Source organism: Lissotriton vulgaris, chromosome 5 (genome assembly GCF_964263255.1).
Source record: "Lissotriton vulgaris chromosome 5, aLisVul1.2, whole genome shotgun sequence".
Lineage (NCBI taxonomy): Eukaryota > Metazoa > Chordata > Amphibia > Caudata > Salamandridae > Lissotriton > Lissotriton vulgaris.
In genome coordinates this window covers 217,334,165-217,910,880 of record NC_141693.1, presented here as the reverse complement: position 1 = coordinate 217,910,880, position 576,716 = coordinate 217,334,165, and the positions used below count along the sequence as shown (strand labels likewise).

The 576,716-nt window shown below is 45.9% G+C and overlaps 3 protein-coding genes and 4 non-coding genes across 8 annotated transcripts in view; 6 read left to right on the top strand and 1 right to left on the bottom strand.

The window, feature by feature from the left end:
• Nucleotides 1-61,022: 61,022 nt before the first annotated feature.
• Nucleotides 61,023-65,107, top strand: RPL12 (ribosomal protein L12). Its single transcript, XM_086921199.1, has 7 exons — nucleotides 61,023-61,188; nucleotides 62,326-62,399; nucleotides 63,048-63,146; nucleotides 63,401-63,482; nucleotides 63,899-63,985; nucleotides 64,842-64,954; nucleotides 65,060-65,107. The coding sequence occupies exons 1-7, from the start codon at nucleotides 61,152-61,154 to the stop codon at nucleotides 65,063-65,065; spliced, it is 498 nt and encodes a 165-aa protein (XP_086777325.1). The 5' UTR covers nucleotides 61,023-61,151; the 3' UTR covers nucleotides 65,066-65,107.
• Nucleotides 62,131-62,255, top strand: LOC147710531 (small nucleolar RNA SNORA65). Its single transcript, XR_015296164.1, has one exon. It is a non-coding gene; the product is annotated as a small nucleolar RNA SNORA65 (small nucleolar RNA).
• Nucleotides 63,540-63,668, top strand: LOC147710530 (small nucleolar RNA SNORA65). Its single transcript, XR_015296160.1, has one exon. It is a non-coding gene; the product is annotated as a small nucleolar RNA SNORA65 (small nucleolar RNA).
• On the top strand, nucleotides 64,375-64,501 carry LOC147710529 (small nucleolar RNA SNORA65). Its single transcript, XR_015296158.1, has one exon. It is a non-coding gene; the product is annotated as a small nucleolar RNA SNORA65 (small nucleolar RNA).
• A 488-nt stretch (nucleotides 65,108-65,595) lies between the features above and the next one.
• On the top strand, nucleotides 65,596-65,726 carry LOC147710527 (small nucleolar RNA SNORA19). The gene has a single exon (XR_015296175.1). It is a non-coding gene; the product is annotated as a small nucleolar RNA SNORA19 (small nucleolar RNA).
• A 26,396-nt stretch (nucleotides 65,727-92,122) lies between these two features.
• STPG3 (sperm-tail PG-rich repeat containing 3) lies at nucleotides 92,123-532,918 on the bottom strand. Its single transcript, XM_086920018.1, has 8 exons — nucleotides 532,806-532,918; nucleotides 458,137-458,201; nucleotides 395,723-395,854; nucleotides 337,342-337,424; nucleotides 224,114-224,263; nucleotides 176,314-176,431; nucleotides 165,763-165,876; nucleotides 92,123-92,417 (listed from the first exon to the last, which is right to left on the bottom strand). The coding sequence occupies exons 1-8, from the start codon at nucleotides 532,916-532,918 to the stop codon at nucleotides 92,284-92,286; spliced, it is 909 nt and encodes a 302-aa protein (XP_086776144.1). The 3' UTR covers nucleotides 92,123-92,283.
• A 37,805-nt stretch (nucleotides 532,919-570,723) lies between these two features.
• Nucleotides 570,724-576,716, top strand: part of ZMYND19 (zinc finger MYND-type containing 19) — a 22,189-nt gene continuing 16,196 nt past the window's right edge. The window contains exons 1-2 of one of the 2 annotated variants that reach the window (XM_086921197.1): nucleotides 570,724-571,080; nucleotides 572,726-572,785. In XM_086921197.1, coding sequence (XP_086777323.1) covers nucleotides 571,030-571,080; nucleotides 572,726-572,785 — 111 coding nt within the window. In that variant the 5' untranslated portion in view covers nucleotides 570,724-571,029. Of the gene's footprint in view, nucleotides 571,081-571,851; nucleotides 572,293-572,725; nucleotides 572,786-576,716 lie in introns of those variants that run through there. The other variant, XM_086921198.1, reaches the window with a different exon arrangement.

Genomic DNA, 576,716 nt, shown 5'->3' with positions numbered 1-576,716 from the left:
ACTCAACCTCTTGCTCAACACGGGTGAAGTCCCCCAGCCTTGGAAACAGGCACTCATTCTGTCACTGCTTAAGAAAACCAACCTGAACCCCGAATCCCAAGCCAATTACAGACCAATTTCCCTCTTGCCAGCACTTGCGAAAGTGGTTGAGAAACACGTCCATACTACCCTGTCCCACTTTCTAGAGGCGAATGATATACTACACAACATTTATATGACCCCTCTGGCGGCACTAGCGGAGGATTTTGGGGCCCAGATCGTGTCGTATGCGGACGACACACAACTCCTGTTCACCTGCGACAGGGGTCACGACTTCGACGGGGCGTCTATTCGGGGCTGCCTTGGGGCTGTGTTTGACTGGTTCAGTCGTAACAGCCTCAAGTGCAACTCCAATAAGTCCGAAGTGCTTTTTTTCGGCTGTCCCGCAGACCCCAGATGGAAAGAGTGGTGGCCTGCCGCCATGTTCCCTCCTGCCAGCGATTCAGGGGCTGCTAAAAATCTGGGTATCCAGATTGATAACAGCCTCTCCTTTAGGGCCCAGGTTTCGGGCCTGGCCGGCAGGTGTTTTGCGATCCTGAAGATGTTGAGGAAGTTCTTGCCGCTCTTATCCTTAGAGCATAGAAAGACCACGGTACAGGCCTTGATTGGCTCGCGCCTGGACTACCTGAACGTACTGTACCTAGGCCTTTTGGACTACCTCCTCGCGCGTCTCCAGGTTGTGCAAAACTCTGCGGCCCGGGCCATTTTTGGCCTTACTAGGAGAGCCAGGGCCAGTGAACTCCTTAGAACTCTTCACTGGCTGCCCATTAAGAAGCGGATCACTTTCAAGGCCCTGACCATTGCCTTCAAAGCCCTTCATGGTACAGGTGCCCGTTATCTCCAGAAATGGATCAGCTTCTATCTTCCTTCTAGATCCCTGCGCTCCTCGACCCAGGCCAGGGCAGTCACTCCTGTGATTCGACGTGCTCGCTGTGGGGGGCGCTCTTTCAAACATCTTGCCCCCCGGCTGTGGAACTCCCTTCCTCTTTCTCTCAGATCTAGCACCAATCTGCTGGCATTTAGGAAAGATCTGAAGACCCTGCTTTTCATGCAATAAACCGCTCTTTCTGAGCTACGTTCTCTCGCTCGTCCCTTCCTCCACCCTGGATCTGTGAGGTTCTTTCAGCGCCGGGACACTCCTCGGAGTAGCCGTGCGCTATAAAAGTACCCCCTTAACATTAACATAACATTAAGCCTTTTTTTAGTTCTTGTGGGAAAACTACTGTCGTTAAGGAGTTGTTAATGAGTGTTCTTACTCAAATAGCCACTGAAGTTGATAGTAGGGTATTTCTGAAGATTTTAGGTGGACAAGGGTCAGAGGGGCAGCTGGCTGGCTTACTTGCTTTTACAGGATCCAGAAATTCAGTTGATGATAGTCCTTTGAATAAGCATAATTGCTGTGGTTGCCTTTGGTTGGAGGGTAATGTCGGAAACGTGTTGGGGCTTTGAGATTATATGTGTGAGCTTTGTGTTTTATTGGTAAGTAAGTAAAAAAGTGTATTTGGTTGTGTTGTAGTGCAGTGCAATGGGCTTTATAGGACTTTGTGTGTGTAGGGTATTAAGGGTATGTGGGAGTGTGTTCTATTACTGGTTAGAGTTTGGTGACTGAGTGGAGAGTAGATTAACAATGAATGTTTGCAGAGAGGGGTTTATGTTAGCTATGAGTTTGAGTGCATCGCTGTGTCTGTAGCACTTTCTTGGAAAGTAGTTTTAGATTGTAAAATGGGCAGCATCTCCGGCCCTAGACCCTTTCCAGGCCCAAACAGGCAACCCACTTAACCTGTTGCCCTTTACCTGGATGCACTGAGCCCTAAGATAAAGCGGAGCTAGTGATCAGTTGACCGTGGGCCAATAACTGCTCTAGCCAATTAGAACACTAGCCCTAAAGCCTACATCCAATAGCAGCACTAACCCTTGGAACCAATCACATTCCTAGCCCTATCAGTCAATCAAAACCCAAATCCTAAGCCCTATGTCCAATACACACCCTAGTCCTAGAAACCAATCAGAGCACTAGCCCAATCAACCAGTCAGAACCCAAACCCTTGGTCCAATACAAACCCCAGCACGGGGGGTGGGGGAGGGGGGGGGAGTCTGAGCACAGGAACAACAACCAATAACAAACTTCTTTTTAGGTCTCGCGACCTGCGTTGCACTACGAAGCAGTGCTTCACAGCGTGAGGCATTTTGTAATTGAAAAATGGTGTTTTAGCACTGACCTAGGAATCGCACACGCTCGCGCGTGTACGATTCCTTTTGTGCTACCCCATTGGCCTTTGCGGGCGTCTTTTTATAAAAGACTGCACGCAATTGGTCAAAGGCGGGCGCGTTGCTCCGCCCACGGCCTATTGGTGTCTGTTATGCGCTTGGTGCGCGTAATAGACACCAATAGGCCGTCACGTGGTTTCTATTAGCGCCCCTACACACGGGCGTGATAATAGAAACACATGGCTTGCAGTGGCACGCGCTCGCACTTCTTCTTTATTTTTGGATCCATTTCACATGGAAGCAACAGAAGTCGTTTCTTTTCCTTGTTTAAGTTAAAAAAAAATTCCTGAGTGCCCGGCAGCAGCAAATATTGTTTATTTCCTATTTTTCTTCCTCTTGCTTACTTTAATATTTTTACTTTACTGTTGTAAAATAATGATTGTCCATGTTCGAACGGTATACTTAAAATACAAAAATGTTTGCAACTTGCTTTGGTGGCCATCTCCAATGACTACTCTTTATTACCGCCTGCAAGATGACCTTTTATGCATCTGTATATGTCGTAACGCACGGGTAGCCATTCTGAAGTTCCCTTGTGTCGATGCAAACCCTTCTAAAGCAACACCAAGTTTTGCAGTGCTTGTTTATGTATCCTTTTTCTTGAGCCCTCCAAATTGAACACCCTGCCATGTGGTGCTATATAAAACTACCAAGTGAAGGATTAACCACTTCTGGATAGTTCCTAGTGCAGTTATATTTTGTATGTAGTCTAATTTCGTTTGAGTATAAGCCGTAAATCTGAGAGCACCTTTTTCTCCTCGGACGTACTGTAGAGGTTTGTATGAATGTGAAATCTGGTTCATGTTAAACCTCCTTGCATTTTGCATTTGAAGCGTGGCCCTTTCACAAACAACTGCTAGCAATCTAGACATTTAAGTTGCCTTAGCTGGAATCCTCATCAGCCTCCAGTGAACCGATTGCCTTTTCTGAACAAAAACTCACACAGTTGGCACGGGAATAGGCTGACTCTTCTTCCAGATGGCTTGTAAATTTGCTCCCGACAGCCCTTACGTCCCTGCTCACTTTACAATCCTCCTCACCTGCTGGCCCCGTGGTAGGCTATCTAAAAGGACGTTTGTAACTGGGACTTCACTGTTGAATGTAGCGGAAACGTGTGAGACAGATTAATGAAAGAGTGCGGAATTCACTTCTGGTTAATAATTGCAGCCATCTGTCAGCCAGTGTGCTTAGTCTGCTGTAAAATCTTCCTCTCCCACTTGAACGGCGAGCGAAAATGGAGCTGAACGTTGGAGAGACAATGACGTAAAATTCTCTGCTCACAATACAACTGTTTAAAATACTGCTTCATCGAAGTTTAGGACTGTGAGAAGTTGGCCTGATATATGATGCTCACTAGTTCTAGTGATCACCTTGTATCAGTCCAAACAACCCTTATGGTGATTGGTTGTAAAATCAACCTTATAGACCAGCTATCCTAATGGTAGCATGGACAAAGCAGTCTTAGGCTAAACTCTTTTGGCATGTGAAGCCAGCTGTTTTACCACATATAACCCCTTGAATACCAAATGAAAGGACACCACACAGGTTGTTATGAAAATAAACAATATATTTATTAACTAACATACACCTCTGAACTCTTTATGAGATCATAGGGCTAAGCACATGACAATCTCTTAGGAAAAATACGTTTAAGTTGCACAATTACAATGTTGCCCTAGGGGCACAACAAACCATATACTAAGTAAGTGGAATGTGAAAGTGGATTAAGGAAATGGAGCTGTCCAGAGACTGTAGGATCGCTGGGACTACACTATCCTGACTCTAGGTAAGTAATAGGAGGCCCACGGCACGCGTGTGCAGAGTGTGAACTCACACGTGAGATGCGTAACAACGTCTATGGACAGTACAGTTCAAGAAAAAGGTGAGTACGGACAATCCTGACTAGTTAGGACTAAAACGACTGTGGAACTGGACACTAGGAGAGTCAATCTACCCTTGAGCACCAAAATGCTCGTGTTACCTCACCCACAGGCTGCGGGTACATAGGTGCGAAGTCGTGTCGGGTTCCGGCGTTGAAGTCAATGGAGCCTGAAAGAAAAGATGCTGCAGGCGACCAGGAGGAAGATGTCCGGTGTGATACAAGCACATGACAATCTCTTAGGAAAAATACGTTTAAGTTGCACAATTACAATGTGTCAAGAATTCCTGTCATGCGAGGGGAGGAAAACGGTAACCAGCGAAAACGGACTACATCTCCCAGGATGCTTAGCGGTTGAGAGGTTATGTAAACAGGAGAGCCGTTACATAACTCAAGGAAAACACGCCCTTATGTAAACAGGAGAGCTGTTACATAACTCAAGGAAAACACGCCCTTATGTAAACAGGAGAGCTGTTACATAACTCAAGGAAAACACGCCCTTATGTAAACAGGAGAGCTGTTACATAACTCAAGGAAAACACGCCCTATAAAGGGAGGAACCTGGAGGTACAACGCTGTCGGATATTGTGTTTACACCGACGTACCTGCTTCGTGAAGAGCAGCATTCCGGAGTGGTGCTCCAGTAAGGCAAGAACGGAGGTAGGTCGAGTTGTTACTCCCTGGGCCGTGTCTTGCCCCATCGTCACCTGTGAAGGACCCGGAAGCTCTACCGGTCAACCATTGAGCTTCACTTTTTGACTCGGCTGAGTCAAGGCGCAGTGGCGCTTATGCTGGTTGGAGTCGTAACTCCCAGCCCGACCAGAGATACAGGGACTGCCAGCTGTAACGCACACCAGGAGGTGTTTGCCGCGTTACAGACTCGGAAGTCCACAGGATCGATCGAGCGGCTGCTCTCGGTTCAGTCTTCTTGCTTTTTATTGGGGTATCGGTGACGCATCACCAGGAGGTGACTCCGCGTCCCGGTGCAGTCTGAGGAAGAGGTTGAGCGGCTGCTCCCTTCAGGTAGAGACCCCGGCTGGGTGTTTCCCTGACTCCTCGATTCTCCCCAACACTCTTCGTGCCCCTCACAGCCTACCGATTGGCATTGTCGGCCATTTCATTTCTGCCCTCTGTTGGCATACGCCGGGATCGGCGTATATGCAGAGGACGGTTAGGACCATCCGTGCTGTGGGCTGGTAACGTACTTAGCCTGGAGGATTCCAGTGACTATAACTTTTGTTTACTCTTTGTATTATTTGTGCCTTCATTAAAATAACTAACCCTTCACAAGTGGTTGCGTCCTCATTATCGTGTCTGTTAAACGATCCTGAGACGTTCAGGGCGTTACAAAATATCCGACCTTAATAACACTAACTGTCTCCCGGTCGATAACAGACATGGCAACACTTGATGATGTGCTGGCTGCTTTAGCGACCGTGCAAGTTGAATTGGCTGCCTCTAGGCAAGAAACAGCCGATGTAAAAGCCAGACTGGATGCTATCCAATTGGACCCGCTCACACCCAGCACCTCCCTCATGAACCAGACCCCTGCGGTAGTAGTGGAAATGCCGGTAGCCATCCCCTTGGCAACACCAGAGAGGTACAGTGGGGATCCTAACACAGTGCAGGTATTCCTCACACAAGTGGCGCTACATTTATCGTGCAAACCAAAGGCGTTCCCCACGAGTCAGGCTCGTGTGGCTTTCCTTATTTCCTATTTGGCTGGAAACGCGGCACAGTGGGCCGTACCTCTGGTGAGCAGGGACGACCCCATCTTATGTGATTGGGGTGCTTTTCGCGAGGAATTCCTGAAGGTATTCGACAGAAGGGCTGACTCGTACACGGCGGACCGTGAAATGCTTGAGTTGAGACAGGGATCCAACGACCTTGTGCAGTATCTCAACGCGTTCCGAAGGCTGGTTGCGGAAACCAAGTGGCCTGTTGCTAAACAGACGGCGCTCTTCCATCAAGGGCTGTGCCATGAGCTCAAGGACGCCGTGGCTCATATTGACCCTCAACCCAAGACATGTGAGGGCCTTATCAACCTGGTATTACGGCTGGAACATAGGCTAAGTGAAAGAAAGGGGGATCATGGGAGAAAAGGAAAATCCCTTCCATCCTATGTGACGGTGGGAAGTCCTGAAACTTCCACCGCATCCAAGGGAGAACCCATGGACATCGGCGCAATACGAGCGAGCCTCACAGCCACGGAGAAAGAGTCACGCCGTAAACAAGGATTGTGCCTATATTGTGGCAAAAAAGGCCACTACGTACGTGAATGCCCTGCCAAACCGAAGACGTCACGTTATCGGGCCAACCGGTCGGTAACAGCCGTGGTGGACATACCGGCGGAAAACTAGAGGACTCCCAGACCAAAGAAGGGGCATCTCGGAGTCACTCATCCATCCCTTCACTTTCCAACTCGGTCACTAAGGGACAATGACACCTGTTTCTCACGGTGCACGTGGGAGTGCATGACCAGTGGATACCCGTTGTGGCCATGGTGGATTCAGGGGCCACTGGCATGTTTATGGACCACAACGAGGCATGCAGGCTAGGGCTAGTGCTTCTTTCCAAAGCTGTACCCGAAGACGTCTATGCTGTAGACGGAAGGCGATTGGTGACGGGGCCCATCGGGCAGCACACGGGGGTCCTTCCGGTGAGATATGGAAGGAACCATATGGAACAAATCGATTTTAACATCATCCGAGCGCCCCAATATGGTGTCATATTGGGATTGCCGTGGCTACAGAAACACAACCCCTCTGTGGATTGGCCAACACATCGCATCGAAATGACGTCACCGTATTGCACCCTGCATTGTGGAATACGACCGGAATCCCTTGACGCAGATGAGAGCGGGAGTCAGACGGTGGCTACAGCGGCAGAAAAAGATGTGGCTCTCCCCCAGGCTTATCACAGTTTTGAGGACGTATTTGATGAGGTGAAGGCGGAAGTGCTACCACCACATAGACAGTTTGACTGCCAGATCGACCTGGTGCCAGGGGCCAGCGTTCCCAGCGGCAGGCTGTATGCCCTGATGGAGCCTGAAAACGTGCATCTCCGGGGGTACCTGGATAAACTCCTCAAGCTAGGATTCATCCGCCCGTCCAAGTCTCCGGCCGCCTCGCCACTCTTCTTCATCCCGAAGGCTAATGGGGAGCTGAGAGCCTGTGTGGACTTTAGGGCATTGAATACCCATAAAAATCGGTACCCCTTGCCTCTCATCAGTGTACTTCTGGAACAGGTCAAGAAAGCTCGTATCTACACCAAGTTGGATTTGAAAGGGGCATACCATCTGGTGCGCATGAGGGACGGAGACGAGTGGAAGACCGCCTTTAAGACCAGGTTCGGCCTTTTTGAGTACCTCGTCATGCCGTTCGGTCTGTGCAACGCCACGGCAGCCTTTCAGTACTTTCTGAATGAGGTATTCAGAGAGGAGTTGGATATCTACGTGGTCGTATATATCGACGACATCCTCATCTATTTGTCCAGTGTGGAGGAGCACGTACACCACGTCAAAGCTGTGCTCCAAAAACTGAGGGAAAACATGCTGTTTTGTAAACTCAGCAAGTGTGACTTCCACGTCACATCCGTGGAATTCCTCAGAGTGATGCTGAGTCCAGAGGGACAGGAGATGGCAGAACGAAAGATCAAGGCGGTAAAAGAATGGCCGGTGCCCCAAAGCGTGAAGGACGTCCAAAGTTTCATTGGCTTCGCCAACTTTTACAGGCGGTTTATAGATGGATTTTCAGGATTGGTGGCCCCAATCACACAGCTACTGAGGAAGTCCAAGGAGTTTGTCTGGTCCCCTGAAGCGAACACAGCCTTTGAGGCCCTGAAAAGCGCCTTTGGTAAGGCGCCGGTGTTGGCTCACCCCGATCCGGATCTCCCCTACGTGGTGGAAGCGGACGCATCGGATGTGGCGCTGGGGGCTATCTTGTCCCAACGCAACCACGACGCAGGGGTGCTTCATCCCGTTGCGTACATGTCCCGCATACTCAACGACGCCGAACGCAACTACCATATTGCGGAGAAGGAGCTTCTAGCAATCAAGGACGCCTTCACCGAATGGAGGCATTGGTTGATGGGGGCAAGACATGTGGTATCGGTGTACACGGACCATCGGAACCTACAGTTCATGACGGCCACAAGACACCTTTCTCCCAGGCAGCTGCGGTGGATGATCTTCTTTGCGGGTTTCAACTTCCGCATCACATATCGGCCGGGGACGGAAAACCGGAAGGCGGACGCCCTGTCCCGTCAATCTGCAGTTAAGGAACCATTGCCTGCGACCGAGCATTCCATCATTTCCCCGAGGATGGTATTGGGGGTTATCCAACCGGATACTTTCCTGAGGGGAATAAAGAGAGGGATCAGGTCATTCGCATGGCGGAGGTGGCTCCTCAGTCACAGAGAATGGCAGCTGAAGGACGGGATACCCCTGAAGGGCAGGTGCCTATTGATACCCACGCCTAGGCTAAGGAAACAAGCATTCATCTGGTGCCATGACTTTCCATGCGCAGGTCATTTGGGCTTTGAAAAAACGGTGGCTAGCATGGGACGGCATTTCTGGTGGCCAACCATGAGAGTGGATGTCAGGAGGTGGGGACAGGAGTGTCCTACGTGTGCTACCATGAAGGCCGACCATGGCCGAACCCAAGGGCTCTTACATCCACTTCCAACCCCGGATAGACCATGGGATAGCATATCACTGGACTTCGTGGTGGGCCTACCGGTAGACCAGGGGATGACGGCAATACTGGTGGTGGTGGATTACTTGACGAAAATGGGGCACTTCATCCCCTGCAAGAGAGTCCCTACGGCCGGGGAATTGGCGTCACTACTCCTAAAGAATGTGGTACGACTGCATGGATTACCTGGGGTGATCGTGTCGGACCGGGGGTCGCAGTTTACTGCGCAATTCTGGAAGACTTGGTGCACTGCGCTGCACGTTAAGACCGCCCTGTCCACCAGCTACCACCCTCAAACGGACGGCCAAACCGAGCGCCTGAACCAAACGCTCAAACAGTATCTGCGATGTTTTGTGGACCAGGGCAGGGAAGAATGGGTCGACTTGCTATGGGTTGCGGAGATAGCCTACAACAATGCCACTCACAGCTCCATACAGTCATCTCCGTTCTATAGCAACTATGGCCAACATCCCAGGTTCTTGCCATTTCTACATCCGTTCAGAGAGGACAGGATTCCCGCCACAGCGGACAGGGTGGCACACATAAAAGACACGTTGATGCGCTCAAGGGCTGTCCTAATAGAGGCCAAGAGAAGATACAAGGCTGCGGCAGACAGGAAGAGAAGGCCCGGGCCACTGTACCGCACTGGAGACTACGTCTGGATATCCACAAGAAACATGAGGTTTCGAAAGAACAGTGTGTTCCATCCCAAGTACATGGGCCCCTATCGAATTACCAAGTGTATGGGTCCCGTGAACGTGAAGGTGTGCTTGCCCCAGTCATTGCGGATACACCCTGTCTTTCATGTATCATTGCTCAAACCAGCACCCTCCAAGCCGTCTGGGACACCTAGGCCGGTATGCGTGGAGTCGGAGGTGGAGTATGAAGTGTCGGGCATACTGGCGTCCAAATGGCGCAGGGGGAAGCTGTGGTACCTGGTTGCGTGGAAAGGCTATGGCCCGGAGGAGCAATCATGGGAACCGGCTGAAGGGGTTCATGCTCCGCGCTTGGTCTCCTTGTTCCATCGGCGTTTTCCTGCCAGCGCTGGCCCCGTGGGGAGCCGCTGAGAGGGAGGATGTACTGTCAAGAATTCCTGTCATGCAAGGGGAGGAAAACGGTAACCAGCGAAAACGGACTACATCTCCCAGGATGCTTAGCGGTTGAGAGGTTATGTAAACAGGAGAGCCGTTACATAACTCAAGGAAAACACGCCCTTATGTAAACAGGAGAGCTGTTACATAACTCAAGGAAAACACGCCCTTATGTAAACAGGAGAGCTGTTACATAACTCAAGGAAAACATGCCCTATAAAGGGAGGAACCTGGAGGTACAACGCTGTCGGATATTGTGTTTACACCGACGTACCTGCTTCGTGAAGAGCAGCGTTCCGGAGTGGTGCTCCAGTAAGGCAAGAACGGAGGTAGGTCGAGTCGTTACTCCCTGGGCCGTGTCTTGCCCCATCGTCACCTGTGAAGGACCCGGAAGCTCTACCGGTCAACCATTGAGCTTCACTTTTTGACTCGGCTGAGTCAAGGCGCAGTGGCGCTTATGCTGGTTGGAGTCGTAACTCCCAGCCCGACCAGAGATACAGGGACTGCCAGCTGTAACGCACACCAGGAGGTGTTTGCCGCGTTACAGACTCGGAAGTCCACAGGATCGATCGAGCGGCTGCTCTCGGTTCAGTCTTCTTGCTTTTTATTGGGGTATCGGTGACGCATCACCAGGAGGTGACTCCGCGTCCCGGTGCAGTCTGAGGAAGAGGTTGAGCGGCTGCTCCCTTCAGGTAGAGACCCCGGCTGGGTGTTTCCCTGACTCCTCGATTCTCCCCAACACTCTTCGTGCCCCTCACAGCCTACCGATTGGCATTGTCGGCCATTTCATTTCTGCCCTCTGTTGGCATACGCCGGGATCGGCGTATATGCAGAGGACGGTTAGGACCATCCGTGCTGCGGGCTGGTAACGTACTTAGCCTGGAGGATTCCAGTGACTATAACTTTTGTTTACTCTTTGTATTATTTGTGCCTTCATTAAAATAACTAACCCTTCACAAGTGGTTGCGTCCTCATTATCGTGTCTGTTAAACGATCCTGAGACGTTCAGGGCATTACACAATGTTGCCCTAGAGGCACAACAAACCATATACTAAGTAAGTGGAATGTGAAAGTCGATTAAGGAAATGGAGCTGTCCAGAGACTGTAGGATCGCTGGGACTACACTATCCTGACTCTAGGTAAGTAAAAGGAGGCCCACGGCACGCGTGTGCAGAGTGTGAACTCACACGTGAGATGCGTAACAACGTCTATGGACAGTACAGTTCAAGAAAAAGGTGAGTACGGACAATCCTGACTAGTTAGGACTAAAACGACTGTGGAACTGGACACTAGGAGAGTCAATCTACCCGTGAGCACCGAAATGCTCGTGTTACCTCACCCACAGGCTGCGGGTACATAGGTGCGAAGTCGTGTCGGGTTCCGCCGTTGAAGTCAATGGAGCCTGAAAGAAAAGATGCTGCAGGCGACCAGGAGGAAGATGTCCGGTGTGATCCAAGGGTGGATCAGTGAAGAGGAGAACCTGAAAGCAGAGGGGACAATGTTCAAAGTCACTAGCCAGTGACTGGAGTGGAACCAGGAGTGGAACCAGATTTCGTTGTCGCGATCAGGTGAAGAGTGGACGCTTGTCTCTGCAGCCACGTGGACCAGAAGGTGTCTTTGATGACCAGGATGGAAAACGAGCTGTCCCACGCAGGCTCTTGCGGTGTCGGTTCCGGATTTGGAGGCAACAGGCCTTGGCAAAGGCAACCCACGCGGTGAGTGGAAACGGCGTCTGGAGTGGACCAGGAGGGTCCGGGGTGCTTCTCCTTTGCAGGGAAGCAGGGGCCAGTCTGGAGCAACCAGACCAGCAGATTGGATTTCAAGGTTCGTCGTCTAGGAAGTCACTAGCCAGCCGGCAAGTGACCAGACAACGCGTCGAGCAGCAAACAGGCAGAAGGGCCCCACGCAGATCTCGTGGATGCTGGAGGGCTGGTCTTCGATGCAGGAGCTGCTCGGGGTCGGGGCTTCTCAGTCCCCAAAACACTTGGTCGAGGTTACCTCAGAAGTCGTGCTGGAGCGAAGTGCTGCTTCTTCCAAGATGGCCGGTCCCACGTGTCTCGTCGCACCCACGGATCTCAGTTGTGCTGCAGATGTAGGTAGAGGTCGGAGAGGTCTGGGAATCTGGGTCTCGTCGGGCTCTGAAGTCTGGATCCTCGAGGGAAGACGACAAAGGGAAGCCGCTGGACGCTGATGGTGCCTGCTTGTGCAGGGTGGACACTCCTTGCCCACAAGGGAGATTTCTTCAGTCTTCTTGGCAGAAAGTCGAAGTCCAGAGTTTCTTCTTGTAGAGTTTCAGTTCAGGATTAATCTAATTTGGAATGGGACCAGCTCCTACTTTTATGCTGCTAAAGGGGGCTGTACTACGACTAGGTCCCTTCTCTGGGTGGGACCAGGAAGGGGGGTGGTTACACCCCCTATCCTTTGTCCGGTCTTGCGCCAGAGCTGGGGCTGGAGAGCCCCAGGAACTTGTTTAGACCGGTGTATGCACAGGGACACCTTATGTGCCCCAGGCATGTCTCATTCCTTTCAGCCCTGTCCTACCCAATACACAAAATCCTGTCTGGGGTGGTGCTAGCACCTCCCAAGGCAGGAAACCCTTTGTCCAAGCCTCCCTCGCTGTAAGGACTCCCAGCAGCAGGAGGTCAGACTTGTGTCTGTGGTGGCAGCATCCATTTTGTGATGCTGAGGCTCGTGTTAACTTTAACCGGGGTTCACAGTTACATACATGTCGTGTCCCTCTAGAAGGGTGGAATGCTACCCCCCTCGCCAGAATTGGCGAGGGGGTAGTATTCCAATTCGTATGACACCTTACTCGACATGTTTTGATAATGCTATACCAAAGTTAGCAATAACCACGAGGATTATAATGCACTTATATGGTATAGCGTTATCATGGAAACAGCTAAAGGACTTGGTTCCGAAAGCTGCAGACAGGCTCAGCTCATGCTAGAGCACCATCTCACATAATTCCAAGCACTCTGCCTTCAGGATTGATAAGGCCTGCCATAGGAGTGACTGATAGGAGGATATGTGTCCATTTTAGGGTTAGATATAGGTATACTATATCTAAAGCAAAGGGTGATTACACCACCTTGCCCCAGCTGATTGATCAGCCAGTTGTGTCAGATTTGGATGGTCAGCCAGGGGTGGCATAATACATGCTGCAGCCCCTGGTAGGCCCTGAGTGCACCTATGCCCTAGGTACCTAAGGTACACTGTACAGGGACGGATAAGGTGACCCAGTATCCAATTAGATATGCACCTAAGGTACATGGATGTCAATTTTACAGAGAGAGCAGTGGGCATGGGGTCCTGAATAGCAGGGCCCCAGGTCAACTAAGTCGAAAAACCAGCTAAACACCAGGCAAAAAGTTGGGGGTAACCATAGTCAGATATCCACCTTCCTACATAACCCCCCCCCCCCAAACGAAAGGAGATAAGGCTATCCTTGACCAGGTAAGCCTATATTGCCTGAGTGGCCATATGAGGTGGTATATGCACTGGCAAGGTTACCCCCTGTCTCATGGTCCACTAGGCAATCCCTCACCCTAAGGGTATCTGAGGGTCTCCACCATAGGGAATCTCTACCTGTGGTGTGTTTTGGCAAAGTAAAAGGCTGGTTTTGGGATGGAGTACTGAAGTGAGACTTCACTAATGTTGGGCTCAACTTCCTCCAATCACTATCCACCATATATGCCTTTCTTTCCAGGACTGAGTTGCAGTGTGCTCTCAGGGTCAACCTCTGGCTACCTAAAGCTGGAGGCTGGGTCCCTCTGTTTGGCTTACTGGAGGGACAGGTCAGGTTTGGGGCCTTTAGGTCCCAGGTTTGGCTGTGCCCAACAGTGTCCATCTGTGGGAGGTCCCTAACTAAGTTTAAGGGGGATCCCTCAGGAGTCTGTTTCATTTTCACTTGGCTAGGTCTGCTAGCTTCAGTGCCCTTAATCTGCTGATTGGGGAGTTCTTTTGGACAGGGGGGCCTTTGGGGTCCACCACTGGCCTCCCTGACCTCTACAGCCCTGGGCTGACCAAGGCAGGGTAGAGAGGGGCAGGTTACCTGCTCCAGACTGGGTCCCACCTTGGAAGGGTCCACTGACATCAGAGGCTCTGCCAGGCTAGGCCTGACTACCTCTGGGGCAGTTTCTTCACAAGGGGTAAGATCAGTTCCCTGAGGAGGCTGATCCTTTCCTAAAGTCTGGTGGGAGGGAGATTTCTCTTCCTCCTCAATGCTCTCTGTTTGAGTGGAGTGATCCATAGTTTCAGGCTTCACAACACTATCATCTGTCTGAGTTTGAGCTGTGGCCATCACAACTCCACCAACCTTTTCAGGAAGGGACTCAGTTTGGGTATGGGCTGTTACCATCACAGCCTTACCAACCTGTCCAAGGGAGGAATCTGTCTGAGATTGGGCTGTGACTGGCACAGCCCTCCTGACCTGTTCAGGGAGGACATCTTGGACTGGGGCTGTGGCCATCACTGCCCCACTAACCTTACCATGGAGGTTTACCATTTTAAAATGGATTTCTTGCTCTACCTCAGCCCAGGCTGAGATCTCTAAATCATTCCCCAGTAGGCAATCTACAGGCAAGTTTGATGACACTGCCGCTCTCTTGGGACCAGTGACACCTCCCCAGCTGAGATTGACCACTGTCATGGGATGATCTCTCTGTACTCCATCAATGTTGGTCACCTGGTATGTGGCTCCAGGTATAAGTTGCCTTGAGGGGACTAGGCTCTCAGTCACCATGGTGATGCTAGCCCCTGTGTCTCTATAGGCCTCAACCTTTAGACCATTGATGAGGGGCTCCTGTCTGTACTTGTCCAAAGTGTTGGGACAAGCAGTGAAGTTGGCAAACCCCATGCCAGTCTCACAGACAAGAGTATCTGTAGTAGGGGACCTGGTTAGGCCAGAGTCCACCTGATTTCCCCAAGTATACCCAACCAAATTCTTGGGGGTACTCCCACCACCTGGGGTATTACTACTAGTAGTAACAGGAGGTGTTGGAGTATTACTTAGAGGAATATTTTCCTTATTGTTGGCCTTTGGGCAACTGCTGTCAGTTTTCCAATGGCCTACCTGTTTGCAGGTATGGCAATAAGGTTTCATTTGGGTATTGGAAGGATTCTGGGACCCAGCCTTTTCAGAGGATTTTTGGGGCCCTGGTGTGGTTTGATCTGAAGATTTATTCCCACCCTTCTCTTGAGGCTTGGTTGATACTTTCTTTTGGTCACCACCCTGGTTCTTAGGCCTAATCCTGGTTCTGACCCATTTGTCTGCCCTCTTACCCAATTCTTGTGGAGAGGTCAGATCAGAGTCTACCAGGTGCTGGTGTAATAACTGGTTCTGACAATTATTTAAGACTTGCTCTCTCATATTAAGATTATACAATCCTGTAAAATCAGTAACTTTACTTCCTAGTAACCAGCCTTCAAAAGCCTTAGTGGCACAATCAACAAAGTCAGCCCAACCCTGAGACTGAATTTTCTGGGTGTCTCTGAACAGCAACCTGTACTGCTCAGTTGTTAAGCCAAACCCATCAATCAGTGGATTCTTCAGGACTTGGTAATTGTTAGCATCCTCAGCTCTAGTAGTGAGGAGCTTATATCTACCTTTACCTTCAAAGGAGAGCCACAATATAGCTGCCCACTGACCCTGGGGGATGCACTGTACAGTGCAGGCCCTCTCCAGAGCAGTCGTCCATTTGTGGATGTCATCCCCTTGCTTAAAGGGGAGCATTATTTTACTCAGGTGTCTAGTATCAAAACTCCTGTCTTTATCTCTAGGGATAATGCTGCCACCAGTGAGGTCTGCCCCACTCAATGTCTGCTCTCTGGCAAAGGCAAGTCTTTCTTTGGCAAGGGCAAGTTCTTCCCTCTCAATCCTCAGATTGACTTCCCTCACCTTAGCTTCATGCTCTCTTCTCTGAGGGGATGTCATCCCTCTCTGAGAAGATGCCTGAGAGACATGGGTGTGAATAGATCTGTTAGAGCCTCTGGAGCGAGACCTAACTCGTCTATTCCGAAGGTTAAGCCTGTTTGAGGATGGGTCTGGGGCTCCCCCAGTTCCATTCTCATGCCTGCTTAAGTTGGCCCTGGTAAGTCTGCTGACTCCTCCCTGACCATTGTCTACCTCTCCATCAGATGAGTCTCCATCTTCCTCCACTTCTTCAGTTTCAGGGAGATTAGAGTCCTCCTCTACTGGGGGTATGTTTCCCTCTGTAGGGTCAGATGACCTGGATTAGAAGCCCTTCTGGCATCAAATGTCTCTAAGAGACCTATTAGAAAAGGAAGGGTAGGGTTAGAACCCTGTTTCAGATTCCTGGAGGTACACAATTGTCTCATCTCCTGGAAGCTGAGGGCTGCATATCTTGAAATGACCTGTGGAGGGTCAATATCACCAAGGGGAGCCACTGTGTTCTCTCCTGTGATAGACAATCTTTTCTAGTGAGGTGTAAGTGGTGCACTTACCTACACTATGGGTTTTCCTTCTGATCCCTTGCTAAGAGTTGTAGTCAGGGTGTGCTACTCCCTTTCTACTACAACAGCTGGTTCAGTAGAACTCAGAGTATTTCTAAGCTTGTTAAATGTACCTATGGTACCTTATGTGATCTTTCAAATGATATCTCAAGATTATCTTTGGTAAAAACAACAGCAAGCTCAAATCCCAACCGCTGCACACCAATGTGAGAAGTTGGCCTGATTTATGATGCTCACTAGTTCTAGTGATCACCTTGTATCAGTCCAAACAACCCTTATGGTGATTGGTTGTAAAATCAACCTTATAGACCAGCTATCCTAATGGTAGCATGGACAAAGCAGTCTTAGGCTAAACTCTTTTGGCATGTGAAGCCAGCTGTTTTACCACATATAACCCCTTGAATACCAAATGAAAGGACACCACAAAGGTTGTTATGAAAATAAACAATATATTTATTAACTAACATACACCTCTGAACTCTTTATGAGATCAGAGGGCTAAGCACATGACAATCTCTTAGGAAAAATACGTTTAAGTTGCACAATTACAATGTTGCCCTAGGGGCACAACAAACCATATACTAAGTAAGTGGAATGTAAAAGTCGATTAAGGAAATGGAGCTGTCCAGAGACTGTAGGATCGCTGGGACTACACTATCCTGACTCTAGGTAAGTAATAGGAGGCCCACGGCACGCGTGTGCAGAGTGTGAACTCGCACGCGAGATGCGTAACAACGTCTATGGACAGTACAGTTCAAGAAAAAGGTGAGTACGGACAATTCTGACTAGTTAGGACTAAAACGACTGTGGAACTGGACACTAGGAGAGTCAATCTACTCTTGAGCACCGAAATGCTCGTGTTACCTCACCCACAGGCTGCGGGTGCATAGGTGCGAAGTCGTGTCGGGTTCCGGCGTTGAAGTCTATGGAGCCTGAAAGAAAAGATGCTGCAGGTGACCAGGAGGAAGATGTCCGGTGTGATCCAAGGGTGGATCAGTGAAGAGGAGAACCTTAAAGCAGAGGGGACAATGTTCAAAGTCACTAGCCAGTGACTGGAGTGGAACCAGGAGTGGAACCAGATGTCGTTGTCGCGATCAGGTGAAGAGTGGACGCTTGTCTCTGCAGCCACGTAGACCAGAAGGTGTCTTTGACAACCAGGATGGAGGCACTAGCTGTCCCACGTAGGCTCTTGCTGTCGGCGGTGTCGGATCCGGATTTGGAGTCAACAGGCCTTGGCAAAGGCAACCCACGCTGTGAGTGGAAACGGCGTCTGGAGTGGACCAGGAGGATCCGTGGTGCTTCTCCTTTGCAGGGAAGCAGGGGCCAGTCTGGAGCAACCAGACCAGCAGATTGGATTTCAAGGTTCGTCATCTAGGAGGTCACTAGCCAGCCGGCAAGTGACCAGAATATGCGTCGAGCAGCAAACAGGCAGAAGGGCCCCACGCAGATCTCGAGGATGCTGGAGGGCTGGTCTTCGGTGCAGGAGCTGCTCGGGGTTGGGGCTTCTCAGTCCCCAAAGCACTTGATCGAGGTTACCTCAGAAGTCGTGCTGGAGCGAAGTGCTGCTTCTTCCAAGATGGCCGGTCCCACGTGTCTCGTCGCACCCACGGATCTCAGCTGTGCTGCAGATGTAGGTAGAGGTCGGAGGGGTCTGAGAATCCGGGTCCCATCGGGCTCTGAAGTCTGGATCCTCGAGGGAAGACGCTGGACGCTGATGGTGCCTGCTTGTGCAGGGTGGATACTCCTTTCTCACAAGGGAGATTTCTTCAGTCTTCTTGGCAGAAAGTCGAAGTCCAGAGTTTCTTCTTGTAGAGTTTCAGTTCAGGATTAATCTAATTTGGAATGGGACCAGCTCCTACCTTTATCCTGCTAAAGGGGGCTATACTATGACTAGGTCCCTCCTCTGGGTGGGACCAGGAAGGGGGGTGGTTACACCCCCTATCCTTTGTCCGGTCTTGCGCCAGAGCTGGGGCTGGAGAGCCCCAGGAACTGGTTTAGAACGGTGTATGCACAGGGACATCTTGTGTGCCCCAGGCATGTCTCATTCCTTTCAGCCCTGTCCTACCCAATACACAAAATCCTGTCTGGGGTGGTGCTAGCACCTCCCAAGGCAGGAAACCCTTTGTCCAAGCCTCCCTCGCTGGAAGGACTCCCAGCAGCAGGAGGTCAGACTTGTGTCTGTGGTGGCAGCATCCATTTTGTGATGCTGAGGCGCGTGTTAACTTTAACTGGGGTTCACAGTTACATACATGGCGTGTCCCTCTAGAAGGGTGGGATGGTACCCCCTTCACCAGAATTGGCGAGGGGGTAGTATTCCAATTCGTATGACACCTTACTCGACATGTTTTGATAATGCTATACCAAAGTTAGCAATAACCGCGAGGATTATAATGCACTTATATGGTATAGCGTTATCATGGAAACAGCTAAAGGACTTGGTTCCGAAAGCTGCAGACAGGCTCAGCTCATGCTAGAACCCCATCTCACATAATTCCAAGCACTCTGCCTTCAAGATTGATAAGGCCTGCCATAGGAGTGACTGATAGGAGGATATGTGTCCATTTTAGGGTTAGATATAGGTATACTATATCTAAAGCAAAGGGTGATTACACCACCTTGCCCCAGCTGATTGATCAGCCAGTTGTGTCAGATTTGGATGGCCAGCCAGGGGTGGCATAATACATGCTGCAGCCCCTGGTAGGCCCTGGGTGCACCTATGCCCTGGGTACCTAAGGTACACTGTACAGGGACTGATGAGGTGACCCAGTATCCAATTAGATATGCACCTAAGGTCCACGATGTCAATCTTACAGAGAGAGCAGAGGGCCTGAGGTCCTGAATAGCAGGGCCCCAGGTCAACTAAGTCGAAAAACCAGCTAAACACCAGGCAAAAAGTTGGGGGCAACCATAGTCAGATATCCACCTTCCTACAAGGACTATACAAGGAATGTCAAAATCTAAAACTTTTTTACTTTGAATTTGTTTTATTTGTATCGGACCAGGTAGTAAGTAGTATCTTGTGTAACATTGTGACGGCTACTATCGGCACTTAACTGGGGGTATAGTAATTTGGAAGATTCGACCAGTAATATAAATCAATAAAATATTGCAAAATACCACAGCAAACATTTGATGTAAAGTACAGATGCACAGCAACCAGGTTTAAGCGGGTTCTCGCTGTTGTTGCAGTGTAACTGCTGTCTGTTCGTACTAAAGAGAATGTTGTTTTCAGTGATCCCCTCGACCTTTAGCCTGGAGTGTTATGGGTGCTCAACGCCTAGTGGTCTACCCAGAACTAAGACTTATTGCCCTGTTGTAAGACTAGTTTACCAGACCGCTTAAGCTTTGTTTGTGAGAAGTAACGTTGTCAGCTTACAGTGGGCTTAGAACCCACCCATCGCTTACCATTAGCAGGCTTTGTTACCCATACTTTGCTTTTTGTTTGTTAGCTTGTGTAGACTTTCCTTCCTCTTAAGGTCACGCTTACCATTTTGTGCTTTCTGAGAGCTTTCCTGTGCTTATAGCCCGGTCATTGCTTCATTTTATCGCCACTATCATTTACTTGCTTCCATTTCGACCTGTTGATACTTGTCAATCTTGTGTTTGATCCTCTAATGAAGCAGAGCCTCTTTACGATATCTCTGATTGGCTGACTTTTTAGGTAGAGCCTAGCGGAAGCGTGCATGTGCTGAACGCTCTGCAAGGCATGCAGTAGTTGAGGATGCTGTAGAAACCTCGCCCACTCTCCGCCCATACTTTTCATTGGCTTGTGTCATTGTCCTTGGTAAATGCTGGCTTCTGATTCAATACGAGGCTTGTTAGTCCCTCCTTGTTACTGCCTTGTCGCCATTTGTTACCGCCAATGATGACTGGATCTTTTACTTTGCTCCGTACACGGTCAGCTCTATCTAGGGGGTGAGCACTATTTTGTTTATGGGCACTAATGGGGACAATGGCGGCTGCTATTTCATTGTATTTCGTATCCTGGGCGCAGCACCCGCTTTAGGGACACCAGGCTCAGTGTTAAAAGTTATATTAAAAAAAGTGTGCGTTGTCCTTGAAACTGCGCTGCGCTCAGTGTTAAAGTCCCACCACTCTGCACACACAGGTCTAACTATTTTTGAGCCACGCATAGGTCTTACTAATTTTGAGCTCCCTCGGCGCACAGGACCAGAGCGTGCAGGGCCCAAGACAGCTGCTAACTTTGAGGACCGCTGCTGCCCATGATCTCCAGGGACCATGGAGCAGTCTGAGCGCAGCTTCCCCTCCTACCTCACCCTTTCCATCTTCAACATGCTCTGCTGCTTCCCTCTCCGTTGTGTACTTTCCTGTGCCTGCAGAGACCGAAGAACCGTAGCACATGAATTGTGCAACAATGTAATAGAAAAATGCATGCATGAATAAATTAAGCACAGCGGTTGTATTTGGTCCGAAAAGGTTTTAATGCGAATCACCAAGTTTCAGTGGGCCTTGTTCAATTTTGGCTCTTTACGGGATCGTCAAAACCTGGTATTTGCTTAGGGTGATCTTATGACCCAAAAACCGGGACATTTTGCAAAAATAGAAGAAGACTTACAATTTTACATCAACGAAGTGGCAGAGAATAACATCCCTCATCAACATAGAAACGCAGAAGAGACACTAAGCAAATAAAATGCCATTTTTTATAACCAGCATCATGCCTATTAATAAATGTTCTTACCTATAACAGCTACTAACTAGCCCTGCTTTGAAACACCCATTAAAGTGCCTCTTACTGTTTGCAGTTGACCCTCTCTAAACTCTGTGACATGTGCCAAATATGCCAAGACAGATGTCGGCGTCCGTAAGTGTCCCGGCAAATCCGGGACGCCAGGTTACCCTATATTCGCGCCACTTTTTAACTATGCAAGCTGCAGACACAAATGGTGCAAAAACATCTTTCTTCGTGCTAGCATTGTTGCAAGCGCAAATGAGTGGCAAAGTCTGACGTTAGGAGGCATCAACAAAACCAGTGTACGCCTTTACTCTTACACAGTCAGCAAAAACTGTGCACAATTAATGCAGGCAGTCTTTGCCTCAGTCGAAAGCGCAAAGTTGTATTGTGCAGTATCTTTGAACTGGCGCCATACTTTTGCTTTGATTTAATCAACCTGGCTGAGTGGTCTACCTTCTTATGGCGTAGTGATCTATTTTTAACACTGTGTCCTTGGTCCGTCGCTTCTCTCGTTCGTTGTGGGGCATTGCCTCTGACTTGCCAGTCTGTTTAGCCTTGCAGAGGTTCCCTTGTCTGGCGTGGTCTCTCTTATCTGGCGGAAACGCCCTCGTATGGTGTTGCCTCCAGCCCAGTGATATCCCCCTTCTTGTAAGGGGTGCCTTTTTAAAATACGCCAAGATTTAATGCATAGCTCTGTCAAAGTCGGCTCAGTGCACCGCAATTTCTGGAAAAAATAAATAAATGTATGACATTTCTTTAAATTCCATCTTCTAGTACTGGATTATGGTTGATAATGCCTTTTTTAGGTCGAGCCAGAGCTCTGCGTAGGCATGCTGTACTGTATTGGAGTACGGCTTTGAAGCTCCGCCCATACTTTCAATTGGCTTGTGTCATGGTCCTTTGTAAAAGCTTGCTTCCTATTCGTTAATAGGCTTCTCAGCCCAATCCTTGTACCACCTTGTCTTCATTTGTAACTGCCCAAGAGGAATGGCCCCTTTATTTCTGTTGTTACAAGGTATGTCTTATTTAGTCTATAAGCACTATTTTCTTTAAAGAGTTTCTCCTTCCTGCAGGCAAGACTTGCTTTCCTGCAACATTCTGCGCGCCATGCCCGCTTTCACTTTAAGCAGGCCGGGACAATGGCGATCACTTCTTGGAAGTGAAGTAGGTCTGGCATTTACAAGGGTTTGAGCTATTGGCATTGTAAATGACAATGCCTTTTATGTTTGTGTTAATTATTAAAACAGATAAAATGCATGGTCATTTACAATGAATGACTGAAAAAACCAAAGGGGAGAGCGAGGGATTGTCAAATGAAGAGTTCTCCCAGTATAGTTTTAGGTCCAGAGGGGGGAGAGAAAAAAAAAACCAAAGCTAAGGGGGTACTTATGATAAGACCTATATTACTTTTTCAGTGATATTCTTCACAAATACTTTAGGAAAGGATGCTATATGTAAGAAAAAGTCATGTGATTTATTCAAAACATTATTTTATTATTTTTCTCTTTTTGCCTTACGGTTTATATATTTATACAGAAATGCAAATTACTTTGTTGACACGCAAAAGAAATTTTAAATAACAAGTTATCTGTATGCAATTAATCAGCACATAATACAATTAAAGCAAAAGAACCCCAAACAATTCATATTATCCTGTTATCATTCATTCCATCATACATACCACTACACTCACTACCCAATCTAAAAGGACAAATATAGACATAATTAACAAAAACTCACATTAGGCTAACACAAAATTGTTCTAGAAAGACCTCTATGGATATTGAGAGAGAAGTCCTAAAAATTAGTCACATTTTGATTTGAACATTATTTACAAAAAAGTCCTTCTTTCTCTTTACATGTGACAAGTTAATAGTGCATATGAGGGTCTTTGATGCGTACGGCATTATCACCCTAGTCCATGCAGTCTCTCTGACCTGAATACAATATAACATTAGCGTTGTGCATTCATGCGTCAATACATGGACAGGAAAATAAATAATTTGTTCTTTTCTTTATTCTTTGCGACACTTATGTTGGTTATATATGTATAGCACTTTGTACTTCACCTATCACCATAAGTCACCTATCCTGCACTTTGGTCACTGTTACTTCGCCGTATTTGTATGGCTTTTTTGACAGCCTTCTTCATTCTTTGTTCCCCTTAAATGTTTAAGTAAACATTTTACTTCTGTCTAAATTACTTGGCATTTGTGGTGTGTTCTCTGCCTATTTTTTCTTATTGTTTATTATTCTCTTTTCGAAAATTACTGTTTACTCCATATTTGAAATTGTTTTTAAGCCTTTGGAAATGAAAAGTTCAAAGGGTACTGTATTATATACATTGAGCAAAGTAATTGAAAATTTCCCGACAGAACCACTTGTTTTATATATCATAAATACCCTGGTTCTGAGGGAAACAGGGTTACCCCATTATCACTAATGACTATAGGAACATTCAGTAGCTGGCTTCCTTCTTAAGGAACACAATTAAATATATTTTATCTCTGCTAATAAACACCACCACAAAAATGAATTCTGTGTGGAAAAACCCAGAGAAACATGAACGCAGGATACTCATTAATGGAATTTTAAAATCCACATTTTCTCTGACACTGTAATAAAAAAAATGTCAATGCCGGCTGACTTTGGTCTAGTCATGTCAACTGAAGCCTGGTTATGCTAACTAAAGTCCTTTTAAAGTAACTATTATTTCTATTTATTGAAAACAGTTGAATACAGATGTACAGTGTTCTCATGAGAAGATCGCCAATGACCTTCACAAAAGATAAAGGAAATGTAAACTTCTAGTTGACTACTGGAGAATCTTCGCTTGGAGCTGCCAAGACTGAGAGTGAGGCTTAATATATCAGAAGTGGCATGGCCTGTATGACAATAAATTTGATTTAATTTGAACAAGAGTCATTTGATTTGAACAACGTTTATAGAATGCCCATGGGCACTTGATGAGTACAATGGGTAACCTGGACAAACAAAATGGCATCCGCAATCACAGCAATGTTACGAATACATGCAGGCGGTCTGTCAGTCACTACAGCTTGCATCTTCTAGTGCAACTCTTAAAGCAGTTCTGCTGACATTAATTTACTGATATCATAGCTTAATTTAATTTTCATGAATGCATTTCTTGATTTTATAATTCAAGACTACTGTCAGGAATGCACCAATTTCCACTAAGGACTCCAGAGCACTGGACGCAATTGCTAATCCAGTAATCTCCAAGTAAGAATGTTTAGAGAGGCGGTACCAATGGAACAACCTCGGGGAGGGACTTTGGGGTACAGGAGAGACACAGGGAAAATACACCAGGTCTGCTGGGAAATGCCTCAGTAGACCCCTTCAGCATGTATTGAATGGATGGTGTGCTGAAAGTAGTTTCAGGGTTAGAGCAACAAGGCCCAGTAACAACAGATAGTAAAAAGACAATTAACATATATGAGCAACAGAAAAGGATGTCTAAGTAGAGAAGGAAATGCTACACAGACTCACCAGGTAATTCAGGTGAAAGAATGGTAATGAGTCCCAAAAGCACAAGGAAAACGTTGTGGAACCCAGAAGCACCCTTGTGGTGGTAAGTCAACAGGCCAGCTGCCGTGATGGAACAAACCTGGCCACTACAGCATGAATATCCAGGGAACAACTAGGACGAGGAAGACAAAAATATGTGAAATACTCGAACTGGGGAAAGAACAAAACCAGAAATGTGAGGGACCCAATGCATGGACCAATTGTACAGTTGCCAAGCGTCATCTTGCTAGATCACAGCTCTTTTATAGGAACCAGCTTGTACTATGAGAGTTCTACCAGCTGTGGCCCGGAACTGCCTATTTGTGACTCTTGGTATCTTTGCGTGAGCCAGCCAGAGTCGTTTTAAGGCATTGGCAAAGTGGGCTTTGGCCCAGGGCCCCAGCCATTTAGGGGGCTCTCTAATAGAGCCATCTGTGGTCATGAATAATTCTTAAAAAGATTGTTTCAAATATCGTTTTCCTTTAAATTTTTTTTTATGTGGGTGGTGTGAGAGAGTGTATTACAGACATTTTTCACAGAAATGTTGCCTTTATGTTTCATGCAACATCCATACAAATGTTTTTTAGATCAAAACAGAACCTTCATATGTCACATAGATTACTTGTGTTAATATTAGTGAGCTATCATAATATTGAAAACACTACTCGCTATCTCTAAATATTAGATGTAAAGTCAAGTCAAGTCAAGTCATAAAATTTGTATAGCGCACTACATACCCAGAGGGTTTCAAGGCGCTTAGGAGGGGGAGGGGATTATTTGTCAAATATCCACGTTTTAAGCTGCTTTCTGAACGCTAGGTGATTCTGGGTGAGGCGGAGGTAAGCGGGGAGTGAGTTCCATGTTTTGGCAGCCAGGTATGAAAAGGATCTGCCTCCCATGGTGGTCTTGTTGATGCGAGGTACAGTGGCGAAGGCTTGGCTGGAAGAGCGAAGTTGGCGAGAGGGGGTGTAGAAGGACAGTCGAGAGTTGAGGCAATCTGGTCCGATGTCGTAGAGTGATTTGTGTGCGTGGGTAAGCAGTCGGAAAGTGATCCTCTTATTGACGGGTAGCCAGTGGAGGTCTTTCAGGTGCCCAGAAATGTGTTCGTTGCGTGGGATGTCTAGTATGAGCCTGGCTGAGGCGTTTTGGATTCGTTGTAGTTTCTTCTGGAGTTTAGCGGTGGTGCCTGCGTATAGGGTGTTTCCGTAGTCCAGTCGGCTCGTGACTAGAGCGTGGGTGACTGTTTTCCTTGTTTCGGAGGGGATCCAGCGAAATGTTTTTCTGAGCATGCGAAGAATGTTAAAGCAGGAAGAGGATACAGCGTTGACTTGTCTGTTCATGGAGAGTGAAGAATCCAGGATGACGCCAAGGTTCCGTGCGTGGTCTGTTGGGATGGGTGCTTTTCCGAGGGCTTCCGGCCACCAGGAGTCGTCCCATGCGGAGGGGGATGTACCTAAGATGAGGACTTCTGTTTTGTCTGAATTCAGTTTCAGACGGCTTTGTTTCATCCATTCGGCGACTTCTTTCATTCCTTCGTGTAGGTTAGTTTTGGCGGTGCTGGGGTCCTTGGTGAGAGAAAGGATCAGTTGAGTGTCGTCCGCGTAGGAGATGATGTTGAGGTTGTGTTGGCGGGCGATGGTCGCTAGGGGGCTCATGTATACGTTGAAGAGGGTGGGACTGAGTGAAGATCCTTGAGGTACGCCGCAAATGATTTCAGAGGCCTCGGACTTGAATGGTGGGAGGCGGACTCTCTGGGTTCTTCCGGTGAGGAACGAGGTGATCCATTCCAGTGCTTTTCCTTGGATTCCGATGTTTCTGAGGCGTTGTAAAAGGGTGCTGTGGCAAACTGTGTCGAAGGCTGCAGAGAGGTCGAGGAGGATGAGGGCGGCTGTGTCTCCATTGTCCAGTAGAGTTCGAATGTCGTCTGTTGCTGCGATGAGGGCGGTTTCGGTGCTGTGCTTGGCACGGAAGCCGGATTGTGAGGAGTCGAGGGATTTGTTGGTTTCGAGGAATGCGGCGAGCTGGATGTTGACGGCTTTCTCGATGACTTTGGCCGGGAATGGAAGAAGCGAGATGGGGCGGTAGTTTTTAAGTTCGGTGGGGTCTGCTGTTGGTTTTTTCAGAAGGGCGGTGAGTTCAGCGTGTTTCCAGTCTTCTGGGAAGGTAGCGGAGTTGAAGGAGCAGTTGATGACGTCTCGGAGGTGAGGGGCTATGATGGAGTCTGCTTTGTTGAAGATGTGGTGAGGGCATGGGTCTGTGGGGGATCCAGAGTGGATGGAATTCATCAGGCGGATGGTGTCTTCAGTGGAGATTGGGTTCCAGGCGTTAAGGGTGTTTACGGGGGGAAGATGGTCATTTTGAAATTGGACCAGTGTGCCTGTGCACTGTCAGTGACCTGGCCAAAGAGGGCATGAAAGAGCTGAAACTGGATCATAAATTTAAGGGGCTTTCGAACAGGTGCCCCAAAATACGTCTGGCCCGGGGCCCCCAAAATCCTTAAAATGTCCCTGGAGCCAGCCACCAACAGCTGGTGCTCCACAATCTCCAATCCTTCCTAGTCTAACAAGTTTTTCTAAGACAGATTTGAATAGTCTCTCATGCTGTAATTATGGGCTTGTTTGATATAACAATCAATACATCTTCTGTAAGTTGTCTAGGTCTCTAATAAATGTGAAATAGCTGATCTGTGGGTCTGATGAAGCTATTTCCGAAGTGCAGTAACAAAGGGCACTATACCATTAGACAATGAAGAATTCCATAACCGTGGATGAAACACAAAAGGGCAATGAAAGGGGGAATAACCCAAGTCACCACGTAAGGAGTTGGTACAGGTGAGTTCATCAAGAGGTACCAAATGGTGCCCAATCCTCGATATGTTCCATAATAAAGCATCATAAGCACTGTTCTAAGGATTGGTTGAGTCTCTCCGTCTGACTGTCTGTCTGTGAGTGGTACGTGGAGGACATATAATTAATTTCATGTAAAGCTTGTAGTTTTTGTATTCCAAAACTTAACGATGAACTATAACCACCCTGACCGTAATTATAACCTGTAGAAAAATATGTAATCTAACTAACTGAGTCAAAACATTTTGAACCAGTTCTGAAGCCACGTGCACCTTGGTCAAAGGAATTAAATGACCCTACTCAGTAAAATAGTCAACTACTACAAACACTGTGGCGTATGAGATGCAGTAGATCAGCCACAAAGTCCATGGAGATGTTGGCTCACGGATGAAAAGATATGGGCAAAGATTTTAGACTCCCACAGTTCTCTGATGTTCAGATTTAGCGTAGGCACAATTGGTGTAGGTCTTAACATACCGGAGTAATCCTTATGCACTGCTGCCTCCAAAATGGTGTTTCACCATACCAAATCTCTGGGTGATTTCCTGATTCCCTGCTACTATGGACTCACAAATCAGTTCAAGAATATGCTTCTGTAATTTATTTTCAGGTACAATAACATATTTCCCCAAAATACCAAGTCTTGTCTCGTCATTCTCTAACTTTGGACCTCCTATAACCATTTCTGCTCATTAAAATCTTTTGTGCTTTCTTAATTTTCTGAAGGAATGTTTCCTCACTAATGCCAGACGTCTGCAGTGCCAAAATCACAGAAGGTGAATTTCCATCTAATCCATCTTCGATCGTAACTGGAATAAAGCATCCACATTCCCATGCCTTTTCCCTGGACACCATGATATTTCATAGTTCTCCTGGGGAAACAGAGACTCTGTCTGGCCTGCCTAGCATTATTGCACCTCATGGATTTCAAAAGTCTCAGATTCGTATGATCTGACCAGACTCTTCCTTTAGGTTTAGCCGCTTCCAAATAATAGCACCATTACTGAAAGCCTCTTTAACTGCCAATCATTATTGTAGATGGTCTCATTTCGCTTAGTGTTAACTAGAAGAGGGGAATGAGATACAAGTGTTTCGTTATAAGATGTTCTTGTGACAGGATGACCAAAATAACTTCCTTTCTCAGCCTCAGTCTTGACAATGACGGGGGGCTGATTGTCAGGATTCTGTAGAAATAGATTCAGATGTAAAGTTTATGTAATTGCTTAATCCCCGTGTCATGTTCTAATCCCCATATGAACTTGATTTCTTCTATGGTGAGAAGATTAATGTGCAATAAAACCTATCACAAATAAAAATAAACTGGCTATAAAAATTTGTGAAGACCAAATGTTTTGGATTTCTATCACATTTTTGGATGCACACCACGCCAATAGAGCTTTGACCTTACTGGGATCCATTTGAATTCCTTATTCAAAGCGAGCAAGCCCCAAAAAAGTTTCTTAATATTTCTCAAATTCACATTTCTCCAGTTTTGCATATAGCAAATATTGTCTAAGAAGAAAAAACTTGTATGACATGACTATGATGATCTTCAAAAGAATTTGAGAAAATTAAGATGTTGTCCCAGTAGAGCCCTATATACTGATCCAAATATCTCTAAGGATGTAATTTATCAAGAGCTGGAATATAGCTGTAGCATTGCAGAGACTGAATGGTATAACCAAGCACTCAAAATGGCTGTGCAAAGTGTTGAAGGCGATCTCCCATTCATCACCGTCCTTGACCCATACTAAATTAAATACTCCAGTCAAATCCACCTTTGAGAAGACCATGGCTTGCTTTACCTGTCCCATTAATACATAAATCAGGAGCAAAATATATAGATTGCCAACAGTGATGTTATCGAGCTCACAGTAGTCAACACCAGGCTTGTAGGTCCATTTTGATTTAGGAATGAAAAAGATGGGGGTCACATGTCACGAACATTAACACAGTATGCATTACTTGTGGTCAGAATAGCAGAGGATCATCATGGGGGTCAATGAAGGTAACAACATCAGTTGTAGGTACCTTTATCGTTTCTTCCTTTCAGACATTGAGAATATTTACATCTTGAATAAATGTCATGTATTGAATATCTAATACAGATTTAAATAAAGTTATATACTTTCAAGATGGAAGGTAAAATAGTGACTGTTTGGTATACCTTTCCCAAACCAAGACTGCGACCACATAGTGAAAATCAAATCCCAAATGAGAACCCACCTCAACTAGAATGTGTCAGCCACCTTTGATCTCTAGTGTATCAAGGCACTCACCCTGAAGATCCGTGCTTGCCAATGGCCATTTTTTGTCTGCTAGACTCGCACTCAGTTTGAAGAATAGATTGTGCTATGATCATCTCTGAAGCATCCTCTTTGTGGTATAAGCTGAATTTGTTCATTAGAACTAATTGTAGTTGGACTAAACCATCTGTGTTTATAAGGACTTGATAGTTCTTCAAAGGTGGTATTGTTTCAGGACTAATTCAATTGAACTAAAGATTTTCACTCCGCAAACATTTTCGTCTGTAGAGTGACACTCTCCTATTTCCTCTAAGAACCTCCTACTTGATTGAGTTTTTTTAACATATTATAACTGCATTCAATATTATTCAAGCACATGTCGTTGCAGAGTGTTACCCAACTCTAAAGTACATCATACAGTGTATTTTGGATGGTGTAAGATGGTTCAGTTCAGAAGACTATATAGTAAATGTTGTTTGTTTATTCTTTTCAGGACTCAAACCAAAGACAAATCCATACCAGGTCCAAGAGAGGGTGCTAAGCAGTGACCTGTGTCTCTCACAATTCCCCTTTCCTCCTGTGTTCTCGGGAATAACTTCTTAGCCTCCCCATAGTCCAAGTTAGGTGAGACGAAACAGCATCCCCACTCTGGAAGTCTGAAATCCCCGCATCAGCGGTGTAATGCCTCATGAATCCTTTCTTTAGATTTTCATCAAAGTATATCTCCAGTACTTGATCTTCTTTCATCATCAAAGGATTAATTCTCCCATGTGGAATCAGTAGTGCTCACTTTCCACCAAACATAACCTGAGACGGACCCATCATCTGCTATGTATCAGAGCAGGGAATTAGTGGAAGACTGTTTTCAGAACTCCATTCAGTCTTTGTTATGCCCTTGCAAAAGTCCAAAGATGTATGGATATAGTCCTCTCTGATTTGTTACACCATTCAGTAATTGCTTACTTGGATGGCAACCTGATCTTTTCTAAATCTGTAAAGGTACACGAAAGATAAGTCATACCCTCTAAAGGACTATGAAAGACAAATCAAGAAAGTTCTTTACTGATTTAAAGTATATAATTTCTTATCAACACCAGAAAGTGTTGCTTTGAAAGGCAACCCATCAGTTACTTAGGTTATGTCCTGTCCTTAGAATGAATATCCATGGGTCACAAAAGTCAAGGGAGTGGCTAGCTTGGCCAACATGGCAGCCAATTGAAAGCAGAGCCTTGGCCCGGACTTCTTGTTTCAATCCATCGGGAGCTCAGGAGGGGTCTCTGGACCTGTTGCCTGTGAGGGGAAAAGGGGCTAGAGAGCACTAACATCTCTGACAATTTTCCTGCAGGGCCACATCCAAGCCACCCTACCACAGTGTGGGACCCGTGCTGCGAGACGAGGTCTGTTCGTGGCCACGCTGGCCTGTCCGACAGATCCTACCACCGTGCAGAGATAGCAGCGCCCCACAAAACTATTTAACTCAACTGGCCAGGGAACTGGGATGAATCCCTGCACCCGACTATGTCGCGGTAGGAGCCGAGATGCCCGAGGAAGGCCTTTGTCGCTTGCAGGTGAGAGGGCCTGGAGGCTGTGGGTCAGGAATGTAAGGAACTTACGGGATGCCGGGCCATAGAGACCCCCACCTGCCATGCTTGTCGGCCCGGGTCCCCAATCTCCCACTCCACATACCAAGGAGAGGAAACAGCAGGAAGGAGACTGGCAGTCTGTTCAGGAGAATGCCCAGGGGCCCCCAACACAGTGCGGAGCTCCCTGGCAGTTGGGCTGTGCAGAGGGGCCTCCTACCTGCCCTGCTTGTCAACCTCGAGACCCCCTACTACCTTAGACCCCTCTGACGTGATAACCTGCTGGCCTCTGCCTATAAGGCCCCCCAGAAGCCTGAGGCAGAGCCGGAAGAACAAAGATGGCAACCTAGGCCTAGGGACAGCCAATTTGCATGACAAGCTGCCACCCTAACTCTCCAGAGGTCTTGGGCTACTTGTGCAGCGCTGCCAGGGACCTGCTCCTATACACAGGCGTCTGCAAGAGGGCCCACTTTGGTTTCTGACTTTCCACGAACTATGCTAGACATCTCCTGCCTATAAATTACCTTCACCATGTGGGGGACTAGACCCCACCAACCCTCGGACAGACCAAACCTTCTTCAGTCACCGGGGCCACATGTACGAATGTTAGAAATTGTGAGTTCCAAATTGCAATACCATGCAAATCGTAATTAGGAAATCGTAATGTTAAATGTAAGAAACTCTATTGAGTTTAATTTGCGATTCCCAGTGGGCGGCAAATAGACCTACCTCATTAATATTCATAAGGTAGGTCACATTTTGCGACCCATTGGGAATCACTAAAAACAGAAGGATGGTGGCCTGCTGGGGTCAGCAGACCACCGTGTCTGTGTTTGCTTTTAAACAGAGCAACTTTTTTTTTTAATGCATCCTGTTTTCCATAAATAAAAACTGAATGTGTTTCAAAAGGGAAAACAAAACATTTCAGTTTCAAGAGTGGGCAGCGGTCCGTGGAACTACTTCCTGCTCTTAAAAAAACATTTTTGCATGCATTCACAAAGGGGAAGGGGCCCCCTGGGGACCCCTTCCTGTTTGCGAATGGGTAACCACCAAATAGAATTTAGTGGTAAAAAGCAAATGTTTTACGACCACCTTTCAGTAGTACATGGACAGTGAACCGTTATTAGAAAGGGACGCCCTTAACACGCCCCTTCATAATACCGAATCGCAAAACCCAAATTGCGATTCGGTAACAAGTTACTGAAACGCTATTTGGGCTTTGTACATGCCAAAAAGCCTTTTTGCATTTGCAAATGGGCCGATTCTGTGAATCGGCCCTTTTGCTACCAGCAAAAAGGTTTGTACATCTCGCCCTTTGACTCTTCTGCTACACCTGCCACCACCACTATGGACTCAGACACACCATCCTAAACGTAATAGAGACTTCTGGTTCATCTTTAGAGGCCAAGATAGGCTCAGTTGCCATGGATGTGACTTTCCTACACGATGACCATCATAAGCTGTCAGACCATGTCACCCAATCTGAAAAGACGTTGGCGAACATACCGCCCGAAGAAGCTGACTTGCAAAACCAGGTTCAAGATTTTGCAAACAGGGTTTGGTTCCTAGAGGGTCACGTGGCAGACATAGAGGGACGTCATGCCGTAGTAGTAATATAAAAGTGGTGAGACTGGCGGAGGGAGTGGAGGGCTGCAACATAGATGAATTCCTTGAGGCCTGGCTGCGTGGGCTGGTACCCCCTCAGGAGTTCAGCCCGACTTCTCAGTTGAGAGGGCCCACTGCGTACCCTTGCAACACCCCCCACCGGGAGCACCATGGCGCCAGAGTGTGGCCAAAATTCTACATTACAAAGACTGTGTTGCCATCCTTGGAAGAACCCCGACAACCTAATCCTATTCTCAGGGACAATGACTGCTTCCTCACATTCCCACACTATGCCCTGGTGGTTCAGAAGAGGAGGTTTCCTTCTGAGGTGTCAAACGAAAGCTCAGAGAGATGGTACTCAATTATGTGCTGCTTTTCCTTTTGAAGCTCAAAATCATAGTTGACCAGAAAACCCACTTCTTTTCTGATCCTGGAGATGCTTGGGGGTGTATGGAGGGCTGGGACATACCTGCCAAAATGACTCAGTCGCAAGATCATGCTTCCGCTGCACCCCGGTGACAATGCTCAGTGAGGGGGTGAGCATGCCATAACCCTCTACTTCTAGGATTGTGGTGGGGCAAGACTCAGTCCACGAATCCTGCTTGGAAACTACAGCCGGTTACCCTCAAGGATCCAACGTTTAGGGACACCCTATCCAGTCACATCTTAGACTACTTTGAACACATCGAGGGCTCAGTTGCCTCCCTGATCTTTGAAGTGTCCATCAGAGAGCCATGCATTCGTTCCATATGTGGTGAACGCAGAAGCCTTGGTACCATGCTTGCACAGATGGAACAAGAGTAAATAACCATGGACACAGAGTTGTAGACGACCCAATGCAGCGCCCTCACTTTACTGTTACGAGAAGCTGAGACCAAATTGCTTGGAAGATTGCACTGATACAACTATTTATCCTACACAGTTCATTCAATCACACACAGATGTAAAAAAGTGGGCTATCTGTTGGCCTGTTGATAATTATCAAGACTAGGCAACTCTTGATAACACACCTCAGGAGGTCAGATGGAGCATTCAGTTACTCACAGGGAGAAATGCATGAGGCCTTTGTGGAATTCTAAACTAGATTATATTCTCTTCCCAAAGGGGCCCAACAACAGATATTCCAGCATTTCTTGACCAGGCTCCTTTCCCCACCCTTACAGTATTATAGCTGCACAGCTATTACAGAGCTAGTTTCAGGGAAAATGCCAGGATAGACAGGCTCCCGATGGAGTTGAATAAATCTTTCATGGCCTCCCTAGCACCTCGACTGACAAACTCTATGACTCTGTACTGGAGGTGGGACAGGTCCTTGATACACTCTGGGAAGCGCTACTGGTTGCTCTATTGAAACCTCAAATAGAACCCACTAACCAGGCATTATACCACCACATAGACACCCTGAACATGAGTTACAAGTTCCAGAGTAAAATCCTGGCCACCCGGATCTAACAGGTTCTTCCCTATCTCATTCATGTGGACCAGAATGGTTTCATTCTTGGCAGGTGCCCAGCTCTAAACATCAGGCATTTGCACCGTATCATGGAGGCAGCGCAGACCCAGTGGACCCAGGCCAAAGCCATGCTCTAGGACCTAGAATAAGCATTAGATTCCTTCAACTGGGAATATTTATTCTCAACACTGCACCATTTTGGCTTTGTGTCCTGCACTATCAAACTTATCCAACTGTTATACACTGATCCCATGGTGAGAGTCCACTCAGGGGCCCGGATTCTGCCGGTGCAGATGGGCAGGGGCACTCGACAGGCGTGTCTCCTCTACCCGCTACTTTTCAAACTGGGGATGAAGCCCCTCGTGGCCTAGGTCCGTTTCTCCCGGGAACGGATCGGGGCATCCAATTATCGGTAAGGAAACAGGTCATCTCCTTATATGCAGATGACATCCTCTTCTAGATCAAGGATTTGAATGCTGACCACTCCGGCAAGGTTCTGAGGTTTCCTTTAGGTTTCTGAGTCAGTTGATCTGAATCTTCTATGTTTACCCTGGCCAAACTACAACTCCGACCCAATGGGACTTGGGGGAGGGCCCCTTCTGCTCGGAAAGGAGGTCTTTCCAATATTTGGACACTAGGATATATATACTATATATTATATACAGCACCTACGCACACTCCACTACTCCCCATCGAAGCTAGAGTCACCTTCAAGATGCTAACCCACACTCACAAGGCCCTCCACGACACCGGACCAGCATACCTGAACAACCAACTCAAATTCCACGCACCCCAAAGGACTCTACGATCAGCCCAGCTCTCCACCGCACCAGAAAGACCAGATCGGGAGGCCTCTCCTTCCACGCGGCCAGAGCCTGGAACGACCTTCCACTCCACCTCAGACAGATAACATCGCTCCCAATCTTTGCAAAAAAAACTCAAAACCTGGCTCTTTGACAGACCCCCTCCATGATGGACTGCGACCAACCCCCCCTCCCCTCTCCCCAGCGCTGTGAGACAATTACGGGTGAGTAGTCACTCTTAACAAACACCTGATTGATTGATGTATTGGATGGAAACCTTACTGCTGCGGTCCCAACCCTCTGGGATCATGTTACTTTATGGAAATCCCTACCACTATCAGTGAGGGGGCGCATTGCCCTTGTGAAGATGGTGATGCTTCCACAACTCTTATATCACTTTACTACCCTCCTAGTAATACCTAGCTGAATGGCCTTCAAACACCTAGATAAACTGATGGGGTACCTCATCTGGCATAACTGCTGCAGGTGAGTGGTGCTGTTGAAGCTGCAACACCCTCTGGCTTTGAGGGGCAGGGAAGCCTGGCAATTTAAACTATACTTCCTTGCAACCCAATTGCAACGGCTTGCCCGCTGGCTCGCTGGACACTAACTAGAGGACACAAGGGCACTGGAACCCCTCTTACTCAAAGGGCTGTTCTGGCCTTGACGTTGTCAGGGGCTCACCCAGCTATAGTGCTCCCTCACCTATTGCGAGTGGCTCTTTCGTGCCGAATCAGAGAACGCTGGCTCACTAGAGATTTCCTCTCCTATGCTCATCCATTGCCCTGTAGGGCCTTTCCAGGTGACTGGGCTAAAAGAGACCTGCAGTTCTGGAATCAAATAGGTCTGACTTTAGGTCACCTTTTCCACTTTGGGCAGCTTCTGAACTTTGAAGAATTAGTGAATCACATGGCATCCACCTGAGACTGGCCTCCTGCTCAGGCTCCTCAAGGACCTCTGACAGATAGAGAAAAACAAGCCACCATGAATACCCTCATTGATTCCCTACACACTTTTGGCACTGAGAGGTGATTTGTATTGTGCATCACTGAGGCAATAGTCTCTCATACATATATCCTGTTACAACACCTCCAAGAGCCCTGGGAGGCTCCGTTCGGCAGGACCCCACACAAAAGAGAATGGGTGAAGGATTTAGAATACAAACAAAAAGTCTCCCGCAGTGTGCTCCTACAACATTTACAATTTTACATACTACACAGAGGTTATTTTTCACCCCAGTGCATTCATCACGTTTTCCCTGATGACCCTGATACCTTCACCCACTTCACGTCCCCGGTGGCAGATCTCCAGCATGTGCGGTGGGACTGCCCCCTTCTTTGCCCCTACTGGACGGAGGTTACCAGAAGATTTCTGGGACCATAGGCTGACCTCAATTGGATACTTGGAAGGTCAGCGCCTTCGTAATTTATCATTGGTCCAAAAAACACCAGGCAGCAGCCCGTTTTATCAACCTAGTCGTTGTACTAGCAAAGAGGAAAATAACAATGGCATGGAAAAACACACAACCTCTCAATATTGTGACATGGAAAGCCACTGTGATGCAGTGGGCTGGTGCTGAAGTAACTAATACCTTCACAGGGAGGAGGCCAGGGGCCTCCACCGCTGCCCTATAGCCTAGGCATGGGATGATCTATTTTCCAGGTTTGTGGATTCGGGTGCAGATGGCTCTTTTTCCTCCTAAGCCAACACTAGTGGTTGATTTCTCCTTATCTATTCCCCACTATACAAGCCCTGCACGGCCACCAGGCCAAAGAAATCATCTCTGGGGCAACTTCTTACGTGGGCCTGGACCGAGTTGACTCCCTCTCCTACCCCATCCGTGACGGCCAGGGGACATGACTCTTGACAACTACCCCTCATCTATCAATGGAGAAATTGAAAACCCCGTGCCAGATACGATGCATACCACAACCATCGGTCCAAATCCTCTCATGGTCATTCTCATGCCCCCCTATTGGCTACCCTGGGTTCCCCTCCCACTCTCCAAAGTCTCCCTCCCCATACCTCTTTAGCTGCTGCTTTGTTCTCTGATTGGAGGGCTCGATTGCAAGCAACCCATTTGAGGTCCTTCCCTCGAACTTGATTACTCTTTGTTTTGGTTTGTCGCTTATTGGAGGAGGACTCCAGCAAATATCCTTTTATTGAAATGTTCTGTAAATTTCTTTGTTGTACCAAATTAAAGTTAATAAAAATTGGTTTTAAAATATTGATCACAAAAGTCAAGGGCATTTCTGATTGCGCACCTACAACTACTATGACATATACTCAAAATGTTCTTTGCTTCACTAGCTTCTACAGACAATTCTATGATAGGACTGGGGCACACAACATTTTGCCAGGAGGATCCAAGGGTGTGGCTCGGCTATAGGCACATAATACTGTGTATGCAAAGGTCAGCCCAGTAGGCCTGAGGACATGCTTACTTACATATTGTCCAGCTATTTGGTACTTGGGAAAATATATTTATGCAATACACCTGAACATTGTGGCAGGTGCTAGAAGGTAGGTTGAGTCTGATGGTCCTACCTCCAGATGAGTTTGTCAATGCAATACAAGCATCCCTTCAGAGGGCAGTGTCTAATGCACTGGAGCCCTTGAGCAGGCAGATTATACTGCTATCAACTAACATTTTATGAATCCCCACTGGGGGAAGGTTGGGCACTCAAGTGATCCGTTGAACCTCAAAGGACTCTGGAAACTAGGGAAAAGCAATGGCAAAAAGGTCTTCAAGATCTCCTCTGACACCTTTGAATAGCTGAAACAGGCCTTTTACAAAAAGGCATAAGTCATCCTTACCGGACAGCGGGATGAGTTCAACTCTGACCATACACCGAGAGAGGAGGATAAAATGATTTAGGCAAATTCCAGACCCTGTAGACTGGAGGCTGATCCCAAATGACCCAGGTTAGTCAGGATCCCTCAAAGGGGAACTCAGGGGATAAAGAACTGGCAGGCATGTTCAACACAGATGATATCTATCATACACATTTAGCGTACTTGATTTCAGCAGACAAGGTGGCCAGTATGTTAGTAATAGAATTAAGAAGCTATTGAACAAGGAAGTCAGGGGCCTCCAGGTAAGGGTAGCGCAACCCACAGAGATTGATGACAAGGTGGCTTCATTTATTACAAAATTTAATAAGAAGTGGACTGACTATCCTTGGCAGGCTTGCCAAGAATAACTCCTGGATTCATTGAAACCAATAACAAAAATTCTGGACATGGCCAAATAGGCCAAAAAAACTAGCTATTGCTATCTCCTTTCCCTGTGTGCAGAAAGAGCGGTTTGTTTCTTCTGAAACACCAACTGTGTCCTGTTCATGGAGAGACACCACTCCCTGCTTATTAAAATTTACCCCAAATCGAGGGAATTACCCTTAACTGAGGTGGGCTAAATCGCGGACGGTGGCCTCATTGGGCATCAATTCATAAAAGAACTTAGTGAATTTTTTACCACCTTCTCTTCACTGGATAAGGACCAACAACCAATGAAACATGTCTTCGGACAGAAGGTTTTTGGAGATATTATGGAAGGCAGCAGGCATTCAACCGGCTGAACCTTCTTCCCAGCCTCCCAAAGGAAGCAATTCCAGAAATTCGAGTCGCAGGACCAAAGAATATTTGGGGGTTTCTTCCCCACAGCTGGTACTGGTAGAGGCCGAGGCAACAGAGGTGCATATAGAGGCATGAAAAATGCTCTTAATGATCCCACAAGTAAGGTGTATCCAGTTTTCACAACTAAAAATAGGGGGAAGATTGGCTGGTTTCTTCCACGAGTTTGAAAGAATAACAAGGGGATGCTTTGGTTTTGCAAATGTAACAGGGCTTTTAAATGTTATTCTTTGGAACCCCAATAGAGAGAGGAAGACCCTGTTGTTTGTTATACCCATAGACAGAACAGGTTATAAAAGCGTAGGAAATTCAGCTACTCTAACACAAAGGGGCTATTCAAAAAATAAGATTGCTGCCAGGAGTTTGCGTAAACAACTTGTTCCTAGTAGAGAAAAAAGTCCCAGGATTCCATCTGGTGATCAATCTATGAGAATTCAACTCTGTGTACCACCACTTTAAGATGGAAGGAATATACCTCCTCAGGGACATCCTGCTGCCCAATGATTGGATGATGACACTAAACCTTAAAGGTGCGTATCTTAGGTCCCTATTTTGGGCTCACACAGAAGATTCCTTCAGTCCATGCCGAAAGATCAAAATTATGAATTTGTCGTCCTAACATTGGGCTTTTTTCAGACCCTTGGTGTTTCACAAGGTCTGAATACTGGAGGTGGAACTCTAAAGGTCGAGTGTCATGAGAGTAATCGTTTACCTAGATGACATCCTGTTCTTGAATCAGGATCACACCCTATTACCACAGGAACTGGAGTTTACAATCTCCTTACTCCAAGGCCTACGATTTATCATCAACCTTCAGAACGAGTTCTAGCCCAGGTGATGATATTTCTCTGATTCCTCATCGACTCCCCAGAAGAAGCGGATGATAATCCGGAAAAAAATCCGAAAAACACTCACAAGAGAACAGACCTCATTGTGACATCTGGAACTGATAATAGGCTTCTTTGAATTCTCAATTCAAGCCATCTTTATAGGCCTTTGTAATTTCTGCCTCTCCTGCGTCTAACGGCATTGCACCTCAGGATCAGTATCGACTATGAAAACCTGGCCCTGCTCTCCCAGGAGACGAGGACTGAGATGCAGAGTTGGATCGACCACATGAAGGCTTGCAATTGCAAGGCGATTTTTGGATCAGCTGCTGATTTAGTGATCTAATCCAAAGCTAGAAGACAAAAGAGGTATGGTGTTCCTGGGTGGCAAGTTGGCCACCTGGAGAGTACTCAGAGTGTTGGGGAGGTGGGGAATACCTCCTTTCGGAACTAGGACTTGCAGTGAAGTGCATGACGAGGTTGACCACAGGTTGGTTCTGAATTTGAGAGATTTCGATCAGTACACAGTGTACAAACATTTCAAGATGGAGGGCATCCATCTTTTAACAGATCTATTATGGAAAGGGGATGGGATGGTCTGGCTGGACCTCAAAGATGCATATCTGACCATTCCCATCTTCACACCACACAAGAGATTTCTTCAATGCAGGTGGAGTGGTTGGAATACCCGGTCCTTCCTTTCGGGCTTTCTTCAGTGCCATGATGTTTCACAAAGGTGATGAAGCCAGTGGAGCCCTTCTCAGGTAGCAGAGAGAGAATATGCATGAAAGTATATTTGGAGGATATTCTCATCATGGCCCAATCCTTTGTTCATCTTCACTTACAGATGACAATGACTCTCTTGCAGGATTTGGGTTTTGTCATTGATGGAACCCAGTTGATTCTCTGTCCATCTCAGATGAGAGACTTTCTGGGGTTTGTGGTCGACTCCCAGTCAGCACAGCTGAAAATTCCCAAAACAAAATTGTGCGACATGAAGAAGGAACTGAAATCTGTTCTTTCTTGACAGGTGGTCTCTTTACGAGTGATTGCCCTTTTGGTAGGTCTTTTGGCATCCTCCATCCAAGCCATTTTCCCAGCTCCACTTTATTATTGAGCTCTCCAACAATTGAAAATTCAACATCTTTAGAAAGGCCTGTCTTATCCAAATATGATTCCTCTGACAGAGGAAGTACGGCATGAACTCCACTGGTGATTGGGACACGTGGAACCCTGGAATGGCAGGGCCATATTCGGGTCCCAACCTGAGTTAATTATAGAGTCAGATGACAGCCGGTGAGGCTGGGAAGCACATTGCTGAGATATCTCCACTGGTGGAAGGTGGTCTCTCCAAGAATTATCCCTTAATATCAACTGCCTAGAGCTGTGGTGGGGTCCTTTGCAATACAGACCCTTTCCCCCAGGAAGATATCTTGTTGCATTTTTCTCAGGATGAATAACATATCTGCAGTGAGTTACATCAACAAGTTGGGGAATACAAGATTGTCCCTCTTAGTGGAGATAGCCAAGGACTTTTGGCACTACTGCCTGAGTTATCAGATATCAGTAATAGCGGAATACATTCCGGGTCAGAAAAAAAAAAAAAAACAAAAAAAAAAACTTGCTTCAAACAAGGGTTCCCTGTACGCACAATTGAATCTTACCCCTAGGTCAGGGAAATCACACAATGGAAAGAACAACCTAGGCGGAAGTTTTAGATTACCTTCGCAATGGTTACAGGACAAAAACTGGGAGGGTGTGGGGGGGGGAAAAAGGGGAGTAACAGTTTCCAATAAAAAATTATTATAATACTTATATATACTAAATAGTTTTTATTTTTAAACAAAGACAATATAAAAATGCATATACTTCAATACACAAAACAATTACAGTTCATAAATAAGAAAACGTAATAAAAAACACATATAAATTTCTTCTGCAGATTCCAAAAAGGTGGTGTATCAAGTTGAATGTCAACGCGTTTCGGCGTCCAGCGCCTTTATCAAGACTTAAAACACTCCCTATGGCTGAAAGCAACTCAAAGTTGATTTGCGAAGATGATATTTTCTAAAAGGTTCAGTTAAAATGTTGAAAGAAATTTTCTATTTAGTTTTCATTTGTCATGCAGCATTGGTCTATTTATCCTTTATTTTTGATGCAGCACTTAGATTCAAGCTTAATTATTCGATGAACCTGATAAATAGTAACAATATGACGCCGCCTCCACCGGATAAAGTGATTCAGTTTGGGTTAAAAAAGGCGTCCCTCGGTTGCACCTAAAATATTTAGATTCACGTTACTGGTGGCAACGGAAGGAATGCTTTTCGAGTTATTTAGTTTGAATCCGATAGCGTTGTTCTGCTTATAATCCAAAACACGGGGCAATGCTCGTGAGCTGGAACGCTTCTAATGCGCCGTCTTGATATTGACAGACGCTGTGCCGGCTAAGAGTGTTCTCGCTCTGTGTTGCGGTTAGTAAACACTGCGGCGTGGGTCTTCGGATTCTTTCGATGCTTTGATGGATAATGGCGCGTGGAGGCGGTGATCTCTGTGAAACGGGTCTCCGAGGTGCAATACTACTCGGAGACCCGTTTCACAGAGATCACCGCCTCCACGCGCCATTATCCATCAAAGCATCGAAAGAATCCGAAGACCCACGCCGCAGTGTTTACTAACCGCAACACAGAGCGAGAACACTCTTAGCCGGCACAGCGTCTGTCAATATCAAGACGGCGCATTAGAAGCGTTCCAGCTCACGAGCATTGCCCCGTGTTTTGGATTATAAGCAGAACAACGCTATCGGATTCAAACTAAATAACTCGAAAAGCATTCCTTCCGTTGCCACCAGTAACGTGAATCTAAATATTTTAGGTGCAACCGAGGAACGCCTTTTTTAACCCAAACTGAATCACTTTATCCGGTGGAGGCGGCGTCATATTGTTACTATTTATCAGGTTCATCGAATAATTAAGCTTGAATCTAAGTGCTGCATCAAAAATAAAGGATAAATAGACCAATGCTGCATGACAAATGAAAACTAAATAGAAAATTTCTTTCAACATTTTAACTGAACCTTTTAGAAAATATCATCTTCGCAAATCAACTTTGAGTTGCTTTCAGCCATAGGGAGTGTTTTAAGTCTTGATAAAGGCGCTGGACGCCGAAACGCGTTGACATTCAACTTGATACACCACCTTTTTGGAATCTGCAGAAGAAATTTATATGTGTTTTTTATTACGTTTTCTTATTTATGAACTGTAATTGTTTTGTGTATTGAAGTATATGCATTTTTATATTGTCTTTGTTTAAAAATAAAAACTATTTAGTATATATAAGTATTATAATTTTTTATTGGAAACTGTTACTCCCCTTTTCCCCCCCCCACACCCTCCCAGTTTTTGTCCTGTAACCATTGCGAAGGTAATCTAAAACTTCCGCCTAGGTTGTTCTTTCCATTACATTCCGGGTCAGTCCAATGCTGTAGCGGACTGGAACTCCAGGTACCTGACAGATTACAGTAACTGGCAGCTCCATCCGCGTCTGTTCGAATGGATACAGGCCCTCTGGGGTCCTTCCATGATGGATCTTTTCGCCTCCAGATTGAATCGCCAGTTAGAGACTTTCTTCAGCTAGAGGTCGGATCCCTTAACAAAAGCAAAGGATGGCCTTTCGCAGGACTGGTCCTCGACTCTGAGCTATGCTTTTCCCCTGTTCATTTTCATCAGATCAATTGCCAAATGGCAGAGATAGCGTTAGTAACTCCTCTTTGGAAAGACCAGCCTTGGATTCCGATTCTGTTGGAACTGAAGTGCGATTAGCTCCGGCTCTTGCCTTGGTCTCAGACGATGATCCAGGGCCCTCACGGAGAACTTCATCCGCTGTTAATGTCAGATCAGTTGTCCCTGATGGTCTGGCGGCTTTCAGGCAACATTGGGACTTGCCAGGCATTTTGGGCACAGCTTTAAACTTCATACAACAGGCCTGGACTTCTTCCACCATGAAACGATATTCCTCAACTTGGGAATGCTGGGTGCATTGGTGCTTGGAACAACACGTAGATCCTATGGGGGCAGAGTTATCCCATGTTGTAAATGTTTTGTCTGATAAAGCTTTGGCAGGTTTGTCGTACATGTCTGTGAATAATTTTCAATCTGCCATTTCTGCGTGTCATACACAGGTGGATGGTAAGCTGATAGGTATACACTCGGTTGTGTGTAAGCTTGTTAAGGATATCCGAATGGCTAATTCTCCTCAGGCTAAGTATTCATTTTTATGGGATGTGTCATTGGTTCTGGCCCTTCTTGAATGGTGGCTGTACACTTCTCTTTTGTCAGCTAAGCTGGCTATGCTCTTATTTTTGTGCCACAGCATTCTCTGGCCTGGGGTTCTTGTGAGTTACAGCCTACCTGTGCCCCAGAATGCAGTGAGCAGAGTCCAGGGGGTGGTAAGGAGGCAGAGTAGTACTGTCTCTTTCCTAAAAAAGCTAAAAAACGATTTCCCCTACCTGTCATCATCTTTTCCTTTATTTTTTATTTTTCTTTAACTGCCTTTGCCTGCGGTTGTTACAGTTTAAAATTGTAGTTTTAACCTGCCTGTGATTGCATAATTTATCACCTGTTATACCTTCCACGGCGAAACGCGTTGGCACAAAGGATTGGAATGTGGTGAAATTTAAGAAAAGAACAACAAGAGCCCAACCGACTTTTTTGCTGATTTCTTTATGTATTTATAAATGAACTTTGAATGTGCATGTGTGCTCCAAGAATTATTGTTTAAGTTTTGTTCAATCTCTGATTGAGTGTAGGGAAGTAGGGTGTTACCTTCCCATATTTTGGATGCACCAAACTGATTATCTGTGAGGCTAAAGGAAGTGTGAATAACTATATGAGCGCCCATTCATCCCATACACCCAAAAGTTTTTAGAGTCCAGGGAGTGGTAAGGAGGCAGAGTAGTACTGTATCTTTCCTAAAAAAGCTACTTGTGATTGCATCATCTTTTCCTTTTTTTTTCTTTAACTGTCTTTGCCTGTGGTTGTAACAGTTTAAAATTGCAGTTTTAACCTGCCCGTGATTACATAATTTATCACCTGTTTCTGTGTTTAAACTTGTGTTTTTTTCCTGCCTGTGACTGCTACTATTTAACCTGTTGTATTGTGGGATTTTCACTCCAAACTCTGTAGTTTTTCCCTCTCATTCCCCATGACTATCAGTTTTTCCCTCCAAATTTCTCCTTTGCTCTGTGCTAAAACATGTATGTTAAGCAGTACACCCCCAGCCACCATTTGTGTTAACAAGTTAGTGAAACCAGCCCCCCCTCTCCACCAGCAACAGGGATATTCTACTTCAGAGGGTGCAGTGAGACAGCAGTAATCTGCTGTGAGATGTTTAAACTGTGTTCAATAGGGACTGTGCACTTCGTTTTTTGGCCAGGAGAGGGAGTAAAGTTTTATACAAACAGTATTGTTAGAGGACAAGTTTGTTAGGCTCTTACCCGCAGAAGTCCAAAGTGTGGATTGAACCTGTCTGTCTCCTAGGAGATTTCTGAATAGAGGAGCAGCTTCCAACTCCCTGGACAGCAAACCTTGTCTGAGGTAGCTGGGACCTTATATAGTCTACTGTTGTTTGGTATATGTGTACAATGATTGGTGGTTGTATCTAGTGTTTCTATTGGATTAGGGTTAGTGTCCTCATTGGTTGGGTATTTGAGGGTTCTGATTGATTTCTGGGTCTGTGATTCAATCAATGTAGGGTTGGAACAAGGGTTAGTATTTCTATTGGAAGTAGGGACTAGGGCTTCCTAGTGTTATTGGTTGTTGGCACTAGGGTGGGACTAGGGCTAGGGTTAGGCCTTCAATTGGAAGTAGCGATTAGGGCTTCTGGTGTGATTGGTTGCTGGACTAGGTGTGGGACTAAGAGTAGGGGTAGGCTCTCTATTGGAAGTAGGACTAGGGCTTCCTGTGCCACTGGTTGCTTGGACTTGGGTTGGGACTACTGGTGGGGCCTGGGCCTCTATTGGACGTGGAGATCAGGGTTTTTGAAACTGACTAGAGCTAAGATTGGCTGTAAGGTCCTGGTCTCCTATTGGTTCTATATTTTAGGGCTAGTGTTGTGATTGGGTAGTGTTAGGGTTAGGGTTCCCATTGGCTGAAGCGGTCACTTGACTACTAGGGCTATAAAAGGCCAAGGCTTAGGGTGTCTCAGCCCGGGCGTTGAGGCTAAGGGCAGAGAGGACATTGGCAGTTGCCTGCTTGAGCCTGGTCGAGACCGATCAGGATCAGGGCAAGAAATGCTACCCATTTTCCCATTCAGTATTACCCACCCTATATATGTGTCCTCCTGTATATAAGCATTTATTTTCGCTATAGACATGTAACTATCTTTGTGTATTACTTTGTATAAACATGTAGAATAATTATGTTGTTATAATAAAGCGATTCAACACCTCTTCAGGGTCACAAGTGATATATAAATGCAAACCTTTAGCCTTTTCTACCCCTCCCCAACCCTTCTCAATCCAAATAACTGACTAACATATCCACCACTTAAAATGTACTTGCATGTTTCACTATACTAATTCAACACTAATCGTCTCCGAGTCCCGTAGTAGCGTGCTACTCTCTGAAAAACCGCTTCGACTCCTCATCAGGAGTAGTAAGAGCTATACAAATGCAATTACAATACAATACAATGTTTAACTGCCTGTGGGCGCACTTCAGATGTAAGAGCTCTGGACTTAACAGGTAGAATGTTTACTCTGGAAGGAGTTTCCTTTACCATTTCCGGCGGAAAAAAATCTTTTTCCCATTGTATAGAGTTTAAATTATTTCCTGCTAATGTTAAATTGTGTGTTGTTCACTGTTTGAAGGTTTACAAAGAATGTACTCGTACTTTGCGACCTGAAGGTTCTACACAATTGTTGATATATTTACAAAAACCTTTTACGCCTTTTTCATCTGCCACAATTACTAGGTGATTGAGATTAATCATGGCAGAAGCTGATATTAATACACAGGTCTTTGGAGCTCACTCTGTACAAGGAACAATGGCCTCGAAATCCTTTATGTTTGGTTCTACAATTGAAGATAATATGAAATCGACTGATTGGTCATCTGAATCTTCTTTTAAACAGTTCTACTATAAACATGTAGGCGATATTACTTCTGTGTTTTTTGATAAGCGTTAAACTAGCAGTAATCAAAGCCTCTGGTCCCGAAATAGGATATACAATTTGCTAGCATTTGCACCAAGATTTTTCAATTCTATTAAGGACATAGAGGCGAGGATTATCCCGCCCAATATGCCATTATATAATTTGTTATGACTTGTTAACCCACCCATAGGTATATTCTGAGTTTTATGTATTTTTCGGGTCTTCTTTTGATTTCCAGGTTCGGATCAGAAAACAGAATGATCCTATCTACTACTCATGTCATGGGTGACACTCCATGTTCCGTTTCCTGGATGAGCTGCTGCTCTCATAGTGAATGACCGTTGCAGTTGGCCCTACAAGCGGTGTTGGTGTTATCACAGTTTGATTTGATAGACAGTATTAACATGTATTAGGCTCAATTATTTAAAATTGTTACAATATTCTATCATTTTAAAAGGAAAGGAGTTAAAATCCCACACATGTTGCTGCAAACTGGTAGGGCGTAAAACCTTAAAACTAATTTCAAAACTGGATGTAAAGTGCAAATGCATTAGAGTTAGAGGGGAGTTTTGTCAAAGTCTCTCTTTCTTGCTAGCCGACTGGTTTCTTTTTGTAACTCTGTTTTCTGCGTCAGTGTGGCTCGGATTGATTCTGTACATTTCCCAAGCCGTGCGACTGTTTGAGCTGTTTTTAACAGAGAGACTTTTCTGCATTGTACAAGATGCAGAAAAGGATGCAGATAGGAAGAACTAGTCGGTGCCTCTCGCTGGCTAACTTGGGGCAACAGCACAGCAGATGGAGCCAGGATTCCTCATGGTAATTACAAAGTCGACATGGGGCTAAATTGTCCTGCCGGCCCCAACTTTGGTTAAAGTCCACAATGGGCAATGCAAGAAGGCTTTTGTAGGTGATTTTTTTCTGGGCCAGGACTGATTTGATAGACTGTTCGGAGCAAAGAAAGAGGATCTTAAGAGGGCAGAGTAAAATGGGAAATGTAGTTTATGTAATGTTAAAACTTTTTTTATTGGCTGCTGTGTTTTTGCAGTAGAAGACAAGCAATAATTATTGTCTCTGTGTCCTTAATAAAATTGGAAATTCTTGCCAAATGCTAGCAAGTTTTTAGGTCTCGGCTGGGCGCGGCAGCGAAGCTGCCCCGGCTCTCTGAGAGATCTTGTAAACACAAGATTTCTAAAAGGGACTGTAAGCCCCGCCCCTCCTTTCCATTGGGTAGTGTCAGCGTTTATAATAAACGATGGCTTCCCAATTGAAAGGAGTTTTTTGGGTGCCACCCTGTCCGCTTTTCAGACAGCCCCTACGGACAACATGGCCTGCTTTATGGCTGTGGGAAAGAACTTTTCTTATCTGCTTGTTTATTTTAACAAGCAGATAAGAAAAGTCTTCACAAGGGCTCTCTGTCACGCCCACGCATTCCAGCCCGGACTGACATTCCGGAGAGCAGAGCGCCTGACGCGCAGCAGGCCATGGGGGCCGAAGCCAAGGGGTCTCTGCGGGTGCACAGAGCTGGGCTCCTGTACGTCACTGCCGCCTGCTGTCTCCCTCGTGTACCGGGATGGCTCCCGGAGTGCACCGTCCAGTGGGCTCCCGGCTGCGGCGGCCTCTCTGCTCTGCACCGGTGGAGGGGGGCCGGAGACAGCCTGCCTGCCTCCCGCGGAGCTTTCATTGCGGTGCCAGCGCCTCTGTGAGTACAAATGCGGCGCCTTCCACTGCCAAGGCTCTTAAAGGGATTACGCTTTCCCTTCATATGCCCGGATGATTGTCCCCTTCAGGAGGTTTTTCCTGCAGCACCTACAAAGTAAATGTGCCTTTGTAGGAAGAGGTTGTAAGGTGGACTTGCTCTGCCCCCTGTTGTAGATGAAGACAGCGAGGTACTTTTAAAGGGAACCAGCGGGTCAGGTTACACAGGCAGCGCCGCCCTACCAGAGGTGATGCAGACAGGTTACAGGCAGCAGTGCGCCCTTCCCATACCCTGAGACAGAACGGGCACTAGGTGATGCAGACAGGTTACGGGCAGCAGTGCGCCCCCTTTCCGTACCCTGAGACAGAACGGGCACTATGTGATGCAGACAGGTTACAGGCAGCAGTGCGCCCACTTTCTGTACCCTGAGACAGACAGGCATTATTCACAAACTAGGTGATGCAGATAGGTTACAGGCAGCAGTGCGCCCCCTTTCCGTACCCTGAGACAGAACAGGCATTATTCACACCCTAAACCCGGGAGCCAGCAGCCTGGCTATGCATCACCCACTCCTTAACCTCTTCTCCTCCTCCTGCCTCCTTGCTTGGTGCACACACGGTACCCCTCTCCCAGGCTCCCTGTGGTAGTAGGATTTCTAGAGAGACCGCCTTCTGCCATCTCTGCAGAGGGACGAAGCACCCAGCTGCGCGGTGTTACGGAATACAGGCTATCAGGAGACGGTGCGCCTACGGAACAGTTATGTTCTCTGGCCATCTCCCTGCCAAACACCAGTTCGGGTTTATGGACCACATAAACTCGTGAATGAAGTCCCGCACCACAGAGACCAGTCTCCACACATAACGTAGGAAGGGTACGGAACCAGTGGACCTGCCCATCCCTTGGGATCCATCGTCCGAATTACGGGAAGACCCACAGTGGCACTGATTGCGACAGTCCTGAAGAAGACCGAATTGACCCTTAGAGGCACATAGTTAACGGTCGAAACATGTTGGCTTTAGCAGTGGTAGGAGGGAAGCCTTGAGATTCCTAAATTTCTCCTTAAGGCATTTCCCATCCCTTTCTTACTTTTTAATCCTGATAGGGGTACCAAGGAAAGTTGAATAAAAATACTTGTTTGGTTGGCACCCCTAATCAGTTTTAAGCATGTCCCTTGTACTGCACTTTTGGTCGCACTTACAGTTTTGGTCACTGGGTGTTTGCACGGCTTTCACCGCAATTTATGTTATGTGTAGTCCTATGTGGAATTTTTCTGGTTGTACGTCTTGTTAAGTGGAATTTATTATTTTTTCCCCCTCCCTTATGCTCCGTCCTGTGTGGGTACACCAGGGCGTATTGTAAGCAGGCCCAATGATGAAGCATGTCACATATTTCGGTATGTGAGTGAGGGCAGTTTTTCCAAACAGAGCGATTTGCCTGCTTGGGATATTTATGTTTATGTTTTTTTGTGTTTTGCTTGTGTGGTCTACTCTATTCACCCCCTTTGTGTGTGTACATTTGTTATTCATGGGGGTCAGGGGTGGTAGAGTCTAAACTTATAGGACCCTCACCCCTTTTCTGTGTTTAATATCCCTCTGATAGCTGGCTGCTGGAGAGGCGGCATGTCGAGTTTTTCTCACACAAGCAGCGACTAAATGGATGCCTGGATACCTCAGGAGCAACAATAGTGTGCTGGTCTGAGGGACTTATCTATTGTGTGCTTTGAGCAAAGGCATGCAGGGAACCCAGAGAGGCAGCCATCTCGTGTTACCTCGTATAGCGGGCTTCTGCAGGGCTCCTGAGACTGCACCCCCACGTTTCCTTCGGAAGGATTCTGCACCCGGTTCCTTTTCCCACCTGCAAACACCCCGTCCCCCCACCATAGCATCCTGCGCTCCCTCGGAAGACTGAGTGCAGTACTAATAAGAGTATCGATACTTTCACCCAACATGCAGTGATAGAAATGAGGCACTTGTTCTAAAAATCCCAGCAGGACAAATAAGACACGTGCCTCCTCTATTACAGGCGGCACTAAACAATGGTGTACCATTTGTTATCATACAAACAAAGAGGAACCGGGATAAGTCCCTACACAAGATGCACAGCCCATTGTAGGGACCTATCCCGGTTCCTCTTTGTATGCAGTGCTTTAAATGGGCCGGTACTCACCTTGAGTACCGGAACTTCTCTACTGCCCGAGGAGAGTACCGGTACTCTTGAAAAGGTCTGCTCGTGGCTGTGCTGGTGAGCCGGAGTGGGACATGTCACTGGCAGCCGAGTCGCCGCTTCTGCAGCCCCCTCCCGCCCATCAGAGCCCCAGCTGAGCTATTCAGCAGGGCTCTTTTAAACAATGTCCGATGCTCGCCGATGCTCGCCGTCATGCTGTGCTTGACAGAGCTGGTTGGAGATTCATTTTACCTGCTAGTGTGCGCGCATGGGATTTTCAAAGCGCAGCACTTCAGGTAGTGAAAAGTGAAAAGTCATTGCAGGGTAACACTTTGAACATAAGAAATGTTATCAGACAAAAGGGTGGCGGAATTTCACACGTCCTTTCTCTTGATCTGAGGGTTAATGCCCAGACAATGCGATCGAAGAGGCCCCTGGAGCGCTAATCTAACTGTTTTCTGCACTGAGGCGCCCACCTTCCTAACGCCAAATGCCTCAAGGTCTATTTCTTATATGACCAGGCTGTGGCAGGATGTTGCCTTTCCTGCCTGCCAGCCGGCCCCAGTGCACCCATGAAATTCCCCTGCTGCATAGAGTTCGAAGGAGAAGGCCGGTGTTCGAGAATCCATCACCTGCACACCTCCTCCTGACCTCTGCCCCAGACTCACCAAGCCATTGTGAGTCTCATGGTGGGAGCAGAGGGCACAGGCAGAGACACTGGAGCAGGGCTCGCTGTCTGACTCCCTGAAGAAGAGACAGGCTAGAGATCCACGCGCTGCCAGGCCAGCAGCTCCTCGGTTGATCGTTCTGACAGCTGTAAAGAGATAATTTAATATTCTCCTGCTGCTGACATTTAAAATGTTTGTTACGAAAATGATTATGGGGCTCCAGCACGGCAGGGGGCCTTGCAAATGGGCACACTAGAGTTGTCTGTCTGGGCTGAATATGCGCTACGTTTTGTCTAAACTAGCAGTTTTGCTGATTTATTAGTAGTGCAAAGTGTTTAGCATCCCTGCTTCACAGTGACACTACAAAGCAGCACCCTTTATTTTCTCAGCAGTTAGATTTGCTAAATCAGAGATAACTGATGGGATTATTGTTGCCGCTGTCAAGAAGTCAGAGTTTTCTCTACTGACAGTTTGCACTATGACCATTAAGTAGCGTAGATGGTTAATGTGCCTTTAAAAAGGCATATTGTATTGTACTGTATTGTATGTAGATAGATCAGTGAGTTGCTGTTTTTGTCACAGAGATCCCTTTGTTATATGTGGTTTGGCCGCACCTGAAGCTGAGGTTGGGGTGGAGGGTGCTGATTTTTATTGAAATTAAATAATAGCTTCTAAAGCACCTGCTGCCGAGTTTGACTTCCTTGTTGCTCAAATGAGTGCAATTTCTGATGTTTGTCTACTTCCATTGACTTCATACCATGGTTATGCTCGCAACAATGTGCCCCTCTAAGTGTTACACATCTAGTTGTTGCCTGACTCTCGTAAATCCACGGAATCTATGAAAATGTCACACATACGCAATCTGAAACATTAGCAGCTCGACTCAAATGTGTCATTTTTTTATATTTATACGATTCCCTCATTTTGCTAGTGAGAAAGTGTCACTCATATCGTTGAAATGTCACTCATAATTACAATGAAAATATGAAAATGTCACACATAGCAATCTGAAACCTTGGCAGCTCTGGGGTCCATTCTGGCCCTATGCTGTCAACACATTCACACCATCCTCTGCAACCTAGCATGGGCGGGAGTTTGTTTGTGGTGTTCTGTAGTTAAGGGCACCGCTTGGTTTGTTTTCGGTGCAGACTCCAGCTTGCCCTACCACTGCACCCTACTGACTCTCTACTACTTTCTACTAACTCTACTACTCTCTACTCTCTTCTACTCACTCTCTACTACTCACTCTACTACTCACTCTCTACTACTCTCTACTACTCTCTACTACTGTCTCTCTACTACTCACTCTCTACTACTCTCTACTACTCACTCTCTCACTCTCTACTACTCACTCTCTACTGCTCACTCTCTACTACTCTCTACTTACTCTCTAATACTCACTCTCTACCACTCACTCCCTACCACCCACTCTCTACTACTCAATCTCTACTATTCACTCTCTATTACTCACTCTCGATTACTCATTACTCACTCTCTACTGCTCACTCTCTACTACTCTCTACTTACTCTCTAATACTCACTCTCTACCACTCACTCCCTACCACCCACTCTCTACTACTTAATCTCTACTATTCACTCTCTATTACTCACTTTTGATTACTCATTACTCACTCTCTACTACTCTGTATTCTCTACTACTCACTCTACCACTCTCTATTCTCTACTACTCACTCTACTACTCTCTGCTACTCTACTACTCAGTCTCTACTACTCACTCTCTACTACTTACTCTCCACTCACTCTCTACTACTCACTCTCTACTCACTCTCTACTCACTCTCTACTACTCACTCTCTAATCATTCTCTACTACTCACTCTCTACTCATTCTCTACTACTTACTCTCCACTCACTCTCTACTACTCTCTACTCACTCTCTACTAACTCTCTACTACTTACTCTCCACACACTCTCTACTACTTACTCCCCACTCACTCTCTACTACTCACTCTCTACTACTCACTTTCTATTAAACACTCTCTACTACTCACTCTCTACCACTCTACTACTCACTCTCTACTCACTCTCTACTACTCACCCCTACTCATTCTCTACTACTCACTCTCTACTACTCTCTACTACTCACTCTCTACTACTCACTCTCTACTACTCACGTTCTACTACTCTTTACTACTCACTCTCTATTACTTACGTTCTACTACGCACTCTCTACTACTCATCTCTATTACTCACTCGCTACTACCCACTCTCTACTACTCTCTCTCTACTACTCACTCTCTACTACTCTCTGTACTACTCACTCTACTACTCACTCTCTACTACTCTCTACTACTCTTGTTCTACTACTCACTACTACTCACTCTTTACTACTCACTCTCTACTACTCTCTACTACTCACTCTCCACTACTCTCTACTCATTCTCTACTAACTCTCTACTACTCACTCTCTAACTCTCTACTACTCACTCTCCTCGTTCTTTACTACTCACTCTCTACTACTCTACTACTCACTCTCTACTACTCCCTACTACTCACTATTACTTACTCTCTACTACTCACTCTCTACTACTCACTCTCTATTACTCACTCTCTACTACTCTCTACTTACTCTCTACTACTCACTCTCTACTACTCTCTATACTACTCATTCTCTACTCACTCTACTACTCTCTACTATCTACTACTCACTCTCTACCAGTGCTTAATTTGTAAAATATGAAGTGCAGGTGCTCCCGTTTTTTAGGAGGCCACACCCACTTCCCTGGCTCCACCCACTTCCTCAAATGCCTCCACCTACTTCCTTTATTGGCTCCATCCACATCCACAAGCCTCAACACATCCGAGCCACCTCCTCACTTCTAGAGTTCAGCAAGAAGCTGAAGACCTGGCTCTTTACATAAGCACCTCGAATACCTCACACCTACACACCTGTCCATTGCCCAAGCACCTGGATACCCTCTTGGGTGATTAGTGCGCTATGCAAATCAACATAATATAAAGTACGGAAAGTCTATAACAACAAGTTATAAGTCAACTTGAATTACAGAATCTAAGTGAAGGGCAAAATGCAGCTTTAGGAAAGGTAATATAAGGACGTGTGGCAGCTTCCCAACTTAAAAACAATGTGCTTGTACTGTGATGCTTGAAAGTTAGAAAGGGATGAAGGAAAAAATACATTAAGGAAGGCAACAATAAATTCAGACAGGAAGGGGAGTACTCGTCTGGAGTGAGGAAATAAATGAGTAATGGATGGAAGGAGGAAAAAAAAGAGAATGTGGAAGAAGTGAAGGATAGAGGGAAAAAGGAAGCAAACACTGTGTGATGTATGCCTACAAAGAAGAAAGGAAAATGGAAGAAAAGCAGAAGGAATGGTTAAGGATAAGAAAGAAAGAAATTACAGAAGGGATAAAAGGAGCAGGAAAATAATTAAGGAACAAAAGGAGGGAGAAGGAAGAAATGCACCAAGTGTAGTGATTGAATAAAAGATCTCTGGGGGTCCCCTTGAGACAAGTTGTACTAATAACCTTTATAGTATGCTTTGTACACCCCTACGCCCTGGCCAGTGAGCTTGTTTTGCTTAAACAGGTGCTCTCACAGGAACATGCTAAAAGCGCGAAAACTTGGACGTGCTGCTAGCCTGCTGATCCTGTACACGAAATAGGTAAGTTAAATTTCATTAATAATAACCCTTTCAATAACATTCCCATGACTGAAATGTCTCTCCATTCCTCTGGAGTGCCTGTGAACTTCCATCCACAACACCAGCCTGTTCCTCCCATTTCAAGAGGAATCATTTATTTCATTAAGCATGCTTTATCAAGCACAGTCCTCTCCCTATTTTGAAAATAAATTACATTCAAGCAGATTCTCACATAATAATGCCCGTGACAATGCTAGCTACCGCAGGGCTGACTCACAGTATAAAAAACAACAGAAAAATGCTGCTACAAGAAATAATTAAGACGCTTGAACTTCTACACTGCATTAAAAAGTTCAGTCTAGAATGCCAGTAATATAGCTCAGTAAGTTAGTGCCTAGTAGCAAAGATTTGAATACAACAGGAAATTCTTTCAATCTATGACTTAATTTTGAAGTCATTAAAATGAGCACCACCAAGTTAGTTTTTAAAGTACTATGAAGTCCCACGACTAATGGACTAAATACTACATTAAAAAAAGGTTATTCCTTACATGTTGCAGAAAGAGTTACTGCCCCATGCACGCATCTTACCATCATGGCTTCTGCCTTACTGCAGCAGGGACCGGGCTGCCCCATCTTAGCAAATGGAATCGTACGCAGTGAGACGAGACACCAGAACCACAGGCTACACTTTACTGAGACTGCCTTTAAGTTCATAGCTGCCAAGGTTTCAGATTGCTAAGTGTGACATTTTCACAATTTCATTGTAATTATGAGTGACATTTAACAACTACGAGTGACACTTTCTCACAAGAGCATTAAGCAATTTAGACATACAAATAATTTCAGAAATTACACCCATTTGAGCAACGAGTAACGAAAGTAACTAAAGTCACTGAAATAAATTGTACTAAGGGCAGGCAGCTGAAAACTGAGCAGAGCAGTGTCAGGCTGCATGACTGCACAGTTTTCAGACTCAGTACACCACAGGACAGGGGGCGCAGGCAATTCAGATTGATTGAAGCATCAATGTTATTTATCAACAGTATCCATAGCAAGTTAGCTTAACTACTAAAGCATAGATGCCCTAGCAACCTCGCCCACACTGGCCCCCTTGGGTCTGCCTTACTGCCGGCAATCAATCAATCAATCAATCAAGTCAGCATGCAGAGAATTAGTGTAGCTTCCAGTGCCTCTCTGTCCAACGTGGGACCCGGCCCACAACAGAAGGAGGATAGCCCCCAACATGAAAAACACATACCTCGTCCTCAGCTGTAATGTCTCTAAGCTGCAACAGTAGTGGACTTACTCATGCAGTCACCTGTGCTCGAGTCTTGCCTGTTCAGTACTGCATGCAGTGTGGGAGTCGGACTCGGTCTTACTGTGCAGCATCATTTGCAATGGTAGTAGATTCACCACTCTGAGACAAGCTCTTCGGAGACCGTGACTGCAAGCCTTGTCAGCCGGCCTGTGCCTTTTGAGAGAAACGTGGTCGTGGAGCAGTGCTACCGGGTTGGAAGGCAGCAGGTGAGTTGGCACAACAAAATTGATTCTAACGGCCCTTATACAGAAAAAGGCTCTATGGTTTGCATTATATTTACTATTACTAATGGTATTTTATTTTAACATTTAGCACTGAAACCTAACGCCAACATTTCCATCTGAAAGACTATTTTATAGCACCACAAGATCCCTAAAAATGAGTGATGTGCTCTAAGACATCCACAAATAATAACGCTGCAGCAGACCTGGCACCAGAAACATGTCTACCCATATTGAAAAAGGTGAAACAGGTGTCGGATGAACACTCAGGGCCTCTGCTTGCACTTAAGCACATGCCAAAATGTGCCACGGGATACAGAGCCCATAGTGGTCACAGCCCTGCCTGGAATCTTGCAGCTTTCTCGAAGACTGTCAGAGAATGTACCCTGCTTTTCACTGGCTTGATCTTCTGTTGGCATAATTTGCACGTAATTTTCACAATATAAACTAATCAATTCTAGTTTTTTCAAGATTGGTAGGTTCCTTAAAGGTGCACTCCATGTTAGCCTAAAAGTATGCACCAGTCTTGTAGTTCATGTGGGTCTTTGGTGAGAATACTATTTGCAGTCGTATCAAATCCAGAGCTGTCATATTGACAGCAGCACATGCGTGTCTCCCCAAACATGGAGTGATGCCACACCCTTTAACTTTCTTTTCTGTGGTCATACTGTCATTGTGCACGACTTTATCATATTGTTCTGAGCTCAGAAAAGCTGTTAATCGACAGATTAATTAAAGAAAATGTATTAAACAGATATGTTTGGTTTCAATTCAAAGTAGCTGCTTGTTCAACTGCTTCTGTCTCATCTTTCACTCTGTAGTAGACCTGTGAGTCTGAAAGAATCTGAGTATCTTCCAATGATTAGGACTTTAAGGACCATGATAACAAGGCTCCACTCTATGTCCCCCCTGTGAAAGAAGTGCATCGATGAACAGATTACTTCCTGGCGCTGAGAGCCAACGAGTTACATGAGCCCAGGGCTTTTTCTACATGCATAAGATTTTTTATTTTAACACCTTGGCTGCTAGGCGTTTTCCCCCTCCTGTGCTGGAAATTGCCATTTTGCTGGTGTCATGACGAGCTCAGCTCGTCATCAGCACAGCTCAACTGTGCATCATGACGAGCTGAGCTCGTCATGAGCATCGAAAGGGTTAAAGAGCCTTCTTGTTAGCTCTCATGGCACCAGCAGAGCCATTAAAGTCGATGATATAAGGCTGTGCACCCGTCCCACACATCCTGCATGTGCATCATTTCATATTCTGCCATTAACCATTCTTTCTCAGGCTGTTACAATTGTTCGCAGAAACGATGAAAAGGCTGCGGCGGTGATTCCGACTACATACATACAACACAAGAACATCAAGACTTCCTTATAGAGGGGTATCTAGGGCGGGCTATTGCCAGGTTGGGAAGGCCGCTCTCAAAGCTCTGAAGCAGGAAGCTCCATCTTTAAACAGTAGTGTGTTGTTTACGTACTGGGGATATTTCGGTGAGATTTCTCCCATTGGTTCGGACTGTGGGGAGGGTAAAATGAAAGAGAAAAGGCGCATTTTGTTAGAATTTCTTAATAAGAAAATAAGCATTTACCCACAGAATAGCTGGGAACGATGCCAATATCGTATCAATACTGAGGCTTTCGAGGAGGGAATGTGGAGGTTTAAAGTTCACCTGAAGGAGGCGGGGGAGGGGTGTAAAATATCATTTGAATAGGCAGTGTAGGCAGCATGAAATATAGTATAAAACCTTAAGCTGGAAGAGGAAAACCAGCGTGAAGTATTAGCCTTTGTAGAGTGCAGCAATTGGGAAACCAGCAGCTGCATACATGGAGCAGCGGACTGACCCCATTCAGCTACATACTTTAAACAAATAATAACAGCTCTCTTTCAGTGCAGGCAGTTAAAATGTGCTCCAGAAACTTCAGCAATTAGTTTCTTGCATCTATACTGTCAAGACACAATTGCAGAAGAAGCACAGTTTAATACGGTCCATTTACATATTTTCCCAGGCAAGCGTTTAAAAGAAAATTTGACACTCCAATGGACTCACACTTACTTGTGAGTAGAGCATGGAATTCCGGTTTACGGGCCGACTACCCGCCTCCCCAGAGTCTGGCCACAACTTCTCTCACTCTAATGGCAAACGGGCCCCCACCCTCCTGACACACTCAGGCTCACAGCAGGCACAGCTCAGAGCGGACCTGCGAAGTGGGCTGCTGCGGCCCCGCAGTCCGTGTGTGGGGGCCGGGGGCCATCATTGATTTAAATTTACCGCCCTGGTTTAGGTTTAAAATTACCTGAGGCCTGCTGCGCAACACGCAGCTTGCTTCTTCTGCTTTCAGCGCCCGATTAGTGCTGAGGCTGCGCAGTATGCTGCTGGGGCGGGCCGCGGGCGTAAATAGTGATCATTGGTCCATGTTGTAGACCTATACTTCAGGATTTGCCATGGAGGGACGGGGCCTGCGTACTAACACATTTTCCAATCGGGTAGCACTACTGTGATGTATTGGTGCAAGCTGAAGCGCGGACCGAGGCAGTTTCTGGCAGTGTGTGTTGCATAATAGGACGGGTGTCCACAGCACCCAGTGTGAAATATGTCAAGCACAGTAACGGAAGCGATATCAGCTCTCAGCTGCTATCGGGAAGACCGGAGTGAAGGCTGAGCAGGCAGCAGCTTATATCGTCGATAGACCCGGCCCTGACAAATAAGTGCCGGTGCTAAGCACCGGCACAAATTAAGCACTGCTCTCTACTCACTCCACTACTGTCTACTCACTCTACTACTCTCTACTACTCACTCTCTACTACTCAGTCTCTATCACTCACTTTCTATCACTCACTCTCTACTACTCACTCTACTATTTTCCACTCACTCTCTACTAACTCTCTACTACTCACTCTCTACTCATTCTCTAGTACTCACTCTCTACTACTACTCATTCTCTATTACTTACTCTCTACCACTCTCTACTACTCACTCTCTACTACTCACTCTCTACCACTCACTCTACTACTCACTCTCTATTACTCACTCTCTACTACTCACTCTCTACTACTCTCTATTCTCTACTACTCACTCTCTACTAACTCTCTACTACTCACTCTCTACTCATTCTCTACCACTCACTCTCTACTACTCACTCTCTACTACTCACTCTCTATTACTCACTCTATTACTCTCTACTCACTCTCTACTACTCACTCTCTATTACTCCCTCTACTACTCTCACTCACTCTGCTACTCACTCTCTATCACTCACTCTACTACTCACTCTCTACTACTCACTCTCTGCTACTCACTCTCTACCACTCCCTCTCAAATACTCATTCTCTACCACTCACTACTCGCTCTTTACTACTCACTCTCTACTATTCACTCTCTACTATTCACTACTAACTCCACAGCTCTCTACTCTCTACTACTCACTCTACTACTCTCTGTACTACTCACTCTACTACTCGCTCTCTACTACTCTCTTCTCACTCTACTACTCACTCTCTACTACTCTTTCTACTACTCACTCTCTAGTAACTCTCTACTACTCACTCTACTACTCCTCACTCTACTACTACTCACTCTCTACTACTCACTCTCCAGTACTCACTCTCTACACTCTACTACTTACTCTCTACTCTCTACCTCTACCTCTCTCTCTCTCTCTCTACCTCTCTCTAATTCTCTCTACCTCTCTACATGCACACATATGCACTTATGTATATATATATATATATATATGCATATGTATTTATATATATGTCTATATATATATATATATATATACATATATAAACATATATATAAATCTGCATATCTATATAAATATAAATGCATGCATACATATATATAAATGCATACATACATATGCATGTTATGTACATGAAAGTTTGAAAAACGCTAATAAAAGCAAAGCTAAAAAGCCACCTAATTACAAACCGAATTGCTTTAACTTAAACCAACCAGGGCGAGACCTATTGCATTTTCAAAACGTGTTATTCTTTTCACTCTGAGAGTTAAGACAACTGGGGGAGGGAATGTTACTGGGACTGAGAAGTTGCTATTGGTTCTCTTTAGTCATGTGTTTTGTAGTCCTAGTTACATTTGCCTTTATGGGTATTGTGGTTTATTCTTCTTAATGGCTGCTTTGAGTCTGTAGATTTGACAATCTTCACCTCATTGTCCATTGCCGATTTGAAACTTTCCTTGACTTGTTTTTATTCTCGTTTTAGATGCATGACGTGCACGTCCCCTAACGTGTGTTCCCCAAAATACAATTCGAGTCCTGGGTCTTCATTCGACATATCTGTGCGAAACATTTTTTTCTGTAAATAAAAGTAATACTAGCAGCGTTGCCGCACTGGAAGCTGCTTCTGTCCGCACGTTAGTCGCCGCACTCTGCCTGTGCTGGGGAAAACAGTTGCTGGCGAACGCGCAGTTCCCGTGTGACAAGTGCTGCCAAGCCCAAGATGGCTGAAGAATAGCCTCTGTTTCTCGCGAGACTTTGGACTATATTACGCGCCTGCGCGACTGAACCGCCCTCTTTTACGCTTCCTCTACACGGTTGAGGTGCAACTTTACTTCGGTCGTCCCGAATCCGGGTTCATCCGACACCGAAACCGCAATCCGTGGCGCAGCCCGCGGTAGTACCTTTCCGCAATGCCGCCTAAATTTGACCCCACTGAGATCAAAGTCGGTACGTGAGCGGCTCAGCGAGAACCCCAGGGTACAGTGAATGGCTGACCCGGGATTATCGCTCATGTCCCAGGGCAGCGGGACCCGTGCACCACGGTATGGAGGTTTGGTGGGAAGGGGGGGTCAGGCGGCCGTCACGAAATGAGGCCTGTGATGTTCGGGGTAGGCTTCTGCGGTATTGTGGTGGTGTGGGCCGATATTGAGGCTTTATTTTGCGGGAGGGGGAGGGTAGTTGTATGTTGCAATTATAGTCTTGTACTAGATTAAGTGGCTCTAGGAGCGTATGATAGCCGTTATCCACGTACCTTCCACGTTGTCGCACCCTAGTCAATGTGACCTTCTAAATGGTTTATACTTTCAAATCTACATGTTCGGGAACTGACCTTGCTTGATCGAAGCGGATGTGAAGTAAGCCGACTACCCGCCCAAAAACGGTGTGATGTAGGCAATAGTCTTTCATACACTGCATGATTGACATCCTGGCAGTCTTTTGCCTTAAAACTCCTATAACGCTCAAAGGGGGCTCTGGAACAATCGCTTCAGCAATTCTTGTACTGCAGTTTGCTTGTTCACGTCCTTACTTACCCACGGTGTTACCGGGCTAGTCTCATTTACCGATTTACGTATTGCGTATGCTTTAATAAATGCACGTTGTACCTTTCCATATGTATATTGGTTGGGCCCATACTGTTTGGATTAAGAATCCAATACACTATTGAGAGGTTCTTTTAGGCAAAAGGTCTGCTTGTGTTTTTTTTGGTATAAAAATGCATATGGGATTTACTTAACCCCTGCTGCAAAACGCTCAAGTTGGTGTGAATAAAATTTATTACAGGGTGAGAAACCTATTATACGCATTACTTGCGCGCTTGTATGTTGGGGATCTGCCATGTGCAGGATATTTTATCAATTGGTAGACCATGCTTATAAAAATGTTCAGCCACCCGCCACTATGCCTGACTCTGTGGCAGTCATAATCCAGTGGTGCGCTAAGAGCAAACCCCAACTTAGGAAACAGGGTTTGTCTGCACTCGTGGGCAGCTCTGTGCCGTAAGATTGGGTACACGTGTCCACGTTCTGTATACAAATTGGTTTGAAAGGTTCGCAAATCTTACTGTTCGTTGTGCTTGTTTTGCAGTTTATTTAAGATGCACTGGAGGTGAAGTGGGTGCCACTTCTGCTTTGGCTCCCAAGATCGGCCCTCTGGGTCTGGTAAGTTTTTCTCCCATAAACTACTCGTTAATTCTGTTTTCATTATGGACCTATCGGAAACAATCAACATGCTACATGAAAGGGCAAGTTGATCATATTGTATTTAAAATACATTTCACTCGGGAAACGGGGCAATTGGTGCCAAGCTTCTGCTTTCATGCAATAAGTCGAATGCTTTTAAAGTCTGCTCTCAGTCAAACACCATGAAAAATGTCCCTATCGCTGTCCCTTTATACGCACTTTGGGCGGGGTGGAGGGAGGAGCAGGCGAGAGACTGCTGCAACAGGTTCTCTAAAGGTGTGCTGAATGAAAGTGAGCTGTTAGGCAGTCGTGCTGATCCAAAAGGATTAGAGACAAACGAGAGTCGTTGATAACAAGTAGATTAGTGACCAAACCAAGCCAATCCATGGCACGCAATGGCTGGGGATGTAGGTCCACTGCAAGGTAATAGGACTTAAGATATACAGCAACCGCTGTCAAGTAGGCACGATTTGTATGTATAGCATTCATGCTGGTCACAAAGCATGCCATAATTAAAATGTACTACTTTGTTCCTTGTTTTATCAAGGCTATGCCCAGGTAAAACCTGTCATGATATTCTGGACGCTGCAATTGTGCTACCCTACATGTATATTTTTTTCATCTTAGTCTCCCAAGAAGGTTGGTGATGACATTGCCAAGGCAACCGGTGACTGGAAGGGCCTGAGGATCACAATCAAGCTCACCATCCAGAATAGGAATGCTCAGGTAAAGGGCATGCCGTATAATACCTCAATCACTTGTTTTGGGTGGTCAGTATGCTTGCCCAATAGTTGCTACTTTTCAGAGTAACTTTCTCCCGTGATCTCTACTCCATGTAAATGTAAAACAATCTTCAGCTACATAACTTAAATGGTATAGGGTGGATTGGCATCAGATGTAATGCACTGTGAGCTGTTGTGGGGTGCAACCACTCGGAAGTAATCATTCTGTGTGATTTTAAGTGCTTTATTCGTTTTCAGATTGAAGTTGTCCCATCTGCCTCTGCTCTGATTATCAAAGCCCTGAAGGAGCCACCACGCGACAGAAAGAAGCAGAAGAACAGTAGGTTTACTTTGTGAACGTTTAATTGGGTTGTGGGCGGGGTAGTCTGTTCAGCCACCCGCCACTATAACAGTCTGAATTAAGTGACTGGGTATAATCCAGTGGTGTGCTAAAACTAAATCCCGCCTAAGGAAACAGGGCTGCTCTCTTCGTGGGCAGCTCTGTGCCGAAAGGATGGGGACATGTGCTTCACCGAAACCTTTTTCCAATATCTGGCTCGCGCCTTCAATGGAGACTATCAATTCTCTAAGTCGAGTGGACTAAACTCCCGCTAGTAAAGGACTGAACGGGTTCTCATACTGGAATCTAATTCTGTAGTGACCTGCTGCTAATTGTGTTTTCAGCCTTAAAGTACAGCTCTTGTCATGAAAGTTTAGTCTAACCAGCTTGCTTAAGATTTTTTCTTTCCCTTTTAGTCAAACATAGTGGCAGCGTCAGCATGGATGAGATTATTTCCATTGCCCGTCAGATGAGGCACCGGTCTCTCGCCAGAGAGCTCTCTGGTAAGAATTTCACCTTGTATATTTGTGTTAAAGTAGTGGCTGCAAGCTTGTGCTAGCTTATTGATTATCTTTCCTGCTGCAAATAAGGTCTGCACTTGTTACACGGATGTTTTTCTGCTTACTGTCATCGAGTTTATTAGAGTACAGTTAAGGTCCCAGTGACCAGGACTTATTTTTACCATTGATCTGTCACGTTAGCCGCGCTGGAACATTGGTTGATAGTTTCCCAAGTGTTTTAAACACCTGGAGCCTTTCCCCAGACCTTTCATTCAGGCTACCGAGGGTCGAATTAACCCGTGGCAGTTCGATCCGGAGAACCTCGCTTCCAGACATATTATGAGTTTGCTGCCTCTAGCAGTTTTTTTTCTTCCTAGTTGGTGCTCCAGCCACCCGCCACTATACTGGTCTGAACTAAGTGACTTGTATAATCCAGTGGTGTGCTAAAAATAAATCCCATTTTAGGAAACAGGGCTGTTCTATTATGGATGGCTCTGTGCCGAAAAAGTGGGTACAGGTAACGGTATGTTTAAAAGTCCACCCACCTTAGCACTGCCACTTTTGAGTAGTTGGGAGACTGGTTGCAGTTCTGGTGAAAGCCCCTCCATAGGCTTCGTTTTCTTAAATCCATGTATACCCAAATTAGGTTTTACATGCATACAACTTTCTGGCGACTCAAAATGCGTTGTGGTGCTGTGTAAGTGTCTCGCTAATTGGTTTGTGCCTCATACGGATTTTTATTTGGCTTGTAATTTAGTGTGCGCACTGCTTAAATTACATTGTACAATAGTTACCTTACATTGTCAATGTCCAGTTCATGAGCAGGTCTGATCATAGATTTATAATTGATAATTAACAGGTACTGTGAAGGAAATCCTTGGCACTGCCCAGTCTGTTGGATGCAATGTGGATGGAAGGGCGCCTCATGACATTATTGACGATATCAATAGTGGTGCCGTCGAATGTCCAGCTGTAAGTAGATTTTAGGCTAATCTTTTTAAGTTAGTATTATATTAGTAATGTTGTGTTTTACTAATGGCTGTCTTCTTTTTTTTTTTCTCCTTTTGTTTCCTGCAGAATTAAAAACGTTGCACTGTCGAGTTAAATAAAAACTTAAAATAAGCACACCTGGCCTTGCTCATTTTTTCAAATGTTTGCTGTTATGCAGCCAAATGTTACAATGTAATAGTTACCTATGTTCTTACACCTGGCTATCTTAACTTCTGGCCTAAACAGGTGGTGCTCGCTGCGAAGTAAAATACATATCCAGAGCTTCTTCCTTTAATTAGGCGACGTTCACATGCGTGAACCTTAACAATAGTTTGCCTGTATTAAAGGTGAAGGCGTATGATGTTTACTAATGCCAAGAGTCCCTTTTCTAAAAGGTGTTTTTAAAACTGATAATGCCAAGAGTCCCTTTTCTAAAAGGTGTTTTTAAAACTGATAATGCCAAGAGTCCCTTTTCTAAAGTGTTATTAAAATTTCACTCAAAAGCAAGGTGGTGCCTCTGGCTTGTCTCAACTAGCTTATAAGTAACAAGTCACATGAGAAAATGGTTTAGAGTAAAATTAGTAATTTTGTCAATTAAAACCCTCCTCATTGGCCCTCTATAGCAGCACATTTCATTATCTCCATTTCTTTGCCCGTGAGATGGAAGATATTTCTGATGTGCAAGAATAAAAAAAGGTAAATTAGCAGCGTGGTGTAGTTTGTGGCCACTGTTGTCAGTCACCTTCTTACAAGAGCACTTGTATAATTAACTGTTCCACACATAGTGATTTACCACTTTTGATATGGTTCCTGTTAAGCTGATCTGTAAGCTGTAAATTTCTTTCCAACCCTGATCAATTGTGACGTTTTAAATGGAAGCAAACTACGGTAGATAAATAAATAGTTGGATAAACTGGATGTTTTTAATAACCTTGATAATACAACTAATTCTGCAAAGTAAATCTGATAAAGTATCCTTCCTTGCTATATTTGTCATGGCAATATACTTTTGGGAGGGTAGAATTTATTGCAGTTGGCACAGCCTGACTTCATGTTATGCCAGCGTCTCAAATCTTTTCCCATTCTTCCAGCCAATTCATCTTTAGATCGTTATTTCTGTCTCAGGCAGACCGAAAATACATTCAAATAATTCACATGGCTTAATCATGCGTTTTGGCTAGTAATTATGCATAATGGCATCTGGTCACAGTATATCCCTGACTTGACGTAATTACAGAATCAAGGCCATCTTTATTTAGTCAAGATCAGACATAATACAGTACTTAATAGTATAAGAACCAATTAGACATGCATTAGATGTAAATCGGGCAAACTTTGCTAGGCTTTATTGCTTGTTTGTGAAGCATTTTACAGTGACAAATTGATTTCTCTGTGGTTAGATGTGCAGCCATTTGATGGATAGTACCAAGCCGAGAGTGATATTATAGCAATGGTGTCACAGCATGATTCTTGGTACATGAGATGTAGACTGTAAAATAAAATTTCCAATTACATTTATGTCAACAGAAGGTTAAAAAACACCGTCTGAACCCTTCCAAAATAGGACTAGCAGTAAGATGTTGATGTGACTTTAATAGTTTATCTGGAGATTAATACCCATAGAGTAAATGCACCACAATTTAATCAACATCAAATGCACTTCTGCACTATAGCCACTATTAACAATTCGACTTTGTGCCATGCCCAGGCTCTTTATAAATTCATGCTGTAGATCTGCAATGCCAGTGTTCCTCTGGCCAAGTCTAAAATCTTTTGAGGAGCAGTCAAAAACCACTTTTATTAAATCTCATTATTACATTCACAGAGGTAATGGGTGCTTGCATGGAGCTACATGCGCAGCACTTAATTTTGCTGTGTTTTAGACCCCTCCTGTTTATAGAACTTGAATACTAACATGTCTTGGTGATTGACAGTATTAAAGGTTGCAGATTGAAGCAGACTAATATGTGAAATCATAAAAATGTAAGATTTCTGTGGGTATTCCTTAAATTGGTCTGGGTGGTTGTTAGCAGTGTTGTGGTCTTTTCCAAGTTCAGGAATTTGTATAGCGCACTACTCACCCAGAGGGTCTCAAGGCGCTTGAGGGCGGGGTGTATTATTTGTCGAATAGCCAGGTTTTAAGTTCCTTTCTGAATGAAATGTGGTTCTGTGTGAGGCGGAGGTGAGTGGGGAGAGAATTCCAGGTCTTAGCCGCCAGGTAGGAGAAGGATCTTCCTTCCATGGTGGATGCGTGGAACTGCGGCGAGAGCTTGATTGGAGGATCTTAGTTGGCGGGTGGGTGTGTAGGACAGTCGCGTGTTGAGGCATTCTGGTCCTATTTTGTAGAGGGCTTTGTGTGTGATTGATTGCTGTGATAATTAGGATATGGTGAGGCTGTCTTGAACAGGACTTTTTGGGGAGGAGTGGTCAAATCATACCAATCTCCATGACCACTAGAAAGATTTAAAAAAAAAAGTAAGTTTGTTCAATTTTGTACTCTATCTTGTAGTTTATTCTGAATATTCTTGGTAGGCAGTGGTTTGCTCCCACTTCCACGGAAGTCAATTGCAAACTAGATAACCATTAAGCATGATCATGGGCATAAACCTAATATTTTCTACAATTGGATCCAGGTATATTCTGTCTTAGGTTAAAGTTCAGAATATCCTAATAGTTTTAGATCTGATTTTGGTTCCTAAATATGACAGACAAATCTTTTGTAATTAAGATTTGACAGTTTTTTTGCGGCCATGCAAGCGAGGGAGTTGATGTGGTTGAATGTCATTGAGGCATTTATGGACCGAATCAAAGTAGCTGTACTTGAGCATCCATAACATTTTGTTAAGGATATCGAAGTTGGGAGCACCATTTGTAGCACTAAAAATACTGTATAGCATTGTTTTGTAGGGCAGTGCAGAGGAACAATTAGATCTTTCAGTTAAAAAATTGGTACAAGATACCCAGTGACGCTTAGAAATCTTAGTAGTGATACAAGTGTGATTGTACACGGCGTCTCGATTTTGGATGTTGGGTTGAGTTATTAACAGGTTGCAGGGAAAAAAGCACCCGCTAGTGTTTAAGGAGTACAGTTTTGTACTTGTGGACAGGAGCTGAAAAACTTCTAATTGGTTTTGTCTAATTTGCTTTCTTGGTTTTTTAGTAGTGATCAATGAAATAGGACTATTGAAAGTCGTGCTAACTTAAGTTGAACTGTGATGTTACGCAACTTAAGTTTAACTGTGTTACCGTATTGTATAATTAGCTGGATGTGTAATGTGCTTTTAAGGCAACATTTATTTTTGAAAAACTTTGTTTAAACAGTGTTCTAGTTGAATTTGTATAAAAATGTACAATGAGTACTTTGGCTAATTAGATTCTGGCATGAATTATGTTTCATTGCCAGTACAGTATTCTGCTACAGCTATGTATACAAAATGTACCCACTGAGCACTAGTTAAAAATATCCTTATTGAATTTGTGTGGTGGGTGTATTAAGTACGTTAATGAAACCACAGTTTGAAATAGTGCATGTGGTTTCTTTAAAAATAATTATCATTAAAAGCCCCCTCTTGGCTCTGAGAAAAGCACTAGTTTGTAGAAGCATGGGAAGGTTGTGGTCTTCAACTGACCTCGAGATGAAACGTTTTGAGCCAAATTTTCCGGTGAAATACAATTTAGTGGATTTACTATACCCCCCAAAAATTCACCCAAGAAATGATTACTTAGAAATACTTTAATAGAGCAAAAATAATGTAAGCATTATGAGCAAAATGAATGCAATGTATATAAAAACAAGAAATACAGGTGATCCGTGTCACATTTCGTGTCTCAGTTAATGTCAACTGACACACTTCTTTCTGGAATAGCCTGAAGCACTAGAGTTGGCGATACTTATCAGACCTTTGTGAAAACGGAATCACTTAATCTATGATGTATGGCTGAAAACCTAAACTCTGCACATTTGTCTTTTTGTAAATGTCACAATTTATTATTGTGAGATGGACATACCATATCAAAAATACCCTGCGGCAAATGTAATGGCACATAGCATACATATTAAATGTAGCTAGATAGGCTCATTCTTTACTAAAACTTCAAATACATAATTCAAGGGATCTCGAAGGTAGAAATAAATCCTAGCAATCTTAGTTTGAATTATTACTAAAACTGCCTTCATACCTCACAATGACTAAACCATCTAACCAATCACAAGTGACAGCCTCCACCATGTATAAGGCTTAAAAAAAACTCGTTATGCTTGTTTTGGAACCGCCTTGGTGCTGAAATTCCATGAATATGTACCCTGTGTTCCAGGCAAGGGAAATTCACTATTCATTGGTTGGACATCTCACCAGCATTAGACGCACATGCAAAGATATTGCAGATATGTGATAATCCCAGGTTTCTGAGAGAGCCTCAATCACATGCTTCATTTGTTTCAAGGAGGCAACTATCAAATATCTCATTTCATTAAAATCATGAAAGGGTGGGCGTAGCACCATGATTGATAAAACTGGATCAACGTTTTAAAAATGGAATCTAAAAAGAAGTGGGAGAATGAAAAGACAAGGAAAATAATGCTAAATCGTGTCGACTGGCGAAAAATGTTTAAAAAGAGCCACTAATGCTCCACGTATCCTGATGCTACACTACAGATTAGTAGCTGTTGATGGTGGAGTAAAGAAAGAATGATGGGATGAGTGCCGTTTTAAGTTTTCCTGATGCTAAAATGGCTAATTTCAAATTGAGAGCTCCATAGTCTTGCTACGTCTACTGAGCAAGATCTACTTAGTTGAAATGTGTTAATTTTGCTTGAATGTAGCTGTGATTTAGTTAACAGCAGGCAGGATGGGCAAGGTTTAGCGCCGTCACAATTTTCTTCCTAATAGTGAACCATTGAAACTGGCCTCTTGATGAAGAGCAATGAGTAGGCTTTGAAAGGGCACCAGCTGTTTGACAAATTTTGCTTTAACTGGACATGTATGCCCACACTAAATCTGTTTAATTTGTGAGATGACTAAAACAAAGGTCGAGGTGGATGATCAGTTTTGTTTTACCTTTGAAATAGGTGGACACAATTCACCGATTGGGGGGGGGGTGGGGGTGGTTAGAAGGGCTATATAAATGTTAAATAGAGCTTACTCGAAGAGGAAGTCTGTGGCACATGCTTGTTTAGTTGTCATTGAGTTGGAAGCAATTGTGACTGAGTTTGATAATGCAACTAAGGAGGTAAACAAATTGCAGGCGGGTATCGGAAGTTACAAAGATCAAGCTATATCAAGGCTGTTCTACCTCCATCATGTGGCCAGTTTAATTATACAACTACAACCAGAGCAGTTTCTGTTCTATGCAGGCCAGGCTGAGCACTTATTGTCCAAAAAGGCTGTAATAGCTTTAGTAACCTGCTTCTCCAAGTATTAACCCCTTCGACGTGGATGACAAAGCCAGCTCGTCATGGGCATTACCTGCGCTACGCGGATGACGAGCTGGCTTTGTCACGTTACCCGCGATTTTCAAAATTCAGCGCACAGCGGGAAAACCCGCTAGCGCGCATGCGGTTAAGTTCACTGATAATTGCAGTGAATATTTGGATCCACAGAGGCATTTTTAAATAAATTTAGGATCGGGGTGAACACTGCATGCTTCCTCACTGGTAAAATATACACATTGAGTAAATAGGCCTTTCAGAGAGAAATGGTGCCGAGCAGCCACCACCTATCGACTATTATGGAAAACTAAATTTCTTCTCGTGATTATACACCGAGGGGCATATTTATGAGAGGCTTATGTCATGTTTGCACCAAGAAAGTAAGTCGTACATGCGGGGGGGGGGGGGGGTGTTACAAGACTAGGTTTAGGAAGCCACCTTGTCTGACTGAATGGCTTCCTTAATCTGAAATATTTGTGCTGTTTCCTTACTCTGCAAGGGAGATGTGCATGGGTGTTCCCTCGCAAATTTCATTTACTTATATATATATATCATTTCATTTATCTTTATTTTGGCAATTTTTGCCCAAAAAGATGTATATACAATACTAAAAACTACAGTCTATAAAATCTTGAAAATACCTGGATGATAAATAATGCAAAATAAACACAGGAATTAATATAATACATTATTCAAAATCAGTCAATAGACATCTGCATCATCAATTCAAAAGTATTTTGAAAAGTGCATGTTGAAAGATTAAGATTAGGCATTATTTACTAGAGCCTTGTGCTTGACCCATATTGCAGCAAGGAATTTTGCTACACCGAAAACAACTTTGCTAGATCTGTTCTTAAAATACGATAGGCTTGCATGCAGTGTGATTCCCATATTTCTGCTTAAAGGCGCAAGCCAATACCTCCTTGTTCTTCGATAGGCAGGACAATAAACATGATATGCAGGTCATTTTCCAAATCAGTCGCAGCTGGGACAATTTTCCGGGGAGGATGCACACCATTTAGTAGTAAAAGCTCTAATTGGTAAAGTACAATACCGCCACTGTAAATACAACTTCCTAGTTAAAACGGAAAATATCACCCAGGTCACATTAAAAATAGTAACAATCTTTTTCCTTTTAAAAACAGTCTGTCAAAGTGTCGGTTTGTACATTGCGTATGGAGGTGGATAATTTATTTTCATAAAAAAAGTTTTGATAAGCTTGGTGCAGGCCATTTCTGGGTCATACCACAGTTCTGGGACCGCTAGCTTGAAAAAGTCATTTTTAATATAATCAAGCCATGGCATTTTCACCGCATTTGCCAAATTAAAAATTCCTAGGAGTTCCTGTCTGTAGTTCGAGAGCTCTGGTGTGCGCCATAACCTCCGCCAAAATGTCAGTGGCTTGAGACCCAAGACCTCGTCTATCTGCCTAAGGCCCATGTCGAGTCTAAGGTAGCAGGGGAGGTACTAGGGGGCAGAGTTAGTAGTTCTCCGAGTATTTTATTTTCTGTGTTGACAATGTCGGACCTACAGACATGCCCCCATAATTCGCCCCATAGGTAACTGCACCTCTTGACTGTTTTGTAGATCTCGATGGGAGGACCAATGGGATTGATTGTGGAGGAATTGGAGAGGTTAAGAATACCCCCTATTAGCTGTGCCTGTTTGAGTTGGGATTTGATTTGGTGAGGGGCCCCACGTCATACTTTCATTTATAGTTACCCCTAAGTAATAAAAATATCAACCCTTTACAGCCTAGTCACTCCAATTGTAGGGTTTGGGTGTGTGGTTACTGGGGAATTAAAAATCATAAATTTAGTTTTGAAGGCATTGATTTCCAGGCCTTGTTCCACACAGAATGCCCCAAAACCGTCCAATACCTGTTGTATCCCCTTTGGGGATTTTGACAGCAGCAGGTGTCATCTGCAAACATTGCTGGCACCCTGCTGCCGGCTAGCTTGGGGCCGTCTGCGTTTAATATCCCGTTTAGGTGGGAAATTACCCCGTTGACGTAGGGGCAGAACAGGGTGGGTGCTAAAACGCAAACCATACCTCCCACACCTAACCCAAGCGAAATTATCTTGGTGCAGTCGTAATAATATATACAAGAGTTGGGGAATACCCATCTCAGCTAGTACTGCCCAGAGCTTGCCTCTTGGGATCAAGTCGAAGGCAGCACGTAAATCCACGAAAACCGTGTATATAAACATCCCCCCTCAATCTTGAGTCTTCCAAAAATAACCGGGTCAGGTGAAAAATCTGGTCTGTTGTGGATATATTTCTTCTGAACCCTGCCCGATACAGACTCAATAGGGAGTTTTCTTCCATCCAGTCCTGAAGGCGATCTAAAATTAGCCTGCCAAAGATATTTTGCGGCTCACCAATCAAACTGATGGGCCTGTAATTGGCTGGGAGCATAGGAGAGCCCTTCTGAATAAGCACAATCTCTGCGCCCAGCCAAGTACTAGGTACCGGCATACCTCTAAGGAATACATTGTATGTAGATGGCTAACCAATATGGAGCCCATATTGTGGGTTTGCTTGAAGAGGTCGCCTGGGAGCTTGTCCAGCCTGGGGCTTTTCCCGCGGCCAGTTTAGGTATTGCCACAGTGACCTTTACTGTAAAATCCACAACATTCATATGGGATCTGCGGAAACCGCCCCTATGCCACCCTCCAAGTTACCATCTCCCGTTGTGTATAGGGTCCTGAATGGTCCTCCCATACAATTGCAGCTATATTTGCCTCAACGGCAACTACTGGCGCCAAGCCAGTATTTACAAATGACCAGAATTTACGTGGGTCTCTAGCTGCAAGGGCATTGGTTAGACTTATCCAGTTGTCATGGTCCATTCCTCTCTCGTGCACTTGAGTTGGTGCTTACAGTTAGCTCTCCTAGCCTTTATTGCTGGTTTATCAGTATTCTGTTTCAGGGCAGAAACTAATTCGGCCATCACTTTTCTACAGGCGGAATTGTACCATGTGGCTCTATTGCCCTTGGTCAGCCTCTTTGTCACGAGAGGGTAGAACACCTCAGCCAAGTTGTGAATTAGCTGTTCGAACATAAAGCTCAGAGATCTGCTCTTGGTGTGCTACTAGTTAAGCCCACTTAGATCTTCGCCTATCTTTAGATAGGGTCAATCTCAGATCGGGAACATCACTACTATCCTCATTCTCCCCAATGATACCCGGCATAGAGGGTTCCAGACTTAGTGCGTTGTGGTCACTGTCGTTTCTTACAAACAGTGAAATCCCTCAATTAACAAATATATAATCAAGGCGGGACTCTTGTCACAATTTATTGTAGGTGCATTTTGGGGGCACATTTGGTTTCAACCGTCCATTTCAAGCCCCGATGGAATGCAGTGCTATAATTTGGACTGCTAACGGTGTCCATGGGTGGAGCCGCCGGTGGCGGTATTGCCCAATGCTCATCATCTTCCATGATGACTCCATCTGTCAAGCCGTTCAGTGGCTCGAAATGACAGTTGAAGTCACCCCCAATCACGAGCTGGGTGCCGCTAGGAATAGAACTTAAAACAAGCATTTGCAATGCAATAGGTATCGCATCAGGAAAGTTTGAGCTATTGGTCTTGTAAATGACCAATTTTTTATTTGTGTTGGTTTTGAAAATAGTGAAATAGCTTTGTCATTTACAATGCCAATAGTTTTAACTTTTGCAAATGTGACACCTGTAGCATTTTTAATGCAATATGTGTTGTATTTAAGTGACTTAGATGTATTGATATTACAAATAACAATGGCTTTTAATTTTTTTAAATAATACCTAAATAAAAGGTATTGTACTGTGACGCCTGCACTGCATCAATCTCTGGAGGAGAGGCTGATGTCACTGAAGTCCTGGAGAGCTGCAGCCAATCCCGGCGCAGCCCTCTGACGTGGCGGGAATGGCTGAAACTTTGAGCCAACCACAGCGTGGCACGGAGGTGACGTAGGTGTAGCAGGCAACAGCGTCCTGAGGTTCCCGGGCTGCTGGCGGTGCTTCTAATGGCAATGTTGTTGGACTCTGACACGGCGGTGAAGTTGGGGGGGGGGGTAAGTTCACACACCATAAGAACCTTGGGCCAGGAGCGGTGATGTTATCAGCGCTTCCCAGTTCTATATATGCAGACTCCACACTTCCCTGCGTGCGTATGCATGCATGCATGCATGCGTGTGTGTCTGCATGTGTCTTTGCGGGGAATCTGAGGCAGGGGATGGGCACGGCGCCGGCCTGGGCGTGCTCGCCCACGAGGTGCAATCTGCGCGCGTGCCCGAACCCTGTCTCAGATTCCCAGGAGACTGGCAACAATAGTGGCGAGTTAGGCGCATGCTTCTCTTGTGCACTCTAGCTCGACCTAAAAAGGGACACCTCGTCAACTGTTTTGGACTCTCCAGTGACACACTCTGTTCTAGAGTACACGTTGACCAGTGCAAGCCTAGAGCCATTAGGCCACTCCAAAAGCACGCACTGGACATCGTCGGATGATGTGTTTAGTGACTTAGCCATACAGCCCAGGTGGGAACCCACTCAAACTGTAAGGCCACCCGATGGGTGCCCCTCCTCCTCCCCCCCCCCCCCCCCCCCTTGCCGGGACAAAAAAAGAGGCAACGCCAATACACGTTTTGTCCTCTCTAGCCCGTGTTTCCTGGAAAAGACAAACGTCCTTCCTATCTATATATGATGATCTCCACTCGGGGCAGGCCATCTTGTTTCAAAGCCCGGCCAGATTCCTCGACAGTATTGATAAGGAACATGGATTGGTGTTACTGACCAGACCCACCATTACCCCACTAGGACCCCTTATATTTGCCATTGCCGTTTCCTGTGATTCCTGCATCATGGGGGTAGTAAGTACAACTACGGCCTGTCCAAGCTGGTCAATATCAGAAAGTGGATGCTCAAGGCGACTCGTGTTTTTACTCCCAACCTGCTGGGTACCTTGAGTATCAGGATGGAACCTAGCTTCATGGTCAGATGCAAGGGATCTGCTGGTCTGTGTAAGTTTATGGCCACAACCCACTGTTTCTGGTCCGCCCCACCCCCCACTTTGGGGCAAAGTCAATCAACCATAACCTTAAATCTGTAAGGGTTCTGGTTTTACGGTGGACCTGGTGGGTGGGTATTCCCTCTCCTATCCTTATTCCCTCTTCGCTCTCCACTGGCTCCCACTCTCGTCCAGCCATCCTCTGCTACCTGGTTAGTACTCTGTGAACCTAGTGGATAGAAAAAAGACAAAGGCAGGGGCCGGATAGACATGTCGAAATCTTGATATGGCCAGGAGCATATGTGGGAGACTGTTCTCGGGTCCCTGAAATTAACCAAAACAAAACACAGTCCCCACTAATCTTTCTAGGGCTCGCCTTTCCTATTCCGCAGGAATAATAAAGAGCCCTAATGCAGCCAAACCATACTTCAGGCCAAGCAAGGGCTCTCCAGCGGATTTTCAGAAGTGCACGCCTTGTGGACGAGCATGCCCGAGCCTTCCCACTGCCAGCAGCATTTCTCCACGGCCGCCAGGCCACATCAACGGTTTCCCCAGCACTGCCCTGCCCAACAATCACCCTCCCACGCCAGCAGCTCCTCCCGCTCCATCCCCTGATCTCCGCCCCCTGCTGCATCAAAGGCTTTTTTAGGTGCACAACTGCGCTCGAGACTGGCTGCTTGTCATCTGTGGGGGAATTAATCCTATCCCTCCTCTCCTGGTCTTCCCTGGCAGCCCTCGCCCCTCCTCTCCCCTCCCCCAGCACCCACCGGCCCAGGTGCCTTATTTCTTAGCCCCGATCAGCATGCTGCCGTCCGCTCATACACTTCCAGCAGCTCCGGGCTCTCACCCTCTCCTTCCCAATATCCTTCTGCCCAAACTCTCCCGGCCGCCTCAGTCTCTCTGTGTGTGAATTAATTTGCGCAGAGGTTGGTTTGTTGAAATTTTGAAGCTGTCATTTCTGGCATTGTAGTTCGTCAACGTTATCAATGTATTTTTGTTTTCAGCATGCCCCACATAAATGCGTAATTTTTTCTCCAGCTGTCTTTTGCCCTCTAGCTTTTGTTGCTTGGCAAACAAAGCGTCTTGTTAGTTATTTATTTGACCAAAGGGTTACCTGGGTGCTCTTGCCGCTGCTGCTGAAAACGCTGTCTCCCTGACATCGAGCCTCCCCGTGTCCCTGGAGGGATTGACAGCCTCTGCCGCCCGTCAACAACTTGCAGCACTTGGCGGGTGCCGCTGCGTGGCTTGAGGCCGAGGCTGCAGGAGGGCTACTTAGTCGCATGGAAGGAGCCCTGTGAGGCTGAAGAGGACGCGCGCCGCAGGGACTCTGAAGACCAGGAGTCCCTGCGCTGCACAGGTGTGCACGGCCGCGCCCCCAGCAGGACACGCGCCCCGGCCGACCAGAAGTCAAACGCGGGAAGCTCTCCAAACAGCGGTGGGACTTTGACCAAAGGCTTACCTGGGTGTTCTTGCCGCTGCTGCTGAAAACGCTGTCTCCCTGACATCGAGCCTCCCCGGTCCCTGGAGGGATTGACTGCCTCTGCCGCCCGTCAACAACTTGCAGCACCCGCTTTGCGGGTGCCGCTGCGCGGCTTAAGGCGTGGGGGCGAAGCTGCAGGAGGGCTGCTCAGTCGCCGGAAAGAGCCCCGTGAGGCTGAAGAGGACGCGCGCCGCAGGGACTCTGAAGACCAGGAGTCCCTGCGTTGCACAGGTGTGCCCGGCCGCATCCCCAGCGGGACACGCCCCCCGGCCGACCAGAAGTCAAAAGCGGGAAGCTCTCCAAACAGCAGTGGGACTTTGACCAAAGGCTTACCTGGGTGTTCTTGCCGCTGCTGCTGAAAACGCTGTCTCCCTGACATCGAGCCTCCCCGGTCCCTGGAGGGATTGACTGCCTCTGCCGCCCGTCAACAACTTGCAGCACCCGCTTTGCGGGTGCCGCTGCGCGGCTTAAGGCGTGGGGGCGAAGCTGCAGGAGGGCTGCTCAGTCGCCGGAAAGAGCCCCGTGAGGCTGAAGAGGACGCGCGCCGCAGGGACTCTGAAGACCAGGAGTCCCTGCGTTGCACAGGTGTGCCCGGCCGCATCCCCAGCAGGACACGCCCCCCGGCCGACCAGAAGTCAAAAGCGGGAAGCTCTCCAAACAGCAGTGGGACTTTGACCAAAGGCTTACCTGGGTGCTCTTGCTGCTGCTGCAAACGCTGTCTCCCTGACATCGAGCCTCCCCGTGTCCCTGGAGGGTTTGACCGCCTCTGCCGCCCGTCAACAACTTGCAGAGGCGTGGGGTCGAGGCTGCAGGAGGGCTGCTCAGTCGCTGGAAGGAGCCCCGTGAGGCTGAAGAGGACGTGCGCCGCAGGGACTCTGAAGACCAGGAGTCCCTGCGCTGCACAGGTGTGCACGGCCGCGCCCCCAGCAGGACACGCCCCCCGGCCGCAACGCCCCTCTATAACCAACGGTCCGACGCGTAGCGGGACGCCGAGCGAAGCCCGAGCAAAGGGCGGGCAGTCTGTGCCAGTCAGGGGCTGTCAGAGGCTGGGCTGGGCTGGGCTGGGCTGGGCCACCCCCCTGACATCCATCGCCTCCGGATTAAGACCTCGGAGTTTATCTTTGGACCCCGAGGCCATCATGTCAACTCGCTCTGGTAAAGCTTTGAGGGGTGGCGGAGAAAGTGCCTCAGGGGGCACTACGATGATTGGCACAATGGACAAATTTATTACCAGGGTGGCCGCCGTCATTGAAAAGGAGATTGCAATGACGGAACGTCACCTCTCACAAGACTTCCTTCCTTCCAAACGCTCTTCCCTGGGAGCTGCGGCACATGTTTTGTCCCCAATTTCCTCCATTTCCACCGCACCACTGCCTGGGACCCCCTCTGGGGAGCCACATTTAGTAGCGCTAGAGGCAGGAATTGATAGGATAGAAAGTCTGATATCTGATCCTCTCCCCAACAGTCCCAGCACTGTTGTATCAGAGTCCCGCCCCGCTCATCCCATAGCCAGCTCTCCCGGCCTCAAGTCTCAACCCGGTTCTAACGTTCCTACACCTAGCCTAAAACCATCGTCCCAGACACGATCGACCCTGGAGCACAGTAAAAGGAAAAGGGCGACCAGTATGCGGAAGGGATGTTACTCCACACTTTATAAGCGCCCAAGGACCCAGCCCTAAAGGGGTCCTACACACTCAGATTCCGGAGGGCCTGAACCACCTGGGAACCCCACCCCCCCACAGCTCGCAGCTGACACCCTGCAGCCTCTCCCCTTGGTCCCGGCATTACTTCTTCCAGCAAACGAGGGCCCTTTATTTGAGCCCCTCGAGAAACTGGTAAAGTCTCTGCTGGTTCCGCTTTTTGACCAAGTCAAGAGTCTGGGGGATAGGCTTGACAGATTCGAACAGGTTACCAGGGACCATTTTCTCTCCCTGAAAACCTTGTTTGAACTACAGCCAAAGCCTAGTGAGGACTACACAGACAGGAATGCTGGAAAAGGGGTTTCTGCGAGCCAACCACTGGGAGATCAGCCGACACTGCCTGCTAAGCCACTAGCTACCAGGAATGCTCAACACCAGCTCCCCAGGCCGGTGCAAAGCAGGCAAGGCCGAGTGTTTCCACTCACGCTGCTCAGGTGCATGCTACTCCCGTCCCAGCAGTGATAATATCTGTACCAAATCCTGCACATAAGAAGCAACAGAAGGGAGGGACTGGTCCAAACTCCAAACCCCTGGCTGCTCCACCCGCTAAAGCCAGTGGAGTAGCGATAACCCCTAAGGCTAAACCCAGTAGCTCTCCTCCTAAAAAACCCTCCCCAGTGGCCATTCCACTGAAACCGACACGTAAGTGCCCCCCAGTCAACCTCCCCCCTGAGTGCCACCCATATGTTGTCCTTGTTAAAGTTCCCCCCCCTAAAAGACTCCCAGCAGGAAACCCACCAGGCGCTAAAGAACAAGGTCATCCACTGGCTGAAAACCAACAGACCCCTTCCATTGGGCGTGGATGGCCTGATTCTGGGCGTACGTAGGGTGGGCTGGATCGGACATGGGAAAAAATCTTTTGAGGGTGACTGTGTGGTGGTTAATTTCCAAGACACAAGAGCTGCCCACTCAATATGCTGCCAAGGGCGACCCGTGGCCGGCTCCGGAGTTGATGCAGTTGATTTATCATTTTTCTACCCGCGGTCGGCCCGACTACCCCCATCATCCATCCAGGGTCCCTTCCCCAAAACAATGCCTATGGCCAATTTTTCCCAGGAACATCTGTAGCGTAGTCGCATACAGTTCCACCACTATTGGACTGGGGCCTCTGGGGCTGCTGACTCCTTGACGCTTCTGAGGAGGCTCTGGTGACTTGGAGTCCCGGCGTCCAGTCCCCCCCCCCTCCTGCCAAAAATTATACCCCTCCGACCATACCAGAAGATCAGGTTATTGTCGAGACTACAGGGGAACTAGGGGAAGTGAGGGCGCCACTAGAAACTTCAGTTGGTTCCCCAACTGTAGGTGTTGTGGACTTATTTGCTCCTGTCGAGACCTGTAGCATTGCGGCTGTGGCGGACCCACCCATTAGGGTTCTCAGCTGGAACGTAGCAGGCCTCGAGTGAAAGCTGGCATTGCCCGACTGGAACTCGCTTGTGGAGCAATACTCCATATGCCTGTTCCAGGAAACCTGGAGCAAGGAGCCCCTACACAAGGCAGGATACTCTACCCACCATTTACCAGCTGTCCACTCAGAATCTGGTAGGGGTCGCCCTTCAGGCGGCCTCCTCATCTGGGTGGCTTCTGAACTTAATTGCAGGGTGGTGGAGCGGGATACCAAATGCCCGGACCTCCTCAACATTTCACTGAAAAACCCCAAGGGACGAGTTATTTTAAACATCTTCAACATTTATGCCCGAGGTATGAAGGGGGGCAGAGAATCCCCAGTTATAGCCTGCCTAGAAGCCCTGCTTCGTTTGTCACCACACAAGCATTGCACTCTGGTGGCGGGTGATTTTAATTGCACCTTTGAGCCCCTTGGCCTTGAAATTTTACAAGATCAAGAGGAACATGACAATAGGTGGGGGATACCAGCCTTAGAACTCAGTCCAATTAAAAAGTAGACAGAAGTGGCCCTTCAGATTAACTCCATAACTATGGAGTTTGGTCTGAGGGCCGCTAACGGCAGGACTGGTTCTGATAAAGCAGGAGCCCATACTTACAACAGGCCTGGACATACGTCAAGAATTGATTATTTTCTTCTTGACGTAAACTTGTGGAGCATGGTAATTGACATGGTGATTTTACCTTCTGTGGAGAGTGACCACAATCTCGTCTCGCTCACATTGTCCCATAGGTGGTTAACTGGCACAGGGAGTGGAACCGCTTGCAATCTCGCCCCGGACTTGTCAGTAGTCTCCAACTCTGGACGACGTTTAAAGTGGGCGAAGCTGTCGCTCTCAGAGGAGAAAACTTCCGCCATAAGGCAGCTTCTTACCACAGCTCTAGATAACCTTGACTCTCACGATGATGGGTTGTTGGAGGTGACTATTAGGTTTTGTACCCTAACTCAGGCCATCAGTGACCTTTTTGTAGTCCCAGCTAGTACCAACAGGAGGAAACCCCGTACACGGGCTAGACAGGGCTGGTTTAACCAGAAGTGCAGGGAGGCGAAGTCACTCCTCATTGAAGCAGTCAAATCCAAAATGCCCACTAGGACCAGGGTAGCAAGAAGGCACTACTCCCTCTGCCAAAAAAATGCTAAGAAGGAGTGGGAGGACAATTACTGGCAGGACCTTTTGGCTGCTAGTCAAGGGAAAGATGCTAAAGGCTTTTGGGACTTGGTGGGAAAAAGGAATCGTCCCGATGATACACCGAGGACCTGCAGCATTAATGCCCAGACATGGTTTACCCACTTTCAAACACTATTCTGCCATTGAAGGCCCACTTAATGATCCCTTCATCCTACCGCCATACACTTTAGATAGCGACCTGGATTTGTTCTCTGAACAGGAAGTCACAAATCTGATTAAAACCCTGGTGCCATTAAAAGCAGCTGGCCCGGACGGTCTCCCAGGAGACATCCTCCGAGCCTACCCAAAAGAATGGGGGGGTACTGATCTCGGCCCTTCTTAACGCCATCATTGAGGGAGGATCTGTGCCAGACTCCTGGAAAGGGTCCGAGGTAGTCCCAATTTTCAAAAAGGGTTGCCGGGACTTACCTGGGAATTATAGGCCCATAAGCCTAATAGACTCGAGTCAGAAACTGGCGGGGAAAGCTATTTTGGGGAGGATTTCCCAATGGGTGGATGACAACCACATTCTGTCTGATATGCAAGCTGGGTTTCGTTCAGAAACCGGAACCATTGAATAAGTGTTCAGGCTCTTGTTACTGTACTGGAAGGTGGTGGAGCTAGGCAAAGGCAGTCTTTATCTGGCCTTTATAGATCTGAAGACTGCCTTTGACCTGGTTCCTAGGGAGGAACTCTGGAGGGTGTTGTATGGCCTAGGGATGCCCCCCCTACATCTTAAACCTTTTCATTAAATTGCATAATGCCACCTATGCCCAGGTTAGATGGGGGATGAATGGAGAAAAGACTGAAAAGATCAGGGTCGAGAGGGGAGTGCGGCAGGGCTGTGTTCTGGCTCCCACCCTATTCTCTCTCTACATTAATGGGGTGGTAGAGCACCTGCTCTGCGAACCAGCAGGCGCCCCCACCTTGGGAGGCGTAAAAATTCCAACATTGCTGTTCGCCGACGACACCCTCCTCATTTCGAAAACTCCCCAAGGCCTCCAGAAACTCCTGAACCGCTTCCAGGATTTTTGCACTATCAGAGGATTAGTCATCAATGTGGACAAAACAAAGTATCTAGTCATGCACCCCCCTCGTAAACGTGGCCATCCCCCTATTCTGAACTCCACCCCCCTTGAAAGAGTGGCAGAATTCGACTACCTGGGAATCCGCTTAAGTGATGCGATGAGCTGGTCCGCCCACATCAACAAAATGACAGTCGGTCACAAAAGGGTGGGGGGGTCCCTCCTTAAGGAGTACAGCAATTCAACTAAACAATGTGTTGCCCCATTAATAGACATCTATAAAGCCCGAGCCGTATCTGCGTCACTCTACGGAGCCGAACTGTGGGGCCTAGGTAATATGGAGTCTCTGAGCAAGGCCGAGAACAAATTCATCAAAGATCTCCTTGCCATCCCGATGAGTACTCCGACAGTCCCGGTCTTAATGGATGTAGGCTGCAAAGCAATTAGGGACCAGGCTCGCCTTCGCCCTCTCTTGCTCTGGGCTCGCTTGTGGAGGGTTCCGGAGTTAAAATCCTACGCTGACGGGTTAGCAGAGGTGATGCGCTCTGATGGCTGGCAGAAGATCAAATGGCTCAGGGACATCAAACATCTGTTAGGGGACCTAGGTTTGGAGTCTTGCTGGCTCAGCCACTCAGCCCCCCCAAAGGAGTCCCTAAAAAAACTATACTGGGAATGGGTCTTCTCGAAGCGCATCAGCAATCAGCATCACTGCAATGCCACCGCAGCATTTTTGATAACAAAAGACGTTGTTGCCTTCGAGCCCTATATGGATTTAAGTACCATTGCTATGGACCTGTCTTTGTATATCAAATTCCGATTAGGTACTCTACCCCTTGCCGACCTTTGCTCCAGGTGAAATAAGTCCCAGCCAGCATCACGCCATTGCGCCCTATGTCCTGGCAAACCTGAAACTGTGTCACATTTTCTCTTCGAATGTCCGGACTATGGACGCCCTAGATCACGATGGCTTAAACCAATTTGCAGAGAACTGGGCACTCGCCAGCATTCCGTCGCCCTCCGGATTCTATTAACTAATACAGCTCCTCCCATTGTCTGTGCCGTTTCTAAGTTTTCAAAATGGGCTTGGTTGATTCGACTAAAAAGACTGTCCATATAAATTTAATTCTGTCTTAGCTAATTTATTCTGATCAATTGTGTTTTTATCCTTTTTATTCCAAATGTACAGTCACATTTACGATATGCTGTTTTTATTCTTTGTAATGCTTTTATGATATATGCATATCGAAATAAAGCAATCAACCAACCAAAAATATTTTTTCTCCAGCTGTCTTTTACCCTCTAGCTTTTGTTGCTTGGCAAACAAAGCGTCTTGTTAGTTATTTATTTAGGAGGGCGCAGGAGCTGCAAAATGTTACTGGTCGACGTGTTTTTTTCCTTTGTGCATTGTGTGCGCTTTTCCCACAATATAATTTACCGTCCACCATGTTCGAATGGTAAATGTCCACTAATGCGCCATGACACAAGCACACATCAAACAAGCATTGGAAATGCAATAGGTCTCGCATTAGGAAAGTTTGAGCGATTGTTATTGTAAATGACACTTTTATTTATGTTTTGGTTTTGAAAATAGCAAAATTAACCTCATAGCTGCTATTACACATTCCTCCCCAGTGCTGCGCTGTCCATTAGAACTAGTGCTGAATGGACGTTCAATGGTCGTGCACAGCACTGGGGAGGTAGCGCTGCTGACGACCATTGGCCGTCAGTAGCACTTAAGGGGTTAATAGCTTTGTCAGTTACAATGTCAATAGTTTTAACTTTCGCAAATGTGACACCTATAGCATTTGTAATGCAATGTGTGTTGTATTTACGTGACTTAGATGTATTGATATTACAAATAACAATGGCTTTTATTTTTGTAAATAATACTTAAATAAAAGTTATTGTAATTTATAATGGCAATACCTTAAACGTTTGTAAATAACTTTTGTGAAGATTGTGTTCAGTGTATTTTATTGTGACGAAAATCCAAGAACATTGCATTTGCGCACACACACACACACATGTGGTGGATGATCTGGGGTGGATACGGTGGTGGTCATGGATGCGGTGGTGGTGGATGTGGTGGTGTATGTGGTGGTGTGGGATGCGGTGGTGGTGGTGGTGAATGTGGTGGTGGTGGTGAATGGGGTGGTGGATGTGGTGGCGGTGCATGTGGTGGCGGTGGATGTGGTGGCGGTGGATGTGGTGGCGGTGGATGTGGCGGCGGTGGATGTGGCGGCGGTGGATGTGGCGGCGGTGGATGTGGTGGTGGCGGTGGATGTGGTGGTGGATGTGGTGGCGGTGGATGCGGTGGTGGTGGATGGGGTGGTGGTGGTGGATGGGGTGGTGGTGGATGGGGTGGTGGGTCTGGTGGCGGTGCATGTGGAGGTGGATTTGGAGTTGATGGTGGATGTGGTGGTGGATGCGGTGGTGGTGGTGGATGCGGTGGTGGTGGTGGATGCGGTGGTGGTGGTGGATGCAGTGGTGGTGGATGCAGTGGTGGTGGATGCGGTTGTGGTGGTGGTGGATGTGGTGGTGGTGGATGTGGCGGTGGTGGTGGTGGATGTGGCGGTGGCGGTGGATGTGGATGTGGCAGTGAATGTGATGGTGGATGTGGCGGTGGATGTGGTGGTGAATGTGGAGGTGGATTTGGAGTTGATGGATGTGGTGGTGGATGTGGATGTGGTGGTGGATGTGGTGGTGGACGTGGTGATGGACGTGGTGATGGACGTGGTGATGGACGTGGTGATGGACGTGGTGATGGATGTGGTGATGGACGTGGTGATGGACGTGGTGGTGGTGGTGGATGTGGTGGTGGTGGATGGGGTGGTGGTGGATGTGGTGGATGTGGTGGTGGAGGATGTGGTGGTGGAGGATGTGGTGGATGTGGTGGTGGAGGATGTGGTGGATGTGGTGGTGGAGGATGTGGTGATGGATGTGGTGATGGTGGATGGGGTGGTGGTGGATGTGGCTGTGGATTTGGAGTTGGTGGATGTGGTGGTGGATGTGGTGATGGATGTGGTGATGGTGGATGGGGTGGTGGTGGATGCGGTGGTGGAGGAGGATGCGGTGGTGGTGGAGGATGCGGTGGTGGTGGTGGAGGATGCAGTGGTGGTGGTGGAGGATGCGGTGGTGGTGGTGGTGGTGGAGGATGCGGTGGTGGTGGTGGTGGATGCGGTGGTGGTGGTGGAGGATGCGGTGGTGGTGGTGGTGGAGGATGCGGTGGTGGTGGTGGTGGATGCGGTGGTGGTGGTGGTGGATGCGGTGGTGGTGGAGGATGCGGTGGCGGATGTGGTGGTGGCGGTGGATGTGATGGTGGATGTGGATGTGATGGTGGATGTGGTGGTGGAGGTGATGGTGGATGGATGCACACATGGATAGATGCAAATGTGAATGGGTGGGTGAATGGATACGTTTATAGTTGAAGACTAAGCCATGGCTGTGTCCCTGAAAACTATCGAAGCCGAATTGTGACGAGCCCATCAGATCATTTTCATCAACACCCGCCGCTCCCCACCTCCAACTGGGCAATGAGGGCGTGTTTGGTGATGCAAGCAGGATGAAAAGGTTCAGCTACCTGCGGAACTGTAAACAACCCCCATTTGAACAACAGACTAGACAGAGCCGAACACGAATCAAATAAAGCCCACATATTACAGTAAAAACACAGTTGAAGGCAAGCAGACATGGGCTGCAGTCTCCAAGGTTGCTTACCCGTAGAATAAACACAGCTGTACACGGGGTAAAATTAGACAGACATTCAGAATAACAAGCTTTAAACAAGGGACGAAGCGAGGGGGAGGTGTGCTGGGAGAGGGAGTGGGGAGGGGAAGAGCTGCTGGCGGAGTTCCAAGCGCTATATGTCAAAAATATTATTGTTAGTAATTTGATGGGCAATTAATTTGCAGTGGAGGAAATACGCTAATAACAGAACATTCAGTATATAGACCTAGACAGAGGGAGGGAAGACAAGAACGCTAGTTGCCGTAATGAAAGAATCAAAGTTTGGGATGAGGATTAACCAGCTGCTTTAATAGTGAAGGACCTCTTGGCAGCAGTCATAATGAAATCTTCCTGAAAAAGGCAATGAGCAGAATAGTCCACGGAACCTGGACTCAATTCTTCCTGCTGAATTCCGTGCTGTATGCTGGAGGGGGAGGTGTGCTGGGAGAGAGAGTGGGGAGGGGGCAGAGCGGGAGGAGCGTCGTGAGGGGAGAGAGAGTGGGGTGAGGGCGGAGCAGGAAGAGCTGCTCTCGGCAGGCTGGGGAACAGATGCTGCTGTTCGTGTGCCAGCAGGAGAGGTCCGCAGTTGTGCGTCTCCTCCCTCATCATCTGGATCCTGGAGGAGGGTTAGCGGCTCTATTTGATGTCCTTGGGCAAAGGGAGGAGGGTGGGAAGAAGCTGGGGGGAGGGAAGGAAGGGGGAGGAGAGGCGGGATGTCTTTTCAAGGTTTAAACAAGGGGCGGATCGAGGGGGAGGTGTGCTGGGAGAGAGAGTGGGGAGGGGAAGAGCTGCTGGCGGAGCCGGAATTCCGTGCTGTATGCTGGAGGGGGAGGTGTGCTGGGAGAGAGAGTGGGGAGGGGGCGGAGCGGCAGGAGCATCGTGAGGGGAGAGAGAGTGGGGAGAGGGCGGAGCAGGAAGAGCTGCTCTCGGCAGGCTGGGGAACAGATGCTGCTGGGGAAGTGATGAGGGGAGGTGCCCTGAAGAAATGCGACACGGCAGGCAGGGGAGGGGGCGGAGCGGGGGTGTGGGAGGAGTGCAGCTGAGGGAAAAGACGTGCAAGGCAGGCGGCTGGGGGGATGTGCACGCGCTTTTAATGTCAATGCGCATGCGCATTGAGCTTGAATTTCACGGGCACTGCAAGGAATCGCCATCGATTCCTTGCAAGTTGGTTAAAGTCTGTTTAAGCCCCCATAGTCTCGCAAGCTCCATGCGCATTGACAGGCGAGACCTAAAAATAGACATGAGCATGCATCACAAAGCCTTCGTGCACAAAATGGAGTTATCTTACGATAGGCTTTCTTCAAAAGAAAACCCATATCAAGACTGATGACCATGTGTGCGAGCGCCTCCTCCTTGGGATGCAGCTTAAAAAAAGAAACCCATTTGACAAATTTTTTTTTTTAGGTACACAACTGTGCACTAGAGACTCGTGAATGGCAGCTTGACCTCTGTGCGAGAATTAATCCTATCCCTCCTCTCCTAGTCTTCACTGGCAGCCCCGTCCCTCCTCTCCCCTCCCCAGCACCCACCCACCCGGGTGCCTTATTTCTCAGAGCCCCGATCAGCTTGCTGCCGTCCGCTCATACACTTCCAGCAGCTCCAGGCTCTCACGCTCTCGCCCTCTCCTCCCCAATCTCCTCCTTCCCACCCTCCCGGCCACCTCCCTCTCGCCTCTCTTCCTCACCTCCCACCCCATAATCTGACTAGCTTCCCCGAGCTAACATTTTTTCCTCAGTCACCTCTCACCCTAGTTTCCTCCCTTCTTCTCTTTAGGCTTCCTCACACATACAGAGACCCCTTTCCCAGACCCATGATAAACCTCAGGCAGCAGCGCCTCCTTGTTATTTTTTATTTACATATTAAATAATGGCGGTCAAGCATCTAGTCCTGTGCGGCTTGTTTTAAATTTCTCACACTCTTTGTGATCTCCCTCCTCCCTCTCTTCTCCCCCCCCCCTCACTTCCCTCCTACTATTTACCCCCCTGGACGAATGTTATCTCCATCTCTGACGGTGCCAGAGACTCTTGAGCAGACTAACATCTGGGCCAAGCAGCCACAACCCCCCCGCACACAACCACACACACACACACAGACAACCCCACACACACACAACCCCCCCCCCACACACACAACCCCCCCACACACACAACCCCCCCACACACACAACCCCCTCCCACACACACAACCCCCTCCCACACACACAACCCCCTCCCACACTCACAACCCCCCCACACGGACAACCCCCCCCACACAGACAACCCCCCCCACATTGCCCATCACTGAGCTGACCATGTGATACAACCTCAACTGTGACAAAGCGTCACACACCAATAAGACAGCCTAAACAGCGACTAAAAAATTCCAAATGAATATGGAGTAATGAGGCTACTGCCTCGGTATCCAAAAACTCACCACTGTCAGAAGGTATCTGACAGGAGAAGACCAGAATCAGGTACCCCCCCACCCCCCACACACAAACAACCCCCCCCACACAAACACAAAATGCCCCACACACACACAGCCACAAACACACAGCAACAAACACACAACCCCACACACAACCCCACACACACAACCACACACACACACAACCACACACACGCACAACCACACACACCCACACAACCAAACGCACACAGCCACACACACAACCCCCCCACCCACACACACAACCCCCCACAAACCCACACACAACCCTCCACTAACCCACACACAACCCCACACACACACAACCCCACACACAGCCGCACACACAGACAACAACGCAAAACATAGCATAACAAAACAGCACAACAAAACATAGTATAGCATAACAAAACATAGCATAGCATCACAAAACATAGCATAGCATCAGAAAGCATAGCATAGCATCACAAAACATAGCATAGCATAACAAGGCAAAGCATAACAAAACATAGCATAGCCTAACAAACCTAGCATAGCCTAACAAAACAGCATAACATAACATAGCATAACAAACAAAACAAAACACAACAAAACATCTCAAAACAAAACCTAGCATAACAAAACAAAGCATAGCATGGCATATCATGACAAAACACAACAAAACATAGCACAGGCTAGCATATCAAAACAGCATTACAAAACACAACGAAACATAGCATAACAACTAAATCTAGCATAACAAAGCATAGCTTAAACACAACCAAACAGCACAACAAAACAAAACCTAGCATAACAAAACAAAGCACAGCATGGCATATCATACCAAAACAGCACAGGAGAGCATAACAAAACATAGCATAACAAAACAGCATAGCACAACAAAACACATCGAATCGTAGCTTAAAAAAACACAATAGCAAAAGAAAAATAGCATAGCATAACAAAGCACAGCATAACAAAACAAAGACAAAACCTAGCATAACAAAGCACAGCATAACACAACAAAACATAGCATAACACAGCATAGCATAACAAAACAAAGCATGGCATATCGTAACAAAACACAACAAAATATAGCATAACAACTAGTGCACTCTATCACCATCACTCCTATCTATCTGTCTATCACCCTCACTCTATCTATTTGGCTATCTATCATCACCACTCTTATCTGTCTATCGCCATCATTCTATCTATCTGGCTATCTATCGCCCTCTCTCTATCTATCGCCCTCTCTCTATCGCCCTCTCTCTATCTATCGCCCTCTCTCTATCTATCGCCCTCTATCTATCGCCCTCTCTCTATCGCCCTCTCTCTATCTATCGCCCTCTCTCTCTCTCGCCCTCTCTCTCTCTGTCGCCCTCGCTCTCTCTCTCGCCCTCTCTCTCTCTATCGCCGCTCTCTCTCTATCGCCGCTCTCTCTCTATCGCCCGCTCTCTCTCTATCGCCCTCTCTCTCTATCGCCCTCTCTCTCTCTATCGCCCTCTCTCTCTCTATCGCCCTCTCTCTCTCTATCGCCCTCTCTCTCTCTCTATCGCCCTCTCTCTCTCTATCGCCCTCTCTCTCTCTATCGCCCTCTCTCTCTCTCTCTCTATCGCCCTCTCTCTCTCTCTCTATCGCCCTCTCTCTCTCTCTCTATCGCCCTCTCTCTCTCTATCGCCCTCTCTCTCTCGCCCTCGCTCTCTATCTATCGCCCCCTCTCTCTCTATCTATCGCCCTCTCTCTCTATCTATCGCCCTCCCTCTCTCTATCTATCGCCCTCCCTCTCTCTATCTATCGCCCTCCCTCTCTCTATCTATCGCCCTCCCTCTCTATCTATCGCCCTCTCTATCTATCGCCCTCCCTCTCTATCGCCCTCCCTCTATCTATCGCCCTCCCTCTCTCTATCGCCCTCCCTCTCTCTATCTATCGCCCTCCCTCCATCTACCAAGGGGTTCGCCTCGGGGGGTAAATTTAGTGTCCGCTTACTTGGGATGATCCTATCTTCTGGTGGTTCCTTTCGACAGAATTGGTCACTATTATTAGGTTTAGTCTAAGTCACCACAAGAGGTTGGGGCAGGGCATTCGTAATAGGGGTGCACTGCACTAACGAGCCCCCATCTATTTTAGGGTTGGAGCTATCTACTAAAGATTTCCCCTGGCCCTTCCCCTTCACTCCCTCCTCCAGCATAGCTTTGACCTTGTTCAGGCCATCACCAGCCGTCACAGTAGCCCTTTCTCTACTTGACAACCTCAATTCCAACTGGGCAAGTCTTGAAAAGGGTTCAGCAAGGTCTTGAAAAGTACACCCAAATTAGCGATCGTCCGCTCACCTTCCGGTGATGTTAAAGTACTGGTATTTGGATCGAGCGAAATTAGTAGGCGGACTCACCCCTAAGGGGGCAGGAGCAACAGAAGTCCCTATGGTGGCCATTCCTTCGGATTCTAAGCAACTCGGTGGCTTGGCGAGCTTTGCCTTTCTCCCCCCAGATATATGGGCCACCCGTTTTCTTTTAGGTATTGCCCCCTTACGGTTCCCCCGTAACTGCCCCCGAGAGTTGAGACCCATTAGAGGTTACAATGTCCTATCTGCACATTCATTGGTAGTCAAATCCTCGTGTCTCTCGGGCGTTTTCACATTCATTATGTACCCCAGCGAGGATCTCTTAGCATTAAGAAGTTCTTGTGAGAGCTGTCGCTCCAGTATGATAATTTCATGCGCTAAATGTGAACTAGCTCTTATAATGAAGCTGTCCATAGTACTTGCAACGAGTTCACCCGATGTTGCAGCTTTGCTCCTCAGTCCCCGACCTGCCATTTTGCTCTGTTCCGATAGGCGAAAAAGCGCTTCAACAGCTTATGGCGACTCTTACTTCACTGTAATGTTGGTGGCAATTCAAAGGGGGGTGGCCAGGTCCGGTCTCTCCCGGTCTAGAACGGACCCGCCGCACAACCGCGCGATTCGTGGTTGTGGCTAAATAGAGGGAGAAAGTGGGCGGGAAGAGGGCCAGTTGCGTCTAATCACTATACGTGCAGAATTCTGGTCCTCGCAGTCCCGCTCCCTTGCTGTGCTCCGTCAGTCCAGCAAATCAGCTGGCAATAAATATATATACATTCCCAGATTTAGAAGGACATGTAAACCTGCGCCACAATATTACGCTTCCCCAGGTGAGGTGTAAAGAGAAATATCTTAATTTCTCCAAGGCTTTTCCTCTCCCTATGTGTGATGCATTCTGCAGTACACATAGAAAGTGGAAAATGTCACTTGTTTTTGTGCTAATAAGTGGCCTACATTGACTTCCCTTCTCTGCTAGAATCCAGTTTAGGGTTTGCTGCCTCACAGTACAAAATAGTGTTTTTCATTTAAAACGATCCTATTTTGTTTATGAAACTGAACCCCCCCCCCCCCCCCCCCATGAAAAGCCAGTATTAAATAGCATACGGTGTGTATTTTCTGAAAATTGATAAAATAAAAAAGTAGCAGTGAAAAAAGAACATGATCAACTGTGTGTGATCTATGTCGTTCTAGCAATTTTATAAGAGGGGTGAACCCCCAATTTCCAGAGGGAGCACTATGCTTGCTTCAGTATTAAAGAGGGGGAATATTTCGAAGTTGCCCTTTCAAACATGTGGCCTTTTAGCAAAGTCCTGTGTACATTTTTCTGAGGGGTGCGCTATTTGGCCTAGTTTTGTTCCTTTTTTAAAATATTTTTTTTATTACCACAATGACCCCTGTTAGACTCATTAACAGTCAGTGCTGCTACCTTGATTCATTTACTCGGGGGTTGCAATTTAGGTGGCTATTAGTATTAAACCACACCACTTTTAAAGATTACCAGCCAGTGTGTGATATGTAAACCGATTTGTATGTTTATTGATCTGCGTACATTTGATTGCACATCGTTGCTGTTTGTGCCTTTCTTAGAGCGTTTTAATGTTACCCTCTTGTGTAATATATATCAATGGTATAAAACACATTAGAATGTAAATGTTTAGATTTCAAAATCTATTCACAAGCACGCAAAGGGTCCCAGATCATGGCTCTTGATTCCTCTCTCGCCATGGATGTGGGTACTGGGCGCTCGGGGTCTGACTGCCAAGAATCCTTTTTCCACATTGTAGGTGCCTGGTCCTGGAGTTAATTCTAAAGAAGAAAACGGAAAGCTGTCTCTGATTATCATTCATAACAAATGCTAAATTAGTTATAAGTAGCCAACTGCAATATACCTGTGTAAAAATCGTTTGCTTTGCATGACATTGTGAAAGCCTATGTCATGTTAATATCAGCTAGTATTTGACTTGACATCCATATGCGTTACAATATATATAGCAGCAAAGTTTGAGCATTATAGATTCTGGTGAACAAGTTACAGTTGATAATTGTCTTTCTGGTGGATACTCTAGCCAGACTATATTCCTCCCTTTAAAATACCCCAGTGCCAGACTGGATCCAGAGATTTGTGTTGCAGTGCAGCTGCATACTGTTAAGTGGCATTATGCAGCTCCATACTGCCTCAGAACTGACTGGAGCCCCCTATAAAGCACCCCTGGGTTCTGAGCTCAGTTTTTTATATTTTGCTTTCTGTGCTCTCAGACATGGTGTGAACAATTGTTGGTACAGTGTGCTAAGCATTAACATGGGACTATTTGTTAAGAGAAAAAAGCACAACCAGCCACTTCACAGAACGTGGACATGAGCCAGCAGTTAGGAATGTGCAGTAAGATCGATTATCCACTGGAAAGAGTGTTACCAAAGGCAAGTAACTTGTACTTTTAATGGTTTCTTCTGACGGCAGAGTCCTCCCCCAAGCAAGGGGAGGACTCTGCAGTCAAAAGAAACCAACCATTAAACAGTACCTTAAGTACTACCACAGTAGTACTTAAGGTGGAAGTCTGTGGGGGTGGGTTCAAAGAAAAGGTCTTGTAGAACTATGCGGGTGAAATGTCCATCCCACTGGAAATGGCTGTTAAAGGAATAGTTCTTCATGAACGTATGCACCCACATCAAAGTTACAGTGTGGCAGTTATCAAGGATGGACATTTTGCACATCAATTACGTGGTAGCAGCCTCAACACTGGAGGAATGGGTTCTCAGACATTCAGGTGGGGGGGGGGGGGGGGCTATGCGCTTGCTTGCTTATTGGCCAGTGCATAATGCAGAAGAATATCCACCTCGACAGTATCTTCTCTATGCAGGGTTCTATGAAGCACAGAAAAGACTTCAATGATCCATGGTATTATTTTGGGCTCCAACTATTGCCTAGGTGAAGGAAGACGCAACCTTTAGTACAAAATCAGTGCCTGCAGTTAACTTGTGCAACAAGGAGATGCAAAATGCATATAGCCGGGTGGCGGACCCTGCCATGTTATTGAGCCAGGAGGTCTTCCCGAAGTGGTAGCCTGATCAAATGCTCAGTGCTCGTGCAGCAAGGTACAGGATCAAGCTCCCTCCTAGCCCAATCCAGGGTGACTTGGGCAGGAAAGGAAGTGGTGTAAATGAGTACAGGAGTCCCATGTTTCATTCTAGCTGAAGTGCTTCTAATGAGCATTCCTCAGTGAAACTCGATCATGATGAAAAATTGTTGGAACTGCGCAATCTTCACTGTGATAAAAAGATCTAATTTGCTCTGTCCCCATTGGTGGAAACCACCTGTGGTAACCAGATGCAATGCTTTGTCACAGGACCAGTGACCGCACTCTGCCCTGCTTGTAGCAGTATCACATGGCAGTGGTGATGTATGGGAGACCCTGCACCAGTCTCACCTTGATGGACAGCAGGAAGACATTCAGGGGGACAATAGTGGCTTGGTGCTCCAGAAGGTTGATGTGGAGGTGGCCTTTCTCTGGAGACCAGAAGCCTGTTGTTGTCCACCAGCTGACCGCTCCAACCATAGCAGCCCTGCATCCATAAACCACTGTCCGCTCTAGGTCGGACAGGGAAAGTGGCTGACCACAGAACAAACTAAGTCAGCCACTGCAGATCTTGACTAGTCCCTCCCAAGTTCAAGCCTAATAACAGGAATGATAGCCCAAATCTCATGGACTTGTCACTGCAGTGGGAACATCCTGAACTCCACAATGTTTAGGATCACCCCAGTGAATGGAAGCCGCCAAGAAGGAGTCTGGTGGGACCATGGCTCATTTATTGTGAAACCCAACAATATTAGTTCTGCTGTGGTCTGGAAGGCAGCCAGTCCTTGAGATATGGAAATACAGCAACTGCCTGTTGGAGATTAGCAGAGACCATCACTGTTAACACTTTAAGGGCACTGGAGAGGCTGAAAGGGAGCACAGCAAATTAACCCTTTGTGTGCATCGGCTGTCCGACGTCACAGTGTGTGTGTGCGGACTAACCATGCCCAGTCATAAATCATCCGCACCGGAATTCCTGCCGCGGTCAATGGGTTAAAAGTGCTCCTAGTACACTTAAAATGGAAGGAAATGCAAAGAGGACTGCAGGACAGGTGTATGAAAATAATGGTCCATGGACCAGAGCAGATAGGATCTGGGCCAAGGAGCATTTTGATTTTACTCCAGGAAGACATTTAGACGGTGGAGGTCAAGATAGGCCTGAGGCCCCCATCGTTTTTCTTGATGAGGAAACAGAGCGTAATATCCTCACCTTTCTTTAAGTCAGAGCAACTCACTGCAGCAGGATCGACAGATGTTCTGCTGAAATAATTTCAGCATCTGAGAAATATTGGGTGGGTAGGGGGGATGGAAGGAAATAGCAGTTTGCAATACGCATCTGTGGGATGTTATCAATTACTAACCCAGAAAGAATTTTTAAATCTTGCCCCCATGGGTGGAGCCTGTGTCACCAAGGCAAATTAAAACGGTTTGTTGTGAGTTGTAGCAGGGGAAGAAGGCTTGAAAGACTGGTGGCCCTGCTGGCCTCTGTGTTTCTAGCTGGTTCTGCCTGCAGCCCTGAGAGGACTGGGGCTCTGCTTCAATAATGGCTGGGAAAGCTCTCTTTATACACAGCTCTCTGGAATAGCCCATTCATTTCCTTAACTGGTTGAGAAATTGTTTGGCTTGAGTCTGCAGCCCAGAGAAACTCAAAGTAGCTCTGCTGTCTTAAATGCTTTCCAAAGCAGAGTCCACGTTGTCCACAAAAGTTGAGACCAGTCAAAGACCATGTCCATTAGCAAAATCTCACCAAGGCATGTCTGCAAAGGACAACAGTGTTACTTCGCACCCAGCTAGGACAATCTTGTATCCAGACCTTTGCAGATAACATTTTTGGGGCATGATAACCATCATGAGGCCCTAAGATCCACTGGCACAGCGGGCTATATTGCGCTGGCAATGTTTCGGGGGAGGGGGGGGGGGTTAGTATTGGCTCAAAAGGCAGTCAAGGGGGTTGATCTCAGCGTGTTTCCAGTCTGGGAACGAGGCGGTTGCCAGGGAGCAGTTGATGGTGTGGCAGAGCAAGGGTGCGATGGTCTCGGCGGCTCTGTTGAAAATGTGGTGGGGGCAGGGGTCCCTGGGGGCCCCGGAGTGAATTGACTTCCTTTTCAGTGTTTCTTCGGTGGTGAGGGCTGTCCACTTGTCGATCGCTGGCTTCAGGGTGTCGGGGTGGTTGGTGAGGGTTCAGTGTGTTAGTTGTCTTCGTCGAAGTTGTCGTAGATGCTCTTGATTTTGTAGTGGAAAAAGGTGCTGAGTTTGTCGCAGAGGTCTTCTAAGGGAGGGATGTCGGTGGACTCGCTGGTGGGTTAGGCGAACTCCTTGATGATGTTGAAGAGTTCTTTGCTGTTGTGTGCATGAGTGGAGATTCTGACTTCAATCACTTTTTTCCTCATTTTTCTGATGAGTTGGTGGTGGGCATTGGAGGCGGCTCTGAAATTGTGGGCTTCTGTGGATTTGGTGTTCCTCCAGGCCACTTCGAGGTGGTGGCAAGTGCATCTGGACTCTCGGAGTTTGGTGGTGAACCATCTAGCTTTCTTGGCGTGGGTGCTGTTTTTCTTGAAGGGGGCTATGGTGTTGGCGCTGTGGGAGATCCACCTGTGCAGGCTTTGGGCTGCTGTGTTGGCATTTTCCGTGATGTTGGGAGGTAGTTGCTGAGTGATGAAGTTAGCTGGTCGTCAGTGATTCTGGTCCAGTTTCTTCGTGTGAGCAGGTGCTGGTGTCTGTGGATGGTGGGTGTTCTGAAGGAGAAGTGGATGCATCGATGGTCAGTCCATGGTAGTTCGGTGGTGTGGCTGAAGGTGATGAAGTTTCCTGTTGTGAAGAGGGTGTTGAGGGTGTGTCCTGAGTGCGTGGGTTCGGTCACAATCTGGCGGAGTCCAATGTTGTGGAGGTTGTCCAGGAGGGCTGTGGTGCTGGGGTCCAGTTGGTTGTCGAGGTGGAAGTTGAAGTCTCCCAGTAGGGTTAGTTGGTGGAGGCGATAGCATGCAGGGAGATGATGTCCGTGATGTAGTTGGCAAAAAGTCCCGGGGTCCAGGGGGTCGGTAGAGGAGGGTTCCATGGAGGGTGGAGGTAGGGCTGGCCAGTATCTTGAAGTGAAGGTATTCCATCAGGTCTGTGGGCTTGTCGGGGAGTGTGCTCGTGTGTAGGGTGGATTTTTAGACGATGGCGATTCCTCCTGCAGGGCGGGTGGGGCAGTCCTTCCTGGAGATCTTGTATCCTTGGGGAATGGTGATGTCTGGTCCCAAGGTGGTGTTGGTCCAGGTTTCGGTAAAGAATGCTACCTCCGGGGTAGTGCTGTCGAGGGGGTCCCAGATTTCGGTGGCGTGTTTGTGGAGGGATCGGGCGTTGAGGAGGATGTATTGCAGGGTCTTCGGTTCGGTTGTGTTCTTGCGGGCGGATTGCGCTGAGTCAGTAGTCTTGGCGGTGCTGCAGGTGTGCCGGCAGCAGTGACAGCTGAAGGGTCCGTGGGTGTCGGCTGGTGATGCTAGTTTGCAGTTGCGGCCTGGGTTGAAAGAGTGGAGTGCCGCTGGGTCATATCGTTGGTGGTGCAGAGATTCAGGGTTCCTGGCGCTGGTCGCAGACGGGCTGGACAACTGGGAGCAGGGAGGGGAGCTGGATTGGGCCGGTCGTGCTGGGGGGAAGGGGCCGTGGGGAAAAACGGGCTAAAAAGGCAAGAGGAAAAAGGCAAAAAGAGGGGGGGGGTGTGACTTGACCGGTGAAGATGGCGGTCGCAGCTTGCTAGAGCTCCGACCAACCATCTAATATCCTTGCACAATATCCCGCCTTCGGACGTCCCTGGAGGAGTGCCCCTGTGCCGGAGACCTATACAACATCAGCCCAGTTCTCCGACGCAGGCCGGGGATCCGAATGAATGGCGGCGGCGGCTGCAGTCCTGCGATTTGAGGCGGCCCTGTTGGGGTTGGCTGGGAGATAGCCGGGGCCTCAATTTGTCAGCCGGGCCGGGAGCGGAAGCTCAAAGGACGGCGTGGAGGTGAAGGAGCTGCCGGTGGGCGGAGCCAGCATTCTCCCAAAGGAGTGGAAAGGGGCCCAGGTCAGTGGTGCACGTCGATGGTCGGATAGGGCCATGGAGTGGAGACGCAGGGCCCTTGGGGGTGAAGGCGGGGGTGCGTTGGCGGCCATTGTGGTTATCCTCTTGGCGGTTGTCACCTACTGTGGGGCTTGGAGAGGACGGTATTGAACTGGGATCGGGGTCATGGATATTGGGCTGTACTAACGCTCAACCAGTTCGACAGTCGCCCCTGAGGGTTTGGTGACGGCACTTACGCTGGTACAATGACACGAGATAAAGGTGGTGGAGCATGCGCAGCATGTCTGCTCTGCAATGCACACTCACATGATTATCATGTCATACTGCCAGTGAAAATCATCGGTCCATCACAAAGTGTGACATCATCACCCGCCGCTGTGTGGCGGGAAGGAAAGAAAGCCCTTAAAAAATGCAGTTTCCTGCCCTTCTCTAACATACAGCAGCGAAGAATGTCAACAAAGAGCCAGCTAGGAGCAGCACCTGGGTGTGGAGCGGAGTTCCGTCCAGGGCAGGCAGGGTCCCTGGACCAGATTTCTGCATCCATCACCATTCTGACCCAGGAAGCAAGGATCGGATTCCAGCAGTTACGCCCCCCCTCCCCCAGGACACACAATTTCCCATTGAGCCCATGATGGGCAGGAAGGGGGTTGTGAGGATGGCCTGAGTGGCCTTCCTGGAGCCCAGGTGAGATTGCAGGAGGCCTCTACCATGGTGGACTTTGCATATTCTAAGGGCCCTGCAGTGCTCACTTACTCAGGTACTGCGATATCTCTGCCTGTGGGGCCTTTTGATCCCACTCCAACTCTGCCTGCTGCAACGATAGACTGCCACTTTCAGCGAGGTCGATGCTGGTGCTCAGTGAGTACAATTCGATGTATTTTTTTGGGTCTCGTAGAGAGAGACCTAATGCCGTCCATCCACAAAGCTGACTTTTACGATCCGGATTTGGCCTCAGGCATTCACCCCAGCAGCATTTCTCCTCCCCTTACCATTTGCTCCTGCCTCCGAGAGCTTCAAAGGGATCTGCTTCACACTTCACGGCCGCCGTGACTCACATTTCTCCTTTGTGCCCAGCCCCCCTCCCAGCGCTGCCTTGTGTTCCATCCTCGCTATAACTAGACAAAGCCCGCTGTATAGGTGACGTCATTAAGGTGACCTTGTTAGTCAAAGTCTGACATTTCTCAGAACAAATGAACAATCACAGGCGCATGTTACCCCGTTGTCTGCTCCTAGTGCGATTAAGTGGTTGTGCTTCGACGGTAATGAAGCCTGAAGAGCGAACAAAGTCACAAATCTTTAAACACAGCCGAGGGAAGACGAAACATTAAGCATAGCGCGAAGCAGAATTGTATATTTACCAAGATACCAGGCGCCGCATTTCATCCAAGCCCCTCAGCCAGCAGCGACAACAAGAGCCCATAATCTGTGGATTTTACTTTCCAGGTCATCATGGGTTAATCATCAAGGAACACTACGTTTCATTGCCAATACTACACCTGCCGTAGAGCCGATTAATTGTAAATAGAATGTTCCTCCAGCACTGGCGGTGCTTCTAATAACAATGCCATCATATTTGACAAATCATTAATAAAAACAGTTTTCTTCCCAATACACAAATATTTAGTGTAAATTTAGTCCGCCGGTGAGTCAGTCCGGATCGGCTGCCCTCCCCCCACCTTTGTGTCTGGCACTGACCCGGACGTAGACTGTGGTCGAGGTGGCGTAACAACGCACGGGTAGAACCACGCACAATCACCCTCTTCTCCGCATAGGAAACTTCATTGCCGCGGCACAGCCTGCCCTGTCCGGATATGGATGATGGAGCGTGAAGCCACCATCGTGGTCATATCATATAATCTGTTTAGGTGTTATTGCAAAGGGGCGCATAACCTGCGGCTGTTTGTGAATATTTTTTAGGCTTTATTGTAATTATTTGGAGTTGTTCTCCATTTATTTGTTTTATAACAAATTATTTTGATTGCGACCCCACTTATGCAGCCTGAGTGACAAACTCCCTCATAGGAATTTCATTGGACGTTTCCGATTTCCCTGCGTTTGTAAAATATACCGCTGTGTTTGAGGATGTCTTTCGCTTTATCTTCGTGATTAATTATTTACGACCTAATCTTATTTTTCGGATATGAAAACATTAAGATTTACTTTTCGTCACTTTAAAACCAAAGCTCCCTCTAATCGTTTGGAATATTGGCATTTAATGCGACACAGTGAGAATAATCCCTAGCCGTTTCCTCCCCTGCACTGTCCCCCCAGCATCTGCGCTGTAATCTCACACCAACCTCTGGCTACCTCCCCATAGCCACTGAACCTCCGCAGCCCCGTCTCCCGCCGGCTTCCAACTGGCCTCCAATTTGTCCCAAGATCGTATTGGCAGCAGGATCTCGTGTGTGTAAGGAATATCTTAACGCATGGACACGCAGTTGCCCCGGGGCGTGTGGGCCAGACATGCGATGTCGCCCTTCCCTCCTGTTGTTTTGTATCCACAAGCGCTATGGGAGTCTGTGGGCAGCAGTTTGGACTGTGTTGATGCATATTTAGAAAGCCTGTTGCTCCCTGACTTTGCTGCTGTAGGTGAGCAGTACCAAATCCATTTAACCCACTATCTGCTGTATTCCAGCAACTAAAAGCTACACATTACCTGTGAGGAACAGAGACCACAGAGCAGAAACCGATTATACCGATGAATGCACCTCACTTTTATTTGTAAAATAGTTTTTTCCTGCCCTTGTTATATTTGAGAGGTTAAGGCCTGGATCCCCCATCCGCCCCCTCCCCCCACATTACCTTGAATTCGGACCGTTTACACCATGTTAATTGCGCGCAGGTGTTTATTGATAGGGTGACCGAGGCAGGCAGGCCTATTACGTGTACTCCTGTGACTACTTTTCAGTACTGCTGCGCTGCTCTCCTCCCCCTTCATGTCTCTTCTTGACTCAGCACTGCTTGATTCTGGGCTAGTCACTTTATGCGCCAATCTGGGGTTCTTATAGCTCGTCCCCACTCACACGTGATGTGCAAATCTGCTCTACTTCATGCCCATGCAGACAGTTCCCCCGGAAAGTAATCCCCTGATGGGATCTTTTTTTAAAGCTGCAGGTTTCAAAATCATTCCCAGGAATGACGTGAAATGATATTGTTTTATAAAGCGCACTAAAACCCAAGATACCAAAGCGCTATTGCGAGACTGACTAATCTATAGAGTCAAACCAACCAAGAAGTAAGGGAACTGTAGTGAGAAAACCAAGTTTCCAAATGCGTTTTAAGGGAGTCCTGCTTCAGAATTGTGAGTGGGCTCTGCCTTTCATCCTTCTGAAGTAGATAAAGCAAGAAGCATGCATTAGAGCCACACCTCCCTCATTTACTGATCTGATTGTTCCCAAACCAGGTTTCTTTCGCTTTGCCAACAACACACGCCACAATGTTTGGAGCAGGTCTTCGAACCGCATGCACAGAAGACCTCTCTCCCATCCGTCCAGTACATTACAGATGGGACACAATATTTTTCTAAATAATTAGACACTCCCTGCAGATCTCCTTTGTCTCTACTCTCTCCTTTGAGCTGGAGTGTCTGAGCATCTACGGCCTTCGAACATTTACTTCCAAGTAAGAGCATCTGTCAGGTCAGAAACTCGTGGCCCTCAGAAAGCCAAATATATTTTCTTGAAGTCATATGTAAGTGTGACAACAAAGGCAGTAAAATGTCTCTCCTTTGGAGTTATTAGATAAGTGCTGTCTAAACATTCAAAGTGCATATCCTGATGTAGCCTACTATTGCTGCTCTGAGCCTGTAAACAATTGTCAGTTCTGTAGTAGGGGATCTCTGTGTATAGTCATAATCTAGTGAATAGTCCCGCCCATGTGCGTGGACCCCGGAGCAATCAAAAATAATCTCTAAAGTGTCGAAAAAATGCAGAACTGCACAGACACTTAAGAGAGAATTTAAAGACATAAAATGCAGCCTAAAAGGGCTACACTGTCCAGTACTTCAGCTAGAAATTCCACCAAAAATCCACAAAACAGCAAAGTCTGTCCAGATTTCCCTTGCCTTCAGCAAAAACCCCTCTGAATGATAGAGAGGAAGACATGGACAGACAAGCCCCATAGGCTGCCATTATGTGGCTCAGAATAGGATACTGTGCCTTTAAGAGAACTTTCCAGAACTTCACAGTATCCCAGAATGCCCTGCAGGTCTCTTACTTTCAGTTCTTTTTTCCGGCTCCTGCAAGCAGGACTCTGGAGCATTGAGCTCTCCCTTTTCAAGGGTTTTTGTTGGTGTTTTTTCACTAAATTCGATTTTGTGTACTTTTAAAGTACTTTGGTGACTTTCTTCTTGGTTTTTGCACCCTTTTGTTGTCCATAATGCCTGCATTATTTGACAAATGCCCGGAGTGCTCCAGGAAGAAGGCCAAGACAGACCCCCATGAGGTCTGTATCCTCTGCCTCCCCTCTTCCCACATCCCTGAGGAGTGTGAGATCTGCCAAGGTTTCTCTGGCAGGACCCTGAAGGACAGACTGAAGATCAGGCTTCAGGGCCTCGAAGAAAGAAGACAGAAGACGCAAGGTGGGTCTGGAGGGGCTTCCTCTGCCCATGCTGAGGCCCCTGGGGGGCTCCCCGGGGGCAGGAAGACCAGCTCTCGTCCCCATTCTCTGTCTGGGTCGGTGGCACCCCCCAAGACGTCGAGGGGAAGGTCTAAGGCCGGCTCCCCATCTCGCCAGGGCTCTGGGTCGAGTAAACGTCGTCCGTCGACGTCGAGGGACCTGCATAGGCCGCCGTCGAACGCAGAGACTGTCTCATCGTCGCTGTCTTCGGCGTCGACGTCGAGCTCTCGGCGTCGACAGGATCGGCGTCGACGCACGCCACCGAGGCAATACCGTCGATCGCCGTCAAGACGCAAGGCTTCATCGTCGTCGAGGGGATCCTCGTCGTCAAGCCCGCCGTCGAAGCATTCGACGGCGAGACGGAGGCGTTCGCCGTCGAGGCGTAGGAGGTCGAGGTCGACGTCGAGACGCTCCAAGGCGACGTCGAGGCGGTCGCCGTCGAGGCGCAGGAGGTCACCGTCGAGGCGCAAGAGTTCGCCGTCAAGGCGCAGAGGGTCGTCATCGAGATGGTCTGGGTCGACGTCGAGACACAGCAGCCGTTCGACGCCGAAGAGGAGGAGACGGTCGACGCCGAAGGGTCGTTCGACGTCGAGGGGCCGACGGTCGCCGCCTGAACGCCGGTTGGAGGCGTCTAAGGATTGTGCTGCTCGGCCTAAGGCTGTGGGGGGCTCCCCTCAGCCCAGGAAGGATGGTGGGTCACCGGGATCGGTGTACTCGGAGGTGTATACGTCAGAGAAGCCTGTTCAACCTCCTCCTCCGTTACCTAGAGGCCCGCGTCCGAGGATGCCTACTCCTCCTCCTTTGCCTCCGCCGCATGAAAAGCCTCCACCTATTCCGCCGAGGTCGGTCTCGTTGCCCGATCTCCCTACCCCTCCGAAGAAGACTCCTACCTCTAAGGAACCGCGGAAGCCCAAGTCGGCCACCCCGGAGAAACCGGTGGACCGGCCGAGGCCCAGGAAATCGACGTCTCGCTCCAGACGCAGGGAACGGTCGAGGAGCAGGCACAGGTCCTCCACCCGCTCCAGACGGCGCCATAAGAGACATAGATCCAGGACCGACACTTCTTCCAGGACCCGCTCCTATTCCCCTACTTTGTCCGATTCCCCGGAGACTAGGGTGTCTCCTATCGATGACATAGGTACATTCCAGGAGGTTCTCCTGAGGGGGGCCGCAAAGTTGGGTATCACGGTGACGGCTCCTACACCTACGACGTCCGTGATATTCGAGACTTTGCACAAGAAGCACCTTTCGCGCCCTCTGCTGCCCTTGGTTCCAGGACTGGTTGAACCGGCAGAAGTACTATTTCTTACACCTGCAGTGGTGAAGGCCGCCACGTCTAGACTTTTGAAAAAGTACAGGGCACCGGACTCAGACCCTGCCTTCCTGAGGTTGGACCCAGTCCCCGACTCAGTGATTGTTACGGCGGCCAGGAAACAGCATTCTACCTCCCCGTCCTCCACCGTGCCTCCGGACAAGGAGAGCCGCTGGATTGACTCGGCGGGAAGGAAGGCATGTGGCACCTCTTCCACCACGATGAAGGCTTCCAGCGATTCGGCATTACTGGGACGATATGACCGTGCGCTGTGGGACTCCATGGAGCAGTTTGCGGACCTTGTGCCGCGTGACAGGAGGGAGGACTTCATGGAGATTGTCAAGGAGGGGATGCTGGTCTCAAACCAGGCCATCAGTGCCGCGGCGGATATCTCCTTATTGGCCGCACATGGCTACTGCCACGGTATCAACCAGCGCCGCCATGCGTGGCTCAGACTTGCGTCTCTCAAGCCTGAGGCACAACAGCGAGTGGCCAACCTGCAGTTTTCCGGGGACACGCTCTTCGGTAAACACGCAGATGACGAGATGGCACGGATGAAGGCCGAGGCGGAAACCCTGACGGCGGTGGGCTTGGAGAAGCCCAAGGACAAGAAACCATACCGCCAGTTCCAACGGCGGTTCGGCTCGCAAGGGAAAGGAAGGGGACAGTCTTCGGGACAACAGCAGCAGCAACAACAGCAGCAGTTCCGAAGACCTTTCCAAAAGCGTCAGAGGGGTAGAGGTGGACAGCAGCCCTCTACCGCGAACAAGGGCCCGGCCGGGTCTCGACCCTGAGTGGTTTCTTCCCCGTCATCCGTTACCCACTCCGGTGGGGGGAAGCGTTCAATCTTTCCTGGCAGAGTGGAGAAAAATTACTCAGGACAAATGGGTGCTGAATATTGTTTGCAATGGATACAGTCTTCGGTTCACCAGCCCTCCTCCGGCGATCCCTCCGGTCAGCTCGCAGTATCAACTGCGCGAGCTCCAGGTGGAGGCCGATATTCTGTTGAGAAAAAGGGCGATAAAAGAAGTAACTCTGTCTCAAAGAGGAAAAGGTCTGTACTCCCGGTTCTTTCTGGTTCGCAAGAAGGACAAGAACGAGTTCAGGCCCATTCTGGATTTGCGGCAAGCAAACAAGTGGATTCGCAGAGAAAAGTTTCGCATGCTGTCGTTGCATCAGATTTATCCTCAGTTGCAACAGGGGGACTGGCTTTGTGCCATAGACCTACAAGATGCGTACTTCCACGTGCCCATCGCGCACAAGCACAGGAAGTTTCTGCGGTTTCAAGTCGGCACCCATCATTACCAATACACGGTGCTGCCTTTCGGACTGAAATCTGCACCCAGGACATTCTCGAAGTGCATGGCAGTGGTAGCGGCACACCTGAGGAAGGACAAGGTGTTTGTCTACCCGTACCTGGACGATTGGTTGATCAAGGCCTCCTCCTTCTCAGAAGCCCAAGCGGACTTCCCGAAGACGTGCGTTCTCTTGAACAAATTGGGGTTGCACATCAACATGTCCAAGTCTGTCCCGATCCCGGTCCAATGTATTCAATACTTGGGGGCCACCATCGATACGCTGTCAGCAAGCTTGTCTCCTTCGGAGGAGCGACGGCGATCGATCTTTCGGAAGGCTCAGGCTCTTATGACCGCTCCATCTTCAACAGTGAGGACGGTGTCTTCTCTACTGGGGTCGATGGCCTCTTGTATCTTCCTCACTCCTCACGCACGGCTACACATGAGACCTCTGCAGGAGTGCTTGGAGGACCAATGGGACCAGAGGAAAGGATCTTGGGATGACAAGATACGACTGTCTCTGCATGCTCTTCAGTCTCTGAAGTGGTGGTGTTCAGCGGAGAATCTCCTCAGAGGAGTTCCCTTCCACAAGGACATCCCTACTCAGACAATCGTGACGGATGCTTCTCTCCAGGGCTGGGGAGCGCATTCGGGGGACTTACAGATCCAAGGCACGTGGTCTCCGGCGGAGTCCACGTATCACATCAATTTCCTGGAACTCAGGGCTGTTCACTTGGCACTGAAGGCCTTTCATCCGTCCTTCCGGACCAACTCTCTGCTTGTACAGACGGACAACACGACCACGATGTATTACCTCAACAAGCAGGGGGGGTCGAGATCGCGCACCCTGTCTCGAGAGGCGCAGACGATCTGGCACTGGCTTCTGGCGAGAGGATTGACGATAACGGCTACACATCTCCCGGGTGTGCAGAATGTTCAGGCAGACGCACTGAGCAGACTGCTTCTGGAAAATCACGAGTGGGTCATAAACGACGACGTACTAGGAGAAGTCTTCGCAAGGTTGGGGACTCCAGACGTAGATCTGTTCGCCACCGCCGAAAACAGCAAATGCCGAGACTTCGCCTCCAGGTACTTCCAGCAAGGGACGCTGGGGAATGCACTCTGGATCAACTGGTCGAACAGCTTTGTTTACGCTTTTCCGCCCATCCCTCTGATTCCGGCAGTGCTCATCAAGCTGTCCTGGTCCAGGGCACGGATGATCCTGATTGCCCCGGAATGGCCCAGACAGTGGTGGTTCACGGACCTTCTACACCGGTCCCTCCTTCCACACATACGGTTGCCGTGCAGGCCGGACCTTCTCACGAAGTTCGGGGGGCAGATGGTGCACCCCAACCTCTCATCCTTGAGTTTGGTGGCATGGCTCCTGAGGTAGTGCAATATGGCCATTTGAATCTACCAGAGGATTGCATGGACATACTGAAGGAGTCTAAGAGGCCCTCCACTCGGACGTCCTACGCTTACAAGTGGAAGAGGTTTTGTATCTGGTGTGTGTCCAGGAACTTTGATCCTACTACGTGTAAGGAAGATGTCATCCTTCCCTACCTTCTGCATTTGGCGCGATCTGGCCTTAATGTTCACTCTATTAGGGTTCATCTCGCTGCATTGACTGCCTACAGGAAAAGCCCTTCACAGACTTCCTTCTTTCAGATCCCTGTGATCAAGGATTTTTTGGAAGGCTTGAAGAAGGTGTTCCCTCCTGTCAGGCTTCCTTCGCCTTCATGGGAATTGAATGTGGTGCTGTCCAGTTTGATGAAGGAGCCTTTTGAACCCATTCATAAGGCTTCGTTGCAGCACCTGTCCTGGAAGGCGGCGTTCCTCGTGGCCATTACATCGGCCCGCAGGGTGAGTGAAATTCAGGCGTTGTGTTGTAATGAACCTTATACTGTATTTCATGCTGCTAAGGTTGTTATGCGTTCTCACCCTAAATTTCTTCCCAAGGTTATTTCTGACTTTCATGTCAACCAAACTATAACTTTGCCTTCGTTTTTTCAGAATCCTTCATCTCCAGCAGAAAGGTCTTTACATTCCCTGGATGTTAGGAGGGTGTTGAAATTTTATCTGGATAAGACCAAAGATATTCGTAGGTCAGACCAATTGTTTATCAATTACGGGTCAGTCAGGACGGGTCTTGTGACCTCTAAGCAGTCCATCTCTAGGTGGATTGTGTCCTGCATACAGTTTTGTTACCAGAAAGCTAATAAGACCTTAGGAGGTAAGCCTAAGGCTCATTCCACCAGGGGCAAAGCTGCCACGACAGCCTTGCTCCGTAATGTGCCGATTGCAGAAATTTGCAAGGCCGCCACTTGGAAGTCGGTTCATACCTTTGCTAAGCATTACTGTCTGGACGCTGATGCCAGGGCAGATGCTCAGGTTGGACATGCTTCGCTGCGGAATTTGTTCGCACAATAGTGGTGTTGGTTCTCTTTTCTCCACCGCCTTTTTTGGTGTGGGGATGGGCTTGCCATTCTATTCACTAGATTATGACTATACACAGAGATCCCCTACTACAGAAGGAGTAGTTTCTTTTCTGTAACTCCAGTTCTGTAGTAGGGGTATCTCTGTTATAGTCATAAGCGCCCGCCCTCCTCCCCGGTGGAGACAGATATTCATGTACGGAATGCTACAGGTCTGGCGTGTTACGCCTTCAAAAAGAACTGAAAGTAAGAGAGACCTGCAGGGCATTCTGGGATACTGTGAAGTTCTGGAAAGTTCTCTTAAAGGCACAGTATCCTATTCTGAGCCACATAATGGCAGCCTATGGGGCTTGTCTGTCCATGCCTTCCTCTCTATCATTCAGAGGGGTTTTTGCTGAAGGCAAGGGAAATCTGGACAGACTTTGCTGTTTTGTGGATTTTTGGTGGAATTTCTAGCTGAAGTACTGGACAGTGTAGCCCTTTTAGGCTGCATTTTATGTCTTTAAATTCTCTCTTAAGTGTCTGTGCAGTTCTGCATTTTTTTCGACACTTTAGAGATTATTTTTGATTGCTCCGGGGTCCACGCACATGGGCGGGACTATTCACTAGATTATGACTATAACAGAGATACCCCTACTACAGAACTGGAGTTACAGAAAAGAAACTACTCCTTCTACATCACAATTATTTGGCGATTCACTTTCTTAATTTGTAAACACGTTTTCTTGTGCCTATATTTCAGTAAAACGTGATTTCTGTCCATCCGCCTACTTACCTTTTCGTAACTAATTTAATTCAAATGTGGAACTTCTCTGTGTAAGAAATTACCCAAGTGCCTGGGAAGCCACACTGATGCATATTCAGCACAAGTTCGCTGTGGTAAGGAAGATGGAGTGTGAGGAGGCTTTACCCTGGCTTGGCCAGCATCATGACTGTTTGCTCGTAATATTCATTCATTTCCCCGTGGGTTGGGTTAATGCAGCTGTGTAGCCCTATATTTTATCAGACGATCGCATGATAATTAGTCTGTGAAGCGAGGCACCCTCCAACTCCAACTCCACCCTCCAACTCCACCCTCCAAATCCACCCTCCAACTCCACCCTCCAACTCCACCCTCCAACTCCACCACCCAACTCCACCCTCCAACTCCACCCTCCAGCTCCACCCTCCAGCTCCACCCTCCAGCTCCACCCTCCAGCTCCACCCTCCAGCTCCACCCTCCAACTCCACCCTCCAACTCCACCCTCCAACTCCACCCTCCAGCTCCACCCTCCAACTCCAACTCCACCCTCCAACTCCAACTCCACCCTCCAACTCCACCCTCCAACTCCACCCTCCAACTCCACCTCCACCCTCCAACTCCACCTCCACCCTCCAACTCCACCCTCCAACTCCACCCTCCAACTCCACACTCCAGCTCCACCCCCAGCTCCACCCTCCAGCTCCACCAAATCACTCAGGGACACCACCACATCACTCAGGGGCACCACCACATCACTCAGGGGCACCACTCAGGGGCACCACCACATTACTCGGGGACACCACCACATCACTCGGGGACACCCCCACATCACTCGGGGACACCCCCACATCACTCGGGGACACCCCCACATCACTCGGGGACACCCCCACATCACTCGGGAACACCACCACATCACTCGGGGGCACCACCACATCACTCGGGGGCACCACCACATCACTCGGGGGCACCACCACATCACTCTGGGGCACCACCACATCACTCGGGGACACCCCCACATCACTCGGGGACACCCCCACATCACTCGGGGACACCCCCACATCACTCGGGGACACCCCCACATCACTCGGGGGCACCACCACATCACTCGGGGGCACCACCACATCACTCGGGGGCACCACCACATCACTCTGGGGCACCACCACATCACTCGGGGACATCACCACATCACTCGGGGACTTCACCACATCACTTGGGGACACCACCACATTACTCGGGGACACCACCACATCACTCAGGGGCACCACTCAGGGACACTCCCACATCACTCGGGGGCACCACCACATCACTCGGGGGCACCACCACATCACTCGGGGGCACCACCACATCACTCGGGGGCACCACCACATCACTCGGGGACACCACCACATCACTCGGGGGCACCACCACATCACTCGGGGACACCACCACATCACTCGGGGACACCACCACATCACTCGGGGACACCACCACATCACTCGGGGACACCACCACATCACTCGGGGGCACCACCACATTACTCTGGGACACCAGCACATTACTCTGGGACACCACCACATTACTCTGGGACACCACCACATCACTCAGCCCAACCACATCATCACTCAGCACCACAACAGCACTGTCCTTGCTTGCTACCAACAAGCATTGCCATAGCCAATAGGACTCGCATTAGGAAAGTGTAAGCTATTAGCTTTGTGAATAACGATGCTAATAATTTATATATTTTCAAAGCCAACACATATTAAAACAAGCATTTGCAATGCAATAGGTCTCGCATTAGGAAAGTTTGAGCTATTGGTATTGTAAATGACAAATATTTTATTTATGTGTTGGTTTTAAAAATAGCGAAATTAATAGCTTTGTCATTTACAATGCCAATATTTTTAACTTTCGCAAATGTGACACCTATAGCATTTGTAATGCAATATGTGTTGCATTTACGTGACTTAGATGTATTGATAATACAAATAACAATGGCTTTTAATTTTTTTTATATAATTAATACTTAAATAAAAGTTATTGTAATTTATAATGGCGAAAGCTTCAACTTTTGTAAATAACTTTTGTGAAGATTATGTTCAGTGTATTTTATTGTGACGAAAATCCAAGAACATGAGTGAAATATTAACATGTTTTTGTGACATTTGTAATAAAGTTTGAAACATTGATAAAACATACTTGAACCAGTTGTTGAATGGTTGCACATATTGATGCTGTGTTGGCGCTGAGTGATGTTGTGGTGGCGATGAGTGATGCTGTGGCATTTAGTGATGCTGTGGTAGCGGATAGTGATGTTGTGGTGCCCCTGTGTGATTCTGTGGTGCCCCCGAGTGATTTTGTCTGGGGGTTAGTGATGCTGTGGTGATGCAATAGATTGATAGATTGAGGGGCTATAGATAAGAGTGAGGGACGATAAATAAGAGTGAGGGACGATAGATAAGAGTGAGGGACGATAGATAAGAGTGAGGGACGATAGATAAGAGTGAGGGCGACAGATAAGAGTGAGGGCGACAGATAAGAGTGAGGGCGACAGATAAGAGTGAGGGCGACAGATAAGAGTGAGGGCGACAGATAAGAGTGAGGGCGACAGATAAGAGTGAGGGCGACAGATAAGAGTGAGGGCGACAGATAAGAGTGAGGGCGATAGATAGGAGTGAGGGCGATAGATAGATGGAGTGAGGGCGATAGATAGATGGAGTGAGGGCGATAGATAGATGGAGTGAGGGCGATAGATAGATGGAGTGAGGGCGATAGATAGATAGAGTGAGGGCGATAGATAGATAGAGTGAGGGCGATAGATAGATAGAGGGCGATAGATAGAGTGAGGGCGATAGAGTGAGGGCGATAGATTGAATGAGGGCGATAGATTGAATGAGGGCGATAGATTGAATGAGGGCGATAGATTGAGTGAGGGCGATAGATAGAGTGAGGGCGATAGATAGAGTGAGGGCGATAGATAGAGTGAGGGCGATAGATAGAGTGAGGGCAATAGATAGAGTGTTACTTAAACACTTGTAAAGTGAGAACTCCATTGCATTGGCATCAAGGTATTAGGCTCCACATAGCTCATAGCCAGGATTATACTCATATAAAAGGAGGGCTGATTGCCCTTTAAGTGAGGCCTTATGTGTTGAGCCTAGCTAGAAGTGAAAAGAAGAAACCTCCTTACCTTTTGCAAGTTGCTGATTTCCATATACAGGGGGAAATTCAGCATATTTCTCTGGGGTCAGCCTGGATCCCAGACTGGCTCAGTGATTGCACCTGGATCTGGGATCTGAATGGACCGCTCTCATTTCCTGCATGGTTTCTGATGTCTGTGCTGTATCTTTTCTGTGTGTGTGGGAAGCCTGCACCACAAGTACATGTTCTGTGCCTGTTCTGTGTAAAAAGACAATGATGCTTGTGGTGTGCCATGTCCCTGAGAGTGATGGAAGTGTCCACCACAAGTGCGTGTGCCTTCCCTGTTCTGTGTGTGAAGGCTTGCCCCAGTGCTGCCTGTGGTGTACCTGTTCCATGCTTAAGGGAGGTGTACATCACAAGTGCATGTGCTGTACCTGTTCCTAGTGTGAAGGGTTGCACCAGTGCTGCATGTAGTGTACCAGGTTCATGTGTAAAGGAATCGTGCACCACAAGTGCATGTGCTGTACCTGTTCCCTGTGTGAAGGATTGCATCAGTGATGGATATGGTGTACCCGGTCCATGTGTAAAGGAATCGTGCACCCAAGTGCATGTGCTGTACCTGTTCTCTGTGTGAAGGCTTGCCCAGTGCTGCATGTAGTGTACCCGGTCCATGTGTAAAGGAATGGTGCACCACAAGTGCATGTGCTGTACCTGTTCCCTGTGTGAAGGGTTGCACCAGTGCTGCCTTCGGTGCACCTGGTCCAGGTGTAAGGGAAGCGGGCACCAGAAGTGTATGCGCTGTACCTGTTCCCTGTGTGAAGGATTGCACTAGTGCTGCCTGTGGTGCACCTGGCCCACATGTAAGGGAATTGTGCACCACAAATGTCTGCGCTGTATCTGTTCTCAGCATGAAGATTGCAGGTGGCGCTTTATACTGTAGCAAATAAATACACTTTGTACTGCACATCCCTTCCGCCGCCCCTTCTCACACAGGGCTATCATTAAGAAATGCGAGGAAGACGCTTGTTTCGCAATTGTTTCAAAGCTCTGTCAGTTATAAAAGCGCAAGCAATAATAAAGATTCGACAAAGACCACACAGCGTGTGAACCGCGTGAAGCCGGGCTTCGATCCACGTGTCCTCCTTCCGAGGTAAACAAACACTGCAAAGACAGCAATTATCAATGCGCGCCCATTTTCAACTTGTATCTAGTCATGAAAGGACACAATACCGAAGCTGACGTACCACACACACAACGTATAAAAAGCAGCGTAGATATGATGTAACATGCACATTAACCCGAAATAACATTACGATTGCTCCTCTGGATTCATTGATACCATGCCCAATACCGCGTAACAACTCGCTAAAATACACAAGGCGCGTTGATGCCATAACAATGTAGATTGACGCTATGCAAATGTAAATAACATAACAGACCCCCGCAAAAAGCCCCGGACAAACCTTTCTCGGGCGTCTTTTGCTGGTATTTCTCAGTTGGGAGCAAGTAATGCCCCTTCCTCGTTTAACATCTGTGACGCTCTTCCAGTCGTCGGGGAATTTTTGAGGAAATTAAATCAGAGAAGCGCGATTGCTTCTTTAAAGCTCCGAGAAGCCTTGCAAGTCCTAGAAGCCGCAAGGAGTTTTAAGACGTTCTTAAAATTCTTTGATAACACAGGATGGGGAAGGTTTGGATTTTCTAGAAGGTTCTCGAAAATTCCGCATTGTTCTAGGGCGCGCGAAAAGTTCTGGAAAGCTCCTGTTTGATGCCCCGGAAAACTGAGACTTATCGGAAGAAGAGTGACTGACAGGATGCTGTGGATGGTTCTAGCGGTTCGTGGCCCCCTAGAAAGTTCCAGCGTAGAGCGATGGCGCTGGGAGTTCCTAGCAGCTTGGGGAGCAGCTCCCGGAAGCCCTGGGCAGCGCTAGAAGTTCAGAAGCTCGCAGCCGGCCGCGCTCCCTCCGAGAACCACCCCGGCTTGACATAAAAGCAGAGAGAGAGATGCGATCAGTCTCCAGTCCCCACCCTCCAGCGAGGGGGAGTCACTGGAAATATTTCACCTCAATAATTAGACATCGAAATGCGTGGGGAGGAGGAGGGCGGGGGCTGTAGGAAGGAGGGAGCCCGCCTGACTGAGGGGCGAGGTACGGAGCTCTTTACCTGCAGGCTGGAGGCAGGGAAAAGTGGGCAGACGCCCAGATCCAGAGTATGGAAACATCGCTGCGAGGATTTATGAATCAGTATGGGCGTTAATTAGTGGTCGCAACTAAACCCGCCCCTCCCGTGAACCCTGGCACTGCCAGTGCGACCCCTGGCCTGAGAGGTCGCCGCAGCAGTGCCAGGAACAAAAGCCAAACACGGCTCCTCTCGCGAGCCTTTTAAGACTCTTTCAATTGCAGCAAGCGGGGGCGTGTGGCTGCCATAAATAAATTCGGCAGTTCACCTGACACTGCAAGGAAACACAGTGTTACCGCCGTTTTCTTTCAATTCTTTTATTGTCGCTGGTTGAGAGAAGCTAGCATAAAAGGCGATGTTTCTCGGCGTCACATGGAATTGTCAGATGAAAGGAAAATAAATGGAGGTGTGGGCACAAAAGAAAAATGAACCGATGACCAGGGACAGCAGAGAGACGCAGAAGACACGCCAAACAGAGAGAACAAGGCGGAAGAGACGTGAGACGCGCGGCGACCCGGAAGCTCTTGGCCGGCCGGCCAATCCGCTCGCGGCCGACCGGAAGTCCCGCCTCCTGAGGTCCGTGAGAAGGCCTGCCGGCGCACGGAGCGCCCTGTCGGTCCTGGGTAGCCCGGGTCCCCAGGAGGGGGCCGGGGAGAAGGAGGAGTATGGCGCCTGTTGCGGGGCTCCTCTGACCTGAGGGAGCCCCGATTCAGAAGAGGAGACGCGCCGTGAGGAGCGGAGCGCGAGAGGAGCCCCGCCGGAAGAGCGCAGTCGGTGAGTGGGGCCCAGGGCTGATGTGAGGTCCGTGCGTGCCTGTGTGTATGCCTGTGGGGGAGGGGGGGAGTGTGTGTGTGCATGTGTGCGCGCGTGAATGTGTGTGCGCATGCGTGACTGTGTGTGATTGAGAGAGAATGCGAGGCAGGGGATAGTGTGCCTGTATGTGTGCCGTGTGCCTGCGTGTGCATGCGCGCGCCTGTGTGTGTGTGTGCGTGCATGCAGTGGGGTGGGGGCTGCCTGTGTCTGTGTGTGAGCAAGGGCTGTGTGTTGCTCCGCGCAAGCGCAGCTCAGACGCGCGCTCCCGAGGTGAAATCTGACATTGTCAAAGCGCGCGTCTGATAGCTGTCCACATTCCTAAATACGGGCCACAATAGGTCTGAAGCAGACACCTTCAATGCTCACGCATTGAGGGTAGGTCTGCTCGACCTAAAAATTTGTCATTTGCAATACCAATAGCTCACACTTTCCTAATACGAGACCTATTGCATTGCTAATGCTTGTTTTACATTTGTTTCCAGCTGTTACCCTTTGCCTGAGAAGCGGCATAAGCGCTTGAAGTACAGGGTGACAACCAAAATAACTGCGCTGGATTTAAGATGAAAGAGCAAAAAGATGCCATTACATTTTTAGTTTTTCTATTTTCACAGAGGTTGAATGTCGGGCGATACCATCTGACAAATTGCTGCGTATTCTTTTTACATGGAGACTGGTGTTTATTTTTCTTTTCCTGACTGCAGAGTGAAAGGGTTGTTGAAAGTTTGCAAACATAAATACCTGTAAATGAACTGTACAGATATTTCAAAATTGGAAGTAAGAAAGGAAAAATGAAGCAGTTCTTTTGTTATTCTGAAGTGTCATTGAAGAATTGAATAGGATCAAACCAAAGGATCAATACTTTATTGGGTGACACGCAAAAGATAAACATTCTCTAGAGCCAGGGGCCTAGCTTCCAGTGGTGCAGCAGGAGCAGTTGCGCAGAAGCCTGGTGGCCTTTGAAACCAGATTATTGCTGTATTTCACAGATCAAACAGGGCCAGTGGGTGGCATGTTTTCTTCCTTGCATTCAGGCCAATGGCAGACACACTGTCTTCGCCAATGCCACCCATTATCCTTGTTTTTATCAGTAAAACTTCGTCTGTGAAAATGTTAGCGATCATGACGATGGGAAATGTGATGCCCCCGCTGAATAACCGCGTGCTACTGCATCACCCATTAGATACCGCACCGATTCCCAGTAAATGTTTGCCAGTAGCTCCGCCTCCTGGCCCCACCTCCAAACCCGCTCCCTGAGTCATAGCTCCATTCGGCGAGTACTTGCACTTTTTTCCTCCCCATTTAATGCTCAGTGTGGGAGTCTGGTCTAGGCGGTACAAACAGCCCCTAATCCTTTCCCAGTCAGCACCCCCCTATGTGCGCGCTTTAGGCCAGGAACTATTCAAAGCGTCGTCTAAAAATACACAGCCGGGCACAATGTATTAACAAAAAACATAAGAGCGCCGATGAGCCAGCATTCTTGTCTGAATAGCCTGACCACCCAGGAGAGGACAGCCGGCCGCAGGGGTCAGGAGTCCGCATCCGTGGCGTGGGTGGAAGCCCTGCGAAGGGAGTAATCTGGCCTAGTCCCTGGGAGGAGTATGCCAGTCAAAGATAAGGCCACGTTTCTACGTTGACGGCAGATAGTCAGGTGTGGCAGGGTCGGATCCGACAATTTAAAAGTTTGCCAGCTGCTAGGGGCTGCTGATAAATGCACGCTCGGTTTCCGATATGTTGTGTCAGAAGCAGCAGAGCTTATTACTAAAATACATTTTAAGACAACCCAATACTTCCAAAAAGCTCTAGAAACGTTTTTTTTTTTCTATTACCAAGTTGCAGTCTGTACAAGAATGGGCTCCTAAAGTTTTCGAATCCGCCCGTCTCACTATCCAGGCCAAGAAAGTTGCTAATAATTAATATTGCTTGGCAGAGGTGGGGCTGCGCAACCATTTGACAAACAAAATAAGTAAAACGATAGAATCGTGCATTTATTAAGGGAGGCCCTTTCGTCAGAAGTTTAAGTTTGTATATAAAGCATGTCTGCTTTAATATTTCACTGAAATGCCACTGTGGTCTTGGAAGGTAATGCATCAATCAATCTCTGTATGTATTTTCTTGGTCAAATATAAAGTATCTCTGTGGGGAAAAGCTGCGTTACTCTCTTTTCATCAAATTAAATTATAATGAGCCTAATGGCTGATAGGCAAGAAAACGCTTAAAAACAGGGTCTGTGTGAAAACAATGTGGTGATATTCTGTTTAACTCTCCCTGTTTCTTTTTTTGTCACATTCCTTCCCAATGTGATATATCCTTTTTTATATAATAGATCCTCACCTGTGCATAATTGTTGGGTAGGTTAGCGATGCTTCTTTTAGATTTCTTCTCTCTCCCCTTCAGTTTCCTGGCCTTTAAGGGGGAGCATCTCTGCACAGACTGATTAGATCCATAGTATTACATGGCTCGCAAGTGGAAACAAGCAAGGTGGATTCTTTTACCTGTGTTCAGGTGCACAGGTTCCTCACTGGAAGTCTCCCACTTTTGAGACGGAAAAAAGAAAGGGTGGTAGATCAGGAGAACCATACTGCTTCAGATGTGCTGCAGAACATGGCTGGCTTTTCAGATGTTTCTAACAGTGGACCCCTTAAAACTCCCCAGCACACTGGCCACTGACATCCTATTCTGCTTTTTCTCAAGCTAACGAGGCTGGTGAGTTGTCCAATGCAGGAGAATCGACTTTCGAGTACCCTTATAGGTGCTCTACATAATATTCCTGTCTGCGGCTGGCCAACGAGTGCTAGACTCTGTTGGGGAACATGGGCACTCCTCAAGTGGTACTCCTCTCAGCATGGGTGACTATCACCCAACTGACAACGTCTTGAGACACAACAGTCATTTGGTAGTGAGTGACTAATAGTTGTGGGTTACAGGCCTTTTATCTGTGTACCGCCAGGGACACTGCCTACATGCTTTTTTCCCCTGTATAAATCCGTGTAGCCTGTCATGAATAGGCCACCTGAATACGCCTGTTGTCTTTGAATAGTGCTTGCAAACATGGGAGGTTGGACCCATGACTGAGCTCCCCTTGTACGTTTGTAGACCCCGAGGTCATAGGGTTTTCTTTGGGGTTTAATGGTAGCAGGAGCATCTGTCCCCCTTTCCCTCTGCCCCCTGCACAGCTCTTTTCCATTCCCCCTCCTTGTAGAAACTGTTATAGAACCAAGTGCAGGGGTCTGATTTGGAATCATATCCTCTCGAATGGAGCAAGGTTTTTTTTTGTGATCTCCGTTCCAGTACTAAGCCAATCCTAGCACCCCACCATTTGGCCTGGGAATAGCATCATCTGAACAAAAACTGTGGCCAAGGAAATGGACCAATCTGCACTAGATAAAGAAAGACGGGCTGTCTGCTCATTCCTATCATCCTATGATACGAAGGCCCTACAACAACATCTGATTGGACAAAGGTTTTCTGCCCCCCCCCAACTCACATTTTGAGTGACATTTTCCCTCGTATCTGAATGAACTGGGCCAGTGTGACATGGCAACAATACCAAATGACTGGGTGTTGGGTCAGCAGGTTAAAACAATCTAAGAGGTGGGTGGCACAACAGGCCATTAGGGCGGGGCAATAAATGGAGGGAGATTACAGAGTGCATTCACAGCCCATACATAGTATGTTGAACTTGTTTGTGGCCCAGCCTGTCAACCCCAAACCCTGATGGATGCACAGACCACCGCTACACCCAAAGACGGGGCACAAATCAGCAGCAGGACTAACAGGCAGCAGTGCTTGATCCAAGTACCATGCTTCCCTGACTGTCAACTTGATCACTTGTGACCTTCTTGGGAGGGGCCTACTTATTTTACCACTGGCCACCATGAAACACACACTCCCCAATTTAGGACTGGCAGAGAATGCAGCACACAGCAATGGCCCCCGTACAATTCATTATTGTTGAACCAGACAGAAAGAGAGCAGCGGGTGTGAAGGAACATTTGAAAAGCCCTGAGGAACACCACAAGACCTCTCTGCAACAGTAATTGGAAATTCAACCAGGCAGAGACAGAGATGTTGTTATATTCCCGAGTGAGGCCCATGTAGTGAAGCAGCTTATTTCTTACATTGTCCCCACAAATAACATTTTCCAACTGTGACCGTTTCCACATAGTTGCATACCCAACTATATTGGATTAGTTTCTCCGAAACTAAACTTGATTTTACATCTAGCTTCGCACAACATTATCACAACAGTCTAAACATAATGTACAAAGTTTCGTTTTGCACTATGTACAAATGTCATCACTATTTTAATCCACGGGGCGACATGGCTATCCATAACATCACTAATCTAAGCGCACATCAGAAGGCTGCTTTCTATTATATAAGATGAGCATCCTGATAGATTAGTAGAAGAGGTGCTTCTGCTGACACCGAGGGTCCTTGCATGCTGAGAAATCACCAAGCAGTGGTCTGACATCTCGTGAGAGTGTGTCCAGTTTCTGACCAAGACGGGGTTCTTCACTCTATCCCATCAGGTAACGGGATTGGATTGTCCCTTGGGGGTATTCTTGGCACTACACCTACACACACTCAAGGTACATTTAGAGTAGGGTTCGCATAGTAGGAGTATGCTAGAATTATTACCTTGTTTAGATGCCTGAATATATATCCTGCTCAGCACCATGGTAGAGCTGTATCTACTATTTACGCTTTTGGTGCTTGTAATCACATTTATCTGCTTCTGTCTACTAATCATTGCAGCACACATATTTTATGCAAGAATAACGTTGGTTCAATAAAAAATATTGAAAACATCCCACTGTGTATTCTCTGTATATTTCTCTGAGAATAAGTGAGCACGAGTGACTGAGTGAAAGATTCTGTAATGTTTCCACTGACCCTGAAGGGTCAGGGTTGTCATGTTCAGTGGTTGCCAGAAAACCATTTGCTACCTGGTAGGTTAGGGGGCTTACAGTGGCTCCGTAAGCTTGCTGCTCTATAGGCCAACATATCCTGCGGGGTGTCTGGAATCAGTCTTGACACCAGGCCCTTAGTTTATGCTGTCCAAACAATGTGCAGGTCCTACGGATTGGTAGGAACTACACAACATGTAAGATGAAAAGGAACACTACAGAAACTCCTTAGAGTGCCACACTCCTTCACTGCATACAGTAAATTGCGCCAGAACACCTAACATTTCTAAACACAGAGATCATCTGCCAAATAGAAGACATTGAGTGTGATACAACCAACATTCATTGACAAATGCAGAAGACAGCACAGTAGCCATATGCTTTGTCAGAATATCTGTTAAGGTATTTATGTGCAATGTGAGAACTAGAAAAGGGACAGTGTTACACCTACGATACATTTTGCCTCATTGTGATGTTGGTGGGACCGCTCGACAGGCCATCGGTGGTGGTCCCACCGACAGACAGCCTTTCAGTCCGACCACTGCATTATGAAGCAGGTGGTCAGACCACAACGATTGGGGGTAGACTGCCGCCTCTGACAACAGTACCTACGATCCTGTGGGGTGGTGGTCGGAATCGTATCACTTATATGGTGGCGGTGCCAAGCGATGCACTGCCTTTAGGGTTAGAATGTCGCTTTCTGACAGCCTTTTCATGAGGGTCAGACCGCCATGAAAAGGCTGTCGGAAAGGGACTTTGGGGGCCCCAAATAGGGCTCCTGTTGCTCGTGGGCCACTGGAGGCATATGTAGGGCCCCCACTCACATCCATGCGTCGTGTGCCATGTACCACATGGTGCATGGCACATAGTGCTTGGATGTACAGTAAGTGTTCCTTAACAGGAGGCTTGTGCTGCACACCTTTTTCTTGGGGCGCAGCACAAGCTGCAGTGTAAAGGAGCACTTTCAGACTACCACCACAGAGGTCATATCGTAATTGGGTGGTTGGACCGCGGACAGCTTATCGGGCGGTCTCCTGACTACTACAACAGCGGATAGATAGGTCAGCCCCCCCGATTTAATACTCAGACTCTTACAGGCACATGCATCAACCTGTTTCGCGAGCGCAAACAATGCGAATCGCAAAAAAAACCCATTTGAACCCGCAAAAAAGGCTTTTGCGATGAATCGGGGTGTGAGGCACTTTCAATTTAAGAAATCACAATTTATTGCGATTTCTTAAATTGCAATTGCATTTAAGGAATCGCAATTTGCAATTTCTTAAATGCAATGCATGTACTCCTTAGAAATAGAGAATTCGCTATTTGGGGTAGAAAAATGCAGAGACATTACTCTAGTCTGTATTTTGAAAAAACAATGAAAAATGCACTAAAGTGCATTTTTCAAGGCTTTAGGTTACACACACACATGCCCTTGGGGCATGTGTGTGGGCAACATGGGTACACATCACAATTACAAGGGTGTAACAGGGTGTCCTTTGCACCCTTGAAATTGCATACACAATTTGAGAGTACCTATTGGTACTCGCAAATTGCGCATGCAATTTCTTATTCATTCCTATGGGCCTTTAAGCCCATAGGAATAAATGGGAAGCCATTCCTTAATTGCGACTCACAATTAAGGAACGTTTAGAAATCCCTATTTTAATAGTGATTTTTACATGCATAGGCTTTTGAGAGACCCTAATTGCGATTCCTTAATAATCGCAATTATGGACTCACAAAAGCCTACTTTGATGCATGTGCCCCTAAATTTCTAATCTACCACAATCTCATTGTCTTAAACTTTGCAGAAAAGGAGACATGGGTGCAGAGGCAAATAGTTTACCTACTTTGCCACACCACCATACAAATAAGGGAATGTTCTCCCAAGGTAGCATCTTCACTGTATGTGTACCAGCAATAGCTGTCTTACAGAAGGAGCCACACAAGGGTCTGTGAGCCCTTATGTAATACTACAGTACCCCTGGGTGCAGACAATAGACACACACAACTGCTGCACTCCTGGGGCACTGTATGTAGTACAGCTCCCGCTCCTATATTCTGTTAAATGGTGTAGTTCTGAGTGTGCATCTCCAGCAGAATTCTGGGTAGTTCATGTCACATCACTGCAGCTTTATGCCAGACATGCCATATCTTTAACTGTTTGTAGTTGCTGACTTGCATAGCCTCTGCTTCTCTTGCCTGAGGAGGTGGCTTTCAGAGAACTTTGAAATAGTTTGTAAGACTGCGCCCTTTAGAAGTGAAACACCTCGTCCCACCATCGGAAGGAAGCAGAGATAACACTTCTACTATTTTATTCTAGCAAAAAATGGCAGAGAACTATGCTTTAATCTGGATTGTTAAATCTTAATCTGTTCTTCTACATGGAGAAGTTCTAGATGCTTATTTTGTATCGGGCAAAGGTAGCCATACAGAGCAATGACTGGCTGTGATCATTGGACCCACAGAATGCTTTCTCCCAGGTTCCCATCCCACAAGACCACAGGAAGTGCCTTCATTTCACGAGGAAACCAAAGCTACCAGCACTGGCAACTGCTCTTGAGTCTCAACACATCTGCCTGCCTTGATCCTGAGATCATCTCCAAGGTCATGGCCTGTAATGACTACCTTTCTTTGACTGGAGGTGGCCTACTGCTACTGCATCCTTTGTGAACTTCACACAGGATGACAGTAATGGTTGTTTTGAGGTTTAATGCTAGCTAAAAAACAGTTCTAAAATCTTCAGAAATCCAGGAACTCCCTTTTTTCCCCAAAGACTAGGGGCCAGATGTAGGTCGACAAATACCGGTCGGTAACGGCCGATTTTGGCAGTTACCGACCAGTAGTTGGGATTTGACATGTAGGGGGCCTCATATTTACAGAATCGGTATATTTACTGATTCCGTAAATTTACAGAATCGGTAAAATATACCGATTCTGTAAATCCTTATGTAGGTGGCACTGTAATCAGTGCCACAGGCCCTTACCGAATCGTTATTTACCACGGAATACTATTCCATGGTAAATAACGAATTCCAGTGTACATGCACATCTGTGCATATACACCTGTGCCATGTGGCACACAGACATGCCCTAAGGGCATGTATGTGTGTCACATGGCACACAAGCCAGAAACGGGTGAAACGGTGTCAAAGTGACACGCTGTCCCCCTTGTAAAATCGGTAAATTTACCGATTCGGTAATTACCGAATCGGTATTTGCTATGGAATCCTATGGGCTTCAAGGCCCATAGGAATCAATGGCAAATGCAGATTCGGTAATTACCGAATCGGTAATTACTGAATCTTACTGATTCGGTATTTTTACCGAATATTTTACCTACATAGCAATTACCGAATAGTAAATACCGAATCGGTAAAATTCGGTATTTACCATTCGGTAATTTGCTATTACCTACTTCTGGGCCCTAGGTCTTTTATTTTATTATGAACAAATTGTTTTTTTAGTTTGTAATACAAGAGATGTGTGTAATGCAAGAGATATATGTGGAGGAACATGGACCTACTTCTGTGGGTAAGAGGTTTACATATTTCATAAGTGGTTTGGCTACATTTTCTTTCTTTTCCTCCCCTTGCCTATTATATCATGTTCTCCCTTTCCCTGTTCCTCTCAGCCTTTTGTGTCCATTTGTCCACATACATTTCTTCTAATTCTACATTCTAGAAGAAACAGAAAATGGCTAATCATCTACTCTTCTTTGTTGTAAATACAGTAATGGCCTAACGGCTAGAGCAGCCGGCATTAAAGGTGGGTAACCTGGTTTGAGTCTCGGCAGGGATACTCAAGATCCTGTGATTCTGGGAAAATCGCCTAATATCCCTGTGCCTAACAAAAAAATAAAAGTGTCCATCTGTTACGCGAGTGGTGCTCTAGTAAAGCGCTCTGGTACCTCCGGGTCTAGTTCACGCTATACTAAACTCCCCAAAAATGCCTTTCACCATTGTGTTAAACTGTTGTATATTTTCTTTTTCAATTTTTGGGAAAAATCTTGCACTAGCGCCCTAGAGCTTGAAATTTACTTTTTTATGAGTTTATATTATTTCAGCTATGAAGTAAACTATTTACAATTAAAAAATAGTTTAAAATAATTCTCCTCAAGTAGTGCAGGCTCATCTAATATCACAGTAATAGAATAGTTAAACGTTTTTTAGTACCCTGCTGGGTCTAGTGGATTTGGAAAGCCATCAGTGGTTGTGAAATGTGTTTCTAGGCAGTTTTCAAAATCTGAGCTGTAGATTTGATTGCATGAGCGAGTTTGTGATGTCCATGAGGTTGAATATTTCAACCTCTAATTTTTGAGAAATTAAAACATTTAAAAACATCAGATGATGATCTGTCTAGGCAAATGGATTAAGTGCAGCGATACTTATTCTGCAAGAGAAGCTAATCATAAGACCCACATTTTGACTGCCTTTATTGGAGACGCCATGAACACCGTGGCTAAAATGAAACAAAAATCAAATTATTAAAATATGCACAGATTAACAATCTAACGAAGTAAGAAAATCCAAGAAAATTGTTAAGGTGGTCCCGATAAATTTTAGAATTGTTGTTAAATGTCAAAGAAGCTACTAGAATTTCTACAACATTGAAACTGGTCTCTAGAGCATAAATCAACCAGTTAGCTGCTCTTAAAGATGACTGAAATACTTCCTTCTTTTACTCCCTTGCGATCTTATCTAACCATACCCCATTTTGGAGGCGTAACAGATCCTCTGACCATCATTTTTCAGTGGTCAACAGAACTTGAAAACAGAATTGCTAAAATAAATGATTTACTATATGTATACTACTCAAATGGATCAAGCATTCAGTAGCCCAGTGGAGAATATGTAACTAAATGAGACTATTTACAATTAAAGGGAGAAATGAAGATTACATTGCAGTAGATTTCAGATGTAAAATGTGGGTTCATAAGCAGTGCATCATAGTGGTGCCAGTTATACATAGGTTGACGGAGGAAACTGACCTGGGTGTTGCCGGTCTGCTGGTTGTTGCTCAACGCCAACTCTTCTTCCACCGTGCCTCCCCTTATCCCTGGAGGGATCCACCTGCCGCCTGCTAACAACTTGCAGCACCCGCTTTGCGGGTGCCACTGCGCGGCGTGTGGCGAGGGGTCGAGGCTGCTGCAGAGTTTGCCGGTAGAGGAAGGAGGAGGGAGCACCGCGAGTCTGCCGAGGGAGCGCGCCGCAGGGACTCTCAAGACCAGGAGCCCCTGCGCTGCACAGGTGTGCACGGCCGCGACCCCCAGCAAGACACGCCCCCCTGGCTGCAACGCCCCCTTATTAACAACGGACTATCGCTCAGCGGGACGCGAGCGAAGCCCGAGCAAAGGGCGGGCAGTCTGGGGCAGTCAGGGGCTGACAGAGGCTGGGCTGGGCCATCCCTCTTTCAATTATCGCTTTTTGTCCAACATCTCGGAGTCTATCTGTGGGTCTCGAGGCCAACATGTCAACCCGCTCTGGTAAAGCTTTGAGGGGTGGGGGAGAAAGTGCCATGGGGAGTACCATGATTGGCACAATTGACACATTTATTACTAGGGTAGCTGCTGTCATCGAAAAGGAGATTGCAATGACGGAACGTCGCCTTTCACAAGACTCCTTTCCCTCCAAACGCTCCTCCTTGGGAGCTGTTGCACATGCCCTGTCCCCAATCTCCACCTACCCTACCTCTCCCTTGCCTGTGATTCTGTCCGGAGAGCCACATATTGTAGCTATAGAGGCAGGTATTGATAGGATAGAAAGCCTCATAACCAATCCCCTTCCCTCCAGCCCTAGCCCAATTGCTGTAGAGCCCTGCCCCGTTCCATCTATAGCTACCTCCTCTGGTCACAAGTCCCAATTCTCTTCCGAGGTTCCCATACTAGGTCAAAAACCGTTGCCCCAGGTACGAGCAGGTCGGGTACATAAGAAAAGAAAAAGGGCGATCACCATCCGGAAGGGTAGTTACTCCTCGCTTTATAAGCGTCCTAGCATACAGTCCCAAAAGGGTCCTACGCATCCAGAATCTGGTGGGCCAGAATCATCTAGGAGCTTTACCCCACTAGTTCCTGCTGCTGAAGCCCCACTGTCTCACTACCCGGTCCCGGCATTACTTACACCTTCAAACGAGGGTTCTTCCCTCGAGCCCTTCGAGAAACTGGTCAAGTCTTTGCTGGTACCGCTTATCGACCAAGTAAAGAGTCTGGGGGATAGGTTAGACAGATTCGAACAGACCACCCGGGACAATTTTTTCTCCCTGAAAACCCTCTTTAAACTACAGTCAAGGCTCAGGGAGGATACTGCAGACGGGAACGAAGGGAAAGGGATTCTGTGGGCCCGTCAAAGGGACACCAACCGGCATTGCCTGCTCAGGCACAAGCGACCTGGAATGTTATAACACCAGCACCCCTAGCTGGTGCAAAACAGGCAAAGCCGACTCTTACTACTCATGTTGCTCAGGTCCATGCCAGTCCCCCCTCAGCAGTGAGAACACCCAAGTCTAACCCTGCCCAAAAGAAGCGGCAAGAAGGAGGGGCTGGTCCCAACTCCAAACCATCGGCCGCTCCGCCCACTAAAGCCAGTGGAGTAGCCACGAGTCTAAAGGCAAATCCATCCTCTTGTCCACCTAAAAACCCAACCCCAGTGGCTATTCCACAAAAGGTGGTACGCAAGTGCCCCCCAGTTAATTTCCCCCCTGAGTGCCAACCATACGTTGTTGTCCTAATCAAGGTTCCCCCCCTGAAGGACACCCAGCAGGAAACCCACCAGGCACTGAAGAATAAGGTCATCCACTGGTTGCAAGCCAACAGACCCCTTCCATTGGGCGTGGACGGCCTGATTCTCGGTGTACGGAGGGTAGGTTGGATTGGCCAGGGGAAAAAACGATTCGAGGGGGATTGTGGGGTGGTCAATTTCCAAGACATAAGAGCTGCCCACTCAATATGTAGTCTAGGGCGGGCCACGGCCGGTCCCGGAGTCGAAGCAGTTGATTTAACATTCTTCTACCCGTGGCCGGCCTCGAACTCACTAGCCAACCATCCTGTGTACCCAACCCAAAATAGTGCTTACGGCCAATGGCACCCAGCAATAACTGTAGCGCAGTCGCATACAGTTTTGCCAATGCCGAGCTGGGGCACTAGGGGCTATTGACTTCTCGACTCCCCTGAGGAGGCTCGGGTGGTCCGGTGCTCCGACGCCCAGTCCCCTTTTACTGCTAAAAATAAAGATCCCTTGACCTCACCAGATGAACAGGCTGCCCTAGCGATCACAGGGGAATTAAGGGAGGTGAGGGTGCCACTTGAGCCTACAGTTGTCTGTTCTACCATGGGAGTTGTAGACTTATCTGGCCCTGTCGAGCCCTGTAACATTGCGGCTGTGGCGGACCCACCTATTAGGGTTCTCAGCTGGAATGTGGCTGGTCTGGACAGGAAGCTGGCCCTGCCTGACTGGAACTCACTTGTGGAGCAGTACTCCATATGTCTGTTCCAGGAAACCTGGAGTAAGGAGCCCTTACACAAGGCAGGCTATTCTACTCACCACTCACCAGCCGTCCACTCAGAAACTGGTAGGGGTCGCCCTTCGGGTGGCCTCCTCATCTGGGTGGCTTCTGCACTTAATTGTAGGGTGGAGGAGCAGGACACTAAATGCCCGGACCTCCTTAACATCTCCCTGAAAAACCCAAAGGGACGTGTTATTCTAAACCTCTTTAACATCTATGCCCGAGGCACTCGCGTTGTGGAGATGAGTTCAGCCGGTGGCAGTGGCTGATTCTATCCGCTAACGCTGGTGTTTCATAGCATGCACTGGGAGCGCTGAATCTTTAGCGTTTTTTAACTTTGGCGACGACTGCTAATTTTATTTGTCAGTGTATTACTGTGTTATATTTTAAAACTGCGCCTCACCTGTAGGCTGACATCACTTGTTTGGGCACTTTGACTTAGAACTCCCGCCCCGGTCCGCCGCGTCCATCTTGGGCGTTTGTTTGCGGAGGGTGGAGGAGGAGCCCAACACATCCGGGCTCAGGGCTGCATGTTCAGCGCTCTAGTCGCCCCTACCCCTCCTATAAATGTGCAGAGGACCGCGACCGCGCAGCGGACGCGTGCAGCGGGCGCGCCGGATGCGAGCCGAAGTCGAGCCAAAGTCCAGCCCGTCTGCGCCCGTCCGCGGCCGGACGGGGCTCGGGGCCACGACTCCTGGCCAGTCAACATCCCACAAGATTCGGTACGCTAGACAGGAGCTGCTAGATCTCTGTCCCGCTGTCACCCTATCATGTACTCATACTATGGAGGCGCTGTCTTTGCATAGTTGCCCCATATGCTCTTTCACGCCTGACGTGCCATCCACTAAGGCAGGCTCCAATATGCAGACTAAGGCGGGATTGATTAACTGCCGTTCTCTTAGCAAGCATAGTATACAAATACATCAACTACTGGAGGATGATGGCTTTGATATTATGTTTTTTACGGAGACCTGGCTAGGGGAATTCTCAGACCCTGACATCATAGAAGCCATGCCTCCTGGCTACTCCCTGTCCAGATTGGATAGGAAGGATGGCAGGGGAGGAGGAATTGCTATTGCCACTAAAACTCCCATTCAATGCTCCCTATCGCCTATTACTATTGATCACAGTGAAGCAGGATCGTTTACCATCATCATAAACCCCCAACTCTCCATTTCAGGCATTCTCGTGTACAGACCTCCTGGGAGACTGTATGATTTTACATCTAGCCTGTTAGAAACCACCGCTCACCTAGCAATAAGGAAAAGCAGTTTCCTTGTGCTCGGTGATATGAATGCTCATTTTGACGACCCCCTAGATTCCGAGGCTAAGGATATCAGGTCTTCTCTCCAGTCTCTGCAGCTAGACTTGATAAACCTAGATCCTACTCACAGACTTGGTCACCTCCTTGACCCTATCTTTGGGAACATTTCCAGAGTGCATGCTGCTCCTCCAATTCCGGTACCCTGGTCGGATCACTCCATTATTCCATTCTACTTGCAGAGATCTGAGTCTGACCCTAAATATGACACGGTCCACCGGTACCAGCGCAGGAAATGGAAAAGCTTTTCCCAGGATACCTTTAACAAACTGCTTGTAACAGGAGGCTCTTTAGAAGGCACTGACTGTGAAACAGCATACAGTCAGCTGCAGAATCGAATCATAATGGCCCTAGACAAAACGGCTCCTATTCGCAGCATGAACAATTTCAAAAACGCCAGAAAATCCACTCCTTGGTATACGCCCGAACTCCAGGCAATTAAATCTGCTTGCAAAAAATTAGAACGCGAATGGCGTATCAATTTCTGTCCAGTCATCAAATTACAATATAAAAAAGCGCAAAAGGAATACAATAAAAAAATTCGCACTTCCAAAGCCCTGCATTACAAGACGCGCATTGGGGAGGCAGAGAACTCCTCTAAAGAGCTTTTTAAAATTTTTAAAGAGATTTCAGTGCTCACAAATGACAATGTATCATGCAACAACTCAGTGGAAACTTGTAATAAAATTGCACATTATTTCTCTGGAAAAATCACTAACATCTATGCCAGCTTCTCTGACAACCTCACATCTGGCCATGATTTTATGGAAAGTGCAGTTGTTAGTTCTACTGAGTCTTGCCTTCAGTGCTTCTCGGTTCCCCCTCCTGAAATACTTATAAACATCTGTAAGAGCGTCAAATCGGGTTCCCCTCGTGACCCCGCCCCCCGAAAGTACTTAGAGAGAGCTTACAGGTACTAGAACCTTACTTTAGGCACATAATCCAACTATCTTTCTCCTCAGCTTGCCTACCGCTAGATTGGAAGAAGGCAATTGTACTGCCAATTAAAAAGAAACCTAATGTAAGTCAGGATATCTTGGAAAACTTGAGACCGATCTCTCTCCTGCCATACCTTGCAAAAGTGACCGAAAAAATTGCCAATAAACAACTCATGGCTCACCTAGAAGCTAATAAATCCCTGCATAGCTCCCAGTCGGGTTTCCGGACCAACTACTCCACTGAGACAGCCCTCCTGAGAGCGACTGAAACGCTTCGGGCAGGAGCTGACGAGGGTCATACGATGGCACTTATAATGCTGGACCTCAGTGCTGCGTTTGACACTGTAGCTCATTCCATCTTGCTACAGTGTCTAGACCAGGCTGGGGTCACCAAGGCTGCACTGGGCTGGCTCAAAGCTTTCCTCATAGATCGCAGCTTTCAGGTTCAGAGAGGAAATTCCCTCTCAGACAGTATTGCCCTAGAACAGGGGGTGCCTCAGGGCTCTGCCCTGAGCCCCACCCTGTTTAACCTTTATATGGCCCCGTTGGCGGATGTGGTCCAATCGTACGGCATAAAAATAGTATCTTATGCCGACGATACCCAACTCCTCATCTCCCTATCCCAGGCACCCACCTTAGCTGCCGCAAATTTTAAAACTTGCATGCAGGAGCTTGCAGGCTGGATGGACCAACACTGCCTGAAGCTCAATGGCTCTAAAACAGAGGTTCTTGTGAGTGGGGGAAACACGGCTAGTTGGACTCAGGAATGGTGGCCTCCTTGTTTAGGCCCTTTACCTTCTCCTTGCAAGGAAGCAAAGAACTTGGGTGTATGGGTCGATCCTAGACTCTCCTTTGATAGCCACGTCCAGAAGCTAGTAGGGAAATGCTTTGGGGTGTTGAAGACCCTAAACCGTACTCTGGACCTTCTTCCTTTAGAGGCCAGACGCACGATGACCCAAGCTCTAGTCACCTCCCGTATCGATTACGGTAATGTTCTACTCTTAGGGACTACCGAGAAGAACATCAGAAAGCTGCAGGTTCTCCAGAACACGGCAGCTCGGTTAGTCCTCAGGCTACCCAAAAGAGCTGCCTCTAAGCCCACCCTGGCTGCCCTTCACTGGCTCCCTATAAAAAAGAGGATCCTGTTCAAAGCGCTCCTAATATGTCACAGGATAACCTCTCAGAAAGCCCCTGAATACCTAAAGGATCTTGCTATCCCCTATGTGCCCAACAGAGCACTACGCTCCGAGGGAACTGGACTTCTGAAAGCCCCCCGGATAAACAAGGCCAGAATGGGAGGGCGCTCCTTTCGTGCGCTGGCGGCCAAAAATTGGAACTCTCTCCCTCTGAACATTAGACTTGCAGAGACAGAGACAATATTTAGGAAACTTTTAAAAACCCACCTTTTTACCCTATAGGTCTCTCACTTTTTTCCTGCTGCTCACTCCACAGCGCGGGGACACGCCGGGATGGCGTCACCAGGCGCTTTATAAACTCCTTTATATATGAAGGGGGGTAGAGAATCCCCAACCATAGCCTGCCTGGAGGCTTTGCTCCGATCCTCACCACATAAGCACTGTACTTTGGTTGCGGGTGACCTCAATTGCACCTTTGAGCCCCTTAGCCCCGAAATCACACAAGATCAAGAGGAAAATGACAATAGGTGGGGGATACCAGCTTTAGAGCTCAGCCCAATCAAAACATGGACAGAAGTGGTGCTCCAGGTTAATTCCCTAACAATGGAGTTTGACCTGAGGGCCGTTAATGGCAGGACTGGTTCTGACAAAAAGGGAGCCCATACATACAATAGGCCCGGGCACACGTCAAGAATTGATTATTTTCTTCTTGACGTACACCTATGGAGCATGGTAAAAGATATGGTGATTATACCCTCTGTCGAGAGTGACCACAACCTCTTCTCGCTTACCCTGTCCCATAGGTGGTTAGATGGTACAGGGAGCAGAACCGCTTGTATCCCCGCCCCGGTTATGGCATCGGTCTCTAACTGCGGACGATGGCTAAAATGGGCTAAGCTGTCGCTCTCAGTGGAGAAAACTTTCACCATAACGCAGCTTTTAGCTGCAGCTTTAGAAAATCTAGACTCTCCTGAGGTTGGGCTAATGGAGGTGCCTGCAAGGTTCTGTAGCCTAACCCAGGCCATTAGTGACCTCTTTGTTGTCCCAGTCAGTGCCAATAGGAAGAAACTCTGTCCACGGGCTAGGCAAGGCTGGTTTAATCGTAAGTGCAGGGAGGCGAAGACACTGCTCGTTGAAGCAATTAAATCCAAATCACAAATTAGGACCAGGGAGGCAAGAAGGCTATACTCTCACTGCCAAAAAAATGCTAAGAAGGAGTGGGAGGATAATTACTGGCAGGATCTCTTAGCTGCTAGTCGAGGGAGAGATGCCAAAGGGTTCTGGGACCTGGTGGGCAGTAGGAATCGTCCTGATGACACCCTGAGGACCTGCACTATTACTGCCCAGACGTGGTTTAACCATTTTATGACACTCTATTCCGCCGTTGAAGGTTCACTTAATGATCCCTTTATCCTTCCCTCATATACTCTGGATAGAGATATGGATCTTTTCTCCGCACGGGAGGTCATGAACCTGATTAAAACTCTGACACCATTAAAAGCTGCTGGCCCGGATGGGTTGCCAGGGGACCTTCTTCAAGCCTATCCAAGCGAATGGGGGGTACTGATCTCGGCCCTTCTTAATGCCATTATCGAGGGAGGATCTGTGCCTGAGTCCTGGAAAGGGGCAGAGGTAGTCCCAATTTTTAAAAAGGGTTGTCGGGATCTACCAGGGAACTACAGGCCAATAAGCCTTATAGACTCAACCCAGAAGGTGGCGGGGAAAGCTATTTTGGGGAGGATCCTCCAATGGGTGGATGATAACCATATACTGTCTGATATGCAAGCTGGGTTTCGCTCAGGCACAGGAACGATCGAACAAGTTTTCAGGCTCCTGTTACTATACTGGAAGGTGGGGGAGCTGGGCAAGGGCAGTCTTTATTTGGCCTTTATAGACCTGAAGACTGCCTTTGACCTGGTTCCTAGGGAGGAACTCTGGAGGGTGTTGTATGGTCTCGGGATGCCCCCTTATATCTTAAACCTCCTTATCAAATTGCATAATGCCAACTATGCCCAGGTCAGATGGGGGTTGAATGGGGAAAAGACCGATAAGATCCGGGTCGTGAGGGGTGTCCGGCAGGGCTGTGTTCTAGCTCCCACCCTATTCTCCCTCTATATGAATGGGGTGGTAGAGCACCTGCTTGGTGAGCCAGCAGATGCCCCCACATTGGGTGGCATAAAGATCCCAACACTGTTGTTTGCCGACGACACCCTTCTCATTTCGAAAACCCCCCAAGGCCTCCAGAAGCTCCTGAACCGCTTCCAGGATTTTTGCACTACCAGAGGACTTGTCATCAATGTGGACAAAACGAAGTACTTAATCATGCACCCCCCCCGTAAACTTGGCCGCCCCCCGATTCTGAACTCCATCCCCCTTGAAAGAGTGGCAGAATTTGATTATCTGGGAATCCGTTTGAGCGATGTAATGAGCTGGACTCCCCACATCAATAAAATGACTGTTGGATACAAAAGGGTGGGGGGGGGGGGCCCTCCTCAAGGAGTACAGCAACTCATCAAAACATTGTGTAGCTCCGATAATAGACATCTATAAAGCCCGAGCTGTATCCGCATCACTCTACGGAGCCGAACTATGGGGCCTAGGCAACATGGAGTCTCTGACCAAGGCAGAGAATAAATTCATTAAGGACCTCCTGGCTATCCCGACGAGCACCCCGACAGTCCCGGTGCTAATGGACGCGGGTTGTAAATCAATCAAGGACCAGGCCCGCCTCCGACCTCTCCTGCTTTGGGCTCGCCTGTGGAGGGTCCCGGAGCTAAAATCTTATGCAGACGGGTTGGCAGAGGTGATGTGTTCGGACGGTTGGCAGAAGATCAAATGGCTTAGGGACATTAAGCACCTGCTAGGGGACCTGGGATTGGGGTCTTGCTGGTCCAACCATTCAGCTCCCCCAAAGGAGTCCCTAAAAAAACTATATTGGGAATGGGTTTCTGCCAAGCTCAACAGCAATCAGCGTCACTGCAACTCCACCGCAGCTTATTTGAAAATAAAAGACGTTGTTGCCTTTGAGCCCTATCTGGACATTATTACCATCGCCATGGACCGGGCTCTCTATATCAAATTCAGACTAGGGACTTTACCCCTTGCCGACCTCCTTTCTAGGTGGAATATGTCCAAGCAGGCATCACGCCATTGTGCCTTATGTACTGACAGACCCGAAACGGTGGCACACTTTCTTTTTGAATGCCCGGATTACGCGCGCCCTAGATCACATTGGCTTAAACCACTCTGTGGAGAACTGGGCACTCGTCAGTACTTGGTGGCTTTACGGATTTTACTAACTGATACAGCCCCTCCCATTGTTTGTGCCGTATCTAAATTTTTAAAATGGGCCTGGTTGATCCACCTAAAAAGACTGTCTTTATCAATTTAATTCTCTTTTTAATTAATTTATTCTGATTAATTGCTGCTTTTATCTCTCTATTTTAAATGTACAGTCTTTTTTACGATGAGCTGTTTTATATATTTTCCTTGTAATGCTTTTATGATATATGCATATCGAAATAAAGCAATCAACCAACATAGGTCAGTTATGTATTACTAGTGAATGTCAGTGTTTTTTTTTTGGTTTCTCAATGTTAGTTCTTTTTATTATTAGAAGACCCACGTGTAACTTCATTTTATACTTTTTTTTCAGTGAATTTATGTTTTTTTAATGTAAGGTAAGATCTAATGCCCATTTGCCTGTGGCCAACCCCCTGTTTGGAAATAGCCAGGCCCTGCACCCAACCCCTCAGTGGCAAACAACCGGTGAGGGGCCCTCTTGTCACAGACCCCACCCCACATTTTCCTTATTTATTTATTTTTGGTTTGGGGTAAGCACAGAAGACGCACTGGCTCCCGCAAGAGTCCTGTGTGACTACACAGAGGGACGTACTGGGTCTCACTGGATCAAGTGAAAGCTGTCCACAACCTCTAGAACATCACTGTGGGGTCACTGCGCAATTTTATTTTTTATTTTGGGCACTCCCCACAAAGGCCAGGGGTCAGAACACCCCTACAATGCCCCCTTATATTTACAAATATCGTATTTGAGAACAAAGGGACGAGTATTAGTGGTGACAAAATTTTTCTTAGTTCTTGGAGAGGCTGGAGATACACACCAGAAGGAGTAATTTACAAATTCTGGGTGTCCCAGACTAGGATGCTTGATTCCGGTCCAGTGAAGACATGGCTTGGCAGTTCGGGCTGTACTGTCCCCATGAGGCACAGGGTCAAGACTTATTTGCATATGGCCATGTCTGAACTGGGGTGGCATGGTGAGCAAAATAACAATGGATTAAACCCAGATCTATGACTGGGGGTGAATGTTTTGCCAATGTGCAATATTCCGTCCATCATCATGTGTGTTTTGCAACTTTAAAACATACTCAATAACTGAACTCATTTTGAGTAAAGCTCTGAAGGGTGACCTACTTACAAGTGACAATTTCACATACCAGATTCGCTCAAATATTGGTAAAAAAACTTATCAGTGGCAATGGAAACTAAGGAGGAAAACTGATGAGATAAAAATAACTTGGGTTGAAGATGCAGCTTAAATTTCCAGTCCTACTGAATGTAATGTGGAAGCATGGAATATACAATCTGAGGGAGGGCAAGGAGGTCGAAGAATTAATTAAGAAGATGCACTCAAATCCTTGATAGGGACACTGATAGTGACCCAGAGTAGAAGATTGTGGTAGTTGTTGAAATAGCACTGTATTATAGTCTACAGTCAAATAGTTTTTGTTTTTTGTAAGATACTGCATGTAGCACTAATACTAGTTGCTTTATGTCAGTTTATTATCTTTCCAGGATTGACCCCGAAATACAGAGATGATGCCATTAAAGTCAGGGAGGATTCCTCAGGGAAGGCCCATGGGAGTAGGGAGCACTTGGGCAAAAAAATATCCTAGGGACATACGTCAGCACGAGAGATTAGCACAATGGATGCAGGGGGAGTAGGGTTCCATAAAATGTGCTATCTATGCTTTCAGAAGCATCGATGCATCTTTCTTTGAGGGAGTAGGGAGGAAAGAGACTATGGCTCTTGGGATGATGCAGGTTGACATACTCAATTGGAACATAAAAACATAAATGGACTGGCTCCCTATGGAGAGACAGAGATTAGTGGCTGAATACCTGCAGAGAGTCAAAACTCAAATCATTATCTTACAGAATTCACAGTCCCAAGCACTATTAAAGGTAGTGACTAGTAAACTACTACCTACCATCACCTATGGCGTGATTGTGTTCAGAGGTAAGATAGCTAAATGGCTTGACAGAGCTCAAGTCAGCAGCTATGGGAACATCTTTGCTTTACCAAACAGCACAACACATGCCCAACCATGACTAGATTCATCTTAACCCCACAACAGCTAGTATTAAATATAAGATATTTGGTTTGCTGTGTGAACCTAAAGAAGGCACCCTCCGGCACATTAAAACATATCCTGTGGCCATTAATAAATGAAAGGCGTTGGTACCTGGCTAGCTTATTGACATCTCTAGAAACGGATGATAGCTGGCTGTCAATCTCTTGGCTAGACAAATAGCAGAATTGCTTGTTAAGCAAGCAAAAATAGTATCCTGGGATTAAGACATGCAAACCCTGAATGGAAAGGCCCATGGCAGCTATGCTTCCAAGTTATATGACCATGGGGCACTGCCAATCTACCTATCCCAAACACCGAACAATAATATGAAAAAAACCTTCATGAACTTACGATTCAGCCTGATCCCGCTTAAAGCCTACTGGAATGGAAGAAGAGAAAGGAATGAAAGTAGGTTTTGTATACTGTGTGCAGCGGATGATGAATACCCATAATATGCATCGGCAAACCGCTCGGTCCATACAGGAGAGTTAGGCTACGTCCCCTTCCGTGGGCATTAAACATTCGAACATGCAAGAAAGCGATGCTCTGCTGTCTGAAAGGGAGTCCACACAGATGTCAGTCAGCATGCATCTTGAAATTCTTTAGGATAGCAACCCGTATGTTGCAGGACCACAACACCCAGCCAGGCAGTAAAGGGCCCACTAAAGCCAAGCAGCTAATGGAAGTATGTCCAAGTAGGATCATGCAGCGACACAAAGCACTTCATAGTAAGGGGAGGACTACTGAGCTCTTCCGTATACAAGAATCAAAAGAAACATCATCAAGTAAAACAGAGACCTGGAAGTTGGAAGGCTCGGGATCATTTCTACAATGCACTTAATACCACCTGTAGCAAACGGATGCCGTTTCTATCCGGATGGAAAGGACGCACGTAGGAGCCGTTCAGGATTGCGGAAATTAGACCCTAATTATTAAAGGGACCGTGAGCAGGATTGTAGCTCCTACAAATAATCAATTGAAATGGATTTGTGATCAGCGAGACAATGAATTTTACCATTATCGTCTTCTTTTAAAGGGAAATAAAACTTTTTTGCAAAATAAGTAAAGTTGATTTGAAACCCTGCGTTTACTACTTCAACCAGGATTCCTGCCATATACAGCCCATAGCTATATTACGGGGATTTTATCCAATCGATCCTGGGCTAGAATTCACACCCCTAAGATACAGATGATTAATAATGCAATAAAGGGAGAATACATTATTGAAGCAGGTGACCCTTCGAATTTGTCTATCAAGTATAGAGAGTCTAAAATACCTGTCTTGAGAAAGATGGATTTATAAGTTGACCCATCGAAACACATTGCTGCCAAATTTCAGTACACAATCCGCCTATCTGGCATGGATTAAAGGATGCTAATTATAAAATGTTGATTTCCATGCTATTGATATCACTATATGACGGATGTGTAAATTGTTAAGACATATTGTTTCTGTCTGACTCTTCTTTACTCTCTATTTTTTTATATTATATTTGATTTATTTTTAATGTATTGTGTTTTATGGATTCTGAGATATCAAGCACATGGTGTGTTTGGTCACTCTTTTTAAGGATTCATTTTTTTATATGACAAATAAATGAATGTGAAATTTTAAACTTTGCAGTGGCTTTCCCCGGTTACATATGGTTCAGTCTCTAAGTGTGGCATAAAGGCAAGTGGAGAGAGTGTTAATTCTGGGTGTGTGACAAGTGACAAGAATGATAAGTCCATAACACAAGGTCCTCATCCCATAATGGCCCTTCTGCTAAATGTAAAGAGTATTCCTCCCCCATTATGCATAGCTTTTTATTATGTAGCCATAGCTGTATTATTGGTGAAACACTGCATAACAATGTGTGGGGGATGGGCTTATGTTCAAAGGTCAGTGACTGGTTGAAGGACCTCACATACTGCAAAGATATGGTTGTGGTAAGCACAGGGCCACTGGACCTATGCGACAGGGAAGACCAAATTATGAAGCAAGTAAAAGCAAATTATGTGGCACATTTTCTGACAATCTTAGTGCATTATTTGGTATTTTTTTTATACATTAACACTGTCTCAGCAACAATTCCACTACATTAGTGACAGTCTAACACTCAAATACAGCAGTACAGGATTGAAAGGTGACAAGCCAACTTTTGAGAAGGGCGTTCCACTGTGCGGCAACATGAGTTGCTGTGTTTTTAGTAACTTTTGATTCGTTTGAGCTAGAAAAAAATCTATTTGGGTAAAATCTGAAAATTATGTAGCATACGATGGATTGCATAGCAAATGTGGCAAACCCATAACCATACCAAAACAAGCACTGGCGTTGCCAATAGGTCTTGCATTAGGAAAGTTTGAGCTATTGGTATTGTAAATGACACATTTTGGAACCTTATATGTATTTAGTTATGCAGCACAATATCCTTGGTGCAACAACATCAACTGTTGCATGGCTAAACACTTATAAGGTCCCAAAAGCAACATCTATTGGCTATACCAATGCTTGTTTATCATTGTCAACACATAAAACAACATCACTTCTATGTACATATGACAATTATGAAAAGAACTCGCCAATTATGCAGTGCACAATGGCCAGTTATTTGCACATGAACACTGTATGCGCTCTTGAAGGAAGAGGTGGCAAAATATACACTAAATGTGGCACACACACATTTATTGTATTCACGCAGCTGACCTTTATACACACACCCAGAATTGGTGTACATACCCCATTACAGTGCACATTCACCAGTAATTTGTCCAAACATTCGTGCACTGGCTCATAATGAATGTGCATTCTCGTGCATTTAGTGCAAAGTCAGCAAGGATGTGCTCACTTACGCATGCAATGCATTTCTCAAAGTATCTTCTCCCCAGTGGTGTGCACAATCCCATTGACATACACTACACACAGAGCACAACAAACGATGAAGTGCGTGTTCGTGTGTTCTATGCAAACCTGTCCGTTATCTACTAATGCACAATGCGCTCTTTTGCACTCTGTGCACAAATGTCTTTGATTGACATATTTTTATAGGAAGTGCCCAATCATTTGTGGTGTGCAGACTCCTGACATGAAGAGTATGTGTTCCTGTGTTGTGCAAACTGCGGCGCTCATGCAAGTAAATTCATATAGTCTGGGCAGGTAATCTATTCAATCATGAATGAGGACACCTGTACATGTCGTGCACGCTTAATTACGCTTTTAGTAGTCACTTGTTGATTATAGTCCTTCCCCTTGAACTGCTACTCTTCAATGGTGTGCACGTTTCAAGCAGTTCACACGTGTGTGCCGTGTAAACTCCTGCATGCTGTGTCATGTATGTATCCACCTGCCAACTACGTCCTCGTCCATGCAGCGTACACACAGACAAAGGGTATATTCAAGTATAGTTTACATGTGCCGACTGTGTGGAAATGAGTGCAAGTTGTGCACTTACCAATGACGTGAACAGTGGTACATGTGGAGTCATTCCCCTTGACTTGTAAGTGTACCCTCATACACACTATTATTGCACCCAGTGTACAAGACAACGGGTGAGCCCTCGTGAAATGCCTATTTAGCCGTGTTTGTGCAAACAGCACATGCTATTAACATGTACCCAAGTTGAGATAACAATTGCTTGCTACATGGCTCCTGTATTCTGCTCACACACGCCAAAGTGTGAATTGGTGAATGCACGTCACACGCACTAATAATGTACAACCTACCGAACGTGCGCACTGTGTGCAAATTCGTGAAAGCTGCGAGTATACATCATGTACATGGACACAGCCATGGCTCGCGCAGCGCACGCCCCTACATCTAGTGCTCTTTCATCAACAGTGCACACACTTCAGAATCATGTACAGCAGCTAATGATGCAAGTCCAGCCATGCACGTAGAGCACATACGTGTTCGGTCTCCAATAACGACCACACACATCTGGCATATATAAGAAATGAGATCTACCTATCATTCACACGTACTGCACACATGCTGGTAACACTTAAGCGTTCACACTGCACAGGGAAGGCGATGTCGATAGAGGACTGCGAGGTGAGCCAGAGTTCTCAGTGGCCGCCCCTGACATAGACAAGGGGGAGGAAGAGGCAGCCCGAAGAGAGGGCAGGAAGAGTGAGCGTCAGTGAAAGGTAAAGCGCGGCTTCCATGAAGTGAGCACCACGCTGAGCCAGGAAAACGCTTGTTTAATTAAAATAAAACAAGAATTATGCTGTATGAGCAACAAGGACGCGAAAAGAATTAAAAAAAAGACGCGAGTGGTGCGCGCGCAAGAGCGGCCGGGAAACTGAAAGTACGGCCGGCCAGCCATGATTAATTAGGGGAGGAGAAGCCGCAGAGCGCACGCTGGGCGAAGCCCTTCGATGTGCTGTGCGGCCGTTAAAAAATGCAATTAGGAGGGAGGGAGGCTGATGTGCGTGCTTGTTTGGTCACGTGATTCACGTGAACTCAAAGAAAACCGCACCAAGAAGCCCTTGGTTTGACGAGTATTTTGAGCACTTGAATTCTCGCTCCGCTCAATGCGCATGCGCGCATTGATAGGTCGCGAGACCTAAAAAGGCCATGACTGCAGAATTGCAAGAATCCTGTGACCCTGAGTAAATGTTGCAACTCTTCCAGATTCAACAAGACCAAAAGGGCCATTATGCATGTATTTGCTGAGATAAGACTCAGAAACACCCACACAGACTGCATAGGATGTGATGGAATCATGAAGGGAGCACATTACGACTTTAACTATGCCTTAGGTAAGAGGGGGAGTTTAGGCACCCGGAGCAATGATATGTATGTAAGATACGTATTGTTTTATAAATCACACTTTCTAAATTTATAATGTTACCCGTTCAAAGTGATCTAGCAGAAATGTAACAAACATATATATGAGTGATGTGGGGCAAGCATTTGTGGCTATGTGGATTCGGCTGGAGTACTCGATTTTTGTAAAATGTTAAATAAATAAACTTGTGGCATGCAGGCTGAGCACTGATTTATGTAGCAAATTTCAGAGGGAAGTCCATGTAACTTCCTTCATAGTTCACTCCCCTTTGTCATCTTTTCCTTTTCTTTGATTGTGAATTTGCACTTTTCACATTATTTTTCACTGTGAGTGTTTGGTGAAACTCGGTACCACTTCATCTCACTGGACACTATTTTGCTCTTCTCACACCGAATTTGCCACTTTTTTGGTGAAAGTAGCATCCATTGCCAAAAATATCTTTAAAGGTTTTGGTCTTCCTATTTTTTGTGGAGTCAGCGCTTGTAGTCCAGTATTTTAAATCAATACTTTTAAGACGCTGTAAAGCTCCCAAATTCATTCAGCTGTATCGGGAGCTATCGGGGTGTAAACATCACTTTGAATTGTTCAACCAGACCGCTATAATCTTATGGCTTCTAATTCCCCACCACTGGCCACTTAACAGTTTCCTGTTGTTTCATGCAGGCGTTTGTGATTTAACTCTATAGTTCAATGTCGTTCGCAAATCTCATTGTCAGCTGACCACAGAATACCCGCTAACTGGACACACAATCAACCTTATTTTAGCTAAAAGTGTCTGTAAGTTAAAAATGGTCCACTGCTTGCACTCCTATTGTAATTTGGTCTGGTCTGAATAAACACAGTGGTAGCAAGTGAGGAAAGTTGAAGAGGCACCTAAGAGACCTAGAATGTTACTAGCTTCACCAACTGTTCCACTCCTACCTCATTTATTGATATTACCCATGTGTAAGAGGATTACATGTCTAAATCCTATACACAAGACCAATGCCTAGATGCACTTGAATGGCTGAAGAAGTGAACTTTCCCAGGGTTTGGCCATCCTAGTTAAATGGGCATTATCAGATAGGATCCAAATGTCCAAAATGGGAAACTCCTAACCCGTTAAAGAAAATTCTGTAAGAATAATGGATAGAACCGAATAGTCTTTCATATTAAAGTTCCAAAATGTAAGAGTAAATCCAGAGTAATGAGAAAATTGATCTTTATTCTTCTAGTAGTTCAAAATGATTCTCAAAGGAAAAAGTAATAGCCAAAGAACTAGCAACATGTATTTCGCCCCCTTCCAGCGCGCAGCTCTGAGGCTTTCTCAAGGCCGACAAAGTGCAATATATTTATAAAAGTAAAAAAAAGATTTTAACCCACATTTGGCATTGTCATTGGCATAACTGGAAAATCCAAGGTAAGACCGAGTGAACCCAACCCAAAAGAGAATAATGATAATCAAACACAGAAATTCATTGTCAATTTGCCAGTAGATAAGCGAACACCCAATGTGCAATACTGGATTTCCATTAGTCATTCAGATGACATACAAAATTGCATATAAATTAACACAGAGCAAAATTATTCAGAGGACATAACAATCCGAAAATCCAAGTAAAAGACATTGAACAGAATCATTATGTACAAGATTCATGCAATCGAAAAAAATTAATGGAAATACAAATGAGGGGGCAGAACTACAACAAGCATTTACAATGCAATGGTCTCGGCAATATTATAGGTAGAGCTATTAGAATTGCTCATTATTTTTTTATATCCCTAAATAAATGGCATTGTCATTTGTATTGGCATTAGCTTTGTTTTTTGCATATGTGATACCTATTGCATTAGCAGAGAGAGAGTGAGATAGAGAGAGCGAGTGAGGTATTGAAATAGAGAGAGAGTGAGGTAGTGAGAGAGAGTGAGGTAGTGAGAGGGATGTTGTGAGGTAGTGAGATATAAGCATAGAGTGATGTTGTGCTGTAGTGAGAAAGAGGTAGTGAAAGAGAGAGTGAAAGTGAGTTAGTGAGATAGAAAGAGTGAGGTAGTGAGAGAGAGTGATTGAGGTAGTGAGTGAGTTTGTGAGGTAGTGAGATAAAGAGGTCGTAAAAGAATGAGGTAGTGAGGGTGAGAGTTGTTGGTCTGGTGGATGGGGACTGGTGGTGGTCTTGGGGGTACAGGGCATCATTGGCAGCCTAAAAGAACTGTTGCGGGGAAGGCGAGGCTCGGAAGATGGCAGGGGATGTGAGGTGCTGTCGGAGGCTGTTGGGGAAGAGCATTTTGTTTCCGAAGTACGGGAAAGGCGGGCGATGGTCGCGTGTTAGCACCACTTGGCGCAGAGGTGCCAACTGAGTCCTGGGTTAGGGGCGTGGGGATGCTCGGGGTGCGGAGTGGGAGCCCGTGCGTGTGGGGTGGGCACGGGGACCACGCGGGGCGTGCGGCAGCTAGGCAGGACGTGGGCCGCACTCCGGCACACTATGCGGTGGTCAGGTCTTTCGATTGTCACTTTTGTAATGCACCGTTTCCTACCTCTTGTATTTGTTGGCTCACGATTGTCACTTTTGTAATGCACCTTGCAACAGCTTGTCTTTGTACATGTGAGAAGGGAGTGATGGCTTGGAGTCATGCGAGAAGACAGGCAGCAAGGTGCAAGAACCAGTCTGTTAACAAATTGTTTCCTGAGGCATGAAGTAGTGCTATGTTTACGTTGCCAGGTTAATGACTCTGAAAACAATCGGGTAATATCGTTATTTTTCAATAACTGCCTTCGCCCAACCAAAAGAACAACGGGTCTGCTGAAGGCCAGCGAGCTAGCAGTCGCAGGAGATGACAGTTCCTTTTTAGGTAAAGCATGACTGCCCATAATGACATTTCCGGTCCGACAATAATGAAATGAAAAACTACTAGGCTAGCTAGCACCAGAGGCTCGAACCACCAAACTCCCTTTCTTCAAAAGGTAAACAGGCGAGTTTAGTTGCATACTAATGGAAGGTGTGGGTATGCCACTCAGTTCGGTATTATATAGTAAACGTATGACATCACCCTAATATGATAGTATCAAAGAATAGAGAAGGTATGACCACCTTCACGAAGTATATGATAGACACCTTAATTCGAGATCGCATGTAACAATGCATCTTGCAATCTCCTTACCGGGCTAGGGATTCATTCTGACCAACTACTGTGCATATCACTTAGACACTGCGACTACTGTCTTTTCCAACAGGAAAATACTACAGGGTACTGGACAACTACACGTGTGCTGCTTTCCCTTACAAATATACTCGAAAGACTCTAGGGTAAAGAGGTCTCGTTCTTTTGCAAATTTGGATTACATGATTCCCAGGCTGCAAATGACTTGTAATTAATTCTCATTCCCCCATTCTGCTGCTGCATTTCAATATTATTGAATTATGACAATCAAGAATGAGCCGTCTATAAAAAAAAAAGCAGCGGGGTCAATGTGTGTGCAAAATGGCACACCACGAGTCAGGCTGGCGCACAGATTAGGATGTCGAATAGAACCGTACAACGTACCTCACCTGGGCTCAGACGGCACACGTCCTCATAGAGTCAGCTGTACATCTTCCCACCTCCGCAATGCCATTCAGACGCTATGCCCACCCCTCAAACAAGGAAGCCCTGCCAGATTGCATGCACTCCCTAGCCTCAGCTGCGTTGCACCCCATCACTTCAGAAGCTGCCCTGGCCTCATGTCAAACGACCCCTGCACCATGACATCAGCCTGGTGCAAAGGATATTTACACGATCCCCCTTCTGCATTATACACATTATATAGGCTGCACACTCAGCTAAACTGGACTGCACTGTATTCTCAGACACATTAATTGCCCCAAACTCATGTGACGTTCTACTGTCGTTTGCACTGCACTATGTACATACAGGTTAACTGTATCCCATCTTGTGCATGTTGTTGTATCCTTCGGCTCTACTTGTCGTCCCCTTCCCTGCAGAAGGGGAAGGGGGTGCAGTTACCTCTTTTTTTTATTTATTGCGATTTTCTATAGCGCGAACATTAACAGAAGGTGTCAGGGCGCTTCACAAAAGAACCAGTTGCGATACATACGGACTTCGGATTAAATGCAAATGTACAAGTTGTAAAGTCACACAGGGAAGAGATACAAATAGAAAAAAATGCAAATGTACAAGTTGTAAAGTTATCTGGGATAGCTGCACCACTTGGCTTGCAACACCAGCCCCCTCGCTCACCTGGACGGGCGGTCGTCACGGGCCCCACTCTCGTAGTATTCCTGCTCGGCTGTCGTCTCGTCGTCCTCCACTGTCACATCAGCACCTGAGCCGGGGAGGGAGCGGAGGCTCCGGCTCTCGCTGGCACCTTCCCCTGGGAACGCATTGACAAGATCCGCCGCCCAGCGCAGCAGCCAAAAGGTGAGCAGAGTCACCCGCAGCGCGGACCGGCAGCCCATGGGCACAAAGCATGGGAGCACCTACGAGCCCCCGAATCCAGCTGTCACCCACAGAGGCGCGCGCCCGCCGCCATCAGCGGCACCCGCACAGATGCCACACCATAGGCATGGACGACGGACTAGCCTGAGTCGAGCCTGGTGACGTGACGTCACTTCATACACCGGCGGGGAGGGGGCTACCTTGAAATGCGAGAACTGTTTAGACATGGGGTTCAACGGAAGCATAGCAAACGCCGCTATAGGAATGCTATACAATAGTGGTATGGTAATGTTACAGCTGATATTAAGATTGTAGGAGAGCGCAAATGAAAAAAAAAAATCATAATTCAAACGGAGGTATAACATAATTTGTTTTCCGCACTAGAAAAGTAAAAATAAAATAATTTTGAATCATGTTCTTTTCATGACCGACCTCCGGAGGGCTCGAAGCGAGCTTCAAAATGGGAAAATACACGGAGAGCGGGAGGGGGTGGGAAACAGACCGGGGGAGACGCAGAGACGCCCACCGAAACAGACAGGGGAAAGAAGGCACACACGGACATCGGGGCACGCAGGAAAACAGAAGCACACGACCCAAACCGACCTCCGGAGGGCTCGAAGCGAGCTTCAAAATGGGAAAATACACGGAGAGCGGGAGGGGGTGGGAAACAGACCGGGGGAGACGCAGAGACGCCCACCGAAACAGACAGGGGAAAGAAGGCACACACGGACATCGGGGCACGCAGGAAAACAGAAGCACACGACCCAAACCAACCTCCGGAGGGCTCGAAGCGAGCTTCAAAATGGCTGAAAAAAGCCCCGAGATTTTTTCGGATTTGGGGGCGTGGTTTTGTGGTTCTGAGTGACGGACAACGTCACTGTCTAAAGAACGCAAAAAATCACGCCCCCAAATCCGAAAAGGACGGGGCTACATTGGAGTGACTGATCTCTCCTCCAATGGCTGGCCTCCGTTTAGGAAGCCAGCCAATGAAGGAGAGATGGGGCACGGAGGCGGGACCTTCGGCGCTACTCAGACTCATTAAATCTCCGGCCTAAGACTGCGCAAGCGCAGCCTTTTAGGCCTTCGACCTAAAAAACGAATGCAGCGCGATGCAGCAACTCATTTTGCTGTGCCACATTAGTTTCAAAGCACAGGGATGCAACACATTTACAACAATATGTCGCATCTCTGTGCTTCCCCCTGCACTGGCGCACAAACTGCAGCCATGCGCCGGTGCAGGCACCCTTGAACCATGGTGAAAGGATGCCTGGGTCGTGGGGAGATTGTTTTTGTGCAGGAAGGGGCAACTTCCTGCACAAAAACAATCAATTGAGGTGATTTCCTCTTCCAATGCGTACTGTAGAATGCAGCACGCATTGAAAGAGGAAAAAAACCAAGGAAAAATGAAAATATTTCTCCTTGTTGCACCTCGCTACGTCACCCCTAGGGTGCGTAACATTCTGACGCATTTCCAGATTTACGATTTCGCGTAAATCTGGAAATGCATCAGTGGACATGGGTGTTGCGTGGGAACACCCACAGCAACACCCATGGCATGCCCCTAACACGCAAAGTGTTGCGTGAACAGGGGCGATATTTACAAGCACAGGTGAAGTCACGCAGAGTGACTTAAACTGTGCTTGTAAATATCACTCAGCAGGCTGCACCACCAGTGCGTCACGCAACGTGATGCACCGGTGGCGCATGCGGCTTGTAAATCTGCCCTGAGATGTTTTGTAGTCAAAGAAAGATCAGTGCGATTAAGTAAAAGCATCCATAAGTGCAGAATGAATATTACATTGTACATACACCTTCCGAATTGCGTCAGGCAGAGCAGCGTACTGTGAAATGCAGATGGCAAGGGGACAATATAGAAAAGAGACAAACAATTATCAATATTGAATTGTATATCAAGTTCTATGGGTTATATCACCAGCCATATGTGAAAGAATGTGAGGATCAGTTCGGTTTATAGCATTGTTGTGGGTACATGAATGAGTCTAAAAGCAGGTACTATTTAGAGCATAAGTTATAAAGTTATTGTCTCTATATGGGTGCTAAGCATTCAATTGAAATAGACCACCTATCAGGTGGAACACTCTCCTTGTACTCAAGGTCAGCAGTCCAAAACCGAAGATCCAGGTACCTGGACTTAAATCGGGGAACAATAGTACAATGTGCCCACTGTGTTAAGTGACAAATAGCCTAATATTGATCCTGTGCCCATATCCATGCACCAAGACCAGAGATGCTGGGTAAGTGTAAGGGACCACCAGTTCTTACCATAAGTATATAAATTGACGAATGCATGAAATAGTTGGCCGGTACGTGCTAAAAACCACTGAAAGCTAAATTAGTGAAGAACTATACGTTTATATGAACAGCAATACTATTAGTAAGAGAGTATGTATCCCCATAAGTAGCAGGAAACAACTTACTTAAAGATGTGGCAGCATGGTCAGGGGTCCGTCTGATCAATTGGAAACCTTCGGTGTCCTGCAAAAGTTTCAAATCTGACAAAGAACAGAGATGGCTAATTAAGGTATAAGGGGCGCGAAAGGTGTGCAAGATGGGAGATTATGGAAGGAAGTTGGTCAAAATCGAAGTCACAAGCGGTTTAGCAATGCGGATCAAAAAGAGGTACTCACAGCAGTCATTCATGAGACGCCATCAGCACCACCTCGTTAAAATAGTAAATGCTGGGTGCGTGGCTAGCAGCCGGGAAGAATGGCCGCAGCCTAGAGAGGCTCAGGGCTCCTAGTGCAGAGCTCAATAAATCCGATCATGAATCCGATCACGGGACCACGACGGAAGGCCTGAGGCACCGTCCAATGCCGATTGCTTTGACCTGCGACCTTGCCTACAGATGTGGTGGCCAGTGAAGAGTTGACGCCCAGTGACGTACACCCGCCGGGACCCACAGTATCGCCAGCATCCGGGGACGGAGGCCTGTGCACCGGATCGGAAAGGGGCGGAGGGACCGGTGGTCGGAGAGTCCCCCAACCTACATTTCTTGTGGAGGTGGTGAGTGCGGGCGGCGTGCGGCGGATCCGAGGGCCTGGAAGCAGCGGCAGGCGAAGTTCTGTAGTAGGGGATCTCTGTGCATAGTCATAATCTAGTGAATAGTCCTGTCCATGTGCGTGGACCCCGGAGCAATCAAAAATAATCTCTTAAGGTGTCGAAAAATGCAGAACTGCACAGACACTTAAGAGATAATTAAAGACAGATAATGCAGCCTATAAAACCAGGCTACACTGTCCAGTACTTCAACTAGAAATTCCACCAAAAATCCACCAGCAAAGCCTGTCCAGATTTCCCTTGCCTCAGCAGCAAAACCCCTCTGGAATGATAGAGAGGAAGACATGGATAGACACGCTCCATAGGCTGCCATTATGTGGCTCAGAACAGGATACTGTGCCTTTAAGAGAACTTTCCAGAACTTCACAGTATCCCAGAATGCACTGCAGGTCCCTTTTACTATCAGTTCTTTTTTTCCGGCTCCTGCAAGCAGGACCCTGGAGCATTGAGCTCTCCCTTTTCAAGGGTTTATTGGTGATATTTCACTTTTGTTTCAAGTTGAGTGCTTTCTAAGTACCTTGGTGCCTTTCTTCTTGTTTATTGCACCCTTTCGATGTCAAATATGCCTGCATTATTTGACAAATATCCGGAGTGCTCCAGGAAGATGGCCAAATCAGATCCCCATGAGGTGTGTATCCTCTGCCTTCCCTTTTCCCATGTCCCAGAGGAGTGTGTGATTTGTCAGGGCTTCTCTGGCAGGACCCTGAAGGACAGAAAGAAGATCAGGCTTCAGGGCCTTGAGGAAAGAAGGCTGAAGGCGCAAGGTGGGTCTGGAGGGGCTTCCTCTGCCCGTGCTGAGGCCTCTGGGGGGCTCCAAAGGGGCAGGAAGACCAGCAAGCGTCCCCATTCTCCGTCTGGGTTGATTGCACCGACTACGGCGTCGAGAGGGATGACTACAGTCTGTTCCCCGTCGTCTGGGGCGAAGCGACGTCGACGCTCGACGTCGAAGGAACTGAACAGACCGCCGTCAAAGTCTCCTGCGACGATTTCGTCGTCGTCCTCGTCGAAGTCATCGTCGAGTGATCGACTGTCGAGGCGACAACGCCGTTCGCCGTCGGCGAAAAGAAAAAGATCGTCGTCGAGGGGATCCTCGTCGTCAAAGAGTAGATCGCCGTCGAGGCGCAGATCGCCGTCGAGGCGAAGGAGGTCCCCGTCGAGGCTCAGGAGGTCGCCGTCGAGGTGAAGGAGGTCGTCGTTGAGGCGGACGAGGTCGCCATCAAGGCGAAGGCACTCGCCATCGAGGAAGAGGCGGTCGAGGCCGCGGAAAAGATGCTCGACGTTGAGGGACCGACGCTCGCCGTCCGGTCGCCGTTCTTCGACGCCGAAGAGACGTGGAAGGAGGTCTGACACCATGGGAGGTTCGCCAACGTCCTAGGCTGGAAAGGAAGGTGGATCACCGGGTTCGGTGTACTCCGTGGTGTATACCCCGTCACAGAGGCCGGTTACACCCCGCCTCCATTGCCGAGGGGTCTCCCTCCGAGGGTCCTTACTCCTCCTCCTCCACCACCGCTTCCGCAACCTATACCTCGACCTCAGCTGCCAGCAGAAAAGCCGCCTCCGGTCCCTCCGAGGTCGGTCTCACTGCCCAGACTTCCGACTCCTCCCAAGGGGACCCCTAAGCCGAAGGACCCGGCCAAACCAAAGTCACCCACTCCGGTGGAACTGGCGGATCGGCCAAAGCCAAGGAAGTCACGATCACGCTCCGGACGGAGAGGGAGATCGAGGAGTCGACGTAGATCCTCCACCAGGTCAAGACGTTGCCATAGGAGGCGTGGATCTAGGTCCCGCACGGACTCGTCCAGGACCAGGACCTATTCACCGACCTTGTCGGAATTCCCAGGGACAAGGGTGTCTCTGGTGGACGACATCAGCAAGTTCCAGGATGTTCTCCTGAGGGGGGCTGCAAAATTGGGAATCACGGTGACGGCTCCAACACCCACGACGTCCGTGATATTTGAGACGCTTCACAAGAAGCATTTGTCTCGCCCTCTACTGCCACTAGTGCCTGGTTTGGTAGAGCCTGCGGACGAGCTGTTCCTCACGCCAGCGATGGTGAAGGCCGCTCCCTCTCGACTTCTGAAGAAGTACAGGCCCCGGATTCGGACCCGGCTTTTCTGCGGATAGATCCAGTGCCTGACTCTGCTATAGTGACGGCAGCCAGGAAGTTACATTCTACCTCCCCGTCCTCAACCGTGCCGCCTGATAAGGAGAGCCGATGGATCGACTCAGCTGGTAGGAAGGCTTGTGGGACTGCATCCACGGCCATGAAGGTGTCCAGTGATGCGGGGTTGCTAGGGCGGTATGACCGTGCCCTGTGGGACTCCCTGCAACAGTTCACGGAACTTCTGCCACGAGACAAGAGGGAGGACTTCCAAGAGATCCTCAAAGAGGGGATGCTGGTTTCACACCAGGTCATCAGCGCGGCTGCGGATGTCTCTCTTTTGGCTGCCCATGGGTACTGTCATGGGATCAACCAGCGGCGCCGTGCTTGGCTCAGGCTCACATCACTCAAGCCGGAGGCCCAGCAGCGGGTGGCCAATCTGCCCTTTTCTTGGGGAAACCCTGTTCGGAAAGCATGCCGATGATGAGATGGCCCGCATGAAGGCGGAGGCATAGACCCTGGCGGCTGTGGGCTTGGAGAAGCCCAAAGAAAAAAAGGCCTACCGCCCGTTCCAGAGACGGTTCGGTGCACAGGGAAGAGGACGAGGACAGTCTTCGGGACAGCAGCAGCAACAACAGCATCAGTTCCGGAGACCCTTCCAAGACGCGTCAGAAGGGTAGAGGGGGACAGCAGTCCTCTACAGCGAACAAGGGCCCGGCCGGGTCTCGACCCTGAGCGGTTACTTCCCCTACATCCGTTACCCGCTCCGGTGGAGGGAAGCATTCAATTTTTTCTGGCAGAGTGGAGAAAAATTACTCAGGACAAGTGGGTGCTGAATATTGTTTGCAATGGATACAGTCTTCGGTTCACCAGCCCGCCTCCATCAATTCCTCCGGTCAGCTCGCAGTTTCAACTGCTTGAGCTCCAGGCAGAGGCCGATATCCTGTTAAGGAAAAGGGTGATAGAAGACGTACCTCTGTCTCAAAGAGGAAGAGGTCTGTACTCTCGGTTCTTCCTGGTTCGCAAGAAGGACAAGAACGAGTTCAGGCCCATTCTGGACTTGGGACAGGCAAACAAGTGGATTCGCAGAGAGAAGTTTCACATGCTGTCGTTGCATCAGATTTATCCTCAGTTGCAACAGGGAGACTGGCTATGTGCAATAGACCTACAGGATGCATACTTCCATGTGCCCATTGCACACAAACACAGGAAGTTCCTGCAATTTCAAGTCGGCACCAATCATTATTAATACACAGTACTGCCATTCGGGCTGAAGTCTGCGCCCAGAACATTCTTGAAGTGCATGGCAGTGGTAGCAGCACACCTAAGAAAGAACAAGGTGTTTGTCTACCCGTACCTGGACGATTGGTTGATCAAGGCCTCCTCCTTCTCGGAAGCTCAGGCACACTTCCAGAAGACGTGCGTTCTCTTGAACAAGCTGGGGTTGCACATCAACATGTCCAAGTCTGTCCCGACTCCGGTCCAGTGCATTCAGTACTTGGGAGCCACCATCAATACGCTGTCAGCAAGCGTGTCTCCTTCGGAGGAGCGACGATTATCACTCCTTCGGAAGGCTCAGGCTCTTATGACCACTCCATCTACAACAGTGAGGACGGTGTCTTCTCTACTGGGATCTTCCTAACGCCACACGCACAGCTGCATATGAGACCATTGCAGGAGTGCTTGGAGGATCAGTGGGATCAGAGGAGAGGGTCTTGGGACGACAAGATACGACTGTCTCTGCATGCTCTTCAGTTTCTGAAGTTGTGGTGTTCAGCGAAGAATTTCCTCGGAGGGGTTCCCTTCCACAAGGACATTCCCACTCAGACTATCGTCACGGATGCTTCTCTCCACGGTTGGGGGGGCGCACTCCGGAGACTTACAGATTCAAGGAACGTGGTCCCCGATGGAGTCCACGTATCACATCAATTTCCTGGAACTCAGAGCTGTTCACTTGGCACTGAAGGCCTTTCATCCATCCTTTCAGACCAACTCTCTGCTTGTGCAGACGGACAATACGACGACGATGTATTACCTCAACAAGCAGGGGGGCTCGAGATCAAGTACTCTGTCGCAGGAGGCACAGGCGATCTGGCACTGACTTCTGGCCAGAGGACTGACGATAACGGCTACCCATCTGCCAGGTGTGCAGAATGTTCAGGCGGACGCACTGAGCAGACTGATTCAGGAAAACCACGAATGGGTCATAAACGACGAAGTACTAGGAGAAGTCTTCGCAAGGTGGGGGACTCCAGACATAGATCTGTTCGCCACCGCCGAAAACAGCAAATGCCGAGACTTCGCCTCCAGGTACTACCAGCAGGGGACGCTGGGGAATGCGTTATGGATCAACTGGTCGAACAGCTTTCTGTACGCTTTTCCACCCATTCCCCTGATTCCGGAGGTGCTCATCAAGCTGTCCCAGTCCAGAGCACGGATGATCCTGATTGCCCCGGAATGGCCCAGACAGTGGTGGTTCACGGACCTGATTCACCGGTCTCTCCTTCCGCACATACGGTTGCCGTGCAGGCCGGACCTTCTCACGAAGTTCGGGGGCAGATGTTGCACCCCTACCTCTCATCTTTGAGTTTGGCGGCATGGCTCCTGAGATAGTGCAATATGGCCATTTGACTCTACCAGAAGATTGCATGGACATACTGAAGGAGGCTAAGCAACCTTCCACTCGGACTTCCTATGCTTACAAGTGGAAGAGGTTCTGTATCTGGTGCAAGTCCAAGAACTATGACCCGACGACGTGCAAGGAAGACGTCCTCCTTCCTTACCTTCTACATTTGGCGCAGTCTGGCCTTAATGTGCATTCCATTAAGGTTCATCTTGCTGCATTGACTGCCTACAGGAAAGACTTCCTTCTTCCAGATCCCTGTGATCAAATATTTTTTGGAAGGCTTGAAGAAAGTATTGCCTCCTGTCCAGCTTCCTTCGCCTTCATGGGAATTGAATGTGGTGCTGCCTAGATTGATGAAGGAGCCTTTTGAACCTATTCATAAGGCTTCATTGCAGTACCTGTCCTGGAAGGCGGCGTTCCTCGTGGCCATTACATCGGCCCGTAGGGTGAGTGAAATTCAGGCGTTGTGTTGCCAAGAAACTTATACTGTATTTCATGCTGCTAAGGTTGTTATGTGTACTCACCCTAAATTTATTCCCAAAGTTATTTCTGATTTTCATGTCAACCAGACCATAACTTTGCCTACGTTTTTTCAGAATCCTTCATCTCCAGCGGAAAGGTCTTTACATTCCCTGGATGTTAGGAGGGTGTTGAAATTTTATCTGGATATGACCAAAGATATTCGTAGGTCAGACCAATTATTTATCAATTATGGATCAGTCAGGACCGGTCTTGCTTACTCTAAACAGTCCATCTCTAGGTGGATTGTGTCCTGCATACAACTGTGTTACCAAAAGGCTAATAAGACCTTAGGGGGTAAACCTAAGGCTCATTCCACCAGGGGCAAAGCTGCCACGACAGCTTTGCTCCGTAATGTTCCGATTGCAGAAATCTTCACGGCGACCACTTGGAAGTCGGTCCATACCTTTGCTAAGCATTACTGTCTGGACACTGATGCCTGGGCAGACGCTCAGGTTGGGCAGGCTTCGCTGCGAAATCTGTTCGCACAATAGTGGTGTTATTTTTCGTTTCTGCACCGCCGCTTTGGTGTGGGGATGGGCTTGCCATTCTATTCACTAGATTATGACTATACAAAGATATCCCCTACTACAGAAGGAGTAGTTTCTGTCCTGTAACTCCAGTTCTGTAGTAGGGGTATCTCTGTTATAGTCATAAGCGCCCGCCCTCCTCCCCGGTGGAGAGAGAGATATTCATGTAAGGAATGCTACAGGTCTGGCGAGTTACGCCTTCAAAAAGAACTGAAAGTAAAAGGGACCTGCAGTGCATTCTGGGATACTGTGAAGTTCTGGAAAGTTCTCTTAAAGGCACAGTATCCTGTTCTGAGCCACATAATGGCAGCCTATGGGGCTTGTCTGTCCATGTCTTCCTCTCTATCATTCCAGAGGGGTCTTGCTGCTGAGGCAAGATATAATAGCGGCTACAAAGCACTCTTTGCAAGATAACGTGAACTCTGTACAGGCCCCTGGTGTTTTGTGGGAGGCATATAAGGTGGTGGTAAGAGGACAGGCTATTGCCTCTATAACGGGCCATAGGCTTACGGCAAAAGGAGAGTTAGACGCACTTGAGGCTGAACTGACAGTGCAGGCGCAGTATGAGCAGGACCCCTCTACAGAGACGGCCCAAAGCCTGCGTCTCAAACAGTGCACGCTTTGGGAATATAAAGGTGAACTGGTTAAATTACGGCTCCAAGCTACGAGGCACACGGTCTATGAGGTAGGAGATAAGGCAGGCAGGCTCTTGGCGTGGCTAGACATGAGGGAAAGAGCGCAGAGAACAATAGCCCAACTCCGCACCTCGACTGGTACAATCATTACTGCCCCCGAAGAAATAGTAGACACCCTGGCTGAATATTTCGAACAAGTTTACACTTCTAACTCTCACATGACAACGGAAGAGGCACAAGCATACATTAAAGATATTAAAATGCCGGCTTTATCTCTAGAGGCTGATTTAACGACTGATGAGATCCTGTCTGCCATCCGTTCTTTACAGTCCGGAAAAGCTGTGGGACCCAATGGGATCCCCAATGAACTATATAAACATGCATCTGAATTGACGGCCCCACATCTCCTAACAATGTTTTTACATAGCTTGGAGGTCGGAGAACTATCTTGTGACCAGCGAACGGCTACTATAGTTGCAGTGCCGAAGCCTGGTAAGCCCCCAGATGAATGTTCATCATACCGTCCAATATCCCTGCTTAACGCAGAAGCTACGATTTTGGCTAAAATGATCGCTGCCCGGCTAACCCCACATCTCGAAACTCTAATCCATCCGGCTCAATCCGGATTTATGCCCAATAGAAGCACCGCACTCAACTTGCGGAGGACGCACGCGGTAGTGGCACGCATGCAGTGTTTGCAGCAGCCAACAGTCATCCTCTCCTTAGATGCTCAAATGGCATTTGACATGTTAGAGTGGACTTATTTGTTTGCTGTCCTCAGGAATCTAGGCTACGGTCCCAAATTTTGTGCCTGGGTGAAACTGCTATACTCGCATCCTCTGGCGCACGTAGTAGCCAACGGCCATGTTTCAAGGGACTTCTTGTTGGGTTGTGGAACACGCCAGGGCTGCCCCCTGTCCCCTGTCCCCTTTGCTCTTTGCTCTAGCGTTAGAACCACTGGCGGCCTGGATTCGATGGGACCATATGATCAAGGGGATAAACTGGACTGCAACATGGGAAGATCGCTTTTCTTTGTATGCGGATGATGTTCTCTTTTACTTGACTTCCCCCAGGCGGTCTATCATAGTACTCTTGGATATCTGTAAAATCTTTGGACGAACATCAGGCTATAACATCAATTGCTCCAAATCTGTCCTATTTGTTCTTAAAGGCCCACTCCCGCGGCTTCCGGCGGAGTGCCCTCTAAGGGTTACGGAAGAGTCCTTTAAATATCTGGGGGTGAGGGTAACACCTAATTCGAATGCCTTCCTCCTTCAAAATTTAGAGCCCCCCCCTTGAACGATTCCAGAATGATGTGAAACACTGGCATAATTTACCTCTGACACTCCTAGGTAAAGCGGCCCTTTACAAAATAATGACACTTCCCCGGCTGCTATATATATTGGAAAATACTCCATTACCTGTCCCTGTAAAGTATTTCAAAAGGATATATGCATTAGACTCAGGTCTACTCTGGGGTAATAAGCCAGCGCGTATATCGCGTAGCAAGTTGTCTAGGGGCTGGTAATGACGGAGATGTTGCTCTCCCTGATATTCTGTTGTACTATTGGACTGCCCATCTAAAAGTAATAAATCAATGGTTGCACATATCCCACACTGAACCAGCATTTCAAGCAGACAGATACAATGTTGGGAGAGGCAGGAATTCTTTCTACACTGCATGATACAAGGGGCACATCAATCCTCCAGGGCCCAACGGCACACACAGTGGGCATTTGGTATGCTGCACAGAACCGTCTTAAATGCAAAGACACTATCTCTAGGATGACTCCGCTTTGGTCAGCACGCCGGCTAGGCAAACTTCGCAATAGCAGGGGGCGTGGCTTGGCCAGCGAACATGGCGGTCGTGTAGAGCCGGAGCTCTGACCAGCCGATCATCATCCTGCTGTATATATCCTGACCCTGGTCGAAATTCTATGCTCCCTGCAGTTGGGTCCGGTCCCTGACATCGGGACACTTGAATTCCGCGGCCGGAGCCGTCCGCACTGCGCCTTCAGGCAGTGAGACGCCCCGGAGAGTGATCGCGAGCCGGGCTACGTGGTGCGGCCTTTGGAGCCGGGGCCTCGATTTCTGGGGCATCCCGCCGGGCGAGAGGGGCCGTGCCCGGAGTTGCTGGGGTGCCGGCTCCGAGTGCTGCCGGAGCTTCGACGCTGCAGTGTAGAGGCGGCCCCCGGACCCAGGAGGGGCGGCCCCCACAGGGTGACGCCGCGGGTGGCGACTGCGGAGCGGGCCTGGCGGGTCCCAGCAGCGGGGAGAGCTGAGAGGCGCGGCCGCCATTTTGCCCGCGAAGAGAACCATCATTGGCGCTGGAGGGCAGCGCTGCCCTGTCGGGTGCCTATCCGCGTCCTGGCAAGAGACTCGGTGGATCAAGGTCAGAGTGGGACCCAGAGGGTGGACAGGAGGAGAGGTTGTGTAGCCGCACAGCCATTCGGGGGTCGTGTCGGGCCCCGGGCTCACCTCTGCCTATCTCCCTGCACGGCGGCTTGCCGCGCTACCCGAGAGACCCAGGCCCAGCTAGGAGGAGGGCAGGACCGGCGCCTACTGGTCACTGCGGAGGGTCTTGGGTGGCCGGACAGTAAGACTGCCGGGGTGGAATGGGCCCTGCTACATTTTGGAGGTTGGATTGGACCCCAGAGCCAGATATTCGTGGAGTGGTCTGCGTGGTGGCCCCCCTCTCCCCTCCCCCTGGCGAGAGCCTAGTGACCCTATACTACTGCCTGGACATATTGGGGCGCTGGCTGGGGGGCAGGGCCACTGTTGTCGGACTATAGTGAGTGCATCCTTCCCGGGACCGACACCTGGTCGCAGGGTATCTGGTCACGGATGTCAACGGCTGAGAGGTTTGAGCTGCGGCCGGCCGGTGAGGGACCCCACTCCCCCATCACACCATGACACAGGGTGGCAGTGGAAGCCAGGGCAAACAGGGCCCCATTGATAAGTTCACCGAGGCCGCGGGCGCAAAGGGGACGCAACCTCCGGTGCCAGATAATGCTGCCCTCTTGGCCGCGATCACGCAGTCCAGGGATGCCCTAGATGCCAAGATTGGGGCAGTGGGCTCCGACGTTATGCTCCTTTGGCAGGACCTGCGAAACGCTGTGGAATGCATAACCGGTGCGGAGACGCGCATTTCAGCCGTAGAAGACGACATGACTACCCTAAAGAAGAGGTTTGTGGCCCTTGAGAGGACGCAGAAAGGCCTGGTGGCGATAGCGGAGGAGGCAGAGGGACGCGCCAGGCGCAGTAATCTTCGCTTCCTGGGGTTTCCAGAGGACTGCGAAAAGGGCAATACCGAGCGCTTCCTAACACAATGGCTGGAAGGGTGGATGCCGGCTGATACCCTTTCGCGTTGCTTCGTCGTTGAAAGGGCCCATCGAGCCTTGACGCAGAAGCCCCCGGTGGGAGAACGCCCTCGTCCTATGATCGCTAAATTGCTGAATTATGCCGACAGGGACGCTATCCTGAAACAGGCGAGATTGAAGGGCCAGCTCATGTTCGAGAATTCTCCTATTCTTATCTTCCCGGACTACACGAAATTGGTGCAACAGCAGAGACAGTCCTTCGCTGCGGCCAAGGCCCGCCTTCGGGGCCTGAAGCTGCCTTATGCCCTACTATACCCGGCTCGGCTGCGGGTTGTCTTCCAGTCCCGTACCCTCTTCTTCGGTACCCCGGAGGCCGTCTTTCAATGGACGGACGAGACTGTCAGGGTGCGGGTCAATACGGCAAAAGGCGGTGAGTCCGACTCCTCGACCGGGGGCCCCTCGGGTAGGGGTCCTGACGATCAACGTAGGCGCCGAGGCAGATCCCGATCGAACCGCAGCTCCAAATCACGATCCAACACGCGTAAAGACAAGAACTCGCAGGAAGCTACTGTAGATGTGCCCTGACTGTGGGGAAGAAAGGACACTTGCTCCTCTGATCGACAGCTCTCTTTGACCAGGGTGCATTAGCTTGCTGGAAGCCACGCTTACTCAGAGTTGAGAAGGGGTCACAGCCTAGTTCGACATGGGTTGTGCTGAGGGGATCCATTGGAAGGGGTGCTCCCTGGCTCCCCGTTGGGGTCGGGACCATTCTCTGACCACGACAGGTGCTTCCATGTTTGGGAGGTGCGGGGTGGGGGTGGGGGGTGTTTGTTGGGGATTGGGACTGTTCTTGTTCAGGGGAGGGGTCTGTGCGGGATGTGCTGCGTCCGATCCGTGGTGAGTGCTGCTGTTGTTGCCTGTGGTACGACATGTATGAATTATATGCCTTTACATAAATGTCATCTGATGCTGGGTGCTCTCGGTTAGGTCCCGGTGGGACACGCATACTGAGCTGGAATGTGAGGGGAATGCTGGATAAGGTGAAGAGAGGGGCTGTGTTTGTGTGGGCCAAAGGCAGGGGAACTGACATATTGCTCCTTCAGGAAACCCATCTGTTAGGTACTAAGGCGCTCTGCCTCCAGCGTAATGGTTTTACGCAGACATATCATGCTGGCTTCACGAGGGGGTCACGGGGTGTGGCTGTTCTGATCCATCGGAGAGTCCCCTTTACTCATAGACGCACATGGCTAGATGCGCGGGGCAGGTATGTGTTCGTACAGGGCGAGATTGGTGGTGAGATGATTGTCCTTGGTAGCGTGTATGCGCCGCCCCCACTGCAATGGGCCCTAGTGGAGAAGCTGATGTCCCTATGGGTTGATATGCCAACAGTTTTATCGATTGTAGGGGGGACTGGAATGACGTCATGGACATCTCATGGGCCAGACGGCGGGGCGCTGCAGGCGAGGCGGCGGGGAGGGAGGGGCACATGTCTCGACTGAGGGCAATGGTCATGGGGCTGGATTGGATTGACTCCTGGAGGTACAAGCGTGGGGCGCGTAGGGAATTCACATACTTTTCCTCTGCGCGAGACTTGTTCTCGTGCTTGGACTACATCTTCCTCCCGCTGGCGATGGCCGGCAGGCTCATGTCGGGGGACATCTTGCCACGGGCACTCTCTGATCACTATTCGATCTCTGTGGTGGTCGACACTGGGCGCACCAGGCAGCCATTCAGGTGGCGCCTGTCACCCTGGCCGGTAACACAGCCTTCCTATCGCGCCCACATTACTTGTGAACTTGCGCACTTCCTGTCCGCCAATGTGGGCTCAGTAGCATCCCCGGCAATACTATGGGAGGCCATGAAACCCACCATGAGGGGTGTCGATATCTCGTGGTGCTCAGCAGCACGGAGGGAAAAGCGTAGGGACCTGGTGCGGCGAGAAGCGGGCTTGGAGGACCTGGAACGCAGGGGTCGGGGGGAAGATGGCGAACGGATAACACGTCAGCTAGTATTGGCACAACAGCAGTATACCTCGATATTATTGGATGAGGCCCGCCAGGCTTGGCTAGCCACAAAGAGCCGCATATATCAATGGGGCGATAAATCGTGCAAAATGCTTCATCGCCTGTGTCAGGGCATTAGGCATGCACAGCCACTGCCCCAGATAGTCGCCCCAGATGGGGAGCCGCTGCTGGAGCCCGGAGCGATAGCGGGCAGCTTTGCCTCCTACTACGAGACCCTGTATACGCCCCGGGAGTGCCTAGATGCCACCATGGTGCAGCGCTTCATAGATGACCTTCCGCCACAGGCCGTTTCAGATGAGGTTCGCGATCTACTAGACCGGCCACTGACAGATGACGAGCTGGCCACGGCCCTGGGTGAACTGAACCCGGGCAAGGCACCGGGCCCGAATGGATTTCCGTGCAAATTTTTTAGACACTACGCGACGCAGTTGACACCCCACTTCCGGCCGGTTATCGAGGAGGCATCTGAGAGGGGTATGCTGCCTCCGGACTGGAGACATACGGAGGTAGTAGTTTTTTTTAAACCGGGACGCCCCCCGGAGAGACACGAATCCTACAGACCTATTTCACTGCTCAATACCGAGGCCAAGATCTTGGCGAAGGCCCTCGCCAACAGGCTCAAGCCCCACATCACGGACTTGGTCCATCCGGACCAGGCCGGTTTTATGCCCCAGCGGGCCACTCGACATAACATCAGGCGAGCTCAAGTTGCGATTTCGGCCTGGCGGGGTTTGGGAGAACAGGCTGCGTTGCTGCTGGCGGACATGGATAGGGCGTTCGACTCCTTGAGCTGGACATACCTCTTTGCTCTCTTGAGTCGCCTGAATCTGGGTCCCCGATTCATGGCATATATACGGCTCCTCTACACGGACCTGACGGCGGCAGTTTGTGTCGGCGGTGGCGTCTCCCGTTCTTTCAGTATCCAGCAGGGAACTAGGCAGGGGTGCCCCCTCTACCCGTACCTCTTTGCGCTCGTGATGGAACCCCTTGCGGCGTGGGTGCCGATTGATGCCCAGTTGAAGGGCTTTCAGTGGTCACCGGGTGTGGCGGATAGAATAGCTCTATACGCCGACGATGTGTTATTTTTTCTTACCAACTTGGATCGCTCGGGGCCTCGCATTATGCGGATCCTGCAAATTTTTGGAGAAACATCGGGGCTCTATATGAACCCTGGGAAGTCCACACTCTGGACTCTAGGGGGTCCACAACCACTGGGTGAGTGGGCCAATGGGCTGCAGGTGACGGTAGACGGTGTGAAATATCTCGGGGTATACCTCACGGAAGACGCTTCCGTAGCCCTGGAGCGCAATATCACCCCGGTCTGAGAACGTACGCGAGAAGATGTCAAGGCGTGGGCCAGGATGCCGCTTTTCATTCAGGGCAGATCTGCCCTTTTTAAAATGGTCGCGCTCCCACGCCTATTGTATCAATTACAGAATCATCCGGCGTTGGTCCCACACACTTGGTTTCGACGCCTGAACGCGGCATTGAGTGGCTTCTTGTGGGAAGGAGGTGCGGTACGAGTTGCGTTGCGGACTTGCTTCCGCTCTACATATACGGGGGGCCTCGCCACGTCTGACATACTGTCATATTATCAAGCATCCCACCTCCTGGTACTGAACGACTGGTGGTAAGCGGACAGGGGGGATCCTGCATATGCAGTGGAGCGTTTCCTCATGGGTTCTGCCTCCCTACACACACTGTTGTACTCAGCGTCACTTCGGAGATCTCTGCCGTCCGTCACGCAAGTAGTCTTTCAGATCTGGCGGCAGGCCCTGCGCAGGGTGGCTGGTGGAATGTCCTGACCCTGGAGACCCCATTGTGGCAGAATGGAAGATTGCCTCAGCTAGCGGCCCTAGTGGGCTTTCGACATTGGGATGCAATAGGAATCTCTACCCTGGGGGACGTCATGTCTGGGGGGGGCGCTCAAGTCCTTCGCCATGTTGCAGGAGGAGTTTGAAATGCCACATGCCCAATTTTACAAGTACCTCCAATTCCAGCATGCTCTAACCCCGTATATCCAGGGAGTGGAAGATATGCCAGAATTTAGTCCCATTGAGGCCAAGGTCTTCATGGGTGAACTGCCTGACAAAAAGATTTTCCGCATATACCAGACCCTTGTGCGCCACAGCGCCTCGGACCTTGCCCATCTCAGGACCCAATGGGAGCGGGATGTTGGGGAGCTTGACGAGGAAGATTGGGTGGAGGCCCTGGAAGGGCCCAGGGGAGCGGCCATTTCCACGCGCTTGCGATTGATACAATTCAGGTACCTTCACCGTACATACTACACTAGACAGCGCTTGTGGAGGGCGGGATTGATTGCGTCCCGACTTGTCTTAGGTGCAACACAGAGGTGGGGACGTTGATACATACAGTGTGGGGCTGTGGGGTTCTTCAGAGGTTTTGGGACAGAGTGTTTCAGTGTTTGAATGAGGTACTGGCTTGGGAGCTGCAGAGGGACCCTAAACTGGCTCTCCTACATGTACTGGCTGGGGTTGGGGGCAACCGATACAAGCGTCATTTACTACTGTTGGGGCTGACCTTGGCCAAGAGGGACATTGCGAGATCCTGGAAGGCGCCTCGCGCCCCTTCCTTCATAGCTTGGCAGAACAGGATGGACTTTTGCATGGGTCTGGAACAGCCTGTATATGTCGCACGGGGGTGCCCTCTCAAGCACTATAGAATTTGGAAGAGGTGGGCAGACTATCGAGGCCTGGACCTAGACCCACCACCGGAGGAGGAGGTTGTACAGTTAATCTGACAGTCTTATGACCTATGTTATGGCAAACATTGTAATGCGCACAGCACGACACGGACGGAGTAGGCAGCAGCACGCATGGGAGGGAGGGGCGAGTTGAGGGTGGGCGGAAAAGGGCGGGGGGTTTCCTGCATAACTGGACATTTCTTTGTTTGACTATTCTACTGATTAATCGCCTATAAAAATGTTTGCATGTTGCAGTCATTGATCATTTGCTCTAGTGATTGTCTCTGGTGCTCAGAGAATTACTTGATGTACTTCTACCATGCAACTAATAAAATCTGTTTTCAAAAAAAAAAAAAAACTTCGCAATAGCAAGGGTTTCAGGTAGTGGGACCTGATAGGTATATCCACTGTGGGGGACCTATGGAAGGGAGGTACAGTAATACCATTCGACCAGCTTCAAACACAGTATGATTAAGCGCCTACTGAAAAATTAAGATATTTGCAAATTAATCATGACCTGGGATTGGTAATCCCACCAGGTACTGATGTGCCAGAATACACTCCATTGGAAGACAGATTACTTACTGAACACATGCCCAAAAAAGCGACATCCTTCACATATTGCAAACTAGTTAATAACCTACCGGACCCAACACTAAAACTAAAGAACAGATGGTCTAATGATTTAGGGGAATTGGATGAAGCGGAATGGCAAATAGCGCTGTCTTCTCCGCGGGAAGTAGCCATACCCTCTGGACTCCGCCTGGTACAGCTGAAGATACTTCACTGTGTGTATTACACTAGGGTCACTTTACACACAATAGGAAGGGCCACACACCGCCTTTGTCTGAGAGGCTGTGGGGAGGATGGAACATTCTTCCACACCATATGGCAATGCCCTCAGGTAGCGGCCTATTGGGCTAAGGTCATGAGAACGATATCACAGGTGGTAAATTAATCTGTAGTACCGGAGCCAAGGCTCTGTCTGTTGAACATCTGGGAACCAAACGATCTTACCCATCCGGCCCAGGATTGGGCGACATTGAGTGTAATGTACGCCAAGCGAAATATTGCCAAATATTGGAGGTCCGGGGAGGTGCCCACACTTGGAGACTGGTGCAGAGATCTAGATGCAGCAATGCTTGCGGAGAGAATGGTATATCTGCACCGAGGATGCCCTCGGAAATGGGAACAAATTTGGGGTGCCTGGAATGAATACAGGGGGTATCTGTGTAATCCGCCAATGGAGACTGACTCTGATCCATAGACGGGAGGCAGTAGGGGACTATAGAAATGTACCAAAAAAATGGATGTATGGCAATTTAATATCTTGCATAATGTATTGACACTGTTTCTTATAATGAACTGTAATAACCAATGTATGCACCGTTTACCTAACAGATGCCCTGTTAATGTTATCAATAAAAACAATTTAAAAAAAAATAGTAAATGCTACTTTCGGGTACAGTCCACAAGATTTGTGGCCGAAGTGAATTCAACAGCACAGGTGTCCCCATATTGGAATTGAGGAATTGGGAGTGGATTAAAGCAAAACAACCTGAGGGATGGCTAATAATGTCACAAACAATACCCTAGGAAAGCCAATCTTAGATGGCCAATAAAAACGTCCCGATTAAGGTGGCAATTATTTAAAAGCGGGCCTAAACTGAAAAGGTGATAGCGGGCACTGTGTGATACTGCTTAGCATTAAGATGGGCACGTTATCTGGATTCCAAGGATGATAAAGCATTGATATTAATACTAAAGTGAAAAAAGGATAGAACTTGTCTCTGATGCAAAAGAAAGTGAAGATTATATAAAGTCAAAATCCACTTACACCACCAAGGTCATGCTAAGGAGGATATCCATAGGTATCTCTGCCAGGAATTAAGGATCATTTCTGAACCTGCCTAGCACATTTCATGAGATTTAAGTTACCAGGAAGGAAGATGCTGGTACTGTCATGCATCTCATGTGTTAAAGGGAGTATTTGGAGTATTAAAGGTTTTAAGGTTAATTGGAGTCCATGAGATAGTCAGGAACCCGATCAGGAGAAATGTCTCATTGAAATCAGGAAGGGTTGAGCAAATTATATGCTAATCATGAAATGGCTACGGAGAAGTCTGAAGGAACAAGATCAGTGAAAGGTCATCGTCAAGGTAAAAATGAAATTAGCGTAACCAAGCATGATAATCTATTAGGTCCTACCTAAAAGTGTACATATAGCCTGGTCTAAATAGTACCTGATTTTAAACTCGTTCATGTATCCACAACAATGCCGGAAACCGAATAAATTGCCACACATTCTTTCACATATGGATGGTGATATAGCCCATAGAACTTGATATATGATTCAATCTTGGAAAATGTTTGTCACTTTTCTATTTGTCCCCTTTCAATCTGCATTTGACGGTGCGGTGCTCTTTATGAATTTTTGAACTCCTGATGCAATTCGGAATGTGTATTTATAATTTTATATTCATTCTGCACTTATGGATGCTTTTACTTAATCACTGATCTTTCTTTGATTACTTAACATCTAACTTGTATCCCCATGATTAATTTCCGATTACATGAATCCTGTACATAATGATTCTATTCAATGTCTTTTTAATTGGAATCTGACATTGTGATGTTCTCTGAAAAATTGTGTTCTGTGTTCATTTATTTGAAATGTTGTATTGCAATGTCCTCCGAATAGCCAATGGAAATCTGGTATTGCACAATGGGTGTTGGCTTATCTACTGACAAGTTGACAATACATTTGTGTGTTTGATTATAACTATTCTCTTAAGGATTGAGTTAATGTGGTTTTACCATGGATTTTCTTTCTTTGCGAAACAAGTGTTGGCTGCACTTTAGATATAGCTTTTTCCTTTGGGAATCACTTTGGATTATAAAAAGAATAAAGATTAATTTTCTTATTACTCTGGATTTACTCTTACATTTTGGAACTTTAATATGAAAGACTATTCAGTTACCCAGATCTGCACTTCATTATTCTTACACAATGCAGAGATGGGTAACCTCCATTCCAAAGGTAACGCCCATCTTTTTAAGAGAAGGCTTACTCTTATGGATGGAATCAAAGTCTCTTATGCGTTATGAATCTTTGAAGCAATACTCCAAAGAATGCCGAAGCCTCTGCGATCATACTACCCTATAGCCGTGTCTAATGTATTCACCCTAGTCAAATCTGCTGCAGATAACAAGGTTAAACCCTGGTTGACCATGTATAAACATGGGTTAATGATTATTTGCTTGTAAATACAAAAAAATGGGCGTAACTACACACAATTCGCAAGTGTTTGCAGCATACAGCATACTCCAACTTCTGTATGGCAGTGACTGCAACTACAATTGAATTGTTTCATTGTGTTCTTATATAATATGGACTCCCATCTACTGAATAATAAAGGCTATATATTTCCAGTGATCCGCAAGGCACACAAGACCACTGCTCGAAGGCAGAAATAAAGGAGCAGGATACCAAGCTCTGTAAGATACAACATACTGGTAAACTAAACAGTGAGATTGTGGTGACTTAAATGAAGATGGATCACCTGTTTGACAAAACTATGAGGGGGAAGAAAGGATACTGGCATCTGTACATATTTGAACATTTACCTTGACTAGGCCACAGATAGGTGCCATTTGTGCGGCCATATATGGAGTATGATGGGGAGGTGTGCCCCATCTTCTGTGAAGCCAAGGCCTTCTCATATTCATTGGGTGCTGGAACTGCAAAAAAAAGTACACATTACTTTTTATAGGATCACTTATAGTAGTATTCCATAGTCCCACTTCCTCAACCGGAGGACAAACATCCACAGCTGTTCCATCCCACCCGTTCTTAGTTTTGTACCTTGAGTGATCCCTTTCATATTTGGCTGAGTTCAAGTGACCCATAATCCATCTGATCCCTTGGGCAGCAACTCTAGAGCTTCCCACAGACACAATTTTTTGACTTCTGGGAAGGAAGAAACTCCATACTGGTCTCTCCTAGCTGTGAGAAGTTGGCCTGATATATGATGCTCACTAGTTCTAGTGATCACCTTGTATCAGTCTAAACAACCCTTATGGTGATTGGTTGTAAGTCAACCTTATAGACCAGCTATCCTAATGGTAGCATGGACAAAGCAGTCTTAGGCTAAACTCTTTTGGCATGTGAAGCCAGCTGTTTTACCATATATAACCCCTTGAATACCAAATGAAAGGACACCACACAGGTAGTTATGAAAATAAACAAGATATTTATTAACTAACATTCACCTCTGAACTCTTTATGAGGTTAGAGGGCTAAGCACATGACAAGACTCTTAAGAAAAATACGTTAAGTTGCACGAGTTACAATGTTGCCCTAGGGGCGCAACAGACCATATACTAAACAAGTGGTGTAAGGAAGTCGATAGAAGGAATGGAGCTGTCCAGAGGCTGTAGGATCGCTGGGACTACACTATGCTAACTATAGGTAAGTAATAGGAGACCCACGGAACGAGTGTGCAGAGTGTGAACTCACACGCAAGATGCGTAACAACGTCTATGGACAGTACAGTTCAAGAAAACGGTGAGTACGGACAATCCTGACTAGTTAGGACTAAAACGACTGTGAATCTGGACACTAGGAGAGTCAATCTACCCTTGAGCACCGAAATGCTCTTGTTACCTCACCCACAGGCTGCGGGTGCATAGGTGCGAAGTTGTGTCGGGTTTGTGCGTTGAAGTCTATGGAGCCTGGAAGAAAAGATGCTGCAGGCGACCAGGAGGAAGATGTCCGGTGTGATCCAAGGGTGGATCATGGAAGCTGAAGACCTGAAAGCAGAGGGGACAATGTTCAAAGTCACTAGCCAGTGACTGGAGTGGAACCAGGAAGGAACCAGATGCTGTTGTCGCGATCAGGTGACGAGTGCACGCTTGACTCTGCAGCCACGTGGACCAGGAGGTGTCTTCGACGAGCAGGATGGAGGCACGAGCTGTCCCACGCAGGCTCTCGCTGTCGGCGGTGTTGGATCCGGTTTCAGCACCAACAGGCTTTGGCAAAGGCAACCCACGCGGTGAGTGAAATCGGCGTCTGGTGCAGACCAGAAGGGTCCGGGGTGCTTCTCCTTTGCAGGGAAGCAAGGGCCAGTCTGGAGCAACCAGACCAGCTGTGTGGATTTCAAGGATCGTCGTCTAGGAGGCCACTATCCAGCCGGCAAGTGACTAGACAACACGTCGAGCAGCAATCAAGCAAAAGCGCCCCACGCAGATCTCGTGGATGCTGGAGGGCTGATCTTCTGTGCAGGAGCTGCTCGGGGCTGGGGCTTCTCAATCCCCAAAGCACTTTGTCGAGGATACCTCAGAAGTCGTGCTGGAAGCGAAGTGCAGTTTCTTCAAGATGGCCGGTCCCACGTGTCTCGTCGCACCCACGGATCTCAGCTGTGCTGCAGGTGTAGGTAGAAGTTGGAGAGGTCTGGAAGTCCGGGTCTCGTCAGGCTCTGAAATCTGGATCTACTTGGGAAGATGACAAAGTGAACCGCTGGAACGCTTGATGGTGCCTGCTTGTGCTGGGTGGACACTCCTTGCCCACAAGGGAGTTTTCTTCAGTCTTCCGTGGAGCAGAACGTCGAAGTCCAGAGTTTCTACTTGTAAAATCAATTCAGGATAATCTAATCTGGAATGGGACCAGCTCCTACCTTTATTCTCCTAAAGGGGGCTGTACTATGACTAGTTACCTACTATGGGTGGGACCAGGAAGGGGGGTGGTTACACCCCCTATCCATTGTCCGGTTTCGCACCAGAGCTGGGGCTCGAGTGCCCCAGCAACTGGTTTGAACCGGTGTATGCACAGGGCACCTTGTGTGCCCCGGGCATGTCTCATTCCTTTCAGGCCTGTCCTACCTAATACACAAAATCCTGTCTGGGGTGGTGCTAGCACCTCCCAAGGCAGGAAACCCTTTGTCCAAGCCTCCCTCGCTGGAAGGACTCCCAGCAGCAGGAGGTCAGACTTGTGTCTGTGGTGGCAGCATCCATTTTATGATGCTGAGGCTTGAGTTAACTTTAACCGGGGTTCACAGTTAGGTACATGTCGTGTCTCTCTAAAAGGGTGGAATGCTACCCCCATCACCAGAATTGGTGAAGGGGTAGTATTCCAATTCGTATGACACCTTACTCGACATGTTTTGATAATGCTATGCCAAAGTTAGCAATAACCGCAAGGATTATAATGCACTTAAGAGTATATGGTTAGCGTTATCTTGGAAACAGCTAAAGGACTTGGTTCCGAAAGCTGCAGACAGGCTCAGCTCATGCTGGAGCACCATCTCACATAATTCCAAGCACTCTGCCTCCAGGATTGTTAAGGCCTGCCATAGGAGTGACTTATAGGCGGATATGTGTCCATTTTAGGTTTAGATATAGGTATACTATATCTATAGCAAAGGGTGATTACACCACCTTGCCACAGCTGCTTGATCAGCCAGTTGTGTCAGATTTGGATGGCCAGCAACGGGTGGCATATTACATGCTGCAGCCCCTGGTAGGCCTTGGGTTCACTTATGCCCTGGGTACCTATGGTACACTGTACAAGGACTTACAAGAGTGACCCAATTCCAATTGGTAAATGCACCTAAAGTACATGGATCTCAATTTAGAGAGAGAACAGCTAGGCTGTGGGTCTGATTAGCAGGCCCACAGCCAGGGAAAGTTGTAAACCAGTGAAGCAAAAAACAAAAATCTGGGGTGACCATAGGATTGCAGACCCTACTCTCCTACACCAGCCATATATGTTGAGAGCACACCCTACCTCAAACCATTACAGTAGATTCTGACTGATGACAGGCTATTGTTTTGGAATGGAGGAGATGCGCCCAGGGGAGATGCCAATTGAACATCTGTCTGTATAAATTAAGTCCAGGGACCTTTGGTGAAAAAACATTACTTACCTGCAGACTGTGGTTCTCTGATATTGGTATCTTTTATAGATTTATAAGCTTGACTCATCACCCTCCTTGTGCTGGGAGTCTCAGGGTGATTTGTAGTACGCAGTGCAATACTAAAATGAGCTTGTAAAAGTAAAAAATGATCGCATTGTTCACCTGTTCACATCATTTAAAAAGAATGAATCTTATGCCAATCATGTGACAGATGAGCAGGGGCAACACACTGAAATAATGTAATTTAGCAATGTTCATGCAAACACAACTTTCGTGTAACGGTAACGTGTAATCTGGATATAGCGCAGCTAGCAGTGAGCCTCCATGGACCCGGACTCCCTTCTGTAGATGTCGCTCCTGGAAATGACGCATGAGGGGGTCCATCACGATGATAAATAAAAGTGGCAAGAGCGGACATCCTTGCCTGGTACCCCGTGATAGCGTAAATTGATCATTGAGTTCTCCGTTGATTCGGAGTCTGGCCACCGGTTGGTTATATAAAAGCGCCTAAGATCCCAGAATCCACGTGGGAGACCCAGCTTGCCCAGTGTGGCATAGAAAAAAATCCATTCTAGAGAATCGAATGCCTTCTCGGCATCCAGTAATATTGCGGCGGTGGAGAGGGTTGGTTCTATCTGATTGATTACTGCAAATATCCTGCAGAGGTTGACTGCCGTAGATTGATTAGAGATAAACCCAGTTTGAAAAGGAGATATAATCTGATCCACCAGAAGAGAGCTACGGGTGGTGAGTATTTTGGCTAATATTTTGTAGTTGTGATTTAGCAGTGACAGAGGCATATAAGATGCACATCTGTCGGGCAGTTTGCCTGGCTTGAGAAGCAGGGAGATTACAGCCTCCCGCATTGTAGGGGGCAGCACACCAGCCTCCAGGGCCTCAGCGAAACCTCAAGGAGGTGAGGGATCTACATTGCTTTATAGGTTTTATATAAAATATACCAGTAAACCCATCTGTGCCAGGGGCATGTGATCCATCTAGATTCTCTATAGCTTGTGTCACCTCGTCCGCAGTTATGGGTTCAGCCAGAAATTGTTGATTACTCCCCTGTGTGTCCACACCGTCGCTGCCTCAGCAAGGTATTCAGTGAGAGCCGTATCAGTCGGGGGAGCGAGTTGCGTATAGGTTAGAATACTAGGAGTTGATGGCCACAGAGATTTCAAGGTTCTGGGTGAGAATAGTTCCATCATCTAACTGCAACTGTGTGATGTAGGAGGAGTATTGGCGGGGTCTAAGGAGCCCAACCAGCGTCCAGAAAGGCCGCTCACCCTCCCCATATATTCTAGGGCATTTAATAGTTAATCTCACGGGCGCTGAGTTCCTGAAATTCTGCCAGGAGTGTCGCCCTTTGATGCAGAGAGGAGGGTCGGGGGTCGTTGGGGTCCGAGTATCCATGTCCCTAAGCTTCCCTTCAGTTATGTCCAGGTCCCGGCAAAATGTGCAGGAGTATTCCCCCCTGCTTTGCCAGGCGTATTTCTCATAAATATACCTTGAATGCCTCCCATGCAGTGGCATAACAGGGCACTGAGCCTTCATTTACCTGAAAATATTCAACTATGGCCTCCCTGATTTTGTTGTTAATGACCGCATCTAGCACAGCTTCTGACAGAAACCGCCAAGGAGTGGATGGTCTCGCAATGCTGGGGATTGTAGGGTTAAAAGCGGTGGTGCTTGGTCTGACAAAGTTCGGGCAAGATAATCCAGTGTGAGTGTGTGAATGAGAAAATCAGGGGAAAGGTAACTGTGGTCTATCTGGGACCGCATGCCATGTGTTGCTGAAAAAAGGAGAACTTCCTATCCTAGCAGCAGTGCCTTTACAGAGCGTGGTATGATCAGGACCAGTGGTGTCCAGGGCGGGTTGCCGTGTCAAATTAAAAATCTCCCCCCATTATTATAGAGTCGATCTGTAGACAAGTGATATGTGGCGAGATACTAGGGAAAAAGTCTGGTGCATTGACATTTGGGGCATATATTGATCAGTAATATACGCTGTGGTCCGAGATGACCAGCAACTAACACATACCATCATTCTGGGCCTTTTACCACCTTATGAGCCTTGAAAGGGACCGACCTATGTACCAGGATAAACACCCCTCTGGAAAAGGTGCTGTAATTAGCGAAGAAACAGTTGTCTCTCCAGTTGGATGCGAAGCGGTAGGTAGATGTAGGGACATAGTGGGTCTCCTGAAAGAAGGCAACCCTCACAGCATGTCTGATAAAATAGGCGTGTACCTGCCTCCCATTACGGGGATTCAATAAGCCCCTCACATTCCAGGACATACAAGTCAACTCTAGTTAGACCTCCACCAGATTGCGTCATTGCCAGCATCTCAGTACACAGAAAGAAGCGCCATCATACATCCTGGCATATGGCTGAATAACTATACATATAATACCTTGCATGTAACAATCAAGCATGCCAACAAAGAAAACAATAACCCCTAACAACCCAACCCCTTCCACATCGGATAACCACTAAACCTGTATCCAGTGAATCCCATTACCCCAATTCAAGAAACTTAGGAGCACTCTTAGGGGGTAGGCAACACTCAAAGGAGACCACCATGTCAGCGATACTTATTATACCGTTTAACCGAATGCAGCCAGCATATGAAGGGAAGAGCAGGCATAAGGAGAAAAGTATACAAGGTAGTTGGCAGTGTGGTGGAATAGCTAGCGGCGAGGTGAAACCACAACCGGGGACTATTGAAGCATCAGTTGTAACAAAGCGCACATGTCCAGCACCACAAGCTGATACATCATTTCCCAGCAGGGGGGTTTGAGTTCAGTTTATGGCACTTCAGAAACTCAGAGGCCTCTGAGGGCAAATTAAAGATGTGAGCCTTTCCCTCTATTTGGACATGTAAATGGGCAGGATAGAGCATGGCATATCGTATATTTGCTGCTAGTAGAAGATGCTTCACCACTTGGAATTCATGCCCTGCTTCTTGGACTAAGGGACTGAAGTCAGGTGTTAACGAGAGCGTCATACCCTGATATTGGAGCTCACCCCGCTCTCTAGCCATACACAAGATTGGACTATGGCAATGCTTTGTACATTGGCCTCCCTGAGGAATTGAACAGCAAGATGCAGGTGATCATGAACGATGCAGCAGGCTGCTGTTTGGGCTGCCTAGATGGGCTCATGCCACCCAGTGCTACGCAGGTGACATTGGCTCCCTGTCAAACAGAGAGCCAAGTTTAAGGGCCTCTGTATCGCCCATAAAGCCATTTATAGCCAAGCCCCGGGCTGTATCAAGGAGCGTCTGTTGAACTATGTTCTGGAACGCACATTGCGATCATCCACGGCAGGCTTTTTGGGCCTTCCAAGAGTTAAATTGGCATCGAAAGGTGGCCGAGCATTTTCGGTTTTAATCCCTCGAATCTGGATTGAATTACCAGAGAACCTTCGGAAGGACTCTGCTCTCCTTTCCTTTAGGAAAAGCCTTAAGACCTACTTGTTTAGGGAAGCCCTGGTTACAATATAATATGCTGGCCTGCATGTTCCTGGGATTCCGGTGGCTACCTGAGCTTTCTCTACAAGCACTAAGAGACCTGCAGGTGATTATGCGCTATATAAGCTACAATTAACATAACATAACAAGACAGTGGCTCGTTCATGCACCCTGTGAGCCATCTCGACAGCAAACATTGGGGAGAAGGCCTCCCTGCCAAACAATTCTACCAGGAGTCTCTCAACATAGGCCCCCAAGGGGCCTGTGTTCAAGGATTCAGGTATCCCAGCTAAGCGGATAATATTGCGATGGGATCTGGTCTTCAAACTCTTCGCCTTTGAGGCCGTTGTCTTCAGGAGTAGCTCAACCCGTTCAAGGCCCTCCATCATTGTTGTCTGGGTCTGGGTGTCCTCCACTACCGAGATATGTTTATCGGCAGTATTGATTCGGATCTTGTGTTGGTCTAACTGGCCACGCATATCCTCAAGGCAAGCGTCCAACGTCTCGAATCTCGCATCTATAGCCTTAAAGCCATCCCGCAGCTCTACCATGATGGCAGTGGCACTGTCAGCAGAGGAGAGGCCAGCCTCAGAGGGGCCCGGTGGGTCTAACCATCCCCCTCATTCGGCACCATCACTATCGTCTCGCCTGGGAGTTTTAGTCATGCCAAATGACAACTGCCGCTCTTTGGGGTCGCTTCGACCCATGGCGCATATTTCTGAGCAAAAAGTAGCTGTAATATCTCTAAGTCCAGGCAGGCAACTCGTTCCAATATTGAGAGCCACCAAAGAGAGCATGCAACGGCCCCCCGGCCACACGACGAGGCAGCGCCTCCCTCCACGCCAAAATGTAAAGGCAATTCAGCCGCTGGCCCTCTGAATATTTGGCCTCTGTCACCCAGCATGGCTCACAAGTCTCTGCCTATGCGGGCAATATGACGTCAGGGTAGGCCGCCTCCTCCATGCCAGCAACTGAACCCGGTGTCCCTCATTACACCTCCATTGATATGGTGCTGGGGCACGGAGGCCACTTAACCTCTCCCGTGTCCAATCTCTCATGGGTTTGGCACATCCCAGAGATCCATCAAGGGATGTAGAATGCCGTATATGGTGATGGGGAGCGGTCCAGTGTTCGGCGTGGGAGAGGCGAGTAAGCCAATATCGCGGAGAGTCGAGTGGATAAAGCGAGGTGGAGAGTAACACTGGTGCCATCTTTCTGTACGGATGTTGATGGATCCCTAGGATGCGTGCGCCCCTTATATAGGTTTCTGCACCCAGGAACTATACTGGCCATCCTCATCCACACCATACCTCCCAAGACTACCCAGCCACGTTGGAATTATCACCGGCTTGCCGTTTGCTTCCATCCACCCCGCAGCTCTGTTCAGCCCTGAAAACGTCACAGGATTTAATGGGGAGTCATTCCTTATTTGCGATTAGCAAATATCGATTTGCAAATAAGGATGCGATTTCAAGGGTGCCAGGGTGTCCAAAGGACACCCTGTAGCACCCCTGAAATGGCAATGTACACAGGTGTTGCGCACACACATGTCCAAAGGACATGTGTGTGTGTAACATACAACTTAGAAAAATGCACTAAAGTGCATTTTTCTAAGTTTTCGCTATTTACCACGTAGTTACACTTCGCGGTAAATAGCGGCCCCAGATTGCGAATTCGCAATTTTAAAATGGTTCATGAATTGCACTTAAGGAATCTCAAATTGAGATTCCTTAAATGCAATTATTCGCAATTTAGCGATTTTTAGAATTGCGATTTTTGCATTTGGGATGACGAATCCCAAATGCAAAAAATAGCGCTCGCAAAGGGCCAGATTCTCAGAATCTGGCCCTTTGCGATCCGATTCGGCTTCATGAATCTGGCTGTATCTTCCTTGGTAGGAAAGGCTTTGCATTTTTCTGTACATAGAATTGTTCCAATAGTATTATTTTCTTCTTTGCTTTAGTTTAGGGAAGAATTGTCTTTGTTGAATGTTAAACTCAGGGTGGTGAAGAGTTGTAGACAAACTCTTGCTTGCAAAGAAGGAACTTTACTAACCAATTGTTGCTGTAATTGTAAATCTGGTGGCCCATTCTTCTCAGATAAGTTGCCCCGGAAGTCATGTTATGTTATGTTATGTTATACCGGGGTTTTATATAGCGTACGGCTACTCAGAAGAGTGTCCCGACGCTTTGAATTGCGCACCAAACTCATAACATAACAGGAAGAACAGAAAAAGGCAGAGAAAAGGGAAGCAGACAAGGGCAGAAAACTAAGAGGTAAAAAGCCAGGTTTTGAGCCCCTTCCTAAAGGCCAACAGGTTTGGAGTGCTGCGCAGGGCCACAGGCAGCTTATTCCACCACTGGGGCGCCAATAATTTAAAAGAGCGGCCTCCGATACGTGCTCTCTTCACACGAGGCACCGCCGCAAGAAACAGGGATTCTGACCTACTTGGTGAAAGACATGGGGCAGATTAAAGGCCAAATGGTAGGACTCTGAACTGGTAATGGTGACCAGCCACATCGAATCATAAATATGTTCAGTGTGCGGGATACATGGGAATGTGGAAATATGCATCTTAAATATCAAAGGATGCCATATAGTCTCCTTGATTTAGTAGCTGGGGGATTTCTTGAAGCGCAGGCATGCAAAATGATTTATTTGCTATTGTGAATAGAAAAGAGTATTGATCTCAATTCGCCAGCATTCTTTTTTAATTAACTTTATAGTTTTTGGGTCACACTGAACTTGCTTTTATCTCAAGTGTCCTTTCAAAATGTGCTATGAAGCTTGAGCGCCTCTCAGCCTTCCTAAAGTACAGGTGGAAAAAGAACTTGGGATAAAGACAGTGTTGTTATAAATAGGAAAATGCTGACTGTAATGAGCAGTACAGCCTCCGTATTCACCCTCTCTTCCTACGCATGCCCAAAAGTTACAAAATAATCCCAAAGCGGACTGAATCTCAATTTATGTAAATGTAAATGTATTGCGATTTATATAGCGCACGTATCACCCGAAGGCATCAAGGCGCTTGCCTTGGGAATCCATATTGGCTTTTTCCCTGTGAGATAACCCCAACTGGGCATCCCCAAGGTGAAAGCCAGGCATCCCGCAGCGGGTGGGCCGCCGTAGTGGAGATTAAGCAAGCTATTGCCCAGAGTTGCAGCGTGGGACCCCATGATTAGAATAGGCACTGAGGCGAGAATTATCGAGTCCGTGGACATTTTGGGCTCAGGACCCTGCCGCGTCGGGAATTGAACCCTGGTCCCGGGCCAGACCTCTGCATCAGGGTCTGCCGCTCTAATCAGTGAGCCACACTTCCCCACTATTTATTAATTTATCTACTACAAGGGTTATGAGAAGTGACGTTAAACCCCCTCTGTACCTGATCTCATCAGAGATGACCCGGTGCTCCACCATCAGAGCCTTAACAGCACCGTATATGCTTCTGAGGGGACTGCAAAACATTGAAACTACAGGAAGTAAACCATGCTATTGGAGCTCTGTTTACTTCCTGTTCCTGCCACTGGGCACATGATCCCTGAGTCCAAGGATAGCCACTGCAGTGCCAAGTGTTCTGAAGCTCCAACTGCTAATTAGCATGTGAAGAAATACACTAAAGAGCAATTTCCATTTTTTCAGGTGCCAGTAGTCCAGAAACATTTCCATTGACTAGCAAAATATCAAACTTTTGGAAAGCATGTGTTTTTCCCTAAACTGCAATCCTGTAGACCATTGTGGGATCCAGAATGTCAAGCTACCTGCACAACCAAATTTAAATCAATAGAACTCACAGTGGTCATCATGTATTGGAGTCCATGTCCCGCCAATTGAGAAGCACGGATTGCCTCTCCTGCTAGGTTGGTGTGGGCCCAGAGTAGAGATCTGTGGGTAATCGAACGGAGACGGCCACTAGAAACACAAAGCAAGAGAAATTATTAATTTGCAATTTCTTCAAAATGATTGCAGTTGTAATGCTGACATTGTGGTGCTTGAATCAAGTCTTCAATCTTTCAATCTTTTCATACAACCAGAAGACGTACAAGTTTGTTTCACCATCTCATCTGCAACAGAGCTTTAGATATGTATTAGATGTACAAAATCTAAGAAGTCAGAAGCAAAAACAACTTGTCTACAATTCAATTTTAGGGTGTTCACTCTATGTACTACCCTCTAATTAATCTGTAAGAGCACACCTATCATTCAAGGTACTTTAAGGGTATTGAGATTAAGCTATGATAACCTTTCTTCAAAAGCTAGAGGTAAGCTATGGTATGATTCACAAAGACAAAAGTCCTCAAATGGCTGTGGAGACCATTCTGTCCTACCCCTATTATGATTTTTAAGGCTTGACTACTGTTTATTTCTCCAGTGGATTCAACAATCTGAATTTACTACAGTTACACAATGATTCAAAATACTCACCAGCAGAGTACAAGATTCCAGCCCTAGATGCAACCGAAGAGTACTATAAACTGGGACACAAGCAGCACACTGCACCAATCAGTGACAAATCATTGAACAAGCACTGACAATGCCAATAGGTCTGGGTTATGAATGACAATGCTTTTTGTGTCTTTGATTAATTTAGGCACTCATTGTCACCATACATGCACTCTTTCACTCATCTTTGCACTCATGCATTCATTCATCCATTCACTGACTAATTCTTACAATTACCTTTTGACATAACCACAATAAAACACACACACACTCAACAACATATGTAAGATAAATTAAAATAATACAAGCAGAAAAAAAGAAACACACTGCTGTCTTCCCGCCATGCTTGAAAAACAGAACTAAATATAGCAGCGGGTCTCCGTCTTGCAGAGGTATTGTAAATAGTCTATTGTAGTTTTTATGTTCCAGAATGGCTGCCATATTTTGAACCAACATGTTGGCCATCTTGGAATGATAAAACAATGATACTCTTTGAACAGGAGCATCTCATAATGGTCTCCTGTCTCAGATGAAGTGGACATGTGGGATGCAGTGCACTACAGTATAAATGAGTGCAAGCAAGCGACCCGCTTGCATTGCCTGGAGAGTTTTAGTATTCTCTTAAGGAACAATAAAATGAAAAGAGGAGAAGCAAGAAATGGAAGTGGAACTATAAAAGGAGAATCTTGAAAACTAAAGGGCTGGCCAACCAGCTGTGACGATGAAGTGCACTCATTTTCAGATGGATATTCACAAGTGATCAGAAAATGCTTGATTCCGGTCTGGGAAAGACATGGCTTGGTAGTTCGGACTGGACTGTTCCCATGAGGCACAGGGTCAGAGCTGATTTGCATATAGCCAATTTTCAACCCAGGGTGGTGTGGAGTGCAAAAAAACGTTGGATTTAGGCCCAGATCCTTGTACTGGGGTGAATGTATGACATTGTTCTACATTCTATCCATCAACTGTGTTTTTTTGCAATTTTCACCCCGAGTGTGCTGGATATACTCAGACGTGAGTCCCAGGCTCTCCACACCACTGGAGTCAAGCTATCCAGGCTGATGAAGGCTGATAGCCAGAAACCGGTCCTTGGATGCTTGATTCCGGTCTGGGAAAGACATGGCTTGGTAGCTCGGACTGGACTGTTCCCATGAGGCACAGGGTCAGAGCTGATTTGCATATAGCCAGAGTCTAACCCAGGGTGGTGTAGAGTGCAAAAAACCGATGGATTTAGGCCCAGATCCTTGTACTGGGGTGAATGTATGACATTGTTCTACATTCTATCCATCAACTGTGTTTTTTGCAATTTTCACCCCGAGTGTGCTGGGTATACTCAGACGTGAGTCCCAGGCTCTCCACACCACTGGAGTCAAGCTATCCAGGCTGATGAAGGCTGATAGCCAGAAACCGGTCCTTGGATGCTTGATTCGGTCTGGGAAAGACATGGCTTGGTAGTTCGGACTGGACTGTTCCCATGAGGCATAGGGTCAGAGCTGATTTGCATATAGCCAGTGTCTAACCCAGGGTGGTGTGGAGTGCAAAAAAACGATGGACTCAAGCCCAGATCCTTGTACTGGGGTGAATGTATGACATTGTTCTACATTCTATCCATCAACTGTGTTTTTTGTATTAAAAGATCCTGGCAGACAGATAAGAAGAGAGTCTAGCAGGAATTATTACACTGTTGTATCAACACAAAACTCTTTACCCAAAGAAGTAATCTGTGATATTTCATGTAACAAAATACCTCTCTGGAGGCATTAATATAAAGTTATTCCAATCCACCTTTAACCCCTTTGCTGCTAGGTCTACACCCCACCCTACAGCCCCACCGGTGCTAAGCCTTTCTTTTGGGCTATTTGGTGTAGTTCACTCTTAGGCCCCTGTAACATAGTGTCAACATAATGTATCCACACCAAATTTGTGTCCTTTACTTCCAACATCCAGAGGATTCTAAAGATACACAGGAGTTATGGATTTCCCTAGAGGGGACTGGGAAATTAGTGAAAATACAGCTAAATTTAGTTGTTGGGGGGGAAGTGCTGCAGAAGAAAGCATCAGGTTTTTTCTCTGCAAATGGTATTAACAATGGGTTTATGGTGATAAAATCACCATCTTCTCAGCTTTCAGGAACTGGCAGACTTTTGTTGGAAAACCAACATTTTCCACACACTTTTGATATTTTACTGGGACATAGCCTATTTTTCCTACTTTTTGTGCTTTCAACCTCATTCCAGTTCGTGGTAGAAATAGGTGTGAAAGCAATAATGGACCCCAGAAAAGTATATATTTCTGAAAAGTAGACACAATCATGATTTCAGCAAGGGGTCATTTGTGTAGATATGTCAAGGTTTTCCAATAGAAACTATATATAACATATTGAAATTGAGTTGAAAACAACTGCCAAGATTTTACCTGTAACATCTTTCAAGTATGACAGATGTTTTAAAGCCATATACCGTTATGCCCCCTGAACTGTTCTGGTTGCAGAGATATATTGGACTTGTAGGTTCACTAAGAACCCAAGATACCCATGGCCAATAACTGAGCTGTGTTTTGCAATGGTTTTTCATTGTGTACCGGGTAAATAGCAAATCATTTGGTGAAATATATAGAGTGAAAATAATGTATCAAGGAAACCTATATATTTCCGAAATGGGAACAAAATATAGAGTTTAGAAGCAGTGGTTAGTTGCACATCTCCAAAATTGTGGATACCCATACTAGCATGTGAATTAGAGGGCATGTTTCAAAATGGCTTCTTTTTTTTAAACATTGTCTTACATTTGGAAGGCAGAAATACAAAGAAAACAATAGATAATAACACATGTTCTACTATTCTGTGTTTCCCTAAGTCTCCATATGAAATTGGTACCTCACTTGTGTGGGTTGGCTTAGTGCATGTGACAGTACATGGCCCAAAACGCAACGTGGGCACATCACATTTTTCCAGTGAAAATGTACTCCTTTTTTTGCAATGTGCATATCTGTGGATTTTGGACCCTAGCTCAGCCAGCACCTAGGGAAACATAGCAAACTTATACATGTTTTAACACTAGACACACAGGGGGATCCAGGATGAGTTCACTTGTGTGGCTCTCTCTAGGTTCTGTTAATCAGAATTCCTTGCAAACCTCAAATCTTTTAAAATAAAAATACATTTTACTCACATTTCTGTGATGGAAAGTTTTGAATCTGTGGCGAGTCACCAACTTCCACCCACCCAGCATTACTCCAAGTCTCCCAATAAAAATGGAATCTAAATCTTGTGGGTAGGCCTTGTGCCCAAGTCAGAAAATGGCTCAAAACGCAACGTGGAGACATCACATTTTACAGTGAAAACTGACATTTTTTCGCAATGTGCCTAGCTGTGGATTTTGGACCCTAGCTCAGCTGGCACCTAGGAAAGCCTAGCAAAAGTATACATTTCTGAAAACTAGACACCCTGGGGAATCGGGAAAGGGTGACTTGTGTGGCTCCCACTAGGTTCGGTTTACCAGAATCCCTTGCAAACCTCAAACTTTGTAAAAAAAAAAACACATTTTCTTCTTATTTTTGTGATGGAACATTCAGGAATCTATGGTGCGTCAACAACTTCCACCCATTCAGCATTACCCCAAGTCTCTCGATAAAAATGGTACTTCACTTGTATGGGTAGACCTAGTGCCCTGAACAGAAAATGGCCCAAAATGTACTGTGGAGATGTCAAAATTATCGATCAGAAAAAAGACTTGATTTTTCTGAGGGAGACACCTGCGTGTTTGATCCCGGGATCAGCAGGCATCTAGAGAATCCTCCAAACCCAGACATTTCTGAAAACTAGACACCTGGGGGAGTCCAGGAAGGTGTGGCTTGCGTGGATCTTCCAACTTTTCCTACCCAGAATCCCCTGAAAACCTCAAATTTAGCAAACAAACCCCCACATTTTCCTTACATTTCTGCGAGGTGAAGTTGTGGGATCGCAGGTCAACACAAATGTCCTACTACCCAGAATTCCCTCAGGTCGCCTGATAAAAATGCTACCTTGCTTTGGGGTGGGTGGGCCAAGTACCGTGACAGGGAAGAGCCCAAAATGTATTATGGAGACATCAGAATTATCTATCACAAAGCAACCTGGCTTTGCAAGGGGGGGTAAGTGCGTTTTTGATCCTGGGCTTGCAAACATCTGGGTAAACCTACAAAACACAGACATTTGTGAAAGTCCAAGAATGTGTGGCTTCCAGGTATCCCCCACTGTTTGTTTGCCCAGAATCCTCTGCAAACCTCAAATTTACATTTTTCTTACATCTCTGTCTGGGATCACTGCACTGGCACACATGTCCTACCACCCAGTGTTCCTCTTGGTCTCCCGATAAAAGAGATACCTCTTGCAGTTGCACCCATATGTCCTCCAGGGGGGCAGAAAGACTATCAAATTTGTGTTGGGGGTGGGGGCATGGCCTTTTTGGGCAGCCCCCCTCCCTTACGTATTAAAAAATATAATCCTCAAATTTCTGCCCCTCAGGGGGCAGATCAGGTGCTATTGCCCCATCTGCCTCCCAGAGGGGTCAGAAAGATTGTAGTTGATTTTTTTTGGGGGGGGGGGGGGGGGGTTGGGGCATTGGCATGCCCTTTCCGGGCAGCCCCCACCGTTATGTATAAAAAAAAAAATCCTGGTGCCAAATTTCTTTCTGACCCTCAAGAAGGCAGATCAGGTGCTATAACTCCCATCTGCCTCCTGAAGGGGGGTAGTAAGACTGTGGCTAATTTTTATGTGGGGTGGGGACAGTAGCATGCCCATTCTTGACAGCCCCCACCCCTGCGTATAAAAAAACATAATCCCTAGTGTCTAGTTTGTTTTCTGCCTGGGGGCAGATCAGGGGCTATTGCCTCCATCTGCCTCCTGGGAGGGCAAAAAGACTGTGCCAAGTTAGTTTGGGAGGGTGGGGCATTGGCATCCCCATTCTGGGGAGCCCCCACCCATATCTGTAAATTAATAAACCACAATCTCAGTTGCCTAGTGGGCTTTCTGCCCCCCCCCCGGGTGGGCAGGTCAGGGGCAATTGTCCCTATTTGCCTCCTGGGGAGGGGGGAGCAGAAAGACTGTGGCTAATTCTTTTTGGGGGGTGGTGGCATTAGCATGCTCATTCTGGGCAGCCACCACTCCTACCTATACAAATAAAATCCCTGGTGCCTAGTGGGTTTTCTGTCCCCTCTGGGGTAGATCGGGGGCTGAAAGATGTGGCTAATTTATTTGGAAGGGTGGGAGCATTGGGATGCCCATTCTGGGCTGCCAGCATCCCTACATATGAAAAAAACCCAGAATCCCTGGTGCCTAGTGAGCTTTTTGTCCCCTCGGGAGGGCAGATCAGGGGCTATTGCCCCCATCTGGCTCCCGGGGAGGGGGGGGGGGCAGAAAGACTGTGGCAAGTCTTTTGGGGTAGTAGCCCCCACCCCGGAACTATAAAACAAAATAGCCGCTAGCTTACTAGTGGGCTTTCTCCAGAAAGATTTCTATGCCATGTGCTCAGACACGCGGGAGCTGTCCGACGCACATGAGCACTGTTGCATCGGACAGCTCCAACGCATCGACGCACAGAACGTGTTAAATGCCTATTGACTTTACCATATGCTTTTCACGATCACTAAGTCTGGCCTGCTACCTTTATTGTAAATTTTCAGTACAAACATTCATGCTTAGCACCTCTATCGTTGGCTTGTCACCATAACCAACTCAGATCTACTGCATTGGACATAATCAATCACACATGGCAACCATAGGTTATACTGTAAAACAATTACAATTATTACAAATATGTACAAGCTACCTACCCACTTTGGAGTGCTCCCATGCCCCGGTCCGACTCGGCAAGTGCCGTTGAACGGAGGGCGTTCACGGGAGACACTTTCAGGGCGGGACACTTCCAGCTGCAGTCAGCGTTCTAATTTTGCGCTGGACTGCTACTTAACCAGATGGCCGATCTCACGCGCAGCGGGCGCGCCAAAGACAAGCCCGTCTGCGTCCATCTGCGCCCGGCCGGGACCAGGGGCCACAACTCCTGCCAGTTTTCAAAATACTCTCAGTTATAGTGCTAAGTCGCTGACTGCTTTGAGAGGGGCCACTGGTATCAAATGTTCACACACAGTGCACATTGCTAATAGCCCTTCATGCTGCTCCAACCCCACAGCAAGGAAGCATCGCTACTTAGTCTCCCCCTCAAATTCTTCCTCCTGAACTGTCGCTCCCTTCCTAGGCACTCAACTGAACTCACACTCCTACTAGAAGATCTCAAACCAGATGTTTTATTCCTGACGGAAACCTGGTTACAAGACTAAGCTGACCCAGGCATTATTCACACCCTGCCACCTGACTATTTAATACAAAGAGTGGACCGTAAGACTGGAACGGGTGGGGGACTAGCTATAATATTTAAAGACAACTTCAGCTGCCGGTCCTCTATGTATGGGCCACCAGATTGCGAATACATGAATTTCTCTCTAGAATTCTCTCCTACAAGCACCTTCTCCAGCTTACTGCTCTATCGACCCCCAGGGCCCATAAGGCAATTCCTCAATGCACTCCCCACACTTGTACCCAATTTAGCCCTAACTCCAGTTAATTTCACAATACTAGGGGATCTTAACATCCACATGCATGACCACTCTAACCACCTGGCCAATAAGCTATCAACCTGCCTCTCGGCACTTCAAATTAAGCAGAAAGGGTTTGCCCCCACACATGACAAGGGCCATCTCCTCGACCCAGTGTTTAGTAATGATCAGAATCTCTTGGTTGGGACTCCCATCCCTCTCCCTTGGACTGATCACTCGCTAATTCCCCTGGTCTGGGAGACTCAAGCCCCCTCTCCTCCTCAGAACACTATGTCGACACTTGATGGGAAGTGGTCAAATCTCTCCATCAGCCAATGGACTGCTGTTCTCGATGCCACCAGACCCCATAGTGACCCAAACAATAACTTTAACTCATGGATCCAAAACTCACTGGACACTATACTTCCAAAAAACCCTCTCATAGAGATTCAAGCAAAAATCATCACCTTGGTTCTCCCCTAAATTAAGGGAGCTTAAACAGACCTGTAGGAAATCTGAAAGAGATGGAGACAGAACTTTGCAGAGGAAAGGAAACAGGATTATAGATAGGCAAATAGGAGGTATAAGGCAGAGATCAAAATCGCCCAATCCAACTTCTATGAGGAGAGGATCAACGCAGCTCCTAACTCTCCTAAAGAGATCTTTCACATCGCTAAATCCCTCTCCACTGTGCCGCATAAACCTCCCAAAACGGAGGAAGCCCCAGATCGGTGCAACAACCTAGCAGAATACTTCCTCCCAAAAATTCAGCTGATGTGCCAGCCTTTCCCTCTCCACCAGCCTGAGCCCACAGATCTCAGCACTAGCAGTCTACATCCTGAATTACAGTGCTCTCTAGGAGAATTCCCTTTGTTAGACCCAGATTCCCTGGATACCCTCATCTCCAGGGTAACCTCTGGCTCCCCCGCGGACCCCGCTCCTCCTCAGTACCTCTCATTAGTCGCCAATTTCATTCACCCAGTTATCTTAGATGCCCTAAACTCTTCTATCACGGTGCCCCTGGCTTGGAAAAGTGCATAGGTGAGAGTCCTTTTGAAAAAACCCAATCTAGATCACTCCAATATGGCCAATTACCGTCCCATCTCTCGCCTTCCTTGGCTGAGCAAGTTGTTGGAGAGACATATAAACTCCACTCTGGCACAGAATTTGGAATCCAACAGCCTGCTTCATGTCACCCAAACAGGATTCGGTCCACAGCTAGGGACCGAGACGGCCCTTCTGGCGGTAACAGAGGAGGCAAGGAGACTTCTGGAGCAGGGCAGCTCAGCAGCTATTATTCTTTTAGATCTCACTGCCGCCTTCAACACTGTTGATCATAATATTCTGCTTTGGCGGCTAAAAAACATGGCAGTGACAAATATGGCACTTACCTGGTTCCAATCCTTCCTAAAGGATCGGTTCTTTCAAGTCTTTGAGGGACCTGCCTCATCAAACCGGTGGCCGCTTAGCTGTGGGCTCTGCCAGGGTTCATCCCTGAGTCCCACTCTTTTTAACACTTATATGGCCCCAATGGCGGAAATAGTCCTTCCTTTCGGCATAAAGATCATTACCTACGCAGATGATACCCAACTGGTGGTGGCACTCAACCACCCTGACGGATCATCTGGCGCTCTTGGTGCTTGCCTAGAGGTGGTAGCCGAAAGGATGGACCTATCCCACCTCAAGCTAAATGGGGACAAGACAGAACTGATGTTTCTGGGCAAATCTCCATCTCCCTTCCCGACACTTACTTGGCCGACTTGTCTAGGCCCCATGCCCATCCCAAAGTAGCAGATTAAGAGCCTAGGCGTGTGGCTGGACAGCTCCCTCTATTTAATGACCAAGCCACTAAGCTCTCTGCTACTTGTTTTGGCCTAATCAGAATGCTAAGAAAGATACTTCCCCTGTTCCCTTTCCAGGCAAGGAGGATTATGGTACAAGCCCTTTTACTGTCCCACCTGGACTACGGGAATGCACTGCATCTCGGCGCCCCTCAGTCCATAATCCAGAGACTACAAGTAATCCAGAACTGTGCGGCTCGCCTACTGCTCCAGATTCCCCAGAGACAAACAGCGAAACCTGTCTTGAGTAACCTACACCGGCTTCCCATCCAGGGCAGGATACATTTTAGGGCCATGTGCCTGGCCCATAGAGCGATGTGGAAATAAGGCCCAGGCTTCCTTCAGTCCTTGATCATCCCCTATCAATGCTCTAGGAGTCTTCACTCCAGCTCCGCGTTTCTTGTCACCTCTATAAAAGTATGCAAATCCAGATGGGGGACACGCTTTCTCCCTGAATGCTTCCAATCTCTGGAATTCCCCCCCCCCCCCCCCCCCCCCCTCCACTCTCCGAGGGGAACCAAACTTGCTGGCATTCCGAAAACATCTCAAAACTCATCTTTTCCGTACCTTACACTAACACCAGATGCCTCTCTGTCTCTCCACTCCGCAAGCGCTAGGAGGCCTCAGGGTAGCTAAGCGCTATATAAATTCAATTTCATTCATTCATTCACAAAATACAGTTATCTAAACAATATAAAATCCCTACTAATAGAGCCTAATAAGGATTACCGTTGTACAAATCTTCTTTCTCCATGGTTTGTTCAGGTGGGCCACGAATGCCAAAACCCCTGCCTCCAATGGCAATCTTCAAGATGACATGTAGCAAAATACTTGCCTTTAGAACATGCATTTCATTTTTTTTTTTTGTAGACCTTTATTGTTTGAAGGATAAAGAAATACAGATGTACATGTCACATAGCCTGCAATCTGCAGGAACAGCTGCTGAGAGAAGATAATAAAGAACATTCAAGAAAGCCATTGATAAGTTAACACAGCCAATTAGCCGGCAACCCTGGGGTCCAGTTCAAGAAAAGAAAGAAAAACATGAGTGTAACATTAAACATGCTGTATAATGACATTTGGCCTGTGGTTTTTGTGTGTTTTTTCTTATGTTCCTCAGCTTAAACACATCGTCGCATTATTAATAGCTGCATCATATAAGCTGTAAGTTAAGTCCACATTACAATTCAATCAAAAGGCGGCAATAGTTCCCAGGTAAGGTGTGGACTCAGAACAGAGACCCTAAGGTTTTTGTGTTTGTGATGCCATCACGTCATGGGCAGGTGTTTAATGGTATAGCTCACTAATGCAAGGTAGTAGGCGCTTGTGGTCAGCGACACTAGGTTGCGACCGCCTCAGCGGGGCCCAGGCGACTGTTGGCCCAGTATGGGCTGAGCCCTCCAGCGTTTACAGTCCATATATGGATGCTAGAGGTGGGGGTTCGTATGAGGGTGCGTTCACCCGGCGCCGGATGGTAGTCATTCCTAGCATGGTCCGCATCATTCGTGTGTGGTGCGCTGCGGCTTGTCGTGGCAACATAGAAGGAGTGTGACTACAGGTATATAGCCTTCTGCGACTTGTCACGGCTTGTAGGCCGACTCTGTTAGTAACAATATCGGACGTGGTCAAAGAAACAAGACCGGTAAATAAACAATAACAAGCATCAACGCAATAGTGAAAGAAATAGGGAAGGGAGGGGAAAGAGTTTGCATGTCCAATGGCATGTTAGAATAGGGGTGTTAGCAGTTCCGACGAAGGAGCATCGCCCCCGGGTCGGGGCATGGCGGGATGATTTCTTAAGCATGGGGAAGGTCCGGGTGGAGGCGTACATGTTATATCCCCTGGTTATAGCTATCTGAGGGATTTTTCCTCTAAAAAAAAAAAAGACATGGTCCGAAACGCCCATGTGGGAGATATTATGCGGCATGTCAGATATGTCAGTTTGTCGACTGCAGCGGGGCATGTGCCGCGAACGGGTGGGAACGTGTGCGTGAAAGCAGTTTGGTGTTGCATAGGCTTGTTCAGGTTATTCCTTGTTCCTGACAGGCTTGCTGGAAGGATGCAAGGAGGTCGCCCCAGAGTTGTGCGATTGGGAATTTTCGAAGTCCAGCTGTTTCCTCCCGGAGGAGCACTGTGCCCTCCGCCCGCGCCCAATTAATAAAGAATGTATGCCAATGTCGGGTGTGGGGTGGGGCGCTGGCCTTCCAATGTTTGGAGAGCAAGCGTTTAGCTGTGATGAGGCCCATGTCCCAGAATCTTGTTTGTACCTTGTTGTGCTTTGTGCGCTTGTTAAGTCCCAAAATACAGGCTTCCCACGTCTTCGGTACTTGTTCATCAGTGCACTGTGTGAGTAGTGTCGTGACCTCATCCCAGTATGTCTGTATGACAGGGCAGTGCCAGAGCATGTGCAGGAGATCCGCCCCTATCAGAGAGCATCTTTGGCAGGCAGTGTCAGTGGCTGCGAAGTATCTGTTTATCTTGTCGGGTGTGAGGTAGGCCGGGTGTAGAATGTAGAATTGGATATGTTTGAAACGGGGGTTGCGTGGGATATTAGTCGGCCCAGCTAGTATCATCGCCCACTCCTTGTCAGTCCAATCCCTCCCTCTGTCGGTTGCCCATTTCTCTCTGAGTTGTAGTGTGGGAGGCTGCGTGTGCAATAGTAGGGCCTGCGCTAGCCAATGTATAATGTGTGAGCCGTTGCCCATGACATGTAAGTACTGCACAAAATGGTGCATCGGCAGTTCCTCCGACACATCGCCCCAGGAGGCAGGCAGTGCATGGGTAAGGGATGCGTGGAGTAGAAACTGCCCAGCAGGAAGATCCGTGCTGGCGGCGAGATCCGCAATGGAAAGCAGCGCACCATCTGCATAGAGATCGCCCAGCGTTTCCACCCCTGCGCGTGTTCAGCTAGTCAAATGGGCCTCCGTCAGTGTTCCTGCCGTTCCAGGGGTGCCTAAGAGCGGGAGTATCGGGGCATATGGCTTCGTGGCGCGGGTAAGCCGCAGGCAACGCAAAAAACATCGTTGTGCCACCGCCAGATGCAATTGTGAAGGACAGGGGGTACGGGTCATAGGGTGAAAGAGTGTGCATATTTGTGCCTGGGTGTAGATAGTTGTGTCCGAGGCAGTGTCCCCCAGGTTCTTGTCGCAGAGCCATCCCGATACCCATTGCAGCTGTGCTGCTAAGTAGTATAGTTCCATGTTGGGGACCGCTAGGCCTCCCGACTCAGTGGTCATGTACAGCTTGGTCAGTGCCACTCGGGGTCGGCCTTTATTCCAGATTAGGCCACGAATCAGGATCTCCTGTTCCCGAAATATTTTGGTAGGCACATATGTCGGGATGTTGGCGAAGTAGTATAGGAGCCTCGGCAGGACAATCATCTTGGTCAGCGCCACCCGGCTAGGCACATTCAGGGGTAGGGTCTTCCAGAAGCCAATTTGGGCACGGATGGAGGCTATCGCCCTTAGCAAGTTTCCCTCCAGGATGTCTGCCGGGGCCCGGTAAACATGAATTCCCAGATATCGAAACATGGTGGAGTACCACTGTAGCCTCTCCCCGCCGATGTGGATGTCACTTTCAGGCGTATCTGGACTAAAAGAATAGGCTCCCGATTTAGACGAATTGACCCGCAATCCCGACATGTTTTCGAAGGTCTGGAAGATTTCCGTAAGGGATTCCGGTACGTTAGTCAGGTCTTTGACATATAATAGCAGGTCGTCTGCGTACAGCGAGACCACATGTATTCCATCGGCCATCGTGTGGTAAATAAAATTACCAGACCATTTTTCTATACATTAAATGATAGCTCAATCTCAATAAAAATGAAAGGCAGAGTCCGTGGTATCTGAGTCATACCGGCTTTAATTCATTGGCTCGAGCCAAGGGACATCGGGTTCCATCACCACTAAGGTTCAGGAAGGGATATTCAACATTTTATTGACAGCACACAATATATATAGTAAAACGGTATAATTGCATTGAATACAGTAGGCGTAACAAGTGAAAAGAAGAAGATAAGAACACATGGGCGTGAAAGAAGGCGTGTAATAGGCGTACACGGAGGTGTGTGATGTGGACGTCACAGAAAGTGTCATAGGTGGGTGGATGCATAGAGGAGATCTGCAGAGTCAGCAGGAACTTTGACATGGATGTACAGATGCGTGCGCAACTAGTATGACGTGACATTGACGTGTAACTGGGGAGAACTGGGGCTTGACTTTAGCACTAGTAGAGGAGACTGTAGTCTGGGATGTCAGAACGACCTGGACCTATAACATATCTGGTATCTTGTGTTTGGAGGATGTATTATCTAGAGTAAAAGGTCTCTCGGACAGAGGCTATTCATCACTGAATGCTAGTGGGTGCATACGTGTCTTGGTGCAATGCGCGGGGCCATGGGCCTACTATGGCAACGGGAGCAGTAAATTACTTGCATGGAGACAGGAAGGCCGGGCCCTTTGCTCTGTAGCCGGGAATATGTTTACCTATATCACTAGACTGGAATGTGTTTTCGAGGAGGCTGAACAGATAACTGTAGGCAAAATACTGTCTTGGCAGGCAGGCCAGGCTGAGCCAGGCACCGCTTCGCTTGGCAGGAAGTAAGGCAGAGGTCAGGGATGCATACCTAAACGGCAGCTTTCAGAGGCAGAAGTGGTTCGGAGACAGAAATCAGGGCCTAGCTCGACTAAGCCAGGAAAACGTACAAGTATACCATGTAAAGACGTTGGCATGGCATGTTTAAAGACTGAATTATCGATCCATTCATGGTGGATCTGGTAGATGACATGTTAACGTTGGACGCAAATGCATATGCGTCTTCATTTTCGGCCATGGAGGGGAAATGCATGGGGGTCATGCACATACATGGAACGTTGGGGTACACGATAGGGGACATACTAGGCCATATAAAATTCAATTTTCCTCATTCCCTCCTTGTCCCCTACGTTCCCTTCAGGATATATCTATCTTCATGAGTCCATCTATCTGTTCATATAACATCATTTGCTCGTCTCTTTTCATTCGGGCACGAGAACAAGAACTTGGACTGGGAATACATGCTGTGGCGCACAAGCCGCAAATCGCTGGCCCACATTGCAGACAGAGACAACAACTGAATACTATGAGTAGTATTAGTCCAAGGAATGACAGTACTTTCCATCCCCAGGCTGATATCACGCTCCAGAGCCAGCCGGACCAAGTCCAGGTGCCTGGAAGCTATATTATGGAGTCGTGTTATGGCTCTGTATACTGACGGTGCATTATTTGGAATGAAAATGCAACAACTGGATCCGATCACTCTACAAGCCCCGCCCCTATCTGCCAGGATGACGTCAAGGACAAGGCGATTTTGAAGAACGACAAGTCTCATAGCAGACTGCTCTTCTGTCAAGTTACCTAGGGCAAAAGTAGTTTCATTCACTACTGCTTCAAGGGTTCTGGTCAATCTGCGTATCACTATGCTGTTCTGCACGGGACCTATGAACCAGAAATATCCTTTAATGTAATCTTTGTACTGGTCCCATGCTGATTCAGAATAGTCGATAACTGGGGGAAGATCTCTCTTATGTCTGACGTGCACTAGATGGGTATTTCTGTGATAGTCGGGTGGGGCTAGAAAAACTGGTGGCAGTAGGAATGCAATATAACATGTTCCATCCCAATCCATGGGCAAACGTACATAAGCTGTCTGACCACAAATGAAATAGGAATGTCGGGAGGCTTTAAATGTAGACTTGCCTGTATCACTGAATTCGACTACTGTATTACAATCACTGTGTCCTAGGTGTACTGAACCATTCTTTCTGACACATAATTCACCTTTCACTGGTAAAACTGTAATAGAGGGTAAGTTCGAACTAGTCTCAGACTGGACATTCAGAATCATGAGGTTAAGGGAAAAATTACCTAAATCATACACTTCATTTTCTAGATCGGTACCTGTCATTTGGGGAAGACCCTCCTTGTCTGGGAAACATGCCTTATTCATAACTGTATTCAAGTCTCCCCATATCCAATTGCCTTGGGAAACTTTGGACTTACTGTCTAATGAGGACATTAACGTAAACCATGCACCACATGAACCATTGTGTGAGAACGGATAAGGAAAGAGGGGCAGAGCTCCCTTCATTTTCTGGTAAGGGGGGAGTCGGCCACATATCCAACAATTAGTGGCATTGCTGGTCTGGTGAGAATGGTGTAACATACGGATAAAAGTATTGTTGCGCAGTGCAAGGCGATAGGATAACTCGTGTGGGGGCAGGTCACTAAAAGTGTGCTCTACTGTATTATTAGAAGAAGAATGTACATGTGAACCAAGAGGAGGAAAGAATACATGTAACATCCAACTTATACAGATAATCGTAAGACTCAGAAAAAACATGAAAAGTAACGTAATAATGCAACGACTTCGGAGATTTTTACAATACTTCTTTTTCTTGATCTCCTGTCTATCTCTCTCACTATGTGGGTCTATCTTATACATGTCAGAAACCTGTCTAACCGCTTCACCCGAGGGGGACTTAAACAATTAAACGCTGTCTGACTTACTAGGCCTCAACTTAGATTTATACTCCTGCTGCGGAGTTTTCTCTAACAGGGGGAGTTTAGAGTCTGTGTCTGGGCAGTCTTTGAAAGTTACAGTTCTTGGAGGCAGTCCATGAAAACGCTTCACGTGGCTGGAGTGAAGCCAGCCTTTTCTTCCTTCTAGTTTCACCGCGGTCCTTGTGGTCATCAGAACGACTTTTGGCTCCTTCCAACGGGGCTCCAGAGGGCTTGATCGGTCAAAATTTCGTACCACTACGATATCACCGGGAACGATTTCATGCGGTTTCACCTCGGTGTTGTCTGGGAAGGCAGCCGCGACCTGTGAACGACAAGATTGTAGTGCAGACATCAAGGAAGCCAAGTAATCTGTCAGCATGTTACTATCGACATCAGTGATTTTGCGAGGCATAGGTGTACCCCACATGTTTGGGGGACGACCCAAAAAAATTTCATACGGTGACAAACCAGTTCTGGAATGGGCTACCATACGCATGTAAAAGAGAGCAACTGGAAGGGCTACTATCCAATCTACACCTTTTTCTGCACAGACCTTTGCTAGACGTGTTTTCAGAGTCTGATTGTGTCGCTCGACGAGACCTGCTGCTTCGGGGTGTCGTACGCAATGGAACTTCCACTGGTACCCTAACAAGAGGGAAACCTGCTTCATAAGCTCGGACGAGAATGGCTGTCCATTATCTGAATACACGACACGGGGCAAACCAAATCGCGGGAAAAACTCGCGAACCAACTGCCTGGCAGTGGTCACAGCAGTGTAATCTGGGACTGGATATGCTTCTGTCCATCTGGAAAGGGCACATACAACTACGAGGACATACTTGAATCCTCGACAGCGATCCATCTGGATATAATCCATCTGGAGGACTTCAAAAGGGTGATCAGGAGGATGAAATCCACCTTGTTCTACGGGAATGCCTTTGCCTGGATTAAACTGACAACAGATCATGCAAGTACGCACTTTCTGTTTTGCTGCTGCTCGTAAATGCTTGTTGAACCAAAGGTTTTGAATACTGTCTAACATGGCTTTTTCTCCTAAATGTACTGGACTATGTGCTGTATTAATGATAACTTGAACCATGGAGTCGGGGAGAAACCATGTGGCTTTTCCCTTTGTCATCCATCCCTGGTCTGTCTGGACCCCCCCTTGTTCAGTCCATTTCTTGATTTCGTCTGGAGTAGCATGTGTCTGTATGTCTAGTACGTCTTGTGTGGGATCCCTGACTGTCATGCAATGCGTCAGTGAAGGAACTACTGTCTTTGTCGTGTCAGCTGGAATATCTGTATGAGTCTGAGCTGTAAGCTTGGCTGTTCGATCTGCCAGGTCATTACCCTGGGAAATGGCGTCAGTGACTTTCGTATGTGCTTTGCACTTCATGATGGCTATGGCTGTAGGCAAGTGTATTGCTTCTAACAGAGCCTGAATGAGGGGACCATGCTGTATCTTGGCACCGTGGGAGGTCATGAAACCTCTTTCTTGCCAGAGGACTCCGAAGTCGTGAACAACTCCGAATGCATAACGTGAATCTGTGTATATGTTTACTTTCAGATTCTTGGCTCGAATACAGGCTTGGGTCAGAGCAATGAGCTCTGCTGCTTGGGCAGACAGGGTGTCAATACGATGTGTTTCTATGACTTCAGTTTCAGTGGTCACTGCATATGCGGCCACTAACTCTCCTGTGCTTGTTCTCATACATGAACCATCAACATAAAGCATCAGGTCTGGGTCTGGTAGTGCGATGTCTGTCAAGTCTTGTCTTGGCTTCGTCATGGTGTTAATGACTTCCACACAGTCATGTGGCATAGGGTCTGCTGTAATCGAGGGTAACAGTGTAGCAGGATTTAAGATATTGCAACGTCTGATTTCTATGTGTGGCTGAAACAGTGTCAGTTCATAACCTGTCAATCGTGCTATGGTCAAGTGCTGAGTCTGTGTTCGGTTTAAAAGAACTTCCACGGAGTGTGGAACCTGTACTGTCAGGGGATGTCCTAATACTATGGAATCGCTTTGTCTGATTGCTAGAGCTGTGGCTGCAACTGACTTGAGGCACGCAGGCAGAGCCTGGGCTACTGGATCCAATGTACTAGAAAAATAAGCACATGGCTTGTGTGAACCTGCCTGATCTTGTGTGAGTACAGATAATGCTGTACCTTCGCGTTCAGTGACAAAAAGTGTAAAAGGTTTGCTGTAACATGGTGTCGCTAAAACAGGTGCTTGACATAGGGCTTTCTTCAATTCGTCAAAAGCAAGTGTATGTTCCTGAGTCCAAGGGAGGACAGTCGATGTCGCTGCCTCCTGTGTTGTCAACTGTATGAGTGGCTTGGCTAGATATGCATACTGGGGAATCCACTGTCTACAGTAAGAGGTGAGGCCTATGAAGGCCCGTACTTCCTTTTGTGTCTTGGGTTGTGGCAGATGTGCAATTAACTGGATGCGGTCAGGTGTTAGCTGTCTACCCCTCTTGGACAGCAAGTGACCAAGGTAAACAACGTGCTGGACACAGAACTGTAGCTTCGAAGGGGAAACCTTATGCCCCTTGTCTGCCAGAAAATACAAGACTGTCAGTGATGCACGTTCACAGTCACGTTCTGTTCCGGCAGTGATCAATAGATCATCGACGTATTGGAGCAGAGCAGTGTCAGTAGGCATGTGAATACTGTCTAGTTGTCGTTTCAGAGCTTGACTGTAAATACTAGGACTTTCCGTGAACCCTTGAGGTGCACGTGCAAATTTGAAGCTTCGGCCATTTAAACAGAATCCGAAAAGGTACTGGCTTTCCGGATGAATGGGGACACTAAAGAAGGCATTCTTGAGGTCAATTACAGTAAAGAACGCCGCTTCGGAATCAATAGCAGTCAATAGGGATGAAATATGTGGGACCACAGGGTACTGGGGTATGATACATTTGTTAAGTTCTCGAAGGTCCATCACCAGTCTGTAGACTGGAGGTGCATTTGGGTCAGTTCGCCTAAGAATCGGAATGATAGGAGAATTACATACATTGGAGTCAGTTTCTACAACCACTCCTTGAGCAATGAGCTCGTCAATATTTTTCAATAAGGCTGCTACAGCCTCAGGTGGTAACTTGTATTGTCGGATTCGGAGCAGTACAATTCCTTGTTTCAGAGTAACACGATATGGTGTAATGTGCATACAACCTACATCAGTTGGACCTTGCGCCCATAAATGCTGTGGTACATTCTGCAGTCGTGGATCAAAATCTCTTAACACATAATGGCCTTTAAAGTCACGTAGAAACAATCTCACTCCTTCCGGAGAACAACAAATAACTGCTCCTAGTTCTTTCAATGTCTTGATACCAAGCAAGTTTTCTGGACATGATTTCGTAAGTAACAAGTCTGTAGTACGAGACAATGGACCAACTTCTAGGGAAACTGGCTTTGACACTTCATTAACAATAGGCTTTCCTGAAAAACCAAGGGAAACATTTCTTGAGCCTGAGAGGGGAGCCCCTGGAACCTCGTCATGACTGATGGTAGTTCTACTTGCCCCTGTGTCAATCAAAAATTTTCTGTCTTTCCCTAATACCTGACTATGTACATAGGGACCCTCTTGATCTACAGGAACCTCGATAAGAGGCAAACCAACTTCCCTCTCAAGGCTGTTTCATGAATACTGCTGATAATCTGGATAATCTGACTGTGCATACTGGTACATTTGCTGTGTAACATGTTGTGTGGCAGCTATGGGCTGGGGTACGGCTACTGTCTGTTGTGCTTTCTGAGGATGTTGCGTGTTCTGCGGAACATGTTCCTGTCTAGGAGGACGCGGTCTTTCTTTCGTCTTGCCTGTAGCTATGTTGTGTTTCAGAACGGCACATTCATTCACATAATGACCTGGCTGTGTACAGTAATTGCATGTCCCTTTAACAGGAGCTGCAGAATGACTAGTCTGTGTAGCACCCCTCTTCTGGCTGTCACTTGGAACAGATTGTGCAACTAGCACTTTCATTTTCGTGTCTTTCATGCGTCTTTTCTCGTGTTCTTGCTCTTCTCTAATACGGTTCTGGTGGTACTGTAACATTTGTAACATCTGTGAAGGGGTGTTAGCTTGCCAAGTACTTTCGACTTTCAGTACTCTATTCTTAACTTGTGGTAAGGAATTCTCTACTAATTTCGTCACAAAGAGATGTGGATATGATTCACTATTTGTTTTCAGGCCGCTATTAATAATGAAACATTTCTCGAATCTGGAATAAAAATCACTAGTGTCTTCGTCCTGTTTCTGTTTACAAGCTGAGATGGCATCCCAGTCTTCCTTTTTCGTGGTTAGTAATCTTGGCAAAACCTGAACTAATAACTCGGGCAATGCTTTGGCTTTATCACCGAGACCAGTACCTGGAATTCGTGTATTCTCTTCGTTTTCTAGTGCTGCCCAGTCTATCTTTGTCTCTCCCACCTCCCAATCTTTTTCTTTTAGTTTCTCGTAAATACCCGCAGGCAACAGGACTTTTAACATCTTAAGTATATCGGGATACGTGTACTCTCCCATAAGGAGCATGTCTTTTAATTCACGGTGAAACCCTGCTGGGTCTTTATCGTGACAAGGCGCTAACTTTTTCATTTCCAATAGTTCTATTTTCGTTAAGGGGGTGTAAACAAACACTCGTTGGAGCGCACCTCCCGTTGTCTGAACGGGATGCACTTCTCGTAAGGGATTCTGTCAGTCTATGTAAAAACCTTACCTGACTGGGGGTGGAACGGGAGCGAAATGTGGAGTCAAGAACGTTCCGTACTTGTGTCGTTGTTCTAGAATGACATTAATCAAATCGGTACCTAGGCCTCTCCATCTATTCAGGAGTAACTCTTCTAATACATTGTGTAGGGGACCTGGATCAGAATGCTGACTTTTATACAGTGTAAGAAGGTGCTGGATCATGTACATACCGACTAGTCGCTGTTCGTCTGGGGAAAGATTCAAAAACGTTTGTGCCACTACGTAGTCTGGATATATACTAGAATTACCAGCCCATTGGACTGCTGATCTGGCTAATTTCTGTTCATACATGGTACTAAGTTCACTGTAACCTAGTCGCTGTTTCAGTACTTTATCGGTAGCTTGGAATAAATGTTCAAGAGAACATTGTTCTGGTATAGGAGGAAGAAAAGATTTCTTGCATTCTAGGCGTATAGGTCTGTCAAAGGGTCTTGCCCTACCTACGTACACTATTCTGTCTGTGTCTTCAGTGTCTAGATTACCGTCATCTGAGACGTCATCATCCTCTTTCTCGGCTTCTCTCGTTACTCTTTCCCTTTCATGAATACTTATTATTTCTTTATGAATCTTTCTGTACATGGATTCTATGCAAGCTTGTTTACTATGCTTTCCATCAGCTATGTTATCACTCCATTTTATCAGAGCTCTCATCTCGTCTTGGTCGTAACCTGGCCGATCTTGTTCCCTTATCAAACAATTTATCAAGAACTGTAAAATCATACTTTGAATCTCCACTTTCCTGTGTGCCATGGCCTCGTGTATACTTTCTGGTCTCTCCCCCGTTCTGATAAAATGATATATGTTATCTAAATGTTCCTTCATGTCTGGGAAAAGGGTCAGATAGTTCGTAACACGTCTTAGACGTATGGAAAATAATATCATATTGTCTTCGCCTGGGACTGGATCATATCTGCAATCAGTAAGGAACTGTTTAAGGGCTGCGTATGTAGTTACTTTAGGCGTACGTTGCAATGCTGCTTCTCTGAGCGTGGTTCGCTTAACTTGAGGCGGGGTGATAGGGATACCTCCTACTGCTCCTCCTGAAACGTGATCGTCAAATAATACTGGGTGTGACGTCGTTGGCGGTGTCGTGGCTGGAAAAGTAGGTACAGGTAAAGTAGGCTGGACCTGGGGCTGGACATGGGGAACGGGTTGGGTGAACGGATTGCCAGGGCCAGTGACAGGGGGAACAGTAACAAGGGGAACAGTGACGGGAATCGCGTTATCGACAGGTTGAGCAGGTTGAGCAGACGGGGGAGGATGATTCGTATTTGCATATGCGGGGACAGTGTCGTCTAAGTAGGAAGAAAGGAAAATGTCAGCTGCAGTCGGTTTATGACGTAGCTTAGTCGGGACCAATGGTGGCGGCAAATTACAGGGTACTTCCGGGGTCGCCGTGGGCAGGCCCTCGGCGAGAAGGGGATACATGCCTTTAATAAGGGCATTTCTTTGTCGGTCTAACTGTTCTGCTCTAACTCGGCTGAAGCTTCCCTACTTTTCTCTGCTTTCCTAATTTCTTTCTCTGTTCTTTTATGCGCTTCTTTACGCCATAATTCTATGGCATCTTTCTGGGATTGTCTGGCTTTCCTTTTCCATAATGCTTCCTCTACTCTCATGATGCACTCAGCATCCCATGTTCCTGAAACAGGCCATCTATATTTCTCTTCCAGATTCTTGGTGTAGTCCACCAATAAGTCTAAGTACAGTATGGCATCTAAGCCGTGTTTGTAATACATAAAATGACCTGGAGTGTCCCTAGGCGGGACAGGAACTGCTTCCTCGAGTATCCCTTTCCTAGTTCCTATCTGATGTAACTTCGAGAACAGAGGCATGATTGACTTGAACGTGAACACAATAAAACACAGTAATGAAATGCAAACAATCATTCATACCACGACATTAAACACATTAAAACATTTCGAACAGATACTGTCTAGGACATAGAAAAACACAATACTGGTAATCTCGAAAAACAATACTAGAATACTTGACATACTAGATGCACTGCTTAAACAGTACGGAACATACCGGTCCCATAAAGAGACACGTCATACCGTATTCACCTAAGTGAACACGTCTTGACCGGGTCTGTGTACCCAGACCCGTCTTGACCGGGCACAAATTAATGAACCCGTCTTGATGCTGCCCCAGCAACGGTACTCACTGGGAAGCAAAACTTGAAGGCCTCGGAAACTTGATACTGGACTGGACTGGACTGCTACGACGTCTGGTTACTGCTACGCACTACGCATGCGCTTCGGAACAGGTGGGCCTCTGGATACCTCGGACCTTGCTCTCTCGGCTTGGGCTCTGGTCGGGACTCTCCGCATTCCTCACCGCCTCGTCTGGATGCCGGACCGCAGTCCCCGTCTCCTCCGTGGGCCTGAGGGAGATTGCAGGAAAACCCGCAGGTGCGCGCAGACGTCCGTCACAGCCGCAGAAGGGGTCAGGGGCCTGCGTACATCGCCGGCGCGTGGGGAAGGGGAGGGGTCCCTATTCAGGCGCCAGATTATGTGGTAAATAAAATTACCGGACCATTTTTCTATACATTAAATGATAGCTCAATCTCAATAAAAATGAAAGGCAGAGTCTGTGGTATCTGAGTCATACGGGCTTTAATTCATTGGCTCGAGCCAAGGGACATCGGGTTCCATCACCACTAAGGTTCAGGAAGGGATATTCAACATTTTATTGACAGCACACAATATATATAGTAAAACGGTATAATTGCATTGAATACAGTAGGCGTAACAAGTGAAAAGAAGAAGATAAGAACATATGGGCGTGAAAGAAGGCGTGTAATAGGCGTACACGGAGGTGTGTGATGTGGACGTCACAGAAAGTGTCATAGGTGGGTGGATGCATAGAGGAGATCTGCAGAGTCAGCAGGAACTTTGACATGGATGTACAGATGCGTGCGCAACTAGTATGACGTGACATTGACGTGTAACTGGGGAGAACTGGGGCTTGACTTTAGCACTTGTAGAGGAGACTGTACTCTGGGATGTCAGAACGACCTGGACCTATAACATATCTGGTATCTTGTGTTTGGAGGATGTATTATCTAGAGTAAAAGGTCTCTTGGACAGAGGCTATTCATCACTGAATGCTAGTGGGTGCATACGTGTCTTGGTGCAATGCGCGGGGCCATGGGCTTACTATGGCAACGGGAGCAGTAAATTACTTGCATGGAGACAGGAAGGCCGGGCCCTTTGCTCTGTAGCCGGGAATATGTTTACCTATATCACTAGACTGGAATGTGTTTTCGAGGAGGCTGAACAGATAACTGTAGGCAAAATACTGTCTTGGCAGGCAGGCCAGGCTGAGCCAGGCACCGCTTCGCTTGGCAGGAAGTAAGGCAGAGGTCAGGGATGCATACCTAAACGGCAGCTTTCAGAGGCAGAAGTGGTTCGTAGACAGAAATCAGGGCCTAGCTCGACTAAGCCAGGAAAACGTACAAGTATACCATGTAAAGACGTTGGCATGGCATGTTTAAAGACTGAATTATCGATCCATTCATGGTGGATCTGGTAGATGACATGTTAACGTTGGACGCAAATGCATATGCGTCTTCATTTTCGGCCATGGAGGGGAAATGCATGGGGGTCATGCACATACATGAAACGTTGGGGTACACGATAGGGGACATACTAGGCCATATAAAATTCAATTTTCCTCAATCGGGATTCCCCATTCTTGTCCCCTGTCCCTAAGGATCGTGTCCAGGGGTTCCATGGCTAACGAAAACAGCAGGGGTGACAGGGGGCAACCCTGTCTGGTGCCCCTCCGCACACGGATGGCGTCAGATAGTAATTGACCGGTGCGGACTCGGTCCGTGGGTCCGCAGTATTGCAAGTTAACCATAGTTTCGTAGCCATCGCCCAGGCGGTATTTCTCCATCACAGCCGTCAGATACGGCCACTCAACCGAGTCGAATGCCTTCTCAAGGTCCAGTACCAGGCACCCCGCTCGCGGCCAGCATTGGACAGCATATTCCTGCATCCGGAACAGCCGACGGATGTTGTACGAGGTGTGGCGCGCTGGTACAAAGCCATTCTGGTCATGGTGCACCAGGTGGGGAACCAGTGGGGCCAGCCTCCGAGCCAGAGTGGAGGCCAGTATTTTATAATCTGTATTCAGAAAGGCTAGGGGGCGATAAGAGCCCACTCGTGTGGCGTCTCTGCCGGGTTTAGGGATGGAGATCAGATTGGCTTCGTTTAGAGTGGGAGGGAGGGAGGAGTCTTCTGCAGCCGCAGTGTAAATTTTTAGAAGTTCCGGAATGAGGATGTTCGAACCAGCCTTGTAAAATTCGCCTGGTAGGCCATCCGGGCCAGGGGATTTACCATTGGATAGATTGAATATGGCATCACGGAGCTCCTCCGGCATGAGCAAGGCTCCCATATCGTCCTTCTGCGCAACGGTAAGTTGCGGCATCTGAAGGGGGGATAGGTAATCCAGTACGTCATGGCGGGGATCGCGAAGTCGGGAGTGATAAAGAGCATCATAGTGGGATGAGAACGCTTCATGGATTTGGCGTTGTGAGTATATCAGCCCCTTCCCGTCAACATGCAACGCCGCCACCGGAGCCACTCGGTCCTCTTTTGATATCAACCAAGCCAATAGTTTGCCGGGCCTATCACTTAAGTGATGCGTTCGCGCCGAGTGTGCAGCGTAGTTGAGGTTGCGCAGCCTCTCTAGGAGGCGCACATGATCCGCACACGCCTCCGTTAGCGGGTCGTCAGTGCCACCTACCGCCTCCTGTTCTCGATTAAGTAGGTCAGTCTCCAGTCGCGTTAAGTCGCCCTCCAGTTGACGCCTCATGTGTCCCTGTGTTCCTAAGCAATGGCCCTGTATCACAACTTTAAAGGCATCCCATTCAACCTGGGGAGAGGATGCCGTGCCAGAGTTCTCTTCAAAGTATTGGGCAGTTTGTGCGAGAAGGGAGTCGCGAAAAGCCGCATCCAGTGGCAGCGCCGGTTGGAGTCGCCACGTGGGAATGGGCGGGTTAGGGCGCTCCCAGGCTATATTTAAGAAGTGCGGGTTGTGGTCTGAGTGTGTGCGCCCCATGTATCTCGTGTTCGTGACAATTGGGAGGAGTTCTGCGGATACCATAAATCTGTCCAAGCGCACGTGTAGGTTATGTGCACCCGAGTAATAAGAATACACTCGTGTTGCAGGGTTGTGCGATCGGTATCAACAACAATTGTACAGAGTTCCCCAGATTAAGTCAACTGAGTGACTAGATCTAACCTCTCTCTAGATGAGTGTGACAAAAATAGTGAATGTGATAAACCCTTTGCGGAATTAAGGATACCTCACACAAGTCAACGGTTGAACGACTGTTGTCATCCCACCCGATGATCGTCCAGTGTCATCATTGGTTTCCTGCTCCTACGGCAGGCTGGCGGTGCAATGCCCGTCGGGCAGCACTGAGTGCTGCACTTTGGCGGAGTTCTTTTATTCCTTTGCCAATGGGTGTATGAGTGTGAGGGGCCTAGAAAAAAGTGCAATAGTGAGCGTGAGTGAAGTTTAAAAAAAGTCAGTAGAGTCCATTAGACGAAGCTTTAATAGCATGGCTCACTGCTTTATTAAAAGGAAAAATGAGGGGTATTGAGGCGTGACGAATAAGGTAATCAAGCCTCATTCGACCCTCAGTTGAAGTGTGGTCGACATGTTTCATGCCTCTAAGGCAATTCATCAGGACCAAAGTGCTCATATAATTGCTACCAATACCTCAGTGATTGGAGGAATCGAGTATACGACCTGGATTGTGTTGTAGGATTAACCCTTCATTGAGGCCCTCCCTGGGACTAGGAAAGGAGACAAAAGAAGGGTACAGTCAATAATATGTCTGTTTTCTGAGAACATTGTTACACGTAAAAATAACATGCTGGTGATGTATTCCAGGGGGGAAGGGAATTCACAGACCCCGTCTGGAGATAGCACTCGTGTGAGAGAGGGTTAGAAGGTAAAGTAAGAACGAGGTTGGACCGCGTCCTGCTAGCGACACATGTGCTCTGCAATTGGCATGCATAATAGTGTTTGCATATATAGCGTATCATACCGTGCTGTATGTCGTATATGTGTCATGCAGGTGTCGGTGAGTGTGCACATTCACACACAGGAAACAATTAAAATTGAAATTAGAAAAAGGAAAAAAGAACCATTGTAACACTCTAACTACTGGAACTAGGCAAGTCGTGGCTAGCACCAGTGTGGTAAACATCCTTAATATAAGTAATCAGACAAACCGGGGAGGTAGTAAACATGGGAGGTCTTACCCGCAGTCCCCGGTCGGAGATCCCACCGACTGACCTGGTGGGGCCAGAACTATATTTAATTCACCTGAAACGAGTAAAATCCACCACTTGTCAGGGGGTTAGTTAGCGGCGAGGCTTACCGTTTGGTGTAGTGCCGCTTAAGGTTCAATCACGGCGATCGTAAAGGAACGCCTGTGATGATCCTCGCGTTGGACCAGTGCACCTTACCTTGCTAGTTTCTGGCATCAGGCATCTAGTCACCTACCCCGCCCACGTCGGTACAATCACAGGACAGCCGGTCAAACCGTGAAGCGCACCCGCCGCATAAGATAGCGAGTTGCGCGGGCGCCGTGATAGGCGTGTCCGGTGCGTGTTGCTAGGCAACGCGACGCGGGTGTGGAAAGCGAGGATTACCCAGCCTGGGTGGGAAGGTGGATGTGGGCGCCATCTTGGAACAGGAAAGGTTGGTTATTTGATGGCGATAATGTTTACTAGGACAAGGACAATTAGGTCCGAGTTTGAATTATCTGGCTAACATTGTCCAAGGCACCGCATCATTAAGGCCAAGTTCATCAGTATGCAGACGATGAACCCATCTTTGCTCAAATCTGAAGAGGGCTTGTTGGCTTATTGCGGAGTGACACTCTAGGACAGTCCATCGCATATTCTCTGTGGAGTGGTTGTGTTCTCTGCAATGGTCGTATAGTCTTGTGTGTGTCTTTAGACAACGAATGTTACTATTGTGCTCCATGATGCTTTGTTTTACAGGGCGCATCGTCATCCCAATATAGAGCATCTTACATGGGCAAATCAGAACATAGATACACCTTGAGCTATTGCAGTTGGTATGTTTATTGATGGTCCAGGTAAAGTCCCTCGGCAATTCAATGGTTTTACCCTGGATGGTTTGGGGGCACACTACACATGATCCACAACGGTAGTGTCCAGTGACCGGTGGGAGGTCCCATAAGGTCTTAACCGGGTGGGTGCTCGATTTTTTGGGGCGAGTGTGAATCAGAGTGTCTTTGAGGTTCGCTGTTCTTTTGAATGCAAAGCGTGGGCGCGGTAGTTCCATACCCGCTGTATTGAGGATCCCCCAGTGTGAGTTCACAGTCTTTTTTATAAAAGTTGAATGCTTGGTATAGGATGTTACACATGTAATTGTGTCATCTTGCTCTTTAGGGTGGACTTCAAGCAATGACTCTCTGTTATTATTTAGTGCTCTTTTGAATGATGTCTTTAAGAGTCGTGTAGGGTATCCCCTATCCTGGAGCTTATGTTGCAGGATACTGGCTTCTTGTTTGTAGTTTTGAACAGAGCTGCAGTTTCTCCGAAGGCGAAGGAATTGCCCAAAGGGCAAGTTATCCCTCAGGGCTCTCGTGTGATGGCTATTATAAAGGAGTAAACTGTTTCTGTCAGTCTCCTTTTTAAAAAGGGTGGTACTGATCGTTGCAGGATCTAATTGGATGGTTAGATCTAAGAAGGGTATCGATGTCTCAGAGATGGTGCCCGTGAACTTTAAGAATGGGTCCTGCTGGTTGATCCAAGTGCAAAAGGACTCGCAACTGGGTCGGTCACCCTTCCAGAAAATCAAAATGTCATCGATATATCGACGCCAGAGAGTAAGATTCTCTCGAAAGGGGTTATGTTCTGGAGGGTAGATGTGGTTCTTTTCAAACGAGGCCATGTAGATACATGCCAGGCTCGGTGCGAATGTCGAACCCATCGAGGTTCCGCGGACCTGATGATACAGTTGGGATTCGTATCTGAAAAAATTCTCAGTCAGGGCTATATGGGCTAGCTCCATGATGAAGGCTATTGGGGTAGGGGACATCCATTCCTCTTGTCGCATCAGTGAGTCGACAGCTTCTAATGTGGCTTGTTGTGGAATATTAGTGTACAACGCCTCTACGTCTAGGGTTAGGAGTAGGTCGATGTCTTCTCTTCCGTCGATGTCATTAATCAGACGAAGGACGTCTCTGGTGTCTTGTAGATAGGATGGGATTTGTTTCACCAAAGGTTGAAAGAAGGCGTCACAGAATTGGGACAGAGGCTCCAACACAGATCCGATGCCGGAGACAATGGGTCTCCCCGGGACTGGAGTGGTACCCTTATGTATTTTGGGGAGGGTATAAAAATAAGGTGTGACTGGATCCAATGTCACCAGGAACTCTGCTTCCTTATTACTTATCCACTCATTCGTCTCAGCTTCAATGACAAGACCCATGATGGTTGTAGTTAGCCGTTTAGTGGGGTCCTCCATGAGTGGTCTGTAATGTGTAGTGTTCGATAGTTGTCGTCTGCATTCACGGTCGTAGTCCTCATAGTTTTGTATAACCGTGGCTCCCCCTTTATCTGCCTGCTTGATGACAATGGAGTCATCCCTGCCCAGAGAAATGGATGCTTGTCTTTCCGCAGCTGATAAATTGTGGAAGGGTTTGATAGTTGGTTTATTCCGCAGGCTCATTAGAACCGCTCGCTCGAAGGTTAAGACTTCTAGTGGCACCATCCCATCAGTGGGGGTGAAGGTGGATGGTTTTTTCAAACCCGTGTCTTGACTGGGAAGTTCAGGTCGATTCTCGAAGAACGCCCGAAGGCGTACTTTCCTGAAGAATTGTTTAAGCTCAATCATTTCTTGGAAGTTATCAGGGGTTGGGGTGGGGAGAAACCCAAGACCCTTTTCCAAAACACTCTTCTCCGTTGGTGAAAGGATTCTATTTGATAAATTAACGATCAGACTCGTCTCCCCCTGGCTGCTGTGCTCCTGGTCTCCATTGCTGTCGGTACTGGCGGTTGGTCCTGCCATTGTACTCCTTTCTGCCCGCCTCGCTTTCGCCCTCTTCCTCTGCCCCAGCCTCTGCCTTGAAAAGGTGGCAGATTAAGGGGGTAGAATTGCGGGGGGCCTTGTGGATAGAAAGGGTATTGCCATGGTGGTGTCATATGAGGTGGGCCATGGAATACTGGGCCTTGATGGTAGCCTTGTTGCCATGTGCGTGGTGGTCGTGGATTCCTAGAGGGATAGCCACCACTGGAATCGCTGCTTGTCGATCCACGTCTGTTGTCACTGCCGGAGTTATCATCAGACGAATAATTATTCTTTTTCCCTTTAAAATCATCTTTAAGGTAGGGATATACTTTTTCTTTCTCAAACTTGGCAATATCCTTCTCAAGCTTTGTTGTCTTCTGTTTTAGTAAGAACTCATGGTGGTCAGCCATTTCTTGATTGATCTCAGATAACTTGGTGGTAAAAGCTGTCTTGTTATTCTTTGATATTGCGTTCTTCATGGTGGCCTCTAGGGCTGAGATTTTCTCTAGCAATGCGTCAGAGAGGCGCTTCGCTGTTTGGGTGATCAAAAATAGTAGATCCTTGATCCAGTACCGACAGCAATGGAGACCAGGAGCACAGCAGCCAGGGGGAGACGAGTCTGATCGTTAATTTATCAAATAGAATCCTTTCACCAACGGAGAAGAGTGTTTTGGAAAAGGGTCTTGGGTTTCTCCCCACCCCAACCCCTGATAACTTCCAAGAAATGATTGAGCTTAAACAATTCTTCAGGAAAGTACGCCTTCGGGCGTTCTTCGAGAATCGACCTGAACTTCCCAGTCAAGACACGGGTTTGAAAAAACCATCCACCTTCACCCCCACTGATGGGATGGTGCCACCAGAAGTCTTAACCTTCGAGCGAGCGGTTCTAATGAGCCTGCGGAATAAACCAACTATCAAACCCTTCCACAATTTATCAGCTGCGGAAAGACAAGCATCCATTTCTCTGGGCAGGGATGACTCCATTGTCATCAAGCAGGCAGATAAAGGGGGAGCCACGGTTATACAAAACTATGAGGACTACGACCGTGAATGCAGACGACAACTGTCGAACACTACACATTACAGACCACTCATGGAGGACCCCACTAAACGGCTAACTACAACCATCATGGGTCTTGTCATTGAAGCTGAGACGAATGAGTGGATAAGTAATAAGGAAGCAGAGTTCCTGGTGGCATTGGATCCAGTCACACCTTATTTTTATACCCTCCCCAAAATACATAAGGGTACCACTCCAGTCCCGGGGAGACCCATTGTCTCCGGCATCGGATCTGTGTTGGAGCCTCTGTCCCAATTCTGTGACGCCTTCTTTCAACCTTTGGTGAAACAAATCCCATCCTATCTACAAGACACCAGAGACGTCCTTCGTCTGATTAATGACATCGACGGAAGAGAAGACATCGACCTACTCCTAACCCTAGGCGTTGTACACTAATATTCCACAACAAGCCACATTAGAAGCTGTCGACTCACTGATGCGACAAGAGGAATGGATGTCCCCCACCCCAATAGCCTTAATCATGGAGCTAGCCCATATAGCCCTGACTGAGAATTTTTTCAGATACGAATCCCAACTGTATCATCAGGTCCGCGGAACCTCGATGGGTTCGACATTCGCACCGAGCCTGGCATGTATCTACATGGCCTCGTTTGAAAAGAACCACATCTACCCTCCAGAACATAACCCCTTTCGAGAGAATCTTACTCTCTGGCGTCGATATATCGATGACATTTTGATTTTCTGGAAGGGTGACCGACCCAGTTGCGAGTCCTTTTGCACTTGGATCAACCAGCAGGACCCATTCTTAAAGTTCACGGGCACCATCTCTGAGACGAGACATCGATACCCTTCTTAGATCTAACCATCCAATTAGATCCTGCAACGATCAGTACCACCCTTTTTAAAAAGGAGACTGACAGAAACAGTTCACTCCTTTATAATAGCCATCACACGAGAGCCCTGAGGGATAACTTGCCCTTTGGGCAATTCCTTCGCCTTCTGAGAAACTGCAGCTCTGTCCAAAACTACAAACAAGAAGCCAGTATCCTGCAACATAAGCTCCAGGATAGGGGATACCCTACACGACTCTTAAAGACATCATTCAAAAGAGCACTAAATAATAACAGAGAGTCATTGCTTGAAGTCCACCCTAAAGAGCAAGATGACACAATTACATGTGTAACATCCTACACCAAGCATTCAACTTTTATAAAAAAGACTGTGAACTCACACTGGGGGATCCTCAATACAGCGGGTATGGAACTACCGCGCCCACGCTTTGCATTCAAAAGAACAGCGAACCTCAAAGACACTCTGATTCACACTCGCCCCAAAAAATCGATCACCCACTCAGGTTAAGACCTTATGGGACCTCCCACCGGTCACTGGACACTACCGTTGTGGATCATGTGTAGTGTGCCCCCAAACCATCCAGGGTAAAACCATTGAATTGCCGAGGGACTTTACCTGGACCATCAATAAACATACCAACTGCAATAGCTCAAGGTGTATCTATGTTCTGATTTGCCCATGTAAGATGCTCTATATTGGGATGACGATGCGCCCTGTAAAACAACGCATCATGGAGCACAATAGTAACATTCGTTGTCTAAAGACACACACAAGACTATACGACCATTGCAGAGAACACAACCACTCCACAGAGAATATGCGATGGACTGTCCTAGAGTGTCACTCCGCAATAAGCCAACAAGCCCTCTTCAGATTGGAGCAAAGATGGGTTCATCGTCTGCATACTGATGAACTTGGCCTTAATGATGCGGTGCCTTGGACAATGTTAGCCAGATAATTCAAACTCGGACCTAATTGTCCTTGTCCTAGTAAACATTATCGCCATCAAATAACCAACCTTTCCTGTTCCAAGATGGCGCCCACATCCAGCTTCCCACCCAGGCTGGGTAATCCTCGCTTTCCACACCCGCGTCGCGTTGCCTAGCAACACGCACCGGACACGCCTATCACGGCGCCCGCGCAACTCGCTATCTTATGCGGCGGGTGCGCTTCACGGTTTGACCGGCTGTCCTGTGATTGTACCGACGTGGGCGGGGTAGGTGACTAGATGCCTGATGCCAGAAACTAGCAAGGTAAGGTGCACTGGTCCAACGCGAGGATCATCACAGGCGTTCCTTTACGATCGCCGTGATTGAACCTTAAGCGGCACTACACCAAACGGTAAGCCTCGCCGCTAACTAACCCCCTGACAAGCGGTGGATTTTACTAGTTTCAGGTGAATTAAATATAGTTCTGGCCCCACCAGGTCAGTCGGTGGGATCTCCGACCGGGGACTGCGGGTAAGACCTCCCCTGTTTACTACCTCCCCGGTTTGTCTGATTACTTATATTAAGGATGTTTACCACAATGGTGCTAGCCACGACTTGCCTAGTTCCAGTAGTTAGAGTGTTACAATGGTTCTTTTTTCTTTTTTCTAATTTCACTTTTAATTGTTTCCTGTGTGTGAATGTGCACACTCACCGACGCCTGCATGACACATATACAACATACAGCACGGTATGATACGCTATATATGCAAACACTATTATGCATGCCAATTGCAGAGCACATGTGTCGCTAGCAGGACGCGGTCCAACCTCGTTCTTACTTTACCTTCTAACCCTCTCTCACACGAGTGCTATCTCCAGACGGGGTCTGTGAATTCCCTTCCCCCCCGGAATACATCACCAGCATGTTATTTTTACGTGTAACAATGTTCTCAGAAAACAGACATATTATTGACTGTACCCTTCTTTTGTCTCCTTTCCTAGTCCCAGGGAGGGCCTCAATGAAGGGTTAATCCTACGACACAATCCAGGTCGTATACTCGATTCCTCCAATCACTGAGGTATCGGTAGCAATTATATGAGCACTTTGGTCCTGATGAATTGCCTTAGAGGCATGAAACATGTCGACCACACTTCAACTGAGGGTTGAATGAGGCTTGATTACCTTATTCGTCACGCCTCAATACCCCTCATTTTTCCCTTTAATAAAGCAGTGAGCCATGCTATTAAAGCTTTGTCTAATGGACTCTACTGACTTTTTTTAAACTTCATTTACGCTCACTATTGCACTTTTTTCTAGGCCCCTCACACTCATACACCCATTGGCAAAGGAATAAAAGAACTCCGCCAAAGTGCAGCACTCAGTGCTGCCCGACGGGCATTGCACCGCCAGCCTGCCGTAGGAGCAGGAAACCAATGATGACACTGGACGATCATCGGGTGGGATGACAACAGTCGTTCAACCGTTGACTTGTGTGAGGTATCCTTAATTCCGCAAAGGGTTTATCACATTCACTTTTTTTGTCACACTCATCTAGAGAGAGGTTAGATCTAGTCACTCAGTTGACTTAATCTGGGGAACTCTGTACAATTGTTGTTGATACCTACTTCATAGGACATGTACATTGGACCCCGTTAAAAAACTGTCCGCTTCTGTTCCCCCTTTTTGATATGATGAGGGTTGTGCGATCGCCACGCATCATGTTGGTCCCATTGTGTAGCCCATCCGATCAGTGCTTTCATGGCGCCTTGTGTTGGTGCACCCGGTGGAGGTGGGAAAGAACGGTCCAGTGATGTGTCTAATACACAATTGTAGCCGCCTCCCAGTACCCAAGGGACTGCATGCCAGGTCGCCATTGTCATCGAGAGGCGCGCCAGGAAAAAGCCTTGGTCAGTGTTTGGTGAGTAAAGGGAGGTCAATACCACTTGTTGCCCATCTAATCTGCCCTGCGCCACCACGAATCTACCCTCTGGGTCTATATGCGTATCCGTGGCTTTCCAGGGGGTCCCAGGGCGAACCCATATCAGTGCGCCACGCGCATTTGAGGAATAATATGTGGCATAAAGCTGCCCGCGCCATCTGCGATGAAGTGCTCGCGCCTCTGTTCTGTTCAGGTTTGTCTCTTGAAGCAGCGCTACATGTATCTTATGGCGTTTTAAATATGAGTATATCTGGTACTGCCAAGTCGGTGTGTGCATACCTCTAACATTCCAAGTACATATCCGAATTTCAGCCATAATCTTTGTCCATGAATGTCCTGCCCATGTTCGCCAGGGCCCGTCCCCCAGCCCTGGTTCCCTGCCAGTTCCTCAATTCCATCCCCGCCTTCGGGCTATTCGTAGCTGCTAATACATTATGCAATAATTCCCCTTGAAATAAAGTAGTGGGAAGAGAGGGGAGATGAATAAACCAAAAAAGAGTAACACGGTAAATAATACCAAAAGGTTGGCTGCACAACATGTCGCCGTCCAAACACTCGTGAGCTATAGTAAACTATACAGTTCTATGGGGAGATATGTGGTTTATGCAACAAGAGTCTGTATGTCAGTCTTATTGATGAAAAGAGGTATCACCTCTCCCGGGCCGGCAGGGAGCGGCCTGTGTGACCGGCAGGCCCGCCAGTCCACCCACCCTGTGTGGTCTAGGTGTTGCCCTCCGGTATCAAAGAATGAGGAGAAGAGTTCTCACAGGATCCCTGCCGCTGATAAGTCCCGCACAGGGGCTACTGGTAGGTCTATGGTAACAGTCACGGGGTCAAATACATCAGTGTGGTAGACAGTTTTGTGTGTGTGCAAGAAAATGTTACACACTGCGTCTTGATAGGTCTCGACTCCTCAGGGCAGGGGGACCCCCGCACCAAACAGTTCCGCAGTTCGTTCACCTGGGGGTAAGTCCGGGGACAGTTGCGTAGGCATATCCGCGCCGTATCACGAAGGAGCAAGTTTTTCAGGGTCCCGTCAGCCAAGAAGGTCTGCTGTTTGCGGTGTGACTTCAGGGATGTCTGCAGAGCGCTGGGAATTCGGCAGGCCGTAGATCGCTTCATCATCACTCGGGAGGGTGGTCGGGCTGGCATTCAGAACGGAGGATGGGGCCGGAGAGCCGCTGATCTCTGTAACCCTGCGAAGCGCCTCTTGTTGTTCCTGTAGGATCAGATCCGCGGGTGGGGAGCGGTGCGGTGCATCCTGGGCGCGGGTGGGCGTGGGTGTTCTGCGCCTGTGGCGTCTTCTCGCCCGCGCATGCGCGAGGACGTCGTGGTTCCACGTGCTTTTCTAGGTGTCTCAGATACTCCTCCATCCAGCCAGGCCTCCACTTCCTCAGGATTGGTAAAAAAATGTGTTTTGTCCTGCGCCACCACCCTCAATTTTGCGGGGAAGAGTAATGAGTATTTAAGATTCGCCTGCCGCAGCCTCTTCTTCACTGCCAGGAAGGAATGGCGTTGTCTCTGCACCTGTATAGTGTAATCCGGGAAGAACAACACTGTGGCGTTGTCTATTTGGATGTCACCAAGCTTCCTGGCTTCTCGCAGGATCGTGTCGCGGTCTCTGTAGTTCAGGACTTGGAAGATGAGAGGTCTGGGGTTAGAGCCAGGGGGAAGGGGCCTTGTGGGCACCCGGTGAGCACGTTCCACCACAAAGTGAGGCGACAGTGCGTCTTCAGGCATCAGTTCGCGTAACCACTCTTCCACTCGCCGAGTAGGGTCCATCCCTTCCCATTTCTCCGGTATGCCCACGAGTCGAATTTTGTTCCTCCGTGCCCTCCCTTCCGCATCCTCCGCACGTTCTTCTAAAAATTCCACTCTATTAAGCAAATCACGGATGTGTTTGTCCGCTTGGGTCACTGTGGGTTCCAGCATCGCCACCGCCCCCTCCAATGTCGTGGTGCGATCTTGAAGTTTCTTATGGTCGGCTTTGAGATGTGTCAGGTCGATCGCTACGCTGTCTATCTTTGTCTCAAGGGAGGTGCGAGTCTGTTGCATTGATTCCTTCAGGCGTTCCATGACAGCTAGCACATGATCGAGCTTGGAGGTCACCAGTCCCGCATCCATCTTGGACGTCATTTTGGAGAGCTTCCCTTTCGGTATTGTGCCTCCGATTCCGGTCCGTGTCTTCACCCCTCCAGACATGGGCCAGGTGTGGCAACTATGATCGGCTTGCACGCCAGTGGGATTGCCCCAAGTCTCTCTTCGTTTGATATTTGTGCAGTTTACCTGGAAGTCAGTGGTGTGGCAGCGTAGTCCTCTCAGGCCTCAGCAGGCACCCGTGGACGCGCTGGTGAGCGGGGTCGGCGGTGAGGGTGCCCCGGTGTGGCCACAAGAGGGTCCAGGCAGCAGGTCCAACAGCAGCCGATAGCAATTGGGCGCACAGTCAGGCAGGGCAGTCGTCGAGGGGCACCCCCCTGGCATGGGCAATGATAGACGGGCGTTCCAGAGCGTGGCAGCCGTTTCGTTGCAACAACTTGCAGGGCTGCAGCCAGCATTAGGGCCTCAGATCGCAGAGCAGTGCCCACCCTCCGGGGGGGTCCACATGCCGCCTCCCAATGTTCCCACCAGTCCGCCGCTACATCCGCTCCTTCGGGCGCCTCTCTGCGCAATGCCTTCGCAAGGGTGGGGGCAGCAAGGGTGCCAGCGCCTCACAACGCTATCTTGTGATGTTGGAATTTGGGCAGGAAACTCCTGGATGGCCTCGGTTCTCCTCGCGCCCCAGGCCACCTTAGCAAGTGCTGCCTGCTTTGGCTTATTTCTAGTGGTGAAGATAGGGACACGCTGCAGCGCCCCGCAGAGATTGCGTGGCTTGGGTAGCCCCCCGATGTCGGGCACACTGGATGTCGCTGTTGGTGCCTCGTGGTGGTCGCAGTTAAGGCCCAGCACCCTCACTGCGTCTCAGGAGGGAAGTGCCACAGCAGGCGTGATTCAGCAGAGGTGGAGGGGGGGGGTATCTCACAGTACCGGCCCCCAAGTCGTATGGGCCCGGCTAGGATGCACGTGGCCGTGTCTCTAGGTGTCCCAAGCAGCTGCTCCTAGGCGGCAGTATTTGCGTGGGGGGCGCAGTTTGCGTGTGGAGCGTGCCCCTTCTCTGTCACTCACCGGCAGTGTCTCGGTATTGCCCCGGTGCGGCCAGGCACCATCCCCAGGGGGCCGCCGATGTGGCCGTGTCACTCTCCGTCCGATGTAGCGCCTCCGCACTCAGTTCCCCAGGCGGCGGCCCCGTCCGGGCCCCCAGTCTCCTCCGGCCCCCCCCTCAGTTGCCGGTGGGGGCGCAGGCAGGGAGGGCTCAGCGGCGCGATGGTGCTCAGGCAGCGGCGCAGGTGTCCTCGCTGCCGCCACTCGAGGGTTCCATCAGGTCCGGCCAGGCCGCACACAGGCTACGAGGTCAGGCCTATCTCCGGCGCCTGAGCCTCGGCCTCGCGTAGGTAGGGATCCCAGGGGGCGCCGCATCAGCGCCGGCAGCCGCTACTCTGTGCGTCCCGCTGCGGGCCCCGGCTTCCGATCCTCTCTTCAGCCGGTTCGTGGGTGGGTGGGGGTCTTGTACGGGTCCGCCAGCACTCTGCAGCCGGTAGGGATAATTTTTACCGGAGAAGCGGCCCGGGAGAGGGGTGCTCAAGCAGGAGCTCTACCCGTGCACGTCCTCCCTCATCGTGCTTCAAGCCACACCCCCCTTTAGAACATGCATTTCATAATAAGTATAGTCTTCCTGCTTTGTCATAAATTTCTTCATTATAACACTTGTTCATTATAAACACTTGCTCATTATTACAAAAAAAAACACCTAACTAATTTGAGATAAAGTTTCTCAGTGAAATGATAAGACTTCTGGATTTTACTAATGGGTTGCTAAGGGAGTGGCAGAGAAGGGTAGATTGTAGATTTCCTAGCATGCTAGACCCCTTTCACTCTGTTGCTAGTCCGGTCTCTGGCATCACCTAAGGGGCCATTTACGTATTCAAATTGGGTCGGCTTTTAGATATTATAAGGTATACCCTTCACTTTGCGGTTGACTTTTTGAGATTGGATATTGTTGTAAAAAATGATCATCATCATCATAACTTTATTTCGATCTTAAAAAGTACATAGAAAAGACAGTTAAAAATATCATAAAAGGCATAAAAAAGATACAACTCTTCCGTATATACAAAAAAAGAATAAAGAAAACTTTTTGGGAATATCATGTCATAGCTTCTGCGTTATATTGGATCTATAAGAAGAATTCATATGTTTGAATAATTGAAAACCATCAGGCATACATTTATAAAATTGAATATATGTACAAAATTACAGTTTGAGTATCACTATACAAACCCTCTCAACATGGCCTAACAAGAATCATCACAGTGAAACTCTACTCCCAGGGTTTGTCAGGGAGAGTGGCCTTCACCAAAACCCTTGCCTACCATGGGAATCTGTGAGATCCCATATAACAACATATCGATCAGTATTGTTAAACATAGAGTAATAACAACCCACACTTAAATACCAATTGACTTTAACAAATGCTTTTGAAAGTGAATACATCATGCCACGTGACTTTATCATAAGCCCTAAGAGTATGCACTCATGTAGAACTTTATTAATTGGAGTGCAAGTTTTAGGGAGACAATGCATAACATTCTGTTGTGGAGGACCCCTTTGACCTCTTGTAGAGTGAGGAGTTGACTTAGTGACTTATTAGTCTCAGCAGTCAATCAAAGAAGTCGCAACCCCATCAGGAATATGCTGTGGGAGCCCTGTGTAGGGTCAGGGATGGCTTAATACAAGTGTTTGTAATACCATAGAATATTGTATTGATACCCACCTGGGTGCACTCAACACAAATTGACAGGGTAATTGATTTAGAGGGCTTGGGCTACCTAGTGAATTTATAATGACATTTCATAATAAAAAGATAATGTCTATAGCCATCTTCACTGGCTTGCCACTATGACAAGCTCAGTCCAGCTGTATACGCTTTCCTGCAAACCAACATTTGCAATAAAAGCAGTCTTTTTAGCAGCAGCACACACATTCGAGCCAATAAAATCCTGTACTCAGAGGAATGAATTTGTTAGATCCCATGTAAAATAACTTGTAGGTGTAAGAAATGTGGTTATTGGTTGAGTGGGGTGTAAACTCTTCTCAAGCAACAACAACAATCCTTGTCAGAGTGAACCACTAAAGTCACACATTTTATCTGTGCTTAACCCTCTGGTAGCTTGGCACAAAAGCAGTCAAGCTTAACTTAGAGGGAGGCAATGTGGAAAGTATTTATGCAGCGCACTTACAGTAGTAAAGTGAAAACACAACATAAGAAAAATCCGAAACCAACTTAGAAAATGTAATAAATTGTAAGTGAAATGATATCAGAATGACAAAAAAAATCTGTAGATCCAGAGATACTGAATTTTAAAGGTTTAAGTAAAAATAGCACCAAAAGCCCAAATCGCCAAGTGAGGGTATCTGGTCGTGCTGGACCGGGATGAAGTCACAAGCTCATGCCGACCACGAGGGAGTGCAGGCCGGGCACAGGACCAAGTTTGGCTCACTGAGATTGTGCCTTATGTCTTTGGTGTGAGGTCTGCGCGATGTTGTTTTGCGAGGCTTTGCATTGCACTGCATCGGTTCCGATAAAAGTATGCAGTGAGACTTTGGGGGGCTTCTCGTCTGATTTGATGGCACCTTCAGTACGGCAAGCAAGAGTTCTCTCTTTTAACAGCCAAGAGTCAAGGATCTGTGGAGGCATCTCTTGGGGATCAGGGAGTCACTCCAGGAGAGGCTGGCAGGGCTCATGCAGGTCAAGTGCAGCAGGGCAGTTGGACAGTTGCAGGGAGGCCTCTGGAGCTTTTTGTGTCCCTGTATCTCAGAACAGGAGCTCAGCCAACTGACCCTTGTAGTCACTCAGATTAGCTTGGGATGAAGGGAGCAGGTGCAGTCTTCCTCTCACAGAGCAAGAGAAACCTCAAGCAGCAGGGCAGTCCTCTGGGGAACAACATAAGCCTCAAGCATCAGGGAAGTCTTCTGGGGAACAAGGCAGGACTCAAGCAGCAGGGAAGTCCTATGGGAAACAAGGTAGTCCTTCTTCTGTAATGCCCACAGGTCTGAGATTGAACTGATGAGTTGGTCTCAGGGACCAATATTTATAACACGTGCTAACCTTTGAAGTGGGGGAGTCTTCGAGGTTACCCTCTATCTGGCTCTGGAAAGTTCTTCCCTTCCCTTGCCAAGGCTCCAAAAAGTTTGGGGGGACAAACGACTAGTGTGAGGTTCCTTTGTGTGTGGTGTAGGCAGTCATTTAAAGTATAAGTTACGTAGGGAACAGCTCCACCACAACCATCCTAGCAGGATAGCCCATCCTACTCATGTCTAGTCCCCTACTATCCACTGACTGGGCCCAATATGGATTCTTCATGGGGAAGCCATTAATAGACCCAGGGAGATGAAAACTGCTAGAAGGCAACTTTCTAAAAGTGCTATTTTTCAGAATTGTAACTAAAATCTGACTTTCTCATTAAAGAGAATTTTAAATTACAATTCATTTGAGTCTAAACATGAAATTTCTGCCTGATCCCTATCAAATAATAGCACTTATTGAATGTAATAAGGTAATCCAAGACTAGCTTATAGGAGAGATAGCCTTTACATTAGTGAAAAACTAGTTTAGGGGTGTTTCACTACCAGGACCTGTAAATCTTAAAAATACGTGTCCTACTCTTTAAATAAAAGGCAACCTGCCCTATGGTCCTTTAGGGCCTAACTCAGGGGGTGACATATGAGTATTAAAAAAGATAGTTAAGGCCTGTGTAATGATTGAAAGTATGGGCCCTGGGCCCTCATGTTAGGCGCAGCAAGGATGGACACAGACACCAGGAATGAGTGGTAGGAAAGGTCCTGAGCACGTGCGCTCAGCCTCTTTTATTGGCAGCGTCATGTGACACCATGACGTCTGTGGTGGGTGGGTGTAGAGTGTGTTACATTACATAGAAACACTAGAACGTGTCCACGCTAAGACACCACATCACTCCCCCTTTTAATCTATGAAAAGACTCAACCTCAGAATTTACATTTGGAGAAAATAACATATCTCAGGAGGCAGTGAAGTGTTCAGTTCCGCCAAGCTTTTCTATCCGCCGCTGTTTGGAAATGGACAGATGGAGTTCAGTCTATTTCGGAGAACTTTTTTGTCCCTTTGGCACAGGCTGGTGGTGCTAGATGGAAACAGTCTGTACTCGACTGGGTAGCCCCTTTGTCCTCACATTCTTTCTATTGCTGACTTCCGTGGTCACGGGTGTGGTTGGAGTTCTTGTAGTTCGCCGTGGGTGATGGTTACGTACCAGTTCGGCCTCGGACTCACAATGGGGACCTGTTTTGCACTGACATCTTCTTCACTCCTAACTGTGGCAACGGCCACGTGGATTTACCTCCTTCCATTGGTGACTGTGGCAACGGCCACGGGGATGTACTTCTTTCTGCTCTTCAACTGTGGCAACGGCCACGTGGATATACTTCCTTCCATTCTTAACTGTGGCAACGGCCACGTGGATATACTTCCTTCCATGCTTAACTGTGGCAACGGCCACGTGGATATACTTCCTTGCGCTCTAGCAGTGGCAGGGGTGCCACATGTCTTTCCTTTTCTTCCTTTCTTTTCACGGTGGCAAACGTGCCACACAGATCTCTCCTTTTCTTCCTTTCTGTTCACAGTGGCAGACGTGCCACACAGCTCTCTCCTCTTCTTCCTTTCTTTTCGCAGTGGCAGAAGTGCCACACAGCTCTCTCCTCTTCTTCCTTTCTTTTCGCAGTGGCAGACGTGCCACACAGCTCTCTCCTCTTCTTCCTTTCTTTTCACGGTGGCTGGCGTGCCACTCGGATCTCTCCTTTTCTCGCTTCCTGTTTCGCAACATCACTCGGTCCGGTCTTGCATCTTCTCTCCTGACCTGGGTCCTCCATGCAGGGTGCGCCCGCTGCATGTGTGATCCTGGTTTGTCCCCGACTGGAACACTTCCTCCTTCTTCCTCAGCTTCCAGAGTTGGTGTCGCGAACCCTCTTCTCTAGATTCATGTTGGTGACGTTCGTGGGATGGTGTTCAGAGACCTTGACTAGGTCGAACGTCCTGGACCATTTGGCGGTCCGCTCCTGCTGATGTTTTGGCAGGTTTCTTCGGTCGTCCTGTCGGACTTTCTGATGTAGTTTAGAGAACCCGTCGCGGGTCATACTTGGTACGCGATCTTTCTGTGGATCGGCTTCTGGGGGTGCCACGCTTAGTGGTCTTCTTCGGTAACTGTTCTGCACTGTGGCGTTACCTGCGCCCTTCTTCCATCTCGTGGGGGCTGTGCCTTGCCACGTGGCGCGTTATCTGCGCCCGTACTTTTCAAGGCTCTCGGACACTTGTTGCGTGTCGTCGGTATTTGCAGCTTTGGCTGGCGTCGATTACTTTGCTGCTTTGGAACGTTGGGTACTTGCTGCTTTGGCTGGCGTCAGGAGTTTGTTGCTTCGGACCGTTGGCGGGAGTAGTTGATGCTGCGGTGATCTCCTGTGGCCACTAGGAGTCACTGCTCTCTCCGTCTTCTGATCTCGGCGGTTCTTTCCTTGACCGTTCCTCCAGTGCTTGGCAGTCGTTTTCCCCAGACGTTTTGTCCTTGCTAGGATGCTTGGTGAGGTGTTGATGTTAAGTGAGACATTCGCGCCTCCTCCCACGTCGCTTTGGAAGTGGCAACCGCCAACTCCTTGCTGGTGCGTGTGGGTGTCTTCTGCGCAGGGCGCGCTTTCTGGATTCGGGCGTTAAGATGCTTTCCCTTGGGGCGCTACTCCGTCTGTTGCCTCTAGATGGTGCTTACTTCTCTTGCGTTGTTCAATGCTTGTTTCAGTGCTGGTGGATGCTAGTGCACTATTGCTTTTGGCCACTGGGTGGCAGTGTTGCTGGATATGTGAGCAGTCTGTCTTGTCTTTCCCGGATGTGCACTCTACTGCTTCAGTGCACAGGGGGTTGGAGCTGCTGCTGTAAATGGTGAGTCGCTTTTCTTTGCTTTTGTCTACTTTTGTGGGCGGAAAGGCACAGGCTCTAGTGTGAGTTGATTGTCCTTGTTCCTGGGAGGCCGGATAGCCTTTCCGTGTGGGTGAGCATTTTGACATTCCTGTGCACATGGGGTTAATACTCTGTTCTTGCCGGGTGCACCGGCACTTCCATTATTTCCGTGTCCCGGTGGGGCTTATTTAAAACTTTTGGCGGTGTTGACCGCTTTGCCGGCACTCTGCCCCTCACGGAGCGCACAAGGAGGGGGCTCTTATGCTGACGGCGGCGCTGGCCTCGTGCAGGCGCTTACTTCTCCCCTGCTCCCGTGCACTCCGCTCCTCACACGGAGCACACGAGGAGGGGGGCGCCTCTTGCTCTTGGCGGCGCTGGCCGCTTACAGACGCTTGCTTCCCTTTGCCTCCTCTCCCCGTCCGCAGCCGCCTCGGCAGTACTCACGCGGGCGGGGTGAAGGTGTTGTGCTCCGGCGGGGAAGCGCGTCGCTCCGTTCACTCCTCCCTGGGCGGGGGCGCTCGAGGCAGGCCGCGGTTGGGCCCCGCCTGGCTCTGTGTTCAAGGAAGTTCTTGGTCCGCTGGCCACACTTTCGCCGGTCTCCCGCCGCTGCAGCTTCTACACGCACACGCTGCACGGCGGAGACCTGCCTTGCTTCTCGCAGGTCGCGGGTGGGCTCCGCTGGCTCTGCAGTCACTGTCCTTCACTGGGCGCTACCGGCGGGCCGCGGGTGGGCTCGCTGGCGCTGCTTTGTCTCTTCTTCGCTGGGGGTGCCGCCGGCAGGTCGCGGGTGGGCTCCGCTGGCGCTGCTGAGTCTTCGTTCGGTGGAGGTGCCGCCGACCGGTCGCGGGTGGGCTCCGCTGGCCCGGACCACGTCGCGAGGGGGGTCGGGAGGCGGTTAGCTACTCCGCTCCCTCCCCCTCGTTGATTTTGTTAACTTTCGGGTCCGGCCGCCTTCCCTTCACGCCGTGGCTTACTCTGGGCCCCGCCGCTTCCTTTGCACACGCGGCGGGGGCAAGGGGTGACTCGGGCAGGCCGCGGGTAGGCTCCGCTGGCGCTGCTTATTTACTGGCACTGTTCATGTTGGGCACTTCGCCCCAGGGGCTCACCTTCGGCCGACGGGCCAGCTGCTGCATCGCGGTCGCGGCGGGTGGACTCCGCCCGGCCCGTGCACCACTCTGGTGGGTTCTTGCTTCGCGGCCGTCTCAGGTGGGCTCTGGGCGGTCCGCTCATTCCTCGTGGCACATGTTGGTGGCGGCTGACGCGGGAGGCTTCGGTCGGCTAGCTGTTCGCCTCTTGGTGGCTGCTGGGCTCCGACGTGCACCGGCTTCTCGGCTCGCTGTGCCTTGCTGCAGGGGGTGCCCTTCAGGCGGGCACTCTCTACCCCCTTTCCTCATTGTAGGGTAGTGGCACGCGTGGGTTTCACTACCGACCTCGTCGCCATTGTAATGATTGAAAGTATGGGCCCTGGGCCCTCATGTTAGGCGCAGCAAGGATGGACACAGACACCAGGAATGAGTGGTAGGAAAGGTCCTGAGCACGTGCGCTCAGCCTCTTTTATTAGCAGCGTCATGTGACACCATGACGTCTGTGGTGGGTGGGTGTAGAGTGTGTTACATTACATAGAAACACTAGAACGTGTCCACGCTAAGACACCACAGCCTGGCAAAAGGTTTATTTTGCCAGGTCCAAATAGCAGTTTAAAACTGCTCTGTAGGCAGCTGTGGTCGGCCTGATAGGCCTGGTAAGCGCATACAAAAAGTAAAAAAATACAGCTTGCAAAACAATATACAACTCCTCTCATCAGGGCCTAGCAAGAATAATCACAGTGAAAATCCCACGGTTTGTCAGAGTGTACTGGGTACTTTTAATTGTGTTGCTTTTACCTTTATTAATTCAAGTATTGTAATAGTTTCCATTTAGCCAATGTTTACTTATAGCATTGTTAACCGTTGCAACATTCTTAATGTGCTCAAGCCTTGTTATGTTCTTAACAATGTTTATTTATACAGCACACACGTGCTGTCATCGGCTTTGTACACACACTCTTGTAATTATTGCAGCTCTGGTGCTTGTCTGCTGCCCCTACTTCGGAAGCCAATACCAAAAACCTTGCCTACAATGGTAATCTGTGAGGTTGTGAAGGCAGTTGCTCCCTGGCTCCTTGTAAGAACTGCTTGCCTGATAAAGCTGGCGCTTTCTATCTACAATAAATCTTACTTGTTTAATTATGATTGTCTACTACCCCACTTCAGAGGCAAACACCAAAACCCTTGCCTAACTGTAATCTCTGAGATTACATGTAACAATATACCTGTCTGTATCCTGTAAAACAATGTCAAAGTAACCAACTGTTAAAGGGTTACTGGATTTAACAAATGCTTTATCATAACATTTCATAATATACAAATCAGGCCCATAGCCATGATTATTGGTTTGAAACCATAACAAACTCAGTTCTGCCCTCCTCCCATCAGTGATGCTGCCAGAGCAAAAAAAAACACTGTAAATTATCTAGTTATCTGGGACACTGTAACAGCATTATTATTCTTTGGAAACACACAACTTCTGCCCAACCAAAACATGTACTCATGGCTACCAACCTGTGGACAGAGCAAAAGCCACTCGATGCAGGACTCAAGGAAGCTTTTTTAGGTTGATCACATTGTGTCTTGCAACAGATGTTTTGTCAAGCCAGACCTAAAAGGGATTTTCACATCTATTTGAGATGTGCTGAGAATAAATATGGAATGCATGCTCACTTTTACCAAACAAAGACAGCCATGTCCTATTTTGTTTCCAGGCCAGACTATTACCCACCGCATTGATAAAGAGATCGAAGTCTTGTTGTAGGCAGCAGACTTTGAACTTAAACACTTCTTTGTACAAAGTTTACTGAGTATAGTTTCAAAGAGAATGTCTTCCTTTGAATATGATGTGTGCCCAAGATGATATTTAGAAGCATACAAAGTGAGAGATGTTCCTACACTGATGTTAACCTAATCCAGAGTGAGATTAAGCAAGACTGCAAAGGTATATATATATATATATATATATATATATATATATATATATATATATATATATATATATATATATATATATATATATATATAGATACAGATACACGGGTTATTAAGGGCATCTGTACTAATAAACGCATTTTCACACATTTATTAGTTTATTAGTAGGGTGCTAAGATCAAATTCCAGACTGTATACAGAGAAACAACTCTGCTAATAGTCACACTGCCGCTTAAATAGGATTTTACCTGAATGCACAAACCTGTACTCTTGCATCTTAGTTTTGGTTAAATAAATTTTTTAAATAAATATGCACTAATAATTCCCAGGGTGTGCACTATATACGCCGATATGTAGTTCAATATGCTATTCGCCTCTCATGCGTCATGACTGCTCTTCACACTCTGAGCATCTGCTATTACTCAAGAGTATCGTCTATGGGTTATGCATGAAAGGCAAATAAATGTATACTAGGATGTCACAAATGAAATCATGAAAACGATTCCCATTAAGCCTGTTGCTGCCAAAAGAAACATCAGAACAAAGTATGGTTCCTAAGAATATTTCATATTAAGAGCTGCAAAGGTGAACTTGGGGACCAATACAACTCACATTAAAAAACTTCTCTAAGAGTCAACCCAACTATAAAAAGAAACAATAAACAAATACTGACAAAGTCAATAGGTCAGGGCTTAATGTGCTAACAGATGCAGTGTTAGCAATTTAAAATGAGATGCACAGGAGCGAAGGTTACAGTTGTAAATTAGCCCCTCATGGAGTTCATGGCAAGACTGCTGAGTAGAGGTAGAAAGGTGCAACCAACAGCCTATAAAATTGGGTGACAGATGAATACTCCACTGGGCTGAGTCAAGACGTGGTTGGCAAATTCTCTAAGTCTGTGGCTGAAAGATGCAGGGTCAAAGAAAGTCAATGGTTGAAAGGGGTGGACTCAAACCCCAATCTATGGATATAGTTAGCAACAGGTCTCTTTGATAGCGGAGCTGTAAAAAACCATATCTAACAACGCAGTTGAAAATCAGATTTCTCCAAGCATCCTAAAAATGTAGGTGAGTGAGATCGAAAACACAATATCTACTTTGACTTTCTAAAGTGAAAGTAGATCTAGTTCAATGTTCCTCAAGAAACTATGGCATTCCATTATTTATATATGAGAAACAATGGATGACCATGGATCAGTCTTGTTTGTGATCCTGCCTTAAGGGATCCCAAAAAGAAATGAAATATGAAAAGGAAAAAGAGAGATGAAGCATCAAAGTACAGGTACACTACAACTGGCTCATACAATATGCGAAAAAATATAGTGAAAAAATTATTATAATGCAGAATAATAAAAGAAAGTCTTCTTTTTACTTCTGTTGGACAGCATTTTTAATATCAAACTGCTGTCTGCTGAGGAATCCGAAAGTATCACAAGAAAATGAAGCGAAGAGTGTCATGAAGAAGTCAGCAGTAAAAACTGGATCGAAGTCATTAAAGCAAAGACCTAAATCTATTTGCTTTCTTCTATGTGAACTGCAGGTCTTACCTTGCAAAGCACTGTTGTACTCTTTCCACGATATAAATAGTTTCTTTTTTTCTCTGGAGCCCCCTTGTCTCGCTGGAGAGTAGAGGGAGCTTGGCAAAGACTTGGCAGAATAGGTACCGGACTTCCATAGAGGGTAAAATTTGCCCGCACCTGTAACACAGGGGTGGAAAGCAGGAGAGGGAGTTACAATTCATAGTAACTGGTCTGCAGAGAAAAAACATGGTTCTCCTACCAGCAGATCAATGACGTCACGGGCACAAAGCACACGTGCTACAGACTGCAAGGAAAACGATGATGGGAATCTACAGGGTACAGGATGGTCTTGCTAAGCTGGAGCTGAGCTGGGGCAAGCAGGTACGTACCAGTGATGGTAACGAGAAACAGGAAAAGATAGCCAGCAGAGACAAGAAAGGACTAAGGCTGGTAGGTGGGAATGTAGCTTGTGAGGACAAACCAGGAAGACAATCTGGAGTTAGCAATATAGATGGCCAGCAGGGATTCAGACAAGTAGGTTGCAACATGGAGAAGCAACAAGATCAACGCCGAGCAAGCGATTGATACTAGAGGCAGCGTGGACGTTTAAGGGGCACGGGGGCAAGTATGTTTGCGCCCTAAATACTTCTGCATTCTGAAATTAATTCAAAAGGATGGTGCATCCTGAAAGATGAGGAAGCCATCTTAAATTGGTGTTTAGTGTACTCCCTGGCACTCCTTTAGGGCATGCCAATTCGACTATTTTTCTAAGGTGGATTCATCTATTTCTGGTAAATGTTTAACAAGCTCCGAGAACCAATAGCTGGTCTAATACCCCATTGCACTCTGTTTGCTCTGGATTATTCCAATTGATCATTCAGAGTGTGTTTTTGCTTCTTCCCCAGGCATCTTCCATTTTTTCAGGAATAATGGGTCGCCCTTCTTCACCAAGCAAACAAAAGGTTTCTGCCAGGATGGTTACAGCCTTCTTGGCATTCCGTGCTCCTGGGATTCCCAACTCCTCAACTGAAAGCATAAATTAATCCAAGGCTTTAACATTGCTAGGTTCTGTATAATTATATAGATCCCACTCAAAACTTTCAGAGTTAAGAACTGAGTGCATCACTATACCCCTTATACTAATTCTGGCGAAAATATCAGGTACAAGAGAGGTTTATGACGAGACTCTAAGGGGCATATGTACAGGCCCCTATCGCCACGGGAACGTCACTTTTTGTGACGTTCTGGTGGCGATAGGGGCCTTGCCTTATGTACAAGGCAGCGTTAAGCCACTTAACGAAGCTTAACGCTGCCTTGTACATAAGGTATCCTTTCACACTATGTTTAGCATGAAAAGGGGCGTGCAGTGGGTGTTGAGGTGCGCGTTCCACTGCAACACCCATTGTATTTGACAATGCCCCCTATGTACAAGGGTGATGTACATAGTAGGCAGAGCCAAAATTAAGACTGGGAAAATCCTATACTTAAGTTGGCGAAAAGTGGAGAAATGCATTATTTCTCCTCGTTTTTGCTTTTTCCATGTGTGCTGCCTTGTGCAGCACACATGGAAAAAGGAAAATGCCATGGTCTGTGTGTGTACAGAAAGGTGTCACTTCCTGTACATAAACAAACCTTTTAAAAAAAATATAATTTTGTAACTTTCATGTGTGCTGCATGAAGCAGTACACATGAAAGTCACAAAATGGCATTTAAGGATTATTTATGTGCAGGAAGGGACACCTTCTGACACATAACCAATCCTCCCCTGCAAGCAGACACCCTTGCCCTCTGGTGCAACTGTGCCTGCGTTGGCGCTAAGTTTTTAAACTTAGCGCCATCCCACGGGGAAACGCAAGGCTGCACCACATTCTTGTAAATATGGGGCAGCCTTGCGTTTTCGAAGTGGCGGAGAGAGTAGTTGTCATTGTACATATCCCCCTACGTTTTCCTATTTAGAAGTAGGGCCAGTAAACACACTAAGAGTCAATTCACTAAAAACGTTGCTAATCGGCACCGTGAAAGTACACCTCCATACACGTAAATATGTATTACTTTTTTATAATTGACACATTCCATTACATGGAAAGCTGTGCCAGGCTCAGGTTTCTAAGCATACTACTGAGAATGTCATGTTACATCTGTCCAAGGCTCCTATTTCCTCAGTTCGTAAATCTACATAGTGTAGTATTTCCAACAGCGGAAATTGAGTCTGCTGTGAAAATGGATACCTGTTTTTTTTTCTTTTTTCACTCAGAGCCCTTTGCTACAATACCAGCAAATCTTGGGGTGATCCTTTCCTCTTCCCACCCTGGAAGGTGAGTTACTCTTGCTCATTGCTGGAGTAAATCTCTTACCATTTCTTGGGTGGGAAAGTGTCAGATCAGTGTTCAGGAATGCCCACAACCATACAACTTTTAGGGTATTCCCAACTTCCAAGGAGAACCACGACTTGTCACACACACACTTCCCACCCCAGTCATAGGATTTCTCCACACTCATGGCAGAGAACTCGCTGTAGTAGTAAACGATTTACACCTGCTCGGAAACCTCTGCAATAGTGCACTTCATAACTTCTATTGTATCATATAATATAGTAAGAATAGCTTTGTAAATTCTTGGTCGGCACAAATTTAACTATTTTGGAACATATGACTTATGGCTGAAAATACCTTTGTAATTTGGTTCCACAATAATTTACTTTGACATTTTTTCCCATGAGAATTCTTTCAAGTAATACCTGGAGAACTCGGTCAGGGATGAATCTTGGGTGCCAGCACAGCTCGGCTTAACTTGAAATATGGTATCAGATGTAAGAACCATTTGTACCCAATTTCACTATAACCGCAGGACTCTGAATGAACCTGCAAGGATCTCGAGGCCCACACCAAAGGTAGCCTGATAATCAAAATCCCAAGTCAACCTTTAACAACAATGGAGAGAGAGGTATTACATTTTCAAAAAGGCAGATAAAGGCAGACAGACCAACAAAACTATTAACCTAGGTTGTTTGCTTCTATTTATTTTTGCCTTCATTAGATTTCCTTGTGCCTGGGGCTAGTGCCAGCTGTGCATTTTAGACACAACTGTAAGTACTTTGTATGGGATTCTACAGATACATCAACCCATTATTCATCCAACTATTACTTACATATGTTCACGTTCAGTACACCATTACTTTAACTGCCATATTGTCAGTACTGAGACATACTCTCACATTTAGTAAAATAAGGGTTGTTAAATATTAATGAAAAAAGTTCAAATATTTATTTTAAATGTAGAACAAAGTAAAAAAAATCTATACAGCACTATTAATCTTGAATTAAATTAAATGAAATTAAAATATTTTTAGATTAAAAAATAAATTTCCACCTAAGTCCCCAAATTTTTTTATGCATTAGTAATTTTAAAAAGTCAGGAATAGAATTAATCAAAAGTAATTTTAATAAAAATAATTGCGCATTACTTCATAAGATCAAAAAAGGTTAGAATTACATTATTCACGTTTTATTTTTAGATTATTTATATTTTTAAATATGTTTAATTATTTCATTTAACACAGTTTCTATGGAGATTGTATTTCAAACCCCTAACTCCATTATTTTCTATGGGAAGGAGTTGCAGTATCAGAACCATGTGTGGTGCTGGATTGCCCCCAGGTCTCAGCTGGAGAAATGTATTACTATTTTGGGTCAGTTTTGGGCAATAGCAACATGAGACGTTCAGTTTGTGAATAGCAATGGATTACTTTTTTGTAGGTGGGTGTAGGGCCCTACCTAAACCCCTCCCTAAGTCCTTCATTCCATCACTTCTCCTCCATAAACCTCTCCCATTTACTTGTAAGTATGCTCCTTTTTCCGGTCACTCCTTCACGTCCCTCCCACATTTACTACTAAGGGGCTTTTTACTATTACCTGTCGCGGAAACTGGACCAACCGTACACCTAATTACACGGCGCAGAGATGAACGCAACCTCTTGTTTCGCTTTGGGAGCTTGTGCTGCAGCTGTAGCACATGCTCCCATAGGGAAATGTAAGTATGTGACCGCACTATGTGTGGTCGCATACTTACATTTCCCTATGGGAGTATGCACTATGGCCGTAGCACAAGCTCCCATAGGGAAATGAGAGGTTGTGTTCATCCCTGCACCGCGAGGCAGGCATCTCAGGGTGCCTGCCATGTCTGCCACGTGGTGTAGGGGTTAACAGGGGGGCACCATAGGTGCCCTGTCGGCCACCAACTGTAGACAACTGCTAGAAGGGAGCCCTGCTAGGGCCCCCCAAACTTGCTTTCTGATAGGCTTTTCATGTCAGAAAGCCCAGCATAGAAAGCCTGTCGGAAACCGAGCATCATAATCTGGACGCCGTAAAACATCATCCATATGGATTATGTGCCAGTTTTGACTTGCCGACGGGCTCCTTGAGCCAGTCAGAAGCAGAATGACCACACGTTTTCACTTCCAACCACCTAAATTGTATTTAGGGGACCCCAAAGTGAAACCTAAGGTCGGAGGCTTTCCGACTTAGATCGTAAACCGCTCCTAAGTAGTAAATTTACATGTGTGGGGCTCTACCTATAGAAATTACAGGAGAGGTGGAGATTTACACTTGTAGGTTTTTTTAATAGCATTTTGTAATACTTTAGTAGTATTATTGTGGCACAACTAAACGTAGCACAAAATGCAGTTTCTGAATAGGTCCCCCAGTGTCTAAGTTAATGAAGCAATGAGAAATCAAATGTCAGTTTGTGGGATTTGACTTTGTTTCCTTTCAAGGGTTAAGTAGACAGCTGTGTTCTAGTGCATTCTGAAAGATTTGCTCTATTACAGGTAGATTAACTTTCAATTTAGACTCAAGATCTGAACTGTAACCTTTCTTGTATGCCACAGAATCTATCCAGCTGCTTCTGAAATCCAGCTCACACACTGGTAGTGAGAAAAATGAATCTCATCCTGTATCAACGCAGTAGAGCCGAGATGAAGGTAGTAGCATCCATGTTCCTTTTCCATCTCAGGGATGGAGGTTAGACTACATCATGATGTGTGCCACTGACAAGTGTTATGGTTAGACAGCGATGCTAGTTGGCTGTCAATGCCTCCTCTCCCCAGGCAGGTATTCTACCTGAAAAGAGGCAGCTTAAGACCAGCCTCTAATACCCGAGTCTCCTAAGGGAAAGCCTGGTTGCTCTGATGAGCTATCCAGCCCTAACCAGACCACACATCCAGCCTCAGTCATCTGTGAAACTTTGCCAAAGATCAGTAACAATGTCATAAATCTGATAGACAATATTTGTTTATTACAGCCATTATCAATTTATGTTATTACTTTTTGCAACATTTGGTACCAGACATAACCTGTAATAAAGAAATGTTTTCAGCGGAAACTTAAAATCAATTGCACTTATTAATGTGGCTACAGTATGTTTGACTCAATGTAACAGCTTATATGCAAAGGTTCCTCAAAGCCAGCGTACTTAAATTTGATATAGGACACTATTAAATTCACAGTCCCATATGAGAAGGTGGTAAATTACTTGATACCACAGGGAATATAAACAAACAGTTTGAAGCAGTAGTTCTAGCAAATAACCTCCTTACAATAGACACCATTTTAGAGTTACCCTTTAGTCACTTTTTATGTTTAGAAAGCAACCAAAGAACAAACGGTGACTGCAAATGCAGCTAGAGAGATGAAAGATTTGAACTACGGGGATTTCAAGAAAATGTTAAGGAACAGACAGATTTAATAGCTAGATGTCCACTGGCTCTTCTTGGCAGAGGGAACTGATTTCAAGATAGCTTTCATAGCGCATAGAGCAATACATACCAGCCAGCCATCCCATCTCAACAACAAACTTTAGTGGCAACAGGAACATCAGAAACAGAAGCCACCTCATCCTGGAAATCTTGAAAGCCAGTAGATACAAAACATCTAAATAGGCCTTCTCCTGCTTAGCTCCTAGATTATGGAACTTCATCTCTGAATATATTAGACTAAATGAGGATCTCTTAACCTTCCAAAAAATTGGAAGCTCACCACCCCATTATAAAAAGGTGGACTGTTGCTCTCTATAAGAGATGCATGTGTGTCAGTTAAGATTTAGGATTCAGCAGTTGAGGAGTGAAATATAGGGTTACGACTTAGGAGGATGAGATGCCAAGAGATTATTTTATTTCCATCTTCTAAGGATGCTTTTATGTAATAACCTCCAGGAAGCTCTTAATTTTGGAGTGCTACCTTGTTGTGTTCGATTTTAGATTCCGAATGAATTTCCAAATTCATGCCCTTATACAGGTTCAATTCGTATTGCCCTTATATAGGCAAAGAAATCCGGTCCTTATTTAGGCATAGTCCATGCTACCCAAATAGAGGCATGGCTACTTCCATCCGTTCATCTACGTCACAACGATTTATTGGAAAACCAGACTCTTGAGCCGTTAGGGACTTCCCCTTGCCTGGATATTGATTTCTCCAAGAACTCATTTATTATGTATAAACATCTATTCCTTAGGGGTTAATTCATGACATTCATATGCCTGACTTTGACGTCAATACTGGCATTCCTAAACACCTTCAAGGTATAAATATACCTTCACTTGCAATGGCAAAGCACAGTGTGGTTCAGTGCAGTTCGACTACCTACTTGCACGACGCAGCTCACTACAGCTCCAGTGTTTCTGACTCACCTTGCGGGGTGTTGGGAAATCGAGTCCCGGGAAAGAGATACCAACCTCTACCATTCTAAGGTATGGAGCTGATTAGAACCTAGAGAAACCTTTGGTAATTCATGGCAAAACTAAACCTATGCTAAAGGCAGCACCTATTTCTTCCCTCATACTAGACCTAGGTTAGGTACACTGGGGTAGGCGTATTTTAGAAGCACCAGTTGAGTATTTTAGCCTGTGTTATTTATGTATGTATTTTTATACATGTCATAGCAACAGACAATGCTATTACAGTATTATTTTATATTACTGTTCACGCTGTATGCATTATACTTCGCATTCTGTCTAACAATTGTAGCAGTTCACCTCTCTTGCATGAGAAAGAAGACTGTTCAATAAACCCCTTTTCATTGACACGCCCGTTTCTCTATTTCTGTGCAAACTCTGAAGAAACGAAGCATGCACGATTGACTGAGTGACATAGTTATCTATCGTTACCACGTCTCTGAAGATGTTGTTCTGGTTCTAGGGGAAACAAAGTTGTCATGTTTATGCGGTTGTCAGAGAATAATCCTTTCCTGTTTATTCGAGAAAGTTTCTAGTGACCTCTGAGTTAGCTGGCACGCACAATTAAGTTTAGTATACTGGATAGAGACATACTGACCTCAGTCCTATGTCAAATCTATAGTGTATATTATTCCAATGCGCAGAGCCTATTGGGAATATAGGAACTACAATACATGGCGCCTAATGGCTTGGTAAGGCATTAATTTAATGCTAGATACTAAAGTAACTCAGTTGTGCTTTTCTCAGAGACCCCTTTTCCCGTAATACTCCAATAGACGTCTGAAGTGGGTAAAAGGATAATATCCGCCATAGCTGAGTAGGACGAAAATCCTATGTATTAGCTTTTTTGGTTTGTTCAACGTTAAAGGATACAGTGTTCAAAATTATTGTGCACCTTATCTTTGTTCTCTTGAAGCTTGCTCTGCAAACTTTCAGTCTACAAAATGGCCGACAAAGATAATCCCAGGGCCAATGAAGCAACAGGCAAAAAACGCCGATGCAGCTTTTAACCTCACAGGTTTCCAAGAAACCGATTAGAATGCTGTAGTCATTCCTCAGAATTTATGGAAAGCCATCAGTATAAAACTTATAAAACATTGCCTAACATCAAGAGGTGGTAGGGCAGTTTTTGTGATAGAGGCACATGAATATCACCAGAGGTATTCTATTCATGGATAGTCTTCCCAGAAGCAAATCCAGTAACACACACGTTTCACTTCTGCAAAGAAGCTTATCCACCAGAGGAATACATTCCTTTCGAGGATATTGAAATTCCACTCACATAACAGGAGCATGAGCTCTGGTTTAAAGGCGCCCTAAAAATGTAAATCACATTACCAGGCTCGGTCTACTAGGTAGACCAGGAGCAACATGGCCGATTTTAGTCAGCTATAAACCTTATCCTGACATTGACGACATGTCAGACGCAGAATTACTAACTCAACTCAAAGAGTTCATCAAAATCTATAGACAACTGGTTCAATATGTCATGCGAACTCTCACAGTCCAACCTGCAGTAGTTATTCCACAACATACTTCTCACCAGGGGAATACACTAAAAATGACACCACAGACTTTACACTCAGTCATAGGTAAATTACCTGCAAAACCTGAACAAATTCAATCCTGGATAGCTCAAAAAAATACTCAAATCGAAGCAGTATTTCCTAATACTAGCCCTCATGAGAAATACAGGATTTTAACAATCCCTTTACCAATGGGGATCACACCACATCTGGAGGACTGCACCATGGCGGTAATACTAAGCGTGGGCGGAAAATCCGTTCCGCTCGCGGATTTTGCGGATTTTCGGGAAATCCGCAATCCGCGAGATTTGCGGATTTCCCGCAAAATCCGCAAATTCGCACGCAGCGGATTTTTTTGGCGGCGCGCGGCGTTGGTGATACAATTTTTGCGGCGCGCGGCGTTTATCATCGTTTGCCGAGTTGTTTTTTTCGATAGTTTGCGAGTGCTGCGCCATTTTGGATCTTGCTGTGTGATCCCGCGGGAATTGGCGAGCGCGATTACGTCATCGCGGCTTGCCAGCGATAGTTTGTCAACGCGAGTACGGCGAGATCACGTCTCGCGGTACTTTGCAATTGCGAGATTTGAGATGCGGCGAGAAGAAAATATAAATTTGCAATTCTGCACAAGAAATCCACCAGCAAGCAGCATAAACCTTCTAGAAATGATGATTTTTATGTGAATAACTCCTTAGTTTGACATTTGCCTGCACTTTTTTAGCGAGGAGTCCATTTTGGGGAGGGGGGCAGGGGGGTGGGAGGAAGGAAGTGCCCCATAGTCTTCAACTTCCTGTTCCTGTTCAGCAGGCTCCTCCCAGTGCTTTGTCCATCTCCTGGTCACTTTTCATTCGGATGTGGACCTGGAAGGATTACTTTTTGTGGATGCTGCTGGATCTTTGGATTTGAGGCCTTTTTGACTTTCTTTGGATCACTGTTGGATTAGAAATTTTACAAGTAAGTTTGTTTGGGGCATTACAGTTGCTGCAACTAAAATTTTGGGATTTTCGATTTTTGGGCTGTTTTGGGGCCTTTTCCCCAGGGGTACTCAGTGGTGGGTGGACTGTGGTTGTCTTGAACTTAAACATCATGGAGGCCATAGATGAATTGGGATTGTGCTGATTTTTCTGTGTTTTTCGATTTTTTTTTTTTGTAAAATTTTGTGTTTTTCGATTTTTGACCTGTTGTTGGGGCCTTGACCAGGGGTAGTGAGTGGTGCATGGGCCTAGTCTTTCTGTGGGCTGTCTTGAATTTAAACATCATGGAGGCCATGGATGGAATGGGATTGTGCTGATTTTGCAGTGTTTTTCGATTTTTGGGCCTGTACTTGTGGCCTTTTTACCAGGGGTATTTGAGTCTAGCATGGGCCTAGTCTTTCTGTGGGCTGTCTTGAATTTAAACATCATGGAGGCCATGGATGGAATAGGATTGTGCTGATTTTGCAGTGTTTTTCGATTTTTGGGCCTGTACTTGTGGCCTTTTCACCAGGGGTATTTGAGTCTAGCATGGGCCTAGTCTTTCTGTGGGTTGTCTTGAATTTAAACATCATGGAGGCCATGGATTGAATGGGATTGTGCTGATTTTGCAGTGTTTTTCGATTTTTGGGGGTGTTCATGGGGAGGGACATGCCATGTGGCTGGTGGCCATTTTGAGTGCAGCTACAGGCACTGGCCATGTGCTGGCAGGCAAGTGGCCATTTTGAATGCAGGCTTTGTTGTTAGGCCTCCAACCATTTTGCCTACTTTTCAACCTTTATTTATGCCCAGGGGTAGTGAGTCTTGCATGGGCCTAGTATTTCTGTGGGTTGTCTTGAATTTAAACATCATGGAGGCCATGGATTGAATGGGATTGTGCTGATTTTGCAGTGTTTTTCGATTTTTGGGCCTGTACTTGTGGCCTTTTCACCAGGGGTATTTGAGTCTAGCATGGGCCTAGTCTTTCTGTGGGCTGTCTTGAATTTAAACATCATGGAGGCCATGGATGGAATAGGATTGTGCTGATTTTGCAGTGTTTTTCGATTTTTGGGCCTGTACTTGTGGCCTTTTCACCAGGGGTATTTGAGTCTAGCATGGGCCTAGTCTTTCTGTGGGCTGTCTTGAATTTAAACATCATGGAGGCCATGGATGGAATGGGATTGTGCTGATTTTGCAGTGTTTTTCGATTTTTGGGGGTGTTCATGGGGAGGGACATGCCATGTGGCTGGTGGCCATTTTGAGTGCAGCTACAGGCACTGGCCATGTGCTGGCAGGCAAGTGGCCATTTTGAATGCAGGCTTTGTTGTTAGGCCTCCAACCATTTTGCCTACTTTTCAACCTTTATTTATGCCCAGGGGTAGTGAGTCTTGCATGGGCCTAGTATTTCTGTGGGTTGTCTTGAATTTAAACATCATGGAGGCCATGGATTGAATGGGATTGTGCTGATTTTGCAGTGTTTTTCGATTTTTGGGCCTGTACTTGTGGCCTTTTCACCAGGGGTATTTCAGTCTAGCATGGGCCTAGTCTTTCTGTGGGCTGTCTTGAATTTAAACATCATGGAGGCCATGGATGGAATAGGATTGTGCTGATTTTGCAGTGTTTTTCGATTTTTGGGCCTGTACTTGTGGCCTTTTCACCAGGGGTATTTGAGTCTAGCATGGGCCTAGTCTTTCTGTGGGCTGTCTTGAATTTAAACATCATGGAGGCCATGGATGGAATAGGATTGTGCTGATTTTGCAGTGTTTTTCGATTTTTGGGCCTGTACTTGTGGCCTTTTCACCAGGGGTATTTGAGTCTAGCATGGGCCTAGTCTTTCTGTGGGCTGTCTTGAATTTAAACATCATGGAGGCCATGGATGGAATGGGATTGTGCTGATTTTGCAGTGTTTTTCGATTTTTGGGGGTGTTCATGGGGAGGGACATGCCATGTGGCTGGTGGCCATTTTGAGTGCAGCTACAGGCACTGGCCATGTGCTGGCAGGCAAGTGGCCATTTTGAATGCAGGCTTTGTTGTTAGGCCTCCAACCATTTTGCCTACTTTTCAACCTTTATTTATGCCCAGGGGTAGTGAGTCTTGCATGGGCCTAGTATTTCTGTGGGTTGTCTTGAATTTAAACATCATGGAGGCCATGGATTGAATGGGATTGTGCTGATTTTGCAGTGTTTTTCGATTTTTGGGCCTGTACTTGTGGCCTTTTCACCAGGGGTATTTCAGTCTAGCATGGGCCTAGTCTTTCTGTGGGCTGTCTTGAATTTAAACATCATGGAGGCCATGGATGGAATAGGATTGTGCTGATTTTGCAGTGTTTTTCGATTTTTGGGCCTGTACTTGTGGCCTTTTCACCAGGGGTATTTGAGTCTAGCATGGGCCTAGTCTTTCTGTGGGCTGTCTTGAATTTAAACATCATGGAGGCCATGGATGGAATAGGATTGTGCTGATTTTGCAGTGTTTTTCGATTTTTGGGCCTGTACTTGTGGCCTTTTCACCAGGGGTATTTGAGTCTAGCATGGGCCTAGTCTTTCTGTGGGCTGTCTTGAATTTAAACATCATGGAGGCCATGGATGGAATAGGATTGTGCTGATTTTGCAGTGTTTTTCGATTTTTGGGCCTGTACTTGTGGCCTTTTCACCAGGGGTATTTGAGTCTAGCATGGGCCTAGTCTTTCTGTGGGCTGTCTTGAATTTAAACATCATGGAGGCCATGGATGGAATGGGATTGTGCTGATTTTGCAGTGTTTTTCGATTTTTGGGGGTGTTCATGGGGAGGGACATGCCATGTGGCTGGTGGCCATTTTGAGTGCAGCTACAGGCACTGGCCATGTGCTGGCAGGCAAGTGGCCATTTTGAATGCAGGCTTTGTTGTTAGGCCTCCAACCATTTTGCCTACTTTTCAACCTTTATTTATGCCCAGGGGTAGTGAGTCTTGCATGGGCCTAGTCTTTCTGTGGGTTGTCTTGAATTTAAACATTATGGAGGGCATGGATGGATTGGGATTGTGCTGATTTTGCAGTGTTTTTCGATTTTTTTGTGCTCTATAACTGAACTGATGTTCCTCTGTCTTCCATTTTTTTTAGGTGCACAAGACTCAAGAGAACCACCAGTGCCAGGAAGAAGTCCTGCAGCGGTGTGTGTGTGCAGCATAACGTCACGCGACGTCACGTCTGGCCTCAGACAACTCTACAATTCGTGCAACTGCGGCCTGCTGTCTGACCTGCTCTGAAGAAGATGGCCCCGCCCCCAAAGAAAGTTCTCCGTAGCTCCTCTAGCAAGAAAGTTGCTAGTAAGGAGCAGAAGAAGCAAGTTACCAAGGAGGCTGGTGTGCCACCCGCCACTTTTTTTGGGAGCAAAAAAAAAAGTACGCCTGCAGCAGCAGGATCTGCTGGGGACCAACCTGAGAGCAGCACCCCTGCTCCATTGGGTTCAGTGCCTCCACCACCACGCCAACTTAAGTCAAAGCCCTTGAGTGCTTCAGAGGCAGTCAGTGTACTTCTCCAATCACCATCGACCAGTGATGTTGGCTCATCGCAAGAAAGTAGCAGCAATGTCCCTGAATCAACACAGGTTGTTGTAACTCATCTGACAAGTGTTGAACAACCACAGCCGCAACAACAACACCATGTGCAAGTACACGCCCAAGTACATGTGGAAGGAGAGGCAGCAAAAGGAGATGCGCAAGCAAAGGTGCATGGACGTTCACAAGTGCCCACAATAGTTGTTCCTCCCGAAGTAGGGGCACATTTGGAAATCGACAATGAAGCTGAGGTATCATTGGAAGCCACTCCTCCTGATGATCATTCATTGTCTTCCACATCCCTAGCAAGGAAAAGATCAAGGGGGGTGTCTACATCTTCTTCAAGCCCACCTCGTTCTGGTGCAAGTGATCTGTCTTGGGAACCACAACTGCGGTCTGACAGTGAGGCAGAGGCACACCATGATCTGACACCGTTACCTAAGCGTAAAAGGAAGGTCGTCCAAAAACTCAAACCTATGGAGTGTGATGAGGCTCAACAAGAAGTGACAGATACTGCTGGTGATGAAGCCTCTCACGATGACGACGAGCCAGTCATCACAAAGGTCACTGCAGCCCCACCGGGCATGCAGCAAAGAGACATTTTGACCCTATCCCGAGAAGCTGCTGAGCGTGATGATGATGTCGGCGAGGAGGCAATGGAAATGGAATCATTAGATTTGGAGTTAAGTAGTACACCAAAACCTACCGCTTCCATATTTCTTCGCAAGAAGGTACCCACCTCGTCCTCGACCTCAATTCGTGGTGGTGAAAGTGCAAAACGTACTGAAGTTCGGCAATCCACATCCTCCACTTCATCTGTCATTAGCAGCAGGACCACCACCACCAGTATCGCCGCCTCCTCCGGCCCCCGAAGACATTTCAAGTCTCCAGTTTGGGACTTCTTTAGTGTTTGCCCAAAAAAGGAAAACGTAGCCATTTGTAGCCTTTGTAAGCTTCGATTTAGTCGTGGTAAGCTTGGTTCTAACTATGGTACCGGAGGCCAGAGAGGTCATCTTGAGAGAAGGCACGCTGTCGAATGGTTTCCGCACCTAGAGGCGGTCAAGAAAGCCGGAATTGCACGTAATGAAAACGTTGATTTGTCATCTGCTGATGACGAGGAGGTAGAAGAAGACGATTCAAACACTTCACTTACACCCAGTTCCCATGTCAGCAGCACACCCCATGGGAGCCACACTAAGAGTGTGGGAGAGAGTGAGACATCAATGCGGAAAAGTTCATCAGCGAGCGTAACTGGGTCGAAGAGATCATCATCATCCCGTAAATCATTGGTCCAGGGCAACATTAAAAAGATGTTGTTTACAGAAGCGCAATATGAACGCAACCACCCAATGACCCGTCTGTATAACACTAAGCTGGCTAAAATGCTAGCTCTGGACCTTCTCCCTTTTTCTTTTGTAGAAGGGGTTGGTTTTCTAGAATTAGTGACAGCGCTCTGCCCTAAATGGAAGGTTCCTAGCCGGTTCTATTTTGCCCGAGTTGCGGTTCCAGCACTACATGAAGATGTTCTGAAGGTGATTGGGGCAGCTTTGCAGAAGAGTGCTGTTCACACTATACATCTGACAACAGACATGTGGACCAGTGGCGCAGGCGCTGATTACATGTGCATCACTGCACACTGGGTCTCTTTTTCAGGGGCTAAAGCAAAGCTAAACTCAGGTGTTGACACTAACATTGTTTTTAAAGGTGCTCGGAAACATGCAACACTAGCCATGTTTGGTTTGGAGAAACGTCACACAGCAGAAAACATTTTGGATGTCTTTAACACAAAGGTCCTTAACTGTCTGTCCCCACTAAAACGCAAGGTTGGTTATGTTTCCACGGACAATGGCTCCAATATAGTTAAGGCCATGAGGGACGGTTACTATTTCAGAGTGCCGTGTTTGGCGCACTGTATAAACCTGGTTGTCCAAAAATTCTTGGGTAATAAACGCAGTGCAGCGTACAGTGTATTGGAGAACTGCCGAAAAATTTGCAAGCATTTCAGGCATTCTTTTAAGGCCCGCAAGCAGCTGAGGAGCATGCTATATCAATGTCAAATGCCAGTGAAAGCACTCATCCAGGAGGTGGTAACACGTTGGAACTCAACCTTCTACATGCTTGAGCGTCTGTATGAGCAGTATACGCAACTCGATCAATATTTCTTGAAAGAGGGTATAGAGGAGCTGAGGATGGGTGGGCCGCAATGGAACATAGTTGAAAGCCTAACACGCATGCTTCGTCCTTTTGAGGTCTTCACACGTGCAGTCAGCAAGGAGGACTCTAATTTGGGAAAAGCTATCCCATTGTTGTACATGCTGGAGGACCAACTGAAGGAGGTGTGTTCTGTGTTTCGAAAAGATGACAAAAAGAAAGACTCTTTGCTTCTGGCTGAGAAATTATTAGAGCTCCTACAAGGTGATGAACGTCTTAAAAAGATCCACTCAGAACAGCATTACATTTGTGCTACTATTCTGGATCCACGCTACAAAAAGGCGCTGGCAGGCAGAGCATTCTTTCCTTTTGCTGATGAAGATGTTACAAAGTACAAACGTTGGCTAGCCTTGTCAGCCAAGAAGTTTGAAACAGAACGGCTGGAAATTGAAGGAAATGGCAGTACATCAGCAGGCCATCCCCAGTCAAAACAATCCACTTCTGCACCTGTGGCTGTGGCACAAGTGACCTCTCAGCCGTTAAAGACACCGGCAACCGGATCATCTGCACGAAAGACAACAGAAACATTGGAGGCTGAAGAGGATTGGCTAGCTCTGCGTGGGTTTGGTTCTCAAAAGGTCAGAGGCACAGCAAGAGCTACGCAAAGTGGAGGAACCTTGGAGGAGGACCTTGAGTCGATGGTGAAGGACTATCTGAATGACTCCACAGAGGTCTATGTTAATTCTGACCCATTGGCGTATTGGCATGGGAAAAAAGAATTGTGGCCACAGCTCACCAACCTGGCTTTAAACTACTTGTCTTGCCCACTCGCAAGTGTGTCTTCTGAACGGGTTTTCAGTGCGGCTGGTGGGATTGTAACTCCCAAACTGAGCCGCCTCTCGCCCAAAAATGTGGAGAGGTTAACAATGATCAAGATGAATCAGCACCTCATACCACCAGATATAAGAGTACGAGAGAGCGTGCCGGATGAAGAGGAAGTGGCCAGCACCATAGATGAGGGAATTTCTACTCTGTCAGGTGGCACTGTGACTGACCTCACCCTGGCTGAATTCGCAGAGTATGATGACGAAGCCTTATTCTTATTCCTGGACCGTGATACCGACTTCGAGCCCTGAAAATGAGACAACGAATCAATAACTTTCTTTTTCATCCTTATTCACTTTTATTCCTGTGTGTCTGTCTTTCTTTGTTGTGCACAGTTAATATAATTCAAACTTTAATCAGATAATCACAAAAACAAGCCCATCAGCAGAACTGTCTTCACTTGTTTGCTAATTTATTAGAAGGTGCCGCAGTCTGCATTCCTCAGGTTCACAAGTTCAGAAGAACATGCTCCTCTATCCTCCTCCTCCAGACTCCTATTTCCATCAAAGCAGAGGGCTGGTTTACGCCCAATGAAGAAAGACTCAGCACTTGTGGGGGTGTTGTTCTACCTCTTTGCAGGTGAGTTGACGGGTCTGGGGCCATTGCTGGGAAGCACTAAAAGTGGTTTGTGCCAAATCCGAGGCGGAAATTTTTTTGTGTTTTTGATGACTTGCTTGCCTTTGAGGTGCTCTTAGGGGGGGTTCCGTCTGTTTGTGGGTGAGTTTCGTGGTCTGAGAGCATTGCTGGGACACTCTAATCTTGATTGCATTTGCTTGTCAGGAAATCCGTCGTGCCAACCCCGACTTATGGCCTAGCTACGCAGCGCGTTTGGACCGAAGGCCCAGAAATATTGCAAGTATGAGATTTTGCTTTTGGCCTGTTTGGGGGTGTTATGCTTCTTGGCGGGTGGGTTGCCGGGTCTTGGGGCATTCCTGGGAAGGTCTAATACCGGGTAGAAGTGGTTGGGACAAAATCCAGGCCGATTTTTTTTTGGGCTATTTCTGACATTTTGCTCTATGTAGCGTTTTCGGGGGCCTGTTTGGGGGGCTTCCTGGTGTTTGCGGGTGAGTTTCGTGGTCTGGGAGCACTGCTGGGACACTCTAATCTTGATTGCATTTGCTTTTCAGGAAATCCGTCGTGCCAACCCCGACTTATGGCCTAGCTACGCAGCGCGTTTGGACCGAAGGCCCAGAAATATTGCAAGTATGAGATTTTGCTTTTGGCCTGTTTGGGGGTGTTATGCTTCTTGGCGGGTGGGTTGCCGGGTCTTGGGGCATTCCTGGGAAGGTCTAATACCGGGTAGAAGTGGTTGGGACAAAATCCAGGCCGATTTTTTTTTGGGCTATTTCTGACATTTTGCTCTATGTAGCGTTTTCGGGGGCCTGTTTGGGGGGCTTCCTGGTGTTTGCGGGTGAGTTTCGTGGTCTGGGAGCACTGCTGGGACACTCTAATCTTGATTGCATTTGCTTTTCAGGAAATCCGTCGTGCCAACCCCGACTTATGGCCTAGCTACGCAGCGCGTTTGGACCGAAGGCCCAGAAATATTGCAAGTATGAGATTTTGCTTTTGGCCTGTTTGGGGGTGTTATGCTTCTTGGCGGGTGGGTTGCCGGGTCTTGGGGCATTCCTGGGAAGGTCTAATACCGGGTAGAAGTGGTTGGGACAAAATCCAGGCCGATTTTTTTTTGGGCTATTTCTGACATTTTGCTCTATGTAGCGTTTTCGGGGGCCTGTTTGGGGGGCTTCCTGGTGTTTGCGGGTGAGTTTCGTGGTCTGGGAGCACTGCTGGGACACTCTAATCTTGATTGCATTTGCTTTTCAGGAAATCCGTCGTGCCAACCCCGACTTATGGCCTAGCTACGCAGCGCGTTTGGACCGAAGGCCCAGAAATATTGCAAGTATGAGATTTTGCTTTTGGCCTGTTTGGGGGTGTTACGCTTCTTGGCGGGTGGGTTGCCGGGTCTTGGGGCATTCCTGGGAAGGTCTAATACCGGGTAGAAGTGGTTGGGACAAAATCCGCGCGGAAAAGCCTTTAGTTTTGGCACTTTTTGTAACTTAGGGTTCGTTAGGGTTAGCCCTAGCAGCAGGATTGCATGTGTTTCGGGGTGTTCTAGATTTTTCAAACTGAGTTCTGGGGTCTTAGAGCACTCGTGAGAATGTGTAATTTTGGTTGCAAGTCATTTGAAGAAAATCCATGATGGGAAAGGGGGGATTTGGCATAGTTAAAGAAAGCCTTTGCCACTATTCTTAACTTAGGGTTCGTTAGGGTTAGCAGTATTTCTATTGCATGTGTTTGAGTGGGGGGGATTTCGAGTCTTGGAGCGATGCTGGCTATGGCTACTTTTGCTTGGTTGCTTGCAAGTGGTTTGAATGCAATCCACGGTGGGTAATGGGTAATTAGGGTACTTCGGCCTACTTTTACTTTCAAAGTAAGTTTTGTCACCAGTTTTCTGCTAGGCCTCGTTTTTTGAGATTTGATTGGGGGTCTTCTACATTTTTGCGACTGGCTTTAGTAAGGGTCTGGGTGGGAGCACTGCTAGGAAGATCTAATTTTGTTCTAAAACACAGTTTACAGTACACCTAGCTTGAGGGGCAAGATCCGATACATTAATTTGCCCATACTTATTTATCCTTCAAAAGGTGACTCAGAGTACGCACTTTCAAAAACATTGTACTGTCTACTAGGAAAAACAAATTGTGACTTTTTGCACTCCACAGCCTACATACCTTATATTTATTTATCAGTGGTGTTGTAATATTATATCACTTCCTGTTTTTCGTTGAATAATTACAGGCCGGGTTTCAGTCTCTGCAATGGGGAAAAAAGGTTGGAGTCAGGCTTCACAGTAGCGAGCCACAATTCAGCATCAGGCAGGCAGTGGACAGGGTGTCTTCTGGTGACCAACATCGATGGACGAAGCGTCGGCTGCAATGGAGGAGTGCCGCTAATAGGAGGATTTTTTTTCTGCGGGCAACTTACTTACCACTTCCAACAGGACCACTACAACCACATAGATACAGTATCCCTTGCCTTTTTCTCTGACTGTGACTGCATTTCTTGGCTCTCTCTCTGCTTCTACATTGATCCCTTAACACATCACTTAGTCCACTCCACTATCACATCTGCACCACACATAGTCATTTGTAAGTGCTCCTACGTAATTCGCAAGTCGCAGCACGCCCCAGGCCGTAGAGGACTGGGATGGCCCCAATGATGAAGCATGTCACCAAGGGGCAACCCTGGTGAGTGAGGGGACACCTAGAAAAAAAGCAATTTCTCCTTTTCTATCTACTATACCTTCTGTCAGGTTACGCAGCCCCTAAGCGCCTACCGTACTATGAAACTACATTTCCCATGAGTAGGCGGGAGACTTGCAGACTATTTAGTGAGACTATATGAGAGTACCCTTGTATGTTAGGACAGCACTTCACTGATGCCTGTCTTGTCTTCTGTTACAGGTATCCTTTCCCTGCTGACCCTACCTTTACCCATCCCACATTTTTTATTTTAGTTTGTTATTTTTCTCCCCCGCCTAATGCCTCGAACACCCTGTGTTTACACTTCTGGGTGTTGGTGACATTTGGAGGTGGAACCATATTTGCATCGACTGGATCACGGGGAGTAAACCTGACACCTTCCAGACCAACCCCATTGAGTGTTGTTGTGAATGGATTTATAGTGACCAGCAAGGCTCTCAGGTATCTGGCTACAGAGACCTTATGTTGAATATAGTTATCAATATTTCCACCCACGCCCTGTACTGTCGCATTCTTTCTTCCACAGTTGTCGAAAGTACTAATTACTTTTAACTGACATGCATGCAGTTACAGTAGTGTATGCACTTTCAAAGATTGATGGATAGGTTTGTACCCAAAGATTTGTTTATGTTCACAATTGTTCGTCCATGCTGTGCTACTTTTTCTTGTCTCCCAAAACCTTTCCCAAAAACCCCCGTACCCATCCATTTTTCAAACCCTAACCCTCTTCCCCCGGGCTGTGTGGTTTTGATTGATGTGTGACTAAATTACAGCAATAAATCCACACACTTGCTGGGGAGGATAAGGTGATAGCAACAGGCTGGTGAAGAAATCCGAGGATATATTCTTACTCTGCTTGACAAAGACCCATGGCTAATGTCAAAGAACTTCAACCGAATTAGTTATACTTTAACATTTGTTAGGCTACAACGTGGCACTGTTCTAGTGTACTTCTGTCACCTGCTATATTCTGTATTGTACCTTTGTATTGCTCAGGAGGACAAACCAGATTTCATTTTCTTTTTTTCATAGGCAAGCAACTGCCACTGTGTCACACCACTAGTACCACCGCTATGAGGAAATTTTATCCGCCCAGGATTGCCAACCTTATTTGCTGTTTCCCGTGGAGCCAGCCCTGGGCCTAGCCCTACTTGCAAACAGAAATTACAGGTAAGATAGGCGTTTGGTTGGAGGTAGTATAATGGAGTATTAGGAGAGACGAGAGATTTGATTGACGGTAGTACTACTAAAGTCCTAGGACTATTCAGGAAAACAAACTTACTGTTATGTTAAACCCCCACCCACCAGACTCAAAAGCAGTAAAAAACAGGTATGGTCAGATAAAGTTTCAAAAAGTATATTTTTATAGCCCTAACAAAAGAATCTCCCGCAAGACCCTCCCTAACCCCAACGATTGTCCTTCAAAAGTCCCCAAAAATCACAACTCCCAATTCCCACCCCCCAAAAGTCTCTAAAAAAGGGGCAAGGGACACTATGGCAGGGTGCTGTTGGAATTAGCAGCCAGGGCATCATGCTCCTTGCGGAGGGTGGCAAGTTCGAAGCGGAGGCCCTCCACCACGTTCTTATAATTATGGACCTCCTGCTCCAGGTAGGACAGTCTGAGGGATAAGCGGCGCCGGTGTGCCTTGCAAATCCTGTGAGGGGCAGCTGCTTTCTTTGCTGCTGGGCGGTGGCGTTTGGCTTTGGTAGCCCGGCTCCGTACCGCTGGAGCACTGCGCTGGCTGGCAGCCCGCACGGAGGAGGAGGCAGCTGTCCCAGTGGACGTTGTTGTTGTTCCAGACTGCGTCTCCTCCTCCTCCAGGGCCACCAGCCGCCGATATTCAGCAACAGTGGCATCCAGCCTCCGTTGCCGGGCCATTCGAGCCTGCTCCTTCCTCCTTGATGGTGTCTTGGATTTGGAAGGAGCAACTACATGAAAAAAGAAAGACATAGTCTGTAACCAATGCTCCTTAAGATTAACACAAAATGATTGAGCAGAAAGTTGTCACAGTACAAGTAGCAAATTGAAAGCACAGTGCATAACTATTGAGGACAGTATCTATGTAACCTCCGACTTCTTCATCCTTGCTCTAACATTAGTGGGAGTTTAAGGAACAAATTCTACGAGCACTATGGACTTCTATTACAGTCGACTATGACAGTACACCACTCTTATTCTTCTTCTTCTCTCTTGTTTAGGAAAATTGGTACGTTATCTTATGCAAGCCGGCATAATGCCAGCGCAGTGAACTTGCACCCGAGAAAAACAGACGCACACCATGGTGAGTGAGACAGACTTGCGTTACTGTACCGGTCCAGTACATGCAGGTGGTGAAGCTCTTACTTTTCTATTACGGGTGGCACTGAGAATACTCTGTTAAAAGGGCTACTGCTTAATTAATTTAGCTTTCACCCTACAGTGCAAATGAGTATTAGAAAAGGAAAATGAAGAAGCTAAATTATCTGATTATCTATCACTTCACATGGGATGTATTTGATGACATATGGGATGACTTTAGGTGCTTTGCTTATTATTGAGTGAACAGTGATACCCCCACACATGAATGACGTACTACTACTAAACTAAAGTTATTAAGGGAGGTAGGGAGTGCCCACCGTAATAACTGGATATATGCTGTGCTTGCAGTTGCAATACAAACTACTGCTACTATTCATGGTAGTCTTTGGACAACGTTACAACTTCTTTTCCTTGCCTTTCCTACACTGGAACGGACGTGCGGGTGCGGTGTTACATGCTCTTCAAAGTAACACTTAGTTCATCCAGTGACCGTCTACTCTCTCTAGATTCACATATGCTATCTAAGAGTCAGATAGTACCATGAATGATCCAGGCATCCATCCATTCAAAGTATATTGCACACATACAGTTTCTGTCTCACCCACCCAGGCTGTTCTCCTTCCACCCATCCTTGCTTCATCATTCACCCAGCCATGCACCATACCATTTTTTTACCTTCCCAGCCACCTCGGGGACCAAGCAAACACATATCATTCTTCTTTGCCAGTCATCATTACATTTCTCGTGCTTCCACACTTACTTACACCCTTCTTTCGCTTTTCGTTCATCCCATCCATCAAGTTCACCTCAGATCTGATTGGGATTCTTCTCGCCAAAAACTTCACAGCTAAGTCGAAGTACATTTAGAGGAGGCTACTACCTGCTTTTTTTATAATACACCCGTGCAGAAAGCACACTCTGCAGTCTTCAATCTCAATGACTAAGGAATGTATAGCTTACCTCTGCCCGCCACCACCGTGTGAACCCTCACAGGCATGTCCTTTTCCGGCACTTGCACCGCCTCCTCCCCAGAGTTGTCCTCCTCGTCCAATGCCACCACCTCCGCGCTGGCCCCGTCTCCAGATGTTCCACCTACAAAGTACATTTAATAATGTTAGAATACACCACTCACTACTATATAATATTTGGTCTAGGAGGAAGAAAGAAATGTGAAAAAAAGTGTACAATTTAATAATTTTTGACTGTGTACTCTAGAGTAAAAATGTCCCTTTTTCCAGGGAAGGCTGTTGTCTTGCTGCACTTTTTGGCACAACTGATGAATGTTTGCTTTTTACTTTTTAACACGCACCACTTTTTCTCCTAACAGACAGAACCTTGACTTCTAAGAACACGAGCAGGATCAAGTTCAAACCAGGTGAGAGCTCGGCTCGACCACAAGAAATGTGTCCAATTAATCGTCAGCACTAAGCACTTTTCCATTTTCAGTTACACGTTCACTTTTATGACAAACTTGAATGTAATAAATGTGTTTACTTTTAATAAAGCTTTTAAACTTAAATAGACTCTGTGGTTTTTGGTCCTCCAGACTAGAGTGGATGAGCTAAAGGTTTTCGAATTTTTGCAAGCATGAGTCCGTGCCTCTGCCATCGGTGACTTTGGGAGCTAAATGACTCTGCCACACTATCTAGTCAGTAAGGAGATTGGGGGTTCAACTACAAAGTCTGTTATCACTGAGGTATGTGGAAAGTCTAACAGTTACAGCACCTATTATAATTGATAAGCTAAGCGATGCATTATTTAGTGTCCATAGTTCTGTTTGTGCAGATTTGTCCCTGCAACAGTAGTAGAATGGATTGTCCTATCCAAACCAAAAGTAAAGTAGTATCTTATTATTTCTTGGTGGTGGTCATTCACCTTTTTATTGTTGGCAATGGTCAAAGCATAAACATTTAGAATACTTGAAAAGACATTATGGACAATCCCAGAGGACTACACTCAGTGCATAGAGCTATTGCTGACTAGAATGGGAGTCCAATGGAAATGCCAAATGTGCAATCTTAGTTAGCTACACAGACAGACTAATAAGAATAATCTAGTAATACCACACGGAGTCATAGGGATAAGAATTTAGATCCTGTCTACAAGAAGATCAAAGACGATTTAGAAAAAATCGAATGAGGAACGCTAGGAAAAAATAAGTACTCTATATTAAAATTAAAACTTACTGGGGCCAGCAAAGGAGCCCTCGACTGCCCGGTCCTGGCCTGCATCGACAACAGCACCCTCCTCCTCCTCCTCCTGTGTCCTCCTCTTGCCCCTGGGGGAAGCTGATGTACAACATGAAAGAAAGAAAAACAGAAAACATGGATGATATTTATTTCTCAACCAAATCAAACATTTAAAAAAGAACTAACAAAGTAACAAAATATTTTTGCGAAATAGCAAATAGGGAACGACTCCACGGGATATATTATTGACCAATCTCATGTGGTCGACTACGTCATTACTTTAGTATTGCTTGATTTGCGGACCGTCGAATTGGAAACTACCCTATGTAACTCACTAAACAAAGTACTAAAAAGGTTTGCCTAGGATTGGCAGGCAGCAGTCCGCAGCACGCAAAGTGACAGCCAAAGTCCATCGTGATTGAAGATCAGCGACAACACTAAAGTTTCCTACTACATTCACCAGTCATTAAAATACTCAAACTATTAATCCACCACCACTATTTCTTCTTATCGCCATGTGTACAAAGGAAGGACTGGACTTGAGTCTGTAGGGGCTGATTTATAAGGCCCTTGCGGCTCTTTTGCTCCATTGTTGCGTGACTTTTGTGACGCAGTGACAGCACAAAAGAGGCGCAATGGTGCGGCGTATATTAACAACGTGACGCATCTGGGAGATGCATCACGTTGTAAAGCCCTGCGCCAATAGGGGTGTTCCGGCGCAAGGGAGGGCGTTCCTGCGCAGGAACGCATCCTAAAAGTGGCTGAGGGAAATCTACAAGATTTCAATCAGTCACTTTGAGGACAATGATGCGTGACTCAAACCCTGCGCCTGCTTGAAGCAGACGTACGGCTTGACGCAGCATTGGGGAGATAGGGCACCCCAGAGAATTGATGGAGCTGCACCATCGTTGCGACGCAACTCCAGCAATGCGCCACCTTTACGGCACAGATGCGTAACGCTTTGGTGACGTTTTGGGCCCATGGCGCGCCGCATTGTAATACGGCGCACCATGGGTGATGGTGGCGTGACGCACAATTACTGGCGCATCCCTGCAACTTTGCAGGGATGCGCCGGTAATTAAAAATCTGAACCTTAGTGTGTAGCATTGCGCAGTTCTTTCAACTACACTCATACATAATTTCACAGGCCAATGAAATGAACACAAAATCTAAAACAAATAAGCATAGTAGCAACACTACTGAGAAGGAGAGCAGTGTACCTGAAATGCACAGAAGATTTTGAAATAAAATGTACCTACAATGTAATGAGCAGCATTATTGCTCTTGGTAAAAAACAAAAATTTGCAATATAATAACACAGCAGGAGAAAACATAGTAGTAAAGACATAGCTACTACTACTCACCAAGCCCGGGGATCTCAAGGCCAAGGAGGTCGAGCAGATCTCGCTCACGGGTCAGGACATCTGTCCAGCGGTGGGTGGCCTGGTTGTAGGTGCGCCAGACCCGAGAGTGGTGGTAAATGGCCTGGCACACCTTCTCCCACCGCTTCCGGCGCTCCCGGGCCCCGTACCCGGCACTGATCTTGCCGCCTCCCATGATGGTCCTGGGGAGGCGGCGCTGAACATAAAAAATGAGTTGGGCCACCTCCTCCGGGGTAAAGATCTCCCGTGGCATCACTAGCTCCCCCCTCAAACGCCCGCACGGGAGCCGGACACGGGGTGCGGGACCCTTCCCCTTCTCGGGATGCTTCCCGGCTCCCTTCACCATGGTCTGGGCGGAAAGGAATAAAGAAAATAGAATAGGGAAGAGAAGAAAAGAAAAGAGTTTACAAAAGTAGTTTAAAATTAACCAAAAGTAGCAGTAAACACAAAAATATAGGGCTAGAAAAATAGAGGGATAGATAATAAGTAAAATAGATTAAAAAAAACTTCAAACAAGCAAAGGATGGCAGAGATTGACAGAGGATACAAAGACCATGCCCAGAACCATAGCAATGAATGAGAAACAAGATGGCCGCGCCCGTTCACGACCGCGCGGGTAAGTTCGCGCAAGATTTTCCTTGCGAACACGCGCGAGACTGTACTGGCAAACCGCGGACTTTGCGAGATTACACTTCGCGCCCGGAAACGGAAATACGTCAGGCAAACAAGATGGCTGCGCCCTTGAACGACCGCGAGGGTAACTTCGCGTCTTGCGCTACGAGCGGCTCGCAAAAACGCACAAAACCTTGCCAACTAACACGCCGCAAAAAAAACAAATTGCATATTCGCACGAATTTGCGGCTTCCGAATCCGATCTTGCGCGTGTTCGCACCCCGCGAACCCCGCGAAATTGCAGAAAAACGAGTTTTTCAAAAGTGAAAGCACTCGGCAGGGGCAAGAGTTCAAACTCATCATTAGTAACAATTCCCGGTAGTGCTTCCTGACTGGGGCCCCTCCAGAATTCAGTTGCTAGTTGCAACAATTGTATGACCCTGCTCTGACCCTCACAGCAGGCTCATACAATAGCTACAAGTAGGCCACAAAGAAGGTCCTGGGGAAAAAAAATGCACTGCAACAGAAAGCAAAATTACAGATAAGGAAGCAGGTGCCAGACTGGAATTTTAAAACAGTGACACATTAATAAACTAACCCCAAATTAATTCATCTGAGTTGAAGCAGGGATGGTGTGCTTGCTTTTCCCCCCCATAATCTACAGTAATGATGAACCAGAGGGTGGCATTGATGTAACAGAGGGTTGCAGTGGTGAAACAGAGGGTGCTGGGAACCTGTGATGATGAACCAGACGTAGAAACAACATAATTCGCGACCGTTGCGCGACGAAATGTAAGTTCGCAATTGCGAACTGGTACGAAACCCTCGCGAACTGGCAGAAATCCTTGCGAACACAAAAAAAAAAAAAATCCGCAAATTCGCAAGAATTCGCGGATTTTGCGGATTGCGAGTTCAAAAATCCGCAAATTCGCGAACGCGAGATCCGCAAAATTCGCCCATGCTTAGGTAATACCAGACGTTCTGAAACAGATTCAAAACAAATACGAGGCAGAGCCTGCTTTAAATTTGGGTATGAAACTACTGAACGATTTCAAACAGGTCTCAACAATAATATTAGCTAATATTAAAGGCGAAGCAGCATCAGTGGCGATCCACTAGAAGTTAAGGGAATTTTATGTAATTGAGCAACCACAGGAACTTGCCAGAATAATAGAAAAATCCTATGAAGAACTAGGCAGAGACAGTTTGGGTGGTAAACCAATGAAACCACAGCTGTCTGAAAGTCCTGAAAAGGTCTTTACTAAAAACACTCCCACTCCTTCTAAAAAGAAGTGGGAAAATAGCAAACAACCTTCTAAAGAGAAGCATTCTCATTCCAGAGGTAGGTCTCCTCAAAAGGAGCCATCTCAAAGGAGGTATAACCTCAGGAATAGGGATAATTTGAGAAACCCTGATAGATATCAAGACACTGATACACGTTCTTCTCGTACCTTTCAGACTTCATCACAGAAATCCGAAAGAAGAGGACGGTCAGAAAACATGGAAGAGCGTGTGAAGTCCTAAGACGATCAACACGTTCAGAAAAACAAGAAACCTCAATTCACCCAAAAAAAGGTAGCAGGTCTAAAAATCAGACATGCCGAGTATCTTGAGGACACAATTCAAGAACGGAGAGTGGGCTCATACAATGTTCGACAGCGCAGCAGAAGTCACAATAGCTCGCCAGGACCTGAGGGGCTTCTGGAGACAGTGGACTTGAATTAATTCATTCAAGTTGAAACTGCAGATACCGGGGTTAGTTCGCCACATAAGGTATATGAAATAGCACTACGGATGGAGGGAGACATACCAAGAAAAGTGAAAGCACTCTTTTGGGAGCGACTTTCTAAGGGTTATGATATACTTCTAGCTGAACAAGACTGGCCACCAGAATTTGTCAGGGAGTGCCCACATGGTGAAGACATCATTATACCAGCCTTCTCTAATTATATTCCAATACATTTAAAATATACCTATGCCAGGAATTGGGCAGTTGCCCAAGCTCCTGCATTATACAAAAATCATGTAGTACGGGATGAGGACTCACCTCACCATAAAATCCAATTAAATCAACCAACTGCACAAAGGCAGTACCCAGTTAAGCAAGAAGCTGAAAAACAGGTCAGGGAGATCTTAGAACAACTTGAGTACCAGGGGGTGATTGAAACATGCACCTCATCAATGAACAATCCTTTGTTTCCTGTCCCCAAACCAGACAATACATATCATCTAGTATTGGATTACAGACAGGGCCAGATGTAGGTCCCCAATTACCGGTCGGTAACGGATGATTTCGGACGTTACCGACCGGTAATTGGTTTTTGAGATGTAGGGGCCCTTTTTTTACAGAATTGGTAAATTTACCGATTCGGTAAATGTACCGATTCTGTAAAATACTTAGGGCCATATGTAGGTGGCCAAATACCGATCGGTAACACCGAAAATGGCTCATTTTCGGTGTTACCGACAAATAATTTGTAATTCCAGATGTAGGGGGCCTGAAAATTACCGATTCTGTATATTTACCGAATCGGTAATTTTACCGAATCGGTAAATTACCGAATCGGTAAATGTACAGAATCGGTAATTTGGGATGTAGGTGGCACTGGAAACAGTGCCACAGGCCCTTAGAAATTCGTTATTTACCATGAAATACAATGGCATGGTAAATAACGAATTTCTGTGTACATGCACATCTGTGCATGTACACCTGTGCCATGTGGCACACATACATGCCCTAAGGGCATGTATGTGTGTCACATTGCACACAAGCCAGAATCAGGGGTGCAACAGGGTGTCAAAGTGACACCCTGTCCCCCTTAACAAATCGGTAAAATTACCGAATCGGTATTTACCGATTCGGTAATTGCCATTGATTCCTATGGGCCTCAAGGCCCATAGGAATCAATGGCAATTACCGAATCGGTAAATACCGATTCGGTAATTACCGAATATTACCGATTCGGTAATATTTAAATAATAATTACCTACATGGCATTTACCGAATTGTAAATACCGAATCGGTAAAAATCGGTATTTACGATTCGGTAAATGCCATTTACCTACATATGGCCCCGAATCGGTAATTTTACCGATTCGGTAAAACCCAGATGTAGGTAGCACTGTTTACAGTGCTACAGGCCTTCAGAATTCGGTATTTTACCACCCAATCCAATTGGGTGGTAAAATACCGAATTCAGGTGTGCATGCACATCTGTGCATGTACACCTGTGCCATGTGACACACAGACATGCCCTTAGGGCATGTATGTGTACCACTTGGCACACAAGCCTGTACATGGGGTGCCAGAGTGTGTCAATGTGACACCCCCTGCACCCTTGCAGGATTCGGTAATTACCGATTCGGTAAATACCAAATCGGTATTTCCCATTGATTCCTATGGGCTTCATGGCCCATAGGAATCAATGGGCAATACCGATTCGGTATTTACCAAATCGGTAAATACCGAATCATACAGATTCGGTAATTCTAAAATTAGAATTACCTACATCTGCCCCTTCCTATTTACCGACTCTTAAATACCGAATCGGTAAAATTCGGTATTTAAGAGTCGGTAAATAGGAATTACCTACATCTGGCCCTTAAACTCTTGTTGCAAAACATTTGCAGTGTAAAATGCACACAGTACGGCATTAATGAATAACATTGTGCTTAAAAAATATAAAATCACATTAGAAATTTCTAACGGTTTCTTTTGTCAAAATATTGTACCTGAAAGTAGGTATTTGACCGCTTTCTCAATAATGGGGACACATCATCACTTCTGCCGTCTCCCTCAAAGATTCAAGAATAGTCCTGGGTTATTTTCAGCAAGGGTAACAGAGATACTACAAATTTATGATGACGAGGCATTGTCATATGTCGATGACATCTATCTGACAGACGATGACTTGGATAGGGAACAGGGTGAACACCACTATACTTGGATTCGCCTCTGAAGGGTACAAATTCAATTTTTAAGAATAGAGAATTGTCCATCTCAACGTCATTTTCCTAGGATATGAATTATCAAGTGAAGGCAAAATCCTGGCAGCCAACTTTTTAGAAAAATGTACGCTGCTCCAACCTCCACAAACGCTGAAAAACTTACAGTTGATTCTAGGTTTCCTGAATTTCGGAAGAACTTACATTCTTAAATTACGCAGAAAGGGTTAAACCTCTCTACGAATTAATCAAGCCTGATTTCAAAACAGTAAATTGGACACAAAAACACACAGAAATTTTGGGTTCACTCCAAACAGACATGTTAGCAACGAAACACTTGCAAACATGCGTAAACGTACGCAACTTAGTGAACCGAAAAAATCCGGGTCAATGCGGGTTCACCTACTTAACTTTTAACGAAGGTGAAAAAGTACCAATAGCTTACAAATCACATTTGTACACACAAGCAGAAAGAAGTTCACTTAAACAGAAAAAATTCTGACAGCTGTTCAAACTGCTGTAGCAAAAAAAAGAGCCCTTGCACAGGGAAAACTAATTATGGTTGTGACACCTGTACCTGCCTTAGAAGCAGTGATAAAAGCGGATACAATGGGTTAATTCTCTTACTGCAACAGATGCTGAATAAGTTTTTTTTTTCTTCCAAAAACCTTTATTGCACCTGTAAAATACACAGCGGAATGCCTACAACCCTGTGGGCCGGCCGCTAAATCAACTCGTGAATTACAATGCAGCATCTCAAAATCTTCATTGGATTATCAGTCTCTATACATATCAAAGTGGCAGCTGCGATAATGAGGTGCATCACATGCATCAGTGTCACAGTTAGTAGTGGTTTTTGATTTCACATTTTTTCAAAAACAACAACATATTAACTTAAACGTTAGGAATATTAATGTGATTGTGTGTTGAGCAATACAATCCGAGTTGCAAGTACCTCCTTTGAGTGTCCTGCGCTAGTCCCTCTCTCATTCACTCAAGGGGCCCCAGGGGGCCATGTGTATGCACGAGTACAAATCCTCCCTAGCTGTTGTACCATGCAGTCTATCCCTTGTCTCCCCCCCTAGCAACGCAGTAAGGAAATCCCTCATAGTATCCCTGGCTTCCCCCTCCCAACAATTCGCTCGCAGCTTTATCCCACTTCCTCTTCCTCGTCGGACTCATCTTGGTCGTCCTCCGGCAGAGGATAACAAATGTCCCCTCTGTATATATTCCATTTTGTCCAGATTTTATTCCACTTCCCCGGACAGGCACGGTTGGAATATACTGCTCTTTCTGTTATCATTACCTTATCCATGTTTAAACACCATTGTGACTTGGTCGGCAATTCCGCCGCGCCCCAGCGTTGTGCGATGTCCCGTTTTGCTACCATCAGCCCCACTGTAACCCAGAGCTGCCCATGTCTAGAGAGGTCAGTAGGCTCCCATATGTTTAAAAGGCACCTCTTTGGTTCGGGCAATAGCGACATCTCTAGTGTTTGTGAGACTGTTCATAGTATTTGTCTCCAATATTCCTGAATCCGGGGGCAGTCCCATATGGTGTGGAAAAACGTACCTTCCTCCCCACACTCGCGAAGGCAGTAAGGATGTTGTATCCTGTGAATGTGATGTAGCATAGTCCTAGTATAATACACCCTGTGTAGTATTTTCAGTTGTACTAACCATAGTCATGCAGAGATGCCTACTTCCTTAGGGGACCCAATTGCTTCATTCCAGTCATGCTCGTCCATTTCACTAGTGTCTCCCTCCCATTTTGCCTTCAATGAAAGTGTCGGATCTGGTAAGTTGTTGAGTAATTTGCGGTATGTAAGCGATGTTGCACGTTCCACCATAAAGTCAGTGAGGAGGTGGTCCTCCAGCGGGGAAGACTCGGGCAGGTCTGTGTCTGGGGGCAGCGCTGTGAGTAGTGCGTGTTGTATCTGGATGTACCTATAGAGCTCCCTTTCGCCAAGTTCATACAATTCTCTTAATCGATCGAAGGGTATCACCCCGTTCCTCTCCACAGAAATCGCCCACCGTGGAAATCCCTATAGTGTCCCAGTGTGAGAATCCCTTACTATTTCTCATGTTGCCTAATACTCGAGAGTCCCACAGTGGGGTCATTTTGGTGATCCTCCCCTTCCAACCTAGAGCAGCCGTCGCTGTCTGCCACAGCTTTACCGTTAGTCTAGTGGGTCCCAGTAAGGCGCGAATTTTACGTTGGTCGTATAATGGACCCAGTAGGCTGTTCGTGCCTAATTGTGCCCTGTCAGCCTGGAACGCTGGCTCGATTTGTGATGCGTGAATCCACTGGTTGATGGGCTTAAGGTGTGCTGCCCAGTAGTACAGTTTTAAGTAAGGTAAGGCGATACCACCGTCATACCAACCTCTGTGCAATTTGGATTGCACTATGCGTGCAGGGAGGTTTCCCCATAGGAGGTTAGATACTAACGCTGCAACCTTTTGGAAAAACCTAGGGGCTACCGGGTAAGGTGTATTTTCAAGGACATACAAAAATCGTGGCAAGGCCATCATTTTGTAGAGTGCAGCTCTCCCCAGGAGCGTTAGTGGGAGACCCGACCAGAATGTAACATCTTGTTTGAGTCTTTCTAGGTGAGGCTTCAGATTCTTTTCCATAAATTCCGTTGGATCCCTAGTAACCTGAATGCCTAGGTATTTAAATGACGAACCCGCTATCGCCAGAGGGCATGCCGCGCCGAGGGTCGGGACCTGTCCCTTCAGAACATACAGCTCCGACTTACTCCAGTTTAACGTATAGCCGGAAATTCTGCCGTCACAGATATGCAGTAGGGATATGCAGTAGGGACGGTACTCCGTTTCTGGGTTTGGCATATAAATCAACATATCGTCTGCATATAGAGACAGCCGGTCCTCCCATCCTTCCATCCAGGATATGCCCTTGAGGAGGGGCAAGGTCCTTATAAGAGTAGCATGGGGTTCCAAGGAAATCGCGAACAGTAAGGGCGATAGGGGACATCCTTGCCTCGTGCCCCTCCCTAGTGGGAACATTCGTAAATATGTCCGTTAGCCACCACCTGAGCTACCGGGTCAGCTTATAGTAGTTTGACCCACGCGAGAAAGCGGGGCCCGAATCCCAAGTGCGTCAGTGCCTCAAATAGGTATGCCCATTCCACGAGGTCAAATGCCATCTTAGCGTCAAGAGCTAATATCACCGCTTGTTTGGTGATCGAATCCGCCCTGGCCAGCACTCCGTGCAGTCTGCGCAGATTCAACAATGTGTTTCTATGTGGCATAAATCCGGACTGGTCCGGGTGTATAATTGATGGTAAATGGGGCAGGATTCTTGTTGCTAGGAGTTTGGCCAGAATTTTAACCTCGGCATTCAACAAGGATATGGGGCGGTAAGAGGAGCATTCATCAGGTGGTTTACCTGGCTTGGGGATGGCTACTATAGTCGCCGCTCGCTGGTCCAGCGGAAGTGAACCCTTCTCTAGACATTCCTTAAACATCCCCAGTAGATGTTTACTGAGGGTGTCAGGCACTGCTTGATACCATTCAATAGGTATACCATTGGGTCCCATTGCTTTACCCGGATTTAAGGCACGAATAGCCAACTGGATTTCATCAGCGGTGATGTCCGCTTCCAACTCACTCAACACTTCTGAGGATAATGTTTGGATCTCGATCGGATCTAATACTTCTCTGGCCATCTCAGGTGTAATCACATGTTCCGGGGTGTACACCCGTTCAAAGTGGGTCGCGAGCAGTTCAGCGATACGTCCTGGGTTCGTATGTACCCCCCGTGTTCGTCCTTCAGACGTTGGATTCCCCTAGAATTACCTTCCCGTTTATCAAGCCATGCTAGCATTCTCCCCGCCTTTTCACCCACCTCGTAGATCCTATTTTGAGTTTCGGTTATGTGCCCTTTTATTTGGATGCGCAGGTGATCGTTGTATAACTGCTGTTGAATAGCAAGTGCATGTAGGGTGGATGGAGTGGGGTGTTGTTCATGTGCTGTGGTCCGTTCTTGTAAAGCTACTTCCAGGTTAACTAGCTCCTGGGACTGCTGTCTTTTATGGCCCGTGATGGAGTTAATGGCTTGTCCCCTTAAGACCGTTTTATAAGCTTCCCATAGTATCTCGGAGGAGCGCACTGAATGGACATTCTCATGAAAATACTGTGTCGTTGTTTTTTTAAGAGCCTTGCGAACCTGGGGAACCCTAAGATAGGTTGCGTGTATGGGGTATATGCGTTTGCGCGATCGTACCTGAGAGGAAAGTGTCAGTGTAAGTGGCGAGTGGTCTGAGATCCCTCGAGGGTGGATTGCAATTGTATCTATATGTCATAGACCGTCCCCCAGTGTAAGGAAGTGGTCGATTCTAGATAGACTGCCATGTACTGCGGAATGAAAAGTGTATTGTTTCGCACCGGGGTGGAGATGTCTCAAAATATCAGTCAGTCCCATGGCTGTTAAGAACCGCTGGAGGTGGGGGACCCCTCCCGTGGGGACAGGTGTGGGAAATCTATCGAGTTGTGTGTCCAGAATTGCATTGAAGTCCCCCCCAAGGATGACCTAGCCCTCGGGGAGAGTCAGAATGAAGTCACCCAGTTTTGGGAGGTGTACCGAGTGCAATGCCGGTGGGATGTACACTGAAACCAGATTGAAAAGCTTTCCCTCCCATTGCCCCTGCAGGGCCGCAAAGCAGCCCTGGTCGTCAGTCTTAGTCTGTAGGGGGATGAATCGTGCGTTTTTCTGTATCAGGAACAGGTCCCTCTGGAACCGGACGTGAACCCAGAGTGGACTATCATCTTATAGCCTCGTCTATCCAAGGCCTTGGTGGCTCCCCCTGTCAGATGAGTTTCCTGCAATAGCGCTATGGTGGGTTTCTGCCTCTTGATTGCGGTTAGCACCAGCCCCCGTTTAACCTTGTCCCCAAGTCCTCTCACGTTCCAAGTCATTAGACGTAAGGAGGGGCACTGTGTCTCAGTGTCTACGTCACCCCTTTCAGGAATGGGAACGTTAGCCATCAGATATTATGGGATCCATAGTGTGTTGGCTAATAAGTGTATCATGTGTGTTGGCTACGCAAGTGCGTAGCAAAATGCTGAGGGACCTCACGGAGGAATATGATCATTGTCCGTTCCACCCATCTTGTATTGACTCATGTGGAAGCCTAGGCTTTGTCTTCGACCGTATACATACATTCCTAACTGTAACATTACAACCCTTCCCCCAACCCCCCTCCCTGCTACCCTGCCTAACGGACTTTCAACTGCCCGCCCCCCCAACTGAGCAGAGTGCTTGACCCATCCCGCAACCAGAGTACTTGCGTGTAGGGGGGAGAGCGTCTCCCCGAGCAGGCGGCATCCCTGCGTGCCTCCGGGGTGTCCATGCCAGTGTCCATATGCAGCTGTTAAACAGTGTGTGAACGGTCAGCGATTGCCGTGACCTTAAAAGCCGGAGTAGGAGGTTCATTCCTCACCGCCGGCCCCTGCAAAACCACGGGATGGAGAGCCCTCCACCCCTTCTCGACCAGACGTCTGTGAGCCAGTCCTGCTGTCACCTCTGCGGTCGTGATTAGACCTGTGTTGCCTCCGCTGCCGGTCCACGGTGTGCCATCCCTCAAGCCAGTCCCGGGCCGCATCCGGGGAGTCGAAAAACCACACTTTTTTGTCCGCCACCACTTGCAGCCGGGCCGGCAAAAGCATCGAGTACGGCAGTTCCTTTTCCCTCAAGGTTTTTTTCACCTCCAGAAATGTCCTTCTTTTCCTGGAGACCTCTGCCGTGTAGTCTGGGAAGAAGGCTATTCTTGAGTTCTGAATTTGGATGGCTGGTGCTACTCTTGCGGCCTGTAAGATGGCGTCGCGGTCCCTGAAGTTGAAAAGCCTCGCCAATATTGGCCTAGGCGAACCACCTGTCTTAGGCTTGCCCCCCGGCACTCTGTGGGCCCGCTCCACCGAAAAAAAGTTCGAGAGGCCCTTGGGCTGAAGTCTGGTGTTGATTATTTCTTCCACATAGAGGTCCATTGCACCCGTATCTTCAGATTCCGGCACTCCTAAAATTCGAACGTTATTGCGCCGGGAGCGCCCTTCTTGGCCATCCAACTTTTCTCTGAGCAGTTTGTTGTCAGTTTGTAGCCGTTCCATCGCCGTTTGTAGTTCGGACACATCTTCGACCAAGGATTTGGTGACAACCTCCACCTGTTTTACCCTTTCATTCATTTTCTGGAGGTCCGCCTGTATCAGGGTGACCTCAGTGGCCGTAGCTCCCACCGTTGCTTGCTTGCACCTGAGCCAGTGCCGCCAAGACGTCCTCCAGTGTGGCCTTCTTCGCCCCCTCGGTCTCCGTCGCTTTCCCCGCATTCTTGCGCTGTTCTTGGGGAGGAGTTTGCCTCTCGTAAGCGAATTTGTCCAGTTTGGCCTGGGTAGTGCTATTTTTGGGGCCTCTGTTGGACATGGCCTTGTTCTTATGGTCGTCGCAGTCCGGTGTAGAGGGTCAGCGGTCAGGCCAAGGAGGGCTGATCCTTCGTTGTCTTACCTCCGTCCGTGGGGCGGCCGCGCAAGTGATTTTTCAGCGCATGCGAACAGTATCCATAAGTGATGCTGCAAAGACCGCGGGTCCTTATGTTTCCTCCCGGGTGGTTGCTCCCGCGGGGGTGGTTGCTGCAAGAGCCCGGGGCAAGACGTGCAGCCAACGCCCAAAATGACGGGTCTGGTTTTTCGAGCTTCGGCGTCGTCCGCGGCGCCTCTGGGCGTGATCCCACGGTAATGTCCGCTGTCGCTGGCTGCCACGGGGCCCCACTTGTGTCACCGGGCCGCCGGGGGATTTTTACAGGCTGTTCAGGCGGTGCGTCCCAAAAACCGGCACAGCCGGCCAACCACCGCCGCCAAGAGTCTATTTCCGGCCGGCTCCAAATTGTACGCAACTCCGCCGCCTCCAGGAGAACGGTAGGCCCCACCTCACACCGATCTCTGCCAAGCGATTTCGAGCTGCGCCAGGGCCTTCGCTGCCTCAAAACTGTTCCGCCGGGTGCTGCACGGACTCTGGGTCCGATCCACCCCTTCAAACACCTTGAAAATCAGGATAATTATAACGGATTTCAGTGGGAAGCCGCCTCGTCACGGGAGCCTCTCTAAGCTGCGGCCGCCATCATTGGCTGCTAGCCACGCCCCCCGTTGAATAAGTTTTTGACCCTTATTTAAAAACACAAGCATTTCTACAATACGAACAAGAATGCCCTCTGCCTATGAAATTCTGCCTCTTGACCAGTATGAATGTATAATTTATACTGACGGATCAGCTCAACCCGCTACGGGGGGGGTGGTAAACAAGCTTGTAGGGCGGCATGCGTGATCGTTAAAGGTCGTTGGCGCCATGCCAAATTTAGACCAATGGTCACTAAAACTCAATCCTTAGCATGTTGTACAGCTCAGCGAGCTGAACTACAAGCATTCAAGATGGCACTTGAGAATACGGATCGCGAATTCCCCACACTCATAGTGTGCAATTCCTTTTATTGTGTTCAATCTTACAATGGAAATTTGCAGAGCTGGCTTCAAAACGGTTTCAAAGATGCAAAAGGTGGCACAATCAAGCATAAAACGCTTTGGGAAGAAGTAGTTCAGTTACGAGAAGGATTACAAAACACTCACATTGTTCACATTGAAGGGAATTCATTGGCTGATGAATCAGCGAAGTAAGCTGTGCCAACGGCTTCCGTAGCTGTAATCACTCGTTCGAAAACGAAAATAGACAGCAAAATAATGCTGGCTGTCAATGCTACATGCAAAGGCAGCGGGACAGTGTTGCCTAATACATTTCCACTCATATATAATTGATGCAAACAGCGTTCCTTTTGCTCGACTCCCTGGAGTGGGGTATAGAGTAATTCCAAACAGGAAACGCAGAGTAACTTTGATATACGAAGCACATTTGGGAGAGGGTCTGATACATCAAGGGATCTCTAAAACAATATTAACTGTAAAAGAGTTGTATTGGTGGCCAGGGATGAATGCTCACATTAATATGTTTGTCATTAACTGCATAGACTGCAATAGAGATCGCAGCACAGAACGTTGCCAGATACCTGACTATAGCATAGCCAGCCCAGTACAGACATCATTGTTAGACAGCATTAGACTTTCTACACACAGACATCCCTGTGGACAACTGCGGTCCCACAAATATTAAGACAAGGTTCCTTTAGATGTGACCTCATCACTTGGCTTACGCTCGAACTGTTATAAAAGATTTGCGAGTCTTTATCGGCACATACGCAATCGGCATGCTACATGCTGACCAGGGTCCTGTGTTCAACTCTCGAGCTTACAAGGAGGCCATGGCCAATTTGGGCGCTGCATTGCAGTATTCTAGTACATTCCATCCTGAGGGAAATTCGGTTGTGGAGAGAAAAAACCGGGACATAAAGCAATCTATAACCGCTAGGGTATTAGGTTTGGGTGATGTGTGGGTCAAACATCTAATAAGTGTCCAACGTAGTCTTAACAACTTGCCAAGAAGTTCACGAGGGGGTATCACTCCATATGAGTTCTTTTTTGGGACAAGAATGTTGGTCGCGGACCTTGATTGTCAGATATCAGTGGTGGACCAAAAGAAATTTGGTATTAACACCTTGACTGCTAGCGGTTTTCCCGCTGTGTGCTGGGATTTCCAAAATTCCGAGTTACATGACGAGCTCAGCTCGTCATCAGCACACGCCACCCGTGGGTGATGACGAGCTGAGCTCGTCATCAGCATCGAAGGGGTTAAAGATCATTTGGCTGTTTTACAGGACTTAAATGAACAAACAACTAAACAAAGCAACGTGTTCCTGAAAGCAACCACCACTGAGGAAAAACCGACCGTCCCAGCAAGAGAGTCTGGATCCCAAAGCTTGGTGATCTAGTCAGAGAAAAGATCGCGGACAAGAAGCAATTTGGGCCTTCTTACATACAACCAGTACCTGCCCTAGCAATCCATGGATCAAGAACAGTTTTACTGCCACCCCTTGCTGGTAAAAAGGAGAACAGGTTCGTGTCCATCGACCTGATAAACCCACACTTTGTGGCTGATACTAAACAGTAGGCCAAGTGGACTTTGCCAATGTAGCAGACGCACACCTCTAGCTACAATCCAAGAGGTTCACACTGAGAGACTCATCACCTTTGAGGAATCTGCAGTGCGAAAAGAAGGACTATGCAAAAAAAGCTATGGAACTTGAACCTCTTGAGACCCAAATAACAGTTCGTCAACAAACACCTGTCTACAACGAAGTAGCTCCAGTCTACAATTAAGTAATAAGTGATCAAGTGGTTCCAGCGATTTCAACGAATCCTGATGCAATCCCAACAATTGAGAGAACTGCCTCTGGCTATTTCATTAACTTTGATACGTTTTCTCAGGATCCCAGCGAACCTGAAACTACGCCAGCAAAAAGAACTTTCAAAGAGCAAGCAAATTACCTTTTTCATCACCTGGAAAAGACTTATCTGGTTTCACCATGGATTGAACTTTGGATTGTGTTGGGAATATTTGTTCTTCTACTTTGGTTGACTCTGGTAATAACTCTGGGTGATAAATGGAAGATATGTCAAAATGGACACAGCAAGTAAGAACATCAACTTACTCCTCAAGCCACACAAATCATCCGATCATGAACTAAGAGACTTGTCATCAGTGAACATCACAGCCGTTCCTATACCTAGTGGTATAGCTTGGGACAAAACAGAATATGACATTTTTGGCCCGTCGGAGCTGTTGAAGATTCCACACTTATTCAAGATTTAATTAAGTGACTTTGTTTCATCTAGTACATTTTCTGATGATTGGGACTTTGAGACTGTTAACAATATGATGTCAGACTTAGAAATGTCTTCAGTATTCACAAATCATGAATATATGAATATTTAGAAGGATCATCAGACTATGAACAAATGTATTATTATAATCATTAAGGTCATAATTTCCTGCACAAATCTGCAAATCCTAGAAATGTATTAATGTATAACCAATTGGAACATTGTCCTACGCCATCAAAGAGTGGCTCAAAAACTTTTGCAATGACATTTCCTTACTTTTCAGTGTTCAATGTATCCAATGCTGAATCGTTTTACTTTAAAAATGTAAACAAAACAGAAATGAAATGTATGTTGACAAATACCAAACAGATGTATTCTGCAGCTTTTATGCCCAACTGTCTAAAATAGGTTTCGACTTTTGGAAAGACAACATTGAGACAAAAACTGTCTGAGGTACAAAAGATTGGCAGGTACAGGGAGTAGAAGCTTTATTTAGCGACCGTATCATCCCTGAGCAAATTATGTTTTTGAATGACATTGTCCAACAGACGTCTTGCCTTGGGTTAGCCAAGATCAAAGACATGAACAATCCGTCCATACCTACACCTACAAGCGTATTTTTGAAGCACCAGTTGAGTATTTTAGCCTGTGTCATTTATGTATGTATTTTTATATATGTCATAGCAACAGACAATGTTATTACAGTATTATTTTATATTACTGTTCACGCTGTATGCATTATACTTCGCATTCTGTCTAATGATTGTAGCAGTTCATCTCTCTTGCATGAGAAAGAAGACTGTTGAAAAAAAAACCTTTTTATTAACACGCCCGTCTCTCTATTTCTGTGCAAACTCTGTAGAAATGAAGCATGCACGATTGATTGAGTGAAATAGTTATCTATTGTTTTCACGACTCTGAAGATATTTTTCCGGTTCTAGGGGAAATAAAGTTGTCATGTTTATGCGGTTGTCAGAGACTAATCCCTTGTTGTTTATTCAAGAAAGTTTCTAGTGACTTCTGAGTTAGCTGGCACACACAATTACGTTTAGTATACTCGATAGAGACATACTGACCTCAGTCTTATTTCAAATCTATAGTGTATATTATTCCAATGTGCAGAGCCTATTGGGAATATAGGAACTACACTACAGCCTGAGCCTCTTTAATGCTTATCCTGAGAGTGGTCCCAGGCTGCTGATCATGTAAACTGTATGTGTAGATCTGAATTCTTCTTACAGTGCAAGACTGCAAGTTGAAGGTTGACTACCAGGATCTCATTCAGCAGCATAATTATGCGGATGACATGATTGCAGGTAGGACTGAATTAGTAAGTAAATCACTGGGATTCTTTGATTGTCTGTGAGTAGATCAGTGCAGTCACATCAAAAGGTGAACTTTGCTGCATCTCTGCCATCAACAATAGCTTGGGAGAGTATGGCTCAGGCCTTCTCTGAAACCATAGTCAGCACTTCAGCAACCAAATTCCAGATCGTATGGGAATATTGGCCCAAAAGGCACACAGTGTTCACCGACCATAGTGCTAGGCTGGCAGAAGAGAACATACTCTTGCCATAGCTATCCAGTGTATTGGATTTCCTAGTAGTGGTAGGGAACATGAGTTAATCCTAGTGGTAGCAGCTTGGACTACCAAGCTCTATGTGATGGGGTGCTGGGTATAGAAACTGGGGTCCCCACAGCGAGGCGATCGCAGCGGGCAGTTGTCCGATGCACAGTAGCCTCTGTGGATGGCTTGGCCCAGGCCCTGAGTAGGACGTCAGTAAGGGCTTCATTAAAGGGAAGGAAGGGTTTGGAGGGGGCGACTTCCAGCTGAATCACCAATGTCAAGACGTTCATCTTGACTGCCACTGTGGGTAGTTGAAGGTTCAAGACCTCAGTCTCCCTATGCACCACCATAGGATAGGAGGCTCCCTCCTCCGTAGCCATGGTGGGTGGAGTGACCAAGCCAGTGTCTGGCCGCCACAAGTTCCTAATACCAGTTGTCCCCATTCTCATCTAAGGGAGGCTGGTATCCATAAGGGTCCTTAGACCCCTCCTATTAGTCTCCCTCTCCAGGCCCTTCAAAAGTAAAAGGAGGGGTGTTTACAACACGTTTTAAGGGCTAAATATGTTTCGCTGATCAGTAATTCACTACACAGAAGTCACAATACTTTAGTTTGATGGGATTCAGTAGAAATTCTAACATTACCATAGGAGTTGAATACGTTTTGTCAGCATTTAGTGAAGCCTGTGATGAGAGTTAAAAGAATGATATAATGATGTGCAGACATGTATGTGGCAAGGCAGTGAAAACTAGTGATATGACCTTCATACGTGGTAGTCGTCCAACCGCCAAGAGCTCTATGTGCTAGGTGTAGAGACAGGATCTCCTTTTCCCTGATGTCACCTTGTTCCTTCAGAACAATGTTCAGATTGTGACAAGAAACCATAATGAATATGTATCATAATTATAGAGGTAGTGAAATCACCATTACCTGTTGAACAGAAGAAGAAAAATGTAGGCGAGACAGTTGCAATGCACAATAACAGATCTCAGCGGAGAAACACAAGTCTGGTTCATCTTGCAGCATATTTATTTATTTTATTTATTTTTACCATTTATTAAGCGCACTGTTACCGGGCAGGTGTCCTGGCGCTGAAATGATATGCTTTCTCCATGCGATGAAAGTCCTATAAATTGAAAAGCCATGTTTTAATGTTCTTCCTAAATGTCATTAGGTCAGTGCTTTGTTTTAGGGGGAGGGGCATTTTATTCCAGATGCCAGCTGCTCCGGAGATAAAACTGCGACCTCCCCATCGAACTTTCCTAATACGGTCAGTCTTGACAAGCCATTTATTGGATGATCTTAAATGTCGACCTGGCTTGTACAGCTGAAAATGTTGTTGAAGGAAAGACGGACCTAGTCCATTCACTGCCTTGAACACTATGCACAGTGCTTTGAACATCATACGTTTCCGTACTGGGAGCCAGTGCAATTTGCTCAGTTCCCCAGAGACGGAGGCAAACTTGGGTAGACCCGTAATTAAGCGAACAGCAGCATTTTGCAGCGTCTGTAGCTTGTTCAAGATCCCTTGCTGTGCTTGTAAATAAAGACTATTGCAGTAATCGAGGCGTGACAGCACTAATGCTGTCACGACAGTTTTCCTGCTGCTACTGGAGAGGAAGGGGAGAATTTTCCTTATTGTTTTTATTATCCAGTGGACCGAGGATGAGAGGGCATTGACTTGTGCCTTAAAAGTAAGTTGATTGTCAATGAGTATCCCTAGATTTTTTACTGTTGTGGCAGGTATGGGAGGATCACCCATTTCTTGAGGCCACCAGTTGGGGGTCCATAGGTTGGTTTCATTGCCAAAGAGAAGAACCTCTGTCTTCGAGGAGTTCAATTTAAGACAATTCCTAGCCATCCATGAGCTTACTGCGGTCATACAGTCCTGAAATCTTGCTGCTGTTCCCTCCTCTCGGCCCGGGAGCAGAGATACCACAATTTGTGTATCATCTGCATAAGATGTAAGTTCAAAGCCAAAAGACCGAATCACCGGGGCGAGGGAGGAGATGTAGATGTTAAAAAGGGTGGGGCTCAGGGAGGAGCCCTGAGGCACCCCTCCTGGGAGTGTGAACGGTGTAGATTCAAAATCTCCCAGGGCAACCACCTGAACTCTGTCCGAGAGGAAAGATTTCAGCAAGCTCAGCGCAGCTCCCCGTACTCCGCAGCTCTCAAGGCGGTCCACCAGAATACTGTGGTGGACCGTATCGAAGGCCGCGGACAGGTCGAGAAGTACCAGGACCGCCCGCCCGCCCGCATCCATCACCTTCCTAATTTCTTCCGTGGACTTAATGAGGGCAGTCTCGGTGCTGTGGCCCTCCCTAAATCCATGTTGCGCCATGTCAAGCCCCCGAGAGGATCTGAGGAAGTCGCAGAGCTGAGCATTCATGGCCCTCTCAATAAGCTTGGCCGGCAATGGGAGTCTAGCTATGGGCCGGTAACTATTGGGATCTGAGATGTCTAGGGTAGCTTTTTTAAGCAAAGGTGCGATGGAGACCTGCTTCCAGCACAGTGGATATTCTCCTCCTTTAAACATCATGTTAAAAACTTCAGTAAGCATAGCTGAGATGGGAGTGGCTGCAAGTTGGGCCACAGCAGCTGGGCAGGGATCGTGGGGTGAGCCTGATTTGGTTTTTAGTAATAACTTTGTAGTTTCTTCTACTTTTACTGGGCTGAACTCCACGAGTTCCAGGGACTGTGAGTTCTTTTGCATGGGCTTGTGGGTTCTCTCACTGAGAGTGAGCCTCACTTGATCCTCCAGGGTGGTAAATATTTGCTCTACCTTTCCCAAGAAGAATTTTGCAAGAGTCTCGCATAGCTCCAGACTAGGGGGAATAGTGACTGATTTCAAAGTACTTAGATTAGTCACGGTTTTAAAAAGTTCTTGAGAGGAATTCTTCGCGATCTCAATTTTTGCGCAAAAATAAGCGCTTTTTGCCTTTTTAATCATTCCTTTATATATCTTAAGTCTGGCATTTAGTGTCATTTTGTCTGCCTTTGAGTATTTTGTGCGCCAATGGCGCTCTAATTTTTTACATGACACCTTATAATCGCGTAGTTCCTCGGTAAACCAAGGGGCAGAAGGTGTTATACGCGTTGGGCGGCAGAGTTTGGACTGAACTAGGGAGGTACATGCTTCCTCTAACCAATTTGTATAGCTTTCAGCTGCTTCATTTATATCTGTAGGTGGCATGAAAGTGGAGGTTGACAGGTAGTCCTCCAATGCTTCGCCATCCAAATCCTTCCAGAGCCTACAGAGCTTGGCCGGATTTCTGTTCTTTTTGGTTCTGTTGGGCTCGAGCGGTTGGATTTTGAAAAGGACTACTGAATGATCCGACCAGGCTAAAGGATCTACCTGGCTGAAATGGAGATCTGGATTATTTGTAAAAATACCGTCCAGGGTGTGTCCCTTGACGTGTGTGGCTCCACTAACTACCTGAATCAATCCAGCTGCGAGCATTGCGTCGGCTAGGGATGCAGTATCAGGGTCTGAGTCTTCCTCTAGATGAAAATTGAAATCACCTAGCATGGTGAAAAACTTCACGCAGAGAGCTGCTTCCAGATAGGTGCCTACCTCATTTAGGAATTTATTTTTAGAGCCTGGTGGCCTATATAGGAGGCAGCCTTGGAAGGTGCAGTGGTTGGAGATGGAAAACTTAAACCCCAATGCTTCAGACGACTGTGAGGTCACTGTCTGAAATGTGCCTTGGAGCGAGGAGTGATAAATAATGGCAATCCCGCCCCCTCTTTGACCTGATCTATCTTGGACACGACAACAGTAACCTGTAGGTGTAGCTTTGACCAGGTCCGGACCTGAAGCGGCGTCCGTCCAGGTCTCTGTGATAAATACAATTTTTGCTCTTCTCTCTAAAATGAGGTCAGCACAGTCAATGCTGTGTTTAACCAGCGATCTGGCATTAAATAGAATGCAGTTAATAGTGTCATCTTCTGCATATTGTTTGACGTTATGGGGAACGGTTAGGGCCTTAATAGGTGTCCACAAAATGTCTGGTAAGCTCAGACGGCAGACTCCACAGACCTTTGGAATGACAGGCTTATCGTTACCTGGGATAATGCGTCGGCAGTCAACTTGATTTGCTCCCTTAAGACTCATAAGTTGATCGCGATTGTAAACCCTCCTTGCGTGTATATTTAGTTTTACATGACCAGGGGTCCTGGCACTGGGCACTGAGCTGGCGCTGACGGGCGCAGACGGGCTTGCCTTAGGCGCGCCTTCGGCGCGCCCGCTGCGCCCGCCCGCTGCGCGGACGGGAAGTGGTCGTCTTTAAATCCAGGGTAGAGGGGGGGCGTGAAGCGTCCAACTGCTGGACCGCTCCCGTCTTCCTCTCCCAAGATGGCGTCACCCCTCGTAGCTTCCCGGCGTCAGCCCTGGATCGGCTGAGCCGGTCAAGAGGTGGCTGTCAAGTAACTCGGGGGCGACGTGAGTCTCGCGCCGAGGAAACAGCAATGCCAATGATAAAAACGCACTATTTAAAATATTTACACAAAGTAAAATCACTAAATGGCAGTCAATCCAATTTATGCCCGAGGGCGCAAGGGAAAGATAGAGAACCCCCGGCTTCCGCCTCAGGGGTGAAAATAATCAAATCAAATCTGGGTGCAGATAGAGGAGGCTCCTTAAATGCACTGGGAGGGCGGGAAGCGTCCAACTGCTGGACCGCTCCCGTCTTCCTCTCCCAAGATGGCGTCACCCCTCGTAGCTTCCCGGCGTCAGCCCTGGATCGGCTGAGCCGGTCAAGAGGTGGCTGTCAAGTAACTCGGGGGCGACGTGAGTCTCGCGCCGAGGAAACAGCAATGCCAATGATAAAAACGCACTATTTAAAATATTTACACAAAGTAAAATCACTAAATGGCAGTCAATCCAATTTATGCCCGAGGGCGCAAGGGAAAGATAGAGAACCCCCGGCTTCCGCCTCAGGGGTGAAAATAATCAAATCAAATCTGGGTGCAGATAGAGGAGGCTCCTTAAATGCACTGGGAGGGCGGGAAGCGTCCAACTGCTGGACCGCTCCCGTCTTCCTCTCCCAAGATGGCGTCACCCCTCGTAGCTTCCCGGCGTCAGCCCTGGATCGGCTGAGCCGGTCAAGAGGTGGCTGTCAAGTAACTCGGGGGCGACGTGAGTCTCGCGCCGAGGAAACAGCAATGCCAATGATAAAAACGCACTATTTAAAATATTTACACAAAGTAAAATCACTAAATGGCAGTCAATCCAATTTATGCCCGAGGGCGCAAGGGAAAGATAGAGAACCCCCGGCTTCCGCCTCAGGGGTGAAAATAATCAAATCAAATCTGGGTGCAGATAGAGGAGGCTCCTTAAATGCACTGGGAGGGCGGGAAGCGTCCAACTGCTGGACCGCTCCCGTCTTCCTCTCCCAAGATGGCGTCACCCCTCGTAGCTTCCCGGCGTCAGCCCTGGATCGGCTGAGCCGGTCAAGAGGTGGCTGTCAAGTAACTCGGGGGCGACGTGAGTCTCGCGCCGAGGAAACAGCAATGCCAATGATAAAAACGCACTATTTAAAATATTTACACAAAGTAAAATCACTAAATGGCAGTCAATCCAATTTATGCCCGAGGGCGCAAGGGAAAGATAGAGAACCCCCGGCTTCCGCCTCAGGGGTGAAAATAATCAAATCAAATCTGGGTGCAGATAGAGGAGGCTCCTTAAATGCACTGGGAGGGCGGGAAGCGTCCAACTGCTGGACCGCTCCCGTCTTCCTCTCCCAAGATGGCGTCACCCCTCGTAGCTTCCCGGCGTCAGCCCTGGATCGGCTGAGCCGGTCAAGAGGTGGCTGTCAAGTAACTCGGGGGCGACGTGAGTCTCGCGCCGAGGAAACAGCAATGCCAATGATAAAAACGCACTATTTAAAATATTTACACAAAGTAAAATCACTAAATGGCAGTCAATCCAATTTATGCCCGAGGGCGCAAGGGAAAGATAGAGAACCCCCGGCTTCCGCCTCAGGGGTGAAAATAATCAAATCAAATCTGGGTGCAGATAGAGGAGGCTCCTTAAATGCACTGGGAGGGCGGGAAGCGTCCAACTGCTGGACCGCTCCCGTCTTCCTCTCCCAAGATGGCGTCACCCCTCGTAGCTTCCCGGCGTCAGCCCTGGATCGGCTGAGCCGGTCAAGAGGTGGCTGTCAAGTAACTCGGGGGCGACGTGAGTCTCGCGCCGAGGAAACAGCAATGCCAATGATAAAAACGCACTATTTAAAATATTTACACAAAGTAAAATCACTAAATGGCAGTCAATCCAATTTATGCCCGAGGGCGCAAGGGAAAGATAGAGAACCCCCGGCTTCCGCCTCAGGGGTGAAAATAATCAAATCAAATCTGGGTGCAGATAGAGGAGGCTCCTTAAATGCACTGGGAGGGCGGGAAGCGTCCAACTGCTGGACCGCTCCCGTCTTCCTCTCCCAAGATGGCGTCACCCCTCGTAGCTTCCCGGCGTCAGCCCTGGATCGGCTGAGCCGGTCAAGAGGTGGCTGTCAAGTAACTCGGGGGCGACGTGAGTCTCGCGCCGAGGAAACAGCAATGCCAATGATAAAAACGCACTATTTAAAATATTTACACAAAGTAAAATCACTAAATGGCAGTCAATCCAATTTATGCCCGAGGGCGCAAGGGAAAGATAGAGAACCCCCGGCTTCCGCCTCAGGGGTGAAAATAATCAAATCAAATCTCTATTTGCATATCAGTAATGGATGAGGAACACAGCATAAACGTGGAAGAGATCAACGGGAAGAAAGGTGATAAGCACAGAAATTGAGACAGATTGCCTTCAGGATGATCTGGCTAAGCTGAGACAGAGGTAGAAAGTCCACAGATCCAAGGAGAGCAAGAACTTTGCTCCTGGATGCCCCAAATCACAAAATACTCTTAGTGATTCTGACAAATCTTGACACTGTCAGGATAATAACAATAATTATTTATGAAAACAATTTAGAAATGAGGTTCAGACAAATTCTGAAGTATGTACATGCAAGCTGGAATGTAAGGAAGAAAACCAGCAATAAACTGAAGTGGAGTTAAAAGTAACATGCTTACGCCGCAGGATGGGTAAAGGGCTACTGGCTACAGGAGAGAGCTTGAAGGGCTGTGTCATACTGCAAAAATGAGGGTCAAGCTTGAAATACCAATGTTTGTAAGCATGCATGAGGGGATATTTGCATAACACAAACCTGTATGAGTTCTAAACAGGGGGCTGGAGCCCTGGATATAATTGATGATCGTTTACAAGAAGAGAATAAAAAAATAAAGGTATCCAAGGTAAACAAGGGTGCCATCTTAGAGGTGGCTGCATGCAGACTACTAGAAACACTATGGGGCATGTGCTAACCAACAGGGCCTGTCCCCAACTCATATATATCTAGATCAAGATGACAGAGAAGTATGCCACCAAACGGACCAAGCATTGCAAAATCTACAGCCACAGCCAGATATCACCACATGGAGCACCACATAGAGTCCTGTTTCCTCCCAAAACACGCTACATTACAAGCCAACCCACAGACACCAGGGGGGCATGACAAAGATCTGCACGTATGATAGCCAATTATTGCACTTGTTAATATGACTAGCTGAGAACAAAAATCTTCCCTTGAAAATATTCATAAAATATGTGAAAGCCACAAAGCAAAGAGATGTAAATGAGAAAGCTTCACAAAAGAATAAATAGCACAGACATTTAATGCCAGTGCAAGTCTTTATTAATGCGTCCACATCTTCACATTGAAATCCCTTTATTATTTTGTGGCATTGAGACAGATACAAAAAGTGACATATGCAAAAATGAGTATTTTATAAGTGTAGATTTTAAAAAAGGTGAGACAGCTTGTTTTTTATTTTAGCAAATGGCACCAATTAAATCTTGCCATCTCTAAAATTGTTATTGCATGTAATTACAAAAATAAGAGCTAAAAGAGTATATCAGAACTACAAGTCTATGGGCCAGATGTAGGTAATCCCCGATTACCGATTCTTAAATACCGAATCATACTGATTCGGTATTTAAGAACTGGCAATCGGGATGTGGGTATTTTTACCGAATTCAAAACCGAATCGGTAAGTTTCGGTATTTACCGATTCGGTAAATACCGAATCGATATTTGCCATTGATTCCTATGGGCCTTGAAGCCCATGGGAATCTATGGCAAATACCGATTTGGTATTTTACAGAATCTGTAAAATACCGAATTACCATGGGGGACAGGGTGTCACTTTGACACCCTGTTGCACCCCTGTTTCTGGCTTGTGTGCCATGTGGAACACATACATGCCCTAAGGGCATGTATGTGTGCCACATGGCATTTCTGTGTACATGCACAGATGTGCATGTACACAGAAATTCTTAATTTACCACCCAATAGTATTGGGGGGTAAATTAAGAATTCCTAAGGGCCTGTGGCACTGCAAACTGTGCCACCTACATATGGATTTACAAAATCGGTATCTTACCGATTCGGAAAAATACCGAAGCGGTAAATTTACCGAATCGGTAAATATACCGATTCTGTAAATTCCGAGCCACCTACATGTCAAAAGCCAAATACCAGTCGGTAATGGCCGAAATCGGCCGTTATTGACCGGTATTGGGCGACCTACATCGGGCCCTAAGTCTTTAAAAAATGTGGGTGACGGACTTAAAACAGAATCCCATAGCAAATAATGGGAAAATAAATAAATTAATTTATTTCAACCTTTTAAAAATATATATGAATTTACTTTAATGTTAAAAAGATTATATGTAAAATATTTAAATTATTCAAAACATAAAATGTTGTAATTTTAAATACAAAATCAATAAAAAAAACATTATACATATATTTTTATAAACAGATTTTATTGTGTCAAGTGTCAAATACAATGCAGAACTCTGTAACACAGAAGCTATCTGCTACAGTCTAAAATACAAGAAGTTGGCATTGTGGCCAAAGGCAGAGTATTACGCAGCGAGGCCAAATATAAAATAGTATGTAGGGTGGCGGTCCCCATGCATCTATGTTCCACTGCATAATCGGGGTCCAAGCTCTCAGCTCCTCGCTCACCCACGCCCATATCGGCTCAATATTTCTGTCCCAAGACACTTTTGATGAATTGGACAAGAAGACTCCCCGGTACTTTACTCCCTCTGTAGTGACCTGAACTGCCGAGGCCCAAGGCCCCAGTTCCATTTGTTTCCCCAGTATCCACAGGGTGGATTTACAGGAATTCATGAACATGCCCAACGAGTCCCCAAAGATTCGCATAATAGGAAGCAGCCTCGGCCTGTTAATATCTGTAAAAAAAAATAGGATAACATTGGGATATAAAGCGATGCGGTCTGATAGCCCCTGTGCCCACTCAAAGGTTGCCACCTGTGCATCCATCCGCACCCATGCCGCCAAAGGCTCCATTGCCAAAGAAAAAAGAAAAGGTGACTATGGACAACCCAGTCGGGTGCCCCGTCCAATAGAAAAAGTAAAAAAGGTAGAACCCGCGATAGGCATCGATGCCGTATGGTCGTATATAATCATTTCAAATAGGAAGCGTACACCCATATTAAATGATCTAGAAGGGCAAATAAATACGTCCAACTAAGGGAGTCAAATGACCTATCCATATCTGCCAGTAGGAGTGCAGCTGGTTCGCCAATCTCCAAACAGTGGCAATGGCGGCCTGAGCTCAACGAATGTTATGCCGCGTAGCTCTCTGAGGCATAAACCCCGGCTGGTCTAGATGAATCAGGGAAGTAATATGGGATTGGAGGTAGTTGGCCAAAGACTTTGCCAAGATTTTAGCCTCTATGTTCAATAAAGAGGTCGGGCAATATGAGGCATGTTGTTCTGGGGATCAGCCAGGTTTATGAAACACGACCACCTCGGCATGCCTCCAGTCCCGCGGGAGGTATCCCATGATCCCGCGCCTCCTCCACCACCCTAAGGAGATGGGGCCCCAATTTTGTGGAATATTTCTTTAAAAACTTGCATGGAAATAAATTAGGGCCCGGAGCCTTCCCAGAGGTTAAGTCTCGTAGAGCTGTACTCAGCTCCTCCTCTGTAAATGGGAGGTCCAGTTCTGTGCGAGCCTCATCGGAAAGGGTCTGGGGCGGAAGATGCCCTATGAAGCGGTGTATCATATCTTCTGGTAGGGATTCCTTAGGGGTATATAGTTCCTCAAAATAGTTTGCGAAGATTTCCGCAATCAAAGAGTGATCCCTGAGGATCTTTCCATTGGGTCCTGGTATACAGGTATGAATCAGGGGGCACAAGGCCCTCTGGCACAGATGATGGAGTAACTTGCTAAACTCATCCACCCACTGGTAAATCCTACTGCAGGACGCCAACCACGCCAATCCGCCCTCTTCCATCAAAAGATCGGCATGGGCCTGTCTCGCCATCAGCAACTGACAGCGCACCAGCCCCCCTCCCTCCTCCCTGCTGTCCCGTTCAAGTACAAACATTATATTTTAAGTGGTATTACTTTAAAAATGTATATAGTGGATTTAAATAAATGTATATTTAAATAATTAAATATTTATTTAAAAATTAAGTAAATAGAGTAAAGTGGAGTTCTCCGCCACTGTGGCTGAGATCACACTACTGTAAAGCATAAGAAACATTTTAGAAGTTTATCATACTTTTAAAAAAAATTGAAAAAATATTTTTATGTTCAGTATTACTGTATTACTGTAAATTAGGTTTTATATATTGATTTTATTTATTTGTTTCTTGTAAATGTAGAACAAAATACAAAACAGTAGAGCCCTTTTAACTTAATTTTAATTACATATTTAATTATATTTTCTATATTAAATCTAATTTATAAAAAAATATTTATTTTCAAAATCCAACCTAAATTAAAATGTTTATATTAACTTATTACGTATCCAAACTTACCAGAATTACTATACAATCAATTTCAATTAATTTATTTTAAAAGGGGTAAACAACATATATTTTATCATAAGATAATGGGGTTTTATTGAAATATTTTTCATAATAAATTACATTTATATATATTTTTTAAAAGTCGATATAAATAAATTCATTTGAACATTATTTCCTATAGAGTTCTATTTTAATTACCTCCTTTCATTATTTTCTATGGGAGGATGTTGCTGTTCCAGTGACTGACCAAGTGTGTAATGGACTTACTACAAGTCTAAGCTGAAGTACATTTACTACTGTTGTGGGTCCTTTTTGGCTGCAGTAACTTTAGAAGTGCAGTTTGTGAAGAGCAAAGGTTTAACTCTTTTGTGTGTGGGTGTCTGTCCCTCCCTAAACCCCTCTTGGTTCTCCCTAAACCAATCCTTACTTCTCCCTAAACCCTTCCCATTTAGTAGTCGCCTTTTTCTAGCCACTTCCCACATTTACTACTAAGTGCCCGATTATGATGTCGGACGGACCTGAGTCCGTCCGACATCGTTTAGGATCCAGGACCGAACGGCCTTCTGTCATCGGTCCCAACCTAGCAATTTGGATGCAACTGAACACTGTTCGGTCGCATTCCTATTTTTTATAATGGGAGCATGCATTCCGGGAGGGAAGCATGCTCTCATTGTAAAGAGCTAAGGTGCAGTTCATCCCTGCACCCCGTGGCAGGCATCTCACGGTGCCTGCCATGGGGAGCAGAGATCATCCATGGGGGTCCTGCTGGGGGCCCTCAAAGTCAGATTCCCACAGCTTTTCTGTGTCGGAAAGGCAGGCACAGAAAGGCTGTTGGAATCTGCCATCATAATACCTCGGGCGGAAAGAGCCGCTCAAAGGATTACTGGAGGCTTCCTGAATGGCAGACAGGCCTGTCGGAGGCCATTTGGATATCCGGTTTGAATTCCTTTCTGACCAACCACCATCAAAATGGGTTGGTCGGAAAGGAATCCAAACAAACGATAACAATGCTGCAGTAACGGCTCCGACCGGAGCTGTTTACTACAGCATTGTTGTCAGGCCCTAAGTAGTAAATTTACATGTATGAGGATTTTCCAAAGAAATTATAGGTGAGGTGGAGGGGCAGATTTACAATTGTAGGGTTGTGAGTTATGTTTGGCTTTAGGTAAGTAGTGCTACTGTACTGCAACTTTACGTACCAAAAAATGCAGTTTGTGAATTGGGCTCTTTGTACCTGAAGAAACACCAAACTCGGTACGCCAAGAATACTTATTCATAAATTGGTCATTAATGTAACAGGCAGATGAGAAAGTTCACATAACATTTATAGACTAGGACACCAACCCCACATATTAAATAACTTTAAGATGGTACGCAGGGTTGCATGGGTGGGACACACAAGGAATGGCATGCAGGGGGATTGTGTTGTGGTGAACTTTAGCTCTCCGGAGTTGGTAGGGCACATCCTGAGGCAGACAGGATCTGCTAGGATCCATCATGATTCTATTAATGTTCTACCACTGGGTTATTTTTTTCATCCATCATCCCACCCAGGAACCCAGGTTATAAGGAATTATACATCACAGGCAGTTCCCCCCACTAGTTCTCTTCCACTTAGCAATAGATATGAGAACCTTAGCTCATTGGATAACAATGATTGACTTCAATCAGAATTAGGCAAGGATACTGTGTAATTTTGTCCCGCTATTACCGACAGTGTAAGCCCACTCTTAAGCACTTGTTTATTGAAAGTTAATTCCTCTTTCGGGGCAGATGCTGTATTAATGAGTGGACTTGACCATACTCACCGGCAATCACAAGAGGGCCCTCAAAATGGTGAAAGAGGAAATGGGGGTCAGGCTGATATTGGTCTTCTCGCTCCACATAATATTGATATCTATCCCGATGTAACAACAGTGGTCTTGTGTAATGTGGCAGGGCTTAGAAATAAGGTAACATTCCTGGACTGGTTGTCCTTTTTAGATACCATGGATTTAATTCTACTTTAGGAAACCTGGTTGGTTGTTCCGGAGTACAAACATGGATACCTTAATTTTTACGTCCCAGCTACTTCGAGTTTGAGAGGGAGACCGAAGGGGGGCTTACTTACATGGGTTAAACAGGATAGTAGATATTCAATCCATCAATTGGATACCAAAAGTAAAGATATCTTGTTAATTCAAGTTAAATGCCCAGATTGTAAGGATCTTTTTGTTTTTAACATTTACTCAAGGGGATTGCCGGAGGGTAAATCCTCTGACACTATTGAACAATTAGATGTACTCCTTGAGTTTTACTGTAATAAAGGTAACATCATAGTAGCAGGGGATCTTAACTGGTGTTTCGAACCACTGGACAACAATGATATAGATCTTACACTGGAAGAAGATTTTATATGGAATATCCCTCAGTTGACAATAGCGCCTATTAAAAAATGGACAGAGGCTGCACTACAGCTTAAAGTTCTATGCGTAGGGCATGGGCTACGTGCAACAAATGGAAAAATGGCTTCTGATAAACATGGCGCATTTACTTTCAATAATGGCTCATGTAAGAGCCGCATTGATTATATCCTTACTAACAAAGAGAATTGGCCTAATATTAAGGTTATGATGATAGTGGAATGGGTCGAGAGTGATCACGACCCATTAATTTTATCATTTAAGTTATTTAAATCTTACCACCAAGAGGGTCCCCCAGATTGCGTGGATATCGCCCTTTCCAATGATACCAGACGAATTAGATGGGCTAACTGTTTAATGAAAGAAGATAAAATAGTTGTGATGAGGAAATTGACTGTCCAGGCAACAGTGAAACTTCAAAAATATACCATAAAGGAGGAAGTTATAGCAAATGTCAATCCAATTCATAATAAACTTTTTAGCCAATTAAGGTGTTTTGTTACAAAAAAGTGCAAAATAAACTGAAAAGGCCTGCCAAAAAGGAAGATCAATGGTATGGGAAGCCGTGTAGGGCTGCATATAAAGCCCTAGCAAATGCTGTTAAACTAACAGATAGAGATATAATTAAGAATGCTCGTGCCCTCTACAAAAAAGCCTAATATGATGCAAAACGAGAATGGGACGAGGACTACTGGAGGGAGTTGTTTAGTGCAAGCAAAGAAAGATCTATGTGCTCCTTCTGGGAGATGGTCAAGTGGGGCAGAACCGATAAATTAAGTTTTGCCAAACCTCTGGGTTTCTCATTATGCATCCCAGTTTGAATCAACAGAATTGGCTGGTGACGTGAGTGAGGATCCTATCACTTCTAATGGGGATATTATCCCACTATGCTTTGATAGAATTGAGGTTACTAAGATACTGAACATTATTCCCAAGGGTAGAGCCCCAGGTCTGGACTTATTCGGGGCAGATTTATTTATGCATGACAAGGAGGTTTGGGCACCATATATTCAATCTCTTGCAAATGGCATTGCTATAGGCTCATCCATACCTGATTCCTGGAAGGGTGCCGAGATCATTCCGATCTTTAAGAAGGGGGAGCGCTCAGATCCGGGAAATTACAGGCCGATCAGTTTAATTGACTGTATACAGAAGGTGGTAGCTAGGCTTGTACTGCAGAGAATCCAAGGGTGGATTGAGGAGGAAGAAGTCTTGTCACCTCTCCAGGCCGGGTTCCGCAGTCATACAAGTACGATTGATCAAGTTTTTAGATTTGTTTTAATTTATTGGCGGGTGGTAGTGCTAGGGAGGTACACTCTTTGCGGCTTTTGTCGATCTTAAATCTGCGTTCGACTTGGTGACACAAGCAAAAATGTGGGCAGCTTTTGTAGATCAGGGGATGCCTCTGGATATTTTGTCATTTTTAATTAAATTACATGAGGACAATTTTGCCCAAGTGCGCTGGAACCAACAGGGGAGTGTAACTGACAAATTTCCAATCGCAAGGGGAGTACGCCAAGGGTGCGTACTGTCACCGACCCTCTTTTCATTATACATCAACAGGGTGATCAACTACTATGAACAACAACCAACTGATGCCCCCAAGTTAGATGGTAAGTTGATCCCCCTGCTGATGTTTGCAGATGACACCCTATTAATTTCAAAGATACAACAAGGCCTGCAAAAGGCCAAAGATGGATTTGAGGTATTCTGCAAAGATTATGGACTTGTCATAAATGTAAGTAAGACCAAGTTTATGGTTCTACACAAGTCCAAGTATGTTAGAGGGAAGGTGGTCATGAAAGGGGTACAACTTGAGCAGACTTCTCGTATGTCGGGATCACCCTAGCCTCCAAATTAGATTGGAAACACCACACTAACCAGCTGGTCACGAAACATGCCCAATTGGCAGGAGCCCTAACCAAAGAATTTTACTTTTCCCACACTAGGCCTATCACCCCGGTACTCAAAATATATGATGCTAAGATTGGAGCAGCTGTTCTTTACGGGGCAGAATTGTGGGGATTTAGTAACCTCTCCCGATTGACTGGTGCGCAAAACAAATTCCTGCGTGGAATTACAGGTCTTCCCGCATCAACCCCCTTGACTCCCCTTTTCTATGATTTAGGATCTCAACGCCTGGAAGATATGGCTCGTTATAGACCAGTTGAATACTGGAGGAGATTGTGGGTTACTCCAGAATGCTCCCAGTATGCACGGGCATTCCTTGAAATTAGAGTTGCAGATAGGGCACATAAAATCCCTTGGATGAGGAAGGCAAGGGCAACATATATTGCTATGGGTCTATCCACTTTGTGGGAAGATCCAACAGCTAATACATTTCCACCAAGAAAAACCTTTAGAGAACTGTACTGGAACTTGGTTTCATTGAAAAGATTTGGTCGCTGTACCAGTCCATCTCTAACTGTGGAGTTTCTGGAATTAAAACATTCTGCCGCTCTTGAGGGTTATTGGGACTGGATTACCGTCCCTGGGGACAAGAAGAAATAGCACCAGTTCAGGGTCGGAACATTACCCCTCAATACCTTTACTGTGAAATGGAGCGGTGGACGCAGTCCCAGTTGTCCTTTCTGCCCCATTCAACGTGAAAGCTTTGGACATATACTTTTCATCTCTCCTGAATATAAAGTCCCCAGGCTAACATGGTTAAAACCTATCTGCCTGCAGCTAGGTCTTAAAACAGGCTGTGAGTCCCTAAGGATTCTTCGAACTAATAATTCCCAGCCTCTGGTTATAGCTGTCGCGAAGTTTCTCCACTTGATGTGGATAATCCGAGCTTGTAAATCATGTTTATAGTGATAAATTGTGTCTCCTTTTAAAGTTATTTACTGTGATCATGCCACCTAGATGTATATACATAGATATATGATGTCAGTGTAATTTTTAGAAATTTTACTTTCTATTCTTAAAACTTTTAAAATTTGTACAATGAATTGTATGTGTTTTAAACGGATGTCAAAACATATGATACAACTCAATCAATGTACTTAACTTATTGTTTTAATTACTAGATGGACAGCTTACAATTTGATATAACTCGCTAACGGTATATGGTACTATGATTATCTGCTGCTTGATATGTTATCGAACTACTTTTTTACATATGTAAATGTGTAGTCTTTTTTGCTGTCTTTTAATTATGATTTCTAAATCGAAATAAAGACTTATGAAATTGAATTGAAATTAACTAGGACAGTCTTTCTAAAGTGTATTTTGCAGTGTGAATTGCATACACCATAAACTGTCACAAACCAGAAGTGAAGAAGTGAAGAGGGAAAAATAAACATCCCAGAATGAAAGTTCAACACAGTCTTCTCTGAAGCATGAGAGTTGGGGTTCTGATTATAAAAGAAGCCTACTAGTAATCTATGATGGCTGTAGTTTGCCATCAGTTAGGGTTATCCTCATACTGGTTGCATTCCTATTTTATACCACAAGTGTAATGGTTGTGAAGGTCGAAAATATATCTTAACATGTATCACTGTAGCATGTAAGTAATTTTTTTTTTTAAAGTAAGTAGCATGTAAAACTGGAGGTTGAAGATCTGTCTGTTCAGAAATCAAGGAGAATAGTAATGCACAAGCCTCAGCCTGTCTGATGCCTCAGTGAGAAGGTGGTCAAAGGCAGAATGGGAATATTGTTGGTGATGACTAGTAACATTGCACCACTCATGATCTCCTAATGTAACCCCAGACGGAAAGCCGATTTGGCAACTATCAATCGTCGAAAGGAAACGGTGGACAAGGAAAATATATGGAAGACTTAATATCCTTTTAATGGTCTAAAATGATAATGGTTTTATAAGGATGCTCTACATACTGCCACTCATCAACACATTTTAAAGTAGACGGTATTTGGAGGTGAGGAAAATAAGATACAGGAATGTAATATTGACCCATAAAGTCATATTTCATGAATCTTCATCAAGGTTGCGTCATGTTTGTGTCCCAGTGGTACTCACCATTGGATTAGAGTGGCCTACGTTCCTTTGAAGTATATTACCTGGTAGTGCAGCTGCAATGGGTGGTGGCCTGTTTCAATTCCGTGAGTCCCCTCAAATATTACGCATAAGAGAGGCAAATCAACAGCTGCAGTGTATCTTATTGGTATATTTGGTCAGTGCATGTACTGCTAAAAAAAGGTAAATATTCCTAGGATAGATATTTACTCAAAACTACACAGTGGATAGTATATAGACCGATGATTTTCTTTTGATGCATGTCTAAGTTCAGTATTATTAAACAAACATTAAACTGAATGCCCTCGACTAGGACCTTGTAAGCCAGGTGGGTCCCATTTTATAATTCAAGATGTCTTATAACCTTTGATAGACTGAGAGCCGAAAATGATTTTCACCAGGGCCAATTTCTAACATATGATGCTTTAAACAATGCAGCAATTGCCACATGGGTCACGGTGAAGCAGAACCAAGAAAGGACAAAATCCTGCAAATGTTACTAAAATGGGGGACAGGTAGCTTTATTTATATTTCACAGTTACTTAAAACAATTTGCTATACAACTTACATACAATTAAAAAGAAAGTTGAAGCAACCATTGTTTAAAAAAGTATTCTTAAAAAAAAGCATTTACATACAACATTGTCAAAAACATAGTAAAAGGATAAATATATACATTAGTAAAACTACGAGAGATTGCCATTTCAACATTTTTGCAAAATTTCATACAAGTTCTAAGATTTAATAGGTAAAATGATGTCTTCACCGGCTGGTTACTGGAGACTAATTATTTAATAAACCAGATTGACTTTCGTATTGCCTGGCCCCTCTTCTTCCATAAGCCTATGTCGGAGCTTGGCCATGTATCTCCCAAACCTGGCCAAGTCTAACGGTAGAGTGCACGAAAAGAGTACTGATACGGCTTCTTTGACTGTCCGAACCCCGTTACGCAGCCATATTTGTTTTAAAAGGTTCTGACGGGGCTTGAGCATACCGGGACAGCAACAAATCAAGTGTAGCAGAGATTCATGTTTAAAGTTGCAGATTCTACATCTGGTTTTGTGTTCAAGGGACTTCCACCCAGGTATTTAATTGGGAGGGGCACTAATCTGGCCCATATAATGTTTTTGAGTGCTTTCCTTCCCAGTGCTTGATTAAGATAGGGCTGGATTTTGTTCCCTACATATGATGTTACCAGCCCTTGTGGTCCTCTTTCTGTTACATATTCAGCTAGATAATGTATGTGTGACAGTTGGAAACATTGTTTGTTGAGTCTTTAATGGCCAGATAGTTTATCGACCCTTCATGCCACTGCTTTCTTAATGTAACATTGCCACGGGTTAATTGACCCTCCATAGATTGGCTTCAACATGCTCTTTAAGCTTCCCGCTGGGGCTGTTAATACTTGATAGTAGTATTTTGCATGCATTCCCAAGCATTCTTTGCTTCGTTGCTTCAGTCCAAATTCCAAACGAACTAGGCTGTTGCGGGTGTGTTTAGGGAGTTTGAAAATGCGTTTGTAGGCCAGGCATTGTGCTCTGTCCAACATTGCCTCCTTTTTGCCTGGAAATGCCTGCTGTGCATAACCTGCGGTTGCTCTAATTTTAGCTTGTATTACTAAGTATCCATTAATGCATATTTCAAGTTTATCCAGTTTAACTATTTATATTGCCCATATCTCAAACCACAGAAATTGCATGCCATGTTCTCTGCTGTTCCAGACAAATGCCCAAGTTTCAAAAAACTCAGAAGCCACTGTTTATGATATGGTCTGGTCTTGCCCAGTGATAAGCAAGTCCTGGGGCAGGAAAATGGACCACATTACCTGCTCACAGGTCAGAATCATTTCTTTCCTCCTAAAATATGCCTTCTAGGTTTAATGTATAGACTCAAACAGGATAACATTGAAGTTGGTTTACAGACTTAGCTAAAATTATGACAAAGAATGTTATTGCCAGAATAAGGAAATCTGCTCGGGCCTTTGCAATCAACAAATGGCAATTGGGAATGTATAATTGGGCCCTGGCAAAGATAATGCATACACACACAGTGGATACTGGGTAGGTAAGGCACTAGACATATCTAATTAGGATCTAATCCTGGAAAAAACTTAAGATGAGATCAGACAATTTACGTCCATTAAATCAGTACCCAGGTACTATGGTGATGGTTGCTCACTTGTTTCCTTTACTAAATTGGGTTCTCCTTTCCTCGCCCGATGACTTCGTACCATGTCTAGGAGGTAATTATTGCAGTCAGCATGCTGTGATTACTCACTAGCACGAGTCCGCATGCCTTCTCAGTAAGTTATCTGTTACGATGCGTTCTTTTTTAATTTTTTCTTTTTTTACAATAAGTTGGCACTCAAATTGTTACTGCTGTACTACCTGTAATAATGACAATTTAACTCAGTGAAACCTAATAAATAATTTAAATTATAAAAAGGTTGTGTACCAGCGGGTATCTGCCAGGACTTACAATGGTTTGCTGGGGACTCCAGGGCTGGCAGAAAGTTGCAACATGCTTCTCAATCTTCATCTAAATGTGTTAAGTGTTCCCGGTTGCCAGTTTATGAGGAATGGCAGCCATGCTCACCAAGATAGGAATGCGAATTGTTCACCCATCGCACTCTCATCCCTGAATCAAATTGGCCACTGCGACTTTTTTTATGACCTGCTTCATTAATGGCTGATTTCCAAATCCAAGATGGCCCTCACTGACTTTCAGGTTGCAGAGCTTTCACATCTGGGTTATAAGGGTTTCTGACAGTATATCATCTAGTGCTATATTCTAGTCTCTGCCTGGCAATATTCATAATTGGTGGGTTTTTGAACTGCTGACCTTTTTTGTTATTGCGTCCACCTTAGAGATCTTACGTAACAGCTTGCTACTTAACTCTCTCCTGTTATTTTTGCAGCCTTACCAGTAGAAACCCTCAGTACTAGACTTGGTAAGTGTATTTGCTTTTGGATTACTTGGAATACTGTTAAGTGTTTCTTAATGAATTCCTTTCTTTGGAGGAAGTGTTGTGCTTCTGACTTACTCACCTAAGTTGCTGAACCCTATTAATGCCTACCATATTCCGGCTTCCCATATCCTAAATCCCCAACTTATGCAGTAGAAACAGCATTGAGGGCATTAGAAAGCCAATGGATAATTATGCAGTCCTCTGCCCAGGGCATGTCTGCCCTGCTGCAAGTGATCGATGATGCACTGCATATACTCGATTCGGGGGAATCCTGCCTGCTGATTCTTCTTGACCTCCCTGCAGCCTTTGACACTGTTAATCACAACACCCTCCTCAACACTCTTCAACAGAGAATGGGCTTGGAAGGCACAGTGCTTAAATGGTTTACCTCAGTGGTTCACAAACTTTTTCATCCCGTGGCACCCTTAACCTATTTGCCGTGGGCCGCGGCACCCCATTATGTTACTTTGTTTTGGCGGGTGGGAGGGGTGTAAGCCCGGCCTCAGGAGTACTTCTGTTTTTCACCCTGATAATAATTAGGATAAAGCAGATGAAGGTATTATAATCACAATGTGTTATTTTGTGGGCTTGTGTATAAATGTTCTAGACATGTCTCTCACTGTTCGTGGTTCTGAGTATGGATGTTCGAAGTGGGTGCGTTTTTGAATGTGTGCATGGACGAACATTGTAGATGGCTATGTATGTGGATGTAAATGCATTGATATTCTTTACCTTTTTGCCTTAATCTTTTAGATTGGTGTATGGTTTTGAACAATGTTGCTCATCCTTAGTTGGAGTAGGCCCAGCCTTGGATGAACACAACTTCAAAAGTCGTGCAAAACCAGGCTAAGTCCACCAGAAACAGGAAACAATGTGTCTTTGGTACCCTGGTAGCAGTAGGAGGCCAATATTTATTTTCCATCGTGATGGGGAGGAAAAAATAAAAAAAGTTTTATTAAAACATAAGAAAGAAAAATACCTAATGTCCAAAAGGGTTAAAAACATGTTTAAAAAATATTTCAGTAGAGTTAGGGGATATCAATTAAAACTCAGTAAAGAGCTGAATAAATAAAAAAATTCATGTCTGTTAACAAAGCATGGGGCATTTTTGGAAGAAATATAAGGCGCAGAAGTTTTTGAAACTAGGGGGTATAAAGATAGAATATCGACGGGAAAATATCGACTAGCATTAATATCGTCGTTAGAATATCGAATGTAAAAAATATCGTAGTAGTAAATATCGTTGGAAAAAATATTGTTTTGTGAGAATGACAAAAATATCGTCAATAATAAATATCGATGAACAGAATATCGTTTATTAAAATATCGTTGTTTATAATATCGACAAAAAAATATAAGGTGTTATTAAATTAATAAAAAAATCTGTATTATGTTTTTACAAAAGTAACAAAACTACTACTAGCAATAATATGTGTTAAAAAATTTTTTATATAAAAGAATTGTAAAAGTTCTAGAAGCGGGTTATTGGTATTATAGGGGATAAGGGTGGGTAGTAAATTAAAATTTTGTTATAAAAAAATTAAAAAATAAAAACAAATCAGAAATTAATTAAGAATCCGAAAATTTAAATTGAATTTTCGAATTGTTCACGAAATTAAAATTGTAATTATATTTTTTAAATTCAAAAAAAAATTTTAGGAGCGGGTTTTTGGTATTATAGGGGATAAGGGTGGGTAGTAATTTAAAATTATGTTATAAAAAATTTTTAAAAATAAAAACAAATCAGAAATTAATTAAGAAAGTGAAATTTTAATTTGAAATTTTGAATTGTTCACGAAATTACAATAGTAATTACATTTTAAAATTTCTAAATAAAATTTTAGGAGCGGGTTTTTGGTATTAAAGGGGATAAGGGTGGGTAGTAATTTAAAATTATGTTATAAAAATGTTTTTAAAATAAAAAAAATCAGAAATTAATTCAGAATGCGAAATTGTAATTTGAAATTTCGATTTGTTCACGAAATTAAATTTAAAAATATAATTATAAATTTCAAAATATAATTTTAGGAGCGAATTTTTGGTATTATAGGGGATTAGGGTGGGTATTAAAGAAAAAATGTAGTGTTAAGAAATAGTATAAAATATTTATAAAGTATACAATTTTCATGAATTCAAAATTGTACATCCAAATGTAAAATTTTACACGATAATTATTTATTTATATTCTTAAAAAATTAAAAATTAATATTGAAGAAGTTAGTTTTTGGTATTATAAGGGAATAGGGTTAAAAATATAATTTAGATAGAAAAAATTATATGGTTTACTATCCTGCACATTCCCAGACTTATATTGGATTGGAGTTAGAATATTATTTTATTATGGTTTCCTATCCAGCACTTTCCCTGACTTATGTTGGATTGGAGTTAGAATAGTAATTAATATGGTTTACTATCCAGCACTTTACCTGAGTTATGTTATGTTTGGAGTTAGAATAGTAATTTATTATGGTTTACTATCCAGCATTCTCCCAGAGTTATGTTGGATTGGAGTTAGAATAGTAATTTATTATTGTTTACTATCCAGCACTTTCCCTGACTTATGTTGGATTGGAGTTAGAATAGTAATTAATATGGTTTACTATCCAGCACTTTACCTGAGTTATGTTATGTTTGGAGTTAGAATAGTAATGTATTATGGTTTACTATCCAGCACTTTCCCTGACTTATGTTGGATTGGAGTTAGAATAGTAATTTATTATGGTTTACTATCCATCACTTTCCCTGACTTATGTTGGATTGGAGTTAGAATAGTAATTTATTATGGTTTACTATCCAGCACTTGCCCTGACTTATGTTGGATTGGAGTTAGAATAGTAATTAATATGGTTTACTATCCAGCACTTTACCTGAGTTATGTTATGTTTGGAGTTAGAATAGTAATGTATTATGGTTTACTATCCAGCACTTTCCCTGACTTATGTTGGATTGGAGTTAGAATAGTAATTTATTATGGTTTACTATCCAGCACTTTCCCTGACCTATGTAGGATTGGAGTTAGAATAGTAATTTATTATGGTTTACTATCCAGCACTTGCCCTGAGTTATGTTATGTTTGGAGTTAGAATAGTAATGTATTATGATTTACTATCCAGCACTTTCCCTGACTTATGTTGGATTGGAGTTAGAATAGTATTTTATTATGGTTTACTATCCAGCATTCTCCCTGAGTTATGTTGGATTGGAGTTAGAATAGTAATTTATTATTATTTACTATCCAGCACTTTCTCTAATTTATGTTGGATTGGAGTTAGAATAGTAATTTATTATTGTTTAATATCCAGCATTCTCCCTGAGTTATGTTGGATTGGAGTTAGAATAGTAATTTATTATGGTTTACTATCCAGCACTTTCCCTGACTTATGTTGGATTGGAGTTAGAATAGTATTTTATTATGGTTTACTATCCAGCATTCTCCCTGAGTTATGTTGGATTGGAGTTAGAATAGTAATTTATTATGGTTTACTATCCAGCACTTTCCCTGACTTATGTTGGATTGGAGTTAGAATAGTAATTTATTATGGTTTACTATCCAGCACTTTCCCTGAGTTATGTTATGTTTGGAGTTAGAATAGTTAATTATAATGGTTTACTATCCACATTTACCCTGACTTATGTTGGATTGGAGTTAGAATAGGTAATTATTATGGTTTATAATCCTGTATTATCTATTTACTATTTTTAATAAGAATAATGTATGTCATGTTGTGATATTCATTTCAACAATATGAATAATTTTTTTTATAACAATTCTAGATATATATGACAAGTTTATAAATTAATAAACAAAAGATTTTTTTTTATTATTTTTATTTATTCATAGTTTAATTTGTTACTGTAAAAATTTTGAACATTTCAAAAAACATTTAACATTATTTTTGGTAACAAATTATATTGCAGTTTTGTACATAAATACAGTTTCAATAATGCAAAAATTAGTATATTAAATTGTAATAATTTTAAATAAAATTTCATATATGACATATTTTTTCTGTCATTTTTTTTATCAAGATATGTACATAACATAAATTTACATTTTTTAATATCTGAGAAAATTATTTAACAATGAAAAACATGTTTTAGTATACAATAAACAATTAATACATAATTCTATTGAACATATTAATGTATATTTTACAATATTCATGTTTTTTAACAATAAAAAAAATATTACTAAACATGGAAAATATTATGCTATTTAATACAATTTATTTTTAATCAAAAGGGTATTTAGTCCTATTTTAGTTTTTATTATGCAGACATTTTGTTTTTGGAACTTCACTTTTTACTCTATCAACATCGTTGTTTGGGTCATTTTAGAAAACGGAACCTCGCGGTTGGGAGCTGCTTCTTGTTGGTGAAGGTAAGTTTATTTTACATTAATTTTAAAGATATTTAAGTTTATTTTAGTGATAGTTGTAGTGTGTACGTTTCGATATGTGTAGTACTTTACTCTTTATGTGCGAATTACGTGTTATTTAGCGTCGTTATGTAGAACGTACTTTGTGAGGTAGTTCGAACACAAGCAACGTTTAGTGTTGTATTAATGGAAGATTTGAGATGTTTTCATATGTTTTCTATGCTATGTGTAGGCTATGTGTTTTTCGTATATTTTGAGGTTGCGTTTTGTTTCGATTATTTACAGGTCTTCGTTTTGGGGAGCAGATGGATTGTTACGCTTTTTTTTTAAAGCAGGTCCATACTTTTTTACTTTCCCTGCTTTTTCGGGTTTTCTACTTTTTTACTCGTGATTATTTATCAACTTTTTAATGATTTCAATTTCGGGAGGATTGCCACGTGGGACTATTATCAAACAGTTGTATTTTTTGCATTTTGTTGGGATTTTTAAACACTATATGGATAGCTGTGGAAAGTATCACCGTGGAATATATTCTACAGCAGCAGAACCGTAAGTAAAAGTGATATTTACTTTTCGGTTGCATTGTGTTATAGTGTACTATTTAGTTAAATGTAATTTTATTATGTCTTGTAATAATATATTATTTATATTTTTACATGACATAATGTAACTAAATTTAACTACATAGGATGTTTTGTTATGCTTTGCTTACTTTTTAGGTATTTATATTTAAAGGATGGATTTAGCTATTAGGTCTAAGTATGCTAGACCTTCTATACTTGGGTACATTCTAGTTTTTTGCTGGAGATATTCGTACATATTTAATGTTTGTTTACTTAGTTTAGGGCCAATTTTAGAAAGGGATTGCTCTATTCTGAGTTCTTGGTAGTTCTGTTCTTTTTTACTGCTTTGGATTAGTTTGTGAAGTGTTGGTTGGCTTCTTCCTAAAGTGGATTGGAAGGCATTATGCCATCCTTCAACTGCGTTGTTAGTTTTTGCTTTCTGTGCTATTGTACTAGCATACACATTCCACCATGGAATTTGAAATTTAGGTTGTCTACGGTGGCCTGAACGATGTAATCTTCCAACCCATGTATCTTCAAAATAGTCCAAGAAGGGAGTTAGTTTTTTCTCATTGGTGCGGTAGAAAGGGCTGTCAATTAATAAATTGTAGTAGTTAGCTACTTCTGTTGTTGGTACATATGCCAATGCAATTAACTTTTTTATTTGATAAGCAAAGTGACTGTTTGTAGAATATTCAATGCTCAAAGTAGATTTTTGTAAGTGTCTCCATATACTTTGGTTGTAGTGATAATAACAACCTTGTATTGAGGTATGGGGATATATTTTAAGGATAGCTTGAATCATGGCCATTTCAAAGTCAATTATAATTCTTTGAGGATAGTAATTATCAGTTAATTCTTTGATTGTTGTTAAAAGTTCAACGTAGGTAGTATTTGTTTTGTTTGGCAGCAGAGTATAAATTAGAGGGATATTTGTATCTTGGTATTCACCATGGATGGTGTAAAGTTGATAGAAAGGTTTGGGACAAACTTTAAAAGTCCCGTCCATCATCCATGTTTCACATGATTTCAGTTTTTGCAAATTACTATTAGTAGCAAAAAGTAAAATTCGTTTGTCATGACTGTTGTCATGTTAAGAATTTATCCTCATTATGTGTAATGGTATATTCAGGATACATTTTTATATCCTGAAAACTTTCTGGGGTTGGTGGAGTTGGATCAGAAGCACGTTTAGTTTTTGCAATTAATCTTTTTAAGTTGGGAATAGAAGATAGCTGTCCTGTCACATGTTCTGGCACTTTGCTTAAAACATTTTTCAAAATACTAGTGCTTGTTTCTTGTGATCCTGTACTAGCATCTTTCAATGTTTCCAGTGCTTCTCTAACTTCCACTTCCACTTCTGTTACATTTGGTGGGTGGTTATGCTCACGTACATTTACCACATTGTTATCAACAGTTGTTGCTCTCCCATAGCATGCACTTGAGTCATATTTGCTACATTTCCAATGGGTCTTATTCGCTTTTATTCTTTCTTGGGTGTAGGTGTAACCCATGTAGCTCAGCATTAGTTTCCCTTTTTGCGAAGTAATGAAAGTTGCTCCAGTTGCCATGTCTAAGGTAGATCTGTGGAAATATATATATGTATTTTTATGAATATTGAACACTATTTATAGAGGTGTGTAGAAGTGCAGGAAAAAGTGTGAACATATACTTACAATGTGGCTTCACTGGTAATTCTTTTATTCTTATTTCTCTTTATGAATTTTCTCCTTTTTAAGTTCTGTAGTAGTGTTAAAGAATAATTGAAAGACATAATTTAGTGTAATAGGAGTTAGATTTTACTTTCAGAGTAGTTATATATACAGTGATTATACTTACTTGATGTAGTAGAAGATGTTGGTAGTGTAGTTGTAGATAGGCAAATCATTTTGTAGACTGTTGAAAAAATAATCATTGTGTTACTTATAGTATTTGGATGATAGTAGCTATTAGCATATGAAGTAAATTGTACATTTACTTAGCAAGTTTTAGTAATTTTTATCAGCTATCTAAGTATAAATGGATAAGGTAGTTTATAACTGTTTTTACATCTAAGTTTCTGGTTGTTGTTGATAAGTTCAACATGTTTTCTTTTCACTCTAAAGAAGAACAGTTTTTAAATTAGGGAGTTTATCTACTTTTTGCTAAGATCGAATGAAAAAAGGAATGGGATTTTACTTACTTGAAGTGTAGTATAACGTTTTGTAGTTGTAGTCGTAGGTTTGTATTCTCTTCTCTCAGCAAGGTAACCGTTTTTCTCCAAGTTTGGGCCAAAAATGGTAAATAACGTTAAGTGTGTAATTGTTTTTATATTAGTGAGTTAATTAATGGTAGCTTTTGATTGGTTCAATTAGTGAAATTTCAAATTCATTGGTTGAGAACATTATTTTGAATTAGAAAACCGTTATTTTCGTAAGAGTTTGTTGCATCACTATGTGTTTGTTAAATTACATAGTAAAAAGTTTTATATGTGTTATTTTGTTTTATATGTAAATAGTTTATATGTAGAAAATAATGCAATGTGTTTCACATTTAGGCCATCGGAGTGTATGATAGTATCAGTAAATGTAAAATTTTTAGACATATATTATTTATTTTTATATAAATAAGTAATAGGAAAAATAAATAATTATATGTGTGAATAGTTTTGTCATGTAAATTAGAAAAAAAAGTGAGTAAAAAAAAGATAATAGTGCATATCGAGTTGGTAATTAAAAGTCGATATTTTTTATATCTTTATATAAGCAGAGAGGTCGTCGATGTTAGTGTAGTCGATATATATGTATAAGGTAATGTTATTTAAAATAAAGTCGATAATGTAGTAGTCGATATTTATGTTGTCGATATTAGTGTGAACGATGTTAGGGTTGTCGATAAAAATATTTCGATATTTGTGTCATTCCTTGTATAAGTATAGGATGACGATATTAATGTAACCGATATTTTAGTGACGATATTTATTTTTGACGATATTTATGTTAACGATATTCCATCATGGAACCAACTAGGGGGATGCTATCAAGACAGGCGATAACATTATCGCTGTTTTAGCGGCAAAAAACGGCCGCTAAACGGCGATAATGGGCTTGATAATATGCTCTATGGAATTCCAATTGAAGCCTATGTTAGATGTGAAGGACATCTAACATGGGCTTCAATTGGAATTCCATAGAGCATATTATCAAGCCCATTATCGCCGTTTTAGCTGCATTTTTCTGCCGCTAAAACGGCAATAATTTTATCGCCTGTCTTGATAATATACCTCCAAGTGTCAGAAAAATGTTAAAATATCAATCATTTTCCACAGTTTCAAAGCCTTTATAACCAGGAGCCGCAAGAGCAATGCTAGGGATAGCAATGGGCAAGCCAGTGATCGCAATAGTGACACCTACATGATGTAAATGCTTTTTAGCAACATCAGAACAACAAAACAAAGAGGGGGGAAAAGCAAAAACATTCTAAATGCACCTTGAAGTGTGAAAGCAGCTCACTGATGCAAGTTTACAGCTCATTGCGCTACATTAAGAGCACTTCTTCTTATGAACTTGAAGTAACAAGAGGATTTCTTTCACAAATACACTGATCTTGCAACACAAAACATGTGTTCTGCATATTACACCTTGTGCTCTGCAGCAGGCACATTAACCCTCTATGCTGCTTTAAGTAGAATCAAAACTGACAGGCTAAATACATCTATGTCTGCATTAGTACCACACCAAGGCATGATTTCACTACCATTTACACACAGCTTCTTGAAACTGGAAGCTCACTTTCATACGGGGCAGCTAACAGCATACACTTGCCATGTATCCATATTCAGTCACTGGCAGCAAGGTGAGTGGTACTGTGAGGCCAGCTGGGTGGTCAGCACATGCATCTCCAGTCAATCATCAAATGGCAGTCAGGCACTCCCACCCTTCCACCCCCCAGTGGGGACTCATCAGCAGTCCGCGCCTTGAACCCACTGCCAAGCTACACCAGCCTGACAGCTTCCAGGCACTGCGTATCCTGCAGTCCCAGGTGTGTGAGTCTTGCAAGCATGCACCCCAGCTCTTCAAAGGTCTCCCATGCAATCCAAGGCCAGTTTTGCAACAAACCACACGTTTATCAGCGCTTGAAAGGTGAAGCTCAGCGTAGTCCCTGTGGGGAGATCTGCACCTGGTCAGGTGCCTGGCTGACTGAGTTATTGAAACCTGCTACGCAGCAATCCATTTTTTTAAATGAACTTTTTCTTACTCTATATAATTGTTTTAATATTCTCAGGTTGCAGACAGTGTTTATGATCACCAGTAAAGGGTGACCCTTCTAAATTAAAATGAGAGTAGTATTTTAACATAGAATTTTAGCTTATCGAGCGGCATTGGCGAACCTTAAATCTCATCATCTGCTGCTGGCGCCTCTATTTACCTCTTTCTTTTTTCCGGGTAGTAAGTTGTAGCTGTTTTGTGGCAGGAGATTTTTCATTCAAATTACGTTATTGCATTTTTATGCCTCTGCTCCTTTCCTGCGGGGAGGTTGATGTTTCTTCTGTTAATCTCTTCTCTTCTTTTTGGAATCTGCTTCATTTCTTTCTGGACTCCATTCTGTGCTCCTAATAATCGTGCATATTTTAAAAATATTGAAGTTAATGAAATGCCTGCCACTTCCTAATTTGGAAATCGTCTCATTTTAGACACTACATGTGCATCTGTTCCCGGCGGCCTAACAAGTTTTGTCGGCGTACTGGGGTGCCGCCGCGCACAGTTTGGGAACTGCTGGTTTACCTCATTCCTCTCGGACAGATCCCAAATGATCAAGATTGCGAACAGTCTCTCGTCTCCTCTGGTGGTTGATCAAGGAGTCCCTCAAGGTTCTATCCTTGCACCCACTCTATTTAATCTCTATCTGGAACAATTAGGGAACCTCCTAAGCAAATCTGGAATCCACTACCTTATCTACGCGGATGACACCCACATCTACCTGAAGGTGTCTTCCTCACAAGATCTCTCACTACTCAACTCTACCCTCAACTCTATTTACATCTGGGTGTTAGTTCACCAACTCATTATCAATCCCTCCAAAACTGAATTCCTCCTCCTATCTACCTTTCTCTCCCCACCTCCTGTTCAATCCTGGATGGATCAGCTGAATCTACTCAACAGTGAACCCATCTTTGTCGACTGCGCTAAATTCCTAGGTGTCATACTTGACAAAACACTCAACCTAATCTCCCACATCAACACCATTGACAAGAGCGCACGTTATCAGCTGCGCCTTCTGTGGGGGATTTGTCGGTGCTTCCCAGGGAAAGACCTAAAAACCTTGGTCCAATCGCTAGTTCTCTCTAGACTGGATTATTGTAATTCTCTTCTGACTGGCCTTCCCAAATCTCACCTCTCACCGCTCAAATCCGACCTCCATTCAGCAGCTCGCTTCATTTCAGGGTCCAAATGAAGTGACCATATCACTCCTATCCTGTCTTCTCTCCGATGGCTTCCCATCGAGGCAAGAGCTATTTACAAAACGGATTGTATCATCCACAAAGCCTTGCACTCTTCCTCCCCTCGCTATCTGACTAATAAAATTAAATTGTCTGGAGGCTTGAGACTTTCTCAGAATGCTGAAAAGTTTCTGCTTGAGCCCCCCTCCTTCAAAAGGGAAAAATTGATTGCCCAATCGTTCTCAGGTAATGCGGTGAGAATCTGGAACTTGCTTTCTCCATCGCTGCGTATCACCACCTCCATCTGGATCTTCAAAGCGGACCTCAAATCTCTTGTATTCCAAAGACACTTTCAGAACTAGGTCCTTCATTCTCAGACCCCGCCAGGAAGTCCGCTAGTCATTGTAAATTTGTAATATTTATTTATTTTTGTACATTCATTACTTGCTGTGTTGGATATTGTGTTCCTCTTGCCTGCTATGTTCGATTCTGTGTCTTGCTATTTTTGTACGTTCTATTTTGTAACATTTCTCTAATGTAACGTAACTGGTTCTACTGTACAGCGCTCTGACACCTTAGGGCAAAGTCCACGCTTTATAAAAATGCATAAATAAATTGTTTGTGCTGATTCTAGCAATAGTAGATGTTCGACCCATCTCCCCTTCTTGCACACCTAGGCATACATAATCAAGTCCATAGTACTTCACTGTTAATGTATCCTTATCATAAAATGTGTCATGCAGTCTCATTATTGACATTCTGCATGTATGCTCCGCAGAATCGTTTTCAGGAACTTAAAAATAGTACTTTTCACATATTTTTGGTACAGGGACACTGCAGAACTTAAACCATGTGATCTATGTTGCAATTCAGTCTTTTGCAGATAGGTATTTTCTTTGTCATTCATGATCTGCGGTAATACGTCTCATTTATACAGTTCTATTTGCTGTACAATTTTCACCCTTTCCTGTCACCATGTTGATTGATTATCTTCAAATTATCTCTATGCTTCCTTGCATTTGCATGATTTTGAATCAGGACTTCTGTCTTTTTCCTAAATTCCGGATTTGCTAAATGGGTAACTTTTTTCTTGTGTAAAACATGTCTTGAGAAATCTTAGATTTTCGTCATATGCTATGCTGCTGTTTGTGAAGCACTCTCTGTTAGTTGTCAAAAGGTCGGCCCTTTTTCTCATAGTTTAGGCCAAATCCGTTGGCATTACCTTACTGGGGCAACCTCTAGATATAAAACATATTCTTCAATATACACATGGGACTGATGCCATCGGTCAATCTGGGATTCGAGTTCTTAATATTGAGCAGATTTGTGAATATTTTCAATGTAACAGCGGTGAGTGAGGAATAGGTCAGCAGGTATCTAAGCCATATTGCAACATGTACCATACATGTTTGGTGAGGGTCCTTCTACGCCCTGTTCAGTGGCAGTGTTTGTTACAATGTCCAGGGTCGAGGGTGTAGAGCTCGGCGATGGTGTATCTTCCGGGGCAAGAGGGCCAGAGGTCTTGGCGCTGGGCGAGGTCCAGGCAAGGATGTGCGAAGATGGGCTTGTCTTTGGTGTCCTAGTGGCGCCTTCGCTGTGCGGGCACGTTGCAGCCTGCATTAAGTAGCTCTTGGAGTGGGCAGGGCTTCTACTGGCCGGAAGAACAGTGAGAGGGAAAACCCCAGCGGGAAAACTCAGGCAGCCGCGGTGTCACTGGATCTGTCTGGAACAAGTAGGAACTGGAGGACACAGGCAAGCAGCCAGCTAGGTTTCCAGGTGCCTACTCCAATGCCATAAAAGAGACAGATTGTGACCTTTTCATGCACAGTACCTGATTTAAAACAAGTTTGTTATCCAGCTGAGGTATGCTTGTCAGATGCACCAAAGAAACTTAGACTGGAACTTTGATGGGAAGTAGGGTTAGGTAGATGCAAGCTAGGGAAGGGTTTAATCATAGGCTGTTTTTAGTTGAAGTTGAAGTTGAAGTTGAAGTTGAAAGTATTTGTAGAGCGCGCTGTGACAAAGCGGTTTCCTGGCGCTGGGTGATTACGGGTGACGGAAGGAAAAAAATACATCGGTGATCAGTGAGTGGAAAATGCTTGGGCAAACAAATGGGTCTCAATCCTTTAATCCTTAAACACTCAAATTTAGGAACACCATCTAAAATGTTGCCATTATGTTTGATATATTATGTAATGCCTGTTTTTTTTTACAGCTGGTATGTTTATTTTCATAGTAACATCTGTTAATATAATCTGCACTAGATTAGGGTAATAATAAAGCATTTTAAATACAGAGTGTGGATTTTTTAGAGTGTTCATCTATAGGGAAAGAGGTTTCGAACTTTCAGATGACTAATTGTTAGCTTATGCCCATCACCCTCAACTAATGCTTAGGAGGTTCAAGGGTTACCATCGGTCTTATTTCCAGGATCAAGTTAGGAAGTTGGCTATGCCAGTGTTTCCCAGAGGGTTTTGGATTTCTCAAACTGGCCCATGTATACTGATAGGTATGCAAAAACATATCAGTTCGTATTACCTTTAGATTCCAGCATTGACTTTGGTTGTGATTTCTAGGTATTTAGACCTCTTTAGACCTTTATTTAGACTGGGTTAAGGTGACCCTTAACCCGGTCGCTCCACTCACCGCACGGCCCCCGTGTGCTCTGGTCACCGCTGCTGCCCTTCTTGCCGCCACTCCTGCTGCCTGGGCTCCCGCCTTCGGGTCTACCCCCTCGCCGCCTCCTGTGACTGCCTTTCCCGCTGCTGTTTTTCCCGCCGTTTCAGCTTTTTTCCCGCCCTTGTCCCCCCCGCTCTCCCCTCGCCGCCTCCTGTGACTGCCTTTCCCGCCGCTGTTTTTCCCGCAGTGTCAGCTTTTCCCGCCCATGTCCACCCGCTCTCAGCCGCTGCTCCTCTGCGGCCCGCACCCCTTCCTTATCCCAGGTCCCCATTCGCCACCCCGCTCCCGCCTTCTAGCTGCTCCTCCCTCCCACTTCACCATATATGGCGGGGACTGCGCGTACGCGCAGCTGGCGCGCCGAACGCGCGCCAAAGACGCGCCAAAGGAAAGCCCGTCTGCGCCTGTCCGCACCTGGACCGCGCCCAGGGCCAGGACCCCTGGGCCCGACGCTGCCAGCCCACACGACGGACCTACGATGCCGCCACCCTCAACGCACTCAACGCTGGCCGGAACCCCGCCTGCTACCGAGCCACCCCGAAACGGACCCACAGACCCTTCACCTGCCAAGCCTGCAATTACACCTGCCACCGGACCTGCACCGCACCTGAAAGGCCAGGCACCAGCAACAACCACCTCAAGTGCATCCTGCTCAACGCCCGCTCCGTCCACAGACACGCCGTCGAACTCTGGAACCTGCTCGACACAACATCACCAGACGTCGCCTTCCTCATGGAAACCTGGATGAACGCCTCCTCAGCGCCCAACATCGCCATAGTCATTCCGGACAGATACAAGATCACCCGGAGGGACCGCGTCAACCAGACAGGAGGGGGCATCGCCATCATCTACAGAAGCACCATCCGCGTCACGACCAGCTCCGACGACACCCTCACCGCCGCCAAACACCTTCACTTCCAGATACACACTGACCCCAAGACCACCCTCTGAGGCACTCTCATCTACAGACCACCGGGACCAAGCACACAATTCAACGAAGCCATCGCGGACTTCATCAGCCCGCACGATCTCACCTCCTCAGACTACATCCTCCTAGGGGACCTCAAATTCCACCTGGAGAACAACAATGACAGCAACACCACCACCCTGCTGGACAACCTTGCCAACCTCGGACTCAAGCAACTGGTGAACACCCCCACCCATTACGCCAGCCACACGCTTGACCCCGTCTTCACCTCCAGCAAGCACATCTCCTTTAGCCACTCCACCGGACTTCATTGGACTGATCACAGCTGCGTCCACTTCAACTTCAGGAAAACCACGACCCACCACCACCCGCAACAGGCTCCCCGCAGGAGCTGGAGCAAGATCACCGCGAACCAACTCACCACCTCCCTCAGCCAGAACCCTCCCGCCAACTCGACGGACCCCAACAAAGCAGCCCGCAACTTCACACAGTGGCTCCCCAACTGCGGCAACGACCTCGCACCTCTGAAGAATCCACCCAGCAGACCCGGCAGCAAGAAAGCCTAGTGGTTCACCAATGAACTCCAAACCTCCAAGAAAAACTGCCTCTCCCTCGAAAAAGCCTGGCGAAATGACCAGACTTCAGAAAACATGACAGCCCTCAAGAACGCCACCCGCATACACCACCAGTTGATCCGCACCACCAAAAGGACAACATTCAAAGAACGACTGGACAACAACACCCACAACAGCAAGGAACTCTTCAGCATCGTCAAAGAGCTCTCCACCCCAGCGCCGGAAACAACAACATCACACCCTCGCAAGACCTCTGCGACTCACTCGCCTCGTTCTTCCACTGCAAGATCGCCGGCATACACAACAGCTTCGGCGCACAGACCACGCACCCAACCACCGAATCAACGCCCCCCCCACTACCACCCTCTGCAACTGGACCCCGGTCAGCACCGAAAACACCACCTGCACGATGAACACCATCCACTCCGGCTCCTCTACCGACCCCTGCCCCCACCACGTCTTCAACAAGGCCGGCTCCATCATCGCACCCCAACTCCGGGACATAATCAACATCTCCTTCACCACCTCCACCTTCCCGGAGAGCTGGAAGCATGCCGAGCTCAGCGCCCTCCTGAAGAAACCGACAGCGGACCCCACCGACCTCAAGAATTTCCGCCCCATCTCGCTCCTCCCTTTTCCTTCCAAAGTCGTCGAGAAGACCGTCAACAAACAGCTCGCCGCCTTCCTCGATACAAACAAATCCCTCGACCCCTCACAGTCTGGTTTCCGGGCTAACCACAGCACTGAGACTGCCCTCATCGCAGCCACTGACGACATCAGATCCCTGCTCGACAACGGGGAAACAGCTGCCCTCATCCTCCTGGACCTCTCTGCAGCGTTCGACACAGTATGCCACCGCACACTGATACAGCGCCTCAGCAACACCGGAATCCAAGAGAAGGCACTGGAGTGGATCATCTCGTTCCTCGAAAGAAGAACCCAGAGAGTCCGCCTCCCCCCATTCCTATCCGCAGCCACGGGAAGTAATCTGCGGCGTACCTCAAGGATCCTCGCTCAGCCCCACCCTCTTCAAAGTCTACATGAGCCCCTTCGCAGCCATCGCACGCCAACACAACCTGAGCATCATTTCCTACGCCGACGACACCCAGCTGATCCTCTCCCTCACCAACGACCCCGCCACCGCCAGAGCCAGCCTACACAAAGGAATGAAAGACGTCGCCGATGGGATGAAGAATAGCCACCTGAAACTGAACTCAGACAAGACGGAAGTCCTCATCCTGGGATCATCCCCCTCCACCTGGGACGACTCCTGGTGACCCCCTGCTCTGGGCACCACCCCCAAGCCGACGGACCACGCACGAAACCTGGCTTCATCTTGGACCCCTCCCTCTCGATGACCCAACAAGTCAACGCCGTCTCGTCATCCTGTTTCAACACCCTACGCATGCTCCGAAAGATCTTCCGATGGATCCACACCGAAACCAGGAAGACTGTCACCCAGGCCCTTGTCACCAGCCGACTGGACTACGGGAACGCCCTCTACGCTGGAACCACGGCCAAACTACAGAAAAGACTCCAGCGCATACAGAACACCTCCGCATGACTCATCCTGGACATCCCCTGCCACAACCACATCTCCGCCCACCTGACAGACCTGCACTGGCTCCCCGTCAGCAATAGAATCACGTTCATGCTCCTCACCCACGCACACAAGGCTCTCCACGACCTAGGCCCCAAGTACCTCAACAACCGCCTCACTTTCTACACGCCCACCCGCCAGCTGCGATCGACCAGCCTCACCCTCGCCACCGTCCCACGCATTCGCAGAGCCACCGCCGGAGGTAGATCCTTCCCCTACCTGGCGGCCAAGACATGGAATTCCCTCCCCATCCACCCAAGGCTGACCCAGGACCAACTCTCCTTCAGGAAGCAACTCAAGACCTGGCTTTTTGAACAGTAGCAGACCCCTCCCCTCCCAGCGCCTTGAGACCCTAACGGGTGAATAGCGCGCTCTATAAATCTCACTGATTGATTGATTCTTATTAAGGTGCAAAAGTGGGATCTGTTTCCTCTAACATAGGTACATTCATGACCTAAGATGACACAGTTTGCAAACAAGGTACCATTAGATTCATAATTGTTGAGGTTGTCACAATTCTGTCTAGCATTTGAATATTTCAAATATTAGTGATCTCTATGATGAATCACCTTCTATTTCCTTCCGCAAAGATATTGCCAGTTGATCTACTGTTGCCTATCAGTGATCAGAGGTTATATTGTATGGGGACAGCATGGCTAGAAATTGAATAAAGGAATAGGAGTGTTGACAGCATGTGACATACAAATATATCTCGCTCTCTCTCTCTTTCTCCCTCTCAGCCCCACACCACCCCCTCTAGAATATAACAGTCAGGTAGAAGGCTCCCAAGTGTTCTTCTTCAGTAGATACAATTACCTTGACATCCCAGGAAGAGCTATGTAAACAGACAATGCTTATGCAATTGCAGGCAGAACCTTCAAAGGCTTTACTTCATACTATTAAGATATTCAGTCTTGAGGAGCTTTGCGCGGAACCAAGATGGTCGCGTGAGCACAGGGCTCCCGAGATCCACGTAACCTCCCGAATATATCCTGTCACTGATCCTGTTCGCTGTTGACGTCTTCATGTGGATGAACCACAGGAGAAGCGAAAACTGACATTTATTTCCCGATCGGACCACGGAGACCGGAGTTGTGGCGCTGGAAAGTTCGCGGCCTTCACCTCTTGGATCCCTGGCGCCCGAGAGTTGGCACGGTGCCCAGGGCGCAGTTGAACAACAGCGACCTAAGGCAGCTGAGACATTCGGTCTGCCTCCACTTTCACTTTCGTTTTTTGTCATCTGGGTTGGATCCCGGGCCTTGGGGCGCCTCAACCGCTTCGAAAGCTTGTATCCTGAGCGGTACTTGGGCGTGCCGAACAATGTTTGGAGTTTTGGCCTTGGACTGCACCATAAATAGTTTTTTTGTCCATTTTTGTCCCTTCGCCTGAGGGCCATTTTGGACTTTCGCTTTCTCTACTCCATCTTGGTCGACTTCCCTTATAGTTGGGTGCTGTATATCGCTTTCTGGTTGGCCTGCTTGTCTCCCCGCCACTGCTCTTGATTTGGATAATACCTGGAATTATCCCGAAATGGCGAACAAATCGGAGGAGGACAAACAGAGGTTGAAAACCTCCAGACGAGGTGGCTATACCCAAACCAATGTGATGGATCTCTACGCTCAGGTTAAGGGTTCGCCCAGTGGACCTAGCCGACCGCTGGAGGAAGCGGGGGTTCATCGACTCCGGAAACAGAACCAAGATTGCAGGATGTGATGGCCGCCATCGATGGTATCAAGTCTACCCTCGGAAAGCAAATGGAGACCCTTGCTCATAAGTTGGACACAGTGGCGATTGACGTTAATTCGATCCGTACGAACCTTACAAAAACCAATGAAAACGTCAAATCTTTGGACATAATAACATCGAGCTTAACCACTGATGTCGTTGACCTGCAGACCGAGGTCCGTAACCTGAAATCCTCCAACGACTTTGCTATCCGTTGCCTGGAGGAATTTGAAGGGAGGGCTCGGCGGAACAATGTCCCCATAATTGGTGTTCCGGAACAGGCGGAGGAACAAGCAACTGACCTTTTTGTTGAGGACCTTTTCGTCAAACATCTAGCCCCCAAGGGATTGAGAAAGTTTTTTACGGTGAAACGGGCCCATAGGATCCCGGGTGGCAGACCGAAGGTGGGAGCCCCGCCAAGGCCTATGATAGCACGGATTTTCAACTTTCGGGACAGAGATGCTATCCTACAGGCTTCGGGGGCGAGTGGACCCTTAAAGTTTGAGAACTCTTCTATCAGTTTCTACCCGGACTTCACGCAGGCGGTCCAGAAACAGAGGCTCAGTTTTCTGGGGGTAAAAAGAAGACTACGAAATATGGGACTCAAATATGCCATGCTTTTCCCGGCCAAGCTGAGGATCGAATACAACGAACGGGTTCACTTCTTTGATAAGCCCGAGGTGGTAGCCGACTGGTTGGACACTCTGCCGGCCCGACAGGAACCAGAGATTTAGCCTGGTGGAGCAGAGGGAGGACTTGGGATGCAGGAATGAGTGCCATTTGTCCGGTCTCTGGGGACATTTGTGGGATTGCTACTGTGATGGTTCCAATTACGATGTGCATCTGATTGTTGTTTTAATGGGGGGTTGCGGGAATATCGGTGGGTCTTTCTCCTCCTCAGCTTTACTTTTCGTAGTTTAGTTTAGATGTGGGGGCGACAGGCACACTGCGAGTTGGGGGTGGCTCTTTAGTCGTATGCAGGGGTACAGGATGGGGGTTGTTGTAATGGGTTGTTTTAGTGGAGGTGGGGGGTGTTGGTTTTCGGGTTGCTGTTTTTGCAAGGCGCTCTATTGCTGGACTTTCCTATTGATGTCCTGGACTCTGCTTGGGGCTGGATCCTCTTTCTATTTCATGATGGGGGGTAGGGGGTTGAGGTTGATGAGTTGGAATGTTAACAGGCTGGGGGATAAGATTAAACGTGGGGTAGTACTGCAGCTCCTGAAACGTCACTCCCCTGATGTTGTTCTACTGCAGGAGACCCACTTGGTAGGGAATACATGTTATGCCATGAACAGGAAGGGGTATCGTCTAGTTGCCCATGCCGGGTTCTCCTCTGGGTCCAGGGGTGTTGGAATCCTTATTAAGAACGCTTTCCCACTTGAGATAGACTCCACGGTCCTTGACGATAGGGGACTTTCGGCTATTTCGGGTCGGTGGGAGGGCCGCACGCTTTCCATAAAAGCGTTGCAGAACATAAACCATGTGATCTATGTTGCAATTCAGTCTTTTGCAGATAGGTATTTTCTTTGTCATTCATGATCTGCGGTAATACGTCTCATTTATACAGTTCTATTTGCTGTACAATTTTCACCCTTTCCTGTCACCATTTTGATTGATTATCTTCAAATTAGCTCTATGCTTCCTTGCATTTGCATGATTTTCAATCAGGACTTCTGTCTTTTTCCTAAATTCCGGATTTGCTAAATGGGTAACTTTTTTCTTGTGTAAAACATGTCTTGAGAAATCTTAGATTTTCGTCATATGCTATGCTGCTGTTTGTGAAGCACTCTCTGTTAGTTGTCAAAAGGTCGGCCCTTTTTCTCATAGTTTAGGCCAAATCCGTTGGCATTACCTTACTGGGGCAACCTCTAGATATAAAACATATTCTTCAATATACACATGGGACTGATGCCATCGGTCAATCTGGGATTCGAGTTCTTAATATTGAGCAGATTTGTGAATATTTTCAATGTAACAGCGGTGAGTGAGGAATAGGTCAGCAGGTATCTAAGCCATATTGCAACATGTACCATACATGTTTGGTGAGGGTCCTTCTACGCCCTGTTCAGTGGCAGTGTTTGTTACAATGTCCAGAGTCGAGGGTGTAGAGCTCGGCGATGGTGTATCTTCCGGGGCAAGAGGGCCAGAGGTCTTGGCGCTGGGCGAGGTCCAGGCAAGGATGTGCGAAGATGGGCTTGTCTTTGGTGTCCTAGTGGCGCCTTCGCTGTGCGGGCACGTTGCAGCCTGCATTAAGTAGCTCTTGGAGTGGGCAGGGCTTCTACTGGCCGGAAGAACAGTGAGAGGGAAAACCCCAGCTGGAAAACCCAGGCAGCCGCGGTGTCACTGGATCTGTCTGGAACAAGTAGGAACTGGAGGCCACAGGCAAGCAGCCAGCTAGGTTTCCAGGTGCCTACTCCAATGCCATAAAAGAGACAGATTGTGACCTTTTCATGCACAGTACCTGATTTAAAACAAGTTTGTTATCCAGCTGAGGTATGCTTGTCAGATGCACCAAAGAAACTTAGACTGGAACTTTGATGGGAAGTAGGGTTAGGTAGATGCAAGCTAGGGAAGGGTTTAATCATAGGCTGTTTTTAGTTGAAGTTGAAGTGGAAGTTGAAAGTATTTGTAGAGCGCGCTGTGACAAAGCGGTTTCCTGGCGCTGGGTGATTACGGGTGACGGACGGAAAAAAAACATCGGTGATCAGTGAGTGGAAAATGCTTGGGCAAACAAATGGGTCTCAATCCTTTAATCCTTAAACACTCAAATTTAGGAACACCATCTAAAATGTTGCCATTATGCTTGATATATTATGTAATGCCTGTTTTTTTTTTTACAGCTGGTATGTTTATTTTCATAGTAACATCTGTTAATATAATCTGCATTAGATTAGGGTAATAATAAAGCATTTTAAATACAGAGTGTGGATTTTTTAGAGTGTTCATCTATAGGGAAAGAGGTTTCGAACTTTCAGATGACTAATTGTTAGCTTATGCGCATCACCCATAACTAATGCTTGGGAGGTTCAAGGGTTACCATCGGCCTTATTTCCAGGATCAAGTTAGGAAGTTGGCTATGCCGGTGTTTCCCAGACGGTTTTGGATTTCTCAAACTGGCCCATCTATACTGATAGGTATGCAAAAACATATCAGTTCGTATTACCTTTAGATTCCAGCATTGACCTTGGTTGTGATTTATAGGTATTTAGACCTCTTTAGACCTCTATTTAAACCGGGTTAAGGTGACCTTTGCCGCCACTCCTGCTGCCTGGGCTCCCGCCTTCAGGCCTGCCCCCTCACCGCCTCCTGTGACTGCCTTTCCTGCTGCTGTTTTTCCGCTGTTTCAGCTTTTTTCCCGCCCTTGTCCCCCCCGCTCTCCCCTCGCCGCCTCCTGTGACTGCCTTTCCCGCCGCTGTTTTTCCCGCTGTGTCAGCTTTTCCCGCCCTTGTCCACCCGCTCTCAGCCGCTGCTCCTCTGCGGCCCGGCCCCCTTCCTTATCCCAGGTCCCCATTCGCCACCCTGCTCCCGCCTTCCAGCTGCTCCCCCCTCCCACTTTGCCATATATGGCGGGGACTGCGCGTACGCGCAGTGGGCGCGCCGATTGCGCGCCGAAGGCACGCCAAAGGCAAGCCTGTCTGCGCCTGTCTGCGCCTGGACCGCGCCCAGGGCCAGGACCCCTGGGCCCCGACGCTGCCAGCTTACACGACGGACCTACGATGCTGCCACCCTCAACGCACTCAACGCCGGCCGGAACCCCGCCTGCTACCGAGCCACCCCGAAACGCGCTCACGGACCCTTCACCTGCCAAGCCTGCAATTACACCTGCCACCGGACCTGCACTGCACCCGAAAGGCCAGGCACCAGCAACAACCACCTCAAGTGCATTCTGCTCAACACCTGCTCCGTCCACAGACACGCCGTCGAACTCTGGTACCTGCTCGACACAACATCACCAGACGTCGCCTTCCTCACGGAAACCTGGATGGACGCCTCCTCAGCGCCCGACATCGCCATCGTCATTCCGTACAGATACAAGAGCACCCGGAGGGAACGCGTCAACCAGACAGGAGGGGGCATCGCCATCATCCACAGAAGCACCATCCGCGTCACGACCAGCTCCGACGACACCCTCACCGCCGCCAAACACTTTCACTTCCAGATACACACCGACCCCAAGACCACCCTCAGAGGCACTCTCATCTACAGACCACCGGGACCAAGCACACAATTCAGCGAAGACATCACAGACTTCATCAGCCCGCACGCTCTCACCTCCTCAGACTACATCCTCCTAGGGGACCTCAACTTTGACCTGGAGAACAACAATGACAGCAACTCCACCACCCTGCTGGACAACCTCGCCAAGCTCGGACTCAAGCAACTGGTGAACACCCACACCCATTACGCCGGCCACACGCTTGACCCCGTCTTCACCTCCAGCAAGCACATCTCCTTTAGCCACTCCACCGGACTTCATTGGACTGATCACAGCTGCGTCCACTTCAACTTCAGGAGAACCACGACCCACCACCACCCGCCACAGGCTCCCCGCAGGAGCTGGAGCAAGATCACCGCAAACCAACTCACCACCTCCCTCAGCCAGAACCCTCCCGCCAACACGACGGACCCCAACATAGCAGCCCGCAACTTCACACAGTGGCTCACCAACTGCGGCAACGACCTCGCACCTCTGAAGAACCCATCCTGCAGACCCGGCAGCAAGAAAGCCTAGTGGTTCACCAATGAACTCAAAACCTCCAAGAAAAACTGCCTCACCCTCAAAAAAGCCTGGCGAAAAGACCAGACTTCAGAAAACATGACAGCCCTCAAGAACGCCACCCGCATACACCACCAGTTGATTCGCACCACCAAAAGGACAACATTCAAAGAACGACTGGACAACAACACCCACAACAGCAAGGAATTCTTCAGCATCGTCAAAGAGCTCTCCACCGCAGCGCCTGAAACAACAACATCACACCCTTGCAAGACCTCTGCGACTCACTCGCCTCGTTTTTCCACCGCAAGATCGCCGACATACACAACAGCTTTGGCGCACAGACCGCGCACCCAACCACCGAACCAACGCCCCCCACCAACACCCTCTGCAACTGGACCCCGGTCAGCACCGAAGACACCACCTGCACGATGAACACCATCCACTCCGGCTCCCCTACCGACCCCTGCCCCCACCACGTCTTCAACAAGGCCAGCTCCATCATCGCACCCCAACTCCGGGACATCATCAACATCTCCTTCACCACCTCCACCTTCCCGGAGAGCTGGAAGCATGCCGAGCTCAGCGCCCTCCTGAAGAAACCGACAGCGGACCCCACCGACCTCAAGAATTTCCGCCCTATCTCGCTCCTTTCTTTTCCTGCCAAAGTCGTCGGGAAGACCATCAACAAACAGCTCACCGCCTTCCTCGATACAAACGGATCCCTCGACCCCTCACAGTCTGGTTTCCGGGCTAACCACAGCACAGAGACCGCCCTCATCGCAGCCACTGACGACATCAGATCCCTGCTCGACAACGGGGAAACAGCTGCCCTCATCCTCCTGGACCTCTCTGCAGCGTTCGACACAGTATGCCACCGCACACTGATACAGCGCCTCAGCAACACAGGAATCCAAGAGAAGGCACTGGAGTGGATCATCTCGTTCCTCGACGGAAGAACCCAGAGAGTCCGCCTCCCTCCATTCCTATCCGCGGCCACCGAAGTAATCTGCGGCGTACCTCAAGGATCCTCGCTCAGCCCCACCCTATTCAACGTCTACATGAGCCCCCTCGCAGCCATCACACGCCAACACAACCTGAACATCATTTCCTACGCCGACGACACCCAGCTGATCCTCTCCCTCATCAACGACCCCGCCACCGCCAGAGCCAGCCTACACGAAGGAATGAAAGACGTCGCCGAGGGGATGAAGAATAGCTACCTGAAACTGAACTCAGACAAGACGGAAGTCCTCATCCTGGGATCATCCCCCTCCGCATGGGACGACTCCTGGTGACCCCCTGCTCTGGGCACCACCCCCAAGCCGACGGACCACGCACGAAACCTGGCTTCATCCTAGACCCCTCCCTCTCGATGACCAAATAAGTCAACGCCGTCTCGTCATCCTGTTTCAACACCCTACGCATGCTCCGAAAGATCTCCCGATGGATCCACACCGAAACCAGGAAGACTGTCACCCAGGCCCTCGTCACCAGCCGACTGGACTACAGGAACGCCCTCTACGCTGGAACCACGGCCAAACTACAGAAAAGACTCCAGGGCATACAGAACGCCTCCGCACGACTCATCCTGGACATCCCCCGCCACAACCACATCTCCGCCCACCTGAGAGACCTGCACTGGCTTCCCGTCATCAAAAGAATCACGTTCAGACTCCTCACCCACGCACACAAGGCTCTCCACGACCTAGGCCCCTAGTACCTCAACAACCGCCTCACTTTCTACACGCCCACCCGCCAGCTGCGATCGACCAGCCTCACCCTCGCCACCGTCCCACGCATTCGCAGAGCCACCGCCGGCGGTAGATCCTTCCCCTACCTGGCGGCCAAGACATGGAATTCCCTCCCCATCTACCTAAGGCTGACCCAGGACCATCTCTCCTTCAGGAAGCAACTCAAGACCTGGCTTTTTGAACAGTAGCAGACCCCTCCCCTCCCAGCGCCTTGAGACCCTAACGGGTGAATAGCGCGCTCTATAAATCTGACTGATTTATTGATTGATTCTTATTAAGGTACAAAAGTGGGATCTGTTTCCTCTAACATAGGTACATTCATGACCTAAGGAGACACAGTTTGCAAACAAGGCACCATTAGATTCATAATTGTTGAGGTTGTCACAATTCTGTCTAGCATTTGCATATTTCAAATATTAGTGATCTCCATGATGAATCACCTTCTATTTCCTTCCGCAAAGATATTGCCAGTTGATCTACTGTTGCCTATCAGTGATCAGAGGTTATATTGTATGGGGACAGCATGGCTAGAAATTGAATAAAGGAATAGGAGTGTTGACAGCATGTGACATACAAATATATCTCGCTCTCTCTCTCTTTCTCCCTCCCAGCCCCACACCACCCCCTCTAGAATATAACAGTCAGGTAGATAGCTCTCAAGTGTTCTTCTTCAGTAGATACAATCACCTTGACATCCCAGGAAGAGCTATGTAAACAGACAATGCTTATGCAATTGCAAGCAGAACCTTCAAAGGCTCTACTTCATACTATTAAGATATTCAGTCTTGAGGAGCTTCGCGCGCAACCAAGATGGTCGCGTGAGCACAGGGCTCCCGAGACCCACGTAACCTCCCGAATATATCCTGTCACTGATCCTGTTCGCTGTTGACGTCTTCGTGTGGATGAACCACAGGAGAAGCGAAAACTGAAATTTATTTCCCGATCGGACCACGGAGACCGGAGTTGTGGTGCTGGAAAGTTTGCGGCCTTCGCCTCTTGGATCACTGGTGCCCGAGAGTTGGCACGGTGCCCAGGGCGCAGTTGAACAACAGCGGCCTAAGGCAGCTGAGACATTCGGGCTGCTTCCACTTTTGCTTTCGTTTTTTGTCATCTGGGTTGGATCCCGGGCCTTGGGACGGCTCAACCGCTTCGAAAGCTTGTAACCTCAGCGGTACTTGGGCGTGCCGAACAATGTTTGGAGTTTTGGCCTTGGACTGCACCATAAATAGTTTTTTTGTCCATTTTTGTCCCTTCGCCTGAGGGCCATTTTGGACTTTTGCTTTCTCGACTCCATCTTGGTCGACATCCCTTATTGTTGGGTGCTGTATATCGCTTTCTGGTTGGCCTGCTTGTGTCCCACCCCCTGCTCTTGATTTGGATAATACCTGGAATTATCCCGAAATGGCGAACAAATCGGAGGGGGACAAACAGAGGTTGAAAACCACCAGACGAGGTGGCTATACCCAAACCAATGTGATGGATCGCTATGCTCAGGTTAAGGGGTCGCCCAGTGGACCTAGCCGACCGCTGGAGGAAGCGGGGGTTCATCGACTCCGGCAACGGAACCGACATTGCAGGATGTGATGGCCGCCATCGATGGTATCAAGTCTTCCCTCGGAAAGCAAATGGAGACCCTTGCTCATAAGTTGGACACAGTGGCGATTGACGTTAATTTGATCCGTACGGACCTTACAAAAACCAATGAAAACGTCAAATCTTTGGACATAAAAACATCGAGCTTAACCACTGATGTCGTTGACCTGCAGACCGAGGTCCGTAACCTGAAATCCTCCAACGACTTTGCTATCCGTTGCCTGGAGGAATTTGAAGGGAGGGCTCGGCGGAACAATGTCCGCATAATTTGTGTTCCGGAACAGGCAGAGGAACAAGCGGCTGACCTTTTGTTGAGGACCTTATCGTCAAACATCTAGCCCCCAAGGGATTGAGAACGTTTTTTACGGTGAAACGGGCCCATAGGATCCCGGGTGGCAGACCAAACGTGGGAGCCCCGCCGAGGCCTATGATAGCACGGATTTTCAACTTTCGGGACAGAGATGCTATCCTACAGGCTTCGGGGGCGGGTGGACCCTTGAAGTTTGAGAACTCTTCTATCAGTTTCTACCCGGACTTCACGCAGGCGGTCCAGAAACAGAGGCTCAGTTTTCTGGGGGTAAAAAGAAGACTACGAGATATGGGACTCAAATATGCCATGCTTTTCCCGGCCAAGCTGAGGATCGAATACAACGAACGGGTTCACTTCTTTGATAAGCCCGAGGTGGTAGCCGACTGGTTGGACACTCTGCCGGCCCGACAGAAACCAGAGAGTCAGCCTGGTGGAGCAGAGGGAGGACTTGGGATGCAGGAATGAGTGCCATTTGTCCGGTCTCTGGGGACATTTGTGGGATTCCTACTGTGATGGTTCCAATTACGATGTGCATCTGATTGTTGTTTTAATGGGGGGTTGCGGGAATATCGGCGGGTCTTTCTCCTCCTCAGCTTTACTTTTCGTAGTTTAGTTTAGATGTCGGGCGACAGGCACACTGCGAGCTGGGGTGGCTCTTTAGTCGTATGCAGGGGTGCAGGATGGGGAGTGTTGAAATGGGTTGTTTTAGTGGGGGTGGGGGGTATTGGTTTTCGGGTTGCTGTTTTTGCAAGGCGCTCTATTGCTGGACTTTCCTATTGATGTGCTGGACTCTGCTTGGGGCTGGATCCTCTTTCTCTTTCATGATGGGGGGTAGGGGGTTGAGGTTGATGAGTTGGAATGTTAACGGGCTGGTGGATAAGATTAAACGTGGGGTGGTACTGCAGCTCCTGAAACCTCACTCCCCTGATGTTGTTCTACTGCAGGAGACCCACTTGGTATGGAATACATGTCATGCCATGAACAGAAAGGGGTATCGTCTAGTTGCCCATGCCGGGTTCTCCTCTGGGTCCAGGGGTGTTGGAATCCTTATTAAGAACGCTTTCCCACTTGAGATAGACTCCACGGTCCTTGACAATAGGGGATTTTATGCGGCTATTTCGGGTCGGTGGGAGGGCCGCACGCTTTCCCTGGTCTCTGTCTATGTTCCTCCTGGACTACAATCTACTACCTTTGTTGATGTGGGATGGGTCTTGCTCGATCTTCCCGAGGGGTCTCTGATACTGGGTGGGGATTTCAACGCTGTGGTTTCCGGTTTGCTGGATAGACACCCCCCTAGGGATCTAAAGGGGGCGCTTGGATGGCTACCTTATTTCATGGACACTCTGGGCCTGGTGGACTGCTAGAGATTGCTTCACTCTGATCAGCGGCAGTATACGTTTCATTTGAGCTCCCATGGTAGCCTCTCTAGGATTGATTATGTGTTGGTGCCGGCGGCACAGGCGTTTTGTATTAAAGAGATCAGGCATATGGCCCGGGGTATTTCCGATCACTCCCCGCTGTGGCTTCGGCTGGAATTAACACCGGGGGCCGAGGGAAGGGTAGCCCCGATTAACCCTTTGTATCTTCGCAATCCCAAGACCCACAATGAACTTGTAAAGGCTTTGGAACCCAATTTCCGGGAGAATGAAGGTTTGGTTTCCTCTGCGGTCTCCTTATGGGAAGCGTTTAAGGCCGTTATTAGGGGTCAAGCTCTATTATTGATTGCTGGAGTCAAGAAGCAGAAAGAGGAAGAAGTGATAAAGATAGAGACCGAGATAGCTGACTTGGAACTAGCGCTAGAACGGGAGGTGACCCGTTCTAGATTGCATGTTCTGCAATTGAAGCAGCTGGAATATAAGATGTTGGTGACGGAAGCCGCGAAAGCTCTTAGTCGGGAACAACGGGGGCGTCTTTATGATGTTGGTGACAAGGCAGGCAAATTGATAGCATGGTTGGATAGAAAGGATAGAGCGAGTCCTGTGGTACCGGAGATTGTGACAGTGAGTGGAGCTACTGTGACAGACCCACAAGAGATACTGGCGTGTTTTGCGGATCATTTTCATACTGTGTACTCTTCCGTGTCTGACAGGCCGGAGGAGGACTTGTGCTTATTGTTACGAGATATTGCCCTTCCGTGTCTCTCTGTGGAAGACAGAAAACTTATGGATGGTACAATTACTGCTGATGAGGTGGCGTTAGCTATGCGTTCCCTACGTTCCGGTAAAGCGATGGTTCCCAATGGTCTGCTGATAGAACTGTACAAACTCCGGCCTGACAAGATTGCTCCATATTTAAGGGACATGTTCCTAGAGTCCAGAGACCATGGTTTTCTCCCCCGTGACCAGAGGTTAGCGACAATAGTTGTAATACACAAGGAAGGGAAACCGAGGAATAGGTGTGCCTCATACAGACCGATTTCTCTGTTAAATGCCGAACCTAAAATTCTTGCCAAGCTACTGGCTAATAGATTAATCAAAACCATTAGTGCTCTAATCCATCCGGATCAATCTGGTTTTATCCCGCATAGAAACACAGCGTTGAACCTTCGGCGTCTGCATGGAGTTCTCGCGAGGGCCGCGACGTTGCGTGAGCCGGCCATTTTGGCATCTTTGGACGCAACTATGGCGTTCGATACTGTGGAATGGCCGTATTTGTGGGTGGTACTGGCTAAATTCGGTTTTGGATCGGATTTTATTGGTTGGGTTCGGCTTCTTTATGCGGACCCCCTCGCACAGATTGTGGTTAATGGGCGTGTTTCGGCTCCGTTTTGTCTCGGACGGGGTACCCGTCAGGGTTGCCCGCTCTCCTCCTTTTGTTCGCACTGGCCCTGGAGCCCCTCGCTGCGTTGATCCATTGGGAGCCCTCCATGAGGGGTATTTACTGGTCTCCAGAGTACGAAGATCGTATCTCCCTGTATTCAGGCGACATCCTGCTTTACTTGAGTTCCCCTAGGAAGTCTCTGATAGTTTTGTGTGACGTTTTGACTTCCTTCGGTAAAAACTTGGGCCTGATTATCAACTGGGCTAAATCCTATCTTTTCGTCCTCTGTGGTGATACTCCTGTTTTGCCGCGTAACTGTCCCATTCAGATAGCGCAATAGGGGTTTAAATATCTCTGTATTTATGTTTCGGTGGACCCCCGGGTTCGATATGCGCAAAACCTTCTCTACCCCTTGAATCGGTTGAAGCGGGATGTTGCGAGCTGGCGGAAGCTTCCGCTTTCGTTGCTTGGGAGCGAGCGGCCCTTTTTAAGATGATGTCTCTTCCTCGTTTTTTGTATGCCCTTCAGAACACGCTTGACATAGTTCCTGCTAGTTACTTTCGGATAGTTGAGGGTTTACAGAGGAAACTGTTGTGGGATGGCAGGCCCCGTATCGCGATTGCCAAATTGACACTCCCGTGGTACGAAGGGGGTATTGCCCTTCCCAACATCAAAAGATAATATTGGGCATCGCAGTTAGGGGCCATTAACCATGGTAAATATGGCCCGAGTTAAACCCTGGTTTCGCCATGGATCGATGGTTACTTCTCGGGGGCAACTATTATAGGGCGCTATATTCTAAGTCGGTGGTGAGGTCTTTGTCAGGTCCGACGAGGGCAGCCGTACCTGTCTGGCAGGATGCCACTAGTACGTTGGGCTGGAAAGATCGCTTGACCATGGCGACCCCGCTTTTCAGATCTGATAGGTTTGGTAAATTGTGGAACACTAAGGGGTTCGACAAGTGGGATCTTATTGGCATTAACAAGGTGGGAGACCTTTGGGCCAAGGGACAGGTACAGTACTTTGCGGCCCTGCAGGTTGAGTTTGAATTGGGTGGGTCTGAGTATTTCCGTTATGCTCAGGTTTGTCATGCATTGACTTCGGTCTTCCCGGTTGGGGAGGAGATACCGGAATCTACCCCACTGGAGGACCAAGTGTTGGATGGACATATACAGGACAGTACCATCTCCCTGGTGTATAAAAAATTGATCAACCATAGGGCAGACCTACTGTCGAAATTGCGAGATCAGTGGACCCGTGACGGCCTTGAGCTTGATGATGAGGACTGGCAGTCGGCGATCTCCTCCCCCAAGGAGGTCGCGATTCCGGCATGACTCAGATTAGTTCAACTCAAAATATTACACAGAGTATATATCACGGGTCCCCGTCTGGTTCGCATGGGATTTTCTGAAGAGGGTCTGTGCCAACGAGGTTGCGGACAGCTGGGTAAGTTTCTCCACATCATCTGGGAGTGTAGGGAAGTTGTTGTTTATTGGAGGAAGGTTCACGAGGTTATTCAGGAGGTCACGGGTGTAGCTGTCTTGCCAAAAGCCAGGCGCTGCTTGCTAAATGTTTGGGAGCCCACCGACCATAACGTGGCTCAAACTCAATGGGTGACCCTAGGGACTATGATCGCCAAACGCAATATTGCACAGTTTTGGGGATCCCAGAGGCCCCCTACCCTTGAGGTGTGGATGGAAAACATGGATTGGTGCATGTTCAGGGAAAAAACTGTATACCTGGCTCAGGGTCGTCCCCAGAAGTGGCACAGAGTATGGGGTCCTTGGAATCGGTATAGAGGTGACATATGTGTACCACCAGTGACGCCTGTCCTTGAAATCCCGCTTTCCCCCTTACCCCGCATTACTCCTTGACTGCTTTAAGGTTTTTGATGCTCCCTCCTCTCCTCCTCCCTCCCCCGTCAATGTGTCGATTATTCCATTGTCGATATAAGGATGTTCCGCCTTTGCGCAGTCTATGCACTTCATGTAATTTGTTGCTGCCTTGCTTGTTTTTTCTAATAAAAATAAATATTTTTTAAAAAAGATATTCAGTCTTCTAAATAACATGGGGGGGGGGAACCCTCCTCAATGTGGTTGTAATCATCTTTCCCGTCTGTTAGCGTCATCTGAGCTGTACATGTTTGTACTCTTCTTATATCTTCTTGCTCCGCATCAGATGAGCACCACTGAAGCAGAGCCCATCCTTCTTTAGTTCCTCTGCACCCTTAGTGAGCACAAGGCAATGTCTAGGTTAGATTTCTGGTGTTGTTGTCTCCGGCCTCTGTGATGCTCTTGTACTGACATAAACCAATCCAAAAAGTTCAACCAGGGCACTGCTTGGAAAAATCGTGCACTTTCTCACGATGTAATATTTATTTTTGCCACCTCCAACCTGAGCACTACACTCTTAGGAGCATCGATCATAACCTTCAAATGAGCATGGTGGACACCATATTCTACAGAAGCAAATTCTTTCTTTAAATACTTCAGATTATTTATTCTAATAAAAAAGAGGTATTAACCTCCACAATTTAAAAACAGTATACATTTCATGTGCAGAAAACAAACAGTTGACTCAGTGTTTCGGTGAATTTTCGATGTGACACCTTCTTCAGGACGGTTTTCTCTAGCCTTTTGATGAAGACTAATAGTCAAATTTTAAGTTAAAAAGCAACAACAAGTCAGCACTGTGATTTTGCCCTGTTGCTGGCTCTCTATGGTGTTCAATAAAACAACCTTTCTAATTAAAAGCAAATACATACAATATGCTGTACGTGGGATAGCCACCGTGTTTAATTGACTCCAATCTTGCGCATCATCATCATATCTTGATGTACCGTTTCTCAAATTTTGGCTTCTCTATTCTTGTTGTGCTGGAAATGTGCACAAATTCAAGGTTTATTAAAACAAGACTCTGTCTGACCCACTCTTTTTCAATTTGAGGGTCTACAGATAGTCGGACGGCCTCCCTGCCTCCACAACGTACTGCTACGGGTCGGGATGTGTTTAAAAAAATTCTCATATCGTGCTCTCTACTGACGTACTTGGTTTGTGTAATAATTGAGAGGTATATCCTGCTTTAAGTAACACCCGTATGAGTGTGGGTAGTGTCACTGTATGTTTTTAAGGGGACTGTTAATGCTTTACATGATTCTACCCTGTCCCGATTGGATCTAAGGGTATCTGCTTTTTTTGTGTCACCATATTCTACAGCCTAGGATTTTGCACATAAGGAGTACAACCATCTCTATTTCCGACTTTGCAGCTACCCACAAAGTTTGTTGTAGGACATTTATCTTATTTAATTTTGCCTCAGTGTGTCATTTTTCTGCCGAACTTTACCCAATCCTTCAGTCAGACTCCCCATGTATTAAAAAGGCAAGAAGGTCTGCAGAGGGCGATTTGTAACCGAGCTCCAATGACTCCACCCTCCTGGAAGACTTAATATACTCCCATGCAGCTTGCCTGATGAGAAAGAAATATTGCAACACGAAAAAAACACAATGCAGATGAAATAGAAACCATATTCAATTAACAGATTTCTGAACCGTACATCAGTCTAGAAGTGGTCTTCTGTCGTTAGGGCACCCATTAAGATACAAGTAGAGCTATGTAAATTGGATGCATGTATGCCTGTACCAGCAGGGCCAACAAAAGCATTATTTTTTTTCCCTGGTAACAAACCCTAATGATATGTAAGAAACCGGACATTCGTGAAAGTTTGCAAACTGAGGCTTTTCCCTAGGGTGGCCACCTCCCCCTAGGTCATTACGGACACTGTTTCCACTCCTGGACGTTTGTGTAATAGCCTAAAATGTTTGAGTTGGTGTGGTCTTCTTGTTTTACTTCCATCAAAATATTTAGAGTAACACACCAGAAATGAATGTAAAAAGTTCAGTACTATGCATGCAGTGAGGTGGTCTGTTGTATAGCATTTTAGGACCCTAGTGTAATTTTCCTGATTCATGCTCTTATATAGGTATAAATCATCATGTCCTTATATAGGCATAGAGCTCATAACCATATTTAGACATAGCTCATGCAGTCCTAATACGGCATGGCTACTTCCACTAGTTCCGAAAATCCACAACGATATCTTGGAAACATGGGCTTCAGAAGTTAGGGACTTCCCCTTGCTTGAATATTGATTTGTCCAAGAACTCATGGAGTTTTCAAAGAACTGAGACTCTTTGATAAAGTTATTATGTCCACCTTTACGTCAAACTCGGCACCTTCAAGGTATAAATATGCCCACACTTGCCCAAGCAAACACACAGTGGTTTGGAGCAATTCGACTATCTACTTGCCCGACGCATCTCGCTACAGCAAGTGCTGAAGGAAGCCGACTCTCCAGCAGACGCACTCGGAGAGACGCTGCCTTTTCTCCTGCCAAGAAATCCAGCTCCAGTGTTTCCAAGTTCCCCTTCAGGGGTGTTGGGAAATCGAGTCCTGAGACTGACCCCCTTCATTCTAAACCAAGGTATGGAGCTGATTAGACCCTAAGAGAAATCTTGGATAGATTCTTGGCAAAAGAATACTAAAGTTATGCTACACCACACTTACTTCTTCCCTTGTGCTAGACTTAGGTTAGGTACATCGGGGTAGGCGTATTTTAGAGGCACCAGTTGAGTACTTTTTAGTCTTTATTTATTTATGTATGTATTTTATGGCTTAGAAACCATACCATGCTTTTACAGTATTATTTTTTAATACTCTTCGTGCTGTACGCATTATACTTTACAGCCAGTATTGTGATTGTAGCAGTTCATTTCTTCTGCATGAGAAAGAAGACTGTTCAATAAATACCTTTTTATTGAAAACGCCTGTCTATTTCTCTGCACCTCTGGTGAAACGAAGCATGCACGAATGACTGAGTAAAATATCTATCTATTGTTTCTATGACTCTGAAGATCAGTTTTATCTTGGGGAAACAAAGTTGTCATGTTTATGCGGTTGTCAGAAAATAATCTTGTAAATTCGAGAAAGTGTCTAAGTGACCTCTGAGCTAGCTGGCACTCACAATTAAGTTTAATATATTTGATAGAGACCTAGTAGACATAAGTCCTACGTCACATCTATAGGATATATTTTTCCAATGTGCAGAGCCTATTGGGAATATAGGAACTACACTACTTGGCGCCCAACGTTTGGTAAGGCACTAATTTAATGCTAGATACTAGAGTAACTCAGTCGTGCTTTTCAAAGAGACCCCTTTTTCCCGTAAAATACTCCAGTAGACGTCTGGGGAGGGTTAAAGGATAAAATATCCGCCATAGCTGAGTAGGACGAAAAATCCTATGTATTAGTTTTTGGTTTGATTTAACGTTGAAGGATACAGTGTTCCAAAATATTGTGCATCTTATCTTTGTTTCCGTGAAACTTGCTCTGCAAACTTTCGGTCAACAAAATGTCGACTAGCGACAACGAGAACGGTGGACTCGCAGGCAATAATGCCAGACCGGGTTTTAACGTTACCGGTTTACAAGAAACCGACCCGGATGCTATAATCATCCCGGAAAATGTACGGAAAACAATAGCTATAAAGCTTATAGAAAATGGCCTATCACCAAGAGGTGGTAGAGTTATATTTACCATAGAGGCACACAAATATCGGTAGACAGAGGTATTCTATTCATGGATTATCTTCCCTGAAGCAAATTCAAGAATGCATGGTTTCCACTTCTACAAGATAGAGGAACCTCCAGCGGAATACAATCCTTTTGAGGACATTGAAATACCACTAACTTACCAAGAGCATCATCTCTGGTTTAAAGGCGCCCTACAACATCAAAATCACATTACCAGGCTCAGTCCACTAGGTAGACCAGGAGCAACATGGCCGGTACTAGCCAGCTATACACCACAACCTGACATTGAAAGAATGTCAGATGTAGAACTGTTAGCTCATCTAAATCAATTAATTAAAATACATAGACAATTGGTTCAATATGCATGCAGACTCTAGTAGTCCAACCGACTATCAGAATTCCACAGCAAACCCTTCATCAAAGGAACCCAAACAAAATTACACCACAGACTATACAATCAGTCATTGGTAAATAACCCACAAAAAGGGAACAAATTCCATTCTGGTTAGCTCAAAAAATTACTCAGATCGAGGCAGTATTTCCCGATAGTACACCTCATGAGATACACAGGATTCTAACAATCTGTTTACCAATGGCGATCGCAACACACCTGGAGGACTGTGACACTTGGGGTACAGTCTTTGCTGCAATCTACACAAAAACGCATTGTCTTCCGTCCATGGCGGTAATACCAGACGTCCTGAAACAGATTCAAAATGAATATGGGGCAGAGCCTGCTTTAAATCTCGGTATGAAGTTACTGAAGGATTTCAAACAGATCTCAGCTATAATATTGGCTAATATTAAAGGTGAAGCAGCCTCCGTGGCAATAGGCCAAAAACTAAAAGAACTTGATGTAACTAAGCAACCATATAAACTGACCAGAATAATAGAAAAATCATATGAAGAACTAGGAAGGGATAGTTTGGGAGCAAACCAGTAAAGCCCGAACTGACAGAAAATCCTGAAAAAGTTTTTATTAAAAACACACTCACTACTCCTAAAAAGAAGTGGGAAAATACTAGTCAGACACTTCCTAAAGAAAAGCGTTCTCAATCAAGAGAAAGGTATCCGCAAAAGGAGCCCTCTGAAAAGGAGGTATAACCTCAGAAATAGGGATAATTTGAGAAAACCTGATAGATATCAAGATACTGATACATGTTCCTCTCGTACCTTTCAGACTTCCTCGCAGAAATCAGAAAGAAGAGGACGATCAGAACACAAGGAAGAATGCGTGAAGTCCAAAGACGATCAACACGTTCCAAAAGATAAGAAAACTCAATTCCCCAAGAAGAAGGTAGCAAGTCTAAAAATCAGATTTGCCGAGGATCTTGAGGACACAACTGTAATGGCTGGATTTTCTGAGTAGGTGGGATCAGCCCCCAGGGGCCCCTCCAACCCAGCCAGAACGTACTCACCTTCCCTCCTCAGGACTCCTCTATCCAGGCACCTGGTACCTACCTGAGGATGGGGAACTCGCAATATACAAGCTCATATTATTAAGAACACCACTAAATCTATAGGGATACTAAGAATACTCACTGATTACTAGGGATATCCATACCCTACACCACACTTATTCACATCAGTTGGTCTCGCGGCCACCCTGACCCAGACCGTTCTACCCTAGGGCAGATATGACACACAATCCGGTGTGTCTACACATGGGCCTGCAGAACCCAATGCTCCCTTTTCCAAACTGTTCGCAATCCTACACGTTAGTTCGACCTCCTAACGCTCTCACTTATTCAAGTCACAATCCAGTGGGTATTAACACTGGTCTCCCACCCAGTGCTGTCACTAACGCCGCATATCAACGACGACCACATCCCTATGAATAATTACTGGGATAATATCTCAGTTGTCTACTCGGGATGAAACTACAATAATAACTTTGAATATAGTTCCAGATTATATAGTGTACTCCCTGCTCTTGGCATCAAAGGTCCACTCACTCCCTCTTTATGTGATCACCACTTACCTGATTGGGATTACTCATCCATTCACGTAGCAACTACCTAGGAGATATATTTACCTTCAGTGAACAAGAATAGGAAATACACACCAGTTTGTTATAAACTGGGGGTTATTTTATTACAACAATATAAACATTTACACAAATCTGACAAAGACTATAGGTAGAACACACCGCTTGAAAGAGAAGGATTAAACATAACAGGAACACTCCGCTGAAAGGGAAAAGATTAGACATAAAGTGTAAGTGTAACTAATTCAGACTACCTCACCTATTAGAAGGAAGATTTCTCTCTCTGCCTCTGGTGGGATTAGGGCTCTCTCTGTGCCTCTGGTGGGATTAGGGCTCTCTCTGTCTCTCCCTCCTTCACCACATCACCACGCCTCTGGTTCAGTTGCTCCAGCTGACAGCCTTCTTTGATGCTCTCTGCACTGCTTTCTCTCTCCTCATCTTCAGCAATCGTCTGCCTTCTTTCTCCATTCAAGAACTGCACTCTATTCTGCAGCTTCAGCAAACATCCTCTCTCTCTCTGCAAGCTGTTCTGAGCTCCAAGCTGTTCTGAGCTCCCAGCAGTTCTGTGCTCCAAGCTGTTCTGAGCACCACGCTGAACTGCACACCACGCTGGACTGACCTCCAAAACTGAACTGACCACCCCTCCTCTCCTGTAGCTCGCTATTATGGATTCCTCTCCCCTCATGGAAATTTCCACCGGAGGGCTGTCTCCTACCGAATTCCTGTGCCAGCTCCCAGGCTTCCACGCAACCGCAGTGGCCATCTGCTTGTTACGTCTGGGCCCAAGAGAAAAACACATTTCTCGGATAAGAAGCAGTCCTAACTGGATTTCCCTCTAGCACAAAACAGCCTTAACTATAAACATTGCCTTTGCCCTGAAAAGCCTCTCAGCTTCATCAAGATGGAGTCCCTCTAGCTCTAGGCCTGTAGGCCTGAAAGGGGTGAAATGCTCCTTAGCTCTGTCAAAATATCTACATAAACCATACCAAAGTGTCTAATATGTCAAAGCCAATAGGCAATAGACAGGTTAAAGTCAAGAATAAAGGCATATTAAGCAGCTATCCTCTTATAGGTCTGGAAAAAGGGCTTAAAAGGGCCAACACAGGCTAAGAATACCTATACTAGATGCGAGCAAGATTAATGATCTATATCACTGCTAAATAAAGCCAAAAACTCTGCCATAACATTGCACCCCTAGATCCTTATCTTGCGAGCATCAGTAAACAACAACAACCATCTAAACAAACATCAACATAATCTATCCAACATAGGCTAAAAATACCTATCCTAGATGTGAGCAAGATTAAGATCTATATCACTGCTAAATATCTCTGCCATCCACCCTTAGATCCTTATCTTGCGAACATCTTATAAACAATAACATCTAGATAAACAAACATCAACACAATCTATCAACAAATCAAAACCTAAAAAACTCCCTAAAAACAATGACAACTCAAGGAAATTCCACCTGAAACTCAATTATAGGCAATAGAAACCTAAAAACAAATCAAAGCACCCTTGACTTGAATGCTGAAACATATCTGATAACAACAGAAACTAACCAAAGCATCCTCAAACTAAATGTGCCTCAACTTCTAATGATAACTGGTGAAATCTAGTGATGTAGGGACTTATGTGTTGAATGAAAACAGCAAGGGGCCTAAATGGGGCCTACTTCGGACAACTTAAGCCTAAATGAGGCCTACCTACTATTGTCAACTTAAGAACTAAATGTGATTCAACTCCTAATGAGAGAACAAGAAAGGGCCTAAATGAGCCCTACGTACTATAGGCAACTTAAGCTAATGATGACTCATGAAACTATTGGTGTAGGGGCTAGTATGTGAGATGAAAATAACACTAGGCCTAAATGAGGCCTACCTGCTGACATTTGTCAATTTAAAGTGAAATCAGAGAAGTACTGTTTCAAGGTCTGGGCAAACATTAATACATAATCATACTAAAAGACACACCACCCAGAACAATCCAAATTTTAAGGTAACCACCCTTTGATCAATCAAGGTGAAAATGTAAGAACAGTAAAAAAAAAAAAACAACAACCCCATTTCTACAAGATAGCTGGTGTAACATTAAGAACACATGTGGGCACCACCATTCAAAAAAAAAGTCCTTCATTGAAATCACGCAAAAACTGTTTTGAAGAAAACAGAAAAACTATAATAGGTGACATATTTTTTGCTTTAAAAGTGGGGCCTGCTTGTCCAAGGAATTATTCATCAAATCCTTTTAAAATTCTGTTACAAATAAAACATGTTTTAGTTTTTTGTTTTTTAAGTGGGGCCTGCTCATAGTGATGTCAACAAAAAAATGCAGGCTAGGGAATTAAATAACTTAGTCCAAAAGTCTTCAGTGTAGGCCACCACCCTGCATCCTCGGTATCCGGATACTTCCTCCAATGCGGCCATCCATCACCCGGTCTGGTCTGGTCTGGTCTGGTTCCATCATCCAAAAACAATAAACTAAAATAAAAACATGAAAGTAAAAAGCTAAAACAAAAAAAAAAGTGGAAGGGGGGAGGGACCCACGCACAACCACAACTGCAGCAATCCTAGGAACAAGAGAACAAGTATCATTATTCTTGTAAAATAAAATTTTCCATTTAAAAAGCACCCCGGGTGCCTTTCATTATTGAAAAGAAAATATCATAATTAATTAAAAACATTCAAAATTTAACTTTTAATAACCTTAGCAGGGCCTAACATACCCTAATCCTCACTAAGCCAGCCCATCCCTTCGGAGCAGGAGCCAGGCTACAGTATGAAGTAATTTGGATTCCCGCCAAATGATGAGCTCACAGCATCAGCAGGGCACTGCAAGCCTCCCATTTCCCTGGTCAGAGAAGCCCGCCCAGGCCCATCACGACTAACTAACTCCAAGGGAAGAGCCAGGTCACCCCGCCCTTAAATAAACAAGCCATCCGCGGAAGAAAATTGGATTGTAGCCAATCATAATGAACTGGGACGTGATCGAAACTTGCAGAATGAAGGAAAAAAAAAAACTCGTCTGCACAAACCAGCTGGTCTGCCAAGGTCGAAAAACAAATTTCTCATGCCTTATTTTCTAACTAACAGAAGCTAGAATTTAAAAAAAAACAATTCTGTTACAGTGTACTGCCAATTAAAAAAAAAAGCTCCAGTTTTTAAAAAGACTTTAGTCCAACTAATTCAGCTAAAGGCAAGACACTTAAAATATGGGCACTTATTTAGAAAGGGGCAACTACCTTTGGCACACAAGATTATACATTCTGCATTTGAGAAAAAAACGAATTAACACGGTCCATTGTAAAAGAGAAATAATTTGTAAAACAACATAAAATGCAGATACATTTCAACATTGGATTTAATTTAATGTTTTGCTGATACATTTATAAAAGCATACATTTTAATTTACATTTGGGAAAATAATAATGTTACATTTTAACATTTTTTTCTTTCAAAGGCACATGGTTGCCCTCCACTAATTAAAAGCACATGTCACCATGCACAGTCGGGCAAGATTCATTATACTCAAACCAGCACATTCCTGTCTAGATGGAAACCCCTCACAGAAATAATTAATGAAAACAGCTCCGTAGCGTGCACTCTAACGGGCCATCTTTTTAACATTTCACTCATTTTAAAAGAACACAGCTTTCCCCGTAATCAGACTGGTTGATTTATAACCACATCAGTTCCAAGGCAAACCCACACAAAAATTCGTAGACGCATTTCAAAAGGAATGTGAAATGAACAGAACCCTTCACAAAACACAAGATGTTACCTTTCCGTCAAGAAACTGACAAAGCACATAGGCAGACCAAGGAATCAAAAAAAAAAAGTCAAAATCAAACCATCAAATAATCCACTGACTTTTATAGTCAGGTCAGATAACCATGCATGTTGACAGCATGTAAAAAATAAAGACTGCCATCTCAACTCAAGATATTAACCCTTTGGCAGCTCAAGCAGAATCATTTCCCAACGTCCATTTATACATGGGAAAATCATTAGCACATTTCTTCACGTTTACAGATGACACGTACACATATTTTCAAAAACGTTATCCCCAAGCACCCGAGAGAGATCCAGCTCTCTCCTGCCAAACGTAATGATAACATGCCCTGTCCAAGCCATGACCACATGGCGCTATTCACGAGCCATATTTACAAGACAAGCTTTTCACAAACAACATTTCCAAGGCGCAATGCACAAGGAACACAGCAGATCAACATGAGAACATGCACCTCACAAGCCACAATAATATGGCGCTATTCACAAGTCATATTTACAAGACAAGCTTTTCACAAACAATGTATCCAAGGCGCAATGCACAAGGAACACAATAGATCAACATGAGAACATGCACCTCACAAGCCACAATAATATGGCGCTATTCACAAGTCATATTTACAAGGAGCTATATTCAAAGAACTCCACAAATCATAGAACAATGAACACATTTCACATTGCACAGCATAAGCAGATGCAGCAAGCAATTTAATGGGCAATTTAAAAGCACTTTTTACACACATTTATACAATTGGACCATCACATAGATGTAACTGGCTTCCTCATGTAATGCCATCCTTCAACTCTGACAGTTTAAACACCAAGATGAAAACCATTCCTTCCACCCTGAATAAACCAAATGCCATGATGTAATGCAATCTCCTCACGCTGCAACTGTTCAAGCCCATAGGTCTAACAAGCTACATAAACTGCAACATTACGCCAGATGGAACCAGCGTTCAGGGCACTCCCACACAACACATGGGAAACAATCTAAGCACATGGCCAGGCACACAGGCTTCGTAAACTGTCCGACTACGCCAAAATGTAATGGCTGGATTTTCTGAGTAGGTGGGATCAGCCCCCAGGGGCCCCTCCAACCCAGCCAGAACGTACTCACCTTCCCTCCTCAGGACTCCTCTATCCAGGCACCTGGTACCTACCTGAGGATGGGGAACTCGCAATATACAAGCTCATATTATTAAGAACACCACTAAATCTATAGGGATACTAAGAATACTCACTGATTACTAGGGATATCCATACCCTACACCACACTTATTCACATCAGTTGGTCTCGCGGCCACCCTGACCCAGACCGTTCTACCCTAGGGCAGATATGACACACAATCCGGTGTGTCTACACATGGGCCTGCAGAACCCAATGCTCCCTTTTCCAAACTGTTCGCAATCCTGCGAAACTACACGTTAGTTCGACCTCCTAACGCTCTCACTTATTCAAGCCACAATCCAGTGGGTATTAACACTGGTCTCCCACCCAGTGCTGTCACTAACGCCGCATATCAACGACGACCACATTCCTATGAATAATTACTGGGATAATATCTCAGTTGTCTACTCGGGATGAAACTACAATAATAACTTTGAATATAGTTCCAGATTATATAGTGTACTCCCTGCTCTTGGCATCAAAGGTCCACTCACTCCCTCTTTATGTGATCACCACTTACCTGATTGGGATTACTCATCCATTCACGTAGCAACTACCTAGGAGATATATTTACCTTCAGTGAACAAGAATAGGAAATACACACCAGTTTGTTATAAACTGGGGGTTATTTTATTACAACAATATAAACATTTACACAAATCTGACAAAGACTATAGGTAGAACACACCGCTTGAAAGAGAAGGATTAAACATAACAGGAACACTCCGCTGAAAGGGAAAAGATTAGACATAAAGTGTAAGTGTAACTAATTCAGACTACCTCACCTATTAGAAGGAAGATTTCTCTCTCTGCCTCTGGTGGGATTAGGGCTCTCTCTCTGCCTCTGGTGGGATTAGGGCTCTCTCTGTCTCTCCCTCCTTCACCACATCACCACGCCTCTGGTTCAGTTGCTCCAGCTGACAGCCTTCTTTGATGCTCTCTGCACTGCTTTCTCTCTCCTCATCTTCAGCAATCGTCTGCCTTCTTTCTCCATTCAAGAACTGCACTCTATTCTGCAGCTTCAGCAGACATCCTCTCTTTCTCTGCAAGCTGTTCTGAGCTCCAAGCTGTTCTGAGCTCCCAGCAGTTCTGTGCTCCAAGCTGTTCTGAGCACCACGCTGAACTGCACACCACGCTGGACTGACCTCCAAAACTGAACTGACCACCCCTCCTCTCCTGTAGCTCGCTATTATGGATTCCTCTCCCCTCATGGAAATTTCCACCGGAGGGCTGTCTCCTACCGAATTCCTGTGCCAGCTCCCAGGCTTCCACGCAACCGCAGTGGCCATCTGCTTGTTACCTCTGGGCCCAAGAGAAAAACACATTTCTCGGATAAGAAGCAGTCCTAACTGGATTTCCCTCTAGCACAAAACAGCCTTAACTATAAACATTGCCTTTGCCCTGAAAAGCCTCTCAGCTTCATCAAGATGGAGTCCCTCTAGCTCTAGGCCTGTAGGCCTGAAAGGGGTGAAATGCTCCTTAGCTCTGTCAAAATATCTACATAAACCATACCAAAGTGTCTAATATGTCAAAGCCAATAGGCAATAGACAGGTTAAAGTCAAGAATAAAGGCATATTAAGCAGCTATCCTCTTATAGGTCTGGAAAAAGGGCTTAAAAGGGCCAACACAGGCTAAGAATACCTATACTAGATGCGAGCAAGATTGATGATCTATATCACTGCTAAATAAAGCCCAAAACTCTGCCATAACAACAACTCAAGAACGGGGAGTGGGCCCAGACAATGCTGGACAGTGCAGAAGAAGTTACCATAGCTCGCAAGATCCTGAAGGATCATCTGAAGACAATAAACTTGAATGAATACATTCAAGTTGAAACTGCTGATACCAGGGTTAGTGAACCTCATAAGTTATATGAAGTAACGCTCAGGATAGAGGGGGACACAACTAGAAAAATAAAAGCACTCTTGTGGGAAAAACTATCTACGGGTTATGACATCCTTCTGGCTTAAAAAGACTGGCCACCTGAATTTGTCAGGGAGTGCCCACATGGCCAGCCTTCTCCAATCATATTCCTATTCATAAAAAATACACCTACGCCAGAAAATGGGCTGTGGCCCAGGCTCCAGCATTATATAAAAATCCTGTGGGATGGGATGAGGACTTTCCTCACCATAAGATCCAGTTAAAAAATCAACCTACTGCTCAGAAGCAGTATCCAGTTAAGCAAAAAGCTAAAAAACAGGTCAGGGAGATCTTAGATCAACTTGAATACCAAGGGGTGATTGAAACATGCACCTCGTCCATGAACAATCCTTTGTTTCCTGTCTCCAAACCAGACAATACATATCGTCTAGTTTTGGACTACAGACATTTAAACTCTTGTTGCAAAACCTTTGCAGTACAAAATGCACACAGTGCAGCACTGATGAATAACATTGTGCGCAAAAAATATAAAACAACATTAGATATTTCAAACGGTTTCTTCTGTCAAAATATCGCACCTGAAAGCAGGTATTTGACCACTTTCTCAATTATGGGGACACAAGGTCAGTTCTGTTGTCTCCCCCAGGGATTCAAGAATAGTCCAGGTTTATTTTCAGCCAGAGTAACAGAGTTACTACAAACGTATGATGATGAGGCATTATCTTATGTCGATGACATCTATCTTACAGACGATGATTTGGACAAGCAGTTGAACAGGATGAACACCATAATACTTGGCTTCGCCTCTAAAGGGAACAAATTAAATTTTAAGAAATCAAGAATTGCCCACCTCAACGTCCTATTCCTAGGATACAAACTTTCAAGTGAAGGCAAAAGCTTGGCAGCAAACTTTTTAGAGAAATGTGCGCTGCTGCAACCTCCAAAAACACTGAAAAATATACAGTCAGTTCTAGGATTCCTGAATTTCGGAAGAACTTACATTCAAAATTACGCAGAAATGGTTAAACCTCTCTACGAACTAATCAAACCTGATTTCAAACCTACTAATTGGACTTAAAAACACACAAAAATTTAGCATTCAGTACAAACAGACATGTTAGCAACAACCCATTTACAGACACGCGTAAACGAACGCAATCTTGTAATCCGAATCATCCCCGGGAGTTGCGGATTCACATACCTAACCTTTAATGAAGGTGAAAAGGTACCATTAGCTTACAAATCACACTTGTACACACAAGCTGACATGAAATTCACTTCAACAGAAAAAATGCAGTAGCAAAACAGAGAGCCCGCGCGCAGGGAAAACGCATTAGGGTCGTTACTCCTGTACCTGCCTTAGAGGCAGTGACAAAAGAGAGCATTCCAAATGCAAAAGCTTTACATCCAGGATGGATACAATGGGTTACTTCTCCTGCTGCAACAGACGTTGAATACGTTTTTGACCCATACTTGAAAACTCAAGAATTTCTACAATACGAACAAAAATGTCCTCTGCCCACTGAGATTCTGCCTCTAGAACATTACGGATGTATACTTTATACAGACGGATCGGCGCAACCCGCAATTGGGGGAAAACAAGCTTATAGTGCTGGGTGCGCCATTGTTAAAGGTCACTGGCGCGATGGTAAATTCAGAACTATGTTCACAAAAACTCCATCTTTAGGAGATTGTACAGCTCAGCGAGCTGAACTACAAGCATTCAAAATGGCGCTTGAAAATACTGATTGCGAATTGCCCACACTCATAGTGTGCGATTCGTATCACAGCGTCCAATCTTATAATGAATACTTGCAGACCTGGGTTCAAAACAGTTTTAAAGATGTGAAAGGTGGCACAATCAAGCATAAATTGCTTTGGGAACAAGTAGTTCTATTACAAAAAGAACTACAAAAGACTCACGTGATCCATACACTGAGTCATCAACGTGATGGCGTTCACTTTGCAAGGACTTCATTGGCTGATGAAGCCGCGAAGGCAGCTGTGCAAACGGCTTTCGTAGCTGCAATCACTCGTTCAAAAACAAAAATAGACAGCGAAATAATGCAGGCTGTAGCCGCTTCCAAAAAAGACAGCAGTAAAATGCTACCGAAAGGCTTTCCACTCAAGTACTCGTATATAACTAATGCAAATAATGTTCCTTTTGCTCGAATCCCTGGAGTGGGGGATAAGGTAATTCCAAACATGGAACACAGATTACGACTGATCTTAGCAGCACATGAAGGGCTTGGTTCTGCACACGCAGGTGTTTCCGCCACAGTGTCATTATTAAAGCAAAGATACTGGTGGCCGCGCATGAGGAAACAGACCTGAAACTATGTTTTGGAATGTGAAATCTGCCAGAAAATGAAAGTTTCAGCAGTGAAACGCCTGGCGCAGACGCCCCTTCTAATTTCAGATAAACCATTAGCATGTGTTTACCTGGACCACTGTGGTCCCTTACAAAGGGATGGTAACTATAAATATATCATGGTCGCAGTGGATTCCTGTTCAAGATTCATTTGGATGTGGCCTCACTCTCGGCTGACGCCCGAACTGTTATAAAAGATTTGCGAGTCTTTATCGGCACATACGCAATCAGCACGCTACATTCTGACCAGCAGGGTCGGCGCTAGGCATGGGCAGCGTGGGCAGCTGCCCAGGGCCTCGCACTCAGCCCACCAGCATGGGGCCACGCACTGGTGATGTGTCCTGTCTGTTCCCTGGCGATCCATTTCAAAGAGAGGTGTCCCCTTTCTTTGAAAAGGAGGGGCCCCCCTCCCTTGGCCTCTCATGGATGGATACATAAGGGAGGGAGACTCCCCCTTCAATTGAAAGGAGACCCATTCACAGACACTGTGGAAGGCCCATTGTCCCTCATTTTGGCGCCCCCATAGTTTTAACTTTTAGCCCACAAGCAATTCTCACACCTATCGGACTGAAGGTGTGAGAAATGCTTGTGGGCTCAAAGTTAAACTGCAGGGGGCGACAAAATGCTGGACAATAGGCCTCCCACAGTGTCTGTGAATGGCCTCCTTGCAAGGGGCCACTTATCGACATTAGAGGGGCCTCCCACATTCCCTTTTAGCCCAGGGCCTCGGAAATCCTAGAACCGGCCCTGCTGACCAGGGTCCTGTGTTTAGCTCTCGAGCTTACAGGAGGCCATGGCCAGCTTGGGCGTTGCATTGCGGTTCTCTAGTCCATTCCATCCTGAGGGAAATTCAGTTGTGGAAAGAAAAAAACGTGACATAAAGCAATCTATAACAGCTAGGGTATTAGGTTCTGGTGACGGGTGGGTCAAACATCTAATAAGTGTCCAACGTAGTAGCTGTTTTGCAGGACTTAAATGAAACAAGAAGAAGTCTAAGCAACACCATACAGAAGCCAACAACCACTGAAGAAAAACCACCTGTCCCAGCAAGACCTGTCTGGATTCCAAAGATTGTTCAGAGAGAAAATAGCGGATAAGAAGGAATTTGGGCCTTCTTACAGAAAACCAGTACCTGTACTAACAAACCATGGATAGAGAACAGTGTTACTGCCACCCCTTGCTGGAAGAAAGGGGTGGTTCATATCAATTGACCTGGTAAAACCACACCATGTGGCCGATAATAAGTAGTAGGCCCAGTGGACTCCAAAGGTGTAGCACATGACCAAATCTTGCTACCATCCAAGAGGTTCAAACTGAAAGACTCATCGCTTTTGAAAAATCTGCAGTAAGATAAGAAGACTATGCAATAAAGCCATGGAACTTGTGCCCCTTGACACCCAAATAACAGTTTGTCAAGAAACTCCTTTCTACAATGATGTGGCATCAGACTATACTAATATGTCAAGGGAACAAGCAGCTCCAGCGATTTCAAATAATCCGGATGCAATACCAGCAATTGACAGAACTGCCTCTGGCTATTTCATCAACTTTGATACGTTTTCTGAGGATCCCAGTGAGCCCGAAACAACGCCAGCAAATAAAACTTTCAAGGAACAAGTAACAGAACTTTTTCACCAGCTTACAAATACATATCTGGTATTACCATGGGTTGAATTTTGGATTGTGTTAGGTGTACTTTTTCTCCTACTATGGCTCATTCTTATCTAAGTTTGGGAAAGCTGATAGATGGAAAATATAATAAAATGGACACAGCAAGTAAGAACATCAACTTGCTCCTGAAGCCACACAAATCATCTCATTGTGAGCAAAGAGACCTGTCATCGGTAAACATCACAGCTATTCCTCTTCCTGGTGGTATAGCATGGGACAGAACTGATTATGACATTTATGGTCCGGTCAAGCTGCTGAAGATTCCACACCAATTTAAGGTTTCCTTGAGTGATTTTGTTTCACCCAGTACATTTTCTGATGATTGGGACTTTGAAACTGTTAATAACATGATGGCAGACTTAGAAATGTCAGCAAAATTTACAAAACATGAATAGGTTCATCAGATTATGAACAAATGTATTGTTTTAACCATTATGGTCACCATTATTTGCACAAATCTGCAAACCCTAGGAATGTTTTAACGTATAATCAATGGGAACATTGTCAAATGCCACGAAAGAGGAGCTCTAAAACATTTTATGAAAAATGTCCATACTTCTCAGGGTTTAATGTCACAAAACCAGAGACATTTTACTTTAAAAATGTTAATAAAACAGGAATGAAAAGTATGTTGACTAATACTAAGCAAATTTATTCTGCGGTCTTTTATGCTCGATTGTACACATTAGGTTTTGACTTTTGGAAAGACAACATTGAGACAAAAACTATATGGGGCACAAAAGACTGGCAGGTACAAGGTTTAGAAGCCTTATTTAGAGCCTGCACATCCCAGAACAAATTCTGTTTTTAAATGAAACTGTTCAACAGACATCTTGTCTTGGCCTGGCTAAGATAAAAGATTTAAACAAACCGTCCATACCTAAGCCCACACCTGATAGTAATGGAACTACAGATGAGGAGGTAGACGTAAATTATATTTTACAACAAAACAGAACTAATCCTGATTGGAAAAAATGGTTACTCTGGCCCACAGACACGAATAACAAGATATATTCCTGAACAAGACAAAAGGGTTTACAGTAACTAGGCCAGATCCAAGATATGTCCAGAGACAACATCCAGGGATAATAACAACTTAAAGTGTAGGAAAACTGTGCCTTGAGGGGCTACAAAAATCCACACTCACAGATATAAAACAACACTTAACTTTACTTAAAGATGGCATTGATTTGAGAGAATTCTTACTAGGACCTCGCAAACAACGTCATAAACGTTTCATATACGCCGGTATTTACGCTGCTTACAATAAAACATGGAAAGTCACGCAAGTGGAAACTGCAGAACGAATACGAGAAATTGATTGTATTAATTTAGAGAAAGCTCTCTCTGTAGTTGACAATGGTTTAGCAACTCTGTCATCCAGAATTTATTCTTTGGACAACATTGTATCCTCTGCCATAGACATAATGGAACAGGACTTGCTCATGTTACAACACGTACAGTCTCAATTGCGTTCTATAATGCTGCTAGGCTTGACGTTACAAAACTTTCGTTCAGGCTATGTGTCTTGGCGTCTATTTAACACCACGTCATTGTTTACTGGATTTAACCTTACAGATAAACAAATCTCTTTGGCTCAGAGGGGAGCAGACTATACGGTGCTGAGCATAGAAAAACTGGAAAGATTTTCCAGTTTCAGTATTGCTTAACACACATACCAGCAGGCCTGTATGGAAGGTTGGGTAAAGAATACATAAAGTCGAACTGTGATTTACCATACACACACAAATGTTGGAGTGGGGAAAAGGAGGTATTTCTTAGTGGTAAAAATTGCAAAACCACACTGCAAAACCACACTGACCGTATCAGGGTCAGGGTATTCATTTACATGGAGCCTGCGACGGTCTTCAACCAACTTATCGTGCCACCTGCAGGGTTCCCCGTCAGCAGTGATAGATCCAATTTTTAGGCAGCTTTCCAATGGGAGCTACATAATGTTGAATGATCACAGCTGTTGTGGAATGATGCCAGGAATAGCCTATCTAGTTAGTGTGTCAGCCAGGGTCACTTGCTGTATGCAAGTACTGTTTCCAAAAACTAAGACAGATGGGGAGTCACCGCTATGGCCTTCACTGAAGATCTCTTCTATACGAATTGATACTTTAAGCAGAATGAAAGCTATTCTTTTACAAAAAACTGTGCCACTGACCTCGTCCAGAGAGACGTATGATCAGCAAGTTGCAAGGTCCTCTGCGGAGATACATGCCTTATTATCAACGAACTGCCCCATACATTTCACAGAAATGTTAGGTTGTATCTTAAACATGTCTGATACCATTGGTATTGTACATGTATTTAAGACGATTTTTTCTGGACTCTTAGCACCCTTTGAGCAGTCTTAGGCATTTTTCCAAACTTTGTGTACTCTGTGTTCCGTGGCCTGCCTCTCATCTTGGGACTCATAGCAGGGATGCTATTTTTGTTCTTTCTGCTCCGATATGGCAAGTTCAGTCACCAGTGATACCCAGATTACCATGGAGAACACTCTTCTGGCAATGCAGTATCGTGAGCGCATAACACAGATTCTTGGCTTGGCACGTTTGAGAGATCTGAATACCACATGGTTCCTATCGTTCAGACCAATCTGGCAAGATTGCATCTTACCTGTTCTACGATGCCTGCTTTGTGGAGAGGAATGCGTGTTGGATATCTGTCTAACACTTCCATCAGCACTGCCAACGGATGTTGACGCTTTGCTTGGTTCGGTAACGGCTCATGCATTGTGTTGTCCCCAACGGCTACCAATCCTGATGACGGCATTCATTGAGGTCTCACCAGCAATTCCAGCTGAGGGTGAGATACGTGGACCAACAGGCACACAGGTACCATCTACTGCGAACATTGCTAATGCGACTGACGCTGATGGTGATGCTTCTCATCTGTGTACAATTGATCTACTTAATGAAGTGGTTCAACTCTCACCTACTGTGGTAGGCGATTTCTTTGCCAGCATAGAAGATTTAAGGTTTTCTCCTGACACAGAGAATAACTTTGAAATTAGCACACAGCGTTCTATCAACTTTGAATTCGACCTTCGTTTTTCAAAACAAAAAAAAATAAACTTCTAACTTTGGAGCTCTATTTTTCTACGATTTGAATTGTTTTTTATCCAAAACTGAACTTTGGCACAAGGTAATCTGCTTAAAGTAGAACTATTTTTAGAGAACAAGAATTCTTTGAATACTTCCTAGAAACAATATTGAACTTATCGACAAACCAAAGCGGTATATATATATTCTGCTATGGGATGGTCTCGCCCTTTTTTGTGTATTTAGAGCCGTTTCATAACTGTAAATTCTATGATTCACTCAGTTAGCATTGCCAATATCATACTTTATGCTTAAAATGAAATCATTGCTCTCAAATGCGTACAGTACAAATGTTCATTTTCGTGTGCAACCATTTTAAATGCATTTTTATGTATTTTTGGGTGCGATTGCAAACACATGGTTTGGATATGCTTAGTACTTAATTTTAGTAATGTCGAACATAATAAAGTGGAGTGGGTGTTGTATAGCATTTTAGGACCCTAGTGTAATTTTCCCCATTCATGCCCTTATTTAGGTATAAATCACCATGTCCTTATACAGGCATAGAAATCATAACCATATTTAGACATAGCTCATGCAGTCCAAATACAGAATGGCTACTTCCACTAGTTCCGAAAATCCACGATTTCTTGGAAAACTCGGCTCCAGCAGTTAGGGACTTCCCCTTGCTTGAATATTGATTTGTCCAAGAACTCATGGAGTTTTCAAAGAACTGAGACTCTTTGATGATGTTATTATGTCCACCTTTACGTCAAACTCAGCACCTTCAAGGTATAAATATGCACACACTTGCCCAAGCAAACACACAGTTCGACTATCTACTTGCCCAACGCATCTCGCTACAGAAAGTGCCGAATACGCACTGGGATAGACACTGTCTTTTCTCCTGCCGAGAAATCCAGCTCCAGTGTTTCCAAGCTTCCCTTGTGGGGTGTTGGGAAATTGAGTCCTGAGACTGACCTCCTTCATTCTAAACCAAGGTACGGAGCTGTTTAGACCCTAAGAGAAATCTTGGATAGATTCTTGGCAAAAGAATACTAAACTTATGCTACACCACACTTACTTCTTCCCTTATGCTAGACTTAGGTTAGGTCCATCGGGGTAGGCATATTTTAAAGGCAACAGTTGAGTACTTTTTAGTCTTTATTTATTTATGTATGTATTTTATGGCTTAGAAACCATACCATGCTTTTACAGTATTATTTTATAATACTCTTCTTGCTGTACGCATGATACTTTACAGCCAATGTTGCGACTGTAGCAGTTCATTTCTTCTGCATGAGAAAGAAGACTGTTCAATTAATACCATTTTATTGAAAACGCCCGTCTCTCTATTTCTCTGCACCTCTGGTGAAACGAAGCATGCACAAATGACTGAGTAAAATATCTATCTATTGTTTCCACGACTCTGAAGATCAGTTTTATCTTGGTGAAACAAAGTTGTCATGTTTATGCGGTTGTCAGAAACTAATCCCTTCTTTTAAATTCGAGAAAGTTTCTAGTGACCTCTGAGCTAGCTGGCACTCACAATTAAGTCTAGTATATTTGATAGAGACCTAGTAGACATAAGTCGTACGTCACATCTATAGGATATATTATTCTAATGTGCAGAGCCTATTGGAAATATAGGAACTACACTACAGGTCCTCTTGCTTCTACCCTACTAAACAGGCGCCATGGCTGAACTTACTTGACTCTCGTATCGTGTTTTATTGGAAAATGGTGTGTTGTTCCTGAACCAAGGTTTCTGCCACGAAGTGCGACCTCCTCCCTCTGAAAGATACAAAAGGAAAAGTAAAAAAAAAGCCCACTTTTTTATCATTTTAATTACAATCTCAAAATAAACCATAGCAACAAGAGAAGGCAGAGCAACTGCAAATATCTGATAATGCAACATACGACCATCTTCACATGTATTCAATAGGAAAATGCTACAGCCCAAGAAAACCTTCGGACATGGCAGTCAGTACCCCACAATAATAGGTCCGATACATTAACCTAAGAAAACACCCCCAAACCATTCCTGCATGGTCGGGAGCCTGTGGTTCATAAATTTGACCTTTCTCCTTTGTGCAGCTAATTTGTACGGGGGCGGAGAGTGAGAGCACTCATAATCACACAGGTGTCTGACATGCCATTGTGGTACCCAAGGCCTTCAATCCAATCCTCGTCATCCGAGCACACAGCCGCTGTTCTCAGAGGAAGCATCAATGACAGTTATGTACCTTGGAACAGAGTCCGAGCTGTCCCGAACATAGCCGAAGACAGCCATAAGCAGAGAGGGGGTGAGTCTGTGACTAATTCCAGACTGTTCCACCCAGAAGTCTGACCTATAACATAGCAATACAGAACCAGAGGAGTGAGGGGCAGGTATTCATGGGGAACGATCGATGTACCTAAGCCTTTTATTTTTTATTTTTAACCAAAATAGTTCCCATAGATTTTGTTAAAGGATAACCATTCCAGTATAGTTAATGGCGACCTTGCGTTTCCTCGGGTTGAATTGAGGGGGTCTGCTGCACTGAAAATTTTAGTTTAACTTGCCTTTGTTTGCACAATTTCAGGTGTGTGCATCATAATGCAGTTCTCTCTAAATGAAAGTCCAACAGCATTAATACATATTAATTCGTTCTTTTTAGTTACGTGTCAGTTCCTGCAGGCAAAGCTTGATTTCATTGTTGCCGGCAGCTACGGCAGTGGTGTGCTCATGCACAGCATAAGTCATGTTGCCTAGTTTGTTGCAAAGTTTGGTCATGGAGAGTTTCATGGCACCCATGTGTCTCCCCTGCAGGCGCTGCACACGCAGCATCCGGGTCTCCACAACTCCGTACCCTTCGAACAGATCGACTGGTCTTGCAGCTGCCCGACCCGGGGGCACAGCCCTCTGCCTGATGCGCTGTCGTGCTGCAGTTTGGCTGGTTGGAGTGACGACAGCCTGGCGTGGGACATTTTGGGGTGCTGAACTCTGATCCAACTCCATCACGGGCAGGGAGGCAACATCTGCTCTGCGGCTCTGCGGAGTGGCCCGCACTGGTGGTGGTGGTGGTGTCTTGGACCGCGAGGATGGTGGTGGTGGTGGTGGTGTCTTGGACCGCAGGGATGGTGGAGGTGTTGTCCGCCGTGGTGGTGAAGGGGAGGACATGGCTTCAGCTCCCTGTGAGCCCTCCGCATCTGTCAACACTGGTGTCTCTGAGATGACGAGGCGGCCACTGTCATCAGAATCGATGGGGGATGCATCTGTGTGTGAAACAGTGCATAGTTATTATCATGGTATTGTATGTGAAAATTGCGTTGGCATCTCACAATAAATTACTTTTTCTGACAGACATTTGGCCCTTTGCTGCTGTATTCATCTCTGGGTTCTGGCATGCACCCATTCATGTATTGACTACAACTCCCATGGTGCAACACAGTGGTGAGGGTATGTGTTTTGGGCACCACTACATGTGCACTGGGTCTGGCATGGGGGATTGGGCAGGGACTTACTACACGCTGCATTGTTACGCTGCCATGCATCTTACCTTGTCCTCCTTCCGCAGCACCAGAGGTGTCCAGACGTGTGACCCCCACAACAGCTTCCGGTTCTATGGTGGACTCCACTAGATCCTTCAGGGCTGTGTTAGGCGTCACATTGGATGTGCCCCCTCCTGTGCCAGCAGCATCCTTGACCCTCTGCGCAATCCTCTCCTTGGCTCTCTTACGCAGGTCATACCAGCGTTTTTTTAAGTCGTCGATGCTGCGGTGGGTGACTCCGCAGGCATTTACCTTGTCCTTGATGCGCAGCCACATCTTTCGTTTTTCTGCCTCAGGCACCTTCAGCGACAACTTCCCAAACAGTCGGTCATTGTTGCTGGTCACACACTCTATTAGGATTTCCAGCTCCTTATCAGAAAACTTGCATTTTCTCTTTCGGTGTGTGTCCTTTCTCTGCTGGGGGGCCTCCTTCTCCATCTTGTCCTGCTTGCCTAGTCCTGGTTGCTGCTGGTTCAGTCTGGGTCCTCAGCTCCTGTGCTCTGCCTCCTCCTCTCTGCTACTCCGAACACTGAATGCAGCATGGGCTGTCCTACTTCCTGGTTGTGATGTCATCGGCCTGCTTCCGATGCGTCACGTATTTTTTCCGTTTTCGCTATTACCGAATTCGCTAATACCGGAATCAGTAATACCGAATCGGTATTTGCTAACTCGGTATTTGCTACTCGCGCTGACGTACTTTCGCTATTTAATATCGATTTTTACCGATTCGGTAACTTTTACCGATTAGTTTGATGCATCGCGGTTTGCATGTCCTTAATAGCGATTCCTTATTTTTCGTTATTACCGACATGTATTACCGAATTTTGATGCATATGCCCCTATATTTGTTAGCAATAACATTTCATCATCATTAAAATTCATTGTCGTGGGAAAAAATTTAAAACATAAAATAAAAGCTTTAAGTTACATTTACCAAAATAAAACAATAAAATATCCCTCTAATCTACTCATCGCATGGCACAGAATCACCTCCTCACAGAAGATTACAGAGAACAGGAATTTTGCTATAGCAGCCACATAGACTGGTTAGGTATCTGTCTTTAAAATCCTAAAAAAGACAAGATAATTCCTAATGCCCATATTATTGCAGAGTTGGATAATCCATTTCTGCCTAATTCTTTTATATGCCGGACAGAAGAGGATAACATGAAGAACAGTTTCCTCCTCCCTTAGGCATCCAGGGCAAGGACGAATAGAGTCTCCCGTCCACCTATCTGTGATTGCATGTAGCGGTAAAGTTCCATATCTAAATTGAAGGTACAGCTTTTTCGCTAATGTGGGTTGTATAGAATCTATCACCTGTTCGAATTCATAATAAGACTTAAAGTCCAAGAACCCATACGTAAAGCTCGAAGTGTTTACAAATCGATATACTTTCATTAGGTTATATTCTTTTATCATATTTGCCAGTTTTCTTAGGAGTGGCTGGACAACATACCTCTGGATTAGTCCAAGGGTTCTCCATGCCAATCACAATGAGAGAGTGCCTTACAAATGATAACCAAGGAATGCTGCCTGCCCCTAAAGATTCCATTACCGCTTTTAATTCTTCCCAATAGCTAACCAGCTCAGGGATACTCCACAACCTCCGCCAATAGAGGAGTGGACGAGAAGCGATGGCATCCGCAATTGGACGAATATTTAGGTCCATCCTTAGCAGCACTAATGGTGTGTTTCTTGGCAGAGTCATAATTTGCCTGATAAAGTTATTTTCAGTTATTGTGAGCGCATTTGATGGTGTATGCCCCCATAATTCCGCCCCGTATAGGGAAGCTGATCTAGCTTGGACTTTATATATTTCAAGCGGTGGGCTTATAGTTTTTGAAACACAGTTTTTTTGGACTTTTACAATTCCCCCCACGGCCTGTGTTAGTTTTAAGTTGGCCTTGGCCTTTTGGGGGCCCCACCCCATTTTATCATTCAGAGATAAACCCAGGTAATCAAAGATGGGTACCCTTTCCAGGGGTCTGCCCTCCATCAACGGATGAGGGCAATTGATGGTGCTGGCATTAAAGACCATGTATTTAGTTTTATTGATGTTAACCACAAGGTTCCTTTTTTTACAAAACTGGCTAAATTGATTTAACACCTGCTGCTTACCCATAGCTGACTTTGAGAGCATCAGGGTGTCATCCACGAACATAAGTGCGGGAAATCTTCGAAAGGCCAGTTTTGGGGCGTCTATATCCTTGGTAGCAAGAAGATCTTCTATCAGCCCATTAAGGAAGAGGGAAAAGAGGGTCGGGCAAGCACACAACCCTTCCTAACCCCCTTCACAACCGGAAACGGGGCCGTCAGTTGACCATTACTGCCATACCTTACTCTCGCAAATGTCCCTTCGTGGAGTCGTTTGAGCTGAAAGCATAGATAAGGTGGAGCCCCCATGGCCAGCAATATACTCCATAGCTGGTTTCGGTCCACCATATCCAATGCTGATTTCAGGTCCACGAAAGTTAGGTATAGGCTACCCCCTTCCAGAACAACATGCTTCCAGTGGAGTAACTGGAGCCTAAATAGCTGATCTATTGTTGACATTCTGGCCCTAAAACCGGCTTGTAGCGGAGTCAGAATATTTTTATCACTAATCCAGTCCTGGAGTCGTTGTAGTAAGACCCCTGCATAGATTTTCTGAGGCACATCAATAACGCTAATAGGCCTATAATTTGCTGGTTCCAGTGGTGACCCCTTTTTGTGGATGGGGATAATCTCCGCCCCCACCCACATACAGGGGACTGATAATCCCTGGAGGATTGCATTGAATAATGATAAAAGGTAGGGTACCCACACCACCTGTTCATCTCTATAGAGGTCACCGGGGATCCTGAATAAACCAGGCGCTTTATTCAATTGAAACTTGGTTACAGCCAGTTGAACCTCCACTGCTGTACAAGGTGGTATACACCACGTGGGGACTGGGGTTAAGAGACTTACTGGAGGTTCACTTGCCTCAATTAACGCATTTGAATACAATTCTTTAAAATATAAGCACCATGCTTCCTCAGAGATATTTGGGTCGATGGTATTCTTACCCTCTGGTTTCCCTGTGTGAACTAGGTTCCAGAAAGTCCTTGAATCCTTCGCAACGAGGGCAGACTTAATGGCCTGCCAACGTTCTACTTCCCACATTTTGCATTAAAAATAATTTTTTTATAAGCAAACCTTGCTTCAGCAACACATAACTGGTTGCCCTGTTTAACCCATTTACTGCGTCTCCGATTTTCCCGCAGTGCAGCACTTCCGCAAAACGGGTGGGGCCGCGTCGGCCATTGGCCGACGGCAGCACTGGGGAGGTAGTGCAAGGAAGGGGTTAAGAGCCCCAAGCAAGGTGGGCTTCACTTCCCTGCACCCCCTGTTAAACCAGGGATTTCTGTCACTCAAAGGAATCACTGACAGAATTTCGATTTCACAAAAATCGACCTACATTAACATCGAGTCTCAAACATCGATATCAATAATATCGACTCCCTATACTTTACATGAAAATTACAAAAATATCGATCACACAATATCGATGCACTAAAATATTGACTACACAAATATCGTTACCTTAATTATCGACTACCATTATATCGACACTCAATACTACTTATAGCACTCTACAAAAATATGGATAACTAAAATATCGACAGCACTAATTTCGTCTTGCTAAAAATATCAATAGCTTTAAAAAACTCTATTTTTGTTATATAACCCCAAAACATCTACACTCTTAGTAATACACACATATTAATATACTTCACTAATGTCTCTTACGTTTATTAAATAATATATTCATTTACTTACATTTGTTTGGTTTCTTTCTAACTATATTTGTATAAACACTTTTTAAACAAACATTTTTTTTAACATTTTACAAATAATTAAAACTCAATATTTATTAAAAGTGTTTTTTACTACATACATACTATTTTTCTATTACTCTATATAAACCATTAAGTCACATATAAGTTAATTATTTTACCAAAAAAAATTCAAACTAACCAATGGTAAGTCTTCTGAACATATGTGACCAATCAGATTGCAAAACTAATTACACATACCCTATATAAACAAATCTCAATCATCCCTACAACCTGCAGGGAAGATTCAACGTGACCACATACTGCCAGTTTTGGGAGCACCATCTATATTCTTCTGTGCATGAAAATACTACTAAATACTACAAGTAAGTATTCATATAGCTCTGGTACTAATTTCTAATGTTTTGTTAACTATAACTTATATACCAAGATTTTAACACTAAAATGTTGTTTCTCTATGTACTTTTTCCTAAAACAGAGTCTACAAACAAATAAAGTTCTACTTTTACTTCAAGATAATCGACACTTTAACTATAAAAAAGGTATCTACCTAATTCTTATTTTTTCATAAAAAAAGTAGACAAGTAGTTCACTGAAATCATGTTTTCTAATGTGTTTCTTCTGTTGTAACTCATAATACATGTGTGATCCCAGGTTCTTTTCACCAAATAAGTAACAATGCTTTATAAAAAACTGTCCATTCTTTTTCCCACATATAGACACATTGGTAATTTTCTATAACTTTTTCTCTAAACAGACCTCAAAAGAACTGAAAGCAGATTATTCGCATCCAAGAACAGACATTCTGCAAGTACTCAAAAACTCTTGGTAAGTACAAAAGTGAAACATAAAAACTCATTATAGGCTCAATAGAATGTACAATGATAATAATTCACTTTGTTAACACTTCAGTGAGTATTTACTTGCACATTTCTCTTTTGTAATCCCGAAAAAGTAACTTATTCATTAGAAAAGTTAGAGACTAGCAAATGTCTAACCAAAATATACATTTAAACAAATCCTATAACAGACTTCACTTTTTTTCAACAGACCTACCAATACTACAACAACATCTGACTGAAACTACACCTACTTTCTAAAGATACACCTTTACTGTTGGTAAGTAAGAAACTACAAATGGTACATGCTTAATTTAAAATGATTTAAAAATTACACATTTTCATAATATTTTTATAATAACTTTTCTAGATAAAAGAACACAAGAATGACAGAAGATGCAAGATTTATTACATCTCAGAAAGGAAAATTTTTATTATGCTATATGGGCTATACTTATACTCAGGAGAAACAAAAAGACCTTAAAGTTAACTGGAAATGTACTAAATATTACTCGAATAAATGCTATGGGCGTGCTACAACCAGGGAAACAAGTGTTATTAATACTACTGAACATAACCATCCACCAAACATCTCTGAAATCGAGGTTAGATCCACTCTCGAAAATATAAAAGAATTAAGTAGCACATCTGACCTACCAAGCAGCGTAATTCTGAAAGAATTACTACCTAAAGTACCCAGAGAAGCAAGAGGTCAGTTACCATCAATTGCTTCAATTAAAAGAACAATAGCTAGGACTAAAAAATCAAGTAGACCCACTATACCAATTCCTACAACTTTTGAGGAAGTCATTATTCCACCTGACCTTGCCATCACACATAATGACGAACCATTTATCTTTTAGGATAATCATAGCAAAGACAAAAGAATCATCAAGTTTGCCACAAATAACAACATTAAAAAATTAAAAGAAAGTGCTACTTGGATGATGGATGGAACATTTTAAATATGCCCAAAACCTTTCTACCAATTGTACACAATTCATGGGCAATATCATAATACCTGTATCCCATTCATATACTGTTTGTTACCGAACAAACAAGCAGCAACTTATACTGAAATGTTGATCATAGGCTTCGAACAAGCTATGATATGGCTGAGATACCCGCCACCCCCTCTCAACACAATCCCCAAGGATGGGAAACCGGAAACAGTTCTGAACTTTTGGAAGACGGGAGGGAGTGACCCTCCCGGCCGTATTTATTAAAATATGAAACAAAATTAAAACATTAAAATAACAGTTTCATATTATGTACAATTTCATTACCACATTGCGATGTTTTGGCTAACCTTAACATATTCTCTAATACAAAGGTTCTCCTAGCCGAACTAACATCCTACAAAACATTTAACTTGAAATTTTGAAATTGTACATCCTAACGTTTAAGGGCCAACGGCAAGGTCGTAACCGGTGTCAAGATCCCTAAACCAGAAATATCCCCCTCACTTGTGAGGGGCGACCGCACAGAGGTGTACCTCGAGTGCAACTACCAATTTCCCTTGACTTGACGGGGGCCCCAATAAACTCGACGCCACTTAAAGGTCGTCCGAGGACTCGTGTGAGGTATCTAGAAGGTAGCGTAGACCCCCCCCCAAACCCCACACAACTTACCACATCTGCCGTCGCAGATGACCTGGCCCCGGGAAATTCTCCAGGAGGGGGCTGTAGCCCCTCCTACCCAGGAAGGGGCCTTGACCGCCTTTCCTTTCCTTTCAGCGGCCCATCCTTAGAAGGGGCCGCCTACCCCGTTGAGGGGCCAATGGCCACCTCCCTCGAGCGCTCCCATCCGTAATGGGTGACGCCCACTCATAGGGATCTTCCAATTAGTGCTCACCGATCATGACCTTACCGCCCGACCAAAATAAATACGACAGTTCTAAACTAAATGACTAATTTACTAAAAGACAGTAAAAACAACAACTTTATTAATAACATGCTACTGATCAACACTAGAGAAGGATAACTTTATTTGCAAAACATACCACAAATTGACCATTCTTTATTGCATATTCAAAGTCATCACAATACTAATCCGAACCTGTAAACAAAATTAGAGTTACCACATCAAACTTTATTCAAAACCACTTGCTGTCCTCAGGGGCTGGTGGGTGGGTCAAAAATGGCTCTTCGTTCCGTCTCGAGCTCACGTGCAGCGAGGTGGTGCAGCTTCAGAGCACAGGAACAAGAGGATGCTTCCTTGGCTTGTTGCTCCTTTTATCCGTCTTCAGGGGGGGCGTAAACCCGCCCCGGCCTGCCCCGAGGGCGTGGCCGGCCGCGTCAGTGTCTAGGCCAGCCCACTCCAGGGCGGGAAAAAGGCGCGCCCCGGCTACGCCACTTCGGGCATACCAGCCGAGACTCGCCTCCCGCCCAAGATGGCTTCCCGGGGGGATCGGGGTACTCCACCATACGTTCGGGGGGACCGAATGGTCGCCCCTTTCCATATGGCTGAGATGCCCGCCACCCCCTCTCAACACAATCCCCAAGGATGGGAAACCGGAAACAGTTCTGAACTTTTGGAAGACGGGAGGGAGTGACCCTCCCGGCCGTATTTATTAAAATATGAAACAAAATTAAAACATTAAAATAACAGTTTCATATTATGTACAATTTCATTACCACATTGCGATGTTTTGGCTAACCTTAACATATTCTCTAATACAAAGGTTCTCCTAGCCGAACTAACATCCTACAAAACATTTAACTTGAAATTTTGAAATTGTACATCCTAACGTTTAAGGGCCAACGGCAAGGTCGTAACCGGTGTCAAGATCCCTAAACCAGAAATATCCCCCTCACTTGTGAGGGGCGACCGCACAGAGGTGTACCTCGAGTGCAACTACCAATTTCCCTTGACTTGACGGGGGCCCCAATAAACTCGACGCCACTTAAAGGTCGTCCGAGGACTCGTGTGAGGTATCTAGAAGGTAGCGTAGACCCCCCCCCAAACCCCACACAACTTACCACATCTGCCGTCGCAGATGACCTGGCCCCGGGAAATTCTCCAGGAGGGGGCTGTAGCCCCTCCTACCCAGGAAGGGGCCTTGACCGCCTTTCCTTTCCTTTCGGCGGCCCATCCTTAGAAGGGACCGCCTACCCCGTTGAGGGGCCAATGGCCACCTCCCTCGAGCGCTCCCATCCGTAATGGGTGACGCCCACTCATAGGGATCTTCCAATTAGTGCTCACCGATCATGACCTTACCGCCACAGGCCGGATAGTTGACCGGCTATCCGGACCCCCCACAACACTCCTACCTAAAGGTCATGTCTTAAAGTCTTTAGCCAAGCTACACAGTCTCCTATGAGTAACTCGTTCCCCACCCGGGACAAATGAACACCATCCCCCAAATACATACTGTCACCCGTAATACAACCATGCGAAATAGAATGCAGTGTATTGGAACGGAACAATCGACTCATTTTGTTATTAATTTTTCTTACTGAGTGATTCAGAGCAGAAACAGAAATAGCCCCCCGCCATACTTTCCGTGGGATCATATGTGACCATGCAATCGTGCACCCTGGAACTCTCCTCGCCAACCAACTTACAGTGGAAAGCATCGCCTCAAGAAGAAGTCGTCTACCAGTGGTGACCAAATCATTGCCCCCAAGATGTACTATGACTATAGCCGGCGGTGACCTTGTCCGCCCTAGCAAACCCTCAAAGAATGATTGAAACTGGTCAATACAGAGTCCGCCCTTTCCGTAGAAAGACACACTGTACCCGTATTCCCCAGCCATGTGAATCATGTCACCTGCTTTGAATACGTCCGCGGCACGCCTCACGTATGAGTGGCCCACGACCCACACCTCCTTTTTCACAGCCGGTGAAGTCTGACCGCTGGCCCGGTGTTGGGTCGACTGCATAGTCCGCCCCGCCTCGTAGGCTTGCGCAACTGAAACCAAACAAAAACAAGAAGCGTGAGTACATCATTACAGCTTCACAACATGTGCAACCGCACATACCTCTTATAACAATTGGAGGACCAACGCCCCACACGTTTAACTTGTTCGACATTCAGACCCCTGGCTGTAGCCTCTGTAGCAGCCCCTATCCGAAAGGAATGGGTCCCAAACTCGCCTGGGTTCAAGCCCGCAGCAGTAATCGACATCGCAAGCACCCGCTGAAACTGAAACCTCGTCAGTGGGGTGGCGTCAGCGTGTCTCAACAAGGTCCCCCCCCATGATGCCACCCTTTGTGCTAAATATTCCTCTACACAACTCACCGGGCACATGGAGGACCCGGGGATCCTTTGTATTATTATGCAATCACCCATCGCACCCTGATCGGTCTTGGACCTGACGAACGAGACAGTCATTGTCTTCCCTTTGATCTGAACGTGCTCTTGGCACAGTCCCCCCATTACGTCCTGCTTGTTCCTCGCCACTAATTCGCTTACCCGCATAGCCCCATGGAATGCCAGCGTAAAAGCGGCTCGGAATAACACTGTTTCATACTGGGATGAACATGTTGCAGGGAGTCTAGATAATAACAGGGCCAACCTATCCAGACCTATCGGGCGCCTTTCATCTACTCTGCGACCCTCAAGGCGTTGCCACCCACGTAGCGCTTTTTGCACAACGAAAGATGCTGTCGGGTCCTGGATCCCATGAGCCCTAGCCACAAAGGAAATGGCGGCCCGATGCCTCTGGGCCGTAGCCACTGATTTGCCTGCCTGCCGTAACGACAGCAGGAATTTCACTACCAACTCCTCCTGGCCCCAAAGCTCCCCTCTAGCCGCCCCCAAAAAAGGCCCAATAGGAACGGAACGCCCCTTCATATGCCTTCCTCGTCCTGGGTGCTAAACTCTCTCCCACGAGGTCCTGTAATTCGGGGCACCGAGAGACCAGAGAGCTTCGGGAAAGGGTGCTGCCACCGGGTCCGCTGTGGGCAGAAAGCCCCAGAAGGCCTGCATACGAAAACGAGAAAGCGCATCAGCCGCCTGGTTCATCACCCCCGGGACATGTCTTGCCTTAAATAGTACATTCAATTGCATACACAATAACACAATTTCCTTGAGCAATCTCAGAATCCATTTGCATCGTGCTGCCTGGCTATTGATACACTCAACAACGGTCATGTTATCAGACCAGAATACCACAGAGTGATCTCTGAACCCCTCGGGCCAAGTTCTCAGGGCCACCAGAATGGGAAAAAGTTCTAGGAAAGCAATGTTACTTGTCAGACCACTATCATGCCACCATGACGGCCATCTTTGTGCCGACCACTGAGTGCCGAATATGGCACCAAAACCAATGCTCCCTGCCGAATCTGTCCACAGCCCCAGCTCCTCAGAGGACACGGCCGGTTTGTTCCAGACAATTCGACCATTGAAATCCGCCAGAAATGCCAACCAAATGCGCATGTCCTGGCGAACCTCTGCCGAGAGCCTTGTGCGATGATGACCCTCCTTCAGGCCGACCATGGCTTGAGCGATCGAGCGAGAAAAGGGGCGGGCCATCGGTATAACTCTTAGGGCAAAATTCAACTGCCCCACCAATTGCTGTAATTGATGCAGCTTAACCTTAGACTCACTTATACACATTTGCAGGGATGCCCTGAACCTTAACACTTTGTCACCTGGTAAACGAAAACAACCTTCCTCGGAATCGAGCTCGATCCCCAGAAACTCGAGGCAAGCCGAGGGACCCACAGTCTTACCTGGTGCCAATGGCACGCCAAACTGATTCATCAAGACACAAAATGCATTCAAAGCCTGTCCACATTCCGGATCCCCGGCTACCCCAAGAAACAAAAAGTCATCGAGATAATGCATAACATGTTGAAACCCCGTCTTCTTTGTGAAGACCCATTGCAGGAAGCAACTGAACTTTTCGAAATAGGCACACGATATAGAGCACCCCATCGGCATACACCTATCCATGTAATAGTGACCCTGAAACATGAAACCAAGGAGACGCTGATCGTCTGGATGTACCGGGAGCAACCGGAACGCTGACTCAATATCAGATTTTGCCATCAGCGCACCGGGCCCCAGGCGATTCAATATGGCTACGGCCTCATCGAAGGATGCGTACTGCACCGAACACACTTCCGGGTCTATCGCATCGTTCACGGAAAGACCACGTGGGGCTGATAAATTATGTATCAGCCGAAACTCACCCGGGTCCTTCTTGGGGACCACCCCTAAAGGGGAACAAACAAAGTTAGCAACTGGTGGCACATTAAATGGACCGGCGACTCGACCTCGAGCCACCTCCTTCCCAATCTTTTCCTGTACCACGGTCGTATGCTGTAAGACCGATATCTGGTTTTTACATTTTGCTATACCCTGAAACTCCCCTACTGGGATGCGGAAACCATATAAAAATCCGTTCCGCAACACCCCAGCGGAAGCGTGATCCGGGTATTCGCTGAGCCAGGGAATCATTGCCATGGTATCAATTGGAGTAGGTAAAGGCGCCCCTCGGACTATGTCAGACCTGTTTGGCGCCTCCTCTACCCCCGTTATCACCCGTTTTGGCTCTGCACATGGACTCAGGATGGGATGATTGCCCACACCCCCCACATTCGTGCCTAAATTTGCATGACCCCTGGGGCCTAGTACATTTCCCCCTGTTAAAGTTCCAACAAACCCCCCTTTTACCTGTGTTGCCGATTGGCCTCGAGTGATTGTCGTTACTCGTACCTGATCGAAAGGGCGTCCCCGCATATTGGCGGGAGGATTCGCCAACGTTACTCCCTACCAATGGCACCTTCAACATACCAGAATCCTCCATTTTGGACCAGGACACAGAATCATAACAATCCCAAGTTAAGTTTTTATCATGCTCTTTCGCTTTTCTGAAAACATTATTGTAACAAAACCAATGGTTGCCCTCGTGAGATACTGAATACCCCATGATCCGTGACTGATAAATCGGCAATTCGGGCAGCAATTCGGGCCTACGTTCACCCAAGATGGATGTAAAAACCCCCCATGCTTTGCCCCAATTACCAATGTTTTCATTTACCTTAAAGGCGGCCATCTTTGCGCGCCAAACACTCGGATGCATGAGCTCCTTTTGGCTCTTAACATGCTCCATCTCATAATGATCGGTAAGCAACGAGAAGATGTTTATATACTCCCCTGCCCATATCTCCTCTTTGATAGCCAGAGGGACATGTTGACCCAACTTTTCCCTTCGAGAGGGTGCCGACTCATCCCTCGCAATCGGCAATAGCCGCTTACCTGAACCGGAAGCTGTATCTGCGACTGGACCTGACCCAGGTGGTTTTTCTACTGCCGCAGCCGGCGATGGTGCCTTCGTCGCTTCCCTTGTTTCCCGCAGCTGCTTCATCAACACCTGCGCGTCGTCAGCCGTGGCGCCCTTGCTACCTTTACCCAACCACGCTGCTAATTGTGCTGCCAGCTCGGGCGGCATATCGTCCCCGGACACGGGGGTGACCACCACGGGAATCGGATTCCCTTCCTCCGGCACAGGGATGGGTGCCTCGAGTGGAGTACAGGGAACTGGGACGTCTCCCCCAGCTGCTCCCCTTCTGGGCCTCATGCCTTTTCCTCCTGGAGCTGCTCCTGCCAGAGGACGTTTCGGCCCCCCTTCCTCGTCTTTCTCCGCCATTCGCTTCTTTAGGTCGGTCACCTCTTTCATGAGAACACGCAGCATCTGGTCGGTAGTCATTCGCTTTCCCGCCTTCTTAGGCATTCTCCGACAGAGTATCTGTAAAAACAAACAAGAAAGATTACAACGCTCAAAAATGGCTCTTCGTTCCGTCTCGAGCTCACGTGCAGCGAGGTGGTGCAGCTTCAGAGCACAGGAACAAGAGGATGCTTCCTTGGCTTGTTGCTCCTTTTATCCGTCTTCAGGGGGGGCGTAAACCCGCCCCGGCCTGCCCCGAGGGCGTGGCCGGCCGCGTCAGTGTCTAGGCCAGCCCACTCCAGGGCGGGAAAAAGGCGCGCCCCGGCTACGCCACTTCGGGCATACCAGCCGAGACTCGCCTACCGCCCAAGATGGCTTCCCGGGGTGATCGGGGTACTCCACCATACGTTCGGGGGGACCGAATGGTCGCCCCTTTCCATTAATTCCATTTTGAAAACTTACCCACACACATCCATTCAAGGATGTTATTTTCATTTCAATCAATGTCTCTGGAGACATTTACAAAAATCTGCCCTTAGTGTTGAGTATGCAACAAATATTACCTTTGCATACCAAATTAAACATCTCATTGCTCTGGCATATGTACCAATAACTGACGTGGCAGAACATTATAATCTATTAATTGAAAGTCCTTTCTACACTCAAAATGAGCAAAGACTTGCCCCACTTTTGGATTTCTTTGAGGACAACTGGGTAGGGAGACTACATAGGTCAGGCCACAGACGCCAACCTAAATTTTTAATTCCCTGGTGGAATGTATATCTACCAACGCTGAACCAAGAGGCTAAAATAAACAACGCTGTTGAAGGTTGGCACAATGCCTTCCTCTCTTCTACTGGACGTACAACTCCCACATTACACAAACTGCTCACAGCTATCCAAAAAGAGCAAAGTTATCAGGAATTACGAATGGAGCAATTTGTCATACAACTAAAACCAAAACTCTCTAGACAAACTGCTCAAATGTATCTATATCTACAACAGCAAGTCCAACTTTATCCTACAACAAGAGGACTAGAATACATAAAAATGATAGCCAAAACATTAAACTAAGTAAACTAACTAAATAAAAGGGTCAACATCCGCCAATATCCTTAAATATGATACCAAACATATTATAATATAACAAATCTTTAATTATTTTGTCTAATATATTTTTAATTACAATTATAAATAGACAAAATAATTATGTCAATATATCAAATATATTTTATTTAAATACTGTTCCCACCCAAAAAAAATAATATAAATGAATAACTTACCTTTAAAAACAACATCATAACCAGTAATCCTTTACAATCAATATAGTGTGTAAATCTCAAAGACCTAATTAAACAATGCATTAAATATGTTTCAAATAACTGTGCTAAATGTATCCATCATCCAAATAAAACGACTCTTCAAATTCCATTGAAAATGACGACTATAATCTTTAAAATGTGAAAAACGTTGCAGGGAACTCGAAAAATAAAGGGAGTATGGTATACATCTCAGTTCTAACAACTGAAACACACTTCCTTTGATAAAAAAATCACTACTCGGAAACGGAAATAGCTGTTTCAAAATACGTTAAAAAAAACATTAAACAATCCCACCTACATAACACTAACGAATATAGCATATAATATAAACATGACATCCCAACTTTTTTTTTTTAAACAAAATCCTAGGACAGACTCACTAACTCCAACTACTTCAAATGACACAAAGCCTCGATAACGGAAATACGTATTGAGTGCACTCCATACTATCTAAATACTCATACTTTAATCACCAACCCCTAAATAACAAACGACTACCTTCAATTTTTAGTTAAAATAGTTTAAATATATAAAAATAGAGTCTTACCTGCTCAGACGTGAACCTGCTTCCAACCGCGACCTTCCCTCTCCCGAAATAACGCAAAAAGACTAAGAGCGGTTACAAAAGAAAAGACCCAAATTATACCTAACTGTGAAAATTAGTGCTATAAATGTCCATAAATGTTTTTAATATGTTTCAAAATTATATATAATTTTCAAAAAATTGTTTGCTACATGTTGGGATATATGTTATTTTTCAAAATATTATTGTATATTTTACATACTTTTAATATTTATTACATTAAATATTAAACCATTTTAATATTTAATGTAATATTTATTTCAAATAATTAATTGAAAAATGTGTAATATACTATTTGTTTTTGCTGTATAACTTTTTTACAATATGACTAACATGTGCAAATTATTATTAAAACTAATTTATTATTTAATAATAATTAATCATAAAAATATTGTATATTTTATAAATACCCTGAAAATGATGTTAATGGTATGATCACTATTATTGAGTTTTTAATATATCTTTAAAGATGTTCATTACTTTATATCATCTATTGTAGTGCACTATATTATATTTAAATATATGAAACATTTATTTCATAACAAATGTTTAATGTTTTATTAACAAATCATTATTTTAATATGTATGTATAGTATCATACATTGCATAATGTTAAAGTACTTTTTTTCTCTGTACATAAAAATTACTTTTCGAAACTACTCAAAAATGTTATTTTTCAAACTACATTGTCCTTATATTTTGTATTAATTACACTATACATTGCTTTATAATAAATATATATTGTCCTTATTTTCAGATGTTAAAAAAATAAAGTTTTTTTCAAAAATAAACTGTAATTTTTATCTTATAGCTATTGCAAAATCATTTCTATTTTCATTTCAAATTGTTTATAAATATAATGTTCTATCTATTTCAATATACCACATGTAATTAGAGTACATACTAAACACTGAACCTATGTAACTTACTATTCCTACACCCATCTACATTTAATGTGAGTAGGTGATGGACACTGAACCTATTTAATTTACTATTCCAACTCCAATCACCATTTAATTTGGGTAAGTGCTGGACACAGAACATATTTAATTTACTATTCCAACTCCAATTACCATTTAATTAGAGTAAGTGCTGGCCATTAAACCTAAATAATTTACTATTCCAACTCCAATCACCATTTAATTAGAGTAAGTGCTGGACACAGAACCTATTTAATTTACTATTCTAACTCCAATCACCATTTAATTAGGGTAAGTGCTGGACACAGAACCTATTTAATTTACTATTCCAACTCCAATCACCATTTAATTAGGGTAAGTGTTGGACACAGAACCTATTTAATTTACTATTCCAACTCCAATCACCATTTAATTAGGGTAGGTGCTGGACACTGAACCTATTAAATTTACTATTCCAACTCCAATCACCATTTAATTTGAATAAGTGCTGGACACTAAACATAAATTATTTACTATTCCAACTCCAATCACCATTTAATTAGGATAGGTGCTGGACACTGAACCTATTTAATTTACTATTCCAAATCCAATCACCATTTAATTAGGGTAGGTGCTGGACACTGAACCTATTAAATTTACTATTCCAACTCCAATCACCATTTAATTAGAATAAGTGCTGGACACTAAACATAAATTATTTACTATTCCAACTCCAATCACCATTTAATTAGGGTAAGTGCTGGACACTGAACCTATTTAAATTACTATTCCAACTCCAATCACCATTTAATTAGGGTAGGTGCTGGACACTGAACCTATTTAATTTACTATTCCAACTCCAATCACCATTTAATTAGAATAAGTGCTGGACACTAAACATAACTTATTTACTATTCCAACTCCAATCACCATTTAATTAGGGTAAGTGCTGGACACTGAACCTATTTAATTTACTATTCCAACTCCAATCACCATTTAATTAGGGTAGGTGCTGGACACTGAACCTATTTAATTTACTATTCCAACTCCAATCACCATGTAATTAGAATAAGTTCTGGACACTAAACATAAATTATTTACTATTCCAACTCCAAACACCATTTAATTAGGGTAAGTGCTGGACACTGAACCTATTTAATTTACTATTCCAACTTCAATCACCATTTGATTAGGGTAAGTGCTGGACACTAAACCTAAATAATTTACTATTCCAACTCCAATCACCATTTAAATAGGGTAAGTGCTGGACACACAACCATTTTAATTTACTATTCCAACTCCAATCACCATTTAATTTGGGTAAGTGCTGGACACTGAACCTATTTAATTTACTATTCCAACTCCAATCACCATTTAATTAGGGTAGGTGCTGGACACTGAACCTATTAAATTTACTATTCCAACTCCAATCACCATTTAATTAGAATAAGTGCTGGACACTAAACATAAATTATTTACTATTCCAACTCCAATCACCATTTAATTAGGGTAAGTGCTGGACACACAACCATTTTAATTTACTATTCCAACTCCAATCACCATTTAATTAGGGTAAGTGCTGGACACTGAACCTATTTAATTTACTATTCCAACTCCAATCACCATTTAATTAGGGTAGGTGCTGGACACTGAACCTATTAAATTTACTATTCCAACTCCAATCACCATTTAATTAGAATAAGTGCTGGACACTAAACATAAATTATTTACTATTCCAACTCCAATCACCATTTAATTAGGGTAAGTGCTGGACACACAACCATTTTAATTTACTATTCCAACTCCAATCACCATTTAATTAGGGTAAGTGCTGGACACTGAACCTATTTAATTTACTATTCCAACTCCAATCACCATTTAATTAGGGTAGGTGCTGGACACTGAACCTATTAAATTTACTATTACAACTCCAATCACCATTTAATTAGAATAAGTGCTGGACACTAAACATAAATTATTTACTATTCCAACTCCATTCACCATTTAATTAGGGTAAGTGCTGGACACTGAACCTATTTAATTTACTATTCCAACTCCAATCACCATTTAATTAGGGTAAGTGCTGGACACACAACCATTTTAATTTACTATTCCAAATCCAATCACCATTTAATTTGGGTAAGTGCTGGACACAGAACCTATTTAATTTACTATTCCAACTCCAATCACCATTTAATTAGAGTAAGTGCTGGACACAGAACCTATTTAATTTACTATTCCAACTCCGATCACCATTTAAATAGGGTAAGTGCTGGACACAGAACCTATTTAATTTACTATTCCAACTCCAATCACCATTTAATTAGGGTAAGTGTTGGACACAGAACCTATTTAATTTACTATTCCAACTCCAATCACCATTTAATTAGGGTAGGTGCTGGACACTGAACCTATTTAATTTACTATTCCAACTCCAATCACCATTTAATTAGAATAAGTGCTGGACACTAAACATAAATTATTTACTATTCCAACTCCAAACACCATTTAATTAGGGTAAGTGCTGGACACTGAACCTATTTAATTTACTATTCCAACTCCATTCACCATTTAATTAGGGTAGGTGCTGGACAATGAACCTATTTAATTTACTATTCCAACTCCAATCACCATTTAATTTGGGTAAGTGCTGGACACAGAACCTATTTAATTTACTATCCCAACTCCAATCACCATTTAATTAGAGTAAGTGCTGGACATTAAACCTAAATAATTTACTATTCCAACTCCAATCACCATTTAATTAGGGTAAGTGCTGGACACAGAACCTATATAATTTACTATTCAAACTCCAATCACCATTTAATTTGGGTAGGTGCTGGACACTGAACCTATTTAATTTACTATTCCAACTCCAATCAGCATTTAATTAGAGTAAGTGCCGAACACTAAACCTAAATAGTTTACTATTCCAACTCCAATCACCATTTAATTAGAGTAAGTGCTGGACACTGAACCTATGTAATGTAGTATTACATATCCAATTAACACTTAATTCAGATAATTGCTACAGACTTTCCCTATTTAATATACTTGTAATATTTCGTATGTACTAACATACTATTTCAAACAATATCCATACTTATCCACTATATACCCAGTAAAACAATATAAAACAGAAAACATTTTTTTTTTTAATATTAAATTTTACGAAATTTATATTGTAAAATTCACAATCGATTATTTTTTCAAATTAAAATTACAATTTTTAAATTTACAATAAAAATACCAGATTTTTTAAATAAATATACCCACTATATACCCAATAACACACTAGCAAACATTAAACATAAATCATTATTTTTATTTTCAATTTCGCACAATGTGAAAATTTGTTAAATTTTTCAAAATTTGTCAAAAGTTTGTAAAATACAAAATTTTTAAAAAAATGTTAAGACTATAAATGTTTTATACACTACCCACCCTTATCCCCTATAAACTCTACATCCCGCTCCTAAACATTTTACATAATTTATTTCAATATAAATTAATACAGAAATTATATATACACAACATTTTACAATTTACCCAATAATACACTACCAAACATTAAACATAAATCATTAATTTTCTATACAATTTCGCATCTTTCGTAAATGTTTTAAAATTTTCGAAATGTTTCACATTTATATAAATTTCGAAATTTAATATTCTATTTTTGCACTAGATATTTTTAATACACTACCCACCCTTATCCCCTATAAACTCTACATCCCGCCCCTAAACTTTTTACATAATTTATTTCAATAAAATTTAATACAGAAATTATATATACACAACATTTTACTATATACCCAATAATACACTACCAAACATTAAACATAAATCATTATTTTTCTATACAATTTCGCAATTTTTTAAAATGTTTTAAAATGTTCGAGATTTTTCACATTTATATAAAATTCGAAATTTTAAATTCTACTTTTACACTAGAAATTTTTAAAACACTACCCACCCTTATCCCCTATAAACTCTATATCCCGCTCCTAAACTTTTTACATAATTTATTTCAATAAAAATTAATACTGAAATTATATTACACTACTTTTTACTATATACACAATAATACACTACCAAACATTAAACACAAATCATTATTTTTCTATACAATTTCGCAATTTTAGAATTTTTTTATAAAATTTCGAAATTTTTCAATTTTATATAAAATTCGCAATTTATATTTCTTTTTTTGCACTATAAATTTTTAAAACACTACCCACCCTTATCCCCTATAAACTCTACATCCCGCTCCTAAACTTTTAACATAATTTATTTCTATAATATTTAAAAATGAAATAATATATAGACAACATTTTACTATATCATTACTTAACATACTTTAAAACATAACTTTAAAATGCCGATATTTTTTACTATCGATATTTTGAGCTTCGATATTTCCTATTTCGAAATCAATGTCATCGATATTATTTACACACACATAAATCGATATTTTCAACGTCGATATTTTGGTTGTCGATATTACTTACCTTAGATTTTTTGGACTCGATATTTTGGCAAATCGATATTATCAACTCGATATTTTGACTGTGTACCCACTCAAAGATTTCAGATTGATGCGCCTTGAGTTGTGGAAAAAGTCCGCCAGTTTCGCAACTAGTTCCTGATGAATTCCACCCAAATCCTCACCAACACCACTATTAGGAGGATTTTCTGGGACAATACTTGCCTTTTCTAACAATGGGATTATGCACATATACATTTTTGCCATATTTTCTCTAGATTGTTTAATAGTGGCCAACCGAATACTGCTCACTCCTTCTACTATTCTAATATCAGCTTCTTAGGGAGCTTTCAGAGCCTTGTTCCGCATCATTCATACAAAAATCCAACTGTGTGATCAGAGGATTATGGTCACTTTCTGTACATTGGGCAACACTAAAATCTAAAACTTTATGCCACAGTTCTATACTGATTAAAAAGTAATCAATTACTGATGTGTGGCCTAATCCTCTGTAGGTTGATTGCCCTGGGTTATCACTCGGGAAACGCCCATTGCAGGCCCTTACAGAAAACAATTGGGTGAGAGAAATCATTTGTAATACGAGTGGGGACCATCCCTTTACCGGATATATGTTTGGGGGTGGAACTAACCAGATTTAATCTTCTTCAGTAGTAATTGGTGGGACACCATTAAGGGGTTCGTAATGGCAGTTAAAATCTTCGCCGATTATGAAGAGAACATCACCCGAAAATGAATTCAAAAGGTTTATCAAAGAATCCAAGGTCTGGGAAGTTCCAGCGTACCGTACTGGCCAAGAATAGATGTTAATAAGTGCCAATTTTTGAAATTTTTTGTGTGTCAATAGAATACAAGTTAAGTCAGGACAGTTGGTATTGACTCTTTTCACCGTAAATCCAAGGTGTATTCCCACCCAGATACACAGGCCCCCCGATGGTCTACCTTTAGCGCCGTTAGTGGCAGGCTCATGAAATGTAACAAACCCCATTCTATGTACAGGGTTTATAGCCCAGGTCTCCTGGAAAAGGCAGGTCCCATGGAGGTCGACAAAAGCACACCACTCCGGTAGATCTAATTTAGCTGCAAGACCCGCAGTATTCCAGGACAGCACTTTGAGGCCCCCTTTCGAGACCACTAACCCGCTCCCAGTGCTTGGCCGAGGCCCCTTTCTCTCCAGTCTACCAGCTCGATAACTGTGAAAACATGGAAGGGATAACATTTCTAGAGTTGATCTGGTTTTACTGGGTATAACGGGCTTATCCATTAATATCACTTGGGCATGGGTTCTAACCTCTACCTCAATATCAGCCGGGGATAGACTTCCATTATCGCTCTCACCCACTTCCTTAGACATTAGGTGTTCTTTTACCCCAGCAGTCCCTACCTTATTTTTAGTCCTCTGCTTCTCTAATATGGGGAGTACAGGTAGTGGGGGGGAACAATAGTGGTCAGTCTACCTGTTCTAATACACTATACCTGTTACTTGCTGGGAGGCCTAGCTGGTACTCATTACCCCACATTCCCTCTCCATAACTCCTACTCTCATGTTGAATTTGCCGTCCACTAAAATTTCCATCCAAGGTGGGATCGGGTAGGAGTAGGGGTAGGTGGCGGTTAAAAATAGCTTAACTCCAGTGATTGAATTGTCGATTTGGAACTCCTAAAAGAACCCCATCAAACATGTTTGACTAACCTACAATCTTTGAAGTTAATAACAATACAGTCCCCGTCCACATCTTTAGGTCTATGTCCCACCCAGCCCACTCTTCTAGCAAACAGAATTTGGCTTTGCACATTCCTTGGCAATGGTCTATTGTTATTCAGCTAGTGAATTGATTTTGTTTTAATTCCATGTACGATTCACTTCTGTTAGTGCCCAATTTAGGGACCCCAGCTAGAACAACAACGTAGGAGGCACTTTCCGGTGGTAAATCAATATGGGGTAGACCAGGCTTAGATTGGTCGACCTTAGGTTGGTTTATTAGGTCTCTGCCTGGGGTTTTCATCTTTACCACTCCCGAATGTCGTGGGGCATCAGTAACATTGTTACCTATGTTGGTTTGTTCCATCAATTGTTGGTTGTTGGGTCGAAGTGACCGAGGGGATTATGGGGGCAAATGCTAGGGTGCATAGGATTTGTTGGCAAGGGCCCATCTACATCAGTTGTTACTTGGGTTTGTACAGTGTTCACCATCATATTCTTCATATAGTCCATATTCATCCTGGCTAGTTCCTCTATTTTCAATAACCTTTGTTCTATTAATGTCAATCTTCCTTCTAAGGGCTGTAATGAAGACAATATAACCACACTAAGTTTCTTCAGCAACGATTCTTCAATTGAAGGAGTTATAGGTGAGGTATAAACAGCTTCGACAGGAACACTCACTGGAAGAGGCTTTTTCTCTATTGGCTCTGCTGTAGAGATTCCTCTGGGATTATTGAGTTTTGGCTGCTTGGACTTTCTGCCCTGTAATGGTGCCCCCGTCCGCTTCCTTTTAGGGATAGCTCCTTCGCTGTGGGCATGAGTCTCAGAAGAGGTTGTAGGCTCTTCTACAGCAGGCGCTACCATATTTGTGTCCTGATTAAACGGCAGGTGATCATTCAAATCTGCCAAATTTGTCAACTTTGTACTCAGCGGTTTAGACCCACCTGGAGGCCCTGCCGTGGCAACCTTTTGTTGTGTGTACTCTGGTGTACGGGCATGAGCCAGAGGGCCCAGCGAGGATCTCTTAGTAAATGCCGGATCCAAAGAAAGGCGGCGTTCCGTTAAAGCTATTTCATGTTCCAAAACGGAAGACGCCCGCATAATAAATTGGTCCAGTGTGCCGGCTACATGTCCTCCCGTCATCGTTTTCGTCCCCCTGCGGCCCGCCATTATCCCCGGTAAGGTCAATTAAAATTTAAAGGTACTTACAACTCTGTAGCAAGGCATTAGAGGGTGGGCCCGGTCTGGTCTCCTCCGGGCTACAACGGGCTTAAACGGGCCCGCTCTTGGCCCCGGCTTTGCCCGGCGCGCGTCCCGCGGTGCGGGTGCCACGGTCTGGTAAATATCTCCCCCGCAGCGTGTCAGGTGCAGGCGATCCTCAGCGGGGCAGAGCTCTCTAGGACATGCAGTCCCTTGCGTTTACAGCGTCCTCCTCTGTGCGGCGATGCAGTAATGAAGCGGCTCCCGCGGAAGGGGTCCACGGTCTGTTAAATATCTCCCCCTCAGCGTGTCAGGTGAAGGCGATCCTCAGCAGGGCAGAGCTCTCTGGGACATGCAGTCCCTCGCGTTTACAGCGTCCTCCTCTGTGTGGCGATGCAGTAATGAAGCGGCTCCCGTTCAGTGTAAGAGCCAGGTCTTGAAGTCCTTCCCGAATTGAGGCAGGTAACAAAAGAGTGTTTGTGAGGGAATGCAGTGTGTGGGAGTAACAAACAACAGAGTGGCTAATACCTATTTAGCCATACTCCACTTGGCAAGTGGAGTATGGCTAGATAGGTATTAGCCACTCTCACTTTTTTAACACCCCACGACCAACACGAAAGTGACAGAATAAAGCTAAGTTCCGTGTTGCTTGTGGTCTTTTACGTATTTGTTGTGTGACACGTATTGTGTTGTTTGTACTCCCACACACTGCATTCCCTCACAAACACTGTTTTGTTTGTTTCGTGGACACCCATCTTTCTTTTGAGCTTGATGGCGCTAATGATGAGATCAGGGCAATCCTGGAGAGTACCTGCCAGGTTCCCGTTGGTGGTTCGCCCGTGAGGCGCCATCTCGCTCACACACACTTTTTTCTAATTTTCTCCATTTACCTATTTAGGCACATAGGTGTGTGTTATCTGTTGTCTCACAACTGGTTTATGTTTTCAACGGATTGGGCATATGTTCTTTAATTATGGCATAATTTGGATGTACCTCCTACCTCAGCAATTAAAAGAGAGGAGTACTGTGCAAAAAGGTTTGCATCTGATGGTACACCAGTAATTGATTGAATGTTCTATGCCTGCTCGGTCTAGGTCTTGTTTTGTGAATACTGAGTAACAGGCCTGACAAGGATAGACAGAGAGAGACTAGTAGCAATTATTTTTCCAAAATATTAGTGTCTGTATTTATCAAAGACCTAAAGGACACGCAATGCAATGGATACCTTCTTGCTCAATTTTTTTTTCCACAACAAATTTCATTGTCAGCTGTCATAATGGAAAAAGAACAGTTTTTGCTCACCATGCCTTTCCAGTTTGAACCCAGCCATATGTAAATCAGTCTTGATCCTGTGCCTCATGGGAACATTCCAGCGCGAACTGCCAAGCCGGGTCCTCCCTGGACTGGAAACAAGCATCCTAGGACCGATTTCGGGGTTTCACCCGTCATCAGCCAGGATAGCTTGATTCCAGTGGCATGGAGAGCACAGGACCCAAGTCTGGGTATACCCGTCTCACTTGGGGTGGCAAATGCAAAAAGAACAGTTGATGGAAAGAATGCAGAACAATGTCATACATTCACCACAGTACAGAGATCCGGGCCTAAATCCATCGTTTTTTTGCTCATCATGCAATTCCAGTTTGAAACCAGCCATATGCAAATCAGTCTTGACTGTGTGCCTCATTGGAACATTCAAGCCTGAACTGCCAAGCCAGGTCCTCCCTGGACTGAACTGGAAACAAGCATCCTAGGACCTAGGACCTAGGACCTAGAACTGGTTGCGGGGTTTCACCCCTCATCAGCCAGGATAGCTTGATTACAGTGGCATGGAATGGAATGGAAGAGCTGTCCATGCCAATGGAGTCAAGCTATCCTGGCTGATGAGAGCTGAAAGCCCGAAACCGGTCCTAGGATGCTTGTTTCCAGTCCAGGGTGGACTTGGCCTGGCAGTTCGGGCCGGACTGTTCCCATTGGGTGCCTAGAAGCCCATAGGAATGAATGGAAAGATATTCGCAATTTACGAGTACCCATTAGGTACTCGCAGATTACGAATGCAATTTCAAGTGTGCAAGGGTGTCAAAAGGACACCCTGTTGTACCCCTGAAATATGTATGTGTGCACATGTGGCGCACATACATGCCCGAGGGCATGTATGTGCGCAACATGCCACTTTGAAAAATGCAAAAAAGTGAATTTTTCAAAAAATCGCAAATTGGTCATTTGCGATTTCTTAGGGCAAAATCGCACAATTTGGGTGCCTTCTGCATTGCATTTAAGGAATCGTAATTTGTGATTCCTTAAATGCATTCACAAAATAGGGAATCACAAATTTTGTGATTCCCTATATTGCGAGGGCCTTTTGGGATGATGCATTTCAAAAGGCTTTTTCCCACTCGCAAATGGGCCGATTCTGAGAATCGGTCTGTTTGCGAACAGGAATTAGGCTTCATACATATGCCCCTTATATACATTATCTTATGAAACCCTCTCTCTCTCTATGAGAAATGTTGCAACTGGCCTCACCCTTTCTTAAACATCTTAGGGAAGAAGCTAAACCAAATGAAAGACAAGGAGACTGGTATACTGGCCCTGACCACCTGAATTGACAAACATTTTGATTTTTAATGAAATAGGGATTGTAAAGTAAGCATCTTTTTGATCCAGTTTTGCTAACCAATCTCGCTCTTGAAGAATGTCTCTTAATAGCTTAATCCCTTGGATGCGGCCGCGATTCTGCGCCTGTGTGGCGTTTTTCGGAGTGGGCGGGTTTATGATGCCCCCAGCCGTCATCAGCACATGCCCACCGCGTTGCATGACGGCCCGGGGGCCGTCATCAGCATAGAAGGGGTTAATGCCCTCCATCTTGAAAAAAAGAGACTAGGTTTTGAGGTTACAACAAGTACATAATCAATTCCCAAGACTGCCTTAGTAGACTGCTCAAAAACAATATATTTTATTGTTTAAGTCGCGAAAATAGCTAGAGAAACATAGGGCAAGTTTTAACACCACACATTGCTTCTTCAGGGTCAAATTTGTAACAATATCAAAATTTCACTGGAGCGCACAAATAGTAGGGTGATATCCAAGGGTGGTACATAGTAACAAGGAATTGCAGATGAACAAAAATTGTTCATACGCACAAATTTGTATGGTGGGATACCAATCAGAAGGTGCAGATGCCAGAACAGTGTTATTTAATCAGTTAGAGACAACATGATAACCATTAGCTCCTGAAGTGGTAAAAAGACTTTCCACTCCATCTTGAAATTATATAAATGATTATAATGATAAATTTGATATACGTATTTTATTGTAATATTTAAATCTGTAATTTGCACATTGTAACAGAACTTGTCCAAATGAAGTAAATACAATGAAACGAAAATGCTTTAGAAACCAGAAACCAATTTAATTCTCACAAATTAATTACTGGATGCCAACTTTTGTCTTTCTTTATCACCAAAAATATTATACTCACAAAGATTCTGAGATCGCTAACACCCTTTTGATAGCGCCATCCCTTAACATATCCAGTACTTCCAATTCTACCAAGGACCTTTGCTCTTCTGGAAAAACAACCTTCCTTGGTTCTGTCTCCTAATAGGGTAACACCCGAAACGCCACTGTATGCTCTTCTGCTGTTTGACAGACCCATTGGTCTTTTGTTAAAGTTTCCCATTTTTCATAATTTTTCTGGATCTATCCGAGAGTGGCAGACTACTAGGCAGAGGTCACCACATGCCTACATAGAGCGACGGGAATCCCAGTGTCCTGTTCTCCACAACATTGTTTATTAGGTATCTTCATCTGTCCACAACAGAAGAAAGAGCAATGTAAGTTGTTAAAGTTAGCTCCATTATTAGCAAAGAGATGCATTGCTATTGGCTGGATGGTTAAACATGACCTCAGTGTAAATTTGCGGGTGAGGGACACAGTGGAGTGGGCCTTGGCGGAGGAAATTCATTAAACAAAAAAGAAGACGTGATGATATAGGCAGATGTAATGTCTGAATCCTCTGAAACAATGCCACATGTTGATATGCAACAGGAAATCTCCTTAGACCAAAGAAATACATAGAGGTATGTGCACGCTATGCTTGCCTTTGTATGTTAAAGTAATTATTTATGTTGAATCGACAGATCTTATAGTGAAAAATCATGTCTTGGAAAAATAAGTTACAGAAATGGATGGGAAGTGTGGGGCTGTGCAACAATGTTTGTAACCTATTTGCTTTTTGAAATAAAATGTAAAATAAAAACTTTTTTTTAAAAAGGTTCTTTTTTCTTTGAAACTGCTCAAACCTCCCCTACCTTTAAAGAGGAAAAAACAATAAATGTCTTCAAAATTACATTGACCTTGAATAAATTGCTATCCTCTCCCTTTAGGGATTCTTCCTCCGCTTGGTCTTCTCCACTGAAGAAAAAACCTGATGCAAATTGGAAAAACCGAACAATACTCTTCCCTGCATTTGATAATCAAATTTGGCTGGTGAAACATCAACCAAGAACAACAGGAGAGAAAGGGTTTGAATGTTCACTCTCACACCCCTTTTCCTACTATTAATAAACAACAGAAGAGTGACAAATCAGTAAAGGACAGCCTCGTGGTGAAACACGAAGTGTCTAGAAAAGAAAAAAGAAAACTCAGAGGGGAGGGACGACACCAAAGAAGTTTTTAAGAACCCTCACTCACCAACCTAGTGGTGACATGCTTCATCACTGGGTTCCCACTGGAAAGACCTAGTGTCTTTCCAGTGTGCTTCAACGCCTGTTTACAGCGGAGCTGGTTTTGTGTGTGTTGAGGGTGTATTGTGAAGCCAAATCAAGCTAAGTGAGTGCGAAAGGATGAAAAAAGGATAAAAAGTGCAAGTACGTGACTTTCAAATATTTTATTACTAGTCCGATTTGCACTGGTTAAAAACAAGTGTGAATGGACCCATAGGTGTGGCCTCAGTTATGGTAGACCCCTAGTCCATAAAAGTGAATTTGGTCGACATGTTTCTGCTTATGGCGAGCCCGAGTCGCTCAGCTTTCTTCAGGACCTTAAAAATGTGATCCTCCGGTGGTGTACACGCCCTAAGGTGCACCCTGCCGTGAGGAATTTGTGTGAAAAAAGGAAATAATGTCATTTTTCCAAAAAAGTATGTTGATACTTACGGCTGTGAAGCCGTTATCGACCCACGCAGCAATTTTGCTGGAGTCGTGTACCTGTGGGGAAGGAAACATTTTTATAATTAGAGAGCAATATCCCCAAAAGATACAGTGTTACACCTAATTAATATTGGTGTGTCCCGTCACCCAATAGGGAAAACACCTATATAGTGAACTAGTCATAATAAGTGTTTTATAACCTTGGTCGCATTAGTTTAGTAGGTGTAGGGTATCATTCCAGCCTCTAAATAGTTGTATGCGCCACTGTGTCCCAAATTTTATATGACATCATTATTCTATTTTGAGAATTACATAAATGGGTCTAAATCTAATACGTCCTCAAGACTCATGAGACGACATTTTCAGCCCATCACTTCAAAAAATTTTTTTACAGTGAGTGAAATAAGAGTTAACAACAACTACAATTTATAAAGCTGCACTAATCTTATCTTGCGCAAAAAATGGAATATTTGCACATTCCATGGTTTAAAAAGATATCAGAACCACATGCACAACTGAACAAATGGAAGAACAAAGGACCCTCTTAAAACTCACAGGAGGTACAGTAATACAAAACCTCATGGGCACATAACGCGGTGGGGGGTTATCTTCACGCTGCCAAACTGTGCAAAACGAAAACACAACCCGAGATACTCCGTTTATATATCGGTTCGAAAATCTCGTAGGATCATGATGGCATTTTTAACTATGGGCGTGAGAGGCTTCCTCAGTCACTTACTTTCATGCCAGCGACTCCCCTCTCTGTACCTGATCAAACACCACCGCGGCCCGGACTGAACGCCGAGCTGCCGGTGTTCTCGGTAATAGTTCTTCCTGGTTGTACCACGTGACTCAGAAGGTCATGTGGTCTATCCCAACAGAGTGCTAGAATTTTAAAGGGAACGTGTGCAATTACCAAGTATTATAAAATATTCAATTACCCTTCACACGCAATGAAGCTATGCCTAGGACAGCTGTATTAATCATTATACACACGTTATTCAAGGGGGCCAAGTGTGCAATTACCAAGTATTAAAAAATATTCAATTACCCTTCACACGCAATGAAGCTATGCCTAGGGCAGCTGTATTAATCATTATACACACGTTATTCAAGGGGGCCAAGTGTGCTGGGGTCAGATGGTAGGGATGCCCTATGAGCTTCAGAAAGTACTGGACAAGGTATGACCAGTGTCTCAGACAGAACATTGTAAACCAAATCCAAACTAAGGATTTCTGTATTGTTTGGTCAGTATTTAAAGTATATTTATCAGAGTCTACAGATCGCTATGCAAGCTACAGGATCATTATTGATGAATTACGCTATAATGATGAATAGGTTTTTTACTTAATTCTGGGTGTATTTCAACAGAGCCCGGAGGTCGCTACGAGCGTTCCAGGATCCATGTTGCTGAGTTTTAGCCGAAGTATAGCTATACGGTCCCTCTATATAAAGTTGTTTTTGTAATTCTGGTGGAATTAGTATGGTAAATTCCAAACTCTATGTTTCATATTAGTGTTACATAAGGGGCCCGTGCAGTAATCTTTAGGGGGGCATATCAGCGTCGTAAGACCAGTCCCCAAGGAATATCATCATTGAGGCCTGAGCGATGGCTGGATAAACGGTGGATCCACCGTTGCTCCTTTTCAAAAAGCATCTTCTCATCACCCAAGACTTGTTCCACAACAGTCCACCGCATGTCGTTCGGTGTGTGATTCTTTTCTATAAAATGGGCAGTCAGCTTGGTGGTGCTCCGTTTGCATCGAATATTGCTGCGATGCTCACAGATTCTGAGCTTCACACGTCTTGTGGTCATACCAACATAATTTAAGCCGAATGTACAGATGATCAGATATACGACATTGCTGGTATTGCAGTTGGTATGGCTTCGTTGTTCCCATTGCTTGCCTGGTTCCAAATTCGAATATTTGGTGTGGGTGGTTAGATGGCAGATGCTACAATCGCCGCATGGAAAGTGCCCCGTTACTGGTGGTAATCTCCAGGAGGATAGTATAGTGGATTCCTGTTTGTTCTGTGTCTTCTTGGGACGAGTATGGACTAAAGAGTCCTTTAAACTGGTAGATCTTTTGTAAGAGAAGAGGGGTTTTTCCCAGTTAAGTTGGTTACTCGTCACGATCCTCCAATTCTTTTGGATGCTGCGACTCACTACATTTGACAAGCTATTGTACGTGGTTACACATGTTAGAGGGATTTCCTCGGTGTTCTTTGGGTATGTCTCCAACAGGGCATCCCTGTTCTGATTGGTCGCCCTCTTACGGCTTTTTTGTAGTATTTTATTCGGGTAACCTCTGTCTAATAACTTCCCCGTCAGATCATCTGCTTGTTTTTTGTAGGTGTTCAGCTCACTACAATTGCACCTCAGGCGAAGATACTGTCCATAGGGGAGATTCTCCCTTAGAGGACGAGGGTGAAAACTGCTGAACAGCAAGAGATTATTCTTGGTTGTTGGTTTGTAGTAAGTTTGGGTCTTGAGAAGATGTTCATTCTTGTTGATCGTAATGTGTAAGAAAGTGACACTTTCTCTGGCGTATTCAGATGTAAACCTCAAATGTTGATCACAGGTATTCAGCCAAACGAGAAAGGGTTGTAAGGAGGCTTCATCTCCTTGCCATAGCATCAAAATATCATCGATGTAGCGTTGCCATAGAACGATGTTGGTGGAGAATGGATTGGTGGTGTTAGGATTCTGCCCTCTACAGTCCTCTTTCTCTTGCCATGTACACCGAGCCCATGTGATGCTAGGTGGGGTTAAAAGGCTGATTTTCCCTGTTCCCGGTGCTCGTTATCTAGCATTGTGGTTCCTGGTCCTTGCTGGGAGCTATATTAGTACTTTTGGGGAATACTGATTTATTTCACGGGCTCGTGATATTTCCCTGCATTTGTGTTCTTGACTCTAATTTCCCTTTTGGATTCCCTTGGTCTTGTCCCTTTGTGTTTGTTTTCTGTTAGTCTGTGTTTGTTCGTTTTTGTCTTGTTTTTTATGTTAGTCCCACTTATTTGGGCAGTTTGAGTCATTTTATCCCGGCTGGGATTAAGGAGTGGCTGGGGCTCCGGCGCTTCTTACTTGGGAAACGGTGGTCCGGCGGGATTACTCGGTGTTTCCTGGTGTGGTTGAGTGTTTAGACGCTGCCCCGCACTTCCTCATCTTTTGCAGACTCTCCACATCGTTGTGCGGAGGCGGAGTGCCGGTTTGGGCGTTTCCGCGTTTGAGTCTACGCGCAACGAAGCCTGTGTTGTGCTGAACTTCAGTCCTTGTGTTGACCTGTGTTGGACCCTCGTTTGGCTGAAGGAAAGGAAGACTCCCAGAGACTTTGCTGTTGGAGGTTTTTTTAGTCGTTTTCACGACTTTTTCCTCCTCTTCCCCCATTTGGCCCCCCCCCTTGGTTCCAGTTTCCTGGAGTATTACCCCTGCTGTTTGGCCCTATCTTCCCCTGGTTTCCCCCCCCCCCCCCCTTTGCCTGCCTGCCGGAATCTGCATATACTCCTGGACGGAGCACTCCACCCGGCGATTATCACAGCTTTAGTGGGTAAGGAGGAGTGTCACGGGGAGGTGTGTGGGGGCATGAGAAGAGAAAGAGGGCTTGTGTATTTGGGATATTGACATTGTGTTGTTTTTTGTGTGGCAGACGGCGATTCGGCCAGTCCCCTGTGATACAGCACGTGGAGTTACATGGTCCTGGCAGAAGGACTCTTTCCCTTGGAGAGAAGACCTAGGATCCCTTGTCTGTCCTTCCCTTATTCCCGCCCCCTGTCCCTAACCAGTTCGTTGGCCCATGGTACTATCTATGGTGTGAGCCACGGAGTGGTGGGTTCAGAGGAACGGGGTTATCTTCGCTCCTGCAGTGTATGGGCATAGGTGGGCAGGAGCCAACAGGTGGAGGTCAAGATGTGTTTTTTCTCAAAACTGTACACATACAGTCTAGCCACCGAAGGGGCAAATGTGCTGCCCATAGATGTCCCGGTTGTTTGAAAACCCCTTGGAACAGTGAAGTCCCAGGGGGCCTGGTCAAGAGCGTCTGCCACTACCTTGATGGTATCATTCAGCCCTCTGGTTCCACCCTCTCTAACAATCTATAGCCATACTCAGTCCTTTAGAGGGTGCCTCTCTGCAATGTCTAGTATACTGGTCAAAGGTTCAATTGCATCCATGAGTTTGCCCCGGAATCGTTTCAGTGCTCTGCCAGGCCCTCTCCTAGTTTTCGCCTAGCTTAAATCAGATCAGGAGTACCATAAGCTTTATTACCCATAACAGTGCGAGAACATTCTGCTCTATTTACACCCACCTCAGCTTCTTTTTCAAGTGGTCTTGGAATCCATAATTTATTAAATTCAGCTACATGATTTCAAGGCTGCAATCAGCACTTCTAGGATACCTTATAAAAATCAAGACAAACATACCCTCCACCTGATAGTCCTTTACAGCCCCTTTATTCTTATTAGCTGACTCCTTCATAGCCTAATCCAAATCCCAGTTATCATTCTGTATGCAATCCAAAACATATTCATCAAATGTATCCCCATCACAACTCTTGAGAGTTTCTATTATTTCATCATGTGTAGCCTGAATCTCATTTATGCCGCTTGGAGCGCCTGTCTGTATGCCACAGAGGACACTTTCTTTTTATGTGGCATTTAAGCCACCTCTCTCTAATGAGGACATAGACCCTTCTTTCATAGCAGTTAAATGTGTTTCTTCAACTTTCTCTTACCACCTTAAGAATTGTCCTCAGTGTTTCCCTCATCTAATGATTAAAACTCCTCCTCACCATCCTTAGAGCCTGACATCTTTCTTTTCCTCTGTAGAACTTAATTCAGTGCTGAATTAACAGACTACTGACTTTTGGATCAATTTCCTGACCTACCTCAATCAAAATCAAGACTTCTTCCATTCTTATTTTATAATTAAGTTGAAATATCTTTGAAAATCAATAACGATTATTTATTTCTTTATTATTAATTTCTTGTCTGGTGGAAAATGATTACATTATTTGCTTCCAACTGTCAAAATATTTGAACCGGCATCACCAAACATCACAAATCTCACTTTGCGTTTCAAAACAAAATAGGCCACTGGCATGCATAACATATTACTTCACAGACACATATCACCACTCCATCTCTTCTTTCTGTATATGCTGCTGAAGATTCCCTAGCCCTCTGAAAAACTGCACAATAAATGAGGCTTCGTTCGCTCAAAAGTACACAAGTAGGCGAGCCAGTAAGAAGCCCAACTTACAATATAATGTGAAAAAACAACTAACCTCAAAAACTGGAACTAATATTACATAACTTCCAGTATCTAACTCTTCAAATAAGCCAGTTATCTAATCTAGCAATCATTCTACCCTCTTTTTGGATCTTTTTAAACACATGAAAAACATCATTTGCACAATATTATGATTTCCTACAATGTGACCTATCAAAACAAAACGTTCTCTAAATATTATTAATTTTTGCAATTTAAATGCTGAACAAACAGAAAGCAATACTTATCTGAAAATGAATAGAAGTAAAAAAAGAAAGATGGCTGCTGTTTAAGGTTTTTTATGCACTTTTCTGTTCTAATTCCAGATTAGAGAGTACGGTATTCGAAGTAGTAGTAAAAGGATTTATGCATAATACTAGCCTCTGGTCTTGACATGAAATCAGCATTAAGCTTGCCCATGTTCAATCAAGAAAAGAATATTAATCAAACCTTCTAGTAGGTGGCTTATTTTCTGTGATGGTGTCTACACTCTCACTAAATTAATGAGTGGATGGAAAGTGGAATGAACACTTGTTCAGCGTAGTTTTGTGAACTGAATAGCCGCATGGGCCTTTCTGGAAGAAGAGTTGGATACACAAAGGAGCAGTAATTAATGTACTTCTTAAACAGAAAAGTACCTCTATACTTTCAGTGTGCACACTGGATCTAGGCCTGTGGTATGTAAAGCACCACACCAAATCCAATTTCTTCTACCTGCGCCTACAATGACCAAGTGCAATATTGAGAGGTGGATTGGATGGATTGGTGGATTGGATTAAAATGGGGGAGAGTGGAAAGAGTATTTGTTAAATTTTCTTTCAGCTGTAGATGAACCTAACAAAATGTCTGTGGAACAAAAGAAAATGATTTTATTACATTCTCTTGGTCCACAAGGTGTAAAAGCATATTCCTGAATGACCAACGCTGTAGTTGTAGGGGATGTCAAAGTTTTGACGCTGGTATTTATGATTTGGATGTGTATTTTAAACCTAAAGTATGCCTGGGAATCACAAGAATAAAATTATTCCAGCATAAACAGGAGAAGGAGGAATCTACTGATGATTACATTGATGACTTAAAGAAACTAGCAATGGATGGCAGATTCAGTGTTTTACAAGATACGGGATCAATTGGTTATGTATTACCATTCAGGAGTTTCTGTGAGTCAATGAGGATCCAGCTCTAGGAGATGATTTAGCAATTGCGTGTAAGGCCGAAATTTCCAGCAGATATGCTGTTGTTTAAAACAAGAGTCTAGAGAGGAGGAAACAATTTGCAAGCTGAGAAACAAAATGAGTAAAAATGATTCTATGCTAATGGAATGGATAAACAAATCTAAAGACCAACTTAGATGTTATCAATGGGACAGCAAAGAACACTTAGCATTTAATAAAAATTGCCCAGCGTACAAACAGAAGCACAGCAATTGTGGGATTGTTGGTCATTATGCAAAAGTGTGTAGGAAGAAAAAGAAATGTATTAAATGGGTTTGTGAAGATGCTAGTAATGAATGTGAAGAACTCCCTACTAGTGTGGATAAAAGTTAGGACAAGGTGGTTGGTCTATGTAACACTTTAGTTTTGAATATTGATAGCGAATATTCTAAAACTAAACTTCAATGTTGTATGACTATTGGTGGAGTACCATTAATGATTTATGCTGTTTCTGGTTTGCCATACGGTATCATTAATGAGGAGTTATGGAAGGAAAAAAGTGCAGAAAAAGTTAGTTGAGAAGTATTTATTTCTGCCGATATCAATCTGGAAGGGTACAGTCGTTAGTGTATAGATATGGTGAGATTCAGATTGGTTACATTTAGATTCAAACATAGATGGGCACCTGGTAAATTGTAAGTGGCCAAAAAAGGACCCCTGCCCTAGTATGGTTCCATCAAAAGACCTTAAACATTGTGCTTGACCCTCGTAATAAATAGCAGGTACTAATAGTTGATGATGGTGTAAATGTGGGGAAGAACATGCTTGCAAGTTTTCCAGAGTATTAAGAGGTAAACGGAAAAATTAAAGGATTGAACATAGGATTCTATTAAAGGAACATGCAAATTCCAAGATTCACAAGGTGAGGAATGTACCATTCATGGTCCGTGAGGGGGTTTCCCAAGAGTTGGGAAAACTAGTGCCTTCTGGTGCTATTGAACCAGTAGAGGCCGCAGAGTGGGTATCTCCATTGGTAGTGGCCAGATGGAAAAATGGCAAGATCAGGTTATGTGTTGATAAACGTTACCTCAATAATAACATAATCGTGGATCAGCTTCCTTTACCTAAAATAAATGAAATGGTTCTAAGTGGTTTTCCACTATCGACCTGTCATCTGCATACCATTAGATTTCCTTGTCCCCTGAATGTAGGAAATAATCATATTTGTCACACCTGAATGGTGCTTTCAATTTAAACATATGCGGTTTGGCTTGGCATCAGTGGCAGCTGTATTTCAGCAGTTGATGTTCAATTTGTTTTCCAAGGAAATAGGAGTGATATTCAGATTTTTGGTAACACAAAGAAAGAACATGATGAAAGATATGTCTTAAAAATATTGGAACCTAGAGGACTGACAGTAGAATTTTCCAAATGCAAATTTGCTGAAAACAATGTAACTTACCTGGGTCATGTTATTGGTGAAGATGATGTACGACCAAGGCCGTCTCTAATAGGAGATCAATAAGAGATAGAGGAAAAGGCTCAATGGCGGCTAGTTCACTTCCCCAGAATATATTCTGTTTCCATCAAGAACTGGCTCACACTTTTGAAGCTTTTTGTTTATGTGTGGGAAACCATTTGGTTTTATATGAAAACCCTCATCTACCAACCTAGGGCCTCATTAGGATGGCGGACGGACCTGCGTTCGTCCGCCACCCCCGAGGTGGAGGGACCGTCCGCAGGGGCAGCCGTGGTCCCTCCGGTGCAATTAGGATATGACCGCCACCCTGGCGGTCACATCCTGGATCTTTAACCTTGCGGCGGGTGCTGCTTGAAGCAACACACGCCGCAAGGTTAAAAAAGCATGTTTTACATTCACATGTACAAAGCGGCAGGCATCGCGCGGTGCCTACCACGCGGTGCCTCACGCTTTGTGCATGTCAATGCAGGGGGGTACCATAGGTACCCCCCATGTGCACCTCCCACCCCACTGGCCCCCAAAGAAAAGACCGTATGCCTTTTCGTGGCGGCATTGCCGCCGCGGAAAGGCATGTCCCAATGCAAATCCTAATATGGCTGGCGGTGTCTGATAGACACCGCCACCATTTTTTTTCTTTTTTTTTTGAAAATGTATTTTTATTGCAGATTGGCACAGTATACAGCTGGATTTGATAACCTTCCTACATCCAACATGTGCTAAGCACATGTCACTGCGACGAACATTACACGGCCATTTAGCCCACACCCCGGAGGTCGGACGGCAGAAGTGAAGAGATCGGTGGCAATCCACCTGCAATTCGACACAAACCGTTACCAATCACCAAAATTTCTTAGTATCTGCTTTTCATTTTTCTCCCTTCCCCCCAACAATCAAACCGACACAATCCCCTGGGAATAATACTAAATCAATATCTCAGCTACTACTCAGCATGCTGCATTTGTCTCATAGTTTCCACACCCCTTTCCTCTTGAAACATAAACCATCAATTCCATACAGTCAACAAACAGTCAGAAGAACCAATATCATAGTTTGCCCTTATTATCAGGGATATTACCAGGTCATTACCCACCCTCCTCCCCCGTTCCCTCCCCCTATGCAATAACTGTGGTGTAGGCGTTCCCAGAATCCCACTACCCATCTCAACAGTGCATCAAATGGTTAGCAAAGATGTGTACTGTGTGTATTGATCACATGGACGGGGAGCGCTCATTCCTCCCCTTCTGTCGATTGGTGATCCTTCAACGTCTGAACTAGGGCTTCCCATGACCTAGCCGCCTCTAACGCCTTATCGTTGCCTAAGCAGGTAGCCTGTCTAAGCCTCACTACACTTTCCCAGCTCGCCCACTTGCATAATTCCCATTGCCAGCGCCCACTTGACGGACCTTCTTTCGCCTTCCAATGCCAGGTGATTTCGCGCTTGGCTAACATAAGCCCCAGATCAATACATTTGCTGGTGACCTTGGTCTTGGTTGTGTGCGGGAACCAATGCAACAAGCAGATGGCTATATCGTATTCTAGTTGTCTGTCCGTTACAGTATTCAAAAGTTCCCCCACTTCCTCCCAGTAACTCTCCAGTCGCGGGCACAACCATAGCATATGTTCTAGTTCAACATCCTCCTCACGACATCTGGGACTATACTTCCGGATCTTCCCTGGGGTCAAATAGGCCATGTGTAGTATAAAAAACTGGATTTGTTGCAGCTGCGCGTTCCTAGTGCTCTTCCATGCCCTTTTAAGGATTAGTTCCCATGCGGTGTCAGGTATCGGACGGCCAATGCTCACCTCCCACTTTGCTTTAAGAGCATCCAAGGGGCGCAGGGTCTCCCGAAGCAGCCGGGACTGGAGGCACGTTACTGCCTTAACAGTGCCTGCTGCCATCACAGTATACTGGCAAGCCAGTGTCAATACCGGTTCCGCGCTCCCCGTTCTCCAGTGTTTTTGAATCGCCGTTGCGACCGCTGCGTGGATCAAAAAGTCCCCTTCTGGGAGGCCAAACATGTCTCGCAGCGTTGGGAAGGGCAATAGTTCCCCGTTCATGTACAGGTCTCCCACCTTCTGGATACCCAACTGTTCCCAATTTGCCAATGAATTCCAGTCTCCCCCATGTGGCAGTGTTGTTAACATGCCCAGCGGGATCTCCGGTGCATACGGGTGAAGGGTCCCCGATTTACGCTGGGTTCTATTCCAACAAAGCCGCAGGGTCCTCTCCTCCCCAGTTAAACCCTGCAGAACAAGTTTTTGTTGCAGCACTATATAGGCCAGGACATGGCGCTGTATCCCTTGTCCCCCTCTATCTTCCGGGCCCGATATTCCCGCGCTATGTTTTGAGTTAGAACCTGCAGTTGCGCCGCCAGATAGTAGAGCTCAAAGTCCGGCACTTCCAGTCCGCCTTCCAGCCTTGGACTCATCAATGTCGTTAGTGCCACTCGCCGTCTACCTTTGCCCCAAATAAAGCCCATGGTCAGTGACCTCAGTTCTTAAAATACACGCAACGGGATCCAGATCTGTACGGTACGGAAATAATACAATAACCTGGGGAGTGCTACCATTTTAATCAATGCCACTCTTCCCAGTACCGACAGCGGGAGCGTTGCCCAGAACTCCATACATCCTTTCAGGGCTCTAATACATCATCCTATATTACCGTCCAATAGATCCCTGTCGTTATGGTAGATCCGAACCCCCAAATAGTTGAGGCAAGCCGATTCCCACTCGATTTCTCCAAGGGAAGCGGGAGGAGGCACATCCGGACGGGTCGGGAAGAGGCATGTCTTAGTCCAGTTCACTTGGAGTCCTGATACCTTCCCAAATTGGGATAGCAGGGATGTAGCCCCATGCAGATCGGTCTCAGCATCCTGGAGGAAGAGGAGCAAGTCATCTGCATACAGGGAAATATAGTGTAGACTGTCTCGGTGCGGCAGTCCCTTATACGACAGTCCCGATCTCGCCCGGACCGCAATGGGTTCCATCGCCAACGCGAACAGCAGTGGCGACAACGAACAGCCCTGCCTTGTACCTCTCATGATTGGATATTGGTCAGAGATCACCTCACCCAGTTTTACCCTGGCCGTGGCTGAGGAATACAGCACCGTCGTCCATTTCACAAACTGGTCGCCCAGTCCGAATCGATGCAGGACATTATGGAGGAAGGCCCACTCCAGGCTATCGAACGCCTTCTCAATGTCCACCGAGAGGACTGCTGCAGAACCCCGACCTCCCTGGTGCTCCGCCATAACACGTAAGAGGCGGCGAATATTCAAAGCTGTGCACCGTGTGGGGATGAAACCCGCTTGGTCCACATGAACCAGCGATGTCATGTGTGGTAGGAGTCTGGACGCCAGTATTCGGCTCAAGATTTTGTAGTCCACCGTCAGCATGGACAATGGCCGATAAGAGGCCACATCCACATCCGAACATCCCAGTTTCAGGAGAGAAACAATGAGTGCCTCACGCATCGAGCATGGAAGTCGACCCTCCTTCCAAGCTTCCTGATATACCTCCAGCAAGTGAGGCGCTAGCGCGTCAATATATTGAGCATAGAATTTGATTGGTAACCCATCTGGTCCCGGCGTCTTATTCCGGGCCATGTGCTTAATTGCAACACAGATTTCAGTCAACGTAATGTCCTGCCCCAACAAATCTGCTTGTTCCTTATCTAACCGTGGCAAAGGTGTTCCCTCCAGGTATTCCTCTATGGCTACCTCCATGTCCCCCTGCCTACTGCTGTACAGTGATTCATAATATGTAGCGAAGCGAGACAGCATCTACGCCTACGAGTGAACCAGCAGACCGTTCTCCAATGCTATCCGCAGAATCGGTCCGCTTCTCGGCACTGGGTCAGCTAATCTGGCCAACAGCGTTCCTACTTTATCCTCTTCCGCATGAACTTTTGCCAGATATCCCTTGTAGTCATAACATCGCAGCCTCTCAGTTTCAGCTGCTAATTTCCTTAGCCTCCACCAGTTGTCCCTGCAGCCTCGGCTGTTCCGGTCTCCTCTTTTCCAAATCCCTGAGAGCCCCTTCCGCTTTTGCTATGTCAGCTAGCACCGTCTTCCTAGTCCCTGAGTATTTAGTAATGCAGATCCCTCTAATGACCACTTTAAAAGCATCCCACTCTACCGCTCTCGAGGTTGCCATTCCTTGGTTCTCCCGGAAATAACAAACAATACCGTCTCCCACCTCCGCTCGGAACACCTGGTCCTCCAGAGTGTCAGGGCGCAAGCGCCACGTCGGAATCGACGTTCTCCCCCTTTTCCAGTTGATCGACATCAGCAGTGGGTTGTGATCAGAAATTGTTCTGGTAAGGTACTCAGTATAGGTCGCCACCTGAGCTATCAAGGGGGAGCACAGGATGGCATCTATATGGACATGAAGTTCATGTATAGATTAAAAGAATGAGTAGTCCCTATCATAAGGATGCTGCGCTCGCCATACATCTATCAGCCCCCATCTGTCCTGCCAGTCAGATCTAGTTTTAGCCTGTCTCCTAACCGGGGCAGCTGCCAGAGGAGGATGTGATCTATCCATGTCTACATCTGTAATGGCATTGAAATCTCCCCCTATTACAGCCGGGCCGGCCAAGAAGGTCGCCAGCGCACCCGATAGATCAGCCAAAAAACGACCTTGGTCGACATTAGGGGCATTTATACTACACAGCAAAATGTCCCTGCCATAGAGTCTTCCCTCCACTGATACATATCCACCCCCTTGATCTAATATCTGCCTGGTGACCTGAAAATGGACTCCCGCCCTCACCCATATGAGCACCCCCCTGGCAAATGCAGAGTAGGCTGTACTAAAGACCTGGCCCCTCCATCTACGCTGCAGCGCTTGGCCTTCCTCCCTAGTCAGATGCGTCTCCTGCAGTAGAGCTATGTGTATTCCTCTCCACAATAAATAGGCATGCACTTTTTGGCATCTAGTCATAGTATGTAAGCCTCCCACATTCCATGTGATACATTTCAAATCATGTAACGTTCCCATCACTATTGCTTCGCATTTTTGCCCATTGCACGGCTGTTACGCCCACACCATCTTCAAGTCCCCAAAATTCAACAACCCCTGAACCCCCTTCAACCCTCCCCCCCAGAACAGGACCCAATAGTACTCTATCAGCCCCCATCCAAACTTCTCAACACCCCACTCAACCCTATACTGTTGTAGCCACCACAGGTAGCCTTAAGGGCAATTGAAGCGCGGTTTGGCCCAACAGGGAGAAGCGCTCGCCCAAGCCCTCCCGCTACAAGCCCCAAAGAGTACCAATCCAAAAGCATGAATGTCCAAGTGTCACCAGGCACTGCTACACAAGTAAACGGGCCGAGAGGACCCCTCAAGTTTCAGGATTCAGTTTCTCACATCATTCGTCCATCATTCCGTCCGCCGTCCGTGGTGTGACCTCAGGGCCCTTGGCGCTGTCCGATTCCGATTGGTCTGCCTCCGTTCTCCTCCTATCATCCTCCGATTCCGACCCTACCACCGATTCTGTGGTCTGCGATCCCGTAATCACTGCAGTCGCAGCTAATGCTCCCTGTCTATCCTTTGCCATTTGGGACAGCTGTTGTTTCTGCTGAGCCTTCGATCGTTTCTGTATCCGTTGGGATTTGCGCATCTGATAGGGCTTCAGTGGATCAGCCTGCCCCCGGCCCGACGATCCGTGCCTGCTTTGTAGGTGTCGAACCAGGTCCATGCCTCCTCAGGTGTTTTAAAGAAGTGCGTCGTGCCATCCATGATCACTCTGAGCTTCGCTGGAAATATCAGGGAACACTGAATCCCCTCTTCCCGCAGTTCTTTTTTGATCGCCTGATAAGAGGCCCTGCGTCTTTGGACGTCGTGGGTGTAATCCGGGAATATCGTAACCGTGGCATTACCGACCTTGAAGGGACCTGCAGTGCGTGCTCTATTGATCAGGACGTCCCTATCTTTGTAATGGAGCAGCTTAGCCACCACTGGACGTGCTGGACGGCCCGGTAACGGCGGTCGAGCCGGTACTCTGTGCGCCCTTTCGAGCATGAAGAAGGAGGTCAGCCCCTCCGGTGCGACCTCCATTCTAAGCCAGTTCTCCAGATACGCGACCATATCCGCACCTTCCATTTTTTCTGGCAGACCCACCACTCAAATATTATTGCGCTGGTTCCGACTTTGAGTCCTCTGCCCTTTTTTCCAGCACTGCAAGGCGTTCAAGAGCATCTTCTAGCCTGGCATGCGTCGTTGTCTGCGCAGGTTTCAGTTCTTGAATAGTTAGTTCGGTGTCCCTTACTCTGTCCGCTAGTTTTGCATGATCTGCGCGCAGGAGTCCAAGCCCAGTCGCCACCTGCGCAATATCTTGGTGAAGAGATTCTTTCGTCGCAGCTATTGCCTCCAATATCCTATCCAGGTGTTGGCGCAGCCCTGTACCAGTTAGTTTGTCCTCAGGTGCATTACCCGCACCCTGGGAATCATCTTGTCCTGCGGCTTCCTCCTTCCTACCCTTCGGCTTCATGGTTGGTGCTGTGGTGGTACCTAGTGCCATAATGGCTTCACCTCCCTGCAGCCTGTCCAGAATCCAGAAGGCGACAGCCGGAGTGGTCTCTATCGTGTTATTGCCTCTATTTGGTGCCCCCAAGTCTGCGGTGTGTTAACTTCCCTCGTGTTGCACAAACAGCGAGGTCCAATGTTCCTCACTGGTCAAGGGGTTAGGTCCTCCGGTGCACGGCGTGTTCCCGCTGGTTATGGCGCCGCTGTGGGCGTCTATTGCTAATCCCTTTGTGTCAGTGAGGGAACGACTGCAGCTCAGTGCGGTTCAGGACCCTTCCCAGTATCACATCATGTCTATGGCAGCTGCAGGACCCCAGGTGCACCCCTGATAGGTGGCAATGGAGCCAATGTCGGTCCCCAGTAGGAAGGGCCCACGCAGCTCTCCAAGATTGGGCCTGCCACTCTGTGCCCACACCGCTGGATGCGCTCCCCAATCCCCAGCGCATGCGCGGTCCAGACCTGCTCCACGCCCCACCTCCGCAGCACCAAGTGCAGGCCAGGTCCAGCGCACTTACCGGGAATCGTAGGCCGGCTCCATTTGGTGCTGCGCGCCTCCTCCTTTGAATGGTGGTGCCCTTAGCGCCCGAGCAGTTCTCCGGTATTGCGTGCGGCCTCCAGGGGGTCAGATATCTTCACGCAGCTCAAGGTCGCCGTCCGGCTAGTCCGCTGGTCTGCTGCTCGCGTAATCTCGCTGCCGATTCCACAGATCTTCCCTTCGCAGGTCTTGACGGGCCGCCCCGCCATATGGGTTCCGCCTTTTCCGATCTCAGGTTAGGGGCTGAGTTCTTTCCTGGTCACCTCCGCCATTTTGGGGCCAGCTCCGATGTTGTTCCTCCTGGAGACGCTGCGACCAGTCCTCGCCGCCACTCCGCACCGCCCTTTACTCGCTCCAGTCGATCCTTCACCAGTGTGGGCCAAGCAGCACTCTGTGAGTTCTCCCCGCCCTTACGAATTCTATTACAGTGGTGCGGGTCTGCTTCCATCATAGGTCGCGGCCGCCATCTTGCCCTCCCTCTTCAGCTGCCAAGGATTTAAAACCTTACGCCCGGTCTGTTTTGGGGCTCCAAAGTTTCTAGCGCCAGTCCGATTCCCTTCGTCTTGCCTTCCGACACCCTTTATATCAATTTCAGCCAGTTTCAGGATGTTTAAGCAGGATAATTTAGGGGTCGAGCGCGGAGATGCCTGCTCACGCCGCCTCACCCATCGGCGCTCAAGCCACGCCCCCCTAGACACCGCCACCATATTAGAGCTTTTCCGCCACGGTCTGCGACGGAAAAGTGGCGGACGGTCTTCCCGTCCGCCGATGACCCCCAGCCATCCTAATCTGGCGGGGGGTCTTTAGAATCACTGCAGCGGTGAATCCGCATCCTCCAGGCCAGCAGTGGCTTCCGCCGGCCCGGAGGATGCGGATTCACCGCTATCCTAATCGGCCCCCTAGTTGGTAGCATGCTTCATCATCGGGTCCCACCCAAGGAGCCGAGTGCACCTCGGGTGTGCTTCGACGCCTGAATTACTGTGGAGCAGGATTTTGTAAGTGCAAAGTGGTGCTGTCCAATGGGTCCCTTTAAAATAAAGGCACATTTTTAATGGGTTAAAAATTGAAAAAAATCAATATGTGTAGAGTTATTATGTCTCTAATATCCTGGAGTAAAGGTCTACATGTTTCAGCCAGGCTCCTATGTATGCTGGCTTTCTTCAGGGCCTATGTGATATTTGATATTTGATATTTATGGGTATTTGTAAAGCGCGAACTTTCGCTCCAGAAGGAGCATCTTGGCGCTGAGCATGCGTGTAAGTGATACGTGGTGAGAATCTAGATAGCTGCCAGTACAGAGATGTCTGATTGTTGATACACCCATGTCTTCAGGAGTTTCCTGAAGAGACTCTCCTTTTCGATTAGTCTGAGGTTAACGGGCAAGTTGTTCCACGCCCTTGCTGCCAGGACGGTGAAAGTTTTCCCACCCCTAGTTTTATACTTGAACCTCGGGATCGTGATGAGATTGGTCCCTGAGTATCTCAGACATCGTGTGGGGTTGTAATGCGTGAAACGATTAGCAAGGTAATAAGGCCCTGTATTTTTCGTAGATTTGAACACAGTGAGTAGAAGTTTGAAAAGGATTCTTTTATGAAGTGGCAGCCAGTGGAGGAAGTTTAGAGCTGCTGAGGCTGATGACCTTCTAGGGAGTTTCAGTACCAATCTGGCAGCCGCGTGTTGTATACTTTGTAACTTCCTAAGAGTGGACTTCTTTACTCCAGCCATTAAACCACTGCAGTAGTCGAGTCGGGAGAGTATTAGAGCTACCGCGACCGATTTTCTAGCTGCAATGGGGAGGAAGTCGAAGAATTTCTTTAAGGATTTAATAAGTTTAAAGCAGCGCCCAGCAGTGATCCTGACGTGGTCATCAAAAGAGAGGGATGAATCAAATTGCACGCCTAGGTTCCGCGCGGAAGACACTGCACTGGGTAGGGCCTCTGATCCTATGGGCTACCATTCTTTCGGGCAGAAAGATAGGTCTTTACCCAGCGGTATGATTTCGGTCTTCGCACTGTTGCACCTCAAGTGGTTTTTGTTCAGCCACTGGAATACGTCAGTGAGACAGTTCCGAAATCGCGAGTCTTCGTCCGTACACTTTTTATCGATGGTGACGACAAGTTGGGTGTCGTCGGTGTATGACGTGACGAGGATCCCATGAGACTCTATCACAGTGAGGAGGGGAGCCATATAGACGTTAAAGAAAAGTGGGCTTAATATGGACCCCTGGGGTACTCCTGATGTAATGGGTTTTTCGCTGGATAGGTAGGGACCCAATGACACAGTTTGAGACCTGTTAAACAGGAAAGATTTTACCCATGCCAACACTGTGTCTGTCACGCCAATCTCTCGCATTCTATTAATCAGAATGACATGAGAGATAGTGTCGAACGCTGCTGTTAGGTCAAGCAGGATGAGGACGGCTTGCCTTCCCTCATCCTGCAGGAACTTGATGGAGTCGGATAGTTCTATCAAGGCTGTTTCGGTGGAATGGCCGGAGCGAAACCCCGACTGTTGAGGATGCAGGATGTTGTGAGTCTCTACAAATGTTTTTAACTCTCCGTGCACTAACTGTTCCGTGATCTTACCTAGAACAGGTAGTAGTGAAATGGGGCGCATGTTGGTAAGATCAGTTGGAGATTTGTTCTGCTTCTTCATCAGGGGCTTCACAATAGCCTTTTTCCAGTTGCTGGGCACTATCCCTGAATGAAGAGATTCATTGATGATGGCATTAATGCTGGGGTTTACTACCTCGATTAGATGGTGTAGAATGCTAGGAGGACAGGAGTCGGTTGGGGCTCCTGATTTGCAGGCCAGAATTGCCTTGCGTGTTTGCTGGAGGGAAACAGGTTTAAAGCTGCAAAGAGGGGGATAGTTATCAGTTACCTCATGAGGAGTGATCGAGGGAGGAGGAAAGTCTCTCTGAATATTAACAATTTTATCCACAAAGAAATCTGCGATTTGATTACACAGAATTTCGGACGGTGGGATTTCGGGCATGAGAGCTTTGGGGTGGGTAAAGGACTTGACTATTGAGAAGACAGTTTTTTGTTTTTGTTGAGCTTCATTTATAGCCTTAGTAAAATATTCCTTTTTAGCCGCTTTTATGCTGGAGAGGTATAATTTCCTCTGCTGAACATAGAGTGTTCTTGAGGCCTCATCATAAGTTTTTCTCCACTTCCTTTCTAGTATTCGGCAAAGGAGATGGTTAGGGTCTGGGCGAACCAGGGTGCATTCAGCTTTCTTTTGTGACATTTCGCATGGTGGCCATTGGAGTCGGAATTATCCGAGACGATTTGGTCCATCCAGGCATGGAAGTTGCGGGAATCGGCTACTACATCTCCAACTAGTTTGGGGGCCTGGGCCAGGGGTTGGGTATCCAGCTTAATACGGTCAGTCACTTTTCTCCAGTTGACTGTGAAGGAGGGGTGGGAACGCTTAGTGCTGGGTAAGGCGTGGGCTTGTATCTCGATGTCAAATGGAATGAGACAATGATCAGTCCAAATTTGAGGGATCGGAGGGGACGTGGTCATGGTTGTAAGATTAGAGCAAATGCCATCGAGAGTATGGCCTGCACGATGGGTAGAAGCGGTAACAAGTTGGGATAATCCAAAGATGTTTAACGAGTGTTGGAAGCAGATGGTGTGGGGATCGACACACAATTCTAAATGTATATTCATATCCCCATATAAAGTGAAGTTGGGATAATGTAGCATAAGTGCCCCGAGAGCATCATCTAAGGAGTCCAGAAAGGGAGTGGCATTGCCAGGAGGGCGGTATATCAGTCCCCCCGAGAAGGAGGTGGAGGCATTAATTTTAATCGAGAAGCCTATGCCCTCGCTTCCTTTAAGGTGGCCTAAGTCAAATGTGTGGCAAAGGAAGGTTTTCTTAATAGCAAGTGCTACCCCGCCCCCACGCCCAATAGGTCTGTCCCGCCTAAAGATAGTGAAGTCTGAAGGGAGGGCAGTTGCCAAATCAAGATAAGATGAGTCATTGAGCCAAGTTTCAGTAATAAAAAGAGCATCCAAATCGTGGCATAATATTAAATCATGTATGTCTTGGCAGTGGCAGGATAGGGACCTGGCATTAATGAGACCTCCCTTAAAATTATTGGGATTACACTTTAAGGGGGAAGACGTTTCATATGCTTCGAAAGCTGTCACAGGGGACATCCATTTGCAATGTAGGCATGTGATAGTGTATATGTGAACGAACGTGACGGTCAGGTATAGTCTCCTCGACCAGTTGAGTTGATTAGGTGTCGCACACGCTAAGGTGCGGTGAAGGAGGGGAATTATTTCCTCCTTGTGCTGCTTAAAAACCTGTGAAGGAATAAGACAGACAAGACAGAAAAACACATAAACAGAAACGGTTGCTTCAGAATTTTTAACATTTTGTACTCATCTGTGACACTCCTTGTGCTGTGTTAAATCGTTTTTCGGATAATGCGGTGGTGATAATTGGTGGCACCCGTGCTTATGTTGCGGCTGCTACAAAGATATATGTGCTATTGTGATTACATCCGTAGCTATTGTGGTATCAGTGGTTAAGAAAACAATGCTTACTATGATTAATTCGTCACATGCAGTATGAATCCCGCATGCCGCAGGACCTGTAGTCACACCCTGAGAATATAGGAACAGAGAGTTACAGCACGTTACTGAAGGGGATCTGTTTCCCATTCGAACCCTTCATTCTGAACTGGAATCGTGGGCCCAGAGGCCCTACTTACTTCGTCAAGGTTGTCTGCCCTCTGCTCGTACCTGTTGCGGCCTTTCAATCAGGATTCTGTTGTTGTGGGGCAGTGCTTGGAGATCGGCATTTTATGTGTGATCTCCCGCTATTACTTGCTGGTAATTGGTAGTGACTGCGTTAGAATGCTGGATCGTCGTTACGTCACTCCGGGGCGTGGCAGTGTGCAAAGAGTAGAGAGGAAAAACAGACTATGTTTCCTCCCCCTGAAGTTGTAGTCGCAAAGGATCACTGTGATAGTGAATGTTTCTCTAAGGGATCGTCAATTTATAGGAGTGTGTGACTGGGTTATCGAAAAGTTAGAAAAATTATATATTATCTTATGGGAGAAGTTAGGCAAAGTTAAAATTTGCCAGATACATCTGGGAATTCTGCTGGTACTGTAATGTGTCTCGTGATGGGGGTTGGTGCATATATCTGCGTATCTACATGAATTAGTGCACTCACCCAAAAGATGTACAGCCCATGAGGTCAGTATCTATGTGCATATAGCCACCGGATATTATCCGAACACTATAGTAATGAGTTTTGCAATGAGATACAGTTAACAAAAATTACACTGGTTTGGTTTTAGAGTCAATCATTTTTAGGTCTTGCGACCTATCAATGCGCATGCGCATTGAGCGGAGCGAGAATTCAAGTGCTCAAAATACTCGTGAAACCACAGGTTTTTTCGTGCGGTTTTCTTCGAGTTCACGTGGCCACAGGCACGCGCTTTTGGGCCATAAACTTTCATGGCCATCTGTTCCCCAGCTCCAGCATCTCCCCTCTCTCTCTATCCGCACACAGCCTTAATTGGATTTCTCCTCCCCCTCCCCAGCCAGCTTCCCCCAGGCCGTTTTACCTCCCACCTTTCCTCCTCTCTGTCCCTTCTTTTTTCGTGATGTTCTCCACTAGCATTTTACCTCTTTGCTCCATTTCTTGTTACCTTTGCCCGTTTTCTCTCTCCTCTCTTTTTCCTTTCCCTTCTCCTCTCACAAATGTTGTTGTCTCTCTCTCTCTCCGCTGCTCTCACAGTGTCCCTCTTCTCTCTCCACTGTCATTATCCCTCAGTGATTCCTTAGACTCTCCAGCCTCCCCCATCACATTCACACTCTATTCTGTGCGCTCGCCCCCCCTTCTTACTGGGAGCCCTGATTAGCCGAGCCAGGCAGGCCTCTCCCAAAGTGCTGCCGTCAAGGTCTGTTCAGACTTGTTTTGATGAAGCTTGTTCGTGGAAACATTGCAGCTCCTCAAAAAAATAAACACAGGTCCTTTAAGAGCTATGTATTGCTTTTGGTGCACGCTATAATTTGTAAACTCGTTTTTCAGACCCAAACCACTGAAAACAAACGAGGGGGGGGGGCGTACCCCTTTAATGCATTTTGTTGGAGATGGACTCTTTGTAATGGTTTTCGTGCACTTTAACACTCATCCGGCAGATGGGTTTAGTATTCGCTTTAGGCGAATGTGAACGAGGTAGGTAGCGAGCAATATGTACAGAAAACACACATTGCCCTGGCAGTGATGGGAATCGGACCCAAAACTAAACCTCAAATATTCGTGTTCTAGGATTCTTCATAGCGCTTGGAAGAGACAAAGCGCTTTCAACCTTTCAGTAGCTCTTGCCACGCATCCACCCCCTCCCCCAAACCAGAGTTTCATCAACTAGAAGGGATCTAGAAAGAGAAAGTGCAATATGCAATCTTTACTTCATTGCGCCCCGTTTAAGTGCCCCGCAAGAGGGACTCCACCCCTCAGTTTGAACTTTATACTACGCGAGTGAGCTATGCTGACTTTCTACGGAGCCGCACTGATATATGAACATTTCCTTCTCTTTCCCTTCTTTCGTTATTTTTCCTGTCCTTTTCACTGTACCTTAAATGGTCCCTCTTATTATGTCCTCTTTCCTTAGACATCATTTTTTCCCTGTATTTCACGTATGCCTTCCCTTTGCACGCTTTTCCCTTCTTTGCACCCTCTCTCAATTTGTCAAAAAACATTTTGCATTGTTGCTTTAATCTCAGTCACCTCGTTTGGCTTCTGTGCCCCCATACCCACGTCAAAGTTAAGGGTCATTAAAAAAAATTTCTGCCGCCTCCTCCCCTTGAAGTGGGATTAAGGGGGCTACAATGCTAACTGATCAGGCAAAGACGTTTACATTTGTTATCGGAGGCCCACTCGTGCAGCCCTGTTTCAGCCACACCTTCGGTTTCCTGAAAGCGCGGGAGGCTTGGGAAAACAAACTGATCCCTCCCCCGTTAGCGGGCTAAAATGGGCAGGTCCGACGGAAAGTGTGGATTCAGCGCCGACCATCAGGAGTACATGGGGAGGGGGGGCAGGGTGGAGGGAAGGCTGCTGCTTCACCTCTCTAAACATCATGCTTCTCTTCACCCTCGTGATTCACGCTGCTTCCCTCCCTAAACACCTTGCTTCCCTTCACCCTGCTTCTCGTCCCTGTTCCAAGCTAGTCCAGTGCTTGCCCCAGCCCTCCCTGCTTTCATTATATCTTGTACAGAAAGGACTCTCTAGGACCATCCTCACAGGGAATGGCACAGCTGTGAATAATAACGAGAGCTGCGTATGTTCTATTTCACTTTTCTCCTTGCTATACAACATCAGCAAGCGTTTTGCTTTTTACCGATGCTGCAGAGCATCGGCAAACACATTGATTGACACACCTAATCAAAAAATAGAGCGCAATATATTGGCTTTGCCAATGCTCATTTACATACTGTATTGCACCCTGCCATTGATATCACCCGAAAGTCGATGGTTCCGTGGGCTGCAATGCGTGCTCTAAATATCCGTATGAAACCGTTGGACCACTGCAGAGCTGGCTTAAGCTTTCATCCCTCTGAGGTTGATAAAATGCATATAGTTGAGTTTGATAATCCATATTATTCGAGCACCTGCGCAGTGTATGGTGTAAATGATATTATTGAGAATATTATATATATATGTACAGGACTTCATTTAAAGCTAAATTTACTAGACATCATAACTGAGCGGCTTATTTTTCCTGTTATTTATTCCTATAATGGGGATGACAAACTCACACAGGCGGCATGTAGTAACGCCTGCTAAAATTACAGCCTATGGAAACAGATTTGTATAGCGCTAAATGTGGCCTCGCAGGCTGTGTGGGTTGGGTACCATCACACCCTGTCTCGAAAATCCCATCGCAGACCGCAGCCTTCTTTGATTAAAAAATTGCATTCAACCAAGTAAAAACATAGCACATAAACCAGGATAAACTGAGCTAAATAAAGAGAAATAATACATTACTAAAAACGTAGGTATAATATAAAACAACTAGTACACAAACCTGGAATAAAAGTGATCACAAATCCCTGGTAAATTCCAAAAATCATCCTATAACATAATTCTGGTATCATCCTACAATGTTTTCTGGTAGATTTTCCATGACCACCGTCCTGAAAAAGAAAGATCTTCCCTACCCAAATACAAACATGCTTTAGCATCCTTTCTATCCAAATCCACATATGCTTTTGCTGGTTACTTACTTACTTTTGCAAGTCTTTCACACTTCCACCAATAACTATTAGACAACTTAACCGCACTGGTATTTTTCACTCACTTGTTTAACCATAAGTGGAACACTGAATCTCACATTCCCTTTACTCGGGCTGCTATTGGATAATTTCACCCGTGCCCAATCTACTTTGTTGATTTCCAACTTATTTGCAGGTTGATTGAATCAAATCTGGCTTTTTTCTCAAGCTAAATTCTCAAACCTTATCAAAAGAAAAATCAACACCAACATTCTTGCGGAACACATCAAAACCAACTATTTCAGACCTACACAACCATGCTGGACTCAGGAAATCAAAAGGTCTCCTCCCTCTGAGGGCACAGAAATGAGCAACCCCCTTAGTATTATTGGGTGTGTTACGATGTGCACACAGCAGTACTCTTACAGCATCTTCAACATTTTTACCATGCAAACTTGCACATCTCACACTTTCAACCACCATCCTATTCATCCTCTCTACCATTCCCTTACTTTGCAGATGATACAAACATATGTTTAATATTAGCCCATCAAGAAACATTTTCTTGGAGACACATTTGTACTCCATTGTCGAAACTACTTCTGAGAGACACTCTTTGCTGGCAAAAACATTATTCAAAAAAGTGCTCACATTCCTAGTGTGAAATTTATGCACAAACCTCAACTGCAACGTGTTTGAAACAAATTCAACCAACTTAATACCATACCTCTTCTGAATGAGGAGACAAAGAAAAGGTCCAATAAAATCAACAGCAACTTTCTCCCACACTAGACTAAAATCGCACACCATTGTCAAAGGTGGTATTATTGTTTTGAGAATCTTGTTGTTCTGCATGCAACTTGGACATTTAAGCACCCAAATGTCCACATCTCTGTCCCATCCTGGCCACCAATATTGTTGCATCAAACTATTCTTTCGGAAGTTGTATCCAAATGTCCAAAAATACACAGGGACATTAGCCTAATTCTTAGACTCAATTGAGGTATCAACATATCTCATCAGATAAGAATCCCTCCTTCCACAGACAATTCAGCTTGTACTTTATTAAATTCTTGTCAATCCAAATATAAACTTTTCTCTCTTGGAAAGCCATCACCTTTTTTTAAAGTTGAATCTTCTTGCAAAGTCTCTCTACATTCCTGTGCACTCACACATTTTAAACTTTACCAGGCAACACTGGCAATTTAGCATTCATCATTGTCAACGACACAATTATACTGTGAACTCAAAGAGAAAAAAGGAAGTGGTACATGAAATAAACAGTCAGCCTTCTTGTTTTTCACACCAAGAATATGACCAGCATCACAATGGTATTCAAGCAACTTGAAACGAAGTCTTGCTAATCTTGCAGTTGGTTTACTGGAGGTGACATTAGTACCATTCAACAAAGGAACAAATGGTTTATGATGTATTCTTGATGGTGAAACTAGCCCCCCAAACATAGGACTTACATTCTTCTAACGCACATGTACAAGCTGGCATTTCAAGTTCTATTACTGAATAAGCCCTCTCTTGAGGCCTCATGGTACATGACATAAAGCAAAATTGGGTTTTCATGGTTATTTTTTACTTATGTTAAAACATCTTCAATTCCTGCATTACTAACATACACTATGATACACAACTTTCTTCCAGGTGAAAATGGACTGTGCAATGTGCCTTAGCTAGTTCTTCCTTGATGACCTCAAATGCACACTGTTGCTCTTTCCTCGTACAAATGTTGCCTTTTTCTTAAGTAAACTAAATAAAGGATCAGCAATAGTTGAACAATTCGGGATGAACTTGGCATAAAATTCAAATATCCCCATGAATGCACGCAGATTGTCTCGATCATCCGAATTGCCACATCAATAGCAGCTTTCAGCAACCCAGGCCTGTGTAAAATCTCCTTACTGTAAACAACCTAACATAATACTCCACTTCGTCTACCCCAACATTAATTTATCCTTTCTCAATCTTAAACATCTCTCCAACATAGCTCTCAAAGCCAAATCAAATCTTTGGTTGTGTTCCATTGGATTGCTACCATGAGCTAATACATCATCTTGGAACACAGACACACCCTGGAGACCTTGTCAAATTTTTTCCATTCATCTTTGGAAAATTACTGCTGCAGAAGTCAATCTGAAGGGGATCCTACAAAACTGGAACATCCCATAACAAAAGCAGTAATATGCCTCGAATCTTTACTTAGAATGACCTGATTATAGGCTCACCATGAATCCAGTTTGGAAATTTTTGGGGAAAGGATGGCCATCCCCCAAGATCGCTTGATTAATACTTCTAAGGTCTATGCACTTGTCCTCGGATCCTCGCCATCAATGAAATAAACCTGTAGCACTCATCGATGTTGAATCAAAACTCTTTTTGTAGGCAAGAATACACCATACAAGAGGAGGACAGCTGAGAGAAAACACTGCCGCTCCAGCTCCTACCGATTACCAACTGCTACAGTGGAGTTCCAAGCAGTATGACCTCATCAGTAATGTCACTGAATTCTAAGCTAGAATCCAATGACAGAAAGAGATAAAGGAAAGAGTCTCCTTACTGGACCAGCAAGGAATGTCAAATTTTAGGTTTGGTAGAGGGGTTTGTGAGATCACCTTTCCATTTAAGGTGAAGGTGCAATTCTTACATTCTATACTGTGGAATCTCTGAATGGTGGATTTCAAGTTAGAAAAACTGCTTAGACTGTCGGGTGGGAAGGAGTGCAGTAAAGAAATGGATAAGAGTTAGGGGATGGAGTTTTTACGGGTGGAGCGTAATGGGAGATGCCCCAGTGTATTTTAATATAAATGTATTTAATTTTTAACAACATTTCTTTTTTTTATCCTCATTCGGTTATAGATTTTGATATGTATTTTTTTCAGGTACTGAAGTGGTGTCTTTAACAGTTCAGCTTGTATCAAGAAGAAAAAGAAGGTCACTGTATAGGTGCATTTTGTCAGTATTAGACAAATCTTTATTGTTAGACTACACTTTTACCTTTTCCATTGTGTTTATTTGATGTTGGTGGCATTTTACTAATGTTCTTTTTGGTACACAGACAAAATATCGATTTTTAAATAACGATATACAAAAATATCGAAGTTTAAATATCGATGGGACAAAATATCGAAGGTAAGTAATATCGACAGTCTTAATATCGATATTGGTATGATATCAGTAATATCGAAGTTGTAAATATCGATGTCAATAATATCGAAATTAATAACTTTGATGTTACTAATATCAATTTTTAAATACATTTAGTGTATATTATATTGTATTTATTATGTTTTATTATTTATTTTTAATGTAAATTAATTAAATATTGTATTTTACTACTGTAGCGGGTTGTGGGTTTATAGGGGAATAGGGTGGGAAGTAATTTAATTATGTTAAATTAATTATTAGTTAGTAGGAATTATTAATTAATTAATTGAGAAATAATTTTTAATTATTTTTAATTAATTGATTAATTGATAAATATGTTCTGTAGCGGGTTATGGGTTTATAGGGGAATAGGGTGGGAAGTAATTTAATAATAATTAATTAATTGATATATGTTTGTACATATTTTAATTAATAATTAATTGGTAATTAATTTCTATTAATTAGTTAATTAATTAATATAATTTTTGACATATTTATAATTATTAATTAGTTGGTAATTAATTAATATTAATTATTAAATTAAATTAATTACAGCAAATGTGCTAATATATTTACTTAATTGTTATTGTTAATTAATAATTAATTGGTAATTAAATAATATTAATTATTTTAGGTAAAGGAGTATTTTTAGGGTTCAGGGTCAGTTTTCAGTTTTTGGGTAAAGGGGTATTTTTAGGGTTCTGGGTCAGTTTTCAGTTTTTGGGTAAAGGGGTATTTTTAGGGTTCAGGGTCAGTTTACAGTTCATGGGTAAAGGGGTATTTTTAGGGTTCAGGGTCAGTTTTCAGTTTTTGGGTAAAGGGGTATTTTTAGGGTTCTGGGTCAGTTTTCAGTTTTTGGGTAAAGAGGTATTTTTAGGGTTCTGGGTCAGTTTTCAGTTCATGGGTAAAGGGGTATTTTTAGGGTTCAGGGTCAGTTTTCAGTTTTTGGGTAAAGGGGTATTTTTAGGGTTTAGGGTCGGTTTTCAGTTTTTGGGTAAAGGGGTATTTTTAGGGTTCAGGGTCAGTTTTCAGTTTTTGGGTAAAGGGGTATTTTTAGGGATAAGGGTCAGTTTTCAGTTTTTGGGTAAAGGGGTATTTTTAGGTTTCAGGGTCAGTTTTGGGTTTTTGGGGTACAGGGATATTTTTAGGGTTCAGGGTCAGTTTTGGGTTTTTGAGGTACAGGCGTACAGGGTAAAAATTGTTTTACATTAAATCAAATAAATTACATGAAAAAAATTAAAATTACTTTACATTATTAAGTGTTTTATTTATTTTAAATGTATATGTATTAGTTTTAATTTTGTTTTAATATTTTTCTTTAATAGTTGTAAAATTATATGTATTTTAAATTTATTTTTACATTATTATTAAGACATTTAAAAAAACGATATTTTTGATTCCGATATTTTTGTACTTCGATATTATTTTTTCGATATTTTTGTACTTACCTTAATGAAGATAGGATTCCGATATTTTTGCTGTCGATATTTTTGCTCCGATATTTTTGCATATCGATATTCTGTCTGTCGATATTATGTCAGACATTCGTTCTTTTTACATACATCTGTACTTTTCCAGTTTTTTGAATAGCACTGAATATCTAATATGCCGGATTATGCCAAATACGGGATACAAATAACAAAGTTTAGTGTAGTAGAGAAACTGGGAATAAAGATGAACTGCCATGATTCCACAGCCAACCACAACCACATAGGTACTAGGCTAATACATGTATGGTACTCTACTTTCTGTAGTCTAGAGTGCACCATGCTTTCTGTAGTCTAGAGTGCACCATGGATAAATAACGAAATGTTTGGACTGATAATGAGTTTAATGTAATGCCGCATATTCTATTTGTCTAGGTTTTAAATGGCAGTTAAAAGAGAATGGCAATAAAAACATCAAAACATTCCTTCCTACACAAATATGCTGGGATATTTTATTCACCATACAATATATTGTAAAAATTATCTATTCGGTACCTATCAGTGGGTCTGGAGTTCCATGTGATTTTCAAATGCTTAAGGCACTATTGGAAATCCCCATCCCTGAAGTGGGGAATTAGAATTTGTAGATTTTTTTCAACCACAAATACAACTTACTACTGGGAATATCTGCTAGTATGGTGACTTTTTGTGCAGTTTAGGAGTTTCAGCATCGAAAATGCTTAGAATACTGCCAAAGTCAATATTTGCAAACCTTTTGCATTGCCATTCCCACTCTGAAACAGACTGATTTCAGCCATTATTCCACATTTATCTTACAAATCTTTTATTAAATCAGGATTTTCAACAGATGTCATCATCATGTTCAAGCACATTTCCTTTATCGAATTTTTGGGTACAGTCTCACTTGGGTGCAGAAGTAAAGAGACCGTCATTATTTAGGAATTTTGGGCCATTGAAGGCCAGGAATCGGTATTCCAGTGGTTTTCAAAAGTAACTTTAACAGCACTACCTTCTAGGATTCTGGAATACCCTGGACATTTTCCGGGTGAATGCTATAGCAATACAGAATAAAATACAAAAAGTTCAGGGTTACTGTTTACCTTTAGGCGGGGTCCTCCGGCCGATAGTGAAAGATGACGTGCCCCTTTTGGTCAGAGGCAGGTAAGTGGCAGGCCCAGGACCGTCCATATCGATTTGAAGTGGTGGACGGCTGTCCATGGCTTCACTCCAAGCTGGAGAAAGAGCAAATTAAGTTACTGCTGTAGGACAAATGCCTCCCACATTTTACTTGAAACTCTAAAGGCCTAGTCCTACAATAATATTTCAGAAAATCTAGAAGACGGTATCGTTGGTCCTTTAAGTACCTCAAACCAACCTATCCTTGACCCAGGTCAACAAAGAGATAGACAGCTTATTGCATGTTCATATCACAAATGCTCATTTCACAACATGAGCTCCAGTCTTACAATTTCCTTCGGGTATTTTAGTAAAAGCACCCGAAATCCGATGCCAAGTTCCTTACAGACTCCCAAACCTACCCGTGAGCCCTCATTTTCATAGTTGTCCCAGCAATGTCTAAACAAAACGTTGAATCCTATGTGTTTCAATAGGGAGGTATGGCTTATTTATAATTTACACCACAGAGTTCTTCTAAATTGAGGTTCCAATATGTATCTTCTTTGATCCACTATAATATTGATACTGAATTAAAATGTATGTGTCCCGAATTATTTATCACAAAAGTGTTATTTGGTCAGAAATGCAGATTATGCGAGCCCTCCTCTCTCAATCCCTCTCATTTCATATTTAAAATATATTTCATTTGAAAGAAGTATTTCTTTAATTTGTTATCACATCTCAAGAACGGTGCCACTCTGCTGCCATTCTCCCTTCGCTAAAACTGGGTCTCAGCATGCTCCTTCTGGCATGCTGCTTGTAGCTGCTTGTAGCTCCTTCTAGCAGCCTGCACAGGTCTGCTGTGCCTGCTAACTCATTCATGCTTTCATTCTTTCATCAGTAGACTATCCATGTCAAGTGAAAGCTCAGCACACAGACAATATGAATGCCAGTAACAGGGCACAAGCAAACGAACAATTATTGATCTTCCACAAATTCTCCAGACAAGGAAGTAGGATGAGAAACAGTAAAATGTATGGAGATGGAGAGATGAAGACAGAAGCAGTGCCGACATATAAGAGCATCTCTCGGCTGAACGTCCTGTACAAAATCGACTTCTTTTTATAGAAGTCAGAAAAGGGAAAAACTAACCTTTTGTGCCCCCTTGTAACCATCACAAGAGAACACACGAATTAGCAGCAATGTTAAGAGTGCAGCTTCTGCAAAATAATAAATCATCCAGGGTGGAGGGATGGTGACGCCGAAAGTAAATAAACCACCTGATTGCTTATCAATGAACGTTTGTGCACAGGCATCACTCCATTCAACTTTGCTACAACATGCAAGTTCATCAAATCTTCCGCCTAGTTTTCAGATCTGGCTGCTTCATTGACACGTAAAATAATTCACTCATCTTGCTGTATTCCACTATAAATTACCTTGTTGCCCATATTGGAGAGAAGGTGTATAATACTGGCAGCCATTTAATAGGTACCAATTTGGTACAAAGAGTTATAAGGTAGCCATTTCCAACACACAGGAAGGCAAACAATGCAACCTTGTGAAAAATGTCAGAATTCCACAGTATTAAAGGACGCTGACATCCATTTTTACATTAAATCAAAGAATAGAGGTAATTGACCAATGTCTTCACTATTTAGGCGTGACGTACTAACACTAGAGCAACATTGACAGATGCACAGAGAAAACATGTCCTGGCCATTTTTATGGGCTATCATGCGTTAAAAAGGGTTTGGTCCAAACTATATCAGGGCTATACAAATTATGTATAAATCACGCGAGCTATGATTTGTGTTATGGGCAGAGAATCAGAGCCTGTGTATATCAGCAGGGGGACGAGACAGGGGTGTCCCTGCTGTGAGAAGTAGACCTGGCATATGATCTACACTATTCTAGTGGGCACCTTGCACCAGTCCAAACGACCCTTATTGATGGTAGGTTTAGACAACCTTCATAGAAAGCTATCCTAGTGGTAGCTGAGGAGAGCAGCCTTCAGGCTAAGTCTTGAAGGGATGTAAAGCAGCATGTTTTACCAGTCTATAATCTCTTGAATGATCAAATAAAAGAGCACTACACCAGGTATATATATAAAATATATGTATTTATTCTAAACACACCCCTCAGGTCTCTTTATGAGGCTAGAGGCAAAAGTACAATACAAAAACTTAAATAGCACACAGTAAATTAGCACAGTATACATTTTGCCCTAGGGGCCTCACAAACCATATACTAAGAAAGTGGTACACGTACCGCTCTCAACAAAGAGACCAGGCCTAGAGCCTGTAGAACTGCTGGGGCAACCAGGAACCACCCAAGGTAGGGATGCAGGAGAACCACGGGGGACGCGTGCAGTGTCTAAACACAGCCGCGACTCACCATTGACTTCTATGGAGAAAGTTAGAGTTACAATTTTAAAGAATAAGGCCACTTAGGAGTGGACTACAGTAAAACCCTTTCAAGAGTCAAGACCCACGGGAGAACCGAAGTACTCGTGTTATCTCACCCAGGGAAGCCGGGTGCATAGGTGTCTTTTCGTGTCGGGTTTCGTCGTCGTTTTCAATGGAGAGCTGCAAAGAAGTGCTGCAGGCGTCCAGGTGAAGAGTGTCCAGATGGATACAAGGGTGGATCGGAGATCTGAAGAACCTGAAAGCAGAGGGGACAGAGTCTGGGTCACTAGCCAGTGACCAGGATGGCGACAAGAAGATGCCAGCCGATGTCGGGTGCTTTCAAGTGATGGAGGTGAAGCTTGACTCTTCAGCCACAAGGTCCAGGAGGCGTCGACGCAACCAAGAGCTGCATTTGAGCTGTACCACGTCGGATGTCGAGGGCTGCAGCATCGGTATCCGGATTAGATCCAACAAGCCTTGGCAACAGCAACCCACGCAAGATGACAAGATTGGCATCGGTGTAAACCAGCAAGGTCTGAGGGACTCACTCTTTGGAGGGAAGTCAGGGCACGTCTGGCGCAACCAGGAAAGCCGTAGAAACAAAAGATTGTCTTTCCTGGGGACCCACCAGTCGATGGGCTAGGGATCGCGAAGGCGCCTTGAGCTGAAATGCTGAAAGCGGGCCCACGGAACACTCTGATTGATAAACAAAGTTTATTTAGACAATAGTCTATAAACCATACATAGAACAATGGATCCACATAGCAATAAGATTATTAAACCATAATTCATTTTAAACACTCTGTACAAATTTAAAACCATAAAAACTAAATATTGGGGTACTCCGTATTTTTAAAATCTTAAACTCTTAAACTTTCCCATCCTCCTTAATTGCCTCCAATACAGATTCTCTTGTTGCTTTCAAAAACTTCCCCAACGCAATTGTAATATCCAAGAAAGACATTTCTGTAAGGAGATCAACAGCATCCGCCCGAGTATTCACCTTGTACTTTAAAAATATTGGGCGTAAAAACACTTTTCGAACAGCTAAAATCCATGTACAGTCAAGCAATATATGTAAAATATAATTTCTTACTCCTAGGCCACATTTACAAAACCATCTGGTTGGATCAGGGCCGCTTTTATTTTACTATCAATCTTCCATGGATTTAAGCCCACCCGAACCTTCATGATTTCGTATCTTAGCCATTTATTGGGCAGCAAATCCAAATATGGGAACAGGACCTCCTTTTGCCATTCATTCCTTACCCAATTAACTGATTTTTTTTTAGCTTCAGGTACTCCAGATCTTGTGATCTAGACTATTCGAGCCCTAGGTCTCTAAGCATTTTCTTAGTAAAGACTAAATCCATCAAAGGTTGTTCTAGGTTCAATTTTAAGTGCGCAGCTACTAACTGGAGGGTTTTCCTCACATCCCGTATTCAGCGTAAGCTGCTTGCTTGTATTTCCTCTCTGCACCAAATTGAAACCTTCTGTTCCCCACCAGACACCTGACGGTTCCAGAATCTTAGCAAGGACATTTGTGACTTTACATCCCATGCCGTCAGGCCTACCTCTAATCTGATTGCTTGAATCATGGAACAATTAGGTAAAGACAGTAACATTTTAAGTATCTTTCCTTCTTCTCGGCCCCACTCCCTTTTTCCACTCAGATAGAGCACTTCTGCACCATACAGAACTTGTGGGGGGATCATAGCTTCAAATGCCTTTAATATCGGTCTGTGTGACATGTCACCATAATCTTTATTACATTTTTTTAATCCACAGATTGATGTAAGTGCCTTTGAAGTTTGTGCCACCACATGGGTATTCCACTTTAATGCGCTGTCAAACCAAAGTCCTAGATATTTATATTCGCCTACTACATCTAATTTGTCCTGACCTAAAAACCAATTAAACTTTTTTACCCTCTTTCCGAAACATAGGATCTATGTTTTCTCCATATTCACAGGTAAAAGCTTTTTATCACAGTACTTTTAAAAAACATTTAATTTCCTTTGGAGGCCCATTTCTGTTTGGTCCAAGATCACGAGATCATCGGCATATAAAAGGCATGACACTTTGTTACTATTCATGCGCGGGCTCACACTCTTTTCGACTTCCAAAACTGCAGGAAGATCTGCTAAGAAAATTGAAAAAAGCAAGGGTGCTAAAACGCACCCTTGTCTCAGGCCATTCTTTACAGGAATTTTCTGAGTTAATGAGCCCTTTGAATCTCTAATGACCTGGGCCCAATTATCACTATGTAATTCTTTTAAGATATTCAATATGCCCTCCGGCATTGCATAGTTTTCTAACACTTCCCAAAGGCTACTTCGGTCCACTGAGTCAAAAGCCACCCGGAAATCGACAAAGCAGCAAAATAATTTGCCATTTTGTTCTATCGATTTCCTGGCTAATGCCCACAGGACAAAACAATGATCAATCGTGGAGTGGCCTTCTTTAAACCCACCCTGTTCTACTGGTACGATTGACCAAAGTTCCACCCACGCTTTTAGCTTACCAAGGATCATCTTAGCAATAATCTTTTCTCCTATATCTAATAGGTTAATTAGCCTGTAGTTCTTGGGGGCATTTACATCCCCTTTCTTGTGTTGCGGTCTTATTATTGCACCCTTCCAGTTTTAATGTAGTTCCCCTTGCTCTAAAATTAAAGCAAACATTTTTAGAAGAATTCTGCCCACCAGGGCTGATTTGAATTTAGTATCAAGGCAGGCATGTCATCTGGGCCAGCGGCTCTTGTTAAATCTAATGTCCTAATAATCCTAAGGACATTTATTACTGAGCAATCTTGTTTTAAATCTTCTACTAGGCCTCTCCAATCCCTTTTATACCACATTATCAGTCCACCTCCCAGGGGCGTATAATTTCTGTATATTCTCTATCCAAGCATCCTCCTCCACTACACAAATCATTGGGGCAACCAAAGGTTCCGTAACTGACTGTATTAGCTTCAAGAACTGCCGTATGTTCTTAGATTCGATTGTATCCAATAATTTGCCTCAACACGTTTCTTTATGAATCCTTTTTGCATTACGGATTAACGTGGTATATTCTCTCTTTATTTTACTAAATTTTCCGCCTTCGCTTGCACAAATTTTTTCCGTAAGCTACGCTCTTCTCTCCTGACTTCTCTTTTTTTAATTAAACAGTCCTGATTAAACCACGTTCCTTTCTTAATTTGGGCTCTTCCTTTATTCTTATGGGCCCTTACAAGAGGCCTTAATTCTATACTTATGCTTTCCACTACTTGTTTTATTTTTTCCACAAACCAGGGTAAGTTTTGGCCCCTCAAGCGGCCTAACTGAACCTTTTGTTGCAGACTTGTTAACCTCGCGATAAATTTTTCCGATAACCGAGTGGTTTTCCTCTTCGGATACTCCATCTCTTGAAAGATAACTCTATCACAAGCCAAATGTTGGGCTATTCCCAATTCTAATTTTATTACATTATGATCACTCCATTCCATGGGGTTAATACTAAAATCTTTTACTAACTCGAAATTCCATGCTAGCATAAAGATATAGTCTATTGGGCAATTGTGCTTCCCATATTTAAAAGTTTTCTTTGCCGGACGGTCCTGAGCTACCCTTCCATTTAGACAAAAGACACTTTTTATGGCAAAAAAATTACCCAAATTCAGCCGCATCAGTCGATGTTTTAGTTTCCACAAACTCTGCTTTTTTTACCTCATATGCCTCTAGAATTTCTGAGTACCACTGATCAGACAATTTTGGATTTACTTTATGATTAAAATCTCCCAATAACACAATCAAGCCATTCCCATACTTATCACAAAGTGCATCCATATCATTCTTAAAATGTAACAATAGACCCCATATTCCTTCGATGAACTCCATTGCATATACACATTAAGAATCAACATATATTTATATTTCTTGTCAGCAAATGTTGTTTGAATTCTGCAGGCCAAAAGCCACTTACACCTTACAGATATCTGAAATGCCTTAGAGATTAAAGTTGTTGATATCATAGTCAACAAGCCACCTGCTGGGCGCCCTGAGTTAGATTTTACTGCTGGTCGGTAAACTTGTCGAAACCCTTCCACTACTGGGGGTTCACCACAGAGCCAGGTCTCTTGTATACAAATTATTTCATTATGTTTTGCAAGTTCTTTCATGGCTTCTTGTTTTAGGTGCGTTCCTAGCCCGTTTATATTCCAAGAGACCATTTGTGTGCTCCGTGGCTGTCCCATTTCCTATTCTACATCACTTAAAGGCTCATTCATTACGGAATCCTCCCTATAACTATATGAGGGACCTGCTGGGCTTAAAGTATTACTCCAAATCTTCCATGCCTCCACCATGTCTGAATTGTTTATTACTATATTGAAGTTTTCTCTCCCTACCTCCGTTTCCCTTCCTGGGAGCTTCACTTGTCTCTTTCCTAGCCCCGCATGGTACCTTAGGAAAGATTTCTGCTGGGGGGCCTTCAGCACTAGCGCTAACTTTTCTTAGGGCACTAGTCTAATCCCCTCTTTTCGGATTTCCTGCTCTGCGTTTACTATTGCGGTTATGACCAAACCTGAGTAAAGCTGTACCTTGGTGACTTCCTTCCCAACCCCAATTGCTTGGAATCCCACCTGTCTAAGGTCTCCTGAGCCTATTCCGTTTAGGTTTGGGCAATGGGCAAAAACATTGAGTAGGTGTGATCTGTTTAAATGCCCACTCTTTTTTTAGTTTTTTACCACCCCTTACCAATTTCACTTGTTCAAAATAAAGCCACTTATTCCCTTTGTCTACCGCTTCTTCCGACTTTGCATCCCCCTGATAATGTTGTGTATTTACTCTAGGAACCTCCTCCAGGCTACTTTCCCAGCATACATTATTTTTAAGGGGGGCCATCCGGGTCGGTACATTTACATGTTTTGCGGCTTAATTACTTTTATTTTTTATCACTTTATCCTGGTGGGTTTGCTTCCTACTACAGTTCTCCTTTTTGACTGGAGTCCTGGCCCAATTCTCAGAACTTGTATTTACTTCTCTGTGTTCCTTCGCTATCTTATGCGATTGTGTCTTAAGCTCTTGTGTTACCACTTCTGTAGGCTCCTTCCTCACCTTTCTTTTTTTCGTCGCTCTTAAGTTAGCCTTTCTTTGCACATCACTTCCTACTACTCTTACTCGTTTTGAGTGGCCATAGTTCATATATTTGCCTCTTCTTTTTACCAGCATTGGCCATCTTGACACATAAACTTCTTGAACATCAGTATGGACTTCATCAACCTGGCTTACTAGTGGGGGATTAGCTTTTCCACCTTCCCCTCCCTCCCTTGACCCATAGCCACTGGATCTAAGACAGGTCTTAACATTGAAGGCATTTGTCCCCTAATACCCTGTAATTCTCCCTCAATTTTAAAGAGGTACATTTTTTGACTTTTCAGGGTATCATGGTTTACCATTGTTACTTCTAACAGTCCTTGTAACGATTTTTGCACCATTAACATCAATTCTAACATTGAAAATGCAGGGGTTTCTGAAGCTTCCAAGTTTAAGTCAAGTGACAGATTTTCGCCATTTGTGTCACTATTTTTGTCCAAACCTACCCGGTCATTGACTCCCCCTAAAACCTGCTTTTCAGTTCCATCTGGACTTCCATCTGGGTTCTGGGCTGATTCCTCACTTTGCCTATGTCTTCCTCTTCCGACGTCTGTTGTATTAATCTCGGGGAGGAAGAAAGTCGCGGTGACATTATTACCCCCTTTTGGCTTGTCAAAGACTGAACTGATCGATTGACCAGATCTATGGAGTCTACCAAATGTTCATCGAAGATTAAGGAGGATTCCCCTTTCCATGATTCCTCCGCTTCTTCAGTTACCATAGTTTTAGCAAGAGAGAAAACCCGTTTAAAGTGCCTTCCCACAAACTCCTTAATTGTATTCGATGCTACATTCCCCTTGCTTCCTCCATGTTGTAATTCTTTGGGAGCCTTTTTTTCTTTTTCTTTTGGGAGAATTTTGATTTTTCCTTTGCCACCAGGGATGAAAGGCTCTCTTGACATCTTGTTGATTACCACCATTCAACTTTGTTTAACTTGTTATTCCTAATGTGCTTTTGTTTTTCCGTGGAGCCATTTTACTCCTTAGGCGCTTCCCTCAAGCACTTCTGAGTGGAGTCAAATTTTTTATTAAATATTTAAAAAGGAAGCAAAACAAATATTTCACTTACCTCTGTTGTGCCTTCTTTCGTGTATCTGCGCTCGTGCACCGTGCCCTTTTCCACTTCTCTTTTGTTGATTTACCCTGACTTAATTAGCGATAATCAGGGTTTTTCCTTCTCTCACACTCTCAATTTTTACTTTTTGAGGTTTATGAGGCTTAAAAGTCACTCCAAATACTGTTGTCCCGAGAGTGACATCTCACTTTGCACTCCCTTTGCCTCCTCCTGCTTTCTCCCCCCGCCCACCCTGCAGTCGCACAGATAGGCTCAGGCAGGGGTGGGGGAATTTGCCTATTTGCCCGCTTTTAAAAGATTATAGCTGTCCTTGCCTGTAAATTGGCAGGACGCTGGCGTAAGCAGGCAGGGTCAAGGGGGGAACGCTCCTGTTCTTAGGTTATTGCTACCGAACTCACGGACCCCGAGAGTCTTGTTTCCTCGGTTCCGTTTCCGCTCGATAATGTTCTCTCTCGGCTTGTCACCCGCTAATCACCGGCTCAGCCTACAGCACCGAGCCGTTTCCAGCATTTCCAGCAGCCGCTCTCTCGCTCGTCCCGCCCGTAGGCTCTGCTACGGCGTCCACAGCACAGCACAACACGTTGGGGTCATCGGTCATGGGTCACGCACGCGCAGTACGCTCTACGGCAACAACAGAGGCATCTCTAGCCCGAGTTGCAATACCCAACCCAACCCACAATCTTCAAGGCAAAAGGTGCTCAGGGCTTGGACTACAAGTAGCCAAATAAACAACTTCGGGAAAGCTCGGGAAGTTGATGCACTAGCAAATCTGCAGGATGTCCAGGAGTTCCGGTTCCACGTTTCTCGTGTTAGCTACAGGTCTCAGCTTTGCTGGGGACTTGTGTCAACCTGGGAGATGTCTGGAAGTCCCTGTCCTGTTTATCAGATTCTTCGGGATCAATTGGGGAGCCTTGAAAATGCAGACTGGCAAATCTGAAGTCTTAGTGGCTGGGTTCCTATACTTATACTAAGTTCAGGGGTTGGACTAACTCTAGTGTCCCACCTATGAGAGGACCTGAGTAGGGGGTGCTTACACCCCTTCCCCTTTGTCCAGTTTTACGCCAGAGCTAGAGCTGAGTGCCCCAGCAATTGGTTTGAACTGGGAAATGCACAGGAACACCTTGTGTGCCCCAGACACTGTCTGAAAAGCATTCACTGAATGCAACCCACCATGCCTAAATACACTAAAGCCTTTCTGGGGAGGTGCTGGCCCCTCCCTGGACAGGAAACCTATTGTCCAGGCCTCCCCTGCCGGAGTTTCGTCCAGTAGCAGGAGGTCAGACTCGTGTCTGTGGTAGCAGCATCCATTTTGTCATGCTGGGGCTCTTTTAAACATTTACCGGGTAAATAAGTGTGTACATGTCTTCTCCCTCTAGAAAGGTGGAACTCTACCCCCGCCGCCAGCACTGGCCAGGGGGGGAGGGGAGGGGGGGAGGGAGGGGGTTAGGATTCCAAAGTGTTTGACACAAAACACGACATGTTTTTGATAAACCCATTCCAAAGTTAGCATTAACTGCAAGGACTGCAATGCCCTTAAGAGTACATGGTAAGGCTATATCATAGAACAGCTATAAGGAAGGGATTCCGAAAGCTGCAGAGGGGCTCAGCTCATGCTAGGGCACCTTCTCACACAAAACCAAGCACTCTGCCTTCAGGATTGTCAAGGCCTGCCATAGGAGTGGCTTATAGGTTTATATGAGTCTATATATATAGGTAGATATAGGAATACTATATCTAAATAAGGGGTGCTTATACCACCTTGCCCAACCTGCAAGTGCAGACCTGTGGTGCCATTTTGGAAGGCTTCCCAGGGGTGGCATAAAACATGCTTCAGCCACTGGGGTACCTATGCCCTTGATACTGAAGGTACCATATACTAGGGACTCACAAATGTAACCCAGTAACCAATCTGGAGTGTACCTAATGTACAGGAAACCAATTTAGAGAGAGAACAGCTAGGCTGTGGTCCTGATTAGCAGGGCCACAGCCAGACTAAAGTAGTGAAACACAGCAAAAAGTGGGGGTAACCATAGGAAGCAGATCTTACTCTCCTAAACCTGCTCCCTGTTGTTATTTGCCATGTATATTAACCCATTTCTGGTAATGTTGGAAAAGAGTGATAGGATCACCTCTATGACTTGCGAGCACTACTAGGTGCGGGTTTTAGTCTATGCGGATGACATCGCAGTGGCAACCTCAGACACAGAGCAAGCAGTTATAGAGATAGAAAACTTGGCTGCCTCATTTGGGGAGGTTTCAGGGTATAAATTAAATTCAACAAAAACTCAGATTGTGTGTACAAAAGTGGCCTGTCCCGGAGATGCTCGGGTAACTGATGAAGCTCTGTATTTGGGTATTAAAATTAGAATGTCATTGCAGGACTTAATAGAGGTTAATTGGGGAGGTAAAGTTTCTGGGATCCAATAAGAACTGGATCGGCTGGAGTGCTTACATCTCTCGCTGGTGGGGAGGTGCAGTGTGCTCAAGATGAGTATCCTTCCCAAAGGTATGTACTATTTTAAGGCAGTACCTTTTGAGCTGACTGGAACACAACTAAAGAAGTTGCAACCGATAGGTGATAGGTTCTTCTGGGGGCAAAGGAAAGCTCGCCTGGCCTCCAAGTTCATGATGTTACCACATGATCAGGGAGGATGGGGCGTGCCTAATTTCACATTTTATTATTTTGTGTCTCTTCTTCAAATTTGTTAACAGGGGAGGAAGTGGCATTGGCAGAAACACCATCAACATATCAGATGTTTCTGGGGTCAGACGCTAGAAGCTCCTTATTTAAGTTCTCGAGCCAAGCTACTTAAAAAAACATGCTTTAAGGTAGTGCAGGCAGCATATAAGGTTTGGAAATCAGTACGTAAGATGTTAGCCATTTCGTGGATATGTTTTTATACTCTTATAAATTCTATGTTTGCACTACCTGCCATATTTTGGGATTTAAAGATGGAGAGAGGGTGGGTTAACGGGATAAGGCAATTAGGGGACTTATTTGAGGGTGGAGTACTTGCTTCATTCTCAGGCTTAGCTGACAGATACAGTCTGCAACAAAAAAATGATTTCTTTAAGTATTTGCAAGTTTGGACTTTTCATTGAAACATCACAAACATGCTGGGATGCTAACCAACCCTCTAGTGGAGGCAATCAAACGAGGAGCAAGGATAGGGGTATTGTATGGTATGTTAATGGATACACAGCAGGATGATTTGGAACTCCAAGACAGCAAATGGGGTGTTCGGTTTGGACAAGAAGGTGTGTATATGCTGCAATCAATCGATATCGCACGGCAACTTTGATGTCAGCCAACTTGAAAGCCCAATATTTCAAGACACTGTTTAATTTGTATCACACACCAGTGAGGATAATGAAATGGGGGGCGGGGGGAGTTCAAATGATGGGAAGTGTTTTAGATGTGCTACAGAGAGGGCTGACATCACAAATATTTTGTATGATTATATATATCTTACGCAATTGAGGGGGCATATTGAGGTGTTTTTGTCTGGAATTACGGGGGTTGATATCCATATAACAAAGGATGTAATGTTAACAGGAGTTGGTGATATTCTCAAGCAGGGCCAACCATGCCATCCATTTAGATATTTCATATTTCATATTTATGGCAGTGGTGGTAGCACAGCTATGTGTTGCGTCAGCCTGGTTGCAGCAGGGTGCCCCATTGTTTGAGATGTGGCGGGCCAAATTTTATAAGATTTTTAATTTGGAATATAGCCTCTATTGTTTCAAATCAATGACAAGGAAAACATTGGGTATTCAGATATGGGGGCCAATGATAGAACACATGAATTGAGACTGTCATTCAATAACGGTCTAGTGTATTTTGGTATATGGGTATGTTTCTTTCGCTGTAAGGTACAGCCCTCATATTGTAATTTTGCTATGCTTTGTATGATTTTGGTCAGTGGGAGTTAAAATAGTTATGTAACTGATTAGGATTGCCACCTGCTTTGGATCGCATACAATTTTTTTTTTTTTAAAGAGAAAAGATGTAGCCCTAAAGGAATGTTTGACGTTTAGATTTCATTAAAACCACAATTTATATTATGACACATATCTGTCTTTTTCTGTTCATCCACAAATCATCTCACTTCAATAAGGCACTTTAAAAAATAACTCACCTTAAAACGACATACAATCGAAATACAATACACATATTGCTTCAGCTATGTTACCTTTTTATGATTAAATGATGAAGCACTAAAGATGGAGTACAATTTAAATATCTGTTCAGAATCTCTATTTACAGTGGTATCTTTTGGTCAATTATATTTTCTTTTTCTAAATATTAAAATGTACAAATAAATGATCTCATTCTATCCATTGTTCTTTTTATTGTTTAATAATTGAACAATTAAGTTTTATTATTGTTTCACATTTTTACCTATTAATTGCCCCAAATCGGATTTTTTACTAATTACAAATTTAACTGAATTAGTATTCACCTTGTTATTGCTGCCACAATTGCAATTTAATATATTTTTCGTAATCCCATTTTCCAGCTGCACAAAGTCTGCCTTTTTATAACTTTGACCTAACGGAAATAAAGTACAATAAATAGATTCAATGGACAAAGTCTTCTGTGAATAGTCTTTCACGTACTGAACTGCCACCCCTTTTCTATACGAAAGCTTTCTGCTTTCCTATTTATTTACCATTTAATAATTACACTATTCTTTTCCATTGTACTCTTTTCTATGACCATTTCACAATTACTTATCAGTAATCCAAAACTAGCTGTACTGATAAGTGTTCACATTACAAATATATGCACATTAGTATTCACCTTTTGTCCAGTTGCAAAGACAAGTTCTGTCTCATTTTATCTTTTATTGTTTGTTTTTTTCAGAACATATTTTATTGTTGATGAATTACACATGGGACACTGTCCCTCAAGACATCGAAGGACCAGTGAGCAGATAGTGAGTCATCACGTACATTCAGTTCCGTCAACATTAAGTAATGCAATAGCCCTCCCAACATTCCCACCCCTTACCCTCCTACCCGGATCCCACCCCCATCCCCACACAGTGTCTATAAAGTCCAAGAGCAAAGTTTATCGAATCACTAACAGTGTGCACTCCTTTTCACCCACGATCAACTAGCAATTGTTCTGCACCAACGTCCTGGGGAGCAGGTGGTTCTAGCCACAGCCCCCTATAGTCCGTCCAACGCTTCCAAATCTTAAAGTGTTTCCGGGGGCAGCCCCTGGCCTCGAACACTGGACGCTCCAGCCCCATGCAAAAATCCAACCCCCTCCTCCACACTTCCAACAAGGGGGCCTTGGGGTCCTTCCAGGCCCGAGCTATATCACGTTGGGCCACTGTGAGGCCCAGGACTAGTAAATGATGTTTATATATGTTCCCTCCAACCTGTTCCATTATATGCAGAAGGCCCAGCTGCGGCGAGCGGGGAAGGTCCCAGCCCAACACCTCCGACAAGCAATCCCAGACACCCATCCAGAACCTCAACAGATTCTCGCACGACCACACCGTGTGAATAAACGTTCCCACCTACCGCTCGCACCGCAAGCACTCAGGGGAGGCAATCATACCAGCCCTCCACAGTCGGTCCCTAGTGAAATAAGCCCTATGTAAGTATTTGATTTGAATGAAGCGTAACCGTACTGCTACCGCCGCTCCTTTCGGGGCTTCCAGGGCCTCCCTCCAGTCCTCCTCCTCGAAACTCCAATGTCTCCCTCCCACACTGAACGCAATCTATCTAGTGGGGAGGAGCAATGTGTAACCAGTGTCTGATAGATGTTAGAAATCTTCTTTTCCTCCAGTTCCCCCATAAACACCTTAGCCTCAAGGGGACTAAATTCGGGCAGTGAATCTAAGCCTACCAGGGAGGGGGACAGGGCGTGTCGCAGCTGTAGGTACTTAAAAAATTGGGTCTTAGGCATAGCGTATTCTTCACTCAATGCTTGAAACGACTTGAGGGTTGTGCCTTTCATGACGTGTCCCAGCGCCGAAATGCCAATGTCATCCCAGCCCGAAACCCCTGCAAGGACGCCAGAGCCGGCAATTGTCCGTTCCGCCACAGCGGAGTCTCTTTCGTTAATTTATTCCACCACCCCATGCGGCGCAGAGCTCCACGCCACATTCGGAAGATCACCTGGGTAACCACGGGAAGCCTCTTCCTGATGGCCGCTGAGTACATCTTTTATTGTTTTAATCTTTTATTTTTTTCAATGAATAACCCAGGGGTCAATTTTCAAGTGTTGTAGTATCCTCAGGTTTTACTTTCAAGCCTATGAGAGTAGATCTTCACCTAAAATAGAAATTATGATTCACATAACTTGAGTTTTTGAGCCGACATGTGTTTACTCAAGAGGAATGTTTACTTTTGCAAAGAGAGATGGGAAAAGGGTGCTTTGAGTCACATCACTCGTCAGGATTTGTCCTTTTTTATAGTTTGTCGCCAAAATCTTGAAGTGATGACTGAACACCAAGTAATGGTTGAAGTAGTTTATTCCCCGTGGGTGGGAAGAGATGCCTCTCTCAACAGGGGCCACGTATCAACTCCTCTGTCTGGAATGTTGTGGTGACAACCAGGCATTCCATGACATAGCTACATTCTGTACTGCACGTCATCACAGAAACACAAGTAGGAGGCTCCCACACACAAAGTTGCAACTTTGTGGGGTTAAAAACGTCTTTGTAGGTTAATTACCAACTGAACACACTTTCAAGTGTCTAACAAGAAAAGGTTAGCATAAGTGTATTTGTAGGATGAAAAATCGGGAAGGGTCACTGCCAAGTTCAGTAGTAAAGGTATAGAAACATGTTTTCACACACGGCTCTTTTTAGCAACAAATACAATGCAAAAGCAGTGTTTCATCTAAGACTAAAACAATAACCGTGCAGATTTTCGATGGTGGACATCTGCCTGGCATAGAGCCAGGATTTTCAGGCGTACTTATGGGAATTTACAAGAGGCATATAATTTCTAGCCATGTCTTCTTTTCGTATTACGTTTAACAACATTCAAATAAACGCTATACAGCCAAAAAATAAATGGTAGGCTCATTATATATTTAGTATTTACCTTTGATCTTTTTGCTAAACCATCTTCAACACTATTGTTACGTTCACTATTAAATTTCTTTTTGTTAATAAAACAAATGCAACATAATTATTATGTTTAATAAATGGCAAGCACTGAAAAATGATTGATTTCACTGGACGTGTATTCTGCCAGGCAGGGGGCCACAGCTTGCGGCAGGTAGGTCGCACACCATTGGAACGCCTAGCAGGACCAGCATGGGCGCGTGCAAGAGCGGGCCTGTCTTAACTCGCCCGAAGGAGTCCAGGCCGGGCCAAGTCTCTTAAGGCCCTTCCTCAAACTCAGCTGCCTTTGAGTATCTTGCCGCCTCCGCATGAATTCTATAAGGCACAAGGTAACTTCGGGCTCAACCCAGCTGTTTATTTTCTCTCTTATACATTTACTGCGTGATTAAATCGACTTGTTGTATTCGAGGCAGGCAGTGCCGTGGTTTTTGAAGCCATTCATGACATTGTTGCTATTGCAGAGCGTGAATATTGGTCATATTTAGTTGAACCATCTTTACCATGGGGGAAGAGGAACGCTGCACTGAGCCCTCATGGGGAAAAAAGACTCAAGAAAAAAGTGACTTATTCTGCTAAAAACTGTGTTGTCTCTGACATAAACAACTTAATAGAGGAAGTGACCACCGTCGGGAGTAATCAGAAAACTAGAAAAATGGCCAAAATATTTGAGAAAGGCAAGGATATTTTAACCAGCAGTCCATCAACTCTGGTATTCCTCATTCTACCAAGCCTTGTTCCCACTCTATAAATTCACCTATTTCGATACCCCAAGTTGCCTGCAGCAACAGACATGCCTTGCTAGACTCTCCGGCACATCCCTCTGATCGGGGATTCATTCATCTTTCACAAGAGGCTCAAACTGATTGGTTGGTGCAAGAACATTTTGATGCTAATAGGAGTGGTACCAAATGCCCATCTTTCAGACATTGCAGAGTGAAATCAAAGATTTAAAAGCTATGGTAACCAAACTGATGGATATTGTAGTTGGTGTTACTTCGTACAATGCCTTACAATTTACAAGGGATTACAATCAAATAATTCCACAGGCAACGCTCACTTTCCTCATCACCTGGAGAACTTTACATCTCTACCAGCTAAGCCGTCTCTTAGATCTAGTGCACCTGTTATCCTGAGCCTTTACCCCCTTTGTTCCTTTAACATATTTGAATGTCTCACACAAGCCCCAGGTCCCCATAAAATCAGAGGATCTTTACAGGATGGTTGCTCATAGAGGAGAGCAACCCAGGGAAACGAGAAACAACGCAGCAGCTGCACACTGTCCCGCTCTCACTATTGAAACTTCTTGTACTTTCATAATAAAGTATTTTGAACCTAGCGCAGCTGACACTGGCTATCACTTGTCAATGTCAATGTCAAATGTTCTTATTAAGCGCACATATGACCGGGGAGGTCTCACGGCGCTGAGCAATAACAATAGCAAAAGGACAATCAAAGCCAGATTACTGGAAAAAGAGCCAGGTTTTTAGTTCTCTTCAGAAGCATCTATGATCAACTATGGATGGGAGATGTGATGGTAGCTTATTCCAAAGCTTAGGGGCCAAAAAAGAGAATGATCATCCGCCATTTCGGAAGGTTTGAATACGTGGCAAGACAAGGTACGATTTGGTGCCAGACCTTAAGGGTCTTCCAGGCTTGTACCATTGAAGTTTCTTAGCTAGGTATCTTGGGCCGGTATCATACAGGGTCCTGTGTGTGAGATACAGGATTTTAAAATGGCCTCTCTGCTGCACCGGAAGCCAATGGAGAGTTTTAAGGTTGGGGGCAGAGGGTGATCTGGAAGGGAGATTGAGAAGGAGTCTGGCAGCGGTGTTCTGAAGAATCTGGAGCTTGGCAAGTAGATCTTCATTGAGTGCCACCAGCAAAGCATTCGCATAATCCAGTCGACTGATAATAAGACCTTGCACAAGAGGTTTCCTGTCTTCAATGGCTAGCCACTTGAAGAGTCTACGGAGATTACGCATGATCCCATAGCAAGCACCGAGTACCAAGTTAACATGGGTTGTCATGGACAATAAAATATCGATGGTTACTCCAAGATTGCGTAAAGCTTGCTTGGGAGAGGGACATGGGCCCAATTCCGGGGGCTACAAGTCATGTGCACAGAGTTCCTCTGCTCTGCCGAACAAGATGATCTCGGTCTTGCTACCATTAAGTTGTAGTTTATTCCTGCCCATCCAGACGTTCACATGGACCATACAACTTTTAAAACGAGATTTTATGTCCACGTAATCTGGACCAAAGGTGACAAGCAGTTGAGTGTCGTCAGCATACGACACTGTTTCAAAACCATATGATCTAATGATACCAGCCAATGGTGTTAAATAGAGATTAACCAACATAGGGCTAAGGATGGAACCCTGTGGGACACCTACACTGACTGGTCAGCTGTACGAGGCTATAGAGTCAACACGGACGGTAGTTGTGCGGTGGGTTAAATAATTCTCAAACCACTCCAGGGCCTTCCCTCTGATTCCCACCTCCCAGAGTCGAAGTTTCAAAATACTATGGGCGATGGTATCAAAGGACGCAGACAGGTCCAGGAGGACCAACATTGCTGATTCTCTTTTGTCTGGTGCGAGCCTGATTTTATCGGTGATCTCAGCGACTGCAGTTTCCGTGCTATGAGCTGCGTGGAAGCCTGATTGAGATGGGTCCAGGAGACCATGGTTTTCGAGATGGGCAGTGAGGCGTTTGTTAACTAGATGTTCTAACACATTCCCAAAGTGTCTGAAACCTGATGTGGCATCTTTATAATATGCTGTATAGTGCTGAACCTTTTTGCATCTAACATTCCCAACGTAAGGTAACAATGAGATGGGACAATAGTTAACTGGTAGGCTGGGGTTAGCCGAAGGTTTTTTAAGAATAGGCTTAACTTGGGCATTTTTCCATCCCTCAATCGTGTGCTCTCAAGGAGAGACAGATTTTGATGACTAAGCTGCATATGCATATGAGGACTCGGAGTCCCTGATAAATAAAGTAATTTACTGGATCAGAAATGTACAGCATTGATATTGCATGATCTGTAGTGATATTGTGAGTGCCAAGCGCTATTTGCACCCGAGTACTAATTGGGACTGTATCAAAATCACTCCAAACGACTCTAATTTGGTAAATATCTTAATAGCCTTAGAACTTTAAACTGATCCACCCACTGGCTTGGAGATCCAATTTAAGTCCTGCTTCCACAGTGGTTTTGTAACAGACAAGCAAATGGCCATTGAGTCCACCCAAAGGGGGTGGGGAACCCTCACTTCCAACTCCTCCATCGACTAGCCACCTTGTGCTTAATGACTCTCAGCTAAATGCTGTTTATCACGACCATCGCAGCTGATAGTCTCTGACCTGCGCCCTAAGTCGCAATCTCACAGTGCAGTATGACTATCTGATAACTTAGACAGTGGATCTACAAGCCCAGTGCTGAGAAAAGTGTTGTCAGTTATGAAAAAGTCATGCCCCCCCTCACCCCCCCCCCCCCCCCCCCCCCCACACATGATGTTTCTGCTAGTTTTGACCATTTTGGCCATTCCAAACTTCTACTTCGTGCACTTTGACAATTGCAACGCCTTTAGATGCACCTTGCATAAAGAACTTCACGATTGTATCCCCGGCAGGCCATCCAGCAGGAGGCCTATGCACCTGGATTAAATCCTTGCTCCAGTGCTCAGCAAAAGAGATTTCTACCCCTTGTCCAGATGTACTTCCTCTTAAACTTACTTTGAGCAATGTCAAAAATATATTTCTTTTAAGCATCTATAACAGTTCGACTAACATCTCTGTTGAATCTCCCACCTTAAGATGGTTAGATCGTGTGCTAAAGGCATTTTCCAAAGATAGTGTAATTATAATAGAAGGCGACTTTAATGTCAGGTTTAAACACTCTTCTCTGGCCAGTGAACTAGTGAGAGACGAGGATGTTTACTGGGGTATACCAGAAGTTGATGCTAGCCCCGATAAGCACTTACCAAAGTCCGCTCTCCAAATGATCAATATTACCTTGTCAATGGACCTTCGAACTTGTAATTGTCGTTCACTCCCAGACAGTAAACCTGCCCCTACTTTTAAAAGGGAGCGTATAGAAATCTATAGACTAGCTATTTGTGATCTAAGGCTGTGGTAAGAGTTGGTGGATTGGTATATGGCACCGCAGGATCAGAGCAACCACGATCAATTGATTGTTAAAATGGAAGGTTCACTGTCTAATAACCTAGGCGGGGAACTACTCCATGGTAGTCTTGATTCAATGATACTAAGCTCTTTTGGCATCTAGTCTCGCATGAAGACAGGAGGGGACACAATGTAGCAGCAACTCATATTTTAGCTACTGATTGGGCCTCCCATTTTAGAGATCTTTATTCTCTAGAGCTGCCCGATCCTACTCCCACTCAGAAATTAGGCAAGGCTGAATATGATTCTAACACAACTTTACCATTCTAATTTGGACGTATTGGTAGCATATACTAATACATTATGAAACGCAGTTCTGCAGCGAGGCCAGAATCATGGATAGGTGCAGTAATTGTTCCCATTTACAAATAAGAGTCCTGCAACGTTCCAGGTAACTATTGTCTAATTAGCCAATTAGCCTTATCGATAACTTGCAAAAAATCGTTTGTAAACAAGTTTTAGATCAAATTAATGTGTGGATGTTGGAACATTGTCTCCTAAAGCCATGTTCAAGCAGGTTTTAGATATAAAGTAAGCACAATTGACCAAGTCTTCTTTTTCCAACTAATTAAGTGGAAGACAGTGCCTTTGGGAAGGGGTAGCCTATATGTAGCCTTCGTTGATCTCAGGGCTACATTTGATATGGTCCCTAGCCATGGCATGTATGGCAAACTCTAGCGGACCTGACTAGTGCATCTGAGTTATTAGCCATTATTAAACTTTTACATTCAGAAATTTACGCCTAAGTTTGCAGCGGCCCTAATGGAGAAATCATTGTTAAGATAGAAGTTAATGGAGGCACCCACCAAAGCTGTGCGCCAGCCAGCACACTATTCTTCTTGTTTATCAACAGTTGTCTTGAATACCTGTCCAAAGCGAGAATCATTCTCCTATCCATGGGCGTCCGCAGAAATTTTTCCAGAGGGGGGCAAAATGTTAACGTCATCACCATCCTCCGACATGATGTTTGCCAGGTGGGGCACATGAAACACTGGGGCGCAGAACTAGGATAGACAAAATTAAATGCCAGGAATCCAGGACATGTGACTGACCCTGCCACGGGCCAACAAACACCACCTGTAGGGAAAACGCTAAACTTTCTGACAAGGTGCTTTATCTCTGTCTGCTAGGTGTGCAGCTTCTGGGTCCTCGATCCAACACCAATCAAGGCTGTCTTCAGCACGATTCGATTTTTATCAGAATACTTTCAAACAACCTTTGATTAAAGCACCAGATTAAATATACTGTATGCACAGTGTGTGTTAGGGATTATTTGTAGCACACATATTTACCAATATTGGCTTCTTGGTGCTAGAATTCATAATAACTTTTATCCAAAGTTAAAGCACAACGTCAAAGTTCGTAATAAATAATGCAGCAATCACACACGCTAGTGATTTGACAGTGGGTGCTCCCTTTACTAGAATTCCCCAGGCATTGCTAAATTTTACACACATTCAAATAATTTATACAAAATAAAATGTATAGGTCCAAATGTTAGCTATATTTTTGAAAAGAAACTTAGAGTACCTCTACGTGTAGTCAATGTCAAACTGACATCTTGCGCACGTTTAGGGATACAATAATGGCCACCTCCCTTATGCGGAAGCCCGGCACCGTAAATGTGTGGCACATGCGGCGCCCGCAGCTGCGCCTCATCACAGGTTCAGGGATGCTGAGTGTTACACAGTGGTCGGAGTGGGGGGGGGAAGTAGGGGAACAGTGGGCGGAGAATCAGAGGGTGGGAATAACCCAAGGATTGGATCTGTGGGTGGAGCCGAGGTGTGGCTAGAATGAGCAGACATCCCAATTTTTAGTATTTGTTTGGCATTTCACTGCCCAGTTTAATCAACCAATGTATACACATTGTTATTTAAGGTTATAATGAGTTATTGACTTTAAAATATATTCACAAAGTGGGATATGCTTCTAATCATAGAATGTACCAAATATGACAAAATGTGGAAACACAAGCACTTTGTCTCCGAGATATGGAGTTTCTGTCATCAGCACTTCACCCTTTTTCAACAACAGCAGTTCAAACATGAATGGCAAAATATCCTAGTTTGCAAATGTTTTCTCTAAAATTATGGCTCTTCCATATTTGCCTCATAATGCAAGATCTGCTGCATGATCTGACCATTTAAACTATAAAATTGTTTGTAGCTCAAACAATCAAAAGTTAATATAAAATGTTACTGTGTTGCTGCGGAGTGGATGGCCTATTGTAAAGGTTGACTGGTCACCTTTCTCACTGCTGCATTTGTATGTTACACTGGTACTAATAAGGTAAAATCTTTCCAGAGACTGTTAGCATGTGTACACACGTCAAAATAATAAAATATCTGAAAATATACTGCATTACGCTGTAGCCTTTTTTTAATGCATAATTTAGTCAACACTACAGCATAATGTTGTCATCCTTTGCTGCATAATTAATTCAAGTGGCCCCACAGCAGGCAGCACATGTTAAAGGTGCTTGTGAATGAAGCAGGGAGACTGTGAAGTTTGCTAACTTAGTTTGGTGTGTGAAAATCCTGCATTGCCAATCCCTGGTGAATTTCAGTTACTGCTGCTGAAACAAGGCCAATGGAGTTACCTTTGGGTGAGGCAGACTGGCCTCAAGGGCAGGGCCAGCCATAGCACTGGTGGTGTCCTGTGCATTAATGTTTGTTAGTGCCCCCCCAATGACCACCTCTGCCCATGGATTCCCTCACTACCACCCTTTAACCGTGCCCCCCAAGTCTCCATAACCACTCTCTCTCAGATGCATTTAATTTGATTTACAGCGCCACTCATACCAGTAGGATGTCAGAGCACTTTACATCACACACATTACACAGAGGCAATCAATATGTGTGTAAATCACTGTATAGAAAATGTTACATAAGACTAAGGACTACAAGGTGTAGGAGTCACATGACAACCATACTAGTAGCCTGTATAGTTTTATAGCGATTGGTCTGGAGGAACACAATACCCAGAATTTAAAATGTAATACCATGGTTGGGGGTTCTCCTTAATAATCAGAATTGATTTCTGTCCAAAAGAACACTTTTTGGGACATTAGGATAATCAAAGACTGGGGGATAGGGGGGAGCATAACGCAGACTGGGGGATAGGGGGGGAGCATAACGCTCGAATTTATACATTGCAGTTTGTATGCAGCTCTTAGATGACAGTTAATAGCTCAGTTAGGATTTTAACTTATAAACTGCAAGTAATAAAAGGATCTCTGACAAAAGCAGTAGCCCACTGACCTATTTACATTATGTGCACTTTGTGATCTGCATGGCGCATGTTCTTTGCAGCTGGTACATTAACCATCTGAGCTACCTTTCCATGAGTCAAAACATCCACTAGACAACATTCTGATCTCTCTCTAGGAAGAACATTAATCACCAGAGTCATCATGACATTTTTATTGTTGCCGAAAATTGCTGGAAGCCAGGAAGGAGGCAGCAAGCGTTTTTAAAACCATACTATACTTGCAAACATGATGCCTTCACCTAAAGTCAGCACCCGGTGCGGTCACACTGGTTGCACCGCCCTAGAGCTGGCCCTTCTCAGGGTGTGCTGCTTCATAGGCCTGCCCGCAAGACTGGAGGTGAACTTCAGTATGGATAGTGGTGGACAATCCTTGAAGGTTAACCTATTTTGTCATGCTAGGGTCCACCTGCTGGTACAAAGACACTGAGGTTCCGTGACGGTTCCGTGACGATTTGAACCCGTGTTTTCAAGTTTGTCAGAAATACATAATAGTGGTATCAGTGAACCGCAAATGATCCATTTAGCATACCCTGGTGTTTTCGCTACGCTACTAGCAAGAGCACTCCTTTTATTAACACATTTCTAATCTACCCACGGCATCCATCTTAGATCATGGCAGCCATTTTGTGCTTCTTGCCCTCACATACGCAATAACCTCTGATCACTTCATTTCGATTAAGGACACGTAGCCTTAGCCGGAGATTCACCTCTTTCATGATACGTGCACCTTAAACCAGATCACGCTGTAGCTGCATGACTCGACAAAGACTGCCTCCTCTGCCCGAGGCCAGCCCTGCCAAACTGGTCTTCGTGTCCATTGTCCTGATCATGATTAGGCGGCCGAAGCCGGTAGCCTTGCCCATTTACAACCCACAAGCATCTCTTATCCCGCTTTCCTATCTTCCACACCTGGCTCCGTTCCTTTCTTTCTGAAACTTTATTAGGGGGAGGTAACGAACTTTACGATGAGGCGGTCCGGGTCCTGAATGCAATATTGACAGGGAATTGTGATGAACTAGTGGGAACCCCTCTTCGTAGATGTTTTGTATCAGATTTTATCAACGGTTCCTGTGCACGCCAAATATTTATTGTTTATGACACAAAGGTTTTGGGAATGTACCAACATGTGAAGAATTCGCCTGAAGGCCAAAAACTAGTATATAAGGAGCAACCCGCTTTGTACAATTTGAACAGGCTCCTAGATTCTGCCCGTGTGTAGTATCTGTGACTTCTGTGTCCCTGCAGTAATAAACCTTTGGTCTTTGACGCCACCATCGAGAAGCCCGTGTTTCTGTTCATTTGTGCACCAAGGCAGGTGGAACTCCGGGGTCTTTGGGTGTTGTTCCCTGACACCTCTGGACGGAACCAAAAAGTCCAGAACTCCAATTGGCGCCCAACGTGGGGCGACGTCATTCGGTACCGGTCCAAAAGCCTGAAGAGTTCGAGAAGCTTCGTGTGAAGATTCCTGAGGGAGGCGCCCCACTTCATCGATCCCGGCATATCGCAAAAGTGGCCCGAAGTTCTCTTCCACGAGGGTTTCCCGTTCAGGACGGCTGCAGTGGGCCGTTGCCTTGACCGTCGCCCTGTCTTGGACCCGAGGTGCAGTCCTTAGTACGGCGAAACGTGACGGGTTTCTCCTTGGTGACGTCTTCAGTGACTCAGTTAAGTATTTAGTGATAGCTAGATGGTTACTTTGTGAGGATTGTTAAAATCCTTGATTGGTTCTTGGTTTGGTTTTGGTTCTTGGTAGGATTATCACAGGTTGTTCTGGTTAAGATAATCTATTTGGTTTAGTTTGGGTATCGATACAACAGTTCGTTTTGGTAGGCCTAAATTCTTGGTTCAAGTGCACATATCTGTTTTGTGTTTTGTTTGTTTTGTGTTCCGGACTGAAAAATGGTAAGTCGGAAAATGTTGTCTTGCTTTGGTTGCAACCGTGACTCACGATTGGAGGACTCTTGTCTGGTTCCTCCGATTGGGACTCCCCTATATGATTTATATTGTAAACATGGTGTGGGTCCTATATCTTATAATGAGGTATGGGTCCGTTACACTGCGAAGGATGGTGTCCTTAGTTGGCCACTGCATGGTAGTTTTGAACCCGAGATTCTCGACAACTTAGAAGCGAAATTGTTTAGGAAGAAAGCCCGGCCGGCAATGTTTGATTCTTTCCGTTATTGGCGAAAAGAATCCAAACAGAGAGAAATTAAAAGGTTGAAGAAAGAACAGAAAGAACAAGAAGAGTTGACTCTAGAGCAAGCGGCTAAGCAGTTGCAGGCTAACGAGTGTGAGAAGGCCATAGATGTAGCCATTAGAGAGCATAACTTAGCGATTGACAAGTGCTATCCTGCCTTGCCATCGAAAATGGCTAAGATACTGGAGGATTCCGAAAACGATCCTCTGTTATCTTATCTGTTACGGTCACCTCCACCGTATGCACAAGGTGCTGCGGCTCCACTTGTCCCGAATGTTCAATTGCCGGTTGCTGGACAACCTGGTGTTCCTGCTCCTGTCCCCCAGAATCAAGTTCCCGTACCTCCTGTGATGAATGTGAATGTTCCTACAGCTCCTTCTCTTCCTGAACTGTCAGCTTCTGTACCTACTATTCCACAAACTATTTTTCTCGATACTCCTACTGTTCCGTTATCTATTCCTACCTCTACTGCGTTCTCTACGTCTGCGAGTGTGCTAACTCCACTTTCTGTTCGTCGAAGAATCACTGATTCTGTTACTAATATGCTGTCTCCTTTATATAAAACTTTAATTAAGACTCCTACTCCTGACTCAGTTCAGAGACGTAGTCAGCTTCCAAGTACTGAGGAACGGGGAATTTTAGATTCCACGGCTCTCAGATGGATTTCGAAGAGTAGAAGATATAGTACGAGAGATGTGTTAGACACATTTATGCAGTGGAGGGAACCAACACAACGGTATGTCTTTGATGAGATGTGCTCGTTGTTACGTGAAGAAATAGAAGAAGATGATGTAGAATCAGATTTGGAAGATTTAATGAAAGTTCAAAAAGAGTTTGCTGCTGGAATGATAGTGGGTGATAATATAAAAGAAGCGATGGAACTTATTTTAAGTTTTAGGAATGATCCATCTCTTCGTTCGCCGAGAGATTTAGAAAGAGGAAAAATGAAGCTAAGTCGCCAAATATCCTATGAGGGAAGTTCCTCCAATCTGGCGCGAAGCAGTGGCACGTGATGATAATGCTGGTATTGCAGGTGCTCCAGCGCAGTTCCAAAGAGTGTGGATACACATTCCATGGAAGCGAGCTGAAGTGCTAGCGGTGAAGCAGGCCTTGCCAGATCCACGTAAGAATCCTGCTGGATATTACAAGGAATTAACACAGACAGTTGAGGCTTGTATAATGAACTTAGCCGACATCGATATGTTATTTGGCAATGTAGTTCCGCAACCAGTGTGGGCTAAAATTCGTAGAGAGGATCATCAAGCTGCCTTAGGTGGTGATTGGGCAGCTATCACTGCAGCAGATGGTCAGCAAATAGGTGGTGCGAAACCCGAACCCCTAATTGCTAATCTACCAGGTAGAATAATTGATCTAATGAAGACTCTGATGCCAGCATTGCGTGTAAATTGGGACAAGCTGTCAGCATGCAGGCAGAAGAAAGACGAAAGTGTCTCCGACTTCTTCACAAGGTTTGAAGAGACTTTTGTAGATCATAGTGGTCAGGACATGAGTACAGAAGGAGGACAAAGACTGTTTGTCGATAAATTTGTGCATAATTTGTTACCTGAATTATGCAATAAATTAAAAGACTCAGAAAGTGCGTGGGCTGTATCCACAACAGCGCAAATACTTGCGACTGCACAGTACTACGAAAATAGGGATAAAGAGGAAAAGGAGAAATCAGAAAAGAAAACGAAAGATTTAAAAACTAAAGTTCTTTTGCAGCAGGCGTATCCGCCTCGCATGAATCAATCTAATACGCAGCAAGGTTCGTACCAAAGGACAGATTATAGTTCATCAAGACCTCAATATCAGTGGAATCAGTGTGCGTACTGTAAGAAAGAGGGTCACTATAAAAATGAATGTCCGATCTTAGCGCAAAATAATGCAGCAGCTCAGAGAGGTCGTGGTGGGTTTGTGCAGAATTCTAGAGGTCGAGGACGAGGTGCTATGCCTCCACAAACGAATGATCGTCCTTCCAATCACTTTGATCAACGAAATGGACAATCTACTCAGCAAAATAGATCTCAACAATATCTTGTTGAGGACTATTGTGAAGTAGATGAGGGTTTTCAGCAAAATGGGTACTAGGACAGCCATGGACAGAGAGAGGGAGTAGTATCAGTTCCAGTGGATCAAAGTGGGCCTTATGTCGCAGTAGCAACATCAGGTGTAGTTGAACCGTTTCTGTTGGATACTGGTGCCGCAAAAAGTTCTATCATTCATGCGAAACTCCCTGGCGCACCTTTGTCCGGCTCAACAAATGTTTCCGTAGGTTTTTCAGGCGCCCCTGTTTACAACCCGATATCTGGTCCTTTGTCTATTTCTGTTGGACCGTGCCAATTGAAAGCACCCCTGATTTTGACGACAGGTTGTAATGAAAATCTGCTTGGTTTAGATTTGTTAAAACGACTATATGCGACATTGTACTGTTCTCCGGAAGGAGTACAACTCACGTTGGGTAAAAATATCACCTCTCCGATGTACTTGTCAATGGACGCACTCCCGCCAGAGCTACGCTCACTCCCTGATTCTCTTTGGGCGACTGGTCCTAATGATGTAGGTCTCTTAGAAATTCCACCGTATGTGGTAACCTTGAAAACAAATGTAAAATTTCCAAGAATTCCCCAATATAAAATATCTAGTGAAGGAGAGCGTGCACTTTTATTGATTGTGCAAGATTTAATTAAGAAAGATGTGATTGAAGAAACTAGGGGAAATGTCTGTAATAGCCCTGTACTACCGATTTTGAAACGAACTGATCCTACAAAACCTCCAGTGTACAGGTTTGTCATAGACCTTAGAGAAGTTGATAAGATTGTGGTTCCGCAGTTTCCTGTGGTTCCGGATATTACTGCCTTGCTAACATTGATTCCTGCTACAGCCACATGGTTCTCAGTTATTGACTTAAAGAATGCCTTTTTTAGCATTCCGATAGCTGAAGAAAGTAGAGATATTTTTGGCTTCTGTTTAGGAGGACGAAGCTTCAGATTTAAACGAGCTCCACAAGGCTATTGTGAAAGTCCATCTATTTATAGTCAAGCATTAAAAAGCCAGTTAGATTCTTTTGTCCTTCCTCCAGGTTCTGCCCTAGTACAGTACGTAGACGATCTTCTAGTGGCTGCCGATGACAAAGAAACTTGCAAAGCAGCTACAATTTCCTTATTGCATCATTTGTCTAATTTGAATCACAAGGTGTCTCCTTCAAAAATGCAATACTGCTGCCAAGAAGTGACCTACCTAGGTCATCTCTTGTCAAAGGAGGGAAGGAAGTTGACCCCAGAAAGAATAAAAGCAATTACACAGATGAGTGTTCCACGCACACAGAGAGAAGTACGTGCCTTCCTAGGTATTACCTCTTACTGTAGGCAGTGGATCCCAAATTTTTCTCTTTTAGCGAAACCATTGGTAGCCTTGACTGGGAAAAATGTTCCGAGTCCAGTGCCATGGTCTGATGAATGTCAAGAGAGTTTTACTGAATTACGAAAAGCATTGTGTTCAGCTCCTGTATTGGGTACACCTGATTACAGTAAGCCGTTCACGCTCTACGTTCACGAGAGAGAAGGTTGCGCGTTGAGTGTTCTGACACAGAAGTTTGGTGATAAGCAACGCCCTTGTGCGTATTTCTCATCAACATTAGATCCGGTAGCCAGAGCGTTACCTAGTTGTTTGAGAGCTACAGCGGCAGCTGCGGCTTCCATTCGACAATCTGCTGGTTTGGTGATGAACAACATGCTAGTGGTCATGGTTCCTCATGCAGTGGATACACTCATGAACCGAACGAAGACACAACACCTTACTAGTGCGAGATTATCTGGTTACGAGCTGACATTACTAGCGAGTCATATTCAGATCAAAAGATGTAATGTATTGAATCCAGCAACACTGTTGCCGACTGATCAAGAGTCGAGTGATTCCGAGCCACATGATTGCTGTTTTAAAACGGAGGAAGAGACAAAAGGACGCATTGATTTGAAGGATATTCCGTTATCCGATCCGGATGGTACGCTGTATGTGGACGGGTCATGTTTTAAATTGGAGAATGGTGATGTGACTGCCGCTTACGCAGTAACGACTTTGAAGACGATTGTGGAGACTGCAAGAGTGAGTCAGAATTCTGCCCAAGCTGCAGAATTAATAGCTCTAACGAGAGCATGTGTTTTAGCTGAGGGAAAGAGAGTGAATGTGTTTACAGATAGTCAGTACGCATTTGGCGTGGTCCATAGTTTTGGCCGGTTGTGGAGAGAAAGAGGTTTCATTACGTCCCATGGGACTAAGATCCAGCATGGTCAGCTAGTTAATGACTTGTTGGAATCTCTAACCTTGCCGACTGAAGTTGCGATTGTGAAGTGCAGTGCTCATAAAGCAATCACGGATGATGTTGGTCGTGGGAATGCTTTTGCTGATGAAATTGCTAAACAGACAGCTAGAGACACGATGAGCAGAATGTATGTTGCTACGTCTGCAAGATGGATTGCTGAGTCTAGAATGTGCGAGGATACTATGGAAAGTGTGAAAGAGATTCAGAAAGAAGCAACTGAGGAAGAGAAACGTGTATGGAGAGAAAGTACGGGCAAGTTGGACTCGAATGGATGTTGGATTGATTTGACAGAACAGCAGCGTTGGATGTTGCCCGATGCGTATGTGCTTGCAGTAGTGACGATGGCGCATGGAGTAGCGCATATAAGTTCTAAAGGGATCTGTAAGATGTTGGCTCCGGTCTGGAAGAATGAGGGAATCAGTAAGTGTGCAGAGAGAGTGGTGAGAAATTGTATGGTGTGCTTGATGCATAATCCTGGCAAGGGAACTCCAACTCCAGCTGGTCATTTTGCTCCTCCTTCCTGCCCTTTTGAAGTGATTCAGTTAGATTTTATTCACATGGACCGCTGTAATAATTTAAAATATGTCCTAGTGGTGGTCTGTGCTTTTTCCAGGTGGATAGAAGCATACCCACTAAAGGACAACACTGCCCTATCAACTGCCAAAATTCTTCTCAAAGAATTTTTCCCTAGATATGGAATGCCACGGATTGTATGGTCAGATAACGGAAGTGAGTTTATAGGGAAAGTTATGCAGAGTGTGTGTGCCGGCCTAGGACTGAAACAGAAATTCCACAGTGCAAACCATCCCCAGTCTGCTGGTTTAGTGGAGGGTTACAATGGCACCCTCAAGCTGAAAATAGCTAAAATACAAGCATCCACAGGTTTAGCCTGGCCAGACGCACTTCCTTTGGCCTTGTTATCAACGAGAGCAACGGTACATTCTAGAATAGGGCTTAGTCCTTATGAAATAGTCTTTGGTCGCCCGGCAAATATCTGGGGTGTGCCAAGGCCTAAAGAATTTTGTTCCATAGAATATCCTATGTTGATAGACTACCTTTACGACTTGACTGCTAAATTGAGTCTTATTCATCAACAGGTTTTCGATGCTTTGCCAAAACCTCCGGAGAGTCCAGGGCATCAGCTGAAACCGGGAGACTTCGTTGTCATCAAAAACTTCGCGAGGACGAAGAACCTTCAGCCGAGATTTGTGGGGCCCTTACAAATCCTACTTGCAACGAGGACAGCAGTTCGTGTAGCTGGCCGCAAGCACTGGGTACACGCATCCCACGTTAAGCGTGTCCCTTTGCCGCTCCCTTACGACGACTGGGTGAAGAAGGGAATTGGTGCCTCCGAATCTGAAAGCACACCGAAGTTCATCTCTTTCAGCGATGCCGAATTGATTACTGACACTCCAAAATCTGACTCTCCTCCTGAAAAGACTCCTTTGAACACTGAACATTTGTCTCCAGCATCAGAAGAAACTTTGCCATTTGCGAACTTAAACACTGCAACAGCTGCTAGTGATACACTATTTTCCGATCAGACAGTACCAGCGAAACAGAGATATAACTTAAGAAGCCGTAAAATGGACAAATAAAGCAGGCAACTGCATATTGTGATTTTGATATATTGAACTTTTGCCTTCAGCCAGGAAGTTTGCTATTGTTTATTGTTTTTAAAATTGCCTTGCCGTCTGGGTAGCCGTAGGGTCGTGGCTGTGTGCCTAGTTGAATCTGCAGGGGTCTGACACAAGGTCGATCTTTCTGTTGGTTCTGGGAACTCCCAGGGCTGATAGAGGCATTTTCATCTACGTACACATCATCAGTGGTCGCGAGCGGATTGTAGAAGATGGAGCTTCCTGCGCTGCAACGAGAAAATGTGATTTATGTTCGCAGAAACAGACTTCATAGAATTCTTCATAGCAAATGCTTTTTGATGCAATGTGCCATTACATTCTTGATTATTTTAGCAACATTGGTGGGTGGAATCGTCTTTAGTATAAATTTGATTTTTGTGCCAGTTACTACAGTACCTCCCCTTGATCCTGCCATTTCTACTGTTTCTTCTATACACTCTTTTCACTCGTTTCCGGAACATGAGCAAGTCCGACGCTCAGAATTCACCAACAACACTTTTGTACAGCTCTTGCACCAACACCAACTGGTAGTTAACACTACAGACTGCTGGGTGTGTGGCTTGATACCCCACACTATGGATAAAGGTATTCCCTATCTGGTTTTGCCTTACAGCTATAATGGATCATTTCAGGCCCTCCAAACCATCTTTGCTTATGCCCTTGAAACCTATCCTCCACGTCCACCGCGTTCCACTAAATATAACTCTGCCAACAAAGCCTTAGTCCAGGGAATTATTGACATGGTCAAGGACGTCAATAATACTCCATCCTACCCTAGAGACGAATTGCGAGTATATTTAAGTTGGAATACTTCAGAGTATCGCCTTAGTTTAGGAGAAAGCAAGCGTAAAAGCTCAACTCCAATCTGGGTCGTACCTCACCGAGGTCAGGTCTGCTTGCAAGGTAATGGGAGAAATCCGAGAGCTCAGCTAGGGAGGAGTGAGTGCGTAGAGACTTATGTGTTTCCGGCTAACTCTTCCCCTGCCTTTCTCACTGCTAGGGGTACCTACTTCATTTGTCGAGACAGAGCTTATACATGGTTGCCTGCCGACTTTTCAGGATCATGTTATATTGCTCGATTGTTGCCTCCGACATACACTGCTTCATCTGATTACCACAGAACCAGAGTAGCGAGAGGTGTCTTCAGCAAGGAAGATACCGCTGGTCAGGAAGCTGGAGACTTCTTCAAAGGCTTCCTTCCGTTCTGGGGGCCTATGGCCAATAGTAGAAACATACGTCAACTAACACGGGTAGTTGAATCTACTATTACCGAAACTGCTGGTGCCCTTAGCAACTTGACAGCTGAGCTTCAGGCGGATAGACTCATGACGTTGCAGAACCGTATGGTTCTAGACGTTATACTTGCAGATCGAGGTGGGGTATGCAGAATGATCCAATCGAGCTGCTGTGTCTTTATTCCTAATAATGCTCCAACAGTCTATGAGGCGATCTCTAAGCTACACAAGATTTCCGACTCTATACATGTAGACAAGGGAAACTGGTCCTTCATGGAGTGGTTTTGGACTCTGATATCAGCGTGGGGATGGAAGGTTCTAATGGTCATTGGTGTCATCTTAGTATTCCTATTCTCATGCTGCCTGATTATCCAGTGTGGTCCTGCTCTGTGTAGTCTTTGTGCTGCAACTTGTCTCAGAAAACCACCTGCGTTTGGAGAAAAGGCACGAGAAAGGATGATGATACAACAGCATGTCACTGACCTGATGAGCATAGAACTAGATTCTGACATAGACTAAGTAATTGCCTATGTAAGGGCAAAAGGAGGGTCTGAGGTTCCGTGACGGTTCCGTGACGATTTGAACCCGTGTTTTCAAGTTTGTCAGAAATACATAATAGTGGTATCAGTGAACCGCAAATGATCCATTTAGCATACCCTGGTGTTTTCGCTACGCTACTAGCAAGAGCACTCCTTTTATTAACACATTTCTAATCTACCCACGGCATCCATCTTAGATCATGGCAGCCATTTTGTGCTTCTTGCCCTCACATACGCAATAACCTCTGATCACTTCATTTCGATTAAGGACACGTAGCCTTAGCCGGAGATTCACCTCTTTCATGATACGTGCACCTTAAACCAGATCACGCTGTAGCTGCATGACTCGACAAAGACTGCCTCCTCTGCCCGAGGCCAGCCCTGCCAAACTGGTCTTCGTGTCCATTGTCCTGATCATGATTAGGCGGCCGAAGCCGGTAGCCTTGCCCATTTACAACCCACAAGCATCTCTTATCCCGCTTTCCTATCTTCCACACCTGGCTCCGTTCCTTTCTTTCTGAAACTTTATTAGGGGGAGGTAACGAACTTTACGATGAGGCGGTCCGGGTCCTGAATGCAATATTGACAGGGAATTGTGATGAACTAGTGGGAACCCCTCTTCGTAGATGTTTTGTATCAGATTTTATCAACGGTTCCTGTGCACGCCAAATATTTATTGTTTATGACACAAAGGTTTTGGGAATGTACCAGCATGTGAAGAATTCGCCTGAAGGCCAAAAACTAGTATATAAGGAGCAACCCGCTTTGTACAATTTGAACAGGCTCCTAGATTCTGCCCGTGTGTAGTATCTGTGACTTCTGTGTCCCTGCAGTAATAAACCTTTGGTCTTTGACGCCACCATCGAGAAGCCCGTGTTTCTGTTCATTTGTGCACCAAGGCAGGTGGAACTCCGGGGTCTTTGGGTGTTGTTCCCTGACACCTCTGGACGGAACCAAAAAGTCCAGAACTCCAACACCAGGACTTTTAAGGTGTTGCGAAGCCTTCTAAGGTCTAGCATGTGATTGCGCTCTCGCAGGAGAGTGGTCTGCTGGGCTGGTTATTAAGGCTGAACCTGGTTACCAGTTCCAAATTCAGCAGCTCTGACCGTAGTGCCACATCCTCTCCCCCACTGAACACCTTACTGCCCCACTGAGAAAAACTCCCACTGTTTTCAACTACAACCCAATTGTTGTCAGCTATAAACACCTGGATGCGCAATTTAAATTACGCACTAGACAAGATCAATATGCGGTCTACAAAAAAAAAGGAACAACATCCTGGAAGAAGCAAACATTTATAGGGAATGCAAAATTTAGCAAACCATGGGAAATGTAAGCAGGAACAACATGGTTACCTTAATGCTTTTACACTCACTATTCAGAAAATCAGTGAGTGCTTTTGCCTGAAAAGTTAAGGACACAACTACAGGGCCCTGAATGGACCCATTTCAATGGCCATTGCTTATATCCTTACAAAACGTAAGCAGTATGGTAAAAAGACCACATCCCTGGACGCAGAGCCGCAGCACACATTTTGTTTTCCAATCCACACATTTTTATGTAAAGTGCTCTGACACCCTACAATGGTATGAGTGGCGCTGTAAATCAAATTAAATGCATCTGAGAGAGAGTGGTTATGGAGACTTGGGGGGCACAGTTAAAGGGTGGTAGTGAGGGAATCCATGGGCAGAGGTGGTCATTGGTGCACTAGTTCCAAGTCCAGGGAAAACAAAGACAAGAAAACAAAAATAGCGCTTCACTGGCAAACTCTGTAAAAGTGGCGCTAATGTGTTTCGGTGTGAATAAAATCAGTTTGGCCAGTTTGCTACCACTCTGTCTTACTTTATTTAGTTACTTATCATATTTTTAGCCTTTTATTCCCAATGCTGCATTTTGGAATTAAAATGTCAGAAAAATATTACATTTCCAGCAAAAGCATCTTTCTTTTTTGGATCCATTTCACAGGGAAGCAAATAAAAGAAAGGAGAGGAAAGAGAGTGAGAACCCCGTCTTGAAGTCATGGTTTTCATGGGCGTCCGCAAAGGGGGCAAGAAGGGTCGCTCCAGGGGGGGCAAGCGCCCCTCCTTGCCCCCCCCCCCCTGCGGACACCTATCCTGGCAGACCAGAAGGTTATGGCAGTATTGTTCGGTGACAGAGCTGGCTCTAAGGTGGTGTGACCTGTGCCACCACACAGGATGCTGACTTTGGGTGGGGGCACCATATATTATAGTTTTAAAAGCACCTGCTGCTGCGTTCCTTGCCTCCAGCAATTTTCAGCCAACAATAAAAACCTCAAAATAAATAACTCCAATGATTAATGTTCTTCCAGGAGATAGAGAGATATCGGAGTTTTGTCTAGTGGAAGTTTGTACTCATTGTAAGGTAGCGCACAGGGTTAATATGCCTGCTGCAAAGAACGGTTACCATGCAGATCACAAAGTGCATATAATGTAAATGGGTCAGTGGGTTATTGCTTTTGTCAGAGAGATACAATTGTTACTTGCACTTTATATGTTACAATCTTAGTGTAGAACAGTGAGCAATTGACTGTCATCAAAGAGCTCCATGTAAATTGCAAGGTATGGACTGGAGAGTTATGATTTGTGACTGAGAGTAAATGTTTGACAATGTTCAACGTTCCGTCCATCATCTTTTTGTGTTGCATTTTCGCCCTACGTGGGACGGCTATGCCCAGATGTCGGTCCTTTGCTCGAAATGCCACCGGTTTCAAGCTAGCCTGGCTGATGAGGGGTGATACCCAAAACCGGTCCTAGGATGCTTGTTTTCCGGTCCAGGGAGGACCTGATCTGACGGTTCAAGGCTGATTTGCATATGGTGGGTCCAAAATGGAATGGCGTGACGAGCAAAATAATGAGGGATTAAACCCAGATCTGTGACTGGGGTGAATGTTTGACAATGTTCAGCATTCCGTCCATCATCTATTTGAATTGTGTTAGGATTTTTCTAGTCTTTCATTGTCCTAATGTTGCAAAATGGGTTCATTTTTGTAGATATCAAATGTGAATATTAAAGAGAACCCTTCAACCATGGTGTTACATTATAAAGTCTATGTTTGTGCTTCTTCAGACCAATCACTCGTAAACTATACTGCTTACCAGTATGGATGGCCTGTGACTCCTATACCTTGCAGTCCTCTGTCTAATGTAACATTTCCTATACACTGATTTACACACCTATGATTGATTGTCTCAGGTGCAATCTGTGTAATGTAAGTGCTCTGACACCCTACACTGGTATGAGTGGCGCTATAAAACTAATTAAATGCAACTGAGAGAGAGAGAGTGATTATGGAGACTTGAGGGGCACAGTGAAAGCATTGTAGTGATAGAATCTGGGGCAGAGGTGGTCATTGGGGGCGTCAACAAACATTGTCACACTGGGCACCACCATGCTAAAGCTGGCCCTATTCGCCGACGATACTCTATTGAACTCTAAAACCCAGAGAGGTCACCGGATCCTGATAGAGCAATTTGATCTGTTCTGTAAGAAAAATAGTCTTGAAATTAATGCCCAAAAGACCAAATTAATGGTATTTAATTCCAGAAGTACATATAAGTGCAAATTAAACATAGGGCCAAATGTCTTGGAAAGGGTCAGGGACTTTGATTATTTGGGTACAAGGCTTTCAGAACCGGAAACATGGGTTGACCAAGCTGAAAAGAGAAAGCCTTTGCTAAAGCACAGGTCATGTGCTATAGTTAATTGTTTTAAGGTTTTACATGCTATCCAATATCTCCTTGGCTGGATATTTACAGACCTCATGGCGATAACACAACAAGTTAGGAAGCAGACCTTTGGGGCCATAGCAATGTGGAAGATTTTGCATCCTCTGAGAATCTTTTCATAAGAACATTATTGAGGTTGCCCCGGAGTACTCCTCTGCAACCACTGCTGTTAGTTCTAGCCCTGAGATCAATAAACGAGTGTGCAGCCCTAAAACCTATTCTATACTGGGTAAGAATCTGGTGCACTTAAGAACTAGCTCATTTTAGAGCAGGACTCCAAGATATTCTCACTCGACAGCATGTGTTAAACATTCCATGGCTAAAGTATATCAAGGAGTCCCTAGTGAATCTTAGGTTGTAAGCTTACTGGTTTAACCCAACCTGTGTTCTGTACAATGCAGCTTACATTGTGACGAACTACTGGTCTCAGGTCCCATTAAACTGAATCCTTCTTCAACTGTAAATCCTCCTCCAATGTAAGAACTTTTTAGAGTTTCAGCAAAGCCTGTCTCTTAGGAAATCGCTTGTACAGCATAGGTTGGGTACTCTCCCGCTCGCCTCTTTCACTAAAAATTGGTCCCTATCCAAGTTAGACCATGACAAATTTCCTGAATGTATTCTTAGCGGTAACTACAGAAAATATCAAATTCAAAATATCGAATTACATTAATAGCGAAGTAAAAATACAGAATGGACAAAATATCGAATGGACAGAATATAGGCAACAAAAATATCGAATTTAAGGTAACTAATTTAATATCGATTTTTATAAATATAGAAAGTCAACATATCGAAGTAGATAATATAGGTATTCACATATATCGAATTTTTAATAATATCGAATTTTTTTAAGTGTTTTATATGTTAGTATATGTGTGAAAAGTGTATATTTTTATAATTTATTTCAAGTAATGAATTTTATGTTATTTAATTTTTGCGTAGTTTAATTCTGTAGCGGGTTGAGTGTTTATAGGGGAATAGGGTGAGAAGTAATTTAATTGTAATTAATTAAATATTTTAATTTATTTATTGGTATTTATTTTGGATTGTTAGTTAATTTTTAATTTGTCGTTAATTAATTTTTAATTGGTAATTAATTTGTATTCATTGATTGATAATTATGTTAATTTTATTAATTTATTTTCCGTAGCTGGTTGTGGGTTTATAGGGGAATAGGGTGGGAAGTAATTTAATTGTAATTAATTTAATATTTTAATTTATTTACTGCTATTTATTTTGAATTAGTTGTTAATTAATTTTTAATTGGTAAATAATTAATTGGTAATTCATTTTTATTAATAGGTAATTCATTTTTATAATTAATATGTATTTGTATTTTTTATTGATTCATTATTATATTATATTAAATTGGTAATTACTTTTAATTAATTTTTTATTGGTATTGATATTTAAGTTATTTTTATTAATATATTAAATATTTACTTTCTCTACTGTTGCACTCTCTGGAGTGGGAACAGTAATTTTAAACCCTACCCTATCCAACGCTTTCCCTACTGTTGCACTCTCTGGAGTGGGAATAGTAATTGTAACCCATACGCTATCCAACGCTTTCACTACTGTTGCACTCTCTGGAGTGGGAATAGTAATTTTAACCCCTACACCTTCCAACGCTTTCCCTACTGGTGCACTCTCTGGAGTGGGAATAGTAATTTTCACTCCTACGCTATCCAATGCTTTCCCTACTGTTGCACTTTCTGGAGTGGGAATAGTATTTTTTACCCCTACGCTATCCAACGTTTTCCCTACTGTTGTACTCTCCGGAGTGGGAATAGGGATTTGTACCCCTACCCTATCCAACGCTTTCCCTACTGTTGCACTCACTGGAGTGGGAATAGTAATTTTTACCCTTACGCTATCCAAAGCTTTCTCTACTGTTGCACTCACTGGAGTGGTAATAGAAAATTTTACCTTCCCGCTATCCAACGCTTTCCCTACTGTTGCACTCCCTGGAGTGGGAATAGTAATGTGTCCCCCTATGCTATCCAATGCTTTCCCTACTGTTGAACTCACTGGAGTGGAAATAGTAATTTTTTAAAACTACGCTATCAAACGCTGTCCCTACTGTTGCACTCACTGGAGTGGGAATAGTAATTTTTACCCCTACGCTATCCAAAGCTTTCCCTACTGTTGCAGTCACTGGAGTGGTAATAGTAAATTTTACCCTCCCGCTATCCAACGCTTTCCCTACTGTTGCACTCACTGGAGTTGTAATAGTAAATTTTACCCTCCCGCTATCCAACACTTTCCCTACTGTTGCACTCACTGGAATGGTAATAGTAAATTTCACCCTCCCGCTATCCTACGGTAAGAATATTGTATATTTTTTTATTAATATTATGTTAATATTTATATATGTTTAAAAAAATAAAATGTATTATAACAAATACATTATTTAAAAATGTTAAGGTTATTAAGTATTTTTAGTATATTTTAGTTAATTATTTTTATTGTTTCAATAATTTTAAATAATTTTTAAGACATTTAAAAAAATTCGATATTTTGACTATATTGTTTTTTAACGATATTTTTTGATTTGATATTTTTGTACTTACCTGTTTGTAGATAGGAATTTGATATTTTTGTAGTCGATATTTTATACTCGATATTTTTGTATTTCTATATTAGTGTAATCAATATTATGTCAGTGATCCATTCTTAGCAGCAAGAGTGTAGAACATGTTTTCTTTTTCTGCCCCGCGAATAGGCCAGAGTGACTAAAGTGGATTAAAACTCTTTGGGGCTTAGGCATTAATGGGAAGCTGCAAGGATTTGCTAATCAGACCATAATCTTGTGCCGTGTCTAAATTCCTTCAGCCAGTCGGGTACGAAAGACACAATTACTTAAGATTATTTGAGCATTGATTATGCTATGATTGTTCAACTTTTGCACATGTTTTAACTTTGAGCTCATTTGCCAGCATACTCCTTATAAATATGGATTCTTGCTTGAGCATTTGCACTAATGTTGCACTGGTCACTTTATTAATTAATGTCTACCTGTTACTAAAAGTGTTTGTAAATTCTCAAGCGGCTATTTCTTTTTTATTCACAAAATTTTTATTCTATGTCTGTTTTTATCATTGGTATGTTTTTATCATATTTTATTATGCTTTGCATGTTGTGGATTAAATGAAATAATTCAAACTGACAAATAAATGAAATGGCTGATTACACTGCTTTTTGTTAAAAACAAAAATATTTTTTTCTGTGAATCTTCTTGGAGCACTTTAAATGAACAATTTCAGAGAAGCCTTTTTATAGGTTGTATTGTCCGAATGCAATCAAGGACATCCCAAGTGTTCATGTATGTCTGCTACATGTCTGAAAATGTAAAAACCATATTGTGAATTAATTGCATACATTGACGTTGAGATACTAACATTCTGATAGCATATACTCTTCACTCAGAGAAGCAGGGGCGGCTACTCCACTAGGGCGGAGGAGCGTCACCCTACTGTTTCCTCGCAGTGCGAGAAACAGAAATATAAAATGGTAATTACCATTTTATGTATGTCTGCGGGCGTTGGAGGAGCGGTGTGCCTGCTCACTCCCCAGTGCGCAGACCGTTTGGTCGGCACTCTGGGGCCCCCCAAACCAGTCCTGTGTACTCTGTCCTTCTCTTCGCAGGCTGCAGTGCAGCCTGCATGGAGAACATGGCCTCTCTAGAAGGCCCTGGCTGGGCAGCGGCCCGGGCTGGGAGAGAGCCTGGCTGCCTGCTTCTTCTTCCTGTTCCTGCAGGAGGCAGGAGAGCAGGAGCAGAGAAGATGTGGGACCCAGCCGGCGGAAAGGTAAGTTTGATTTTCTTTTTATTATTAAATTAAACCCCTCTGTGACCAACCCATGCAACCAAGCCTCCCCACGTGACCCCCGCACAGCCCCCCACCTGCGAGCCATGCCGGCCATGACTGCAGGCTGGCCAAATGTTCCATGTCAGTGTCAGGGACTCGATACTGAGAAGGTCTGTTGGGTCCCTTTCTTGATTGCCCAAGGGAAGAGTGACTCCGTCCAATAGCCATAGGGGCTCATTAGGATGGTGGGCGGCACTCTAACGGAGAACGGGACCGCCCGCCAGAAGTGCGGGGGTCCTGTAGGGGGGATTAGGATGTGCCCCCCACAGTGGCGGGCACATCCTGTATTTTCAGTATTGTGGCGGGCGGTGCTCTCTGCACCGCCCGCCACAATACTGAAAATGATATGCAGGATTTGCATAACCAAAGCGGCAGGCACCGCGCGGTGCCTGCCGCTTTGATTATGTAAATGTAGGGGGTACCACAGGTACCCCCCCGTGTGCACCCCCCCATTCTCCTTCACTCTGGGGGCCCGCAGACCATATTGAACATTTTCCGCCCGGCCGCAAGGTGCCCGGGACGGAAAACAGGCGGGCGGTGTTTTAGACCGCCGCGGTCCCCCCCGCCATCCTAATGTGGCGGGGGGAATTGGGCAGTGGATTTCGGGCGGATTGTTTCCGCCAGGCCGGCGGTGGCTACCGCCAGCCTGGCGTAGGCAATCCACCCGACATCCTAATGACCCCCTTTGTGTCACCCTACCCAGAATAGTATAAGCAAAAGGTCCCAAGTGTCTCCTTAAAAGGGTCCCAGTTAGAAGGAAAAGACACAAAGACTAAAACGTCTTCTTGGTAGACTTGTAGCAAGTCAATATCTTACCATGAACATCAGGGGAGAGAAACTAGATTGTGACAATAGAAGTTTCAACTGCTATAATTAAAAAATCAGGACGAAAATAGTTCCAAAGTGGCTAAGAACTTAACGAAAAAAATCAGAGAATGAATGGGTTGTGATGCATCTTCCTCTTGTGATTCCCTGCTTTATGTATGATTCAAACATATATTGACATCAAAGGGAAAGACTCTAATGCAGTGTCGGCCAATGTCAAGACAATAAATAAAGATGACTTTATTTCTGTATTTATCATACCACATTTGCTGCAGCTTCAAGGTCAAAGGTCAAATGTCAAGTTACATCTTCTGGTGCTTATTTCTTTGCATGGAGAATTGTGTTTACGGGCACCTCTCCCTTTGCAGACAGAGAAAGAAAAATACAGTGAATTATGTGACAATTCGGCTGGGGTACATGAAGTGTAAAAGGAAAGCTGAGGGATGCCGCTTTATCCTAACACAGAACAAAATGTAAATACTTGTAAATGAACTGTACACCTTCAGCAGTTAGAAAAGCAAAATGAAGCCGATTTTGTTGTAATTCTGAAGTGTGATGGAAACAATGATTTAAGGAGGATCAGAATAAATCAAGACACTTTACTTGGTGATGAGCAATTATTAACTATTCACTAAACCCAGATTTCCACACATTATCATTTGTGTGTAATAAAGTTGTATCTATAAAACTGTATATCTGTGCAAATTTACTGACCATTTCAATGGGAAATATGCTGCCTGCAAATACCAATGTGCTACCACATGATGCATTTAAAAAATCACCAGCCTCATGTCCAATACAGCTAGGGGGAGTCGCAAACGTTTGTGGCACTACAAAGTAGGTTGTGGTTCTAAAAAGTTTAGGAAGGACTGCTCTAATGTTTATAAGGCTTGTTAATTCCCTTTTCCTGGAATTCAAGGCACTGTGGGAAGTAGACAATTTCCATGGTGCATTGGGGGACCCCAGAAACTTGAACAAGGACACATGACAATGACCACAGGCGCAGGCTGACCGAGTGGGTGCCAAGGGAGGCGGGGGGCATATCAACCAAATTCCATCTGAAGCTCCATTACTTTTACTGTGTTTATTCTTTTACCTCTTTCTCTTTTTAAGTTTTTTTACTGTAATGATTTTAATTAATTGTACAGTTAATAAACAAATCAAAAATAAAAATTCATGTCACTAGTTTGGCAATGAAAAAGCAGCTCTAGGCTAACATTCTTCATGCTGTGCTGATTTCTGCAGCCGTGCCACTGCCCTTTATGTCAGGGGCTTGAAGCAGCCTTCAGAACAACAGTGAGCATAGACACAGCAGAACAAATCAGGCAGTGGGGACTACCCTGCATCCAACAATACATCCAATAGTGCACTGTCCTTTCTCCTCTGAGCAGGTGAAGTCTCTGGGAGACTCTTGGTACTGCTCTCAGAACAGATGTAACACTGGAACATCATAATCCCAGCCTTTGACTTTCCTTTTATCGGATGCCTTCATCAAAATGAAGTCAACCAAAACTTGAGACCTCTTGAATCTTAAACTCTTCTACTCCAAAGACCAAAGAAATTTAAGAGATTGTCATGCCATACCAAGCTGCTTATTTACAGAAATCTAGGTCATCTATTTAATGCGATTTTATATAGCGTGAACTTTACCTGACGGTGTCAGAGCGCTTTACAAAAGAATCAGCTGCGTTACATAAGGACTTTGGACTACATGAGTTACATAAGAGATAGAAACAGAAAAACAAATGACAAATATACAGGTGGAGTGAAAGGAGGGAAAAATTGTAAATGTACAAGTTGCAAAGTCACCCAAGGAAGAGATACTAACAGATAAACTCTAAAATCACATAGGAATGATAGTAAGTACAAAGGTCTACTACATTTACTAGTGGTTAGAGTTATATATATATAATAATATCAATAAGGCCAGAACCAGATCCAGAGAATCTTTACTAGATCCTCCATCTGTCAACTCTGAAAATGTAACTGAAGGGGATGAGGAGGGAAGTAATGTACCTAGACTAATCTTCACTTTCAACAACCAGCATCGTCAAATACGACCGATCATCAACCAAAATTGGCCGATTGTTTTGACAGATGCAGTATGGCCCCTGAGATGCCTAATACCCCTACTATTACATACCGTAGAGTCACCTCAATGAGATCACAGGTAGTACGTAGCAACCCGTAAACCACCAAAACTAGCAAAAGTACTTGGTTAAAACGTAGGGAGGGTTTCTACAGATGCAGGTTTAAGGTTTAAGGTTTGTTTATTGTACAGTTAATTAAAACTCACAATTATAAAACGTACAATTTTTTTTAAAAGGTCTGTTTCTTCGTTAAAACAAGTAAGGTGCAGTGGTTCAAAATCTAAAAAGTCTCAGCTTTAGTTGCTTAAGAGTCTGTGGAGTTTTAGTGGGCTTAAATGCTTCCTCTTTTGATGGCCATGAATGCCAGGGGTGTTTAGTTATTATTTGACTTCTGCTAGAGAGTACCCTCTGGTTTGTTCGTTCAGTCTTTTGGCCACTATATCAAAGTATTTTGTTATTCGGCAATTTAGCTGAGTTTCATTAGGGTTAAAACAGAGCATCACGGCCTGCCTGCAGCTCGTAATGCCCTTCTGGTTCCATAGAGCTCGAAGCTGGGAGCGCCTTATGTCCTGGAAGTTTGTGCAAATGCAGATAATGTGTATAAGGTCTTCTTTTGCAGAGAGACAGAGGCGGCAATGATTTGCATGATTTTCCCTTAACCATGGTGCCAGGTGCGGAGCTATGGGGATTCTACCCATGCGCATGTTAAGAAACTTGTTTTTAGTCTTCTGTGTGAGTCCCATCATTAGGTAGTCTTGTGGTTTAAGAGCGCTATAACAATTCAGCACCACCCAGCCGTGCGCTCTCTTGGCTAGGGTGGCTTTGTCCTCAATTGATGACACCATCTTGGTGACTTTTGACACCACTTTTTTAAAGGTACGAGGGTCAGTAGCCGACTCCCATAGGTCTGCAAGTCCTAAGACCTTCAGGGAGTCCATTAAGTAGGTTCTTGCTGGTGAGTTGTCTCTTATGTTTAGTTCTGTCCATAGATGGGCGTTTAGGGTTCCATGGTCCGCGTCTCTGATTTTCCGCCAGCTTTTTAAGTATGCGCCTCTTCTCTCGACCTCTTGTTTCTGCAGGCCGAATTCGAGCCGAATTTGTGCTGGTGATGAGTTGTTGGGGAGATGAAATATTGCCCTGAATGCTCGACTGATGGTTTTATCTAGTGTTGTTGCGTCTTTTCCTCTCATGGCCTCGCTGCCGTAGGTGAGCATGGGCTGTAAGCGAGCTCTTATTACCTGTAGGAGAGGGCCCAGGGACTGGTCTGGGAGTGCTTTCTGCAGGGGCTTTATCGATAGGTGGAATGTCGTGCCCTTTCGGCGAATGGCCTCTAGTTGTTGCTTGAAAGAGCCATTGCCGTCTATTATGACGCCTAAGTATTTGTAGGAGGTTACCTGGTCTAACCTCTGTCCGTTCAGGAACCATGTGGGTTTCCGTTTTTTGTGATGGTTTATTGTCATTACTTTTGATTTGTTTAGATTGATGGTTAATGAGTTGATTTTTGAAAATGCGTTGGTTTTGTTGAGGAGGTGTTGAAGGCCGATGGGGGACCGACTGATGAGGACTAGGTCATCCGCGTATAGAAGGTTTGAAAGCGTGATGTTGCCTAGTCTTGGTGCATGAGATTTAACTGTCTCCAGTTCGTCGGGGAGGTCTGCGAGAAAAAGGTTAAACATCATGGGGGCTAGGACGCAGCCCTGTTTCAGGCCTTTACTGGTCTTAATTTGTCTCGAGAGATGCGAGCCTGAACCCAGCTTGATTCTGACCCAGGTATCGGTGTATAGCATTACCAGTTGTTGTAAGAGTGGGCCTGGGATTCCCCATCTGTCCAGCTTCCGCCAGAGTTTTTGCCGATCCACGTGGTCGAACGCGGCACTATAGTCAATGAAGCACATAAAGAGTGCACCCTTAGAGGTTTTTGCAGCGTCGGCCAGAAGGGTAAGTGCCATGATGTTGGTTGAGGTGCCATGGCCGCTGCGGAATCCAGTTTGGGTTGCTGCAATGATGTTTTTTTTCTGATGCCCAAGATGTTAGTTCCTCCAAAATGAGGCCTGCGTAGTATTTGGCCTCTGTATCAATTAAGGCGATAAGACGATAGCTGCTCGGGTCGTTCCTGGCTCCCTTTTTGTAGATCGGGCTTATTATTGAGCCTCTCCAGGATGATGGTATACTTGCTGTTCCTCTTATTGTGTGAAATACTGGTGTCAGAGTGTTGCACCAGAAAGTGGGGTCTTGCTTGTATAGGATCGGCGGTATCCCGTTGGGACCGGGGGCCCCCTCGAGTTTGTCTTTCTGGATTAGTTTCCTTAGCCTGTCTGGTTTGACCTGGGTTGAATTTATTTCTCGAAGCACAGTTGAGTCCAGTGTGGGTGATTGGCCTCTGGCCTCGGGTGGGGTTTGGGCCTCGATTGGTTTAGTCCTACGGGCTTGGTTCTCTATGAAGCAAAGTATGTCCAGGTTGTCAGGGCTTTGATACCCTGTGTCTGACCTGTCTACCCCTGTTGGCTTGACCGTTGTTGGGTCCGCTGCATTGAAATGAGCTGATAGATAAGTAGCCCAGTCAGATTCGGAAATATTGGAGTCTATGCCTTTGTGGCCTGGTTGTTGGAGACTATGGATGATCTTCCAGAAGCCGGAACTGTTCTTCTGTTTGGAGTTGTGGAGGATTTTTGCCCAGAGGTCCTCGTTTAGTTGCCTTTTTCTTTCCCAGGTCTTCTTTTTTAGTAGTGCTTTTAGCTTGCGGAGGTTCATTTGAGAGTCCACGGTGTTGGGGTGTTTTCGGAGTTCTTTGAGGATCTTTTTTATTTCTCGCTTTATGTTTTTTATCTCTGCAGTTGTTATTTTTCCGTGTGTGATCCTGGCGATGTTGTTGCCTTTTTGGGTTTTTGTCTCTGTTGAATGTTTGGCTCCTATTTCCGTTACGAAGTCAACCTAGGCGTCGAGGGGGTTGTTGTTTGAGCTGAATGTCTGATTTATGATTGTTTTTGCGCTGATTAGGAGATTCTCAGGCTCTGTGGTTTTGCATCTTATTCTACGATAGTTGGTGGTGTGTTCTGTAGCAAGGTGTCTTCTTGCAGCAGCTTTGTTTACGCTGGTCAGTTCAAGAGTGGATTCTAGCGGCAGGTGGTCGCTTTGGGTGCTATTTCCTATCTTGAACGAGCTTATCTTCTCGTACAGTGGGAGTGATACGAGCATAAAGTCAAGGTGTGAATAGGTGCTTGATGAAAAATAAGTTGGTGCTGGGGGGTTGTCCTCAGTGAGACGTCCATTGAGCACTCTCAGGTTAAATTGCTCGAGATCTTGTACAAGCTGGGTTGCAGTTTTGGTGTGTCTGTTTCGGGGGGGGAAAGATTGGCTTGGGATTTTCCAGATGGTGTCCATTTCCATTGTCATTTCGTCCGTGGTATTATCTCTGAAAAGGTTAAGATTGAAGTCTCCTGCCACAAGTACGTTCTCCATGTCCCCCTCGACCATGAGCCTTGTCAGTTCTTTGACGAGTTCTCTTGACCCTGATTTTTTGTGCTTCGGATGAATGTATGTATTTATTACGTGTAACTGTTGAATGACCTGTTCTTTTTTAACTGCAAATGATATACACTGTATTTCGTTTGGAGGGGTGATATTTGCTCTTTTGATTTCCGTTGCGCCGATGGTAGATATTGAGGAGAGTATCGCAAGTCCTCCTGAGCATCGGCCATGTTGGGAGCCTCTGGTTGCCAGATGGATCAAAGTTGTGTAGCCTTGTAAAGGGAAGTCGTTTGGTTCCCATGTTTCCTGGAGGAGGATCAAGTCAAAATTGTTGAGGTAATTTTGTGTGTCTGGGTCGTCCAGTTTGTTTGAGAGGCCATTAATGTTCCAACTGCATATTTTGATTTTGGTGAAGGTGGCCGTTGGGTCGGATGCTAAAAATCGCACTTTTTGTCAGTTGGGGGCTCCTCCAGGTATAGTGCGTGTGATTTTAAGACTGCTTAATGTTGATTGCTGTGTGGGGGGGTTGCGAGGGAATGGTGAGTGTTTGTCCAACCCTGGGGAGTGGCTGAGCGCTCCTTTCAGTATTGATTTGGCCAGCTGGGTGTTTTCTTGGTTCCTATCTTCAAGGAGCAGAGTGGGGTAGGGTGGCTTTTTTTCTGCTTCAAGTTTGATTCCCCACAGTGAAAAAGTAGGTGATTCGTTCATAATTGAAGTTGCTAACTCCCTCGATGACCATTTGGTCTTTGTTGTTTCGTTTCCTTGTGGGTGGGGGGCTGATTGAAATTCGAGTGTTAGTAGATCGGTGGTTTTTATGTTTTTTAATTTCTCTATTGAATTGATGAGCTTTAAAATGTTGCCCCTGTTTAAAATGTCCACTCTTCCTCTGGAGATAAATTTGGGGATGAATAAGATTGTGTCCGTGTACTTTTCGCCCAGGGGAGGTGTTTGCTGATGCTTTTGTTGCTCGGTTTGGGTATTACCGTGTGACTTGTGAATGGGCGGGGTTATTGTTCCGCTTTTGGTTGTGACCCCTTCCGGTATCTCCTTTATCTGGCTGCTTAACGAGAGGGCAACGCTTGTTAATCGGTGATTCTGTGTTGTTTCTCTAGTGTCGGTCTCATTTTTGTTGCAGGTGCATTTTCCTGAGAAATTTTGTGTTGTCGCTTCGGTTCGTGATGGTGTGGGATTCGCTCGGAACTGTCTGCTTGCTTCCCAGGTTGTTTGTGTTGTTGCCTCTTGACAGGCCCTTTGCCCTCTTTGTTCCTGTCCTGGTGGGTTTCCAGTTGCCGGTTTAGATGGTTGGCCGGCGGGGTTCTGCTCTGAGTAGGGGCTGAGGGCCTCTTTTAGGAGTATGAAGGGTCCCGTTCCTGCCGCTGTTGGTGTCTTTGTTTGCAATGGGTTTATAAGTGGAGATGGGAGATTTGTGGGTTCCTTTTGGTGCTTACTGTCACCTGGCTGCTCCTTGTCCCTCGGTGTGGTAAGTTGACTGTGCTCTTCTCTACTTTCCAATTCAGCTGTTTTCTTGTTCCGGCCCTTTCTTTTTTGCTTGCGTCGTGCCCGTGCGTTTGGTGGGTTCTCCAGTGGTTCGGTTTGTCCTCTTTTGGAGCTGTTCCGTAGCGGTTCTTCGGGTGAGCTTATGATAGGTGGGGGCAGGCTCCACTGCGTGCTTATTTTTATTTTATGTGGGTCTTTGCTGTTTTCTGGCGCCCCTTTGAGGTGTGGGGTGTCGGGCCATCTGTTTGGTGATGAATGTTTCATTGAGGTTGATTCTGTTTCCGTCTTGATGTGCCTTTCAATTGTTGAGGGGGGCATTTTGATGTTTGTTTTTATGTCCTCCAAAAGGTTGCCCAGCATCGTGGGTATAGTTGATAGTTTGTCAATGATTGGTGAGCAGATGCAGTTGGTTCTTTCAATTTGAATTAGGTTAGCTGATTCCTGTCCTCTTTTTATTAGGCCATTAAGGTCAGCTAGTTTTCTGTCAATCCCCTTTGTGGCCTCTGCTAAGCTTTGTAGGACTGACAGTTGTAGATCGAGCTTATCTGATTGGTACTGGAGTGCCGTTGAAGATAGCTGTATTGTGCTGAGAAGAGTTGCCCAGAACGGGTTGGGGGGATCTCCGGACCCCTCTGTTGGCAGATGGGAGTTTTCTTCGTTGTTACCATTGATGGGTCCTGTGGCGTTATATGTTGCCACTAACTCGCTCCATTCTTGAGATACCAGGAAAGACATGTCCCTGTCCGGAGAGCTTTGGACCCCTCTTGCTATGTTTGGGGGCGAATTCGCAGGGTCGTGTATTGGTCCTGTTGTGTCAGGAACCTCAGTGTGGCCTTGAGTTTTTTGTTCCGAATGAGCAATTAATGCTGGCGGGGGTGCTGATTCTTGGGTTGTTGGTGGTGCTGCCGCCCCTTGATGTGTGTATGGGGAGGAATTTGGTTGGAGAAAGATGATTTTTGGTGCTATCAGGCCCCGAGGGCCCTGCCAGCTCTGACAGGTGATGGGTCCTTGATGTGTCCTCATTTAGTGAGGGACTTGTTTGGATTACTTCCTCATTGCGTCCATTTTCCCTCCCCTTGATTGGTTTTTCTGGTAGGGGGGCTTGACTGTTGTTGTCTTCTAGTCGCTCCTGTCTTCTGGTTTCTTTTGCCCCATTGTCCCCTACGCCTGCTTCGCCTCCTACGTCACTCATTCTTTCCCTTGGGGTTGGTGCGTTGTGTATTTCTGCTACTGAGTAGCTCATAGTTTGTGGGAGAGCGTTGTATGCGTTGGCGGGTTGTAATGGAGATTGGAGGCCTGTAATGGAGTCATTTGAAGAGAAGATGACGTTTCCTGGGTTTTTTAAGAAGGCAAATTTTGTGTAGATTTTTGGCTGAAAATTGTGTATTGTCTCCTTTTGCTGGCCCGCTACATTGAGTAGTTGGTGGGTGTGTTTCCTTTTGTTGCTTCTGGGTTGTTCTAGAGGTTGGGTTTGGCTGAGATTGATGTCCTTATCGAGTTGTTGCCCACCGGTTTGCGAACCGTCGTTTGTGGTATTGAATTCTTTACTTGTAGTTTTTTCTTTTCCTTTTTTACTGTTGGTAGCACGCTTATTTTTTTCCGGTGACGCTGAGCTTGTGGTTGTGTTATTTCTTTTTCGTTTGGCTGGTTGCTTTGTTGGGGGTCTTCGTTCCCTACCCGACCTCATGATCCGGTAAGTTCCTCTCAGGGGCTCGGGAAGTCGCTCTGTGTCTCCGTGCCTGCGTCTGTGTCGCCGGGGCTGTGCTGCTTCTGCTGGTTCTGCCGTGGACCGATGTTCTGGATCAGGTACAGGGGCCCTTTCGCGCTGCGATGGTTTGGCGTGAGTTGCAGCGTCTTGGGCTTCTTGGGCTTCTCTGCTGCCGGGCTGAGACGCTTGCTATAGGTGGGCTGTTAGCGTGGTGCTGCGAAGGCGGTAGACTGTGGTCTATTGCCTTCTCCGGCAGCTGTTGCTTCGAAAGCTCCGAATGCTCTGCCTTAGATGGGTAGGAGGGGAGGAGGGCTGCTGCAGATGCCTGCCACTTGGAGCCCCAGCCTCCTGCCTGTTGTCTCCTCGCTCGCTCTATCTGTTCTTGCTGTTCTTACTGACTTCTCTTTGCTGTCAGTGGGTGTCAGTGGGTGTCTTTAGCGGGGAGGGGTTGGGGGAAAGAGTGAGGGTGAAGGTGGAGGTAAAGGTAAGGTTGGCGCGTACTCACTCTCTCCGCCGTGGCTCGCCGCTGTCGGTGGTCAGGTCGGGACCCAAATCCCAGGTTTTTGCCAGCACTTCCCTGGGACACCAAGCTGATCTCTCGGCCGCCCGCCTTTTGCTCGCGGGCAGATGGGTTGAATCAGCTCTGCGCTTGGTGCTGGCTGCTGTTTGGATGGTTAACGGTACACAGCCTCTCTGAAATCTCAGAGCGTTCCTCTGCTCTGGTTCGCTGCTGCACGCACTTGCTCGCACTTGCTTTGTTACTGATTGTTGCGTGGCTGTTGCCTAATCAGGTTAGTTCACCTCTTTGCTATGTGGCTCGTGGTTCGTGGCTCTGTGTTGAGCCGAGCTGGGAGAGCTGAGGTAGACCCTGGGCTGCTTGGCTGGGCTGGGCTGTTTGGCTGTTAGGCTGTTGGGCTGCCGGTTGCTGGTTACAGGCTGGTTACAGGCTGGTTACGGGCCGTAGGCCGCCTCGAGCTCTTCCCCCCCCGCCTGCCCCGCCTGCTCCCTCGTCGCCTGCCGCTTGTTGCTCCTGTAGCTGGGAGCCGGCCAAGCCGGGATGCCCGAGTGCTCCGAGTATGTGGTGGTGGTTCCGTGCCTCTAGTTCCTCTAGCGCTGTGAGCCTTGGTGCCGGGGACCGGGGAGCGGGTGAGCGGGTGCCGGTATCTCGAGTTGGCTCCTACCGTGCTCCTACCATGCTCGGGGGTCGATTCTCTGCCTCCTAAGCCTCAGCCTCGGCAACTAATGGCCGATGAGCTCGCCAGAACGCCGCTGCCGCCAGCCCTCGGTCCGCTGCTCGTTTGCTCGTCTCTGTGCTCCGTGCTCTGCTCTGCGATAGCTCAATTGCGCCTAAAGATGCAGATCATGCAGGGCCTGTAAATTTGGCATCACAACTACCAAATATAAAACCCCCTTCAGACCACATGAGTCCAAAATGCAAGGGTGTTTTAACTTCAAAACCGAGTATGCCGTATAAATCCTGACATGCACTTGTGGCCTCAAATATGTAGGCAGTACTAAACTACAAGTGCATGTCAGGGTACTCCAACATATTCGGGCTATAGTCAATAACGATACGGCCTATCCGGTAGCTAGACACTTCAAAGCTGTCCACAACAATGATCTCAAACACTTGGAGTACTTTGTAATTGCTGCCGTCCCTGAATATCCTCGGGGAGGAAATCACGAAAAAACATTAAGGCAATTGGAGTCCAGATACATTTTAGAATTAGACAGAAAACACCCTAAAGGACTAAACAACACGGAGGATCAACATAACTTTCTTTGATCCAGTAGCCTCTGCCCAACTGTAACTCTACATACATTTACATCATCTACTTACTTACCACAATGAAATTTTACTGTTTCCCCCTACCCCTAAGAATCTGTTTTTATCAATTTTAATATATACATTGCATTTTTTTTTTTTGTAAACCATTATTGTGCAGATGGAAGCATACATATACGGGCCTACAACCAATCAGGCCGGCCACAACACATTATGAAAGTACATGAGACAATAATGAATTTTCCCGGCGGTCGCCCAGCGTTGTACAAGCAAGCGATCTAATATTAAAGGGCTGAATATGACCGCTGGAAGCAGGATTAAAGAAGGTTAATTTTATAATATAATAGGAAGTATAGCAGGATCAGTTGCAACTTTTAGCCATCTAAGTTCCCATGACGGGCCACATGTCCAACATCAAAACAGAAAGGCATCGATAAAAACGGGTAACAGCCGCGGTTAACAGGAATCAACTTATAGACACCCCAGTTCAAAACAGTCCCCACCGTGGCCCATCACGCACCCGTCAACCACCTATATGTGTGCTAGTACATAACAGAGGAACCAGAGCAGCAGCTTAGTTATATTCATCCTCTATACTAACCCAAGTAAATAGAAAAAGAAGGAGAGGGGGAGGAAAGAATATTAGAAAGAGGGAAAGAAAGAACGCCGCGCTGCTGCACGCGCCCCACAGTGATAAAAGCACGCAAGACTGAGAGATTCGCTATCGGGGTTAGGGCGTGCAAGTCATGATATGTGTGCAATCAATACCGTAGATGCAAGCAAATCATCCCCCATCCCCACCAGCTATCACACCATGGGAGACATGCACAGACACAGCGTCCCGATAAAGGGATACAAAAGAGCCACAGAACTAAAAGAAAAACGAACAGTATAGAGACCCCATCCCACCCGCCCCACCCTGCATCCCTGCAGAAGGCTACGGCCTACCCCCCCAGCAGCGTGCCTGTCGCCCTAAATAGAAACCCGAAATATAGGAAATTAGAAAGTGAGAAAAGTAACGAAACAGAGAAAAGGGGGGAAAAAGAACCAGTGGGAGAGGAGATCTGCAATCGAGTCATTCGGCCCCTACCCCCCGCATTCACACACATGAAGCCCACATCAAAGCGAGATCGACACAGCCTCAAGTATCAGAAATATTCAAAGGAATCGGCCATATTGTCGCGGCTTCGGGCAGTCCCCATCTCCATCCGTTAACCAGTAGTCCGCCGGGTCCAGTCCGGCTCACCCCTGTCCTCTCCTGACCATAGCTATCATGCGCAATAGAGTAGTGGGTAGCAAATAGTTCGAGGTGGAATGGGCACAGGATCGGAACAAATCAGGCCAAGGGTGTAAACCAGAGGACCCCAGTATCAAACGGCAAAGCAAGCAATGGTTGCGGCAGTCTAGACTTTCCAATAGCAACATCAGGAGCAGCAAACAGTAAGGGTGCAGTCTCGCCGCCCAAGAAAGCGAGGTCTCCCCCGCAAGGTAACAGCGGAACCACACCAAAGCAGTACGAATCGAGCATCCACCTCGCTCCCCAGTCATTCGGGCATGAACGGGCCCGACGTGGGGCCCACGCCCGCACCCGCCACAATCAAAGCTACCTGGAGATTCGGGGCCGCAGGCGCACAGTCTTGTAGATGCACGGCGGCAGCACTCCTTGCAGTAGCCGAGGGGGGCGAAGCAGCACACACTCGAAGTCGAGCCGCGTCCAAATATGGCGGCAGACCTATTATCTTGCACAACGGTGCCGAAGACCATGGCCTCACGTAAAGAATGTAGGGCGCCAAGAACATCACCAATCGTGGGCTCACTCTCACAGGACTCGGCCCTCGTGCACTTCAGCGACCCAGGTTCGCCGCTCCGAGTAGATCTGTGACTCAGGGCGCCGGTCGCCATCTTGCAAGTTCAGCCGTGACTCTCCGCGCCTCAACCTCTGGAGTGGGCTCTCAAGCAAGGCCCACCGCTGGAGTCCCCTCGAGCCCCAGAAATGGTAACCTGGTTACAGAAAGGAGGGCCACCAAAAACAGGGACCGCAGGCGCCACCGTCCCACGGACGCCGCCCGCCGAATCCGGGCGAAGGGATTCAAGATGGCCGGACAGGGCAACAGAGGGGGGCATGCCTCCTGCACGGTCTACCCCCATCCGCGGCGGGCCGCGCCCTACCACAGGGCCCCCAGGCTGCCAGACCGGGCCTGGTCAGTCGCCACCGGCACAACCGCACAACGGCCTCTTCAGCCGACCCCTCTCCTCCACCAGGGGCCGCCGCCGACACCCTCACTCTGGCCGACCGTCACAGGCAAGACCCCGGTCTGCACGCCGCGGAGGCCCCGGACCAAGCAAGGGCATAACTCCAGATCCGCGGCACACAGGAGCCCCCGGGACAGACGGTGAGTGCGAGCATTGTTTCACCTTTCCATTTCTTGCCGAGTGTGTCGCCTCGGGGCAGGATGAAGATCAGGATATGCGTTTAGGCAGGAAGGTTGGCGGAGCCGAGCTACAGTGCGGCCATCACGGTCGCGAGCTTGGCTCCTCATACATTGCATTTTTAATGTATATATCTTTTAGCATACCCCTCCCTTCTCCCCTTTAATCTTCTTTACACATCAAGCAACTTTGCACATGCACATTGCACTATTTTCTGAAACTCATCAGGCAGCTGATACTTTGTCTGACATACCTATTTGCACATAGCACATTTGCACATTGCTACTTTTGCACTTATAGCTAGAACGTTACCCATATTGATAACGATCCAAAGGGAATTCTAACTTCAGGAATTTATTCCGTAAGGCTGCTAACTGTTCATAAGCACTGTAATCAATGCATATTTTAACATTCATGATTTTTATAATGACAAGGTATTTATACAGATGGATTATATTTATTTATATATATAATTTTCTATTGCTATTTACATATATGTATTCTATATTTATATTTATATTTATATAATAACTAAATACATGAATATTATTATTGTCATCATACACATGCTACGTTTAAGTACTTATCTTCGATATTGCAAAGTGCATTCAAGCAAAAGAATCCCTGTGAATAATCTTATGTGCAAGAATTTTGTTCAATGTGTTCACAAAATATATGTGCTGTTAGGTATTTCACCAGCAGACCTACAAAACAATAGCATTTATGCCATTGAGTGTTTCGTTTATGTTTAGTGGTCACATGACTGGGGTGTACGCATCACACACAAAAAAACAGAATATAAATATAGAAAGACCTGAAGCTGTAATAAAATCAAGACCTGCTTTACCACAAACTTTTAGTGTCCGTTTCCCATTTTTCAAGCATTACCGGCTGGTGTGAGCGAGAACTTTAGGGAAATCTTCGTTGGATATATATATATATATATATATATATATATATATATATATATATATATATATATATTTATAGCAAATTCACTCAGGATTGCATTTTAACAGCAATTAGGCAAACACAATTATATATTACATATTTACAGAGCAGGAAATTGTTGCCATCGTTCAGCCAGGTGTTTCGGTGGTGTTGCACTCAAGGGTGGCCTTGGGTCTGGAGGGATCCCCGAGTTGGAAATGTCCATAGTGGTAGAAGATGGAGGTGGGAAAAGCAGTATGCTGGACCCCGGGCTGATCTTGAGATCATGCTGGGCTCCATCGTGTGGATAGGGGAGGGCACTCAAGGGCAGGCGGAACTGTTCCACAAAGTCAGGTCTCCCGCCTGGCTTAAGCACCCGCAGTGAGGCCCTTGCCATCTTGGTAGCTCCTATCTAGCACAGCCAAATGCTTAGTGTTATTAGTGTTTAATGGTTTACGTGAGAGGCAGCGATCTCCTCCTTCATTATATCCCTCCTGCTGCAATGTGGAGTTTTTTGTTGCTGAGGCTCTTTGATGCAGTCCCGCAGCCTCAACCCTTCAATTATGCGATCTTCCACAGAGTGTTGGCTGCCATTTTGGAGTCAGGCACGGCCAGGCATGAGTCCGTATTGCTGCATTTGTAAGCTTGTGGCTGGTTGACCTGTCTAGTAAATTGCTACCGCTACCCCTTGCTCAAATCAAGACTATGAAGCGCGTCTCCTCCTCACCGGTTGTACAATATTGCGCTCTCCCTGGGACCATGTGAGCGCGCCAATGACTCTCCACGGGCGCTACCAGACACAGTCTGAAGCTACTCCGATCTTGCAGCAAAGCCTCCCGCACACCGCTCCTCCTGAGAGACCCGAAGGGATCGGGAGCGCCACAGGACTTTTACCCTTTGCTCCGGCAAGGCCCTCGGGCCCCCATGGGGCAGAAACTCTCATGAGTATGTTTACCAATCATTCAAACAAGACTTATAAAGTGCAGCTAATCACCCCAATCGAGCCTTGATAACAGTGTATATAAATATATATACATACCAAATGAACCATGACAATACATATTTGTGGTCCTTTGATTTTGTGTTCGAACAATGTAATAATGCAGAAGGCATTGCCCATCGTACCAATATACATAATTCACCATGTCAACAACAGTGTGGTTTCTGCTTTTCTTCCATGTTTTTTAAAGTGTTTTATTGAAGTTTTAACACTAACCCAAAACATGTGTTCAGTTGTGACTCCTACAAGAGAGTGGCAGACAGATTTATTCAGTGCCTCTGCGCATTGATAGTAGCTATGACCTCTGCTCGTAGAGTGAGCAGCTTACAAGGCTAGCCTGCTTGTGAGGCCACAGTATATCAACCCGATGGAGTAGTAATGAAAACTCATCCGTCTTTCCGGCATAAAGTGCCTTTCATATACATGATTATTAAGACAAAGAGTCTTTTAAAACAACACAGAAAAGCATTCAACAACTGATAAAATATTAAGTCACATAAAAAATGACTTACTGCTATTAACAGCGTGAGAGATTCTAAACAGCCTAAATAACATTTGACGCCTCATGATTGCTAACATTAACGGATCGTTCCGAATTGGGAAACTGATCCGTACGATGATTCAAATTCTTAGCCCTTTCTGTACGAATCGTACAAATCCGTCCGAATCGCATAGTACGATCCGTAGGGAAAAAAAGTCTGAATCTTTGCGAACCGTACATGAGTTTCAAAGATAATCTTTTGTTACAGAAGAACATGTGATTTACTTGTATTCTAAGTTCTGAATGGTAGTCAACTTCATGGTAGTCATTAGTGACCAATTCTCCAGTTCATGAGGGTACAATGCTCACCATTAGAGGTCTGCATTAAGCCTTTTAAAATGAAGTGACTCTGCAAGCTAACTGCTGGTACAAGGTATGGTGGTATTGGGAAGCTACTGCCTCCTTAAAGGAAATGTGTTCTGTTTTCACTTAGCTTTGCCGTTCTGCCGTTCAGGCTTAATTTTCCTTCAATTTTCTGGACAATAGTTCTAGGCTTTATGCAGCAGTGTTGCTTTATGTATGTTTCTCACTTTGTCTGGTCAATAAACTCTACAGAGAATTATTTAAACAATGTGCCTTAGATGGGCTACGGTGCAGCTATCTGTATTTAATAATGTCAGATATAAATTTAGAAGTTCAATTGTAAAAATGTAAGTGTTGTAGGACCTGCACACAAAGGCAGCAATTATGCTAATATTCAATATGGCTTTTCTCTTAGCCAAGAGATGTGTTGCCCTCTGCTGGCTGCGAGGCCCGATACCTACACTAATGCAGTGGTCTAGAGAGATGCTGTATTGTAGCACCCAAACAGAAACCTACAGTGAACTACTGCCCCCACGCAACTGAACCAAGAATGTTTGGTGCCTTTTCATGACCCGAGGACCCATGCACGTGGCACTGGACTGTGAAGACACCCTCTCACGGTTGATGCCTGAAACTGGCCTTGACCACTCTGACAATCAGACATAACATCTTCCTACTTATAACTTGCCCTTGACAGTTACACCCCCTTACCAGTCAGTACACCTGAGCTACAGAGGGATAAGCATAGAGCCTGATGCTCCTTCCGGGTGGAGAACATTTGGAGCCTGGGGTGCGTACCGCCACGAGTCTTGCTTCTTTTGCTATACGCTTGTATTGTGAGGGGATAGTCCTTCTACTGCTGATTTATATGTATCAGATTAAGGAACTTTTCTTTTTTCTCTGTATGTCTACACTGTTGCTTTAATTTGTTGTGATTGCTTTAGAAATGACAATAAACATATTAATATAAAAAATTATGCTAATATTCATTTATTTATTTATTTATTTATGAAATTTAATAAGCACAGGCAAATGACCGAGGGCGTCTCAGCGCTGTGGACAGAGACAGACCAAAGAAGTGGTAATGGGGATTATTGATTAAAAAGCCAAGTTTTTATTTGTCTTCGGAAAAGAGTAAGGGTGGGACAGGATCTGATGTCCGTATCAAGTGAGTTCCACAGTTTGGATGTGGCAACGGTGAAACGACGGTCACCTCATGAAGCTGTTTTAGTCCGGGGTACAGTCATCTACAAGGCATTCATAGAGCGTAGTGTTCTGTTGGGGGCGTAGAATGCCAAGGATTTGATGAGAAAACAGGGCCCTAGTTTACGGGAGGCTTTGTAGGCTATGCAAAGTACCTTAAATTTAATTTGATTATTTACCGCCAACCAGTGATAGTTTTTGATCACTTGGGTGCTTGAATTGAATTTTGGGGTACCAGAGAGCATTCTTGCAGCTGCATTTTGTACAGACTGTAATTTGCGGATGACTTTCTGTTGAGCATTGATGAAAAGTCCATTGCAATAGCCATGACCAAAGTTTTTCCTGATTAGGGGGAAGGAAGGGAAGAATTTTTTTGATGGATTTAAGTTTGTAAAATGCAGTTGAAACAATAGAATTTGCATGTGCAGCAAATGTTAGTTTATCGTCTAGCAGTATTGCCAGATTTTTTACTTTAGTAGTTAGTATGGGCGGAGGGCCTAATTCAGCGGGCCACCATGCTCCTGGCCAATTAGGGGAAAGATTTCCAAAGATCATTACTTCCGTCTTATTGGAATTTAACTTGAGACAGTTGGTTGTCATCCAGTTACTAATGGTCACCATACCTTGTTGAAAAATTAACCACAATTTTATCTCAGTTGTTTTTTATTGCTAAGATCAATTGGGTATCATCCGCGTAGGATGTTAGGCTCATCCCAAAGTCCTTGATGATCCTAGCTAGATCTGTCACGTAGACATTAAATAGCGTTGGACTTAGGGATGAGCCTTGGGGGACCCCACAGGGAAGTGTCATCCGGGAGGAGCTAAAGATACCCTGTTGTACCATTTGGGTGCGGTTGGAGAGAAAGGAGGTGAGAAGATCTTTGGCCTTATTCTGAATACCTATAGCATTGACACGGTCGATCAAGATGTTGTGATCGACCGTGTCAAAGGCAGCAGATAGATCGAGCAGGATAAGTACTGCCGTCCCTCGTTGATCGAGAATTGTTCTTATCTCCTCAGTGGCTTTAATAAGTGCTGTCCCGGTGCTATGATGTTTGCGAAAACCAAACTGGGTATAGTCTAATAGGAGATGATCTTCAATGTACTGGGATAGTTGTATATTCATCAGTTTTTCTACTAGTTTTGCTGCAAAAGGCAAGCTGGCATTGGGCCTATAGTTATTGGGGTCCTCAGCGTCCAAGTGAGGTCAATGATGATGTCTATGATGCAGAAGTTAGAATACCAATAAGTACCTTTTTTCTGTATAAGGCATCTGCACCCATTCAGCCCAAATGCATAATTTGTCCCACATCACCACAGAGCACACCCACACTCATTCACCCAGGGATAGTCATCTGCAGTTGCCTCTCACGACACCTACAGATGCACATCCTGCCGATAATAAAGGCTAAAATGCCATGTAATTTGTGAATGCTGCTCTATACAAAACATTTTACCATAACCATGGCTCTTGTCTCAGCACCTTGCTTTTCAACATATATGTTGCACACCTCGCCATGATTGAAAAAGCCTTTGGCTTTGAAATATTATCATACGTGGATGACACACAGCTTATAATCTCCTTTGATAAAGTTCTGCTCAAAGTGAAAGAAAGCTTTTCAGCTGGGATGACAGAGATTGCTGCCTGGATGACAGAGAATAATATCCAGCTGAATGCTTGAAAATCAGAGATGATGCTGTTTGGCAGGGCACAACAGCTAAGGGCTTCTGACTGGTGGCCCGCAGAACTAGGCACTGCTCCCACACTCAAATGGGTGGTTAGAAACTTGGGAGTTTGTCTTGTGCAACTTTTTACTATGAAAGAACAGGTGATGTCCATCTCAGGCTCCTGTTTTCAAATCGTGTGCTAATTGAGAAGAGCCTTTCTGGTCCTCCCACTTACAGCGAGGAAAACGGTGATTCAGGCTCTTGCAATTAGCCATCTGTACTACGGTAACGTACTATTGGCTTCATTGCATCTCACCTCATTCGCAGCCTTCCATCCTGGGCGGCATCTGCTCCCCTTCTGCGTACCTTAGATTGGCTACCGGTCTGGAAGAAACTCATTTTAAAAATGCGTTGCCTTACACATAAAGCCCTGACTGGAAAAGGCCCTTGTTACCTAGCTTCAGAACTTAGGGGCCGATTAGAATAGCGGTGAATCCGCATCCTCCGGGTCGGCGGAAGCTGCGGTGATTCTAAAGACCCCCCCCCCGCCAGATTAGGATGGCTGGGGGGTCATCGGCGGACGGGAAGCCCGTCCGCCACTTTTCCGCCGCAGACCGCGGCGGAAAAGCTCTAATATGGTGGCGTGTCTATCAGACACCGTCAGCCATATTAGGATTTGCATTGGGACATGCCTTTCCGCGGCGGCAATGCCGCCACGAAAAGGCATACGGTCTTTTCTTTGGGGGCCCGTTGCGGGCCCCCAGGGCAAAGAGGGGGTGGGTGGTGCACATGGGGGGTACCTATGGTACCCCCCTGCATTTACATGCACAAAGCGGCAGGCACGGCACGGTGCCTGCCGCTTTGTGCATGTAAATGTAAAACATGCCTTTTTAACCTTGCAGCGGGTGCTGCTTCAAGCAGCACCCGCCGCAAGGTTAAAGATCCAGGATGTGACTGCCAGGGTGGCGGTCACATCCTAATTGCACCGGAGGGACCGCCGCTGCCCCTGCGGACGGTCCCTCCACCACGTCCGTCCGCCATCCTAATGAGGCCCTTAGTTACTATTGCCTGCCCAGAATCCTCAGATCTAGGGATAAAGCTCTGTAAACTATTCCTTGCGTCAAAAAGGACCGATCAGGAGGTAGGTCTTTGACTTACCTAGCCCCTTTCTATTGGAACAAGCTGCTGCATCATATTCGAACTTGTTCGAACTACTTTTTCTTTAGGAAAGTACTCAAGACAACTCTGTTCTAATTTAGTTGCCACTTTTTACCTATGTTTCATGACTGAGCCGAGATACCCCTCCCAGGGTGATTCATGTGCGTTATAATTAAAATAACATAACATAACAGCTAAAACAACTTTTTCAATGTGTGTAGAGGAAGGAGGAAAAGAAGATGTCAGGTGTGCTGGTCTAAGCAGTGAGGATACAAAACAAGTCAATGGAGTGGAGAAAATGTCAATGAATTCAATATAAAGGCCTTGGGATTTTCTGAATCTAGGAAGGTACATCTAAGAGGGGTGCATGAAGGGCATTCCATAACCTTCGAGCCAAGACTGAGGAGCTATACTTCTCCTAGGGTTAGCAAAATCTGGGTCTTCCATGAGGGTGGCGTTCGTTTACCTGAGTTGTCACATCAGGTTTAGGGCAGTAGGATGATTAACCATTGGGGGAGCATTCACTGGCTTTGACTTCCGGAGCATAATGTGGATGATGATGAAGCTGCTGAAAACGGTGTAAAACTCCTACCCAAATTTAGCAGAGCCTGCTCCTTGCTAGACCACTAGACTGACTAGAATTTTGGTGGTCTTTCACAGAACAGCTGGGTTCAAATGTCAACATGCCAGGGACACTTTTAATGTCTGTACTGGCAATGTACCCCCCTTTTGAGTGGACACTGTCACTATCCACATATGGAAGCATCAATTCCACCATGTCCATAACCATAGTGGAATTGCCACCACAGTGTTTTCACCCTGAACAGCTCCCGTTACGGGGATGAAAACCTCCCCAGGGAGGGTAAGGGACACAACTTAGCACTTGTGGATGTCATCTCTCAATACAGCAGTCCTTTACCCGCTAGAGAGGCATAGATGTTACCTCCACAAATGGATGACATGCAAGCCATACAAAACATGAATTGAGGGGTTGTTAATATTTTTCATACCAGTTTAAAAATGAACATAGGAAATATAAAAGAGCAACAACAAAATGTAGACTGGATTAATCACTTACTAACAAGCTTCTTTGGTTGTAGTTGTGGGAACAGTGGCCTGTGTTTCTCTTTCTCAAGCTGTCCCCTAAAACAATGAAGCACATTTTGTTCTCTAAGTTTTATTTTTCTAATTTACATTTGAAGAGTATCATTGTTGGTTAAGTGTTCATTAATTATTTTTTTTAATGTGTTTATTCACTTGTAATTTCTTAAACACACACCACCCTCTCATTAGATTCATCAAGGTATAACTACATTCCAAGAAAGTACTTTTGAATTTAAAAACATTAAATGCAGTCCTAAACTAGTTCAGTTCAAAATAAGTTTATTATGACCAATTGGTCTTTAAACTTCACATACCAACATTACACAGATAAAAGTACAATTATTAAAATGTTTTAAAACAACCTAAAACCAAAATTCATTATTTCTCATAAAACTTGTTTTTGTAATATCATGCTGAACTCCAACCAAGATGCCTAAAAATGCAATATAAAAAAAATATATAATATAATTCCAATCATTCAATTTAACTCTGATTGTCCCTACATAGGCCCTTCTTACCATTTCCTAAATTCATAAGAAATCTTTTGGCTTCTTGGACAAACTTCGCCAAGGCAATTGCAATGTCCAAGAACTGCATGTCCGTAAGAAGCTCAATTGCTTAAATCCTTCACCTTATTCCATATTTTAAAAAAATTGGCCTTAAAATCAATTGTCGCACAGATAACAATTTTTGGCAGTCCATTAAAATATGAACGCAAGCACATTTTGAACCAATCCTGCATGTACATTTACCAGTATTATCCATTAATATATTTTTTATTTTCTCATTTGACCGTGCAGGATTAATGCCTATTCTCACCTTTAGTAATTCCAATCTCAACCAGTGGTTCAGTGCGGTATCTAAATACAGATACCAATTATCATTACTCCAGCTATTTAACATAAAATGCACAGACTCTTTTTGTTTCAGGTAATTCATGTTGATTTGTTTAGATTTTTCATTTCCCAGGATTTTTAGAACACTCTTCCGTTCTTCAATACATAGTGACTCTGGGTCAATTTTTACTTTTATGGATTCTCAAATGGAGAGGAGCTTCTTTCTGGAAGCTTTTGCCCAATTTAATTCACTCTGTTGGATCTCCCTCCTACACCAGCAAGACACTTTCTCCTCCTTTCCTGATCCTAAGCGTTTCCAAAATCTACATAGATTTACCTGGACTTGTATGTTCCATGCTGGCCAATCTAGTTCTAACCTAATGGCCTGTATCATTGATGAGTTGGATAAAGAGAGAAGGGTTTTTAAGCATTTCCCTTCCTCCTTATCCCATGAACATTTCCCCCCCAAACACAAAGTTTCGGCCCCATAATCAGGGCCGGACTGGGAACTAAAACCGGCCCTGGCAAAGTTTCCCCCCCCCCCTCCCTCCCCGGGGAGGGGGGGCGACCGAGCTCTTTGCCGGGGCCGGTTTTCGGCCGGTTTTGTTACAGGGCCCATTTTGCAGCTATGCTGCAAAAACGGCCCTGTAACAAAAACGGCCCCCAGGGGCCCAAAACCGGCCTCCACCCTTGCGGCACACGGGGGGATTGCCCGGTGCCCGCAACGGCCAGTCCGGGCCTGCCCATAATGCATCTGCGGGGGGATCATAGCCTTAAATGCTTTCAACACTGGTCTGTGTGACATTTCTCCATAAATACTATTACATTTTTTCAAATCGCAAATTCCTGCTAGGCCTTTGGTTTTATGGGCCTGTAAGTGCATGCCCCAGTTCAACGTTCTATCAAACCATATTCCCAGATATTTATATTCATTAATGGCTTCCAATTTTGTCTGACCCAGGAACCAGCTATATTTATGGTTTTTCTTTCTGAAGCACAATATTTTTGTTTTTTTCCATATTTACTGTTAAGTGTTTGGATATACACTATGTCTCAAATGCAGTTAACTTTCTTTGCAGTCCTAGTTCCATTTGATCAAACATAACTAGGTCATCTGCATATAATAGGCAAGACAGATGCTTTCCATTTACCTTTAGACTTGCTCCTCTTACAGTATTTAATAAATTTGGTAAATCAGCGAGAAAAATAGAAACTAGGAGTGGGGCCAATACCCAGCCCTGTCTTAACCCATTATTAGTTTCCATCTCTTGGGCTAAACCTCCTACAGTGTCTTTAATAACCTGAGCCTAATTTCCACTATGCAGCCCTTGAATAACTTCTAAGAGGTTCTTAGGGATATTATATCTTTTTAGTGTCTCCCATAAACACTCTCTATCAACTAGATCAAATGCTGCCCGGAAGTCAACAAAGCAGCAGTATAAACTTCCCTGCTGTTCCATCGACTTCCGAGCCACAGCCCACAATGCAAAGCAATGATCGAGTGTTGAGTGCCCCTCTTTGAACCCTCCTTGTTCTACCGGGACAATCGCATTTAATTCAACCCATTCCTTCAAATGTCCCAGAATTATTTTTGAGAACACTTTCACTCCGATATATAATAGATTAATTAATCTATAATTCTTTGGGTCCTTCCTATCTCCTTTTTTATGCAATGGACTAATTATGGCTTCACTCTATGATTTTGGAATTATACCCGAGGTTAATAATGCTGTGAACATCTTGAGAAGAATTGGGACCACCAATTTAACTTGGTTTTAATTATTACTGCGGGTAAATTATCAGGCCCTGTCGCACAAGCTAATTTTAACCTCTTAATGGTATTCTTTACATTTTCAAGTGAATATAAAGGAATTAGATTTTTTACTACATGTTGCCTCCATGTTTTCTCCCCACTAATTTTTCGCCCATTTCTAGATTTATATAATTGATTCAGGTGCTCCTCTCAGGAAGCCTCATCGACTTCACAACTCATAGTCCCCTGAGATCGGCCCGCCGTATCTTTGATCAACCTCCAGAAACCTTTAATATTTTTACTTTCTATGGTTACTAGTAGGGAGACCCAACTTTTTTCTTTAAAGTATCTTTTCTTAGATCTCACTAACATTTTATATTCCTTCCTCGATTTTAGTAAATTAGTATAGCCCTCCAGATCATATCTTAGCTTTAGCTTTTTTTCTTCTCTCCTCAGTAACTTTTTTTCTCTCTACATATGGAGTAAAACCAACCCATTTGCTGTCTGAAACCCCCTAGTTGGGTTTTATCCCCTTTTTTGCCTTCTTTAAATTGTTGCAATATATTCATCCATCAATTTAGTAGTGAGTCATTTTGGGTAATCCACAGATTGTGTTGGGCCTTTTTCACAGTTTTGGGGGTGCTCTCTCTATTTCACAATACAATGGATAATGATCACGTTTGATTACCTTAAACTTTTTTACTGAGACAAAGTTCCAGGCGTGTGCAAAGAGGTAATCTATGGGGCATAATTGATTGCCCCTTCTAAATGTTTGTTCTGCTGGTCTACCAAAATCGGATCTACCATTTAAACTAACTAATCCATGTGACCCTAAAAATTTCCTTGGCTCTTCATCTTGCCTATTCAATTTCCAAATGGGAAAAAGGGCTGGCATTATCTTGTACGCATCTAAAATTTCCTTCATCCAAGGGTCCAACTTATCGGGAGTTAGCTTATGATTAAAATCTCCCGTAATAATTAGAAAATCTTTACCATATTTATCATTTATAGATATCAAATCTTTTTTAAAGAACCCCATTCCTTTTGCCTTTACTGGTCCTGTAGACGTACCTCACTGACCAACATTCATTTGCAAGAGGTATTGTCAGGATCCGCCCATCATCTCGCCAAATAAGGTGTTCAAAGAGAATTAACAAACTAAGACACCCTTGCTGGAAGACTTCATTATGAGTTCTAGTGGCAGCTTTGCGGCGATCCGCCATTTTGGGAATGCAGAAGTAATTCCGTTTCCCAACCGGCGGTCAGCTTTGTAGTTGTTCTAGAGTGTCTGTACTTCGCGCATGCGCGCGATACGTGCTGCGCACTTCAACCGAAAAATTCACTGGAGAAGAGAGCTACCTCACGCTCTCCCACAGGAAAAAGTTTATTCGACAAGGTTTTCAAAGACAAGGCTTCAGAACTGATACTAAAAGGAAAGTAACTGCGAAACGTTTATTTTAGAATTAAAGTAACGTTTCTTAACGAACGTTTTTTCCCTCAGTATACTTCGTGACCAGAAGAGCGTCAACGCCATAGCCTGGAGAAGTTGTGGTGAGGAGGAGTCAGAGTTGGGAAAAACTTCAGTCAAGAGAAGTTCCCTCAAAGACATTCAAGTAAGCGTATTTGTTTGGTGTACAAGAACAGTCTCAGGCTATGAACCAGGGGCGCTAAGGACTCTTCCTAGCAAGGAAGCAGAAGAGCATATTGCGCCTTGAGCCTATCAGAGACTAATATTGAAGTGAAGTAATTTTGCAAAGACATTTTGTGCCTCAGAGTATTCAAAGACTTTTAAAGACTTTAGCATCTGAGTATTTATCTTTGAGGGAGTCCAGGAAACCTCGTGAGAGAGAGAGAGAGAGTTCACAGTTTTGAGCTAAAGACTTTTGAGTTTCGCAGTCCAGAGTGTCAGGAGCAATTTTTCTGTTAAAGGTTTCCAAAGAACACTAGGAGTTCTTCCAGTTAATCAGATATAACACATTCCAGACAAGACAGTTAGGAGAGTGGCTAGCTTCCCAGTCTGTATCGGTAAGACTCAGAGCTCAGGGAATAGAATAAAACTGGGTTGTAGTAAAACGTTAAGTAGGGAGGTTAAAATCTGTCTTTTCCCTTTCAGAGAGTTCACCAGAAAGACTCCCGAGGCAGACCCAGTGAGGAAGCAGTCTCTCTTGTTTTGTCTGTCCACTTCCCCTTTCCCCCCCGGGTCAGGACTATGGACTGCATTACTAAAAGGTAGTTCCTGGCTTTGGCTTGAGGGATCTGGGGTAAGAGCTTCTGTTCCTGAGGGGGCGAACCAGTGTATCCTTTTGACAGGTATTTATCAAGGGCACCTTATTTATTGTTTTTGTGGAGATTAGTGTCATGACCCCACCTGTTGGGCGACCAAATTTTGCTTTCGTAACCGCTTTATAAAACTGAGTAAAGACTTCAACTACCAGGGTACTGTTGCATAGCCAAGTCTCTTGCAGACAAATTATATCTGCCTGATGTGAAACATTTTTTACAAGATCCATCTTTATTTGCTCTTTTAGACCATTAATGTTCCACAAGATTAAGATTATTCTTAGTCTATGCGACGACCCATTTCCCTAATCTAATTAGCAAAAATGGCCAGACTCATTCACTGCCCACCAAGATGCATTTAAGTCTCTATCCTCAATACTCCAATTTCCCCAGTTCTTATCCAGCTCGTTGTTTTCTACAACAATTTTAATTTTCTCTCTTACTCCACATGACCCTGTTATTAGTCTAGCTTGTCTTTTTCTCAAGCCTGCATGACAATTCAAGAAACTACTATCTGGCTGATTTACCTTTTCTATATCCGCCTCTGTTATTAATCTTATTCCTTCCTTTAATATCTCTTTTTCAGCATTTACTATTGCAGATTTAATCATCCTTGAATATACGTCAACTTTTGTCAATTCCGTACCCTTGCTACTTGGTAAAAATCCAACCTGCCTTAAATCCTTTGATTCAATTTTACATAGACTTGGACATTTTGAGAAGGAAAATAAAAGTTGCGAGCAATTTAACGCCGAAATTTTCTTTAGCTTTTTCCTGCCCTTCGGTACTTCCTGGGGTTTAAAATATAACCACTTTTTATCTCTTGGCTCTGTATCTCCTGAATCTCTTAACTTTTCTTCACTTATGTCTCTATTTGGGCCACTTATCTTTGCACCCCCTTTTCCCATACTTTTTGGGTTGCTTTTCACACCCATTAGGATTACTTTTTTTCGGACAATTTCTCTTCCCATGCTTCTTCCTGGGGATTTTTTTGTGGGAACCTATTTTCTCTCGATTTCTTGGAACTTACATCTTGGGGCCTTTCTTGCTTCTTCTTCCTTTCCTTTTTAGCAACTATGGAGGGGTCTCTTCCAACTGTTTTTACATGTGATATAAGTGGTTTATCTTCTTTACACTTTACTTTTTTACTGTGAGTTTGTTTCCCTTTATACTTCCCTGCATACTGGGTGAGTTTTATTGGCGGAAATCTAAACTTTTGCCCCCTGTGGCTCCATTGCTCGTTTCCTTGCCTAATTAACATAGATTGTCTCGATATATACACATCATGAACATGATTCAGTTGATCCACGCCCTCAGTGTCTCCTGTGCCCCCTACTGCGTAAGTGTCCAACAGAGGTCTAACCACTGCCGGCATTAAACCCCTAATGCCTTGTAGTTCACACACTGTGAACTTTAAGCTCCTTTCTTGCGCTTTTAGTATTTTATTATTTGAAAGTGTGACTTCTAACAGGCCTTGCAAGATCTTTTGTAACATTAAAATAATGTCCAACGTTGAAGCTGATGGAGTTGCAGACAAGTCTAAGTTCTCAGTGCTATTATATAGCATATTTTCCATAGACTTGGAGACATCATTTACCCATTGGCCCAGACTTTTATCTGCATTTTCTCCTTCCTCCTCCTGGGTATTGTCATCATTCTGGGCCTGCTGTTCTTTTGAAGTCTTCTCCTCATACTCTTCATCTCTGGTGTCCTGCTCGGAGAAGATCCTGGGCGATGATGAAAGTCTTGGTTCTAAGTTGATGTTTATATGGCTTAGGTTACAATGATTAGAGAATGAATCTTATATGCCTTCAGCACAATGATTGTTTGTTTCTTGGATTAAAATTAAGTCCTTCTCTAGATCTTGAGTTTTTTTAGGTGTAGGAGTAGGTTTCTTTTTTTTTTTTTTTTTTGGTGTAAGACATTTATTGTGGAACAATGAGACAGAAGAAGTACACTGCGTCACGCCAACAACCCGGAGGCAGGCCGCTATCAGGTACAAAATGCACAAGGTTTAGGAAAACAGATCATGGGCCGTGATCCGGCCAATTCCAATACTCCCAGATAGACATACAATACATTAATATCTCAGACGTGAGCAGTACAACTTCAGCGCGTAAATGGTCTTACTTTTCTTCTCAGTGTTGTTGACACATGAAGGCATCAGAAAGCAACTAGGCCGCCACGAGGCAAGCAGCGGTCGACAACCAGCTGCAGCGGCATGTGGAAAGGAAGCGTCTAACAGCACCGTTTTTCTCCCAACATAACCCGCCAACAAACAACAACCAAAAACAGAAAGCTTTGGTGCAAGTACTAAGGAATAGCTATGCAACATATCATCCATCTATAGGGCCACATGGACCTGCGCCGGAATGTCATGAGCAAAGACAAGCCACAGTTAGGGTGGGAGTGCGGCGACTTCCACACTATTCACGTGTAGACCAGGGGGGGGGGGGAAGTGATTTAGGCCGCAAGAGGGCCAGCGGGGGTGGGGGGGCCAGTGTCAAACCAGGGGCAGTGGGGCTACAGGGCTACAGGCTAATAGCGTGCGACTGGGCAGGGCAGGTCTGCGTCAGCGCAGGTCCATTGAGCAGCAGTCACTCAATGCGATGCACACAATCAGCCCATATCATCTGAAACACTCGTAGCAGGTGACCTCCCCGAGGTGTCCGAGCTCGCACGTTTTCTAGTCCACTGTATGAATGGGTCCCAGATATCAGTAGGTCTGGAAGCGGTGGGCATGGTCTCCCAGTAGTGTGTCAGTTGTGTATGGCCGTACGTCACATCTCTAATCCACCCTGTGAGTGAGGGGATATGTCTGCTACCCCAATGCAGTGCGATCTGTCTTTTGGCGTATAAAAGGAGTAGTGCATGCAGTTTCCTGTCGCAGGGCTCCGTATCCTTGACATAGCCTAGCAGACCCAGGAGTGGGGTCGGTGTATCATTTCTTTGTGTGATTTGATTAATGGCTGTGAAGACCTCCGACCAGTATGTATCCAGCTTGGGGCAACTCCATGCAGCGTGGATAAAGGACGCACCCTCCCCTCCACATTTCCAGCAAGAGGCATCCGAGCGGATGCCCATTCGGTGTAACAGTGCCGGCGTGTGATAATACCGGTGTAGGAATTTGAAGTGGATGAGCCGCAGCCTATAGTTCGGAGATAGTGCCGTGAGTTGCTTACAGCAGTATTCCCATGTTTCATCTGATAACGGGTCCTCCAGATCTGCAGCCCAAGCCTGCCTGGCCGTAGCCACTGTCAGCGGGGCCTGCTCCTGCATGCAGTTATACAGTCTAGATACCAACTTTTTGGGGGAAGGTCGTGAAAGCAAGTTCTGAAGGGCGTTCAGGGTGCACGGCTCCTCGGGAAACCGGGGACCTATCTTTTTGCAGGACTCCCTAAGGGAATGGTACAGCAGTGCATCTGCGAAAGAGTCGGGCTGGACATCCCCGTTCTCGTCCATCTCGAGAAAGGTGCCGTCAGGATACAAATCAGCAAAGGTGAGTAGTCGTTTCCCACGAATCTTGAGGACATCGCCTCTGGCGGTCAAACAAGGCAGCATTGGGTTTCCCCTCAGGGGGATAGCCGGCGCATAAAGCAAGGAGAGCCCAGCCCTTTTCTGAAGTTCGCGCCAGGCCCAGCGAACCATCTCCACGGTGTCCACCTCTCGCGACGGGCATGTAACTTTCCTGTATAGAGCCACTCGTAGAGGCAACGGGGCGACCACCGCTAGCTCCACCGCCGCATGCGGTTGGTATGGAGTGGGGTAGGCCCAGAAATGTAGGAACTGAGCTTGTGCACAGAGGGAGTAAAGCTTCAAGTCAGGGGCCCCAAGGCCCCCTTGTCGAAGCGGAAGCGTGAGCAGATCCCAGGAGATTCTCGCCTGCCCGCCGGCCCACACCAACTTCAGCAGTAGCGAGCGAACACGAGCGTGAAAATGTGCTGTCATTGGCAACGGTACGTTCACGAACAAATACAAGAATTTGGGGAGAACCACCATTTTCACCAAGGCTATCCTCGCAACCAGGGATAGAGGTAGTTTGTTCCAAACCTCGATTTTCCCTTCCAGCCAGTCCACCGCCCTCCCGAAATTTAGTGACCATAACTCCTGCACATCTCGACTGATCCAGACTCCCAGATATTTGATCGCTTCCGTCTCCCATCGCAGGGGGTAGTCAGGAGCTGGGCGATCTGTTGTCTCCGTCAGGGGGAAGGCAACCGATTTAGACCAGTTGATGGATATTCCCACCAGGCCCTCAAATCTCACAAATTCTCGGAGTAGCTGATTCATGTTGTCCTTGGGATTGATGACGTATAGGGTGACATCATCCGCGTATAATGAAATCAGCAAGCTCCTAGAGCTGAAGCCAATGCCCCTGGCAGTGCGGTGTTGCCTTATCCGAGCGGCAAGCGGCTCCATCGCAGTAGCAAAAAGGAGAGGGGACAGAGGACACCCCTGTCTGGTCCCCCTGGAGATGCTAAATGGCTTGGAAACAAGCCCGTTTACACTAACCCTAGCTCTAGGTCCCGTGTACAGTAGTCTGATCAGGGTCATGAAGTTCTGACTGAAGCCCATCCGTCCCAGAACCCTAAAGAGGTAAGGCCATTCTAAGGAGTCAAAGGCTTTGGTGGCGTCAAGGAACAGCACCGCTGCCTGTACCGATGGATGCAAGTAGTGAAGGACAGAGAAAATGGTCCTCAGGTTATGGGACGTTGCGCGGCCAGGGATGAATCCTGACTGATCAGGGAGCGCAATCATAGGTAACATTGGCTGCAATCTATCTGCAATGACCTTCGCGTATATTTTAGCATCTACGTTTATAAGAGAAAGGGGCCTATAGGAGTCCAGTTGCTTTTCGTCCTTATCCGATTTGAGGAGAGTGATTATTAAGGCCTCACGCATGGAGTCTGGCAGGGAATTCAATTCAAGGGCCTCGACAAACACGGAGTGCAGTTTCGGTGCCAGTTCATCGACATAAGTTTTATAGAAGGATGTAGTCAGGCCGTCAGGGCCAGGGGCTTTGTTCGCCGGCATGCTTTTAATCACCTGAGCGATATCTTGTATCGTTACAGTAAGGTCCATGTATTGTCTGTGGTTGTTGTTAAACCATATGAGGGCAATGGAGTCAAGAAAGTCTTGCAAGGAGGTCAGTGTCGTGGGCTGCTTGGAGGTGTAAAGGGTTGCATAGAAATCCGCGAACGCGCCTAACACAGCTTCCTGTCCCACCACTAGGTTCCCGGCTCTGTTATAGATTGTGTGGATATATTTGGATTGTGTGCGGGGAGCTATCAATCTAGCAAGGGTTCTGCTCGGCCTGTCACCCTCCCCGTACCTGCGTGCCTCGGCCTGTTTCCCCAAAAACCACACCTCCCGCTCCGCTTCCTCGTTAAAGGCCAGCAACTTGATCTTCAGAGTCCCAGCAATCTCTAATGACGGGTCAGCGCTAAATGCAGTATCTAGGTCTCTTAGTTCACTCTCCAGTTTAGCTAACGTGTCCCTGATGGTGCGTAGGACTCCTGCTTTCCGTGCTATGCATTGGCCTCTGATCACAGCTTTAAAGGCATCCCATACAATTGCCTCGGATGAGGCAGACCCAGCATTTTCGGCAAAATATTTAATGATGTCTTCCCTAATTTCCTCTACAAACATCGGGTCTGTGAGCGCATGTGGGGGAAGGCGCCATTGGAACGCCCTGTGTATAGTGTCGGGGGGGCGAAGTTCCAGCATACACGGAGCATGGTCCGACAATGACCTAGCTAGGATATCAACATTCGACACCCAAGTCGCAACTTCCGGAGACACCAGCCAGAAGTCCAACCTGGACCAGGCAGCTTTATGACAAGTATAGCAGGTCCCCACTTTGACCTCTGGATTCCTGGCTCTCCACACATCAGATAGCATACCCTCACTCATGACATCCAAGACCGCTTGGCGCGCCCTAGCATGTTGTGGTCTGCTCACACCTCTCCGATCCATGTCATCATTCAATACAATTCAATACAATGTTGAAATCACCCCCCAGCACGATCGACTGGCAGTCCATCAACACAATTTCCGCCCAAACACCTCTGAAGAAGTTCGGATCGTCCACATTGGGACCATAAACGGCAGCCAGCACAATAGGTCGCCCTTGCAAAGAACCATGTAGTAGAACATATCTCCCCTCCACATCACGCACTTGAGAGTGTTCCCGCCAATCCAGCCCCCTGCGAATGAGTATGGCTACGCCTCGCGCATAGTTGGAGTAAATGGAAGAGTATACATGAGCCCACCGGGAATTTTTCAAACGGGGCGAAGGGGTCACATGGAGATGAGTTTCCTGCAAGAAGCAAATGTCTACATTATGTCTAGACAGTGTACCATGCATCAAACGGGCTTTCTTGTAGTCCCCAAGGCCTCTAATGTTCCAAGTCCAGAGCCTAATCCCCCCCATCTAGAAGGTGCTGCAGAGTCGTATCCCTCCCCAATGCCCCCATCCCCAAAAGCAGTAAGGTCGCCCAGACATCATGACTACCAGCCCAGTGCGCAAACAGATAGGCAGTCGTAGCAGTACATTGCACCAGATCAGAACTAGAACTTGCAACTTCTTAAACCCCCCCCCACCGCCCTCCACCCTCATCAACCCCCCAATCAGGTTGTGACATACCCCAAAAGCAGGCACGCATAGCGTGCAAAAACCCCAACAGCAATAACAAAGGGAGGCACCCCATGAGGCGTGGTGCGCTCAGCATACACCCCCGTATGTGCGGGGTGGCTACATTCAAACGTTAAGGCTCCTGGGTCCTAACAGCGCCCCCATCCCAGGGCCCACAAAGCCCATGATTAACCAAAGTCACAAAGAGAGCGCGGAGGCAGCCGCTACAGTCTGGCGCTCGAGGGTGCATCAGCAACTTACCCCCAGTTACTCAGTTCGGGTGCAACAGTTTTGAGCCCAAAGTGGACTCGGCCGTCCAATCGAGAGTCAAAGAGGCGAATGTGCAGCCGCACAGAGTGAAAGTCGTAGCCCCTTCAGTCATTGTCACTGAGGTTTTCTGATGTATCCTCCAGACGTGGCGATTTTCTCCTGGCTCCAGCACAGATATGTTTAGCGAATTTGAGTGCAGATTTGGCGTCTGTGAAGAAGTGTGGAGTGTTTTCATGTTGTATCTTCAATTTCGCCGGGTAAAGGAGAGAGTAGGGCACACCAGCCTGCAGCAACACCTTCTTCGCTGGCAGGAATTCCTTACGGGCCGCTTGCACCAGAGGGGTGAAGTCCGGGTAGAAAGAGATGTTATTCCCTTGGTGCGTGATTTTACCCTTCTCCCTCGCCAATCGCAGGACGAGGTCTCTATCCTGGTAGTTGAGCAGTTTAGCCAGGATGGGGCGAGGAGGGGCGCCCGGCGGAGGTTTTTTCCCAAGGGACCTGTGCGCCCTTTCGACCGTGAAGACTGGGGACAGATTCGGGTCGAATAGGTCATGTAGGAGGTCCGACACAAACGATTCCATCTTGCCTATGTTTGTAGTCTCCGGAATGCCTGTAATGCGGATGTTGTATCTTCTGGAACGTGCTTCCAAATCGTCCGACTTGGCGCGCAGATTGTCGATTTCCCGCTCCAGCGATGTGATATGTTGTTTGGCCTGTTGCTGGAATTCGCAGCATTCAGTTTGTCTATTTTCTGGTCTTGTGGGCGTCTACTTTAGTTTTCACCGATTCGAGCTGCGTGGCCATGTTATCAAGTTTGGCGTCAATGCTTTTTAAGCTGGACCTCACCTCCATGATTAGGGCCCCAAAGTCAATGTCCGGAGGTGGACCTTGCGACGATGATGCACCACACTCCGTCTCTGTCGCTGGGTTTTTCGGGGGTCTCTTGTTGTCAAAGCTAATCTTAGACTGCTTGGCCTCGTTTTTCCCCATCCCTGTAGTTTGGCGGAGTCCGCGAGCTTCGCGAAGGGGCAGTGCCTTTTCGCGTTTCTTCAAGCAATCTATGTGTCCCGGTTCAATGGCCCAGGTGGTGCTAGGGCGTGCCAGTCGTGATTATGGGTCGTTGGTGTCCCAGTCCAGTGTTGTGCACAAAGGGCGCAGATTCACAGTGGTGCTCCTAAGCTGCAGCGCACAGAGCGGGCCTCGCCAGGTCTCAAGATGGCGGGCGCCCGATTCCCTATAGTGAAGTCGCGTGGTAACCAAGAAGTTCATGCTAGTGGAGACTCAGGGACACGATCAGCCAGGCACACAGATGACCGAGTAGCGCTCCGCTCTCAACAGCGGGTGGCAGACGAGCAAGCTCGGTATGGTGGCGAAGCGGGTGGAGCTCCGATCGTTTCCCGCCTCACCGCAGCTCCACTATGCACCGACCTCGGTCTGCGCGGCAGATCAACGATTCTAGGCGCAACTCCACCTCCGACCACCGAGGCTCCACACCGTACAGCGCCGCCTCGAGTGGATGCCCGATCTCCTTGCTGTACCCGGGCTGGCGATTCAGTAAGGTAAGGAGCGCCGGTCTCCCCACGTATCTCACTGCCTCCCAGCAGCCCAATCCTTTCACAGCTGCAATCGGGACTCACCGGCAACCTGTATGGCGGCAGCTGCTCGGCAGGCGACGTCCCACGGCACAGTGCGCCGGATCCTCGGAGGCCTCCACAGCCGCGGCCCACAGTGCTCCGCAACGCCCAGTGGACGGCACTTCCGGCGAGGAGTAGAGCGGGCGCGCAGGTCGGCAAATGTTCAGGCTGCCGCCGCTTCCAGTGAACGCTGCCTCCGCGCCTCAAACTTAGACCGGAGGATCACCTGGGTGGTCGGATCCGACCCCGGGAATAACGAGGGTCCGCTGGCACCAGGAGCAGGATAAATGGAGGATTAATTAGTGTAGCCGGCGGAGCTCACTCAGAGAGCGGCCATCTCGCTGCTCGGCTAGCCACGCCCCCAGGAGTAGGTTTCTTAGTAAAATGATTTCCCACAAAATCTTTTATTGATCTAGAAACTGTGTTGCTTCCTTTCATGTTCACATGCGATGTATTTGGCATATTTGGTGTATCTTTCTTAATTGATATTGTTACTTTATTTTGTCCCCATATATTATCAATTTCTTCTATAGACTCTGAGGGGGTTCTAATTGACTCACTTGTTTCAGTATTTGTAGACTGATAGTTTTTAGGTCTCGCCTGTCGATGCGCATGCGCATCGAGCAAGCGAGACTATGGGGGCTCATCCACTCTTTATCTAACTTGCAAGGAATCGTGGCGATTCCTTGCAGTGGCCGTGACTTTTAAGCTCAATGCGCATGCGCATTGAGCTTAAAAGCGCGTGCACATGCCCCCAGCCGCCTGCCTTGCCTACTCTCCCGCCCCCTCACTTCTTGATTGCACGGCCGCTAGGCCGTGCCTCCCCTACTCTCCTCCTCCTACTCTGTCTGTTCCCGCACTCCTCCCACACCCCCGCTCCGCCCCCTCCCCTGCCTGCCACGTCGCGTCGCATTTCTCCTCCCCCCTCCCCCCAGCCGCCTGCCTTGTTTCCCTTCCATTTCTTGTTTAAAAAAGTCTCCTGCGGCAGACTGAAGCCATAGCCATGTCACACGAGTAATCTGAAAACTTGCGAGCTATGCTCTCCCCTAACAAAAGCTAGGGTAGGCGAAAGTCCCTTCTTCCATGTAAGACTTATAACTATGCACATATGATATCCGCAATTACATTTCGTTTGTAGCCAGCGTGTGAAATATATGTTAGTCTTATCCATTGCTGTTCAACAGTTATCTGGGGTTCATTGTAAGCAGAATTGGTGAATAAAAGGAGGACCAAGAGCCTTTCCAATATGGCAGCTTAAAGTGGCCGCTTTCAGTCCTAGTCCTTCTTTTAACTAAGCTGGTTCGCAGTACAGTCGCTGTTTGCTGACGCCGAGCTCCCGGTCCCCGGCGGTGTTGGTAGTGGGATGCTTGGCTGCTGGTGCTGACTCTGCTAGATCTTTGCTCCGTGATGTCCTTACGGGGGACTGCTGGGTTGGGGGAGCGGAGCCCCGAGGGGCAGGCCCCGGCTCTGGCCCGAAGGCTGTCAGAGTTGCTTTCCTCTGGAGGGGACTCTCTCTGTCTGCCCTGGGATCGCTTCTCTGCCTGGCTGCACTGTCTCTGTGTGGTGGGCTTCGACCTGGAGCTGGGCCAAACCGTGGAGGTGAGTATATGTTGTGAGAGTTTGGTTATCTAAGTGTGCGCCTTGTCGGGGAGCACTTACACCGATAACACTGTAGCTAAGTACTGTGTTGTTTTCGATCCTTTTTGGGAAAAGAAAATGATCTCTCTGCCTCCCACAAAGTGTGTTCCCGGCCTTACGGTGTTCGGTCACCAAGTTCATTCTTCACACAACTCAGTCATTTCATCCTTTCCGTCATTCAATTCACCCGTCCGCCCCCCCCCCCTCTTCACCAGTCTCCCCCCCCCCCCTCTTCACCAGTCTTCCCCTTATCAATCGGTTCATTCTATGCGGGTCTTTTTACACTTCACATCAGTCCTCACTAACTGCCTCTTGCCCATTCGCTGTACTTGCCTCTTTATTTTTACTGTCTCTCTCCTCCACCTATGCATTCGCCCTACTTACTCATCATTGAAATATAAATCACAGACCTGCGCTGTACTTCTTATCTGAACCACTTTACGGCATTTATTTGCCCACTGTTCTGTGGATTCTAAGCAGATAAAATCTAAAAAAGTTATTTTTGAAAGAGGTATTGTCGTAATTGGCCCGCTTGGATTAGCGATTAGCTGAACCTACACGTTGTCCTCCTTAACTTGGCTATATACGATAAACGCCATTTTGAATGTTGCAGCGGCCATCTTAGACCATGAGCGGCCTCGTGGCCGACGTGCCCTTTGGTCCTTCGTCCGTTCCACTGACCACTCTCATCTGCCCAGCAACAGGCTATTTTTAGTACTGGTCAAGCCACACATGCGCAGTTCTTACTGACCCGTACACCCTCAGGAATGTGCCGCTAACTGACCAACGGGTTTGAAACCCACCAATGAGCTGGCAGTGTTCCAAAACATGACCATAAATGTCTCTAAAACTGTGTCTTAACTTGTGCCGCCTAAACTTTTATTGCCCCAAAACTGTATATAAACGGGGTCACACCGGTGTTCGGTGTGATACCTCTTGCATTACCGAAGGGTGCTGTTTGAGTGTACCACCACCCCATGGGGTCTTAATAAACTTGTTCTTTGCATTTTACAGTTTCCGTGCCAACAGTTCTTGTGTGTAAGTGGGTAATCTCTGGAGCGTGTAGGCCTTGGGAACCCCGCAATACTTCAATTGGCGACCACGAAGGGACTCATCGGCGACTCGGATGCCCGAAGGAGAGGTCGTGACGAAGGCTTGGAAATCCGCCATGGGCGCGCGCTGCCACGAGTGACCCGAGTCTTGGCTGCCACGGTGTTTTTTCCTTTCCTTCCGATCTGACCTTCCAGGTGGCGCCGGTCTCCGACTGAGTTTTCGAAGTGTCCGCATCACTGAGAGAGTGCCGTTTGGCTGATTTGGCTTACAAGACCTTGGCAGTTCGAACCTGGACAGTTGAGTATTTGGTAAGCTTTGTGTTCGGTAAGGTAGTCTTCGGACGCTTACTGAAGTCCTACGAATTGTGTTCGGTAAGGTAGTCTTCGGACGCTTACTGAAAATCTGTGCTTTGTGATCGGTGAGGACGCTTGCCGAATTCTATGAACTTTGATTTGAGTTAGCTAACATTTTGAATTTGTGATCTTTGAACTTATATGTGTAGTGCACTTCACATAGGCAGGCATGTAGAGATGTTTCTCTAACTTTGTTTTTTTTTCCTTTGAGCGGCACAATCGTGAGAAGAACTGTAAGTGCCATTTGGTCCGGTGTCACGCTTTCGTGATACTCTTTGAACATGCCTGTTTTTAGCACACTCCGGGGAATGTGTTGTTTAGGAGATGGTACCTCAATTAGGTTAGCGGAATCACAGCCGGCTCCCCCAGAGGGAACACCAAACAGGGAGATGTATATTAAGTTTGGCCTCCCCCCTATTATGTACAGTAAATTATGGCATAAGTACACTAAGGCCGATCCCGAATTGCAATGGCCCCTACACGGGTCGTATGATTTGAGTAAAATCCAATTTGTAGAGCAATGTATGTTTCAACGCAGGTCTAGACAAAACATGTTTGATTGTGTACGAATGTGGGAGAAAGCGGCGCGTGAACGAATGAAGCGTGAGGTTGCCTTGGCGGACAAAGAGCAGCGCAAGGCTGCTCGGGATAAGGCTTTACAGCTGGAGGAGAAGGAGGCTCAGGAGAAGAAAGAAAGGGAGGAACGGGAGCGTAAATTGCTAACGACTGGTCAATTTCCTATTCGCCGACCACTTTATCCTGTCCTTAATAATGAAATTGATGATTTTTCTTTGTTAGATCGGTCACCGCCTCCGTACGTTACGCCGACGGCTCCAGCTGTGGATTCTGATGATGACGGACAGGATAAGTCGAACCAAAAGGGTGTATCTGCTCTCAGGTTTACGGCGGATAGGTCCGCTCATTTGCGTAGTTGGGCTCGTAAAGTGAATAAGCATTGTGTTACTCAGGAGCAGTTGTTAACAGAGAAGAAAGGGTGGTCGGATCTTGAATTAATGTATTTTCTGTCCAGTTTGGCGGATGAAGTTGTAAACGCATATCGTGAACTTTCTGATACGCTTGAGCCTAAAGTGTTGTCGGTGTATCGTGAGAATTTGGCTAAAGGTGATTTTGATCTTACAGATGTTGATGACCTGTTCAAGCATTTGATCGCGCTGCGGGATGAGACAACCCATTTGCGACAGGAACGGAAACGGAGGCAAAAGGAGTCTGAGCCGGGAAATGACGAGGCGGTTAAGGAGTGTTCTCTTCGTGGTTCAGATAAGAGCTCTGCGTTGCATGTTATGCCTATGCGTGAAGCGGCGCCTTTGTATGTTCCACCAAAAGGGGAAGGTACGGATGATGATAAGTTGTCGAAGGATGCGAAAGGGTATTTTGTGTACAATTGGGTATATACGCCATGGAATAGGGCAGATGTTATGGCACTGAAAAACTCTTTACCTGATCTCCGAAAGAACCCAGCGGCATTCTATGAGGGGGTAGAGGGGGCTATATCGTCTTGTGTGATGACTCTTGTAGATATAGATTTGTTTTTTGGGTTGATATTACCCCCTGATATGTGGCGGCAGATTCGTAAAAATAATGATGAGACAATATTGGGAGGGACATGGAAAGAAATAAATGCTGCAGATCTAGACAGGGCACCAGCATGCAAGCCTTGTCAGCTAATCCTAGAACTCCCGGCAGCTATTTTGCGTAAATTAAAAACGCTTGTTCCCGCCAAAAAGATTGATTGGACTATGTTAACGTCGTGTAAGCAGAAACTCGATGAAACGGTTTCCGATTTCTTTACACGCTTTGAGGAGGCATTTCATGATTACAGTGGTCAATCTTTAACTGACGATACGGGTCGGCATTTGTTTGTAGATAAGTATGTGGCTAATCTCCTGCCAGAGATTGCAAAGCGATTGAAGTCGAGTGAGAGTTCCTGGGCCACGGCGACCCCTGCGTCCTTGTTAACTATGGCCCAGTATTATGAGCGGCAGGAGGTGGAGGCTAAAGAAAGTGTAGAGAAAAAGACGAAGGAATTGAAAACGAAGGTGATGTTGGCGCAGGTTCGGGGAACACAGGGTAGAGGGAATGAGAGAGGTAGACGAGGTGGAGGTAACGCATCGTACGGTCGTACGGACATTGCGGAGGATCAGTGTGCTTATTGTAAGGAGTTTGGGCATTGGGCCGACGATTGTCCGGTACTTCGTGAACAGCGTAGCCAGCGTGGGCGAGGTAGTGGAAGGTCAAGAGGAGGTTATACTGGAATGAGAGGTGGAGGAGGTGATCGTAGACAGGTTGAGGAGAGGGGCCGTGGCCAGGACGAACGAAATACGTTTGATAGACGGAATCAATATCAGATTTTGGAAGGAGAGAATGTGGAACATCAGGATTATGTGCATGCATAGGATTGCGTAGGATGGGGTAAGGAATCAGTTGAAGTGCCAGTAGATCAGCAAGGTCCATATGTAACAGCGGGTATTTTGGGTTCTACTGATCAGTTTCTAGTCGATACAGGAGCTACTCGTAGCGCTCTGTCGAAAAACTTGGTTCCGAGGGCTCCCCTGTCTGGCGAAATGATTACGTGTGTAGGGTTTGATGGCACACCCTCCCCCAGCCCATTGTCCAAGCCCCTTGCGCTATGCATTGACAAGTACTTTAGTTTTGGCCAATTTTTGTTATCGCCCCATACCCCAGATAATATCTTGGGCATTGACTTGCTTAAATATTTTCGAGCAACAATACGCTGCGCTCCAGAGGGAGTGCGGGTTATTCTGAATGACAACTACCCTGACCCTGATGATTGCCCTGACCCTGACAGATTTTGTGTCATTTTAGATATTCCCGCTTTGGCCTCTCTGCCGCACACGTTGTGGGCGACATCAGATACGGATGTGGGAGAGATGCGCATTCCACCAATACACATTACTGTTAAGGAGGGGGCCCCCCTACCACGAGTGCCACAGTATAAGATCTCGAAGGAAGGCGAAATTGCACTAACACACATTGTCCAGGATTTGATTTCTGCAGGGGTAGTGGAGGAGGTCCCTTATAATGTCTGTAACAGCCCTATTCTACCAATTCTCAAGAGAGACTCAGATGGCAAGATCTATCGATTTATTATTGATTTGCGTGAAATAAATAAAATTGTCATTCCCCAATACCCAGTGGTGTCCGATATTACGACCTTGCTTACATTGGTTCCTCCGACGGCCACCGTTTTTACTGTTATCGACCTAAAAAATGCGTTCTTTTCTATCCCTGTCCATCCAGATAGTAGATATCTGTTTGGTTTTACGCTCAATAATAAATCATATAGATTTTGTCGAGTTCCCCAAGGATATACTGAGAGCCCTAGCATTTACAGCCAGGCTTTGAAACGACAACTAGATTCCTTCGAATTGCAGTCTGGCGTTGCGCTCATCCAGTACGTGGATGACCTTCTGCTTGCCGCCGACTCCTATGCACAATGTGAACAGAGTACGCTTGCGTTGCTTTCCTTTTTGGCACAAAACAATCACAAGGTCTCCAAGAAAAAGCTTCAATACTGTAGACCCCAGGTGACCTACCTCGGTCATCTGTTGTCTAAGGAGGGAAGGGCATTAACATCTGATCGAATTCAAGCAATTTTAGACACACCAGTCCCCCGCACGCAGAGAGATGTGCGTGCTTTTATAGGATTGACATCTTTTTGTAGACAATGGATTATGGGTTTCTCACATATCATAAAACCTCTGCTAGCATTATTGTCCAAAACTACACCGATGCCTCTTGAGTGGACAGACGAATGTCAGAAAGCCTTCGAACAGTTGAGACAGGCCCTTTGTTCTGCACCCGTGTTAGGAACACCAGACTACACGAAACTTTTCACATTGTACGTGCATGAGAATGATGGGTGCGCGTTGTCAGTGTTAGTGCAGTTACACGGGGATAAGCAGAGACCATGTGCATACTTCTCTGCCATTTTGGATCCTGTAGCACGAGGGTTGCCTGGGTGTTTTCGAGCGGTAGCGGCAACAGCAGTAGCCATACGACAGAGTGAGGGCATAGTGTTATCACACAAACTGTTGGTGTTAGTTCCTCACGCAGTAGATGCCCTGTTAAACCAAACAAAGACCCAATACCTCACGAGTGCACGACTTACAGGATATGAGCTGACACTTTTAGCGCCACACATAACATTGAAAAGATGCGCTACTTTGAACCCCGCGACTTTATTGCCCTATCCGGCCGAGGAGGGTCAGGAAGAAAAACATCATGATTGTGTTTTCCTGACTGAGGAACAGACAAAGGGTCGTGTTGACTTACAGGATGTGCCACTTCCAGATGTGGATGGGGAACTGTGGGTTGATGGATCGTGTTTGAGGCTGCCAGATGGTACGACTTCCGCAGCATATGCGATCACGACTCTTAAGACGGTGGTTGAAACAGCTAGAATACCACAAAAATCGGCTCAGGCAGCAGAGCTGATAGCTTTAACAAGAGCCTGCGAATTGAGTGCTGGCCTATGTGTGAACATATACACAGACAGCCGGTATGCCTTTGGAGTGGCCCATGACTTCGGACTTCTCTGGAGGGAACGTGGGTTTCTGACATCACACGGAGAGCACATTATGCATGGAGAGTTAGTGCGTGATCTCCTAAATGCGTTGCTCTGCCCCAAGAAAGTAGCGATAGTGAAGTGCAGTGCCCATAAAAAGATCACGGATAAAGTGGGTCAAGGAAATGCCTTTGTAGACAGCATAGCAAGGCAGACGGCTATGTCCCGAACTAGCTCCCCTATGTACGTGGTACAATCACAGGCCGAGAGATGGAGTGATGCTAGAGCAGAGATACGGGATATTCAAAAATCAGCTACAGAATCTGAGCTTGCGGCTTGGGCAGCAGAGGGGGTGCTAGATGATGAAGGTTGTTGGAGAAGCAAAGACATGGAGAAGTGGAAATTGCCTGCGGCTTATTTACAGGCGATGGTCCAGATGACTCATGGACTGGCCCATGTCGGAGCTCTTGCAATCACCCGGCTTTTAACACGAGTTTGGGAACATTCTGAGATTGCGAATACTGCAAAGAGGGTAGTGCAGACCTGTCTGGTATGCTTGCAACACAATCCTGGGAAGGGGACCCATACTCCGAAAGGAGGGTTCGTTCCACCTTCAGCACCGTTTGAAGTGCTTCAAATGGATTACATCCAACTCGAGCGCTGCAACAACCTGAAGTACGTCCTAGTGGTGGTGTGTGCTTTTAGCAAATGGGTTGAGGCCTACCCCACGAAAGACAATACAGCTTTGACAACAGCTAAGGTGTTGCTTAAGGAGTTCTTTCCTCGCTTTGGAGTTTGCAAATTTCTGTGGAGCGATAATGGGCCCCATTTTGTTGGAAAGATTGTGGAATATGTACTGAAGGGGTTAGGGATTCAGCAAAAGTTCCACGCTGTATTCCACCCTCAGTCAGCAGGTTTGGTCGAGCGGTACAATGCCACCTTGAAGCTTAAGCTGGCCAAAATCGTGGCGTCTACATCGTTGAAGTGGCCAGATGCATTGCCGCTAGCACTGCTCTCTCTTAGATCAGTACCCCACTCACGAACTGGCCTTACGCCCTATGAGGTGGTGTTTGGCCGCCCCATGAATATCTGGGGGGTGCCCAAGCCGCGATTAATACATGATGTGCCTTGTGTTATGATGAATGATTATTTGGCACGATTAACAAATGATTTGCTCTCTATTCACCAACAGGTTCGAGAAGCGCTCCCTGACAACTCTGCTGGAGAGGGCCACGATCTTCGTCCTGGGGATCATGTGATGATCCGTTCGTTTGAAAGAGCAAGCAGTCTGGAGCCCAGGTGGAAGGGCCCCGAGCAGGTCCTTCTGGCGACCCGCACCGCCGTACGAGTGACCAACAGGAAGCGGTGGGTGCATTCGACACATTGTCGCCGAGTCTCTCCGGATCTGGTGACTCCTGTTGTGCTGACTGATTATAAGGAGATCTTGGAGAAAGAAAAGAGCCCAGCTGTGACGTCGGCCGAAGTGGAGGGAGCCTTCCCGGACCAATCTGCTACTGGAAGAGAGCGCTACAATCTACGTCCGCGATAAGAAGTTTTTTTTTTGTCCTTTTTTATGACTGGTTGGTAACCGCTCCAGGTTTGTGAAACGGAAACCGGGAATTCCAAGGGGGGGGGATCAGTTCTGCCAGAGTAGCGACACCCGTCTTGGCCCGGAGAAGAAAACAACGGCTACCTCGGAGTTCAGCACCGTATTTTTCCTTTTTTTTTAGGTATACACGTATGTGTATCTGAGACTATTTATGAAAACTTGTGAACAATTTGTGTCATTTGAGACTTTGTACAGACTTTCTTGAACTATGGCATCAACGGCATCTCGTGACAAGAAAATATTGGGTGCCTTTCTCTTTGTTCTAACTATTGTGGTGATAGCTGTTATAGCCTGGGTAGTCGAACTTGTGGTGCCTGTACGAGAACATTTGCTGCCGACTACCCCGGCACCGTCTGAACATTTCCATTTTACATTGCTATTCCATGAAGAACGCCATCGCCAAACGTACTTAAATAACAGCTTCATTCAGATTCTTCACCACACGCATAATATGACCAATACCTCTAACTGCTGGGTGTGTGGAATGTTGCCTGGGCACCAGAAGAGAGGGGGTACCCCACTTATTCCACTCCCGTTTTCGCACAATGGGTCTTGCAATGCCTGGTACACTCTCCTCTTTACTTTGAGATGGCCAACAAAAGGGGGGGTGCTTTTCCGCCTAAATAAAGAATGTCCCCATGACAAGGATGGGTTTCCACGGGCAGAGGGTACACGGTTTGAATGGGAAGAATACAGGCCTGATAATGTGTCTGCCCCACGAATATATAGCAATCAGCGAAACGTGAATGTATCCAGTGCTCATGTTATAAATGTCATTGCCACCAAAGCCGATTTATGCATCAGAAACAAGGGCACGATTGCAGTGGGGAAAAGTGAATGTAATATTACTCTCACGTTTGATAGCCCGAATGGCATTTCATTTGTTGCATCTCGAAACACCTACTTTATCTGTGGAACGAAGGGGTACCATCAGCTTCCAGTGGGGTGGTTGGGCACATGCTATGTATCGTTTGTGCTACCTCCTGTATTCATTGCCCCTCCGATGTATCATAACGACTATACTCTGTACCACGATTTTGTTTTGAACAGAGTTAAGCGAACTGTTGCTCTAGAGGACATTGATCAAACGGACACTGCATTACAACAGTATGTGGACTTCAATCTGGGACTATTCTCCTTTGTGGGGGCTGCATTGAACAGCCGGAAAATCAGACGGCTGACTCGCGTTGTCGAGGCTGTCGCGAATGACACTGCTATTGCCCTGGGGAATATTACCGAAGAACTGCAGATTTCCAGAATTGTCACCCTCCAAAACAGGATGGTGCTGGATGTTGTTTTGGCTGATCGTGGGGGGGCATGTAGAATCATCGGAAGCAGTTGTTGTGTTTACGTGCCTGATAATTCTCCATCTGTGTATGATGTGATTTCTAAGCTACATAAGATAGCTGCCGAAATACACCCGGACAATGGAACTTGGACACTTTCTGGATGGTTCTGGTCCATGATTGCAACTTGGGGTTGGAAACTGTTGACAATTCTCTGCATACTTGTGGGAGCAATGTTCTTTATATGCTTGTGTATCCAATGTGGCCCTGCCTTATGTTCAATGTGTCTATCAGCTTGCTTACCATCGAGGCGAGCTCTTGCCCATGACAAGATAATGCTACACAAAGAGGTGACACAAATTATGTTAATAGACATTGAGGACGAACATCCAGAGTATGTTCATTATGAGGTAGATTCAGCTAAACGCTAAAAGGGTCGTCTGTCGTAATTGGCCCGCTTGGATTAGCGATTAGCTGAACCTACACGTTGTCCTCCTTAACTTGGCTATATACGATAAACGCCATTTTGAATGTTGCAGCGGCCATCTTAGACCATGAGCGGCCTCGTGGCCGACGTGCCCTTTGGTCCTTCGTCCGTTCCACTGACCACTCTCATCTGCCCAGCAACAGGCTATTTTTAGTACTGGTCAAGCCACACATGCGCAGTTCTTACTGACCCGTACACCCGTAGGAATGTGCCGCTAACTGACCAACGGGTTTGAAACCCACCAATGAGCTGGCAGTGTTCCAAAACATGACCATAAATGTCTCTAAAACTGTGTCTTAACTTGTGCCGCCTAAACTTTTATTGCCCCAAAACTGTATATAAACGGGGTCACACCGGTGTTCGGTGTGATACCTCTTGCATTACCGAAGGGTGCTGTTTGAGTGTACCACCACCCCATGGGGTCTTAATAAACTTGTTCTTTGCATTTTACAGTTTCCGTGCCAACAGTTCTTGTGTGTAAGTGGGTAATCTCTGGAGCGTGTAGGCCTTGGGAACCCCGCAATACTTCAGTATGTACAGACAGGGGCCATTAACTGTTGGGGATCATTGAACATGTTAGGGCATTAATACTGGTCCCAAATTGAAGCAAGTGAGCTCCAATTCCTCCCTCCGAGTCGCCTGCCTAAGACTGCATATAATTCTGCTTCGCAAACACATTATTCCTCATACTCTCATGCACTTGGCTAAATTATCCTTTCAGTATGCATAGCCGCCAATACCTCGTGCCTCATTTGCTAGGCTGAAAAGCCCCTTCTGCACTGTTGTCACAGCCCGGTCTAAGATTCTAATATTCTGTTATGCATTCATCCCAGCCCATTCCTCGGAGTCTCAAAAGCTATAGTCCTTTCTGTATCCCTACCTGCCTATTACTCATGGTACACTGCCCACGGCTTTGTTGTCCTTTCTGCATCAACAGACTTTTCTTAGCAGTCCGCATGCAAACCTATGCAGTCCACTCTGAATCCTTAGAACCTAACCCCTCCGCCCCCTCCCCTTCCCGCCGTGTCGCATTTCTCCTCCCCCCTCCCCTTATCTGCTTTCCCTCCGTCTTTTTTTTTTTTTACCCGCTCCGCCCCATCCCCCAGCTCAACTCGTAAATGCTGCAAAGTGACATGATCAGACCTACCAGACCTGTAATACCTGTGTCAAAGATGCTGAATACTGATTAAGAAGCCCCGCTGGCCTTTTAACAACAAAACATGCTCTAATGTTGGCCACTGTACCGTGTGTCTGTGATGTCATACTCCTCTGACGTTAGTAAACAGAATACGGGTATGTTGAAGCAAATGGCAGGTTGTAAGACCCCCTGGCCTTTACATATCGCCTTGACCCGAACGCGCGGCTCTGACTGCGTGTAACAATATGGGTTGCCAGCTGGAGGGGGTGTGGCTGAACATAGGTGTGCGCCCTGGAGAGCATGATTGGCAATATATGCTTGATTAGAAGGACGTAAAGAATAGCGGGCCTGCCGGGATTCGTACACCTTTTAGACTATTGGAGATCTCTGCAGTGGATGCAGTAGTCCACTGAGCTATCTTACTAACAAATATATATGTGATGTGTTCCTGCGTATGCCTCCTCTCTTTTTGGTAGAAATAATACAGCGCTTGGGATTTTTTTTAAACCACCCTTTCAAGACGTGCCTCTCGCAAGTGTTGATGAACGGGCACATTTAGTTCCTCGACCGTGTTCCAAATTCTCTTATGTGTATGCACCAGCTGTTGGCTGGCAAGTGATGCTCATTTGGTCATTTAAACGCTCCCCTCTGGCCTTTTTGTGTGATTATCCAAATCATTATTTCGATAGCAGTTCAGCGTGTTCTGTGACTTGCAGTTTCACCAGCGTGCACAGAAAAATGAATAAATACTAAAGTTATGTTGAATCGAAAAAACTGTGCTGAAACAGCGGCCCACGTCTAACACGTCTCCACGTCAGAATTCACGTTTCCGCGTAGCAGGTACAATGTGACCCTCACCCACCCTCAACCCCTCACCCTCACTCACCCTCAACCCCTCACCCTCACCCTCACTCACCCTCAACCCCTCACCCTCACTCACCCTCAACCACTCACCCTCACTCACCCTCACCCTCACTCACCCTCCCTCACCCTCACTCACCCTCACTCACCCCCACCCTCACTCACCCTCACCCACCCTCAACACCTCATCCTCACTCACCCTCAACCCCTCACCCTCACTCACCCTCAACCCCTCACCCTCAACCCCTCACCCTCACTCACCCTCAACCCCTCCCCCTCGACCCCTCCCCCCCTCACTCACCCTCACTCACCCTCACTCACCCTCAACCCCTCACCCTCACTCACCCTCAACCCCTCACCCTCAACCCCTCACTCTCACTCATCCTCACTCACCCTCAACCTCACTCACCCTCAACCCCTCACCCTCAACCCCTCACTCTCACTCACCCTCACCCACCCTCAACCCCTCACCCTCACTCACCCTCAAACCCTCACCCTCACTCACCCTCAACCCCTCACCCTCACTCACCCTCACCCTCACTCACCCTCACCCTCACTCACCCTCACCCACTCTCAACACTTCATCCTCACTCACCCTCACCCTCACTCACCCTCAACCCCTCACCCTCACTCACACTCACTCACCCTCACCCTCCCTCACCCTCAACCCCTCACCCTCAATCCCTCACCCTCACTCACCCTCACCCTCACTCACCCTCAACCCCTCACCCTCACTCACCCTCAACCCCTCACCCTCACTAACCCTCACCCACACTCACCCTCACCCACCCTCACCCTCACTCACCCTCAACCCCTCACCCTCACTCACCCTCAACCCCTCACCCTCACTCACCCTCAACCCCTCACCCTCAACCCCTCACCCTCAACCCCTCACCCTCACTCACCCTCACTCACCCTTACTCACCCTCACCCACCCTCACTCACCCTCAACCCCTCACCCACCCTCACTCACCCTCAACCCCTCACCCTCACTCACCCTCAACCCCTCACTCACCCTCACCCTCACTCACCCTCACCCTCACTCACCCTCACTCAGCGCAACCACAGCATCTTAAACTAAATATATTTTATAAACTTTAAGCTATTGGCAATATAAAATAAAATCCATTTTATTTACGTATTAATTATTAATTTTTTTTTAAAGCCATTGATTTTTTTTATTTCAATACATATAAGTCACATATAAGTCCCGTTAATACAAAACATGTTGCTTTACAAATGCTAGAGGTGTCACGTTTACAAAAATTATAACTATTGGCTTTGTAAAGAAGAAAGCTATTAATTTAGCTATTTAGAAAAAACAACACATAAATAAAAAACAAAAAAATAAATAACACCTATAGCTCAAACTTTACTACTGCGAGACCTATTGCATTTCCAATGCTTGTTTCGGTTTTTGTTGATTCTTTGATTTTTAGGGGCCATCTGTGCAAATAAAAAGGAGAAGGATCAAGTTCGATATCGGTTATTTTAGGCTCTGGATTTCAGAAGAATGTAACCAGTGCGACTGCTAAAACGTAGAATAAGGTTTATGGAAGGCCGACGTGAGTCCAGCAATTAAAAAAACAGTACTACGTTCATGTCAGCCTCACAATAAAGTTAAAAAACAATTTAAACAAAGTCTTTTTCACTTACCTCTGCTGTGGTGAGTAGTGGTACTTCGGGCTTGCCGAGGTAAATACACTTTTACTCCTGCTGGTGTAACCTTTCTTTAACCGAGGCTGGGAGCATCAGGTTGCCCTCCCTTTTTGATCTCTGCCCCCTCTGGGGCTGCGCTGGTCTTTGCACTGATGTAACGTTAATTTGAGCTCTGCTTTCCAATTAGCGAGCTCTTATGTGCCTTTTTTAGATTTTCTTTTCTGGGCACTAGCTCCGTGCCCCAGATCACTCGTTGCTCAATCACCGAGCGTATTGCCCAGCTTCAGTTTCTGTATCAATGGTTTCCGTACGTCCGCGGCCGCGGTATTCCGTATTCGGCCCCAATATTTGGATCCGGCGCCGACTCTCTCCACCACCGCGGGACCTTGCGTCTCCTCACGAAGCTCATTGCACGGCACCCCGGAAACAAACCACACTCCAAACACAGCAGAGGCAGCCACTCACAGCATAGTCAGCTACTCCTGGTAAATGGACGTTGACAGAGATTGCCAGTGCCTTAGCACTTGACTTCCTTAACGTCCTAAACTAAAGTATGTGACAAATTCTAAGATGCTACACTATGTTCAACGTTCCTTATTCTTAATATTTTTCTACGTTGCTAACTGCCAGCATTTATTTTCTGCAACCTCAGAAACAGACATAATGGACGAAAATTAGTTGAAGGAATGTTTCACATCATTCTAACCATAATAGGTAAATCAACAATAACCTGTTAGACCATTTCCCCCAACTTTTTTTTAACTAAAATAGCTCTTCTGGCATGACTTTTAGAATAACCGTGTTTTAATTTATATTCTATTTTTTGAACTAAACCAAATTTTTTATAAATGTTGACTTTCTCTTAAAATGGTATTATTGAATTTCCTGTCTATATTTTATATGAATGTTTAGAAAAATATGTTTAATTCCAAAGGCCAAATAGTCACAGTCTTATTTATGGGGATACAACGGCCTAACACTCCATACTCATAACTGCTTATGTCTAAATCAAACATGCCAAAAACACAGCCTTTCCTATACATGGAATTAAGCATGGGCGAATTTTGCGGATCTCGCGTTCGCGAATTTGCGGATTTTTGAACTCGCAATCCGCAAAATCCGCGAATTCTTGCGAATTTGCGGATTTTTTTTTTTTTTTGTGTTCGCAAGGATTTCTGCCAGTTCGCGAGGGTTTCGTACCAGTTCGCAATTGCGAACTTACATTTCGTCGCGCAACGGTCGCGAATTATGTTGTTTCTACGTCTGGTTCATCATCACAGGTTCCCAGCACCCTCTGTTTCACCACTGCAACCCTCTGTTACATCAATGCCACCCTCTGGTTCATCATTACTGTAGATTATGGGGGGGAAAAGCAAGCACACCATCCCTGCTTCAACTCAGATGAATTAATTTGGGGTTAGTTTATTAATGTGTCACTGTTTTAAAATTCCAGTCTGGCACCTGCTTCCTTATCTGTAATTTTGCTTTCTGTTGCAGTGCATTTTTTTTCCCCAGGACCTTCTTTGTGGCCTACTTGTAGCTATTGTATGAGCCTGCTGTGAGGGTCAGAGCAGGGTCATACAATTGTTGCAACTAGCAACTGAATTCTGGAGGGGCCCCAGTCAGGAAGCACTACCGGGAATTGTTACTAATGATGAGTTTGAACTCTTGCCCCTGCCGAGTGCTTTCACTTTTGAAAAACTCGTTTTTCTGCAATTTCGCGGGGTTCGCGGGGTGCGAACACGCGCAAGATCGGATTCGGAAGCCGCAAATTCGTGCGAATATGCAATTTGTTTTTTTTGCAGCGTGTTAGTTGGCAAGGTTTTGTGCGTTTTTGCGAGCCGCTCGTAGCGCAAGACGCGAAGTTACCCTCGCGGTCGTGCAAGGGCGCAGCCATCTTGTTTGCCTGACGTATTTCCGTTTCCGGGCGCGAAGTGTAATCTCGCAAAGTCCGCGGTTTGCCAGTACAGTCTCGCGCGTGTTCGCAAGGAAAATCTCGCGCGAACTTACCCGCGCGGTCGTGAACGGGCGCGGCCATCTTGTTTCTCATTCATTGCTATGGTTCTGGGCATGGTCTTTGTATCCTCTGTCAATCTCTGCCATCCTTTGCTTGTTTGAAGTTTTTTTTAATCTATTTTACTTATTATCTATCCCTCTATTTTTCTAGCCCTATATTTTTGTGTTTACTGCTACTTTTGGTTAATTTTAAACTACTTTTGTAAACTCTTTTCTTTTCTTCTCTTCCCTATTCTATTTTCTTTATTCCTTTCCGCCCAGACCATGGTGAAGGGAGCCGGGAAGCATCCCGAGAAGGGGAAGGGTCCCGCACCCCGTGTCCGGCTCCCGTGCGGGCGTTTGAGGGGGGAGCTAGTGATGCCACGGGAGATCTTTACCCCGGAGGAGGTGGGCCAACTCATTTTTTATGTTCAGCGCCGCCTCCCCAGGACCATCATGGGAGGCGGCAAGATCAGTGCCGGGTACGGGGCCCGGGAGCGCCGGAAGCGGTGGGAGAAGGTGTGCCAGGCCATTTACCACCACTCTCGGGTCTGGCGCACCTACAACCAGGCCACCCACCGCTGGACGGATGTCCTGACCCGTGAGCGAGATCTGCTCGACCTCCTTGGCCTTGAGATCCCCGGGCTTGGTGAGTAGTAGTAGCTATGTCTTTACTACTATGTTTTCTCCTGCTGTGTTATTATATTGCAAATTTTTGTTTTTTTTACAAGAGCAATAATGCTGCTCATTACATTGTAGGTACATTTTATTTCAAAATCTTCTGTGCATTTCAGGTACACTGCTCTCCTTCTCAGTAGTGTTGCTACTATGCTTATTTGTTTTAGATTTTGTGTTCATTTCATTGGCCTGTGAAATTATGTATGAGTGTAGTTGAAAGAACTGCGCAATGCTACACACTAAGGTTCAGATTTTTAATTACCGGCGCATCCCTGCAAAGTTGCAGGGATGCGCCAGTAATTGTGCGTCACGCCACCATCACCCATGGTGCGCCGTATTACAATGCGGCGCGCCATGGGCCCAAAACGTCACCAAAGCGTTACGCATCTGTGCCGTAAAGGTGGCGCATTGCTGGAGTTGCGTCGCAACGATGGTGCAGCTCCATCAATTCTCTGGGGTGCCCTATCTCCCCAATGCTGCGTCAAGCCGTACGTCTGCTTCAAGCAGGCGCAGGGTTTGAGTCACGCATCATTGTCCTCAAAGTGACTGATTGAAATCTTGTAGATTTCCCTCAGCCACTTTTAGGATGCGTTCCTGCGCAGGAACGCCCTCCCTTGCGCCGGAACACCCCTATTGGCGCAGGGCTTTACAACGTGATGCATCTCCCAGATGCGTCACGTTGTTAATATACGCCGCACCATTGCGCCTCTTATGTGCTGTCGCTGCGTCACAAAAGTCACGCAACAATGGAGCAAAAGAGCCGCAAGGGCCTTATAAATCAGCCCCTACAGACTCAAGTCCAGTCCTTCCTTTGTACACATGGCGATAAGAAGAAATAGTGGTGGTGGATTAATAGTTTGAGTATTTTAATGACTGGTGAATGTAGTAGGAAACTTTAGTGTTGTCGCTGATCTTCAATCACAATGGACTTTGGCTGTCACTTTGCGTGCTGCGGACTGCTGCCTGCCAATCCTAGGCAAACCTTTTTAGTACTTTGTTTAGTGAGTTACATAGGGTAGTTTCCAATTCGACGGTCCGCAAATCAAGCAATACTAAAGTAATGACGTAGTCGACCACATGAGATTGGTCAATAATATATCCCGTGGAGTCGTTCCCTATTTGCTATTTCGCAAAAATATTTTGTTACTTTGTTAGTTCTTTTTTAAATGTTTGATTTGGTTGAGAAATAAATATCATCCATGTTTTCTGTTTTTCTTTCTTTCATGTTGTACATCAGCTTCCCCCAGGGGCAAGAGGAGGACACAGGAGGAGGAGGAGGAGGGTGCTGTTGTCGATGCAGGCCAGGACCGGGCAGTCGAGGGCTCCTTTGCTGGCCCCAGTAAGTTTTAATTTTAATATAGAGTACTTATTTTTTCCTAGCGTTCCTCATTCGATTTTTTCTAAATCGTCTTTGATCTTCTTGTAGACAGGATCTAAATTCTTATCCCTATGACTCCGTGTGGTATTACTAGATTATTCTTATTAGTCTGTCTGTGTAGCTAACTAAGATTGCACATTTGGCATTTCCATTGGACTCCCATTCTAGTCAGCAATAGCTCTATGCACTGAGTGTAGTCCTCTGGGATTGTCCATATTGTCTTTTCAAGTATTCTAAATGTTTATGCTTTGACCATTGCCAACAATAAAAAGGTGAATGACCACCACCAAGAAATAATAAGATACTACTTTACTTTTGGTTTGGATAGGACAATCCATTCTACTACTGTTGCAGGGACAAATCTGCACAAACAGAACTATGGACACTAAATAATGCATCGCTTAGCTTATCAATTATAATAGGTGCTGTAACTGTTAGACTTTCCACATACCTCAGTGATAACAGACTTTGTAGTTGAACCCCGGCCCCAATCTCCTTACTGACTAGATAGTGTGGCAGAGTCATTTAGCTCCCAAAGTCACCGATGGCAGAGGCACGGACTCATGCTTGCAAAAATTCGAAAACCTTTAGCTCATCCACTCTAGTCTGGAGGACCAAAAACCACAGACTCTATTTAAGTTTAAAAGCTTTATTAAAAGTAAACACATTTATTAAATTCAAGTTTGTCATAAAAGTGAACGTGTAACTGAAAATGGAAAAGTGCTTAGTGCTGACGATTAATTGGACACATTTCTTGTGGTCGAGCCGAGCTCTCACCTGGTTTGAACTTGATCCTGCTCGTGTTCTTAGAAGTCAAGGTTCTGTCTGTTAGGAGAAAAAGTGGTGCGTGTTAAAAAGTAAAAAGCAAACATTCATCAGTTGTGCCAAAAAGTGCAGCAAGACAACAGCCTTCCCTGGAAAAAGGGACCTTTTTACTCTAGAGTACACAGTCAAAAATTATTAAATTGTACACTTTTTTTCACATTTCTTTCTTCCTCCTAGACCAAATATTATATAGTAGTGAGTGGTGTATTCTAACATTATTAAATGTACTTTGTAGGTGGAACATCTGGAGACGGGGCCAGCGCGGAGGTGGTGGCATTGGACGAGGAGGACAACTCTGGGGAGGAGGCGGTGCAAGTGCCGGAAAAGGACATGCCTGTGAGGGTTCACACGGTGGTGGCGGGCAGAGGTAAGCTATACATTCCTTAGTCATTGAGATTGAAGACTGCAGAGTGTGCTTTCTGCACGGGTGTATTATAAAAAAAGCAGGTAGTAGCCTCCTCTAAATGTACTTCGACTTAGCTGTGAAGTTTTTGGCGAGAAGAATCCCAATCAGATCTGAGGTGAACTTGATGGATGGGATGAACGAAAAGCGAAAGAAGGGTGTAAGTAAGTGTGGAAGCACGAGAAATGTAATGATGACTGGCAAAGAAGAATGATATGTGTTTGCTTGGTCCCCGAGGTGGCTGGGAAGGTAAGAAAATGGTATGGTGCATGGCTGGGTGAATGATGAAGCAAGGATGGGTGGAAGGAGAACAGCCTGGGTGGGTGAGACAGAAACTGTATGTGTGCAATATACTTTGAATGGATGGATGCCTGGATCATTCATGGTACTATCTGACTCTTAGATAGCATATGTGAATCTAGAGAGAGTAGACGGTCACTGGATGAACTAAGTGTTACTTTGAAGAGCATGTAACACCGCACCCGCACGTCCGTTCCAGTGTAGGAAAGGCAAGGAAAAGAAGTTGTAACGTTGTCCAAAGACTACCATGAATAGTAGCAGTAGTTTGTATTGCAACTGCAAGCACAGCATATATCCAGTTATTACGGTGGGCACTCCCTACCTCCCTTAATAACTTTAGTTTAGTAGTAGTACGTCATTCATGTGTGGGGGTATCACTGTTCACTCAATAATAAGCAAAGCACCTAAAGTCATCCCATATGTCATCAAATACATCCCATGTGAAGTGATAGATAATCAGATAATTTAGCTTCTTCATTTTCCTTTTCTAATACTCATTTGCACTGTAGGGTGAAAGCTAAATTAATTAAGCAGTAGCCCTTTTAACAGAGTATTCTCAGTGCCACCCGTAATAGAAAAGTAAGAGCTTCACCACCTGCATGTACTGGACCGGTACAGTAACGCAAGTCTGTCTCACTCACCATGGTGTGCGTCTGTTTTTCTCGGGTGCAAGTTCACTGCGCTGGCATTATGCCGGCTTGCATAAGATAACGTACCAATTGTCCTAAACAAGAGAGAAGAAGAAGAATAAGAGTGGTGTACTGTCATAGTCGACTGTAATAGAAGTCCATAGTGCTCGTAGAATTTGTTCCTTAAACTCCCACTAATGTTAGAGCAAGGATGAAGAAGTCGGAGGTTACATAGATACTGTCCTCAATAGTTATGCACTGTGCTTTCAATTTGCTACTTGTACTGTGACAACTTTCTGCTCAATCATTTTGTGTTAATCTTAAGGAGCATTGGTTACAGACTATGTCTTTCTTTTTTCATGTAGTTGCTCCTTCCAAATCCAAGACACCATCAAGGAGGAAGGAGCAGGCTCGAATGGCCCGGCAACGGAGGCTGGATGCCACTGTTGCTGAATATCGGCGGCTGGTGGCCCTGGAGGAGGAGGAGACGCAGTCTGGAACAACAACAACGTCCACTGGGACAGCTGCCTCCTCCTCCGTGCGGGCTGCCAGCCAGCGCAGTGCTCCAGCGGTACGGAGCCGGGCTACCAAAGCCAAACGCCACCGCCCAGCAGCAAAGAAAGCAGCTGCCCCTCACAGGAATTGCAAGGCACACCGGCGCCGCTTATCCCTCAGACTGTCCTACCTGGAGCAGGAGGTCCATAATTATAAGAACGTGGTGGAGGGCCTCCGCTTCGAACTTGCCACCCTCCGCAAGGAGCATGATGCCCTGGCTGCTAATTCCAACAGCACCCTGCCATAGTGTCCCTTGCCCCTTTTTTAGAGACTTTTGGGGGGTGGGAATTGGGAGTTGTGATTTTTGGGGACTTTTGAAGGACAATCGTTGGGGTTAGGGAGGGTCTTGCGGGAGATTCTTTTGTTAGGGCTATAAAAATATACTTTTTGAAACTTTATCTGACCATACCTGTTTTTTACTGCTTTTGAGTCTGGTGGGTGGGGGTTTAACATAACAGTAAGTTTGTTTTCCTGAATAGTCCTAGGACTTTAGTAGTACTACCGTCAATCAAATCTCTCGTCTCTCCTAATACTCCATTATACTACCTCCAACCAAACGCCTATCTTACCTGTAATTTCTGTTTGCAAGTAGGGCTAGGCCCAGGGCTGGCTCCACGGGAAACAGCAAATAAGGTTGGCAATCCTGGGCGGATAAAATTTCCTCATAGCGGTGGTACTAGTGGTGTGACACAGTGGCAGTTGCTTGCCTATGAAAAAAAGAAAATGAAATCTGGTTTGTGCTCCTGAGCAATACAAAGGTACAATACAGAATATAGCAGGTGACAGAAGTACACTAGAACAGTGCCACGTTGTAGCCTAACAAATGTTAAAGTATAACTAATTCGGTTGAAGTTCTTTGACATTAGCCATGGGTCTTTGTCAAGCAGAGTAAGAATATATCATCGGATTTCTTCACCAGCCTGTTGCTATCACCTTATCCTCCCCAGCAAGTGTGTGGATTTATTGCTGTAATTTAGTCACACATCAATCAAAACCACACAGCCCGGGGGAAGAGGGTTAGGGTTTGAAAAATGGATGGGTACGGGGGTTTTTGGGAAAGGTTTTGGGAGACAAGAAAAAGTAGCACAGCATGGACGAACAATTGTGAACATAAACAAATCTTTGGGTACAAACCTATCCATCAATCTTTGAAAGTGCATACACTACTGTAACTGCATGCATGTCAGTTAAAAGTAATTAGTACTTTCGACAACTGTGGAAGAAAGAATGCGACAGTACAGGGCGTGGGTGGAAATATTGATAACTATATTCAACATAAGGTCTCTGTAGCCAGATACCTGAGAGCCTTGCTGGTCACTATAAATCCATTCACAACAACACTCAATGGGGTTGGTCTGGAAGGTGTCAGGTTTACTCCCCGTGATCCAGTCGATGCAAATATGGTTCCACTTCCAAATGTCACCAACACCCAGAAGTGTAAACACAGGGTGTTCGAGGCATTAGGCGGGGGAGAAAAATAACAAACTAAAATAAAAAATGTGGGATGGGTAAAGGTAGGGTCAGCAGGGAAAGGATACCTGTAACAGAAGACAAGACAGGCATCAGTGAAGTGCTGTCCTAACATACAAGGGTACTCTCATATAGTCTCACTAAATAGTCTGCAAGTCTCCCGCCTACTCATGGGAAATGTAGTTTCATAGTACGGTAGGCGCTTAGGGGCTGCGTAACCTGACAGAAGGTATAGTAGATAGAAAAGGAGAAATTGCTTTTTTTCTAGGTGTCCCCTCACTCACCAGGGTTGCCCCTTGGTGACATGCTTCATCATTGGGGCCATCCCAGTCCTCTACGGCCTGGGGCGTGCTGCGACTTGCGAATTACGTAGGAGCACTTACAAATGACTATGTGTGGTGCAGATGTGATAGTGGAGTGGACTAAGTGATGTGTTAAGGGATCAATGTAGAAGCAGAGAGAGAGCCAAGAAATGCAGTCACAGTCAGAGAAAAAGGCAAGGGATACTGTATCTATGTGGTTGTAGTGGTCCTGTTGGAAGTGGTAAGTAAGTTGCCCGCAGAAAAAAAATCCTCCTATTAGCGGCACTCCTCCATTGCAGCCGACGCTTCGTCCATCGATGTTGGTCACCAGAAGACACCCTGTCCACTGCCTGCCTGATGCTGAATTGTGGCTCGCTACTGTGAAGCCTGACTCCATCCTTTTTTCCCCATTGCAGAGACTGAAACCCGGCCTGTAATTATTCAACGAAAAACAGGAAGTGATATAATATTACAACACCACTGATAAATAAATATAAGGCATGTAGGCTGTGGAGTGCAAAAAGTCACAATTTGTTTTTCCTAGTAGACAGTACAATGTTTTTGAAAGTGCGTACTCTGAGTCACCTTTTGAAGGATGTATGGGCAAATTAATGTATCGGATCTTGCCCCTCAAGCTAGGTGTACTGTAAACTGTGTTTTAGAACAAAATTAGATCTTCCTAGCAGTGCTCCCACCCAGACCCTTACTAAAGCCAGTCGCAAAAATGTAGAAGACCCCCAATCAAATCTCAAAAAACGAGGCCTAGCAGAAAACTGGTGACAAAACTTACTTTGAAAGTAAAAGTAGGCCGAAGTACCCTAATTACCCATTACCCACCGTGGATTGCATTCAAACCACTTGCAAGCAACCAAGCAAAAGTAGCCATAGCCAGCATCGCTCCAAGACTCGAAATCCCCCCCACTCAAACACATGCAATAGAAATACTGCTAACCCTAACGAACCCTAAGTTAAGAATAGTGGCAAAGGCTTTCTTTAACTATGCCAAATCCCCCCTTTCCCACCATGGATTTTCTTCAAATGACTTGCAACCAAAATTACACATTCTCACGAGTGCTCTAAGACCCCAGAACTCAGTTTGAAAAATCTAGAACACCCCGAAACACATGCAATCCTGCTGCTAGGGCTAACCCTAACGAACCCTAAGTTACAAAAAGTGCCAAAACTAAAGGCTTTTCCGCGCGGATTTTGTCCCAACCACTTCTACCCGGTATTAGACCTTCCCAGGAATGCCCCAAGACCCGGCAACCCACCCGCCAAGAAGCGTAACACCCCCAAACAGGCCAAAAGCAAAATCTCATACTTGCAATATTTCTGGGCCTTCGGTCCAAACGCGCTGCGTAGCTAGGCCATAAGTCGGGGTTGGCACGACGGATTTCCTGAAAAGCAAATGCAATCAAGATTAGAGTGTCCCAGCAGTGCTCCCAGACCACGAAACTCACCCGCAAACAGACGGAACCCCCCCTAAGAGCACCTCAAAGGCAAGCAAGTCATCAAAAACACAAAAAAAATTCCGCCTGGGATTTGGTCCAAAACACTTTTATCCGGTATTAGAGCTTCCCAGCAATGGCCCCAGAGCCGTCAACCCAGGAGAAAACGAGTAGAAGACCCCCAAACAGCCAAAGAGCAAAAGTACAAAAATGGGGACTTAGTCACTTTTTCACAAATTTCCCAAATCACTCCGCGCGCGCTCTGCAGCTAGGCCCTAAGTCCCCTCAGCCACCATGGATTTGCTTCAAACCTCTTGCAAAGTAAAGTATATATAGCCAGCAGTGCTCCCACACCACGAAACTCACCCGCAAACACCAGGAAGCCCCCCAAACAGGCCCCCGAAAACGCTACATAGAGCAAAATGTCAGAAATAGCCCAAAAAAAAATCGGCCTGGATTTTGTCCCAACCACTTCTACCCGGTATTAGACCTTCCCAGGAATGCCCCAAGACCCGGCAACCCACCCGCCAAGAAGCATAACACCCCCAAACAGGCCAAAAGCAAAATCTCATACTTGCAATATTTCTGGGCCTTCGGTCCAAACGCGCTGCGTAGCTAGGCCATAAGTCGGGGTTGGCACGACGGATTTCCTGAAAAGCAAATGCAATCAAGATTAGAGTGTCCCAGCAGTGCTCCCAGACCACGAAACTCACCCGCAAACACCAGGAAGCCCCCCAAACAGGCCCCCGAAAACGCTACATAGAGCAAAATGTCTGAAATAGCCCAAAAAAAATCGGCCTGGATTTTGTCCCAACCACTTCTACCCGGTATTAGACCTTCCCAGGAATGCCCCAAGACCCGGCAACCCACCCGCCAAGAAGCATAACACCCCCAAACAGGCCAAAAGCAAAATCTCATACTTGCAATATTTCTGGGCCTTCGGTCCAAACGCGCTGCGTAGCTAGGCCATAAGTCGGGGTTGGCACGACGGATTTCCTGAAAAGCAAATGCAATCAAGATTAGAGTGTCCCAGCAGTGCTCCCAGACCACGAAACTCACCCGCAAACACCAGGAAGCCCCCCAAACAGGCCCCCGAAAACGCTACATAGAGCAAAATGTCTGAAATAGCCCAAAAAAAATCGGCCTGGATTTTGTCCCAACCACTTCTACCCGGTATTAGACCTTCCCAGGAATGCCCCAAGACCCGGCAACCCACCCGCCAAGAAGCATAACACCCCCAAACAGGCCAAAAGCAAAATCTCATACTTGCAATATTTCTGGGCCTTCGGTCCAAACGCGCTGCGTAGCTAGGCCATAAGTCGGGGTTGGCACGACGGATTTCCTGAAAAGCAAATGCAATCAAGATTAGAGTGTCCCAGCAGTGCTCCCAGACCACGAAACTCACCCAGAAACACCAGGAAGCCCCCCAAACAGGCCCCCGAAAACGCTACATAGAGCAAAATGTCAGAAATAGCCCAAAAAAAAATCGGCCTGGATTTTGTCCCAACCACTTCTACCCGGTATTAGACCTTCCCAGGAATGCCCCAAGACCCGGCAACCCACCCGCCAAGAAGTATAACACCCCCAAACAGGCCAAAAGCAAACTCTCATACTTGCAATATTTCTGGGCCTTCGGTCCAAACGCGCTGCGTAGCTGGGCCATAAGTCGGGGTTGGCACGACGGATTTCCTGAAAAGCAAATGCAATCAAGATTAGAGTGTCCCAGCAGTGCTCCCAGACCACGAAACTCACCCGCAAACACCAGGAAGCCCCCCAAACAGGCCCCCGAAAACGCTACATAGAGCAAAATGTCAGAAATAGCCCAAAAGAAAATCGGCCTGGATTTTGTCCCAACCACTTCTACCCGGTATTAGACCTTCCCAGGAATGCCCCAAGACCCGGCAACCCACCCGCCAAGAAGTATAACACCCCCAAACAGGCCAAAAGCAAACTCTCATACTTGCAATATTTCTGGGCCTTCGGTCCAAACGCGCTGCGTAGCTGGGCCATAAGTCGGGGTTGGCACGACGGATTTCCTGAAAAGCAAATGCAATCAAGATTAGAGTGTCCCAGCAGTGCTCCCAGACCACGAAACTCACCCGCAAACACCAGGAAGCCCCCCAAACAGGCCCCCGAAAACGCTACATAGAGCAAAATGTCAGAAATAGCCCAAAAAAAAATCGGCCTGGATTTAGTCCCAACCACTTCTACCCGGTATTAGACCTTCCCAGGAATGCCCCAAGACCCGGCAACCCACCCGCCAAGAAGTATAACACCCCCAAACAGGCCAAAAGCAAACTCTCATACTTGCAATATTTCTGGGCCTTCGGTCCAAACGCGCTGCGTAGCTGGGCCATAAGTCGGGGTTGGCACGACGGATTTCCTGAAAAGCAAATGCAATCAAGATTAGAGTGTCCCAGCAATGCTCTCAGACCATGAAACTCACCCACAAACAGACGGAACCCCCCCTAAGAGCACCTCAAAGGCAAGCAAGTCATCAAAAACACAAAAAAATTTCCGCCTCGGATTTGGCACAAACCACTTTTAGTGCTTCCCAGCAATGGCCCCAGACCCGTCAACTCACCTGCAAAGAGGTAGAACAACACCCCCACAAGTGCTGAGTCTTTCTTCATTGGGCGTAAACCAGCCCTCTGCTTTGATGGAAATAGGAGTCTGGAGGAGGAGGATAGAGGAGCATGTTCTTCTGAACTTGTGAACCTGAGGAATGCAGACTGCGGCACCTTCAAATAAATTAGCAAACAAGTGAAGACAGTTCTGCTGATGGGCTTGTCTTTGTGATTATCTGATTAAAGTTTGAATTATATTAACTGTGCACAACAAAGAAAGACAGACACACAGGAATAAAAGTGAATAAGGATGAAAAAGAAAGTTATTGATTCGTTGTCTCATTTTCAGGGCTCGAAGTCGGAATCACGGTCCAGGAATAAGAATAAGGCTTCGTCATCATACTCTGCGAATTCAGCCCGGGTGAGGTCAGTGCCACCTGACAGAGTAGAAATTCCCTCATCTATGGTGCTGGCCACCTCCTCTTCATCCGGCACGCTCTCTCGTACTCTTATATCTGGTGGTATGAGGTGCTGATTCATCTTGATCATTGTTAACCTCTCCACATTTTTGGGCGAGAGGCGGCTCCGTTTGGGAGTTACAATCCCACCAGCCGCACTGAAAACCCGTTCAGAAGACACACTTGCGAGTGGGCAAGACAAGTAGTTTAAAGCCAGGTTGGTGAGCTGTGGCCACAATTCTTTTTTCCCATGCCAATACGCCAATGGGTCAGAATTAACATAGACCTCTGTGGAGTCATTCAGATAGTCCTTCACCATCGACTCAAGGTCCTCCTCCAAGGTTCCTCCACTTTGCGTAGCTCTTGCTGTGCCTCTGGCCTTTTGAGAACCAAACCCACGCAGAGCTAGCCAATCCTCTTCAGCCTCCAATGTTTCTGCTGTCTTTCGTGCAGATGATGCGGTTGCCGGTGTCTTTAACGGCTGAGAGGTCACTTGTGCCACAGCCACAGGTGCAGAAGTGGATTGTTTTGACTGGGGATGGCCTGCTGATGTACTGCCATTTCCTTCAATTTCCAGCCGTTCTGTTTCAAACTTCTTGGCTGACAAGGCTAGCCAACGTTTGTACTTTGTAACATCTTCATCAGCAAAAGGAAAGAATGCTCTGCCTGCCAGCGCCTTTTTGTAGCGTGGATCCAGAATAGTAGCACAAATGTAATGCTGTTCTGAGTGGATCTTTTGAAGACGTTCATCACCTTGTAGGAGCTCTAATAATTTCTCAGCCAGAAGCAAAGAGTCTTTCTTTTTGTCATCTTTTCGAAACACAGAACACACCTCCTTCAGTTGGTCCTCCAGCATGTACAACAATGGGATAGCTTTTCCCAAATTAGAGTCCTCCTTGCTGACTGCACGTGTGAAGACCTCAAAAGGACGAAGCATGCGTGTTAGGCTTTCAACTATGTTCCATTGCGGCCCACCCATCCTCAGCTCCTCTATACCCTCTTTCAAGAAAAATTGATCGAGTTGCGTATACTGCTCATACAGACGCTCAAGCATGTAGAAGGTTGAGTTCCAACGTGTTACCACCTCCTGGATGAGTGCTTTCACTGGCATTTGACTTTGATATAGCATGCTCCTCAGCTGCTTGCGGGCCTTAAAAGAATGCCTGAAATGCTTGCAAATTTTTCGGCAGTTCTCCAATACACTGTACGCTGCACTGCGTTTATTACCCAAGAATTTTTGGACAACCAGGTTTATACAGTGCGCCAAACACGGCACTCTGAAATAGTAACCGTCCCTCATGGCCTTAACTATATTGGAGCCATTGTCTGTGGAAACATAACCAACCTTGCGTTTTAGTGGGGACAGACAGTTAAGGACCTTTGTGTTAAAGACATCCAAAATGTTTTCTGCTGTGTGACGTTTCTCCAAACCAAACATGGCTAGTGTTGCATGTTTCCGAGCACCTTTAAAAACAATGTTAGTGTCAACACCTGAGTTTAGCTTTGCTTTAGCCCCTGAAAAAGAGACCCAGTGTGCAGTGATGCACATGTAATCAGCGCCTGCGCCACTGGTCCACATGTCTGTTGTCAGATGTATAGTGTGAACAGCACTCTTCTGCAAAGCTGCCCCAATCACCTTCAGAACATCTTCATGTAGTGCTGGAACCGCAACTCGGGCAAAATAGAACCGGCTAGGAACCTTCCATTTAGGGCAGAGCACTGTCACTAATTCTAGAAAACCAACCCCTTCTACAAAAGAAAAAGGGAGAAGGTCCAGAGCTAGCATTTTAGCCAGCTTAGTGTTATACAGACGGGTCATTGGGTGGTTGCGTTCATATTGCGCTTCTGTAAACAACATCTTTTTAATGTTGCCCTGGACCAATGATTTACGGGATGATGATGATCTCTTCGACCCAGTTACGCTCGCTGATGAACTTTTCCGCATTGATGTCTCACTCTCTCCCACACTCTTAGTGTGGCTCCCATGGGGTGTGCTGCTGACATGGGAACTGGGTGTAAGTGAAGTGTTTGAATCGTCTTCTACCTCCTCGTCATCAGCAGATGACAAATCAACGTTTTCATTACGTGCAATTCCGGCTTTCTTGACCGCCTCTAGGTGCGGAAACCATTCGACAGGGTGCCTTCTCTCAAGATGACCTCTCTGGCCTCCGGTACCATAGTTAGAACCAAGCTTACCACGACTAAATCGAAGCTTACAAAGGCTACAAATGGCTACGTTTTCCTTTTTTGGGCAAACACTAAAGAAGTCCCAAACTGGAGACTTGAAATGTCTTCGGGGGCCGGAGGAGGCGGCGATACTGGTGGTGGTGGTCCTGCTGCTAATGACAGATGAAGTGGAGGATGTGGATTGCCGAACTTCAGTACGTTTTGCACTTTCACCACCACGAATTGAGGTCGAGGACGAGGTGGGTACCTTCTTGCGAGGAAGAAATATGGAAGCGGTAGGTTTTGGTGTACTACTTAACTCCAAATCTAATGATTCCATTTCCATTGCCTCCTCGCCGACATCATCATCACGCTCAGCAGCTTCTCGGGATAGGGTCAAAATGTCTCTTTGCTGCATGCCCGGTGGGGCTGCAGTGACCTTTGTGATGACTGCCTCGTCGTCATCGTGAGAGGCTTCATCACCAGCAGTATCTGTCACTTCTTGTTGAGCCTCATCACACTCCATAGGTTTGAGTTTTTGGACGACCTTCCTTTTACGCTTAGGTACCGGTGGCAGATCATGGTGTGCCTCTGCCTCACTGTCAGACCGCAGTTGTCGTGGTTCCCAAGACAGATCACTTGCACCAGAACGAGGTGGGCTTGAAGAAGATGTAGACACCCCCCTTGATCTTTTCCTTGCTAGGGATGTGGAAGACAATGAATGATCATCAGGAGGAGTGGCTTCCAATGATACCTCAGCTTCATTGTCGATTTCCAAATGTGCCCCTACTTCGGGAGGAACAACTATTGTGGGCACTTGTGAACGTCCATGCACCTTTGCTTGCGCATCTCCTTTTGCTGCCTCTCCTTCCACATGTACTTGGGCGTGTACTTGCACATGGTGTTGTTGTTGCGGCTGTGGTTGTTCAACACTTGTCAGATGAGTTACAACAACCTGTGTTGATTCAGGGACATTGCTGCTACTTTCTTGCGATGAGCCAACATCACTGGTCGATGGTGATTGGAGAAGTACACTGACTGCCTCTGAAGCACTCAAGGGCTTTGACTTAAGTTGGCGTGGTGGTGGAGGCACTGAACCCAATGGAGCAGGGGTGCTGCTCTCAGGTTGGTCCCCAGCAGATCCTGCTGCTGCAGGCGTACTTTTTTTTTTGCTCCCAAAAAAAGTGGCGGGTGGCACACCAGCCTCCTTGGTAACTTGCTTCTTCTGCTCCTTACTAGCAACTTTCTTGCTAGAGGAGCTACGGAGAACTTTCTTTGGGGCCATCTTCTTCAGAGCAGGTCAGACAGCAGGCCGCAGTTGCACGAATTGTAGAGTTGTCTGAGGCCAGACGTGACGTCGCGTGACGTTATGCTGCACACACACACCGCTGCAGGACTTCTTCCTGGCACTGGTGGTTCTCTTGAGTCTTGTGCACCTAAAAAAAATGGAAGACAGAGGAACATCAGTTCAGTTATAGAGCACAAAAAAATCGAAAAACACTGCAAAATCAGCACAATCCCAATCCATCCATGCCCTCCATAATGTTTAAATTCAAGACAACCCACAGAAAGACTAGGCCCATGCAAGACTCACTACCCCTGGGCATAAATAAAGGTTGAAAAGTAGGCAAAATGGTTGGAGGCCTAACAACAAAGCCTGCATTCAAAATGGCCACTTGCCTGCCAAGCACATGGCCAGTGCCTGTAGCTGCACTCAAAATGGCCACCAGCCACATGGCATGTCCCTCCCCATGAACACCCCCAAAAATCGAAAAACACTGCAAAATCAGCACAATCCCATTCCATCCATGATGTTTAAATTCAAGACAGCCCACAGAAAGACTAGGCCCCATGCACCACTCACTACCCCTGGTCAAGGCCCCAACAACAGGTCAAAAATCGAAAAACACAAAATTTTACACAAAAAAAAAATCGAAAAACACAGAAAAATCAGCACAATCCCAATTCATCTATGGCCTCCATGATGTTTAAATTCAAGACAACCCACAGAAATACTAGGCCCATGCAAGACTCACTACCCCTGGCATAAATAAAGGTTGAAAAGTAGGCAAAATGGTTGGAGGCCTAACAACAAAGCCTGCATTCAAAATGGCCACTTGCCTGCCAGCACATGGCCAGTGCCTGTAGCTGCACTCAAAATGGCCACCAGCCACATGGCATGTCCCCCTCCCCATGAACACCCCCAAAAATCGAAAAACACTGCAAAATCAGCACAATCCCATTCCATCCATGATGTTTAAATTCAAGACAGCCCACAGAAAGACTAGGCCCCATGCACCACTCACTACCCCTGGTCAAGGCCCCAACAACAGGTCAAAAATCGAAAAACACAAAATTTTACAAAAAAAAAAAATCGAAAAACACAGAAAAATCAGCACAATCCCAATTCATCTATGGCCTCCATGATGTTTAAATTCAAGACAACCCACAGAAATACTAGGCCCATGCAAGACTCACTACCCCTGGCATAAATAAAGGTTGAAAAGTAGGCAAAATGGTTGGAGGCCTAACAACAAAGCCTGCATTCAAAATGGCCACTTGCCTGCCAGCACATGGCAAGTGCCTGTAGCTGCACTCAAAATGGCCACCAGCCACATGGCATGTCCCTCCCCATGAACACCCCCAAAAATCGAAAAACACTGCAAAATCAGCACAATCCCATTCCATCCATGATGTTTAAATTCAAGACAGCCCACAGAAAGACTAGGCCCCATGCACCACTCACTACCCCTGGTCAAGGCCCCAACAACAGGTCAAAAATCGAAAAACACAAAATTTTACAAAAAAAAAAAATCGAAAAACACAGAAAAATCAGCACAATCCCAATTCATCTATGGCCTCCATGATGTTTAAATTCAAGACAACCCACAGAAATACTAGGCCCATGCAAGACTCACTACCCCTGGCATAAATAAAGGTTGAAAAGTAGGCAAAATGGTTGGAGGCCTAACAACAAAGCCTGCATTCAAAATGGCCACTTGCCTGCCAGCACATGGCAAGTGCCTGTAGCTGCACTCAAAATGGCCACCAGCCACATGGCATGTCCCTCCCCATGAACACCCCCAAAAATCGAAAAACACTGCAAAATCAGCACAATCCCATTCCATCCATGATGTTTAAATTCAAGACAGCCCACAGAAAGACTAGGCCCCATGCACCACTCACTACCCCTGGTCAAGGCCCCAACAACAGGTCAAAAATCGAAAAACACAAAATTTTACAAAAAAAAAAAATCGAAAAACACAGAAAAATCAGCACAATCCCATTCCATCCATGGCCTCCATGATGTTTAAATTCAAGACAACCCACAGAAATACTAGGCCCATGCAAGACTCACTACCCCTGGCATAAATAAAGGTTGAAAAGTAGGCAAAATGGTTGGAGGCCTAACAACAAAGCCTGCATTCAAAATGGCCACTTGCCTGCCAGCACATGGCAAGTGCCTGTAGCTGCACTCAAAATGGCCACCAGCCACATGGCATGTCCCTCCCCATGAACACCCCCAAAAATCGAAAAACACTGCAAAATCAGCACAATCCCATTCCATCCATGGCCTCCATGATGTTTAAATTCAAGACAACCCACAGAAATACTAGGCCCATGCAAGACTCACTACCCCTGGCATAAATAAAGGTTGAAAAGTAGGCAAAATGGTTGGAGGCCTAACAACAAAGCCTGCATTCAAAATGGCCACTTGCCTGCCAGCACATGGCCAGTGCCTGTAGCTGCACTCAAAATGGCCACCAGCCACATGGCATGTCCCTCCCCATGAACACCCCCAAAAATCGAAAAACACTGCAAAATCAGCACAATCCCATTCCATCCATGATGTTTAAATTCAAGACAGCCCACAGAAAGACTAGGCCCCATGCACCACTCACTACCCCTGGTCAAGGCCCCAACAACAGGTCAAAAATCGAAAAACACAAAATTTTACAACAAAAAAAAATCGAAAAACACAGAAAAATCAGCACAATCCCAATTCATCTATGGCCTCCATGATGTTTAAATTCAAGACAACCCACAGAAAGAATCAGTCCACCCACCACTGAGTACCCCTGGGAAAAGGCCCCAAAACAGCCCAAAAATCGAAAATCCCAAAATTTTAGTTGCAGCAACTGTAATGCCCCAAACAAACTTACTTGTAAAATTTCTAATCCAACAGTGATCCAAAGAAAGTCAAAAAGGCCTCAAATCCAAAGATCCAGCAGCATCCACAAAAGGTAATCCTTCCAGGTCCACATCCGAATGAAAAGTGACCAGGAGATGGACAAAGCACTGGGAGGAGCCTGCTGAACAGGAACAGGAAGTTGAAGACTATGGGGCACTTCCTTCCTCCCACCCCCCTGCCCCCCTCCCCAAAATGGACTCCTCGCTAAAAAAGTGCAGGCAAATGTCAAACTAAGGAGTTATTCACATAAAAATCATCATTTCTAGAAGGTTTATGCTGCTTGCTGGTGGATTTCTTGTGCAGAATTGCAAATTTATATTTTCGCGCGCCGCATCTCAAATCTCGCAATTGCGAAGTACCGCGAGACGTGATCTCGTCGTACTCGCGTTGACAAACTATCGCTGGCAAGCCGCGATGACGTAATCGCGCTCGCCAATTCCCGCGGGATCACACAGCAAGATCCAAAATGGCGCAGCACTCGCAAACTATCGAAAAAAACAACTCGGCAAACGATGATAAACGCCGCGCGCCGCAAAAATTGTATCACCAACGCCGCGCGCCGCCAAAAAAATCCGCTGCGTGCGAATTTGCGGATTTTGCGGGAAATCCGCAAATCTCGCGGATTGCGGATTTCCCGAAAATCCGCAAAATCCGCGAGCGGAACGGATTTTCCGCCCACGCTTACATGGAATATATAAATAGCGGCGGGGGTTCACCTTCCCACCGCAGTGTAGGGGCAAATTTTTAGGTCGAGCCTACTACACAGCGCATGCGCAGTCTGCTTACCATTGCTCCCTTTCCTTGTCACTCTCATTTGCCTGCTTCTTCTTCGTGTCCCAGCTAGTCAGTCTTTAGTTTCTCCCTCCCAAGGAGCATTGCCACTTTACAATCTCTTTGATTAGATACAATTTCTCCTCCCACTGCCTGCTTTTCAAGCACTGCTTTTTAGGTTTCGCCTCGCCGAAAGCAGCGCAAGCAGACTTTCGCGCATGGCGAAATCTTTTGTTTACTAGTATGGACAAAAGTCCCGCCTCTGTTTTCCATTGGCTAGCTCCATAAATGGAGGCTAGCCATTGGAAAACAGAGGCGTCCGTCATTCTGCGAGGCGACTCGTGGGCGTTTCTGAGAATTTTTCTCATCCGGCCCCTTTTAGGACATCAGTGCGGCGGTGGGCGGGGTTTATTTTTTTGTTTGTCCATGTTTATTTTGGTCATTCCGGGGCCGACCGCCGCCGGAGGAAGTTCAGGTCCAGGTGAGTGCTTTCCGTGTGCCCGTTCGTTCCCGCACCCCCTCCCGCTGTCCGTCTTCCCGTTCCTGCCCCCCCTCCCGCTGTTTGTGTCCTCGTTCCCGCCCCCCTCCCGCTGTCCGTGTGTCCGTAGGTGCTTGTTGTCAATGACATGGAAAGGTGTTATTTCCGTGGCGGTCGGCTGTGACCTACAACCACCAAGCAACCTCGAACGCGGACATGTTCAGTAAATTATTGTTTTAAAGGCAGAGATATTAGCGGCCGTTTAATTTGACCTCCAGTTCTCTCCTCTTTAAGCATTATTTTTCCGACAGCGGAGTTCTTTATTTCATTTTCAGTGCTTTTTTTTCCTTCCAACAACTGGACCATTTCTCCGTCAGTCAGAGAATGCGGTATGTCCATGAGACCGTAGGAGCAGATGCCCAACTACATCCCTTTTGCTGATGGGAAATACACTCACGTGCAGTCGGTAACACTGGCTGTAGACCCTTGTTTAAGCTGGCATTTCAGATTGCTTTTCGTTTATTTGATATATTGGAGATCAACGAGTCACATACAATATCTGCTTGTCGGAACGCATCTCTATTTATTTTGAATTCATGCATAATATTTTAGCACGTGTTTCAGTATTTCTTTCTCCTTGTAAACGTGTATGTACACTATTCTTTTCTTTTCCAGTACTTTTGACATTCTATACAAAAAGTAATGTATTTTGTCGCTTGTGACCTTGATTTTCTAACACCAGGAGGTGGGAGCGCATTGCTAGGATATCGTAAATGCGCACCTCTGAATGTGACCCCTCCCCTAACGCCAGATTGAGTGGTTATTGCTGTACAACACAATGGAAACCCCGCTCCCTCCCCTATACCCCTGACGCAATCCTGGACTGCCCTACTCGAGATGACACGCTTGTAGGAGGCACATCGTGAGAAGTCACTACGCCAAAAGGGAGAAAGCTGGGATCGAGCCAGAGTCTGGGTGAGTACCAGAATACACAGTAGGTCTTTGTCCAATGCAGAGATCCCAGATAGTTTTTAAGTACAATTTGAGTCTTTTAAGCCAAAAGTTGGCTAAGACTGAAACTGCTTCAAGGTATTAGATACGCAAACTGTGAGCAGGACTTAAAGTACTTGAGATCGTGACTGTGCTCAAAGGTTTGAGGATCTCACCCTAGCAATTCGACCTAGTGGGTTTGACATCAAGTCTGCTGCATCCGTAGGTGAGACTTCAGGTTGAGACTACGTGATGAGTATAGTAGCAAGATCTAGGGTGTGTGAAACTGAGCCAGAGTGCTTAAACATGTCAGCGAGGAATCTATTTAAACGTTGTAATTAATTAGATCGAACGTGTTTGAAGAATAGATAAGGCCATCGTTATTGATATACCAATTGTGGTCGAAAGGGTCTTCTTTTCATTCGCCCCCACCCCCTCCCGTTTCTCCTCATAATTTCCACGCTATTTGACAGCTCCCCCATTGTATTTCCTGATATTTACAACATTTTCCTCGTTGTCTATTTATTTCACCATTTTCTCATGAAAATAGGTGTCCTAAAATGCGACACTTGAAGCTTATTCTAAGATGCCCGAATGTCTGTGTTTGACAGTGCGTGCAGTGTCAGGCATTCATCAAATGACCGCGGTTTCAGATACCTGAGTGAAACTGCGCTCCCGTATTTTAAACTTGCACCCAATGTGCGCTTCTGTGCTCCATATTTGGAGGAGGGTACTCCATACAAATGTAGGCATAGATAGTTAATAGAGTTTTAGGTGGAAGCAGGCGACCAAGCGTTTTCAAATCGGTATTATAAAATGCGCACATCATATTTTAATATCGCTGGTTAAGGAGCTGGCCCTCCGAACCCCGCAACCTGTTTAGCTGCGTTTGACCTGGCATCAGCTACACTCGACTCAGCACACAGACTTACTAGCCCCTCTTTCACCCAAAGCTTTGAAGTTTGAAGCCAAGTTCCCAAAATAACCTGATTTTAAGGCTTGAATAATTCATTTAGTTCACTAATCATTGTACAGCGCCTCAAGTTCGAGGTGCTTAAGCGGCTTACATTTCACGCTGTCAAAGAAACAAACTTACAGTAAAAGCAACAGTGACGTTTCGCGCAAATAAACGTTTGTGCAAAAGGTGCATGAGTTGTGAGTGCAGAGTTGTGAGTGCAGAGTTGTGAGTGCAGTGTTGTGAGTACAGAGTTGTGAGTGCAGAGTTGTGAGTGCAGAGTTGTGGGTGCAGAGTTGTGGGTGCAGAGTTGTGAGTGCAGAGTTGTGAGTGCAGAGTGACTAGGGAGTGCTAGGGAGTGCAGAGTGACTAGGGAGTGCTAGGGAGTGCAAAGTGACTAGGGAGTGCTAGGGAGTGCAGAGTGACTAGAGAGTGCTAGGGAGTGCAGAGTGACTAGGGAGTGCTAAGGAGTGCAGAGTGGCTAAGGAGTGCAGAGTGACTAGGGAGTGCAGAGTGACTAGGGAGTGCAGAGTGACTAGTGATAGCTAGGGACTGCAGAGTGACTAGGGAGAGCTAGGGACTGCAGAGTGACTAGGGAGAGCTAGGGACGGCAGAGTGACTAGGGAGAGCTAGGCACTGCAGAGTGACTAGGGAGAGCTAGGGACTGCAGAGTGACTAGGGAGAGCTGGGGACTGCAGAGTGACTGCAGAGTGACTAGGGAGAGCTAGGGAGTGCAGAGTGATTAGGGAGAGCTAGGGACTGCAGAGTGACTAGGGAGAGCTAGGGAGTGCAGAGTGACTAGGTAGAGCTAGGGACTGCAGAGTGACTAGGTAGAGCTAGGGACTGCAGAGTGACTAGGGAGTGCAGAGTGACTGCAGAGATTAAGCTGATGGCAATGTAAATGACAATGCCATTTATTTATCTGTTTTCAAAACCAACACATGAATACAAATTTTGTCATTTACAATGCCAATAGCTCTAACCTTTCCAAAGGCGAAACCATTGCATTGTAAATGCTTGTTTTTTTTGTGTTAAGCATTCCATATAGTTTCCGCTTCTCCCAACTTGCACTCAACCATGTATTTCTCCCTAATGCCTCCCCCCAACCCATGCCCTCCGTGTTGCTATCCCCAATGCCTGTGCTTCTTCTGCATCCCTCCTGACCTCCTTGTGTTTCTTTTGCGTCCCCTCAAGTCCTCTGCCCTTACTTTGGCATCCCCCCTCCATGTTGCTTTCACATTCCTCCCACCCTTCCCTGTGTTGGTTCCGTGTCACCCCCCACCTTCTAGGTGTCCCCTCCGCACCCCAACATTGGTAAAGCCAATAGGTCACAAAGGCAAGACATTGGTTTTACCAATCCTTATTAGGTTTTGCCTCAATGTTGCTGCATAGTGACAAATTGAACAGGCGTTTTAGATAAAGATATCCGACTAAGTAAAGGATCACAAATCTCTCTTTTTCCTTTCTTCACACTCTCACGAGAACCTGCCCTGAGCACCTTCTGATACTGTTACAATTCTATGGTGCCTGGAGCGCCGATATGTCTGTTTTAAATGTCTATATGGTTGTATGGCATTACAACGCGGGTTTTTACCCCACATGCCATTACAACGCGGGGATTACAACGGAAGTCATTACAACGACTTTCGCTAGAGGGCGCTGGATAGTGGAATAGTTTAATTTTCTATTCCAACTCCAGCCCACGTGGACAGTAGGGAAGGTGTTGGATAGAAAATTAAACTATTCCCTATCAAACAGCGCCCTCCAGCGAAAGTCATTGTAACGACTTTCGTTATAATCCCTGCGTTGTAATGGCATTGCAGGGTAATCCCCGCGTTGTCATGGCTGTTCACCGTCTATATTAGATATACATAAATAACCATGATTTATAAAATCTCAATTACAAAATTTAAACAAAAAATTGCTGTAGTATTCATGTGTGTGTTTATCTCTCCTTTTTGTCTTCCGATTTATTCGGATTGTGATGCATTCCTTTTCTCTCACATGTGCTAATTCATACAGTGCTAAGAGAAAGAGATACTATCACTTTCTGTTGTTTTCGGTGTGGTTGCTTCTCCCGATCCAACCGTTGTTTGTTTGTAGCGTAGAGACAAATTGAAGCAAAAAACTACTATTTTAATTCAGAAAGTCTCTAGGCACACTGTCCAACATGTTACTAAGTGAGCTGTTGCTGCACCGTGTGGGCACCTGATTATGTGTGTCTAACTGAGTGTGTTTGTGTGTGTGCATGCATATCTATGTGTACATGAGGGCATGTCTCTATTTGTATGTTTGCTCCCATGAATGTCTGTCTGCAGGCAAGGAGGGTGTGCTTTGCAATAGGCCTGCCCATCAAATACTGGATCTGGCACAATGGGGGTAATGAAGATCGAAGGTCCCCCTGCTGGGAGGGGAACAATCTAGTGCACAACAAATGGACCGTAGTCTTATTCCATAAACAAATTGATCATGAGTCTATATGCATGATTTCATGATTTTAATCTTCACGTTGTAAATATACTCTTATATTCTTATTCAAAGTTGCAATAGAAATCAAAAACGTGTCATTGCACAATTTGTAAATCAACCATTGTAATCCTCAAAAAGATCCCGATGCATTTCGGGCCAGAGCCCTTTGTCAAGGGAATACTCTACAATGAAAAATAAATATAACTAGAATCAATTTACTGTCATAAACAAAATATATAACATCAGCCTAAGTCATGCAATAGCCGAAAATTAAGTGCCTAAAGGTTTGTGACGAAAACTAAACAAGTGTTACATAAAATCAGTCTGGTGATTGTCGATATCCCAAGCTAAATACAAAAAAGAAAACGTGACGGTATTCCAGAGTGAATACAAGAAGAAAGCGTGGGTAAACGCGAAGTGAAGAAAACGATAAGAACGCGAGTGTCCTCCAAAGGGTGCCAAGCCTCAAATGCGTGTGTGAGCACTGCGAGCGCTGCAAAGTGCGCAAAAGAAAACTCCAGTGGGTTACTTACTGAGAGAGGTATACGAGGTGCCTCGCGGCGTGCCTGCGGGACAGAGATACAACTGTTCTGTGTGCGCGTGTAAGTTACACCGATAATAGTGAACATAGAAGAAGGGTAACAAACCAAGGGTAATGAAAATAAAGAAAGGACCATGCGGTGAAGTAAGAGTATAGGAAAATGAAACGCCATATTAACAATGTCAGAAAGACAGTAGAGAAAAGTGAAAAAAGAGAAAACATGAACAAAGTCTGTGTATGACGACAATGATAAGGAACATTTATAAATAACATAAGAATTCGATGCGATCATTCAACCCGTTGGGCGCCATCGTGGAGAGAAAACGGATCCAGAAGTTTTCTCGCTTGAGTAGAGTGTTCTTGTTGTTCTGGGTGACTTGAACTTGTTCCAAAACCTGGAATTTGAGTTGGGCGACAGTGTGTCTAAATTCAGTAAAGTGAGAAGCTACACTGGATTTGATATTGTTTGTACGGATGTTACTTTTATGTTCTAAAATCCTGGTGCGGATTTTTCTTTCAGTGTGACCAACGTAACATTTGCCGCACGGGCACTTCAGAAGGTAAATGACGTTGTTAGAGTTGCATGTGGCGTTCACTTTGAGTCTGATGGTGTGTCCTTTCATAGGGTGGCAAATGACATTACCAGTGATGCAATTGTTGCAATTAGAACAGTTATAACAAGGTTTCAGTCCTTTATACACCCTCTGTTTGTCATCCTGGCTGGGTTTACATAAAAGTTCTTTGAGGTTTCTTCCTCTTGTGAATGCGAAAATGGGTGGTTGTTTGAATAAACCCTTAAAGTCTGGTTCAAGTGTCAGGATGGACCAGTGTTTTCGAATGATGGCTTGAAAACGGTTAGAAGTCTTGGAATATTTGGATACAACGACCAAACGTTCTGATTGGTCTTTGGTCTTCGGTTGCAACAAGGCAGACCTGCTCTTTTTGTCACTTCTTGACATTGCAAGATCCAATATTGGTGTGGGGTATCCTCTTGCTTTCAACCGTTCAAGAGTATGTTTCATTTGTATTTTGCATTCACCTTCATTTGAAACAATGCGTTTAATCCGAAGGAGTTGGGCATAAGGTAAATTGTTCTTAAGGCCGGGGCGGTGAAAACTCTTGTAGTGGAGGGTGGAGTTTCTATCCGTGGGTTTACGGTATACAGTTGTAAACCAATCTCCTGGTCTCCTGTGAATTTCCACATCTAGGTAATGGACTTGCCTTTCACTGTGTTCCCATGTAAACTGGATTCTCTGGTTGAAATGGTTCCATGTGTCTAGAAAGGTGTTCAGAGACTCTGTAGGAGGAAAATGTCATCGATGAAGCGCAGATACAATCTGCCATGTTCCTGCCAACTGTTTTGGCTTAGAATGTAAGACTCCTCAAATTGCTTCATGTAAATGTTTGCATAGCATGGAGCTGCCGAATTTCCCATGGCAGTGCCATTGAGTTGTAGTATCCATTTGTCTTTGACTACGAAGTAGCTGTGGTACAACGTGAACATAGTTAGTTGCATTAGGAAAACTTTCAGGTCAGCATCTAAATCAGATGAGGAAAGAACGTTCTCAATGGATTCAATACCTCCATCATGAGGAATGGAGGTATATAGTGAACACACGTCCACCGTACACATAATGAGTTGGGTGTTTTTGAGTTCATTCATGATGGGTTCGATTTTCAATAAGAAGTCAGTTGTGTCTTTGACGTGTGATCTAGTAGCCTGAACGAAAGGTTGCAAGTATCTATCCAAGAATTTGCCTACATTCTCGTGTAGGCTGCCTCTGGTCGACACAATGGGTCGAAAAGGAGGGTGCGTTGGATGCTTGTGCACCTTGGGAAGCATGTATAATGCTGGCGGTCTGGGGTTAGATGGTGTCAAGAATCTGCGGGTCTTGTCGTTGATGGTTCCTTGGTCAAATGCTGTCTTGATGATCAGTATCAAGTCTTGTGAGTACTCGTTAGTGGGATCTCCAGGTAAGAAATCATAAGTGTCTCTGTCATTAATGTGTAAATCGATTTGCTGGTCGTAAAAAGTGGTGTCCATGATGACCAGGGCACCACCTTTGTCAGCGTTTTGGCATGTGATAGACGGGTCGTCGGCCAATTTTTGGAGGATGTTTCTCTCTTTCCGGGTGAGGTTCCCTCTTTTGATGGTTGGTTGAAAAGGCAGGTTCAAGATTTCTTGCTTGATCAAGTTTTCGAAAGCATCAATGATTTTATGGCTTTGGGGTGCCAAGAATGTGCTGTGTGGTCTTAATCCTCTTAACATGTCTTCTTCCTGTGTGAGTGTGGGATTGATATTCGAGAAGTAGTGTCTTAAGCGGATGTTGCGAATGAGTTTGAATGCGCTAACTTCCAGCTCCAAAGAGTTGATGACAGTGGTTGGAACAAAAGACTGACCCTTTTGTAGGGTATTGATTTCATCACTGGTTAAAGTAGTTGAGGAAATATTAATGACCAAATTATCTTGAGTATTCAACGTCTGCCTTTGGGTTTCTTCTTGGTTTGCGGAGGTGTTTTTTCTGTGTCCTCTGCTGGTTTTTCTCCCCCGGGATCTTTCTGTTGGTCCAGACCTAACTCTAAAAAATGAACAGTGGGATCAGTGGAGGTGCTCGGTGTTTGTGAATCAGCACTAGGTGTAGTACGAGTTGATCTGGATCTGCTGTTGTCTTCTGAAGATGAAGTTTCAGTGGCTGATGTAGGGTTATAAGGTTTATTAGAGCGTCGGCGGGCATACACCTCTGCCCAGGTGTACACCTCGCCGAGCTTATAATCTATAGTATCCCTCTTGAATTTACGCAGTTTTCTCTCCTGTGTCTCACGGGTATGTTTGTCGAGTTGAATATTGATGTCCTCCAACATTTTGTTCAGGTCCTCAGCAGACATGGCATCGGTCAGCTCTTTTTTTACATTGGTTATTTCAAGCGTTAGTTCATCCAGGGATTTGGAGACTTCCTCTACGATCAGTAGGATCAGATCGAGGGAACACTTGTTGAGTATAGAGTACCAACATTCTACAAATTTAATATTGTTCTTGCAGAGAAGCGGTTTGAGTGGGACCCGCAGGCCGCGGGGGATCCGTTGAACACGATGGTACCGTATCAGGGTGCTCGCATGTAGTTTCTGGTTAGATTCCTTTTTCAAAAGGTAGAGTAATTGTTTGAGGTTACTTTCCGCGCTGCGGATGTTGCCGGGGGACGGTGATTTCTTCCTGAATTAAATTATAGATTTTACTGGCGTCTTCGGTTGTGTAAGCGAAGGTGGTTGCTTTTTGATCGGTCATCCCTGACACAGAATCAAAATTCATCTTGAGGCGCGTGCTGAGGTCCGGGGACAGTGCAAGTAGAAATTCAAAAAGAGTAGGAGCTCGCACAGCGTTTTAGTTACTTGAAGTTGCGTGTAGTAATGGATTGTAGTGTGCAACCAGATTAAGACACTGTCTGGCCAGGCAGTGTGAGCGTCAGCAATGAAGATCGAAGGTCCCCCTGCTGGGAGGGGAACAATCTAGTGCACAACAAATGGACCGTATGGGGGTAATACCTGACAGTCTGCTGACCCTGGCACTGTGGTGGTATTTCCTGGCAGCATTCAGGCACTGGCACAATAGCAGTAACTCATAGTAAAATGCTGGCACAATGGTAGTAAATCTGGTACATTATAGGCCTGCACACATCAGTGGTAATCCCTTCAACATGCAGGCCTGGTAAAATGGTGCTAATTCCTGGTAAAATGCTGGCCTTGATGCAATGGTGGTAACCTCTGACAACAACCGGCCTTATGCAATGGCGGTATCCCCCAGCGAGATGATGCTCATGCCACAACTGTGGTAATCCATGACAAAATTCTGGCGCAGAGAGGGTAATTCCGGTAAAACCTCTGGCCGCGGCACAATGGTTGTAATTCCTGATAATCTCCTGGCCCTGGCATAATGGTAGTACTCTCTGGCAACATACAGGCATAATGATGGTAATTCCTGGTAAAATGCAGGCCTTGACACAATGGTGGTAATCCCTGGAACATGCTGGCCCACTCATAATGGTGGTAACCGCTTGAAACGTGCGGGCCCTGGCTTAGGGGTGTCAATGTGTTAAAAAGCTGCTCTGGCACAATGATGGTACTCCTTGGCAACATACTGGCTTTTTCATATAGGTGGTCATTTGAGGAAAGTGCTGGCCCTAGAGCAATGGTTTCAATCACTGAAAACGTGCTGACCCTGCTCAAAGGGTCGTAATTTGTAAGAAACATGCTAGCCATGGTATAAAGATGATAATCCATGGCATATTAGGGATAGGCATGGTCAAATGCTGTCATCTGCACGCATATAAATAATGCTGAATACATTTAAATTCAGGCAGACTAAGAGAAGGAACAGTGGAAGCCTACATATGCAACAGGCATGTTACGGTATATGCTTAGCTAACCTTTCCAGAACTCAAGACAGATGTATCTGCCATTTGCCCGGGTTGTGGGAAAAGGGTTGGATGAAGAAACATTCAGCATTTCTTAATTCATGTTTGACATCTGGGGCAGTATGTGCTTACATTTACATTATTTCTACTGTTCCCACATATGATGGGCAGGCCATAGTGGTGTCTATTTTCCACAGAAGCTGGGAATTGTAAAGGATTTATTCTGTCCGGAACTGCGAAAATAGCCAAATTATGCCACAATATTGTTTTGTTTCCAAAGAAATTAGACTAAGTGGTGTGCAAAAATAATTCAGTTTTTCGTTTCTAACAAAGGAATCAGCCAAATGTCAGCTAAACTAAGGTCAACATCCTCCCAGCAATTGAAAACATGAAGAAAGGCAAATATTGTAACACTATTTTTATTTAAGTGTTATGTGATATTTCCTGTTTTGCGGTCTTAACCTGCTTTTACCTATAAGCAGTTTGTGTAGGAAATATGTGTGAAACCATTTGTTGAGCCCAGAAAACTGCATGTTTTTAAACCCTAGACAACATTTTGTATACAGCAAGGGATAACTTTTGTAGATTGCTCCCAAAAAATAACTGAATTCTCAAAACAGAGAATGTAAATGGGAAAAGGGACACTGGTGACAAGGTTAACATTTTAAACTTTCTGAATTGAAGGTCGATCTGTGCAAGGTATAAACTGTTATATACAACAGCTTCTTCCAGGCAGAGAGGTATACAGATTTTGTAAACCTTGCAAACACCTGCAAAACCCCCAGCCAGCAATTGAGCTGTGGAATACAATGGTTTGCATTGATATTCAATCATGCATCACTTTATAATGACTAATATAAGAATAGAAATGTAATGCCAAGGAAAGCTGTGCATGTTTGAACTGTACTCACAGGTCTGAGTTTAGGGATGGGTAACACATGTACCACCCCTAACAATAAACACCTAAGATGCAATGCAATCTTGAGAGTTTTCAGGAAAAATGTATTTGTCCATGAAATGATAATAGCAAATCAATTGTCCTATAAATCTGCGTTTTCACACTTCTCCAGATAGAAATTAGTAAGCATGATCTGTGGTTGGGCCTACTGCACCAAACAAAAGGGCCCACAATCGTAAAAATGTTGTGTCTTGTGGAGAGAAAGAAATATGGAGCTGATCTGTAATTCTCAGTTTGGAAAGTAGTTACTTTTGTCCCACCTAGTGACCCGAGAATATCTTGTACTGCGACAAATGTGCCAATCCATGACAGCTAACAACAAGCATTGGTAATGCATCGGTTTGGCCTATGCAATGAATAAAGAGCTGTTCTCATCAATCATTGGGAGAAGGAGAGAGCTCTCTGACATATAATACGGGAGTGGAGAGGATGTGGTGCTGCGGCCAGAGCTGCTGACTGAAGAGCTGGAGATCCCGAGTCTCGGTAGCGCCACGCAGCACCCTGTGATTCTATGCAAATCACTTCATCTCTCCGGCTGATAAATTGTTATATATATACATTGCAAGAGTAAAAAGCAAAACTTTATGAGAATATAGTTCCACCAAAGCAGATGGTAACAATATTTCGGAGCAGGAAAACCGAGAAGAAAAGCAGACAAGGAACAAGCATTGGCAAATGCAGGAAAATATGCTACAGCCAAAAGAAATGGAGGAAAGGAAAGTGGCACGCACAAGAACTAATGAGAAGCCAGGAAAGAGATGAGGCGGGGTGTAAGTCCCTTTGAAGTTTATATTAAAAACAATACATTTCGGGGGCGTGGCTAGCAGCCACCGATGGCGGCAGCACCGTAGAGAGGCTCCCACAGTAAGGCGGCATCCCGCGTTAATCCGGAGGTAATATCCGTGAAATTCATTATCCAGTCGGGGCGGACTGGGTCTGGAGACCGTGCGACACCTACCAGAGCAGTTTTGAGGCAGCGGAGGCCCAGCAGTCGACGTAACGGTGAGGAGAGAGGAGGGGCCTGCTGTCCTCCCCAGCACAGCGGACTAGCCGGCAGGCGGAATCCGGGCGGAAGTACAATATCGGCGGATGACACTCGCCAGAAGTGCCGGACCCCCGACCGGACCTTCAGAAAGACTTGGAAAGCCTCTAATTCAAGGAGACGGGCTTGTAGAAGGTCGGCGTACCCGAGGCGCCCCCGATAACAGAGGGCGAGCCTTCAAGGAGGAAGCCGCGACTCGAGGACGGGACCGCCATCTTGGACGGCAGATCGGCTCCGGTTATAGTAACATGATCAGGTCAGCGCTGGACCCCTGGGCAGAGACCCCTGAAGCGAGGCGGCTGGGAGAGGGGCGCCGAGAGTGGGGGGGGAGGGTGATTTGCGATCCCCGCGGACCTCTGGGACACATCCTCAACAGGGCACGGCGAACGGTGGACCGCGAGGGTTCCCTCCCCCCCCCCCCCCCTTACAGGAGAGGAGGCAACACCGGGCACAGTAAATGGCGTACCGGCGGATTTGACTGGGTGTGCTCTGGGCCGGCAGAACACAGTCATGCTGCGGGACAATAAGGGCAGGCACCGAGGGTGCACTTGGGCGCGGACATTGAACTGTATACCCTCGTGTGGCCAAAAGGCTTAGTGCTCCGAGGCATGACTCAGGTGCATCACACTTAACACCGGGAGAGGGGCAGTGGAAATACCCCGGCTGCGAGAGATCTGCGGAGGACCCTGCCTGAACTCGCACCGCCCACGGTGGGCGAATCAGCAGATAAACCCACAAGTGAAACGGCCGGTGTCACTCCATACAGTGGGGCTGACGCAATTGGAACGCAGATAACAACCGGGAGACGTGAGCAGTGTCCTTCTCCCTGAATATAGGAGCGGGCTTCTGTTGGTGACTATAACGATCCCGAGTTGCACAACATGGCGAACAGAGGCCTCAGACACAGCTCCACCCAGGCCAAATTAGATAAATTCGCCTTTGATAAACAGACACCCCCCCCAGGAACAACACAAGCCCACAGGGAAAACGGCGGACGCTGAGGGGTCCAAGAAAGCAACGTTGGACGATGTTCTGGCGGCATTGGCCCAGGTACAGGAGACGGTGGGGGCGACGGCGACCGAAGTTACCCTGATACGCGCAGACCTCCAGAAGATGAACGAAAGAGTAAAACAAGTCGAAGTGGTGACCAAATCCTTAGTTGAAGATGTCTCTGAGCTACAAATCGAAATGGGTAAATTGCAAACACTCGGAGAAAAGCTGGATGATCAGGAGGGGCGCTCTCGGAGAAACAACGTCAGAATTTTAGGTGTGCCGGAGTCTGAACCTACAGGAGCTATGGACCTCTACGTGGAGGATATAATCAAGAATCAACTCCAGCCCAAAGGACTTTCGCATTTCTTTTCTGTGGAAAGGGCCCACAGGGTGCCAGGGGGAAAGCCGAGGAGACCGGGACGCTATTTTACAAGCGGCGCGAGTGGCACCAAACATCCAGATTCAAAACTCTAGGGTGTCATTTTTCCCAGACTACACGGCGGAAGTCTCACGGAAAAGGAGAACTTTTCTCGAGGTAAAAAAGACGTTAAGAGAGAAAGAATTGCCTTATTCAATGCTCTTCCCGGCCCGGCTCCGAGTAGTAGCGGACAAAAAAGTCTGGTTCTTCGACTCTCCTGATGCAACCAGGGACTGGCTTGAGGGTTGGCGCACTACGGGCCAACCACGAAAGACTCACAGACTGAATCACGGACACCGAGACGGCAGCCGGACGGGGTCGCAGTCATCAGGCAGAGGAGGAGCGGGAAGATCCCCGACACTTGAACTCACGGAGGCTGCCGGAAAAGAATGACCCGGAACTGTAGACGCAAGAATGAACGCTGTCTATTGTGACTGGAACTAATATTTTACTGTTGCAGATGGACTCTGGCCTGGTTGACCCCGGTTGCAAGCAGGGATGCCGCCTGCTTGGTGAGACACTCTCCCCCTACACGCAAGTACTCTGGTTTTGGGATGGGTTAAGCACTCTGCTCAGTTGGGGAGGCGGGCAGTTGGAAGTCTGTTACGCAGGGGGGCAGGGAAGGGGGGTGAGGGGGGGACTGTTTTGGTTCTGTTCGGAATACACAGGTATGGTCAAGGAATAATATAATGCATTCAGGCGGTTTACCTACAGTTTGGTACATATACAATCGGTCTGGTTCCTATGTTATGACATCACTCAGTCTACTGAACAGGAGGAGAGTTCACATTCTAGATACGAAGTATGTTAGACACACCAATGTCCTCATAACTGTATATGGCAGCCGCTCCCGACATTAAGAACGGAAGGGGTTGAACCACCGTCACGGGGCTCTTCCCTGTGAATACTGTCATGGAACGTGAGAGGACTGGGAGATAAGGTTAAACGTGGACTGGTATTGACCGCACTGAAAAGGCTGAAACCCGCCATAACACTCCTACAAGAGACACATTTAACAGGGGGGGCATCCAAGGCAATGGATAGGAGGGGGTACAAAATGGTAGTACACTCAGACTTCACGTCAGGATCTAGGGGGACCGGCATCCTACTCCAGAAATCCTCAAACTTTATTCCACTGCACACTAAGACTGACGGGCAGGGGTGCTTCGCCGCCCTGCAGGGACAGTGGGAGGGTAGGCTCCTTAACTTGGTTTCTGTATACATCCCCCCAGCGCTACACTCAGTGCAGCTCCCAAAACTTGCAGAAGTCTTGCTGACTCTCCCCGAAGGGGATGTTGTTCTGGGGGGAGACTTTAATGCCATTGTAGATACACAACTAGATAGATTCCCGACGATAGCTCCCACTGGGGGGCCCTCCCGCTTCCAGCGTTTTCTGACAGCTATGGGTCTCATTGATATATGGAGGCATATGCACCCCCAGGCTAAACAATACACCTTCCATTCCGCAGTGCACGGCAGCATGTCAAGAATAGACCATTTCTTAGCCCTAGGCAATGGTATCCAGCACACAGATGCCATATAAATTCACCCGAGGGGAATCTCGGACAACTCCCCGATCCCCCTGACGATGTCCACCCAGGAGAAGTCATGCAAGCGAATATACCCTATACACGCTACATATCTTAAGATCCCCCAAGTTCGCAAGGCTCTTAAACAGGTGACGACACAGTACTTCGCTGAGAATGTGGACTCAGTACGCTCCTAGAGGTTGTCTGGGAGGCATATAAGACTGTATTTAGGGGTCAAGCCATGAACTCAATTACAGGTTACAAAAGGGAGAAAGCTCAGGAACTAACCAGAATGGAATTAACATTACGGGAATTGTCGACAGAGAATGACCTGCACCCCACCCCGGACACGTCCCACTCACTTCACCTCCAACAGCAGCTTTACACAGATCATATGCGGACTCAGGTTAAGAGACACATAACGGATACACAAAACAGGATTTATGAAGTAGGAGACAAGGCGGGTAAGATGCTGGCTTGGCTAAATAAGAGGGGAGGTAGTTCTAGAGGTATACAACAGGTGAGGAACAGATTGGGGGAGATACACACGAACCCGGAACAAATAGTCGAGACGCTCGCGACCCACTTCGAAGAGGTATACACCCCTGAACGAGTTGTAACACCTGCAATGGCCAGAGCAGCGTTAGAGCAGATTGAGGTACAGACACTTCCCTCAGAAGCGGCTGCAGAGCTAGAGGCAGATATATCCACAGAGGAGATCCAATTGGCTATCAAGGCTCTGCACCCGGGCAAGGCGCTTGGGCCGAATGGCATACCTATAGAATGGTATCAATCGACGCCAGAGAGGCTAGGCAAACACCTACTGGCAATGTATAAGGAATGTTTAGGGAGGGGAATACTTCCACCAGATCAGAGACTGGCCAGTATAGTAGCAATCCCTAAGCCGGGGAAACCACCGGAGGACTGCTCCTCATACCGCCCTATCTCGCTACTTAATGCAGAAGTCAAAATCCTCGCCAAACTCCTGGCGACCCGACTTCTACCTCATCTGCACACCCTCATACATCCGGATCAGTCGGGATTTATGCCACATAGAAACACGGCACTCAATCTGCGCAGGTTACACGGGGTGCTGGCTAAAGCAGAATCGATCCCTACTCAAGCAGTAATATTGGCCCTGGACGCCAAAATGGCCTTTGACCTTGTAGAGTGGAACTACTTGTTTGAGGTTCTGACTCGGCTGGGTTTCAGCCCCACATTCACGGCATGGATTAAATTACTATACGCTGACCCTATTGCGCAGGTGGTGGCTAACGGCCATATCTCGCGACAATTCCCTCTGGGAAGAGGCACTCGTCAGGGTTGCCCACTCTCGCCCTTGCTGTTCGCACTCTCACTAGAGCCATTAGCCACATTAATTAGAACTACACCACTACTGATGGGAATTCGCGGGAGGACCGGCTTTCCCTTTATGCAGATGATATGCTGGTATATCTCACGGACCCCGAGCACGGGGTGCCAGCACTCTTGAATCTATGCGATAGCCACGGTAAAATATTGAGATACACACTAAATTGGAACAAATCGGAGATGTATGTCCTGAAGGGTCCGATCCCGGCACTAAGCACAGAATGCCCCCTAAGGGCTGCTGGATCTTCCTTTAAATACTTGGGTATCCATGTCACGAGGGATCCAACGGAATTTATGGATAAAAATTTGTGGCCACCCATGGACCGCCTTAAACAGGATGTCAAGTTCTGGGCGGGACTACCTCTGACGCTACTGGGAAAGGCAGCGCTATATAAAATTATGTAATTGCCCTGATTTTTATATATACTCGAAAATACTCCATATCCGGTGGTCCCGAGTTTCTTTAAAAAAGTAGCAGCACTGGTGTCAAATCTTCTGTGGGGGAACCTACCGGCACGCATTGCGCAATCCAAACTACACAGGGGCTGGTACGATGGTGGAATCGCACTGCCAAATCTGAAATTATATTATTGGGCGGCGCAACTGAAACCCATTAACCACTGGCTACACACTCCGCAAAACGATCCAGCATTTCAAGCAGATAGGGCACAACTAGGCATGAATAGCCTACTGGCTCTGTTGTACGATCGACGGAAAAGGCGCAAACTGGAAGGACCCACCAGACTAACCGTGATGATATGGCATACCAAATTCTGTAGGGACAGGAATCTGGTAGTAAACATAGATAAAACTAAGTACATGGTGTTTAATGGCATTACAACTAATTGCCCTTGTCCAACTATGGATGGACGAGCCCTGGAAAGGGTAAATCATTTTACCTATCTAGGACTGACATTAAATGATAGAATGAGTTGGGAAACCCAAATGACTAAGGCTAATCTGACCCTCTCTCAGTCCATGGGGGGTATCCTTAAAGTGCAGAAATCTTGTGTTCACAAGCTGGTCAGTGTACCGCTGGAAATATACAAGGTACAATCCAGATCTTCTACCCTTTATGGGGCAGAACTCTGGGGCCATTGTCCAGCGAATGAGATTAGTATAACAGAGAACAAATTCCTTAGACAACTGCTCTCCTTACCCACTAACACCCCCCTAGTCCCACTAAGGCTGGATACAAATCTGAGGCCAATTGCAGAAGTAATTGCCTCACGCCCGCTTCTTTACTGGCGTAGACTGTGGAGTGTCCCGGAGCTTGAGTGTTATAGAGAAGAACTAAAAATAGTCATGGCTCGCCCGGGTGTGGGGAGGATAAAGTGGTTATCTTTTATAAGGGGGCATGCGTCCAAGATAGGCATGGAGAATCTCTGGTCTAACCCGGAGGACACATGCAAATCTATCTCAAAGAGAACCCTGGCTGAGTCTATAAAACATCATAACCTTGAAGAGGTCTTTCGAACAGCCAGGCCATCTAGTCTCACCGACAGTTTCTTGCACTTTAAGAGTGTTTACAGTTTTGAGAAAGAGTTAGATGCTATAGAACCTGTCTTGGCAAAAAAATTGTTTCTACAATTCAGATATGGCACATTACCCCTCTATTCCTATTCTGATAAATGGAAATTGGGTTTAGCTCGTCCTTGTCCAGGTTGTGATGACCCGAATGAATCTCTAATCCATGTAATTTTGTTTTGTCCTGCTTATTCTGCCAGCAGGAAAAAATTGATTATACAGTTATGTGTTAACCTAGGACTGAGGAACTATATAGACTATTTTAGAATTTTAAAAACTGATACTGATGCATTGATAGTTACTGCTATTTCCAAATTCTTGTTCTCGATGTGGTTAACTAGACGAAGACTGATCCATGTGTAGCAAACCGCTTATGTGGGTGGATGGCTCTGTCCTAGTAATAATCAGTTTTTTATCTGTTTTAAAGGAAATTTCTTAGTTTTTGTATCTTATTGTTATGTCTTTAATGTCATATTATAACCGCACGACAACCGATTACTGTAAATATGCTAATTGAGATCTACAATGCATTGGATGAGTTGTAAATGTATTGTTTTTTTTTAACTGTTATGTACTTTTATGGTTCATTAACAAACCGAAATAAAGTTGACTTGATGATGATGATGATATGGCATACAGCGACAGCGGCACTAGGATGGAAGGAGAAAATAACCAAGCTTACACCATTATGGGACTCCCGAGCCCTGGGTAACATGAGAAACAGCAGAGGCTTCTCGCACTGGGATGCAATAGGGATATCTACAGTGGGGGATCTATGGGAACGGGGCGGCGTGGTGCATTTTGACAGGCTGAGAGAGCTATATGACCTGGGAGGGAGGGAGTTATACAGATATATTCAGATACGGCATGCGTTGCTCGCCGCCATACCCCCTGACACTGAATTGCCGGAATCGACCCCGCTTGAAGACCGCCCTCTTACAGATTTCATGGTAGAACGGGCGACGTCGCTCATGTACCGTAAACTACTCCACAACTTACCGGACCCAATGACTCCTTTGAAGGAGAAATGGGAGAGCGATACTCATGAGATGGACGAGCAAGAATGGAATGAGGCGATGGCATCGCCTAAGGAAGTCGGCATCTCCGCCAGACTGAGGCTCGTCCAATAAAATTTTTTACATAGGGTTTACTACACTAGGACTACACTACACCGCATTAACAGAGCACAACACCCTTACTGCCTACATGGGTGTGGGGAAGAAGGCACGTTCTTTCACACTATATGGGACTGCCCCCGTATCCAGGAGTATTGGAAAAAAATATTGCGAACAGTATCACAGACACTTGAGATCTCTCTACTACCTGAACCACGGAGGTGCCTCTTAAATGTGTGGGAAGCTACTGATTTGTCCAGATATGGTCAGCTATGGGTCATGTTGGGCATGATAGTTGCCAAGCGAGACATCGCACAGCGCTGGGGAGTGGCGGAAATGCCAACAAATACACAATGGTGCCTCAACATGGACAAAATAATGGTGACTGAAAGGGCGGTGTACTCCAACCGAGCTTGCCTGGGAAAATGGAATAAAATCTGGACCAAGTGGAACATATATAGAGGGGAGATCTGTGACCCCTTGCTGGAAGACGATCAAGCTGTGTCGGATGAGGAAGGGGAGAAGGATTAGCAGACTTCACAGATCCCGAAGGGAAGGGTAGCCATAACACGGGAGGAACCAAGCATTGGAGGGTGGATTCTAGTGGGACGCCTGGGGAGATAACAAGGGGACCACGAATGGGAGAGCCTGTGCACTCAAACTACCACGACATAGCGTAGTTAGGGAGGAGTTAGATTGATTTGACACAGGGGGATGCTTTGTTACTCGGTCAATGTGACCAACGACCAAACTGAAAGACCAAAATGTGATTCCTTAAACTTTTTACGTTTTGTTATTGTTTTGTGCAAAAAAAAACAAAAAAAAAAAAACATGACTTGATCAGCGAATTATGATTACACTGTACCTTTCTTTGATATAGTAATAAGGATTATGAAAGAATGACATTTGATTCCATCTTGAAACTAATGCACGATGTTCGTCGTATTGTGATGGCGGCCAGCCCTATGGGTTGTAGGCCTACAGCTGTGTAAACTTAAAGGTGCAATAAAGGTTTTTGGGAAGAAAAAAAAACCAATACATTTCTCCGCACAAGCGCTGTGCAGGCGAAGCCTAAAAAGGACCACTCAGTAGGATTCACTAAATCCGGCCCCATTAATATATCGGAGGCAATTTTGTTTGAAAATCGCACCAAAAAGGGCTTTGAATACAGAGGTAGAAGCCTGCGAGGGACGATGGAGGTTCATCCCAGCATTCACATTCACAAAATGACAAATGTTATTGCAATGCATTGAGCCCTTAAATGGGCGGTGCCTGTAATACAAAACTGAAATTAGAACAATGTTAAGGGCAATGCGAATAGCATACAGCCATCCACTAGACCTCGGTGCGCACAGTCAACATTATTACAGTGTAAGCTGTTCCCTCATTAATATTTTGCAAATAGATACCACCCTTTCTGAGGTTTTGGAATACAATTAATTTATTGATACATCTCATTAATGCCAGGAACGGGGAATGATGGTTTAATGCACCCTTTTTCTAACAATTCACAATAAATCAGAACTGCAAGTCACAGACATTTGTCACACACAATGTACCTATGGTATATTATGACATGGTGTACTCAAAAATGGATCAATAGTTTTGGCTAATATTGACCTGTAGACAGTCTTCTCTATTGACTGGACCATTAGTTGGAGGAGACTTGTGCCATTGAGGATGTAAACCTCTCTTCCTGCAGCAATCGTCACACTATATGGATGAGCTTTGGCAAGCTTAACCAAAAGATAAAAAAGCTTTCAGTAAAATGAGGAAGGAGTCTATAACACCAACCCTGCACTATTCAATGTATATGTAAAACAAAACTCTCTGGGGCCTTGCAAGAGAGGGTAGTTGACTCCCCAGTAGTTACCAACGAGTTTTTCCAACAGTTCCTCTTTCGGGACAATGCTGTCATCTTATTCTAGAGAGGGCACAGAGAAGTTCAAGAGCTTTGTTATTTTACACTTATAAGTCCATGTTTATACTCCAGGTGAAGCAGCTGCTTTTGAAGGGTTCTTTGAGGTTAAGAGAGAATACCCAATCAATCAAGTGACTGCCAAGAAAAAAGGAGGGTCCATGGGGCGTGGCCAGCTAGCTGCCATGGCGGACGTGACTCTTTAGAACTCCGGCCAACTCCCCTAATTATCCGCCCTACTGATCCTGAAACGGTGCCATCAACGCCAAAAATCAGCGGAACCGGAGCACCGTTCATGAAAGGCAGCTAATACAACCGTCGAAGCGTCAACTCACCAGGTAGAAGTGCAGCTGGTGTCCAGAGACGTAGTGCGGCCTGGGACGAGTGCGGGACCGGGCAGGAGCTGTGAGGAGGAGGCCACTGCGGGGCTGACACCGGGGAGCGGCCAGACTCGCCACGCCCTGTGGTCGCAGCTGGCGGTGAGTCCCTGCGGGGTTGCGGACTGCTTGTGGAGGTGCCGACGGGCTCCCGGGGGACGGAGGTGACACACTGACCCCACGGGGCTGGCGGTAGACGCCCAGGAGCTAGCTGGAGTGCAGAGCATCGCCCGGGCCTGCCTGTCACGTAGAGGGGCCAAGGTGAGGAGCTCGACTGGTGAGAGCTGCGGCCCTGTGGCGGCCCCCACACCAAAATATGCGGTGACTGGTGTATTGCCCTACCGCTAGCAGAGAGGTGCCGGATATATGCCCAAACGTCGAACAGCCGTCATTTCTGGCACAGTTATCTTTGGTGTTGACACCTCACGTGGGACTCCCTTGGCTGCTAGGTGGAGACTTTAACTCGGTACTCGACGTCAATATCGACAGATCCCCCCCCCCCCCCCCCTTCGAAGGACACCAGCTGTGTCAAACATGCGGACGCTCACAGACTGGCTATAACACTGGGCACTGATAGATATCTGGCGCACCCTCCACCCCAACAAACGTATCTACTCCTACTACTCTGCGCTGCACGACTCGCATGTACATTTGGACAGGGAAGTGGGCTCACACTCTCTAATGCACCTGGTAGAAATGTCAGAATATCTAGGCCGGACGCACTCCGACCATAACCCCTTGCGCATTCAGCTCACCTGGGAAGCTGGTCGTCCCCCCATCCCCACATGGTGCCTACAGCCTGCAGCGCTAGAGGATCCAGAATTCCGGGCATCCCTCGGAACGGCTGTCCTCACATACCTTGAACTTAATGAACGTACAGTGAGCAATGCTCTGGTGGAATGGGATGCCCATAAAATAGCAACTAGAGGTCACTGTCTGGGAACCACTTGGAACATCCATAGGCATCTGTCTCTGTCACTCACCCGCCTAGAATCGCAGCTACTCCAATACGAGCGTGAGAACGAGGGAGGGGGTAGACACTCGGACCGCCTGGAAGACCTAGGGCCCAGCACGCGGAGCTTATGGAGCAGTTGCGCTGCCACAACTACGCCGCTCACACTGCTCGAACGCATGCTACAGCAGATAGAGCGGGCCACCTCTTAGCTTGGTTGCTGAAGCAGGAAGGTTGACACGCCCCAATTGGAGCCATTCATACGCCAGGAGGGAATCTGGAGTACACACAGCGCGAGATTCATGGTGTAATGGTGGAGCATTATACACAATTATACAGCTCGAGGAAACGTTGATAAGGCCCAGAGCTGGAAAGATTCCTGGAGCCTGTCCAGCTGCCCACAGCATTGGCAGCACACCAGGAGTTGCTCAACGGTCCTCTTACCTTAGACGAGCTCGGAGATGCGATTCGGGCTAGGGCGACCGGTAAAACGCCTGGACCGGACGGCCTCCCGGCTGAATATTACTAAGCCTATCGGGTACCTCTGGTGCAGCGGTTACACACCCTGTGCTCCGACACTCTGGAGAAGGACACGCTGCCACACTCAATGAGCGAGGCCTACCTGGTGTCCCTGCTGAAACCAGATAGGGACCCCACAGCCCTGGGATCCTATAGACCTCTGGCACTTCTCAACACAGACTATAAGATATTCGCCAAGGTGTTGGCAGACCGGCTGACATTGGTGGTCCCCGAGCTGGTTCACAGTGACCAAAATTGGTTTGTACCAAAACGCAGCACATCGCTAAATCGGCGAAGGTTTTTTAGGGTAGCATCGGATAGTGTGGGGACGTGGGCCAGAGTGGGGTGCCTTGTGCTGGACCTAGAAAAGGCCTTTGATTGTCTCAAATGGAGCTACCTACTGGCAGTACTAGCAAGATATGAGTTGGGTCCCGGATTCCTACAGATGGTTGGCCTCCTATACAAGAATCCCACTGTCAGAGTTCGGTTGGGACCCTACATATCCGATGCCATTCCAATATGCAGGTTAATTATACAAAACAACAAGGGCACCCATTCGAGTCAGCACAGGACCTCGGGGAACATATTTATGAGAACAACAGTGGTCCCATGCACAGGAGAATTAAGAGCACAGAATAAATATAGACACAATGGAAACTATATTAAGTACTGACTTGTCCAGCCGGAGAGAGGTCCAATTTTTACTTCAAACAAAGAATGTTTTTAAAAGAATACTTCAACAATGCCATAGAGAAGGGCACAAGTCTGTACCCAAACATATACAAATTGGCATAGTGAGGAAAGTAGTCAGAGAATAGAGCAGAGTTTTTAGGCAGAAGCTGTAGTTTTCTGTAGATATTGGAATAACAGAAATTCCATTTAACACCATTACTAGCCTAACATTGCAGTTTACACATTTCACAGTATATGGTGTTTTAAAAAAGTCGACGGCGTTTTGATCCCATTTAAAGAATCAGAGGGATCATCATCAGGACAGAATAATGCCTAAATATTACAACCCATGATAGCCAAGGGAATCAGCCTGACCACAGTGGGGGCCGGCCAGGTAGAAAACAGCGTGTTATTAGATCCAAGGAACGGAACCATCAAGATACTGTGTGTGTTGTCGAGTGAGCAGGGATCAGTCTCCTGTTGTTCGGGAGAAGGTATCTAAGGCGCGCCAGCGGTATGCTCGGTCACGTCGGGGGAAGGAGCCTTGTTACTGGGCTGAGATAGCTTCCCTGGCCGTTCCAATATGCAGGGGCACAAGACAGGGGTGCCCACTATCGCCCCTACTGTTCGCCCTGGCAATTGAGCCCTTAGCAGCAGCGCTACGTGCGACGCTGGGGGATTGAATACCCCTGGGTGACGCGGTGCACCAAGTGTCTCTATAAGCGGACGATCTCTTGATCTATGTAAAAGACATAGAGAATATACCGGACACCCTACGTGAGTTCGAGGCTATTTCGGGACTCCGGGTAGAACGCTGGCAAGTCGTGCATCTACACCTTTGGGAAGGGAAGCGGAGACCCGGGGTACCGGTTACATGGCACGAGGGTAGAGTGGAGAGAGGGCACTTCCGCAACCTGGGCATCCAGATACACCGTCAACCGACGGAGCTATTTGACGGGAATCTGAATGGGCAATCAAGGCGCAGGTACGCTTCTGGAATACGCTCCCATTGTCGGTCGCTGGTAGAGTGGCACTATCCAAGATGGTGATCCTACCTCGCCTCCTGTATTATTTTGCTAATCTCCCTCTATATATCCCAGCATCTTTGTTTGCCACACTCCCTGGGTTGCTCAGGGTTTTCCTTTGGGGGAACGCCAAACATAGACTAGCATTGGCAAAATTGTACCTGCCGACCGACCAGGGGGGGTCTTGCTGCACCCTGCTCCGAACACTACTACTTGGTCGCACAATTACATAGGGTCTTCTGCTGGCCTGCAGACAGGGGCAGAGACGACACGGCGACTACGCTCCCTCCCTACTCGCTGTAGCAAATCACTAGGCTTTTCCATCCAGCCACTAAGGTCACATGGCTGAGGCCACTCTTTCTAGCGGTCGCATATAAATGCTACCGCCGCAGCCTCTACCTCACCAGAACGCATACCCCCAATGCTCCAGCAATACCTATAGAGGGATCCCCGCCGGACCTGGAGAACTAACACACGCGGAGCTCCGGGACTGGCACGGAGCGGACATGCAAACATTGGGAGATCTATATCAGGACGGAGAAATCCTACCATTTGAATCCCTCGCTGAGAACACAGGGCTGCCACTGGGGCACTTCTTGAGACATAGATCACTGAACGCAACGCTAACTGCCAAATGGGGGGACATGACTACAGAACAGAGCCAGCACCTCACCATACAGTACCTCCACGTTATGGGACGGGCCGGCATTTAATCCGCTGGTTTGCGGCGTCACTCCAAACACACGCAGTGATCAGCCTCGACCCACTCGCCGCAAGTGGGAGACAGATCTGGGGCGCCAGCTGGGAGACAGGGAATGGGAAAAAGTGTTGAAGAGCCCAGTCCGCGTACCCAGAAATGTGCGTTTTAGATACAGCTGTTTATAGTCCACAGAGCATATCTTATCCCTGAGCTGATTAACAGATACTTCCACCGCGAGGATGCGGTATGTCCGCGTTGCTCGGAGCTCGGAGCGGGATTGATACATATGCTATGGGACTGTCCCGAGCTGCACACCTACTGGGGGGCAGTCAGTGAGCGGTTGCATACATGCACAGGGCGCGACATCCCCTTTGAATGGCCCACTTACCTCTTACATCAGTTCCATAGAACCCCGACCACAAAAATCACATCTAGGTTCCTTGACCTGGGACTGGTGGTTGCCAAGCTCCTACTTACGAAGCAGTGAAAAGCACAGGATCCACATACACGCTTTGTGATACTCACTTTTAGCTTGGGCCAAAGCGGAGGAACTTACTATAGTGAGGGAAGAAACGATGGGACTGAGAAAAGAGCCCATAGCCACCCAGTGGGGGGGACTACTCCAGACCCTGCGACAGACCGGGGGGGGATAGTCTGGGGGGGGGGGGGGGCAGCTGGTGGACAGCTGATGAGACTGTGCACTGGAGACTTAGCATCCCACCAATAGTTGATAGTGCCATTAGATACTCGCACTTCTAAGTGATACCACCTGCCTGTCATGGCCCGGCCCTACCCTGCATGCATGTCAGAATCAGTCAAAGAAAAATAAAATAATAATGTTTCATTATCATTTTATTTTTCTCTGACTGACTCCGACGAGTGGAGTGATGCTCCTCCGTCATTAGGGAGGAGCCGCCACTCGAAAAATAGCAAAAAAGGATTATATTCTGTATAGAATGCCTATAAATTAAATATACCAGATGCAGAATATGACAGATAGTGTGGTAACAATGAACTTTTCATCTGTAAAATAGTCCCTCATTCATTCCAATAAAAACACTTCCTAGGGGGTGTACTGATACACCGTTAGCTCATAGAATAAAGTGACAAAGAATTACTCCTCATGGCAAAGCCAAAGCACACTGTGCATATTTTTAAGAACTGATAACAATAGGGCTCGTAGACTGCTGCATTTTCAAGCCAGAACTACTAATATGGACTTCTTCAATAATGTAATAATGTGGTTAGGCTGGTACTTTCATGTATGCACTTGCAAACATTCAAATGTAACTGATGTCAAAATTATTAAACTCACTTAGTGAAGTTTCTTATATCTATTCACAACACAAATGCAAAATAAAATCAGAAGGTGCAATAAACTGAATGAATTACAGAGTGAAGAGATATCAATGGCCTGTGCGATGTCCTTATGAAAAAAACTGAAGTAACTTTGCCGCTAAACGCACAGATATACCATCTCTAAATGCAAGTGATGCGTCGAGATACATTACCAGAGATACAGTAAGCAAGGATCATATGCTTTCTTGGCCATAGGAATGATGCATTGTGACCTCTCCATATATTTATTTGCCAAAAACTTTGCTGCTCTCTGCTGATGCTCCATTCTGGACTACTTCGATAGGTGAAAAAGAGAGAAGGAGCTTGTCTCTGTCATGTGAATAGTGATGCGCCTATGGCTCTGTGACACAGTCAAGCATCTGAGTTCCAGTTCCATTAGGAAGAAGAAGCCTACCAAGAAAGCCTTGGAATTAGAACTAGAATAAGTTGTGATTTACTGCAGCAGAACAGTAACAGTTCTACAAAGAACTAGCGTGTTAACCTAAAGTCATACAATGTGATAGCACAGGGCACCATACTTGTGAAAAAACTGCTTGTGTCCTTCACTTTTTTATGCAGCCTGTTCAACCTAAATAATGGTCCTTTTCAGTTATAGAAGTAAGAAAGACCCAAAAAACAAAGGTATTCTATTATGATGGAGGTGATAAGTATACTGGGGTAAAAGGTATATACTGCAGTTGGTAAGATGCTGTTCGTTACACAAGAGGAAATACTGCTTACCCCAAATATTAATCTACTGGGTTACTTCAGGTGGCAAAAATACTTAAGGGGTAAATGTACTACCAATAGCGGTACTTATTTTTATCTGCATGCCAACAAGCATTCAGGAGTGTGACAAGAATGAATGGGCTGAGTTACAAGTTGCCTTAATTCACGATGAAAGTGTTGTAGGTGTGAAAGAAGAGGAATGAAGAGATGAATATGCTAAGTATTGGGATTTGCGACAATTTATTGAGTGGGTGGAATAAGGTTGGCCAAGAAAATCTAGGATTTCTAAGAGTTTAAAACACTTTTGGGAAATCAAGAATGAATTGTCAGAAGTTCATGGAACCGTTTTCAGAGGTGATAGTCTGATTCCTCCATTCATGCTGAGAGACAGCATAATGAAGTTCTGCCAAGAAGATTATTGTAGCATTGTTAAAATTAAACTGAGTCAAGAGAGTCATGAACTGGTAGCGGCGGCCGGAATGTAAATAAAATGAACCAACATATGCAAGCCAATCATTCAGGAGAAACCATGACACACTGTGGCCATATATATTATGGGTCCTATTGAAATTCATTGCTATGATTGATGTATTTTCCAGATTGCCATCTATCAAAATTGTAGATGTTGCAGTCATCCTGTGCCCTGGGCACCCCCCAACTTTTCGCTGACTGATACTGGTGGTAACTGATTCTGACTGACTCTGGGCTCTGCTTAACCAGGCCCAGGGCCAGTGCTCTGCTGAAAGAGACACATTAGGATACAGTTAATACACCTACATACACTAGGGTACACAATGATATGGTGGGGTACCCCTGTGATTGGCATGGCCTCCCCTATAGGCCCCTAGTATATAATAGGGATGGGGGACTGAAACTACCTAGAAATCCCCAGTACCCTGGGGCATGGCAGTTTAGAGGCCAGCAGCCTTTTTCTGCACTTGCATGTGTGCGCTGCTGAAACCTGAAGTCGGTTTAAAAGCAGCACTGGGTGCCAGGACTGCTTTTAAAAAGTAAAGTGTGCCCAAACTGGACTTTGGGGTTTGGGGCACTTAAAAATGGATAAACTACAATGTTTTGGCATCATAAGGACCCCGGGCTCTCCTCTAGGTATCCCAGCGGTGGGGGGACAGGTATTTATAAGGTACAACCTTATAAAATTCGTTTTTATATGCCTGGGTAAAGTGAAATTTCACATTTCACTCCCCACATTGTGGTAAAGTGCTGCTCAAATTCGACTTTGATGATAGAAGCACTATGGAGGGAGAATTTGCAATATTTCTACAGATTCAGAACCCCTAAAGTCTCCCCTAGTTGCACAAGGGTGGGGTTCCTGTAGATATAAGGCAAGTACTTTTAAAATATGGTTTTGTACGTCCTGGTGCTGGAAAAAGGGCCCAAGTCATTTTTCCCATTGCAAATCCCCTGTTACATAGGTTAATATTAATAACTATTGATAGGAGAGGGATAGAAATGCCATTCCAAGACTTCCCAGAATGGTAATAATAAATCCAACAATATCACATTGTTGAATTTCTCCTAAAGTGTACATGCAAGAAGTTATTAGACTTTCTTGTTTTGTGGGTCCAAATTCAGTCTTCCAGTGTTCTGCCTATATTGGTCAAACCGGAAGTATACCCGAGTCATGGAGAGGCAGCATTTTACATCCTATCTTCAAGGCCGGTACAAGGTCCGATCCAGGCAATTACAGCCTCATCGCACTTATAGATGTCAAGGCCAAAATCTATGCCTCGAATCTTTTGAGGGACTTGGAAGATTGGGTCTGTGCGAATAAGATTCTGCCGATCACGCAGACAGGTTTCAGGCCTGGTACCAATACATCATGCAACCTGTGGCGCTAAATCTTATGGTGGATAAAGGAAGGGAAAAATCAGCCAAGGTATACCCGTGCTTTGTAGACCTCAAAGCAGCGTTCGACACAGTCCCGAGGGAGGCATTATGGCGAAAGATGGCCAACTGGGGAATACCATCAAAGCTGTTGCGGGCCATCATAAATCTATACTCGTACACCTGGGTTAGAATAAAACTAGCCAATGGCGATAGAACGACAGGAAAAATCCCCACCTATGTTGGCCTCAAACAGGGCTGTGTTTTGGCACCAACTCTTTTCAACATCTTCACAGCGGACCTGGACAAGTGCATCGCGGAAATAGAAAGTGATCCACCAAAGTTAGCCAACCACAAAATTAGGAGCATACAGTATGCAGATGACATCGTCCTCTGCAGTCAGACCCCGTTGGGTCTACAACGCTCCATCACGAAGCTCAACAATTACATCAGTGCACAAGGTCTGCAAATCAATTACAATAAAACAAAGATAGTCTGTTTTGCCTCTCGGCCAGGGAGGAAATCCTTTAATTGGCACATTGCAGGCAATACAATAGAGCAGACCCCCACTTACAAATACTTGGGAGTAGTAGTCGATGCCAGGTGGTCGCTGAAAGATCATCAGTCATACAGAAAGGCTCAGGCAATCAAACTAAGCTTTGCCCTACATTTATTAAAAACGAAACTGAATTGTCCATCTAACTCGCATTTGTTGAAGGTAATAGCTGCGAAATTTCTCCCATCTCTTACGTATGGGTCGGAACTGTATAGGGGAAAAGACGCTAACTTCTTGAACACACAACAATCAGAGCTGTTCAAATACATTTTCTAGATTCCGAGGTTTGTTTCCCAATCACAGATCCGGTTGGAATTTGGTCTATTAAATCAGCACCAAATCAGACAAGCAGTCATATTAAAAACATGTTGGAAACTAAGATCTGCTGAAGAGAATACGCTCAGGGGCCTCTGTAGGTTTGAGATGAACAACCAGAAAAAGTCAAAAAACCCATGGAAAATGGTATGGGAGAACGCCGTGTCAAACCTCAAGTTGGAAAAGGAATGGAACACAAACCAATCATTTGCGGCCTTCAAAAAAGAGACCAACGCGGCAGCAAAGCAAAGATCATGGGCAATAGACAAAGCTGCTATAGCGAAGAAAAAGCACGGTTGGACTGTGCTGGCCACGTATGGGAAATTGGAGCCGCAACCATATTTAGTTAATCACATATCCCCAGCAGCTCAAAAAACACTTCTAAAATTACGGCTGGGAACCTCCATATTAAAAGATCAGACACCTGCATGGAAGCAAACACGGCCGACACCTGTTTGTAGACTATGTGGGCAAATGGAAGAAACTATGATGCACATACTGTGCATTTGTCCGGCTTTGACAAACTTGAGACGTTATTACCTACTCCACGTCTTCCGATTTTCTCAAATTAGATCATGCCGCCCGGCCGTCATGCTAGCTCTGAACAGCTACCAACTGCAAACAGCCTGCAGGGCCGCTAGATTTAGTCGAAAGGCACTTCAGCTAATAGTGAACATTGAGAACAAGGATTCCAAAGGTCTGAATCCTATTGTGTGAAGTGCAATAAATCAGTTACATTTGCAAATATATCATGCACACAGACATTACAGACAGTTTTCTTTTTTAATGATCCGTCAGCTTGTACATTATAGTTTTAAATCATGTGTTTTTTCTTTTTTATGCTAACAATATTGTAAAGGTTTTAATTAACTACATACAATAAAAATTTACTTACTTACTGGTCAGAGTTAAGTGGTTTAGCCAGGCTGCCATGAAAAGGTGATAAAGAGCCCCTGGGCTTAACCAGCTCTGCTGGCAGGTCAGTGTGCTGTGTTCAATGTGCTCATGTCTTTGTAAAAATGATGTTTTTGTAAACATTGCAATTCGAGCGTAGAATACTTTAGCATCCAAGGGTAGAATCAGCATTTCATTTAACATCAGAAGGGAGGGCGGGGTACTCAGATATAGAAGTTCGAAATCAGTTTTCTAAGCAGGAGATGGAAGGAATAATGGAATGAAATTGTTAATAGCAAGCTCGGAAAGAGATGAAGCTTCTATTTAGTGCATTTTGGGGAATGTAGGCAGAAAGGATAGCTCTTGAAAGTGTTGGGCCGCAAGGATTGGTTAGGCAGAAGGGGAGGAGTGTTGACGTACTAATTAAACGAGGTGGTGAGTGAGCAACATGCATATCGCGTTTTCCGTTGAGCAGTATCAGATGGAATTTGAGTGTTTAAGAAGCAGCCACGAAGGTACGAAAGCTAGTTTCAGTGGTTCTTCAACTAAGCACTGTGTATTAAGAATCCTGTGGTTATAGATGGAAGAAGGGGTTAAGTGTGTTTTCTACATAGGTTATCGGAAAGTTAATTGAGGAGGGGAGAAGGCGGGTAGTAGAGGCTTGTTTAGATTGCAGAGTCAGGAGTACTTAATTACATCTTTAGAGGGAAAATGCTGGGCAGGGTCACCTGCGTAACCTTGAAAGTTTCCTAAAGCATGAATTGCAATTTTTGTTCAGATGTGGGGATGTTTTAATTTGCACAATCTAATGTCACCGTTCTTTTATTTGTAGCAAACCCCTGACGAAGGGCCACAAATGGCTTGAAATGCATTGGGTATTAAATCTTGCAAAAGCTGAGGATTTTTTAATGAATTCTAGCGTGCCCAGAAAAAAGGACTGGATTGTCATATCTGGCGCATGAGAAGCTGTAAAGAAAACATTGCATCCTACGTGTGTCATTTTAAAGAACAATGAATAAATGAATACAAATACTTTTGAGCAGTTTCAGTGACTTTAAAAGTGATTAATGGACAACTTTTTCTCGTGAAAATTTCGATGAAGGCTGTGCGCTTGGAAAGGAGTGTAATTGCGCTTCCCCTTCAGCTGTTCCATAGGAATGCCAGGCCAGGGGGCGGGTCGTAAACTATGCACTTCAAAGCGGAGGGCAGAGACCATTGTCATTTACAGCTATGAACTTCCCACCTTAGGCAGATGGTACGATTAAGGAAGGTATGAGCAGATGCAGGGGAGCGAGTCTAAGTAAATTAGCCATCCTAGGGGTGTGTTTAGCCAGCTCTTACCTCCTTGCTGGAAAATCAGCCATTATGGATTTGGAAGATTTGATTCACTCTGGGACAAAATAAGGCCACACTCTACAGGATATAGTCATAACGTTGAGGGGTTACCCTTCTCCCATTGGTCAGAAGTTACCTCCTGCATGACCCAGAGAACTTGGAATACGTATCTGAGAGGGGCAGAGCCCTCCAGATCTGCTGCTTGAAACTGAAGAGAATCAGAAGGGTCTGTCTGCACTGAAGATTTTGAAGTGCATTTCCAAAGGCCAGGACTGTGAGTTTGCGCCTTTTTACACCATTAGAAACTACAGCCCTGTGTATCAAACCTGCTTCAAAAATAAAACGTATAAGTCTGCTCCCCGTCCTAGATTTAGTTTGCACTGTCAATATTTGTATGATTACTCTAAAGAAAGCTGTTCAGCGTGCTGCACTGGAGAAGCTTGACCTCAAAGTTCTTTTGAACTCTACTCTTTGAGCTTATCATTTGACCCCTCACTTAACAACAGGGGAAAGACCTGAAACTCCTATGTTCGGAAGAACCATGACGCCCAAGCTGACCAAATAGACAAACCTCAGATACAAGAATGAGGAAGATATTCATGCTGAAGACTTTGGTTGCATACAGAAGATGAAAATATTATGCTGGCAGATGGCATTGTGGAAAAGATGTCACCACAAGAGGAGATAGAGTGCTGAACCCTTTAACATCACTAACATCAAAGGACACATGGTGATGGCCCAGCACCCTGGGAAGGCCTTTACGAGAGATTCTTCTCACTTTTAGCATGTGGCACATCACTCACCAAACATCGATGTCAATGTAGAGACTGGGTTCCAACAGATGGTCGATGACTCTGTGTCTCCTGATAGTTCAACTTCACCTATGAAGACCAAAGACACTTCCCCTGGCAGTTCCTGGTTTTCAGTGACCCGGTGAGGACGTGTGATTCAGGTGCCACAATGTTTAATTGAAGAATTGAAATTGCCTGTATTTATATGATTATATGTGTAATTATTTGTGTACTTATTTATGTATTTACTTATCTATTTTGAAAAGTTCTAACTTTTCATTTAACAAAGCGGTAGATGTAGTAGTGTCTTGTAAACAAAAAAATGCTGGTGGTTCCCACTGTACACTGTAGACCTGTGCCGTAAACTGTGGAGAGATGAGGTGAAGGCAGGCTTGGAATGTTGAGTTCTGGCTTGCACGAAGCAGAATAAAGACGTGTACAAAATAGTCTGCATGTGTGACATGGTTATTCGTGATTACCTTGGCTGGCAGGACTCTACACATCTCCGACAAAAAAAGGTTGAACAAAGTCAAAAACCTGCCTCCAGATAATTGTCTCTTTAGCACTGGTGAGGTTGACAACAAATGGAGTATTTTTGTTTTTCTTGGCCCGGGCATCTATGTTAGATTCCAGATAGCTCCCACCCAAGATTAAACACTCAAAAAACAGAATGGCTGATCGACATAGTTAGACGTTTGTGTTAGGACTAGTTGGTAATTAAATTAATAAACCCGGCCTCACACTTTCCAGGTTGCTGCTCCCGGCCAAAAAAAGAAGAGAACGTGGGTGCGCTGCTAAATGTATTCAGCATAGCTCATTTGGCACGGCTGGATCCCACTCATTTTTAGCATTGGTTGGCTGTCCGCAAGCTGCCCTCAGTGTAAAGATCGGCCGATACACAGATGACACAACTGCTTTCTGTAGTTAGTATTACGTTTATTACTCTACAACACACAGAGAGCGCCGAGCCTGCTGCCTCTCCGGCTCCGGCGCTCGCACTGAAACTCTTTGCGCGCTTACCTAAGATGGCGGGTCGGCGTGCTACGTCATAGCGCCGACCCGAACACTAGAGTGCTAACTCTACATATCTCCCCCTTTTATATACATTCAACACAATAGAGAGTCACTGTCCATCTCCCATATCATAGTCCCGGAATCTGGCTGGCCTCATCACGGCCCTTCCCCCTCTGGTATACCTTACCGGGGTGGATGTCACTTCTCTTCCACTGGATCTCCCCAGGGTGTTCTCTCTACCTTCTTGACTGCTTCCCGCCTTCGGGGTCCCCTGTGATCTCTGTTCCTGCCGGGGCATCTCTCCGCTGGACGGTCTCTCCGCCCCTTGCTCGCCCCTTATGTTACCTTCGTGGATTTCTCCTTCCTCCATGGTCTGTTCATACTCCACCCCGCTTCTCTCCATTCCTTCTTGATCTTGATCCACACTGTCCCACTGTAGTATTTTGTTGCATCTCGCCATGCGGTCTTGGGACCACACATTTCCGTCGCTCAACAGGGCAGACCGTTTTCTCTTTCCACGCCCTGTTGTCCTTCGTGAATGGATCTCGGCCCCTCAGTATCTGGAATGGGCTGTACCTGGTGCTCGTAGGGGTGATTCGATACGCCCATATCATTTGCCATATCTCTCTTTCCCAGTCCTTGTCTCTCATTATCGCGGCCTGTATGGATCCCATCAGAACACGGTTAAACCGTTCCACCAGTCCATTCCCCGCTGGGTGGTATATGGATGTGTGCTTCGAAACTATGCCATTTCTTTCCATGAATTTGGCCCATTTATCGGACGTGAACTGTGGACCATTGTCACTCAGTATATGCTTTGGGATCCCTTCCCTCAGGAATGTGTTGGTTAGGAATTTTAGCACTGTTTCAGTGTCCATTTCCTCTTCCACTCTTACATCTGGCCACTTGGAGTACCTGTCCATAAGCACACACACATATTTCTGCGTCCCTTGTCCATCAAGAATCGGACCTAAAATGTCAATGGATAACTCTTCCCACGGGTTCGTGGGGGTGTCGAACTTACCCATGGCTGGCCTGAGTGGTTTTAGCGTCTTGTCCTCTTGTTGACATTGGGTACACTCCCTGACATGGCGTTCTGCTTGTATGTCCATGCCCGGCCACCAGTACCCTTCCTTGGCTCTCAATTTGGTCTTTCCGATTCCCAAGTGTCCTTCATGTAGTAGAGCCAGTAGTCTGGGGATGATTCCTCTTGGCAGTATCACCTTGTCTCCTCTGTATATGAACACACCCTTGTCATCCACCGAGAGTTCTTCTCTCACCTCATAGTGCCTCCGCAGGTTCCCATTCAGATGCTTTTTCTCGGGCCACCCACGCACTATGCATTGCACTACCTCCTGTAGCTCCTGGTCCTCTCTGTATGCTTCCTCCCATTCTTGGTTGCTGATGACCCTTTCGTGATCCTCCATAAGTGCTACCATATCTTCCATGGTGTCCCGATCCTCTTCTTCTTTTTCCATCAGTGCCGCTCGGCTTAGGTAATCTGCTACCTTGTTTCTGTTACCGGAGGTGTATTCCACATCATACCTATATTCTAGGAGCTTTAACGTCATCTTTGCAATCCTGGGCGTGGCGCTTGCATTCCTTCTTGGTCATCTTGCCCCTGGTCCACAAACTTCACCACATTCCTAGTCGCTTTCCTCCGACACACCTTCTCATAGTGTCCTACGATCCTGCAGAACAGGCACTTGGCGCGGAATGCCAGGCACTTCCTGTCGTGTGCCTCATGCTTCATGCTGCCGCGCCGATAACATGGGTTCTTGCCGCCCTTCGAATGGCCTCCGGGCGGCCCTGGATTCCCTTGCCATTTGTTCTGGCCTCTCTGTGGTGTTCCCTTTATCCTGTTTTCTCTCCTGGGGGCTTCCTCTTCAAATCTATTTACCATGGGTCTGACCAGCGTTTACTTTCTCGCCGCCTCTGCGCACCGCATCGCCAATTCTGCCTTTTTGACGATCGCCATTACCTCCTTCAGGGAGGAGTCCCCACTGGCCCACAACTTGTCCTGTGCCGCTTTACTTGTCGTGTGCATCACTATCTGATCTTTTATGAATTTGTCGTGGAAATTTGCGTATCGGCACGTGGATGCCAACTTCTTGAGTGCCGCGACATATTCATCGATCGATTCTCCCACTTCCTGTTTCCGTTGTTGGAAATTGTATCGGTCAATTGAGACACATACAGCCGGTCTATAATGTTCATTCACTTCTTCTATCGCATGGGCATATACGTCGTCATCATTATCCTGTCTCTGTTTGGGTACCAAATTCTTGAACACCCTCAGCCCCTCCGGGCCCAAGTTGTGAAGCAGTATCCTCTTTTTTCTTTTACTTGTAAACAGTTCTTCATTATCATCCTTCAGCACCTCAATGTAATTGGAGATATATTCCCTCCAGTCCTCCCACTTCATTAGGGGTTCGCCTGGTTTGGGTAGAAACGGTATGGGCGCCGTTGTGGAGGACGCCTGCGTGCACATGGTTTCACGCTTCTCTCCTGGTGGCGGTTCCCCTGGTCCCTTGGGGCTCCCTGGTGCGTTATCTTTATCCTCCCCTTCTCTTTTCGGGCTTAATGGGGTGCTTCAGGCCTCGCCGCCGTCTCTTCTCCCTGAGGTCGCCAGTGCTATTCCCCCGCTGAGCGCGCAACAGGTTTTGGAGGTCCCTTGTCCTTGCACTGTCATCCACTGCTGGCCGTGTGGCAGCGTGCTCTGGCTGCCCTGCCATCATGGTTTAGTAGGTCTCACTGCCCCTACCCTTCTTGCCTTGGCTTACTATGACTGGGCCCCCATGTACCTGCTTTTCTCGTCTGTTCCGGCTGTGGTGTGCACTCTGTAGCCTGAGGTTTCAATCATGGCCCTGCCGCGCTCTCTGCGTCGTGGGGTGCTGTCTCTATCGTGTCCAGCTTGTGTTATGCAGTGGGTGTCACTGCCTGGTGTACTCTCAGCACGTGGGTAAGTTACACCTTCCTTGATTCTTCTCACTTGGTCCGTTTTTTTTTTCCTTTAGGATCAGAGCCTCGTTGCCATTGTAACGATCGGCCGATACACAGATGACACAATTGCTTTCTGTAGTTAGTATTTTGTTTTATTACTCTACAACACGCAGAGAGCGCCGAGCCTGCTGCCTCTAGATACGGCGCTCGCACTGAAACTCTTCGCGCGCTTACCTAAGATGGCGGGTCAGGGTGCTACGTCATAGCGCCGACCCGAACACTAGAGCGCTAACTCTACACTCAGCTCAGTAGCTTTAAAATTACAAACACTGTCCGTAATATGAACATTTAAGGAAAGAGGCAATAGTATGAAATCACAGTCCATGTAAATAACGGAAAGGTTGTCATCCTGTTGTAAAAACCCTACCAAAATGATGCAAAATTGCTAGGCATCAGTAACAATATAAATATACAAATCAGTAAAGTCAATTCTGAGAAAATCGACAGAATAAACTTGAATCGCCGGCAAAAATCAGTGAACTATTAATTGTTCTAGGTGAATAGATCAGGAGCATGTACCTGCCTAACATACTTCCCTCACACACCCCAAAATACGTTCACTGACATTAACTTAATAGGGATCCCTGTCACAAACACTTGACTGTACCCTTTTCAGAATACCAAAAACTTGAGACTTGTCGGAGGTACACAGCTAGACGCTATATTTCCCGTGTTTATTGACGTTACAATGAACAATGCGTTACGCTGATACTACGATAAAAACATAAAAAGCTAAACACTTCCGTCTAATGGCCACGCGAAACCTGTCAGAGCCAAAGCTTCTCTTTTGCTTCGACGACCGGTATTCAAGACAAAGCTTCCCGCGAAACTGACGTAATAGCCGAGTAAGCGTGTCTACGTTGCTTTTCACTGCTTTCCCATTGGCGTTGGCCAGGCAGCAAGAGTACAGGAGGGACGCCGGCATTTTTTCATTTACCAATAGCAAATCGGGAATGGGATCCCGTCATCTTCAACGGCGCGCTCCGATTGGTGTGAAGCTGGGCGCTTTGTGGCTTCTTTTCTGTCTGTACTCACTGACTGACTGCGGGCCGGCCAGCGGCGCGAGGTGGGAGTGTTATCGCGCGTGCGTGAGGGCGCCCGGTAGGCGCGTGGCACCAGAGAGAAGGCAGAGAGAGCAGCGAGAGCGGGGCTCGAGCCGGCATCTGGGCAGAGCGAGGACACATTGGCCACCATGAGCGACTTCAAGCTGGGCATCGTGAGGCTGGTGTGGAATTTTAGTTTGCGATCTGAACATCATCTGCGCCAGCTTGTCACCTATGTACTACGTGCACGGCAGCCATTTTAGATATCATGGTCTCCCTGTCCACGATCGATCGCCAGCACGCCCCTCTGACCCAGCAAGCATCCTCCGCGCACCCTGGCTCCCCCTCCCTCCTCCTTATGAGCATGACCCTTCTGCATGACCCTGTCCTTGGGAGTCACGCCAGCGCCTGACCAACACCTCCTCTCCTCCCATGAATGCCCCTCTGTTGATAAACCTCCCCTCTGCCCTGGATTGTCCACGCAGCATGAATACCACTCCATTGATGGCCCCTCACCCCGTGTCCGACTGTCCACACAGGTCCGAGGCCACTGCCTAAGCCGGGAGATATCATTTACTGCCCCTTATTGTATGAGGTCGCTCTCCTTCAAAGGACCCTCTATTGATCCAGGCCTCCCCACCCCCTGTGATATGATCAGGCGCACACATCCTAAGACTCGACGGAACACTCAGCTGCGTGATGACCCCCTCCTCTTATCAGCAGGTTGAGGACCTCTATTGTGAAGGTATATGGGGGTGGGATTAACACGAGGATTACGGGGATGTCTTTTCCTTGCTTTACAAAGTTCTGATTGTAATAAAGGAAGGTCACATGCCATAAACCAGTGTATAAGAGGCCAGGCCTCCGAGAGGCTGTTAGAGCACCTCGAGACGATACCTTGTTGTCTGATCTGATGTGTTCTGCTCCGTCGGAATAAACTTCTGTTTCCTGCCTTCTGGTCTCCGGCGCCTGCCTCATTGCTTGGTAAACTTGAATGGTACAAGGGCGGTTAGCGCCGGGCAAATCTTGAGAAAGGTCCTAGCCCTACCTTTTTCCACAATTGGCGTCCCAAAGCGTGGGGCCCATCAGCGACACGTGGATCCAGTGGGAGAGGTCCCGACGACAGAGTGAACGACTGCAACGATCGGGAAGAGCTCGTGTCCGATAGACCCTCGTCTGACAGCCGATCATCCGACCTTCACTAGTTCTGAACAGACCTCTCTCGAGTGATCTACGGTCCTGACTGGGAACCATCAGGAGTGCCACGAACATCACGAAGGAGAGAGGACGATCGGGCGCTGGATCCAGAGGACAGGAAACCGTCCATGCGGTCCGGGTAAGGTCGTGTAAACACGACGAATTGAGGAAAATTGTTTTTGTTTGGATAATACTAGTATTACGCTTTGTTGAAACCTCTGGAGATTCGCTGTCTGCAAACGGAGAAAAACAACAGGCTCTCTCTTTGCAAACAGTGAAGGATAGGTAACGCAGACTTTTGTCCCCGTTGTAATCCGTCGTGCCTATTTTCCTCCCCCACTGTTTCCCGAACTGTCGTTCGTGGATTATTGTCTGGAGATTCTTTGTCTGCAAACAGGGAAGAACAAGGTCTCTCTTTGCAGGTAGAGAAAGAGTGGGTAACGATAACTTTTCGTGCCCACTTATTCTCCCCACTGAATTGTTTTGATTGACCGATTGTTCGGTATTGGTTCGTTTGAGGTATTCACCGCCGGCAAACAACGGAGAATAGAAATATTCTGTCTAGTCTTTGCCCGCCGTGATAAGATAGGTAGTGCAGACTTTTTGTCCCCGGTGTAAACCGTCATGCCTATCTTCTCCCCACTGGTTGGTAGCCTGTTTAGCCCGGACCGCTTATTAGAGATGAACCATCCAGCTCCACTGGAGGGCACCCCTAATAAGGACATGTTCACTAAGTATGGACTAGTCGCTATAGCTTACACTAGACTATGGCATAAATATACGAAAAAGAACCCTGAAAGTCAGTGGCCACTGATAGGTTCCTTTAGTGAAAATAAAATAAAAACATTAGAAATAGCGCTCCAGAAGAATAAGACCACGCCCACTATGCTCGACAGTATCGGCATGTGGCGCAAGGAAACGGAACAACGAAAGAAAAGAGAAGAAGCAAAAATAGGGAAAGAATTACGAAAGGCAGCCCACCTAGCCGCAAAACAACTAGAAGAAGAAATAAAAGAAAGAAAAGAAGCTACACAAAACCAAGAATCAGGGTCAACAGGCCAATGTCCTGTTAGGACCCCCTCTGCGCTCTACCCTGAACTACCCTCCAAACAACGGGCAAACGATGAGTTACTGCTAGGTCCCCCAATCATCTACATGCCCCCTCCATATGCTCCCAGCCAACAAAACCTGCAAGCCCCGAGTGTGAGTGAAAGTGACCCTAGCGCTAGTGCACCGGCCCTCACGGCCTCCGCACCAACCATATTAACAACTTCGTCAGACGACCCCGAGGCTAGCAAACAATCATCAGCCAGGTTAAGTAGGTTAAGCAAAGATGAGCGGGATGGGATCAACGAAATAGCAAAGACATTGGTAGAACGAAGGGAGAGCGAAGAATACACAATGAGCGTATATAATTCACATGCCGACAGCCACAGACGGCATTTCATTTTGCGATTCAGCTACCACACCCTGAACGCGTATGAAGATAGGTATCAGAGTAAGGGTCCCGCTAAACTAACAACACTGTATAGGAAGATTGATGTTGGAGATGGGACTGAACGTGAGGCGACGGAGCTCTTCATACAAATGCTTGAGGTCTTCCGCCACCTCGCGGAACAGAAACCAGAAGCCAAGGTTACGGTCCCTGAAACAACCTCGGCAGAAGTAGCCAATACTATGATGCCTATCAGAGAAGCGGCTCCTTACTGGATCCCGCCACGGGGCCAGGGAACGAGCGATGATATTAATGATGAAAATGCAAAGGGGAGGGTTGTGTACAATTGGGTTTACCAACCATGGGACCGACAAGACATCCTAACCTTTAAGCAAACCCTGCCCGACTTGAGAAAGAACCCGACGGCATTTTATACCGAATTAGGCACAGCCTTGGGTTCGACAATAATGACTTTAGCAGATATTGACTTGTTCTTTGGGTTATGCCTGCCAGCTGATGTGTGGAAGCAAATCCGGAAGGCTGACCACACGGATCTGTTTGGACATACCTGGGACCAACTCGGTAAACTAGATAGACAGCGAGAGCCGGGCAGTAAACCAGTGAAGGACATACTGGAACTCTCAGACAAACTGGTCCAGAAGTTAAAAACCCTGGTCCCGGAAAGAAAAGTAGACTGGTCGATAGTCACGGCCTGTCGACAGAAACCCCAGGAAGATGTGTCAGAATACTTCTCCCGATTTGAGACAGTGTTCTCCGACTACAGTGGCCAAGACATGACCACCGCAACCGGACAGCACCTGTTTGTGCAAAATTATGTCAAGGGGCTAACACAAGAAGTCTCCCAAAAACTGCAGACGAGTGAGAGTAGTTGGGGGGCCTCCAAACCTGCAGCTATCCTTCAGATGGCTCAGTATTACGAGCACCAAAAGAATGAGAATGATAGGGCGTCCGAGAAAAAGAAGAAAGATTTAAAGGAAAGGGTAATGATAGCCCAGATACAGGGTATAGCGCTAGGACGGGAACACCAAAGAGGGAACTACCAATCAACCACCCCCAGAGATCTACCTCCTAAAGATCACACCCCAACATCCCACACTGGACGGAGAGACATTAGCACTGACCAATGCGCCTTCTGCAAAGGGCTCGGCCATTGGAAATTCCAGTGTCCGGTTCTGCTAGAAATGAATAGAAATAGGGATTCCAGGGATGTGGCAGGTGGCCCGAGAAATAGAGTACAAGGACGAGGGAGCACCAACGACACCAGCAATGACAGATCAGGGAGACTGAACACGTTTGACCGTCCCCGACAGAACCAATATCAGCTGTCCGAAGGTGAACATGCCCCCGACTTTGCATAGGACTGCCAGGGGCAAGGGAGGGATCCAGTCGAGCTCTGTGTTGACCAGCAAGGTCCTTATGTCACCGCTAAGGTCTTGGGTACAGAGTCTCCATTCTTGGTAGACACTGGGGCGACACGTAGTGTGTTATCAAAACGACTGATTCCAAGGGCACCCTTGTCTGGCTCACACATAACGTCGATAGGTTTCGATGGGACGCCCTCCACTAACCCCCTGTCCGTACCTATTTCCTTTGACCTAGAAAACAACACTACTGACGCAACATTTCTACTCTCCTCCAACTCCCCTGACGCCATTATGGGTATTGACTTACTGAAACATTTTCGAGCTACCATTAGGTGTTCCCCAGATGGAATACGAGTCATCCTGTACGACAACCCAGACATGCCCAGATCCCCTCCCCCACGACACATGTGCTCCATAACTGACGCTGACCTGTCCCTGCTTGACACCCTGCCTCAGTACCTGTGGGCCAAAAATGACTCTGATGTGGGGCGAATGATGATTGATCCTATTCACATAACTGTACGACAGGACGCTATGCTCCCGAAACTCCCGCAATATCGGATATCGCCAGAGGGTGAGAAGGCACTGGTAGCGATCATTCAGTCTCTGGTAGATGCAGGAGTGGTTGAAGAGGTGGTTAGCAACGTCTGCAACAGCCCAATCCTACCTATTGTTAAGAAGCAAGGTGAAGGAGATGAGAAAGCGTACCGCTTCATCATCGACTTGCGAGAGATTAACAAAGTGGTTGTACCCCAATATCCTATGGTCTCTGATATCACCACCATTCTGACCCTCATCCCGTCCACTGCCACCACCTTCTCTGTTATCGACCTTAAAAACGCGTTTTTCTCTATCCCCATTCATCCAGACAGCCGTTATCTCTTCGGCTTCACCTTAAAATCCCGCTCGTACCGATTCTGTAGAGCTCCCCAGGGATACACTGAAAGTCCCAGCATTTACAGCCAGGCCCTCAAAAGACAGCTGGATGCCTTCCAGCTACCAGAGGGAGTGGTGTTGATCCAATATATCGATGATATCCTTTTGGCGGCCGACACCACCCCGCTTGCAGCGACAGCCACCGTCCAACTCCTACACTTTCTTGCAGAGAATGGCCATAAAGTCTCCAAAAAGAAGTTACAGTTCTGTCAGCCACAGGTGACTTACCTAGGCCATCTTCTGTCCAAAGAAGGGAGGAAACTTACACCCGACCGAATCCAAACCATCCTAGATACCCCCATCCCGAAAACACAAAAGCAGGTCCGCTCTTTGGTTGGCCTAACCTCTTTTTGCAGACAGTGGTTGCCTAATTACAGCCTCATTGTGAAACCATTACTTGCCCTGCTGACCAAAGATGTCCCCTCCCCGCTTCCTTGGACCACTGAGTGTCAAGCCTCCTTTAAGGAATTACGGGATGCACTCTGCTCAGCGCCCGTCCTCGGAACGCCGGATTACTCCAAACCCTTCTCCCTCTTCACCCACGAAAGGGAGGGATGCGCATTGTCTGTCCTAACTCAATCAATTGGTCCTAAGCAGCGCCCTTGTGCCTACTTCTCCGCCACTCTTGATCCTGTAGCCAGAGCTTTGCCTGCCTGCCTTCGAGCAGTAGCCGCCGCTGCTGTCTCTATCCGTCAGAGCGAGGGAATTGTACTTTCCAACTCCCTCACAGTGCTAGTACCCCATGCAGTCGACACCCTCTTGAACCAGACCAAAACCCAGCACCTGACTAGCGCACGACTGACAGGGTACGAGTTGACTCTGCTTGCACCCCACATCACACTAAAGAGATGCACGACTTTGAATCCTGCCACATTGTTACCCCTGCCTGAGAATGACCCCGACGTTCCTCCCATCCACGACTGTGTGACCCTCACGGACGAACAAACTAGGAGTAGGGTTGACCTCCGAGACACTGCTTTTCCTGACCCCGATGGAGAGCTATGGGTAGACGGCTCATGCATCAAACTCCCAGATGGCGCCACCTCAGCTGCCTATGCAGTAACGACAGCCCGAACAGTAGTTGAGACAGCCTGCATCACACAACGATCTGCCCAGGCAGCAGAGCTGATAGCCCTCACCCGAGCATGCGTCATAGCCGCAGGGACCACCACGAACGTATATACGGACAGCCAGTATGCCTTCGGAGTGGTCCACCATTTTGGGCTCCTGTGGAGGGAGAGGGGATTCCTGACATCCCACGGCACCCCGATCCTCCACGGAGATCTAGTCTCCGCTCTGATTGAAGCAGTTCTCCTCCCCAAACGATTAGCGGTAATCAAATGTCAGGCACACAAAAGGGTGACAGACTTAGTCGGACAAGGGAATGCGTTGGCCGACATCACTGCACGAACCACAGCTGAGAATAGGACGGTGACACGCATGTACATGACCAGGTCACAAGCAGAAACATGGAGTGACACAAGGATAATGATCAGAGACATACAATCGGCCAGCACCCCTCACGAGCTGACTAAGTGGGCAAGGGTGGGTTTGAAGGATGAGGAGGGCTGTTGGCGAACGAAGGATGCCAGCAAATGGTTGCTGCCCGACTCATATCTGATTCCCATACTGACAATGGCTCACTCCCCCGCACACATAGGATCTGCACCCATGATCGAACTCATTTCCAAAGTCTGGCATAACGACAAAATCCCTGACTCAGCCAGACGTCTAGTTCAGCAGTGCCTTATCTGCCTGCAACACAACCCCGGGAAAGGAACTGTAGTGCCTCGGGGAGGGTTTGGGACCCCCAATCACCCCTTTGAGGTCCTTCAGATGGATTACATCCAACTAGAGAGATGCCAAAACCTGAAGTATGTACTAGTCATTGTATGTGCCTTCAGTAAATGGGTAGAAGCCTATCCAACCCGTGACAACACTGCCATGACTACTGCCAAAGTGTTACTAAAGGAATTCTTCCCTCGCTATGGCCTTTGTCGAATTTTATGGAGCGACAATGGCCCCCACTTCATAGCTGAGGTTATCCAATTAATCCTAAAGGGGTTGGGGGTGAAGCAACGATTTCATGCAGTCTTCCACCCCCAATCCGCCGGTCTAGTGGAACGCCATAATGCCACACTGAAGCTGAAACTGGCAAAAATAGTGGCCACCACGGGACTTAACTGGCCGGATGCCCTCCCACTGGCCTTGTTATCGATGCGCTCCACTCCCACCAAGCACCATTTGACCCCCTACGAGGTCGTGTTTGGGCGACCGATGAATCTCTGGACTGCTCCCAAACCGACCTCCATTCATGACGTCCCGGACGTCCTACTGTCTGATTATTTGTGCAAGTTAACTAAAACGTTGTCTGTCATTCATCAACAGGTGCAGCAGGCCATCCCCGATGCTTCCAGGGGCCCCGGCCACGACATCCAACCAGGAGATTTCGTATTGATACGAAATTTCCAGCGAACCAAGAGTCTGGAACCTCGGTGGACGGGCCCCTGGCAAGTGCTGATCACCACCCGAACGGCACTCCGAGTGGAGGGGAAGAAGCACTGGCTGCACGCGCATCATTGCCGAAAGGTCTCTGCAAACCTGGCCACGACAGAAAACGTCAGCACCCAAGAAGAGCTCCTGAGCAAAGACCGACCGATATTGGACTGTTATCCCGATACTGAGGCACTCGAACTTGCAAAATTCTCTGATCCCACTGTGCCATCCAGAGAAGGGTATTTCCTGCGTCGAAAGGAGGGAGCTTCGGCTAAGTAGGCCACGGACTAAGTTAAATCTCAGAACGGTGACCTACACACAATCAAGGGTCGCCGGGAGAGAAGCTAAACGAAGTCTGTGGTTCTGCCCACTACCGAGCCCCTTGAAGGTGATGGAAGCGCCAAATAAGAAGATGATGGAAGCGCCAGATAAGAAGATGATGGAAGCAACGGGAAATACCCAGTATAGAAATCCAAAGACTGACAACCTGCACAAATCAAAGACAATTGCACTCTTCATTGTCTTCCTCTTCTGCCTCCTCCTCATGACCTCCTTCTGGATTCTGGAGGAAAGCACACCGGCTCATGAGGCATTGCTACCTACTGCACAGCCAACACCCCTGAGAGAGCATCACCTAATCTCTCTGTCGCCTCAGCTCCGAGAAAGGCGCAGGGAATTCTGGAACAATTCCTTCGTGCAACTGTTGCACCAACACAACCTTGCTGCAAATGCTACGAACTGTTGGATCTGCGGGTTGCTCCCGCATGCCACTGGACACTCCATCCCCTTCATCCCTTCACCCTTCTCAGTTCACGGCTCTTGCCTCGCCTGGTTGATCCTCATGCAAGAGAGCCACAGGGACAACGCCACCTCCAGCCGGACAGTGTCACACTTCTACTCTGGGTTCTGGCTGAACAAAACAGGAAAGACCCCAGCTGCCCTGTGTCCTGCGCTCGCAGGCGCCACCTTCATCAAAGACATTCCAGCCAAAGAACGAGTCGAAGTACAGGTGCTCCACAATCCGGCCAGAACCACCTTCACTCATCTGCAAAAACAAACTACCGCCACCCTGACTGTGGCTCTGTCCGTAATCAATGTCACTGGCCTTGTGTGCCTAGAGGGCCAGGGAACGCAACTGGTGGGCCACAGCTCCTGCCGAATCACCAGAACATTGGACTCAGTTGACCCCCCTTCCTTTGTTGCTTCTCCGAACATGTACTTTGTGTGTGGCACCAAAGCTTACACCTGGCTCCCGAGAGGCTGGAAAGGCGTCTGTTACATTGCCTTCGTTCTTCCACCCACATATGTAGCCCCTGCCAACCACCACCGGCAGAGGCGTGCAGACGACCTTGGACAAGCCGACTCCACCGGAGCACAGTTCCTGGATGCAGCAAAGGGACTTGTTCCTCTGTGGGGCCCAATGGCAAACAGCCGTGCTATCCGACACCTGACCCAGGCAGTAGAAACAACGATCAACATCACGGCTGGCATCCTCGCCAACAACACTGCGGAGCTTCAGGCGGTCCGTCTCGTGACCCTTCAAAATCGTCTTGTCTTAGACGTGGTCCTAGCCGACCGAGGAGGAGCATGCCGCATCATCGGATCCAGCTGCTGCACCTACGTGCCAGACAACTCGCCTTCAGTCTACAAAGCCATTGAACACCTCCACAGACTGTCCTCAGAGGTTCACCAAGAACAGGAAGGATGGTCGCTTGGGAGCTGGTTTTGGGACACTTTGAAGAATTGGGGTTGGAAGTTGTTTTCCTTCGTGCTGGTACCTGTTGTGATATTATGTGGGTGTTGCCTAGGTATCCAATGTCTGCCACCTTTGTTCGGCCTTGTTTCTAACTGTATGTGCCCAAAGACTTTGGACTTCCGAAATGAGCACATGAGCCCCCTCTATGAAGTAGAAATACGTGGCCTTATGGGGATAAATCCGAACTGACAAGTTGGCGAGACATGTTAAAAGGGAGGACTGTGGAATTTTAGTTTGCGATCTGAACATCATCTGCGCCAGCTTGTCACCTATGTACTACGTGCACGGCAGCCATTTTAGATATCATGGTCTCCCTGTCCACGATCGATCGCCAGCGCGCCCCTCTGACCCAGCAAGCATCCTCCGCGCACCCTGGCTCCCCCTCCCTCCTCCTTATGAGCATGACCCTTCTGCATGACCCTGTCCTTGGGAGTCACGCCAGCGCCTGACCAACACCTCCTCTCCTCCCATGAATGCCCCTCTGTTGATAAACCTCCCCTCTGCGCTGGATTGTCCACGCAGCATGAATACCACTCCATTGATGGCCCCTCACCCCGTGTCCGACTGTCCACACAGGTCCGAGGCCACTGCCTAAGCCGGGAGATATCATTTACTGCCCCTTATTGTATGAGGTCGCTCTCCTTCAAAGGACCCTCTATTGATCCAGGCCTCCCCACCCCCTGTGATATGATCAGGCGCACACATCCTAAGACTCGACGGAACACTCAGCTGCGTGATGACCCCCTCCTCTTATCAGCAGGTTGAGGACCTCTATTGTGAAGGTATATGGGGGTGGGATTAACACGAGGATTACGGGGATGTCTTTTCCTTGCTTTACAAAGTTCTGATTGTAATAAAGGAAGGTCACATGCCATAAACCAGTGTATAAGAGGCCAGGCCTCCGAGAGGCTGTTAGAGCACCTCGAGACGATACCTTGTTGTCTGATCTGATGTGTTCTGCTCCGTCGGAATAAACTTCTGTTTCCTGCCTTCTGGTCTCCGGCGCCTGCCTCATTGCTTGGTAAACTTGAATGGTACAAGGGCGGTTAGCGCCGGGCAAATCTTGAGAAAGGTCCTAGCCCTACCTTTTTCCACACTGGGCCGGGTGGCTGGCAAGGTGAGCGGGGGCAGGCCGCAGTACAAACCACGCGGTAGATCGAGGCGGCGGCAAAACGGACAGAGCAGCTACATGCAGGGCTGCCTGCAGAGAGGGGGAGGCGGACCCATGCCTTGGTTGAGTGGCGGCCCGTTGGAAAAGGCAGTGCAGCCGGTCTAGGGAGAAGATTGGCGGGGAAATAAATAGCAGGCCGGTCTTTAGGGGGGATGGGATCGTGAACGGCAAGTAATAGGGTGGATACCGGTGTAGCAGGTCCGTGGACAGGGAACATTGCAGGCAATACAATAGAGCAGACCCCCACTTACAAATACTTGGGAGTAGTAGTCGATGCCAGGTGGTCGCTGAAAGATCATCAGTCATACAGAAAGGCTCAGGCAATCAAACTAAGCTTTGCCCTAAATTTATTAAAAACGAAACTGAATTGTCCATCTAACTCGCATTTGTTGAAGGTAATAGCTGCAAAATTTCTCCCATCTCTTACGTATGGGTCGGAACTGTATAGGGGAAAAGACGCTAACTTCTTGAACACACAACAATCAGAGCTGTTCAAATACCTTTTCCAGATTCCGAGGTTTGTTTCCCAATCACAGATCCGGTTGGAATTTGGTCTATTAAACAGCACCAAATCAGACAAGCAGTCATATTAAAAACATGTTGGAAACTATGATCTGCTGAAGAGAATACGCTCATGGGCCTCTGTAGGTTTGAGATGAACAACCAGAAAAAGTAAAAAAACCCATGGAGAATGGTATGGGAGAACGCCGTGTCAAACCTCAAGTTGGAAAAGGAATGGAACACAAACCAATCATTTGCGGCCTTCAAAAAAGAGACCAACGCGGCAGCAAAGCAAAGATAATGGGCAATAGACAAGGCAGCTATAGCGAAGAAAAAGCACGGTTGGACTGTGCTGGCCACGTATGGGAAATTGGAGCTGCAACCATATTTAGTTAATCACATATCCCCAGCAGCTCAAAAAACACTTCTAAAATTACGGCTGGGAACCTCCATATTAAAAGATCAGACACCTGCATGGAAGCAAACATGGCCGACACCTGTTTGTAGACTATGTGGGCAAATGGAAGAAACTATGATGCACATACTGTGCATTTGTCCGGCTTTGACAAACTTGAGACGTTATTACCTACTCCACGTCTTCCGATTTTCTCAAATTAGATCATGCCGCCCGGCCGTCATGCTAGCTCTGAACAGCTACCAACTGCAGACAGCCTGCAGGGCCGCTAGATTTAGTCAAAAGGCACTTCAGCTAATAGTGAACATTGAGAACAAGGATTCCAAAGGTCTGAATCCGATTGTGTGAAGTGCAATAAATCAGTTACATTTGCAAATATATCATGCACACAGACATTACAGAAAGTTTTCTTTTTTAATGATCCGTCAGCTTGTACATTATAGTTTTAAATCATGTGTTTTTTCTTTTTTATGCTAACAATATTGTAAAGGTTTTAATTAACTACATACAATAAAAATTTACTTACTTACTGGTCAGAGTTAAGTGGTTTAGCCAGGCTGCCTTGAAAAGGTGATAAAGAGCCCCTGGGGTTAACCAGCTCTGCTGGCAGGTCAGTGTGCTGTTCCATAGGAATGCCAGACCAGGGGGCGGGTCGTAAACTATGCACTTCAAAGCGGAGAGCAGAGACCATTGTCATTTACAGCTATGAACTTCCCACCTTAGGCAGATGGTACGATTAAGGAAGGTATGAGCAGATGCAGGGGAGCGAGTCTAAGTAAATTAGCCATCCTAGGGGTGTGTTTAGCCAGCTCTTACCTCCTTGCTGGAAAATCAGCCATTATGGATTTGGAAGATTTGATTCACTCTGGGACAAAATAAGGCCACACTCTACAGGATATAGTCATAACGTTGAGGGGTTACCCTTATCCCATTGGTCAGAAGTTACCTCCTGCATGACCCAGAGAACTTGGAATACGTATCTGAGAGGGGCAGAGCCCTCCAGATCTGCTGCTTGAAACTGAAGAGAATCAGAAGGGTCTGTCTGCACTGAAGATTTTGAAGTGCATTTCCAAAGGCCAGGACTATGAGTTTGCGCATTTTTACACCATTAGAAACTACAGCCCTGTGTATCAAACCTACTTCAAAAGGACTAAAGAGTGGACTCCCTGCAAGCTACAGGTTATCAAAGCTCACCTGGACAACCCCACAAAGAATTCCCAGCCTGGAGTACCAGTGGATTTGTAAGGGTTTTGTTCAAGTGGATTGCGGAATTGAAGTTTCACACTTTCAAGGACCCTCATGGAGATTTCAGAACCTTGGATTGTGTGTTGGATGCTTTGGGACCCTCAAGCACAACTTCAGTATGGAGTTCTAACTGGACCCCGCCTGCTGGAGAAGGTGGCACAACACAGTGGTGGGAAATTCTACAGAACAATTTCTAAAGGTGTGTCCCTGTCAGAGAAAACGAAATTACTAAAGGGGCACTGTTGGTATCTAAGCACTAGAAAGTGACTAATCTTTAAAAATTCATATCTCTGGTTCCCTAGAGTGGATTTTTTTCGTTTTGGTGTCATTTAAAAGATAAAAAATATTATCTATTTTTATCAATTGTTGTTGGATTTTTATTTTGTGTTATGTCTTAATTATTTACTGAAATTGTGTTTTTAATACCTGTCTTTGAGTTAAGCCTGTCTGCTCACAACCAAGATACCATGGTTTGCGTATAGGAATAATTATTACATCTTGCCCTTTTTTCTTCTCCTCTTCTCCTTGGATCAAAACCAATATTCGCTATATTTCGTACACTGCACCAAGCACTTTAGTACTTTTGTAAAGAGGGAATAAAATGCGAAAGTTGGACATATCAATGACTCTTTTCCTCTGCTTTTACTAAATGTATGTTTTATGCTAGCACTGCTGGATCTTTCTCTCTTTTCTTGTATAGGACCATGTGAGTGGGTGTTTTTTGTAACCATTGATTGTATAATTGAAATGTATTTATTGATTTATTATTCTTTGATGTGGCTTCATGGATTAATAAAAATATATATTTTTTAAAAACACTCCTCTGTGGCCCAAGGCCAATGGTCTAGCAGAACGGTTCATGAGTAGTCAACATATAAATCAATTGGTACACCAATACATCCATAATTTAACAATTACGAAGTCTATATCGAAGGTTTGTTCTTCAAGTTCTCTTTTTTTATTTGAAAAACATATCAAGCAACATGTAGAGTAGGCCAGCCAACACATTTCTTTTTTTTTTTTTTTTTTTTTCATTTTTTTGTTCTTTTTTTTTTTTTTTTTAATCCTCATTTGCCGTCTTGCCGCCCCTTCTTCTCTCTAGTCCACCTCTGGGCTGTTATTATCTCTTATGCTGGATTTAGAGTAATGGGGCATAGACAACACATATTTTTAGGCCTGGCCTTCCTCTAAGCTATCCTTCTTCCCAGCCTGACCCAAGATGTGTGTCTTCCACCAACTCTCTTTATCGTACTGAGGTAATTTCAAGTACCAGCGAGACAGGCACGGGCTTAATCATTGGCTTTTAACATAAAATTAATTTTAACCAAACTTTTGCAGGAAGGGTAACCAAAATCCTCTGTTTCTTTTAGAACGGTCTAGCATATCAAGCTTTGCCATGTACCTCATAGCTAAAACCCAATCTAATAAAGTGGGACTAAGTGGTGAGACCCACAGTTTACATATCTCTCGACGTGCCAACAACATAGCATAAAAAATAAGTCTGACATTATTATTCAAAAAACTATTTTGTAAATCAATTCTCCCAGTAATAATTAATTCAGGGCTTACCTCAATGGGTTGGTTCAAAGATTTGGAGAGAGAATTACTCACATCTAACCAGAAATTCTTGATAATTGGGCAAGACACAAACATGTGTAGGTCATCAACATTTGGAGCTTTGCATTTTGGACATCCAACAATCCCTCCATCTTTAAATTTAGAAAGCCTGTATGGAGACCAGTATGCCCTGTGGATAGTAAACAAAAGATTTCGCCTCAGATTTGCCGGTTTAACAATTCTATATAGCATGCACATAGTTACTTGCCATTGGTCTTCTGTGGCGATCCTTGGCAAGCTTTCCTTCCACAGGGTCTCTGGCAAATCAAATGTTCCATCCTCCAGATCTAGTATTCGCCAATACCAGAAAGCTACTTCCTTCTCGAATGCCCCCGTCTCCAACTTTGACTCGAGCTCATTTTCCACTCCAATCTCTACTTCCAAATGGCTTGCCCAGCTTTGAATCTGTAAGTATTTATATTTAGAGAAGACTGAGCCCCACTTTTGCCGGCAACTACCCCAAGGAATTAAATTGCCATCTTGAAACAAGTCCTTCCACCTTTGCAAATCAGGTTCCTTTTTCAAACTTAAAGCAAGCAGATCTCGTGTCCAAGAGGGGGCTCCAGGAGAATCCCATATTGGAGCACTATGGCTAAAATACGAAAGATTAGATAATTTCCTGATCTTATACCATGTCTCCGCCAGGTCTCTCAACGTCTTGAGTTTCACCTTTTTAAAAAACTTAGGGTCTCCAAACTTATACAAAAAACCAAACTCATGATAACCTGATCTCTTCAGCATTATCGCAAAAAGGCCACCAATCTGAGAGTTAACAGGGGTACCCAACAGCATCCTGCAATTTTTTAAACAAAAAGCCCATGCATATATTCGTATGTCTGAAGCCGCCAGTCCTCCTTTTTCAACTTTCCTCCTAATTTTCCTCCAAGAAATTCGAGAGGATTTTGATGCCCATATAAACGATGTTATCATGCTTTGTAACTTCGCCAGCCATTCCTTTTTGAAGCCCAACGGAATAGTCTCGAACAAAAAGGTAATCTTAGGTACAATCACCATCTTAACAAGATTAGATCTTCCATATATTGACAGTGGTAAATTCATCCAGCCTTTTAACATGTCGCCAACCTCTTTCTTCACCCTATCATAATTAGTTTTTGCCAAATCTTCAATTTTCTGAGTAATCCTAACTCCCAAATACCTCATCTCTTTTGTTATTTTAACACCTTCAGTATCAAGATTCCAAGTCATTATTTCAGTTTTGTCTTGATTTAACTGATATCCAGAAATCTTACCAAACTCCTTTGTCGTATTCACTAAATTTTCCAAAGTTCCAACTAAATCAGTAGAATAAACAATAATGTCGTCCGCATAAAGCCCAAGTTTCTTGGACCAATCCATCACAACAAAGGGGGTATCTCTGCTGAAGCTCTAATTTTGCATGCAAGAGGCTCTATATATATATTGAAGAGCAGCGGTGACAAGGGGCATCCTTGTCGGGTGCCCCGCATTACTCTGATAGGAAGCGTAAGGGTTCCATTTACTAGTACTCTTGATGTGGGTGCACAATACAAAGAAAAAATAGATTGTGTGAACTTATCCCCTAAATTAAGATGGTGCAAAAGGGATTTTAAATATACAAAATTGACTCGATCAAAAGCCTTGGCAGCATCTAACGCAATGACTGCCAAGGGATATTCATATTTAGAGGCTACGTCAATCATACCTATCAATGAAAAAGTAAGATCTTTTAAGTACCTCTTCTTGATAAAACCTCTTTGATCTTCATGAATCAATTTATGAATAATTTTACCCAGCCTATCAGCTAAGATTTTGGAAAAAAATTTGTAGTCGCAATTTAAAAGTGAAATCGGCCTATACGCATCCATACTTTTTGGAGATTTCCCTGGTTTTAGTATTAAAACAATAGTGGCTTCGTTCCATGAGCTTGGGATTGCCACTTCTCCTCTAAAGATTTTATTATACAGATGACACAAAGTGGGGACCACCGTATTTCCTAAAGCTTTATACACTTCTACAGGTAGACCGTCTGGTCCAGGTGCTTTCCCTCTTTTGCCTTCCTTGATAACTTTCATCAACTCTTCCTGAGTTATTTCCTTATTTAATTCCAACATATCCTCATCTGCAAGCGGTGGTATTAGAGGCAGCCAGGAATCAATCTCAACCTTATCTGGACAGAGATCCTCTGTATAAACATCTGCAAAATATTGCTGAAACGCTTCTACAATCTGTTTATTTTCTGTAATAACTTGATCTGTCCCTGGTTTCTTAATCTCCTTAATTTGATTCCGTGTAGCATCTTTCTTGGCTTTCCACGCTAGTAGCTTACCACATCCCTCTCCATATGAAAAGTGTGCCAACTGACTGGCTTCCCATCTCTCCTTAACTCTTTGAGTAAGTGTTGCAGTAAGTTGAACCCTTAAATATAAGAGTTTTTTCTTGCATAGTCCATCTGGGATGGTAACTCCCTGAGAGATTCGAATAAGTTCAACCTCTCGAATCTCTTTTTCTAGATTAGAGACTTGACTATAATATACTCTACGTTTTTTTGCACCTAGAGCTCCCATTCTACCTCTCATAAAGGCTTTGCATGTTTCCCACACTATGTCTTCCCTAGCCGATCCCAGGTTAATCTCCAAAAAAATTTGTATCTCTTCTTTAAGACTCTCTAAGACTTCTGCATCAGCTAAAATTGTGCGATCTAATCTCCAAACCGGGGTCGTATCTTCTAGTTCCAAGCTTAAATTTAGACATACAGCAGAGTGATCTGATAAATGTGCCCCTATATGTTCTACATTGATAACTCGCTCTTTCATCCTGATATCTGTCAGAAAAAAATCAATCCTTGAATTATGTTTATATTTCTTATTATAGAATGTGTATCCTGGCTGCTTTGCTGCTTTAAGTCGCCAAATATCACACAGCCCTAACTGAGCCATAAGTGACTTCACTTTAGCAGTCATTTTACTATTCACTATTGCCCTAAGATTACCGGTTCTATCCAGCTTACCATCTAATACTGTGTTGAAATCTCCTGCCATAACAATTTTACCTGAGAAGTCCAATAGTTCGACTTCTATTTTCTCTAAGATTGTAGGATCATCAGTATTTGGGCCATAGTAACCAACTACTACTAGCGTTTCTGCCGGCAATCGTAACTTACAAATCGCCCATCTCCCTCTACTATCTACTAAACTATTTTCAACTACTATATCAGATCCTCTTCTAATCAGAATAGCCACTCCCTTTGTAACCAAGTCTTGCGATGTGTAGATAGCCTTCCCAATCCATTTTTGAGTAGTGAATATATCCTTACATTCCTTTTGTGTTAAGTGTGTTTCCTGCAAAATAATAATCTGTGCTGGCGAATCTTTTAAATATTTCAAAATTAGTAGTCTCCTTGATTTAACTCGGAGCCCGTTAACATTCCAGGTAAGGAACCTTAGCTCCTTTTTATTAGCCCTGCTCATAATATTTATCATATAGTACCCAGATTTCCCTACTGATTAGGACACAGCAAGATAGCTCATGAGGAATATTTTTTTTTTCTCCCTGAACCTGTTCCCTCCCCTCCCCTCCCCACACTCTCAATTCCCTCCCCGGAAAACCCAACCATTACTCCCATGGCCCAGGCCAGTGGACGTCTCAGTGGTGATGTGACTTTTTAAATATATACATTTTTTTTCTTTTTTTTTTTTTGGTCAGGTTTCTATTTCTAAGCTATTTACTATGCTACTTGGGTAACATCCAAAAAAGCATCAACTTCCTCGACTGTACGTAATGTGTACATTTTGTTATGCCACATAACTTTTAGGAAGGCGGGAAATTTTAACTGAGCTGTGGCTCCTACCTCCCTTAAGGGTGTCAGCCGTTTTCCCATCTCCCATTGCCTATTAGCTGTAGCTGGAGATAGATCCGACCTAATATCTACTGATGCTCCATCAATCAAAATAGACTTTTTCTTTAAAGCAAGTTGCAAAATTTTTTCCTTCAGTGAGTATGTTGCAAAATTAATTAGAATTTTTCTTGGCTTTACCCGATCTGGATTTAGCCTAAAGGGGTCGCGATGTACTCGTTGAATATCTCGGGCCAACAACTCCTCGGTTTCATCTAATGACAACTCTTTTTTTAGCATTTGCACAACAAAAGTTTTTATGTCTGTTCCCTCTTTCCCTTCTGGAAGTTTAAGAATTTTGAGGTTGTTTCGCCTTTGCATATTTTCCAATCTTTCTACCCTTTCATCTAGTTCTCTATCCTGAGAGTATAATGTCTCTATCTCTTTGCGGTTATCCAACACTCTTCCGTGCACCATTTTTATCTCAGATTCCATCTGGCCTGCACGTATAGTTAATTTGTCGATCTTGTCCTCTAACAAAGTACATGTAGCGCTAATACGCTCTTGATTCTTTTTAGAGGCTTCAAAACCTAAATGAATATCTTGCTCCAGTTTCCTTAAAAGTTCCATAACGGACAAATCTGCTGAAGCGTATCTCTCATGCTGTGTAGGACTAATTTCCTCTGAGGGAATTTTTTCCCCATTAACTGACGTTTCATCTCTTTTTATAAATATATCGACTCCTACATTCTCTTGCAAATCAGTAGGAACCACAGTCGGACTCCCCACTGCTGATTCTGATGTATTAGTTTGAAATATCTGATTAGTGAGAGACTCTGCTGGGTCTGTATCCAGGCTGACAGCATTTTCTACCTCCATCTCTGCGTTTAGAACCTGAAAGGGATTAGGGGATAAGAGGGTTGACCAATCCTGATCGGCCGTCTCTACTACCTCTTCAGCCCTAAGAAGGGGCTGGAGCTGGGGGGTGGAACCCGGTTTCAAAACCAAAACCTTAGGGACAGGTTTAAAGTAAGAACTAAGTGAGGGGGTTATAGGGGTCTTAAATCCAGCTTTTTCTTTTTTTTGTCTCTTTCTTCTCTCTTTCTTTGAGGGTGAAAACGTGGGTTTAGAAAATGTCTCCGTTTTTGCCCCCTCGTTTTTATGAGCCTTCTTGCACTCGACTGAAAGAGAAAATGGACCTCCTTGTAAATTGTCAGAATTGTCCCCTTCCAACAGACCGCCCTGCCTCTGTGTCCAGTGTAAGTAAAAAACGGCCCAGAATAGGAATATCAATCAACTCAGCACCATGATAAGCACTGGAGCTGAAGCACGTAGAAGTCTGCTCCCCGTCCTAGATTTAGTTTGCACTGTCAATATTTGTATGATTACTCTAAAGAAAGATGTTCAGCGTGCTGCACTGGAGAAGCTTGACCTCAAAGTTCTTTTGAACTCTACTCTATTAGCTTATCATTTGACCCCTCACTTATCATTTGACCCCCTCACTTAACAACAGGGGAAAGCCCTGAAACTCCTATGTTCGGAAGAACCATGACGACCAAGCTGACCCAATAGACAAACCTCAGCCGGGACGCTCTTTGGAGCAGCTGAGCGCTCTACAAAACAAATAGTAACATAACATTAACATAACAAGAATGAGGAAGATATTCATGCTGAAGACTTTGGTTGCAAACAGAAGATGAAAATATTATGCTGGCAGATGGCATTGTGGAAAAGATGTCACCTTTACAAGAGGAGATAGAGTGCTGAACCCTTTAACATCACTAACATCAAAGGACACATGTTGATGGCCCAGCACCCTGGGAAGGTCTGTTACTCCTCAACTGGTATCTAGTTGTTTTTCTTCCCTCTTTCAACCCCCTGCTTACTTGCTCCACGCCAAAATCTGCTCCTTCGATCAGGTTGCTACCACATTGCTGCGGAGGGCTGGACGTAAGGGTCTTCACTCCTTGACCCCTGCCGCCACTGGTCGGTGTTCCAATTTTTGCCAGCACTCTTCTCCCTCTGCTGACTCCAAACGCCGCTCTCTCCCAGCTCCCCACCGGTAAATGGCGTGGCTCCGCCCCCTCACTCTCAGCGGATTGCAGAGCTGAGCTCTCCGCCATCCGTTGTGGATCCACTGAATCGAGCCGACAAACGGACTCCAAGATGGACCGGTAGCTCGCCGTGATGCCCGCTATGTTTTTGCTCTCCGCTCAGTTTTCCGGTATGAGTTTTTTTTTTTTTTTGTAATTTGCTATGCCGCCATTGACTGCAGCTTGCAAGCCGACAGTGCCGCTCCGCTGCTCTCCGTAATGCAGCGGTGATCCCACAGCGTCTCAGCTCTTAATGCCGCTGTGACCCCACAGCGTCCTCGCTCTCCGCTCTGCCCAAGTATGTAAAAACCGCTAAACCGCTAGGCAGCAACTAACCATTACACGCGACCTGACATCACCACTCCTCGGACGTCCGCGACCCGCTTCCTAGCCGGCCGCCATGTTTTCCCCAGCCAACACATTTCGTCCAATACAATGAACTTCTTCAAGAACAAGTTTGTCTCAAAGTGAGCGGCCAATTTTATCTCTGATGAATACAGATGACTGGAAACTGGACAGATCAGCCACACTGGTTGAAGCATAATATAGTTGCAAGCAGCTATGTCCTAGGATCAGATGCTATAATTATGCGGTGCAACAAGAATAGGTGAAACATTGGATCAAAATATAATGGAAATGGTCCAAAATAGCTATCTCAAACAGCTGAGCACCATATAAGATGCCAAAAAGCAATGGCACAGGAAAGTCTTCTTTCCATCCTAGGTTTAGGGGAAAGTGGAAATCTTGAACTTCCCGGGATATAAAGTCAACATGTGAATGTAATGATAACCAGTAAACCTCTGTGTCCAGTGTAAGTAAAAAACGGCCCAGAATAGGAATATCAATCAACTCAGCACCATGATAAGCACTGGAGCTGAAGCACGTAGAAGTCTGCTCCCCGTCCTAGATTTAGTTTGCACTGTCAATATTTGTATGATTACTCTAAAGAAAGATGTTCAGCGTGCTGCACTGGAGAAGCTTGACCTCAAAGTTCTTTTGAACTCTACTCTTTAAGCTTATCATTTGACCCCTCACTTATCATTTGACCCCCTCACTTAACAACAGGGGAAAGCCCTGAAACTCCTATGTTCGGAAGAACCATGACGACCAAGCTGACCCAATAGACAAACCTCAGCCGGGACGCTCTTTGGAGCAGCTGAGCGCTCTACAAAACAAATAGTAACATAACATTAACATAACAAGAATGAGGAAGATATTCATGCTGAAGACTTTGGTTGCAAACAGAAGATGAAAATATTATGCTGGCAGATGGCATTGTGGAAAAGATGTCACCTTTACAAGAGGAGATAGAGTGCTGAACCCTTTAACATCACTAACATCAAAGGACACATGGTGATGGCCCAGCACCCTGGGAAGGCCTTTACGAGAGATTCTTCTCACTTTTAGCATGTGGCACATCACTCACCAAACATCGATGTCAATGTAGAGACTGGGTTCCAACAGATGGTTGATGACTCTGTGTCTCCTGATAGTTCAACCTCACCTATGAAGATCAAAGACACTTCCCCTGGCAGTTCCTGGTTTTCAGTGACCCGGTGAGGACGTGTGATTCAGGTGCCACAATGTTTAATTGAAGAATTGAAATTGCCTGTATTTATATGATTATATGTGTAATTATTTGTGTACTTATTTATGTATTTACTTATCTATTTTGAAAAGTTCTAACTTTTCATTTAACAAAGCGGTAGATGTAGTAGTGTCTTGTAAACAAAAAAATGCTGGTGGTTCCCACTGTACACTGTAGACCTGTGCCGTAAACTGTGGAGAGATGAGGTGAAGGCAGGCTTGGAATGTTGAGTTCCGGCTTGCACGAAGCAGAATAAAGACGTGTACAAAATAGTCTGCATGTGTGACGTGGTTATTCGTGATTACCTTGGCTGGCAGGACTCTACACATCTCCGACAAAAAAAGGTTGAACAAAGTCAAAAACCTGCCTCCAGATAATTGTCTCTTCAGCACTGGTGAAGTTGACAACAAATGGAGTATTTTTGTTTTTCTTGGCCCGGGCATCTATGTTAGATTCCAGATAGCTCCCACCCAAGATTAAACACTCAAAAAACAGAATGGCTGATCGACATAGTTAGACGTTTGTGTTAGGACTAGTTGGTAATTAAATTAATAAACCCGGCCTCACACTTTCCAGGTTGCTGCTCCCGGCCAAAAAAAGAAGAGAACGTGGGTGCGCTGCTAAATGCATTCAGCATAGCTCATTTGGCACGGCTGGATCCCACTCATTTTTAGCATTGGTTGGCTGTCCGCAAGCTGCCCTCGATGTAAAGATCGGCCGATACACAGATGACACAACTGCTTTCTGTAGTTAGTATTACGTTTATTACTCTACAACACACAGAGAGCGCCGAGCCTGCTGCCTCTCCGGCTCCGGTGCTCGCACTGAAACTCTTTGCGCGCTTACCTAAGATGGCGGGTCGGCGTGCTACGTCATAGCGCCGACCCGAACACTAGAGTGCTAACTCTACATATCTCCCCCTTTTATATACATTCAACACAATAGAGAGTCACTGTCCATCTCCCATATCATAGTCCCGGAATCTGGCTGGCCTCATCACGCCCCTTCCCCCTCTGGTATACCTTACCGGGGTGGATGTCACTTCTCTTCCACTGGATCTCCCCAGGGTGTTCTCTCTACCTTCTTGACTGCTTCCCGCCTTCGGGGTCCCCTGTGACCTCTGTTCCTGCCGGGGCATCTCTCCGCCCCTTGCTCGCCCCTTATGTTACCTTCTTGGATCTCTCCTTCCTCCATGGTCTGTTCATACTCCACCACCTCCATCTCTCCATTCCTTCTTGATCTTGATCCACACTGTCACACTGTAGTATTTTGTTGCATCTCGCCATGCGGTCTTGGGACCACACATTTCCGTCGCTCAACAGGGCAGCCCTATCATATACCTCCTTGACTTGGAGAGGTCTACTGTACTTGCTGTCCCCTTTTTTCTGCAACACTGCCAACTGGACTCTCACCCATTCTCCTTCTTCTAATCCTGTGTCTCTCACATTCCTTCTAGCGTTGTAGTGTCGTGTGTACACAGCTTGGGCCTGCTCCAAATTCGCTTGAACCACGGCTGGCGACCATTTGCTGGTGACCGTTTTCTCTTTCCACGCCCTGTTGTCCTTCGTGAATGGATCTCGGCCCCTCAATATCTGGAATGGGCTGTACCTTGTGCTCGTAGGGGTGATTCGATACGCCCATATCATTTGCCATATCTCTCTTTCCCAGTCCTTGTCTCTCATTATCGCGGCCTGTATGGATCCCATCAGAACACGGTTAAACCGTTCCACCAGTCCATTCCCCGCTGGGTGGTATATGGATGTGTGCTTCGAAACTATGCCATTTCTTTCCATGAATTTGGCCCATTTATCGGACATGAACTGTGGACCATTGTCACTCAGTATATGTTTTGGGATCCCTTCCCTCAGGAATGTGTTGGTTAGGAATTTTAGCACTGTTTCAGTGTCCATTTCCTCTTCCACTCTTACATCTGGCCACTTGGAGTACCTGTCCATAAGCACACACACATATTTCTGCGTCCCTTGTCCGTCAAGAATCGGACCTAAAATGTCAATGGATAACTCTTTCCACGGATTCGTGGGGGTGTCGAACTTACCCATGGCTGGCCTGAGTGGTTTTAGCATCTTGTCCTCTTGTTGACATTGGGTACACTCCCTGACATGGCGTTCTGCTTGTATGTCCATGCCCGGCCACCAGTACCCTTCCTTGGCTCTCAATTTGGTCTTTCCGATTCCCAAGTGTCCTTCATGTAGTAGAGCCAGTAGTCTGGGGATGATTCCTCTTGGCAGTATCACCTTGTCTCCTCTGTATATAAACACACCCTTGTCATCCACCGAGAGTTCTTCTCTCACCTCATAGTGCCTCCGCAGGTTCCCATTCAGATGCTTTTTCTCGGGCCACCCACTCACTATGCATTGCACTACCTCCTGTAGCTCCTGGTCCTCTCTGTATGCTTCCTCCCATTCTTGGTTGCTGATGACCCTTTCGTGATCCTCCGTAAGTGCTACCATATCTTCCATGGTGTCCCGATCCTCTTCTTCTTTTTCCATCAGTGTCGCTCGGCTTAGGTAATCTGCTACCTTGTTTCTGTTACCGGGGGTGTATTCCACATCATACCTATATTCTAGGAGCTTTAACGTCATCTTTGCAATCCTGGGCGTGGCGCTTGCATTCCTTCTTGGTCATCTTGCCCCTGGTCCACAAATTTCACCACATTCCTAGTCGCTTTCCTCCGACACACCTTCTCATAGTGTCCTACGATCCTGCAGAACAGGCACTTGGCGCGGAATGCCGGGCACTTCCTGTCGTGCGCCTCATGCTTCATGCTGCCGCACCGATAACATGGGTTCTTGCCGCCCTTCGAATGGCCTCCGGGCGGCCCTGGATTCCCTTGCCATTTGTTCTAGCCTCTCTGTGGTGTTCCCTTTATCCTGTTTTCTCTCCTGGGGGCTTCCTCTTCAAATCTATTTACCATGGGTCTGACCAGTGTTTCCTGTCTCGCCGCCTCTGCGCACCGCTTCGCCAATTCTGCCTTTTTGACGATCGCCATTACCTCCTTCAGGGAGGAGTCCCCACTGGCCCACAACTTGTCCTGTGCCGCTTTACTTGTCGTGTGCATCACTATCTGATCTTTTATGAATTTGTCGTGGAAATTTGCGTATCGGCACGTGGATGCCAACTTCTTGAGTGCCGCAACATATTCATCGATCGATTCTCCCACTTCCTGTTTCCGTTGTTGGAAATTGTATCGGTCAATTGAGACACATACAGCCGGTCTATAATGTTCATTCAGTTCTTCTATCGCATGGGCATTTACGTCGTCATAATTATCCTGTCTCTGTTTGGGTACCAAATTCTTGAACACCCTTAGCCCCTCCGGGCCCAAGTTGTGAAGCAGTATCCTGTTTTTTCTTTTACTTGTAAACGGTTCTTCATTATCATCCTTCAGCACCTCAATGTAATTGGAGATATATTCCCTCCAGTCCTCCCACTTCATTAGGGGTTCGCCTGGTTTGGGTAGAAACGGTATGGGCGCCGTTGTGGAGGACGCCTGCGTGCACATGGTTTCACGCTTCTCTCCTGGTGGCGGTTCCCCTGGTCCCTTGGGGCTCCCTGGTGCGTTATCTTTATCCTCCCCTTCTCTTTTCGGGCTTAATGGGGTGCTTCGGGCCTCGCCGCCGTCTCTGCTCCCTGAGGTCGCCAGTGCTATTCCCCCACTGGGCGCGCAACAGGTTTTGGCGGTCCCTTGTCCTTGCACTGTCATCCACTGCTGGCCGTGTGGCAGCGTGCTCTGGCTGCCCTGCCATCATGGTTTAGTAGGTCTCACTGCCCCTACCCTTCTTGCCTGGGCTTACTATGACTGGGCCCACATGTACCTGCTTTTCTCGTCTGTTCCGGCTGTGGTGTGCACTCTGTAGCCTGAGGTTTCAATCACGGCCCTGCCGCGCTCTCTGCGTCGTGGGGCGCTGTCTCTATCGTGTCCGGCTTGTGTTATGCAGTGGGTGTCACTGCCTGGTGTACTCTCAGCACGTGGGTAAGTTACACCTTCCTTGATTCTTCTCACTTGGTCCGTTTTTTTTTTCCTTTAGGATCAGAGCCTCGTCGCCATTGTAACGATCGGCCGATACACAGATGACACAACTGCTTTCTGTAGTTAGTATTTTGTTTATTACTCTACAACACGCAGAGAGCGCCGAGCCTGCTGCCTCTAGATACGGCGCTCGCACTGAAACTCTTTGCGCGCTTACCTAAGATGGCAGGTCGGCGTGCTACGTCATAGCGCCGACCCGAACACTAGAGCGCTAACTCTACACTCAGCTCAGTAGCTTTAAAATTACAAACACTGTCCGTAATATGAACATTTAAGGAAAGAGGCAATAGTATGAAATCACAGTAAATGTAAATAACGGAAAGGTTGTCATCCTGTTGCAAAAACCCTACCAACATGATGCAAAATCGCTAGGCATCAGTAACAATATAAATATACAAATCAGTAAAGTCAATTCTGAGAAAATCGACAGAATAAACTTGAATCGCCGGCAAAAATCAGTGAACTATTAATTTTTCTAGGTGAATAGATCAGGAGCATGTACCTGCCTAACATACTTCCCTCACACACCCCAAAATACGTTCACTGACATTAACTTAATAGGGATCCCCGTCACAAACACTTGACTGTACCCTTTTCAGAATACCAAAAACTTGAGACTTGTCGGAGGTACACAGCTAGACGCTATATTTCCCGTGTTTATTGACGTTACAATGAACAATGCGTTACGCTGATACTACGAAAAAAACGTAAAAAGCTAAACACTTCCGTCTAATGGCCACGCGAAACCTGTCAGAGCCAAAGCTTCTTTTTTGCTTCGACGACCGGTATTCAAGACAAAGCTTCCCGCGAAACTGACGTAATAGCCGAGTAAGCGTGTCTACGTTGCTTTTCACTGCTTTCCCATTGGCGTTGGCCAGGCAGCCAGAGTACAGGAGGGACGCCGGCATTTTTTCATTTACCAATAGCAAATCGGGAATGGGATCCCGTCATCTCCAACGGCGCGTTCCGATTGGTGTGAAGCTGGGCGCTTTGTGGCTTCTTTTCTGTCTGTACTCACTGACTGACTGCGGGCCGGCCAGCGGCGCGAGGTGGGAGTGTTATCGCGCGTGCGTGAGGGCGCCCGGTAGGCGCGTGGCACCAGAGAGAAGGCAGAGAGAGCAGCGAGAGCGGGGCTCGAGCCGGCATCTGGGCAGAGCGAGGACGCATTGGCCACCATGAGCGACTTCAAGCTGGGCATCGTGAGGCTGGGCCGGGTGGCTGGCAAGGTGAGCGGGGGCAGGCCGCAGTACAAACCACGCGGTAGATCGAGGCGGCGGCGAAACGGACAGAGCTGCTACATGCAGGGCTGCCTGCAGAGAGGGGGAGGCGGACCCATGCCTTGGTTGAGTGGCGGCCCGTTGGAAAAGGCAGTGCAGCCGGTCTAGGGAGAAGATTGTCGGGGAAATAAATAGCAGGCCGGTCTTTGGGGGGATGGGATCGTGAACGGCAAGTAATAGGGTGGATACCGGTGTAGCAGGTCCGTGGACAGGGAAGGTGCGGCAGCTCGGGCGGAATGGGAGGAGAGCCACGAGGCTGTGCCGGGGGAGGGCCTCCCATGAACCTGTCACCGGGTGTGGCGGGAGAGGAGACAGCACGTCGGCCTGTGCCGGGGGAGAGATGGGTCCGAGCGAGGGTGTGTCGCATCTGAAGGGTCCTGAGGTAGCAAATGGAGAGTCAGGGGCGCCGAGGAAAAACGGTTTTTTTCTGAATCGTGTGCTTGGCGTAGGAAATGACGGGTCCAGCCGGGCGATAGATCGGGCGGCATACGGCAGAGATTGCATGGAGGTTTATGGGGAGTCGTCCTGTTGGGGCTAGAGTTGGTATAGGCTGAGTGGTTAGATAATTGAGGTGATGTGTTAGATTCGAGGTGCTGCTGCGCTCGCTATCGATTGGTGGAAGTGTGCTATGGTGGTTTTATGATAGGGAGGACACGTGTTGAGCGTAGAGGTCGGTCGGTCTCTAACCCTTGAAGCGAGGATCACATGGTGTAAGAACGAGTTTAAAGGAAATGCAGATGCCCGTCCGGGAGAGCTGTCTCTTTTTTTGCTCAAACGTTGGGATATTTGACAGGTTGTTAACAGCAGGTGTTGTCAGTACAGTAGCCGTTTAATGGGCGGAGATCCGAGTTCTTACTGTAGGATTATCTGAAGCATTGTTCTGGGCGTGTTGCATGTACTAGCTCCAGCATGCTGCTGTTTCACAATCTGAATGCTAATTAATATAGTGGTCAGGCTACTGCAGTCGCAAGGCATAGTGGCTCAGTTTACGTTCTGTCCAACGTTTCCTCCGTGGCAGTTCCATAAAACAGATGCACCGCCTCCTTTGATCACACTTGGTATCGTTTATAATAGCTGTAAGGGCTACTGAAAGTTCATGTGGTTGGTGGAATGTTAGTTACTACCTACAGACCACACTCCTGTTGCACGAGTAATACTTTGGTAAGAAACAGCTCGTAGCACCGATATCCAGCTCGCCGCCTGTCACATTTTTTACATGTTGGTCATGTGCTATATTTCGAAGAGTATAACATGTACTTGCATTGGAAAACAAATGCCAGTGCAAACATACCTGAATTTATTTAGTAAAATGCCAATGCTGAGAGTGTAAATTTTAAATACAAACAACCAGTAATTTGTACAGCATTTTTATGAAAGAAATGTGGATGTACTAGACTGGTAAACGATTCGTAACGCTCAAACTGTTGTAAACTCTTCTTATTCCCTGGATCTGCATGCTTCAGCCTCAGCGGTTACCAGTTGGGTGTGTGAAATTTTTGCTGCTCCTGGGGTCCGCATGGTATTCTAAAGTGATACAGAAATGACATAATGTAGTTAACTCTTGCTGTATGACCTTTTTTTTCTTTTCTTTCAGACCAAGTACACTTTGATTGACGAGCAAGACATCCCCTTAGTTGAAAATTACTCATTTGAGGTAAGTCGCTCTGGCAGTTAGAAGCTACCTCAAGATAGAGACTATGTATTGCACACCTGTGTTCCACAGTATATTTTATACACGTCTAATCCATTTAGCGAGTACTTGGGATAATCCCCTAGCCTCGGATCCCAGTACAAAATTACAGGGCAGTTATGCGACACACAGACTCCTTGTGTACTGGCTTTACAGACTATACATGGCACAGACATTGGTGATCAAATGTGTCCTGTATTGTAACAGTGGATTCTGCATGATACTCTCCAGGTTTGACTTATTGCTGTTAATTTGTCAAATACACTAACAAAAAGAAAATCGGCATAATTTCAGGCTCCTGAATTGTTCACTTCACTATGCGACATAGTTGTCTTAAAATGCCCCATGGCGTTTTAAGGTTACATTTTATCCGTGGACCTTATTTACCCAAGTATGATTACACTAGTATATAGGTAGGATATCTCAGGAGGTTACATCCCAGTGCAAGATCTTGTGTTTACAGAGTAAAGGCCTCTAAATCACTTGTGGGTCTTCTGAAAGACACGAACACGTGCCAGCTTAACATCTGCTGCAACCAGTGGAAATCGAGGGGAGCTTTAGGGTTCCTAAAAAGGAGCAGTGTATGTACTGTGAGTTTACATGAATCCCAACTAACATATTTTTACTTTGACAAGCTGAGAATGAAGTGGTGCAGCACAAAGCACGGTTTGGATGCTATTTTTAGTAATAATAAAAGCAAATGACGACCTAGTTCCCAGCACCTTTTTATTAGCCACCAAATTGGTAATATCTAATACATTCTTTTCAGAAAGCAAAGGATCCTAATGATCATAAAACACAACGATGTCATGATCCATGAAAGGTGATACTTGCACTAAAGAAAGTAATTTAGTACAATTGTTTGGAATGAACTACCCGTTCAAAGGTTCTCTCAGGCAATTCTTCATCGTGAGCATTACTGGTTTGATTAGAAAGTAGGATTGCTGAGCGGGATCCCCCTTAGACCTTGATCAGGATATTGATTTCAGAAGTAAAGTGGTGTGTGGCATGCAAACTGATGTTCAGGGGATTCTGATGTGGGGAGCACGAACCTAGGTGTTTTTGGAGCCAATCATTCTCGAAATTCACTAGCTGCCTTTGAAACGGAGTCTGATTGTAAAACTAATGAACAAGCCTATGGGACTGGTTTGGTGGGTGTAATGAGTAAGTTTTAGGAATTTGTGAAGAACACCACCACTGAAGACCCAAGCATATGGCTTAACTCTTCCATTCTCTGTCTGTCGAATAGTGCCCTGGATCATCTCACAATTTACGTAACTGTAAAATAACCACATCACATGCTGTGAAGTACGAGCGCCCAATTTTGTTTCTGTTCTGTCTGTATTCTAATGGGACATAACATTTTATTACATAACGTTTAGCTAGATAGTCCTCTGAGACAGATCTTGGATAAAAAGTATTCAGGTATACCTGGAAACCTTTTTGATTGGGGTCCATAGTTTGGTATAGTGACGTCTTTATTATTCTCTTAGTCATTAGCTATAATTAAATTGGTAGAAAAACCAGAATTTACTTTGTAAAAAGTTTTCCGCATAAAATTGTCTGAATGTAATATTCAGCATTATAAACTGCCCTCGTTTATCTGTTGATTGCTAGCTTAAGAAATATATTGGTCGAGCAGCTAGTAGTCAATGGTAAGAAACTGTTTCATCACCACTTTTTATTTTTAATTAATACATGTGTGTAACTCCTATGTGCTGTTTCACATAACACAGGTAGCAGCATCCTGTTGGCAGATTTTTAATTGATTTGCCAAATTGTTTATTTAATCTTGAAGTGGTAGCCCAAAGACCTGACTCTTTGGTATTTTCTTATGTATTTAATGCTCACATGATGTGGCTTTTTAGAGTGGCGTTAGTGTGTAGTTCCAGAATTTGTCGTCCAACACTGGTTAGGGCAGAATTTGTGTGTTTGAGAGGGTACCTAGAAAGCACAGTAACACCACGGTTTACATGTTGAATCTTCCTTTGTATGCAGTCTTCCAAAAAGTTAGTAAGAGTCAACTTTGCAGTATTCGTAAGGGAGGGAATCTTAGGTTATAGCTATTGCCATGCAGAGAACTGTCATTGCTTTTGTGGAAGCAAGTTATGTGAAGTAAGAACTATACCTTTTTTTTTTTTTTTTGATTGGGTTGCTCAGGGTTAGTTTGCTTTTATGTTTAAATTGTGTTTATTGCGCTGCACATTCAATCTAATATACCATCATGCTTTACAAACTGGTTCGGCGTCAACATTCGGCCTATCCAGCGTTGATACAGCTTTTAGTAACAAATCAAAACAACAGTAAAGAATAGACTTGCATCGTTAAGGGCGTTTCTCAGACTCCGGTAGTCAGATCAAATGTGGATGGGAAGATCTCTTGAATACCGCTGGTGGTGGCTTGGAGTCGCTGAATATTCTAACAAGGCAATGGCTATGTCGAGCGGGTCCGTATCAAGGCTTTATAGCAATGTCCGTAAAATAGAACAACATTTAAGCTTTATATCCCCAACCCCGCCTCCCCCCAATCTACCAACCCACCACCCCTGTTCCAGGTCCAATTGTCCTCCGCATAGTAATGATCATTCAGTTTGTTGGTCCTCTGACATCGCACTGCGACAGTCGCAGCAGGCATAAATATCTAGGACAAGTCACCTCCCTGAACTCAGTGGCCAAAAGCGTCAAGAAGGGTCACCACAACTCTGGGTACTTGTCTCCCTCCCCCTTGGCAATTAGCAACAGTTTCTCCATTCCTGGGACGTTCCAAAGACCGTGCAACCAGCCCTCAAAAGTGGGGATGTGTGCGGTGCGCCAATAAGTGAGAATATTTTGTACCGCAGATCCCAGGGCTATGGCTATCCGTCTACCCTGGTGGGAGCGCAGTGGATAGGTAATGGGATTGGGTGAACCCAACAGCACATAAGCGGGAATCTCGGAAGGGTGGTATCTAAGTGTAGGTCTACCTCGTCTAGTACCTGTTTCCAGTAATCTTGTAGACGAGAACAGTCCCACAGTATGTGTACCAGTGTACCTCTCTCCCCACATCCCCGCCAGCAGAGTGTGTCTCGTGTGTGGTCCTTCTCATGGAGCTTTTCTGGGGTATAATACCAGTATGTGGCCATTTTAGTGATGGTGTCCGTCAGGCCCATGTGATGAGCAGAATGACGAGCCCTATAGCAAATGCCCTCCCATTGCTTAGCTTGCGCCCTAATTCCTTCTCCCATCTCGCTCTCCCTGCGTTGTGGACATGCGTGTACCTTCCCAACAACATACGATAAATATCTGATATTAATTTGCGGTCAGATTTCCTCGAGAGTAGCCAATACTCGTACTCGCTGAGTCTGCGATCTGCGCCGTCCCTGGTAGTGGGGTGGAGTGCCCAGTGGCGCACCTGGAAGTAATGGAGGCGTTCCTCCTCAGGCAAGCGGTATTCACGACGAAAGGCATCAAGGGAATAGCCCCTCCCTCCGCGTATATGTGGGAAAGTACCCTACATCCCGCCGGACCCCATTTCGCAAATGCCGCCATGTCCATACCAGGACCAAAGTCCGGATTGGTCAGCAAGGGCGTCAGTGGGGATGGGAAGGACGTCAATTCGTGTGCTATGCTCACCTGGTCCCACACCTCCAAGGGCGTTCTCGTGATGAATGAAGCATAGAGATTAGAGGGTCGATGCCGCCGCCGCAGGAAAGGAACCTCCTGTAGAGTGCGGCCCGCCACTGCCTGGTCTTGGAAGAGCCAGTGTTTCTCAGACTCCCATTTACTCCACTCCACTAGCGTGCGTAGTTGCGCCGCTTGGTAGTATAATAACAGGTCTGGGAGGCCCAGTCCCCCGTTTTCAGGAGGCAACATCGCCAAGCGAAGTTTCATTCGCGGGCGTCGCCCGTTCCATATAA

Coding starts and splice junctions, on each gene's coding strand:
- RPL12 (XM_086921199.1), top strand. CDS start 61,152: ATGCCGCCTAAATTTGACCCCACTGAGATCAAAGTCG. Junction 61,189..62,325: donor CCCCACTGAGATCAAAGTCG/GTACGTGAGCGG, acceptor CTTGTTTTGCAG/TTTATTTAAGATGCACTGGA. Junction 63,483..63,898: donor CAGAAAGAAGCAGAAGAACA/GTAGGTTTACTT, acceptor TTTCCCTTTTAG/TCAAACATAGTGGCAGCGTC.
- STPG3 (XM_086920018.1), bottom strand. CDS start 532,918: ATGGAGCATCAGCAGAGAGCAGCAAAGTTTTTGGCAAATAAATATATG. Junction 458,202..532,805: donor CCTTGCTTACTGTATCTCTG/GTAATGTATCTC, acceptor TCATTGTTTTAG/GGGACAGCTTGAGAAAGAGA. Junction 176,432..224,113: donor GTACAACAGTGCTTTGCAAG/GTAAGACCTGCA, acceptor TTGTGTTTCTAG/TGGCCGTCTCCGTTCGATTA.